Consider the following 576,716-nt stretch of genomic DNA (forward strand, 5'->3'; position numbering starts at 1 on the left):
TTGACACCCACAGTGTCATTTCTAGGCTACAACTTCCAAACCCTTCCAGTCTAGGAGCTGCAGGCTCTGGTAGCAGATGGGGAGTCAGGATTATACCTAGATATTCCTCCACATTGATTTCAACAAAACACATGCATAGCATTTATTTCTTTGTTGCTTATCTAATTATTCACTCACTAAGGTCTTTCTGGGCAGGAAGCCTCGTTCAGACCTGTCAACTGGGAGCCAGGCTCTGGCATGATGCCTTAAACTTGGGCACCATTTCCCTCCAAAGAGCGGGTTCCCGCTCCTGCTGTGAGCCCCGTCCCTGACTACTGTCGTGGAGGCTCATGTAATCAGATTAGGCAGGTGATAGATTCAAAAATAAATTTTATTTTAACCAAAATTGTTTAGCAGAAAACTAACTAGAAATAAGGTGTCAACACTCTGACAGCATCAGTAAACCACAGGTTCAGCATGGTGTATGAGGAATTAATACTGCACAGCCGGCTTCAGAAATGAGGATCCAAAATGTGCACAATCACTCACCTAGAAGATGAGAGCTCTCAACCTCGAGGAGTTTCCTTAGGTGGCGTCCTGACCCAAGGGGAGAGCCCCCGACTGCAGACCCGCTGCTCCGAGGGGGACCGGCTCCACTTGCCCTCCAGCGGGGCTCCATTTACACCCTAGTCGAATCTGATCTGTGGTCAATTCTGATTGGCTGAGGGCCTTGACTTTCTTACCCCTCACCCGTGGTGTATACGTGACCGTAATTACTGGCCCAAGGTGTGTACGTGACAGTCAGCACTCGCCATCTTAAAAGTGCAAAAGTAAGGGCGTGAAAAGTAAGGACACAGCAATCTTAATGCCCCCAGTCTTTGTCAGGGTGGGTGCACCTGCCACAACTACGAAGCCAATCCACTCCACTGAGACAAGGGAAGGAGCGGCCAAGCATCCTGGGTTCGGAAACATAAACAGTTCCTTTCAGTACTGAATCTGAGGTGGGGGAAGAAATGTTTGTAAGGCACCTCTCCGTGCTGCTCAGGCAGTGAGGTCGTCAGCTGGTAATTTTGGCCTCCCTTTCACAAAGCAGGCACGGTAGGACATGCCAAGGGAAAGGGAGGAAGATGCTAAAAAAGATGCTAAAAAGTAAGAACCCCAAAGGCAACCATGATAAAAGCAAGCTGAAGCAGCTGCTTCCACTTTTCCTGTCCTAAAAGGTTGCCCAAACAGTGCATCCCCGTGGATGCCCTGCTGGGAGGATTTCTCAACTTCAGGTCACCTGTTCAGGATGAAAGTTTTTGACTTGTAGCTCTACAAGACAGTGCCAACAAAAGATGACTGGGAGGATGTCACGTGCAGAGAGGAGTGCTTGTCCAGGCTGCGCCCATTGAAAGCACTGTAGTCTTTGCAGATCAACAGAAAAAGTGCGTATTTTCTGAAAGCTTCACGGAGATGCTTCTTGAACTTCTCACCCACGAAGGCATAGATGACTGGGTTGAGGCAGCAGTGGATGAAGGAGAGCGCCTCAGCCAGCTCTATGGCTAGGTCTAGCCTTTGGCTTGTCTGGCAGTCATCGATGATGTACATGTTCCTCAGAGAGTCCAGAAAAAGCACAACGTTGATAGGGGTCCAGAAGAGGAAGAACACAATGACGACAATAAAAACCAGTTTCATTGCTTTGTACTTGTTTTGAGTATGGCACTTCTGCAGGTTTTTCAAGATGCTGTGGTAGCAGAAAATGAGGACACCAACAGGGATCAGCCACCCCAGGACATTGACTTCAAAATTACTGAAAGTCTTCCAGCCATTCTTGCTGTCAGGATAGTGAGGGATGCACTTAGTCTGGTTATTGTCATTCATTTCCTGGAAAAAAATTAAGTCTGGCACTGATGCTAAAATGGCGACAGCCCAAAGGACCAGGCCGGTGATAACCCCATGGGCAGTTGTCCGAACCTGTAGAGCATAGACAGACCGGACAATGGCCAAGTACCTGTCGATGCTCATGATGGTTATGAAGAAGGCGCTGCTATAGAAACCAATGAAGTAAGCTGAGCTGATGATTTTACACATCGCATTTCCAAAAGTCCACTGGCTCACAATGGAGTACTGAACCAAGAAGGGGAGGGAGAAAACAAAGAGGAGGTCAGAGATGGCGAGGTTCAGCAGATATACGTCAGTCATGGCCCTGACTTTCTTGCAGACTGTTAGGACCCAAACGACCAAAGCATTTCCCACAAGGCCAGTCACAAACAGGACGGAATACAGCACTGGAAAAAAGGTAGATGCAAATGCTGGAATATTTTCAAGATCACAGCTGATGTCCAGTTCTGGGTAGAAGAAGGCGTATTCATAGGCTGCAGAGGAGTTAGATGTTGGTGACATGTAAACCACCTGTTCAAGGACAATGAAGTTCATGAGGCCCGAATCCCAAATTACCTGCTTAGTAAATATTCTAGGCACCAGCCAGCTCACACCAAGCCACATGAGGACAAAACAGCTGTGCCTCAGCTGTGTTGGAGGACACAAACGAGGAATGAACATGAGTGACTAGTCCTCCCCTGCAAGATCCAGGATGAGGTTCTTGCACCAGAGGGGCAGAGGAGATCAAGGAAAATGCAGCTGTGGTGGTAAACCAGAGGTTACCAGTATCCCTCCACTGGTTCCATGTGGGGTGCCCAGCCCCGTGCCTGCAGTCCAGGTGGGGCACCGGGGCCAGAGACAGGGAGCATTCCCAAACCAGCAACTGGATGGGCATGCCCAGGGGTCTGAGAGCCCCCGACATAGGCTTTGGGGTCCTATTCCACGTTTCCTTCAGAAAGCAGAAAGGGAGCAGGGCTTAGGGAGGAACTGACATGTAAACGCTCATCTCCTAAAAGCTGCATTTCCATTTAGCTGGGTGCCAGAAATAGCCCTTCATGGGACAAGTTACTTTTGCAGAGGATTCCTGCAGAGTTCAAGCATGTTTTCATCTGTAAAGGCAACATCACATACAGGACACCAGTGGGTGCTGCACATTGCACGCTCTCTCCACCCCAGGTGAGATCAGCGGTGGCAGCTCTGGCCCGAGGGGCGACTTCCCAAAGAGCAGATGGGGCTTTCTGCCCCTTCCTCCCTCCTCCCCAGCAGGAGCTTTGCCCTCTCAGCCTATGCCAGCATGAACTGCTGCTGCCAGCAGCTCATGGCTACCAAGACTTTATTCTGCTAACAGGGATGGCTGGTTTTCCTTTCAACACCAGCGGCTCTGCTCTCCTGGCACCTGTCAGGATGCACCAGCAGCAGCGATGTGCCCCTTCCCTGCTCCCTGGCCTCTCGCAGCCCCCCAGCAGCAACCACTGCACCCCTGGGCAGCACCTGTGACAGCAAACTGCTAAAGAAGGTGGGTGGCAGCACATCTCCCAGTCGGGATGTCCTCCATAGGACACTCCTAGCACTACCCCTGCCCTTGAGGACAGCCTTCTTCCACAAGCACAGTCTCATCAGCCAAAGATATTTTCACTCATTTTTTTTTTTCAGAGAACAGCAATATCACATTGATTTCTTCTAAACCCCTGTCATCCCTACCAGTACTATGTACTACCAGTCCCCATAGGCAAAACTGGACCCCTCAGATGTGCTACTGGCCTCGGCTTGCAGGGCAGCAGCCTGGCGGGGAGTCACTTACCGACACTTCCTCGGAGCCACCTCTGCCCTGCAAGTGAGTCATGTTCCCCTCCATAATCCAACACTGTGTCTGAAAGAATGCCAAAAAAATGTCTTTATATCACAGGTTTTTAAGAAGCGGGCATACCTTCACACACGTATGCCAGCAGTATTTACCTTAGCTTATGTTGCAATGCCAAGTCACAGACAAGGTCCTCACCGTAGCAGTGCACAGTCATAAAATGCCTTTTCCTCTGTGTGATATGTGTTACATTAAAGACGTAAAAAACCCCAAGCCAATGAGTTCAGCCTCTGACACTTAGAGAAACGGAAACATGTCAGGTTTATCTTCTGAATAATCAGTATGCTTTTTTCACTTTGAGCATTTATACTAACGTCAGTGGAAGAGATTTGCAATTTCCCCCACGTATCTGTGAAGTGCTCCCATCCCTCACCTGGTTGCCCCCATCCCACCTGCCGCCCCTGCTCTGCAGTTCGCATGGCTGGGAGAGAGGAAGCAGCACTGTCTCTCCTCTGCTCCAAGGATTTTCAGTGAAGATGTCTGTGGGGGATGGCCCAATGCTGCCAATAGCTAGTGATGTCAAAGGGCACCATGTTTGCTTTAATGTTTTTCCTTGGAAGGCGCCTTCCCCCTGCACCCATCCACGCACAGACAGAAATTCTCAAGGGAACTGATCATAGAATCATAGAATCATTTAGGTTGGAAAAGACCTTTAAGATCATCGAGTCCAACCGTAAACCTAACACTGCCAAGTCCCCATCACCCTTCCTTCCCAAAACATGCAACCTGCAGGACGCTCTCACAGACTAACACTGAAGTAAAGCCCTGAACAGCACTGGTTTTCCACTGACTCTGCCAAGTACCTGCTGGGGCCTCATCCTGACCCAACACTGCTTTCATCCCACAGCTGTCTCTGATGTGCCCCACAACACAAGATATATGGGAAAGAGCAGCACTACTGAGCAACGGGGAGCATTTGAAGTGTGTGTTATCTCCTTAAATGCTGCTGCTTCTCGCTATAGCCTGGTGCTATTACTGTAAGTCAGGAAAGTCACATCACCTTTTTTCTGTTTGTTTTTGAGCAAACAGTACCTCACTGGGTGCCAGTCCATAGATGTGCTGCTAGAGATCCCCATGTGGAACGGTCTGTCATCTCTCTCAAACCCTCTGAATGTCCACCTTCATTCACCATCGCTCCAAAGGCAGAGGGATAAATCTCCGTGAACCGAGAAAATCTGCAACTATTCCACATGTGGCAGTGGGTGGCTTTCTTTGGCCATGGTGGGCAGTGTGATATTGGGTCAAAGTTTTATGTGTGAGTCAAGCCATATGTATATGATAGTCTGATTGACAGCCAAGCTCTGCTGGGTATTAACTCCTGCAACGACTGAAACCAGAAATCGAAACCAGAAACAGACTCCTTTGTCATAAGAGTTATTGGCAGTGTTGAAGTGGGATCTCCATTATCCATTTGCAGGTTTAAAACAGCACTCACATCTCTGTCAGTGTTGGTGGCAGAGAATATACCCAGGAATTATGAAATGTGGAAAAAGAGATGGCAACCAAACAGCAATTTGGCCCCTTAGGCAGTTCTGTACCTCTCATCTCCTAAATAGAGATGACAGGCTGCCCAAGCACAAAGAACAAGCAGCCCCATCAGCACCAAGACTGCTGGGGAGCTGTGAAATGCCCAGGCATCTCCCAGTGCAGCACGGAGAGAGGCTCACAAGCCACCCCGTGCAGTAGTTGGGACTGAGGGTGACGCCTGGGACACCCACACCACAGGCGGCGTGCTCGGGGGAGGCATTTCAGCGAGCCTGAGCAAGAGAGGTGCAGGCTGCCTGCGGCATCTGCACAGATCCTGTGGCAGCTCATCCTCTGGTGCCTGCGCTGGCTGGTGCAGACGCAGCAGCACAAAGCACCCTCGGAGCCACCGCTGCTCCCTGGACCGACGGCACGGGTGGCTTCACAAGCCTTCCTGGGGTCAGGCTTTGTCCCCAGCTGGAGACGCCAAAGGGCACCTCTGCTTGCAGCTCACCGAGCTCCACCCCAGGCTCTTCCTATGGGGGAAGCACTGGCCAGAGGAGACGAGACGTCAATGGGCATCAGTGACAGCAGTGGCACAGGCAGCTGGCACCTCACAGTGTGCAGGGGAGAGACAAGGACAAACACCCCTGTCAGGGAGACCTTGGCTGTGCCCTGCATGGCAGCGGGAAGCCCTGTCTGAGGGGCGCCCAGGAAGCAGGCAAATTTGCCACCAGCCCTGGTGGGAAGGCGGCCAGCGTGCCCCTGTTTAGAGGAGGGGTGTCACGGGGAGAGGAGCAGGAGTAGGAAGGTGCCCAGGTGCTTGTCTGAAAATGGCAGGTGCCATTTTCTTCCCTGCTCACCCCCCTTCCTTCATGAGTCTTGCAAGGACAGACTGAGTCCCTCGCTCCCCGTCCTGCCCTGAGCACAGCGGCACTGGCTCTCACTGGGGAGCGAGCGATAGAAATAAATGGCTTGTTCTGAACAGAGCTCCAGAAGGAAACTTGACCTCAAGGCGTGAATGCGTGTGCAGCATGTGAGGATGAGCAGAGTGACGGACAGAAAGGAAGGACACAGCCATGGCCGAACACAGACTACCAGGACACTGCAAACGTATTGATTGTCCCTTGTGTTTGACTCAGCACCAGCCTTGACCGCAGCATCCAGCAAGGTAAAGAGACGTATGTGTCAAGAAGTGTTTGCGAACCAGCTGCCAGAAGGCAGTGCCTTTCCCACACGACAAGGGATGGAGGAAATGGGTCTTGTTCCCTAACGCTCAGGTATTCAACTGGCTGAGGGCAAAGAGCAACGCTGCGTGGTTTCCTTGGATCTTTTCTCCATGCTCGCTGCAAGGCAGGCTGCCTTTCTCCTCCCCTCTCTCGCAATGTCTGCTTCTGTGTCTCTGCACCCGTGCACCTCTTGCACCATCCCTGCGCATCTCGGTGACCGGTGTCCCCAACACTGCGCTGCCCCAAGGGGTGCTCAGCTGCAGCAGTGCGGAGAGAGGGGTGGTGCTGGTGCAAATGCACCCGACAGCTTCAGCTCTCGTGAGCAGCACGAGGGAGGGAGGGAGGGAGAGAGGAGGAAAAGGAGGGAAGGAGGGAGGAAAGGAGTTTCTTTTTTCAGCATTTTGAATGGCAGCTTGCTAGAGTGCAGCTGTGCAGCTGTTCCTCCTGCCTGGATGAGCCCAGGAGGGAAGGGATGTGATTGCCCAGCCGACGGCTTTCTTGCCCACTTTCTCAGGTCTTACTGTTATCATTGGAGCCGACCCCACAAGCAGCACAGCCTCGGCGATGTGCTCTGATTGATGGGTGTAACTGAGGTACACACTGAAACAGGCGGATCCGAGCGGCTCGTGTGCACATCAGCCGTCCCAGGGGAGGAGGACACCTCCCCAGGAGACCTGCCTGAGCCTCTGTCACCTCTCCAGGTCAGGAGAGCACCATCCCCGCGTGGCAGCTGGAGCGAGGGGAGGCTAATGAACGGCTCAGGAACCCAGATGTGGTCACCAAGGCACAAGTGAGCCTAAGCACTAAGCCCTTATCCCTTCAGTGTTATTTCTAATGTGGGGATAAATGTTTCTCTTCACGTTTAATGCCCATTTGGGCCGCGCTCCTTTTGCTTGCAGGAAGTGTGCAAGCCTTCAGCTTTCTGTGGCTCTTCCCTTCACCAGCCCTCAGGCTGAAACATTTTCATCTCTAGACATAGCTTCTCTCTCTCTCTCTCTCTCTCTCCCCCCCCCCCCCCCCCCTCTCTGGGTAGTTTTTGTCTCTTCTTCACCTTTTTAATGAAGAATAAATGCATCTCCCACTGGTGGCTGGAAAGCCACCAGAGATGGGTTGTCTCCTTGCATCTCTCCAGGCCAGTGACATGAAGGGATGAGGCTCCCTCTGCTGGGTTTTCTTTCAGAAGCGCATCACAGAAATGATTCCTGCAAAGGGTTGTGTGTGTATGTGATCAGCATCTGCCTGCACCTGCACCAAGAGCTGCTGGGTGGGCTCTGGGCAGGCAGCAGCTCTGCTGCAGAAGAGCACGGCAGGAACGGGACGCTGCTGCGGCAGGGAAGTGCCTCCACCCAGCTGACAGAAAAGACAAGAGGAGAGTTTTGCGGGAGAAATTAAGAGAAGGGGGGGGAAAAATGTCCAACAGGGTTCAGTGCAGTCACGGCTATGGTGCGTGTTGCGCTGCTGAGCCGAAGAGGGCAGCTATGCATCAAAGAGCTCCAGTGGGACCCAGGGGCTCCATCCCCACTCACCGCCCAGCCGTAACGAGGATTTCTGAAGGGTACAGCCTGAACAATACATCTCCCGGCTCCATGGCACACTACTGACAGTGCGGTGAAGGTCACAGCTGCCTGGGTTTTGCTCCTGTCCCTCCGCTTGAAACAAATGCAGAAAAACCTTGCAGGGCTTCAGGCTGGAAGAGCTCTTTCTTGGGACATGAGCCATCTGGGTGCTGCTGTTACTTTGCTTGGGGAAGCAGCGCAAGTGCCCCTTTGTAGCTGCACCCAGCGACACAGTGCCATCACCGTTCAGCCGCAGCTGGCGGCCCCAGGGGAAGAGAACGGACGGCTGCCTCCCAAGCTCAGCACCCTTTGGGAGCATTTCAGATGCACCATTCAGGCTTGTAAGCTTTCCAGGATTGAAGTCTGCTTCTCGGAACAATCATTTGGATAAGCTTTTGGTGTACCTTCAAAGTGAAAACCAAACATGATGCAAACGGCCATGGTTTACAGTCAAAGAATTTAGTTGTAAGACCAAAACATCCCAGCAGGTGCTCTGCATAGCAGAGAAAGTCGAAACAGGACCGTATCTGCTCTTTTATTGTCAACGTATGGATGCTTGCAAGTTTGTATGGACATTTTTCCCCTGTACATTACATTTTTCCCCTGTACATACAGGAGACACTGGCTGTGCCCTACATGGCAGCGGGAAGCCCTGTCTGCGGGGCGCCCAGGAACAAGGCAAATTGGCCACCAGCCCTGGTGGGAAGGTGGCCAGTGTCCCCCCATTTCAAAGAGCGGAGTCAGTGGGAAAGGAGAAGGAGGAGGAGCAGGAGGAGGAGGACGCAGGTGCCCATCAGGAGCAGAGAGGGCTGCAGCTGTCCCTGGGTAGCCAACCTGCAGGTTGGACAGTGCCTGGGCACTGGTGCTGCTCCTGCTGGCAGCGTGCCCCAGCCCTGGACAGGATGCCCCACTCTTGCCTGCCCACTCCTCGGCCTCACAGGTGCACTTCCCTCCACTTAGTGGAGGGAAAATGTGAGTAGCGGCATGAGATAAACATTACCTGTTTCTTCTGGACAGAGCCTCAGCAGAAAACTTCCTACAGGCACTGCAGAGCCAAACCCTCCCAGTTACAGCAGGGGCCTGGTCTGCAGCATGGCAGCACGTCCCCCCTGGGGATCCTTTTGGCTTGGATCAAGAGCTGGAAAATGCCTTTCTTAACTCATAACCACAAATTTGGCAGGGGTGCTCGGCTGCAGCGGTGCAGAGAGACGGGTGGTGCTGGGTGCAAACACACCTGCCAGCTTCAGTTCTGCCTCTCAGGGCTCACCAGCAGCACCCTTCCTGCAGTGATGTCAAGGCCATTTGCTAATCTGCCTGACACACGTCAGGACATCGCCTTGCTCATGCGCTCTGGTGTGCCCATACTGCTGTGCACCATGAGCCATGTCCGTGCCTCCGTCACGTGCGAGTGCGTGTGCAGTGTGCTGGGGTCTCCCTGTTTGTAACTGGGATGAGGCTGGTCCTTGGTGCCAGGTGGCCACGGTGACCTCCAGATCCCTCTAAAGCCCTGTGGGATCCTCCTGTGGAAAATGTCCTCAGGGCACAACGCATGCAGGGCATGTGGTCCACCTCCCTGGTCACAGCCAGTTTGACTGCGTCGATGTCACCCCTGCGTGATGCTTGTCAGACTACCAGAAAGACCTGCTGTGGAGAGGTGTCCGCTCCACAGCCCCAGACCCATTGGCTCTGACATGGAGGTGGGTTTGTTGACCAGTGCTGTCACTGGAAATGATCTTGGCGGGGGGTGGGGTGTGGGGGGTGGGGTGTGTCCTTCTTGCACTGGCAGTGCCTCAAAGCAGTGCTTGGCTCTGCAGAGAGGCTTGCGTCCCTCAGCAGAGTCAGTGACACTTCGCCTTTCAGTTTCCGCCTCTCAGCAACTGGGGAAATTTGGGACCGTGGTGAGACCGTAGTGTGAGGCACAGGAGCAGAAGGGACCATGGGTTCAGACAGAGATGTCCAACACCTAAAGCCAATAGTGTCTCAGCACCCCAGCTGCAGCCACCCTTGAGCAGGAACCAGTCCAGACCCAGATCACGCAGGTAATTTTTGCCTCCCCCCCTTTTTAATGAAGAATAAATGTGTCTCCCACTGGTGGCTGGAAAGCCACCAGAGCTGAGTTGTCTCCTTGCATCTCTCCAGGCCAGTGACATGAAGGGATAAGGCTTCCTCTGCTGGGTTTTCCTGCAGAAGTGAGGCACAGAAATCATCCCTGCAGAGATGTGTGTGATCAGTGGCACTGCTTCACCTCCCCATTCATTGTGAGTCTTATTTTAAGGGAGCAAAACTCTTCCAGGTCCACAGCAAGCCAAGAACCTGGAAACTGTTGTTATTGCCAGGGTTTCAGGCTGGAAGAGCTCTTTCTTGGGATGTGCACCATTTGGCCACTATTGTTGCAGTCCCTGCTTGGCTTCGGGAAACAATGCAAGTCTCCGTTGTAGCTCCACTCAAAGACATGGAGGGAGAGGATCCAGCCGCACCCACCCGCAGCTCCATACAAAAGCTCAGCTCCATACAGAAACATTTCAAATGCATCACTTGGGTTTGTCAGCCTTATTAGAGTTGTTAAGCTCACTCCTCTAAACAATCATTTAAATGTGTTTTTACTGTGTCTTCAAAGCAAAAATCAAACAAGATGCAAACTGCCATGGCTAAAGTCAGTATTAGTTCTGAGAACAAAACATCCCCGTAAGTGCTCGGGTACCTACCCAGTCCCACCCAGCACAGCAGAAATGCACCAAAGGACACCAGCCAAAGGAGCTTTTTCAAGATGACATATATCTCCAAGCCAGCTTCCTTATATAATCAATGATGATGTATTGGGTTTACATGGCAAGGTTTTGGTAGCAGGGGGGCTGCAGGGGTGGCTTCCGTGAGAAGATGCCAGAAGCTGCTGCCATGTTGGAAGTAACCAGTTCCAGCTGACTCCAAGATGGACCTGCTGCTGGCCAAAGCTGAGCCCATCGGTGACATTGGTAGCGCCTCTGTGATAACATATTTAAGAAAGGGTAAAAACTGTTGCGCAACAGCAGCTAGGAGAGAGGAGTGAGAATATGTGAGAGAAACAACTCTGCATACACACAGGTCAGTGAAGAAGGAGGGGGAGGAGGTGCTCCAGGCACTGGAGCAGAGATTCCCCTGCAGCCCGTGGTGAAGACCATGATGAAGCAGGCTGTCTCCCTGCAGCCCATGCGGGTCCATGGTGGAGCAGATATCCACCTGCAGCCCGTGGAGGACCCCACGCCAGAGCAGGTGGATGCACCCTGAATGAAGCTGCAGTTCGTGGAGAGCGTGCGCTGGAGCAAGCTCCTGGCAGGAGCAGGTTTTCTGGCAGGAGCTGTGACCCCGTGGGGGACCCACGCTGTAGCAGTCTGTTCCTGAGGAACCGCACCCCATTGAAAGGGCCCATGCTGGAGCAGTTCTTGAAGAACTGCAGCCCATGGGAAGGACCCATGCTGGAGAAGTTCATGAAGGACTGCAGCCTGGGGGTGGGAACCCACGCTGGAGCAGCGAAGAGTGCAAGGAGGAAGGAGCGGCTGAGATGAAGTGTTGTCAACTGACCACATCCCCCATTCTCCATCCATTCCCCTGTGCTGCCTGGGGGAGGAGGTAGAAGAGCTGGGAGTGAAGCTGAGCCTGGGAAGAAGGGAAGAGTCGGGGGGAGGTGTTTTTAAGATTTGTTCTTATTTCTCATTCTCCTACTCTGTTTAACTGGCAATAAATTAAATTAATTTCCCCAAGTTTAGTCTGTTTTGCCCATGACAGTAATTGCTAAGTGATCTCCCTGTCCTTATTTCAAGCCATGAACCCTTTGTCGTATGTCCTCACCCCTGTCCTTTGAAGGAGGGGGAGTGACAGAGCCGGCTTGGTGGGCACCTGGCGGCCAGCCAAGGTCAACCCACCACGGTCCTTTGTGGTGCCCAGCGTGGGGCATGAGGAATTTGAGATAAGGATAGTAATTGGGAGAGGTAACAGACAAAACATGGACTGAACATTGCTAGAGAGCAACGAGCGTAATAATGGTGGGGAATTTTTGTTGTTGTAATTGTGATGAAGGGACAAGGGATGGAATGTGTGTAAATTGTCCACTTTTGTCAGTCTTATGATGATGTTACTTTGATTTTGATGTGAGGAATTCTTTTGTTGATGTTAAGTGAAGTTTGTGAAGATTGTAGATTGTGTGATGAATGCGTATTTTAATGATAATTCTTAAATACATGATTCACAGAGGTGAGGGGCAGAATTTATTGGGTCTATGTGGCAAGGTTTAGGTAGCGGGGCAGCTGCAGGAGCGGCTTCTATGAGAAAGTACCAGAAGCGGTCCCCATGTCGGACAAAGCCAGTTCCAGCCAGCTCCAAAATGAACCTGCCACTGGCCAAAGCTGAGCCCATCGGCAATGTTGGTAGCGTCTCTGTGGTAAGATGTTTAAGAAAGGGTAAAAAATGCTGTGCAACAGCAGCTGTGGGAGAGGAGAGAGAATATGTGAGAGAAACAACTCTGCAGACACAGGTCAGTGAAGAAGGAGTGGGAGGAGGTGCTCCAGGCACCAGGGCTGAGATTCTCCTGCAGCCCGTGGTGAAGACCGTGGTGAGGCAGGTTGTCCCCTGTGGAGGTCCATGGTGGAGCAAGATGTGAGCTAGCGAAAGAAGCACCAGGAGGGCTGGGGGTGAGTTGATTCTCTTTTCCATGAGTTAGCAGGCAGTTAATGAAATGTAAGACGACAGTCACTCCCTGGAGGAGGGAACTGTGTAATGAAAGAGGAGCTTGCAAAAGGGAAGGAGTCCCCAATGAAGAGCTTTTGCTAGCCTGTGTGTTACATTTTCTCAGAGAAGTATATTTCCTCTTTCTTGAAGGGCTGCCACGTGACAAAGGGAGCAAACGAGAATAAGTGGTTTGTGCACGTGGCTATTGCAGTGCCCAGGATTTTCTTTCTAGGAACAGCCCAACTTAGCTGGAGCGTGATGTGTCTGTACGTGCCACCCCTTACTTGGCCAGGCCACGGCAAGCGGGCAGGCGAGATTCTCAGAAAAGCAGCTCGTGGAAGCTGCTGCATGCTCCTCCCAGCCTCCTCCTGCTTCGCTGATAAGACATAGCTGGCTCTGCAGGCGCAGCGAAGACGCGCAGTCTGAAGGCTGACGTCGGTCCGAAATAGAAGTGCCTCATTTCGGCGCCTCGTTCATTCAATGCTCTGGAAACCCAGCCCTCCTCTGCTCCGGGCCCAGGATGTGGAAGATCCAGTGGAAACACTAGTGGTAAGAAAGCGTCAGGGAGAAGCTCAGATTTTTGAAAGCCACAGTCGCCACAAGAAGACGGTTGGGGGCGGGGCTGAGGGACGACATGAAAACCGCCCGTTATAAACCGTCCCCTTCCCGCTGCCCGTCTCTGACAGAGCCCACTGGGACTCGGTTGCTGGATATTGAACAGCCGTGAGGTGTGACAAAAATGCGATCCCGGGGGCGAGGCGGCTGGCTGCGGCCGGCCGTTGCTCGCTCTCGCTCGGGCCCGGCGCTGGCCAGGCCGCGGCACGGCAGGGCTTGGCCGGCCGCTGCGGCGCAAGGCCGCAGACAGTGGCAGCCCGGAGGGGGGGCGGGGGGGGCGGCACGCGAAGGGTTAAGGGGAGGCGCATGCGCCCTGCAGGGCCGCGCTCCCCCCCCCCCCCGCCGGGTTGGCTCGGGGCTGGCTGCTTGGATTGGCCAGCGGGGGCGGAGCGCCGCGCGCGTCACTCTTGCCCGCCGCGCTCACTGGCTGCGGAGCGGCGCTGGGATGCCGGGGCGAGAGGCAGAGGTAGTGACGCGCGGCCGGGCCGGGCCGGGCCGGGCCGTTACGGTCCGTCGGGACGTCAGTAGCCGACCGTTGGCACCGGGCCCTCCTCGCTCGCTCTGCTGAGGAGAGCCCGGCGGCAGCGCCCGGGCGGGAGGCGGCGGGGGGCTCGCTGCGCCCCTTCCCCTCCTCCCTCGTGTCCCGCGGCCTCCCGGTTCTTGGGAGGTGGGCCCCGGGGCAGCCTGAGGGAGGGGCGGGACGCGCGGACCCTGCCCCGTAAGGCGGCAGCAAACTGCGGGGCTGCCCCGCCGGCGGGCCCGGGCGTTGAGGGGCGGCCGCTGCCCCGCCCGTGCAGCGCGGCCGGAGGGTCGCAACGGGTTTTCGGAGGGGTCTGAAAGTCGGCGGTGGAAGGCAGCCGTGTGCAGCTCACTGCGAAGGACGCCTTAGCGGCTTTTGAGTGTGCCCCTCCACAAACCACCGTGCTGCAAAAATCTTCTCTGACGTGATTCTGCTCCAAGGGGTGTAGAAACTCGTTCTTCATTAACAAAACACCACTATGTATTTTAATAAAAAATTTTCCACTTTGCTGCGTGGTTTGTGCCTCCTGCCTTATCACCCAAGAAGTGCTGAGAGATGGCAGCCGATGTGGATAGGAAAACCAGACCTTAGCTGAGCAGGCCGTGCTGTGCTTTGGGTGTGTTTGAGCTGGGTTTGGGTGATGGGCGGTTTTAAGGGAGAGCTCCGCTAGTGCCCGTGGCAGTGGGGGACCTTGGTGTGCAATGGGGAGGAAGGGTTGGACGTGCTGCCAGCAGGGTGCCGAGCAGAGGTGGATGGGATTGGGACTAAGGCAACAGGTAGTTGGTGGGAAGGGGGCACCCATTTCCTTTAACATGGCAAATGGATACCAAACGGCTGCTAATACATTTGTCGTTCGGAAAACTCTTTCCAGCCACTGAATTGCAAGGAGATTCTGGAGCAATCTCCCAGGAAAGGCAGAGGGACCAAAAACCACAAATAAAACTTGATCAGGCTCTGAAAAGGTCTGAAAAAGCTTCCTGTGCCCTGAGCAGCAGTCCTTAGCTAGTCTTCCTTTCCTATAACAAGCAGCATATCAGCTGCTATATTTTCTCATGTGCCATTCTTAATTAAATGGCTACTTAAAGTCCTCTTCTTCCTTTTCCAGATGCATCCAGTCCTAAAGGCCTTCGTGTGTGGCTCCATCAGTGGGACTTGCTCCACACTCCTCTTCCAACCCCTTGACCTGCTGAAAACCCGCCTGCAAACTCTGCAGCCTGCTGTGAATGGGTGAGAGAGTGGGGATGTGTATGCATGGGGGTTGTGGGGGTGCTCCACCGTAGGCTTCTGCCTGATTTGCTGTCTGGGACTTTGAGTTCAGGGTTGTAATTCAGATACTGAGAGTCTTTCTGAAATAGGAGGTGTGGTTTTATAGCATGAAGAAGGATTGATATTTTGCTCTGAAAGAGAGAAAATGGCTGCTCTTGTGAAGACTACTTTAATAACATGTAACCAGAGCATTTGTCTGTATGCATCTGAGAGACTGGTGTTTGCTGGTGTCGTGGTTTAACCTCAGCTGGCAACTGAGCACCACACAGCTGCTCGCTCACTCCCCTCCCCCTGGTGGGATGGGGGGGAAAATCAGAAGAGTAAAAGTGAGAAAACTCATGGGTTGAGATAAAAACAGTTTAATAATTGAAATAAAATATAATACTAATACTAGTAATAATACAAAGAATATACAAAGCGAGTGATGCACAATGCAATTGCTCACCACCTGCTGACAGATGCCCAGCCAGTCCCCGAGCAGCGGCCCCCTGGCCAGCTTTCCCCAGTTTATATGCTGAGCATGATGTCACATGGTATGGAATGTCCCTTTGGCCAGTTTGGGTCAGCTGTCCTGGCTGTGCCCCCTCCCAGCTTCTTGTGCACCTCCAGCCTTCTCAGTCGGTAGAGCATGGGAAGCTGAAAAGTCCTTGACTAGTGTAAGCACTACTTAGCAACAACTAAAACATCGGTGTGTTATCAACATTATTCTCATCCTAAATCCAAAACACAGCACTATACCAGCTACTAGGAAGAAAATTAACTCTATCCCAGCTGAAACCAGAACAGCTGGAGTGGCCACCATGCAGTTTCATAGGGTGTCCTCTGCCTGAAAAATCATGTGTGGTTGCCACATAACCTGTCCACATGTGCAGCTGCTCCCATTTGCCTGCTGCTGCTAACAAAGGGAGTGAGCAACTAAAGATGCTAATGAGAGAGGCCTCTAACGTGTGTTACAAGCGGTGGAAAAGCAGAAGGTGACAGAGAAGCCCTGGAGTGACTGAGGAAAGCAGGCTGAGTCTAGAAGGAGCACCTCCAGGGTGCTGGGGTAATGCACAGAGATACGAATGAAAGGGGATGGCTGCAGAGTACTTCTGCCAGAGAGTATAAGCAGGTCATCTCTGCAGTTCCTGTCTTGTCTTCCTTTCAGGTCTGGTCGTGCTGGGATGGTGACGCTGCTCTTTAGGGTTGTTCGTACTGAGAGTCTTCTGGGGCTCTGGAAAGGTGTCTCTCCAGTAAGTGGCTGTTTTAACCCTGACTTCTAAAAATAAATACATAAATAAACCTACCATTTATTACTAAGTATGGACTGGATTTAAATAGCCAGCTCTTGTACAATTATGAATGAAACCCTGTGATTTAGATGGTTAAATCCCATTTTAAGGAGTTAATGTTGTGAATTCCACTGATTAGGTCATAGCAGTCGCTGGATTTGCAGTCCTGAGCAGCTGAACACTTGAATACCATTGCAAATGTGAGTTGGCAACTGCACCAACCTCATTTTGTTTTGGAATATTTTGTTCCTAGAAAACTGCAGCTGAGGAATGCATTAAATCCTGGCATCATTTGAATCAATTGGCTCTCAGTGCTGTAAATGATTTTTACCTTGTCTTCTTTACTCAGCATATTAGCTGAGGAAAAATCACTAAAGTGATTTTGTTTTGGTGCAAAGCTTCCTGTCAAGTTTAACAGTCTCTGAAATGTTCTGTAGTACATTTTGTCTTATGTGTGCTTTTTATTTCTTCATCTGCTTCTGTTTCTTCTGAAGTCCTTTGCAAGATGTATTCCTGGAGTGGGGATTTACTTCAGCACTTTGTACATGATGAAGCAAAAGTTTCTAGTGGACCGTTCACCCACAGCCCTGGAGTCTGTCTTTCTGGGTGCCACCGCACGTGCAGTATCTGGGATTTGCATGTTGCCAGTGACTGTAGTGAAGACCCGATATGAGGTGAGTGTGACTTCCCTGTTAATGATGTCACACCCCTTCCTCATGTTGAAAAAGAAACTCTTCCATCTGGAGAAGGTTGCTGCCACTTGAGTACAGTCAGGGATGTAGTTCTGATTTCATCCTGGTTCACACATTGTGCAGGAAAAGCCATGCACTGATTTTTAGGCAAGAAGTATAAGATGAAACAGAATTCACCCTGAGATTTTTAAGTTTCAGTTATATACAATGTGTAATTTTAGCGTCTTTCTTATTTTACCTTCTTGAAGGATTGTTTTAAAGGCTGAGGTAGGTGGAACCCAGTTTTTGCCTTGGGCTGTCCTCTGCTGCCATCTCGGTCATCACATGGAGCGCATACTAACAATTGTTTGGACAGGGTGGCCTTGGGGTGTGTGTAAGGCTCCTTGGCCTGTGCCTGGCTCATGGGTGACTGACCATTGTGTACCCGTGCAGAGTGGAAGATTTGGCTATGGGAGTGTATATGGAGCGCTGAAGAATATCTATCAGACGGAAGGGGCTCGTGGCATGTTCAGCGGGCTCACCGCAACGCTGCTGCGGGATGCACCCTTCTCTGGGATCTACCTGATGTTCTACACACAGACCAAAAACTTCACACCTCAGGGTAAGGCTGAACCTTGGAGGCTGTAATGGGAGATGTTTCTTTTGTTGCATCTTCCCCTGCAGTTGACTGCCTGCATGCTCTGCTTATTGCCCTCTACCTCAGTAGTTAAATTAGTCTCTTGTAGGGCTTTAGGTGGGACATTCACATTTTCCTGTGGAGAACTGTAGACCTATAGCTCAGGTCAGTGTAGAAATGGAAATTGGCCCTAAATTGATTGGTTGTCTTTAGGAAGACTGATGCATAAGGTGGGTTAGTGAACAGTTGAAAGAGAGGATGTATTCAGCCGTCCTTTCTGCTGCACGTTGTCCTGTATACTGATCAGTTTCCACTAACCCCGGGGTTTCTCTGATGTTAGAACTGGCTGGGGCAACACCTGCACAATCTTTCCTTCTCTGGGTTCCTGTCAAATTCAGTTCCCCAACAAGTGAAGTTTTTTAATAGTGCTAACTTCTGACTTGTAGCCACTTTTCCCCTTGAAAGGTTTCTCTACCCTGCATGGATTTTAACTTCTCTTAGACTCCGACATTGATTTAATCATTCAGTAGCTTTTCACTCTGTCATGCGGCATGAGTATTCCTGGCCTGTTTTGTGTCTGAGTGCATTCCCTTTGCTCTGTTGCAGACCAGCTGGATCCAATGCTCATGCCCTTGCTGAATTTTGGCTGTGGGATCTTTGCGGGAATCTTGGCCTCACTGGCAACACAGCCTGCTGATGTCATCAAAACACACATGCAGCTGTCCCCCCAAAAGTACCACAGGACAAGCCAGGCCATTGCCTTCATCTACAAGGTGAGGTGAATCCTTTCTAATATGCGCAATCACAGTCTCACTTCTGATCTCCTCGCCCAAAGCACAGCTATGATGAGAAAGTTGTCTTTTAAAGGAGGTGAACAAATGTGACTGCTTGATGTGCTCTTGCAGTCAGGCTGATCAGTGTCAGCATTTTCAGAAGCTGAGGTGGGTCATGCTGTGGGAGACTGAGGCTGAATCTCTTGTCACTGGTTTATGTGCGGACTTTTTCAGTAATAACTGGAAAGTACTCTGGTTGATGGTCCGAAAGCAGTCAGAGGCTTCAGTCCATTCCTTGCTTTTCCTTGTAATTACAGAGGTCCTTGTCACTACTCAGATGTGTTTCTTGCTCCTCTTGAATGGATTGCAAGGCAGTGAGCTTGCTCCATGATTATTCTTGCCGTTCCTCAGTCCTGTATCTGTTTTCACAAAATTACAGATGATGGGGAATTGGAGAGCAAGCTCAGAGTACCGGAGCACAAAGGTGGGCATATTCCAGCAAGCATCTCTCCACATAGGTCTGCTTCATGTTTCAGGCTGGTGAATGATTTCACTTCAGTTCTGTCTGTTACGTATTGATTCTTACACTGGTAGTGATGGAAAGCACTTAGTTTATTTCATCTTAACTTCATTTCAGTTTAGCTTAGTATGTAGGCTTGGAGGAGCTGTACTTAACAGCTGCTGCCGCCTGTGGTTTATTGGTGTAGGCACATCTGTGATTACCACGCTGGGGCAAAGGGTTTCTTTAGTATGTAGCGTGAAATGCCAGTTTCAGATATAAGCCAGCTACAGAACAATTCTGTGCCCTTTGGACACTAAAAGAGAAATAAATGCCCAGATCTGTATCCCAGGAATGGGATGGAGATACACTCAAAGCCCACCTTTCCTGTCCTGCCCTCAGAAGGGCAGATCTTGGCAGGTTTGCTTTGTTTCCATATTGAATTCTATTCCTAAACAGAAATCTGTTTATTTGTGCATGGGTTTTTTTGTGCATGGTACATTTTTCTCATATCAGAATTTTTTTTTACATCAGTACTTAGAAATCTCAGTCTTTACAGAATAGCTAAGTGACTTTTGTAAATATGAAGCTGTAAAACAAGGACAAGTCATTTTCCTGAAGTGTCTTGAAACTGTTACACCCTCACCTTCTCTTTGTTGGGCTTGAGTGTGGCTTTCCCCATCCATTGTTCCCATCCTGGCATTCCCTTCTCCACGCACTGCTCTTCTTGCTTTCTTGGGTAGCCCTGCAATTGCACAGTGCTACAGGTTCTTCCTAAACATTAAATGCTATTTAATCCTGGGTCTTTCAGAAACTGATCTGGGTCTGAGCTGAAATATATCCTGTGCTGTTCCATGTAATAAATGATGAGAAATTAAAGCACTAGAGGCAGATTATGATGGATTGCTGTTTGTTTATCTCCTGTTGCAGGACTTCGGGTTGGTTGGCTTTTTCCGAGGTGGTGTGCCCCGTGCCCTCAGGCGGACTCTGATGGCAGCAATGGCATGGACAGTGTATGAACAGATGATGGAAAAAATGGGCTTGAAATCTTGACTGTCTTGCACAAGAAATGACCAGCTTCACTCCTCCTGCTTGCCGTGATCAGCTGGCACTAGGAAGTTCCCAGTTCCACAGAGGAATAAGCCTTGCTCAGCCAGGAGGAAGAAAGCCCTTCTGAGACAGGGGATTAGGCCTTTTGACAAGTAGAGGAAAAAAGGATCGGATCTTTGCGTCATTTGATCAGTGCCTTCCAGAAGGACTGCACTTGCAGACTGCCACGGGAAATGGCAGCGTTTCCACAGCCTGGTGACTACGCTGAGAGAAAAGCCCCTTTTAAAAATAGCTCTGTGCTCACTACCTTTATGCAATGAGACACCGCTGAGCAAAAGTGTTTGAGGAGAAAACAGTGATTGCAGAACCTGCCAGCCTGTTCCTTGCTGGTCTGGCCAGTAAGGCCACAATGACCCACCGTCTGATGTAGATCCTCCTTCCACATATGCTTTGTTCTCACAGGGGAACGTTGCAGACCACGGTGGGAGACTGGATGTGTGCTTCTGTCGCAGGAGTGGGTGGAAGAGAAATGGAAGTGCTGAAGGAAAGCTAGGAACACGGTGTCTGTCATCGCTTTTGCACTGTGCATAATAGCAGAGAAGGTAACTGGAACCTCCTTGCTGTGTCATGTGTTATTATGTAATTGAGCATCTTAACACTCTTGAAATGTGCTTCTGCCTCTACAGCAGTGTTTGCACAGGAATTAAGAAGCATAAGGCACTTTAGAGTTGATTGCTCCCAAAGTTCTACTTGTTCTCTGAAAAATATTTTTCCTGCTGGTCTGACTATATCAGGAACACTCAAGTATTTTTTTTATTCAGTTGTACTAGAGACTTATTTGCTTCCTATTATTCATTTGTTAATCCCAGATCAACACGCTCAGTGCAAGCTGGTCCTTAGATGTTGCTTTTAGGGTCATAGCTTATAATGCATAAATGTATAATGGAAGCAGATATAGATACTGACACTTCAGATTTCCCTTAAAAGCTGCTGCTGATTGCATGTAGAGTATCTTTGGGTTTGCTCTTTTCTGAAAGCTTTCTCCAAAGTTTGAGACCTATGAGTGTTTGGTAGGGAACTTTAATTCTCTTTGGGCTCCACTCAGTCCCTTCACAGTTTCCCAGCTGATCACTTTCTTTTAGCAGGTAGTCCATATTTCAGTACTCCTGAGTTTAGACTTAGAGATAAATACACTTTTTTCATCCACTGTGCCTTCTTCCTCATTCCTACTTTGTTACAAAGACCTCATAGTGCGTGCTGTCCAAACTTGGGTACAGCCTGCTCCCCTCTTCACTTGTGCCTCTGTGCTGGCTGTCTGGGTTGGGACTCTTGCAGCTCCATTGGCGTTGCCGCAAAGCTGGGTATAGAAGTGTGCATCCTGTTCTGTAGCGTGCCTTGCAGAAAACATAGCTTTGGCTTTTATTTTCTTAAGTACCTAGGGATATTACAATTCACTTTAGAAACAGAGCAGATGTCTCTGAATATGAAGACATGACACTGTAGCTGTACAAAAAACCGGTACTACCTACCTGTTGTTCGTAAAATTTAGAGTGTAATTTGCACAATCACTGCCTGCCCTGGCAATCTCCTGAGCACAAGAGTAGAGGGGACGTGGATAGTAAAAGACGTTCTTTATCAGATTCCAACTCCAAGAAGGTTTGATGGCTGATGTGAAAGTTAAGTCTGAGTAAAGCGTAAGGGGACAGGCTGGAGGCTTGGAAGGTGCTGCCTGTTTTTAGCCTCAGCCCATCTGCGAGGGGAGACTGGCACTATGCAGTGCAGGAGTCTCCAAGAATGGTGGTGGAGGGTCCCGTGTGCACATGTCAATATGTTAATAATAGAGCACTGCATCAAATCATTCCACGTTGTGACTGACGAGCTGTCAGATTCCCTCTGCTGCTTCTCACTGTCAGGCATGTAGGCACATCATTTGCCGAATCCTAAATATGAAGAACTGTTCCTTTCTTTTGCTGTCCCTCCTACCCTTAGTGACCTGAACTCGTGAGGGTGCATGAAACAGTGGTAACTGCACATCCTGCTGTTTGTTATCCTGAGCACTACTGGCACAGAGAGCTGGAGAACCAAGTCTAGGATTGCTGACCGGGCAGAGTAGGTGGCAATTACATGAGTTACCTCATATGTCTTTTGCTTCCCTATGCATGGGATCAAACCAACATATTATACTGGAAGCCTGAATTTATTTGGGGCTTTCTTAATCTGGTGTGTGAGTTGGATCTGTTGTTCATCCTGGGCTGTGGCAGTCAAGGGCTGTGTATGGTGTCACCTGCAAGGTGCTTCACGAATATTTTAGTTCCTGATTTAGCAATGGCAAAGCAGCGTGCAACTTGTGCAGATAGAAACTTAGGCTCTTAAAAATGAGGCAAGGGAGCAAAGAATGCCAGGTGATAAATCTTGAATTAAGTAACGTCCTCATCAGAAACTTGAAATGCATAAACACTTCAGTGGCTTTTATGCCCTATACTCCTGCCTGGTCACGTAACAAAGGAAGAACTAGGGAATTTATTCTGATGTGCTAGTGTCTTAAAGTCTACTGGGTTTTGTTTGTTTGTTTGTTTTTTTAAATCTGGATTCAGGCCTAAAGCAGCGTTAGCTTTTCCTTTGGGAAAGTTCTTCCATTCCTCTCACTTTGTGGAGAATGAGGAGGCTCTTTGTTGTTGCAGTAGAGTGAAAAAGTATATGCTTTTGACTTGTGAATTAGCCTGGGCTCCTCTGAGTTTAAGAAATAGAGAAACTAAACTGCACTGTGTTTCATCAACCCCTGGTGCTGCAAATCCAAAAACTTCTCTACATGTGAGCTGGGGAGAGTGAATTTTGCAGTGCAAGTTTGTTGCTTGTTTTTCTTTATTATTTCTGTTGTCAGGTCTCTCATATATAGGGGAAGTGAAAGCCTGAAGTTCTGTTTCACTGTCTTCTGAAAGCTGTATCACATAGGGAGGCACAAGACTATTTGTCAGCTCTGATTCTTCTCCCCTATTCAAAAACATTGTTTCTAAGCTGATTTATTGAAGTTACTTCTTGATAGATATAGCAAGTCAAGAAAAACAAGTGTGCAGACTTGAAGTTTAGATGTATTGTCCTTGAGGTTGTATGCTTCTAATTAACAACAAATGGTCACTATACAACCTAAATGCAAAGTAAATCAAATAAAAGATCCGGACACGGGTGCTTAATCACCTACCTGCATCATGCCAACAATTCAACACTAACAATCCTATCAGATAATCATTTCCAAAGCCATCTTAGCTTGGATTCCAGAGAAGGTGGTGTGATCCCTTCTATATATGGCAGGATCGCAGTCAGATCCCTCTCGGAATGACCTCCGTTGCTGGCAATACACTATTGGTGAACGTGCACTGGCTCTGCCTGCCCCTGCAGCTGTAGTGTAAGAACACAATTCATTGACATGTTGAGGCAGTCAGTATTTAAGTGAAGTGTAAGGACACAAGAGAAATAGTCTGATTGTTTATGTTTTAGAAACTTCACACTTCCTGTGCCAATGATTTTTTTTTTTTTCCTTGCACTGTTTAAACAGAACTGGAGCTTTGGAACATTGCATAGGTTTGAGTATTGTGAGTGTTTATGTGTCTATATAAAATATTTATGTGAGAAGGTGTATTATATGTTTGTATTAAAAACTGGTTGACAAAATGAACCATGTCATCTCTTCAATGTTTCTTTAAAAAAAACAAACCCCAAACCAATCAAACCCACAAGGGATGGGATGGAATAGAGGCTTAAGAAAGCAAAAGAAGTTTCCCAAGATGACAGGACTGTTGGATGAGTTCAGAGCCCATACAAGGCAATGCATATTCTCTTTTTCTGTGGGGTATAAGATACACAGGCTGTGCTAGTACAACCTAAATCAGCTTTACTTAAATGGAAAAAACACATAGCAATGGGGAATCTTGTCTTTTTCACAGCTTCCTCTGCCTGCCTGCTGTGTGTAAAGACTGATGGAAATTGAATCTCCGTACCAGCTGGTGAAATACCCGCTTTTACGACAGTGGGGTTTTGAGCACTCTGGGGAGAGACTGTTTTTTAATCTCCTGCCAACCAGGTCTTTGCTACTCAGGCAGTCTGATCTCAGCAGGGGACCAGAAATTGTACCTGGGGCCTAATTCTCTGCTGCGAGGCATAGTGCAAGGTGATGCTGGATTGCTGGGATCTCCTCTTGCTTTCACAGCATGGCCCTGGGATTCAGTAGGAGGCAGGTTGTGCTAAGCAAAACATCAATATTGTTGATACTGAGATGTACATCTTCCAGATGTGAAGATCCCAAACCTCTTCTCTTTTTAGATGTTGCCTAGATGATGCATTCTTACATGGAACAATTTTCACGAAGAACTACCTGTAACAGACTTGCCAGACTGCCCTGGTGTGCAGCTTTGTGCCAGCTGGACCCGAACTGCTTATGCAGGTACCTGATAGCAAATTAGGCTTGTGATAGTGCCTGCTCTTAAACACCGGGCTGCCCAGAGCTCTCCTGCTGCCTTGGAGAACCACCTCCAGTGTAGAGGGTGTTTCTGCTCACGCTGCTGACAGCTGCCCCAGTTGTGAGAAGAGAGAGCAGGCAAGCTCCCTAACCCTCTTGGGTAGTGGAGGGTGGGAAAGAGAGAAAAGGAACGGTTTAAAGGCACTGTCCTTGTCATAAAACATTGAATTATGGATCTCCCTTTCACCTAAAAACCAGACAAATGCTTTGCTTGCTTTTTTAATTTTTATTTTTAATGTATTATGTGCTATGCATAATCACTGACACCAGTACCGAGCAGAAAATATTCCTCATCTCACACACACACACATATATACGTGTGCTTTTGCAAAACCAGTGTGGAGCTCTTGAATATGCTTATCCCTTCTAGCATTGCTTCTGGTTTCAAAGTATCGAGCTGATTTTCCATATTGCACTGTTTCTTATTTTCTAATTTTATCACTATAAAATGCTTTGGGAGATTTTATCATAATGCATTAAGGAATTTTAGTAAAAATGATGAAAAAACAGTAAGAGGTTAAAGTGAGACCCCACAACTTTTGTGACAGATGTTAGGCCTAATTCTAGCTTTGTAGAACTAGAAATAAGAAGGGAATAGATTTGCCAAAGTATGTTTCCCCAAGACATGAAAGAATTAATAACAAACCTTTGAAACACAAGCCAAGACGTTATTTACAAAGAAGCATGGTATTGTGCAGCTTCACGGGAGGTGGGTCGATCTCCCTGGGTTCCTCTTTGTCTTCTGGAGGGTCCAGTGCCAGGGCTTCCACACCATCTGTTGGATGACACCCATCGGCACTTTCGGTGGGATAGATACTGCCCAAACATCTTTCTTCCTGAGCCTCTTCCCAAGATGCACCATTCGATCCATTCGTCACAGGACCCCTTTTGGCAGCGGAGAACACCTGCACTGCAGCCCAGTGGCTCTCTGCCACCACTGGGGCATCCTGTTACAGCCCCCTACTCCAGTTTGTGGGGGAATAGACTGAATTCAAGGAGAAAGCTACTGGTAAACACTCTACGCTAAAATTGTTATTTGGCATTTACGTGTGTATCAATAAATATGTGGCCTAATTGCATGTGTGTCAGGCCCATAGATTTGGGAAATGCTTTTGTATCCGCCTTTCACACAGAGTTGCTTTCTGCCCACAGGCTTCATACTTGATGTGATTTGTCTGCTCCCCCTCCCCCCCCCCCCCGTGCTTTTTTTTCTCTCTTTCTTTCTTTTTTAAATTAAAGCATCAGAAATTTCCATATTCCCTCCAGGACTGCAGATGATCCTCTGCCAAATGCGGCTTTTCTCTTGTGACATTTGATAGTGTGTGATCTGAAAACATCTGCACCCAAGTGCTGACCCTTGCCACTCCGTTGCGGAGTTGCCCAAGGCTTTGGGAACAGCCCTCTGGTGAGGCAGGGGGAAGTTTTGTTATGCTCCAGGCTATGCACCAGAGACCCCGATGACACACGGCGCCTGGCAGGAGCCAAGGTCCTAACTGCGAGCCACCAGAGCTCGGCGGGACTGCAGGAAGCTCTGCTGCTCTGGCAGGTCAGGCGTTGGCATGTACAGTATGAACCTGACTGGGCTTCACTGGGACTGGGTAGAGAAATCAAGGCTCAGGCAAAACAATTCCCTTGCAATTGAATAAGGCGAGTAAAATCCAACTAGATAAATCTGGATAATAATAGGGGCCTTTTTGGGAGCACAGCCACTCACTGAGGAATCATGTCAATAAAATCACGCATGCCCATTGGGTAAATGTAGCAGAAATGCCAGATTTGCATACGGATATAGCCACCCCTTGCCTTGCTTTTGTTTTTTAGGACCTGAGCCTAGCTGAGCTGGCTTCCATAAGCGCAGTCCAGCCCATGGAGCGGGCATGCTACAGAAGCCATGCCCAGGTATGCTGTCCCAGCTGTCTGTGTGGGAAGGGATGGGGCAAGCGCCATCCCACCCCCTCTCCACGCCCTCCCAAACCTCTCAGTGCACCAAACCAGAGCAAATTGAAGAGAAACAGCCCCTGCTATGGCCTTGTCCACCTGAGTTACTCAATAACTTTGCCCACCATGTGAGCTGTTCCCTACAACTGTAGGGTAGCCTGTGATGAGAAAGGCAGGGTGCATCACTCCAGGGGCTCTTCCAAGCATTTCACTGATTGCTGCCAGTGACTGACAATAGTTTGCACAACAGAAGTAGGAACATCTCTATCCTTCACATTCAAGCTCATTACATTTAATATCTGTGGAGGAGTGGCTGATACAGCAGGGGCATGATCTAGTATCCCTGAGCAACCCATGTTTTGAGCAATAGCAGGGGCGCGCTGATAAAGACGACTGATCGTCCTTCACGGGGCAGAAGAGGGAACCTCGCCAGCAGATAAACAACAAAAGCGGAGCTACATCCGGGACGGAGAGGGGGCGAGGGTCGGCGTGCCCAGCCGTTGGCCTCCAATGAGGAAGGAGTTGTGAGCGCGTGTATAGCTGTAGTTAACCAATCATAGGTTGTTATGAAGCGCGTGCCTATAGTAGATAACTATATAAGCCCTGTTATAAGCATGAATAAAGGAGAATGACCATACCCATATTGGGATCTGTCGTTACTCCGGATTCGCAACTCCCGCTCCGCCGTCAACACCGATCCGAGTAAACTCCGACAAATATCAGCTTCAATATCTTTGTAATCAGATATGATGTCTAAGCTGTAAGAAGTTTCTCTCAGTTAAGTAATATTTTGAGGCCAACTCAACTTTTAAAAAACAATGTCTGCCACACTGCGTATAATTAGGTAGCCAAGTTCAGTGTGAATAGTGACAGGAGAGACGTGGTCTAAAATACATAAGACAGTTACACTTCTACCTGAGGGACATGTTCATTAGTGACAGAGATTTATTTTAAAGTGTCTCAGCACACAGGGAAAAAATGAAACAAACTTTCAGGCTGCTTAAGAAAATAATTAGAAATACTTTACTGTCAAACTTTAACATGACTCTTCCAAGCCCTCTCATGGGCTGTGGAGCTCGTGGTCTACCAGAAAGGGCCCAAACTGTAACAACAAGAAATCAGTTAAGTATTAGAGATTCCAGAGGAGCCTGGAATGCTTACCAGCGGCACTCCTTTGATAACACCGTATTTACTGCAATATTTGTTACTGAACTTCCAATTGTTATGTTCAAATACACTTTTAATACAGTTGTTTTTTGATTATGCAGAAGAGCCCTCCAGACTAACTCCATTGCACACACTACGGTAACACCACCGCCTCCCCTCTTCCCCCCCCAAGCTAATATTCACATTGTGCTCCTGTTAGGAGACACATGTTGTACATAGCCCCAGCAGGTCAGCTCTCACTATCCGCAGCGCACTTATCAAGGTGCAGCGAAGGTCTATAATCTGTTAGGTACCCGTGCAATAGTTCATGTTCTTGCTGAGAGCTCACTTAACTATTTGCTGAGTTTTGTTTTACCTACCTTTGTCACCACCATGTGGTGAATGTGTGAATTATTCTCTTAAACAATATTCTAAAACTGATCTGGTAATCTTGCTAATTAAGATCATCTAACAAGCATACAGAAAAGAAGAACAGTGTGAGAGCCAGCTCCTGACTTGCAGGTTGAAGTTTTGTGGGAGTGATGGAACGCAGCTGACAGTAAATGCACAAATGGCTGCTCACCAAAACAGGACAAGGTCTCATTTTACAGGAAGCGAAGAACATACATGAGATGATGTTGTAGCCTACTACTTAAATAATCTCCTCCAGAGCAACTCAGTGCGCAGTCATTCAAAGGGGCTATCAGGAGGTTTGATGCCCAACCACACTGCTACAGTTATATTAGGTTAAAATAGATGAGAGAAAACTAAAGGAGCACTGTTACTAGAAAGACTTGAACATGAATTACTACTTGCAGAAGGCACTGACAGTAGTGTCTGCACCGCCCAGAAATTCATCCAGATCTGGACAATAGCAAGCATAACAGTAAATACCACTACTTTTCTTTTTTCTAAGAAACTCCGCTCTCAGGCCTGTGTCTCCTCCCTGAATATGAGAGAGAAGAAGAGAAAGACTATGGAGCATGTGAAGTCTGATCACTTTCTGCTGCTTCTTAAAAGCAAACAAACAAATCCCCCCAAGGGGAAATTATCTCATTAATGGCCGCTGCAGAACAGAATGTGTAAGTTCAGTGCCAATTTAACCTACTTCTACTGTAATTTCTCTGAGAGGCCGGGCAGCTCCCCCACACGGTGCAGCACCGTGCCAGGCAGCGCCAGGGAGCGGAGGAGGGACGGGAAAGCGGAAGAGATGCTGCGGCCTCTTGGAGGCCTCCTCCCACTGTAAGCAAGTTAGAAGCCACGTACGTACTTCATCGAATAACCGTCAACCCCTGAAAACGAGAGAGCGTATTTCGCTTTCAACAGGAAAACAGAATTCTGAAGTGTTGCGCTAAGTCTTTGATTTCTCTTCAAGGGCTCAGAAGAAGCCTTAAGTTTGCCCAGAGCACAGGCCGCGGCACACCGAAGAGGACGCTCCCTTCTTACAAATTTCCTTCAGAACCGTTCCCAGAACAGGGGCGGGAAAGAGCTCGGGAAGAGCAGAAACGCCCGGGGCTTAAACCCTGTGCGGGGATCCCGAGGAGACAGGGCTGTAACGCGGCCCCGGCGCTGCCGCGGCCGGCCCCGCTAACGGCCGGCCCCAGCCCCGCCCCCAGTCGCTGGGCACCTCCTGCCGTAGCGACCGCGGAGCCCCGCCCTTCCCGCGGCTCCCCATTGGCTGGGGAGGCTATATATAGACGTCACGCGGAGGCGGCCTTCCCTTTCGTTCCGCGCCCGCCCGGGCCTCCACACGGCGTTGTCAGCGTGAGTCCGGGCCGCCGGCTCGGGGGGCTCGGGGGCAGCGGTGGTGCGTGCGCCCCGCGGGGCTGACGGCGGGCTTCTGCGCGCCCCTCCGCGGTGCCGGCGGCCGGACCCGGCCGAGCAGCGGGGAAGGCCAAGGCCTGCCGGATGCGGGGCCGGGGGGGGAGGAGGCCGGCGCGGCCAAGATGGCGGCTGGGGCTCCTGTCGGGCGCGTTGGCCCGGGTCCTCGTGGGGCGGAGGGAGGTGGGAGTCCCCGCGTGGCTGAGCCGGGTGCTTGTGCCCGCAGGTTCCCTGTCGTCGCTTCCAAAGGGAAACCCCCACAATGTCCGGAGGTCTCGATGTCCTGCAGATGAAGGAGGAGGATGTCCTCAAATTCCTCGCTGCCGGGACCCACCTGGGAGGCACCAACCTTGACTTCCAGATGGAGCAGTATATCTACAAAAGGAAAAGCGATGGTAAACCCGAGGGATGGATGGCCCTGGGTGGGCAGCAGGGATCTTGCAGGCACGGCTGAGGAAAGCAGGGGAGTGCTAATGCTTGAGCTCTCTAGCAGTTTCTCCATGGCCTGAAAGGTGCAGACGTCTTTAGTGATTGAATCATGTTACTCGGGGAAGCGGGACGAAGTAAGGATTTCAGAACTTGGTAAATCAATCACAGCTGGATTTGGGAACTTCTGCTAGTTCTTGACTATAGTAACAAAATGGTTTTAATGTCTCAGTAGTGATTTCTGCTGGTTTGCATTGTTCTTCAATCTGAGCTGCACCCTATTAAAAGATTGACGCTCGTACCAGGCCCTGGTTCATGCTGATAGGTGCTGGAAGTGTGCTACATTAAAACAATATGGGAGGGTTTTCCTTGGAATAGATTTTCACCAACTAGAATTTTGGAGTAACCACAGCCATGTGACAATGTTTAATGGCAGAAGAGTGCTATCCTGTTTTAGGATCTTGTATTTGCTGGTTGCTCTAAAGCCTTTTGTCACCAATAGGTATTTACATCATCAATCTGAAGAGGACCTGGGAAAAACTCCTCCTGGCAGCCCGTGCCATTGTTGCCATTGAGAACCCAGCTGATGTGAGCGTCATTTCTTCTAGAAATACTGGACAGGTATGGACACTTGTTGGCCATGAGGCCTGCAGTCTTGGGAGCAGGACTCTCTTGCCATGCATCGTTGCCTGCCAGTGGCAGCTTGACGATAAAAGGAAGTAACACGAATTTTGGCTCTAGGAACACTTTTTTGGAAGCATGTTTCTTGTGTTGCACTTGCAGCTTAGAAGAGATCAGTTGAAACCCACCCCCCATTTCTGTAGTTTCAGGACGTTTGATAACTTGTTTTTCTTTCATATCCTTTGGGTACTTCCTGTTGGATTTCTGGCATATTTGTGGTCAGTCCCCTGCTGCCCCCCCCCCCTCCACCCCCAGTAATTCTGTGAGTCATTGGCACTGCTTTTTGGGGATAATAAGCGCCTGATAAAAAAGTTTTCAAATAAATAATTTGCTCTGTTATTGAACAAGGTATAGTAACTAGTATATTTTTAATTTCTTCTCTAGATTTTTAGCAAAAAAATCTGTCATAGAAGGGGACACAAGCTTTAAATGAAATCTGATTAGCCACTGAGGTATATCTGTGAGCTTAGTTTCTTTGGAGTAATGCAGGTGGTGCCACAAACATACAGGAAGATTATGAATGACATGGGGTGGATTTACAAAGGAAAAGCTTGGGTTCCTATGGACTTGACCTGCACACTGTTAAAGCTTGATGCTGAGGTCAGTTTCTGGCCGATGAGCTCTCAAGTGTCGGAAGTGTGCTACAGCAAATGGGATGGCAGGGTTTTCGCTAACACCAGGAGAGGAGCTCCCTCTATGAATGGAGTTTGATAGCAGGCCTTGCCACATGCCTGAGAAGTTGAAAGCTGTTGCAAGTGAGTAAGAACTGCCAGCTGCAATTTTAATGGACACAGCTACAGTTTGTGTATATTCACTACTGAGCTTTTCCTGTAGTTCCTGAATAGCTACTGGATAATGGGAGGGTGTAGAAATAACGGCAGAAAATTGGCTTTGCTTTTTTCATAAGCTGTTTGTTTTATCCCCCCTTTCGTGATTTGATTGTGAGACTTTGGAGTAGAGCTTGCAACTAAGTTCAGGGAAAAAAAGGGTGTTTTTCCTGTATCCTGACTTCTTGCTTTGCTGGTGGATGTGATCTTTTTAACTCCTGGTGTTGGTGTAGCTATTTTTAAAAGCATTTTTATTTTCTCTCAGTCTGAATGCAGAGCTGTTGGTGAGCCCCGATTTCACAGGAATTGAAACATACTGTTCAAGTAAATTTCATGCGTGTTCACTGACAGCATACCTGGGCGACTTGGTGGAAATGCAGTTTTCCTGCTTCACCTTTGCTGTGGTCCATTTTGCAGCGTGCTGTTCTGAAGTTTGCTGCTGCTACTGGGGCTACTCCTATTGCTGGACGTTTCACCCCCGGTACCTTCACAAATCAGATCCAAGCGGCCTTCCGTGAGCCACGACTCCTGGTTGTTACGGACCCCCGGGCTGATCATCAGCCACTGACAGAGGCATCTTACGTCAACATCCCCACCATTGCGCTGTGCAACACCGACTCCCCGCTGCGCTATGTGGATATTGCTATTCCCTGCAACAATAAGGTAACGGCTTTGTTTTAGCATTCAAAGCTGCTTCCTCCAGACCATGCCCTAGGTTGCAAGATGGATGCTTTCTGCAGGGGAGGGTTGGCTTGTATCTCGCATGTCTCCCGGGGCGACGAGCTAATTAAGGCCTCTTGCAAGCTAGCAGGCAGGTGGGGAGGAGGAGGTGAGCTGCACACAGTTGGAGCTTGGAGCTGAGGCCAGTTTCTGGCCAAGGAACTCTCAAGTGTAGGACGTGTGCTATAGTAACCTGGCAGGACTTTTCGCTGGTGCCATGAGGGTCTTTGTGGCCCAATGAGTGGAGTTTGATAGTCGTTCTTGCCACAGTTTATGAATATGAATGAAAGATGAAGTGAACTGATGAAGAAACTGTTCTGAAACGTTCCTTGCCAGAAACCACCTGAAAGGTAGAGTCTAGGGAGATGGGAAACTATCTTTGATCTCTAGATGTTGTCATTCACCACAACTACTGTAAGCCAAATCTGAGCATGTGTGTAAGACTGCTCATTTGGTCAAGTTTTCTATTTCTTCATTCTTGCATATGTGACAAGCATAATCCCTGTCTTTTTGACAAGATTCATGTGGGGTAGTGAGCAATATGAAACTCCGTAGCAGGAGAATCGCTTCAGGCTATGCTGTATACAGCAAATTCAGATGCTGGCGATTGAAGTGCACTGCGATTTTTGCAGAGACGTGAAAATGTCACTGGGAACTCAAAAAGTTGCCCTTCCCTGAGTCCAAGTACATAGTCTGGGCATTAGCAAGTAATGCCTTTCTCTTGCCAAGCAAGAACCTTGGATGAAGTGCAAATCAGTCTTTTGCTCTTTTAAAGAAAAAAGGTGTTTTCAAAGGTTTAGCTTTACAGGAAATCTTACACAGTTTCTTCTGTTCCAGGGAGCCCATTCAGTGGGCCTGATGTGGTGGATGCTGGCTCGGGAGGTCCTGCGCATGCGTGGCACCATCTCCCGTGAGCACCCATGGGAAGTCATGCCTGACCTGTACTTCTACAGGGATCCCGAGGAGGTAGGAGACCCGTGGAAGGAAGTGTGGCTGTGTGAGATGCCCTGCTTGTGCTCCTGCCCCGTGGTCCTGTGTGCCTGCTGTTGAGGACAGGTTTTGCCAATATAATCACTGCACTTCACACTTAAGGTGGTGGTTAGTCTTGCCTGTTGTTGGTGCCTGTTGCCTGGTATGTATGTGATAGTGAGGGTGGTGAGGTGTTTCTGGAAGACTTGGGCTATGCTCTTCCATTGCAGATCGAAAAGGAGGAGCAGGCTGCTGCTGAGAAAGCAGTTACGAAGGAGGAGTTCCAGACCGAATGGACGGCCCCGGCTCCTGAGTTCACTGCTCCTCCTCAGCCCGAGGTTGCAGATTGGTCTGAGGGAGTGCAGGTCCCGTCTGTGCCCATCCAGCAGTTCCCCACAGGTCGGTTTGGGGGGGATGTCTGGGAAGTGGGGTGTGTGTTGCAGTGGGGGTGAAGAGCTGGGGTGCACTAAGCATTCTTGTCTTTGTAATTGCAGAGGACTGGAGCGCCCAGCCTGCCACCGAGGACTGGTCAGCAGCCCCCACAGCCCAGGCTACTGAGTGGGTTGGCACCGCCACCGAGTGGTCTTAACTTTGGTCCTGCTATACTGTGAGCGAAATAAAGACTGGTTTAATACACGCCGTGCTTGGTACTGCTCTTTTTAAACTTGTTGGCAGGTGAAATGCGTGGGTGGCATGGGGCACAGTCCTTGGCCGAGGCTGGGAGGGTCTGTAAACTGCTGTTTCACCCTGTTCCATGGAGCTGGGGGTTATGGCACCCGTGCCCAGGGCGGGGTTCCCGTTTCCCGCCTTCCCTGGCTCCATGCCCCCTGGTGATGCGGCGGCTGCCTGTTGGCCAGTGGGAGGCCAACAGCAGGGCGGCGGTGCGTGTGCCGTCCGGAGGCGAGGGCGGATGTCACTGGGTGACGCCCGGGGCGGGGCCGGTTTTCCCACCAGTCCCTTCCGCGGTGGGCGGATGAATCTCAGCTCGCCCCTGCGCGGGGTTTCACCGGTTTGCGGGGCGAGGCGGTCCCGGGTGCGGGTGGGAGCGGCGGCCCGGCCGCGTGGCGTGGAGAGGGGAGCCCTTGACTGGGAGCAGCTCCTCTGGCGAAGCACCAGTTCTAGCGGCTGAGTTCCTGATTTCTTCCTCAAAAATACCGCAGTAATCCGCAAAAAAAAAGGTAATTCATCTGCTTTTAACTATTTTTAGGGTTATATTATTTCTGTGATTAATAGTGATGATGGGAGGCGAAGCCTTCACCGAGAGAAATGGGTTTTGTTGGAGGCGGAGAAGTGTTCAGATTGGATCCCTTTTTCCACGTCGCTGTGGTCTTACTATTCTTTTTCTAACTTCAGCCATGGCAATCAACCTGTAAAGAAAGTTTTTTCCCTTTTTTTTTTTTCCCCTTAGCACATGTGCTTGTTTGCTTTTGCTGTAAGATGCTTATTAACAGCAAGAAAACCTAAAGTAAGCTATTTATAGTATTGCACAATATCTGTCCAAAGGAAGACGATCTTTTTTCCTGTTGCCTTTACCTGTTAGATGCGAGGCAACTAAAGATATTGTTAATAATTAACAGCTTTTAGCCGAGGGGCATGCGAGAACTTTACCATTTGGCCCTGAAAGGGCCCTTCCCGTTCTGTTTGTGCGCTGTGTTTTTCGGTTGTGTGCTTCTGGCACATCCTCGTGTCCTCTACTTTCCAGCATCCAGCAGTGGGAGGCTCCTTCCTGCTGCCAGAGGTCTGTCACTGCGTGTCAGGGTGGGGTGAGAGCCTGTTCGCTTTGGGACTCGGTGGGTGCCGTAGCTGGACCAGGGACAGCCTGTACAGCAGCTGCCGATTCGCTCCCCAGCTCTGAGATTGCCCAGAATAACTTGTTGCCCTGGTCTTTCTTTTCACCCTTCCACGTTAAAAGTTTCCAAACTCAGAGCACGGGCTTACCCGCTCTGTACTTTGAATCGCTGCTACTGCTGTTTCACCATTGTCCCTTTTCTTTATCTGCTTTGTAACCTCCTTCATGTGAATATGTTCCAGATATTCATAGAATCATAGAATCATTGAGGTTGGAAAAGACCTCTAAGATCATAGAGTCCAACCATCGACCCAACACCACCACCCACTAAACCATGTCCCTAAGTGCCTCATCTACTCGTCTTTTAAATACCTCCAGGGATGGGGACTCCACCACTTCCCTGGGCAGCCTGTTCCAATGTTTCACCACTCTTTCAGTCAAGAAATTTTTCCTCATGTCCAATCTAAACCTCCCCTGGTGCAACTTGAGGCCATTTCCTCTCGTCCTATCGCTAGTTACTTGGGAGAAGAGAATATGGCGGTCATCAGACAGCTCCTGTGTAGGCGATGGGGCTGTTTTATATCAACGATAGCTGCAGCTGAGTACTTGTTACTGAAATATTTTTGGCACGTTACTGGAATGTCATTGTTTTCATCTAAGGATTTCCTAAAGTATCACTTTGACTTTTTTGATGAGTGTCTTTTTTAGGACCAAGGACTGCCAGTGAGAGGTGGATCCACGCAGCCTGGGAAAAGAGGGTCAGGAGCAAGACCTCTGCATGGGGATTCAGAATTATCTTTTGGGATAACTGGGGTGGGGCTGGGCGGGAGAGCTCGTTTGACTGGAGCTCTGCAGAGGGGATGAATAGATGCTCTTCAGAAAAGGAGGCAGCCTTGGCTGCAGCAGCAGAGGACACATTGCAGGAAGGCTACCTTCCTCGGCATGCCGGGGGCACAGGGGAGGTAAGGTCTCAGCACACGGGTGGAGGCAGCAGCAGAGACGTGGCAGGAGATCTTAACGTCTGCCAGAGCTTCCCCTGTGGCAAATACCTGGTGGATATGATCTATTGAGGCAGTGCAGAGGGATAGGAAGAGGAGCTAGGAGCAAATCCTAGAGACAGTGGCTTGTTTATTATTGCAATTTTTTCTGGCAAATGCAGCGTTGATGTTAAAAAAGGACAGCAGAGAACTTGTAACCATGTTCTTCTGGATTGATCTGATTTGACCCAAGATGGCTTAGGCCGAGGTCTCCATGTAGTGAAAACAGTTTCTTTCCCTTGAGGGTCTGGCAGTGTTCCTTTTCTCCACAACCTTCTCTTTGTATTTCGTTTGGTTTGGTTGAACTGGGCTAGATACACTTCTTACGATAGCCTTTCTCTATCACATTCGGTCACAACAGGAGCTAGCTGATGTTGCTGAGCATCACAGAACCCCTCTGGAGAAAGGAGCTGTTGAAGAGTCCTTGCCAATATGCTACTATGTGATCCATGAATCTCATATACACGTGTGCTTTCTAATTCCCTCCCTAATTTATGTACCCCCATTCACAGATGTTCCTTTTCCTCTCCAGTCATTTCTTTGCCCAAATAATCACATGATATTTTTAGTGTCCAAGTATTGTTGTAGGATTACATCAAGGCTTTTCTTTTACAGGAAGCAAAGGGCTTTATGCACAGTTGAAGAGACTCAGCTGTTTACTTAAATCCAGGCTGCGAAAGTGTTCCACTCTTCCCATCTGTAGGATGTTTTGCTTTGTGAAACAGTGAAAATGGTTGTAGGGTGATTGATGCTGTCTTTTAGGAGTATGGTATACTCATTGGAAGCCTCTTTACTAAAATCGGTGTGCAGCATATAAGTAAGTATGCAAAGGAAAATGAGGGGGGGTGGTGTGGTTGATGAATTCACCTCAGTGCTCCTCTTAGGAGGCTTCCTCCCCACCCAGGAGTGCCAGCATGCAGTTGGAGTTGATCTTGTAATTTAAAAATTTTTTTTTTTCTTTCTTGGGTTAATAGCATCCTACTGCAGATAGACTTCACATGGAGTAAAGCACATGGTAAATCTGCAATTGTCACAAACTCAGCACTCTCCGAAGCCGTGTATCTTGAACCTTCTCAGGACAGATGAACCCTGTCATCTTGAATACATGCATCCTAGCAGAGGAAGAAAAACATTTCAGATTTGCCTCGTTATTGCTGTGGTACCAAGGAGCTGCTGGGACATCTCCCCACTGCCCTGCAGCTTCCAAAGAGACATTGGCCGACATTTCAGGCAAAATGTCTTTCTTCTAGCCAATGCATGGCACTACCAGCTCCCAGCCCTTGCCACCTAGAGTTTGTGAAAACCACAAAGCTTCTGAGTTTGTGAAAACCTCATCTGCATCGAGTCTGTATGACGGGTAAAGAGAGAACAGTGCGTTACAGCTGTATGTAGCAATGGGAATGAAGAACATTCTTGATTATCAGCCCTGCAAAGAGGCAGGCTGTGATAAACACCTTGGGCATGGTCTTGCTATGTACAATCTCATCCACAACACTGAATTCCTGAATGTCTTGCTTCCTGGGATGCTGATTTCTGGAGCTGTTTTTATCTGCTCTTTTAATACTTGTATTTTTAAGAATACCCACTGCCATTTTTCTACTGTCCAAATTTGAAAGTGTGTAATTTTTATTTATCCCTATTCCTGTATACATTCGGTAGTCACTGATGAATAAAACCACCTAATGAAGGTATTTTTTTGTTTTGATTATCTCTGTAGTTGAAAGAACATGTATTTTCTGGGCTGATGCTTAAAACCTCAGTTTATGAAGTGTTCATAAAGCCTGAGTTTAACTAGTGTGTCTCTTCTCATGTCAGGGAGTCCTAAATGTTTCTGTCAGCATTTGTGTCACTGGCTACAAGATTACTGTTTTTACTAGTACGATTCAAACGTGAATAAAATAAATCCTCTAAAGGGCATTGGATGCATCCTCTGAAATGGTGGCTCCTTAACCCCGCTTTGAAGGCCAGAGAAACCTGCTTTGGTACAAAATCTTTGTGTTCATTTTAAATGCCATTGCACTGCACCCAGAAGGGTTCCTTGGGTTGAGTCACGCAGCTTACCCTCTTCATTTTGGTACAGAGCCCTGCCAGTGACTCTTGGGCAGAGCGGGGGGTACCACAGCACACCTGTGCATCTAGCACAGACCACCTTTCAGCAGCACCTTGTGCCCACCACCCTTAGTGCGGGGGCTTGGGTTTTAACAGCAGGCAGCTCAGAAGAGGAGGGAATGAGGTGTAGTGTATGAGCCAGAGTTGGATGCTGAGGACTGAAACAACTAACCTTTCAGATGTTCAAAGAGACTATACACCTACCCACCCTATATGTGGGTTAAGGTTAGATCTAGGGTTATGCAAAGCAGGGAGCTCAGCATAGGAAGAAGTGTGGCACGTTGCAGAACTTGGAGCTGGTCTGCCGCGAGGACAGTCATGTCAAAGTCTGGGGCAAGCTTTTGCCATAACCATACACACAGGCACTGCTCATTCCTGCACTGCGGCTGGAAACCCTGTGGTGCTGCCATAAAACCTAGAAAGCTGCTGTGAAGCTCACACCTGTAATTATCACCTGTAATGCTGAACTCATTAGCCTTGCCCAAGAAGCTAGTTCTGGTCCCAGAGGCTGTTTGCCACATCACCTCTGGAGAGCCGAGGGGATGCTGAGAGTGAAGGAGACAGTCTGGATATGTGCCTTTTGGGTCCAAACTAGCTCAGGACCAATGCAGGGCAGGTGATGACCATACCAGCATTTAACCACTCTCAGATGCAGGTATGTGAACAAAAGCGCCTTTCTGGGGGCAGGCAAACACCCGAGCATCGCTCCCACTTGGCAGGTTTCAGGTGGATGACAGTGGTGGGTTGCATGGTTGCAAAATGCGAGGGTGCAGATCATTTCCAAGACCCTGGTAGATGGGGCTGTTATTCCTGGTTTGTCTGTGTTTTGGCTGCTGCTGGCAGCTTGGCCAGAGAGCTGGACGGGGTGGGCACCGGGTGAGGGAAGGATGGTCAAAAGCTGCTTTGTAAGCACACCTGGGCCTTTCGGGGTGACTCCCTGTGGTGAAAGAGATTGCCTGCCCTTCCTAAATATCCCAGCTGCTATTCAGCGCCGTAGGGGAGACTTAATACCATCGCAAATCCTCTGGCTATAGGGACTAGTGGAGAAGTGTCTTCAGTGCCGGCCTCCACCTCTTGCAGTTGGAGCAGAGCTGGTCCAACCGGCGCTTGCTCTGCCTCTCGCCTGGCTTTTTGACTTCCCTGTAGCAGGATGACGCCCTCTTACAGGGATCATAATACACTCTTTGTAAAAAAAAAAACAAACCCTGCTTTTTTTCTATACACGTCCGAGTGTTAAACTTGCTGTCTCCATGCTCAGCTGCAAGCCCTGGTCTTGCTTTTAAATTTCCCTAAGGGGTCAAGTGTGGGATGTTGCTGGCTTCCAGTGCAGAGAAACACAGTGCTCCTAGTTGAAGATGCCCTGGAAACTTTCTAGCTCGTCCGTCCTGCTTGGCTTATTGCTTCCAGCATTTCTAGAGTGACTTGTCTTGTCCCTAGTACTCCTAAAGCTCACAGGTATACAATTCACTGCACCTGTTGGCTTTGCTTAAATAGGGAAAAATTAAGCAGCACATGTAGAGAGGGAATCGGAGTGTGTACCATTTTCCTTCACTTGTTATTTTGCTTTTAGAGGCTCTAATTTGAGAGGCAAGATAAAAAAAAAAAAAAAGCTACCACCATTTCCCTTTCCACAGCACCTTTTTTGGAGGCTCCTTAAAGGAGCCTCATGCCTGCTCCCAGCTGGGCAAGGTTTTATGAGCCCCAGGTGCTAGGGACTGGAGCATCTCCTCCCCTTTGCTCACAAGGACTGGTGTAGGGTAGGTGTGAATATGCTGTTAGCTTTTCTTCTTGGCTTTGTGAGGCAAATCTGCTTTGTCTGAATGCTGCAAGCAGCCAGCAGTTCTCCATCAGCTCCTTCAGGAGGGCTGAGAAGTCTAGCAACTAGTTTTTCTGATTTCAAGAGTTCAACCCTTTGAAAAGTTTTGAGATTAATTTTAAGTCTTAATTTTGTTTACCTAAGCATGGCTTGGATTCCTTCTTGACTTCTAGGCTGCTCCTGCACCTTGTTTTAAATTTTATTTCCCTTCTGTGAAAGCTACGTGTTTGTGGTTTTGTTTCAAAATGAAAACTGGGATTTCTCGAACTGTACCTTGAATATAGAAGCAAGAACTTCATTAAAATGTCAAATCTGAGACTTGCGATATAAAATGCTGCAGCTTATCAATGCCACAAGTTATTCACACTGTGTGGTGCCCAGGTGGGAGAGCGCTCTGTGGAGCTGTCCTTTTGTGGTGGCAGGTTGATCTACGCTGGCTTTGCTATCCCGGGATCCAGGAGATGGAGGGTGCTCTGTTCAGGTAAGTGTCAAACCTTTTCATTTATTTAATTTTTATTTTAAATCTTGGGAGTCTGTTCTTCTACCATTACAAGAATAGTGGATTGACCTTCCCTTCTAGTGTCTATTTGGTAGGCACCTGTGTTAGAGCAGAGCGTCTCTCAGCTGGCTGCAGCCTGGGAAAGGCTCGGTGTGCACATGTGACCCTGTGTGCATCCTGGGACGCGAGGGCTGCTGTAAGACCCTGCTGTCTTCTGGGACTGTGGCTTTGTGATTAGCGACTCTTGGGGCTCTTATGCTAATAAGATAATTGCAACACAGAATATGGAGGAGGACAATGAGTGCCTCCTCTGGGGCAATCTAAGACAGAGGGGAATAGTGTAGGGACCAGGTGTAGAGCAGCCATCTCTTTCCTTGCTGAGGCTGGGGTGAGCTTAGCAGTCGTGGTAGCTGCTCGGGCAATGTGTTGCTAGTACTACAGGGACCCCTGTGGCAAGCGTGTGCTTGGTACATCTTCCTGGGTTAGGTGAGGTTTAATGGAGGCTACCTAGGATGTGTCTTGGTGCTGCGGAGCCCCCGCGTCCCACCTCTCCGGCACTGGCGGGGTACATTTCTCATAGGGTAGGTTTGAGATAAGTGGTTACTGTGGGGTGAGGAGAGATATCTCACCATGTTGGTGTTCGTGGACTCATTTAGGGGCTCCCTGGCAATAGGGGCTCTGAGCTTTAGGCCGGTGCCTTGACTGACCAAGGAACAGCACTGTCCCCAAAACCACCCTGAGGCTCCCTTCTCACCCGTGGACAGGTGGAGCAATAGCCTTGCAAATAGTTTTAAACAGATGTCACTTTCAGAGGCTCTGCCTTGCATCTCTTCCCTCTGAACACAAGGCTGGGATGTGCCAGGAAAGGGGCACCGCGCTGTCTGCGGGCAGCTTGTGGCTGCCAACGCATCAGCGCCGGCTCCGCTTCACCCAGGGAGGATAACAATCTGAAATGCAATTAGTAAATAAACTGTGACTAAGAGGGGTTGAATCAGCACCGGGTTGGGATGTGCTCTTGGCTGGGAGGCGCGTAAATTAGTGGCAGGTGGGAGGGAGCCGGGGCTGCCCATCCCTGGGCAGGCTGCGCTGGAGGGGATGGTAGCTGTAGGGTAGGTTGGAAGGAGGAGGACCAGGTTGTGCCCGTGAGGTCTTGCTGCGTTTCTTATTGGAGTGGCAATGAAGAGATGCAAGCTTTGCATGCTGTTTGGCCAAAGTCCAACCCAAAAAACCCTATTCCAGCTACGTGCAACCCCACTATATTTTTAGATGGATATTTGTTTTTTCTTCTGGACTTTGGGTTGGAGGAGTGCTGTGAGCAATGTACGTCTGGTTCGTCCCTGATGAAGTGGTGGTTCTAGCTGTTTGGTGGATAACCAGTTCAAATACACTACTTGGTTTTGGCTTCGGCTTCGATGGCACCATGGCAGCATTGCATACCCAGGTGGTGAGTTGTCCTGTTCCAGGACAACTAGATTAGTTCCTCAGAGCCAGCAAAAGGTCTTTAAAGCTACTTACCCTCCATGTTACTGGCGTTGGGGGAGACATAAGTGGCTGAAAGGGCATGTGCCTGACATTGGGCTTTCCCTGGAGATGGATTACAGCAGATTTCCACTGCTTCTGTGCTAGAGGACTGGCTCTGTCCACCGGACAATGCTCAGGGCAGTGCAGTTTCCCTACTGCTGGCTCTCTGCTGCTGTGGCACAACCCCGTCCCATGCGGGGATGATGGCAGATGTGTGGAAAGCTGAGCAGGAGCTGCGGAGAGTTTCCCAGGCTGAGCTGCAGCCACTTGTAAGGGAAAGCTTGCCAGTGGCTCATTAGTTATATTTGCGTATGCAGTGTCAAAATGCTTCTGCAGCCTTCTCCCCCAAAAAGTACTGGGCTTCCTGGTGAGCAGAAGCTCGGTTTGCCAGGGCCCTCTGCAAAACCCCTGCAGCCCTGGCCTTGGGGCCATTTCCCTGCTGCAGCAGCTGCTGATGGAGCTGGGGGACCCACAAGCTGCGGTGGTGCTGCTGTGATGGCAGTGAAGCTCTGCTTTGTGTTCAGCCAGTGTACCGCTGTGCCCAAGCTACTGTAGCAAAGTGCTCCGGCTAATAAGGCGGCATGTTTTTTATCTTTTTTTTTTTCTTTTTCCCCTCTCTACCTGGCCCTGAGCCCTCCTGGTACCTAATTTAAATAAATTTGATAATAACCTTCATATTTTGAAGATTCTAAACATCTGTTTAGGCACTGAATTATTTACTGCTGCTGCTATGCAAAAAAAAAAAAAAAGTCCCATATGTGTGAAATGTTTCTTAATTAGAGGAAGGTTTGGATCTGCAGCCTTTTGCAGAAGCGGCCTTGGTTCCCCTAAACAGCTTTGCTTTGAGGGAGGGAGAATGGAGAAAGGGGGAGGATACAGCTGCTTGGGATGTTTCTGCAGCTGCTGTTCCCCAGTAAAATGGGGTTACGAACACATTTTTAATCATGTTCCACCTACTACTAACCTGATCTGCACACTTGATCACCGTGATAGTTTGCCCATTCTCGAGCGGTCCAGGTAACAGTGCTATGCTGCTATGGTTGTTTTTATTTTATCTTCAACTGAGCTGAAGTTATTTTTTTCTCCCTCCCACATTGCCTGGAGAGAGATGGCATTGGCAGCTTCTGCAAGCATCTTGGTTCCCACCAGAGAAGCTCTCCTCGCCTCTGTTCCTGCTTTAATATCCTGCAGCTGTTTCCATGTAAAACTTTTTCATTGCTTGTACGCAGCAGTGGTGGGTGCAGTGTGTCCTTACCTCCGTGCTGGCCCCAAGGGGGATGCAGGGCTGCTGAATTTCTAACCCATCCACTTGCTATGCCTGGGGCCAAACTCTCCTGATTTCCCAGCTCTGTAAACTGGGTTAAATTATGCTAAATCCTGCTCTGGTTCCCTTGGGCATGAGCCTCCGGGGAGCCTAGCTGGGCTCAGCCCTGGGGGCTCTCGTGTCCAGCCGGAGCTCTCCTGCCTGAGTCTGGTCCCTGGGAGGTGGGAGAGACCCTCTGTGGTTGCCCCCTCCTCCCCTTGGCTGCTCTGCCACCTTCGGGTGGCTTTTGCCCGCCTGGCCTTTTCATGGGGGTTTGATGCTGATACACACAAAGCTTTTGCCCACTGGGAAATCGCATCTGGGAAGCTGTGGGCTCTCCTCCCTCCGCCTGCACGCTGCCATGGGAGGATGCTCGGTGCACCAGCTGCAAATGCATCCCCTCGCCTCAGTGCTTTCGAGTTTTGCCGTGAATCATGAAGGAGTGGTGCAGAAAATATCAATCCTGAAACATTTTAAAATCCACTCGTCTTTATCTCAGTGCCTGTGTGGATACACGCATATGTAGACAGTCTCCCAACACATGGGAGCTTAGTGGCCTCCGTTTGCTGAGTGCATGGAGGAGGTGGGTATTCCTGGGTAGCACCACGTGGTACCAATTTAAGATTCAGAGAGAATGTTCACCACTGGTTTTGCCTGTCTATAGATGGCTGAACTGAAGGGGACCCAGGGAGTTGGGTCCTGTGATTGGAAATGAATGATTGCAGCAAAGCCAAGACTCCCCACATTAGCTTGCTGCAGCATAGCGTTGTGTTGATATAGTCCATTTAAAACACAATGCTGAATTCTGATTCAGCAATGATGACTATGTTGTGTGAGAAATGGGCCGGGACCTAGAAATCCTTGGTTTCCAGAGTTGCCTTTTTCCCTAGGGAAAAACCTGTGTCTGAGCATTTGTAAGCGATAAAGCCTTGGCTGCAGATGAAACCGGGCTGCCACCTGCCAAAGGACAAGCTGCTGCCTCAGGGCTTAGGCAAGCGGCAAGAAAAGCGTGACAGAGAGAAAAAAAATCCCCACGGCTGTCAGGCCGGAGAGCTGATAACGTTGCATACAGCATGAATCAAAATGGGGGGATCACTCTCTCTCTAAAGCCTTTTGGTGAGCACATCATTTTTTTTTTGTCAGGACATCACTGCTTTGAAGAGATGTGATATAGAGATGCAGTGGGGTCAGGTTTCAAAGGTCCCCGTCTGACCTGCTTCAGTGGCAGCAAAAGCACCTGATACGTGGTCACGGAGAGGGGTCCGAGTGTGCTGGGGTGCAGAGAGGTGGGCAACCTGCTGCACCCATGGCCTGCTGGGGTCAAGTCAGAGGTCCGCAGGACATTAGAGCGAGTCTTGGTGCATCTTCACCAGCATGGAAGCCACTGTGGTGCTCCTGGCGCTGGCAGAGCCCCTGCCCAGCCAGGCGTGCTGAGCAGTGTGCTTCGTGGGGTGGGATAAGCTGCAAAAATACCAGTCTCCATCACTGGGAAGTTTCTCTGGGCATGAGGAATGGCTGCCAGTTGTCTTTCTCACCTGGATTCATCAGTGAAGGTTTCTCAGGGTAGGTCTCACTGGGTGCTCATGCCGGTGCGTCCCTTAGCTCCTGTTCCTATGGTGGCTATTGTGGTGTGTGGAGCCTTTTTGTAGTTGAGCGATTTCTTTAGCTTAGATGTGCGGAGGACACCTCTCCTCAGCACCTTGAAAGAAACCAAAAATCCCTCCCCAAAACACTGGTTCGTTAGCTGGTATGAGGAAACCCTTCTCCCCCGTCATGAGCAGTGCTGTGCAACATTTCTCTCCTTGGAAAGCTTCGTATAAGCAACCTGAAAATAGAAGCTCAAATGTCTTGAAGTTCCCTTTTGGAAGAAATTTATTCTCCTTCTGGAGTGAAAAGTTGATTTTTCTGTTTTGGAGAAGCCAAGGCCCCAGTATTATGGTACTGAATGCAAAATCAGTGTATTCTTTGCATGTACATGAGATATTTGGACCACTTTGGCTTTATGAGGAAACCTGTTTAGTGGTGTCTACTATTTTCTATTCATTGTGAGTACAGAAAGCAGTTTGTCTTGCACCACGGCCAAGCACAGTATGAAAGAAATGGATGAATGGCATTTTTGACCCTAAGAGAAGTGTGCATGCTGGCATCCCTTTCACAGCTCATGTTTAGCCATGTGTTTTGCAAAATTGCCCTTTTTAATTTTATTTTTTATTTTGTTGAGATTCCTGTTCATCAGTAATGCTGAGCAGATGCTCAATCTTTCCATACTCTCTCTGGCCACAGAAATGAAAAACTGATGCCCACAAGAGTTGCCTGTTTAAAACCAAGCCTTTGGTGAGAAGAATAATAAAAGAATTAAGCTTGGATATTTCCTTGTTTTTTACCAAAACCTTTTGGATGCAGCATTTGAACTAGTGGCAATAGAAGATGTGAAAAAATTTGCAATGCAGAGGGCTTTTCTAGTCATATATGAATGCAAACTGTGTGCTGTGTGAGATGTTACTAGGAGGCTGCCACTACACACCACTGAACTTTTTTCTTTTTTTTCTTTCCCCTTGAAGTTAGCCTGAGCCCCAGGGAAAGCTTGGGATGGATATAGTCTTTCAACAAATGTCAGGGGAGGGGAGAAATCAATGCTGAATTCTCGGACAAGTACTTATTCCAGTTCCAAACAATAGAAAAATAGGGATGAAACCACACACTGCTGAATGCTCCTATGAGTTTGTGAAGTTTAACCTCCAGTTGCACGTGAGTAACTGGTAAATAGGCTCAAAACTCAAGAGAGCCAAATAATCATTTCAGTCAATATGAAGACCAAGGATTGGCATTTTTACACCCGTCACAACTGTTGTGCTCTGACAGAGGACCCCGTTGTGAATTGGAGTCGGGGAAGAGAGTTGCCACTGGTCTGCAGAAATTGTTGTCTAGCTGATGCTGTCGCCCTTGTATCCTGAAGCCTCTGAGCTTGCAAAAGACATTGATCAATGGGTGAACCTAATGTATTATAATTAGAGATGAGCAAACCTTGAAAAATTAATTAGCTAATGGGCAGTTGTGTGCTCCAGAGATGACAAAGTACGTTGTAATTCTCAGTATTATTGCAGGTCTCAGGGGCCTGATTCAGAAAGCATTCACATCCTGGAATAGTTACTCATCTGGATCTAAGTCTGCCTCTCAGGTTTTCAAAACCTGTCTGGAGTTCTCTATGGCTTCTTCATAATGTTTCTTATTGTCCTTATATTCCTTGTGCAAATAAATATTCTCCATTTCTCTTCCACATGTGCGCACACATGCGCATGTTTCCAGCCCCTTTCTGTTTTCTAGCAGAGGTGAGTGAGATCTGATGCCACGTCTCCCCTTTCCAAATCGTGTTTTAATGTGAGATGAGGAGCTAAGAGGAGGGAAATCCTATTCCTCATTATGCAACCATTCCCTAAGATACCAGAGTCTGCAGGGCAGACCAGTTGGGCTGAAATCAGGGCACCGTGTTGTTTCTGCGACATTCTTCTGGATTAGCAGGCTGGCAGCACCTTCCCCCAGTACTTTCTGACCAATATTTTCTACGGACACCTGCGGAGAAGGATGGGGGACAACAGCCCCTGTATCCTGAAAAATGCCTTCTCTTGTCTGACTTTTCTCTGGTTCAATGACTGGGTATCTCTGCAGACAGAGGTGGCGGGAGAGGCAACCGCAGCTGTGTTGCACCAGCAACTCTCGCAGCAAAGAGGCAAGACAAAACCTTATCTGTGAGACCTAGCTCAGAGAAATGTCCTTCCAAGACCAGGAAACAAATCTGATGAGCAGCTTCCCACGTGGAGGCTCCCCGGGAGAATGAGTGACCCTGACCGTTGCAGCGTGCCTGGGAACAGCCAAACTGACTTTGAGCCGCACACCAGGGACAGTTATTTCTACAAATAACCCACTGACTTTTCTGTATTTGAAAGCAAAATGCAATGATTTAATTCTTGAAGAAATTCTGAATTCTCCTTTTATTTGACTCTCACTTGTATCTCCTGGAAGTACTTCTCTAGGGCTCTGGTCTCTTTTATAAAGCACAGACATCAAAAAATGAGCTAGGTCTCTACAAATAAGCATAGCACAATATATTTAAGCTCTTAATTCCTATAAGGAATCAGATGCCTAAATACTTTTGTTGGTTTGGACCTGAAAAATGGGATCCTTTTCCCAATCTGCCTCACATCTGACCTAACTGGACCCTTTTGCCCATCCATCGAAGGTGGATGTTCCCAGACTGAAGGTCAAATGCTCTGTGCTCTGTCAAGCCATAGAGGAGAAATAAGTTACTGAGTTTCCTGTCCTGAACATATCGTATGACAAGATTTGTGACATTTAGTGGAAAAATTCAAGGTGAGAACCTTTAATCCCAAATATCCCAGCTGTAGTGGAATTGTTACTAGCTATATTTACGGATTTGTTTTTACTGAAGAACATGAGTTTATTTTTTACAGATATTTTTATGAAGAACAACGCATATGTGAACACCAGATCTAAGCTGGCCGGGATGGGTTTGTGTCAAAAACAGGAAGAAACTGTAGGTGTAAAAGAGCAGGTCAACCCAGAGAAGTCCTGCCACGGAGCCCTGGGAAGTCTTGTAGATCTGGAAGATACGATCCTTAAATTGCACCAGAAATTTCTAACTGGTTATAGTCAGAAGCTAGGCCAAAGCACTTTTAGTCTCTCAGTTGTGCTGGGTGGTGTCACTAAATTAGGATTTGTATCTAGGGATTGAAGTAATGCTGCAAGATACTGTCAACAGACTATGAAAAGAGGAGCAGAGTGGGAACCCAGAGAAAGCGGTGGTGAGATACACAGCAGGGTTGAAACAAGAAGATGAAAGTTTGGAGGAGGTAGTCTGGAGGAAAGCTATCACAAAGGATGAAATGCAGCTGACAAAACCTCCTCCTGTGCTGGTCTAGTAGGAGTCCTCTACTCCTATTAGTGGCTGCCATGCAGCTGGACAGGGACACTCACTTTTTTTAAAGAATACTTAGTTCCTCAGGTAGAGGGACAGCAAAAAAAAAAAAAAAAGCAAACCTTTTGTTGAAATGACAGGTAAACTCACACTATGTTTATTAACTGAAGAAGCCTTTGAAGGGACTGACAAGCACTCGCACCACAGAGCAAGCTCACTGTGCCACTGTTAGTGGCCACAGGTCTGCATCTTATATGTAGTAGTTTAGCAATGCCACGGCTGATTTTCATCCTGACCGCCTCCTGTTTCCTTTGTGATCAAAATCAGCGCAGCCATTGCGGGTTACAACTCCAAAGTACTACTAAGCTTCTAAACAAAGCTGTTTTAGATAGTCAGTGTTGGATAGATACAGATCATCACGAGTGGATGACCAACATACAGTAATCATTTCCTACTAAAACTACAATAGTTTATGCAGCACCTCTACTTTAGTGTCAAATGGGAGAAAAGTTGCTGAGCTTATCGAGCAGCATGCGAGTAGCGTGGCTGCCCTCTCCCCCTTCCAGGGACTGGTCCCAGTGGGTGCCCTCTTGGTCTGGGATGGCCAGGGTAAGGTGCCCAGACACCCAGTGTTGGTGGCTGAGTTACGAACACGTGTGGTGGTGGGGTGAATGCTGCTCCTCTCCCATCAGTCATGGGGCTGCCATCCAGGGCTGCTGCTTTGCCTTGTTTCCCAACAGGGCTGGTTCTACTAGGAGACTCTATTTTTTTGTCTAGAGCAAAGATTATGAATGTTATTTTCTTGAGAGAAAACACTGCCTTTCTTCTTCTCCCCAGTGGCTGCTGTTTCTTCTATGTGCAATAACCCAAGTGTCTGGGGATATGTGTTTGAGCATCTGGGTGAAGAAACCATAAATAAGACCGTTAGCCCTTGGCCAACAGTCAGCGTGTGTCTCTGCTGCCCAAGCACTCTTTGCAGTTCTTTCCAATGCGTTTATAAGACATGATAATCCTACCAGCCATGCTGGTACACCTCTAGCCATGTGGTGGTCACAGGTAACTGCTGATTTTAGTCTTTATTTTCAATGCACCCACAATGCTGCCAGCACTATTTCCATTTAAATGAGTGCCCTGGGTCTGCTCTGGGGGGAATTTGTATCGGGTTTGTCTGAACTTTCCAGCTCATCTCGGCCTCTCCAAGAAACAGCCCATCTAAATGCGAGAGGATTATGGTGGCACTAGTCTGCTTTTCTCATCTGCATCAAGATAAAAATCAAAAACTTTCACGTGTGTTGCACTGGCTCTGGCGGTCAGGAAATGGCTGGTTCAGACCAAGCCTGGAGGGTCTGTCTTTCTTGAAAGTGCCTGGTGCCAATGCCTCCTCCCGCATCTTTCTGCCCAGCCACGGACCCCCTCAGCAGAGCATACAGCATGCATTTATTTGCCTTAAGACCAATGCAGTGCTGTAAAAAGCTTCTGTCTTATTCATAATGAATTTTCCAATGAAAACCTCAATTTGGAGAAAAGTCTGTGCCTGGCCTAACTAATCAGCCTAGAAACAATGCTGGAATTTCAGCATTGTTCCCAGAATAAATTGCTGGTTTCATGAACAGCATGGTTAATAGCTGGGATATGAATCATAACTTTGGATTACAATTCCCACACTGTGATAAGCCTGTGAGAGACATAATCCAGTCTAAAAACTTGCCCTTCCTGGGCGTCCATTGGCAGGTGGACTTCTGTAAGCAGACAAAATCTGTGCTAGTTATACTCATCCGATCCCTTGCAAATGTGCATTGCTCCAGTTTCTCAATCTTTCCCAGTCACTGTTTGGTGACAAAAGGAACCTTTTCAGGAGGGTTGAGGGGAGGTTGTTTAGTTTTTACCTTCTGCTTGTTTGGAGTGACTTTCACTCTTCGTACTTGGTGTAAGTAAATCCTCCAGATCTTGCAGCATGGGGTTAGTGCTGGCTTTGTTGCTTCTCTTGTTTTTCTCTTCTTTGCGTTGCTGCATCAATAAAAACCATCAGATTTAGTTTGAAACTGCAGATGTAATCCATGAAATGGTGGCCTGGTGTCATGGTTGGCCTGGCTAATTGTTTGTTGGTATGAATGTAATCTCTTTGCCAAGTTCAAGGTGCTGAATCTTGGTTCGGTGACCAAAGGTTTTAGGGAAATAAAGTATATCCCAGGCAGGACCGAGAGCCTGGGAAGTGGCAGCTCTGCTCTTGTTAGGGCAAAGCACTTGCTGATAATGTGGTTTAGGTCTACTAGGCTGTCTGTGTGTTTCTGCAGCTGCCGATCTGCCCTCCCTGGGGTTTTGGTTTGTTTTAAATGTGGACCTCTTGGGAGGGAGGGTGTCAGTGATAAATGCCAGAGGAAGAGGAGGAAGGCATGGCAGCATGGGGATGGGCTGTAGGGCTGTCTTTGGTTTTACTTGCGTACATTTAGGTCTTCAAAAGATTTCCTTCTGGATGGCAGAGGGACGAAAATACCCAGGGGCTGTTTCTGCTCAGGACAAGCATGCTGGACGGGGAAGGGAGAGGCTGCCCTCTTATGCAGTGAGAAAGCTTGGAGGGACTCCACTCCAGCTCCATCCCTCCTCCCAGAAGGGTGATCTGCCAATGGAGGGAGTTGTGTGCTGGAGCCATGGAATGCAAGGCGGCTTGTGGCCTTGCTATAGCTGAGAGGTCCCAACCCACAGAACAGCTTCCATCCATTGGGCAAACCTCGCAGCCTTTGGGGGCAGCCACAGCAGATCTCTCTGAGTTCAGCAGGTCATCATGTGGGGGTCTCTGGTGGGCTCCAACTGCTGACCACCCTGGCCATGACTAGGCAGCTCCCATCCCTCGCTCCCTAAGCAGCGGGGCTGTGCTGATGCCCTCCCTTTTCCCCTGCCCTGCTGCGTACCCCTCCTCTCGCCAGGCTTGGCTGCCTCAGCAAACCTACAGGTGCCTGCGGGACAAAGATACGTAAGGTCTGTGCAAAGGCAGGTGCTTGTCTGGAGATGTTTCTGTTCCTTTGGGTAGCGCCAAGCCCTGTTTTGTGACCCCTCCATGGGGGTTTGTGCTCCCTTAAACCCTGATCACAACCAGTTTGTGCAGCAAGAAATAGGCTACGTGCCCCTAAGTCCAAGCATGCTGTAGCATGTGTTCAACTCCTGCAATACTTGAGGATGCCCTGCGCACCAAAACCCTTATTTTAAACCACGTGCATGAGTGATCAGTTCTGAATTTAAGCATTAGGATGTAATTTATGGAGTCTCATTTCTCAGTACTCACATCCTCACTTTTAACGTTGCACTGATCTCTGCTTTATGCAATGCATTGCTTGATGTGGCATTGCTTCCTTGGCTTGGATCCTGCCCTGTACCAGTTAAATGGCTGATACCAATCCTTTGGTGGCATCATATCCTCTCCTGATGTAAGGCTCAATACTTTGGACGCATCTATGTAGTACAAAACAGCACAGGGTTAGAGACCCACCAGGAAAGCTCTGAGGGAAACTGGTGCTGCCAGACCAGTACAGACACTGGTAGCAGGACACCTTTGCTGTTTCTCATTGATACTCATTATCTGAGCAGAGCTGCACTTTTGCAGGTAGTCTGCTACCAGACCTAATTCATATTAGTTCAGGGGTCCCTGCATTATGGTCCTCTGCATGTTGCAACCTCTCCCGGTTCTGGATATCATGAGGTCTAAATCCTACTCTGCTAATTCGAGTCATTGCATCTGTCTGTATCTTGCTTTTCCCATCTGCATGGCAGAGACAGACATCAGCCTCCTTTGTAAAGTGCTTTGAGAATTACTGGTAAAATACGTTATTGCCATGTTGTTATTTATGGCTCTTTGCTCTTCAGCTTGTACAAAACCTGGCTGTGGTTTTGATAGGCTTATCATTGTCCCTGGGAAATCTCAGGCTCCAAAACACTACTTGAACTTTGAGGTAACTTATTTTTGTAGCTGGAAAGCACAGATTATGGGAAAACTCACTGTAGTTTTGAAGTATGAAATAGCAGCCTATTGTGGGATGTGACCACTCTTTGCAGTTAGCCATTAAATGCCACCAGAGAGGACTGAACAAGCATAAAATGCATCTTCCCCTTGTGTCACTAACATGTTCGGAAGTGAAGAGCAATTTAAAAGCATATGTTGCACATCAAACTTGAAGTGTGTGGTATTTCAAAGATGGCTTTGCCAGATCAATACTCACCATTTGCATTTTCTTCTTCAGCTCTGCATTGGCGCGCTGGTACGCTTCAGCCACAGCATTTAGGTAATAGATGGCGAGGCTGCAAAAACAAATGTGTTGCTGTAGTGATAGGATCAGGGGAGAGAGAAAGTTTCACAGGGAGGGAACATTTAATTTTTGCCTACCTTCTAATACCTAGTTTTCCCACCAGCTGTCTCCAAACTGCCTTTAGAGGCTTAAGGCTTAGAAAAAAAATCAGACTGCCTCGTGGGATGGTCAGGTAAGATGGGCTGAGCCAGTCCAGTAGCTCACTTCTGCTCAAACAGAAGAAAAATGACCATTCTTCCCTCCTGCCTCCACCTTGGCTGGCCATGAGCTCCCTCTACTTCCTTTGCACTAGCCTTGGCCCTTGGGTCTTTCCTTGGTAGTGAGCCCATTCAACTCATTACCTGGGTGAAAAGCAACTTGGCTGATAAAACACGTAGCTTTCTGCCATGGCTCAAAGGAAAACCAAAACAGGCACCAGGTCACACAGGGAACTCGGAAAAAACTAGGAAACAAGGAAAATAGTGGCAGGCAACAGTCCTCAAGGCACAGTCTGCCTTCCCCCTCGGGCAGGACTGGCTGCCTCCTGCAGCCCAACAAGGGGCTGTCAGGAGCAAGCAGAGGTGGGAACCAAGGATGAGCAAGAGCCAGGTCGAAGCAGAGCCACTGGCTTTCATTTCAATCCCTTCTGCAAAAAGGGCACGGCAAAGCCAGGGGAAAAACGAGCCAAGCTGGAGGGAACTGAAAGGCAGGTGAGATGGGAGAGGGTGTGCTGGCAGCCAGCCTTTGGCGCACGGGGAAGGGCGTGTTTTAAAACATGCGCAAGCATCTGGGGCTGTCTCGCCACCGCTGCCACTCGCCAGCCAGTAATATTTTGGTTGTCAAAAATGTCTCCTCCTGCTTTTGCAGAGTGCTTTTATTCTTCTAAATTATAAACAACATCTGCTCAGTAACTCTGAGCCATTCCCAGAAAAAGCACCAGCCATTCAGTTCATCACTATAGATTTTTTTTTTTTAAAGTAGAAAATTGTCTTGCAAAAGAAAAAAAAAAAAAGAAAAGAAAAAAAGAAAAAGGAAGACTAAACCAAAAAGGTTTCCTGACAGTTCATAACCTGTTTGTGTGGCTCCAGCTCAGGTTCAGCATCCTCAAACCAGGCTCGAGGATTTTGTCAGCAGAGTGCCTGACTCTAAGCCCAGCAAGGCACCACGTACTGACATTTTGGTTTCCAGGTGGGAGATCACGAGGGGGTACTTTGGATGGCCTTTCTTGAGGCTTTTGCAGGGGTCTGTCTGGAGGAAACACGTTTGTTTCCTTTTGCCTAGTATTAACCCAGAACTCAGTCTTGGTGAGTTTGAAAATTATTATTTTTGATCTTCTCTAAGGATGCAACAGTTTTATTTCTTCTACATTGTCAAACTCATTGCCTAGGAAATATATTGCTTTGTAATCCAGAGCTTTGGTGCTGCTCTGCCATTTTTGTTGTGGCCAGCCAGGACATAAGTGCCTGGAGCACCCCTGTTTTCATAAAGATAACTTGATCTGCCTATTCAAAGCCATCTGGGATGCTATGTGCTCTGTTTCTGAGCTGCCTTCTCAAGTTCTTTGAGTAACTGAGCAAATCCATTCCCTTTCCTTTTTCAGTCCTTTCTCACCCTCTGCATTAGCGGCCAGCATCGTCTCCAACCACCACAGCTTCCTCCCCTGCTGACTCCTGTATTTACCGGGGCATTGGTGGGGAAGGGTGTGAACTCACCAGGTCCCTCTCCCAAAAGCTGTGAGATATGAGCCCGCTCTGTCTGCAGGCTAAGCCTGAGTTTCCTCTGTCCTTGGTTTATTGCGGGTTTACTGTTCAAGGGAGGTTGAGTTTGTCCAAGATTGAGCTGCCCTTAAGGGGTCTTGGGAGGGAGAGGGGAGAAGGACAGTGCCACAGAAAGGTGATTTGGGGGGATGCCTTCGCTGCAGTCCAAATCTGCAGGTAGTCAGGCAGATTTGGACTGGGTTGTTCAGACCAAGACTCAGCAATGCTGAAGCAGCCTGGGTGATCCTCCAAGGTGCATGCCAGTGTCCTGGGCAGGTCCTACAAGTGTGCTGGATTTGCTGTTGAATTCCTGATTCACGCTGCTAGTGCCGGTTCCCAGAAAAGGCAGAGCAAAGCCATGTCCTGGTCTGACTGTAAGCAGCAGCATGAGGAGCTGTAAACTTTGCTGGAAACTCAAGTAAGCGTTAGCAAATGGTGTTTATCCACTTCTAATGGGGTGCTTTAGATCTACCTGCCTCTAAAATGAGCCTGGGGATGCACCCTCATGCTTGAGGTGCTTAGCATGGATGCTGCGTGGTCCTGGCACCCCTCTTCTCTGATGTACTGCTCCTCAAGAGCTGGGGAGAAGGTATGGGTCACTGTCCTTCTCTAGCCTGCACAGTAGTTTTGAATCTTTTTCTCCTTCCCCTTGATGCAGTAAGGTGCTTCTAGCTTCTGCCAGGAAGCTCTGCAAGCCATGGCTTGAAATCCTGCTCCTGACCCAAATGGGATTAGGTTATATGCCTATGTGCAAAGTATCTCTGCTCCTTCTTGCTCTGTTTTCCTTTTTCCTTTGTCCTCAGGCAGCTAGAAACATGACAGTAAGTGTGACCCATGTCACCTGCTGGATCCCATCATTGTCTGGGACCAGAAGCCAAGAACAGAAATAAATAAAAGAGGCATTTTTGATTGCACCCAGAAAAAGAAAGAGAGGGTTTTTTTCATGGCTTGAGAAAATGGCTTAATTCAGTCCGTAGAAGCGGAAAACACATTTTTTTGAGTGTCTGCCATCAAAATCAACAGACTCCATTTACAATCCACCTGTTGCTCTTTGTAGAGGCTATTTGTTATTTAGGCTGCATTGTAGGTTGCCTTGCCTGCTACTTTGAGAGCTGCTGGCGCTCTGCTCATAAGGACCAAATGAAGGTCCAGCAGTTGCGTTTCCCTGGTTTTAATCTCTTGGCAAGCTGGATGGGGATCAGCGTAAGGACTAGCTCCAGCTTGACCCTGTCTACCTGTCTGCACCACGGCAGACGTAGCAGCAGAAGCTGAAGGCTTTCAGGGAGAAGGCAGGAAACTGGGGACTTGTGTATGATTTATAGTTATCTACTTTCTGGAGAAAATGGTGAAAGAGACATAAACTGAAGTTTCTGGCTACTGGTAGCCATTGGTTATAGGACTGCAGTCAAAAGAAGTGTTATCTTGCTCTTCTGGCAAAATTTTAATTGGGGTAATTAGATTCTGTCTCCTTGTATATTTAGGTCATTTTTGTAGGCGTACAAAGATGGTGTGCTAAATTTGAGTCCCTAAATTGTAAAGTTTCTGAGATGACAAAAGGACCCAAGCCTTAGGAAATATCCTTGTAGGGTAGCTGTAATTTTGCCTGGGATTATCTCAGGAAAAGTTTGTGTGCACATAGCGAGCAGCTCTTCCGCAAGACACCTGATGCTCTTGGGGCATGCGAGAGCTACTGCCAAGGGGCTGTAGGTCTGGCTTGTCCAGGCATCATGGGGTCACCCACTTTTTTAGGGCTGTGACTCTCTCGGTAGCTGAATGGCTGGAAATCACAAATATCTAATACGCTTAGAGGCCACACAGGCAGTGTATCTGGGTGGGAAACGAGGATGTTTTAGGTAATGTGCACATAGGGTATCTCTCAGTTTGCAGACAGGATTGGGGCAGAGACAGAATGGTGCCTCGAGGAGAGACAGACCGATGGGAAGGCTGTGGTGTGGGAATAGCCCAGACTGGGAAGGGGTGATAAAAGGTGTCTCTTCAGCAGATAAACTAGATTTGTGCTGTTCCCTGTCCTGGCTGTCAGTGGAGGAAAGGGCAGGAAACTGTCACTGAACAAAACATTATTTTCAAAGGTCTACTGCTCTCCCACCACGTTTTTTTGGGGGTTACATCAAAGCTTCAGAAACCTGACCCGCAGCCCTTCTGTAAAGGTCATCCATTTGGGGTGGATTAGTTCTGCGGTCTTCATCTCGTGTTTGTGGTAGCATCTGCTAGTGCTACTGTGAAGCCCATAGGAATAGAGCTGATAACTCAATAATATGCTTGGCCATACTATGGATGTAGTGTGAGACTTCTTGTCTCCTGTGTGTATCTGATTTGATTCTTTTAAGTGTAGGATCTGTCTGCATGAGTTACAGTATCTGATCATCTTTATTAAGGTTAAAATGAGTAAGTAGTTCATGGCAGGTAGAGGGATGACAGGTAATTTTCAGTTTAATTGGGATTTTTCTCAGGCTGTTTCTATAAGAAACTTTGTAACATGGGAACTTGTATTTGATTTAATTTAATGGCATTATCTTCAGTGTAATCTATTCGGAATGAAGGATCACAGTGACCAAGAACGAGTGTACTGGATTAGCCCAGAGACCTATCTCCAATGTGTGTGGATGCCCAAGGAAGATTCTGAGCAGGCAAACATACGTAATACGCTCCCCAATGCTCTCCCTGTCTCCCAGTTTAGTCTGGAGTGTTCAGAGCTGCCTATAAAATTTGGCCATGGCTCTGCCACCCATTTTGATAGCTATGGAAACCTCGAGAACAATGCTGAAAACATCTTTTTTAAAAAAGAAAAAAAAGAGAACTGCTCTGGTCCCAGTGCTGCTGAAGGTGCTAGAGATTAAGTGTGGTTTCAGAGCTGAAATGATCAAACAGCAGTGAAACAAATTCCAGATGTGCTATTAGAAAAAAAACCCAACAACCAAAAAACCCCAACGTCCCAAACAAAAACCACACCTCTTCATATTTTTGGAACGTGTAATTTTTGAATGCCCTGGCCTGGCAGTGCTGTAAATACCACCAGCTGTGACAGAAATTGCTTCTCCAAAAGGCACCAGGCTGAGACTGTCCATTTATTTCCTGCTGGCTACTGAAAATTTTTCGTATGGAAGCTGTGACAGCTTTGATATCCATGAGGCCTCTGTCAACAATGCGTTTCATCTACAAAGTTGTGTTTAATTGGGTCAGGAAATTAAATTTTGGGAAATTGTGTTAGGCAAAGCTGATGGAGGTAGGGAGCATGTGTCTGCTCTAATCTGGGCTGTTACCTCAGCAGAAGCTATATTTAGAACTCACTAACATCCCAGCATTTTTTTTCAACCTCCTCCTCCCAACCAGGCATGTAATATTGCAAGGAAAACTTACACCATGAGCAGAATTGCAGGTATGATCAGTCCTGGATTTGCTACGTAGCTGAAGATCTTGGCAACAAAAAGTGGGAAATCGAGCTCGATGGTCTCTTGAATGACTTCATACATCCTTTTCTTTCCACTGGAAAGACAAACGGCCAGTTAAGGAGTGTAGGTATTTCCTGAAGGGACAAAATAGCTCCTAATCTAATGATGCTAAGTAGCATCGATGCTAAGTGGCCAGCTTGCTGTTGGCCACGAAGGATTTTGAGATGCCTTCATTGTAAATTATCTCTTGGTCCATCCATTCCCCCCGCCCCCATTGATTGTAAGAATAATCTTTGCTAGGCCAACTTGCTCCTGGAGTTAATACATTTATTTCCACATGTGGCTCCTTTATAAGGTCTGACTATATTTACCCCTCTGAAATGTATAAAACCCTACAGATTGCAGTAACCATACATTTCTGATCAACATCTTGTTAAATATGGCCTTTTCATGGTAGAGATGACTTTCCATATGCAAATTCCAGCTTTCTGAAATAATGAGCCAACTTGAAGAGCTGCTAAGTAATGACAAAAATAGCAAGCTGTGATTATTGCTTTAATAGGAAACTCAGTGAAAGAATCATTTCAAACCGGATTGATAAAGCAGATGAGAGTATTCTGTATGAAAGGAGAAAAATCTGTAAAAGGCTGGATTACATAATTGACCTTCTTCTCTCCCCAGCATCTCTGGGTCTGTGAATTCAACCCAATGAGTGCTATTCCACATCTTTAGGCTTGTTGCCTCCTGGGATCTTGCAGGATTCTGCTCGGGATGGTGTTGGACTCTGTCCTGATGATGAGAGTCAATAAAGACAAATTTGGCTAAACGGTATCCCAACTTCATCAATTGCCTTAAGCCCAGGAGAGCTGAGCTTTCAGTTGAGTTGAGAGGGTGTGCCAAGGGTCTGAATCAGGCTGAGTGGCTTTTGAAGGGTTGATTGGGAATTGAAATAGCTCTTTCACATTGCAGATTAGTCATCTCCAAATGATAGCATGCGTGCAACGAGTTTCTTGTCAGATCTTCTGACATTGCTCGTTGACACCTGTCCTTGTGATAGAACTGAGGGAGTTTTGGTCTCTTGCTTTCTCCCCCCGAGTCTTTTAGCTTTCTATTGTCATTCTCCATTAGCAAGTGGATAACCTAAAATAGTGCATCTACAGGAACAATTTGTTCCAAGCTGGCTCTTTGCTGAGTCAGGCTCAGTGGGCCCAGGAAATGGCGTTACTCAATCAAATTAGACTTTATTGGCATGTTAATCTGGTCCCCTGAATGCTCTGTGTAGTGCTGATTCTGTCCTAATAAAAAAAAAAGCATTTAAAAAAACCAAACAAACTGCAATTCTTCAGGCTCAGACCTATCCATTTCCTGCTATTTTCCAACAAAATTCAACACGTAAAATACCTCTCCTGCTGTGGGAGTTCTTGGCTCTATGGAAGGTCTTAGAAGGAGGCTTTGGACCCTGTTTTGCTCCCACAATGTTTCTGAGAGCCTTAGGGGTGCTCCCATTGCTTTTTTACTGGGGGCTGCACCCTGCTGTCCCACCCCTGCTGTCTTCTGGTGCTTTCATCGGCGCATGTTGCCCACAGCTGGACACGGCCCGTTGCCTCACATTACTAAGGATATAACCAGATGGAGAATGAAGGCATTTCACCATCTCTGCTGGAGTCCAGGCGTCCTAACTTCATGAAAATAATCCCATGTATCAGAGCAGAAAACTGGCATTTTGGGTGTTTTGCTGTACCTGAATGGTCCACAGTCAAAGGAAGGAGGCAGGGACATGATGGTGTAAGCCACAGGCAGGAGGCTGAGGAACAGGATCAACAGCAAAAGTCCCATGTAAAAATTATTAGACTTGGATGCTTTGAAGACTCGTTCATGAGGGACATTGCTACTCATGACAGCCCAGCACTGAAAATACATGGAGGTTAATAAGCGCAGCACGTTTATACCCATGAGCCCTGGTGCGTAAAAGGTTCCCATCCTGAAAAGGAAAGGAGAAGGACAGGTGCTATTTTTTGACAGACTGGAAGGTTTTTTACTTTCAGAAGAAGGAAAAAAGTGTTCATGTGGTGGCAAGTTTACCCACAAATAACATCTGAGCGGGCTGGCTTGTGCTACCCCTGTGCTTCTCCCAGAGGAGAAGCCACCTGCATCCATGTCAGGGTACGGTAACCATACATTGAGGACCAGCAAGGTCTCAGACCCCTCAGTGCTTTTAAAGAAAGATTTTCACTTTGTGATAAAAATAGCTTGGGGATAGCTTGGAAAATATCAGGTGAGTGTAACCAGAAGGAAGAGACCTCCCTGAGTCTGCAGAGATGTTGTAGCAGGGGAACAGGCAAAAATCATCAATCCGTGGCAAAAGAAACCTTGCTTCCAGAGGAGGTAAGGGTGCTTTGTGCTGTTGCCTATTGCTTCTTGTGCTGTCATGGCAGGGCAGAACAGCTCCTATTTGCCCACCCTTGGGGCAGTTTTGGGACGTGCCTCTCCTGCCCGACCTGCTCAGCTGGTTCTGTACCCACCCTTGCATTGACATGTAAGCTCGTGGTGCCCCCAAAACCCTTTCTGATCTCCTCCCCCAGCATGTGGACCATCTTAATACATTTTTAGCACTGGAAAAAAATGACCTTATAAAAGTGAGAGTGGGGCAGGGTTTGCAAGACTGTTCTCTGCTGCAGTTATGCCACTGCTCCTCTTGGATGAGTAAGCCAGCATTTTTAAATTTCCACTTTTATAGTCAAGCATAGAAAGCCAAACAATCAGAGAAACCAAAACCCAAAGGTTATTCTAGCTGGCTTGGAAGATTTCTAACTCCACTGGCAGGTTTTCCAAATAATGCACCCCCCCCCTCAAAAAAAAAAAAAAAAAAGGACATATCTTACCAAATCATTCCCTGGTTGAACACCAAACCCAAAACATTGCCGCTAATGTCAAACTCAGCATAGGATGGCTGCATGGGGAAAGAAAGGAGAGTGTGTTGTTGCTAGAGGTACCTGCTATCGTTTGCTGCTGGGTATAAGGACTCTTATTTAAAGCTGGTATGAAGGGATTTCTGGGAGGGCTCCTGCTGCGTGTGTACTGCTTGAATGACCAGCAGCAGTGCGGTGAAAGCAAAATTGGAGCTACCGGGCTGTGGGCTGCTGCTTTTCTCTTGGCCTGCTGAAAATTGGAAAGATAGAAGGAGGTGCTTAGAATTGCTCTGTGTTTATTTCTCCCTGCTAATATAAAGCCAGCTGTGAGCAAAGCAGCCATGGCACAGGACTAGTTTTTACACCCCAGCTGGTGTATCTGGCTACGGACTTACAGTTCCACCCTGGTAAAATATTGAATGTTTAAACAGTGATAATGATGAGCTGGAGGGCAAATGCTACACCAGATATATCCATGTCGGCAGGTCTTGCAGCAGCAGGTTGCTGAAGAACAGAAACAGAGGGCAAAGGGAGAGAAATATGAGGGAATATATGACCTGATGGGTATCTGGTGGCGTTTTGCTCTGTGCTAGCCAGTAGTTAAAATATTCCTTTATACAGAGCAACCTGTCTGATGTGGGTGCTAATGGTGGTAAGTCCAGAAAAGGCTGGTCTAATCTATTGACAGTATTTGTTGTTTTATAAATTACTATTCTGCTAGATTTGCCTATGATGAAGCTACTGTTTCTTCTACGTATATCTGCTTTTGTGCACACAAAACTCAGATGACTTTTGGCAGATTAAACGGTGTTTAAAGTTTTTCTTTTACATTTTCTTGGAAAAAAAAGTGTTTTTTTTTTTTACTGCAATGCAGAAAACACGGTTCTAAGAAACGGTGGGTGATGCCCTTATATGTTTGAAATGTCCTGTGCAGTATGCTTGTTTTTCACGCAATTGCATGTACTTAATACTGTCAGCAGTTCATAAAGCTGAGGTTTAAGATGTTTGTCTTTTATGCTGAAAACTTGAAGGGACCCTAGTCAGAGTCTTGCTTAGCTGAATGCTCACAGCTCTGGGAAGGGATGGGTGCAAACATTGTTTTCTTTGTTCGTTTGATTCTGGTCCATTTCTACTTCAAATCTTTAGCTAGAGGTTAATATTGGCTTCTTTTTCCCATGAAAATAAAGACAACTTTCAGTCCCTGCTGTCCTCTGCCTTGAGTACTTCTGTGTGAGAAGGCTGGGTTAAACAAGAGACTTATTCACTATATACATTAGAAAAACACATAAACAATTGTGCTGGTGCTCGTGGCTAGGTTGGGTTAGATGGCCATTACCAAACCATCTTTCACTCCTTTTTCATGCCAGGGCCAGGGGAAAAAAAACCAACCCCTACTTGAGCACCAGTGGTGTAATACATATAGCACCAGGAAGAATATGTGAATCTCCCAAAGATGTAGGAGAAAAAGAGGAGGGAAGCCCATGGTGCTTTCTGCTTTGGGAGCCACTTGGCATGAAAGGAGAGTTTTGCCTTTGCCAGATCGCGGAGTGCCAACCCTGTAGCGTTGCCCCTGTTATGGGCTGCAAATTAATCCTACTAGTTAGTCTTAATAAACCAGGGCCTCACTTTGCTCCTTCTGAGCTCCCTGGGTTGGACTGCTCGTTTGCAAAAGCTGACCTGCTGGAGCATGTTAGTCTGGGCATCCCCTGACAGGTGCTGAATGGGGTTTGTTTCTCAGTGCAAAATCGCCTCCTCGCAGCCTGCCTGGGCTGATGCCGAATGCGAGGGGAAAGGAGAGAGGGAAGTGCAGAATAAGCCCTAAAGCAGCTCTTTTAAATTTCACTGAGAGCTGGAGGATGGATGTCCAGGAAATGTTGGGGTTTTTTTATATATATACATCAAAGAGCGCCTGCAGGACAGAAGAGACTTCCAGCTATTTGTACAACTGAGATCTTAAGAATGAAGAAAACCCCATGTGGTATTTCTAAAGGTTGTTTTGAGGAAAGCATCTAAAAAAAAAAAATCAAAGGCAGCTAATAAAGTGAGAGGAGGACATGGCCAGGAGGAGGAAACCAGAAGCTTCCACAAGACCATGATCTGTGAGCACACACAATGGGAGGAATTTCGTGCTGCTTGGCTGCCAGGGGAGTCCTCTATGCTCTGAAATCCCTTGGCCACCCTGGGAGATGTCCTCTGCCTCCCCCAGAAGAAATACAAAGAGCTCCACAAGCAGCAAAATTCTTGTTATACCCCAGCTGCCCTTGCTTGACCAGGACCCTGTAGACACCTGCAAAGCCTTCCTCTTTGCTCTTCTCCAGACCCCTCCTGGAAACCCTCCCAGTATGACAGCTAGGCAGGTGGTGCACTGCTATAATTGTAATCTTGCAAGGTGTTTCCATCTCTGTCTGAATCCATCTGTTTTTGTCACTTCTTATGTGAAACAATGGACTTTTTTTTCTTTTTCTTCATTATTTTCTTCTGTATTTGTGCAGCTCCAGTACTGGCTTCTTTGGTAATGTAGCCTTTATGAATACCAAAGAGTCCAGTGCTGTTGTGTGCTACACATTCATGAGAAGGGAAGGAAATGCTCCTTGCTCCATTGCAGCAGAAGCAACACTAGCTTCCAGCATCGATCAGAAGACGGTGCTGTGAGTAAAGGATGCTACTGCCTGTGGGGTGGGCAACAAACAGGAAGGTCTGGGGCTTTGAGAAGAGGTATAGAAGGGCACAAAGGTTTGGGATTATAACAACTGAATGAACATCAGATTAATTTTTTTTTAACTCAACTTCATGTTTTAAAGTCCTGAGGGTGGGGGAGAGAACTGCATTTTTATATGGTTCTTTCTGGGATGGAACTGATTGATCCAGAGAAGTGATGCAGAGACTGCCTACGCCAATTAAATTATCAGACAAGACTGGAAGACCACTGGAAGCATTCAAAAGCAGTCTGTCTGTAGCATTTGACCAAATGGCCCTAAATTACTTCTGTCTTCTCAGCTATAAGACACTGACTTACAAATCCAGCCTCTAGGTCCCAGCACCAACAGTAATTCACAAATCTGACGAAGCAAGCTCGGATGAAATCTCCCACCAGGATGGTTATGTAGGTCACCAGGATATCGGACACAGTGAGCCTTACAAACTCCTGCAATTTAAAACAAGGAAAAAACATTTAGCTCCTATAATTTCAGTAGCCCATTTGGGACTGTATTTTTTTATTAAGCCATTTGTCTTTATATGACAGTAACCTTCAGAAAAGCAAGCCATGAGCAAACTCCCTGCCTATTTTCAAACACTCGGCAGTGCCTAAGCTTTACCTCTGTGCTTGGGAACCATGAGCTCCATTACAGCCATTAGCCCTGATAGTTGCTGTTAGCGTTATTGACTGCACTATGTGTTGTGGCAGCACATAAAACTGAAGCAGAATGTTAATGCTGCAATAATGCTGGTGTAAAACATACATACACTAAGGGTAGTTTTGATTGTGCATAGCTCTGCTATGTCTCAGCTCTGTAACCTTCATGTGGATTCCTGAGGAAATTGCTCAGTGGTAAACAAGAGCTGTGAGGAAGTGTAGAGAGGGGAGATGTGCAAGACAAGAAGGGTAAAATTGCAGGCAGAAGTAAGACTTGTAGCATGGAGATAGCTGGTGTCCCAAGCATTCAAAAGGAAAAACACTTACAAGAAAAGGTTTAAAAGTCTGAGGGGAAAAACCAAGGATCTGGAGGATGACAGATCAGGTGCACTCCCTTCCAAGGAGTGACAGTAGCTGGTCTTTCCCCACTTGACTGAAAACCACTTGGCTAGTGAAGACCCATTGGGTGTACACTGTAATGCATAGCCTCGTAGCTTGGTAAGACCTAGCTATCTATATCAGCCAATAAATACTTGCTTTTACTTTTTAAGTTGTGCATAGTCTGGCTGCAGAACTTCTTGGTGCAAGGTGAAGGTTGCAGAGTGGGTTTGTGGGGTGCAACTCTGAGGACTTGAAGGCCACCCTGCGTGCGTTTCAGGGGGGTTATCTTTGCCTAATTCTGCTCTCATCCCATGGCCTCACAATGTGTTAGAGGTTGGGGTGTGTCAGGAGTTCCCTTGAGGCATGTCCTCTCGTTGGGTTTTACTTGTGCTCCAAAGCCGCTCTGCAACATGAACGGAAGTGCAGCAATAAATGGAGAAGACAGGTTTGCTTCAAAGGCACAGTCGTGGCCTGAACAAAAACATGATGCGGGTATGGCTGCAAACTACCCAGCCTTTTGTGCTCTTCAGGGTAAGTGCCACAGAGCTGTGCATGCCCTGGGTGCTTCCAGCTGGCCATTTCACCACCATGGCTTGAGAACCACGGCCAAGGACTTACACTGCCTTGGTGCTGCTATGTGAGAGTTGGGAAAGGAGATGTCATTTGCAAGGAAAACTTCAAGCCTGGAAATGCTAAAAACATCAACAACAACAAAAAAACACCACCCAAAAACAGCCCAGAGACTTACTACGTAATGAATTTCTTACAATGCCGACAGTTGTCTCCCAGCAGGGTCCCCTGGGCACATCTGCGGGATCAAGGGGAGGTGGGGTGGCGGTGCTGCCGTTCCCCACGGACGAGTTGTGGTGGCCAAGCAGCGTCCAGTGCGTGATGTTCTTCACCACATCCTCTTCAGCCAGCTGCAATGAAGAGACCCGCCCAGCCAAAAATGTCAGGAAATAGGGGTTCCAGAGGATGTGTTTGGTGAAACTCAAGGCATTGGGTTCCCCCCTCCTCCCTACCAGTTACCACCCATCACATAAGCATCTGCTTACAACAGAGTTGCAGTGCTGGTAGTAACACAGAAACTCCTTCACTTTTGCCACGAGCAGGGGAGCAGCAGCCCTTCTAGACCGAGAGCAGATCAGGGCACCATGAGTTTTGGGGAGTTAGCAGCCTGATCCCTGCACGTGGAGGAGCCAGACCTCCTGCAAGACTACTGGGTGCAGAGGGAGCCTCCACCCAGTCCTCCTTCCTCACTTGCTTTGTAATTTTTCAGGGCAGAGCAAACCACCTCGATTCTTCCAATTCTTCTCAGCTTAAAACAGAGTCATTTTTTCTGCGGATCAGTTAGACATTTATCCTTTCCTGCAGTTATCTGCTTGCAACATGCTACTAGGATAATGTTAAAGAGGGCAGGGTAGGGGAAGAGGATTATAAACTGTATCCTTGGGGTCTGTGTTAATAGAAATTGCAAATGGCGTCAGATGGAGAAAAAAAAATCGAATTACCCTAACATGCCATGGTTATAGGAGACAATAACCGCTCTCTTTTCAGGGCTGTAAAGAGAAGCTGGAGACTCTCTGGAAACCCCTGTGGTCGGTGAGTCTCCCCAGGGCACTGCAGCCGATGCTCCAGAGGATTGGGGATGGGGGAAGCGCGTGCTGCAAAGGGGGTAATCTTCCCTGCTGGCTGCGGGGACAGGCTGCGCTCACCCTCAGCTCTGGAAAATGCTAGTGAACGTGGCTTTTCAGCTCAGCTCTTACTTTTTCATTGACATCATCCATTAAGGCCAACAAAAACGTGTAGAGGTTCCCAAGGAAGAGCGCAAAGATCCGCCCCAGCTGCCATTTCAGCCCGATGCGGGGATGGTAATTTTCTAGTGCAGCGATGGTTTCAAACAGCGGAGGGCAAAACATGCCCAGCAAGGACATCACAATTTCAACCTGCCACATGAGGAAAACGAGATTACCACTAACAGTAACAACAGTGACTATCTTTCTTTGAGCAGAATGGGGGCTGCCAGCAACTGGTTGGAAATTTCTGAAGGATTTATAGAGGGGGGCGAGCCAAAGCGAGCTCAGCTTCTGGCTTTGCTTAGTGTGCAGGCAGCACAGAGTCAGACTTCAGGGCTGGGTTGCACGGCTTGCTCTTGCAGGAGCACGTTTTGTTATCTCAAAGGGATGAGCTCTGAAGAATTTGTTCCCTGGCAGCCCAGACTCATGAATATTCAGGTTCCTCAAGTCCCTCATAGTACTGCTTGCATCAGCTCCGAGGTTCTTATTTTAGTTTCGGAGGAAGCGCAAGACTTGGCTTGTGTGCATAAAGATAATTAGTTGACGCTAATGTTTATTTTCCACGTTCAGCACCTTTGCTTTTGCAATAGGCAATTATGGATTTGCATGGAAGCACATCAAGGACTCAGTTTTGCAGCTCAAGAAAATATCTCCTAGTGGTATTTTTATTTCTTTATATGGCGCGAGATGCTAAGTTGTACAGTGGTCAATGAGGTCATTGGCAAGTCAGCGTTAGCTCAGGCATGACTTGCAGGCTCTATCTTTTTTTACAGCCCTACAGAGCCTGTTGGCCTGTAGAAACCTGTGTCTGTACAGCTGCTGGCAGGCTCTGACTCACAGGTCTCTTTTTGTGCTTTTCTTTCCAGGAGAGGGAACAGTACCCAGAACTGTATATATTCAGATCTCAAGTTATCAGTAGAAAAGTCTCAGACATTAAACTTTTTTTTAATAGGATTTTTTTTCTTTGGGAAAAGTTCCCTGAAATAAATCAAAGCATTTTGTGAGAAAGTAGTGTCTTGCTAATGTTTTCTGAGGGAATTATGAAAATGCATGGCTTTGAATTTAATTTGGCTTTGATATATAAATACATGATAATATAGTATACATTGAAATTAAACCTTTCCATAGGTTGAAATAATTGTGGGTTTTTTTTGTGAGGAGCTTCAAGATTTGAACTTATTCCAAAATCAGGCACAGAAAAATTTTGACAACTGAAATTTTTCTGCAGATTCTAAAATCCTATTCCCATAATTCAAGATGGATGATAAAGATCTGAATTTAGCTTTATGTCTGATCATGGACATTTTTAACAACCAGAGAGCTTTCTAGTACAGCAGAGCTTGTAAGCATTAATATACAACTTGAGGTAGATTCTTTAGAAAATGGTCAGTGTTGTAAATGCTGAAGATCCATTGACTTTTATTGTGATTTATTGTAATAGTGTTTTCCCCTCTCTGCAGGAGTTGTTAATTTGCCCTGGAAACCCTCAGTGAGACCAATGTGCTTCCCAGCTAAAACAAGTACAAAGGTACTGAAGGGGACTTCCATGCCCTGGTAGGGAACCCCTCTGCCTTGAATGCTGTCCTCAAGCTGGGGCAACAATTATGCTGATGTCCAGTGCAAATTATCACAGCAGAAAACTGGAAGCAAAGTTCCCTTACCTCATTTCTTTCATACCACCCAACATTTTGCATTTTGGAAAACGTCTGGGAGCGTTTCACCACAAAATAAATGAGGTAGCCGCTCCCGCACAAGCAGCATATGATGAGGACATTGGCCAAGACCCGCAGGAACCTCCTCAGGTGGATGTTCTCATCCTTGTTGCTTTCTTGCTCATCCACGATAGACTCCTGAAAAAATAGGGGTGCTCACAAAATTGGAGCGAGTGTCTCGCAGCACCGAGCCTAAGGCAACATCAGATGGTTTTCCACCCTGTGAAATGCAATCCCATGCTATTCTGGCTATATTGAACTTGGTAGTTTGTGTTAAGTTCAAACTAAGCTTCACACAGGCACCCCAGTTTGACTGAAAGACATCAAGTGGCAAACAGCCTGCCGTGTCCCAGGGGAACGTGGTGGGGGAATTGCACTCTGAAGCAAAACAAATTTTTGTCAAATCCTAAAAAGGGGGTTAGGGTGACCCAGGGCACGGGAGCTGCCATGGTTCAGCGCCATACCCTGAGAGATGTTGTACAGGTACCCAGATTTCCCCTTAAACCTCTGCCATGGTAGGCGCTGGGAGCATCTCCAGAAGCAGACAGAGAAATGCCGGTTAGGGTTACCTTGAAGCTGGTGGTGATGGATGCAAACTTGTTGTCTGCTGTCTCTGGGTTGCCAATGAGGTAGTCCCAACTGGTGAACATTTTCCAGCTGAAAATGAAGTTGTCATCATCCCCATCTGCTGTACTTTCATTGGCATTGCGTGCCATCCTGTGTAAGGACATGTGCGGTAACAAGGTCAGATTGTTTCACAGAGCCACCACGTGTCCTTCAGCTTTGCAAAGCAGCACCGGTGGCTTGGGATTGCTGGTGGGTAAGGAAGGAGCGGGCTGACCGTTCTTGGGGTTTGGGTGCAACTGTCTAACATATGCCATTGCACTTTAGGTTTAAGGAGGACTGAACTGTCAAATTGGGTCTTCAGGTCTATGCAGGTCTTGTATTAAAAACAGCAATGTGGAAAAAAACCTAGCACAGGTGATTAAAGCAGGTTAAGGATTACTTCCACCAGCTAGTGCATGAAGAAAGTCTATTTACAGTGCTTCTGGGTCCTAGGGTACAGTATATGATTATGGCTACCTTTAGTTAGTTAAATTTAGTCAAAAACTACTGGTGCTGTCCAATACACCCACTGCAACACACAGTTTTAGTGAGACTTCAGTAGCTGCACAATGCTGGAGCCAAAGAGCTTGCAGCAAGTCATGCAGGGAGAAAAAAAGGATTATTCTTGTTAATCAGCATAGGAGCAGATATGGCTTCTGCTGTTTCCTCTCTATTATTTGATCCCTGAAATCCTTTTGTAACTCCCACTAGAGTTCCTAGCACCAGTCCCTCAAGGAAGGCGAGACAACAGATGCTGCAATTTCATGGCAAATGTACAGCAAATCCCCATGTCCCACTCCAGCCAAAGGCTCAAGAGGCTCTTGCTGCTGCACAGCCATGGGGCCTGTTTCAGCAGCGATACAAATCCATGGGCTTATCCTTTCTTGCAAAGGAAGGAAAACCTTTGCATGGTGTGCCCTCCAGGCAGAGACAGGGTTTTATTTTTTTTATTTTTGGCTTTGCAGAGACTGTCTCAGCAGCAAGAAGTGCCTTGGCTGCATCCTTGGTGCCCTGGAGATGCTGTGGGGGCCTCACCAGTGCTCGGGGACAGTGCACCAGGGGCACGGAGATTGGGACCCCGCTTTAAAACTCCACTGATTGATTTGGGGACGCATCAAAAGCAGTCTGGTAGTGTTTGGCTCTTTTCTGTACCCCTCGCACCATCTGTGTGACTCACATTGGCTTTCAGGGGTGGTTTGTTGCAGTGAAAGGATGGGAAAAGGAGCTTTTGAAATTTACTGTAAGTAAAATCCTCATTCAGGTACAAAATCCACCTGTTTCATGGCCCTGTAGGAGGAAGGGTTAAAGCAATCCAGGGAGGAGGAGGAGGAGGAAGAAGAGGCCTGGAGAAGGAGGTGGGAGGGTTCAAAATAATGCATGTGAGCACATGGCTGAGGCAGGGGACTGCCCAGTTCCACCCAGCCTGCCAGAGCCCGGGGTGGTGGATGCTGAGGCCGAGTGCATGAACGCAGCAGGCACGCGGCCTCCTTCGCCCCATGCTCCCCCAGCTGTCCATGGCTGGGCTGAGCCATGAGCTGTGCCCATGGAGGGGAACCCAGCTGTGAGACCAACTTGGTGGATTTTGCGGAGAGGGCAATGCCAGCCATACTTACGATCTTATAACAACCATCAGGCTGTAGCCAAATATGCTGATCCCAACCATGAAATATGCCATCGGTAGCCTGTATTTTAACCAGCCAATTGTCCGCTGGTTATTGTAGTAGCCGTAAAAGAGTGCTGAGTATTTGATGTAGCCCTGGAGGAAAAGCAAAAGCAAACCTTTGTGTAAGCTGTGCAGCTTCTCTTCTGCAGGAAAGAGGTTTCTGGTGAAAACTGGAGATTTAAAACAAGGAAAATCAACTTGGAAAATTTTTTAGTGTCTCATTCTTGGCTGTTTGCTGCCCTGTCACCTTTGCGAGCCATCCTCCTAAAAGCTTATCCTCCTGAGAGAGGGGAGAAGAGGGAAAGCACGTTAGAGGATACTGGCTCAAAACTAAAATGTAGGTTTTACCCATCACTGTTTCATCCCTCACAGAAAAACCTCCTTTTTGCTCTTTGTGGCTATAGCCCACCTGCTTCTCTAAGCCAGTATCAAACACTCAGACCTTGTAGAAATGCTGTAGCAAAGAGGTTTCCCACCATGATATGAAACTTTTCCTTTCAGTTAGGAGGCAGCTGATGCTTGATACCCTGCAGATTTAGTTCCTTTTACTGGCTACCACCTGCAGAGCAAATATAACTAAACACTAAAATCAAAGCATTACTTTCCCGTGGAAAGCAGAGCTCAGATACAATATCAACCATGTTGTCTCAAGTATCTATTTTTTGCTGTACAAACCGTTGGGCATTCAATGAGTGTGCATATCTCCTAATCTGCATTAGCAATCTCTCCCTATTTTTCTGTCATACCTCATCCAATTATCATTGCATACTGTACATCTCTATTTTTTGCCTGCTGTCTTTCAGCTCATAAGTTAAGTGTAGTTAATCAGTCTGGCCATGATAGTTGAGCAAGCCCCCCCTCTGATCAAGCCTTTGGAAAGACCAAAATTGAGACATAACTTGAAGCTCGTATCAGAGGCTGTGTAATGGATCTTGTTTAGAGACATTGAATAATTTACATGGGAAAGGACCTCTGGAGGTCATCTAATCAAGCCCCCTGCTCAAAGCAGAGCCAATTTCAAAATGAAGTGCTGTGGCTTAGGGCCATGTCCAACTGAGTTTTGAAAATCTCCAAGGATGGAGATCCCACAACCTTTCTGGGCCTCTCCTCCGGTGTTTGACCGCCTTCATTTAATCAATTAGACTAAGCTCCCTCAAAGCACTAGGTTTTTTATTCCTAACCTAATATAAAGCTTTGGTATCCCTGGGTGCCACATTAGCTGCGTGTTTGCCCTGCACAAAGCGCAGTGCCACAGGTACAGGACAACTCTGCACATGTTTCTGCCAGTGCTGCTGAGCCACTCAAGGAAATGCAGCAAGCCCGTGGCTGGCACACCACAGCATGGCTGCTTGGGGCTCGTAGTGTGTTATGTATAACGTGTGCTGGGGAGGTGCAATGAAAAAAGCCTCATAAAATATAAAGATAATGTTCCTGGAAGGCGCTAAGTGAAGTTTTTTTCTAAGGTTGTAATCCCAAACCTTTGTCTTTTTGATTCATCAAATGGCGGGGACTGAAAAATGAGTTTCTCTGCCCACATCATCCAGTATGTTCTTTAAACTCCATCTGTGAGACATGGTGTCTGGTGTCCAAGTGAGATTTATTCCTTTCCACTCCTCTAGAAATCCATGATGTGACCTCCTTGCTGCCAAAGCATACATTTTCCTGGCTCCTCTCTCTTGAAATGTATTTTTCAGGATCACAGTATTGACTCTTCATTTTATGCCTGCTCTGAAATATGTTTCCCCATTGCACCTCTCCTGTGGAGCACGCTGGAGTAAGCATCTATTCATTTTTAAAGGGCAAGCCTCTGTGAAGGGCTTTATTTAACATCTGGCTGCAGAGCATATAGGTATACATCGTTGCCCCGTAGCTGGAGATTGCTTCTCAAGCTTGCGTGATTGCTCCCTGCTGTCAAGCAGCAAGGGAGTGGGTACGGGATGGGGACCCGTATGGCAGAGGGGTTCAGAGGATCAAACCCTTGGTGACAGCAGGGGAATGTAGATGTATGTACCAAGCCACAGGCAGGAGACTGGCAGGTCACGGTAGCCAGCCTTTCATGCAATGGTACAGCCTCATCCAAGAGCAAATTTCCTTGCTGATATGTGTATAGTTTATGGTCTGCCAGACGAAATCAGCAGCTGCAGTTCAGCAACACTCCTCCAGGGTTTTTTTTGTTTGTTTTGGGGTTTTATTTTGTTTTTTTTTTTTTTCTGGACAAATGAGTTTAAATGCTGCTGCTTGTATTTTGACAGTGTGCTGCTCAAATGAGCTTTTCATTCAGTGCAATGTTATTCAAAATGTTGCTAATTCACCTCTGAATTTTGGATTCTGGCAAGTGGGTGGAAGTGCTGGGAGAGCAAGAGCTGAAAGGATCCTCAGCAGAAAATGGGTGGTGAACGAAGGTCTGGCCCTGTCAGCTTCCTGGACACACCAGTATTTGAAGCCTTATTAATACATTCATTTAAATAATCTGGCTTACATTAAAGTAGTTGTTGGGGTTTCTTTTAGCTAAGGAAATTGTGATGGGTTTTATTACAGAAGAACTGGGTCCCACGCTTGTAATATGTGGGCCAGCGCCAGCAAGCATTTAAAAAATATTTCCAGAAGTAGCAGCTTTGAAAGTCAGATCCCAAGGTATTGGCCACAGCAAAGTATCTTCACCCCCTGCACACATCTTTTTCTTTTTTGGGCCATCCCCTAAAAACACTTAATCCCTTTGGCCTAAATCTTCAAAGGCAAAGAGTAACTGGGGGGGGGGAGGGCGGTGTGAGTCAGGGTCGCAGCTAAGCGCTCGTGGGTGGCTGGAAACTCAGGCTTTCCCTTTGGGTGCAAGTCCTAAACTTTGGTTCCAGCTTCAGGCTCATATAAATATTTCAGGGGAACAGGGATGGCAAGGACATGGGGAGTGATCCCCTTCCCAAGGCTATGAGCAACTTCAGTGGTACGGCAAGGTGCCTCCTGCCCGCGAAGGGGGTCCACAGCTTGAACTCGCCTTCCGGCTGCCTGGTTCGGAGCAGCTCTCACGTTTCACCTGTGTGCTGGCTGCCTTTCTAGTTGGAAGTAAAATGGCTCTTGTGCATACAACATTTTTTGTTTTTTTCAGAATAAAATTCTACATTATGAATGTGAGATGATGATATAAATTTCTATAGATTGTTCTATGTAGATTTAAAATACAGCAGAAATGTATTTATTGGGTGTTTTTTCCTCTGAAAAAGGATCTTTTTTTTGCCTGAGTTCACAAGGCAACTCTGTGAATGTGGTTTAAGTGAGTTGCACTGAGCTCATCACTGGGCAGTTTACATAGTCACCTGCTTCTACTGATGCTCATGGAAAAACCTAACTTTGGCTTCTTGTGCTTCGTGAATAAAAATACTCTGTAAATAAAAGGACATGGGATTCCTAAATCTGCTTTAACTTCCTTCAGTGTGGAACTGTATAACTCCACTGGCCTTAGTGGATTTTATTTTGTCCTGTTGCACCTCATTGACCCCAGACAGACACATTTCAGGTGGTGTTAGCCAGCCATGTTGGGATGGGATATGTCCCCTTTGGAACAAAAGTGCACCTGCTTTGTTCCTGCGAACCCGAGAAATATATGTCTGTGTGTGTTTGTGTGTATACACACACACGTGTGACATATGCCAGCCAGCACATTTGTATCTGGAAGTGGTTCAAATCCATATGCAGGTGCCTGCATGTGCACATGCTGTTTTGGCCAGAAAACTCTGGGGAACCAGAAAGCTTTCGTGGCAGCAGATGTCTTCATCTTCTGGAAGAAATAGGTGCATTGTTGGTTTATCTTGGAACAAATTCATCCCTGTAGTGCCACTAACTTCTGAAGGGTTTTAGGAGGTATTCAACTGATCTCTTACGATTAATGCTCCTGTGCTTACCTCAAAATCCCAAAGAACTGAAAAATCCATAGCTCTTGCTTGTTCAGCCCGGGGTACAGTTTTCCTTGGCATGCTCCCGTATGGCATTCCCATCAGGACCTGGTGAACATTAATAACAGTGATGCATGTATAGTATAACACACTGTACAGTTTTTTTGAGTTTTATTCTTAATGAGTCCCTTTTGGTTTGCTTTTGGTTGGTTTTCCTTTTTGTTGATTTTAATATATATTTTATTTCTTAATACCAGAGCAGCGGTTTAAAATATTTAGAATTAATTTCACCCAAATAACCAGAGGACTTCCCTTTCCCTGGTAACATCCATTGCACAGGAGGTATTTTGCCAAGGAACTGTATCCCTCAATGAAGAGCTCCAGTTTAAATGTCCTTAGTTTAGCAAGAAGTTCTTTGCTTGAACTTCATGGGTCTAACGCAATAAAGGGATTAGCTTCATCTGTTTATGCAGGACTCCTCCTTTGAGAGAAGTCAAAAGCATTGGGTCGAGCTTGCAGTATATTTTGTATTATATAGTCTTGAATTGAAAAATGATCTCAAGGTGAGGTGAAGGGCAGTTAGGCTTGAGCAAAAAGCGTATGACAAAATGATACAAAGAACAGTTTTCATGGTACAGCCTCTCCTGATGGCACCACGCAAAGACGGTCTTGCAGCAAGTCCAGCAGCTATTGAAGTCCAGACAGAGAACATCAAGGGCTATGGAGAGTTAATATATTTACAAGCAGACTCTGACTGGTGCCTATCCCAAAATATCTCATTAGCATTTATAGCCTAGAAAGGTCCTAGGATATAATCTGTCACTTAATTTTTAGGGCTATCTAATTAATTTCAAAATAATTTATGGTTAAATGTTTGTTGCCCAGCTATTCTCCATATCGTAACAGCTCAGTAGGCAATGAGTAACAGTACACATACTTTAAAGACTAAAGCTGTTTAGTCTTCTACCATATGCATAGTTCCTAACAAAATACATTTGTATTGTTCAGTGCTAATGGTTATATCTCTTCATCCTGGGAGGAAACACAGCTTTTACTTTCTACAGTGTGAGCAACCACATTAAGGGGAACAAAAGCACGGTCCTCAGGAGAGACTCTGTGATGCATTTTTTGCTCCATAAAAATCTGCGTTGAACAGAACAGATGCCACTGTCTGCAGATTGCACAGCCTTTAAAGACTGCACTGAGTAATTTAGCCAGAGCTGTAATGGCTACATTAAAAAATTCTTCAATAAACGATCATATAAAGTTGGCGATGAGATCCTTTTCCTTCTCCAAGAACAGTGAGAAATAGAAAAGCTAAAAATAAAACTCTTCCTTGTGAATCATCTGAATTAAAAGTACAGAAAAGGGTTATTTCCCAAACAAATGTTAGTTGGCAAAGTGCTGGGAAATTGTTTGTTCCTTCCCTCGAGGGCTCCTCCTGCGGGGCTGTGCCGTGGCTGCCGCCCCAGGGCCGTGCCCCTGGGAGGGCCCAAAAGGGGAGGGTTTCTTAATCACTTTCAGAGCACAGTCCATTTCTTATGGCTCTTACGGACCTGAGTTTGTACCTAGGATTCAGAGATCATGTTTTTCACTTTAGTCAAAATGTAAGGCTAGCCTTAAATTAGGTTTTTGAGCTCCTGTTTTAGCTGCTGGATGGGCAGGATCTTTGATAGCTTTTTAGGTCTCCTGATTTCAATCTGACTTTTGCTCCTGTGTCAGTAAAAGCCTTGTAAGTTGTTCTTTGTAAAGAATTGTTCTTACACATTTCATTTTTCTAAAGCACTGCCTGTTATAAGACACTTGTTTGTGCTATCAGTTTCATGTTCATGTTAAGCAACAGGCAAGATATTACTGAAAGGAGAATTAAGCACTTACCTCTGGAATTATAACCAGTCCAAATATTAACCCAAAAAGGACAAGATTTACTCCATACATCCACCGCAGAAATATGAAGTAGGAAGCGACTGAGGAGCCAAAGTGACCTTAAACCAGAAGACACTTCATGGTTAGGAGTTTAGGAGGGTTAAACTGTCCTCAGCAAGACCTGGGCCCCTTTACCCCCCTTTACCCTCATGTTTCCCCAATGTGTTGCCCAGGACCCTCCCGACAGTCCCCACCACTGATGGAGACAGCAAAGCCCAGAGCTGCCCAGGGTGTGTGCTCCTCGTTTGGCACTGGTGCCCAGGGCGAGCAGAGACTAGGGACCAGGGAGGTGGAGCATTGTTTGGATGAAGGCAAAGCTATCTTACAAAATGTCTCATTGCCACCGCACAGCAACTTCCACTTACTCTCCACTTCTTTTATCTTCATCTCCCAGGGTATGCACTGGGTTTTGAAATTGTCAAAGTCTCTCTTAAATTTCACCCATTTCTGAAACAAGAAAACATTGCAGTGAGCAGAGAGGTGTGAAGAGGGAGGCTGCTTTGTCTGCAGGGCTTTCTAATGTCAGGGTTTGGTAGCATTGCTAGGAGTGGGTGTAAAGTCCAAAGCAAAGACTCTGGTCTGGGTCTGATTTTTAGGACTATTTCAGAAACTACCTTCAATCCAAAAGCCCCCCAAGCCCAAGTGTTCACATTCATTATCTGAGTTTTAACCTTCCCAGGCTTTTGGAAAGCTGCAGTTGTGCTATGAGTTTACCATATTATATAGGGGTGGAAAATTCAAACCTAGCTCTGGATTGAAAGAATTGATGCTGAACCAACTTTATTTAAAACAAAATTTAATTTGATAAAATACTGAGCTTGAATCCTTCCTCATCAGACCAGTGGCTAAACTCTCATTGATTTCTTCATCTCAGGCCTGGCTCCGTTTTTCACTTCTCAATATAATCTCCATGACAACATGCAACTTGGCTACCAACTTCAGTCTTAAAATAGTCATCATTCTCCCTGTTATCTCCTCATTACCAGGGAAGACGAAATTTTACAGGAGTCCATGGGGCAGTGCAAAAGTTTGGCATGGCCTCTCTCCCCTTTAGGGGTACCTTGTCTCACAGATCAAGGTTTTGGAGATTGCAACTGGAAAGCCATAGTTTTCCCTGCTCCTGCAAACCCTCCCTTGCTTCAGGGAAGGTTGCAATGAGATTCAGGTGGGGGGAAATTTTCCCATGTTCTTTCTGTAATAGACATAGATTTGAAGCTGGCTAGTATTTTTTTGAATGCTGGCAGGATGTTTTGTTCTGATTTCCTGGTGTCTCTTTGGCCAAACAGAGGTCAATAAACTCTACCAAAAATGTGCTGAATACATAACCAGGTATCCAACCTTTTTCCTGACATCATTGCAGCACTTACCTTTGCCATCATCATCTTATACGCATACAACTTTTTGCCTTTCCCTTTTCCCAGAGCTCCTTCAAACTTCTCTACAAAAGCTTGTGCCTCCCTAATTGGAAAATAAACAAGCAGGTTATTGAAACAGCAACGGGGTCTTTAGCTTTTCACCTCTGCCTGCACTGGTGGGAAAGCAGCTGCGCTCATGCAAAGGTGGGGGTTTGGTCTCTCTCCACACCCCACGCTGCCACCAGGGTTCTGGCTGCTATCTGCTGGTGGTGTTGCTGGATCATGTAGAACTCGCACACCCACACAGGGCTAGCTAACAAGTCCCCAAAGCACTCATGGTCATGCAGAGATGTGTCCCAAATCTCGTTCCACACTTCTTCCCGAGCGTAGACCAAAAGCCCGCCTGCTCCTCTCACTCCAGAGCTCTCCTACCCCAGTATGCCTGCTATAACTTCTCTCTCCTGGTGCATTGGTCAAGAAGAAAATAACATTGTCTAGTGAAACAAATTCCAAGAGGATGCAGAATTTCCTTCCATGAACACCTCCCTGGATAAATATCAGAGATGTGCAATTGGCACAACAGGATAATCTCAGCGCCAGAGAAATGAGTGTGCACTAGTCAGGAGTAAAATCAAGCTGCAAATTGAAATTAGTTTTAGAGTAGGATTTCAAAGGGAAATACAGAGAAAAGAACCTAGGTAGATACTGTTAGAGTATGCTGAGTTTGTGAATAAAATTGTATCGTATATTGGTGTTGCTAATACATCATGAGAAGAGATTAAATTTCATGAGTTGGGAGGTCTTTTGCAATCCTAAGCCTGTGGGAAAGACGGACTTCTACTTGGTAGAAATAGTTGGCTAGTTCAGCCCATAACCTTGGGAAAATCACCTGCAACTTTATTTGTAAACCTAAAGTGAGATTTCTAAGTCTTGAACATATAGTTTCGCTCTCTTTGTGTTTCGCATTCCTCATCTGTGCAATGGGGCTAATCCTTTCTTGTCTCAGGGTTGAGTTTGTGCAGCCAAAATAACTAATGAATATACAGCACCCTGAAAGCTTTTCTGGAGACCCCTGCACAAGCAATGCAACAATTTTGTTTAGGTTCATTAGCGGGTGGTAATGATTGCCATGGTTCCAGGGATAAGATGAAAGGATGGAGGTATGTTATCAAACGTGATCCTAGGCAGAATTTTAGCCAGAATCCTACACCAAAGGGAAAATATGTCAGAAATAATACTGCTTTGCTTTTTTTTCTTTTCTTGCAGAACTTTGGACTTTTAGGGTCATAAGATTTAATTTGTAATGAGCTCAGGCCCGTAGCATGCCTGTGAGACAGAAAAGCTGCTTTAATACAGTTTCCTTCTATAGATCTTTACCCAGATTTTCAGAAATACTTGGCAGTGTTCAAGGCTCTTGATTTTAATGGAAGATGGAGCAGGTCTTGGCCTTCAGGGTGTAAAAGAGAGAAGCAGAGACACACAGTGACTGCCAGCCTTCACAGCCTGGTCACTGCAGCTCTGAGGAGCCTCTTGGCAAACATGGAGAGGGGACATCACCACTCCCTGTGGGGCTGTGCATGCCTTGCAATGCTATTTTGAAAGCTCTCCTGGTAGAAAGGGGTTTCAGAGGATTTTTAACCAATAGAGCTGGGATTTGAATCATTGCCTAGACATGGGAATGATTTTTTATCAGCTGCTCCCTGTTGACCTGTGGGTTTTGATTTCCCTGGCCTGCCCTGCCCCACTGCCCCCCATTGCCCTGCACTAAGGGGGCTCTGCAGCTGCCTGAGTTGTTCCCACATTCAGTGTGGGCTGGGTGGCAATATTATGTTTGCTCCATAAACCTCTGCAAATAATACAGCATTTTTTCCAAGCAGCCCTGTCCCAGGGGTGTGAAGTAACATGGTGCTTTGCTGCTCTGATTTCTGTCTGACAATGGGCATGAATAAGCAAACCAGGGCACAGAGTTTGCTTTAACAAGTAGCCTGACAGTAGTGAGTCATTTGGTTTTAAATACAAGGGTAGAATGACCTGGCCATGGGTATCAGTTGAACAGATTTGCACCTTGTCCGTTCTTTGGTTACAGAGCCTGAAAATCAAATTCCACATTTTAACTCTGATCATTTAAACCCAGACAGGCTGGCCAGGCTCTGCCGGTCGCTTTTTCTGAGACTGGGGTGTTACAGTAGCAGCAGCAAATATGCAATTTCTAGGAAAGGCAAAGTGCATCTGACAGTCAGCAAAGACCCCAGGGGTGTGGGTTCCTGGTGTGATAGGTACCTGAGCACCGAGAGCTTCTTCACCATCCTCCAGGGCTTGTTCCTCATGGTGGAAATCAGTTTTTTCTTTTGCTCCACCTGCTCCATCAGCATTGCGAGCTCTTCCTCTGACAGTGACTCCTCGTCGGATGAGTTGGAAGAAGCAGAAGAAGTACTGGGAGAGACAAAATAAAGGGCACAAAATAGAAAAACTCACAGGAGTTTGAGGGAAGGTCTTGCTTGGGGTGGGCACAGTGCCGCTGGCCCCCGGGGATCCCACTCTGATGTGGGCACAGTGCCTCACTGTCCCCTGGATCGGTGTGATGCCAGCACGACCCCTTTGCACTCAGGGCAAGGCTGCTTCCAGCCAGGATAATGAAGAGGCGATTGCGCCTCACAATAACTCGCCCAACTTTGTGCTTTGGATCATGCTTCAGCTACAGAAGCATTGCCTAGGGCTACAGCTGGCTCTGGAGAAATGTTTTTCACATCGTCAGAAGGAAATGGAAGATATGGGGAGAAGCAGAGGGTTGGGAGAAGCAAGATTTGGAAGAAGAAGAGACTTGAAAACATGAGAGATCCATTTTAACCTGAATGTTTCCATACAACAACCAAAAAAATGTGCCCAGGTCTGAGTCGCACAAGCTGTCTTGTTTAAGAGTGCTTTTCTACCCCCAGCTGTAGGCGCTAGGACTCCACTACATGCATGGATCTGATCCTGGCTGAGAAACGATAACGACAGAAGACCTTGGAAACAGTTTGGTTGTGTGGCATTTTACACTATTGTTTTCCACTGTTGTATCTCTTTTGGAGAGCAGTAACTTATTTGCAGTCTATTGGTTTTGCAGTTCTAACCCATACGCCACTGGCATGTTGATACTGCTGCCAGTCTGACACAAAGCACCGTACTCAGGGATTGTTTAATTACCTGTTTTTCCTGCCTGTCTTCTGTTTGTTCTCCCCCTCCTTTCCTTTCTTGTTTGTTTTCCTTGCTTTGTTTTCTGACTCCTTTTGCTCTTTGGTAGGAGCCTTTTTGCCTCTCTCTCTCTGCCGGCTTCCTTCCTCTCCTGCCTTTTTTCCATCACTGTTTTTTCTTTGGTAGTTTTTTCTCCTAGAAGCTCTGTTTTGTTGGCTACAACTGTCTTCCTCTTTGCTCTCATCATCATCTTTGTTTTTCTCTTGCTTTTTCCTTTCAAGTCTGCTTGCTCTGCCGGTTTCCCTGAGGGGCTGTTTCTTAGGTGTCTTGTCCTTTACTTCATCTTCTGCAAGGGTAAAAAACAAGTACTTTGGGAAACACTTAGCTTTCCATGCTGGCAAAATAAGGATTCATCAGAAAAGCGCAGGCAGTCAGGATGCCTGATGCAAACCCTGGCCAAGACAATGAGCAGACACCCGTTGACCTCGATGGGCTTTGCGTTGTGCCCTGTCCAAGAACCACGTCCAACTCCTTGGTTATGCAACTCCCATATAAGACAGTACGATTTCTTTTAGCACATCAGTGACTGATATGTGACCATAAGAAAACTGGAAATTAGTTACAAATGCAAAAGCCCATCCATTAGAGAGCACAGACATCTTCCTGACCTGTAAACACACCAGAGCAATGGAAACAGAAATTGCAGACAGTTAAAAGAGTGTATAGTGTGCTTGTTGGTGCAACGTCCTTGAAAGCTGTTTACTTTTCAAGGCTGGGGATGGAGGTCTTCTATTTATATAGAGAAAGGGTACAGCTTAGGCAGCACCAGGTCTTGTTTCTCTGAGTTTTCTTTTCTATAGGAAGGTCTATATCCAGAGAAGAAAAAAAACAGATAGTCTCTGATGCACATTTCATTCTTATTGGCATTGCAAGCTAAAAAACTCATTTGTCCAGAAGTTGGAAGTGCTTCCAGTTTGAAGGATTGAAATGGAGCATGATTTAACTGCAGAATATTATGGAAAGGGGAAAAAAACCATTCAAAAAACCTCAAGCCCCACCATCCCTTTACCACCAAGTGCATTAAAATCAATAGTAAGTTTTCCAGATTCTTTTTGGAAAATTCTCTAATTTTCCAAAATTTCTTACTGATGAAAATAGAGTGTTCAAACAAAAAAAAAAAAAAGAATTTGTAATTTTGGCATTTTCCCCAGGGTTGGAGAAATTGTAATGGAAGAAGGAAATTGTGCTGGAGTAGGATCCAGAGTGAAAAATGAGCAGCCTAATAAGCGAGGAAAATAGAAGCAAAAATAATTTGAGTATCTGCATTTTTGTTTTGGTGAAAAGTTAGAAATTAATAACAAGAAAACAGTTTTTGCTTGCTAGTGGTAAAAAATTAGTAGGTGGTGGTTGTCACACTTGTCACTGGGAATGAGAAGGAGCTTTCAACTTATTTCTCAAGAGCCATTAGGTAGGTTTCAGTTACTATGTAATGATGCATCTCAGCTGAATTTCAGTTAGCGATCTAGGTCAAAGGACCACCTACCCTCTTTGGGAAAATGTTCATTTTGGGCAGCCAACTATCACGGTTTTCATTTGCAACCTATCGAATATTAGATTAAATGTGGAGCATTAATTTGTTACTTTAATCTTATTTCCTTGTTTGCCTGTATGGGAAAGGTGGGTATGATTAAAAAAATAAATCCCAGTAATTTGCTAATTACTTTCTCATATTTTATGGATCATACAGACACGGTTGTCAACCATTTTTGCAGTACATTCATATCACCTATCCAGTGCTGTTATGATCTTATCTCTTAGCTATCTCTCTTTATTTAGTGTTATAATCTTACCCCTTAACTATTTCTCTTCATTTACTATACACACAGGGTTAAAGCTGTTTTTAATACTGTCACTGGCTCTTCCTGATTTTCCTAACAGCCATCAGTCTGCCTCCAATCCATTTTCATTTTTATCTTCTTGTGGTCATGATTAATCAAGATACCAGTGTGTTATGGTCTAAGCAAGCTTTACAGGGAGGGCAAGCAGGACCTCGGTGCAGTGCAAAGCAGTTCCAGCCCTGCATAGGGTGATGCTTTACTGCGATGCCTGGTTTACTAGGGATGACTGCCAAGGGACGTGGGATCTGACAGCCTCCTACTCTAGGAATGTGGATGAAAAGGGACAGACTGCTTAAGAATAGTGGTTTACATATCACTATTATAAGTCAAACCTAAAGGGAAAAATCTGCTTGCTTACAAGTAGCTCATGAAACGGTTGCTGTTGTAGAGTAAGTCACAAGCCAGAGAGGAAAAGAAAAGGTATCACCTCCTGTATTTCAAACAAGACCGCATTTTTTAATCTCTACGTTACCTTCACTCTCTGTGTCACTTTCGACTTGTCCATCAATCTCTATTCCAGCTGCAAGACAAAGAACAAAGAGTAATTGCATTTGTTGCTGGGATTTACACAGGCGGTGCTTTACACAGCTAGTCCTTAAATGCGAGCTGAGCTTGGCAGAACATCCCTTATTGATTATACATTATATTCTTTTCCTACAGTGATGCTCTTAATATTTACTTTAGTTTGGCAAACTGACAAAAGTTCCCTGCATGAGCAAACTGAAATTGCATGATCTTTGAGAGATGCAAAATGACGTGCTTGGAAAGTCATGAGACATTTTCTCAAGTATTTGGCAGCATCCAAACTGAAATGATCTCGTAGTGATACAAACCATCTTCCATGATGACCTGTAAAGCACATTTCTTTTTCTTCCCCATGACAGCCTCCCGTCTTTTGCACAGACACCGTAGCTGCTATGTTGCGCACGCACACCCCAATCACATACGGATTACTCTCTCTTCCAGTGCCCATGTGCTTGTCTCCTTGGCACTGCAGACAGACGGGCACATCCAGCCACTGGTGACCTCCTGCTTGCGAGCCATGCGGGCAGGGGAGGGTAGGGAGGGGTGGGAGAGGCAGAGAAGACCCGGGCTCTGTCTCAGCCCACCCAAACACTTCGCCTTCGTCTCCCTTCTCCCTGTGAAAAAGCACCTGTCGGCATTACATTGCATTTCATTATTTAAACATGAAGGAAAGCCCTTTGGTGGATACTTGGTGGTATCGTATGAAACACAGACACAAGTCACGTCTGGTTCTGACATAAGATGTGGCTGGAGGCTTTGAAAGGATCAATTTTCTTAATGCCATATTCTTTACTGACCTGCATCAATCTGTGTAACCCTGCTAGTCATTCTTCTGCACCTTATTAAACCTCTCAGTGCGGTACCCCTCGGGGCATGGCTGTGGGTCACCTTTTGTCCTCCAGGTATGTCCTTTGTAGGGGACTCATGAGCTAATAGATGCAGCAAGGAGTCAGGAGTCAGGACACCAGGATCTCTCTTTCATTTGCTCCTCTATTCTCTGTGACCTTTGCATACTCATTGCACTTGCTGGTAAAATAGGATAGATTTTCCTTCTAGGTGCTCTGAGGCTTAATTAATTAATGTGAGACCCTCATTCAGAAGGTCCTTTAGTACCGCAAAGTATTGTATTGCACGTTGCAGCTTGCAGTCTTTCAATGGGCTAAGATAGGTTTGTCTGAGCAATCTCCAGTTAGCTCAGATGCTCCAACCTGCAGCATCTGCCCCAGCTGTGGCTTCCTTGGAGAGCTGGTGCATCCCCAGCACAGGGTTTCTCCTGCAGGGTTTCTCATGCCTGCAGATTTCCCGCAATCTGCAGGCATGCGGATTGCGCAGGAACAGTTTCCGAAGAGGAAAGCTTACCCTCACGCCATCCATGAAGTCTGCTGCGGACCCGCTGGCTTGCATGGGTGTCCCTTGGGGGACCTGGTGTGGTGACAGTACACAAAGACTTTTTTCCAAGTGTTGGCAGGGAGAGGGTTAACTCCCTCCTTCCCTCCAGAAAGAGAGGAATGTTGTGGAGATCAACTTGAGGCTGCTGCCACCAGTGACGCTTGCAGATGACTCCTGCTCTGGGTCAGGTGCAGCACCTGAGGAGCTGCCAGCCTGAACGGGAGACTCTGCTTCTTTTTGATTGCTGAATTTTGGTCCAAAGGCACCTTTCAAGTATTTTAAGTCCAATCCCATGGATTGTTTGATCTGCCTTTGACTTTAGCTCAGCTCGCCTGAGCTAAATATGTAATGTATGGTATATGCCCATACCTTATTAACAACTCTAACCCTACAAGCTCATTACTCAGGGCATTTCCACTGTGTGTTCCCCACACCAGTGGGTCTGACTGGGGCCGAAGACAGCAGTAGTGGTCTTTGAAGGTCTTCCCAGTGAACAAGTTTCACCTATAACCCTATGTGTCGATGTGGTAGGTTGAAAAGTTGTTCCAAATGTGATCACCAGGTCATTGCATTAATACTGCTCCAGGCAAAATGGAGCAATTCACAGTTGCTGGAGGCTACTGAAACGGCTTTCTTGCAGGCTACTTCAGTTGCCTCAAGCCTCAGCCCTAAGCACCTCTTTCCCAAACAAAGGATCTAGGGATTTCATTTTCCTTGTTAAATGAAAGCCAAGTTTCTGGAGAATCAAGTGGTAAGAGGCAAAAGGGGTGTGGATGCCCATCACACCCCCACAATGCTGTGCTCAGTGCTGGCACTGCTTCTGCTTCAGGACACTCTTCTTCTCCACCAAGGCATACTCAGATGCTGTTTGCATGCTCAGGGTATGCTCATGTGAGCGTCTTGTTGCCAGAGGTATGCAAAACGCTTCAGGAAGAAGCAAGTTGAGTGTCCTGGTTTCTACCCCACCACATGGTCAGTAATTCACCCAATTCATCTGCACTGCAGCTGGGGGAGCCACAGGCTCCAGACCTACTTGTGCCACTTGGCATACCCACAGGTACCGAGTACATGATTTTGAAAAGTGATGGGGACTGCAGATTCATTTTGCTGAAGTTTGCTGTGTCTTCGAGACCTGTGTACCCCCTTCCTGAGAAATACTCTGCCTACAAGAACAACAGCTCATGGGGTGCCAACGTACCAAAATGTGCAGCTGGGTAATACCTCTGCCTCCTGCTCTGAGCCAAAACTCCCATCCTTTGATTTTATAATCTGCACTCCAGTTCATGGAGGTGGTGGCAAGGTTGTGATGGTTGTTCATGCAGTCACAGGGGCCCAGGGCACAACAAACTTGGAGGAAATCCGTGGCCCTCACGTGGCACCCCTTGCCACATGGGGTGGAGATGACCCTGCACCATAGGAGGGGGTGATGGCTGAGGGGTCCCAGTGTAGAGGACAGAGCAGAAACAGTGGCTGTACTGTACAGTGCTCGTGAGGCAGCGCATCGGTATGGCTGTTTAACGGCTGAAGGTATTTGCAGTAAGCTCTGTTTGGATGTTGCTTCCCCTGCCATACCTACACTGTCAAACGTAGTAAGATTGACCCTGACAAAACTGCACTCTTACAGGCTGGGTGGCAGCATTTTACCCTTGCGTGGGTAGGGATCATTATCTTTCACACTGCCAGCTCTATTGGACTCCCTCAAACGGAGAGGAGGGAGGTGCGTAATGGCTGGCAATTTCCTAATGAAGAAGGTTATTAAAGTGGCTGCCCAAGTGCTTATCCTTAAGGAGAAACCCCTACATCACCTTTCAGGCTTGGCCTATGATACAACAAACCGCTTTGTGTACGATCTGCTGCTCCCTTTGCCTTACAGCCTCAAGATCAGCATAAACAAAATAACCCACCCCAGCTGATGCTGTCTTCCTCCTCCGGAAGTGAGAGTCCTCCTGTGGCTGATGTGCAGCCACACAAGGATGATGAGAAACCTCAGGGTCTTTGTCCTCTGTGGCACATATCCTCGGGGGGAGAGGCAGAGCCACTGTCACTTTTGAGGTGGGCCAGGCAGCGCCAGAGGGTGCGATGCAGAAGACAGGCTGGGCAGGTGATCCTGGGGAGCCTCCAGGAGCAGGGTTCAGTGCAACAAAGTGGTGTCATGCAAGCTGAGACCAAGAAAAAGTGCAGCGTGGTTAGGCCAAACCACAGACTTGCCAGCCTTGTTTGCCTATTGTGATTTTTGGTAAGTGCTTAGAGATCTGTAATTTCCCCCTACAATCAGGCTGGTGGAGATCTCTCTGTACCCCTGGGCTGTTTTTGCCTGTGTGATACTGCATTTGTAGTGCATTTCAGGTGGGCTGGACACTGAAGACTGTTGGTCAAAAAGAGAAAGTTTAAAGAAAAAAACATATAGCTGTTTATATGCAACATTGAAATATTCATGGAAAAAACTTAAGGTGGGATATTCTATAAAATGCTGTAATTGAAGTAAGAAGAATATACTTCATTTCATGTCCTTTTGACACCCACCTTTCTTTGAAGATAGAAGGTGCTTAATTAAAAGAAACATATACAAAAGCTTTGCAACAACCTCCAAGGATGGCAGGCCTGGGAGAGCAACAAGACATCTTGTGTGCTGTGAGAGAAGTCTCACACAAGAACTTCCCGTGTCTGTGCATGTGCATCAAACAGATGACAGATCCCGAAATAGCTCTGTGTAGGGCTGACCTGAGCTTGCATAGCTGTACAACGGGGAAATGCTGCCATTCTTCAGCAGTGAGCACACTGCCATCCTCAGCTTATGAGCCTGATTTTCCTAAGAGGATGAAGTGTCTTGCAGGGTTTATGATTTCTTAGGATTATGGGTTGGGGGGGATTAATGGATTAGTCTTTTACCTTTGAGTTATTCCACACAAGGTATGAATAAGTAATGCACAACCACGAATCCAGCTATTACTTATGTAAATGTCAGACTTTGTATGCAGAGTGTGAGCAATTTGTGGAGTTGTAGCACTAATTTTTTGTCCTATACTATTTAGTTTGTTTCTCCTCATGTTGGTGACTATATAATTTGACAGTTTTGAGTTTTAACATATGAGGACATTGGACTTCTCACACACCTCCAAGTGTTAAATAAAAAGCAGTTGTGTTATGGAGAGAGGGTAACTGAATCCTGGAAGCACACACAACATGCTTCTAAATGCTTAATGAGCTAGTGTTTCTCCCTTTCTTGCTTTCTGATTAACATAGGTCTTTAGCTAATTAATCCATGGATTACATTTATTCAATATTCATCTCATCTATAAGTAATCTTTACTTGAGAAGGTTGTTCAATAATAACAATAATACCTGATCTGTGTGTGGTTATTCTAATGAGGGCCTAAAACTTGCAAATTGCCAGAGCCAACTCTAATGATATCTCTGAGACACACATTTAAAAGTTAGAGATCACTTCCCAACACTGACTCAGTCTTGTCTGAATGTTAAAGAAAACTACATTTTTTTAAAAAGAAGAATATAATCATGTTTTCCAGGGTCTCTCAGGCATGCTTCATAAAACTGGATTCAGCTCAGCTGTGATGCAGTCTGGCCTTTGACCAAAATCTGGGGTTTACTTTGCAAAAAAATTTCCGACTAAGCCATGGAAATCCAGCATGGGCTACACGTTAACCTGAGCATATATGTGTGCAGAGGTCATCCTTGCCCTCACACAATCTCTGCAATGTTGTAGTGTTTCTCCGTACTTTGGTACAAGGGTCTGGAGTGACCTCTGACAGAGCAGCATGGAAATGCTCAGAAAGTAAGGACTTGTCAGCAGTGTTCACTGCAAATGCGTGGGTAGACAGTCTCATTAATTTAACATAATCTGGCAAAGAAATTTCTCAGCTTTTTGCAGTCTCTGAAAATAATCCACTGACTCCCATACAGATCAGCAGGTCTGGACTATGGCTGGAGGCAGTAAAATGGTGCCAAATATATGTCCTGTGCTGTTTGTGCAGTATGGGCATTAGTTACTTGTAAGGACAATGAAGTCCCACTGGAAGAAATTGTGTGAGACTAATCTCATGTTCGGGATGCTCAACACAGTGCCTTGCCAGCTCATGCTTTGCCCATGGAAATAACCTTTATCTGAATAATCCCAACCTAGGGTGGGGAGCACGAGATCCCTGGAGGCAGAGCTATCGCTTTTTTAATTTCTTTCTTGTTATTTCATAGTGTTCTCTCTTTGGCTTTCCCTCACCTCATGCCTCAAGGCACAGCTGGGAGTTTCCTGGGAAGGAGTGCAACAAGCTCTGTACATGCTGTTAGTCTATGTTTTCGCTGAAGAACAGTTACTGGCAGAGGGCTGCTAATTCAGGTGGCCTGTCAGGAAGAATTAAACCGAAAAAGGGAGAGGATGTGCACTGGCAGGTCCTGGAGCTGTGCCAGCTTGGAGAGATATCTTTGAACGTCAGATCAACCATAGGATACAGCCCCTCAGTCTTCCATTACTTCTTATCATATAGAAGCCGGTAATAAATTATCTTTTTTTTTTTTTTTTAAAAATGATGCTTATATTGCCCAGCTGTGTGAGAACAGAGCGCTCCTTTAGCAGCAGCCTTATGGGAAACACTGCCGTTATTAAGACCCCAGCCTAGGGCAAAACACAAGCCCGTGTCTGCCAGCTCACTGCCATCTTCACTGACTCCAAGACTCAGGCTAAAGACGTGCTTAGAGCTGTCCTGGATCCACGTGAGCCTGTCAGTGCTCTCCAAACACGACATGTAGGTGTTTGGCAGTGGTGCCGGTCAGATGGTTTATGTTGCTCCTGTATCATACCTCCCCATCGCTGGCCTTGACAGGCTTTGAGGGCAGGAAGCTCTTGCTCATCCGAAAAGCGGTGTGCACCATGGCCCTGTGGTCCTGGCACTGTGTGAGTAACTAAGTGGCGTTGGGAAAACCATTTTGCTTTCTAACCAGACACAGAAACCTCTACACATCTCCCACATTCTTTGTAGGGAACGGACACTGCACAACATTTTCTTCAACCCATCTCTCCCTATCTGAAGAGTTAATGAAGTGCAAAAATGAAGGTTGTGACATTTCCAAGGACAAGAAGAGAAAATAGGGGAGAATGTATGTGGAAAACCAAGAGGAAGTAAGTTTTTTTGTACAAATTCTGGAGTAGAGGAGGAATATTTTCTTGGGGAGGCCATTTTTGGTGGGCTCCATTCTTACCTTACACACCTGTTCAGCCCTGGTCTGGAGAAGAAATTCCAGCACGGTTCCCTCAGCTTTGTAGGAGGTGCCCGAAAGGCCAGCAATGAAGGGCACAGTATGAGAAGACCAGGAGAAGAACGTTCTTCACTGGAGTTGAACCTTTTTTGCTGCCTCATGTCCAGCCCCTCCAGACACAGAGGGGATGCTGCTGCTGGATTTCCCCCTCTTTTGTTCTGGGTCTGAGAGGATTTCTGTGGGAAAAATGTCTTTCACTTTTGTCTAGAATCTCTTTGCCTGAAAAACAAGAGTTTTTTTTAATATAGAAAGACAGAGGGAAAGCTGCCTGACAATCCAATCATGGCAAGAGGATCTTGCATGCTTTTAACCTCTTCCTAAAATGCACAAAGCTCCCAGAGGAGCTCTGCCTGCATCTGCACAAGCCAGACCCTCCACTGCTGCAAACTCTTAAAGCTTTAGTGGCTTCCATGAAGCTCTGACAAGTTACACTAGCCATGGGTTTGTGGCAAATAACCCTAAAGCTTCTGCTAGATCACAGGCTCGGTGATGCACAGGACTTTGAGGGCTCTCCCCATAAAGCACTTACAGAGTCAGAAGGTCCCTGTGAAGGTCCCTGTCTGTGTCAGAAGACGAAGACGAGGTGAGAGGGTGACTGGAAGTCAGAACTAGGATCTCTGTTTAAAATTATTGGCTGGATGGCCAGGCACAAAGAGTTGTGGTGAATGGAGTTAAATCCAGCTGGTGGCCGGTCACAAACGGTGTTCCCCAGGGCTCAGTATTGGAGTCAGTTCTGTTTAATACCTTTATCAATGATCTGGAGGAGGGGATCGAGTGCACCCTCAGTAAGTTTGCAGATGACACCAAGTTGGGTGGGAATGTCGATCTGCTTGAGGGTAGAAAGGCTCTACAGAGGGATCTGGACAGGCCATTGGGGCCAAGGCCAACTGTATGAGATTCAACAAGGCCAAGTGCCGGGTCCTGCACTTCAGCCACAACAACCCCATGCAGCGCTACAGGCTTGGGGAAGAGTGGCTGGAAAGCTGCCTGGTGGAAAAGGACCTGGGGGTGTTGGTCGACAGCCAGCTGAACATGAGCCAGCAGCGTGCCCAGGCGGCTAAGGCGGCCAACAGCATCCTGGCCTGTATCAGAAATAGTGTGGCCAGCAGGAGTAGGGAAGTGATCGTGCCCCTGTACTCGGCACTGGTGAGGCCGCACCTCAAATATTGTGTTTGGTTTTGGGCCCCTCACTACAAGAAAGACATTGAGATGCTGGAGTGCGTCCAAAGAATGGCAACGAAGCTGGTGAAGGATCTGGAGAAAAAGTTCTATGAGGAGTGTCTGAGGGAACTGGCCTTGTTTAGCCTGGAGAAAAGGAGGCTCAGGGGAGACCTTATCGCTCTCTACAACCGCCTGAAAGGAGGTTGTCGCGAGGTGGGTGTCGGTCTCTTCTCCCAAGTAACAAGCGCTAGGACAAGAGGAAACGGCCTCAAGTTGTGCCAGGGGAGGTTTAGATTGGATATTAGGAAAAATTTCTTCACTGAAAGGGTTGTCAAGCATTGGAACAGTCTGCCCAGGGAAGTGGTTGAGTCCCCATCCCTGGAGGTATTTAAAAGATGTGTAGACATGGTCCTTAGGGACATGGTTTAGTGGTGAACTTGGCATTGTTAGGTTAATGGTTGGACTTGATGATCTTAAAGGTCTTTTCCAACCTAAACGATTCTACGATTCTATGATTCAAGTCCCTATACACAGTTGATTTCTATTGGAAAAAAACAAAACATGCTCCTGTGCCATTGTTAGCAATGTAAGGCCATATTAATGAAACGCTTTGCATTATTTTTTTCTTAGGCTTCCCAGGTAAGCTTTTAAAAAGAATAAAATGCAGCATAAAACCGGCATCATGATAGTGCACAAAACTCACATAGCATGAGAGCGAGCTAAGACAGAACAGAAGCAATTCGTTTGGGGAAGAGAAATACAACGATTAGGCATCTTAAGGGATTCTTTAATAAATTTAAGTTGTGCCGCAGTAATCTGCTTCCCCCTTTGCCTCAGTTTCAGTTACTCCCTGAGTGATGAACAGATACTACTCACAGGAGTTGTACCTCCCTTCTGCTCCTAAGAAGATAGCATTGCTTGCCTGTAATATGCTCCTAGCGTACTCCTAGCTAGCTGAGATCTGGCCCAGGTCAGGAGTGACATACAATCAAAATATCTTTTAGCCCTTGGCCCCAGACAGCTTCTCCACAGGCAGGGAAGAGATGCGGTGAGGTGGTAGGGGAAGGGAGAGCGTTTCAGGGGGATGGCATCCTTCATGTGCAAGATGGGCTCGAGAAACAGGAGGGGAAAAGAAGCGGATGGCTACCAAGCTTTCATGGCAGGGGGATGGAAGGGATCAGTGGTGCTCCATGCAACTGAGGTGAGCGAGCCCAACTGCGGTGCAATGGGACCTCCCTCTTGTGGCAGCCACTTTGCATAGCAAATTGCTCCATTTCGGATGATGTACCAGTCTTCTGGCAGAGGCAGCACACTTGATAAAGGAATGGGGGCTTGCACTGGGTGAAACTGGTATTTATTTTTTTCCTTCACACTGTGTCTGCTTTCTTTCTCATTACTGAGTCAGCAGAGGTTTCATTAGCATCTGATTCAGAAAGAAATCCAGTGTGGCAGACCAGACGTGGTACTGAGTTAAGATATTACATTTAACAAAAGTCCTTTTTATGCTTGCCATAACCCCCATGGGTGTTTCCAGAGAGCAGTCTCCGTGTTTGTAAAGCACCACTGCATTTCACACCCTGGTGACTCCAGCGGTGCCATTCCTGTTTTATTAAGAGAAGATGCTCACCACGCTCACCTCTGGGCTTCACGGGTCTTGCGGGGATGGAGCTATAACCAGGGCTGAGTGATAACTGCCTCTTTAAGGTGGCTGCCACACTGAAAAACTGAATGGAAAAAAGGACACAGGTTAAACATAATCTGCATTTTAAACCCAAAGATTTTCTTACTGAAACATTAAAAAAACCCAACAAACAGAACATCAAAACCCCAAACCAAGGTTTTGCTTTTTTTTTTTTTTTTTTTTTTCTTATATGAAATATCATTCAGTTAAAATTATGTCCTGTTGGGAAGTGAAAGGCCAAACTGGCAGAAGTGAGGATGAAGGGGAGGCGCGTCCCTTCCATTGGGTGATGGCCGCCTCTGCACACAGCTCCCTAGGTCAGCCACTAGTTTTTTTTACAAGAGCCAAGTACAATTTTGCCTCTGCCTGAATCTTTTCAAGGCTCTAATTCTCAGATGCACCACTGCATGGCACTCTGCAGGGGGGACGCCTGTGTCTGTAGCTTCACTTCAAGCCCAGTGACTTTCCATAGGAGGTGGGAGTGCTTTTGGGAAAATTGGGTAAAATTCTGGTTGAGGATGGCAATGGAAATATTTTCCAAAAGTATCATGGGAGAGGACTAATCAGAGCAGATTTATGGTTTCTGTGATTGCCTCTGGTTTCAAACCTTTCAGGTTTTCAGCCTTTAGAAAACACCATGGTGCAGCTCCTCGGCCCCAAAGCCCTCCCCTCCTCTGCCCCTCTGGGTGCTAAGATGGCAATTGCTGGATGGGAGATAGATGCCCAGGGGAGATGGACGCTAAACATTTCCTAGTGTGCTAATCAGCCAGCAGCCAAAGGATTTCACACTTCAGCCTCATCTGAATGGCAACCAAAGGCAGCGTGCCAGCTCTGGCTGTAGGCAGCGTGCCAGCTCCGGCTGTAGCCAGCACCCCAGCTTCACCAGCGTGCCCCTAGGGCTGGCACCAGCAGAAATAACCAGTGCTGGGATGGGTGCAGTACTCAGGGATAATTTCCTTAGGGTGCACAGCAAAGAGAGTCCATGAGGAATTTTTGGCTCCTGTTTTCTCTTCTCTCTGGTTGCTGCCATCTTTCCCATTTTTTCTTTTCCACCTCTCCAGATGGGGTCCAGTGAGCCAGTGACATGCCCCAGGGTGCCTTGTAGCGGAGTCTGGCTCTCCCCCTTCTGTTGTGTTAAATCAAGCGAAAATATGGTGTGTATTAAAACCTGAAATCTTTATCTTCTGCTCTCAGGTAGAATTGGAGCTACAGCCTCAAAAAGCAGAACAGAAGTGAAGGAAGCAAGAGAGGGTTCTGTAGGCTTAAACATTCATCATATCCTAAATTACATGCATGCTGACATCCCAGGCCTTTTGTAATATTAGTTTCATATTGTGTAAGTCCTTAATAGAAGACTTTCTATGTTCTGCCTCTTTTTTAAGGACAGTTACTAAACATCATGGTATTGAAGGGTATGTTTTCTTTCTTTTTTTTTAATTTGTCCCCCCTGTGTTTAACAGAATAGAGGTAGGGTTGGAATTCCTGCTTGGTAACAAAAACAGATTGGAAAAATCTCTTAGGATTATTAGCCTGAGGAATTTTACAATCACTTATCACAAATATCTTTAGGAAAAGCCCCACACTACTGGGAGAGGGGCTGGAAGGAAATAAATTCGTTATTTCCCAACAGGGTGAAACAATGAGGTATTCATCACAGCTGAGCTCTGCAAGTCAGGCAGCTTGTGCAGAAGGGCTGAGACTGCGATCTGAGGTCAGTAATTCAACATAATAGTAGAAAAGTATTTAGATATGGAGCTAAAGTTATGCAAGTGTGTAGGGATTTATTTTTAAGCAGCTAAGTAATGCAACTGACTTCAGCCATGCTGTATAAATGCTTTATGTTAGGCATAGTTTCAGAAACTTGGTGAGTCTGGGTCTCTTATGGCACCCAAGGCACAAAATGATACCCTGTTGGTTTCTGGTGTAATTCTACTAGTGCTGGAAAGATCTATTTTAGAGGTACCTGGAGTCCTTGTTGGTCTGAGAAAAAAACTTCTGGTCTGTCTCTCTAAATTGTTTTAATTTGTTTTCATGATGTTTCTTCCCTTAAATGTACTACCAATGCACTTTATTATCAAATCTCAAGGCAACAGGCCAGCATGTCTTGACAAAATCTTGTTAGATTGCCATTCATAGCAAAACATTCCCTGAGTTCAGTGGAAACTTTTGCCTTTTTGTCTCATGAACAAATTAAATACCTAATAAGTGGCAAAGGAAGAAAATACCCAACAAGTTATGTGCTTTTGCAGTGTTAGTTATTTCCATGCTTATTATTAAACGCTGATTGAGAAAAATGTAATGATAGATAAAGGCCTATCCTTTACCAGTCCAGGGTGTGTTGCTGATATAATTGGCTTATGAAAAGTTATTGCTTTTATCTGGGCTTTATTTGAAGTCACTGAGTATCTTCTGGTGCATTTATTCCCTTTAGATGATTTGTGAGAAAGCTCCCATTGTTTAGAGATGTAAGAAGAGGGTCATTTGTTACTATTATTAATTTGTGTGTACCAATATACACCTATATATATCTATGTGACCATATATGTGTGTGTATACACATGTGTATATATCTCTTCTTTTTCTTTTGTTCAAAGTATCACAGATTCAGTAAATTCTGGTAGGGCTGGCTCTGAAACTTCATGTCCAGCATTAAGTATATAATGTAACACATATCTGTGTGCCTCTTCTACAGTATGACAAGGACAGTAGCACATTCGTATTTTTTCGTGCTTACAGACATTTATGTTGACTTCATCTTCTGGAGGATTCAGCTTTTGAGTTGGGTAAATCCAGTGTTAAAACTAAAACTGAGCTGGTATGGATGAGGTTTTCAGTATTGCAATGAAACTAGATTTTTTTGTGAAGCTTTGAAACAAAAATTGAATGCAGGTGTGTCCAAGTAACCTTTTCCATCATCTTGGGCTGAGTTACCACCTGGGATAAATCATGATCTTCCAGCAGCTGAAGCAGGCTGAGGTTAGGCTGGCAAAACTTCTGTTTCTGGCAAATACCTAAGAAACATTTTAATGTTCACTAGGCAGATTAGCCTTAATGTTACTGCTGAGCCCCTGCTGTTAAACTTGACTGATGTGATGATGTAACAAGAGTGAAATTTAGCCTGATGTTTTAAATTTTGTCAAGTACATAGGCACTGGCCCAGTTCTTTGGCTGCTGCTTTGATCGGAGACTTTTATTACAGGAATTTCATTTGCTAAATGGCTGTTGAGGGAGTTTGAGATCAGGTGAAGTACATTACCATGAAGTTCCAAATGCAAAAGACAGAAAGATAGGTTATTTAAGGAAGACAAAATACTGTTGATTAAAATATTAACCTTCTATGTGGAATGCAGAATGGATTTTGTTTTTTGTTGTTGCTTTTTCCTCTAACTGCATTGGCCTGTTCCTGGGGCAATTTGTTAGCAAGTGCTCATTTACGGTGTCACTACACAGTCATGCTTTTGGCTTAATAAGGTGCTTTCTGGTTTGTAGTTCCTTGCTATGACTGCAGGACTCTCTTCAAAACCAATATTAACTTGCTTTAGCCACTGAAGGTGGAGAAAGAGCAATCTGTTTGTATTTATTAAGACCAAATGGGTAAAGTCCTAAGCAACCTAGTCTGAACTCGGCTTGTACCCTATTTTGAGCAGGGCGTTGGACTAGAGACATCCTGAGGTGTCCCTTCAGCCTGAACGATTTTAGGATTATGGAAAAATATCACGCACTTGTGAGCTAATGGGAACTGTTCTGTAGGGCATGAAGGAGGCGCTGTTTAGACTACTTAATCTAGACTATATAGTCTAAGCCTTTAGTTTGGGCTGGAGTTCTGAATCCCTCCTTTTCTCTGCAAAAAGGATGTTAGTGTTCTCTCTATATGACAGAGAGAAATGTTGATTGCACCTGCTGTTTCCAACCTGAACCCTATCCCCGTCTCCTCCAAGCACCAGACTGTTTGTTTTCTTTGGCTTTATGGAATTTTAAAGAGCTTTCTCCAAACCTCATGCCTTTATGCATACAAAAGGGATTTGAAAGGCCTTCCTTTTGACTTGCTTGTTGTGGTTTAACCTCAGCTGGCAACTGAGCACCACACAGCTGCTTGCTCACTCCCCTACCCCCCCGCAGTGGGATGGGGGAGAGAATTGGGAGAGTAAAAGTGAGAAAACTCGTGGGTTGAGATAAGAACAGTTTAATAATTGAAATAAAATAAAGTAAAATAGTAATAATAGTAATAGAAGAATATACAAAGCAAGTGATGCACGATCCAATTGCTCGCCAACCGATGCCCAGCCAGTCCCCCAGCAGTAGTCGCTGCTGCCTGGCCAACTTCCCCCAGCTTATATACTGAGCATGACGTCACATGGTATGGAATATCCCTTTGGCCAGTTTGGGTCAGCTGTCCTGGCTGTGCCCCCTCTCAGCTTCTTGTGCACCTCATTGCTGGCAGAGTATGGGAAGCTGAAAAGTCCTTGACTTAGTATAAACACTGCTTAGCAACGATTAAAACATCAGTGTGTTATCGCGTTATTCTCATCCTAAATGCAAAACACAGCACTATGCCAGCTACTAGGAAGAAAATTAACTCTATCCCAGCTGAAACCAGGACAGCATCCACCCCTTATTCTATACCATCTACATCATGCCCAGGTTCCATACTGGGCTATCCCTCTAAAATATCTGTTGGGTTCATTTAGTCCATGATTTTAAGTTCCATGTGTCATAATAGTCTTTCAGTGCAAGAGAGATGGTATGCGGTGTTGGATTGTTGCATGCTGAAGTCAGTTCTGGTTCCATCATCACTGCACTTTGCTCAGTTTCATCAAAGTTCATTCTTCATTCATCTGGGTGATTCTTACTGTAATACCATTGATATGGCATACAATATTATGGAGCAATTAACATCATACAGTTCAAATCATTGCCTATTCTCACCCAAAATCAAATCCCCTTGAGGTACACATCAGACTTCCTCATCCTCCCACATTACCCACCGAGTCCACCCAGGTCCTTGAGGAAAAGCAATCCCACAGATGGGTCTGCCTCTGCCTGAGGCAGGAATAACCCAGACTGTCTTCCCCAGCATATTTTTCATGTGCACTACAGGGACTTTATTCCCATCTACAGTACATAACAGTTTTGACTGGGCAGGGCCAGCTCGACTGGCAGATCCCCTAATGTTGACTAACCAGGTGGCTTTTGCTAAATGTGTGTCCCAATGTTTGAATGTCCCAGCACCCATTGCTCTCAGTGTAGTCTTTAACAGTCCATTGTATCGTTCGATTTTCCCAAAGGCTGGTGCATGATAGGGGATGTGATTACCCACTCAATGCCGTGCTCTTTGGCCCAGGTGTCTATGAGATTGTTTCGGAAATGAGTCCTGTTGTCTGACTCGATTCTTTCTGGGGTCCCATGTCACCATAGGACTTGCTTTTCAAGGCCCGGGATAGTGTTCCGGGCGGTGGCATGGGGCACGGGATATGTTTCCAGCCATCCGGTGGTTGCCTCCACCATTGTGAACACATGGCGCTTGCCTTGGTGGGTTTGTGGGAGTGTGATATAATCGATCTGCCAGGCCTCCCCATATTTATATTTCAGCCATCGTCCTCCATACCAGAGAGGCTTTAACCGCTTGGCTTGCTTGATCGCAGCGCATGTTTCACATTCATGGATAACCTGCGCAATAGCGTCCATGGTCAAGTCCACCCCTCGATCACGAGCCCACCTGTATGTTGCACCTCTTCCTTGGTGACCTGAGGTGTCATGGGCCCACTGAGCTATGAATAATTCACCCTTATGTTGCCAGTCCAGATCCACCTGAGCCACTTCAGTCTTAGCAGCCTGGTCCACCTGCTGGTTGTTTTGACGTTCTTCAGTGGCCCGACCCTTGGGTACGTAAGCATCTACGTGTGACAGACTTTTACAACCAGGTTCTCTACTTGGGCAGCAATATCTTGCCACAATGCGGCAGCCCAGATGGGTTTGCCTCTGTGCTGCCAGCTGCTCCGCTTCCATTGTTGTAACCACCCCCACAGGGCATTTGCCACCATCCATGAGTCAGTATAGAGACAGAGCACTGGCCACTTTTCTCAGCAATGTCTAAAGCCAGCTGGAAGGCCTTTACTTCTGCAGATTGGCTCGATTCACCTTCTCCTTCAGCAGTTTCTGTGACTTGTCGCATGGGACTCCATACAGCAGCTTTCCTCCTCTGATGCTTTCCCACAAGACGACAGGACCCATCAGTGAACAGGGCATATTGCTTCTCATTTTCTGGTAGTTTATTATACATTGGAGCCTCCTCAGCACACGTGACCTCCTCCTCTGGTGATATTCCAAAATCTTTGCCTTCTGGCCAGTCCATGACCACTTCCAAGATTCCTGGGTGTCTGGGGTTTCCTATTCGAGCCTGTTGTGTGATCAGTGTGAGCCACTCACTCCACGTAGCATCATTTGCATGATGTATAGAGGAGACCCTCCCTTTGAACATCCAGCCCAGCACCGGCAGTCGGGGTGCCAGGAGGAGCTGTGCTTCAGTACCAATCACTTCCAAAGCAGCTCAAACCCCTCCACGTGCTGCCAATATCTCTTTTTCAGTTGGAGTATAGCAGGCCTCGGATCCTCTGTATCCCCGACTCCAAAACCCTAGGGGTTGACCTGGAGTCTCCCCTGGTGCTTTCGGCCAGAGGCTCCAGGTAGGGCCATTCTCCCCGGCTGTGGTGTAGAGCACGTTTTTTACATCTTGTCCTGCCCAGACTGGCCCAAGGGCTACTGCATGAACTATCTCCTCTTTAATTTGTTCAAAGGTTTGTCGTTGCTCAGGGCCCCATTTTAAATCGTTCTTCTTTCGGGTCACTTGATAAAGAGGGTTTATGATCAGACTGTAATTTGGAATATGCATTCTCCAAAAACCCACAGCGCCTAAGAAAGCTTGTGTTCCCTTTTTGCTAGTTGGTGGAGACGTGGCTGTTATTTTGTTGATCACATCCATTGGGATCTGACGACGTCCATCTTGCCATTTTATTCCTAAAATCTGGATCTCCTGTGCAGGTCCCTTGACTTTACTTTGTTTTACGGCAAAACCAGCTTTCAGAAGGATTTGGACTATTTTCTTCCCTTTCTCAAAAACTTCTCCTGCCATGTTGCCCCACACAAGGATGTCATCAATGTATTGCAGGTGTTCCGGAGCCTCACCCTGTTCCAGTGCAGTCTGGATCAGTCCATGGCAAATGGCAGGGCTGTGTTTCCACCCCTGGGGCAGTCGGTTCCAGGTGTACTGGACGCCCCTCCAAGTGAAAGCAAACTATGGCCTGCACTCTGCCGCCAAAGGGATTGAGAAGAACGCATTAGCAATATCAGTTGTGGCATACCACTTGGCTGCCTTTGACTCCAGTTTGTATTGAAGTTCTAGCATGTCCAGCACGGCAGCACTCAGTGGCAGCATGACTTCATTCAGGCCACGATAGTCTACTGTTAGTCTCCACTCTCCATTAGACTTTCGCACTGGCCATATGGGACTGTTAAAGGGTGAACGAGTCTTGCTGATCACTCCTTGGCTCTCCAGTCGATGAATCAGCTTATGGATGGGAATCAGGGAGTCTTGGTAGGTGCGATATTGCTGCTGGTGCACCGTTGTGGTGGCGATCAGCACCTGTTGTTCTTCGACCCTCAGCAACCCCACAACAGAAGGGTCCTCTGAGAGACCAGGCAAGGTGGACAGCTGTTTAATTTCCTCCATCTCCAAGGCAGCTATACCAAAAGCCCACCTGTACCCTTTTGGGTCCTTGAAATACCCTCTCCTGAGGTAGTTTATGGGCAAGGATGCACGGAGCCTCTGGGCCAGTCACAATAGGGTGCTTCTGCCACTCATTCCCAGTTAGACTTACTTTGGCTTCCAATACAGTTAGCTGTTGGGATCCCCCTGTCGCTCCAGAAATACAGATGGGTTCTGCCCCCTTATAGCTTGATGGCATTAGGGTACACTGTGCACCGGTGTCTGCTAGAGCCTTATACTCCTGGGGGTCCGATGTGCCAGGCCACCGAATCCACACAGCCCAGTAAACCCGGTTGTCCCTTTCCTGCACCTGGAGGCAGGGCCCCTCTAGTTCTGGTCATAGTATTCGTTTCTCATTTCCTGTAAATACGAGTCAGAAGTCCCTTCATTAAGATCAGAAGTAAGATCAGCCCTTCTACTCTCTCTGGGGAACTGCCCGCTGGAAACTGGAGCAGCAATTTTCCTGGAAGAACACCCTTTTGTTTTCCCTTGCAACTCACGTACCCATGCCCCTAGGGCTGAGGTAGGTTTTCCATCCCACTTCCTCATGTCCTCTCCATGGTCACACAGGTAAAACCACAGGGTGCCCCGTGGTGTGTACCCTTTATACCCCCTCTCTTGAGCAGAAGAACGCTTCCTCCTAATAGCAGAGATATTGGTCTGTACAGGTGGGGAGTAGGATCTATCCTCTTCGACTTGCTGGACCTTCCAGGACAGTTTCTCCACGGCTGAGACGAGGGAGGAAGAGAGAATTTCTTCATATTCCTGGAGCTGGCTAGCCAATTCATCCACCGTTTGGTCCTTCTCCGTCTTTCCAGGTCATTACGGCCAATGAGTTGGCATATGACGATGGTGCACTCCGTACAAACTTCCACCACATGGGTCATGTGCACTTGACTTCATCTGGAACTTTGGATAGCTGTTCGTTGTTCAGGTCACCATAAATCACCTCCAGCATGGCTAATTCCCTCAAGTACTGGATACCCCTCTCCATGGTGGTCTGCTTGCCTGGGTGACATATAACATTTTCCTTGAAGGGATACCTTTCCTTCATACTTGACAGGAGTCGCCTCCAGAGGCTGAGGACTCGTGTCCCTTTTCCAACTGCTTTGTCAATGCCCCCTTCCCTAGAAAGGGATCCCAGCTGCTTGGCTTCTTTACCCTCTAATTCCAGGCTACTGGCCCCCTTATCCCAGCATCGGAGCAGCCAGGTGACAACGTGCTCGCTTGGACGAGGACTGAAATCTTTTCACATATCTTGCAGCTCACTCAGGGATAGGGATCAGGTAGCTACCACCTCGTTTATGATTTCTTCCTCTTCTTCCTCCCTGAGCAGCAGCCGGCTCTCCTCCTCCTGTTCTTGTGACAGCTCTACTCCGGGGTAGTCCGTCTTGTACACTTCTTTCTCCGGCTCCCTCTTAGAAGAAGCTTCTTCCTCCCTTACTAAACAAGCCGACTTCCTCTTCCAAGATTTATTCTTGTGTATGTGGGCGACTGATGCCAGTACAGGTTTGTTCTTTGGTTCAGCCGCAGGGCCTGTCGCCGGGGTTGGAGTGGCCGCAGGGCCTGTCATTTTGTCATCAGATCCAGAGACCTTCTCTTCCCCTTGAGGGTACTGAATAGTGTTGAACAGGGCTTGGTAGGCATGGGCCAGGCCCCAGCACCTTGCAGTGATCTGTGTCTCTCTGGAGTTGCCAGGGTGACAGCATGCTTTTTCCAAATATTCTACTAATTTTTCAGGATTCTGCACTTGTTCAGGGGTGAAGTTCCAAAACACTGGGGCTGCCCACTGTTCTAGGTACTTGCCCATGCTATTCCCCACACCCTGCCACTCGTAACTATCCAGCCTTGGGGCAGATCTCTGGATTATATTCTTAAATTGCTTATTAACCTTAGACAAAACCGGAACAATATTCCCAAGAGGTACCAATAGAAGTATCTTAACTACCCAAGGATGTTCAAGGTACTGAAAAGTTACTGTAATGAAGGAGGAAACATCATAGAAGAAGGTAGTGAAGCTGCCATTCTGTGTTTCCTCCACAAAAAACCTCTCAGAGGAAGAAGTATAAGTGCTAACTGTCTCCACAAAGTGGTACCGAAGTACAGTAATGGCTTCAGTATAAAGCTCAAATACCAGATTAAGTTCAAGGGCAGTGTTTTAATAACAAATCTCCCAGGCAAAACATCACTAATCGCTGCAGAGCACAGCAAACTGCAAAAACCAACACTAATCTTTAACACGTACAGCAAGAAAAAGAGCATGGTGCAGATCAGATCAACTAATATTGAGAACAGATGAATCAATATTGTGACCCGCAACAGTTAACAGATATAAATTCCTTAATGCGCTCTGGTTAATCTGTTATTATCTCAAACCCTTTGAGCCCCATGTTGGGCACCAAAAAAGGATTGTTGTGATTTAACCTCAGCCAGCAACTGAGCACCACACAGCTGCTTGCTTACTCCCCCCCCCCCCGCCCCCCGATGGGATGGGGGAGAGAACTGGAAGAGTAAAAGTGAGAAAACTCGTGGGTTGAGATAAGAACAGTTTAATAATTGAAATAAAATAAAGTAAAACAGTAATAATAGTAATAATAATAGAAGAATATACAAAGCAAGTGATGCACGATCCAATTGCTCACCACCCGCCAAACGATGCCCAGCCAGTCCCCCAGCAGTGGTCGCTGCTGCCTGGCCAACTTCCCCCAGCTTATATACTGAGCATGACGTCACATGGTATGGAATATCCCTTTGGCCAGTTTGGGTCAGCTGTCCTGGCTGTGCCCCCTCTCAGCTTCTTGTGCACCTCATTGCTGGCAGAGTATGGGAAGCTGAAAAGTCCTTGACTTAGTATAAACACTGCTTAGCAACGATTAAAACATCAGTGTGTTATCAACATTATTCTCATCCTAAATGCAAAACACAACACTATGCCAGCTACTAGGAAGAAAATTAACTCTATCCCAGCCAAAACCAGGATGCTGCTAAACTCAGTGTCCCTCTGGGGTTTTCCTAAGACTTCATTTTAGCATAACTTAACAAGACAAAAGCATTTCCAGTGTGTGGTATTTTAAGTTACCAGAATACTGCTGTTTATCTATTTTGTATTTCTATAGGGAAATATAAGCAAATTGTGCCCCTGAAGAAATCTAGCTTTACTCTTGTTTTGCTACAGGGAAACTGAGTCTGAAGGGTGTTAAACCATGAGCTCAAGAAGGTCAATGAAGGTCTTCAACTTTGGTCTTCTCATTCCCCCATTTGTACTTTACCCACATTTATTTGCAGTTTTTACCTCCCACCTTTGATTTCATGAGCCTGTCTTTCTGTAAAGATTTGCATGCTGTGGCATGCTTGAGACTATCAGCAACACATTGCCTTTACATAGTATTTCACCAGCTACATTATCTGTTCCTTTTGATGCCACAGGTTGAATGAGAACATGTTCGTCCTGCTAGAGATTTCGAAGCAGGACCAAATTCCTGTTTCTATTAAATTGCAATCTCTTAACCCAGAAATTAATAACACCATTATTAAGATATTTCCCTGCTGAATAGATCAGGGTGAGAATGCAAACTGGGTAGAGCAAAAAACTTCTTTTGGAAACAGCAATATTAGAAGTCTCTGACCATGGTCAGAGAGGGATCTGGAGAACGAAAAGGAAGCATTGTCTCATGCCAGGGCCAGGAGCAGCACTGTCTGTTCCTACCTCTGCTCCCAACACCTTTTTGGGGGCCAGCATCTTCAGTGACAACAGTGCTGACCAAAAGTAGATATTTTGGTAGAGTGAGCTAAAAATGCATGTTGCAGCTCTTGGCTGTATCCTGAGTGGATCAAGTGCAGGGGGAGATGAGTAGCAGCCAATGGATCCCTTCTTGTCTTCGAGCAGATGAGGTATCTGAAGATCGCTGCAGCTCAAACAGTGATCTAGGAGGTCAGGCTGCTGCCTTCTTGACCAAGACTGGCTCTTGAAAGGAGGATGTGCCTGGCAGTTTAAACACAGACCCGAGCCTGTCCCTGGCATGCGGCCTGCCCAGGGACTTTGCAAGCCCTTGTGCCCCTGCAGTCTGAGTGTGCACATTACAGCCCCAGCCAGCAGCTAAAAACCACAGGGAGGGTCCAAAGCTCCTCCACAAGCAGCTGTGGAGCTAGGCAGGAGCGTGGATGAGGAGACAGCAGGCAGTGGGCTCACTGATGCAAAGCCTGTGCTTAGGCTTGCAGTGCTGATACCACCAGACCATGGAGGGCTGGTAAAGAAGAATCCCCCCCCCCCCCCCTTTTTTTTTTAAAGTTGATATTGTGAACTTGTTTTTAAATGCATTGCAATGAAAACAAGCACTTTTGAAATTTTTGTTCTGAAGATTTTTTCCCTTTCTAAGGTAGTCAGTATTCTAGTGGCTGGGATACTTGTCTGGGGTTTGGGAAATCCAGGCTGAGGGACCTGCTCTGAATTGTGTAGATCTGGAGCTTACAGACATTTCTGCTACTTCTATCCAAGGCAAATGCCCTAATCTCTTGTCTGAGAGTTTTGATCTCTTAGTCTTGTGTTGTGGCTGCTCTGCTTCTGCTAAGTGAATGTGAATCAAGTTAGACACAAACCCGTACACCCAGGATGGGGGGAAGTTGCCCAATGCAGTCAGACATGAGCCCAGGTACCTGGGGTGCTTCACCCACTTCTGCAGTCAGTGAGAGCTAAGAAACTTGTATAGCATCAGTTTTGTTGCAATTTCTAGTGCATCTGTAAGGAGATGAGATGTTTTTTTTTTGTTGGAAGAATTTCCTACCTGTTCTAAAAGTCTGTGTCTCAAAGGTTGGGCTTAGGGATGAGGAGGGGACCTGGATGCTGGCAAAATCAAGGACCTACTGTGAGTTGAGCATAGGGATTTAATGGCTTAGCTATGTTGTATTAATCACTTATTCCTCTGTTGCCTCCATTTCTACATTGAATTCAAAGTGTCCTTTAAGTGGATCTGCTTAAAGAATATCTACACCTAATGTTTCAGCAGACAGCAAGGTGATGTGGGTTGTTTTTGTTTTGTTCTTTTTTATAAATACATGCTGGCTTATACACCAGCAGTTAGTCTCAGGAAAGCACCTCTGAAATCGATGGAGCCATGCTGATTTACGCTGCCTAAAGATTTGGTCCACCATTTTGCCAAGCCCGTGCAAAACGGTGCTTTGTGCTCGTGCTTACAATCACAGAATCATAGAATACCAGGTTGGAAAGGACCTCAAGGATCATCTGGTCCAACCTTTTCTGGCAAAAGCATGGTCTAGACAAGCTGGCCCAGTACCCTGTCCAGCTGAATTTTAAGTGTCCGATGTTGGGGAATCCATCACTTCCCTGGGGAGATTATTCCAATGGCTGATTGTTCTCATTGTGGAAAACTTTCCTCTTGTGTCCAACTGGAATGTCCCCAGGAGTAACTTGTACCCATTACCCTTGTCTTTTCCATGTGACTCCTTGTAAAAAGGGAGTCTCCATCTTCTTTGTAGCCACCCTTTAAATACTGGAACACAGTGATAAGGTCTCCCCTAAGCCTTCTTTTCTCAAGGCTGAACAAACCCAGTTCTCTCAGCCTTTCCTCCTATGGCAGGCTTCCCAGTCCTTTGATCATCTTTGTGGCCCTTCTCTGGACCCTCTCCAGGCTGTCCACATCTTTTGCACGTAGCGGGGACCAAAACTGAACACAGTATTCCAGGTGTGGCCTGACAAGCGCTGAGTAGAGTGGGATAATGACTTCTTTATCTCTGCTGGTGATGCCCTTGTTGATGCAACCCAGCATCCTGTTGGCTTTCTTTGCCGCAGCAGCACACTGTTCGCTCATATTGAGCTTGTTGTCCACCAGGACACCCAGGTCCCTTTCCACAGAGCTGCTCCCCAGCTGGATAGTTCCCAGCCTGTGCTGCACTCCTGGATTATGTTTTCCCAGGTACAAGACCTTACACTTGTCCTTGTTGAACTTCATAAGGTTCTTGTTAGCCCACTCTTCCAGCCTATTGAGGTCTTCCTGCAGGGTGGCTCTCCCTTCCGAAGTGTCTGCTTCCCCACTCAGTTTGGTATCATCGTCGAACTTCATCAGGGTACACTTGATCCCATCATCCAGATCACATAATGAAGATATTAAACAGCGTTGGGCCCAATATTGATCCCTGGGGGACCCCACTTGTGACAGGTTGCCAGTTTGAAAAGGAGCTATTTCCCACCACCCCCTGGGTGCGGCCTGTCAGCCAGTTCCCCACCCACCGCACAGACCACTTGTCTAGACCATAACACATCAGTTTCTCTAGGAGGAGGCTGTGGGAAACCGTATCAAAACCCTTGGAGAAATCCAGGTAGACAACGTCCACCGCTTGCCCCACATCAACCGAGCAGGTTACTTTGTTGTAGAAGGCGATCAGGTCTGTCAAGCATGATTTGCCCTTGGTGAATCCGTGCTGGCTTTTCCCAATCACATGTTTCATTTGACTTGTGACAGCCCCCAGAAGGATTTGTTCCATAACTTTCCCAGCGACTGAAGCAAGACTGATGGGCCTATAATTACCTGGATCCTCCTTTAAGCCCTTCTTGTAGGTAGGGATGACATTAGCTTTCTTCCAGTCTTCTGGGATGTCCCTCGATCTCCACAACTTCTCAAAGATTATGGAGAGCAGCCTCGCAACATCAGCCAGCTCTCTTAACACCCTTGGGTGGATATTGTCAGGGCCCATCGATTTGTAGGGGTCAAGTTCCTGTAATAGTTCACATACCAACTCTTCCTTCACTGACGGTGGGTCTGTGTTTGCATCAACCTGGATTTTTGTTCCCAAGGCCTGGGGCCCAACAGTGCTGGTAAAGACAGAGGTGAAGAAAGTGTTAAGAACCTCTGCTTTTTCAGCGTTGTTGGTGACTAATTCACCTCTCCTGTTTAACAGTGGGCCAATAATTTTCCTTCTGTTTCTGCTTGTTGTTTACATACCTGAATAACCCTCTCTTGTAGTTTTTGACATCTCTGGCCAATTTCAATTTGAGCTGAGCTTTTGCTTTTCTAACTGCATCTCTGCATGCCCTGGCAACGCCCTTGTAGTTCTCAACGGGTATTCGTCTGCTTTTCCATCTCTGGTACGCTTCTCCTTTGGTTTTGAGCAGACTCAGAAGCTCACAGTTAAGCCAAGGGGGTCTCTTGCTCTGCCTACTTCCCTTACCTTTAAAGGGGAGGAACTGTTTTTGTGCTTCCAGGAGAATGTTCTTGAAAAACTCCCAGTGCTCGCTAGCTCCTTTCTCCTCCATGGAAGCTTCCCACGAAATCCCTCTGAATTGAGCTCTGAGTGAGCTGAAGTTTGTTCTTCTAAAATCGAAAACCTTTGTCTTAGTACTAACCTTCAGCGTGCTCAGCAGGATCCCAAACTCCACAATATTGTGATCACTGCAGCCAAGGTTATCACTAACTGAGATATTACAAAGCATGTTTTCTTGGTTTGTGAGTAGCAAGTCCAGCAGTGCCTCATTCCTGGTTGGCACATCTGTATGAGGAAAGAGTCTTCTACGCATTCCAGGAACTTGATGGATGACGTGAGCTGCTGTATTGTTCTTCCAACAAATGTCTGGGTAGTTGAAGTCACCCATAAGAACCAGGTTTTGTTGACCCGAAGCTTGCTTAAGTGACCCAAATATTGCTTCTTTGGCCTTATCATCTTGGTTTGGAGGTTGGTAACAGATGCCTACTGTAAGATCCCCCTTGGAGACGACCTCACTGATATTGACCCAGAGGCATTCAATAAGGCTTCCACAATCACCGTGGTTGACTTCTATACATTCAAGGTTCTACTTAACATAGAGCGTGATGACTCTTCCTCTTCTTCCCTGCCTGTCTTTACGAAACAGCCTATAGCCATCCATCATGATCCTCCAGTCATATTTCAGTTATTCCTATGATATCATAAGTTTCTGACTGGGCGTGGATCTCCAGTTCCTCCTGGAACTTCTCTGTGCTCCCAGGAGATCACAGGTGACATTCCCACCATCCATCAGGCTCCAGTTCATGTTGCAGGGGAAGCTGGAGCTGCAAGGCATAAGCACATGAAAACAAGTGCGTTTTTATAGTATGTCTTTTAAAGACAAGGAATGCAATTGAGGTTTGTGAAACTGTGTGAAATCATGGAGGAAAATAATATCAAGTCTGAGGGCTTTTGGAGAGTCTTCAGAACAGTGGGGCCAGTGAGGCATCAGATAACTCGAGATTATGAAACACAGAGCTATTGCTTTTAGACCATTGGACCTAATTTTGCTTAGTCTAGAAAGCCACATGGAGAAGGGAAATTAAGTTTTCTGAGGGATTTCAAGATGTGAAAAATTTGGTTTAGCCTGTGTTAGAGTTTAAATGCAGACATTATGAAATCTTCTAATGATGGGAAATCTGCTAGGGAAATCATTGCAAGTTGACTGGAACACTTTGTTTGGTTTGTTTACTCTGTTTTCCTTGAAATGAATCTTTGGCTAACAGAGCTATAAGGGTAGTTTGAATGCAAGTATACTAATATTTTTCCACAGATGGAATTTTGACTTGAAAACTACTAAAAAGGTATATCTGAAAGGTACGTTTTTCTTCTTCTAGCAAAGCCTTTATCAAATATCAAATATAATTCTAGGGCTGACTGAACTGTATTGATGGTCATCTGGTGGCAGTCTCAGCATTTGAGAAGGGCATGGGCTCTTGATGTATGGAAAGAGCCCTTGAGAAGGGAATGGTTCATGATAGAAACTCAGTGGACCAGGCTGTCATTCAGAAAGTATGGCTGAGAGATGGCTCAGGAAGGTGCTCCTTGCTTACTTTCAGCAAGAAGCCATTGCTGCCTTTCTGAGAGCTGTTTCCATGCAGTGTCTGTAAACTGCCTGAGGAGAGTCCAAAACTGTTGCTTTCATCGCCCATTCCCCCTCTTGGATACCATAGCAAGCACCCAAGAGGTGGTAGCTTTCTTGACCACCTCTTTGTGGCAGTGGATTTTGTGAGCACTTTGAATGCACTTAAGAATAGAGTCAGCCAGGTTAACTTTACCTGTGCTCACTGCTCACCACATATGTGCATGCATCATCTCTTGGGGCTCAGTGGGATGCAGAAACCCTTCACTTCTCAGCTGTGAGGCACCTGGCCCTAAGGACGTGGCTAGACCTGCCGTGCACCGCTTATGTGTGGATGCAGGATTTGCATGTCCTCGTGCATGGTTGGGTGTTTGATTGCAAAACCGTCTACATGAACCCAGAGATCTTGGTGGTCCACCAGGAAGAGGACACACCTGAAGCTGGGTCCCTCCAGTCCCATCCAGCAGCACCTCTCTGCTTGTTCACAGATGACAGGGAAGTGGCATTTAACTGAGGGAAAATGGCTTTGCTAAAAGCCACTTTTGGAGTTGTATTGAGAGTGAAATCATTTATCAGCATATGTTGAATTTGGCAAGTAGCTTTAGATAGAACGAAAACGTGCAGGGAGAATGGTATAGTTAAAAAAAACCAAACCAACCAACCAAAACTACAGGCATTTCGCTCAATTTTTTAACACAAATTTTTCCATGAGAAATTTCTGCCTCTTTTTTTCTCTGGACAAAATACAACCAAAAATTTGTGTTTCAGTTCAATTCAAACTGGTTATGTTCACTTTAAAAAAAATTTCAGTTCAGTGTAAGTCTTTCTTTCACCCCTCTACAATTTTAAGCAGTACTGAAGGGAAACATGTCTCCAGGTTTTAGTATTAAATATCCTCACAGTTTTAAGGAATGTAGTAATCGTTACACAAAGATATCCAGTTATCACACAACAAAACCTAATTCTGTGTGCTTATTTGAGCCAAATTATTCTGCTATAATTAACATGATGTAGACTATCACATATAGATCTGAGAAATATTTACCACGAAGCCTTTAATATTTGACACTGATGGCATTGCACCATTCCAGTGGGCTTTCACTTTTGACCCCTGTGTCCTTCAGATGCTGCAAATCAGTGCTGTCTCAAGAATTTTTATGTGACTTCCTGACATCACATGGGTTTTATTACACTGTCAAGTAAAAGGAGGATTCTTGCTGCTTCTCAGTGAATAGTGTTGAGCTGTATTACTGCAGTCACTGATAAAAACAAATTGGTAATTTACTGGGAATGAAATGTCGCTATTATTAAAAAAAAAAAGTAAATTATAAAAATTAGATTGTTCTGTCAAGAAATTCAGAGATTGAAGTGCCTATTTGAATATATATAGGCAGACCTAATGGATGCAAGGCTATAAATGCAGAGGAGAGGGAATGATTACAAGAGTAGATTTGTGTAGTTATCAATCTATAAAAATCAAACATCCATGACATTTTTAAAGGAAAATCAGGATATCATTAACAGGAGAGTAAGATTTCAGACAAGATAAACAGAAGATAAACTGCGATATTTACCAGCTAAAAGGAGGACGCTTACGTTCAAAACGTCAGGTCCCTCCAAAGTTGCTTGGACAGATTTACACCTTTTAAAAGCATCTCTGTCTGTCTGTCAGAGGGGCCCTCCCAAGTCCCTACAGATAAAGTCCATCATCTTCTTTACACAGCAAACTTCACTGCTGGGTTTATCACCAGCAGCAGCTGCCAGGATGGAGTTCAGGCTGCTCTTCTTCACTCCCTTGAGTTTCTTACTGGCATGACTCAGCTCGATCCATTTTTATTACTACTTCTTGCAATTCTGAGGAACACAAGCAAAGACATCTATTTCAAACAGCGTTAAAAAATCCTTATTTTTGATATTTTTGTTCATGCATGGCTTTAGCAGAATGATGAGCAGAATTTAGCAGCATGATTTCGTGAACAAAAATTGCAAGAGTAAAAACCAGTAGCAGAAGTTGAAAGCACAATGAAGATCCTGTGTGAAATCAGAAAGCTCTTCTGGATGATCTGTAAAAGGATATTTTGAAAAGCATCTATTTCTAAATGTCAGCTTTGTGAAAGAGACAGGGCAGAATGAAAAGGAGGTTGCCTTGAGGAGACTGGACACCTGACTTTCAAAACATGTAATCAGTCACATTTAATAAAAAGGTAACTGGTAGACGTGTATATTTTGTATCAACTAACACAAGACAAAGTTTTAATGTATGTAAGACTGAAGGAAAAAAGGCCATTATATCCCAAGTAACGAGGAAAATGAGTAGAAGAAACCCCTCTGGCAGTCAATGATACTTTTCCACCACAAGCAACTCCATTGATAACAAATTACAAGTTTTCAATCCCCACACCAAAAAGAAATGTGTGCCACAAAAGCCCATGGATCATGTAATTGTACTGGAGTGCAAGCAAGAGTACGTTGGGGCACCTATTGGCTTTTCAGTATCATTTGGAGGAAATAAGCATATTATGGTTAATTTGTTCTCAAAAAAGTATTATGCTAGAGTAAAAGCAGTCAGTACAAAGCAGCCATGGGAGATTACACCATCACAAGGAGTGCTGCCGTTGCCTTCACAGTGGGCATGAAGCACTCGGCAATTCAGAGTGTAAAGCGTGAACGTTAATAGGGACCTGTACAATAATAGTGTGGATGTAAAGATGTCTTGTGAGCTGGCCAGAAAGCTCTTGGCATTTTCAATTTTGGTTTTCATAGTGGTGGAACATATTGTCCTTTTATCTGCATTTATTTCTTCCTAAGCTGCTTATCACGAGTTCTGGTATATGTACAACCAACTCACTGTGACGTGAAATGCTTTGGAAATTCTTTTCAAGACTTGCAGAAATGCATAACAGAAAAGTTATTCTTCTGAGTTCTTGAAAATTCTTTGCTGTGTGTAAATATATGTGTGTGTGTATATATATACACCTCTGTCTCATACATGTGAAAATAATGTTGTGATTTTTATGTAAGTATGAGGACCTAAATGATGCCTAAAGGTTCAAAGAGTGTAAGTGAGCTTGCTGGACTGAACAGCAGAAGACCATTGTCGTTCCTATTCAGTGTTGGAAACCCGGTCGTAACCGGGATATCCACAGATATCCATGCTGCCTTGCTTTGTTAGTTGTGTGTTCCCCAGACAACTGTGCTTTAGAAATGCTGGCCAGAGCTGGGTTGGAGTTAATGCTGGTTTGAGTGTAGAGTAACATCAGTGTTTTTAAGAGATATCATTAATAATCACTCTAATATATTCAAGTCCACAGTTCAGCTAGGTCCTTTCATTAATATTAGGGAAAACTATGGTCAAGCTTCCCAGCCTGAATTTACATATGGGTGTAACATAAAAAGAATCAGTTTCGTATATGGTCTGGAAAGCTCAGGGTATTAGTTCTCTCTCTAGGCACTATAATACCACTGCAATACTGGCACACTTAGAAGTATCAATAAATTCACTTCCCCGCACCATATGAAGCAGAGAAGTCACTTTATTCCCCAGAAGGAAGGAAAGCTGAAGACAGGTTTGCTGTCTTAATGGCACTTGGGTACAGGGCAAGGTGCAGGCTGTTGGCTACGGGGTCTTGGCCCCAGCAGTGAGGATGTGGGTTTCTGCCAGCTGGCTGGGCAGGATTCACCCTGGGTCACCGCTGTCACCTCTGATGTGGCCTGTGTCTGACTTCTGTCTTCTTTTGACACAGTTAGCAGAAACGCACAGTCTTTTCTGTCTGGCTGCATTTTTTCTGGCTGACGTGTTGAATTTTAAACAAGCTATCTGGCTCTTCCTCCAGTTTACCATGGAGGGAGGGAGTATTTGCTGCTTGACTATTGGTGTTGTATGCTTAAAATGGAATAGAAATAATTACAGTATCCCATGTTTCAAAATACGTGCTGTCTAGCATGCCCTGTGAGGCGCTTCCTTATTCTCAGTAGAGAAAAACTGAACCTCTGATCGTAGTTGAGCGCATTTAATGCAGACGTGTCTCTTTCTCGGGAGAAGTTTCCATGTGGCACTTTTGCAGGTTAGAGAGAGAAAAGAGGAAATTATTGGGAAGACTCCTGCTACATCCTGGTTTTCTTTCTTTCCCTCCCCAAATTGAAAACAATTTGTGGGTGAAAAGATGCACAAATTATTTTCTATTTTCTGTAGGTTCTTCCATATTAGGCCACAGAAAGGTAACATATTGCATATACGTACCCATGTTCATATCTGTGCATGGTGCTTTAAAAGAAAAAAGGCCAAAATGGCGTGGTGAGGTATGGACCTTAATGCACAGACTTTTTACACTTTGTAATAGTACTAGTATTATCAATACTTTTCTATTGTGTAGTACTGAGAAACCAAGCCGGTTAGAAGCGTGCTGTGCCAGGAGCAGAACAAAAAGACTCTGCCCCAAAGAAATTCAAGTCTTCTTCTAGTGTGTCCTGCTTGCTTGAAAAACCCAGCTGGGGTTTTCTGGGTTTTGCCTGGGAGACATTCCCGCTCACAGGAGGGAGGGCTGCTGGCAGAGGGGAGGATGGGGTCAGCCTGGGCAGCCGCTTTTGGCACAAAAGGCAGGATGGGGTTGTTATACTTGATGCGCTGGGAGAGGAGGAGATGGTTTGGTACCTGCAGGGAACGTGACAATAATCTCACAGTAGCCAAGGCATGTGAAAATTAGCATCGCGGTTAATGGTCAGGCCCGCTGATCTAAGCTAGAGAAACTGGTCAAAATGAGAGGCAAGATTTCCTGAAAAACAAAACTAACCTAAGTCAAGACTTCTTTCAGCCACCAGCTGTTTTCCTGTACCATGCATCTTAGTCCATCGCTATGCCTTGAAAAGACTAGATTTCTTTAAAATCCCACTTCATCCTTCTTATCCCAGCCATGCAGATGGCATAGTCTGATCTAAACTGGTCTGTTAAGCCTGGACAAAAAGGCACATCTTCATCACTACTAGCAGCTGCGACCGAGTTGCACTAGGGCAGGATCTGCCCCGTATCTGCAGGGGTGTAGGAAGAAGATTGCAGGCTGCTCTTCCGCAATACACGGATAACCCGCGAGCACTAACTGTATCCTGGCCTTTGTCCGGGTGCTGAGCTCAGGGCTAAGCTACGGACTGCTTGTGATTAAACGTCCAAGGTCATGCACAGCAAAAGCAAGTGGTGCAGATTTTGAAACACAACACTGATCACACACGGGGACAGAATCATCAAAGAAAATGATAGAGTGAATTAAGTGTTAGCTCCTGATGTTGGGGAGCGATGGCCTGCAGGGAGCTTGCCCAGCTCAAGGGGCTGCGTGTGTGATGCTGCCAGCACAGGACTGGGGGCTCTTCCCAGAGGGAAGGGGGCAGCAAAAAAGTCACTCCCACTGCGTTTTTTTTCCTCCCAAACTCAGGTGGCTATGAACCCACCTCCTCTGGTTCTGCCTGTATTCAAGCAGATGACATCCAGAATTATTCCCTTGGTTATTGCATAAATACTCATGGAGTGGCAATATCTCTGTGTATAGAGCGGTATCAGCTGTGCCTGCAAGCGTCCAGCTGGGTGGAAAATAAACAATATCTGCATCAGGTGGAAAAGGATGGAAACTGAAAATTTAAAAAAAAAAATATTTTGATATTACACAGCAGTATCTGTGTAATATATATCTGGCCACATCAGCACTGTGTGTACAGTGCTTGCTTGTGATAGCCTAGCTTTCATGGGGTTTTTCATAGGCCCATAAAGGATATAGGCTACTTGTTAGCTGACAAAACATGCTGTGTAGTTTAATTAGCTTCCTGGGGAGGAAAAATCCCCATGGATTTGAATTATGAGAAGACTCATGATTTAAACAAATTCTGCAAACACAAAGCACATTTTTGGCTGGTCTCCCAACTTCCAGTTACACGGGATTGTTTTTGTCCCTCTTACCAGCACTCTGTGCTGCCTCCCTGTGTTTTATAGTGTGAAGGAAACAATGCTTTTACCTATAGTGGGGTTGTTTGTTGTTGTTTGTGGTGGTTTTTTTTTCTTTCTTTTTTTAATCAGTATTCTTGACTGCAGTTAGCAGAAACCTCCACCTTTCTGCCCCACCGCTTTCAATTTCTGTGTCCTGGGAGGAGGCTGCTACCCTGCTGACTGGTACATCACTCCCGAAGCTGTGTGCTGATTCTCCTCCATGGGAACCCTTTCCTGAGAATTCCGCTCAATTCTTAAACATCTGGCTTCAGATTATGGTTAACTGCTTTTTCAGCAGCTAAATCCAAAGTTGCCTGCCCCAGGAGACTTGGAAAAAGCAGAGAGCGCGTCTGTTAATTTGTCTTGGGCCATATTGCTGCACCTTTATGGCAATCTGTTTCTTAAGTATGAAACACAATATCAAATATCCCACACACAGTGTAAGGACCATGGAGCCCAAAGAGGTGTGTCTGTCCCCATTGCCCTCTTCCTTTTGTGGTTCGTGTCAGAAACTACTCTTCAGTCTTGGATTTTGAGTGTTGCTTCTTGTAATCTGACCTCTGCTTTCAGATAAAGCGTCAGAAGATGGTTTTTCCTCTGATCAATGGTTAAAAGTTTATTTCTTGGGGCATTCACTAGTACAGACACCTGGCTCTGGTTTCACATTGTTTCTCTTTGAAATAGCTAATACCTAAGTGTCTGGTTGCATACTCCAGAAAAAAGACTTATCTATGGACCACTGAAGAAAACTGAATATTTTTGTAGAAACCTGCATAAATGTAGCATAGGATGAATTTTAGAAATGGTCTCTGTGGGAATGGTGGAAATCCTGAGTCTGCACAGTTCCCAGATCATTAAGGGACAACAGGTTTTCACAATTGGGATGCTGTAAATTAACATGTATGAATGGGGAGGTGCTAAACAAGCAAAAAACCTATCGGAGCCCTTCACAGAGGGCTTCCCACTGCAGCCAGAGGCTGAGGACCTCCCACCCCTGAAGAACTTCTCCTGGCAGAGGTCCTAATCCTGACCCTCAGAGAGGCAGGAATCAGTCCAGTTAAATGCTGGACAAATCATTATGATCCTTGAATCTGCCTTTCCCTGTCACATAGGTCATGTAATTTCATTTTACTTATTAATTAATGCCTAACTTTTTTGACTGAACTCAAGTATCTCTCTTCTGAAAAGCTAAGGACTTTGCATAGTTAAGATCCAGCACATTGCGAGCCTCCTTGTTCCATCGATCAATGTAGAAAGAAACTTTCTCCTTCCTTTTAGCCTGAATTTGGCTAGATTAATCTTGCTGTCACCGAATGTTTTTTTTAAACCTTTATCTGGTAGATTGAGTTCACCTGTAAAAATATATGTGTGTTTTTCTTTGTAAGCCTAGAAAGATTCTTACCAAATCAGGTCTAGGTTAAAGTTTTGGATACAGTTTGTAGATTGAACTGCATCTGTCTAAAGCTATAAGGTAGATTTGCTAGATCACAAATTATTATTTTCTGAACTTTTGCCAATTAATAAAAACTCTTTGCAATGTAGGTGGAAGTGGTAAACATCCTGTTTCACAGTCTCCTTCGCTGGTGTGTAATAGAAATATTTGCAGCTTATTTCGACTTGGGGTGTTCCTTCTCACCTGTCCCAGACCTGCCTTTGCTGTCTTTGTTAGTGCATTATTTCCCACCTTTTTTGCAGCTTTGCTGGCCCCTCCGAGTTGGGTGCTCCATGACGGCAAAGCATGTGACGCTCTTCCCCCATACAAAGCGCAGTGCGGGGGAACAGGAGGGTTACCCAAGGCATTGGCAGCCCGAGCTGGGTACCTTTGAGGCAGTGGAACAGCCTGGGGAAGGTACAGCACGAGCGCACCGTGTGGCTGCACGGCTCCCTGGTCCTTGCAAGCACCTCCGCACATAGCCCTGCCTTTGTTTTTTAACATATTTGCCGTGGTTTTGCTAATGACTGCCTGGTTTAAGTGGGTACTGCTAAGCAACCAAACTACCCACCATACGAATCATGTAGCATCCCCACAGGACAGTGATGCTTTGGGCCAAATTCTGCTGTTAAACAATGGCATAAACCCAGAGCGGCTTTGGAGGAGATAAAAATTTTAAAATTTTAACCCCCTGCTGTCCTCGCATCCTCTCTCATCCTTCTTTCTTATTCTCTGACTTGATACAGGAGATAATTGTGTTCTTTTTGAGCCTGTGCTATGGAAAAGGCAGTCAAGTTTTCTCTCCCCGCAACACGCGAAAGGAGCACCCTGCTCTTGCAGGAGGAAAGAGACAAACGCTGCTTTCGCACCTCTCTGCTGTCACGTCCTCAGTGCCACCTCACCAAGGCAAACTAAGTCCCTTAATCTAGGACTAAGTGGTAAATTGATGCAGAGGGCCATGAAGCAAGCTCACAAATTAGTCTACTTAAAAGGTTGCGTTTTACATATTTAAAGATAATTGGACCATCATGACTAATTCATAGAATGATAAAATGTCGACAGGAAAAGAACCATCCATCCCCACCTTCTATCCTTACATTAAATAGCAGGAAAGTCTACTTCTTCTTTTTTTCCTCCTTTCTACCCTAATACATGTGATCATGAAACATGGATTTTTTTTTTTTTTTTTTTTTTTTTTTTTTTTTTTTTTTACATAAAAGGGTCTTTCTCGATTCTGCACTATAAAGGCACAAATAGGGCAATGGACATCAAGATGTTTACTGTTTTTTACGTGGCCTTGTATGAGATGCCAAGGGCGTTGTTTCTATTGCACCCCAGCCTTGTTCAGCAATAAAGTAAAAAAAATTTCGTGCCACAGCTTTTTCTGCTGTGAACAGTGCAGCAATCATATTTGCAGGAAGAAGGCTTCTGTTATTCATACATTGGCTGCATCAAATTGATGACAATGCTCTTGTAAGTGGATATCTATCTTGCACAGCTCTGTTTCCATGACAGTAGCCAACAGACGACTGTGCTGCGATGGGGATAATAAGGTAGCCTTTCCATATGGAGCACCTTGATGCCTACAATTACTCCCAGAGAATTTCTTTCAGATTCCTAATTATTAGCCCTTCTGTGCAGATCCAGAAATGAATACTGAAAAAAATTGATTATTCCTATAAAAGCATCCTGCTGTAAGAAAGAACTAGAAAATAATTTTCTCATCCCTCTTTAATGCCTCTCTATAAGCTGATCCTTAGATGTGATACAGAGCCTTCAATACCATGAAAATCAGTGGAAAATTGGAAAAAGGAAAGGAAGCAAAATAGCAAGAACCTGAAGTTTCTATGCCTTGGGGGCAAATAAGCAGTTTTGCTAGTAATCATCGGTATTAGATAAACAGTGCATGATATAAGATATCAGTAACTTTCTTTCCTGTCTTATTTTTAATCATTCTATCATGTCCTAGAAGGACTGTGTGTTCATCTATATGAGATGACTGAAATGCCATTTAACAGTGGCAAACCAGTTTTGTCTTCGTTTGCTGAATTAGTGGGCTGACTGATACACTACAAGTCCTACCCTTTGTCACCCCTTGGTTTGCTTCATGCTTGCTAATGCTCTTGTACCAGTTTTCTCTGTGAAATAGACGTTTGCTTGTATTGAGTGGGAATTTACAGACATGGGCACTAGCACAGGAAAGCAAAAAAGCCAGAAAACGCCTGTAGGTTAAGGTTTTCTTGCAAGTCAAGCTTTCTCCCCCCCCCCCCCCTTCCTTTCTTGTTTTTAAAAGCAGTCAAGAACAACACCATACAAGAACAAAAATAAGATGAAGAAAGGATTTTTCAGAAACCAGATTCACCCAGGCAAATTCTGAAGGCAGGAAGTTATACCAAGTATTGGTTTTCCAGCCTGAAAGCTAAGAATGAGCAGAAGAAAAATCTTACTTGAAAGCATCTAGGTTCAATTTTGAATGTACTCAGAAAACATGATAACTGTTAAAAACTGGCCCCTCCAGCTTTCACCTGATCTGTGATGTCTTGGCAGATGCATGTTAAGCAAGTAGGGTGAAGCTTTCATTCGCTTCTCTTCCTATTTTTCTGTATATGTTGTTTTCTGCCTCACCTCTCTGTATGTACAAACAGGCTTGCCATCCGCCCAGCTCCTGAACAAAATGCATTTCCACAATAACTGATTCTATCCTGTGTAGTAACCTCTGGATGAGCTGTTGGGATCGGGTTTGCTTCGGAGCGCTGTGTTCCCTAAAGCCACACCGCTCCGGGCCAAGCTTTACCAGCTCCCCACTGCCGACCTCTCCTCTCCCTGCAGTGTGGGACAGCACAAGCTCAGGCTGATAGAAAGCCCCTACCGTGTGCACTGCCAACCTTTTGGAACCAGCAAAGGGGTCTGCTCCTGCCCTAGCTCCCTCCCTCTGTGTGCCTGTGAGCTTTGCCTTATATCTTTTTACCCCCTAGTCCCATGCCTGGCTGTCCTCCCCTTGCCTCCCAGCCCTGTAACCAGATTTGACTCCTCACATCGTCCTTTCCCGTATCTGGCATCTCTTAGGGACTTCTATTTCTTTTAATTTTTTAAAATTCATTAATGTCTCCTCAATCTTTGTTGCATCTCTCCGGCTCTGCGCTGTAAAGTCTCTGATGTCCTCACATCTTTTCACTTCCAGCTATTCCAATTGATCTGTTCCCTCCTGCTGCAACAGCAGGAGGAAATTTTTTTTAATATTTATTCTTCTCCTCAGCCTAGCCACTGCTTTTTCAGCTTTAACACCTTTACTTCTTCCAAGCCAAGGCTTGTCTGATCTTCCTCGCTGTAATTCTCTCCATGATTTCCTCTATCATCTTCCAAAAAATCTATCTTCACCTCCTTCCTCTGTGCCTGGTTTGAGGTCGCCCTGCCCAGGCTCCAGGCACCTCTTGCAGTGCCACCTTGCTGCCAGTAGCATGGATGGATGTTCGGGCTTGTGCACACCACGCTCCTCTCCGATCTCTAAAGCCACCAAGGCATCTGGCTTGCAAATCCCTTGGGTACCGCAACCTGGAAATACGGCCAGATCCTGTGCCCTGCTCACACCAGCACAGGCAGCCCTGGCTGGGCTGCACAAGGCTGCAGTTAAGGAGCCTGGAGCTGTGTGAGAAAGGGGCTTGGGAATAGCTTACACCTCATAAAATTTTACCAGGAGACCAAAATTCATCTGAAAGATCCTGCTCGCGAGTGTGTTTCCATGTCTATATGTGCGTTTTCCTCCTCTATGTAGCCAGAAGCAAAGTGAGCTGCCTCTGCAGCCCAGCCACACCTTTTCTCAGCCCTGCCACACTGATCCCCACTTTCCTTCTAGAAATTAGCCACTGAAAGAAAGAAAGTCTTGCATCTGGACTAGATTTTGCTTTTAACTTTCGATCCGAACCAGTGTCGTTATTTCTTCTCATGTTTCTCACCCGAGCGCTTTCCCCGGAGGCTGTGTGGGGCTGCAGCCCAAGGACACTGCTCAACAGCACATGTTGCAGCCCTTTCCTCCCCTCTCCCGGCATGGAGAGGGCCCCTCCATGGAGATAAAGCCCTATCGCGAGCCAGGGGCTAGCCTGCGACAGGGGTTGTGGCGTGCCCCTGATTTCCCTAAGTGCTGCCCTGCTGGCCACCCCAAGATGGCCCACTGTCTCCCCTTTTTCTGAGCGGTGTTTCTCTTCCCAAGATGCAGACCCTGCTCATCAGCCCATGCAACTTGACTGCTATCAAAACAATGAAGAGCTGTCCTGATTTACACCTCCTAAGGAGCCAACCCGTCCTGCTGGTGTATTATTTAAGTGATGGAAATACCAAAGATGGTTGACTTTTTCTACTTAGAACTGCCATAATTTTCTGTAGTGATGTGATATCCTTTTAATTTATTTATTTAGTTAGTTAGTTGTGTTTGAGGGTTATTTGCCCTAATTAGTGTTAGACAGATTGAGGAAGAAATACTGTGAATGCTGAAGGTGAATTTGCTTCCCACCAATGCCAGGTTTAATGTGGCACAATTAAGAAAAAATTAGGAGGCACCTCCGCCCTTGTGTAGCGTTGATGCAAAAGGAGTAGGGTTTCACTGGGGACCCAGACAGCAGCACGACAGGGTGCTCCCTTGCACGGTTCGTCTAGAAGTGCTTCGGGGCAGCATCAGCCCCAGCACCGCCACAGTGGCCACCCCTCGGGGCAGACAGGTGGGCACCCCCTGAGCTGCAACCGTAGTTCTCGCTGTGGACACCGCAGGAGGTGGGGGAAGCATTCAGTGTGTTTTTAAGGAGTCAGACACAGGGCGGGTCACCACTTATATCAGGGTGAAATGAAAGGAAATCAGTCTCTGAGGGGCAGCCGTGCGCAAATGTATATTTCTTTAAATAAAGAGCTCGTGCTATGAGAGCAAGCGATGCCATAGGTAGGGAGTGATGGGCTCATTGCCATGGGAACTACTCTTTCTACTTGAATAGCAAAATCAATAATTGCCTAAAACCTCCACTGTGTGTTTGGAGTTTGGTCCCTTTTCATCATGTAGGTTTTATGAGAGGGCATATGATGGATTCTGCAAGAAAACAAAATCTCTGTGGATGCTCTGCGCTGTTCCCTGCCTGTCTTGGGCCCTGTGAGGTGTTATATTAATGACATACCTTAATTTAAATAGATGAAGACTTTATCCTGCCACGCTGAAGGCCTAATCCTATAACCCTTGCCTTTATTTTAGGGGACCAAAGCCCGTGCTCCTAGGAATGGTAACCAAAATACCAGCAGGGCTACCAGCACTGGTCAAGATAGCTGGCATTGGGAAAGACTATGTAGTCTGACCACAGTGTGAGGAGCATAGGGGCTGCAGAGCTTGACCCAGGTGCTCACAGTAACTACCCATAATTTTGAATCCTTCCCTACGGAGGAATCTCTTTGGGAACTGGTGAGCCAGGCTCTTCTCTGGCACAGCTCCCTGGAGCTGTGGGTACGGCTGCCTCGTGTCCTGGGGATCACCTGGGAGCTGGCATTGCTCGGTCACTGCGGTACCGAAATAGGGTATTGCTCCAAGTATGTCATGCATTTTTGGTTTTTTCTTCCACCCGTTACACACTTTGGTCAGCAGCGAAATAATTCACAGTGTTAACGTGTTAGAGGCTCATTACTGGGAATGAAGCTAATGCCCCACTGAGATGAACAGAGGTGATTCATGCTGCTCCGAACTGCTGGTTCGCTTGTTTACAAACTCAAGCTGCTGATGTGACTGCTCAGTTACATCCCAGGCTATGAGTTAGCTTTTTCTTGTCATGGATTTATTTTTTGATTATTTTTTAGGGGGAAGCGTTAAAGGGATCCATTTAATTTCTGCATGTTTTGTGTATTTGTGCTAGCAACATGAATAGATAGATGCATTGATTTATATACAAATATTTGTGTTTAGCCATTTGATGTATTCAGCAAAATGATTTAATGATGGCAGGATATAGTTTGTGAACATTCCCTCCCTCAACTACTTTCAGTAGTGCTGATCTTTCACACCTGGGAGCCCCAGGGATCTTTTTAACCACTGCAGTTTACAAAATATATCAACAACCTGAGAATAAACAAGAATAATACTTGGAAGAGAACTTGGTTTCTCTCCCTTCCCATCATAACCAACATGTTTATACTGGGTTTTTTGGGTTTTGCCGGATTGTAATATCTTATACAGGGGCCATTTACATTCTCAAAATAATTTATTTTTTTTTTTCCAAGGGAGAACAGATTTTCTTGTTTATATATTATTTTATCCACAGGGAATTTGAGGAAGGCAGATGTCAAGGCCTGGGGTCCCATTAGAGCCAGTAGACACAATCTGATCTTTGGACCAGTGCAGACGTAGGTCTTAAGATAAGACGACCACTAAAAATGGCAGCAAATAAGATCATCACACATTTTCCAATTGGTTGTTTTCCCAAGGCATGGCCTGGGCATGCAAACACCTGATATGAGCCGTTGCTCAATGTCTTAGTGCATACCGGTCCCAGTTTTACCCTGCAAATTTAGTACAGTTTGGTCTGACCATTTATTTGGCATCTACAGTTGTAGGATGCTGCTAGTGAATCTATCAGGAGTTTGTTTCCAACTTCTCAAATTTATTAAGCTCAGCCCATTTTGTATGTTTGGAGTTTGTTATCTTCAAAGTGTTAAGGTCAGAAAAACGGCCTTGGACTGAGCAGGTAATAGTGGTATTGAGTACAGCATCAAAATAAGCCGCTCTCCATTTATTTTACAGTATTGGGGAGAATTCATTAGGTTCATGAACTGGCAAAGCTTGTAAATTGGAGTTTAACTTCAAGCAGGCTAATTAGTCATACTTTTAAGTAATTTAGGGGGTTGATGCACTCGTCACTTGGAGAAAGCTGGGTCCTGATCTGTTGCACAACCTGCTGAAGGCTGGTTGAACTCTTGTGTGAGACAAGCCTTTACGTGGCATGAGCCAGCAAAGACCTGAGCTGGCGTAAATCTGGGTCAGGAGAATCTTTAAAAGCCTTATAAAGTCAGCAATGACTTTAAATGATCTCTCTTATTCTGGGTTGGCAAAACTGGTCCAGGAATCTGCTTTTTCCAGACGAGTGAATAGAAGCAGAAGCCCTTTTCTGGGGGGTTGGTTTTTTAGCTTACTGGATTTATTCGTATGATTATTTCAGAAAGAATTTGAGTATTTCCATTGATTTGTTCTTCCAGTCCCACTCAATGACAATGTTACATTCTGTCCCCAGTTTCCTTCTGGTAGTGGCAGGCTTCATGCTCAGGAGTTCATTATTTCCCTTTGTCTAACAGTGCTGCCAGCTGAAACGTGTCCTGTTGCTCTTAGTGATTTAGGCTGTTTTTCAGCCTAAAAGTAAGACTACTTAAGTTTCTAGAAAGTGAATGTTGAGAAGTCTCAAATGTGTGGGAGCCTAATTGATTTCTTTTTTTCTTTTTTTTTTTTTTTAGGAGAATAAAATGGTGTCACTCCATCTGAGATGTAATTCGGTGTAATGCACACACAAAATAAACAAGCATTTGTAATTAGGGTGCACCAGCCGTGAAAATCATGAGTCATGATAGTTGTTGTTATTTTAAAAAAGACAACACCACTGGTCTGGAAGAAGCTGGAGCTCTTTAAGTGTAGATCTCCACCTTTTTCCAGTTCCCTGTGCCTACCTGGACCCAGGACCTCCTGGAGCCAGGAGATCTTGGCGCTCTCTTTCTGGGAGAAAGGACAAGGCCAAAAACCACATTGAAGAGATTATAGCAGAACCCGAGACTCCATCTGGTCCTGTCTCACAGCTGACCAGGATCTCTGTGTACCAAGCTGTTTCCATGCTTTTTTATCCCCCTCCAGGGTACGGTGGTCCCTTGGCACCACAGGCAGAGATGTCTCCCTGTGTGCTGAAGGGAGAAGCAGCAGGATGGAGAGGTTTAAAAACTCCTCCCTCCCCCCATTTTGAAAGACAGAGCGAGGAATATTCCTTTTCTGATTTCTTTCTCTACACTTTTTCCAGCAGGAATAGCTTTCCTCTTTTGGTTATTTATGGACACATGCTTGTTTCCAGCTTCCTGGGAGCCTCCCCAGGGGATTTTGGATGTGCTGACCTCAGCCTGGGCCATAGTGGAGCCTCGCTGGCATGTCCCCCCATCCACACTCTTTGGAGAGCATCTTTTTTGCTGTTACAGAAGCTGTCAAGTTTGCCAGAAAAACAAACCCTCTGACACAAAAGGCATAAAGCTGACATGAAGCAAGCAACGGTCTGTACTTAAACCATACCCCCTCCCAGATAACTGGGAATAATTGAGGCTTTGATGGATGAACTCTGTTACTCCAGTCATTCGCTGCTGAACCTTTGCACCTACTTGAAATTCATAGAAATTCCTGTTATTGAGCCTTTTTACTGTGTAGGTGATAAATATGGGCCTGACTTGCTCTAAAACGTTTTTGCAGTTTCCCTTATACTTTATTTTACTGAAGATCTCCCCTCTCCTTTGTCTTGATAGTTGGCAAAGAGCCAGTTGCTGGAGCAGGCTTCGTTTCTGGGGGCCATCAGCTTTGATTTTCCTCTTATGTGCTGCATTCCTGGTGCCTGCACACTGGAAAGTTGTGTTTTAACCTCTCAATCAAGATGATTACTATCCCTGCTACTGAGGGGAGTCACTACCAAGCTTGCCAGTACATTGCTGTGAATTAGAGAAATTCCCATCTAAATTTCTGCAGGGAATAGAACTAAGATAACAAGAGAACCGGGCAGGACAGTCAAGGAAATCGGAGGTGTGTTGGCCTGGGAAGTCAGCAGTTCAAATAATTCCGTTTATTATAGAACAGCACCGACATACGGTATCAATACCTGATAGAATAATAGCATTTTTCTTGGATATATGCTTCAGATTTGCATATTGTAGCACTTATCAGTATAGAAATGGAATTACGCATTTGCAGAATAGTCTGCAGTAGTTTTCTCCACTGCAGTCTTACAGTGGGAAACAGAAAAGAGCTCGGTGCTACTGAGGGCTGATTACTTCACATCTGCATGGGATCTTAATGCATGACTACATGAATTTGCTGTATATTTAGGACTGTCTGAACCCTGACATGCCTTTGCATATATAGCAAAATCAGGGTTCAGGCAAAGCTGATGGTATCCTATCAAGAAGGTCAACTTGTTTTCACATATTCATATTTTTGCTTACAGAAATAATACAGAGGAAGTCTAGTGACTATATTCCATGCAGTAGCACAGTTTAAGGGTAGGAGTTTCCCTAATTTCTACTAACAACATCTGTGAGAAAAAGCGCTGGGGACAGGAAAAATAAATTATGTGTGAAGTCAGTGTAGCATCCTGTGACCCTAAGTCAAAAATATATTTGCTGTTCTCTAACACATAAACTGTGCTCAATGGCATTTTCAGCTTACTTGATAGATGAGGCAGTGACTCCAGTGAGGGTAGGATATTATCACCTTCTATAAAGTGATAATCTTTCATCTCTTATTGTCTTTATAGAGTGCCTCAGCCCCTGCTCCCTGGGAGAACGTGCAGTGAAACATTTCTATGGGCTTGCCCTGTTCTTGCACTCTGCCTTGGGCACTAGTTGGAGAAAACGCCCTTTGGAGCTGGGTTGCCCTTTGGGCCCACAGAGTACAGCCATTCCTATGTCTTCCCTTTCATCTCCTTACCTAGAGATGTGGGGACAACTGCTTACAGTCTGAGTTAGCATGTAAAACAGGACTTTCTACAGCTGCAGGTCTGAGCCTCTACCATTGCGAGCCACCACATTGAATAATTCCCACCATCAATGAAGCCAGATCCACTTTAGAGTATTAGTATTTTTCAGGCAGTTTGGATTATATGTGCAAAGATACAGTATTTCTAGAGGAAAACTTCAACAACTCGGAGGCAAAGGGGAAATCAGAGGCTGGAGACGTCTGCAGTACGCTTCATCTCCGGTGAGCTGTGCATGGTTGCAACCCTCACTGTTGCTGATTTATAGAATATTTATAGACCATATAAAGGCTGTAAATTTGAAAATGTGACAGTTCAAATTATTGGGCCTCTCTTATTTATTTTGGATGCTGCTTCAAAACCTGAGTGCTCTAGTTCCCAAGCTGGATTTATTCCTGGCCACTTTATACTCCTGTGTTTCTCTACTAAGGGCAGCTCTGTGCTTCTGACCCATTGTTTATTGCTCTTCTCTTTGCAGAGGGCAGCTGTGTGTCCACTTAGTCCAGTCTCACAGCCAGAACAAACTAAGCTCTTAGCTGGCAATTGTAAAACAGCTCCCTCTTCTCCACTCTTCCTAGGATCCAGCTGAGAAATATCTGATTCAATATAGCATTTAAGTGCACAATCTGGCACTTTTTATAATTCAATTTCCATTGTTTTTCTCTTCAGGGTTGTCTAGTTTTTCTTAGACAATTTTCTTATTGTCCTCTTTACTAACAGTGAGTTCCCACTTTGAAGTCCAGGTAGGAAATGTGCTGATGACACAATGTAATTAATGAAAACGCTAATGAATATGAATAGAAAAATTGAAAAGATTGGTCCATAATGAATTCTGCTTATAATCTTCCTCTGGCCTGATGAAACCTTTCTTCAGCCCAGCTGGTCATAGTCACTTTAAGCACTTTAAATTTCCTGTATTAATTCTCAGTTTATGTAATAATCCTCCATAGTGTTTTAACAAAGTTCCAATAGATGCCATTTACCACATTTTCCTTTGTCTAGAAAATAAGTTGTTCATCAAAGAAAGACAAAAGTCTAGTCTGACTTAACTGACATTGGGTAAATATATGCTAAATGTTATCCCTTTTTACTTTTATGTCTTTAATGACTCTCTTCTTCCCAGCTTTGTTCTGAACACTTCCATGGTGGTGAGGCCAGACTGTTAAATCTCAAGGTTGTCCTCAAAGCTCTTTTCCTCCCTTTCTTAAATAAGTAACTGTGTTTGCTCTTCTTCCATGTAGTGTTGCACAACCCCCTACGATGGGGGTCAGCTGGGCTGCCTTTGCCTCTCTAACACGATTGTCCTGGATGGAAACAGGTAAAAGCATCTCAACTTAGATTTTTAGCTGGCATCTAGGTTTTCCTTAATCTTTTCAGCCTCTAAACCCCATCCTTGCTTTCAGCAGGCCAGCTGCTCCGTCCTCCTTCCCTCTGGGAACCCTTTCCCACAGGCTTTTCCCCTGGCTTTGGGTGGAAACTCCAAAGAGGACTTCTTTTTCCTTTGGATGTATAGAAATATAAGTCTTCTGCATTTCAAAGACTTCGAGCTTTTCAGTCCAGCAGACTTGTATTTCCAGAAGTTCTCCTTATTTCTCCACCTGTGCCTTTGTAAGAGACTCCCATTTGTCTCTCTGATTCTTTAAAGAGAATCAACTCGGGATTGCTCCATCCCAGTCTATTTTCTAGAAGCAGCTCTTTTATGGTCCCTTCATTAGGTGCCAAAACCAACTTTAAAATAGCGTCAACTTTTGTTGGCTCAGTGACTATGTCTTCTGCTGTCTGTCAGCTCTCACATCCAGACACCCATCTCCGAGATGAAGCGTGCTCAGAACAAAGTCTTCACTGTTATGGCCAGCACAACAGCTAGGCTTGATCTTTGCAGGCACTCTGGTTCCTCAGCAGGAGGGTGTCACTATAATGACCTGACAATTATGTCAGCTGAAATTATCGTAAAGCACTGCATGTAGCTGTTTGTTTTCCATACCAAGTATCAGAGGGTATAGTCCAGAGCCAAGCATCTCAGGTTGAAGACAGGAAATAAGGCCAATTCAGTGATGACATCAATCACGTCAATAGTGATGAGTAAACAAAATGTCATGGCTTCTTGGCAAGGCTCCTGGAGCTAAGTAACACTAGTAGTTAAACGAACTTGAGGCTGCTGGAGTTGTGAAATATCATTATGCTAATTTTGGAGAGGCAATAACATTAACTGAAATCTAGGATGACTTGTTGAATTTGTCAGATTAGGGCAATTTGCTGATGTGATTATATTTTGATTCATTATAATTTTGGCTTGGAACACTTAATTTCATGTATTTATTTAATTCTGTATTGCAATTGAATCTCTTATCTTGCATATACCTAGCCTAGATTTGGAGGCCTTTGGAAGAAAGAGGCTGTGATTTTCACACCTGACTTGGACATTTAGATATGCTGGCTGCATTTTCCAAAGTGCTTCCGTGATCAAGGACAAAAAGTCCTACTCACAGGATTTTTATTGGGGTGGGTGATTGCTGAGAACTCCCAAAAAAATCCTCTGCGCTACTCTCGGTGACATTAATACCTGTCAAATGCCTGGCCCTGTGGTCAGCTCCAGAAACATCACTCTTTGGCGTCCTGTGCATGGGGGCATGCCCCTGTGTGTACTGCTAGAAGTCAAATTATACTAACCCTAACCTCCTAAACCTGTGGGTAAACCACCGATGTGACGCTGGTCCTCTGGGGCTGCTGAGCCCGGATCACTTAGGATTTGGATGGAGCATGTTGGCCATGTCTAAAGACTGGCTCCTGCCCTATTTCTCATTCTCACTTCGGTTCGGGCAGCACTATTGTGGGGTTACCCTTGACAATCAGCAACTTTGGTGCCATTTGCATTTGAAGTACCTTATGATGTGCACAGAGATGGATCCGCTTCAGTCCAAGGAAAGCACCCTTATCTCAGACCAGCTCTAGCTGCCTTTAGGGAAACAGACGCCTCTTGATTTCAGAGCTGTGGGCCGTCAGGAGGGAGGGATAGCCCAAAGCCTTTAGTGTCCCCTCCTGGACGGCGGAGTCACGGCACCATGCAGGGGACTGGGCACGCAGGCAGCAGCAAGAGCGAGAGCTGGTCTCTTGCCATCAGAGAGGCTGTGTCAAGAGGAAATGCAATGCATAAAGGAGAGTGGATAATGTGAAATGCAAGGCTTAAAAGCTTCCCCGCCCCACCCCCCCCTTCCCAGAGCCTCCTGAAATAAAAGCCAATGCCCCTTGGCTTGAAAGGGTGTATGACCGCAGGGCACTATAAAGCTAAAGCATCATGTTCCCTTGAAATAAAATTTTGCACAAAGGTAGGTTGCATTACATCCCTGCCTGGATGCTTTTTAGAGCTCCCCCAGTTCAGAAAACTCTTGTAATTGCTTTCAGTCAGCTTTTCCACTGCTCCAGATCTAATCTTTGTTTTTGATATAGTGACAGGGGTTGCTCAAAGCTGCATGCAGTCTTCAGCCAAAACCTCCATTATTTTGGCACCTGTTGGTCCCTAAAATCTGTGGGTTTGGCTCAGAGAACCCTCACTTCCACCTATGTGGGTAGAGTTTGTCATCAGTTCAGTCATGGAAAAGTCATCCACATATCTGCTGGAGCCTGCATGTAACCAGGGTTATAGCCCTAGATCTAGTCCTTTTGTCTGCAGAACAGAATTTTTCTGCCATTAACGTAACTGAATATTCAGGAGTGTGAACCAAAAATTTACTTTTCCTCTGGGGTTTGCTTTGACTGAAGCTGCAGTTTCAAAGAGCTGCTAATTGAGATCTTTTGACCATTCTTCATAGAGACGGCATTAAAAATAGGAGTTTTCTTTTAAAGAACTTTGAATGATTTTTTGATTCTTAATTTCAAAACCTGTGAAGAAACCTGATTCCTAGAAAGGACATACTAAAAACTGTTTGTCAAAATCATTCCGTTACCTTTTAAGGTATTTCAGACTTTGGTACCTGAAAATTGGAGGCATGCAAAATCATTAATTACTTCTGGTATTCTGTTCTGTGTCCCCTTTGCCTTTCTTCGTAGGATGAGATTTGCTGCGCAGAACTCGTTTAGGGAAAAAAAAAAAAGAAAAGATGAGAATTTTATAATGGACAGTTAAAATCAGGGCTCGTTTCAACCTGATGTGAAAATTGCTCTGAACGATTTAGATCTAAATTGATGCCTCTGGGTTGCAATTTCTCTTAGGAGTATTTTTATACTCATACAAAAAAAGTTTCTACTGGAAAGGAAGATCAAATAACTCTAAATCCTAGTTTTGGAGTATTTCAAGTCTGTGTCTGATATTTGCCAGATGTGCCCCTTTGTAGCATCCACGATGATTTTGCTGCATAGCCCTGGAAAAGGAGAGCCTGGTGCCTGCACGCGTGTCCTTCCTGCCCCTGCTGCTTCCCCGGGAAGGTGTGTGTGCTCCCTGCCTGGCTGTGTCCCAGCAACGGGCAAATCTCTTGATTAAAATGCCATCTCCTCTTGCGCTCCTGCCTGGTGTGTTACAAGTTCAGTAAAACACTGACAATTTAAGCGGATGTTATTCTGCCTCCTGGAGAGCAGCTCTTGTCTGGAGTGCTGTGAGGCAGTGGTGATGGGAATCCAGCATCAGGGGCGAGCCGTCATTGACCCCTCCGCTGTGAAGTCGCAGTAGGCAGCTTCAGCTCCTCCATTGGTCTGGTGTCCCCCTCCACCCTGTCCCCTTCCCCAGGAATGAGAGAAGTACCTGGGTGTATTTGACTTGAGACCATGCACTCCTCTCTTCTGGCAGAGCTGTTGTCAGCAGTATTTGCCCTTGACTTGCTGCAGCACCCACATTTTATAGGGCTGTGTTTATGTGACTATTAGAGAAGCAAAAACTGTTTTGAAGTGCACCATTCCCCAGCAGCTCCCCTCCTATGGCTGTGCCCCTGGGCAACATCCCTGACCACACTCCCTCGGCAGGGATTGCTCGTGCAAAGAGATGCTTTCCCGTGTCTTCCCCAGGCTTTTCTGTCCTCTGAAAGGCGTATGGGGAACTCTTCTCTGTATTGCATTTTGTTACTTTTTATCTCCTTCCAGAAGAAGTCACTAAGAGTCAGCTGCTTAATCTCTTAAGATGTTGGGTGTTTGCATTGTCTGTCTTATAAAGTCACTTATCAAGAGAGGAAGTGTTTCAGTTTCACCTTAATACATATGCAGACGTATATTAACCATCAAGGAAATATCTTACCAGCTCTCAGTTGTGCTTAGCTGTAAAGTCCTATCACCCTTACTTTGCACTTCTTGCTTCTCCTCACAGATTGCTGACTTTTTCCTCCCAGGTTCCTGAAGATTTCTTCCATGTTTACAGATTTAATTTTGGTTTGTTTGTTTCTCCTGATATCATGACTTACTAGAGCAAACAAGCGTTTTGGAGGTTATTCAACATCATGTTTTGACGTATCTCCAAGCTAGTGTTGGAGAGTCGGTCTTTATCTGCTTTGCAGTTTTTGATCAGGCTATTCATCATGAAGTTATTAGTTTCAAATTATCTTCCTCCCTGTTTTCCAGATCCTCTTACTTTTCAGTATAGAGTTCTCCACTTTTTATTTTTGCCCACAGACACAATGCTTTATTGAATCTGTGAGCTCTGACTTCTCAGTTTTTCTCCCACTTGTCAAATTTATGCTCTGAAATTTCAGCTACTGACACCACTTTACTTGGCAGAATCTAATGATGCTTCTTGAAGGCTTCTGTATCTGTGGATTTTGTTTAGCTATGTAACCTTTACTGAGAAATAGCTTAGAAAAAGTAACTACGTTCTTAATGACAAACCTTTCTAGTTGATGATGCATACATTTTTGATATGATACTGAAGTCTTACATATTTACTGGTCAAAAAGAATCTCTGCATACTAGGAATTAGTTAACTCACCCCTCCAATGACTAAATGAATCATAAGCAGGTGACACAATTTAATTCAACATGTGACAGGTATTGTAAGGCAATTGCAGGACATTATGGATAGATTTTGTCTCCTCTGAGTTTAGCTACCTACAGTGTTGATATTTAAGTCTGAACTAGTCATCTTTGTCTCCATTTCTAGTCAATGGAAAGAGATAGGTACTTCAGAGTATTCAAGCTCTCTACCATGCAGACATGCCAGGGGTAGGGACACTGAAGTCTCTTGCTTTCTCTGCTGACCGTAAGGTGCATCCTCAGATGCTTGCTCAGGTGTAGACATCTATCGAATGAAAGTGTAAATAACTGAGACAAATCCTGCCCTGAATGTCTCTTTAAAACAACATTGTAAGTCTCCTCTAAATTTTCATGAAACTTCTCCCAGACAGCATCATGGTCTCCACTGGTCGGTAGGTTAATGCAGGGCTGTTCCTCACACAGTATCCTGTTAGTGACGCACAGAAGCTTATTGACTTGACTGAGGGGGACTTCGCGGCATCTCTTCAGGCACAGGATGACTTCAGGTGCTCCTCACACACTTAACTAATGTGGGATTACCTACAAAAGGTAAATTCAGCCTTTCTGGGCTTTGATAGAGTCAAGACAGTAAAAAAGGATTCTTCAGAGGGCAAGTCAGTGTATTACAGACCAGCCTGTAGCCCTTTTACGCGGCAGCAGAGTTCAAATACAGTTACACTTTTTTGAGAGAAGTGTTTATCAGAGCCTTAGCAATGGACCTACAGACACATTGGCCTTACCTTGACATTAGAGACCCAAACTAAGGTCATAGGAAAATACAATAAGAATAACACAGAAGCAACAGGCTGAGCTAGAGATATCCCAGAAGCATGGACAGCTGAATGAGACTGATAGCAAACAACCAAACAGATGGTGTCGGTCTCTTCTCCCAAGTAACAAGCACTAGGACAAGAGGAAATGTCCTCAAGTTGCGCCAGGGAAGCTTTAGATTGGATATTAGGAAAAATTTCTTCACTGAAAGGGTTGTCATGCGTTGGAACAGTCTGCCCAGGGAAGTGGTTGAGTCACCATCCCTGGAGGTATTGAAAAGACCTGTAGATGTGGTGCTTAGGGACATGGTGTAGTGGTGGACCTGGCAATGCTAGGTTAACGGCTAGACTTGATGATCTTAAAGGTCTTTTCCAACCTAAGTGATTCTATGATTCTTTATATGTGATAGGACAGCTTTATTTTAGTTGCACAGATAATAAAAGAACAGCCCCGCTCCTGGGTGAAACTTTCGTATTTCTGCATTGGTGCATGCGCGGGTTCTTTTCCATAGACAACCTGAGGTCTCCACAGACAGTTTAGTGGGACTTCCGAGTTCATTGCATTTAATTTCTCTTTCAGTATTGATATAACTTATGTCCACTCATTGTGCATTACATATATTGCATTTATTGTTTATTGACACATTATGAAGCATAGTTAAGATTTTGAATCAAGTGTACTAGTTGTTTGCCTTTTTTCTTTTTAAGGTTGTGAAAAGGTGTTTTTCTCCTGATGGGAGGGGTGTTCCTTGACAATCTCTTGAAATTGTGCATGAAGGTCAGCAGAAGGAACTGACGGTGTTTTGACGTGACATGGTCCAGAAAGAAACTCCTCTTCCTTCACTGACTCTGGCAGGGAGAGAGCCCGGGGTTATTATTAACCTTGTTAACCTTTGTGAATATCCCCAGGCAGATGGAGTAACTCTTAATTTGTTTACTCACGGTTTAGCTAAGACAAACGTAACTAGGCAGCAGGTTTTCTGCTGGTTGTGTGTGCCAGGCATGGGAGCCTGGGTGAGGGGGAATGGTCCCGAGGGAGGCACTGCTCCTTCCCAGCAGCAGTGATGCTTCCCTGAAACTTTCCCATGTCCTGGTAGGTGGCCTCTGCGGGTGGGAGGTTGGCAGGAGTCAGCTGTGGTACAGAAGAGCTGATACTGGTACCTGCTGGTACCCGTTGTTGAACTGGGATGCTGGCTGTACTCTGCCAGTTCTCCGTGGTGTGTGTGGGGTAGCTCTTCGGTGGCTGGGGCTCCACAGGCTTTCCCGTTCACATGGTGGGACATCTCACCTCTACTGCTCACGGTCCTCATATGCCTGTCAGCGCTGTCCCAAACCAGGGCACAGCTCAATGGAGAGATTTTAAAATTTTATTTCATTATTTAAATACCACACTAAGATACACACTGTCTCAATCTAGTCAGTATTAACGACTAGACCTTATTAATGATTTCACAACACATGGCAAGAAAATGTGCTTCAGCGGCATATTTTCTTTTCCATATGACAGAATAACAAGTCCCTTCAGGAGCATATCAATTGCTTTATCTTGGCTAATCAGTGTAAGTCTTCCATCTCTCCTATTAACACGGCATAAAGGAAGTAAGCAAATGAAACTGGTTTATATATACTGATTCTTTTGTACCTCAGGCCTGAAAAGGCTACATCTTATTTCACCAAGACCAAAGTTCTTGGCAATATCCAGAACTGAAATAGTTGATTTCATTGCTTGCTTCAAAGTGCATCCACCAAGCTCCATGTTCTTCACCGCTTAGTTCCATAGACGTGACACATATGCTTCAAACCTTCAATAACAATCATGTTTACTGCAAACAAGTCAAACATCTACCAGCAACATGTAAATAAGAGCAGTAGCAGCAGATGTCCAAACAAAACCAGTACTGTGCTATCCAAGTTTCAACTTGGCGCCCGTCTTAGACAAGCTATTCACAGGGAAAGGTTATTGCATCTACAAAAGCTATGTTAAAACAGTGAAATAAATCTGTCCAGCTCAGATTTGCCACCTTGGATGCTGCTGCTAACTTTGTACTAATTCTTCTGAAGTTTATCATCCTTAAAAGTAGCTTTCAAGTACATTAGCTCAACTTGCATAATTTTTAACACGACATTTCTCATTTTCTAATTCATTTTGTTGCTCACCTAGTTCCCTATGACCCTATCAGTTACAGAGTCCCCCAGTATGTCTTATTGAAGCTGACTCCAGCTGGAGGCTTCCCTTCCAGGTTTCCAAAGTCCAGCGAACAAAGAGAGTTTTGAAAAAGCTTCAAGATAAGAGACACAGTGAAAAAAATTACAACCTATTCTAGGAAAGTGTTTAACATGCAAGTAAAATACATGTCTGGACTGTCTTGTTAGAATCCTATTTGGGCATCTGTCTTTGCACCAGACAGATTTTAGTGACAGCACGGGGCAAATAGTTACGCAGCATTTCTGATCTTCAAATTTATATGTGATGTGATCATAGGATATGATTTATGATCATCTCTTATAGGCAGGTGGGGTGGCCCAAGCCACTTTTCACTAAATCTGGTTACAAGCAAGGAGGCAGGGAGGGCTGCCAGGAGAAAGTACAGAGGACTTAAGAAAGAGAAAAACCTAAAGGCAAATGTTTGAGAGCGCCAAGTTGAGAGAAGCTTCAACTGAAATTTCACTAGTGTTGTAGATTAAGTTATCCATAAAATCAAGGTTGACACTCAGCTGTTCTTAAAGCAGCACAAATGGGCTTGGCTGCAGGGCCTTCAGTATTGTTACACTGATTTATATGTAGAATAAGACTTCATTTCAAGGTTTCTGTACTGTATTGAGGGCTGTATAGTAACTCCATTTATTTGCAGTGTATTTCTTGTGTAGTACATACAAGGGGGAGTTGTTTTGGCTTTTAGTTCAGATGGCTCATTGTTTTTGTTTACCAACTATGTCACCAAATTCTATTCATAGCTGCTCTTAAAGACACGAGTGGATCTTGATATTCCTTCTGCTAGCATTATCCTCATGGTATTCCTCTGAAGCCCTTGGCAAAGCTTTCAGCTCGCAGTAGGATTTTTTGGTTTTTAAATAGGAGTACTGAATGTGTGAGACATTAAGACACTGAGTCTGATTCCAGCTGTGTTTTTTTAACATGGGTTTAACTCTCCTGACAGTAGCTATGTTATTCTTGATTTTGACAGATGTCATTGGAGTAAGGTATAAAGATGACATAAGCTTAAAATCAGATCCAAAATCTTAGTTCTTCTGTTTCATATCCTTACAGACTTTTTTACAGTCATGTTCTTATAAACACCCAAAATATTTATCATCTATTTGGTTGATTGTTATTCAGCTACAAAATTTTCCTTAGAAAAATATTGTGAAACTTAATTTTACCTTTTCAAACACAACTAAGTTTCTAGTCCAGGCTATAACTGTTTGACTAGAGACACAGTCTGTATGAGGGTTGGTGAAAACAGTCAAATTATTGCTTTAGCTCACTGGCAGAGAAGCTGTCTAGAAAAAGATGCAGAGAAGGAACACAGTCTGCCTACAACTTTACTGTGACCGTAACTCACACCTGTTCAATGTATTACTCTTGATTCCAGAAACATCGCTGCCCCTCGGTGCTGCATTGCTGGCAAAGGTATGCCTTGTGGAAAATGCAGACCTTTGATTTAACAGGAAATAAACCCCAGCTCCAACTCAGAACCATTTGCAGCCCATAAAGAAAAGTGTGGTCTTCCCCACTGCATTTAACCTTATCATCTCTCCAGTATCAGAAAAAGGTCTTGCTGTGAATCCCTGTTTGCTGTGAAGAAATCAGCACCGATGGGGATTCACTGTTTCAGTGCAGAGCTCTATTCTCTCCTCTCCCCCGCTGGTTTAAGCCTAAAACAAGAAAAAATATGATGGATACATGCTGTGCAGAATACAGAATGTAGCAATAAGCTCTCTCTTGCAGAGTACCTCGAGAAAGTTTCCCCTGCAACCATTTTCTACGCATGTACTGCATGTATTCACTCACCTCCTTCCTCTATCTCTGTTTTTTTAAAATGATTGCAGCTGCTGGTTCTGTTGTCTCTGATTTTATTGTTTAAAGCTAGAACAGATGGTGATATGTCTATTAAATACTAAACTGTGCCATGCAGGACTCATTATCACAGCTGAATTGGCTCCTTGTAAGAGTGGTTTTATCCTTCGAAATAGATCAAAGGACTTGGAAAAAATTCACTGCACTGCTGGATGCCTGTGATGGGCTGGATGGATGACACTCCACTCTTGGCCAAAAATACAGTGTGGGGGGACAACTAGCATCCTTTCCTACAGGAGCAGATTTACCACAGGTTTCTGCATCCTCTGAGGCAGTGCAGAGTTGCAGCAGAGAGAGGGGAGCTGAGCAGGGCTCCGTGCTGGAGAACTGCCCCTGGGGCATGGGGTAAAAGCCCTGACAGCTACTGAGCTGCTTCCTTGCTGGTTTTGCATGGACCAATCGATCGGAGTTGCATGACAATACTGCTGCAGGAACCATATTTTCTTCTATTTCACACAATTTTCCAGGAGTCCCTCTGCATAGCTTTGAAGAGCTTGAGGTCTTTGGGGCAGGATTTATTTTCTCTTTTAAATTTAGAATATAGAGTGGCTGGGTCAGTGTGCCCCAGTGTCTTCTCTTGGTCTCTCATTGCTGCAATGCAAATAATTAATAAAAAGACTGGTTGTAAAAAGCCACAGGAACTGCAGCCCTCTGAGTGGTATATTACAAAACAGGATTCAATGGGCCTGGGTTTGACTCCCTGGAGTATAATAGTCTCGCCATCCACCATCTCCGATGCAATGGATCAAAATGTTCTTTAAAGTAAAATGAAGACATTGCTAAAGTACAGGACTGTACTTTTGTCTAGCAAATGTTGCCAGAAGGAATCGCATTTAATCAGTGAGATTCCAAATCCTCTATTCCTTTTCTTTCCTCAATAAAATCCAGTTTGCTCTCGAGATATTTAAAATGTCCTTTCCGTGCTTATCGAGTGACACCATAAGGTGCAATGAATACAGCTGGAGAGCTTCATGTTGGTGACGTGCTGTGTGGACACATTTTTTTCTGGAGTTTCACTCTGATGGGGACGAGATGAGATGTCAGACAAAGGCTCTTCTTGTATCACAATCCAGCACCTCCCAATTCAAATAGCTCCAAAATACTTCTTCAACCATGGACTTCACTAAAGGCTCATTTCCATTCTCTTATTCTTGTGATCATCTCTGCTGAAGCATCAGCCAAGCTGTGCTCTGTGCCCTGTGTAAACTTGGAAACATTTCTATTTGGTCTGGAGCAGAAGTATTTTGCTGCATGGCTGTTTCAGGAACTCACCAGCAGAATGGAGGCTGTGGCTGTTCGATCTTCCTTCCCTTCACTGCCGACCATTTTTCAGCAACTGAAAACTTGAAAGCTTTGTTGAATTTTTCTGAGTGAGTTTGAAAATCTTTATACTGGGCCAACACTGCATGTTTCGTAGCCACAACAAATGAAATTACATTTTATCGGGTCACTGACTTGTCTGTCTCCTGAAGCAGTCCTCCACTGGTCCCATCAAACACTTCTGTTAGCCATACTTTTGATCTGGTAGACAATGGCATGCTCTCATATGGAGCACAATGGAAAGGGAATGAAAAAGCTCTTAAGGCCCAGCCTTACAAATCAAGTGTGTGTGTGTTTTACATAAATTTATAATTCATAGAAAAGAAAGCAGCACTAGTTAGATTACACAGGTATCAGTATGTGCTTTTCCGCTACTCATTATTTTAATTGCCCTAGTAATTCACACGTCAGAGGGACCAGATCAACCTCCAACTGCGGACTTGGGTAACAGAGTAGACCTTGGCATGGTATGCCAGATCCCAGTATATGTACTTGGAAATCCAAGTATATCCAAGGGGATATACCATTGACAAGCATTTTGGGATTTTTGCTTCTCAACTTAGTCTGTGGCTTCACCAGCTCTGCATCCTTATCCTAATTTCTCTCTGGGTCAAAAAAATAAAGACTGTGCTCAGTCTGAAAAATCTGTGACTTGCAGTACTTTGGATTGCCTCTTAGTAAAATCCAGTTGTGCTGTTTAGATCTTAGATTTTGAAGCTGAGATGTAAATGTGGATTGATTGGTTAACAGCTTGACTTTCTTGTGGATTTTATGAAATTTAGCAAGCAATACCAAACACTTCTTTTTCTCACTCCTTTATTAAGGAGGATTTAAATTATGTTTCTCTCCAAAATGAGAGCTCTCATTTCATTTTCTCCTTTATATTTCTCTTTGCTGTCCCTCCCACGGATGGGAGGTCAGGCTGGCTCCCACATGGTCACTTTTGTTGGTTGCTCTAAGAGGGCACGTGCACAAGCAAAGAGCTAGAGGCAGCCAGAGTCTTCACCCTCAGCAACTTGTTACCTCTGTCCCTCATATTCTGTATATGTATGTTAGTAAACAATATTTTCTATTGTTCACAGATATAAGCTTATCATCAACGGAGTATATATGGTGGTAAGAAAGTTTTTTTCAGGGTGCATACAGAAGACAAAATCCTCTTAGGAATCTATTGATACAACTCTTTGGGAGGAGAAAAATGAACGAAATGAGAAGCAAATTCTCTTTGTGACCATTCCACCATTCTAGATCCAACAACACTGACTTCACTATTTTATTGGTAATGTTTAACAAAGGTTTCTCAAATCAGAAATATGAGCCAAACTCTTGTTCTAAACACTTCTACTAAGCAGGCAAACTTTAAACAAAACTAGAGCCTGGCAGTACAGATCTTGTTATCAAAGCTCTTGAGAGTCACTGGCAAATGTCAGAGGAATAAATTGCATTATCTGTTGATGAATGACATCTCCACAGATAGTTCAAGCTAAACAGACTATTTCATTCATTTTCTTTGCAACCAGAAGTCCTTCTGTGCAGTGAAATGAACTTTTTCCCCCTCTAAGCTTTTCTTATTAGATTTTAGTTTGGCATTGAGGGCTAAAAACTCAGTGAGTCATTTGCTCAGCAGAGAAATTCCTGAGATAATCACCATTCTTTGAGGTATATCTGTGTTCCTGACCTTGCCAAAGAAATGAGATGTTAGTGAAGGCTACCCAAAGCCAGAAAAATAAGTACCTGCAGCTGCAGCAGGAACAGTGGCTGCATCCAAGCAAGACACTCATGGAGGACCCACGTAGATCACTCCACTCTTCTGCGTGGGCCATCTTTAGCACTCAGTAGATGGCACCAGCATAAAAATAATAAATCTAAGAATAAATGTGTCATGGTGCATCAAAGACCCCTTCACTGTACACACTGTGTGTTGCAGTGCATTTAACCAAGATCTGCATTCATTGCAGAAAGTCAGCCTGGAGGAGGGTTTCTTAGATACTATTATGCCAAGGCCAGCATGGGCCTGGGGCCTGCTGAGGTCAGACAGCACTTGTCATGGAGGAGAAGACAGCCCTTTCCCCAACAAGTCTGCAGCCTGACTGGACAAGGGTGTAAGTGGAAACACTGCCTTCCCAAAGAGCACCGAGTGGGTTAGTTAGTAACAGAGCTGGGGTTAGCATCAGGGCTTCATACAATCTCTTGAACGGTGGATCACACCACTTTTGTCATGGTGCTAAAAGTTGCTCTGCCTCTGTAATGTACCGGGTGGGAAACCCAACCTTTCCTGCTCACCCATGTGTGCAAGTGATGGTCTGGGGTGGGGAGCTCTTACCAGGGTATCTGGAGGCTGCCTGGCCCAGTTTGGGAGCTTACACTTGCTCTTTATGCCTTTTGTTTTCTCTGGTAATGGGTAGGCTGCCTGGAGCCATGCTCAAATACAAGTGTTTAAATCAGCTGTGCTTTGGTCATGCTTAAAACCTGTCTGTAAGGGACAAGGGTTTTGGCCCTGTCATTACATCTGGTCACATCACTCTCTTCATGTTTTGACAGTAATCCATCACGGTGCCGGTCTCCTCTATTTTGCTGGTTTAAATGGAGGAGTGATTAGCCCAAGGCACCATTTCTCAGTCACGCTCATGTTTAAAATGTCTCATTGGCATAATATACTATAAAACATACCCAGAGTATAAAAATGACAGAATTCTGAAGCATCAGAGGGAGACAGAGCACAGTAAAAACCTGCATTGGATGGTATGTAGATCAGATTCAGTTCTGTGAGACTGTTTTGCCCCAGTGTGGCCCATAGCTTCTAAAGATACCTTTGTTTTTTACATTTAAGGAATTTTAATACAGCATTAACCTAAAGGCTTTCCTTTGGGCTGTAGTAAACATCTTTTTCCCAAACCTCTTGGTCCAGATAACCAATTCACTTACGTTTGAATGGGAGAGAGGCTACAAGATTGAAAGAATATGGTTTTGGTTTTGTTTATTTTTTTCTCATAGAAGGCAGCATGTAGCAGATCATGGAAATCTAGTTTTTTCCTAAATTCAGAAGAGAATGCAGCTATTTGTATTCCTGAATGACATTGTCACCAGGAGCTCTGTGAGACAGAGAGCACACACCTTTGTCACAAACTGCTATTTCTGAAGAGCTAGCTCAGGTGGGAGTAGTTGCTTCTGTACTTGGCAATTAAGTAAGTACCACCTAGTTATTTCCTTCAACATTTGGAAGTTGAACTTTTTTAATGGAAAATCTAGGGATTTTAAAAGCCTAAACTAATCAACAAACTTGTACATGGAACCCAGGAAACATTAATTAAAAATACACCGGTTCCCACATCCTTAGCTGCCCTCTGACAAGTAAAGATAGGAAATGCCTCAAGCAGTGATACTCTAGTTAATTTAGACATCTGCAAGGGTCATTTTTTGATTCTGTTACAGCAAAGTGCATTTTAAAACAATTATATTTCCTGACGAAGCTTTTGCAAGAGAAGTTTGTAAACTGGCAGCTGATATTTTTGAGCAAGTAGTTGAAAGAGCACTTCAGTGTCTGTGTTTCTGAGTAAAAGTAGGTGAGTTCACAAACATGGTGATGTAACCTACACTAATATAAATAATTGTGTGTACTGACCATGAATGAAACCTTGCTTCTATTGTCATCCATGAGAACTCAGCCAAAAACTTTATAGGGCCAGGACTTAAGCCTGGAGTTTATGGGTTTTACTCCTTAAGAGTCTTGGATCTGGAAATCCCTTTTACTGCATGCAGCTGGTGAAAGTGTATGTGAAACTCCTAAACTTTAGCTTCCTAAACTGGAAGCTAAACTGGTAAGAAAGTTTTTGTGGAGGTGGAAGGGTGTGGAGAAAGTGGTTGATAATGTGAGGCTATTTACCTGCTGTACAGGCTGGCTTAACACAAGATAGGGCTCAAACTCCAGATTGACGGTGCTTGATCTCAGGGCCTGAGTTCAACCATTGAAGTCTGTGCCAATGTAGTCATTAACCCATGGAAAGATACAGTGGTATATGAGAGATTTTGGATTATGCCTTTGACAAATACTGTTGTGGCTAGGAGCGTCTGAGAAAACTTCGGGAGTTGTAGGCCTCATCAAGGACACACCCTCGTTGCCAGACTTGCTGTCCAACTGACAGTGATCAATCTCTGTACGGATGATCACCAACAGCTCCTCCGTGAAGAAGGTGGCTTCCTCAGGAAAAGGTCCTTAAGGTGCCTAAAAATGTTTGTGCCTTTACTTTTATCTCCTTGAAATAAGGAGGAAAGGTCTTTTCTGCTGTAGTTACACAAAGTCCAGCCTCTCACTTCAAAAAAAGTCCTTTATGCTGGCAGTACTATTGATTCTTCTGGGAATGGCACTGAGGTCTCCATGGGGAAGGGAGACTGCTGACTTATTAAAAAAAAAAAGAAAGCGTTGAAGTTAAATAGACACTAACAAAAATAAATAATAGCCTGAATAAAGATCAGGTCTTCTCTCAGTCAGCCAGGTTTCATACTCATGGCTTCTGCTGGTTCCCTGATTAGTCAAGGTCTCCAGGGAAGACTGAATGATTTGCCTTCAATTCCTAAGGCAAAGGCCCCTCCGTCCTCCCACGGCTTCCTCTTTGCCCTCCTCCCCAAAATGCAAAAGTAAAATATCTCACATTATCAGGCCAACATAAAGCGTAAGGAAGCAAACCAGCCACAAATACACATTTTCCCTTTTCAGTGACCTTTAATCTGTTTGTCTGAGTGGTGGGAAGCAATTCATAAAAATCTGGAAAGAGTGTCAAATTTGTCACAATATTTTTTAGATGCCAGATGGCTTGCTCTCTTGGCCTATTTCTCAAATACATGGTATTTTAATGTTTAAATTCACACATCTTCATGCGAAGGAAAGAGATCGTTATTTTAACAGTTAAAATCACAGATGAAGTCTTTATTTTTACTTTGCAGACATCTTGCACTGCACCACTGGTATTTAAAATGTTTGAGGGGAGGAAGAGAGGCGTCTCCTAGGCAGCTGAACATTTCTCTTATTTCTTATCTGAAAATGACAAACCCTGGCCAGGTCAAAGATCATTTGAATTGGTCTTTTAAGTCAAAGATCTTCACGCACGTGGTCAGGATCCCATTCCCAGTTATATGAGGGAGATGGGAGAGATTCACGACCCTCTGGCTGTATCAAAGTGGAGAAGGGGAACAGTGGCTACAGCAGTTACGGGATCTGGCTGCAAAATAGCCCATGCAATCTAGATTCAGAGAGGTTTTGCTTTTAATCTGTATTCTTTCATTTGGAAAAAGAAACTTTATGAACCTGATCAAAAGTTTGTTGATACCAACAGAAGCCTGCGAAATACTGATAGCTGTTCAGTGTACGTGCAGTTGTGACACCATATTAGCATACTCAATCCCATTTCTCTGATCTCTGGGAACAGAATTTTCCTTCCCCTAACCCTCCACAGTCCCTGTTTGGCTTGGCAGCTCCCACAGGGACACCGCTGAGACAGGCAGGGCACTGGATTATTTTCCTAGCTCTGCCTCTGAAAAATGCCACACAAGCACCAAATATTGCTGATGTGGATTCACGAAAGTGCAAACAGCCCAGCAAGGAGAGCAGGGAAGCTGTTTGTCTGAAGAGGAACGCAGAGGTAGCAGAAACCTGGGGAGCATGACGTTGTGCGTCAGGCTGAACGTAACCCCATGGCTGCATGCAGGGAGTTGTCCCCACCACAACTGGCTGCCTCTGCCCCTCTCCATCCTTGTCTCCCTCTCCCAGTGGGGGATATGCTGAGCGTCACATAGGAGCATCTCTGAACACCTACCTATGGTGCAGTTACATGTCCTACACCTGCTCTCAGTGGCATTTGGGAGAAGCCAGTCTGAGTTTTCCAAGGTTTGGATTAGGGATCTTTCTCCTCCTTCACCTTATACTCTTTTTCTTCAGGTTCTCCACTTTCTCGGGCACTGTGAATGCCCCCGTTTGCTTTAGCTGCTTTCTCCATTTGTCTTTTCCAATTTCCTTCACAGTGCTGTCAGATGAAAAATAATTCTGGGCAAGAAGTACACCCGTCTGATGTGTTGAAGGAGCAGCCCTAATTGCATGTGGCACTGCAGCACAGTGTAAGATAATTGCTAGAGGCAGATCTTCTGTATTGTAGATACATTCATGATCCTAAATCTGCAAGTGCCTGTAATGATGAAGGAAGCAAACTTCAATGAGAACTGGTATTTTTCCTCTTTTGGTCAGGAAGGCAATTGACTGGCGTGTCAATCATGCCTGCAGCCTCTACCTCTTAGGAATCTGTCCCCCACCCTCAGAGAGATTTGGGGTCTCTATGACTGCTATCTGTGCAGTTAGTTTAAAATGTGCAATTGCTTCCACGTCTCCTGAAAACACACAGTGCTAAATTGCCAGTTAAAATCACACTCTAGATTCAAATAGATTTAAGAAGGTATATGTACACACAGGGTCAGCTCGTCAATTTAAAATCATATCAATTGCCACTTGAATTAAACCAGTTGTGTTTCACGTAGACCAAGTCTCAGACACCAGACCTTCTGCATGCCCCATGTTGTTGGCTGAACTAAACCAATATGAGTTTTGATTCAATTGAAGTCTGTTCGCACTCAGCTCACAGACATGTCCAGAAGCTCCCAAGTGACCAGATGGCCTTACCCGAGGAGTTATTGCTGTGCTGCAGGAACCAACCTCATGGGCTGTTTTACCCTCACGGGAAAGTGGAGCCCATGTATTATCATGAACTACAATCCTGGCAAAGGCTGGAAACATTCACGGGTGGGTTATGGCAGCTTGGGTGACAAGCAGTGATTTTATAGGATGAGCTAATGTGAATGAGCTTGGCAGAAGAGTTAAAGGTAGTAATTACGCCGGCGCTTATGCTAGCGAAGGAGAAGGGAAGACTGAAGAAATTGGGATGTAGGTAGTATCCTCTTCTCTCACGTCACCTTCAGCCAGTGCAAGGTACATGGCCACAGCCTCACTTTAACAGACTATCTGTGGTTGTGCTGTCACTTACCATGGCTCAGCTCAAATGAGACGCAGGAACATCAGTCAGATTACACCCAAGAGACACCCTGCAAGAAAAGAAAAATGGACTGTGCCTAAGGCACAGCAAAAGCAGTCTGAGATTACATTTTTAGGTGTTGTCCTTCAAACATCTCTTCTTCAAGAAGTGCTGGAGTCAAGACTAGGGCTGGGTCTGGTCAGCATTCAGGTAACAAGGTGAAACATTACATGATTCCGGTATGGGACTGGTACTGTTCCACATGTGTATTTGCAATCGTTACTGTGTGCATACAGGCTGTGTAGGTTCAGATAGTTTAACCTGTGCTCAAAATCCCCAAAATGCCTTAAAATGCCTTTATGTTACATGGAAAAATATTTCAAACTTGAGTCAGGGGGGTTGAGGTTGAGATTAGCCAAATCCAGAGCCTTGACACTCCATACAATCCCGCTCGGGCTGAAAAGAGCAGCTAAACTCATCTCTTCAGCCGCAGCATCTCCTAATCAAGCTTAAGTCATGTGAAAGTTGATTTAGAAGCACGTTCACGTAAATAAGTTAGAGTGGATAGAAACCAGGTGCTTTTGGCCCCTACTACTTGTTGAAGGCTCAGTGTACTCTCTGCCACATGTACGTTGTTGGTGATCTCCAAGATTGCAATATAAAAAGCAGTGTAATGCAGGTAACAAGAGATACAGAAGAAGGACGCTTTCATGTTCAGAAAATAAATTTAAAGCTGCTTAGTTTTTATTTCCCTTTGGTGGATCCTTGGCCCCACTTTTGCTAAAGACCATGTGTTCAGCTTGTAGGACATAGGTGTACTATGTGATAACCTCTCAACCCCAGTTTCCAAATGCTTCTGGCTTGGGAAAAGTTTGTTGCCTTCCTAAGCATTCTGTGACCAATCCTGACCTCCTTCCCATGTCCCTGGCTCAGGTAACACCCTCTGTAAGGCCTGTTAAGCATCGCAGCTATTATGGGTTACAGCTTTCAACATGATTCAACTTGGTTTTTAAAAGTTTAAATTCTCAGGTTAAAATTGTAATTGAGCTCTTGACCACTTGTGCCACTCTCTCTCAGTTGCTTATTTGCCATTTGAGAAGAGGAGAAAATAGAAAAGTTTCCCTTCAGTGACATTCTGCCTGCCCAAATATCAATAATAGGATTTAATAGCTTCTTGTCTCTAACTCTGGTGCATTGTTGCAGTTAAACTATCATCATGTTTCATGCCTGAACTGGTTCTGCATCAGTGATGGATGGAGCATTGCATTTTTATGTACTGTATCTCAGCCACAGATTGTAAATTTTGCACAATCCTTTTGGGGTGAAAAGCACTAGGTAACGACAGGTATGAATCTTTTTATGTAATATCTAGCTGCAGTTATTACTGGTTTAGATATTCATCTCACACCAGCGCGCAGATGTTTAGAAGGCAGGCTTAAATAAAACAAAATTCAAAAGAAGTCTGCCTGTTTTAAGGGTTTGTATCACTTAATGCTTTTTGTGTTAAGGTAGGTAGATTGGTTTTTAAAATTCTATATTAAATCCTATTTCCTACTGTGGCTAATATGTTTTGGTTTTATGCTGCTCATTGTAATTCTATTTCTAAATAAAAGTGAAGAATAATTAACCTCTTTCTCCCTCCCAATGGATTGAGAAAAATAATTAGATTCTCATCCAGAAGTTATCTGAAGAGCGGTATTTAAAAAAACAAGTTACCAAAAATAGGGTGTCTGAGGAGTATTGTGATGCGCTTACAATTGATGTATTTCCTGCGTGAAGCATCAGTTCGCTGCTAGTCTTCCTTGGCAGGCAAAAAGCTGTCATATCAGAAACAAATGGTCACTTCAGCATTCATGTTTGGAGATGCCAGTTTCTCGGCACGTGTATGCACATATTTTAGTGTTCACATTCAGTGCCAGTAAAATCATATTATCTTCTAAGCATTTCTGCACCTTGTCAAACCACTATTAATTTCTGTTTTAACCTTGTTACGAACAAGAGAAAGAATAACATTACCGGCTGAGGAAGAACCACACAGCCAGTATTAAAATGTGATCAAGCCGGTGGCAGAGGGAAAGGACCGTCCCTGCAGCTCCCATCACATGGCCCAAAGACGTGTGTAAAGGTGAAATGCAAGTGTCAGAGGAAAACTGAGGGAAGCCCAGAAACAGGCACTGCATCTCCCAGTGAGGTGGTGCTTGCTCCTGTGCTCACAGCACTCCGGGCAGCACCCTCTGGCATCTCTGGCAAACCTGGTGCAGTTCCTGGGGGCAAGGGCTTCTGTTTTTAAAAGATGCATTTAAAACATCTTTTTTTTCTTCTCCGAGCCTCCATACAAAGCCGAAGAGTGGTCACGCTTGGTGTTGTGTATCTTAAAACCATCCTTGTGATGCCACGACAGGTCTTTCCACCTTTAAAAACACAAATTGCAATCTAGAGAGATGAGAGTGGCAGAGGTGTGGGAGAAGGAGGGCTCCCATCTACAGAAGGAGAGTCTGTGCAGAGCGTAAATGAACTGTACAAGTTCTCAGGGGAAGCCAAGAAAGCAGCAAAGGGTCGAACTCTGATCCGGAGAAGGGTGGTGACTACAAAACTGTGTCCATGTTCAGGTGTGCTCCTTGCGCTAAAGGTGCCCTCTTGCTTTCAGCTCAAATCCATTTTAAGTTGGTCTGTCTTCACTCCAGCTTTATTAGAACTAAGTAAGTAATAATATTAGTAACATTTTTATAATTTTGAGTTGAATGAAGAACTTCCTTTGATGCTCAAACAACATTTTTCAATTCCAGTTTGGCATCATCAGGCAAAATGGGACTGTGGAAACAGAGACCAAATTCAAGCACAGATTTGAATCTTGGGTGTCCTTCATTGATAGTCAACCTTTCTTGCCCTGTTCCTCTTGTATATGACTTCAAACAGGGCTAGCAGGAGAGAAGACCAGCTCACCTGGGGGTGTGGTACAGCATGGTGTTTAGGGCACATCCCTGGCACACAGGGAGGTCTACTCTGTCCTACCCCTTCACAGGTGACAGGGAACTGAGCCTGCTTTTCTCATCTGCTTTACCCCTTTAGTCTTAGAGATATACAGCAAGTTGGTAGTGACTCTTTCTCCTCCATTTTTTGGCTGTAGTTTCCCTAGCAATTATTTCAAACCCTTTGCTGAATTTGACAGAAACAAGTGGATAGTTTCTAATTCTTGATTCATCTTTTCTTTTTTTTTTTGTGGAAAATATATTGTTTGCAGAATTGTATTGCACTTTTTTGGCCAAATCTTTTTTATTTAGTCTTGCAGTTCAGCTGTAAGTAGAGAAACAGGTATCTCACATCCCAGGTGGAAAGCAGGAGAGGGGAGAAGTTCCACATCCCAAAATTGTGTTAGCTGAGGAGGGGAGGGGAGTCAGATGCACCTTGTGGGCTTGACCCTGCCTGTCCCCTGGCTTGGGACCCCACATACGGCGGCTGGTTTTACACACGCTGTCAATCCTGCTCTGGAGCTTCCTTCTCCAGGATAGGAGCTGGGGAGAGCTGGGAGAAATGTCCTCCCCAGCTGTTCCAGCAGCAAGCGCCAGAGCTGGTGGGCAAGCGATGGGAGGTTCGCTGCAGGGTGAGCACCCCAAGCCAGGCTGCAGAGATTCGTGATGGTGTCTTCAGCTCTTCCAGGAGCGTGTGGGGAGATTACAAATGAAAAGACTACTGTTAGCCTGAAGTGCTGTGAGAGCAGGAGCATCTTACTACTGAAACATGGCAGACTTTAACATGCAAAAGTAACTGACAAATCCGGTCTCAATAATTGTTTAAGGCAAATCAATTAATTTAACACTCCTAGCTTGCACTATGTCTTAGCATTCTGTAAATTGAATTTTGATGGGATTTTCATTAGAGCTCCGAAGGGGCAAAGTTGCATTTATTTGATAATAGTTCAAAGGAAGACAGGGAACTTTCTGAAATCTATTTAGATTGCCACTCTTTAACTTATTTATATAAAACAGGTTTGCCTGTTATTGAGAAACTGGGAATAATTTTATTGATACATGTTTCTAGGTTCAATTTTGCTATAAGAGGCATGAAACCATTTTATCACTTATAGTCAGTCCACTACAGTGACATTTGAAGATCATAAAATCCACTTGTTTCATTCTTATCTAACACAGTTTAAGAAATGTTGCTATTTGTTTTCTTCTGCCTGAAAACACTTATTTTGCTATTACTATTGCTACTTCTTTTTTTATGGCAGAGATTAGAATCTAAAATGTGTGCCTGCTTTCTCTTTAGAGCTAGAGGTAATGAAGGGATGAAATCAAGCAGGACTGCCTTTCAGAGGCAGTGCTTTCTTACACCAGGGCTGTGTTGTCTGCTTTTTTTCCCCAACCCCCAGGTTTTGTGTGTCTGGCAAGTCGGCCATCCAGCAAACAGCCAGAGATGCTGCATGGGGTATCTAAATTCCGAATTAATACCAATACAGTGACTGGCTGGGCAAGTGCCCAGTGCTGTCTTATTAGCATGCAGGAGGCCTGCCAAGATGTTACGAGGAAAAAGCAATGAGAGGGGGACGTTGGAGACGATGGGGCTGCAGTAGAGCCGGGAAGCTTCTGGCTCTCAGATTTGGGTGTTGACCTCATGTGAGCTGAAGCTGAGGGCATGGGGCAGACCCCAAGACGGGGATAGCCCATAGCAGGTACTTGGCTGCTACTTTTGTATCTGCCAGGAGGAGACCTGCTAAGGGACCTGCATCCCAGGGGAGCAGCCCTGTGACACCCCATGCCCCCTCTTGCCATGCAAGGTGTCCGTGCCCACCTGAATGCCCTTCAGACCTTCTGTTTGTGTAGGGGAGCTGGAGGAGGCCGTGCAAGGCTTTGTATAGGGGCTGCAAGCTCAGTGCCAGCAGTGCAAAACCTGCCGGGGTCCTGTGGCACCTGGTATTGTGGCAACAAGTTACTTGGCCAAAAAACAGTTTTACTGGGAGAGGCCAATGTGGGGCTCCTCTGTTGTTCATCAGGATTTTTTTTTTTTTAATTTCTGTTTGGCCTTGTTGGATGGTAACGCAGTACTACGCGGCATAGCAGAAAGAGCAGGAGTAACGGTTTTAAGCAACAGTAGCTGAAGGTAATCAAAGGAACGGCTGTGGCCAAGAGCATCACCGGCTGTGCCAGCACGGCGCACCAGCTGCTTTTGAGCACAGCAAAACTGTCAGGTTACTCGGTCATTTATGGAGTCTGGCAACATAGCTGTCTCCCCTTTCCGTTAGGTTTTGGCTGATTGAACTGGGGAGGAAGACGGGTTTTTGGAGGAGAGAGACCAGCTGCCTGGTTTCAGGGGCCAGAAGCCTCACCTGCAGGTGCTTGGATTCAGGCTGTGCCACTGGCTGGGAAAATTGACTTCAAGGGACTGAAATTAAGAAGGAGCAAAGATGAGATATTTTCTCTGTGAAAAAACACAATGTTGTGCTCAAATGTTGTATCAAATGCTGCTCGGACACCTGCCTTGAGACGGCTCTGCTCTTGAAAGGGGGGGACATCAAAATCCACAAGCAGAGTCCGTAGCGGTCCAGAGATGCACACCAGAGCAGAGACTTGCACAGTGCCATGCGCTGTCATCAAAACCTCTTAAAAAGCAGGGCAGTCTTGGCTTTATGTGTAATTTCTCCTCCTCAGATATATTTCTACTGGTATTTCAAGACCTGCTTTTTAAAACCTGTGGGTTTATAGTTTTGGGAAGGATGGGATAATATCTTAAATGGAATTAGTGTGACAAGGTGGGGCTATGAAACTGGTTCACATAATTCAGCATAATGTACTGAATTGTGTATTTACTCGTATCTTCCCCTGGTGCTAAACAGGTGGTCTTTCAAAAGGCTCCCTTACTTACCTCAATTTACACATCTTTCTATCTTGCCTGTGATATTTGGCCGCCTCAGATTTTAATTGCCTTTCTCTGAGTTTGTGAAACGGCGTGTTTGTGGTCACGGGTCAGTAGTTGTTATTATTACTCTTGCTGATGATAAATGAAAAGTTGCACTTTCTTCCTATTAAAAAGGGGTTGTCGTCTCTTAAAAGTAGTTTGTGCTGCAGCAGATGACAAGCGGCCATTATGAGTTTTATTTTCGGGAGGTACGGACAGCCTTGGCTGAATAATGAGCAGGGCTACAGTAAAATTCATCAACGTTCATCATCTGCCTATGCTGAAGGTGACATATTGAAAGGCTTATGAGTAGCGTACCTAATTACAGCTTTATCTGAAATGGCTGTGGTAGCACAACATGCACAGGGACATACAGCTTAAAGGGAAAAAAAATAAAAATTAGGGGTGGCATGAGGGCATGAGTCATTGATGGGCGATTTGAAACTGTGTCATTTGGTAGCTGCGAGGTTTAAAACACACCTGTTTTGGTGGGCTTTTGGAGACTAAGATCTTTCCAGATTGGAGAAGGCTCTGCCTAGTAGTTTTCTTGCATTGTCTGTAATCCTGGCTTTCCTCACTCATACATATTCTTGAGAAGTGGATGACATGGTCCTTGAACAGGGAATAATACCCTGACAGCTGCAGCTTTATTGTGAACTACTGCTAAATGCAATGGTTGTGTCATTAGATTTTAAGAACAGTATCTGCTTCTTACCCATTTCCTTATATAGATAATTCACACAGTAGAGATACATTGAATATTACGTTGTAAGGATAAAAAGAATGGTGCCCATAGAGAACCGACTGCTTTTATTAACAACATTGTCAAGTGATTCTACTGTGGGTAATCTAATGTCAGTCTTCCCATAGGTGCTCATATTAAGAAAATATGAAGTGGATTTGGGTAGCCAGCTGACTGCTAGTTTAATATGCCTGGAAGAACATGAATAACTGTAGATACAGTGTAAGTGTGGCAAAATCTGTAGGCTGGCTTTTCCAATCACACACCTGCAGAGTTGGAGCTACCTACAGAGAGAGTCCCTAAGCAATGGCAAAACATTTCCAGCACTGCAGTTCCCCTGCGTGCGCAGACTGTACAGCAATGGATTCAGCCCCTTCAGATGCTGCAGAAGGCTAAATTGTTATTTACACACACAGAGATTACAGAAATGGCAGAATTCTATTTCTGGTGTGGATTTTAACCAAGTAGCCCCAAACTGTATGAAAATGCATGTGGAAACCATCCTTTAATCAGAAACAGAAATAATTACCTGCAGGCACCCCTGAATTTCTAAGGATTACTTGCAGCCAGATTCTAATTTACAGGGACTTTCCACTGAGGCTGAATTAAAACCTTTAGTACAGCATTACTGTGAATGAATGTGCTCATCTAGCTAAGAAATGAGATTGGGAGCATTGCCTCATTACAGGACAACCACCATACTCCACCTTTCAGAGTTTCTTGCTTACATATAAATAACTTTATTGAGGGTCAGCCTGGCAAGAAGCATTTGGGATGAGGGGTGCATGGGATCCCAGACAGGTATTTTATGCTCTTTGTGTTGGTTCACTGTTGATTGACTGATTTCTGCACCATCTCCTATTGTCAATTTGCACTCGGGGCCTCCTTTTCCCCCATTTTCTTCTTGTAAGCCCATTATTATCTTCTTTCCTCTTTGAATATTTGATGTCATTAATTCACAGCTTCTTCCTTATTGTAATGACATCTCATTACATATTTATAGTAGTTATCCCGTATCATCTGTCAGGTGCTGTTTTTCTAGGGTAAAGACTGCCATTTTTCAGAAGTTTTCCTACAAGGATGAATGGCTGGGTCCTTCTCTCAGGTTCCTCCTTCTAATTCTGCTTCTGATCTTTTGTTACCTGTTTACAGGTAATAAACTACTGCACACGAGCAGGAAGCTGGGTGCAGATTATGCTATTGACTCATATGGGGGACAGCCATCAAAGCCTCGGCTCTGGTCTCGTTGGTACCCAATAAGACAGACCTGCTTAGTATTCAGAGCTGATTTTAGGGATGAGCAACTGAAGAAAGCAACATTGGTGCACAAATGGGGACGATCCCTACCTTGGCAGTCACAAGTTGAAGTCTGGGCTCTTTCAGTACCCGGCTGGAAAGCAAACCCAGAGGACGATGTCAGAGGACTGTTGATCACCAGTTGGTGACACCCTTTTCTCTCTAGCAATGTGTATCAGCATATTCTTCTGGAAAATAAAAATAAAAATCTGAGGACCTTCTTCTGTCTGTAGTTAGTAAATCTCTATCTTTTAATCAAAGCTCAGATGTTAGTTGCAGCGCTCTTGTCAAGGTCTGATAAAGGTAAAGATTCCATCTAGAAACCTTTGGTTCTCACTTAACTGCGCCTTTTTTTCACCCTACTCTGATCTGAAGCAGTTGTGAGGTGCTGTGCTGTTGTGCATGTTGATAAACAAGCTGTGGTTGTTGGGTTATAGGGTCTGGAGAAGAGATTTGGGTGAGGTTCCTGCAATGGAGGCAGAGCAACTGCAGCAGCTGGGACCCTGCGAGGGCTCGCTGTGAAAGCACTTCTTTTTTTTTTTTTTTTTTTTTTTTAATTCCACAGTTGAACTTGTGAATTGAAGAGCAGCATGCTTGTTCTGACTTTGGAAATAGATTTTCCTCTCTAAATCTGAGAAAACCCAATTTTTATGAACAAGAATTTGCCTTTATTACTATGAAATATTTACTTCAGTTATGGAAAAGTGATCATGAGAAGTGGCAAAAGATGTTCACTCAACTGCAGGTTTTCATTTAATATTTATGGTAAAAGTCCATTTTTTGAGCTAATATATTTAAAAGTTTTAGGCTTGTTTTTCTCTAACACGTTATGATTTCCCACTGATTTGAAGATAGTTATGGAATAATACAGAGAGATGATTTATTTATGGCTCATTGTCTGGCTTTAGGGGGCTGTGAGGAAGACCAGACTCTTCAGGCTAGTTAGTGTTTCTGAATAACATTCCTCAGTGTCATTTTTACAGGTTCCTTAGGACATTCATGGATTGTATGCTTTGAATCAGAGCTTACCATTTTATTAATTTCATTTCTGTTGTAACCTTCAGACCTTTGTCTCAGGTCCCATATCCAGTCTTTCCTAGCCTGTCCTACATTTGTGGATTTCATTATTGGGGTTCCCAAGAGAACCAATTGTCCTCTGGAGATTGATTTAATCCTCTTTTGTTAGGTAGCTTGTATTTTCTTTTTTTTTTTCTTCTACTCCTTCCTACTCTGTGTATCTAAATTATTGTACTTCCCATTCTGTCCTCTCAAGTGATCACACTAGAAGTCAAAATTAAAAATGGACATGGTACAGCCTACTCAGAGTGAACTCCTGCCATTTTAGAGAATTTGGACACTTTGACCTAATATTCTTCAGCAGACACAAGCTGGAAAAAGGGGGACTTTGATTGGCTCTAAGGAACAACCTTTTTCCTAGGGTAAAAATCTTTTAACCCAGGGTGGTCAAACACTGGAACAGGGTTGGGCTGGAGACCCATGGGGGCCCCTTCCCGCTTATGCTGGGTCTGTGACTCTCTGGGAGAAAAAAAATCATCCTGAGCCAAGCTGCAAAGGAAACAAGCCACAGCAACACATGCCCTGGAGAGTCAGTGATACCGTGTCTAAGGTAGAAGGTGGATGGTCTGCATGGTGGTACAGCGTGTGTAATTTACCGGTATTGCAGTTATCTTGCATAGCTCAGTGGTGGCTTTGCTGGTTGTGAGTGATGCAACCTCCCACATTTTTGCAAAAACCTTTTTACCACATCACTATGTTCCGTTTACTGCTTTTTCTTAGGTTTTGAGTCTGTTTGTTACGTCTTTTGATTGCCAAAAGTAATCCTCTTGACCAAGACAGATTCATGTTTGGAAAGGCAATTGCCCACCCAATGACAAAAGCCATATATTCAGGGCTGCTGCCAGCTGTCCAACCAGGGTCATGTGTGCTTGTTTAGCCAGCTGTGGTCTGCTCTGCAGTGAAAAAGACCCAATTTTCCCTGTATTGGATCTGCCTAGAGCTACTTCCTCCCTCCTTCCTTTTTCTCCTCTCTTAAAAACAGGGAATTTATTGATTGTCTGCAGACACCTAAAATTGTTCTCATCTTCAGCAGCAGTTCTCTACTGCATGTTTCCTTCTGGCGTTAAAGATACTTTCCAGCCCTTCCCTGCTGGAAGACAAGATGCAGTTTCCTTGCCTTTTCTCTCAGGAACCTCCTTCTGAACATGAATGTTAGCACAGCTTTGCAAAGATAACACACTTACAGCCAGACACCTTCCCCTCATGCTCGAGCTCACAGTAGCTGGGAGATGATCATCATTTGGGGTTTCCTTACATCAGGTGAGGCTATTTTGGTGTCAGGTTGTTCTTTTAGCAAGGTCCCCATTTATTCCCCACCTACATTTCCTCCCCATGACTGCGGTGCTGGGAGTGTGATGCTGCAGAGGCTCCCAGACCTCAAACCGTCTGCCGGTGGGAGGAGGCGAGTGAGTAAAGGGAGCGTGGAGGTCTCAGGAGTGAGAGAAACAGGAGCGTGAAGAGCCTGGGTGGCACTGTCAGCATGAATACACTAAATAGCTTGTATTTCGCCAGCTCCTCACCCTGACCCCTTCCCACTGCCAGTAAAAGACTGCAGATTTAATGCCCAAGCAAAAGTTGCTTCTTCTCTGGCTGTGAAAGTGCTGTACACCAGGCATATGTCCCATATGCTTCTTCTTTCAGGGTTTTTTTCTTTATTCTTTGGAAGCACAGATGCGCTTTTGTGGCACTGCCACTTCACAGAGCAGAGGATTCTCACAGTCCTTGGCAGCTCCAGTCACGCCAATGCTGTGCAGCTAGAGTCAGCATGCCATGCGCGCCACCAAGACACAAGAAGTACAGGCATGTTTCTGTAGCAGCGGTCAACAATTCCCCTTCAGAAGTATTTAAAAATGAGCAACTTCTTTTCTTTACCTGTAGATTTTTCATCAAAACAGGAGCTCCCATGTGCCTCCTTCTTTCCCTTTCTGTCATTAAATGTGAAATAAAAGGAATACGAGTAGGTTTGGGGTTTTTTTCCCCTTCACTTTGCTCTTTCATGTTTTTCTCTTTGACATTCTGAAGCTTTCTTAACTTTGGAGCTGGCAAAAGCAATTATAGGACAGTCTAGCTCTGTGCTTTGACTGAGGTCCTGACCTGAGAGGAAGGGTTGAAAATCAGCAGAAAGAATGAAAGACAGGGAGGAAAAAAATATATTATTAAAATAAAAACCTCTCTGGATATCATTGCTATATTTTCTCATGTAGAGAACACTGAAATCTTTCTCTGGTAGCTAGATCGGCAGAGAAAACCTCATCTGCATTTCCTTAGCAAAGATGCAGATGTAATAAATATTAACTGAATATTGACTTCTTTGGAGTTGTTGAGAATTAATGTGATAATGGGATGCAAGATAATGCCCAAATGAAGTCCCTAAAGCCTTCAGTGGGCACCAAGGACTGCACTGATTATGTGTGAATCTTATTTTCCTTATTTACTTGGCCAGAGGAAAGAAACGCAGCCCAGGCTCCCAGGAACAGGCAGGCAGCCTCCCACTTTCTTTCCGAGAGGGGAAAGGATCCCCCTGCTTGCACAGGAAGAAATCTCTCCTCCCAAAGCAGGGACCTGTCCTTCATCCCCACCATAGGTTCTGGCTGCGTATGGGGGTGCTCTCCCAGTGGGGCCAGATTTGGGGTCGCTATGACCCAAGGACCTTTTACATTCTATTTCCCTCCCCATCCCTCAACGCTTGGAAGCTGTATTCCCCTGCTTCCTCTCGGCTGAGAGCATCATCCGCTATCACTTGCTTGCCAAATTTTCAAACAAATTCTTTCCTGCTTTCTCCTATGCTGCTCTTTGTAGTGGAGAAGAGAGGGAAGAAGAAAAAAGAGAAACCCTGATAATGACAGTAAAGCCAGATTTTCAAAAACGCTTCCAGCAGATCTTCCTCCGCCCTTTGCACAAATCTGGATAACCCTGAGCTGGCTGGGGAGGGGGCTGGCACACATCACACAGGGTGGCACTGCCTCCCCTTCCCTGCGTTTGTCCCCCAGGCTGCCCTGTGGACATCTCCTGTCTCAAACATACGCTATAACGAGCTCCTTAGGGCACGGCCGGGCTTTCTGCTCAGTGCAGGGAGGCTGTTGCTCATCACGAGAGCCCGTAGGTGTTGCAGCAGCATAAGCGTTAATTATAAATAACAGGCAGTGACCTTTGCCTCTGTGGGGAGGTTTAGCAGCGCTGGACGTGGCAAGGTAAAGATCCCTCGTCACTGGTTTTCTCAGCGTTCCTGGTGTGTCAAGGATCATTTTCGCCTGCAGGAGTTATTTTTACTCCTTCTGCCGTAGCATTTCATTAGCTTTTTATCTCTCCTGAACCTTTGTGTGAGCTTCCTGCTTCGAAACGCCAGCACAAACGCAATTGCCGCACGCTCGAGATTTAAGGGTGAGCCGCTGCTGGCTCCCCTAGAGCCAGTTATGGGGAAGCTCAGCTGTGGGCAGTGCTGCAGATGCTGCAGCTCTGAAAGGTAAAGAGGGGCAGAGAGAGGGAAGGCACAAGTGGAGGAGGAGGATGGAAGACAAAGCAGATACATGATGACAGAAAATGAAAATAGGTCTGTTGGAAAATAATTTCAATTTTTTTTTTTTTAAGGGAGGAGGTTTCCGTATATTTCTATGTCAGACAATTTAAGTGAGAATTTTGTATAAGGTTGTCTGCATTTATATTAATTAATTAAAAAAGAAACTTGATTTATATGTGTTAGCATGACCTGTAATTCCCTATAAAGCATCAGTAAATATGAATATATTCATATTCCTACCTCCAGTGAAACAGCATGGGCAAGTCTGATAATTACTAACCTCTGCTTACAAAACAAAACTGCATTTCATCTACAGCCAAATACTCAGTTCTTCTGAATGCAAAATAGAGTATTTTTCCATACCAGAATCTGATTTCTGCACAAAAGCATGTGTGGTTAAGCCTTATCCAACTGCTTATGTAAGTATAGCTCTCAATATATGTTAGTGTTAGTAATAACAGAGTAATGTAATTTTCTCTCAATATATGTTAGTGTTAGTAATAACAGGGCAATGTAATTTTGAGTACATTTTAACCCTGCTTTGAAGTAGTATATTTGGCATGGCAAGTGTTTTCCTAAATAATGAGCCAAACAAATTGCTGTTCAGATAGAGGAAGAGGTTGTAAAAGATGAGTTCTCTGAAACATCACAAAAGCGTTTTAAATTGATAGCAGTAAATAACAGAGGGATATACCATTGCTCAACTCACTGCATTTTGAGAGGAGTCACAAAGCAAGAGCTATACTGAAGCTATCAGTAAGCCTTTTATCCCGAGGTTGAAAAGAGGAGAGGAAAGCAAATCATGTGGTCACGAAATTTAAAGACCGAATGTTTTCAGTGACCTGAAAATCTTTCGGATGAGAAATGGGATATTATTTGAGTTGCAGACTTGAGGGTGCTGTCAGTGCTGAGTTTTTCGGCCTCAGATAACTGGATGTGCCATGAGCTAGCACATATACATTTATTAGTCCACTTGCATATCCTCAGATGAAAGTCTTTGCTAGCATGTTACCTGTTGAGCTCACACCCTGTGAGGCTCTACACTGAGCCTTGGTCATCTCAAAATTTCAGCAGAAACCTTGTGCCTTTCTCTGTGAAGTGAAAGGGTGCAGGGGACAGAGCCTGTCCAGCTTTCTGAATAGCAGCCTGATCTACCAGTGTGCCAGTTGCTCCCCCAGGTTGGTGTCGTTTTGTGAACTTGCTAAGATCTCTATCCATTCCCCTGTTCTGGTATTAACAAAGGTGCTAAACAATATTGGCCCAAGTATCAGTGGGCTGCCAGCTGGATTTTATTCTGCTGGCCACAACCCTTTGAGCAGCCAGGTTTCCACCTACCTTATATTCCAGTTATCCAGTTGATACCACACCAGTTTGGTTATAAGTAGACTGCAGGAGACAATGCCAAAGGCCTTGCTAAGTGCAAAATATGCAATACCCAGTTGCCTAATCACAGGCTAGGAAGTCAAACCCCCATGAAAAGAGCATTTGAGCTTGGTGCCATGCTGATACAACCACACAGTCTCGAGTTTGGCACTGGTTTGGCTGGTATTTTTGGCTAGCACAAAGCTTGGAGAGAGCACAGGCTCATGTTTTTCTGCACAGTTATTCATGCAGATCTCTTCTTTCCAATGTCAACCCAAACAGCCTGTCCATAAACAAAGCAGACCAGATAGGCAGTATGTTGCTCAACACTGACAAGATGCAAAACTCTGAACTGGCCTCAGGGAAAGGGCTGAGTCATGTTCATCAACAGAGTTTAAACAAGGATAACAGCTTTTAATATTACTTGCACCCTTGGGAAGACTTTCAGTGATTTCTCTAAAGTTTCAATGTTGATCTTGACCATTTTTAGCTCAGCTGAACTTTAAAACATATTGAAATCTCAGGTGCAATTCCTTTGGGGTGCAGAAAGAACAAACGCCAGATAACGATGGTAAAATATTCTGTTCACTGTCGTCAATGGGTCAGTTCAAATACAGACCACAAGTCACCAAAGAGTATACAACCATAAACGGGAATTTGCTGATCGGGTGGAAATAGGTTGCTGCTTTTATGTTCAAGATTTTGTCTCAAGCAATTTCAACATGATTGGTACTCTGACTGGGAGATGCATGGAAGACAGTGCCCAAGCAAGCAAACATATGATCCTACTAAGAAATAAATCATCCTGCTCATGGAAAAAGACATGCTGATCAGGAATATTTCACGTCCAAAAGCTATATATCCACTAGGAGATCAGGAGCAAAGCACTGGACCACAGCTGATCAGTGGAGCTGTGTCTGAAGATCTCCTCATCCACTTATGGACTTACTCCATGGTGATTGGAAGGAAATGTATTTATGATATACCTATTTTGGGAAACAGTTTTTTACTGCTTCCGCTGCGAAAGCTGAGCTGTCACTAAGTAATGGTTTCTAATCTCCAGGGCTCTGAAGCCAGTATTTTTGGCAGTAGCACATTCTGTCATGGGGTCTTTTGTTGGCTCATAGAAATTGTTTGTGTCTCTGAGCATCTTGGTTGGAGATAGAACAGGCACCAAGACTGGGAGTCTTAGTACACTGGTCAGGTTGGGTGTTTTTATACCTTCCTTCTTGAGAGGCACTTGTAAGAGTAGGATTTTCAGAAGAAAGTGGGTATTAAGCCCATTCTGAAAATCAGCCCCTTTAAAACTGGTCTAAGTTGGGTGCCCAAAGCCATAAGCCAGCCTGGAAAATGCTTGACCAGCAATATTTTTCCAGGATCCTCCTTGAATTATTTAAGGGTGAAAAAGAGAGATTTCCCCTTGGCCACATTTGTTTTTTAAAAGAATCTGAACTGAATCTCATTTAGAGAAAATTTAGAGGTAAGGTTATGACTTGACCCTATGCCACCTTGTCAGGGCCATGGAGGAGAGGGAGGGATGTGCTCCTTGTTTCACCAAAGTAGCCCGGCTTCTCAAAATCCCAGGGGAAGAGGAGGTGTTGGGTGTCTAAGGGGACAGTAGGCGTGGTACGACTAGTGTGCCCTCTTCTGTCCTGCAAGGGGTGGGAGGGGAGCAGGGAGCAAGGGGTGAGGATCTGAGCTCTAGAGAAGCCAAAATGTTTGCTATCCCTGCCATGATCACCGAACAGCTTCAGATTTCAAGCTGTGGTGCCCGAGCCTTTGTTTCCCCATGTCTAGAGCAAGACCATCAAAGCAACACTGAAATTCCTTCTGTAGGCAGGGGCATGTGCTGGGGAGAAGGAAGGAAGAGCACAGTCAGGAAAGAAGTTATTGCCTTGCTAAAGAAGAATGATTCCAGTGCTGTGTCACACCTTGAGAGAGGTTTAAAATGTGGCTCCCTAAGGAAGAATGAAACTGAATCTGCAAAGTTTGAAGCAATGAAAATAAATAAGGAAAGCCCTAAACTTTTAGCCACCCACATCATGACAGGGCTGGTTTAACAGCAACCTATAAATTTTAGAGAAATGTAGTATGCAGCTGTTAACTCATTTGCATAGCTAGTCTGCCAGTGCTAACAGAGGGGTATTTTGGCTCCAGATCTTGTTTCTGTGTGGTACCGGTATCTGAAGAAGGTCATTACATAAAAATGTAAAATACATGCATGTGCACCAGGAATGAAGGTATCAGTCAACTAATTTGCTTCTGTGTTCTTTACTGCAGATACACACAAGTATACAAACAGACACACAAATGAGTAGGAAAAGTCTGAAACAAAATTGTGTTGCTTTGATGATCTTTTTGATAGACGCTTCAAAAAAAAAAAAAATCAGTATCACAAGTATCACCAAAGGAAACAGAGCTGTTCCCTGAGAAAAGAATGAAATACAGAGGATGGGAAAGCTGCAGCTGGATGGGCCTCCAGCCATCCCACTGCCGTACTCTTGATGCACTGTTCAGGTTCTCCATCCTGAGACAGAGCCACAGGATCGAAGCCAGCGCCTCGGCGCCTCCTCGCACCCCAGCACTGGGATAAGGATCACTGTTTTCCTTGTAATGTTTCTCCCATCAGAGAAGACTGATTTACGTTTGCAAGCTCTCATGCAGAATCAGTTTAGCTTTAATCTTAGCTTTTTTTCACCTGCATGTGTCCCTTCTCCCCTCCTGGCATCCTCCCTGCTCTGCTGTGGTTTGCAGCTCCGGGTGCTTGCACAGGCCGTGGTGTAGGACCCTGGAGGTCCCGGTGCCTGACAGCACATGGGGAGCTAAACACCACTCCAGCTTCCCAGCAGATCCCGCAGCGTGCCCAGGGAGAAGCAGTTTGCTTCGCATGGCCTCGGCAGCTGGGTCCCCAGCAGGTTACGAGTGCGTGGGTGGGCAACAGGAGACAGAGATGCAATCTGGAGGAGAGCAGGGCTGCAGCTAACGGCTACCATAGCATGCCATTGCTTAGTGCCAGTGCTTCTGGTTTTCAGAGGAAGCCTGTTATAGTCTTGCTGGTAAGTGCAGGAAAAACTCTTTGATGAGTCCTGGAGTCTTTGTTCAGGATCTCAAGCGTTTGGTAAAGCTGAAAAAGCTGGTGTGTACACGAGAGCAAAACACATCAGATATGCTGCTGTTCCTATGGACATAACAAGAAATGCCCCTGTGGTTTGGGGTAGATTTTAATATGGAATATTATGAGCAAGCCGAGTAGATGACTATGGTTCACAGACAGAGCTATGACATTACACAACTTAATATGTCACATATGGTTTCAACATGCAAAATACACACCAGGACTGCATAAGGAAGTGTTCTGCTTAGCAGTTGAGGTTGCTAGTAATGCGTGATTATTGTTGATGTATATTTAATCAGAGCAGTTGAGTGCTGGAGACTGTATTTCAGATCTGAAAGCTTGAGATGATTTGCTATTCTGTACTATTTGAGCAGGAAAGCTACAAGATTAACACAATTATTTTGTAACCAAGAGTTGGGGATCTGTGTGCTATAGAAAAGCAAGTTTCATTGGCAGTTTCGTTGTCTTCCCCTTTGCACATTTAGGTAAGGAGTGGTGGAAGGCAAGAAGGTGCTTTTAAATAACATGGCAGATGCTTTTCCTGGAGCAGAGGTGAGTTTGCCTGAGTCCTGGTGATTTCCCACAGCTTCTAAGGAGTGAGATGACTCTCCAGGGCTGTACCTCCTGCCGTGCCTTTGATCTGCCTTCTGCGCCTCGGGGTGAGAGCAGGATGTGGTGGAGAGTCCTGCAGCAAAGCTCTGGCTTCATTGTCTTCATCAAGTCAGGACCGCAGCCTACACCAGCCCAGGTGCCTTTTATAGGGGCTAAGTTCAAAGCTCTGCTGCCCTCAGGTTAAGACCTTATTGCTTAAGCTTAAGCTATATAAAGGGGTTCTTAATGCAGCAAAGCTTGGAGGCCAGGGTTCATTTTGCGTGTTTAAAGTCATGCATAATTCAGTTGCAAGTCAGAGGTGCATAAGCCTGAGGGCTCCTTCCAGTGCTTAACGCAATAGCTGACTCAGGCAAACTGCAGGGTTTGAGGAGATTTGTTGATAGGGTTGCTACATTTTCCTGTAGACTCCCGGAGGATGTAGCCAGTCCTTGAGAGGGCCAACATCCATGTTTTGTTTAAGGGCTGCAGTTTTGCTTTCTTGTTTTGTTTCTTTGCCGAATGTGAAATGAGATGTCTAGGAGCAGGGTACCATGGTGTATACTTCAGCTTCTATACTAGGGTGAAGGAGCTCAGCTTTTGATTGAACAGAGGCAGGCAGATAAGATACAGTCTGTATTTTTATCCTGATTGTCCAAAACTATGAAACATTTTCATTATTTTCTATATAAGCACAGGACACCATCTTGCTTCTATACAAAATGCAAGGTTGTCTCTTGCTCTACAGTGTTACCTTTGCAGAACAAGTTTAAAAGTCCACGTATTCCTTCCTAACAACAGAGCAAAAAAGTAGAAATTTTAAAATAAAAAATGAAATCTCCTGAGGAGCTGAGGTTATGAATGTCCAGAGGACATTCACCAAAGAGGTGAAGGATCAGGAAGGAAGAAGACTAATGATTTTTCGGGGGGGGAGGGAGGGAGGAAGGAAAGGCCAGAAAAGAGCAGTTGGACAGCGAGAGAGGGCACTGGCAAGGTCACTGCTAAAGCCAGCAGCGCAGCTGCATCTTTGCTCGTCTTCTGCGGCAAAGCATCAGCGAACATGGGCTAACGGGACGCTTCGGGGGGGTGTTGGCAAATCCTGCATGAGCCGATGTGTGTGAGAATTTGCACGCTGTAGACATCAAAAAGCCCCTAGACAAGGGCTCTGGTGTCGTAACACACTGCAAGCTCGTGGCACATCAATACCCACCGCAGTTCAGGGTTTATCACTGTATTTATTGTGGTGTTGCGTATAATTAGAGGAGAGGCTGCTGCTAACAGTACCATAAAATTAAAGACAGAAAATAGCAATATTGAGTTTTTAATGGCAGTTGTGGTGTGCTGCAGCTCTAATGAACGGTTTAGTTTTGTAGTGTGATTAATTTGCTGGCACAGAGGAGGTTCTGTTAATCTTGGAGGACATAGAATTGGAAGAGGGGAGGGAGTGGAAAATGGGCATTTTAAGCCTAGAAATTTAATTGCAAGATAGTGCCTGAAATATAAATTGATGCATAGAACTGCTTTAAGAGATAAGCATTACCAGTGACGCTGGTTTCTGGCAGACAGAATCATCATGCTATTATGAAAAAGATACTGCTGTGGGCTTTACTTTGTAATTTATATGGACATGAATTTATTTGACATAATTCTCTTGGCTGCTTCTCATCCTGCAATATGGCAGCGAAGCTCTGAAATCTTGCTATGGGCACACGACTTTGTGGAATGAGTGGAAATGCCCAGACTCTCCCTGAAACACACATTTATGAGAATCAGGTTTATGATGATTTTTCTCCAGTTGCCTTAAACCAAGTATTGAATTCACACTCGTGCACTGTCTGTTCTCCATAGTCTGGCGTAAGTCCTCGCAGGGGATGGACAAGCTTATGTCTTGCTATAATAAGGCAAGGCAATTCCCGTTTATCGGGATGTAGCTGAATTAGCTCATAATAATTAAAATCATAAATGGCAGCACTCATCTAATTTCTTTATTGCTCTTCAGTGTTTGACTTTCCAAGCACCTGGGTTTTTTCAGCTGGTCTTTTCTGTTCTCTCAGATGTTCAGTAATTAGTAAGAGAGATACATAAAGCATTTTCACGTCACAGAACAAGGCAAAGTTTACAAGTACCACTAAAAGTCTAAGAAAGGATTCCCACAGTGATAATGGATGAAATGTTTGTAGGAGCCATTTGTTCACTGAAGTTGACCTTTTCTCTGTTTGAAGGTTTTAAGTGATTATTTTTTTTACTCATGACTTCTGAATCATATTTAAAGTGGACAGATTTGAACTCACAGCTGTGCTGCTCTTCTGCCTCTCTTGCGATAGTACTGTCAGTCCCTGGTAAGGCAGGTGACTGCCATGTGCAGGGTCTTTGGAGTTAGCTGCCCTTGTGTAGAGATCCCTCAGGCTGCTTCATCCCTCCGTGATAATGTCACACGGTGCAACAGCAAACCACGCAGAGGTGCCAGCTCTGGCACAGAAGCCGTGTAGCCGTACTCATGGGACACTTTAACTCCATGGCAGGTGTGTGCAACATTGCACAAGCATAGCTAAATTGCTTTCAGACTTGGTTCCTGCAAAGCCCACATGGTGCCGCCTTGTACAGTGATGTGCTTTTGACTTGGGAGTCCCCTGGGGCCTCTTTGCTGTCATCCCACCCCTGAGGCTGGTGTGCCCTTACGGGTGGACCAGCTCCGCAGTTGTGAGCGGTGCACCCTATGCATCTGAATGTATGACTTCTAGGGACCAAAAAGGGGATTATTTCATATGCAGGCCTAAGGCGAATGCTGGTCCTTTCTAACTTTGGCAGACCAGGCACCCTCAACTGTGGAAAATTAAAATCAAGACTGCCTCAGCTTTCTGGTACCATCTGGATTTAATCCACTTCTGAAAGCTTGTTTTCTGTTTTAAATACTGTTTTCAATGGAAAATTACAGCAATATCCTCAGGAGCTTGCACCTACCATAGAAATCCCATATTGTATGTATTTGCAATCTGTCGTAAACAGGAATTGTGTGTTAAAGAAAGCAGATACAACTACAAGCCAACAGAGACAAAACAGTTGGATTTCCAGCTTTGTCTCCTTGGATTACCAGGGACCCCACAGTCTGTAACTCCTTTTCATCACAACTCCAAAACCACAGTACCACTAAAAATACGCTGCTCTAAATCAGAGCAGCCCTGATGAGGGTTGTAAGAGCGTAGGAGGAGCAGAGACCAGGGGACAGAACTGCTTGCTCTCTTCCTAGATGGATTTCCTCAAGCAAAGGGTAGGTGGTTGATCCAGGTACTAGAGTCATTTTTACATCAAAGACTTTGGATTGCAACACATGTGAACAAAGCATATTGGCTGATCCCATCATACATAATCTTAATCCCACCCTTAGGAGGCACCAAGAAGAAAAGGTATTTCAGTATCATCTGAGATCAAAAAAGGGAAGTGCAAGAGGGGTTCACATGAACTACCCCAAGTTCTGTCCAATCTGAGACCAAATTTTAGCTGAAGCATGATCAGCTTGAGTTGATTTCACTTTCTGCCCTGCTTAATTCCAGCCATAGCATGAGGTACAAGATACAGCCATCTGCAGAGACTTGTGCCTAGTATGTATATATGTGTATTTCATCTCTGAAAAGTGAATAATGAAACTAAAGTAACGATAATAATGTTCCACTCGTATATAAAAACTTGTGCAAAAAGACTTGAAAATATCTTTTAAGTAAACTATTTTGGTTGTAATCTTCCTATTGTAATCACAGTCCCTTTTCTACACTGCATCTCCAGCAGGTTATGTAAAATTATTGTAGGGGGCATAATTTATTGCAATATTCAGTAATCAGATAAGTGGTGCATTCACAGGAAGGAAGACATTATAACATTCAGCCCTCTGTTCAGCTCAAAAATAGCTCAGATGTTAAAAAAAATAAAAGACATGATTGCAGGCACTTACTGACACTGGGTTCCAGAGCCTTTTTCAGTGATATGCAGTGCATTACTAGACGATATAAAAGCCATTTGATACTTAACAAAAGAAAACCGCAATGGCTCAAACAGGCCAAATACACCCAAGTGGCCACAACACAGAGCTGGATTAATGACTCATGGGCAATTATAGCTGCAATTAATTTCAATTGGCAAGAAACTAAACTCGGAATTTCAGTTCTCGAGAGAAAACTTTCCCAAGGTTTGTCAGCCTACCCGTGAGTCAGACACTTCCTTACTGTTCCCTTAAATTAATTTTTAGCTGATGTCCTTTTTAACTGGCTTAGAGACTCATGAAGGGGAAAGCATGCCTGTGCACTTACTGTAGCTCAGAAATGTGGGCATTAGTGAAAGGCAGAGGACAGGTGAAGCGTGTACAGGGCAAATACTGGTCAGCTCTTGCTGGGTATAGCAGGGGCAGCATGCCAAGACGATGCAGGAAAATGCTGATGCTGCCACCTCCCAAAGCGCCTGCCCAGCAGCACTGTATGAAAACTCTTAAAGCTCGCAGCCCAAGCCTTTACCCAGCCGCAGGTGTAATCCTTGCCTTCCTTCAGACCCAGATCACCTTTGGCATAGCCTTTGCTGATTCCAAACCTGAAGTTTAGCCCAGGAGTGCCTCCTGATCCCACACTAATCCCTAGCTCCAATGAAAATGGGATCTTTAAAACCAGTGTTACCATTAAATCTAGGTTTGTACACTGGTTTTAAGTTCTAATAACAGGAGCTTTTGAGATTAGGCATTGGACCAGGGGCAAAGGGGAACTGGATTTGGTGCTGGTGCCTGTAAAGGCTTTCTCCCTAAAGTTTGGTTTGACCATGTCCAAAGATAATGTTGGGGTTTGGGCTGGAATCCATGCCAGAAGGATGGGAGAAAAGTGGTGTATAACTGGACTCAGTACGTTAGTGGTTGTCTTTCTAGTTTTAACGTAGGAATGGCACATTAAAAGAAGAGTTAAATGTGGGGCTCTGACTAGAAGGGGCAAACGTACATGGTACAGCGCTGACTGGGTTTAGAGCTCACTTCAGTAAGCACCTACGAGCTCATAGGATGGAGACGACAAGGGTCCAAAGGGATAGAGCTAATGTTAGATTTCCTCACCTCATCTTTAACCCCCAACTGCAACTGGAATTTTGCTCTAAATCCAGAACTGCCTACTAGCACTAGATCTAAAAATAGAGATTAACTTCATTTTGGCCTGAGTCATAAACTTCATCTGGCAGCTTTTTTGGGCTCCAATGAAATCTTAACTCATCAGCTCCTGATTGCATTAGAAGTATTTCCCTGAATTCTGCAATCCAGCTGTATTTTCATAGGACAGGCTGCATACGTGAATGTTTTCACATTGCTTAAGTCTTTATAAATTAGTTCCTTAAAAGAAGGGACCAGGTGTCTTAAGACTCTGTGATGCTAGATGAATCAGTCGTTGAAACACTTCCATTTTGGTTGTACTGTTGTTGCTGTAGCTTTCTTTATTCCCTGTCCCATTAATGATTTATCCATGTCCTGAAACTGGGCATAAAAAAATAATAATCTTATTATTGAATGTATGTTTTCAGTTTGTTCTTTGTTCAAGGAATATCTAGAAGTAATAAATGTGACTAGATGTGCAAGGAGGCACTAGATTCTCTGCAGAGCAAAATATTCTAGAAAAGACTTTTTGGAAACATCATGTTTAGTGAAGAGTTTTCCATCTCTGGTGATTGCCAAAACCCAGGACCATGCCAAGTCCATACTAAAGATTCAACCCATGATCTGCTGATATATAGGCAAAGAGTATATAAAAGAGGGAGCGTACAGAAAAACTACCACTTTCAGTTCTGTTATGTGGGTTGTTTCTTACACTGGTGCCCCCCATTTGACCTAAATGTGCTTTGGGGGACCTGGAAAACTAGCAGTTGGGTTTTTCCTACAGGAGCTGTAATAACCAGTCACTGTGCAGCCTTCCTAAAGCCAGGAGTTGTATATTTGAAACTATTGCACTTTGGGGAAAACTGATCTTAGAACAAATTGTGCAGTGCCCGTGCTCCCCTCAGTTCACCCAGAGAGCAAAACTGAGGCTACGCAGCGTCCCTCAGCACCCTGTGTCCCTCACTGAGCAATGCAGTTAGAATTGAAGGAGGCAATTATATTTAAATGGGATGGGTTTTTTTTAAATTATTTTCACTTGTCAGAAGTCGTTAAGTGAAACTGAACTGAACAGGCAGTAAACCAGTTTGAAAGTTCCCAGAGTTCCTTGTCTTGGTGTTTCTTGGTGGAGGTGACTTGGAAGAATGTCAACATCTTGGTGACAACTTCTCAGTGGTCAAGGCAGGGTGGAAAGTTTCTTGAAAAGACAAGAAGGAAGCCACTGGATTTTCTGATGAAGGGCTACTGCTGACTTGTCTATCAAACATTAAAAATGAATATTAAAATGGGAATTCCCCTCACCAGGTTGGGTTGAGGAGTGGGAACCAGCTTCTTGGTGAGTTTCCAGCTGGGCCTGTTTTCCTGTAACCAGCAATCTGCCAGTGGTGTCAGCAGAACTGTGTTGGGATGTCTTCAGGGCTCTCTTTGGATTTGCATGCCTGATGTGGTGTTGGCATGTAAGGTACTACAGTGGGAGAACTAGATTCACACAAAAGCTTTCTGCCTTTTGTAATGAGAACTCCTTCATGCCCATGCTCATCACTGGCAACTCCATTGGTCTGTCCTAGTGAACAAGGTCAGCAATGAATCTTGATTTGTTGGCAGATTAAACAGACAGGCCAATGTTTGGAATACCTGCTCTCCCTTCCTCCTTTCCTCCCACCACGAAGAGCATCCTCATAGAGGTGTTGAAACACATTAGCAAGCCCAACTTACAGAAGAGTCTACTGCATCATTTTCCCTTGTCATCAGTGGAGAAGCTTTTGTGAGCATTGAATGGACTGATTTTAATTCCATACTAATGAAGGACAAAACCACAAGCAAGAATCTCACAGATGCAGTGATATACACAGCCAAAAAGCAAAATAAAAGTTCTTTCCTATGGTGTTAAATGGCTGCAAAAGGATAGATAGATAAGCACTCACCTACACTTGTCTAACAAGCAGCAAGAACATCTTACTCTTCAAACTTAGTTGTTGAAACCTCTGATGTTCAAATATTATAAACTCTGCAAGGAACCCCACCATCTTATCCCATCAATCTCTTAACCTGGATATAACAGAAGATAGAAAGGATAAGGAAAGAGCACCAACAAGAAGGCTTGCAGAATAAACATTTTCAACATTGAACAAAAAGACAGAAAAAGCTCTCTTTTAACGAGAGTGCCCATTATGATATTATGACAATACAGAAAGGCACGGATGAAACAGCTGATGTTTAAAGCAATCTGGAAAGCCAGTAGAGCAATATCTCATGGTGAACAGAGATATCTCAGTTACTGTGCACCTCTGGCCCTCTCGGCCCAGCCAAATGCTTCCCCTCTCAAATCTGAAACTTTTACTCTTTTCGGGATTTCACGCTGTTCTCAGAATTTGATCCATGGTTGCCAAGTACTTGCCGTGTTTCCCTTGAGGGGTTTGGGGAGGTACCTGCCATTCTGCTCCTTTTGGAGCTATTGCAGTGGACTCTGAAGATCATGGCCTTTCAGCAAAAGATGGATTATTCAAAAGCAAAGTACTGCAGCAGAAAACAATCTTAAGGCAATAAATGGGCTATACATATGTCAGGTTCTCTGGGTCCCATCTGTTCACTCTTCTTGATTCGTGTGGGAAGCTCTTTTGAGCAGCTACTGTCTCATTTGATATTTCAAATAATATGTCATTTGACATGTAGAGTACTTAACAAAGTGTATCTTAGGCCTAGCGGTGGTGTCTGCTCTCTATGCTGGATCCAAGAGGGTAGTGTATTGACAATAAGAAATACAGACATTTCTGCTTACAACAGCATTAGGGAAATAGCAATACATCAAAGCCCCTCTATAAATATTCATTTGTTTACTTTGGTTCTAGAAATATTCATAAAATTGGCCTACAGTGGCACATTCACCTGTCTTGAAGAAATCTATTAATTGTGAATTGTGGGGATCTAGCTAATGGGGAAAGACAGTTGCAGTATCATGGAACAATGTCACTGCTGGTCACTGGGGAAAAATCTGGCACTTACTGCTGATTTTGAAGACATCTTTTTCCAGATAAATTAATAAATGTGATTATACACAGCATATGACGCTATGCAGCTTGAACATAGCAGAATCCAAATAAGCATGGAGGTGTTCAAAGACTGGATCTGAGAGCTGCTGAAGAACTAGCTGCAGTTATTATCACTGACATCTTATAAAGACAGAGCTCGGAGTTATGAAGAGTCATTGGAAGGAAACCTAAATAGTCGCTCTGTCCCTAGTTCCCCAAGGACTCTTTTTTGTCTTGTACTCATCAGTAGCTGTGACAGATTTCTTTCTCTTGTCATCTCCTTTGCATCTTCATATAAAAAGACTTAACCCATGGGAGCACTCCCATATATCAGAGTGCAGATCCTGAGCTGTGGGAAGAGAGCTCAGGTTTAGCTCAGGAGGGCTGGTCCCCCCAACTCATTGCAGTCCCTCACAGAAATAGCAAACATGAATTCATCCCAGCCGCACTAGCCCTAAAAATCTTATCTAGAGGGATATGCCAGTTATGTCTTCTGTTCCAGCTGCTTCAGGTAGCACTTCCCAATCGCCTGCTTATGAAGAGCCTCATGCATGTGATCAGACTAGGTCCATCCCACCAGCATGTTGCCAGATTGCACTCACACATGTCAGAATCAGGACCAAATAGTCAGTGTCTGTGGATGCCTCTGCTCATCAAGGAACATGTGCTAATGCTCTGCTACAGCCACTTTGGAGACGGAGAGATCATGTTGTAGCTGGTAATTAAGAAGCATGCCTTTTCTTGTTGTTTGGTCTTCATCTGTCCTGCTAGAATTCACCACAGGTTTTGCAAAAAGGGAACAAACTCATCCACCCTGGAAAACAGCTTTGCATTTCCTTATTTATTTTTAAGTCTGTTGCCTCACAAGAAAATTGCTCTGTAATCACAGCAACTTGCTTGCAGTCCACTGGTAACATTGTCTTTTGATGTTAAAAAGTTTATTAGTGGAGCTGCATTTTGTATCTGATTAATGCATTATTCTGTGATTTTGTACTTAGGGCTTCTCTCTATGCAGGCTGTCAGAGGGAAACGGGAGAGTCCTTTCCCCCCAGCATCTTTTGTATTATCCTTGAAATCTCTGACTTTTGCATGCAGAAGATTGAGCTTCTGAGAAGAAAGCATTGTTTCCAACATGGTTCAGTGTTGGCATTCATCTTCTTATTCTTAAGAGTTAATTGTCTCTGTCACTGAGTTACTGCCTCAGATGGACACTCCAGAACCACAATGCTTTGAACACAGGGCTGGAAGGGACTCCCTGGGATCACAGCGTCATGCACCCTGGTCTGGCAGGGCAACTGTGCCAGACTGTTCTTGCTGGGCAAACTCCATATGAAAAGCAGCTAGGACGTTTTTCCCCAGCTTTTGTTTTTCTAGGCCAGTTTAGCTGAGATCTTTCAGATCCCCAATGAAAATGTCTCTACTTGTTATCCTCATAGGTTTTATTCCAACTTGGTTTGAATTCTCTTAGACATTTCAAAGTGCCCAGGGATGTGGACTGTACTCTAGATGAGGCAGCAGCAATTGCTTGTGCAGTAGCATTAATAGTTTCCTATCTCTCCTAGAAACGCCTTTTTTGATGCATATTAGTTGTATTTGGCTTCTGCTTTGTCAGCTCCTTTATCAGCATGTACTTCTGCCTTTCACTCCACCCAGGGGACACCAGCTCCCAGTGCTCCAAGTGACCTCCAGAAAGCTTTGGACAACCTGCTACAGTGGGGAAAAATCCACCTTGACAAATTAGAGTGAATGATGGTATCTTAGGACGCGTAATTTATTTTGCTGATAGTCGTAGGTTGCTAACATGAACTAAAGTTATACTGACAGTTCAGCTGCAGAGTTGAGCTGTGGGAGAAGGTTAGGACTTCCTAACTGCAGGCAGCATTAGGTCTGACCCTAAAACCTGATAGCACAGACAGTGGTACTCAGAGAGGTTAAGCTGCCGATTACACGCTTGCAGCAGCAATATTAGCAAAGCTAGCATGAAGCTCTCTCCTGCAATGAAAGGTACTCTCCTTTAGTGCCCACAGAGGTTTTGGAAACAGCTGGTCCTTCCTTGGAAGCAAAGCCCTGTATGGTACCATCAGCTTGCCATACCCCACGCTAGAGGCACTTGCTGTTCCCTGTTGTGTACCACTGCAAGGTTACCCAGCTCTCTTCTGTGATTTGCCACCACTTTTCCATTGTTTTAATCTCTAGCTACAAATTTCCATGTTTTTGTAAGATTTAAAGCACAACCATAGCATTTCTGGGTTCCTTTCCAGTGGAAAGCTTGTATATCTCCTATCCGCTGTTTTCTGCTGTATTTCACCTTTACCAGTCCTGATTGATGTTCACTCTAGATTAAATGCTTTAAGATGTTTTTCACAACTTTTATTTGCAGCTAAAGAAGTTGTCTAAGTAGCTAGATGGATAGATAGATATTTACCCAACTATATATATTTCAGCTCTTCTGGTGAATAAATTATTTCAATTATTGGCCTGCAAGTGAAAAATGTTGTCTGAATTTTTATAGACTGAATATTCATCGGAGGTGAACGTTTTAGTTGTTTGCAGAGTGAATACAAATGCAAACATTAACATCCCAGATGTTAATGTCTACTAGAAATCTCTGGCACAAAACAAGAGAGATTTGAAGTGACAACACTTTCCCACTTCACAGAAGATGAAAAGCAATGACTTAATTATAAAATTTAAAACACCAACAATTAATGCTCTAATCAGAATTTCTTTCAGAATTTTAAATTAACGTGTACACGTGGGATGTGGACAGTTCACTGCTGGTCACCCACACAATATTCTCATCCTTGCTGTAGTTCTGCCATATTTCCTACTGGGAATTTAACACTGATGAAGCAACTGAATGCCTCCAAGTTGTTGTAATCATTCACAGTAAGTTTAAATCTGCCAGAGAAAATGGAAATTTAAGGCAAGGACTAAGAAAGAACATATTCTAGAGTTTGCCTTGGATTCTTAAGTTTATTTCCTACCCCAGATAGGTTTGTCACTGCTGTGTTTGATTGAACACAGTACAATGGCATTGCTGCCTTGAAATTATTTTGGAGGAAAGAATGGAACATGTAGGGTATTTATTGAAGGATTGGGTTGAATATTTTTGTCCTGAGGCTCCCTCTGGAGTTGTTTCATTCTTGTTGTAGGGCATGATATTGGTGGTGAGAAGCACTGGTTCAAATTTCATTAATGCATTTAGTGCAATAAATCAGCTCTCCTAAGAGTACAGGGGATGTAAGAATTGTCATAAATGATGTGGCAATTTTTGCCCCAAAGACAATGAAATGCAGTGAGATACTGGAGCCAAGAGAAAAAGAAGGAAGCTGTGGTTGGACCCAAAGATAGATACATGGGTTCAGATTCTGGGTTGGATGGTGTGCTGTTAGACTCCTTTCCTTTGGGTCCACTGAGTTTCGGTTGGAAACTCACTGTTGATTTTAAAGATCTCCATTAGCTCAATGTCTTGAGCACCAAGACCTGAGTTTTCCTAGCTGTCCTGGCTAAAGGATGACAAGCATGGACCATTTTTGGTGTTGCCTGCACTGCTTTGTCTTTGTGCCACCTAAAAGCCATGAAACAGCATCATCTTTCAAATCCCTATGCAAGCAGATCTCCCTTCTGTACTGCCTACAAATGCCTAACATATCTGAAACTGCCAACAGTTAATCTGCTGGAGTGCCAAGATTATTCGTTTTTGTCTGGACTGACATCCTTTCATCTTAGTCCTATTTCTTGACATATTTGAGGACAGGAACTCTCTGCGCTCTGCATTGGCAGGGTTCCTGGTGAAACGGCCATCTGGCGTGGCTCTCCTCAGCATGTCAGTGGTGCAGATGGGAAGTAACGTTAGATCAATGGTCTGCATGTTTGCCTCATTGCTGTAAAGATGTTTAATGAAAGGAAAAAATGGGTTCCCCTTCAAAGCATGGCTGGCTGGCTGCACAGAGGCAAGAAAAGCCAGCCCTCCCCCTGCCACGCTCCTCTTTGGCATCTTGGAGGCTAACACAAGAGCTGGCTGGGTTACTCACCCTGTTTCTGAAGGTAGGGGAGTCACAGCTTGCAAGAGCATGGAGGGACCCCGTCAAGGAGGCGGTGAGAGGGGCTGGTGGCAGGGACTGGCAGCCAGGCTTGCATGCAGGGAAGGCAGCGCTGCGGTGCCTGGGAGCCCCGACTCACCCAAAGTCTCTTCTAAAGGATGGAAAGCTGCCAGATAAGCATATAGGGAACTTCTGGGTGGAGGTTAAGTCTTTTGTCTCTCTGTTATACCCATCTGCAGTATTAGGATTATGTGGCACTTTCATTTAGGAAGGTTATTTTGGGTTGCCTTGGTCTTAGGCGATGACCCAGCCTGAGAGAGACAGGGTAGTGTTATTCTCTCCCAAAGCCTGAGAGCTGAGAGAGGCAACTTGAGGCTGTAAGGATGAGAGCTCTGTTTCATGCTGGTGAAAACAGTGACCACTCACACAACTGATATACAGCCACATGTTGTCTTTTTCATGCGATTAAAAAAAAAAAAAAAAGTGGGGTTGTCGACAGTAGCTGGCAAAGCATTAATGTGATTTTTTTAGGGCTTTTTACGGATTCTTCTGGTAAGTTTTATTATGATTGCTACCTCTTATTATTTGTTTTGGAAGTAATGATTTTTTTCTCTTCATTCTAGATTGGCAGAGAACACACATAACTGCATAATTTTGAGTACTTCCTGATCCAACTACTGACATTGTTTTCTCTGTTTGGTAGGACATACACTACCCTTCTGGGTAGGACTCTGCCAGAAACTGTCCTTTAGGTCCATGAATTACCTCTCTCAGCTATTACCAGTACTTGGGACCTGAGCCAAAGACAAATCTGGGTGCAAAGGAACAGAGTTAATTCAAGCACCAAAGATCTCCAGTAATACCAAAGGGGCTGAGGGAGTACAGAAAATTAATGGAAAAGTAAATTACTTTAGGCATAGATATTGATGCTGTTTTTTTTATTTGCCCTAGTGTGAAAATCCCCTTTTGAAGTAAAATTAGCAGTGGCATAGTACTTTGTGTTTAATCAACATTAAACCTACAAATGAAGAGACAGCTAGATAGACATGGAAAATAATTATATAATCTGAAGGAAACAGTAGCAGTAATTATCTGAAGAATTATATGGCTTTGGACTTGGATAGGAAATGAAAATACATGAAGTGCAAAACTTATTTCTAAAAATGTAGACAGATGGGGTGAAATGTCATAAAATTACTGTTGTCTGTGTGACATTTTGAAGAAAGATAGGGTATGCTTCTAATGGATAAAGAGTTCCTTTCTGAGAAAACACAATAAGCCAGACAGGGAACTACAAAGCATAATTGTTTTATTCAATTTCAAATTTGATGCTAGTTGAATGAAAAATTGCTGCCAGTGGATAGAGGCGACAATACCTTTTGGGTGTTTGGTTATAACTACTGAATTAAAGGTATAAATTATTCTGGTGAAGAAAGGGAATGTTCTCTGCTCATGTCCTTGTGTCTTAGTTTAGCAGTGAGCAGAGATACACACAGTACAACAACCTAAGGAAATGTTTCTCTCTAGAGCATGTTTGATCTTCAACTGAGGCTGGAAAGTAATAAATCAAAGCAACTCCAGCAGATGGCAACTATTCAAATTTCTGCTTCCTTTCCTGCATGTAATGCAGGATGAAGTGCTCTTACATTTCTCTTAGCAGAAGCTAGTAAAGTAGAGGGAAACACAAAATCTAGCTATTGGAGCCTGGAGTCTGGGGTGGCAATGAGAGCACCTGGCTTCTTGTTTCAGTTCTGACAAAGATGAGTTATGTGACCCTGGGAAAGTAATTTAACTACTCCATGAACTGTGAAGATATAACAACCTCAGTGCATAAGACACAAGTGGGTAAAAGTCTCATCGTGTCAGCACCTGGCAGTGGTAGAAGCACCAAATAAAGTCTTTAGAGGTACTGGGCATTGCTTTGCAGCATCATAATTTTTTCGATTTTTGAGCAGCTCAGCCTATCTAAATAGATGTAAAATCACTGACTGATCAGACTTTATAAAACTGTCCATCCAGGCTTTATGCTGTAGAGAGGGTCGCTACTCATAAAAAGCAAATTTCTTTCTCCGAGTCTCGTATGCGTTTAGGTTATCTGCATTCAACCTACACCTCATGCAGCAGACCAAGCCCGCTTCTGCTGCCTCTGTCCACAGGGCATCCCACCACCTACAAACTGCTGCACAAGGGTCTGTTCACTGGGCCTGGTCGAAAACCACTAGCAAGTCATTAGAGTTGACTTGCTCTATACCACATCCCTACAGTGACACATCTGTGCGCGTCTGTCGCTGCCTCTTTTGCACACCACGTTTGTGTGCTTTGAGAGACCAATATTAGTCACAGCAGGCAGGGAGTCTTCTGGAGGACCTGCTCATTTTCTCTCTCTGCTTTATTACATCTTCCCCATGGCACCGTATGTGTCAGCTCAAAGCATTCAAAGAGACTGCACTGGCATTCCTCTGAAGGCCATGGGTGCACCAGTTGACTGTGGCTGGAGAGCAACTTGCTTAATATTGGGACCTCAAAAGTAAGCAAACCTGCTTCTTCAGGCTGCCCGTGAGTGAATTTGGTTGCTCTTGTTTTATTAAACCACTTTGTTGTTGCTGTTCCCTAACAAATGGTTGACAATGGAAGTGGCTTGGTCTTCATTAATTCACTTCACATTCCTGCAAAGAAAGAAACCACTTGTAAAGGAATTTTAAGCCTGGTCTAAGTGTGGCAGTGCCCCTATAGCAACCTGGGCTGTTGCAGAGGGAAGCATTCATTCATAGCACGTATACTGTAAGTCTAGCTGGTCCTTGATTAGGGATGGACTAGATATCCCTATGAAATGATCCTTTCCAACCTATTTTTCCATGGTGCAGCAGTAGAGTAGCTATTTAATTGCTCTGCTTAATTCTGCAGAAAATATTGATGTCTTCATGTGGTATGAAATCCCGTGGGACTGAGTGAACTGTATCTGTATGCAGGAAAATGAGGTTCCTTAGCCCTGAAGGATCATGTTTGATCAAGGTCCTGTAATGCTCTTTTCATTATATTATTTTTGCAGTATCATTCAAGACAAGCTGGGAAGATCATTTTATGAACTATTAGTTGGGTCATTTATTCTTTTGCCTTTAAAATATTAATACCTTCACCCTATACTAATAAAAACTTTCCCTCAGGGACATAAATAACTAGATGCTAAATGATGGTAACTTAATTTAAAAATGTGTAAATTGGCCACAGAGTTTCCAGAACTGAATTGCATTACCGCATGTTTTCACACAGGTCAATGTAGTTAATTCTGTAGCGGGGCTCAGAAATGGCAGGATTAGCAGTACTCCCAGGCAGCAAGATGTGGTTAAACTGACTTCTTAGGCGACCTCCATGGGGCAAGGTCGGCATGTCTGACTTCCAGAGCTATATTCTGCTCATGTAACCATAACTCCAGAAGACTGGTATTGATTAACTTCACTTGCACAGGAAAAAGTGTCCCATTTATTTTCTTTAATGACCAAAACCAAGGGCGAGTTTCTGCTCAAACTTTTTACTAAGGTGGAAAGGAGGCTGTGATAACCCTCCCTGGGTAAAGATGGCCCCGAAGCATTTGAATGATTGACATTCAGTTCCCTCATGTGTTTGCTACGTGTTGGGGCCTTATTAAGGAAACTGCATAGAAGTGGGGAAACAAAAAAAAAAAACCCTAAAAGACAGTATCTCAGAAGCTGCACACAAGAAGAGTGGGGATAAATAAACGAGAGAGCTCCAGAGGCTTGCTCGGTTAAATATCTGAGTAGACAGTGCTCCAGAAGGCCTCAATTTCATGTCCTGCTCCTTGTCCAGCCCACTGGGCTTAGGGCAGTCTCAGAACCTATTCAGAAGCTCTGTCTCTCAGCAATGGAGTTTTCCAGCCATTGGTTCCTTTAACCTTTAGCCCAGGGGGAACTTCGTCTTCAATACTCAAAAACATTAAAGCACAAATGTCATGTTCAATGAAACATGAAGTAATTGGAGAACCCAAATCCATCCTCCTCATGGCACTTTGATGTTTGCTGCTTCTGGTTTTGAGGTTTCTAGATGTCTTGCCAGCACTCTGCCCCCAGCTATCCCACTCCTCCTGGCCTCTCAGAACAGTGCTGATGATTATTTTATTTGGGTATTTACATAAATATGACACACTGAGAATTTGACCTTGGTGCCTTCGATTTTGATTTGACTTGTTTGGAGGATAATTGCAAAGCTCCTGTTCAGTGATCTGCTGAGGTTAATGTTTGTGTGCACAGAAGCAGTTTTCCAAACACTGACATTAGTCTTTTTATTGTCATTTGTTATTTGTTAACCTCCTCCAAGCATTAAGATGCACTGGCTGGAGTTAGAGAAGAAAAGTGGTTTGTAAAAGGACTATCAAGCAGCACAGGAAGATCTGAGATGTCCAGCCCCTGTGTCCCCTAGGCAAGGCAGCCTTGGAGAGGCAAGAGAATACAGCCCTAACCCTGAGCTTAGCATACGCATAGCCTAAACCAGTGTCGTGAATATTGCACCAATAGGGGAAACAGCATTTCCTGCACCATTTTCTTCTTGAATTTTTTTGGCTTGCACATTCCCTTTCAGTTTCCATGTTTCCTCAGCATCACTGGTGAGATGGCATGTGGTGAGGTGACAGGTGGAAGGAGCAACATGCGTTGACCATGGGCCTGCCATGATGGTATCCTTCTGTCCCCTTCTGCATCAGCAGTGCCCTGGGACCACACTGTCATCCTCCCCCTCCAGGGACCTTCCTGCCAGCCAAGAAGGGGCAGAGAGGGGACAGCTGCCAGTCTTGTGGTCATTGCCTGGCTTCTGCTCTGGGCACAGGGGGACTGGTGTTGGATTCTGGGCAAGGTGACGCAGCCATGTGAGTCTGATGGCTACTCCCTTATTTCATCCCTAAAACCACCTCAAATAACTTTAAGAATCAAATTTTAAAGGTCTTGTCTCAGTAGAGTGTCTGGGATTAAATACACATTAGTTCTCCCCTGCCCTCATCTCCATTTGATCTTTATGGCTATCTTGCTAGCCTAAAGCCTTCATCCTGATCTGCTGTGACAGGTCAGAACAATTTGTGCTATTTAGGGAAGCAGTGATGGGCCCTTCTGTCACCTTTGTCATTTAATTTGGCCCTGAAACCATTGGCTCAGATGATTAAATCAGCTCTGGAATTATGAAGGGTTGGGATTGGCAGTTAAACATGTCATTTTTTCTGTGTGTGTTGATGCCATGCTTGTGTACCTTCATGGACCAGTCAGGAATATCCTGGTGTTCTGGGCCGTAGAAGGTGGCAGTTGTCATGTCTCAAAGTTCCTCCAGAGCTCTGTTGATAGAAACATCCCTGTGTTTCACGGGAAGGAAAGCCAGCAGGGGTGGCTGGCCTGTGTGCTCTCCTAATGAGGAAATTTCCCTGCAGGGAGAATGGGAACGTTTGTGCTAGCTGTGCCATCCTGACATGTGCCTCCTGGGACAATATGAGCTGGCTGGAGGGTGCTGAAAACTGAATGGGACCAAACAACATCACCCAACAAATGCCCTTTATGTGAAGACCAAGAATTTCAAAGTGCACAAGAGGTTGGGGATGTTTAAGATTCTGATTATCTAATTCGAGGTATCTGACATGATTTAATGAAGGAGGTCAAGTCTTTCTAGGGAGGCAGAGGAGAAAAGCCAAACCAGAACAGGGGCCCTAGAAATAGTTGTCTCAAAAATCACAATTCTTTCTTGAGTCATCACACTTTTTTTACTGCTTTTTTGCTCTTTTCAATTGTTTCTATGTGTGCGTGTATATTAAATTATGTTAAATCTCAACAATTTCATTAGCAAGAAACACCTGTTTTGGCCCCAGAGGGGAATGTAGGGAGGTAAGCATATCCACTTCTGAGCTGTGAGACGCTGGCTTTCCCACCCTGATTCAGCATGCTGGTTTAATACTGAAAAAGCATTTTGCAGTTTCTCTAATTTAGGCTACCATCTCAGTAGAAGTAGGCAACTGAGACAGAGGGTCTACTTCAGCTGAGTATTCTATATCTATTTCATGTCGTGTCACAGAGTGACATCACTTTTCCGCTCTGAGATAATGGGTGCAGAGGTGAAAACTGGCTTACTAGTTAAACGCATGGGAAGGCTTTGATAATGTGTCTGGGAAGTGGCCATGTGGGAGGGCTCTCATGTCAAGATGACTGGCAGCTACCATCCCACTGGGCTTCAGGGCGGCAGAGCACTTGCCTCGCAGCATGGCGTAAATATGTGTTGTTAACTGAGTCATAGCACGGCCTGGGAGAAATCCTGGGTCTCGTGCTCAGCGTGCGAGACTCAATGGACCAGCTGTGAGGAAAGCCATCAAAACCTCTCATGAGCCTGCAAGGCTTTGCTAGTAGGCAAGGACTTCAGAGTATGGCCATGTCATAGCGGTGGACTCGTCATTACAGGGAAGGAGCTCTGCTACGCCACGGATATCACAGGAAAAACGATGGCTCAGCTTGAGAAGAGAGGAGACAGACCCCAGCTCTCTTTCCCAGCTCACCTGGCACCATGAGGGCAGAGAAGATTTTAGGTAGTTAAGACCCACCTTCCCACCCACCAGACTGCCTGGATGCACTTTTATTTGTAACGATGGATTTAACTGTGAACTCAAGCCTGGCGACTGTTAAATATGAACTGAGAAATTAGGAGGAGCACCTCAAAGCAGGTGAGAGACAGATGGGGAAGAACAGAAAACACCCATCATAACATCAGACCTGGAATTCGAGTTATCTGGAGGAGACAGGGTACATCTCTCTCTGTGATGGCAGACCTATTTTTGGCCCTCACTAGGAAAGAGTGGCTAAGAGTGGTAGGGAGCTGGTCAGGTTACTGGCTGCTGCCTCATGTTAGCAGATATCCAGGGCAGCCCCAGAAGTTCTTGGCTGTTAGACTGAAGGTGGGCTGCCAACAAATTGTGGGTCAGAAGCAGGACCCCTCCCTGCTTCAAGGGTGATGAGGTGGGGAACAGCTGAGGAGGAGCTACAGGTGACTGACACAAGTCCTGCAGTAGCAGAAATTGCCACCCCAGCATTGGAGTAGGTTATCCAGAGAGGTCATGCCATCTCCATCCTTGGAGGCTTTCAGGACCTGACCAGCTAAAGCCCTGAGCCACCTGGTGTGATCCCATGCTTGACCCTGCTTTAGGTAGGAGGTTGGACTGGATGACCTCTGGTGGTCCCTTCCTACCTCCCAGGATCCCACGATGCTGTGACCTGAGCAGCCAACGCTTGCTGTACTGCCTGAGCTATAGACAACAGTTCCTTCACCAGCTCAGCTAGCAAAGTTGCAGTGTAACTGCATCTCATCTACTTTGCCAGTCTTCTTACATATATGGGATGAAATACATGCCGATCTTCTGTGATTGCTCCTGACTTTTCTTCACATTTTCCTAAAGCTATTTCCACTTCAGGTACAGAAGGAAAATGTATTTTCAACAGAGATGCAGATACGGTGTCTTAACGTTTCAAAAGGACAGATTCACAGTAGAAACAGAAGGGGCAATATTGAAAGAAACAAACAAACAAACAACAAAAACATAGAGAGATTTTATCAATTCAATATTTTCAACTTTTTTATTGTTGTCAATGTCTAGCAAAAGAAAATTCACTTGGTACTCTCCAGAAATACCAAAAAATAATGTTCTAGTACTTGAGCAAGAAAGGTTCCTTATATCAATTTAATCCAAATAAGAATTTAAAAATTAATCACCTCTCTCTAAAATAATGCTGCATCTTGGGATGGCACAGATTAGTAATCTGCACCTGATATGGAATAATCTGCAACATAGCCCATATCCCGACCATGAAACAACCTTTTTGAGTTACTTCTTCAATCATTTGGATGTTTCTCTGGCTTAGGAAAGTTCTGTGACACCAAAATATCAGTACAGCAAGGGAGGGGACATCCTGAGCACACTGCCAGAAGTTAGTTTTACTATGATTTTTTGTTTTAGGAGGTGCAAGGATGATGTAGCATAACAAAAATTGAAATGTGTTTGCATTTTATCTATCCCAGGATGTTGATTTGCACCTAATCCAGACCTGTGGTATGAATTGCCCATGCAGAGCAAGCAGGAAATGTCTTTTGTCACCAGTCTTGGAGGTAAAGTTTACAGGACACAGCGCACTGGGGTTTTGGAGGTGCCAGTTAGCTGCTCCCTCCATGCTTTGACACAGCTGACTGCTAGATGAAGCTGAGGAAAAAAAAAAAGAAATCCCACCCCCCCGGCATTGCGCCTTTTTAAGCTGTTTTTTATACTGAAATTAGTTATCAGGCTGCGAGGATGTGCTTCAGAGATGTGCAGGAGGGGATGGTGGTGCTTGGGAGTGCTGTGGGACTGGCTGCGCCGAACACCCTGTATGGGGTTACCAATATTTGCAGAGGGCTGGAGCCAGTGACCCTCCAGTCTCATGGCCTCCTGGTTCCTATCGGCAGATGTAATGTGGGTCCTGACTTAATATTTTTCTGTACACGTCCAGCCCTAGAGCCAAATGGGGTTGGAGCAGGGGCAGGAGGGTGCACGCTGGGATAACACCGAGCAGTCCTGTCTTTGGTGGGTGGCTGTAACCAGGGTTTTTTCATTCTAGATCTCTGAACTTCATCTTTTCTGCCTTGCTTTTTGTTCCTTCTTGAGAAAAAGAGAAATATTTTCACTACCTCTTATGCTGCCTCTCACTTCTTGTTAATTTTCTCAAGCTCTTACCTCTCCTAGAAAGGATTTTTTCACTACCAGCATCTGAGGGGGAAAAGAAAGCAAGGACTTGGAAATCAGCTTATTATGGGTTTTTTTTTTCCTCCTTTAGCTAGCAAGTTTTGCAAATGCTGTATTTCTGCTGGACGGTTTTCAATACTCTAAGGTCCATGTATATTTCTCCTGAGATGACATCTACCTCCAGAGAGAAAGTAAAAAAGAAATACACAGTCTGTGGCTGCTAGCTAAAAAGTAGCCAGCTCTCTCACTGAACCCCAGGAATGAGACCATACACGTTGAAATACATAACTTACAGAAAACAGGGGTGATTCACTTAGATTTAAACAGTTGTAAGAATCAAAGGCTTCAGAAAGCTTTGCATGTCCTTTTGTTTCATTTCTTTTACAGCAGCATGATGATTACCCTGCAGCAATTTAAGCTGTTCTGTTGGTAACAGATCCGAGGAAGCCTGCTTTCCTACAGATTTGGATCTTTTGACTCCTGTGTTTTCCCCTGCATATCTTGGCAGAGTTGTGCAAGTGTCGCTGGGCCAGTGGGCTGTGCTGGCCGCGTGTAGGACAGATACCCTCCATCCTTCGCTGGATGTGCTCCACTGCCCCTCTCCCTTCCACCCATCCACACGTTTTCACAGGCTTTGAGGCATCTCCTCCTCCTGGAGATGTAGTTGAAATTGTCCTTTGGATTAAAAGTAATTATGTGGGCACTCACAGACAGATAAGACCATTTCATACCTCCTTTTCTTAGAAAAACAGGATAAGAGAATGTGTCACTGGCCGGCAGCATAAAGCATTTGCATTAAAAAATGAGAACAGCTCTGGGCTGTCAGGAAAGAAAAGTAATGTATGCAGAGTCTGAAATGTAATTACAGGATATACTCTTCTGCTCGGATTTGTTAATAAACTGCATGACATTGTATTTTATTATAAAATGGGATTGCACAATCGGGGAGCATCACAAAAGACACCCATCAGGCCTGCTAATGCACCATGTGCAAGGACCTGTTTTACTGCCTTACCTCTCAGTGCCTCTGCGAGGTCCTCATTTTCTCTGATATGTCTCTTTTTAATATAAATGTGTATAAGGTATGGTATCCAGAAAGAGTAAGCAACCAAAAATAGTTATCATGGCAAAATCAGTTATCTATCCATTTTCATTGGAAAATGACAGCACAAACCATTTACAGAGGAGGACACCTTCTCTCTCACCATTTCATTACTCTAAAGCAAGAAATACTAAAACTTCTAGTGTAACAGACAAACCAAAATCTTTCCCCCTAGCATCACTCAGGGGAACGGATGAGAAATTTCAGCTGAAATCTTCCCTACTTTCCTGCAGGTGAGCTGTCTTCAAAATTTTAGCCAGAATGGTTGAAATTTACCACATTTAAAAGTTTTTTAAAAAAACTTATTTTAAAGGAAATTGTCAAGACGTTTGAACAGCAGGCATTACAGCCTGAATGCCATACCTGCCTGTACTAAACATTAGGCTCAATCTCTGTCTGCCAGACTTCAGGGCAGGTTGATGCAGGCTGAGTTCAGATGACTGACAGATTGGTGACTGAGTTCAGATGACTGACAGATTGGTGATTGGGGTGTAACAGGACTGGTGGCATACCGATAGCAGCTTCCTAATGGTAATTATGTTTTATCTTTCACGTCTTCTTTTGACAAGTTATGAGTTATTTGTGTGTGGCTATTTTCAATCAAGAAAAATGTAATTTGGATTTTGGAAACCTAAATATGGGGTGATCTTAAAACAACTTTATAGAAATGTGTGTTGCCATTGTGATGTCTGCCTGGTTTCAGCCTTATGCAAAAACAAAAGGTTATTCCCGTGCTTGTTTATGTCTGGTGTAGCCTAAAGGAGAGTCTTTGCAAATATTCCAGCAAGAAGGATTTGTCACTCCTGTAACATCATGGGTAAGAGGGCTGGTCTCAGAGATCTTTCGGATACCCCTCTGTTTTTTTGCAGGCTGTGGGAGAGCTGAGCCTCCTGTGTTCCCACAGTGGGGGCAGCCCCAGCACCCGCTGGGCAGGAGCCCCGGGACTGCCAGGGCATTTGGGCTGTCTCTGGCCGCGCTACGCTGGCTTGGAGCCGGCTGCTCTGCCTGCGAAGGCTGCCAGGGGCTGCCGTCGCCTTTCTTAGCTGCAGTGCACGCAAAGAAAACTCAGACACAGGGGTTTTCCCTTTAGTTCAGAGTGACTGTTTAGAAAAGTGCCTATTTTAGAAAAGCCCTTTTTTGACAGGACAGCCTTTTAATGTACGATAAAGGCATTTCTCTCTATCTCCTTTAGCCTCTAAGAGCAGCCTTGTTCTGGCAGCTTTATGGCTGGTTGCAGTGCTGAGTAGCTCCAAGGAAAGGAAAAGAAATAGAAGAGACAACAAGGTACCCAAATACCATGGGAGGAGGTGGCTATGTGGGGGGTTACCTTGCTAAAAGACAAACAAAACCAGTAGGAAATTCCATCTGGATCAAACCCAGCTCTGAAACTTGGATGCAAGTGAGAGGGTTTCACTGAAATGGAAGTGGAAAAAAACATGTGGCTCCATGTCCAGCAAAACATGCTGTTCTTCCCAGAAAGAAGCTGTTTGTTTTCAGGCACTTGACATCAAGACAAAGGAAGTAGAATACTTGATTCGTAGAACTGCTGGTGTACGAACAGCCCAGGGCTTTGGGCGTGCATCCAGGGGCATTGGAAATCAACATTTAACTCCTGTTGGCGCCTTAGGGAAAAAAGACCTCAGAATTTGGTAAACTTACAAGATCAACTTTTCAGAAAAAATGCCTTTGGATATATTTGTTCCTCTCTAATCTGTCACTTACACTGTGGGCCACTATGAAAGTTAAACAAGCTGTTATTCTCGTGGTACCCTCTGGTTTGGAAAACAAAATTAAGATGATCTCTTTGAAAATGACAACAGGAAGGTGGAAACAGGGATCACCTTTCAGTGTGTGGAGATGGAGCCTGAAAGCATAGAAAGAATGGTCCGACATCCCAGCATCGCAACTTTTATTGCACAGACCCAATTAAAAACAGAGTTTCTGTGTGTCTTAATTTCCTGCACAAAAGCCCCAGGACTACTTGATAAGCAGACAGGCTCGCTAAGGAATAGCTTCACTACTTGAAGTTCCTTAGGGGAATCATTAGAAAATGTGTTTATCTTGATCCTCAAGGGAAATACCAGAATGGTATTGTCCAAAATCACTACCTAAGCAGTGATGATTTTTTAACTGTTTTAGCACAGCTTGAGAAAAGGCATATTTCATGCAATGCTGGGAGCTGATTGTTGCTGTAGTGGGGATGAAGAGGAACTTAAGAGTCATTTGTGTTAAATTAAAAAAACACAAAGCACTTAAAAGTATTGAATTGGCTAGCCTGTATGTTTACTATCTTTGGGCTCAAGCAATAAAAAAGTCTGCTCTACTTCTGCTCTCTAACTGCAGGGGAAATGGCCTTCAGTGGACTGATAGGGCAGCAATGCTGCTGTTTTCCTGTATTCACCTCCTTTATAGCCTCGGAGGGGCAGCTAGCACACAGACCAGCCAGGTAGCAACGTGGTTACTCCACAAAATGAACACCAGCTGCGTACCCACATGCTGATCTACTGCCCCATAGAGCCTGTCCGGTTGGGACTTTTGGGTGTCTGCAGCCTAGCTGTGTTCACTGCAGATGCTTTCTGAAACTGCATGTGCTCTCTTTACACTGGTGTCGTGCAAGGATGCTCTCTTTTGGTCATGGGCATGCTGGAGGACTCTCAGGAGATGTAGCTGCAATGAGGTCTCTATACAGTGACCCACAGGCTTCGAGCAGCTCCATCAGTTTAAATCCTTGTGGTAAACATTCGGGTGACACTTGAGCCTGTAGATGCTTGGAGAGGTTTTCCATTATGAAAAAAAAAAATGTGGCTTGTTTTGTTTTGGGTGTTTAATCACTGTTTTGATAAATTTCTGTTAGTCAGCAGGCTGGTCCTGCAATAAGCTGATCTGCAAGCTTTTGTAAAGGATACTTAACAATTTAATGTGCCAGTTTGCACCAGCCTTTGATTGTGCCATCCACTTGTATTGTTCTGCCAGACATACCCATGATACAGCCCTATAATCAGGAGCCTGAAAAGAGTGGCTGCACTGCATTTCCACAGCATATGTCATCCCAGAGCTACTGCATCACTGTCCTCCAAATCCTGGACTTCATTTCCCCCCATGCCAAGTCAGATAGAAAACTCGGGAAAGGAAAAGGTCAGCCATACAGAAAATGTGACATTTATAAAAATAGACAGATTGGAAGAGGATTTGCTATTTGAGACAGACACAATTAGACGAGCTTTTCCCCTCCAGGCTCAAGCGAGCGTGACTTTGCTGGAGGAGCTAGAAAGTGGATGGAGGGACAGCAAGCCTGGTCACAACAGAGCCAGTCCACATTCCCAGTATCGTAAGGGTTTCCACTGCTGGTTTGCAGCCCATCCCATGTGTTGTACCAGTAACACTTAGAGACTCACCGGAGAGGTTAGTAGCTTTGTGTAACCTAGCTAAATAAAACCACCCTCTCTTAACTACAGCCAGTGAAGGAAGGATCACGACAGAGCAAATTACTGGGTACATTTCACGGGAAGCACTTGGTGCTCCAGAGCCCTACCGAGAGCAGCATTCAGCGTGTGACTGGAAAAGTGTAGGTGTGTGTGAGACAGAAAAAAGATTGTGGGGAACCAGTGGAAGAAGATACTGCTTTTCTTCCAATTATTATTATTTTTCATCCATCTGGTGTTTAAACCAGCCTTGCCAAGTCATAAGAAAAAGATCTGCTCTTCAGCAGTATTGCTGTGAGTCCTAGCTGATTTATGTTCACAGATCATTAGGGAAGTATCTGGAGAGGAAACAGCCCTTTCAGGACCAGGAAAAGCCTCACAACTTTCCACTTCTTACACTGTGTGAAAAGCAATCCAAAGTTTATAGGGTCAGCCATCCAGTCTGACTTCACTACTACCTAAAAGGAACTGAGAATATTCTTTTCTTAAAGTATTATTAAAGGTGGTCAGGTCTCAGTGGGGTCAGAAAAATCTAAAAAGTCCTTACATAGGTAAAATACATGTTCTAAATATAATACAGATAATTAAGCAAATTTATAGATAATTAAGCAAATTAAGCATATTTCTAGTGTTTATTTTTTGCCATATTAAAATTTTGTCTAAGCTGACATAAATTTATCAGCCTATCCCAGGAACACATTTTGTTATGCAGTGTGGAAATTCAGGTTGGAACAAGTGGTGATATTTTATATAAACACAAGTTGAAATTTAATTTTCTAAAAAATAATTGCCTGTTTCTGAAGAGTATTATAGCAATTATCTGGGGACAGTTTTTACTTTAAAGACTTTGTCCAAGGATTTTTTCAGAATTTTATAAGCAGTCATTACTGAAGGACTGTGTCAAATCTGTGGGAAGGTATAAGTTAAGTCCATGATACAAAAAGAAGTGGAAACATACATCTTTAAAGACTGAACATTTCAAAACTTCTAATTTGCCCATCTGATGAAAGTCAGCTTCGGAAAAGGTTTTGTCTTTTTATCCCACCTTTGAATAAAGACTTTTCACATCTTTTTAAATTCTAGGAATTGTTAGTATAAACTAGAAAAGAGGAATGACATGAATGGGTCAGTCTTTACTGTGCTGCTCTTTCCCAAACTTTAAGGCTTTCCTTTTTCTGTCTCCTAGTGAGTGTTTTAATATCCTCAGCTACTATGTGTAATTTATATTAATGTGAGATTTCAGGGTGGTTGTCTGTGAACAGTGATTTCATTATTCCTACATTAAAGCTTCCGGGTAGAAAACGTAATTTGGAGCATTTCACTTAACAGGAATACAATTTCAGGTTTTCCACAGCTAGTTTTAGAATTTGAAGTTATACAACATTTCCATTAAATTGCAGAAATGCAAAGCAACTTTTCATCCTTTTTTCTGCCATTGCAAACCAAAAGTGCAACTTTCTGCAGCAAATGTTGTTAAACGACCAAAACCTGTTCCTTCTGTACAAATGCCAGGAGTCCCTGAATATGTAGAGATGCGCATTATGGGGAACGGGGGATATTTGTACTGACCAAAGAGGACTCCTTTCTGCTTTCCTGTTACTCCCACTGAAATAACTTGGGGGAGATGGAGGGGAGGTTTGGACACCGTGATCTCCTCACAAGGACCAGCCTGAAGCACTGGACCCTTGTTCTTCTGGCACCATGTGGTGCTTTTGGAGCTGCTCTGGAAAGAAAGCTTTCTATAGGTGGGACTAGTTTCTCTAATCAACTGCAACATGCTGCACATCCATAACCGTTGAACACAAGAGCAGTACGGACCTGAAAGACAGCAGGAGGGAAAAAATGACATGGAATACAAGTCAACCCATGCTGAACATCTCTGTCACTTTGTGACATGTCATTTCAAGCCTGTGAGCAGTCCCATTGAGTCAGACTCTGTAGCATGACAGGGGGATACCTGTTTAGAGGAATAGAGGGATGCTTTCTTTAATCCTAAAATGGTCCTGGTAAAGAAGGCCACTTAAGATTGGCTTGAAACATACATAACTTTATATTTATTCGGCAAGCAATCTATAAAGATGTCATAACTCTGGTTGAACCTAAGTCTAGGCTTAATTTTAAAGCATCTGCTAGTTGTACCAGGCGCAGAGATGCTATTTTTCCAAGTAACATTGTTATTTCTCCCAGGATGATGAATCTGCACCCTCTGTTGTTTTACAATAGCATGTTTGATATCTCCCCCTTCTTTATTACCCTTTAGAAAAACAAATATTTAAAACTAATCATTGGTCCTTTTAAACAGCTGACTTGAGCTCTTTTGGCTCACCAGATGCTTGCTCTCTTCTTGTAGCCTTTCTCAGGCATCCACTAGCAGCCACTGTCAGACAGGATCCTGGGCGTGTCAGAGCTCTGGCTGGGCCAGGACCACCTGTTCTTCTACTTTTTTATGAAGTAAATATTACATTTGAAGTTCAAAGCAGCATGGATATTTAGGTTTTGCAAGTTTTGCTAAAAATCGCAATGTTTAAGTGAAACAGCTTAATTTCTCAGCACTTAAAACAGTGAATCTGTCATTCTTGAAAACCTATACTGGCAAAATGGGAAATGATGTCTTCCATTTATCTTAAAGTAAAAACTGATTTGAAATATAACCTAGCAAAAAGCTACTGCAAAACAACCCATTTTCTACACAAGCCCTTTGGTTAGTTTTCTCAAACCTAGCCTGCTATTTAATTTTGATATGCAGTCACTTTTCTTCCAAGCAGAACGGGCAGCACAACATCCAGATATTATGAGAAGCATTTACTGCAAGAAGGTGTTGTATGAGAAATGTTGCACGTGTGCTATGATACATCTGCAGTATAACTTTGTTGACTACCAGGGCCTGGATTAGCATTCAGGCTTCTGGATGTTTAGTCTGAGACTGTCAGACTTGGGTAGAAGTTTGTCCGTAACAAGTCTTTAGCTTTCACCAAGGGTGTCTCAAATCACCTTGCTGGTGTGAGAAGCCAGGGTGGGCAGAGCAGGGTGGCATTTTTAATTGAGCTCTCTGTATTGCTGGGAACGTGACTAAAGGAAAAAAAGGGTGGGGGAGTTACTTTTTCCATGGACAGATCCATCTGCAGGAATGGAGAATACTTTGAAGAGGAGGTAGGGGGAAGGATGGAAGAGTAAAAGAGTAATTCTGCACAGTCTGGGGAGAGACACCAGCCACCCCCACTATATTTTGTGCTTGCGGTTGCACAACATCTAAATAAATCCTTTCGTGTGATGATGGAGGGTGACTTTACAGAAGTATACAAACTTCTTTAGGCCAGATCAGCTCCTCTTTCTCCTTTGCACAGGAAAGCAAAAATCATGTCTTTCATTTAAGAAAAATAATATGAGAAATTGTGTTGCTAAGGCTAAGATTTAAGGTTCTTGCACAGATGGAGGATGTTGTGTCCACTCAAATCAAAGAAAAAATGTTGTCTGCCTCGATACAGCCAAACTTTTAGGTTCTAGGGTTTAGAACAGACTTGGGTCCACTGGGGCTATATAAACAATTTCTTTCCATAGAAACCATACATTGAGCTCTTCTTCCTAGTTCCCCATTAAGTAAGGACATGAATGGCCTCTCTGAACAGTGAGCTTTGAGCATGAGAGGCAGATTATTGCGTCAGGCTGCCTTTGCATTGTGAGACTTGTAGTGACCCTCCATTCCCGGTGCAACAGCACTGTTAGGCACAGTCTTCTCCTGCAAAAAAATCTATGCTTGTGCAACAGAAAGCAAATGAGAATAAGCCTTGATCCCAAAAAAGTCAGTTCTGACCATGGTCACTAACTTCCTCATCCAGAAGGAACAGAGTGGCCGTTCCAGGTAGACCCAGTGCAAAAGCTGAGACACAAGGACAACAACGTGTTTCATGTACACACATAACAGTGTGATGCATTTGAGGATGCTCTGTGATCCAGCAAATCTCAACCTAAGTCAAAACCTCCAGATATGGGGCCAAACATCTTCCCATCTCCCGACACCCCGATCCCTAAACAGCCTGGGGCAGGGAGGACCGAAGGAAGGTGCTCTGTTGGCTGCAGCATCTCCCACTGGGCAGGCGACGAGCACTGCCTGCATCTCCTCCAGCTGTGAGATTGCTGCATGGGCAAACTAGGACATGGTTTGGGATTTTCTCTGACCTTTCAGAGCCACCATTTTCTGTCAGGGGAAAAAGAGCAAATAGCTTGTGCCACCAATGGTTACTGTGTGCAGTCCTTGAGAAGGTACACAGGAAGGCTTCCCCCGGCACCCCCAGCCCAACCGTGCAGAGCTGTGCTGTTTGATCAGCCCAACGTGTGGACGCTGGTTTGGAGCATGTTAGCAGAAGCACCTGCCATTACTTCTAAGAACTTCAACATAGTGGCCTATGCAGGCACCTGATGGTTCAGGGGATGCCAGGAACTGCAAGTCCTCCAAGACTGAAGCTGTGGTGAGAGCTTTCACAGGTGAACAGTCAGTTAAAAATGTAGAGGGCCATCTGCATCTGCTGCACCATTTGAATATGGAGCACTAACTTCACGTTGGAGTGCTTTTATACTGAGCATCATTTGCTGTCCCTGCTTCTTCATAGTTCATTTACTTGACTCCTAGGCATTGCTTTGCACGCTGGTTGCCCTTGAAGCAAGGTGATAGAAACATTCTCAAGCATGCTGTAACAGGAGACTTGTTTCAGTTGTCTGACCTAAGTCTGAATTCACTTGCAGATGGGCTATTTGGATTTGGGGTTTCCACATGAGCCAGTGCAGAAGGAGCATCTCACATCCAAATCTCAGTCTATATCTGGTCTCCCATAGAATTCAGGTTGATGGGAGAAGTTTGGGGGAAGAAAGGTTGAAAAATTTAAGCTATTAGGAACAGAGGGAATTCAAAACTTTGGCTGACTGGGGTGGAAAAAAGACACGTATAAAGAACCAGACTGACATTCAGAAGAAAATGAAATGTTTCCTGACTCTACTACAGCTGGCTTTCCCCTGTGACTTCAAGCAAGTATTTTAAAATGCTTCATGCGTCTGTTTTCCCCATCCATAAAACCAGGTAATTGTTCCCAATTTGCTGCACCCAGTTACAGAAAGATTTGTCAAAATGATATACACGCCAGCTTTCTGCTCTTCTCTCTGGTGTTATGTGCATCTTCCCACTGCCCGTCTGGATGTCAGCATCGACAGTTTCAATCTGGAGAGGAGATGTATGGCGAGATCTCAGCATGCCAGGTTCTTCGTCTGGAGGAATATGTTCTTGATGATGGTTTCTTCCTTCTCACTTTAGGATCGTTCTGTTAGGGTGATTTTATATGTTCACTAATGCACTCTCCACCTTTCCCTTTCTTCATTGGTCTGCATATCTACATTACATCCAAATTTATTGGTCTGCGGTGTTTTTCATGTATGTTGGATACATGGTCTTTGCTCTCTTTGTTATCCCCTGAGATGGTTATACCCAACTCCCAAGGTTGCATTTCTCTGATGTCCAGTAATGGACCATTAATGAGCTGTTTATAGCCCTAGGACCTGTGATACCATCCTGTGCCTGTACTTCTCAATGTTGCATTTTATTCTATAGTCATAGACAGTTCATTATATAAACAGTAACTACATATTGTCGCTATCAATTACAAAATCAATATAATAGGTGTTAGATCACACAATCTTACAATGCTAAGTAGGTAGGTAATAGTTACCTACCTGGTCATTAGATAATTGCTCTTACAAGCAAAACCACATCTCCACATGGGCCAGACAGGATCTGATGGATTTCTGAGGTCTGCTTCAAGGCTAAATAATACAACCTTGCTTTCTCCCACCCCTAGCTTTTTCCTATGACCTTCCCTCTGTCTACAATGATATAGATGTGAAACATGGCATAAAGGAGCTTTTAACACAGGCATCTGTAGGTACGCTCCGTGATCAGTGAGCACATCATCTCCACAAAAGGCACGTGTAAACCAAGTCAGAGGTCTGCAGGTCCTGCAGAACCCTTGACCCCCGGGAGCTCTGAAGAATGACCTCGTATCATGCAAACTAGAAATCTGCCTCTCACATACACGTTTTACAGGTAAGAGGAAACCCTCAGCTTCATCTTTCAGTTTGGTGTCTGCCACTATTAAATGGACACTGGAGCTGAAATACCCCTGTTGAAGCCAGAGGTGTCCCCATGGAGGTGGGCAGATGGCCAGGCAGGACAGACAAGCTCTTACTGCCACCGCCGGTGCCATGTCTCTGCTCCACATAGGGCAGGTAGGATTGGTAGCAAAGCACTTTTTATGACCACTAAACACACAGGAAAAGGTTTGTTGGATTACAGCATCTTTCCAATAAAAGAACCTATAATTTTGGGATACACAAAGTTAAATGGCCATCGATAACCGGAGTAAAACTTAATGCATTGACCCATCTAGCAGTAGTAGTAGTTTTCCCAATGCCAGCAAAAATATCCACGGATATGGGAACATCACCTGAGCAGGGAGCATCTTCTGTGCCCTGGACCTCTGCTCTCCCCATTCATCACTTCTGGAGGAAAAGGGAAGCAGAGAGCAAGAGGTTGAGAAAATGCCTCCTCATCCCCCAGATGAAGTGCCCTCCTCCATTCTCACCCTGACTTGCTAGCCGCTTAGGGCAGCAGCAACATGGTGGTTTTTAAAGGGGCTTCCTTTGGGCTTCTGTGTGCCTGGAGCAATCCCAGGAGATAAAGATGCTCCCTGCCCCCTCAAGCATTGGCACAAGGCTGTTCTCTATATTTTTTTTCCTGGAGCTTTATTTCCATGTGTGTTTCAGAGAGGGCAAGCACATCTATTTAATCTAGATGATTTAAGACTGACAGGTCGCATTACCAAGAACATGCTTAGTCTCACGTACCCTAGCAGCAAAGTAACATCTGTATGAGGAACTTTGCCAGTGCATTATTATAAACGTTGCGCCAGGAGAAATGCAGAGGTGGCACTCCCAGAGGAGAGGCTGTTTGCCTGACTGTGTGGTGATCACTCCTCAGGACCTTTTAGCTGAAAAATTTAGGTGCTGGAAAATGCCTGGCTGCTCTCCAGGGACAGAAATAGTAGGTGAGAAGCAGGTCCTACTTTGGGACTGAAGGGCTCTCTGATGGAGAGAGGTGACTTTAGTGGGGGAAAAACCATGCAAACCCACCCCTTCAATATCTCCACACAAAGGGCATCCTCTTTTAAGAGGAACGGAAGGGAATGGTGCAGGCTGCAGCGTGGTGAGAGATACTGTACCCTGTGCTGCAGGCTTAGTTTTGGAGGGGCTGAAAATTCCCTTACAAGAAAAAGGTCTCTGCTTAGATTGAATCAATCACAACTGAACAAGCAGCAGACTGGTGCTCCTGCAGGCAAAATATAACCTGTGGGTGGTTAAGCTCCTCTGAAGGAGTGAAGGAGAGAAAGGAAAATCTATAAAGGTGTGACTTGGGAGAGAGGTAAAAGGGACGTATGTTCCTGCAGCAACAATAAACTGCATAATAGATTAAACTGGGAATTTATTGTCACAATTTTAGGGAAAGTATGTTTGGTAATATTTGGTTATTAAAATGCCTGTGAGTAACAAGAAGTTTATCAAGGAATAGTGCAAAGCAAGAGTCAGACGTAGCTGGGGAAAAACATGATGTTGAAGGCATTTCAGCTAGGAATTGTTGCTAGAAAGGGTTTCTGTTCTTAGTGTTTATGTAAAATGGATAAATAGCGCTGGCTTCAGCCAGGTATTGGGTAATTTTATTTCCTTTTCCAGATTCATTATGGTACTGGCTTGTGGTGTGCAATGCTGCTATTTCTTCTGAATAGTAAATGGCTCTGAGCAAAAATAATGTCAAGTGTTTCATCCTGTAAACAGAAGATGACTGGGTGGCAGTGACTACATTCACTTGCTTTGTTCCCAGCTGATGTTTGAAGTTTCCAGAGTTGAAAGGAATCCCTGTCCTATTACAACAGAATTTAGAGACTAATAATTTTCTTTTTTTTTCTTTTTTCCTGGTGATAATTGCATTTCACTGCATATTTTGTTGGAATTGTCATTTCATTTTTGGTAGTTGGGGGTGGCGGCAGGCTTTCTATTACAGTTAGTGCAAACACATCTTGAGCGTCTTTGTACATGTCCTGCAAAGATCTAGAGAAATATTATTTTTTCTGCGCACTAATAATAGGAATAATTAATTTCCTCTTTTAGATGTCATCTGCTATTCTCCAGCACCCCAAGACATGATTCCTTTCTATCATGAGTCAGGTGAGGGAACTTCCTTTGTTTCTTCTGGGACTGTGTGGTGCACCAAAGTAGAAGACATTTCTTCCTACTTAAGCCAGGCCAACTCCACTGATACCCTGGACCTATCCATGGGTAGGAATCAGGGCTACTATGTCCGCTACTTTACGAAAGTAATATAAACATCAGAAATCCATTAAAACACACCCAAATCCGGGGCTGGCTTGGTGTGCAGGTAAGCCAACATCAATGCTGGATAAATTGCTGCAGGACTACCAAAGTCCCAGGAAGAATATTGCTGTTGGTCTCTGCAATGCACGCACTGGTTGGAGTTTCTCAGTACACTAGCTCTTATTTTGTAGCCTAGGATTAAGGCGCTGAAATCAAAATTCCCTTTACAGTATAATCCACTGGTGACTGACTGTGAAGAAGTACTGAGTCCAGGGTGTATTTTTAAAGTATATTTCCTAGGTGTATTTCTCATTTTTAGTATACATTAATTGAGTACTTGGTAACTGGAGTATTATCCATTTTCCACTGATGTATTTTCACTGCAAAGTAAGTATCTAAATATAATGCTGTTGAATTTCTATCACAACAGTTGTCTCTGTCTTAATGCCAATGAGAAATTTGGCCTTGTACAGCCTTCTACTAACCCGTGATAAAAACTTATATAAATGAATTGGATATCATCTCCTTACAACTGAGAATGCCCTTTTCTTGGTAGGCAGAGCTGAGTATATAATTTCTTTTCAGCAACCTTTAGAGGTAATAGGAACAACTTTCAATTAATTGCAACTGTCTTGGCAAATCTGATCTTTCTAACCAAGCCAAGACTGTGCAGTAGTCTCCACTAAAGCTGCTGCTGAGGAATATTGCAGACAAAACACATACATTGGTTGTTAATTGTGTGCTTGATTGGTTAAAGAGTTTGCAATATTGTGCACCGTTCCTATTATTTTAAGGAGGGAGACAAAAAAACCATGAGACTTGTGTATATTATAGTAGTTTTCAGGAAGCTTAGAAGTATGATTTGAAAGGGGAAAATGCCCAGCCAAACACTAACACATCCCCACTGTGTTTCCAGTTCTTAATCTGGCATACATCAAATTGATCTGGAGTAACTGATGATGTGTTAATTTTTCTACTGCAAATATGTCAGGAAACTGTGTGATTAAGGCAAAAGCTGTATGATTTTTTTTGCTATGTTGGAGGAGTGGGTTAGATAATGATCCCAAACCATTAAATCCTTGCATTTTGACAGTCGCCTAGCAGTGTGCCTTGCCATCCTAGTTAAATACATACAGTAAATCATGTGGTGACACTACCAGCATTCAAAGTGCCTACAGAAGCTGCATGTGGGGGAAGGAAACTCAGTCTACCTTTCTGTACACTTGCAGCACATCTATTTTTAAAACCTCACAGAGGACTTTGCCCCTGCCCTCTTCAGAGCACGTACACGTCAGCAGTGCTTGTCACTTTCGTTTTCCTCTGACTAGAGTAACTTGCAGAGGGAATTCAAGAAGTAAGCAGACAGCAGACATGACATGAGCACTGTCGGGGTCTGATGGCAAGCAGCTTTAAGCCATGCTTGGAAATGGGATTGGTTTTACTTCCTCTTCCTCCAGCTTGCCTTTTTCTTTTTTTTTTTTCCCCCTAAGACTTCGCAGTTCTGCTCAGCATTGTGTTAGGGAAATTTCCAAAAGCAAGATGGGCTGGAGAAAGCTGCGAGAGGACAGGCAGAAGCACACAGAAGCTGCTGAGAAGATGAGGTCAGGTCCAGCCCCATGAAGTGCAGAGGGTCTGGCCCACAAAGGGCGGCTTTGCGCCAGCACCTGCTCTGCAGCCCCAGCACGGGGTGGGGAATAATGGAGTTGATCCACCGCTTTGTTACGCCTGTTTGACGCCAGTGCAGATGCCATTGAAACCCACGGCTGATTGGGAGTAACACCCGAGTGAGCTGCCGGTGGTGCAGGACTGAGGTGTGCAGTGCAAACAAGAGTTTATCCAGGACGAGCTACCAGATGATGATCACAAGTTAAGTTGGTGCGAGGACGTGGGTCCTTCCAGCCATCAGAAATCAAAGAGGGTATTAAACTGGCGGGATTAAACGTCTCTAATTGGATGAAGAGAAATGAGCAAATGGCAGCCAAGCAGGAAGCTCTGGGTACATTTTATTGTGTGCCAGGACTGTTTTTCAGGACCTGTCTGAGCCGTGCTCACAATTCCTGCTCCCATGGCTTAGCAGTTCGTGGCTCCTCGCTCCCACAGACACCCTGAGCATGTCCCTCCCTGGTCACAGCGCGTCGCTTCCCTGGGCACAGCCAGCTCCGGTGGCATTTCCCTTCTCCTCTCCCAGCTGGCTCCTGATCAGACCCGCTGTGTGCACCTGCACTTGGGGCAGGGGGTGGGTTTTGTTCATAATCTCTGTGCAGACAATGCCTAGTTGCTCTATTTAAGCACTGCAGGGAGCACATGAGCAAAACAGGCAGCTTTAATGCAGCCGGCGCTTGCTGAGAAATCAAAGCCTTGTCCTGGCTGTCTGTGTGGATAAAGAAGGATTTGGCACCCACTGCAATTCTTGTCTCTCTTACCCTGTCTCATGGCAAAGCCATGTCCGTTCCTCGTAGAAGACTATTTCCCCTTCTGAGAAACTGCTCCATTTGGGGGGATTTGGGAGGAAGCCTTCTCTGGCTTTCTTGCCCACCCATTTCATCCTAGCATGCAGAGATGGACAACGTTGAGATCAAATGCGTTAGAGGGAACAGGAAGCTAAATGTCTCCTTCTACAGCCTGGGCACTTTGTTAGGACGTATCACTGCCTTCATCAAACCAAACAGTGAGAAAGAACACAGGGGTTTGTAATGGTTTTCAAAGAAACTCTCATATACTGATTTTTAATTCAACCCAGATGGCCTGGGTACATTTCACTATATAGCTGGGAGGTGAGATTCTGGCCCAGCTGAGGCCGGGAGCGTATAGTGTCTGCCCTTCAGGTTTAATTATTCTCTTTAATGCAGCAACAGAAACTTACATTTAGGAGTGCAAGGCCTGGGCTATAAAATCCCCCAGCTCCTCGGTGCAGCCTCGGCCTGTGCCTGCCTCCTCTGCTCTCACGGAGGAAGGCTGCACACACCAGTCCCGCTGCATAGGGCCTATGCATCAAGTACTGCAGCTAAAGGGAGAAATACCAGGGTTTGCAGGTTGTGATGGTCCCGGGCAGCTTCCCCTGGTCCCTCGGGTGGGAGCAGCCCGAGCTGGTTGGGGAGGGGAGAGGAGGCTGGGTGGCTGCAGTGCTCTGGGGTGTGCAGGCACGTGTATCCCAGCGTGGTGGCATGGGCTGACCCCTCTTACGTGTGCCTCAGCATCAATGGCATATGACAAGAGTCTAACCTGGAGACAAGCACACTTCGTACCTTTGCTCGTTCATGTCTGTTTAGAGACCAGAAAGCCCCACAAATGAGAGTGTGTGAAGTACTGCGATTAAGACATGCTCTCTTACTACCTAATTCTGCTGCTTGTGGGTTGCTTCCAGAGTATTTCTCTCCTTTCCTTGGCCACATGGGTTTGGCCTTCTCTGTTTTTTTCCTGCCTCACAACTCCTGGCTACCTTTCCAAATAGCGATTAGCTTTAAACACTTGCTCAGCCATCCTTGATGCTGAGCTTGGCTTCTTTCTTCTGTCTTAACAGTCTTTTCTCCTTTGACAGCAAGGTTATATACTTTCACACACTGTCAAGTATCTGCTCCTCTTCTCTTCCCTTTCTCTGAACTCCTCAGCAAACATTTCACATTGCCATCAAGCCTAATGGTGCTTACAAGCTGGGGTTTTTTACGTTTACTTTTGGCAATATCTTTTTTTTTTTTTCCCTCTTCTGCACTCAAAGCTGCAGGCTGCCAGGCTGCGGTGGGGAAAAAAAAAAACAACCAAACATTCATTTTATAGACCCTGAATAACTGAGTTTGCTGAGGTTGCACCAGTAAAAGCAAAACAACCTGCAGTACAGAAATGAATCTGGGCTCTCCATGCAAACAGCTCTATGATGTGCCCAGACTTGGGAAACTTCCCCTGTGGCTCTGCTCTCCCTGATCTGCTGCTTGTGCAAATGCAGTGGATTCCTGCTCCAGGAATACAAACCTCGGCATCCCGGTGCCATGGAGCGGCTACTCGCTGGAGTGCAGCAGCCACCTATGCCAGCCTCTGGAGAGCTCAGCTCTGCAGGAGATCATCTGGTTTTCTTGCCATGGATGGAGGAAGACAGTAACTCAAACCTTTGTCAGTGGCAACAGTGAGGTAAAAACTTGTCAATGAGTCATGCTGAAAATCAATATTTCTTCCATAGGTTAGAGGAAGGGATCACAAAGAAGATAGATGTCCAGGGTATGTTGATCTGAGCATGATCCATACCAGCCCATTCCCCTGTATCCCATGGGAATACACGTTTGCCTGATCCAGCAGAGCATGCAGGCGGGCTTCAGTGTCAGCACAGTCACCTGTGTGTTGGTGCTGTAGGTTAAAGGACACCTTTTAGGCACAAAATAAAGATAAACCAGGAACAGAGTGATCAGCTCCTTCTGGAAGGAAAGCACAGGAAATGGGGTAAGTAAAATTAAGACTATATTAAGGAAAAAGGGAGAACCTAGAGATGTCAGAACTGTGATCAGGCTGTGATTCACTCTCACGTTAAGCTGACGGAAGTGCAATCTGCTGGCTGAAAAATAGCTTTTTGAGAGGTATACAGGAAGGCAGATTTTGGCCAGACCAGTTCCTTGAGCTAGCTCATTATGTGGCTGCCCAAGGAGAGAGAAACATGACTGAGGAGGAACATAGTAGCAACATCTTTTGAGCACGGCCTTCATCCAGGCTGGCTTCTCATAAGCGAGAAACACCCAACCTCAGAGACTTTGCGATGTTCTTGCCATTGTGATGTGTTTATAATGGCAATCATCCCCCACCTTTTTCCCTTCATGTGTTCCATTTTGCTTAGAAGAGAGCAAACTTCAAACAGTAATTCGCGCTCATCACTTGAATGAGGTTCAGGATGATGTATTAATCATGGATTTGTGATTAACTGTCATGCTATCACATGACTTTTCAAGCTCAAATTTAAGAAGAAATAGCATAAATATGGCCAGATCATTGAAGATGTCTATTGTCCTTGTCCATGAACTACCGTGGCACATGATTCATTAGTACCACAGAGAATGAGCACCAGGGGCATCATGTTTACTTTGCTGTATTATGAATACAAAGGCCAGATTTTAATATGGAAGGTCTTGAAATTTCCTGTAGGAAAGTTTCTATTTCAGACCAGTAGAGGGAGAAAGCAGGCCAAAGACATAAATTAGTGGTTTACATGAAGATTTATTGTGGAAAAAAAATCCAATTTATCTCCATAGTTAGAATGCAAGAACAATTGTTCCATTTGCTGCTGGGTTCTTTGCTGATGTCCTTTATTATTCCATTTATTAAAATGCTAATGAATAGTAGGTATATGTTATATTTTCCTATCCTGACTGGGAGAAAAAGGACGATTTAATTTGAGAAGCAGAGTTTTAGTAGTCAGTAGCTGAAAACTACACTTGAATATTCGGCTAGGTAAAAAGAAACTATTTGTACATATTAAATACTTGCTGCAACTCAAGCAAGTTAATCTTCTGGATGGGTGTGTAAGGTGTAATGTCACAGGACACCATTCAAAAATCTTCAAAATTATAAAACATAATAATAAGCAAAATAATAAACGTAGTTGCATAAAAATTCTGGAAAGCGATTGGCCTGTATTTCCTGAAGAAATTATTTCTGCCTTGAAATTATGGGTCTCATCCATAATATATTTGGTACAGTACAGGCAGGGAGAGGTAGAATAATTTGCACATTCAGACCCTGCAAGACAAGGAATGGGCAGTTAGGAGAAGAACTACCAAAGTAATCACATTCAGAGAGTAATGAGGTTGTCTGAGCTCACCTTGTTGGTGCCACTGTTTCAAATGTAGTCTCCCTGATACAGATTCAGATACCGTTCTCATCGCAGTCTCTTCTCATTTTCTTCTAGAAAAGGATGTGACTGACATGTCCAACGTAGAGTTCTTTCTCTCTTTCCCATGGTGTCTGTAGAATGCACTGCAAAGTGTCTGGGGCTGATTGCATTTATTTTAAAATGCAAATCATACCAAACATTAAGAAAAAGTTGAAGAGAGCAGCATGCTTTTATATTTTTTTTATGGTCTAGAGTACTGAATGCTCCAGATTAGGAGAATGGATCCCTCCATTAACAATCAAACACAGTCCACCAATATACTTTACATGTCATTTCTCTTTTGCCCTTCCCTGAGCCTCAGATTTGTCCTAGATTTGAGATACTTCCACGAGTGTGTGTACCTGGTCCTTTATAATTTTCTCTCTAAGTAAGAAAGGATGTTTGGGCACTAGAGCTGACCAGAGAAGCTGGTGCAAATGTCCTGCTCCTGAACGAGGCTTTCTCAACAGACTGAAGGAATTTTACTTTTATTATTCATGCAGCTGGTAAAATCCTATGTATTTCTGTCTTGCTCCTTATCAAGAATTCATCCTTATCCTTACCATCTTGCATTCAGAGAACCTCGCTTCACAGATAAAGCTGTGTCTGGGGGCTACAGGGATCCTGAATCTTCTCAGCGTATCCCTTTGTACTCCCCTTTCACCTCTCCATTGGCAAAATATCCCCTTCCACTAAGTGAAGAGCCTTGATAATATCTTCAAGCATAGAGCACTTCTCAATTGTTTGGTACTTGATATGGAGATTTTTTTTTTTGTATGTTTATGCATCCAGTAGAGGTAAGATTAAATTGCAAGAAAGGACAATATAGCTGCAAGTGAAACGAATGAACCTCAGATATAAAAGCTAAAATCTTCCAGCAACATTGGCCTGACAATTTATTTGCTGTTCTGTTTGGGGTTTTTTTTTGAAAGAATTATAGCTTGCAGTAAAGCTATTTACATCAAGTACATCAACTGGGATTTGGTATTAAAATTGTAACTGAACCTATTCCCATTAATGTTGTTTAATACAGGCCATCGAATGGTTTAGAAGTAATGAAGTCACATAATACTCATGATGTACACTGGGTCACCGCTAACAGTTGCTGTGGAAACCTTATTGTCTCTTCTACCACAGCAGTACATAATTGTAGTGGGTTTGTTTTTTCAGGGATTACATTCCATAGCACTTTCAAAGAAAACGAAAAATTAGTGACCTTCACCTAAGGCAGTTTAATTAAAGGAGAGAAGATTCCTCACTTTTCTGCACCAGGCGTGGGAATAGGAGTGGGGCTGCATTTCAGATGCCACCACAGGAACACTCCAGCTTCACTTTTCAGGCATGAGGACATCAAGTTACAGAACCAGGAGCCCTGAAATAAAAAGGGCTGAAGTTTCCAGTAAGAGCTGTGGGCCATCTGCTGTTCCAGAAATCAAGCCATTGAGCAGTGATGGCTGTAACAGCTTAATTGCACATGTCGATGGAGGCCTGATCTAAGTGGGTTTGTATACAGGGAGGATCCAGACAATGGCAACTTGCTACAGGGAATGTGACAGTACCTGTGCAGCACGCTGGTACCGACATGGAAAACTCACCTGCCCAGGAAGGCCACTGATGGTCATGCTCATTCCTAAGTGTATTTAAAGTAAATAAATGTCGGTCTGCAACTTTATTTGTTTTACAGTTAGGGTCCAACGCTTGCCCTCGAGGGCAACCAGCCTGCTGAGCCCTGCGGGGGTCACGGGCATCTTTCCTGCCACGGAGCTGTCTCATCGGCAAACAGCCAAGGCGTCAGTATAGTCCCTTGTAAGAATGGCCACAAGAAAACAACTGAGGGCCTCTAAACTGGACATCAGGAAAGAAAGGGTCATTTTATCAGAAAGACCATTGGATTAAGCCTTGGCTGCAGAGCCTTCTATTCCTGGTACCATAGACTGCCTGTGCACAAGAAGAATAACGTTCTCTGTGCTAGACCCTATTTCAGTACAAATCATCTATAATTGTTTTAATGACTTTGTTAATGATTCACAGATATCTTATATGCACTATTTACTCAGCTTTCTTCATTACCCCACGGCCTACAGCAGAGATGCCACTGAGGAGAACAATAATAATTGGCACCCATAGGAAAATGAACAGTTTGAGCTGTGCAATTAGAGACCAGTCTCTCCCCTTAAATTCTTAACTTAATAGATGTGGGTATTTTAGGTTTTAAAATTGCAGTTACTATATTTTTATACATTCACCAGGAACTTGCATAAGGAAATGAAGTTCGGTATATAAATATTTGGCTGGAGTGACACACCCTGTTAGTCTGAGAGCTGAGAGTTTCAGAGCTGAGCAGAGAAAGAGGGCGTATGTCATCTGGTCCCAGGTCTACTGGAGGGCTGATATACTCCAGTTTCCAAACTGGAAAGGTAGTTCTCATAGGAATTATAAAAATGAGAAACTCCTGAAGTCTAGTTTGCAATAAGATATTGTTAATTTGGGCAGAGCAGAAGGAGGTGAGGAATAGGCCTTGCAGGGCTGATCCTGGTCTTGCGGAAGAGTGCATCTGTGCAGTGCCTGCAGCTCTCGGCGAGGACGAGCCAAGGTGAAATAAGTGACACGGTCCTGTCAGACACAATACCTTTAAAACAAGATGGAAAGGTAAAATGGCTGATGTGAGGTCCCAAGGCAGATATACAAAAAAGAAATGTGTGTGGATTTGGGAAAATCCCTGGAGGATTTGATTTGCATAAAACCACACAGTCATTTCGGCATCTTGTGACAGATATAATCCTGCTCCAGTACGTCCCATGCTCTTTTGGGGGTAAGTTAAAAAAGAGGAATTTTACTTTGTGTGTGAGAAAACACCAAGGAACAAACTGATTATAGAAAATCCAGGGAGGGGAATTAGAGCATTCATGGGGTAAGCTCTTTGAAACAAGCACGATGTATTTTCTATGGGCTTGTACAGAGCACAGCTCAAAGGGTACTGAGCATAATCAAGGCATGTGAGAGGTTGTGCAAGAATATGTCAAACAATAATGTAATTAGATGTGCCAGCATCTGACACATCTACTTTCATAATACTTTGACTCAGTTCTTTTCTGGAAAGGGGTGCTGGCAGGCAACCTTCTTTTAATTGCCATAACTATTGCTGCTATGCATTTGTCTCTAAGCTTTGTGTTTGGCAACAGAGAAACTACCTTGATGAAAGAGTCATCATGGAATAATTTTTGCTTGATAATTTTTGTTTTAATGTCCATCTCTGCTAGACACATTGTGAGACAAGTTTCTCAGAATATCTGTTACTGCTACACCTGGATAAATCTTACCGGTCAGTGTATCTAATTAATATGGTCTGCTTCTCTGGGTCAGACATGCTCACGAACTAGACTGTTGTGCAAAAAGCTTGCACCACTGTCAAGGGGCATTTTTGCTGCTCACAACATCCATTTTTTCCTCAACCATGTAGTACTGATTCTGAACAGATGAATATCACAGAAGTAGGGACTTATATCTAAGATGGCTGCATAAAAGTTTCATAAATGTGTAAATACTTGTGTGGATGAAAATGTACATTTTCCCATGTAATTGTCTAATGGGAAGGGAAAAAAGTGAGCAAGCTCACCTTTTCTCTGCATCTCAGAAGTGGTTAAATCCTATATCCCCCAAATAACAGGTTGGAAAACTCTGCTCAGCTAGTTTTGTTGACCGCATTTCCATGCAGAAATTACTGTCAGGATTAGGGTTTCTTTCAAAAAAAGAATTTCTGAAAACTACTTTATTCAGGGTATACTAAAATATAAGAAGTTAATATAAAGTAGTTTAATTTTGACTAATCTTGCTTAAAGGAATTAACTGGTTTTGTACTGCCTAGGTTTTTTAAGACTGTTCATGAGGATTTGTTACATTATTGCTGTGATTTTGCTTGTAAAATACAAGCAGAGAATTATATAATGTATACTCTTTGCATCTGAGGATAGTTTGTCTGTGTAGAGTTATAATAAGGGAGGAAAAAGCTCTTAACACCATCACCTTCATTTGTCAGCTTTAGCCCAAGGCAGTTGGGTTGATGACAGCTTCTAAAATTTAATTTTTTAATAATTTCAAATAATGAAAAAGCTCAATTTATTTGAATAAGAAAAGCATTTAATAGGTCTTTCTATGAAAAACAACCTGCCTGATTGTAGTCTGGCTCTAGGCATCAGAGGCATTAAGTAGATGTTATGTTTAGAAGCAAATGAACAATTTCTGACAGTGCTAGAGAATTGAACCAGTAAAACTAAATGAGAGTAACTGTAGAAGCAACAGCAGGCGAAGTGGGTTTAGATGGGTTTGTTTTAAGCCCAAAATTTCACAGCCACCTGTTGATTCTGATACAAAGAAACCAAATGAGGCTGAAAGAAAATACCACTGAACACAAGAGAACAAGAGCTAAACCAACACCCGCTCCTGTTTGTTCAGCGCTTGAATCTGTGAAGTCAAAGCTGACTTAACATGAGCATTTTCCTGTTCAGCTGGAGACTTGCATGGTTTTTCTTATTCCTCCCCTGGGCACCACACAGCTTTTTCTCATTTTTTTAATTTGTAAAGAACAGAGCAGTGCTGAACCATATAAAAGACGCTACCACACCCTCAGTGCCACTTTGCACAGGACATAAATGAAACTCTGAAGAAAAACTTCGGTGAACCACATCATCACCACATTGATGAGCAAGAGGGAGTTACTGCATGAAAGGTGGGGCTAAGTGGAGAAAAAGATTGATATAAAAAAAAACCCTGGGGATGAAGGACACTTGCCTTGTGTGTTTCGGCCACTGTCACAAAATGGAGTTCATTCTTCAGGGAAATTGAAGAACTCACCACACCCTTTTAAGAATTTTCTTTTTACTTGCAGAAATGTAGGAATCGAATCTTGGCTTCACCCATATGCATTCAGTGGCAGGCGTAAGGGAAGAGCAGTAAAAGAGCCTTCATTTCTCTGCATGCAGCATCTTCTGCAGACACCTTCAAGCTTGCATTTGTGCACCCTGTGTGAATGAGGAAATCCGCAGTAACAGTGGTATGGTCAGCATCACATTCGCTTCTGAAACTTTTATTCCCATTCTGATTATTCTTCCCAGTAGTCACGGGTAGCTCTTACCACCATATTTTTTTTTTCTCTGCCATCTCTTTTACTAGCTCATATTCCTGTTGTTACCTTTTAACTGACCAAAAAAACCCCCCAACAAACCAACCACAAAAAACCATACACACACAAAAAAAAGATGCACACCCCCTTCCGCCATCCCACCACTGGTTGCAACAACTCATTTTTACCACATCAGTTACAGTTTGTCTGCTGGTGTTTCCGTCCCAGTTGTGAGACTTCAGTATGTTTGTTTCTTTTCAAAGCGTTAGCTCGCTGAAGTTCTGCTGCTAGTTAAATAGCAAAACTTCTTCAAGCTGTCTCCTTTACTAACATGTATATAATCCTAATTCTGTCTTGTCTCAGCTTTCCTTTTTCTCTTTTCACACTTAAAGTTTGTCAGAGCTCCTCCTTACATTGTGAGGCTTGCAGGGCAGGGAACTTGACTGTTGAAATCTCTGAAGAAAAGTCATGGCAAAATGCCATATCACATTGTATTCTGTACATATTAAGTACTATTAAAAATTTGTCCATTCTTCTCAGCTCTTTCACTTCTTTCCTATTTGCTTATGGGCTATGAATTACTTAACTGGTTTAACTGAATTATCATATTACTCCATGTTTTGCATACACACTTTATAAAATAATTCGTATTTATGAAGATCTTTGAGACCCTAAGGTAAAAGGTTACAATGACTTCCAAGTTATTACCATCAAATTATTGTTCGCTACATTTTGTGGAAGTACTCTGAGGCCTTAACAGATCTGTTGAAAGCAAGAGAGACTTAATTACTTATTACCGTCTTTATTTTCTGCCCTGAGGTAGCAAGAGGCTGGAATAAGTTCCTAATTGGTCCCTGTGGCTAACAGAGCGACTTGTGTCTTTCCAGCAGGTACTGTCCACATTTGCATATCCCATTTCCTTACTAAAAAAACCCTACCTTTGTCGAGAAGGTTGGGACACTCGGAAGGCAAACGTCACAAAGTCCTCCTGCAGTGGTCTGTGACTGTCCAGCTGACAGAGTGCATTGGCTAGCACCCTCTCTCTGCACCCCACTGGATATCCTCTGAGGGACACCAAACCACTGCAAATTTTATTTCCCCCGAAACCAACTTATTTGCAGGTTTTGTGACAATTGTAGGCCGTACAAAAGACGGCCAAAACTCCTGACCATAGGAACCGCGCTCCAAAAATCTTCCTTACGGCCACAAGCCCCATTTCATGGATGCTGAGGGCAGAGGGAATTTCAATCCAGGGTGGGACACCCTACCTGGGTTGCCCACTGCCGGGCTAAGGCAGGCTCCCACAGGCCCTGGCACTCGGCCTGCCCTGCCCTGCCCTCCTTGCACAAGTGCGGCTGGCTGGTCACTCAGCGCAGCTTGGGGACAGGTTCAGGAGTCACCCGTTGGCCACCACAGCCCTGTAGCCACGTGTAGCTTATGCCACCACTGGATTTAGTGCTGAGCTTTCCAAGCAAAAACCGCCTGCTTATTTCAGTCTACATTTGGATGATTTTTTTTTCTTTATGAAAAAGGCTGTGTTGTGACAGGAGAAACTCACCACCAATAAAATACCTATTTCCTTGTCCTGCACCCCGTTATTACTAGATCCGCTATCTATTTTTTACAAGATTATTTCCATGCTACAGCTTATTTAGCACCATGTGACAGAACGGTTGCTGTACTACAGATGCATACTGGGGGTCTGACTTCTTGCATACAGCTGTCCAGGTCTCTGGCTGCAGGGAGTGCCTGAGCCTGTCAGCTGTACCAGAGGGCAGCAGAGACACCACCTGTGTGCGGTGTGACCAGGTGGATGATCTGCTCGGCCTGGTGGCAGAGCTGAAGGAGGAAGTGGAAAGGTTGAGGAGTATCCGGGAGTGTGAGAGGGAGGTAGATTGGTGGAGCCACACCCTACCATCCCTGAGGCAAAGGCAGCAGACGGAGGCTCCATGAGAAGCAGAGGATCCCCTGCCTTCTTGCCACCAGGTAGAAAGAGGGGACCTAAGCGACGGGGGGGAATGGAAACAGGTCCCTGCTCGGGGTGCCAGGCGAACCCCTGCCCGGCCTCCCTCACCTTCCCAGTTGCCTTTACACAACAGATATGGGGCCCTGGAACTTGAGGGCCAGGCAAACGAGGATGTAGATGAAGGTCCATCCAGGAGGTTGCCTAGGGTGAGGCAGTCAGCCCCACACATTATGACTGCCGCTGCTAAGAAAAAAAGGAGGGTAATTGTCATAGGCGATTCCCTTCTGAGGGGAACAGAGGGCCCTATATGCCGACCGGACCCATCCCACAGGGAAGTCTGCTGCCTCCCTGGGGCCCAGGTCAGAGACATTACTAGGAAGCTCCCTGGTCTGGTACGGTCTTCCAATTACTACCCGCTGTTGGTTATACAGGCTGGCAGTGATGAGGTTGCAGAGAGAAGTCCTGCAGTGATCAAAAGGCACTTCAGGGCACTGGGGCGACTGGTTGAAGGGTCGGGAGCACAGGTAGTGTTTTCCTCTATCCCTACAGTGGCAGGGAAGGATACTGAAAGGAACAGGAAAACACACCTGATCAACACGTGGCTCAGGGGCTGGTGCCATCGGTGGAATTTTGGCTTTTTTGATCACAGGGAGGTTTACACGGCACCGGGCCTGCTGGCAACAGATGGAGTCCAGCTGTCTCACAGGGGGAAAAGGATTCTTGCTCATGAATTGGCAGGGCTCATTGAGAGGGCTTTAAACTAGGTTTGAAGGGGGAAGGGGATAAAACCAGGCTCACTAGAGATGAGCCTAGGGGTGGCATGCCGATGCTGAGGGCGAAATCGATAGCCCAGCTCAAGTGCATCTACACCAATGCATGCAGCATGTGCAGCAAACAGGAGGAGCTGGAAGCCATTGTGCAGCGGGAGAGATATGACTTAGTTGCCATCACAGAAACATGGTGGGGTGACTCTCATGATTGGAGTGCTGCAATGGATGGCTATAAACTCTTCAGAAGGGACAGGCGAGGAAGGAGAGGTGGTGGGGTGGCCCTGTATGTTAGGGAGTGTTTCAATTGTATAGAGCTCAACGATTGTGATGATGATACGGTTGAGTGTTTATGGGTAAGGCTGAGGGGGAAGGCCAACGAGGCAGATATCCTGCTGGGAGTCTGTTATAGACCACCCAACCAGGATGAAGGGGCGGATGAAGCGTTCTATAAGCGGCTGGCAGAAGTCTCTCAATCGCTGGCCCTTGTTCTCGTGGGGGACTTCAACTTCCCAGACGTCTGCTGGAAATGCAACATGGCAGAGAGGAAGCAGTCTAGGAGGTTCCTGGAGTGTGTGGAAGACAACTTCCTGACAGAGCTGGTAAGTGAGCCTACCAGGGGAGGTGCCTCGCTCGACCTGCTGTTTACAAACAGAGAAGGACTGGTGGGAGATGTGGTTGGAGGCCGTCTTGGGCTTAGCGACCATGAAATGGTGGAATTCTCGATTCTTGGTGAAGTAAGGAGCGGGGCCAGCAAAACTGCAACCATGGACTTCCAGAGGGTGGACTTTGGCCTGTTCAGGATGCTGGTTGAGAGAGTCCCTTGGGAGACAGTCCTAAAGGGCAAAGGGGTCCAGGAAGGCTGGATGATCTTCGAGAAGGAAGTCTTAAAGGCGCAGGAGCAGGCTGTCCCCATGTGCCGTAAGAAGAATGGGTGGGGAAGATGACCGGCCTGGCTGAACGGGGAGCTCTTGCTGGGACTCAGGAAAAAAAGGAGAGTTTACCACTTGTGGAAGAAGGGGCAGGCAACTCAAGAAGAGTACAGGGATCTTGTTAGGTCGTGCAGAGAGGAAATGAGAAAGGCAAAAGCCCAGCTAGAACGCAATCTGGCCACTGCTGTTAGAGACAACAACAAAAGTTTTTACAAATATATTAATGACAAGAAGAGAGCCAAGGAAAATCTCCATCCTTTATTGGATGCAGGGGGGAACATTGTCACTGAGGATGAGGAAAAGGCTGAGGTCCTCAATGCCTTCTTTGCCTCAGTCTTTAACAGGCAGACCAGTTATGCTCAGGGTACTCGGCCCCCTGAGCTGGAAGACAGGGACGGTGAGCAGGATGGAACCCCCCATAATCCAAGAGGAATCAGTCAATGACCTGCTACACCGCCTGGATGCTCACAAGTCTATGGGGCCGGATGGGATCCACCCAAGGGTGCTGACAGAGCTGGCGGAGGAGCTCGCCAAGCCGCTCTCCATCATCTATCAGCAGTCCTGGTTAACAGGGGAGGTCCCGGACGACTGGAGGCTTGCCAATGTGACGCCCATCTACAAGAAGGGCCAGAAGGAGGATCCGGGGAACTACAGGCCTGTCAGCCTGACCTCGGTGCCGGGGAAGATTATGGAGCGGTTCATCTTGAGGGCGCTCACAAGGCATGTGCAGGACAACCAGGGGACCAGGACCAGCCAGCACGGGTTCATGAGAGGCAGGTCCTGCTTGACCAACCTGATCTCCTTCTATGACCAGCTGACCCGCCTAGTGGATGAGGGAAAGGCTGTGGATGTGGTCTACCTGGGCTTCAGCAAGGCCTTTGACACCGTCTCCCACAGCATTCTCCTAGAGAAGCTGGTGGCTCACGGCTTAGACAGGTGTACTCTGCGCTGGGTAAAAAACTGGCTGGACGGCTGGGCCCAGAGAGTTGTGGTGAATGGAGTTACATCCAGCTGGTGGCCGGTCATGAGCGGTGTTCCCCAGGGCTCAGTTTTGGGGCCGGTCTTGTTCAATATCTTTATCGATGATCTGGAGGAAGGGATCGAGTGCACCCTCAGTAAGTTTGCAGACGACACCAAGTTGGGCGGGAGTGTTGATCTGCTCGACGGTAGGAAGGCTCTGCAGAGGGACCTGGACAGGCTGGATCGATGGGCCCAGGCCAACTGTATGAGATTCAACAAGGCCAAGTGCTGGGTCCTGCACTTCGGCCACAACAACCCCATGCAACGCTACAGGCTTGGGGAAGAGTGGCTGGAAAGCTGCCTGGTGGAAAAGGACCTGGGGGTGCTGGTTGACAGCCGGCTGAACATGAGCCGGCAGTGTGCCCAGGCAGCCAAGAAGGCCAATGGCATCCTGGCCTGTATCAGAAATAGTGTGGCCAGCAGGACTAGGGAAGTAATAGTGCCCCTGTACTTGGCACTGGTGAGGCCGCACCTCGAATACTGTGTTCAGTTTTGGGCCCCTCACTACAAGAAGGACGTTGAGGTGCTGGAGCGTGTCCAGAGAAGGGCAACGAGGCTGGTGAGGGGTCTGGAGAACAAGTCTTATGAGGAGTGGCTGAGGGAACTGGGGTTGTTTAGCCTGGAGAAAAGGAGGCTCAGGGGAGACCTCATTGCTCTCTACAACTACCTGAAAGGAGGTTGTCGCGAGGTGGGTGTTGGTCTCTTCTCCCAAGTAACTAGTGATAGGATGAGAGGAAATGGCCTCAAGTTGCGGCAGGGGAGGTTTAGATTGGATGTGAGGAAAAATTTCTTGACTGAAAGAGTGGTGAAACATTGGAACAGTCTGCCCAGGGAAGTGGTTGAGTCCCCATCCCTGGAGGTATTTAAAAGACGTGTAGATGAGGCGCTTAGGGACATGGTTTAGTGGGCATGGTGGTGTTGGGTTGACGGTTGGACTTGATGATCTTAGAGGTCTTTTCCAACCTTAATGATTCTATGATTCTATGATTCTATGATTCTTTTTTGGTTCTCTCCATACTGAGGTTATTGTCACTGAAAGATTGCATGGCCTGCACTTTAACCTAACTCTCTTGTGAACGTAAGGAAGACTGGGAATTTCAGAGCTATAAGAAGTGAGATAAATATATGGGGCATTCCCCTTTCCCTGATGACCACCCCACTGTTGCCGGTATCCCTCCGCTCTGCAATCGCCAGGCACTGGGTTGGAAGGGGGTCGGGCACGTCTTGCTCACGGGGCAAAAATTCCCATGCTACCACTTGGGTCTCATCCTTGGCTGCAGAGTTTCTCTTCCTTAGACTTCTGTTTATTCTGCATCCTTATTTAGATACTTATTTTAATTATTCAATGGCTGTGTCATATGTGATTCCAGGGAAAGCCTGGCATATCTCAGTTTCACCCATCTATGCCTTATGATTTTGCCTATAGTGGTGAAAAAGAGACTTTAGTCAGGTTGTTTTTTTTTTTTACTGTGAATGCCATCCATCAGAAAATACTTGCTACGGATGCAAAGAGAAGTTGATTTCTTTTGAAGCGAGATGCCAAAAGCGGTAGATGAAGACAAATAGGACATCCAACAGGTAGGGGATGCAGACAAATAGAGAAGTCCAGCATAATATCCACAAGGCCGTTACAGTATTTCTTCACTGGTGCATTGTTCTTCTCTTTCCCCTCTTGTGGTTGCACTCTGTCAGATGTTAATGGCTGGTTTAAGTGTGCCGTAAGTTAATACCTTCCCTGTGGAGTACTGTTGCAGAGTAAAAACATACTGATTACTGTACTGGTGTGGAACGAAAGAGCCTCGAGTCCAATGCTTTGTCTCCAGTGGAGAAGAGTGTGAAATATTGCAGAGAAAGGTATAAACTCTCTGTGTACCTAATTACACAATGTTGAGGCAAGGGCGAAACATTACGCTTGAAGTCAACTTAATATTAGCTTATTAGCTTGAGCGTGAGGAGCGGGGGCACAGTTTTACCTGTTTGATCTCACGGTGGCATAACCATAAGCATTACAGCTAATTGATATTGATGGCTGATCTTAAAACATGTTCTTCTTTCAGGGATTCAGCTAAAAGTATAAGATTGGAGAGGGACTTCCACCCAGATATTTTTTCAATTATTAAAAATGCTCGGTGCGTGTTATTGATTACTCTTCAAATACAGGCAATGAGTGACCTTTCCTTTTAGTCAGTGCCAGATTTGTTGCCATGTTGTGTCGCTCTTGAAAAATGTTACTGTTGAAAATGACTGGTTCTTTTTCTTGTTTTTATTTAAAGAAGTAACAAGTTTCTTCTGTTTGGGAAATACCCAGACATGTATTTACCTATAGGTGTGTTTGGGAAATACAAAATAATATCTGATGCAGAACACTTCCAAAAGTGTTTTTTTTTACATACACTTTTGAAACGAATGTGGTGTCTGCCTCACAGTGGCACCCGTTTTACTAACATAGGCAAGTGTAGGTTAGCATAGAAGTAAACGTTTGATAAACCAGTTTATTTGTAATACCATGAAAGTAATGTAACCAAAAATATTCTCCTAGAAAATATTTTCCTTGAAAACCTGCCAAGATCTATCAAATACATCTGCCTTGACAAAGCACTTCAACCAAGATCAAATAAAACCGCACCTTGCAGTGAACAGCTGCAGCTATTTTAAAACGAAGTTAAACAAGCATGAAAAAACAGGGATGAAAAATAACACCACGGGAAAAGTAATTAGCCTGATACAGTACAATCTGCCGTGATACAGGACATAGAAAAAGCACGGTCAAATTACAGCGGTGACTCACTGACGACTGACCAGGCCACACCTTCGTTATGATTCCCCGGTGTGCCGCATCCACATGGATGTAATTCTCGCCCGTTTGCACCAACCGGCCTCTTTTTTTCCTTCGGATGACACCCCCCCGCCCGGCCTGCGCCCACAGCACGGCACGGACAAGCGTCGCCCGGCGGCACCTATTCCTTCCTCTGCTTCGCTTGGCCAGCTGGCGCTTTGGTGGCGGACGGGCCGCCGGTGCTCCCCCGCGGTCGCCGCCTGTGACAGCGGCGGGCAGCCCCGGGGCACGCGCCGGAGTTGAGGGACCCCTCTTGTTGCTGTCAGGGGGCGCAGCCGAGGCCGGCCCGCAGCACCACGCGCCGCTTCAGGGACGAGCACCAAGCCGCGGGTGCGCGGGCGGGGGGGACCGAGGGAGCGCGCCCCCCCCGGCCCCCAGGCGCGCCCCCGCTCCCCCCAGGCGCGCCCCCGCCTCCTTCCCGGCGCGCGTGCCGGCGCCAGCCCGCGCACCGCCCCCCCCCCGCCCTTCGCCCGGCCCCTCCTCGCCGATTGGCCGGCGGCGCCCGGGCAGGTGCCGGTGCGCGGCGGGGGCGCGGCGGGAGCTGCCGCCGCCGGCACCGCAGCAGCACCCGGTGGCGCGTCCGGCGGGGAGGGGAGGCGGCGGCAGCGGCAGGAGAGAGCGACTGCGACGGCGGGCTCTCGCCGTACGCCGGCCGGTGCGGAGCGGGACACCTGTGCCCGGCGGCTCCGCGCAGGTGGCCGGCCGGGGGCCGGCGCGGGGCGGCCGCATCCCGCTCCCTGCATGAGCGACGGGGCGCAGCCGCCGCCGGTGGCTCTGCCCGTACCCCGAGCGTGGGGAAGTTACTGCCCGCCTGCCATTTTGGTGCAGCCCTCGCCTTCGGCCGAGGGTGAGTACGGACGGGGGCGCGGCCGCCGCTCCCCGCGGGCTGGGGCAGAGGCTGGGGCGGGGTGTCACCCGCAGCGCCGCCGCGGGGCCGGCCGGCGCCGTGAGGGGGGCCTGCGGCAGGGCCGCGGCTGTGGGGCCGCCCGCCGCAGCGCCCCGTCGGCGGTCGGTCGGTGTTCGGCCCGCGGCGGGACACTCCCCCCCCGCCCCCCGCGCCCGGCTCCTGAGGGGGCGCGAGCGGCGGGCGGGTCCCGCGGCCGTTGGCGGGTGAGGGGCTGTCGCCCTGCGCGGCGTTCAGGGGCGAGGCGGGCCGCTCCTCCACGGCGACTCTGTGTGCTTGGGGGGAGACGACACACGACGACACGATATGAGGCTTCTTTTAATTACCGGCCAGATGTCTGAGTAGCTTCGTAGCGTTCTGCTGACAGCGTGGTTATTCAAGCGCCTATTATTATTATTATTAGAGTGTTTAACTCTTGATCTACTTCCCCGCGAGCACGGGGGGGGTGCGGGGTGTGGTGGTTCTGCATGGCGCTGCCTCTGCCCCCTTTCCGCGGGAGCATCCCGCCGCTCCGTGCTTGTAATTTATGCTTCAGGCAGAAGCAGCGTGCGTTTTCCTAGTATCAAGGTCAGTTTATCGTAACTGCTGAGGAAAATACCATATGGCTCGGACTGACTTTTCTTAGGGAATCTAATTAAGTAGGAGCGTGTGTTGTGCTGAGGTTTGTGTTATGTTTTAGGCGAACGTAACCAGATTAGATTGCAAAATGCCTTAGTGCGTGTGTGTCCCTCCTCAAGTGTGTTTGCAGGGATGCTAACTGTATCTAGCAATCTATTTTGACAAATGGTGGCTTTTGCCTTATACCTACCATTTTACTATTTCCTGCATTTCTGAAAATGTGGGTAGCTGTCTTGCTGTGGAGCCTTGGGTTTGTTAGAATAGGCACAGCAAGGGTTTTGACAATAAAGGCTTTTACTCATTCCTCTGATAACCCTTTTCTGGAAGGCTAGAGAGAGAAAGGAGGGAAAGTTCACGTTACCAGACATTTTTCTGACTTTGAGGGACCTCTCATCAAGCTGGACAGGTTTTTATAGTTGCTTATTAATGGTGATAGCGGTTGCCTGTGAACTGCATTGAGACCACCGACTCTGTCCCTGCAGTTAAGCATTAAACAGTAATGTTTGCTGCTCACTTCCAGCTTGAGAAAGTGAACAGGGCTGTGTAAGAAGCAGAAGGTGCTGTATCTGGTACGTAATCCCTCAGGCTACTGCGTTACCCATCGTTACTCAGGTACCGGGTTGTATCAGAGTATATTTACTGATGCATTATGCCCAAGTGTCCAAAAATGTACTTGGCAATTCTGTAGCCTTCCTGTGGAACTTGTCAGATAACTTGGTACAATGCATATAGCAATTACAAACAGGACAGTACCATTTTCAGCAGCTGTGATACATTAATTGCCAGTGAGAACTCCCAGAAGTCAATTCCACCCCAGTAGCCCCCATTGGAATGAGAGATACTTAAAAAGCACTGCCCCCTGTGACAGGACTTGCATCTTGGACTTACTGCTGATTCAAGTGACACAATATTGTCCTTTCAGAAAGGTTAATGCTTTTTAACGGATTGTCTTCATCTGAACCAGTGCTGTCTAGCAGTGATACAAGATCAAGAAAGCTAAGCTAAAACTTTCGTTTATTTTCCTGTGTTGATTTCCTGCTTCCACCCTAACCTGATGAATACAGCTGAGGGCGCTAAAATTGGTTGCTAAACCAGGCTTTTGGATTATATAGGATGTACCCAAGTGTATGAACACAGTAGGAGTTCACCTTTCTCACTTAATAGTTGCAGTAAACAGAACGCTTGAAGAACTTGTACTTAAACAAAGAAAAGATCCCTGAACTATGCATGGGTGATGCTGAAGAAAAGCTGGATATACCAAATGCACTATTGTTCATAAACATCTGTATGAAAGTGTGACTCCTTTGTATTGCTGCCAACATTAACATACCCTATTGTTATCAGACTGGAAACTGCTGTTTGGCAGTGTAAACCACCTTAACTTGCCCTTGGGAAGTTGGACAAGTTGAAAGAAACTAGTTGAATATAGTTCCATGAAAACCATAGGGACAATTTTTCTCTTTGAGAAAACCCATTCATTTGTTTGAGTGGACTAATCCAGCCTTCCTGTGGAATGCTTTATTCACCTTCCTTTTGGAGCCAGGTAGGTTATTTACTAGACAGATTCTTAGAGCTAATAAAGGCTTCTGTCTTACCTATGAACCACTGACAGCCAGAAAATAAACCAGCCCCAGATTTCTTATATTCAGAGATTTATAGCAGCTTACTTTCAAAAGCGGCTTATTGGACTTAAGGGAGGAGGAACATAACTGCTATATTTCAGTGTGGAGCGAAGCACACCATGCTGTTGCTCAAATTACCGAAGAAACATTGCCTTTATCTATGGCATAAACAGGAAATGCTGTAGAAGGGCTAAATACAGTGTAATTTGATAAGATTTCAATCCATGGTCTAGTTTTATGTATCTCTTTGTGAGATTGGGCAAAGATGTCTATCTCCAAACTTTATGCAAATTTACAGGAACCCAAGAGGAAGACCCGTTATATGTGGTTGGCACACTAGTAAGATCTGTCATTCGTATGGTAAAGACTAGTGATTATGACCTGCTTGCTATTTAACTTTCAGCTGAAATGTGTTATCTTCTTTTCTTTAACAATCTTAAAGAAAAATGCCATGCTGCATTTTTTAAAACTGCATTTTCAGAAAATAAACATCATGTTCGACATTCTATGTCCTGAAAATAAATAAATAAAGCACACTATAGTGGAAAGCAGTCTAATGAATTGCCTAGCAGCCTTAGCGTAGATGAACAGAGTATAAGGACCACAGTGGCATGACTGGTCAAAAGCTAATACCAGCATTATTGCAATAATGACAAATTTTTATATCTTATGGACACTATTCTGGGAATAGGAACACATTAAATTTCCAGGCCAATATGCAGTAAATTTCAACAGCAGAGCAGGTTGTTTTTTTTTTTTAAGAAAGTTACACTAACAAAAACAAGTTAAAATTTGCAAGTAAAAATCTTGCAAATTTTTACTGACCCATTAGTCCCTGAGCTGGGTAAAGGAAACAAGACCTCTTGTTACTTCCGATTACCTATATGCTTCATTTATCTATTGATCAACTGATGATCATAAAAGAAAAAACTAATGTTGGTATTTGGTATTCAGATTATTGCAGTTATTACTATCTACTGGTTGTTTTAAGATATAAAGCGTTACCATAGGAAATAAATTTTGCATTCTTCAAGGCAAAGTACACCTCCAAATAAAATATCACCTATTGAAGTGGAGGAGCTAACTACTGTGGAGATTAATCTTGAAGATGAGACACTTCTGATGGCATTGTCTCAAGTTGACTCACAGTAATCAATTAAGTAGTCTTCCTGAGTTTTGCTGGTGCTGGCTGGCAGGTGGGAAGGGAACTCTAGCCTGTCCTACTGCTGAAGACCCAAGCTCAAGTTCTGCTGTGCAGCAGTTTCAAAAATCTTCTCTTTCTGGACTCTTCCTTGCAACGTGTGCTCCTCATTGATGGAGGAGAATAAACGGATAAGTGACTTAATGCAGCCATAGTTTCTGGATCAAGTCTGTTTAAAGGGTGCTGAGGTAATTTACTGTAGAAAATGAGATGTAGTCTCTTCTTGCGATAGCAATCTGAAGTGTAGAGCCTCATTCAAAGGCTGTTAAAGTCCATGGCATTCCCACTGGCTTTAATGAGTCTTGAAGCCAGGCAACAGCCTGAAATCTTTGGGGTTTTTTAATAACAAAACAATCCCTTTCCCAACACCCTCCACCCGCCTCCATGCAGAATAATACGTGGCTCTGCTGTTGTAAACCAACTTTCTGTTCTTGGAGGAAGGCAGCACATAATCTGTTGTTTTCCTTCTAGAAAGGAAAGAAAGCAAAACATGTTTACAACTCGAGGAGTAAATTTTCTGTTCTGCTCTTGTGATGAGGAGTTTTATCTCTTCTGAAACTAATATGAGAAGAGCTTCTTTGCTTATTAGGCATTACTTCTGATACAGAAGGTCATTTTAATGTGGTTTTCTTCTGCCCCTTTTGGGCTGTATGAACGGGATGCTGTGTCACAGGGCAATCCAAATAGAAAAGTGCTGGTTTGTGCCATTATCGTTAATTGCTACGGCATGGATGTTCAGCGTATGATTTAAGTGCTGTTGACAGAGATGCAGCTAACGCTGTCCTGAAGTACCTCGAGTTGCAGAGTGTACCTATTTTTCTAACCATTGTTAATCTTGCAAGAGGTTGATTCCTTTTTTTCCCCTTAAGAGAACTGATACCTCTGCCCCTCAGTGGTCATCCCCAGGAGTGCTTGGTGTACCTTTCTGGAAGTTATCTCAACGCTTGCATCGAGCTGTCATAAGTGCTTTGACATTTGTTTGACAAACCATGAGTTGGATTTACGTTAAGCCATAGTGTGTGAATTGGAGCAACACCAGGTTTTAAAAACAATTGAATGAGCTTTGGGAAGGATTCTAAAAGGTATAATCTGGTGATGTTGGTTTTTGCAATCTCAGCTGGGCTTGATCTAAAAGGCAGTGCCAAAAATTGTCGATATGTTAATCACTGCAAGCACAAAAGTCATGGGTCGAGTCCTAAATGAGAAGAAAACAGTTCACCTCTAGAGGAAGATCAGCCTGGTTATTCCACCCCCCCACTTCTCCTCTAATGTTTAATGACGAGGCTTCAGATTCCTGCTCCAACGTAGTATCACAGGTCAAAAAGAGGCGAATCAATGGATGAAATAGTGTGGACTCAGGTTCCACACATGATTAAGTGAGCTGCACCTCCACCATGGAAATATGTCATCTATGCAGTTGTGGTAGGTGAAGAATACCTAAGATTGAGCTTTTGGTTAGGGGGGAAGTTGGTGTCAATGTTGTGTCAAGGTCCAGAGGCCTATTATAATGGATACTGGAAATCTAAAAATTGGGAGAAGCTAATGTAGAGGGCTAGAAACAGGAATTTTCTTGGTAAAGCTGATGTTCTTCGTGTAGGCTCATCAAAGGAGCATGCTATTTCAGTGTACTCGTAATGCTGCTTCGATCTTCAGGAGTGGGCCCTGCTAAAGGAAACTGCTTTAAAAAAAAAAGTTAATAAAGTACAGAGGTGTCCTATCTAGTTCCTAAAGATGGTGGCTTAACTTGATTAAATTGATCAAGTAATAGTTTCTGTGGGACTCAATAAGGTGTCTGTGCTGGCTGGATGATTCTCTAAACCTGTAAGAGGATGAACTGCTGTGGTTCCCTAGTTTAAACTAAGAGAGCTGCGAGGCTGCTCCAGTTTGGATCCAAATATGAGTGAACCAGCAGTCAAAACCTGACAGTGAAGTTGGCCTTTGAACTCCAGAAAGTGCCTGTGTCCTGTGCTTGAATGTAAATGTTCCTTGTTTGTATAAACTTGGGATCCAGAACTTCAGGTTTGTGTTTGTTGGTCAGGGCTCAGATTATTTCCATGTTGTGCAGTGTCAGTATAAAAAAAAAAAAAAAAAAAAGTAGCCAAGCTGGGGTCCAAAGCAGAGCCTCTTCTAAGCACATTGTAGAGTAGGTCCCAGTGTCAACAAAGTAATCCATTAGCTCCCCCACCTGACAGATTAACCCATCTCCTAGTTTGGTTTTCAGAGGCTTTCTACAGCTCTGGCTCTATTTTACTCTTGTTTTATGTCACTTAACAAATGCTTATCTAAACATTTCAAAGACAACCTGCTTCTGAAACCCTTTTTTCCATGCGTGGGGCATAAGTTGTGTGTCAACCAACTACAGCTCATGACTAAGTCTCAGTGAAATGGGACATGTGGCTTTACAGATGTCACTCTTTACTATTGTATCTCTTATGATTCTTGCTTGTTCTAGCATAAATCAGGGTTAGAAGCACTTTGCAGGTGTCAGAGTGAATGCGGAAGGCACAGTCTTATGAAATTATTTTTGTTTTTTATTTTGTTCATTTACTTGCTAATCTGTAAAATTCAGTAATTTGCAGTGGGGTTTCCTGTCGGTGGTTTGAATTAGCAGTGATTTACTGTATTAAATTTGTTTTCACATCTGGCAGCACTAGAGAATACTGCCTCATTGTGGCAACTGCTGTTGGAAGCATTTTCTTACCTCTAAAAATAGAATTTCTGTCTGTCCTAGTCCTGCGGTAAGATTCTCTCAGTCAAAGGTTAATTCTTGGATCAAACTTAAGGATATGCTGATGAGTGATATTTAGTAAGAGGGATGTAGGATACCAGTTAGTGCAACCTATGTTGTGGGGGGGGGAATCCATTTTATTGGGTAGGATATTTTAAGTATGCCTGTGGTGTGTTTGCATATTGGTTGGATTTTATATTATGGATGTTTTGGTAGCAGTCAAGCAATCACCATAACTGTTTACTTTTGTAGTTTGCATGAGTTGATCACAATATGGCTTTCAAGTTATGAGATTCTTAATTTATCATAACTCTTTTGCCTGTACTATTAAAATGCAAAATTAAATTTGTATGCAGATGTAAAATGTGTAGTGCTTCCAGAGCTGTTTGAGGTTTTACAAAAGCTTTACCTTTTCTCTCAGTGTCTTCTTCCCCAGATTAAAGGTATGAATAACTCGAATGAGAAGCCTTAGTACCACTTCATGTAGTAGCGACGCTTTGACACCTTGAACTTATCTTGGTGGACTTATATTTTCTTGGTTAGTTTGTTGAATTTTATCTGTAGGATGCTCCTTTATAGCTGTTCTTACAAATAGTGACTGCTGTGGTACTGCGGAAGGCATTTAACTGTAAAACGCATACTTGTCATGTGCTGCTCCACAGCTCATATGGTAGTGGACCTTCTGTATCATTCAGTTTCTTCAGGCCATACAAGAAAACGGGATGTTGGCATCTGAAATAGGGATCTGCACAGGAATATCCTGAGTTGTGTTCTCTTATATCCTCTTCCACAAGGAGGGAGATAAATATTTGATCCTTCCCAGGCATTGAGCCTGAGCCTTTTTCTGGATGCACATATTAGTCTGTTACACAGATAAAGTGAGTGCTCCCTTCTCTGCCTCTTAAAATGAGATGGAAACTGCCACTGATTCTTTGAAGGAACAGAGAAGGATTTGCTGTTTCTTTCATCTCCCTTCAACCCATGTAGCTCATCTCAGGGCCATTGATTGTGAAATGCTGAGACTGACAGGTGTCTCTGGAGAAGGATGTGGCATGTGTAGTGCAACACAGGTGGGTGAATGTATTTTTGCAGTCCTCACTCTTGAGCTAACACTGAGGAGAGAGGTAGGAATACAAATGAGCTTTTTGTTTAGTATTTTCTTCATGCTGACTCAAGCTTAGAAAGTACAGCGTGAAGACTGATTTGCCAGGTGTGTTCTGGTTTGGGTTTTGATGGGAAGGTGGAAGAAGGGCCATAACTCCGTTCAGCAGCTGCTGTTCTCTCTGTTTAGGGGGCCTGGGTACATAGCAGTAAGCTCTGAGCCCCACTTTGCAAGTTGAGCATCTAAAGGAAAGCCCTTGCAGTCTTGTGCTTAGACGTGCAAATTTCTGATTGTGTTAGGCTCTTTGGGATCAGTCGCATGCCCTAAGTGCGCATGCTGGCTTTCTCCCTGACCTGTGATGATTGGCCTTGGGGTTGTTTACAGTCTGTTACAGTAACGAGCTGCATTTCATGCTTTAGATTGAAGGCACATGGAAAAGAGGCCAATCATCCAAGATACAATTGTGTGTCAGCGCATAACCGCTCCAATTTTGTCTTTTTCTCCAAGCTGGCTTCCTCATTTTGGGAAGAGTAACAGTCAGTCTCACACAGTCAGAATACTGTCAGACCCATCATCTCAACTACGCATTCTTCCATAAGACAGTTGCTACTAAATAGAGAAAATAGAGCTGAACATGATTTGCCTAAATTCAGCATAAACAATGGAAGATGAGGCTGAAGTAAAATGAGAGTATACAGTAACCAGAAAGCCAACAGCAGTGAAATATGTGCTAACAGTATATGCCAGGTGACCTATGATCTTTAGCAGCTGTAGGGCCAAATTCTGGATAAGCCTTTCCTCTAGGAAGGAGTTCACTGTTGCCAGTGAGAGGATTATTCTGGTGAATGAATTTGGCTTTTATATCACATTTTGAATTCCCACTGGGATTTATACTTGTGTATCAGTTGTAGGCCTGATACATAGGTATAAAATGGTCATGATTTATTATTAAGATTCTCTTTTTAGTATGACTTTTTTTAAACCCGTCAAAGATAGATGACAGAAATTAAGTCCTCCAGTGTAATCTTTAGTCTTTTCTGTAAAAATAACTTCTTTTTTGCTATTTAAATAAAATAGCTTCTATTTTTTAGAAATTTAATTTATAAACATTAATATATAAACATATAAACACAGTTTAATATGCTGTGTTCTGCCTCTGGGAGAGTGCCATCCTTAGGTGAGAGATGACATTCTTTTTTAAATAAAATGTGACTTTAGTGGAGCTTTTCTACTTCAGCTATTTCATATTCAGTACTTAAAATAATGTAAAATATAGAAGCAAAAAGACTGTGAAACTCCTATTTATTTCCTAAATAGATTAAAATTTAAAACCACACAGTACTAACCTTTGACCTTTAAGATTTACAATTTCTCCCGTTGTAGTATGTCCTGGCACTCTTCTAGACAAGAAGTACACACGATTATTGTAATAACTTGCATTAATAAGGAACATTTCTCCCAGAAGGAACCGAATTGAACTTCATGGTTCTTTTAAAAACCTGCTGCCTCACCCTGCCACATGCCCCAGTGAAACAAACCTAACTGCTCAGGAACTTGCAAGCTGTTCGGTTTTCTAAACAAATCTCACATAAAATTAGTACAAGGCTGAAAGGAAGATAATTTTCTGCTTTGGTTATAGGCCAGGAAATATGTGCAGTAAGTCTCAGTTAAAATTGGTGTGGGTACAAAGAATAACATCCTCTTTGAGATCTTTGTCTGGCATCTCATTTAAAATGTGGCACACCAGATACAAGTCCTCATGTTGAAGTCAGTTGGGCTGTACTTAATTTTTCATCTGAAGAGGTGGCTTTGTATTTTCGATGAGTATATTTTCCCTCCTGTTATTTTGGGACATTAGTTTATTTCCAGTGAAAAGGGAAGAATATCCACAGTGTTGTTTACTGCAGCTTCTAGACTTTCTTGGAATTTAAAAAAGATTAAGAAATTTGTGAGCAATGTTAATGATGCCTCATTTTAGAGTTAATGATGTGCTAGCTGTAGTAGAAATTACTTTGGACAGTAATGTTCTTTAAATGTTGTCTTTTGGCTAAAGTCTGCTTTGTTCAAGTGTGTTGACATAATTCAAAACACAGGAATCCCTTTCAACACTCAGACCTTATTTTTGTCACCAAATAAAGTGTGTGACATTATATAATTTATATATGATATATATTCTGACATTTACATTAAAAAATGTAGTGTTATGATCTTGTGCTGGCAATGTGATCACTTCTTTCGGACATTCAATAAACAAAACTTTTTTTAAAATTTGAGGCGTGGTGAAGGAGCTCTGTTATGGACAAAGCGCTTGTCTTCCTTTTTGGCTTAGAAAGATGACTATCTTGTTGTACGACTTAAAAGGGCAAAATGTTCACCAATAAGATTATACAAAGAATTTCTTAAGGTACTGAAAGACTTCCGCAAAAGTTGGGCAAATGCCAAACTATAATGACAAGACAGATCAAGCAGTATTATTTAGGTCCTGACAGACTGCTGAAGGAAGTAAAGATGAGTTCATTGGTGACAGAATCAAAGATATAATTACTAGCAGGTTTTTTCTTCTTGATTTTCTACCTGGAAAATATTAGAAGTGGTGGAGTAGCAGAACAGAGTGGAAAAGCTCTGGTGTTTAGTTTGGTGACTCTAAAGCTGAGAGCATGTGACGGAAAGGTATTCTATATGAAATATTTCAATTGCAAATAGCTGGGTTGAAGGATCTTGTGATATTGGCTCCTTAAGTATCACATTTCATTAAGGCACAGGAGCAGCATTTTAAAGCAAAAATGATACCGTGTTGTGGAAACAGGTGAAGTCTCAGTTAAAAATTTGCTCAGAAATGAAAAGAATTGTAGGATATTCTTGTTTGCGGTGCCAGGGTATTGGAGGGATCCCGGATCTCTTCTGGATACACCCTGTATCCGGATACACCCCCCAAGCCTTCTGTTCTCCAGGCTGAGCAGTCCTCCTGCTCCCAGCATCTCCTCTTGTGAAAGATGCTCCAGTCCCTTAATCATCTTTGTGGCCTTGAGCTGGACTTGCTCCAGTAAGTCCATGTCTGTCTTGTACTGGGGAGCCCAAATGCTCCAGATGCAGCCTCGCTAGTGCTGATTTCTTCGCTACAGCATTAAACTAAGATGTCTGTACAATACTCAGTGTGACCATTTGGATAATTAACTTTATGATGTGGCTTTTTGTCAAGCAGAGAATCTGTTTTAAATGTTAGTTGGTACTTTAAAAAAAAAAAAGTTTGTGGGCTTTCTCCCCACCCTCCTGTAATGCTAATCTTCTGCTGAGACTGCAAGTCCAAACAGCTTACTGATCACGAGTGACTAGGAAATATACTGCTTGCCCTCATTTCTTGTGTTGATGCTCTTTCTGTTTTAAAATTCAGAAGCATTGCTTGCAGTTCTTGAAAAACATTTCGTTTACTACTTGTTCTGTGGGGTTTTTGTGGTTATTTTGGTGTTTTTGTTTGTGTTTTGTTTTTTTTAAAAGGTTAAATTCAAGAAACATTTTCAACGTGGAAGTTAATTAGATTTTAAAACAGACTGTAAGAAGTATTAAGATTAGAGTATTACTCAAACAATACCCAATCATGTATTGTAAGCCTAGGCTTTCCTGTTACAGTGTGTTAATTTGTTGAGCAAAAGTCTTCTAGGGAGCGATATTATTCCTTGTAAAGTCTCTGAAAGGTTAAATTTTGTATTCAGTTTGAGATTTAGCAAAGAAGTATTACTCATGAAGGCAAACATCTGAACAGCCTCATGTAAGTTACTTCAGTTAAGGCCAGAAGTTATTTTAGGCTGAGAAACTATTTTGTTGTCGGTTTTTAAATGTAACTTGTTACAGAGGATTTGCCATTGTGTATTTCCAAAATGCATAATCCAGATCTACTGAAAAAAAGACATTTGAGCATTGTTTATAAATATTTATAAACTGCTGTGATACTCCCAGATCAGAGGTAATTTAGTAGTGTGATGAAAAATTATTTCCTGGGAAAAAAACCACACGAGTTCCTTAGAGGTTAATGTAATATTGGAATGCAGACTGAGTCTTATAGGTAAATAAACCACATGAAAATCAAAAGTTAAAGTTGCTGGTGATTCTAAAGTATATGTATACTTGAAATTAAGTCTTTGCCGACCCCAAAAAATCAGAGGTAGTGGGGCTGCCCACTTATCTCCAGATTTAGGGGTAAATTTCCTGCTTCTAATATGTGCTCACAACCAGCAGTGGCGGCTGAATCAAAGGGATAATTTTCTTTACTGATGGACCACAGTTTGTATGTGTGAAAAAACAGTATTAATTTTGACAAAGTTTCCAAAAACATTTTGATGAAGACCTGAAGGGAGAACTTATTATGACAGTGTTAATTACAGTTGTTAACTTGATGCTCAAGAGCAACTGGAATAGCATCTTTGATCTCCTAGTATCTTTATCGTCTTGTGTCTCAGACAAATATAGCCCTACCATGGAGGTGTCTCTACCGGCTCCAGCAATTGCTTAAAATAGTTTTATTTCCTTTTAGTTTATTTCTCCCATAAAGTGAATGGGTGTGAAAAAAGTTAATTGGAAAAGTCCTGCTTACTTCCCTGCAGATGTGGCTTTCCTGTAGTGAAGCCCTTCCATGCTTTCAGAAAGTCAGAGGCCTTTGCACTGAAGTGCTTTGCATGGGAAGAGCTGAACAGGTATCCCAAAGCCTGAAGGGAACAACGTGTCCCAGGGCACTGCTTGATCTGTCTTTGAGCTGCAACATGTAAGCATAACTTCAGTAAGCCCTACCTCACCATTTCTTATGCCTGCCAGTGCCTAGTGAGGCTTTGGTACAAGGACTGTGGATGAAGGGACAGGGGAAAATCTTAACATTCTGGTCAAAATTTCAGGAAGATTTATGCGTGTGTGTGGGATGGAAGAAAATCTTGCCAGTTGTTCCTCACTATATTTTAGCCAACCTTTAATTTTAACAGACATTCTTGGCCTTGCAAGTGGGGTTAGTGAAGACTACATATAGTCCGTTGTTTCTGTGGCACTTTTTTCTACAAAAATCAGGGTAATTTTATTTAGAAGTACATTTTTATAGCCTTTATTAACTCATTGTTGATGTTCCCATTCAGCTTCCTTAATAGACCCAAAGAGTCAAGCCAGAACATACTGTTCCATTGCAACCTTTGTTAGCTGTATGGTGAGCATGTGTCTCACTGGAGGGATCTTGTCATCTTGATTTCACCTAAGCTTCTATCCCATCTGCTTGTTTTTGCTGAAGTGTTGTTTCCTTGAATGAAGAGTGTATTCTAAACTTCATTGATAGCATAACCAAAATAGAAAAAATAAGCAATACCCTCCTTCCATGTGGGTTGTTTTTTCTTGTTTGAAGAACTGTAACCAGGTGATTGGAGGAAAGTAAATATTGTATAAAAAACCACAACTAAACCCAAACAAAAACCAACCAACCATATCCCCCATCATCATCTAAGTAACAAATGAATTGTTATGTTTAGAAAATAAAGGTGAATTTTTTCCCCCATGCTTCTACTTGCTATACTATTTGTAGCACTTAACTGTATGCCATAGCAGTGTTGCTTAGAGGTGTTTTTTTGAGACAGAACCAGCTTGTGTTTTATGTAGCCTCATTCACTTGACACTCATCATGGATAAAGGGGCAGTAATAGTTGCCTCTTCAGTATAATGTAAGAACTTTTGTGTGTTTGTAATTATTATATACATTGCTAGGAGCTCATAACAGAGCTGCAAAAACTGTGTGATGTTTCTGAAACCATAACTTAATGTGGAGATGAACACCTTTATGATTGCCCAAATAATTACATAAATCGAATTACAGAAATTAATACTGAGAGATGAATTTACTAATTCAACAAAATTAATAAAAGTCATGTGAAAATAAATTAGAACAAATTGATGATAATTTATTAATGAAATAAATGGACCAAGCTCTAGTTCAAACTTCATAGTACCTTCAATTCACACATAACATTACTACTTTTTCTTCTCCATTGTCATTCACAGAAAGGGAAAATAAAGGTATTGTGGTGGTAGTGACATCTAAATCTTTCCAGTCACTCTGGGAAATGCATTTGCAATGTATATGCTTACTTTTTTTATGGTGTTTTAAAATAATTCCTGGTTTCTTAGTTGGTAGTACAAAATATTTTTGAGTGTTACAGGGGAGTATGTTCTCTGTTCAAACACAGTGGCAGGGATTGTGTTTTGCAAACAGTTTTGTGAACTCATGGCATAAAATCTTAAGAAATGTCTAAACCTGATTTCACCTTAGTGAGTTTAACATGTTTCTTGTTGAGGGCAACACTGAGGTCTTCCCTCAAATTATTTGGGATATTAAATAATATTATCTTTTGCATTTCTTTTTAAATTGGGGGCGATTGCTTTTGGTGCATGGAACTTGAAAAATAATTCTGAAATGAATCATTCAGGTTGTGCCAGGGGAGGTTCGGTTTGGATATTAGGAAAAATTTCTTCACTGAAAGGGTTATCAAGCATTGGAACAGGCTGCCCGGGGAAGTGGTTGAGTCACCATCCCTAGAGGTATTTAAAAGACCTACAGACATGGTGCTTAGGGACATGGTTTAGTGGTGGACTTTGCACTGTTAGATTTATGGTTGGACTTGATCTTAAAGGTCTTTTCCAACCTAAATGATTCTATGATTTTATGATTTTCTTCTCTGATATTTATGGCAGCAACTTTATTTTTGTTGGGCAGTTGTGCCTGTGATTTCAACGCACTCGGGGAAAAATATCAGTGCTTTCAATTTATTTTGCACTTTTTGCTGTTTCTGATTTCAGATCTTCCTCATAGTTATTCATATCCAGGACAGAGTATATAATGGGGAGAAAACTGGATCTTTCTGGCTTGACTGATGAAGAAGCAGAGCATGTGCTCCAGGTGGTTCAGCGAGATTTCAGCCTTCGTAAGAAAGAAGAAGAAAGGCTGAGGTAAGAATAAAAACATGGTTAAAAATATTGGTCTCTTCGGATTATTACAAACTGGTTTTTGGAGAAACCAGAGAACACAGTGCTTTTGTGGTGTTCTATGCATTAATAATCATTCCTATCACAGAGGCAATAAACATCCAAACTCCTCCATGTGAATTCAATTATTGAGTAGTAATTCTTTTTTGTGTTTAGTCTGTCCTGGCCTAAATCACAACAATGGTCTCTAAATCATCTGTGTATGTTGCCTGAGTAGAGGCTAAGTAGTGGTTGACTTTAACAGCAAGAATTTTTTGCTTGCTGTAGTCAGTTCCTTTTCTTTTATTCAGAAACTTTGTCTATATGCAAATGTCTGAAGGTGAAGAAGTTCAACCCATCTCTTTACCCCAAAATAATCAATGGGACATGTTATGCATTGTATTGAGAAGTTAACTTTGCTTTCAGTAGTCTGTGTACAAAATGATTGCAAGCAGAAAGAACCAGAAGAAAACAAATGGAACTTGTTGCAAGGTAACTTTCTCAGCCCAGGAACTTCAGTATGTGACAAGGGGACTACTGACCGAGACCTGAATTGGTAGATGCAATATTTTTCTTGTAGTTTCAATGATATTTCCTTGAATTATTATGTCTGATTTTTTTATTACCTTCTTTGAACACATCATTATTTATTCTCTAGAATAGTCTGAAGTCTCTATCTATAGTTGGCAAATGCACATTCTCTTACCGTACTACTAGTATCACAGGTATCATCTCTTTCTTTATCATTTAGCATCAAGCTGAAGTCAACAGAGCAGGAAGATGACTGAAATAAACACAAAACTAGGCATATATATTATGTGCAATTGGAACTGAGAGGAATCCTGTCCCTGTCAGTTTTCTGTTACTATTTTCTGAAACTACTTGGAACATTAAGAACAAGAAAGAATGCTTGCAGCATAGGCCTAATTCAATTTTGGCATGCTGTGCAAGTTCTTGCTTGGGTTGGTAGCACAAGCTTGCCACAGGGAGGAAAGACTGAATGAGGATGGCACACAGACTTTTTTTTTTCTTCTTTGTCTGTTTGTTTTACCATGAGTTGTACTGATTGTTTTTGTTAGTCTTTCACAACAAAGCCAAGAGATTCTAGCAACAGTTTAAGGAGGGTGAGTGTGGGGGCTTTCTCTGGCTTTTTATGTGACTGGTTGTATCTTACTGGAGCAAGCATACCATGGTTAGCAAGTGCTGGGGCATCTTGCCTATTCTATACAACTAGATCCTATAGTGAGAGGAGGAGGGGGAAGGATGTAAGGCATGCCCACAGAAAATTGATCAGAAAGCCTGGATAGATAAACTTTTTACTGTTTTTTGTGTTTTACCATTTTGCTGCTGAGGTTGTCCATGAGACTTGATGATTGAATGATCACAAGTAGAAAACTGGTGTGAGAAGGGAGATAAAACACTGGAAAGGTAGGAGAACCACACGGACTCAACTCAGCTTATATATGAGTATGTAAATTTTTTTCTCTTGAGTGTAGTTCATGCCTTTTGCAAGTATTGAAGTATGTTAAAGTGCTGCAAATAATGAGCCGTACTGACAAAGTAAAAATTCTGAAATGTAGGCTGATATTTAAGATATAAATCTAAGTAACTTTAATGACCTTAAAGATTGCCAGTGAAGTTCAAAACTTACTTCTAACTTAAAAGATATGACTCTTTTTTTTTTTTTTTCCCCCATCGGGCTACTCTATTTTTTGTTTGGTTGTTTTTTTTTTTTTTTTACAAAATGCAGAGTTAAAAGGAAGGATGCAGCAACACATCTTTTTGTCTTACTATGTAATAGGAAATGTAATCATATAAGAAACTTATACCTTGCTATAGATTAGATTTTTTTCAGCCTGTAAGAAAGCAGATTAGTTCTTGTGTCTGCTTTGATATTCTTGGCTCTATTGCATTTGTTTTTAGAAAGTTATCAACTTGCTAAGTCTACAGTATAGTTTCACTTTAGAAGTATTGTCAAGCTTTGTAATCTTTTTTTAAGAGAAAAAACTGGCATATATATTTTATATATTAGACTGCTGTTAATAAATTCAAAACCAAGTTATATCTGAAGGTAGGTTTTTTCTTTCTGTAATTAATTCCAGGTAGCAACATTAGTCTTTGGATGGAACTGTTGAAGCTTTTGCATGTGATACTTTTTTAAAATAAGGTTTCTGTATAATTCTTCATACCATAGATAATTTTATTTTTGGATGTTTTTCCCCACAAGGATTTAAGTACCTGTTGCGCAGCTCTCTCTTTGGGATTATTCACATTGGTAGCAATTATTTCTAAAGATCAAGAACTACTTAAGGGAATATATGACAGATTTCCGCTATATCAGGAGAACAATGAAAGCTAAGAAAACTGTAAGTGGTTCAATGTTGTTTTGCTAGCAGAAGCTGAAGAGTTAAACTTCATTTCTTGTAGTATGTTACTTATCTTCACTCCTAATAAATGTTTCTAATGTAGTAAAGTAAAATGGCAACTGTTTTAGAGCTAACATACTGATGTCTTTTACAATATTGCACTTGTTACATGTGAATTTATTTTTCCATATTCTGTAAACAAAATGACATAATGAATGTGTGGAGAAAAGCCATACTGATCATTTGCACTTTCTGCTGCAAAGCTGTTTTGAGTCTCTCTGCGGTGAGAATTTTTAGCAGTGGTTCTCTAATTTAAATCTTTTTCCCAACTTTATGCTAGTGTTATCAGACAGGCTGCTCTTGTACATTTTGTGAAAAAAAATTTGTTGGCTAAAAATAGTAAGATAACAAGATAACCATATGTAAATAGTTAGTGATTAGTGTGGTTGATTTATTATGCCTTAGTGCTTCTTATTCATTCAGTTTCTTTTTTTGCTATAGCTCTCAGCCTGATATCAGATTAATAATATTTACTGTTCTTTGTTGCTTGTTCACCCATAGTCTTTCTATTTTGATTATGTGTTGGTTCTGTTCTTTGGTGGTAGTGTTGTTTTTACTTAACTTCAATGTTAGTGTAATCATCCAGAGTCATTGAGGCTAAAATTGTAACACAGACTTGTAAATAGATGGGCTTGATTTTCTGTGAATCAGTTGAAGTAGGCAGACCGGGCAGATGTGGCAAAATTAGGAAGGTGATAATAATCATAGCTGGCTTTTAGAGCAAGCTGACTGGACACACTAATGGTTTGTTTTCTTGTGGACAAATTTATTTTCTTAATCTTGAATTTCAGACTTCATGCATCTGCAGAATGTCAGCAAATGGGGAAGATTGGATTGTTTTGAGGGTTGAACTTTTAAAGTTTTGTTGTGTATAACGTTTTTGTCATATCTGCAGTTTGTGGTTTTTGGTTTTTTGTTTTTTTTAATTTTTTTTAAAGAAATGGCAGAGGAGAGCTTACAAGGCCAAATGTGTGTTTGTGAGATAGGCCTCTCTACATAAACAGATGTGTAAAGGAGATTGCTGCCTTTTATTTGTTTCCATTTACTGTCTGTGTATTCAGTTTTCCAGACTGTCTAAATATGCCACTGTTTATTCTCCTCTGCTGTGGGCAAAATCAATTCCCCCTTTTCTTTCTTACAGTTTCCACTGTATTTATAAACATGCTTGTCCATTTGTTTCAGGTCAGGAATGCTGAGAAGTCAGGGTGTTTTAAATAAGTGAAATTATCATTTTACAGAAAAAAAACAACACTGGATCATCTTATTGTGGTAGATGTTCCCAACCTGTTATGTTTTAGCCATGTGGACAGGTTAAAAGATGGCTGTTCTGATACTGAGTTTAACATTCAGAATGACTGCAAAGGGAGAAAAGCTGGGAAAGAGGGCAGGCATAGAAAGGGCTCAGTGCTGATCAGCTGCCAACAGAGCAGATGCTTTACCTGTCAGCAGCTACTTTAGTTCAGGAGGCCATGGCCCAAGTGACTTAAGCCATCTTTTTATAATCATTGGCTAACAAAAGTTTCCATCACCATAATGAATGCTGAATCAGCCATTTGTGTGGCGGTATTCTAGTGATAAACCTTAGAAACTTGCGTTGGGCAGGGATGAAAAATGTTTCTTTGCAGGGGACATGGTTCTCTTTTGTTTAAACCACTGCTATTAATAACCTGGGAAAATGTATTTACAAGGAAAAATTACTGACATTCTGCTACCACATGGACATGTGATCGTAACACGTTAATGGCTTAATATAGTTATGTGGGGTCACTGGAACAGCACAAGGGAAGTGTTGAGAGTTGACTGTCACCCACAGGCAGAAACACCACCGCGTCTTGCCTGACATTGTTTCTTTCGTAGCTGGGTTGGTGAATATCAGCTTTGCTGTCTTTATAAATAAATGCAGTTGCGTTTTCAGTTGTGGTAAAGACAAACTGCAGTGATTCATGATCAAATCTCCAGCAGTGCTTTATTTGCAGAAAAAAATGAGACGTGTGCTCACTGGAGGGCCCTCTCCACTCTGGTGGTTCTAATTTTCTTTCAGCCAAAGAATTGCTAAGGGATTAGAATAGAGCCTTGTGTAGAAGATGATGAAACGTTTTAATTTGAGAGTTGCTTTTGCCTGCTTTCTTCTTTCTGCTGCTTTTGCATTGTAGCCCATTGCAGCATGAGTAGACTTGTGAAGAGGCTTCTTAAGAAACAAATTCTCATACCTGACAAAACCCAGAAACCAGTTTGACACTTTTTCTTGTCAGATTACAGTAGATTTCAGTGTATTTACGGTATGTGTCATGGGTCTTGTAGTGGATAAAATATTAAACTCCTTCCAACCTCTGTTAATAGAAATACTGTCTGAGTGAGTCATATCAAACTGGCAAAATGCCAAGTCAGACATTTGTGTAACCATTGAATCTGCATATCACTTCTTGTTCCTCCTTCCTGTGGCAGGCTTGTATCAAATACCTTAAACCAAACAAGAATCAACCTGTCTGTCTTCCCTCTTCTCCTTGCCTCCAAGCAAAGCCATTTTAAAGCTGTTTTCCTAGTGAGGAAGGAACAGGAGATTGGTCTCATCTCCACAAGCTTCAGAGTTCCAGCACATGAACTTCTGATCAATACCTTGTTGCTTGAAGTGATTTCATAAGGTCAGCCTGCTGCCCTTCACTCTGATGAGCAGTGTGGAGAGAGCACAAGGAGCATTCCTGTCCATTACTCTGATTTTTTTTTTTTTTTTTTTTTGTAGCAGGTAGGCACCGTTCTGGTTCCTGTGCCTGCTCGTTAATTCCTCAAGGGATCCAGAGAAGGAGGCTGTAACATACCACTTCATATCCCTGCTTCTGCCCATGAGGTTTGAGAGTAAGGCCACACTATGCTAAGGAGAATGGCTAGCACTTCTTTATGGGCTGTCCTGACACATGTATTCTCTCCCTGTGGTAAAAGGTCTTAGAGCGGTTTACCCCTTCTCTGAGAAAGGTGCTCTTTGTGATTCCCACGTTAACGCAGCTGCACGCTTCTCCAGCGCAAGGCTCTGCTGAGCTGTCATAAGTTTAGCATTCATCTGTCTAAACTTATTTTTGTGCAATGTATGATTCATCAGAATCATAGCTTCAATTTAATATGTTATTTTGCTACTGCTTTGGCTTATAAAACAAGATTAAAACATATCTAGGGCAGTACAGCTGTTTTCTGGAAGTAAGGGTTTATTAACAAGATAAAGAGCAAGATATCTTTATAGATTATCACCTTTTGTTACATAATGTTCCAAGATGCAAAGCAACCTGTTTCCTAGCTCATGCAGGCTATCAGGATTAAGAGTTGTCAGTAACTTCATCTGTGTACTGGATGGTTTACACTGTTACTGTGTAGCCCTCTCTCAACAGCAGTGTTTAATGTTTTAACAGATAGCCTTAGCTGTATTCTCAGGTCAGTATAAGTTGCTTATCAAAAAATAGTTGGTGACCTGGATGAATTCTGCATGAAAGCCAGATAGCTAATGGTTGTTTTTGCTTGCAGGGTCAGTAAGGATGCACTTTAAAATGCATTTAGAAACTGTTACTTGTCACTAATTTCAAAAAACGTTGATTCAAGTGTGCTGCTTGTTGTCAAATAATGCTGTGTTTGGTGTTAGACAAGGAAGTAGGTATCTCAGCAATGATACAACATCCCACTTCATGTGCAGTGCAACGGTGTTTAGTTTAGCATCCTTCTTTCTGTGATTTGCCCAAAACTCCCTGCCCTAACACCACAGGGTCCTGGTGCAAAGTTAGTGCGTATGTTCTGCTGACTCAGCGTTGCTCCCTGTTTCACCTATAAGCAGAGAAAGTGATTGCAGTTGACAAGAGGGTAGGATCTAGTTTATGCTCTAAGAGAGAAATCAGGGCACTGGAAAGAATCTGGCATTAGAAGCAAAGAACTTTCAGCTGTTTAAGTTATAGGTTTGGGTCCAAATTTTTTCTGCCTAATTGAAGAAAAAAATGCCAGGGTACTTCCAAAGAGCAGCTTATGCTTAGGTGCCTCTAAAACCAGTTCTGTGCATCTTTCTTGTGCATGCTTGTGAATGTAATGGGAATCCACTGTGACTGTCCTTGTTATTTAAATGCCATATAGATGCTGTAGGAAAAGCATGGATGGAACTTCTCAACAAGTTATTTGGCAAATGCAGGACCTCATTCCCAAAACTGTCATTCTTGAATTTTGTGCCAAGTGTTTTAATACAGGTGATTCCAGACGTGAGTTTTGGCTTTTTTAAAATGTATTTACAAATGCAGTTTCAACTGAGAGGAAATGCTGGTGAACAAAGAAACATGAGAGATGATGCTTATGAAAAGGTGCTAAAAGAAAAAACCTAGTTTTAGGGAATATTAGAGAAATTTGTATAGAAAGAAATGTCTCCAGCTAACATTTTCAATATTGGACAGGCCATGGGAAACGTAGCTGAAGTACAGCCCACATACACTGTGCCAAATTTGCATGACCTGTGGGTAAGTATTTAAAGGAAGCAGTATGATGTTGCAGAGACGTTATAAAACTTATTGCAGGCTTTTTTGTGGTAATTTGGTCTTTGTCGTGGGTTGTGACTAATCAAATTAACGGTCATAGTTTAGCTACAAGGAGTGAGTGTGCCTAGTGATAATTAATAGCTATAATGTAAAATCAATATTTAATCTTTCATATCTTGTGTATGAAGAGTCTAAGCTGTTAAACGTGACTTGTAGGAGTAATCTTCTCTCACCTGACTAGCCCTGCAGTGCGGGGAAGGGATGTTCTCTTGAGTATGGAGTCCTGTCTGTACAGTTTAGTGACACTGAAAATAGTTGCTGAAAATGTTAAATCTTAACGGCCTTTTGCAGAGAAAGTGCTTCAACTTTTTTTCTGAAGAAACAAGATACTAATCTTGTTAAATGTGTTACTCTATTAATTTATCAGAAACCTCTTTATTAAAGCTCAATGTTAGTTCATGGGAAAAATGTACAGATGTTCATGGGTTGATAGAGGGAATCTGCTGAGGGAAGAGGTTACTGGGGAAATTGTGTTACAGGATTTAAGGACAGGGTATTTGAGGCTCTCTCTAAATGCCATCAGTTTCTGGATCTTGCCTTGGGCATGAGGATGAACCACATGGACCTTTTGAGTTCTGTCCCCCATTGCTCTGTGAATTCAGAGTTGTTGATTCTGTTGAGGTTAGCTAGATCTGGGCAAACACCACATTGGCAGTTGGGCTCATCTACTGTGTGTCTGTCATTTTTTTACTGCTGTACTGGACCAAAATGCAAATATATGAACAAAAAATGATCATTTTCTAGTCTCATGTAAGCACTGCTGGGTTAATAATTAGCCCAAGAGAGAAGAACCCATCATCTAGCAGATAATCACTGAAACATTCAGCCTTTTGGTAAAGAAAACTTGTTTTGTTAGTAGGAGGATGGAGAGTTTGGACACCCTCATGGACATTAAATGAAACAGGGTGCTGGAGAGTAGGAGAAACTTTCTTATGAGATGTCTAGCCTTTTTTTTTGGGCAACCAGGGAGTTTATAAGAGAGATGTGTGAAATGGATGGGTCAGTGTATGTATTGCACTATCTAAAGTAAAGATTAAGTTTTTTGAAAGGGGAATAAGTGTGTGATTCAGAATCTGATGCTTCTGAAGATGCAAACTGAAAGCAATGGTGCCTGCAGAGCTGACTTTCCAGGAACCAGTTAAAATTGCTGGGAAGAATGTGAAAGAGCACAAGTGTCAGGTCCTGGACAGTTGAATTCCAGGGTCTTGCTCCAGAGGAGAAAGGTCTGGACAAGTTATCTGCACCTTGGAAGTATGGTTTAAATCCAAAGCGGGAAAAGCCAAATGGATACTGTGCACTGGGACGCTCACCTGGATACTCTTAACTTCATGGGCTTGTTTTTATGACATCTGTTGGCTGTTACTGTAGTGCTTGAAGTCACTTAGGAGTTGCTGCAATTAAAGTGATTAAAAGGTCTGTGGATATGCTCGATGAAACCTATGGCTTTACTGGAGGAGTGTGTTTTTATCCAGCTTAGGTAATTTTACAGGTCAAGATCTTGTACCAACTTACAGTCCAACTTACAGTTGTTATCTGTGCAAGCCTAAGTCTTCCTTAAGTTTTGGTTTCTCTATTCAGGTGTTACCATAGTAGTACAATTAGTAGTACTTTCCCAAGTTATGGTGAAACATGTAAATAAACATGAAAAGAACAGCTGCATAATGTAATTTATTCAGGATTTATTCTTCATATTAGAGGTTACAGTACAGGGATGCTCTAAATGCATTTCCATACAACGTTCGCCAAGTTTTACAGTTTTGGAAGAAGTGTGGTATTTAAAATGGGGGGGAGTGTTTATGCCAGAAGGGAATGGTTTTATTATGAGTTTCTATAGCAACCTGCTGTAGACCTGTCCTTGGCTGCATCAGTCTGGATGGATGTGTCTTGAAGCTGTATGTCTTCCTATCTTAAATATACTCACTTTTTGGTTTTCAAGAAAATAAGAGATACTGCTCATCATTACAAAGTTTGTCAATGTGAAATATGACTTGTCATTTAGATTTGAAATTTGACTTAATACTTTTTTTCAGAAACATGCATTATGGAACTTTAAAAGTACACATTTAAGAAACACTAGTGTCTGTGAAAGGAAAAGACTTCTGCTTGTACCTACAAAGCAGTAACCATTCTTAAATATTATAATATTTCAGAGATACTAGATTTAAGGAAAATAATATTGACTGCAAATTGGATTTGCCGATGTTTTTATTTCAAGAGGAAGTATTGTTGGTGAATCAAGGGATAGCCTTTGCCTTTGCTTACTTAAAGGGTTTCCATTCTCTATGTTCTTTATAGACAATGAAGTCTCTCTGGGTTTTTCTGTGGGCAGTTCCTGTGCCCTCAGTTGAGAGTAGAACCAAGAACAGCTGTAAGTAGTGGCACAGGAAGGAGGCCGAGTGGAAGAGGCTTGCCATGAAGTTGAGTTGCCTTTGTGCCCTGAAATGAGTGTGGAGCTGTGTTCTGCTGTCTGTGTTTTTGATTATAAAAAGGTGCATTTTGAATACTTGCTAATATTTCCTTTCTGAAGCCTATGAAGAACTGAAAGCATGTCAGAATCCACATGGCAAATGTTCAGCATGTGAAAGGAGCACTTAGAGAAGGTAAGGCCACTGTATTAGAAGGAGCAAAATGAGCGTTTTGTTCACTGTGCTGAAGTGCAGGGAGTGTGTCACAGGATCTGCCTCAAACTATTGAATCAGCAGAGGTGAAAGTGAATCTTAACAAATTGTGGTGATGAGTTTGTATTCACCTAACGCCTCATCCTTCGGGTTCTCTAGAACTCTTGTCATGTGCAGCTTCTTACGTAAAGCTGTGCCAGAGGAATGAGCTGTGCTAAATGGGGTACCCGTTCTTAGAAATCTGACCTGAGTCTAGGAACCTGTGTCATGAGAAGTTCATGGAAAGATAGCTACTTTCTAAGTTAAGGTTTAGTAAAACTTGTGCTGGATTCTTCACCATTCTACCTCATTCCAAAATGAACTATTACAAACTATGATCTGCTTGCTTTCTGGAAATGTCACAATGTGTAGCTAGAGGGGAGCTCAATTTTTAGTGTTTATAAGCATGTTCTGTGTTTATGGTGAATTCAAAGGACTGCCAGACAGCTTTCGGAAGGGAACAGAGCTGACTGAGTTAAGAGGTGTATGTTAGAGGTAGCTGATCTTTGTTTCACAAATGGCTAAATTCTCAGCATTTTTCTTTCTAAATGGAATTGGTGAACACTTTCAGCTAAAGGAGAAAGGCGTATGCATGTGTGGGAGAATCCCAAAGATGTCAAAACACTTTGTCAACACTTCTGAAGTATTGTTTCAGAAATATCTTTGGAGATACTTTCTAACACTTGTTGGTTACATATGTGAAATAAAATGGATTTGTTTTTGTTACCTTTGTGAAAATAATTTAAAAAAAAAGAGTAGTAGTATAAATTAACATGTTAAGTTTTGCATTTGTAATATTTTTTGCACGCCTAAAATATCAGTTGTATCTCAGCTGAGGGTGGTATGCAAGTTAATGTAGCACAAAGTATTGCTGTAATGGGTGCTACCTAAGTGTATGATCCTACCCTATGATAAATGTGTGCTAATTATAATCTAGCCTTGAGGGCTATGGTAAGGAGCTTCACATTTGCTTATACGTTAACTAACATATAGGCAGTTGCTACAGAGTCGTACTTTTCACTGTAATTGAACTTGGGGTAAGTTGTTAATCTACTGTTGCCTTTATTTGCAGTTTGCGTATATTTGGCTCTGTGCCTGAGGTTAGAGCAAGTCTTTGAATTGCACACCAGAGAAGACTGTGTAACAGCCTGTTCCTTCATTTTTGATTGGAATGAGTTATAAATGATCAATATATTTGCTTATGCCTCTCTTCCTTTATTGCTTTAATCCTTTGATTCTCCTTCTAGTTATGACTTAAAGTTCTCCTGAAAGCAGCTGAACTCAAACATACTTTCTTCTTTTCTTTTTGCTCTATGATACTTACTACAATTTAGAATGGGTAAAATAATTTTACTATTACTGTTGACTGCTATCGAAACTCCATGAAGGAAAATATATAAATCTCTCTATAAAACTGTTTTACAACAGGATTAGTATCTTAGAGAATCATAGTAAGTCTTCATTAATGCAATTCTTCAGTGTATTACAAAGTTGCAAACCTAATACAGCCTTATGGCAAATTAGATGTGAGGTTCTTGATACAGTTTGGATTATAGTTCGGATAGTAAATATTGGAGGATATAGGCTGCAAATGGTGTATTGTTTCTGCAGCTCTTCCAGCTTGAAAGGATATTCTGAAATGATCTAGTTTTTGTCAAGCACATTGGAAATGAAATAATTTGGAAACAGCACAGAACTCAATGTTTGCATCTCAATCAAAAGAACTTTAAATCAAGAAGCAATTAAAAGCGAAGCCTGTTGGAGGTGGCAGGGATTTAATCAAATTTTTCTGCCGTTCAGAAACACTTTGGGTGAGACTTAACGAAAGAGTCTCTAGTATTTCTCTCGGCTATTGTAGCATTTGTCAGTGAGGGTGGCTGATTATGTGCTGGTGGCATCTCCTCGTCTTTTCCCACTCAGTTTTCATCAATGCATGATGGACTTTTGCTCTGAGCGTAACACTAGGAGGGAGGGGACCGTTGTATTGTGATAGACCTGTCATTAACAGGAGGGCAGTTCATTAGTATTGCCACTGTGGTCCTATGGTTTTTGTATAGTTTTTGAACCTGCAGGAGGTGATGAGTTTCTTGCTCCTGTTTTGACTGTTTGTTTTTTTTTTTCCCTTTCCTGTGTAAGAAAATAAAATAAATGTGTGTGCTTCTAGTAGAAAGGCTGAAAATATGATTAATTTTAAAGGCTTTGTTGTAACTGCATCTAGGCTGTCAGTCATCCTGGAGGTAATCCTGTAGCCACCTTCCATTACCTCGGTCACACAAAAGAATGAACCTGTCTTTTCAGTTGATGTCACTTCAGTTGATGGCAAGATGTCACCTGTGATTCTGTCTTTTGAAAACTTTATTTTAATGGATTGTGGACTAATACGAAAATAGTCAAATACTTGTATGACAGGTATAGAGTATCTCTTGTTAGATAGGAGACTGTAATCTAAATAATGTTGTTTCTAGTAAAGAAATCTGTTCCATGCCATAAGATACCATTTGAAGTTTTTATATGCCTCATAAATACTGCCTGTTGATTTATCACTGTTATATTATTACAGGTAGCCACATTTAGTGCGTAAGAATGGAATGTGAATTTGTTACACATACAGCTAATCGGTCATCTAGATAAAGAAAAATTTAATTTTACTGTAAATGAATTAAAATTACTGCAAATTTGTAATTTTTCCCATTCATATTTTACACATTTTGGTTCTTGAGAACAGTTCTTTAATGCTGACATAAAACCTAGTTAGCCGGTATGATCTGTGAACTGACAGGTTTTTTTCTATGGTAGGTGGTGAATCTGTGTAAAATTGAGTGGCTTTAAGCTCAAAAAGGCGCTCTTAAGCAGTTTATGTATCAGTCCAATTATGGTGAATTGTCTGTGTCTCAGCAGGCAAAGTACAGTAGCCTGATCATTGGTTTTCCTTCCGCCATCTGGGATTTCATTTATTTTTCCGTGTAAGCTTTGTTGTGGTATTATTATTATCATTATTATATGAAGTTATACTATACTAATATACTATTAGTATTATATATAATATACTGGTAGTATATTATATAATAGAATACTAATCAGCACAACCACACTGGCAAAATGTGCTTTCAGAGTGCCAGAGCAGGTGAGAAATTAGAGGAAGACAGCTTTGGGAATAAGAGGTTTATAACAAGTCAAACATGTACCTTCATGTTTGCCATTAATACAGGCTAGACCTGTAGCTCTCCAAAGATGCAAACTTGAGATTTGAAAAACTAGCTTAGAACCTCTAAGTGGCCCAGTTTCAGAGAGGCTGGACACTTAGATTGAATTAACATTCATGTGTTTGGAATAGTGTAAAACACAGAGTCTTTCGGATGGCAGTTCTGTCAGCCAGCTGTGACAGAGGTTTTCCAGGCTTAGATTACATTAGTTGTCTGTAAGTAACTGCTGGAAGGTGTGTTTAATGTTTTGTAGTGGTTCTAAGGAGGAATGGCCTTTAAATTCTTTGCATTTGCCAAACTCTTAATTTAGTTCCGGGCTGGTATTTTTATCTTGTTGCATTCTGAATAAAAATTAGGACAGAAAATAAGTATTAGTAGCACAAGAGGGAATAATTTTTTCTCTCTAATGAAACAAAATATTATCATAGTCCTTAGCACAGTCTATGATGACCAAAAAGTGTTTTCCTGGCCAGCAGTTCTCTCAAATTTCATTTGTCTTTAATCAATCGAGGAAGCCGTTCCAGGCACTCTAGAGCAAAGCCTTTCTGCCCTTAGGCAATGTAAAAAGATGCAGCATCCCATTTAATCAACTTAGGACTCAGCTTCATAAAAGAAAGGACAGCAACTCCATCATCACCTGAAAACAGAAATTCACTTCGTGTGCTTTTCAGGAGTACTCTGTTTTGACCTACATTTCCCTGGTTAAGTTGATAGCATTGGCACTTTTAATGATAATGTAAGTTGCTTTTAAAATTCCCTGCAGTCCCATGTTTACAATAGCTGTGTTAAGTAAGGTGCGCCTTGGACGCAGTAGTGACTCCTGCTAGAAATGGCAATTGGAACTGTTGAGATTCAGCAGTTAAGCAGCCTTGCAGACTGTTGAGCAGGGAATTCCCAAAAACAGGTCTCTACATTAAAATGTTCTTCTACACACACAGTCCTGGCCAAACAACGCCTACTTTGAATAAATTAGCGAGGAGGATAATGTTGCAGAAGGAGAATGTGACTGTCTGATGTCATCCCTTTGAGCAGAAATGATGATCTTAAATATATATGTTATCTTGGTATTGCAGGCATTGCTGCTTTAGCATCAATTATTAACATCAGCATTAATTACCATTAATGTGATGAGTAAATCAGCAGTACAGTATGTGAACAGGCAGGCATTTTGGAAACAGTTATAATGCTTTTTTCATTCAGTGAAAAATTCCTCTAATACTGATGTTTGCTGCAGAAGAGTAATCTCTGACATTTGGCAGAGCATTTCAGGCATATCTTTGATGTCTCCACATTTAACTTGCTTAGTGTGGTGGTATTTTCCTTTGATTAGTTTGCTTCAGCGTTTTACAACACTTTGCAATAGTGATTGGGGTTATCTGAGACAAGGGAGATTAGGAAAAGAGGAGGAAGAAGAAAGAATATCGCAGAAGTCACTTATCTGGTGAAATCAAAGGCTGATGTTCCCTTTATCCTGCTTATGTTCTCATGATTTGGCTGCCTCTAGTATGGTTTATGAATCTAGCTCAGTTGGCTTTGCATGGATAAAACTCCTCTTCAGTATTATGGATTTCTTTCTGCACTCACAAACAAATGCTTTCATTTTAGGTAACGGCAGTTAGCATGGAGGATTTAAAGTCAAGAATTAGTCTCTGTCTTTCTGAATAGTAAAAACCAAACAGTGAGGCACTACAACTCCAAGATACATATGTATTTAAGTCTCTGCATTTTGGGAATCTGGTCCTATCTCCCACCTAACATTGTAGGTGCCTAATGTAGCAAAACTTGAGACTGAAACAGCTTGCTGTAGAGATGCTAATGGATATTAGCTTTCATGAAGCAGTCAAATTGAGTGACAGAAATCACAAACACTGTATCTTTTTTATATGCTGCCAATCTTGGAAAAACAAACATCCTCCACACATATTTGTGATTAGAAAATATGCCATGGGTTAGGAGCAGTTATATTTGAATGTTGCCCTGTTCTGAGTAAAACATCACCAGATACCTTATGTTTGAATACGTTAAACCAACTTATAATTATGACTTTTGTATTTGGGAATGCAGAAGAAAAGTTTGAAGATATAAAGAGCTTCCCAGACCTCTCTCTTTCAATTTGAGCAATTTACTTAGGGGGCAGATGAATTCAGGTCCTTTATTGCTGGTGTAGAGTCTGGTCTTCCCTGAAAACACATGGAATTTGATGAAAGGGCTGAGTAAATAATACCTTTCGTTTCTTTACATCTCTTAATAGTTGGCCAGTAGAGCTCCTTAGGCATAGATCAAAAGCTATGTAGCAATCTGGAAAGCTGTTTACGAAGGGTCCATGTTATTTACACTGTGTTTCTAATGAGTTGTACTGACTTATCTGAGGTAACTGTCCAGTAGCAATGGAGCACAGCCTTTTTCTGTTAACAGTAAACCTTTGGCTGTGTAATAGGCATTACAGATTCATTTCCACCATTACTTCCATTTAAAATATTCTCTGTGGCAGAGATAAAAAGATAAATTAGAAAGCTGGGTTAAAAACAAATAAGCCTGAAACACAGGATCATACTGTGATGATTTGCCAATCATCTTTCATTGTGTAGAGTCATGTAGATTCTTTTCAAAATCAAGGTATTGTGGTACATTTATAAAATGTTGTAGAAGATTTTGATTTTAGGGAACTTACTTGTCTAGAGAAAATTTCAGAGGAAGCTGTTTATGTGTGAGTGCTGAATAGATCTACTGATATATGATACATGTTGTAAGGGTCTTCTCTCTTTTTGAACTCCTCCTTTGTTTCCAAGTATTTCACTGCTTTGCAAAACTTTGTTATGCTAAGTGTTCATTTTCCTACCTGGCTTGTGAGCTATTATTTACTGACTCATTTAGTTTGATCACACATGATGTGCTTCCTAGAAAAATATTTAAGGTTTGCTTTAAAGGATAAGCAAATGTTTAGAAGATTGCACATATTGTCACAGTTTTGGAGTTTGAGACAGTAAATCTATTTCTATGGCCATAATAAACCACACAGTGGTTTTTATTACAGAACATTTGGGTTATATAATTACTCTCTCTATTATTGATGTCAGAAAAGGCAATAAAAAGATTATTTTTAAACAAAGCTCACACTTAGCCCTGATGATAGATTATTAAAAAGCTGATGTTGTTTCCTGGCAGGAATCATTCGGCAGGGTGTCCATTTGCCCTCCCCGTTTTGCGAAATCTGGTGGGATTACCCCAAAAACTGACTGGAAGGGGAGCCTAGCACAGTGGCCCTCTGAGAGGGAATTTGTACAATAAGCAGCTGCCATTAAAAGCAGAAAAGCCTGATGTTTTCTGAGGACCAGAACCCAGCTGCCATTGTCATTGCAGTGATCCTGGCTGTTGGTGTAGAGCACTGTGGCTGTAGGAACTTTCTCCTTGTGCCGGGAAGGTCTCAGCTGGCACTAGGCTTGTGTCGTGGTACTCTTAGTATCCTGCTTCTTCCTTGGCTCATGAAGCATGTGGTAGGGGGAGAAAAATTGCGCTCATCTCACTGAAATGTGACATTGTGTGTCTGCATAGATGATATGGGATGGGGTCGTGAAGCTCTTCTGTGTGATGCCAGAATAGACTCCCAAATCTGTGTCCTACCTTGGGGAAGAGTGGGAGGTAGCTTCATGGCATTTGACTGACTGCGATTTAGCAAGGTGCAGCAGGTATGATTGTATTCGGCTGAATGAGACCCTTTAATGTACACCTAGTTCAAAAAGCTTAAATGTAAAAACGCTTATTTGAAGTCCCATATTTACTGTTTCTTGGTGTTCTCCTATCAAACGCATTCTCTATCCCCTTAATACTAACTCTGCAAACTTGACTGCTGCTGCAAAAGTTGAGCTGAGTTCTTTCAGTTTCATCCCTTACTGCCCTTTTAAAGTCCCTGCAGCATTGGTGAGATGGGAAGTATTGCTTGTGCAGCCTTTTCATCACTAGTAGGATTGCATGATTGTGAGTAATTAGATTTTTTGTAAAATATTGCACAAGAAGTAATAAAACCATCTGTGTTTCAATTTAGCACTGTTGTGTCTTCAGGGCTTCTGAGGAATAAGAAGTTATATACTGTTTTTCATCAGACAAGTATGACTGGGAGAGAGTCTGCAGCTTAAAAAAATAGGAGAGTTGTGTTTCAGTTCAAGTTAATGTTTCTGGAACTGTCATCCCACAAACCCACCCTTGAAGTACTAACACTTCAAAAGTTAAAATTTTAGGCATACTGAGCCCTTTATTTAAGCCCTGTTACTTACAGTTGTCTTAATGTTTTTAGTTTCCATGGGTTAGATGCAAATCAAATACCATTTCTGTGTTTGTTAGCTAAAACGAACCTTTCATATGAAAGGCTTTAGCTTTCATTACACACCTAGATCTTTAGCTAGACAGTTGGAATTATGGCTATTTTTCTTTTGCCCATCCATTTACAGTTGTCACTTGAATGTTAATGATAACTAAATTGTCCCTTGAAAGGCAGGTTTTAGTTGATTGCAAACATGCATGTAGTGGACAATACTCAGATTTCCCCTACTTCAGCTGGTTTCCACTAGCATTGATGGATAATCTGTCATTAGTTGCTGTTGCGGAAGGTGAATTTGTTATTAAAACAGTAACGGTGAAGTAGGCTTTGAAGGACTTCACCTGCTAATGTTTGTCTTGTGCAAGAAACAAAGAAAAAAAGAGAAGACCCATATGACATTGCAGATTGTACTGTAAATACTTTCGATAAGGTGGTTGGTTTTTTTTTTATTTCTGGACTCATCACAAGGATTTGGTAAGCAAATATGTAAAACTTAGCTTTTGTTTTCCATGTCTTTTTCTGAACACTGATTTATACTGTGATTGCTATTACTTGCAATCCATAATAAAATATTTGTCTATACATCATGCAGTAAATTGCTGTAGAGAAAGTCACAAGTGGTGACTTACAGTTGAGAGTGTCTCAGAATTTATATTCTGTAGCAATTTCTAATTTGATCATATAATAAATTTTTAATGTTTGATTAAATTTAGGCTATAAAAATTAATTATCCTATATTTGGGTTTGTGAAGTAGTAAGAGGAGGCGGAAGTGCAATTTTTCCCCCCCTTTTTCCTATTTTTGTAGACCAAAGGAGAATGTGCTCCTCCTTCCTTTTTCTCCGCCCTCTTTCCCTGGTATATAAGGATGATGATACTGCATTCTCCTCTGTTTCATCCTTTGGGCAAATGTGATGTTTGTATGTCCAGTCCACTAGTCCTCTTTGCTAACAAATTTGATAACAAATTTGTTTGTTATTTAATTACTGAACATAGCAATGCAGTATAGTCATTATATTGGCATCTGACACTGAGGCAGCTGTTCAACATTCTGTGTAGCTGTTGTCCTGTTAAATACATCTATAAGGGTGCATACCTATCTACGGGATAGCACTGTAAAAGCTGTATTGCTCATCTGAAGGAAACTTTAGATGGCTGAATTCTTTATCCTCACCAGCAGATGAGTTTTTGAATAAGTTTATCTGCTTATATAAAAGAAATGGTTTAAAACTCAGTAGATAGTAGCTGAAATCTCCTTGCTGCTCTGGCAGGGGACAGGCATCCACTTGAATGTTCTTGAAGCATTGCCATGGCCGGTTTTCCAGCTGGACAGAAAGAGGAGAGGGACCAACCTCCTGGGCCAAGACACTGTTCCAGGGACAAATCAGAGCTCCATTCACTCAATTGCATCTTCCTGTACTTCTTGCCAGCTGGTCTGGTATAATTTCATTAACTCTGAACTGAAGAGAGTGGAAGATCATAGATGATTTGGGTAAATGATTCCCAATAATGAAGAGACAGGAGAGCCTGCTTGTCTCTCACCTGTCTCTGCCTAGTGCTGGGAGGTTGAGAACACTTGTAGAAGAGAGGCATTTCTTGCATTAACTGTCAGATGCTCTGACCTCCTTCCAAAGCTTTTCTTTTTCCCTACAGAGCAGTGCATCAGTTGCATTGACTGGAAGATGTGGCTCGTAATCTTTAAGCCCATCAGCATGCTTTTGTTTGTGCCTCTTGCTTAGGGAATACCTGCTCTGGGCAGTAAAGCTAGCAGAGATTGCAGTCAGTAAGGCCATGCAGTAGTATCAGGTCCTACCAAGCCAACCTACGGTCTCATGGCTGAAAGGGGCATATCTGTCCCTGCAGGGCTTACTAGCTCACAGGCAGTACAAACAGGACTAGATTGCTTCTGGAGTCAAGGCAGATCTGTTGTGTGTCTTATGGTGCTCCAGCTTAGATGCAGTCCTGACAAAAAGATGTGCAAAGTGCCTACAAGAAAGGGCCTTGCAACAGAGAACCAACCGCTTTTGTGCAACTGGTGTTTCACTGTAATTGTATGTAAGGGAGAAGTTAAATCACTCAGTATTGTCAACCCAGGTATTAAAAATACAACCCACCTTCCAGTAAATAATTTCTCAAAGACCTCTGGTTAAAATGATAAATGCAAAATTCCTTTTGTTTGCTTTGTGGGAGGCAAGAGTTATTAATTTTTCTTTTTAAGTCCTAGGACAGCATTTTCTACTGTGTGTGGCAAAAAAACCGCAAGAACAAAACTGTTATCTGTCCCTTGGAGTATTTGGAGCAGTACATTATTGGACTTGCCTTTAGGCAAGTAGGACTTTCCTTTTTAGGAGTCTTTCTGTCATCTTTCAGAAACACTTGGGGAAAATAAAAAATATAATGTAAGTTTCCCATTTTGTTTTTGTCTCATCTTGTTCTTGTAGAATTTGAAATGTGTCACAGTTTTAAATAATCTTATTCCTGATGTAATAAAAGTGAACTTGGTTCTTCTGAATGTGAAGACTAAAACATGGCTGATGTTTTAAAAAATGTTTATTATTTGTAAGGAGTATATGCACACTTATGTTGATTGCTTTAATATAATTAACTTTGACAGCTGTAAGTTACTCATTCAGCTGGAAGGACAGACCTTTACAGCATATCAGAAAGGTATCAGGAAAGTCTTTTAATTTGGTGAACTTACCAGAACTGAAGTAGTGCAGTGATAAATTGGTTCCAATATATTAAGCTGCCAAGTGTGTTACAGTGGCCTTTTTTTGAAACATGAGTCACACATATGTGCCAGGGATAAATGCAGGATCTTTCAGGGTTAAGTTCTATAAAATCCCCTGTAATGTATTTAATAGTGCTCGAGGGACCATAGGTGACAGTGGCATTGGTCAGAGGGAGTTCAGAAAGGTTTCTTTGTTTTGGGGGAAATAAGCTTGATCTGAGTTGTGTGCTGTTTGTTTTCCCCATCCCCCACAACTGATTTTTAAACCAGATTTCTGATAGTGCCTTTTCCTGTAAAAAGTGTTCTGGGAGTTACTGGAATATAGCATTTCACAGGACAAATGCAACCTTCACATTTCTGAAATGTTAGTGTAATTGCTCCTATTTCCATGGAACGTTTTTGATTGCTGTTGCAGCAGCGCTGCTTTGTCCTCATGTCTCTCAGCTGATCTCACTGCAAAGTTCTTCTGAAAAGTCATGTTCGCCCTGTATGTCTAATTCTTACCTGTTTCTGACTAATCTGTGTGTACTGTCAGTCTGTCTCCCCACTGCTTACTTGCAGGCTTGCAGCTTTTCTTTCCTGTGGCTTTTGGCATGAGTCAAGAAGCAGAAGAGGGTTGAACCTGTCCAGGAGCTAGGTATACTTTTCTCACTATAGCCGAAGGGCAGCTCTAGTACAGTGTAAATAGTGGTGTGTTTCGTTTGAAGTTGGCTGTGCGACTAGCTTCCATGTTTCTTGCACCAATCCAGAACTGGTTTTGACTTTGCTTTGCCTCAGGGGAGTGTGGGGCAGAGGAACTAGTCTGCTTTTGTGGGTCTTTGATCCTGCTCTGAAACTGGCAGCCCTATCTGGTTCTGAACTGTGCTGCTTCTTGGAGGTTTCCCATCTGGTTACTGACCCATCATACATGAATTTGAAACTGGACAGGATTGCCGTAGATAGAGGAGAAGCTGGGAGCCAGTTTAAGCACCCTGGGAAATAAAGCTGATCCTTTGCTAATAGACTTGCAAGCTTAGCTGAGCACATACTCGACCTGAGGAAACCAACATGGTTCTATGGGTACAAAGACTGTAGCTGGGCAAAGACCTTTACTTAGCAAGGGATTAGCTGGGTATGGTGACCTGGGTTCCAGCCTCAGCCTTCCTGAGAGTGTGTTGGGTTTTTTTTGTTTTTTTGGGTTTTTTTTAGCTTCATGAATTTGAGTTAGAACTTTGGAATTTCTTGAAATAAGCTTGTATATCTGGTTTAACCGGGGTTTGTTCTTGCTCTTTGTAGTATTAATAAAAGCCGAAGGTTTAATCTTGAAGAACCTCTGGAACCATGCACCCGTGGAGATTTGTCAGCTTTAATCCTGTATGTGACCTTCGCAGCAGAGCATAAGAGGACTATTGTTGCTGCCTTGGCTGGTGCTGTTTACACATTATAACAATGGGTCCAGTGATTTAAACTTGAGGTTTTTCTTTTTTTATGTATTAAAGCATTATGTCAATAAGCTATCAGCTCTATTTTTATTTTAATGGAATAATATATAAATATAAATATATATAAATAATATATAAACAAAACCTTTATAAAACATAATTAGAACGCAGAGTTGGAATAGCAGCTGTTGCTGAACCAATAGATGGAGGACATGAGTTTTGGATTTTCTTCATAGTCTTCCACTGAATTTTGAACATTTAATTTTTTTAATGTTTGGGAAACACTTTAAAACGTAGCAAAGTGTCAAAATAACTTGTAATCTTTCTAGTAAACTGAAGTGAGTGCTGCAGTAATTCACAGCAGGCAGAGGTGCAGCAACTTATTTGATGGGCATTTAACCTTCATACACAGCCAGTAGCACTATTATCTGGCCTTTTTTAAAACTTCAGCCTTGTTACATGCAGGCCACAGGAATAATGGACATTTTGCTTATCTGAGTTTCCTCATCCTTTTTTTTTTATCAGGTTGTGAAGCCCCTTGTGAGGTTGCAGTGGCCCAGTTTGTGATACAGTTCCCAAGGCAGTTGCTTTGGGTGTAGCTGCCAACCACCTGTGCACTGACTGGGTTTCATTTCCCACTGTTTTCAAGACTCAAACCTCTTACCTTCTTGGTTGTGAATAAATCCGTTTCTAGATCTCAAATCAAGCCTAATTGTGTGTTCCATCTGATCTCTCTGTCTCATTTCACAGCATCCTTGGTCTCTTGCTTATGTGGTAGTGTCGTGGTTTAACCTCAGTCGGCAACTGAGCACCACGCAGCCACTCGCTCACTCCCTCCTGGTGGGATGGGGGAAAGAATCGGAAGGGTAAAAGTGAGAAAACTCGTGGATTGAGATAAAGACAATTTAATAGGTAAAGCAAAAGCCACGCATGCAAGCAAAGCAAAACAAGGAATTCATTCACTGCTTCCCATTGGCAGGCAGGTGTTCAGCCATCTCCAGGAAAGCAGGGCTCCATCATGCGTAACGGTTACTTGGGAAGACAAACGCCATCACTCCAAATGTCCCCCCCTTCCTTCTTCTTCCCCCAGCTTTATATGCTGAGCATGACGTCACATGGTATGGAATGTCCCTTTGGCCAGTTTGGGTCAGCTGTTCTGGCTGTGCCCCCTCCCAGCTTCTTGTGCACCTGCAGCCTTCTCAGTCCGCAGAGCATGGAAAGCTGAAAAGTCCTTGACTAGTGCAAGCACTACCTAGCAACAACTAAAACATCGGTGTGTTATCAACATTGTTCTCACCCTAAATCCAAAACACAGCACTGTACCAGCTACTAGGAAGGAAATTAACTCTGTCCCTGCCGAAACCAGGGCAGTATCCACCCCTTATTCTATACCATCTACGTCATGCTCAAGTCCCATATTTTCCAGTGCAACCTCATTAGCCACCCACCCCGCTTTCCATCCTTTGATATTACACACAGATATAATTTCCTTAGTCTATGGACTACCCTTGTGGAATGTCTGTAAAATGTCCATGAAATATCCATTGAGTTCATTTAGTCCGTGACTTTGGGCTCCATCTGTGATGGTGGTCACTCAGGACAGGAGAGGTAGTGTGTTGCATGGAGTTACTGGGTACCAAAGCCAGCTCAGGTCAGGTCACTGCTGCACTTGCACTGCTTCTTGTAAGGCTTGTCCTCCACTGGTTCGGGTGGTTCCTGCTCTAGTAATTTCTATAACATGCAACTCAAATCATGGGTCACAACAATTTAAAGGTATTTCCATTACAATCTCCACCCCTGGTCCCTTTGGGCCAGGTTATAGGGTTTAACATTGCAATGAACTCCTCCCCTTGCTCCTAGCCTGGCTAGCAACAAGGGGTTTCTGCTATAGTAATTCCTATAACATGCAACTCAAATCATGGGTTACAACAATTTAAAGGTGTTTCCATTACAATCTCCACCCCTGGTCCCTTCGGATCAAACCATAGGGTTTAACATTGCAATGAACTCCTCCCCTTGCCCCTGCTCCGGCTTGGACTTATCCACAGACTGCAGTCCCTTAGGGTAGTACCTGCTCCAAGTGGAGCCTTATCTATGAGCCACAGTCTCTCCAGGGGTACACCTGCTGTGGCATAGATTTATCCACAGTCACTTTGAGATGCACCTGTTCCAGCACGGCCTTCTCCATGGGCCACAATGTCTTCAGAGATATACCTGCTCCAGCGTGGCCTTACTCGCAGCCACAGTCCCTTCAGAAGTAAACCTGCTGTAGCACAAACACAACCGCTGCCACAGACGCTTCGAGATGTACCTGCTCTGGCATGGGCTTATCCACGGCCACAGACGCTTTGGGGTGTCCTGCTCCCGCATGGACTCATCCACAGGTCACAGTCCCTTCGACTCGAGTTCACACTGGAGTTCCAGCCTGTCCAGTACAGCAGCACAGAAACAGCAGCGATGCCCTGGCCATATGGGACTGTTAAAGGGTGAGCAAGTCTTGCTGATCACTTCTTGGCTCTCCAGTCGACGAATCAGCTCATGAATGGGAATCAAGGAGTCTCGGTTGGTGCGATATTGCCGTCGGTGCACCGTGGTGGTAGCGATTGGCACTTGTTGGTCTTCGACCTTCAGCAACCCCACAACAGAGGGGTCCTCCGAGAGACCAGGCAAGGTGGACAGCTGTTTAATTTCCTCCATCTCCAAGGCAGCTATACCAAAAGCCCACCGGTACCCTTTTGGGTCCTTGAAATACCCTCTCCTGAGGTAGTCTATGCCAAGGATGCACGGAGCCTCTGGGCCAGTCACAATGGGGTGCTTCTGCCACCCATTCCCAGTTAGACTCACTTCGGCTTCCTGTACAGTTAGCTGTTGGGATCCCCCCGTCACCCCAGAAATACAGATGGGTTCTGCCCCTATATAGCTTGATGGCATTAGGGTACACTGTGCACCGGTGTCTGCTAGAGCCTTATACTTCTGTGGGTCTGATGTGCCCAGGGAAATTAACTCTATCCCTGCCGAAACCAGGACAGGTAGGAATACCCAGGTGAAGGTCCATTTGAGTACAGTATCCTGCAGAAACTCTCTTCCCTTGTGCGTTGGACTAGCTGGGGCAATAATGGCTGCACCACTCCCAGTGTGTGAAGAGTAGATCTGGCAGCAGAAGCACGTCACAGTGGCTCGTGCTCCTTCTTAGCAAGGCTGGCTAAACAAGAATAAGTTATCTTTTTTGGCCTTTTTTTAATATATGAGAATGGATGGATATCTTTCTGACTGAAAGTATCATGAAGCAGATCTGTTGAATAAGAATGTGCCTTTTTTTTCCCTCCCTAGAAGTAATTTTGCAGTAAGTAACTGTTCTTTTGGTCTTTCTGAAGCTGGCATGTATTATTTATAAAGGCTAGATTAGTTTTAATAAAGATAATTCTCTTCAGATAACATAGGGAAAAAAACCTCATTTATTAGGTTCAGGTACTTCATGTTCCTGGGGCACTGGTCATGAACAATAACTCTGATATTGTAGGTTTTCTCTTTGTGTTAACGTTAAATGGTTTGGATTTTTTTATTTTATTTTTTTAACTAGAGTCCTTCCATAATAACAAATGGCTTTTGTCCTTCCTCCTTCTGTATGTTGGCAAACATCCAGAAAGTTAATTGAAGGCAGCATGAGGTGGCTAGCCAGCTTGAGAGGTCCAAGTTTCTTTCTCAGGTCCTTTTGGGAGACCTTTAGTTCAGGCTCAAACTAGCTTTTTAAACTAATGAGTGTGGGGAACACTTCTCTTGTAAGCAAAGCTGATATCTTGGTGGTTGTATACATATAGTGCTCTGCCCTATAGTAGCGTTCCATCAGGCTTCTGATAGCAATGGCTTCTGACAACAGCATGGGAAGTAAGGAAAGCTTCATACTGGAAGTATCTGATTCAGGAGTCAAAAATACCCTGAAGGTCATCAAGACTCTGTATATCAGTGGGAGATCTCAAGAGCATCTTGACGCTGTAGCATGAGATAATGTAATTAAAAGCTGACTCCTAATGTAGAATTAATATATGACACATTCTGTATGAACTCATATATTTCCTGACACTTGTTTAACTGTGCAAGCGTGACATCCTGTGATGCTACTTTTTTCAATGAAGTTCTCATTTGTTTTTAATTGGAAGTAAAAATAAATTTCATTGTCAGGAAGAATTTTCTCATAGTTATCTTTTCCATGCATTGTGCTCAGTAAATGAAGCCAGGGATGCTACCTAGTTCTGTCTCATTAAGAGATTGATTCAGAGAAGTACTAAGTGTCCCTGGCTCTAATTCTCTTGCTGAGAGTTGAAAGCACACAGTGCCTGCACAGTGCATCAGGTGTATGACACCAACTCAGTGAAGAGATGGATCCTGTAATGCTGTCTTGTTCAGGAGGGGTGCAAAACTGTAAGAGTTGTATATAATCTGTGGTTTCAGAAATGTTTGGTGGTGGGTGTTTTTTTGAGGTTTTTTGGGTTTTGGTTCCCCCCCCCCCCCAAAAAAAAAAAAAAGATCTTGGGCATGATAATGTCCTGGTTTCGGCAGGGATAGAGTTAATTTTCTTCCTAGTAGCTGGTATAGTGCTGTGTTTTGGATTTAGGATGAGAACAATGTTGATAACACACCGATGTTTTAGTTGTTGCTAGGTAGTGCTTGCACTAGTCAAGGACTTTTCAGCTTTCCATGCTCTGCGGACTGAGAAGGCTGGAGGTGCACAAGAAGCTGGGAGGGGGCACAGCCAGGACAGCTGACCCAAACTGGCCAAAGGGACATTCCATACCATGTGACGTCATGCTCAGTACATAAACTGGGGAAAGCTGGCTGGGGGGGCCGCTGCTCAGGGACTGGCTGGGCATCGGTCGGTGGGTGGTGAGCAATTGCATTGTGCATCACTTGCTTTGTATATTCTTTTATTATTGTTGTTATTACTATTTTATTTCAATTATTAAACTGTTCTTATCTCAACCCACGAGTTTTCTCACTTCTACTCTTCCAATTCTCTCCCCCATCCCACCGGGGGCAGGGGAGATTGATCGAGTGGCTGTGTGGTGCTCAGTTGCCGGCTGAGGTTAAACCATGCCATATAATCAGAGAGCACTTGTAGAATAGTGTATCCTCTACAAATTGAGATGGATAATAGAGCAGGTGGGTTTGAGCCTAAGCAACATGTTTTGGGTAGTCAAACTGGATTAGTGATTCATTTCATGTGAAGCCATCCACTAGAACTGCTGTGGGGCTGTTCCAAAAGTTTTGACTGAATGCCTAGGGGTGTCAGGGAATATGCTTTCATGTATTTGTTTCCAGATTGTTATTTCATAAAAGGTTAATAATTGATGACTTTAAATTTACAATGGGGAAAACCCAATGATATTTAAAACTGCACACTTAGATGGATAGTTCCATTCAGATGCAGTTTAACATGAAAATTGATGCATTAGAGTTACTGTATTAGATGATGCATTAGAGTACTGTATTAAAGCTTTGTCTTTGCACTATGCTTGTCCAGTTCAGGGTCTCATTTTGAAAACAACCCGGTCTTTGTCTGCCCTTTAGTTTTTGGTGGATGTCTCTCCTTGTTCTCCTCTATTTTTGCCATGAGTAACAGTGGTCCCATAAGAATTTCATATTCCATTGATATTACCTTATTAATTAACCTTGCTAGAGGCTTATTAACCACTGTGATTTATATTTAATATCAAAGCATAGTAAGAAAGTGGAGATTTGTTGCCTTATTACTGCTAAAAGTAATTCTGAAACATATGTTCATCCATTTTAATTAAAGTATTGATCCAATAGAGATACTTCTTCAGAATTTTCCTAATCTTTACATATTGAGCCAGGTTCTAAAGAGCGCAGTATTGATGAGAACTACAGCTCAGCATTTAGTAAGATTGCTGAAGTTTGAACAGCATGTGCAATTTAGAGTGTAGTTTATTCTGAAAAAGATAAATTGCAATGGCACTTTCTTACTCAGTTGACGTTCACAGAATCACAGCATGGTTGAAGGCTTGGAAGGGGCTTCCAGAGGTCATCTTGTCCAACCCCCCTGCTCAAGCAGGGCCACCTAGAGCCAGTTGCCCAGGACCATGTCCAGATGGCTTTTGAATATCTCCAAGGAGGGAAACTCTGCAACCTGTGCCAGTGCTCGGTTGCCCTCGCAGTGAAAAAGTGTTTCTGATGTTCAGGGGGAACCTCCTGTGTTTCAGTTTGTGCCTATCGCCTCTGGTCCTGTCACTGGGCACCACTGGAAAGAGCCTGGCTCCGTCCCCTGTGTGCCCTCCCTTCAGGTATTTATATAAAATTGATAAGACCCCCTGAGCTTTCTCGTCTCCAAGCGGAACAGTCCCAGCTCTCTCAGCCTTTTCTCATAGGAGAGATGCTCTGGTCCCGTAATCGTCTTAGTGGCCCTTTGCTGGACTCCCTTCAGTATGTCCATCTCTCTTGTACTAGGAGCCCAGAACTGGACAGTTTCTTAGAGGTATTGTGAACGCCCCATTTGTTTCAAGGTCTAATGTCCACTTTTTGTACATGATAGCTAATGGATGGCATAATTTACCTATAGCAATGTCTCAGTCTCCTGTAGGGCTTTGTTTTCTTCTCTTCAGAAGAGGGGAATACCAGCCAGTCCCATTAGGTGTCAGAGGAACAACCCGTGTTGTGCACCTCTGGAAAGCCAGTCCCACTGACATGATGCAGCTCCTGTGTGGGTGCGCAGGGAGGCTGACTTTTCAGGAGTGATGGTAGGGGGAGGCGGTCCTTGAGGAAAGATGCTGCTTTACTTAATAAGTAATCACATTATGTATGGAAATGACTGAGGAAAGAGGAAAGCTGCCAGACCTCAATTTGCCCCTTTTTCCTTTTACTGAGGACTTAGTTTCAAAGAAAAAATGTACTAAGTAGGGGAGTGGGGAGGAGGAGAGTGTGGGACAGGGCAAGCAGGCCTCAGTACTTTTCAGCATATCTCTAGTCTCCAAAGGTTTTTATATTTAAGTTTTTGTATTGTAAAGACAAAAAAAAGTCAGTCCATTTCTGAAAGTGCCTCTAGTAACAAACTTGCTAATAGCTTTGAGAAGACAAGACAGAGCAAAACTCTAATCAACCTAAACTACTTGTCCCTTTTAAACTAGAACCTTCATGTCTGCGCAGTTTCCTGGGGACTAGCTCTGTTGTAGGCAGAGAGGTATGAGTGTGCTTTTGATTCAGGTGAATGCTTGTTTCTTTTGAATTGCACATCTAAGGATAGGTGTGGAAGAGGTCTTGCACTGGTTCAATTTGCTCTGGTATACTGTTACATGAGGATTAAATCAAGGCGCATCTTTGTAGGCACAGCACAGCCTCATGTGAACTTGCAGTGAGCTGATTGCAGAAGTAGGATTCAGTAAGTTTGGCTTTCTGAGTTACTCTGAGCTTTTCAGTAGTGGTATATCCTTGTTACCCTCTATTTCTGTTCTGTACTTTTTAAAAATTTTTATTTAAAAAAAATCAATAACAAAATATTTACTATAAAAGATTCCTGCTACTGCATTCTGGAAGGTGTATGAAGAAGTATGCTTATGTCCTTCCCATAAAAGCAGGATTGGTGGTTCTTATAAATTTGTCTGCTCCTGATCACTTCCAACGTGACATCCTAATCCTCTGCATATGACAAAAAAATCCTCTTCACAGCAACCAACTGTGCAAAATATTCACATGATTCAGAACATTAATATAAGTTGGGTTTAGGCCTAATTAATTGTTGTTAGTTATTACATTTTCATTTATAGGGAACAGAATTTTAAATGATGTTGTAAAGGTACTTTAGGCGTATGTTACTCTAACGTTGGCAAGTCAGTCTATACTGGCTTTTTTTCATTTATTGAACCCCAGCTTTTTAGCTCAAGCAGCTTGATTCAACTGCATATAATCAGTTTTCTCAAAATGTAAATGATCACTTAGACGAGGCTGATTTGCAGCAAGTCATCCTGAAATACTAATGCATAGTGTCTGAAAGACCTACTGCAAAAGCTATTATCAAAAGAAAATGAAAATGCATTCCTCAAGTTTGGACTGGGTAGAGTTGTTTATTGTTGGTTTGGTTATTTCTTGCTAACCAGCTGTGTTTCTATATTGAAGCTACTGGTTTTTTTAACTCAATGTGATCTATCTTTTCTTGGCAGAAAAGCAGTTGTGTTCTACTGAGTGTCAGAGGAACTGTCTTTTAGGAGCTCAGTCTTTTATAATTTAACAGAACTATTTATGCCAGACAAATACTGGGATGGAGTTTATGTGGCAAGGCTGAGCCCTAGAGATCACTGAAGAAGTAGCAGTAAGAAGGGTGAATAAGCTAGAAGCTTTCAAATTCCATATTTGCATCAAAATGGAGAACTAAGTAATAGCAATATGTATATGGTTACAAATCTTTAATAAATAACTAAACTATTAGGGTGTAGAAAATGGTCTTATATGTTTTACCTAATTTAGCAAAACAATACCAAGCCTACATATGTTTGGCTTGCTCGTTTGTTTGTTTTTTCCACCCAATGACTCCCATTCTGTAATCATTAAGAAGTTTATTCTGGTCCTTAGAGGGGGTGACTTAGCAAACTTAACTGTAGAGGAACACAACATAATTGGGGGGGGGGGAATGCTTCAAATTTCCAGTAATCTTTCTTAATTAAGCATAGAAACGCTTTGCATTGTGAAGTCTAAGTCCATATGTAATCTTGGAATTGTTGTGTTATAAGCATACAATTATGTATAACTTGCATTCAATGGTAAGACTAAGAAAGTTTTGTCTTCATAGTTACGTCACTAACTGAACAGTGTCCCTGAGTTTTTAAAACTCTTTGTTTTTTGGACTAGATCTTATGTGTCTCTTGCCTGAGACTGAGTAACGATGGCTGCTGGATAGAAAGGCCTTTTCTTGTTAGCAGAGCAATTTCAGCAGAGGAGGTGCTGGCACAGTGCTGTACCTCCCTTGGTTTACTTTTGTCTTGTCTAGTGTTTTGAGTTGCAAAAAGGATTTTAATTTTACAAAAAATAAAAGGAACAGCTAAAAGGGAGGGTGCTTGGAGTCAGGATGAACAATGTTGAAAGGAAGAGGCTCAAGTAAAGGTGTCCCACCAGTTAACGGAAAAAGTCTGAAAAGACAAAAAAAAGCATCAAAAAGCAGAAAGAAAGATCTGTTAGAAATAAAAAGACATCCTTCAAAAATTGAAAGCAATATCCACTGAAGAAAGTAGAAAAGAACGTAAACTCTGACATTTTAAAGGTAAAACCACAAAAAAAATTTCAAAGCCAAATTTGTAAGTACGTAACAGCTAATAATAATAATAATAATAAATACATAATAAGCAAGAAACAAGTTTGCCAGGGAGTCAGCAAAGCTGATAATTATTAGGATGAAAAGGAGGCATTACTGGTGGATAATGTGATTGCAGCATAGTTAAGTTAAATATTTTTTCATTGGAGTTCATGTCTGAAGAAATCAGACATGATTTATAATAATAATGGGGGAAATCAGTGTTTCCCCCATTGAAATATTAGACAGAAGGTTGCAGTATGTTATCAGTTTTTCGTTATGGAAAAAGATTCCTATGAATCAAAAGCAACTATGAAGACTTCTGAGGGACCTTGTGGTTTCAGTAATTAAATGCAGATGAGATTAAACTTTGGTAAGTACCAAGCAATGCACATGGTGAAGAGGAAAAAAACCTTTAAATTAGTAAATTAGCTGTTGCCTTTAAAGAAGGACTTATGGATAATGTCTTAGGAATTGGTTCAGTACTCAGTGGTACTGAATTACTGAATCTAAAAGGATGTTGACAATATACTAATAAAGGAGAACAAATCAGAAAACATGACTTGTGCGAATGTGTAAATCTGTACCACATCCACTTCTCAATACAATATGCACTTCCCTAACGTTACAGTTATCTTTAAAATATTATAGCAGTAATAAATGTACAGCAAAGGTTGTCATGTTTGATTAAAGGTATGGAATATTTTCTGTCTGAGACCAAAACTTTTCAGCTTAGAAAAAAAACCCAGCTGTATGGGGGTAGATCAAATAAGTTTTTAAAATCCTGAGTGGGGTAAAGAATGTGATTACAGACTTTCGTTTTCACCATTTTGCATTAATAATGTGAGTTAGAGTACACAAGTTGAATAGGGAGGAAACAGGTTGTTTAAAAAGAGCAAATGAATGAACAAAGCAAAGACCCTCTTCCTTCAAAGTCCTTGACCTGATTGTACTGGCGGTATAGTCAAGATTTGTCTACAGAAAAAAGAAGATAAGGTTTGTAGGAAGAGGGAATATTCTTTATTACACCAAGAGACACGGTTATTAAAAGCAGAGTAGTCTGAAGAAAGCCCCGTGTGTCCAAAAAACGTCTTCCCTCTTCACCTCCCCTGCTGCATTGGCTGCTCAAATAACCAAGTTGTTGAAATTACCATGGATTAAATAATCATGTAAATTGTGTATAGCTGCATAGTTTAAACAAAGGAAAAGCATTTCTTTTGAATGCAGATTTTCTTGCATCTGTTCTTGGTTCTTCTAATGACTCCTTGCTCTCCATGATAGCGTAGGCATTACAGATTGATGTGTTTGTGTCAAAGGCCCAATTGTTTCACTGTTTTTTAACCTTTGTGGCAGCCGTTGTGGCACTAATGTATTTTGCTATAATCTTATTTTTTGTAGACTTTACCTTTTAAGTTTTACAAAGATTTAAACTGATTAGCCCTATTTCCAAATATGTGGCCTAGTTATTGATGAAGTCTGCATGTTCTTAATATGCATAATTGTAAAACGTTGTACAACTTTGTGCAGTGTGTACCAATTATCAGATCCATATTTATGGCTAACTGTAGTCTGGTAAAAGCTCAGATGCCTTTTCCTTTGTTTGCATCTTTTCCTTTGTTTGCATCTTTTCCTTGAGAAGAGCCACAGCCTAGTCTGAAGTCTAGACTGTCTCCATTTAATATTGTTTTGCTTTTTGCATAGCGTGACTTCAGTATATTTCTAAGTAGTCATTTCAGTTTTAAGTATCTTGGTTGATATTTACTGCAATATTTTTAGATTAATTCGTTGCTAGAGAAGTTAGCAATTAATTGCTGGGGAGCTAAAGAAGAGAAGGAAATGGAAAGACAGCCTAGTTGACATGCCTGTTATAGAATATGAAGAGTCTATTCTGAAAGAGAATGAAAGGAGACCTAGTAGTAAGCAGGGGGTGGGGGTGTGTGAATCATCTAGCCTTTATACCTGACATAAAAACTCTTACTGTTTCAAACAGCAGAAGGATCTGAACTCTCCTTAATATACGTGAACATCTTGCAGTTAAACTTTTTTCTTGTAAATAAGACTGAACTAGTTCATATTTATTTTCGTTCTGCTGTTCCTGAAGCCTTCAATATATGCCCTGTAATCTTTCAAATAGTCTGCAAATAATAACACTCTCCACTGATAAATCTTTTTAATATGTCAATGCAGCAGTGGTATTTTAAGGACAATTAAAGTAGTCTTGTTTAATGAGCAGCTGATTTGAACAGATAGTCCTCTGGCTTGCCAAAGTATATTCATTAAACATGAATGCTGTTGAAAAAAAGGACTGCAGATTTCTTTTGTTTCTCTTTTTTTAAGTTAAAATCTGACATACTTACTTCCTAAAAGAAAAAACAGACCATTTCAATAGTCAATATATCCCTTTATCCTAGTGTTTTGATGCCCTGTCAGATTTCAATTAAGTTAATTTTTCTACTTTTCTTGCTTATATACGTAGGTTTATTCTAGTTGTTTCTGGTATTTTGTTGGTCTTTTAGACTGTTAATGTTTGGGTTCCTCCCCCCCTTAAAGTTTTCAGCTTTTTGACCTGTAATTATATGTGGTTTTCCTGATTTTGAATTGTACTGTTGTTCTGCCTTACAAGAACAGCTTCTGACTTCTGAAATGTTGTGCCTAAGCATTTCCTTCCTCCAATTGTTGCTTATCTCACTGAGAAATAAAGAAAATCTCAGCTAGGAAATTACTTGACCCTTTCACTCAGTCGCAGATTATCATAGTTATCCATATTTCTTAGGTTGGAAAATTACACCAGCAGTAATTCTTAGTTTACAAAATCCTTATGAAATTACAAGCAGTTGACAACAGTTTTGTTCTATTTGGAAAAATACATAGAACATGAAGTCAAATAAGCAATCTTATAGTTTGAGAGAAGAAATTTATGGATTTAATTAATTCTCTCCCTGCCCACCCCCACCCCCATCCTCCCTCAAGTGTGACCCACCATTTTAGTGTAACTTCATTTCTTGTAGCATTGACTTTCTATATTCTGGTCTGCTCACACGTTGAACACTGCATGGACTGTGCCTTGCTTGAGTGGCAGTTATGGCTGCAGATGGTGATGGGGATCTAGTCATTCAGGAGAGTGACTCAAGAGGATATAACAAATAACATGCACTGCTTCAGGAGGGATGAAAAGCAAGGACCAGAACAGGGGGTGTTGAAGCAGTGTTTTGGTACACAGCAACTGTGTTGAGAGCAACTGGTTGGTGACCTTGTGGTTTGAAATCCATCTTTCCAATGAAATTGGATGGGCGTAACCCCTTCAAGGGAATCTAGTGTACTCCATCACCTCTCAGGAAGAAGGGTGAACGCCTCTGTGAGATGGGCACTGTCATGCTGGATGTGCAGAACTGCCAAGCAGACATACAGTGTCCCCAGCATCCTCATTTTCCCAGTGCACCATGTACAACCTCACCTCAGTATTTAGTTACAAACCTGCTTTAATTTAATAGAAGCCTTTATATCCTATTAAGGTATCAGGAGATCAGTTATGCTTTTACATGCCCAACATCCAGATGAGCTCCTATTTCATGATCTCAGGGTGCAGATGGCCTGAGATGCTCTGTGGAGATGATCGTCTGGGTATGAGGATGCTTTGACTAAGGGCAAAATGGATTCTAGCAGTCCCCTTAAAGTAATGACTCGATTAGAAAAGGCGGCCTTATTTCAGCTGATACTTTCAATTGAGACATGGAACTTCCAGTGTCTTGTTTAGTTTTATTTGTTGTTTGCTTTCATTTCACTGTATCTGGTTCTTATTTGGAGAGGAGGCTGAGTGAACAATGAGGCTGTTTAAAAGTTCCCCATGATTGCTGTGGCTTTCAATAAATTTTTAGAGTGGGGCCAGGATTTGAGTTTTTTGCAGAAGTGATCTTAACTGGGGCTTTCTCCCTCTGCCCCCAGCATTGGTATGCTTATTTCTTTCAGTAGTTAGTGCATTCAGGATGTCAGGGTTATGTGTGTGTATGTGTGTTACATGTCAAACAGCATGGATTGTATTGTATTCACTTTTTACTGCGATGAATCCATGGGGAAGTCAGTGAGTTTGTAATGTGTGAAGTGTGAGAATAAGAAATTGCTCTGTGCCTTTTAATTAGTGCAGAAGTTGTTCTTACAAAGGCATGGAAAGGAATAGGTAGCAGCTAGAAATGGTACTGATGGAGACACTGGATGCCTGTGTGTTTGGAGAGGGCATGGCAGTCATGCCAGAACTGTGTGCAGTGTCATTGGAAAGGTGAGCCTGCTTTCTCCCACCCCAAGAGAAGTGAGTTCCCAGGACCTTCACAGACCTCTGTCTAAAGCTGTAGGGAGGGCTCTGGGGAAGAGACCATGAGTAAAAAGGTCTGGTGGGCTGAACAGAGGCATGCTGTCCCCATCGGCAGCTAGAGACAGCCTTGAAGCAGTCTTGCCCAGCAGAAAACTTGTTTCCGCGTTGTTTGTCATTAGCTGTTCTCTTTTATGGCAGTAGTATCCCAAATACATGTAGGAGCTCCAGAGGCAGTATATTCTTCAAAAATCTTCCTGGAAATAGGCAACCATATCTGCTGCTGTTCTCACAAAGGTAGGGTGACAGACATCCCTTTTCTGATAGTATAGCTGAGAGGAAATACCCTTCCCCAGGAAGTAGAAATATTGTTAAAACTGAGGGAGTAAGAGGAGAAAGAAGCAGCTGGCATCAGCTGGCTACAAACATGATATTACAATCTCTCCCTGGTTATCCTTTCTTTTCCTTCCCATCTTTGTGTGCTCCCTGGGGGCTTCCTCTTTGCTCTCCTGCACTGTACTGTACTTGGAGACCACTGGAGGGGTCAGACCCCAGTGGACACAAACTGAGACTGGAAGCTCTGTTAACTACCACTCAGCATCACCATTGTCAATTAAGAGCCACTTGGGTTCTGAGTTTATAGATTCTATTGATTCCCCCCCCCAAAAAAAAAAAAAATAAACTCCCAGACATTACTGTGTGGTACTTGAAAAAGACAAGAAGCAATCAGTGCGCTATATTTAGTTTTAAACATTGGAATTATAAATAGACACAATGGATGTCTTTAAATGATTGATTAAATATAAATAATGGAGCAACTTTGTCTCCTTTTTCTAAAGGAGAAGAACCAAAGTGCACTAACGCTTGACTCAAATTTTAGTTTGAAAAGACTGTTGGTACTAGGACAAGATATTTTACTCTTTATCATCCTTTATTTCAGGATCAAGATAATTTGGCTAGACCTGGTTGGTGAATTCTGATGGTCTTTAGCTGGAATTCTATAAAACTTCAAAATTGTTATGTACCTCAGGGAGTGTTGGGTGTTGGTATGGCTCTGACGGTACAGGGCAGCGTTCTCTCCTATCTCCCTGTCTCAAGACATAAGAACCTGTCTGGCATATGTTTCTGTCTCTTCTTTCCTCAGCAATCTAACCATCAGGGTACACAGCCAAGTGTGATTTTTCAGGGCCAGCAATGGTAGACCTGTCCTCCAGATGTACTCTTCCCCTCCCCCCCCCCCTTCAGTGGATAAGTTGAAATTTCTGATTTTCATTTCACACTGGGTCCAGAAGAGATTTGGGAATTTTCTCCACTGTGGAAATGCCTTTCCTTGCCCAGCTCTAATACACGTTTGCATGTGAGTAAAATAATTGCATTCAAGTGTTTGCTTGCCTGAGCTGCAATACAAATTTTAGGTTCTCCTGAGTTGGGTTTACTGTTGTACTGGTTGTAGTGGTCTAGTTTTGTATATTAGGCATTGTTTTTGTGCACTGCAAGGCCAAGAATTGTAATGATTTTCCAGTAAGTTCATTCAATGCCCGTTCTTCAAGACTTCAAAGACTTCACCTTTGGGACTAGGTGGTATTATGTTGTGCTGAATTTAAATGAAATGAATGGGATACAAAAACGAAAGGTATTTAACACTATTTTATAGTGCTGCAAAATTTGGTTGTTAAATAAATGTCTGAGTACTGAGGCCTTGGTCTACTTGATCACGAAGGAACCCGTCACTGGTTGGGGGGGAAAAAGAAATCTATGTAACCTTTTTTTAAGAAGGAAGGAACACAACAAAAGAATACAGTTAACTATAGAACTAGTTTTTTGTTGTGATAATGACTTCTAGTTATTTCTGTATCATATAATTAAAATTTTTGGGTTGAAATATTACAGACATACTAACTAACACTTTTAGAGGAAATGAGGAAAAATTAGCGGTCAGGGGGTGAGGTGGCTGCTGCTGCTGTTGGAGCCAGTCCAGCTCTCTTAGACACCCCACAAGAGGAATACATGGAAAGGAAGGACAAAGACCAGAAACAGCATCCATTTCTGCAGCCAATGCTCAGCGCTAAAGACAAGCGGGCAGCATGTTCCCTCCTTAACCTCTGCTTGCCAAGACTTGCCAAGTTTGTGTCACGAGCAGGCTGCTTAAGACACTGATTTCAGTAGTGCCTTGAGTTGCTGACTTGCAGTAGTATTGTGCAGAGGAAACCATCTTGGTTGGCTAGCTTACGCCTCTTTAAACAGAAGCTGTAAAGAGGGTAGGGTTGAGTGGGGAATGAGAAATCTCTTTCAGGATTTAGCTGATGCTGGTAGCTATGAGCCCCCTTCCTTACGCTTCAAGGAGAGAAAAAAATATCCTGTGACTTTCCTTTGAGGTGTCACCAATAGACGCTCTCTCATAAGGTTGGGATTTTCCCTAAGATCGCTGAAGTGTAGGTAATGAATTTACCTCTAGTAACCAGCATTCTCCAAGCAAATACTCATGACTTCTGTTGCAACTCTCACAAATTTATGTATATTTCCAGTAAAACAACTCATGCGAGTCAGCTGGTTTAGCTCTGATGTGTTGGGTTATGTAGCTGCCTGTGCTAAACGGGCCTCCCATTACCTTGCTGGCCCGGTTTAGTTGGCCCAGCAATTAATACATGATCTTCCTATGGTGACAGTATTTGGAGAATTAGGTGGTGCTCTCATAGCTGGGATAGCAAATCATCTTTGGCTCTTAGCAGATGGCATAAATTAGAGCAGCCTAAATTATGGGAATGAAAGAAAATTGCAAAGAGGGGATAAGCACAAAGGGGGATGTATTCTTGGAATGTGTTTTAAGCATGTGTTCTGCAGGTTGTGAAATATCTAGGAGTATTTTGATGACAAAATACAGACATGAATAGTAGAACATACAATGAAAAGCCCTTTTAGGTAAGAATATTTTATTGTAAATTGATTTAGTACTGCAGCATGCAAAATGCTGTTTACAAAAAAAAAGAAAAAAGGAAGCTGTTTCCACAGTAATTGTGGGAATTCATTAGTGTCAATTTTGACGAGTGGGTATTAGAATTTGCTTGAAAAATTCTGACTGGGTTCCATTTGTTTTAAAAGTTAACAGGAAACATTTCTCCTAGGTTTACAGTAGCTAATTCATTAATATTTTGCTATTTAATGAATGCAAATTACTTGTTTTCTGCAATGTCCTGATATTTTCCATGGTCCTTATGAAAATCAAAGCTTCTGGTTTGTTTCTTTTTACTTCCTTAGTTGTTGAGTCAGTGCATTTGGACTGCTGCTGACTCGAAATATTTGGTTTGGATTTTTTTTTTTACTATGCAGTGTGTACTGCAATGAACACTTTTTTTCTTCTAAGGCTGCAGTTTTTCCTGCATTTAGGGTCAAATGAGGCTAAGCAGGGAGGCAATGTTCATTTGATAATGTCTCATTCAAAAAAACAAAAAAAAAAATCCCACCATGGTACTTCTTATGCTGGAGCCAGGGCTCCGTGTGTGTGAGACATGGCTTCGCAATCTAAAGTTTGTGGAAGGTTACTAACAGTAAATAGTCTTTTTACTAGTCCTTTTTGGAGATTTGCAAGCTTCCTTTTTTCCTTGGGATGAATACTTCTTCAAAGGGAACATGCATTTTTCTGCATGTGGACACATGCATGGGGAAAACAAGCTCATCTGAGCTGTTTGGTGCCTGGCTGGTTACTTGAGTCTTTATGACTGTTGTGCTAGGACAAGGAGTCTGTGCGTATATAGGTAGTGTGATTTGCAATACAACAAATTTTGTGCTGCTTTGAGCAGCAATAACCCCTCTCTGCCTTGTGGTTGGGACCAACATGTAGTTGCGAGAGCAGAAGCACAGTACTGCCTACTATAATGGAAGGCCAAGGTGAATGTCTTCTGAGGCTCACTGCCCTGGTTTTTGCTTCCATTTACTCCAGTTCATTCAGTACTATTTTGGATACACAGTTAAAAATAGCATCAAAACAATCTCCCCTAAAACCACACCAGAGTGTACAGAAAGTGCTCTGTGAACAGTGGCAGCCTGCTTTGTGTCGTCTCCACCCCAGCAACTTTAGGTCCCCACCTATCTCCCCATGGCTCCTGGGCAAGGAGCAGTGCTGGGGGAGCTGGCCTGGGGCTGTTAGGGTGCTGGGGCGTTCCTGCTGCTGGGCCTGCCAACCATTACCAAACCATCTGCAGAATAGCTGAGCTTTCCCTTTTGGCTGAACAAAACTATTGTCCTCGCCATTGGCGTCTAACCCTTCTAGTCATCTAATGCAGGACTCGATGCAATCTTGAGACTTTACCTCTTTCTTACATTTGCTTGAAACTCACTAACAGGCTCAAGCCACGTTAAAAGTACTGCAGTCTGAGAAAACCATCTTGTAATAATGTAAATTATTACAGATAATAATATATTATATTATTATATATAATAAAAATAATACAGGCAGATCCAGATTGTTTCTCATAGATAAGAGAATTCAGATGCTTTTTCACACAGCCAGTCTTGGGTTTATGCTGCCTCTGTTAAGTGCCTCTTCAGCATGCAGTGATGCTGTTAAGTTTCTTTGTATTTGCACACGTTTATCCTTCATATCCTGTGGCTTACCATTGATTCTGTCGGCAGAAATTTGCTGGTCTCTGAGTCTTCTCCTAATTTTGCTAAGATAAAGAAACTTTCTAAATTTTAAAATTAATTAGGAACAAAGAGGCTAATTTCAGTATTTCATCCATACAGAAGAAATTTGATATGTATAGGCATAATTTGTAGTTATACTATATCATGTTGTTTTTTGAACTAGAAGCAGTGACATTGTTTTCTTAGCTACTCCTTAGACACATCAGACAAACAATGTAATTTTTCTGTTGATCTATCTAGAGAAGTGTATGATCTCATATTACAAAGTAATAGATCATGTATGACTGTTCCATAAAGCATTCTGAGCTTCTAATGAGAAAAAAGAAAGTTAATTAAGCATGGTATTAAATCATGCTGTTTATTCTTCAGTTCTGTTTAGCTGAAAGGCTACTGTTAAACTTTCATGTTGGAAGTAACTTGCATTAAATTTCTGTGCATGGTCAAGATGGCTATGTAGGACTTCAAAACAAAAGAAAAGACTCCATGTTCTTCATTCATACTTTCTTGTAGTAGGCATATAGTTCACCAAGGGGAAGTGCAAAGTCCTGCACCTGGGGAGGACCAACCCCATGCACCAGTATATGTTGGGGGCTGCCCAACTGGAAAGCAGCTTGGCAGAAAAGAACCTGGGGGACACCAAGTTGAACACGAGTCAGCAATGTGCCCTTGACGCAAAGAAAGCTAATGATATCCTGGGCTGCATTAGGCAAAGTATTGTCAGCAGGTCAAGGGAGGTGATCCTTCCCCTCTACTCAGCACTGGTGAGGCCACGCCTGGGGTGCTGAGTCTAGTTCTGGGCTTCCCAGGACAAGAGAGAGATGGACATACTGGAGGGAGTCCAGTGAAGGGCCACTAAGATGATGAAGGGACCAGAGCATATCTCCTATGAGGAAAGGCTGAGAGAGCTAGGATGGTTCAGCCTGGAGAAGAGAAGCCTCAGGGGGATCTTATCAATTTTTTATAAATACCTGAAGGGAGGGTGCAAAGAGGACGGAGCCAGGCTCTTTCCAGTGGTCACCAGTGACAGGACCAGAGGCGATAGGCACAAACTGAAACACAGGAGGTTTCCCCTGAACATCAGGAAACACTTTTTCACTGCGAGGGCAACCGAGCACTGGCACAGGTTGCCCATGGGAGGTTGCAGAGCTTCTCTCCTTGGAGATACTCAAAAGCAATCTGGACATGGTCCTGGGCAATGGACAGTAGGTGGCCCTGCTTGAGCAGTGGGGTTTGACCAGATGACATCCAGAGGTCCTTTGGAACTTCAACCATGCTGTGATTCTGTATGTATTTATTCATATATAAATGTTCCTGTAATTGCTGCGCTTGTGGTAGTGTCTAAAGGCAGTAGTGTTTATTGCACAGTATTGATAGAGTAGTAAGTAATGATAGAGCATAAGAGGAATTTGCAACCCAGTCTGAAAAATGCTGTGTTTTGAATTTGAGAGCCACTGTAGTAAAAGCCAAGCAGCAGCGGTAAGTAGCTACATGGTGTTATACTGTAGATGAGTATAATGGAAAAGCACAAAATTAAAAGGTAACATCCTGTTGTAATACTGATGCATGTACTGTGGTAATATAAAGGACAGTAACACATGTATGTCATGTTTGCTCATCCTGGGGATTTAATTACATAAAACATTTTATAATTAGGAACATTGCCTTATTAAAATTAATTGCAAAATATAAAAGTTTAGAAGAACTCATAGATTTGTCACTCTTTAAGAATGAAACTAGTGACAAATAAATTGCCAGTAATAAAGCCATACAGTAGTTAAAAAAAATTATCTCACTTTAATTGGGCAGGATTGTACTTTGTGATAATTAGTAAAATATGAGGCATTTTTGCTGTTTAATCTTTTGAGCTGCAAAAGACAGGATGCATACATCATCTGTATTACCCTATGGTGAGAGCAGCAGATACCACAAGAATACCAGCAGCAGAGGAACAGAACAACTGAAAGGTATAGTACAGTGGTGCAGTGCCTCAAATTTTGTGGCAGTGACTTTACAGACCACTTCCTCCACAATTTTTTTCACCAGCCTTTGTCATTTACATTAGTGTTCCTGTGTTTAAAGAACTAAGTAATTTTAATACATTGATGACAGGGTATGAAACTTTTAACCTTGAGATCACTAGTTCAAATTCAAATATAATTGGCAATGACAAAGTAGTTGCCCTCTGCTCAGCGGCCTGTCTTGCAGTGAGTTGTTGGTCCTGGCCTCAAGCTCTGTGGAAATGTGCCTGTGTAGCACATGGCGTGGGAGTGATCAAGCTTGCCAGAGGGTAAGAATTGAATGGGCATCTGGACACTTAATTATTCTCCAACTCCTACGAAGTATGTTTATTTTTGCAAATATGTGGTCAGACAGCAGTCAAACCCAATCAGATTGCCTCTGAGCATTTTCTTTGCCCTGAGTCTTTCTGGAGCTGAGATACGATATGAGCACAAGCTCAGAGATCTGTGCATGCTTGTTTAATGTAATGTATAAATGGATGTATTAAATGAGATATATTTAGGGAGGATTAGTTTTTCATGTGGTTTACTTAACAGAGCTTCTCCAGCAATGTCAACTGTAAAGCTATCCCGCCTCTTATTAGTCATAAATAAAATGTCCTGTTCATTATTATTCATAACTTAAAAAAAGACCAGTTGTTTAGATGGGAGATGAGCTTTTTTCCTTTTAAGTATTCATGAAGACTTTTTTTGCTTTTACCAACCCTTTCTTATAACTATTACTTTGTGACCGAAATGTATTCTTGTAAATGCCTCTTACACACCTTTTAATCTGATAAAAATATTAATTGGCACGATTGAGACCCACAGGAAAAATTCAGGGTTAAAATTGGCTTTTAGTGCTACAACTAAAATCTTCAAAAAGGAGAGAACTTTTTTATGTTATCCTTTTTGTGCCTCTTGCTTGTATTTCAAACTTTTTTGGGTTTTATTTTGGTTGGTTGGTTTTGTTTTGGTTTTTTTGAAAAGCAAGTAGAAAGGTTCAAATGTGGAGCTTCTAGTACATGTAGGGTTATTTGCTTTTCTCCTTTTTATTATTATAGAGTAACACTGTTGTCATATGATCATTGCCTATATTACCTATAAAAGGGTTCTCAAGTCTTCAGTTTAGAAGTCAAGGAATTACTGTGGAATCTTTTAGCTGTTACATCATTTGATAGATTTGGGGGTATTAATTGTGTTCATTCTTTGGCTTGATAATGCTTTCTACATCTCACTACTGCAAAAATCATAGAATCATAGAATCATTAAGGTTGGAAAAGACCTCTAAGATCATCGAGTCCAACCGTCGACCCAAAACCACCATGCCCACTAAACCATGTCTCTAAGCGCCTCATCTACACGTCTTTTAAATACTTCCAGGGATGGTGACTCAACCACTTCCCTGGGCAGACTGTTCCAATGTTTAACCACTCTTTCAGTAAAGAAATTTTTCCTCACGTCCAATCTAAACCTCCCCTGGTGCAACTTGAGGCCATTTCCTCTCATCCTATCGCTAGTTACTTGGGAGAAGAGACCGACACCCACCTCGCTACAGTCTCCTTTCAGGTAGTTGTAGAGCGCAATGAGGTCTCCCCTGAGCCTCCTTTTCTCCAGGCTAAACAACCCCAGTTCCCTCAGACGCTCCTTGTTCTCCAGACCCTTCACCAGCCTCGTTGCCCTTCTCTGGACATGCTCTAACACCTTGACGTCCTCCTTGTAGTGAGGGGCCCAAAACTGAACACAGTATTCGAGGTGCGGCCTCACCAGTGCTGAGTACAGGGGCACGATCACTTCCCTAGTCCTGCTGGCCACGCTATTTCTGATGCAGGCCAGGATGCCATTGGCCTTCTTGGCCACCTGGGCACACTGCCGGCTCATGTTCAGCCGGCTGTCAACCAACACCCCCAGGTCCTTTTCCTCCAGGCAGCTTTCCAGCCACTCTTCCCCAAGCCTGTAGCGTTGCATGCAGCTGTCCCTCAGATCTGTCTAGTTACCAAGAAAGTGTCCTTTTACCCTGTTCTCCCACCCCGATAGCTTTCAATTATAGTGGTGAATATGTTGACTCTAAAAGTCTACTGTATATTAAGAATGCAGTAAAATGTGGAAAATAGAATTTAAATAGCAGAACTAAAGGGCTATCATTCTGAGTGATTCCCCCTCCCCCCCCCAACTAATTAAACTACCTCTTTGTCATCACAGTAGTCTTCAGAACCAGCGAAATTTCTTCTTTTCTTGAAATCTTAGCAAAGTCAAGAGCAACTGCCTTCATTTTCTTTTCCTAGTGACTGTTTTAGCACTCGCTTTGGAGGATTTCTCTTTTTTCCAGTGCTGGTTCCATCTTTTCTTGCACATCCTACAAGATCTGTTTCTTGATCTTTGATTCTGTATGTCTTACTGTAGGACTGCTGTTTTTTTACTGGTAATGAGTTGACTGATCTCTACTCTGGACCTCTCTCCTTTTTGGATTAAACTCAAGCTCCAGCCCATTTCTTTAAAAACCAACCAAAAACCTTGTGGGACACTAACTACTTATTTGTAGCTAAAATAGTGCTCCTAAACTTTGCTTGCCCTGCATCTTCTGCTACCTTTTTCATTGCAGAAGATTAACTCATCATCCAGTGCCTCACTTTGAACCTGTACCCTGAGCGTCAACCTTGATTGGTGCTTGTAGGCCTTGGTCTCTGGGCTGTATCAAAGGATATAGGCACTTGATATCAGCCAGCTGAGTTGCCACACCTAATCTTTCTTTTCTGTCTGTCTTCAGAACTGTAGGCCATGCCATGTTGATTGCATAATTATAATTTTATCTGTCCAGTCTCAATGCCTGTTGCCTCACATGCTTCAAGCTTTCAGCTGCTCACTTGGCTTGTCACTTCCTTCACCAGCTTGCTTTTTTCAGAGTTGCCCAAGTCAGATTCCTTGTCCTTTATTTTTGAAGTCTCCAGCAATAGTGCCCCTTACGATTGACCGAGATTGATTCCTGTTTTAACTCTGCCAGTTATGCCAGACTTCATTTCTTAAACCTTCACTGTTATGTAGCAAACATGCCTTCTCCTTTCCTCCCAAAGCAGCCTTGGCCTGCTGCACTGAATCAGAGGTGCTGGGTATTTTGATTTGATTGTGTTCCTAAAAGGGCTTGAAATTTGCAAAATTTTTGTTCTTTTACTGCATTCCATGTCTATTGTATTAATCCCCCTTATTTTGGTCATCTCCAGATCAAGTCTTGCTTGCCTTGCCTTGTCTTACTTGTTTTTTCCTTCCAATGCCTGGTCGGATGTCTGGGAAGCGCATGGGAAGCAGCTGGAGGATCACCCTTCCTCTCGGGGCCGACAGCCACAGCTACGATTTGTCCAACTCAGGGTTGTGCTGATAGCCAGACTTGTCAGGAGTGAATGTTCTCCTTTGGCTTCACTGGACTATTATGAATTTATCAGTTTGCTCTCTGCCCACTGGGTATCTGACTCCCAGTATTGGATAGGAATTCTCTATGACAAGTTTCCTGCAACAAGCATAGGTCCAAGATGCTGATTGCTTCTGTATTCTTTGTGTGCCCTCCCTGTTCTGTCTTCTGTGCTTCCTGATAAAGGTCTAGAGGGTTGTTGCTTTTGTTACATGTAGCTTGTTATCCATGCTGTGGGTATATTTTTGACTTGAGCTAAATGTCTGTTTCATGGCTGCTTATAACTTGGTGATTCTGGCACTTATGTGCCTATAAAACAGTATTATCCCCTTATAATAACTGTCAGCACAATATTATTTACACTCCTTTAAAATCTTGCTATCAATTTATTTAAAAAATTAATAATAATTTTTCCAGTGATTAGATCCTTTCTTATAAACTGTAAAATTCATGTTCCTTTCTCAGAAGCAAATGTAAAAGTGCTGGTTTTGAGGACAACCCTGCCCCCCGTTTCTTCCTTTTTCTTTTTTCTCTAAGCAGCAGTTGCCAGTATACTCTTGTATTGCAAATGTGTATGCACAGATCCTAGAGAGAAGAATAGTGTCTTTCTAACCCTTTGAAATTAATATAGATATCAGTATTTTTATTATTGTTGCTGATTCTGGAGGCTCCAGCAAATTGCAGTCCTCATTTGGTTTGGGCTTTATCCATGCAGAGAGATAGAAAAAGATTCTCATCCAACATTTTAACTATTCCAGCATGAAAAAAAATAAACCACTATGGACAAATTTGTAATATACAAGGCAATGAATGCAGCGTGTACATGCTTTTTTGCTGATTAAATGCTTGGCAGTTGTGCTGGAACTGGAGAAAAGAGTTAAGGACACAAAATGAGGCAGAAATTAAGAGCATGGAGGTTGGTTTTGCCTGTGCTATCAGGCTTCTAAAATACTGAAAGCAATGGCTAGAAATTATATGTGTGTAGGGGGTTAATTTATTAAGGAAAAGGCATGTTGGAATAAAGAAGTTCAAGTGTAATAGTGTATTCCATGAAGAAACTCGTTATTGTGCACAAAAGCAACAGCTTCTAAATGGGTATGTTTTAGTCCCTGATATTTTCAAGGGAGACTTTCAGTGTTGCTCATTAGAGGATAGTGCAAGAGAGAAAGATTAAATAGACTTATTATTGTGGTGTGCTGAATTTTTATTATTTGATTAATCAGAGCTGAGCCTAGACAGTTTCCAAAATGTGCCTCTTCCAAGGTAAGTCTGCTGCTGTGTCTCAGTTGAATCCTTCTAAAAAAAATGATTGTTTCATTACATTAACTAGGTTATTTATATGAGGGTATTTGATCTTTGCAGACTACAAAGAGAAGATGCACCAAAATACAAATTTCCAAATACAGCTATTACAATGAAAATTAAACACTAGTCTGACAATTTGAATTCACCTTTTATTTGGCACCTGTAGTGTGCTCTAGTAGTAAATTATGCTTCATTTGTCTGGATTGAAGTAGGGATAGCTTTTATTACTACAAAGAGAAGAGTGAACAAGTTGGAAAAAGTGCATCTAAATGAATATGATTCTTTATCCATCTGCAAACACATGATTATTAAGTTAACTGAAGGAAATAATTATTATAACCATTCACAAACTACAGTGAAAGAATATTAAGTGATGAGTCCAATCATCCTAGAACTCATGCATACTTTGAAATCTCAAGTATTCTAAGGGGTTCAGAACATAACCTTTAAAATACTCTGAATTAGACTGTCCAGGAGTGTTATCTGAAGTTGGTCAGCTGTACCTTGTGTCACTTCAGAATATTGAACTTCTGAAATGAAAGAAAAATGCATTGAAGTTACACAGTGTGACATTTGAAAAACAGGGAAAAATCTTGTGGCCAGTGTAAGGAAGACCATGGTCTAATTAGTTTGCAATGTCTCTGCATTTAAAGTATTGTGAAGTGTAAGTAATAAACTTTTTATGTTGCTGTTTCAAAATAGTGGTTACTTTTCAAATGTAAGTACAAATTTCATTCTTTTACTGTGTTTGGTTTTTGTGAAGGACTCCCAAGGGTTGGCATTGCTGTTCAGAGAGACAACAAATTGGACAAAATTTACCAATCATTTCTCGGGTTACCTCAGTGTGAAACATTGCCTGTAGTATAAGACAATTTTATTTTTCATATCTGTTCAATCTTTGTTCTCACTATACATGCAGAGTCTTAATGCTCAGATGCTCAACTGCTGATTTTTGAAGTGAGATGAAGGCTTTACTTGGGTGCTTATGTTTGAAAGATAGAAAAGAAAACCACCCAGTTGCAGAGGTCGGCATATGGCTAGGGGAGAAATCCTTCAGATACCTTAAATCTGTGAGTATTGCTTGATTCCTTGCCTATGAAAAGACAGGAGAGGGAGCAGCTAGATTTATTTCACAGTTCCATTTTCTTCACCTTGAAAAATGATAAACTTTCAGAATATACCTGAGAAAAAAAAAATTGTGATGATATGTGTTTGGATGTGTGGTTTTAATTCTGAAGAGTGATGCATTCTAAAGCAACGGATCTGTTATTTATCAAGGAATAAACATGCTTATTTCACAATACATTTTGAAAGTTGGATGCTAGGAGATCTCATCTGTGTCTATTTGCTGCTGCTCCCACAGCTGTTGTGAAAGGAGTTAATGAGAAAACATTCCCGTTTTTAAATAGGAAAAAGTTATTGACAGGTGACAGTCTCCTTAAATCAGGATCCTCCTTAATTTCCCTGATCTGGTTTGTTTGGTGGTTGTGTTGCTTCCCGCCCAATCCCCCAAAAGGACACAGAAGGTACCTTACGAAGTCAGCCTTTTTTCTAGGCTTAATAATTTTTATGCAGCAGATTTTTCTTTCTTATATTCTTTATTTCTAGATCTCAGATCATTCTGGCTGCTGCTGCTGACTCTATTCAGTTGCTCCCTAGATTACTGAAAAACAGTACCTAACCCTGGTCTAATGAATGCAGCTAAGACCTTATCCCTCTAAAGCAGGTTGGAGGCATTATTTCAGGTGTTTTTCAGGCCGTTATGCTGCCAATGCTTTATGTTTTTGCAATGGTATTGAAAACACTGTTGCCTTATACTCATTTTTTGATACTTTCCTGGGAGAATTCATCCTTAAAGCATTGCTGCTCCACTGCTGTCTTCATCCTGTGTTTGCACAGTTGATTCTCTCTGTGTAAGTCTTCAACCTTGGGTTTGTCCCTTACTGAATTTCACAGAGGTTTCTTTTCAGGCAATTTACTAATAATCTCAATCATTTAGAGTTTTTTCTGGCTGCCTTTGTCATCTGCAAATAAGCATATTCTTTCTTCAACTTCATTAATTAAGACTGACTGCAATAGCTTGCAGTGCCACTTGATACATCTTTCCATTTTGAGTGGTCCATTGACAGCTCCTCTTTGTCTATAGTTAGTCGGTTTTGCATCTACATTTGTTATGCCAAGACTATGCAGCACAGATTAATTCATCTTTATTTTTAATGTTTTTATAAAGGACATCTAAGTACCTAGGTTGAAAGGTTTTCATTAAGAGCTAAATGAGAAGCTTTTTTGAAGATCACTGAAAAGCTCAGAGTGGTTCTTGCTGTAATAAAATCTTGTAAAAACTACTTTTTCTGGCAGATGTGGTTACTGTAAATTACATGAGGGTAGCTGATTAAGTTAGTTTTTGTTGTAGGTTGATTGAACTTAAATAGGACATAGTAAAATAATGAAACTGTTGCCACAGCTTCTTTTTTCTGCTAGAAACAGAGTTGCCTGCTACTAAAATGTATTCTTTATAAAACTGACTAATCTACATCACCCTGTTCACTCAAATGGGTGAGATGCTGAATTATTTAGTGGGGTAGTATGGGAAGCCCTACGAACTGAAGTTGTTTTTCCCCCCATGTTCCTCACTCTGACAAAAACTCCTCAGTCCCTGCGTCAGCTTTATCCAGCCTGGTTTGCACCAGTGGTCTCACAGAAAAGATTTAAAATCCTGTGACTGGAGTTGAATTGGAGTTTTCCATATAGACTTCACTGAGTGAGCTTGGGGATATCAGTTGGTCCCACACCTTTGGAGGTATTTGAATTCCTTACTTCAGCTGATCTCCTTGAGTTAAATGTCTAAATGCTTTCGAAGGGCCAAGTGTGACAGTACAGTTTGGCTAGTTGAAGCTGATGTAAGGCTGTGCTCCACTGATGTGGGGGTCCCTGCCATTGCAAGAAGTGTTTATTGGCGATCACATCACCATGTTTATCTAACTAAAATCTGACCCTCCAAAACAGAATTAGCGTTCGGTGTCTCCTCATCTTCATAGCACCTTTGAATACATTAAAGATGGGAGCCCAGATCATATGGGCTATGTAGTCGTCTAACACCAAAATTAGTAAGAAGAAAGATACTAAATAACAGACAGGTGCTAAAGTCTTTTGGATTATAGATATCTAAGAGATGCTGTTTTTAAATGTACTATAGGCTTTGTTTCTTAAATTGTTTCATCAAATTCTAGCCACTGATTTTTTTTAACTTGTACTTTTTTTTAATACCTCCCAAGGGATATCTAATATACCTATATACTCTCTTTACATTATTAAAGATCAGATTTCCTCACAAAGGGTGAAGTTCACCCTTCCCACAGAGTGATTTGTGCTTTTTTTTTTCCTTTCAAAAACTCGTTAGGGATTTTTGGATAGAGAAGGAGTTGCCTTGCCTTAATCTACAACTAGGCTTCAAAATGTTTTTTTTGGGAGGTAATAGTCAAGTTTGTGTAATACCAGCCTGGACAGCCTTCCTCCACTTTGTCTTCCTTCACAACGTTGGTAGGCAAAAAGCACAAAAACCTTCCATTCTTTTCCCACCAAGTTGTGTTGACCATTACCTTCATCGTGTAGAGTAAAGAATGAGCGTGCTTGGGTTGTGTCCTTGCATCAAATGCAAATTTCATAAATTATGCAAACTATTTCAAATCTCTTAGGAGGTCCTACAAAGTCAGCTTTCTTCTAAAGCTGCATTTGTCTCCTGCCATGAATTAGAGAACTCTAAGTATTCCAGTACAAAAAAGGTTGAAGACGTGGACAATTTCTTTGTAGTCCCTTTAACTCAGATTTGGAAAATAAAGTTCTGTCTACACTGATTTTTTCAGATTTTTGTGTCTTGAATGGATTCAGTATAGTTTGTAACTTTTACTGCAAGCCAATAAGGTATTTAGAAATGCCTTTGCAATATGTGATTTATTCCTATACCACCATACTCCTAATTAATATGATGTAGTATTGAAGTATCGCCTTTATGACTAAGAAAACATAGCAGAAGCGAACATAGATGATTTTGTTTCTGCAGTGTTTATTCAATAATATTTTAGTTAATTATAATTTGGGAAAAGTTAGCTTGCCTGCAAGCACAATTCTACTTGTCTATATGATTTAATTAATGGTTAATTATATCAGGATTCCTACGTAATAACATTATGCAACCACACTTTTGTGTAAATGACTCCTTGAAAGTGATAATTTAACACTGATAGCCTCAGGAAATAAGAGCGATTTTCTGTATTTTCAGCAGCCTTGCTTTTTGCTAAGCTCAGAAGCCTATTTCCCCTCTCTTCCTGAAGATGATAGGTGTTTTGCTGGAGACTGCTGTGGGTTCAGGGAAAACAGTTTGAATCAATGTATATAGCCCTGGTCTGGAAATGCAGGGATGCTTTTTTTGAGCGTCAAGGGCTGGCTGCATGCTGTTTGTGCAGGGACTTAGCTCCTCTCTGTTCTAGCACCTGTGCCCATGACTGCAGTACACTTTCTTGTTTTCTATTAAGGCTTTATAGTCTTTGATAAACAGCAGAATTTCCTATGTATCTCTTTCACTTTAGTATTTACTTAATCTTTAATTACAGTAGCATCTGGATACTCGAGACTTTAGTCTGTGTAACCTTTTATGCATCCCTGAGACTACATGATAGCCAGGTAAAATTGGGAGTACAGGCTAAAGACAAGAAGTGACTTGTCAGATGTCACACGGGAGCTTTCCACAGTGCAGGTCACTACCTCTGGTGTCCGAGCCTTAGCCCAAGCAGGCAGGTTGTCCTTCCTCTGCATAATCATTCTGAAACATCCATTTCCAAGGTATTGTTTTCTCTGCAGTGTGGAACAGAGTGCAAAATACGCAGCTGAGAGATGTGTTACTATAATAATGAAGCTGTACTTTGGTCTTCAGAAGTATTAATAATAAATTCTTACAGTAACTGGTTGAAACAGGCCAAAAACTATTTTTCCCACCACTTTAAACATGTGTATGTGTGTACAGAGAAATTACAGCACAGATCATTCACAGAAGTAGCCTGTTTTGCCTGTTTGTGTTTCAGATCTATTTTTACGTACCTCTTTCTTTTCAAGGTCCTGAATAGCACTACTTGTTTCTGGAACTGCGCATATCCTGAATCTTAGATTTCTAGTGTATCTAAATTTGTACCCTTCCTAATGAAAGCATCACAAATAAGCATCCTTTAGAGACCTGGGACATTATGGATGTAAAAGCAAATGAGACACAGCCAAGCTTAGAATGTAAAAATTCGTGATATAATGCTTGGTGCTTTTATACCAAGAAATAAAAGCTAATCTTCCTTTGGATTTTTGGCTCATAGCATTTTCCCCTTTATATTATCATAGACAATATTTTAATCTAACTCCTAGGGTAGTAGGACAATTGGTATTTTGAAAATTAATGTTTAACATTTCAATTTGTTCTGTGTTTTGAATTTGTGAGCTGTAAAACATAAAAAGGGATGTAGTGGTGTAAAGACTATTAAAGCTGAAAGAATTCTAAAATTGCTTCCTTTTAGAGCTTGTGCCTGTTTTAGCTGCAGATCTTTTTTTTTTTTTTTCCGTCTCTAAGATGAGTAGTCATTTTCATTTTCAGATTTTTATAAGTCTGGGTAATTCAGCATTGTCTGGGTCAAGCTGCACTGAAATGTGTTGTACTCCCCCCTCCCCCCCATCCCCTCCCCCAACCTGTCTTATTGAAATTAGAAAAAGTAAAATCTGAAAAAAAAGTTGTCAACCTTTAAGTAATTATAATAAAAACGCTTTGATTAGTTTTGCAAACTTTTGTGCCAAAATAAGTCCAACAGTGTCTTTCAACATTTTTGTGTACTTGCTTTCTAATATAGAATTACAATGGGCAAAGACCCAAGTTATGTTCAACACTTACATTAACAATTTAGAAAACAATACTATTTTAATGCTTTCTAACTCTAGCAGCATGGTTTAAAATCTTTCCCAAAAACTGTTTAACACTATTATGGTGTCCTTCAGGTTTTGTTGTAAATGGAGCAGCACTTGAGCTGTACAGAGTATTCATATTAATGTGGATAGGGAGGAGAAGAATCTAATTTTGATGTTACTAGAAAGTAAAATATTATCAGGGATTTAACTTAATTCTGAGATCAATAGTTGCAGTGCTAATAAAGGGGAATTTATCATTCTGTATTTGTTGTATAGTAGCTTTCCCTTAAAGACCACAGAACCACATCAGTGAGGGTGGGGGTACCATCAGCTCAATTTAGAGAAAAAAACAATTAAATGCAAGTCTGAAGTGAATGTAGGGTGGATACACTGGTTTGAATAAAAGGTAGTGAATATTTCTTATTACTCTGCTGTTATGTCCTGGTATATAGATATACTCAGTGAGAGTGTATTTGGCGAGTTTCTCTTCTCTTCAGAAGTGTGTGGTACAAGGGAAAAAGTGAGCTAGCAAATGAATATGGCAAAGCCAAAAGGGGCAGAATTTCCTAAAAGAGAGAGGCATCAGGAAATTTTGCTTTTGTTATGGGTACAGAGGTAAAGACAGGCAGAGAGGAGCTGGTTTTGTTCATTAAGGTTGAAAATGTCTTGCGGTGAAGTGCAGTGGTAAGCTGCATGGGTGGGAGGGTAGTTCAGGCCTGTGAATGGCAAGGCGCTGCATCCTCCCGCAAAGTCCTTCCCTGTGAGCTACGGAGGAGAAGAGCAAGTGAATGAGGTATGTGTTTGGTAAGGTCCATTGGTGCTGCCATATCGTCTGCATAGTCCACAGCAGCTGCTTAAAATTGAGAGCAGCATATTTGTAATTTGATGATCTTTGGGTCACTTGCATGCATGGATTTGTATGTATATACATATATTATGTAAATAATTGTTCCAGATTGGAGTTGTTGCAGGCATCGTGCTAGTTAGGACACTGCAGCTGGTGGCCACATAAGACTTGTTTTGCTGTAGCAGTGACAATGTGGCAGCCCAAGTGTAGACCTCTACAAGGTGCCTGTGGTCACTGGTGTTGAGGAATTAAGCACCATGATTTCTCAAGACAGAGCTGATACCCACCTACCCAAGTATTTTAAATACAAATGCAATTAATTTTCAGCGTATCCTGAAGTGACTTCTGTGAGGCTGTGTATCTAGTTTGTGAAGCTGTGGGTATTTCACTCTTAGGCTTAGAAAAGTGTAGACTGCTGTGAGAATGACATGACCTTACTGATTTCTTGCAGCTTCCTGTCTTTTCCTACAGTTTCAGCAAGTACTTAGGCTGGGTCCTGGACCGTTCACAGAACAGAGTCCAAAATAGATAATGGGGAAAGTATAAAAAACCAACCAACCAAAACCCAAAAAACCCCAAACCCAAACCCCACCATCCTTGCTACTTTTCTGGCTTATTTTTCAGCTATCATAATATTAGAGACACATCAAAATTAGAAGAATACATCTCACATTTGGGGGGTACCTCCAAACTGGAAGTGATGCAAAAGGAGATGGGCTCCAGGGTAGCAGTGTTTGCTTTTTTGTCTTATTTCTTGTTTGCTTGTTTCTTCCCTGTGCATCGCCACGTGGTTTAGGGCTGTGGAGGCATATGGAGCAAGCACGGAATCACCATGGGACTGCTTTGTGTCCCTCGTCTCCTTCCCAAGCTTTTTGAACCGCTTCTAAGATTTCTGTTACGGAAAGCGTAGCTGCTCTTTATTCCTGGGTACATAATGTACTTGGAGCTATCTAGCATCAATATACATTATTCAGACTCTATATAATGGCAAGCAACCAGCACATATGTAATCATAAGATCAAAGAGACTTGGAAAACAGCAGTAAAGGAGCTGCTTCCTCATTAAATTTAGAGATAAGGACACAGGCAGAAGTTGAAATAAACTTTTTTCATTAGGGAAAAAAATTACTGGGGCCAGAGATTCCCAACTGCTTGCCTAATACTGCTAGGCTTTAAAGTGCTTGCAGGGCTTATGTTCGGCGCACCTATTTCATTCATAATGCGCCTTCCTTTGGGAAGATAATCTCTGTGAGAGGGGGACAATGTGACCCAGAAACAAGGCAGCTCTGGTCTTGGGAGAGCTGGGAGAACATTGTGAGCTCTCTGACCAAGTGGTTGTGTGAGTCTTGGCAAGTTAATTCTCCTCTTTGTTTCTCAGTGCTTTGCCTAACTAGGCAGAGCAGGCAGGACCAGTTACTGTCACAGTTAATGTTTCTTATTGTACATTTGTATAGTGCCTAGTACAGCATATCCCTACTTGTAAAAGGCCTCAGTGCCAGAGATAACGCATGTTGTAAGCTGTGCAAAACACGCTGGATGCTGAAAATCCTCAGGAAAAGCAGAATCAAACTGTTAGCCCACCAGATTTCTTCATCAAGCAACAGAACCAGGAGGTCTAAATATTAATGTGGTGTCTCATTTGGTGAGATCTCATTGCTGTTGGCTAGCTAGTAGGTAGCAGTTGCTGTACGGCATTAATAAGTTTGCATCAGAATGGGAATGAGGGCTTACTCTGTCTCTTCTGTTTTTCTGGGTATGAGGCAGTGTGCTATGGATTCTTGGTCAGATCTTGGTTCTGCTTCTCGTTACTGTCTGGGATATCTGAGTAGCAGTAATGCCCAATGTGCCATGAGGATGAAGTCTGCTGGCAGACCTTGGGAGGGAACCCAGCACTGTGTGCTTGGTCCAGAGTCCAGCAGGATGCCGCCCCTGACATGAGAAAGGGGGCTGAGCCTGGCAGCCGTGGCAGCATTGGCCAAGGAGCTTGGTCATCAGCACAGGGCTTTTGCTTGGGCCATCACAGCAGGGCCGCCCGCTTAGGCTGCCTCATTGCTCACTGAGCCTCTTGCTTGGGATTTAGGCAGGATTTAAGCTGTTAGCCCCCAGCCCAGGTTGTGCACTCCCCTTTTTGTAGGGGAGAGACTGTTACTGTGTGCATGGCTCTTTCTGAGGAAAACCAGCTCGTATCTAACACACACACACATCCCCCCCCCCCCCCCCCAGCCCCTAGATCTAGTCAGCTAAAACAGCCAAAACACAAAGGCTACTTAGGCTGCTTTTCCAACCTTACGATCCATCACTCGAGCAGGCCAAGGCTCCAGGACAGTTGCCGAACAATGGCTAATCTGTTGGGGAGCACAGAGCGTCTCTGCATGCCATAAGCAGAAGCTCTTGGCCAGTAGTCTCAGCGTTTTCTCCTCCTTCTGCCTGCTGCAGAACCTGCTCGACCTTGGGGGATTGGAGGAGTCAGGAGCAGCTGTGCCCAGATGCTCTGTGCCTGCTTCCTTGCCTTCCCTGCCTGGGACCAGTTTGGGGAGTTTTCATCTATCTCTATGATAATTGCTCTTCCTTTTCTTTTCTTATGAGTATTCCTTAAGAGTACTTGAAGGACAGAATGGAGTTCAACTTTGGTTTGAAGGTTGAGCCTGCACTTGTATGCCTAGGGCTGAGAAAGCAAGTCAGAAACGGTAGTTGAGGATGTATCACAGTCTAATAAAAAAATTTGATATACTAGACTGCCCATACTGAGCAGGGTTTTAAAGCCAACAGAATGTGCATTATTTAATAACAGGTATGAATATTGTATGGGATAGTAGGCCGTTTCAAAGAGGCCTTTCTGGACAGATTGGAGTATGACACAGCCTTGTGAATCAGAAAATAGAAAATTAAAGTATCAAAAAAAAAAAAAAGGATTAAACTTCAAGTTCAAAACTTTGATCTTTTGACTGTTGCTCCCTAAATGGCAAAGGTTTATGGTGTTTAACTGTAGTGGAGAGGGGCAATAGGATATCTAAACAAATGTTGTAAAAAATGTGCAACATTTTCTATGCTTAAAGATTCTATTCGCTCAGGTAAATATTTCAGATGTGTGTTTTTCATGGGTTTTTTTTGATTACCCAAGAGAATGGAATTGTAGTTAAGCACTATTAAAAAATGCATATTATGTACCTAATAGGCCAGCTCTGTTGAATATACATAATTACATTTCCATAGCTTTTTTTCCTGAGTTCAGGATGTTAATAACTTCTGAATAATTAAGCATTTTGGATATTTTCTGTTGAAGGAAGCAAAAGATTTGTTAATGGCAAATGGAGAAATCAAACTGCAGTCCTAGAAGAGTCTTTGGCTTCCTTTTTCTACAACTGAATTAATTCATGTATTATCTAGGACCTGGACATTACATTGTCTCTGTTTTCCCCCTTCCGGGGTGGTCAGCACTGTTGGTAGATATTTCAGGAATATTCAAAGGGAGATCTCCCAAGCTGAGCAGATGTTACATTAATTTAGGAAAACAATTTAAGATTAATCACACACAGAAATTTGGACCTAGTCATATGGAAAAGTCCATATGGCATCAGTTATGTATCTTCCTTGATGCTTACATTGACTGTATGCAAGTGTTAGAACCTCCAAGCCAGCTCTCTTTCCAGTTATTAAAAGAATGGCAACATAGAGCTAAGTTTTCATTGCAGACTATGTTGTCTAAACACAACAAAAAAGCTGAAGTCAACATAATCTAAACTGTATGAGAACATATTATTGAACATAATGGAAACTCCCATCCCCCCCAAAGCAAAACTTTTAAAACATGCAACATCCCAAATTCAGATTATCATATTTGCCGTATTAAGATAACATTTGTATGAAGTTCAACACACTTTTCAGTAATAGTTAAACGGACTAATGACAGCGATAATGCTTCATAGTTTTTGTGGAGTATAAGGGTACTGATTATCTAATGTATGCTAACTCTGATCTTTTTTCTGCTACATTGGTTAGCAAAGGTAAGCAGGTTAATATTGCATGCTGAAAAGTTCAATTATTCATGATGCAAGGGATGGAAGATTTCCATGAAAAATCAAAGCTGCTTGATATGTAGGTGCCAGTGAATGGTATTCCATGTTGAACTGTTGAGCATTCCTCCCAGTTTATGTGCACGTATATAACGTGTTCAAAAGGATGAAAACCCTGAAGTGTTCAGTGATAAAGCAAAACACAGCAACAATACTTTATTTTGATTGCACAAAGCTCTACTACTAAGCAAGTCAATGCAGAATCAGCCTTTCCTTATTAATAGAATGTGGTGGAACAAAAAGCATATAAACTACCACTAAACACAATAGAAGATCAGAAAAATTAAAATGTTACTGTCTTTACTGTTTATGTATGAGGGAATTTTGCCACCTTGCTTTTGATCCAGAATAGTTTAATTAGGTTTTCTATTTTACAATTGATTCTGTCAATGTATGTGTTTGCCTTTAAAGTCATTTTAGGTTCTGTCTTGCCTCTGATGTAGCTTTTAATCTCAGTGAGGTGTGTCTCCTGCCTTATTCAAGAAGGACACAGTCTGTGTCACTGTAGCCTTGGAAAACCCGAGCAACCTTTAATGTTTATTCTCTTAATGGCCAAGGTGAGGTAGGAAAGTGCTCCTGTCCCCGTTTCATAGATGGAAACTAAAGTTAAGAAAGGTGATGTGATTGAAGCCCAAATGTATTCAGGAAGGACTTTCTGAAGATGACTGGGTGACCTCTTCAACACTGAAAAAAGAAACAGCTGTTGCGCAAGAGAGGGCCTCTTGTGCGCATCTGGAAGGAACAGGCATCAGAAAAGCTAACCTAGACACCCTGTGGGAGCAGGGCTAAATATCCTGCACTGAGGCATCTCAGGCTTGACACTGTTGTAGGTATCACCTTGAACGCTGCCCCAGTTGGGTCCCTTTTCTAATACTTGTCCATTCTGGGCCTCTAAACTGATTGCTGTCCTACTTGATACTGGAGAAAAATGCATGCCATCATAAAAGATGATTAAATGCACTTCTACCTCTCTAAGCAGCATTCTAGTATATGAATTTAAGGGGATTGTCAGGAAAGCCTTACATTTTGTTATCAAGTCAGATAAATTTCCACCCTTATGTCTTCATAAATGTAGCTTAAGATTATGTTTTGGACTCACTGACTGATTATATAAATAGAATCATTTTTAATGGTCCTTCAAATAAGCAATAGCTAAGGGTTTATTTCTATAAGAGATTTATATTCCTTGCCCAGATGCTATTGATTCTTTGCTAATTTGCATGGAAGTGACAAGCTCTGTTTGTGTTTGTCAGCCCCAAATAGCCAGAGGACAAGGGTTAGAGCGTATTTTTATTAAAAGAGGATACCTTTAATAAAAATATATTTTTTCAGAAAAAAAAATGCTTGTGTATGCTTGTGAGATATTTAACAAAAGAACACTGTGAAACTGTCTGGAAGATGATTAATGCAAGCCCTAAGGCTTATTTCTATATGTTAAAAGTAAAACATAGCATTTCTTGAAAATGCATTATTTTGTCGTGGTGGTGGTAGTGAGACTATCCACAAAGCGGTTGTTGGTAATAAAATGAGACTTCATTTGTTGTCGAAGCAATTTGAAATGAAAGAAGTTTGAAGCTCACCCGAAGTGCTTTATGTAATCGAATTTGAGAGATTCTCTTTATTCCTGTATGACAACAACATCCATGTATTCAGAGTTTGTGTTTGTCTCATAATGGCATGACCAGATTCTTCACGTTAACTGTTGCGAGGTCAGTCAGCAAATGACTGCAAGTTTAAGAGTTGCAAAAGCAATGTGTAATTTCAAAAGTAATTTTGTATACTGGTATATCTGGTTATTATGAGTAAACTGTGCACTTGAGTAATTTGCTACAGCTTACACTGTTTTAAAGATGATGAAAAATGCTAGTTTGTTTTTTTTTTTTTTTTACTGACACTCTTACTGTGATTACTTAATACATACTGTATTTTCAGTGGTGGTGTGGAGCCTAGACATATATATTGTTGAGCTGAGATATATATTTCTGGGATATGAAAAATAATATAGGGTTGTTCTAAAGCAAAAGACCCCAATAAAAATCCTCACAGTAAGTTCCAATCTCTGCTATGATTTAAGCAGTAATATTTTACCCTGCTTCTAAGACATGGTATTTATTCTGCTGTATTAAAATCAAATTTCCTTTTGTTGAGGGGTGATGTGTGTAGAAATCCATCCAGTGGAAAAAAATGCAGTTAAGTATAATTAGTGTTCTGTCTGCCTCTGTGGGCAGAACAGTTAGTGTCCACAGTTAGTGTCCACAGGGTATCATGTGTCTTCTACATACAAAGTAGAACTCTATATATTGTGTAATCCTATTCACTCTCACTGTGAAACAGGTAACTGCTGACTGGATCTTGTGTTTTTATCTCACTTTATTCACTGGCAGACAATATCAAAAGATGCACTTGATGTAGCGGGCCTGAAATTTTGAACATCATGAACCATGCAATTCTGAAGTAAAATATAAATTTGAGTATTTTTGTAACTTGCATTGAGGTTTTTATCACTTCAGGTTTCTGATAAGAGTTGTTTTTCCCCCAGGCTTTTCTCTGCATTCAGGATGGCTAGAATTTTATATGTACTAGTGTGTGCTTTGAACATACCATGCCAATGCATGCTACAGATACACTTTGTTTCTTTCATCAGTTTTGGATGAAAGCAGAAAAAGAGTATCTTGAAATGAGCCAGATTATTTTTCAGAATAAAATTTAAATGAATCTGTGGCTTTCTAGTATATCCCTTTCCTGTTTTTCACTTCAAAAGGGTCTAAATTTCATATATTCATTTGTTTCTGGAAGCTGTAATAGAGGTAAACTCCCCTGTATTGTAAAACTAGAAAACTGAATGTTCGTAAAACCCACTAGCTGTCCTACTCCATCCTATATATCAACACAGGTGAAATATTGAGTTTCCCTTGACTCAGAAGTGAAGACAAATGAAGTGTGGAAAATAATAATTTGTCTGTAATCTTTCAACACTCTTGGTTTACTTTGTAACTAGAACTCAATGAAATATTTGAAGTGGGTTCTGGCCAGTGTGGATCAGAATGAAAATGCAAGCAAAACTTCCGTAAATTTAACCTACCACATCTTATTCTTGTTCTTAATTAGTTCTTTTAGGTTCTCTAACTCCCCAGGGAAATCTTAGTTTATCCTGCTGAGTATTTGTAAAATTAATTAGGCCTTTCTGATTTGACCTTCTTTGTTGAAATTCAGTTAACTGAAGCTGTCATGAGTAATTATAGATGTAGATACGTAAGAAGCAAAGGAAAAGCATTTCATCTTTGCCACTTTATTGTTGGATGTTTTACCTCTATCACAAGATAGTTGTTTTTGACTTACGTTGTGTAGTTTACTGTATGATAAAAAATTCAGGCAGCATTAAGACTTTTAAAGCAAGTCTTATTCCAGCTCTGGAGACAAGAGAGAATACGGGAAGCATGAATTTCAAAGAATCAAAGACAGGCTTTCTTTGTCCACCCAAATGTTAAAGCCTAATTCCATGTTGGTGTGGTACAAAAAATCCTGCCAAAGTTGTGCTCTTTGTTGCAATGTCAGACCAGGATGAAAATAAGAATCCTTCTTGGGAAATTTCGGTGCAAAGTAAATAAGAGTAACTGGAACTCAGTCAGCTAGCTGAGGAAATGTCTTCTAAAATAAAGTGTAAATAGATTGCAAATTCCTATTGTAGATCTCCTCTATTTCTGATGCTATGCCATTCTGTGTTTTAATTATTTTTAATAAGAATTTTCAATTCATTTTTTGCTAGAACTGTGTGAGTGGAAACATGTCACTTCAGTCCATGCACATTTTAACTTATTGCAAGGCTCTTTATTTTTGTATTAAATTATAATTTGTGAGGTACTGTAATTGTGCTACCTCTTTCAGAATTGTCTATTTTCTAAACACGTCTATTTTCTAGGTGCAAATTATGCCTTTGTTTATTCATTTACTCATAAATCCCTGGTCAGGACAGAGCAAAAGATGATCCCTCCCCTAAAGATATTTTGAGATGTTGGATGAATGTAAAAACACAATATGGATGCATCTTCATTGCTGGTTTTAATTAGTTAAGATACTACAGTCTTTCCTGAAAAAATCTGATCATTTTGAATGAGTAGGAACTCAAGGCTTTAAAGAGATCTTGAGCTATTATTTGTGACTATTTAAGATTGAAGGTAGCTGTGAGGACTCCATCACTGTAAGATGGATACCACATCACTGACTTAAATTGCAGTGTTTCAGTGTTACCTATTTTCACCTGGCATTCATTTCTGCAGCAGATTTCAATGCCTTGTGGGTGGTCTTACCCATTTTGTAAACCCTAAACTGCTTTCTCTTTAGAGGAAAGCTTTTGCATGTACCTTCTCTTTTAAGTAGACCATTCTGTGACCTCTTCTTTTACATGTCTGTGTCTTGTGGCTTTAGCTTGGATGAAATTGCTTCAGAATAATCCTACTTGTGTGATCTACTCGGGGAGTGTTTTCATTCTGTGCTCAAAAGATGATCAAATGAGTGAGTCAGTAGGGTGCATAGTACAAAGCAATATCTTTAGAGTACATAAAAACAGAACAAAGGCTAATTTCATGGTTGGTGTAGTAGAATAGCAGAAGTAATGAAGTCTAGTTATAGGAAAATTTGTTGGATTTCAAAATACTTTATGTAGTTCTTCATTTTGTAAAAAGTATCACATTAATTTTTAGTAGACCATCTCACATCCATGCCTGTCTTCCTTTGTAAAGATTAGCCTTGTTGTTAAGCTGGTGGATGCATGTATAATGTATGCTTGAGTCAGAGGTTAACTGTCCTAACTCCAACCCCATTAGAATGTTTATCATGTACTACTAGCCTTTGGATGGACAATAAGTGGATTCAAACTATTATGCATTTCCCTTTCCATTGTGGACTTCACCAAGTGGGGTGGAGGAGAAAGAGATGGTGGAACGTGGTAAGGTTTGTGTGTTATGGACCTGATTGTAACACTTACAGAAAGCAGATAGTTCCCCAATCAAACTTAATTCACTATATCGCGTAAGACATATACAAGCTGCTACTTCACACAGTTTCTTAAATATAAAGCTTGTTTTGGCTGACACTTAGTAAGGTGTGAAAGGCAGTTGCATGAACTCCTCAGAAAAGGATGAATGATCCCTAACCATCACATGAAAAGAAGGAAGGTCAAAGTGTATTGAATTAGAAAACATGAGCATGTGTGGTCTTCCCATGTCCTCTTACATTCTCCCCATTTGAACATTTCTGATGTGAAAGATGTGGGCGCTGTCCTTCGTAGGTGTACAGCTCCTATAGCTGTTAGCCTGAATGCTTATTGAACAGCAGCTCTGTAACACAGAGAAACCTCACTTAGACAGGTGAAATAAATATAGTATGCACCAAAGAACGAGTCTGAAATACTTTGTAGGTATTATACTTCAAAGGTCCTGCAGGCTAACACATTCAGGCTGACACATACTGCATAGACTGAATAAGTAGAAAGATTCTTGGAATAAGAGAGGGGCTAAATGGCTGGTGATAGGATATGAATTAATGGGTTTAAATTGAAGCAAGGGTACACGTTGGGAAGCACCCTTAAACACTGAGGGTAGTGAGACCTTGCAGTGCTTGCCCACAAAGACTGCAGGATCTCCATTTCTAAAAGTGTTTAAGAATAAGGAAATAGTCACTAGGAGCTATATAGGTGTAAGTGATTCTGCCTTGTGGGGAGGTATGAAATAAATGATCTCATGCAGACCCTTCCCTGCCCAATTTACCGTAACTCTTCATGTATAACCTAGGGTGACTGGCCACCTGACACACACGTCATCAAAAAGTAGAAATTTCTCTGTCCCAGTGTGTCATGTGAAGCACCAAGATGGACATCTCAGCTGCCTCTATCTTTGCTTCTGTTGCTCAAAGCACTTTTTAGTCACCTGTTCTTTAGTAGAACAAAAGACAGGAGGTAGGACACTGAAGGTAATTGAGAGAATTAGTATTAAAAAGTTGTTTGAATTGCCATGTTTTGAATTTTGAGTAAAAACAACTTTTAATTAAAAAAAAAGAAAAATATGGGTGAATACAAGGTGCCCAGATATTGTATGGCCATATTACTTAGGCCAAATTTTGACCGTAACTACATACTTTTTATAATTAATATCCTTTTGTCAGCCGCAAAGGCTTGGAGTTTAGTTTAATGAAATACAAAGATCTATGAACACTTAAGGAAACACTGAATTTAGTCTCTTTTGCTTCACGTTGTCTTTTCGTTCTTAATGCATCTGCAGTAACCAAGGTTGCAGGTAACTGCAGCCAAGGCTCCAGGTAGTAAAATGTCTTGATATTGAAAATTAGCCAGATGATGTTTTAAGGTATCCAGTGCCAAATGAATGGCAATGTTTTCTCATCTAACCTCTGTGAGAAACAGAACCATGCCCTGATCTTTTCTTTAAGCTGTGAAGTACAAGCAGTATTTCACTGTATTCTGAAACACACTAATAAGATGTAAATCATGGTTGTATCATCATAGAATCATAGTATCATTAAGGTTGGAAAAGACCTCTAAGATCATCGAGTCCAACCGTCAACCCAACACCACCATGCCCACTAAACCATGTCCCTAAGTGCCTCATCTACACGTCTTTTAAATACCTCCAGGGATGGTGACTCAACCACTTTCCTGGGCAGACTGTTCCAATGTTTAACCGCTCTTTCAGTCAAGAAATTTTTCCTCACGTCCAATCTAAACCTCCCCTGGTGCAACTTGAGGCCATTTCCTCTCGTCCTATTGCTAGTTACTTGGGAGAAGAAACTGACACCCACCTCGCGACAACCTCCTTTCAGGTAGTTGTAGAGCGTGATAAGGTCTCCCCTCAGCCTCCTCTTCTCCAGGCTAAACAGCCCCAGTTCCCTCAGCCGCTCCTCATCAGACTTTCCAGACCCCTCACCAGCCTCATTGCCCTTCTCTGGACACGCTCTAACACCTCAACGTCCTTCTTGTAGTGAGGGGCCCAAAACTGAACACAGTATTCGAGGTGCGGCCTCACCAGGGCCGAGTACAGGGGCACGATCACTTCCCTACTCCCGCTGGCCACACTATTTCCGATACAGGCCAGGATGCCATTGGCCTTCTTGGCCGCCTGGGCACACTGCCGGCTCATGTTCAGCCGGCTGTCAACCAGCACCCCCAGGTCCTTTTCCGCCAGGCAGCTTTCCAGCCACTCTTCCCCAAGCCTGTAGCGCTGCATGGGGTTGTTGTGGCCGAAGTGCAGGACCCGGCACTTGGCCTTGTTGAATCTCATACAGTTGGCCTCGGCCCATCGATCCAGCCTGTCCAGGTCCCTCTGCAGAGCCTTCCTACCGTCGAGCAGATCAACACTCCCGCCCAACTTGGTGTCGTCTGCAAACTTACTGAGGGTGCACTCGATCCCTTCCTCCAGATCATCGATAAAGATATTGAACAAGACCGGCCCCAAAACTGAGCCCTGGGGAACACCGCTCATGACCGGCCGCCAACTGGATTGAACTCCATTCACCACAACTCTCTGGGCCCGGCCGTCCAGCCAGTTTTTTACCCAGCGCAGAGTACACCTGTCTAAGCCGTGAGCCGCCAGCTTCTCTAGGAGAATGCTGTGGGAGACGGTGTCAAAGGCCTTGCTGAAGCCCGGGTAGACCACATCCACAGCCTTTCCCTCATCCACTAGGCGGGTCAGCTGGTCATAGAAGGAGATCAGGTTGGTCAAGCAGGACCTGCCTCTCATGAATCCATGCTGGCTGGTCCTGGTCCCCTGGTTGTCCTGCTCATGCCTTGTGAGTGCCCTCAAGATGAACTGCTCCATAATCTTCCCTGGCACTGAGGTCAGGCTGACAGGCCTGTAGTTCCCCGGATCCTCCTTCTGGCCCTTCTTGTAGATGGGCGTCACATTGGCAAGCCTCCAGTCATCTGTGACCTCCCCCGTTAACCAGGACTGCTGATAGATGATGGAGAGCGGCTTGGCGAGCTCCTCCGCCAGCTCCCTCAGCACTCTCAGGTGGATCCCATCCGGCCCCATAGACTTGTGAGCATCCAGGTGGCGTGGCAGGTTGTTGACTGCTTCCTCTTGGATTATGGGGCGTTCCATCCTGCTCGCCGTCCCTGTCTTCCAGCTCAGGGGGCTGAATACCCTGAGGATAACTGGTCTGCCTGTTAAAGACTGAGGCAAAGAAGGCATTGAGTACCTCAGCCTTTTCCTCATCCTCAGTGACAATGTTCCCCCCCCCATCCAATAAAGGATGGAGATTCTCCCTGGCTCTCTTCTTGTCGTTAATATATTTGTAAAAACATTTTTTGTTGTCTCTAATGACAGCGGCCAGATTGCGTTCTAGCTGGGCTTTTGCCTTTCTCATTTCTTCTCTGCACGACCTAACGAGATCCCTGTACTCTTCTTGAGTTGCCTGCCCCTTCTTCCACAAGTGGTAAACTCTCCTTTTTTTCCTGAGTCCCAGCAAGAGCTCCCCGTTCAGCCAGGCTGGTCGTCTTCCCCGCCCGTTCTTCTTACGGCACATGGGGACAGCCTGCTCCTGCACCTTTAAGACTTCCTTCTTGAAGAACGTCCAGCCTTCCTGGACCCCTTTGCCCTTGAGGACTGTCTCCCAAGGGACTCTCTCAACCAGCATCCTGAACAGGCCAAAGTCCACCCTCTGGAAGTCCATGGTTGCGGTTTTGCTGGCCCCCCTCCTTACTTCACCAAGAATCGAGAATTCTACCATTTCATGGTCGCTAAGCCCAAGACGGCCTCCAACCACCACATGTCCCACCAGTCCTTCTCTGTTTGTAACATCATATGTTATAACTTCATAATATCAGAGATCATTAGGCATGGAGAATGTTAGTTATCTGCGGACTGGCCTTTCCCAAGCAGTTAGGCCATTTAGTCCAGGCCAAGAACTAATGATGGTTGTTGTCAGCTGGCTGTTTATACAAGCTTCCAGCAGTGCATACCTGCTGAGTATCTCCACTGTATCACAACAGAGACTTTTTTGAAAGTTCAGAATTGTTCTGGTATCTGCTATTTTATATAAAAAGAATAAAAAAAGAAAAATATTCTCTAATGGCCCAAATCCCGATCGTGCCTGTGTATTGGTCTAAGTGAATTTAATTTCCTTAATGCATTCTAAAGTATCCCTATTGCATATGTAAGGGATTGGGTGAGAGAGGATTTGTGCTTTTTCTGAATCAGGAGTGATTCTTGCATTGAGGAAACCTAGAGAAACTCACCCTCGTGCTCTAATGGACCTAACCTGGACATTTGGTTAGCCTGTACTCTGGCCATTCTTAGGATGCATGTCTAGATGCAGCCCCAGTGGTCTTCCCCTGTACAGGTGTTTTTGTTGTTGGGTTTTTTGTTTGTTTGTTTAAAAAAAGAAGACAAAGGCATGACTTTGATTTCTGCTATGAACTCTTTTTTCCCCTCTGGAATTTAATAAACTCAGAATTTTTAGGTGATAAGACATATGGAGCCCTTAAGGCTTGGCATCTGAACAGCTACTGCTATTTTTTTCAGTACAACAGAGCTTTCATTGTTTCTTTTTATAATAAAGATGCCAATAACAAACCAAGTTGTTTTATACACATTGTTCTTGGTGCTGTGTATGTATTCTTTCTTCCCCCACATTTTTTTGTCTTATGATATATTTTTACATTTTTTGAGTATGTTAGAATTAGACAGTTAATCAAGTTACAATATATGACAATAAAAGTCTATAATAGATGTAAATACTAAATCTGTTTCAGAATATGATAGCTTGTTCTTTCTGATAAAATTATATTAAAATCTCTCATAGAACACCAACCTGAATTCAGTGTTAAGGCACCTTTACTGAGTTGCTAAAGCAACTTTTTATTGTATTGTACTGAGCAAAAGAGGACATGACAGAAAATAGAGGAAATAATACAGTAATTTTTTTTAGTATGTTGTGTGAGTCAGGCTGTGTGTTCCACTGACTTTTAGACACTCAGTGTTTGCCAGGATTTTACAGTATTTCACATTTTATCCATCTAAAGAAATACAGGATTTACCTAGTTTATCCGTCAAAAAAGAACAAAATGAGGATTTACCCAATGTATTCAAACTGAGAGGCATGTAAAGCACAAAATTACTAACACAATTTTTAATCGTAATGGATACTTTTATTACAGTGATGCTAAAACTTTGCCTGGGATTGCATTTATCACAGGGTTCAAAGGGCTATAAGAGATGGGTTGTGTGAACTTTCTTGCTGGACACTGATACAGTGTGCTTATAGGTCTGGAGTGTTTTCTGACTGTACTTTTCCAAAGCAGGACAGTCCATTTGTTTACTCTGCTGCAGCAGAGGCAGTACTTTATAGATTCATGGCACAGATTAAAGAAACTTGATCACACATGCAGTGACTTGGAGATCTTCTCTGTAAAAGTCTCAGTCCAAATAGCAAATGTCCGAATCCTGTTCTGCTTCCTTAGAGATGAGTTGTTAAATTGATTGTTTTTTGCTGCTGAACTCGCTGAGCAGTCTTGCGGTGGTCAGTGACACAAATATTAAGTGGCATATTTGAATGAATAGCCGTAGCTTTTCTGTCTCATTGGGCGTGGAAATCAAAACAAGATGGAGCAGGAAAACTGCATCTTCACTGCAGTCACATCAGCTCAGGTAGTGCCTGATGTTAGAGCTAATTCAGGTATCCCTGTTTGTAAAGTAGCAGAAATTGCATGGAATTTAGTGTCAGTGCACCAAAGCATTTATTGGAATTGCTTTGTAGGGGATCTGTGCTGCCCTGCGTGCGTGGATGGTACTGTCTACCCTGTTAAAGTCAGACTGTACTCCCTTCAGTGTAGTGTTGATGAATGCAAAGCAAGGTGTGCAGCCTCCACCTACCAACATGCTCAGTTCTTGTGTGTCCCAGTGTGCTTGAGAGAGGCTAGATAAGAGCAGGCAAGGGGAGTGCTGTCATGGCAAGGCATAACTTAAGGTGGGACAGTCCTTGTGGGCACCTGAGGTGAAGCCAGGCTCCAGCCAGCCGTGTTTTCACTGCTGGGGAAAAGTCGTAACTTCCTTGGAATGGACACATTCCCACATGCTATCCTAATAATTAAGGAAAAATATTTTATGATATTAGGTATTTAATATAAATTGCTCCTTAAAGAAAAAGTTTTCATATTTACAGCTTCTATTTTTGAAAGTCCGTCTTGGCATCAGTGTGCTGCCAGTAACCGCACTTGCCCATCTGGCTAGCTTCCCTTGCAAAGGGTAAGAAGTTGTCGCTGCTTTTTCCTAGAAGAGTTAGGTTGTGTTGTATTAGTTTATGCATCCTTCTGAGCTGTGCTGCTATTGGGACACACTCTTAATGAGTGTGTGCCCCGCTGTTACTCAGCCAGAGCTTGTAGTGCCATCTACTTGATACAGTGACAGATCCTAAATTTAGGAGCTAAAGCAGACTCTAGTCAGAGTGAGACAGAGAAAGATTTCTAGGATAAGGATCTTGGAAGATTCATTGCAGGTTTGCGTTCTGGGCTGTAAGTCTTGCATTTGATGGCTTCAAATTTGGCAGATGACGTTAATAGAAGCAGTGCAAATCAGGGTGAAGTAGTGTGACTGATGATCCAGCCTGAAGCTTTGGGGGAAGACAGCAGGACCGTTTGAAAGAGAAGCCGTATGCTGCTACTGTGACTTCAGCTCTGCCCACCTCTCTCCTGTAATGCCATTACTTCAGTGTCACCTGGTGAAAGCAAATTAAGCTGGGCTATTCTCACATTCCCAGCACAACCCTTGCCTTCAGTAGGTGTGTATTATGACCAGTTCATATGACTCTTCATGCCAGTTGGCTGTCATGTGAGCAAAAGTTGCTCTCAGCAAAGTTAACTTCAGTGTAATTTATTTGAATCATCCTAGTCTTATGTGACTTAAAAAAAAAAAAACTCAAAAAAACCTTCCCAAATATTTCTTTTCTGCACAAAGGATATTTTTTCCATCTTAAGTCACAGTAATTTCTAACAGCTGATATTAGTTACAAATCTAGTGGCATCACCCCACCCTTGGGTGATAGCTGGTGATGAATGTTGCCAGGACACTGCAACAGAGCAGTCTTATGACGTTTCCCAAATAGCCGGCCAGACAAGTTGTGCTCTGCTTGAGCACAATTTTGTATATATTAAGTTACTGGTTACTTAAAATAGGAAACTTTCGGGGTTTAAAACATTAAGTTAAATAAACTGTTATTTTTCCCTACTTGGTGACCCTTTGAAGAATCTTGTGTTATAAACCATAGTTTGGGGCACAGTCGCAAAGATCCCGAGTCGTGTTTTTCTGAGTACATCACTGTAGTAGCTGAATATTTTTCTGATACTTGAAAGGGAGTACAGTCTGTCCTTCTTTTCCGTTTATAATTTACTTGATTATAAGGAGAGTTTCACTCAGAAAAGCTGAGTAAAAGTCTGACCAATGCATTAAAACAGCTGAGCTACTGTGAGACTGTAGGAACTGATCAAGTGAATTTTGCCCCTTGATTTCGTAGGGGTTGGTACAGCATTGCTCCTCCAGTCATGCAGAAGATCTGCGTTCAAGCTGGCTGTCTCTTTCTGTTTCTGGATACACTCCCTCTTGCACTCAAGAAGTTTGCATGTTCAAAATTCAGAATAAATCCACAACAGATTGTGTCAAGCTTTGATTTGGCCTACGTAGTACTTTAGTGTTTTTCAGTCAGATGTGTTTTTCTCACTGGCAGACAGGCGCTGGCGGTGAGAGGCAGCTATTCTTGCAAGACATCAAGAAACCAGGACCTGCTGGGGAGCGTCCTTCCCTTCTCTTCTAGGGCTCCGTGTCAGGAGCTGAGCGGGAGGGTCTGCGTCTCAGTGGGTTTCTTATGCTTTTTTCTGGCTGGGGTGGACCTTCAGCTGCCTAAAGGAGATCTGAAGAACTTCAGAGTGGGATATTACATGACTGGTTCTTTTCTTCTTTTTGCTTTGATATTAAGGTTTTTCAGACCTAGCCCTTCATTACAAAGGGGCAGGATGGAAGAGAGGTTGTAAGTGATCTGTTGTACTTGCCGCGCAGCCTGGAAATGAAGATTTGGGAAATGCTTTTCTTGCTTCTGGGACAGTAGGTGGAGCTGTTTATTACACACTTGAAACCTGCTCCTTTAAAAATGAAAAATTCAAAAATGTGGTTGAGAAACAGTTTTCATTTGCACTGGTGGAGTGCCATGTCCTAGCATCCCTAAGATGTGTTAGAAAGAAGACAGGAGTAAACTGGTTTTGTAAAAATACCACAATTTCTTGGATGCTGCTTTATCTGTCCAGTCTTTATTCTGGCATTCATATAATTTTCCATACTGATCACATGGAGCAGTTCTGTCCTGCTGTGCCACATGTGACTCTTCTGTTTTTCTGCCTTCTTTTTGTAAGATTACACAGATGTTTGCAATTAACCTTTCTGTATTTCTAATATGATTCATTTTGTTATCATAGAAGAATTTTATATTGGTTATGTCACAGTGGTAGGATTGTTAATTTACCTTTCTTGTTTGCTTTACCATTAAAAAGGAATTTTTAAACAGAGTCCTTTTGAGGAAGATACGGAAACCAACATTCTTCTCATACCTCCATTTTGCAAAGGTGATGGAAGATGGTATTTCCTGCACAGAACAAATAGAGATCCAAGTAACAACAAAACTACCTTTAGGCTGGCTTGCCAAGTGTTCCTTGGCATATAGGGGCTGCTTGATTGACATAAGACAGAGGAGCTGAGGCTCAGGAAGGATAGACCTGTTTGTGTTTTAACCTTGCTTTTCAATTCTTTGTCTGAATGAAGATCAGGTAGATGCAGGGAGATAATCCTGTTACGGAGGGTGGTCTGAGTTTTCATTGAGAACTCACATCACGTGCAAAGGCCCTCGGCTCCCTCCCTGTTTGATGAGCTGCTGTGTGCACTGTAGGCTCATTGGAGGTTTTCTAGGAGAGCTTTCTCAATCCCTTCTGGTGGTGAAATCTCCTATAGCATTACAGTAAATCTGTCCAAAATGTAACGGATTACTTAACAGAAACTGATACTGTAACTGAATTTACATCGAATACTTTGACACTTAAATTAAACGTTTATGTTGCCTGCTTGCAAGCTCAAAAAGCAGACTAAATGTTACTGAATTAAGTCGTAGAATACTTAGTAGTAATATATATTCTTGCTGTTTTCTTTTGCTAATGAAAGCCAATAAAATGGTAATTGCAGTATCTTTTGCCAATCTGTGCTTAATGATAACCTTTGATATAAATGAACATCTTTCATATAACAGCTGCCTTTCTAGTGTTGGCAGGTGAGAAAATTCATAAAGTGAGCACGTAATTTAATTTTCTGCAGCGGGTAATGTAGCAGAACATTACGGTATACAATCAAGAGCACAAGCAAAGTATTACTTGCAGTCTTTTATTTTCTTGGTGTTGTTCAGGACCTCAGTTAATAAGGTTTATTGGTGAAATAATCAGGTTTACAGGAGAAATAATAAACAATAAACAGCAGTACATCATTTGCAGAACCCCTGGGTTCTTGCTTAGTTAATTGTATACTCAGTAAAACTATTCTTGGAAACCAGAGGGATCTGCTTTTACAGTATTGTGTAACTACAGGCTGAAGTCAGGAATCTGAAGCTTAAAAAAAAAATAGCAGCAGCAGCTCAGCATCTCATTTTAAACAATCTGAAATTGCCTAATGAATTCTAAAGTGAATTACTCGCTAATGAAAAAATAGCAGTGCATCGTTCATTATTGCTATTATTCATCTTATCATCAGCTCTGGAAGACTTCAGGATGTTCCATGAGTACAGGATCATATTTTATTCCAGTCATTTGAAAGCTCCTGTGTAGGTGATGGTGCCCTTCTGTAAGTCAGTGATAGTAGATTACTTATTTCTGAAATACTTTTGGCATTTTATTGGAATGTGATTATTTTCATATGAGAAGAATTTCCTGCAGGCATACCCCCTTTGATTTTGAAAATCTGAGCCAAACATTTGGCCACAGCTTTGGTAGTTTATACTTTTATGAAGAAAAAAAATTGAGCTGCTTTATGGAGAAAGCTTTGGAAAACATGGTTATAAACAAACTCATTCAGTCACATTTGCTGAATTTGCAGAAAAGCTGAAATGATGCTTTGGAAGTGTAAATTATCCCATTTGTATCAATTCAGATGACAATAAGGATACTGTTAGTGTTAATTTTTTTTTTTTTTGGTCATCAAAATGTGCAGGGAAGGAGAGGAAGCAGCCTATTACTAGGATTTGAAATGAAAGTGAAGTTTCCTTGTAGAATGCCTAGCAATTCAGTTTTGATCACTTCCTTTGGTTTTCTATAACATGTGCGACAGAACTTGCCAGTGAATTAGGACAGCTGAAGCACTCCTTAAAGATGCGGGGAGAGTAATTAATAAAAACAAATAAAATTTTGTGCAGAGATGTCAGGAGAAGGAAGCTTTCCAGAGTCTTTGAATGTGTGCTATCTAAAGAGGAAGATGGAAAAGGAGCACTCCAGGAAGATAAAGTCAGTTAATAACTGCAAAATAAATTTTTTGCATTGGCTTTTTTTGGGGGGGGGGAGGGTGGTGGTGGTGGAAGAGTTTAGGGGAGTTTTCACATCAGTCTCTCACTGTGTGAGGGCCGCCTTAATTGGAAGTGTCAAGAGTTAAGTTTTAGATTAAATCAGTCAAAAGAAGAGAAATTAGTCTCCAGGACCAGATGGCAATTGCTTACAGGTTCCACAGGAACTCAAAAATGAAATTGTTGAACTGTGATATGAAAACTATCTCCTAAATTGTTCTTGGTACCAGGAAAATGGACAGATTTGATATGCGATGCTGATTTCTAAAATGGGATGCAGGAACAGGGAAACTGCAGACCAGGAAGGCTGACTTCTATACTGAATGAATGACCGAGTTGATAAAGAAGATAGTCATACTCACACCGGTAAGACTTGGAAGGAATCAACGTGATTTTGCTCTGCAAAATCACTCTTGCAAATCAAGTAGAGGGCCTTGAAGGAGCCAAGAAGCATGTGAATTAGGGTGATCAAGTTGCCGTACTACACTTGGATTTAAAAGGCTTTCAGTGAATTCAGGCAATGGAGGCTTTTGAGGAAATGAAGCTGTTGAGCAATAAGAGGGAATGTATTTCATGGATTAATTACCGATTTTTAAAAAATGGGGCAGGGAGAAAAATACGACTAAATGATCGCTTTCCTTAGTATGAGGTTATTAGTGAATTTCCTTTAAAAACTGTGTTATTACTATTCTGGAAAAAGATGAAATAATGACATTATCAAGTTTGCTGAGTGAGAAAAGTTGCAAAGAGACTTCTGATCCTTAGTTACAAGGCAGCAAAGCAGCATGTGAAATTAAGTGTTGATGAGTTAAATTTTTTTATACTCATACGTGTATACAAACACACCAGTGTTACCATATGTAATATATACCCGTAAATACACATATGCAGCAGTGGGGTCTGTTGAGAAAGGAGATCTTGACATCACTAGCGATCCCTTCTTTTTGCAAACATCAGCTCAGTTGGTGGTGATCAAAATACAAGCAGAACGTTTAAGAATTAGTGTGAAAGGAGTAAGAAATAGCAAGTTTAGTAAGTTTATAGTATGCCAGCGATTTGGATGGCATGGGCAGTTCTGGTCTTTACCTCTAAGACTGATAGAACTGAAAAGGCACAAAAAAGGGCAACGAGTACGATCAGAGATGCAGAACGGCTTTTGATAGAGGGATTGGGAGCAGCACTTCACGCACTGTTGGTTGCAACCTGAAAAGGAGTTGTGGGAGTTTGAAGGGGTTGCAGTGTTTCAGGCTGGCCTGGTACAGCAAGCAGCCGTCCCGCTGCCAGCAATAAAGAGGGTTCTGTGTGGCTGGGAGTGAAGATGCTGCCCTCCTTTTCCACAGTGTCTGAAAACGCTCAAGCAGGGAAAGACAACCATCACACCTGTTTGGATCAAATGCTTGGAAATACCCTGAGCTGAAGAAGAGATGGATCTGTGACATCAGTCAGAAATTTTCCAAACACTGTATCGAGAATACTCATTCAGCAGTGCAAATTAAGCTAGCTGAGCTACAAGTGTCCTGATCTTTGTGTTTGGTTTGAACTGCCTGTTTCAGAAGTATCTATAAATCACCTGACCTATTTGGTATAGTCATGTGAATTCTGCCTCACAGAGGAATTTCAGGATTTTACATTGTAATTTGGCAAACACAGTGCAGTAAGCGATGTGCACCAATAAGCCCTGCCTTAATATTACTCCATTGTTTCTATGCTGAATTCATAACTGCTAACTCATGCCTAATGATGCTAATGTCACATCAGGTCATGGTTAGGCGGGGGCTGGTTGATTATTTTAACCTCAATTTAAGCATGAAAAAGATTTTTCTCACTCTCCATCATTTGGACATCTAATTAAACATAAAGCTAATGAAACTATTCTTGCTTATGCTGCTTGGAAAAGCTCTTCCCATCATGTCTTATGTTGATAATTAACTCATAATTCAGTTGCTACACCTTTACTATACCTCTTTACCAGCACGAAACAGGCTTGGCTGTTACATCAAGGCTTTTAGGACATGCAGTCTGTGTTACCAAAGCAAGTAACTCTTCAAACTCCTCCTCTCATGAAACACCACTTTCCCCCATCCCTCTTCCTGCTTCCCTCTCTAGGCTTTAATTCCAGGATAAACGGTAACCCCGCTCGATTACAACTTAGAAACCAACTAGTATCTCTTACTGCTTAATCTTTTTCCCTTCTACCTATGAAGTGTAGTCTGAAATGATCTGCCACAAGTACAGGTGCATTTACCTTGTTGCTTAAGTCTAGAATTTTATTCCACATATCTCTGCCAGACTGCTTATAAGTTGTCTGAAGTTGCGTGCAACTTTTGTCACCTACATTGTACTTAAAAAAAAAAAAAGCGCACATCTGTGTGCTAAGTGATTTAATCAATATTGGTGAAATAGCATGAAAAGCATCTGTGATAAGTGCTATACAAATGTGAGATATTTATTTTCTTTGGCACAGTAGTGAGCTTTGCTTGTGCTTTTTTCTTTTTTTTTCAGTTGTAGTCCCCGTAGTGTACACTGCAGCCAGACGGCCATTTGGAAATGGTTTTTTTGTCCCTTAATGTTGGGAAGTAGTGTTTCCAGCAAGACTATTACTGGAGGCTGAGGTTGATAATGATTCGAATTTAGGTGTTGCCCAAAGTTAGTGACTTCCAATTTTTGAATAGTCTTTACTACTAGTAGAAAAGCTAAGTTATGCTTGAACCATTTTGCTTCCAAAGCTATGTGCCTAATGTCTGTATTGCTGTAGTTTGAGATGATTGTCCTCTCTTTCTTCTCCTTAACATTTAGAGGGAGCTTGCTCCACTGAGTATTAAAATCACATTTTGATCCAATAATCTGTGACCTTTTTTTCTAAGAAGAAATCATGTTTTGTTTTGTTAATTTTAAGAAAAGCAACAAACATACCTACCAGCCTTAAGGCCCTTGTAAATGTTTTGGTAGGGAGAATGCAATCCATCGTAGAAAATGTGTTAATGAAAACAGTGTACATTAAGCAATTTGCATTTTAGTATAAGCCTTTGTGTCTCAGGCTTAGCCTCACCTGAAAGAATTTTGGATTCAGCTGGAGCCTTTCACTGACTTTAGCAAGGTTTTGCAAAGATGCAAAATTCTTCTTACTGTGTACCTGCTTGAAAAATTGGGACCCAGTTTGTGATTCATGTTGTTGTTACATTTGGGAAGGTAATTTCAGCCATTCCTGAAGACTATTAAAGCATTCTTATCGTGCTTCTTTATTCAAGTGTTGATAGCTATTTTTGCTTACTAAAGGTTGAAAGGGTTTGTGGCTGGATCACAGATAGGAGTTTATAGAAGTAGAAAATTATTTATTTAGGGCTATACAGAGCCACAAAATGAAGCTTCAGTAGTTTAAAGTAAGTTTTAAAAATAGTTTCGATGGAACATTTTCTCCTATAGAAACTTAAATGTGCATGGGAAAAGTTCATCTTTGATTTTTGAGGGAGATGCATTTTCTTAGGCATGTCTGAATAATTTGAACAAAAGAACATGTGATGAGGTTGTTCATGGTTTAGAAGATAATAATTTCCAGCAAAACATTTTGATGTGTTATGGGATTCAACTGATTTTCTACAGGCTGCAGTGTTTCATGTATATTTTTGTTGTTTTGAAGAGTATTTGAATGCTGTTGTTTTATTAATGTAACAAAAAATGTTTTTACCTATTTGAGCTGTTAATTTAATAAAATGGGAAATTATAATAGATTTGGAATCACCTTACCTTATATTTAAATCAAGCTATGTTTTCAAATTTGTAATGCCATTATTTCTAGCAACAAAGAACAAATTAAAAGGCCTCCATTATGTATATCTCACTTTTCACTGGTAGGTGTGTGATGGTGTCTTACAAAGGAGTTGGGTAAATGCTGTCATCTTGATTTAGCAAATGAAGAAAGAACAAAACCAGTGCTCTGGAGGATTGTATTATTAATGAAATGCAGAATTGTGTTCTGATTTCAATAATTCCATTAGTGTTTGTTAAAATATTTAAAAAGCAGTAGGCATAACATTTATAGTTTATATCAAACTCCAGGTGCCAGGGTAAGTTTCTATTCTCGACTCATTTTGCTATTTGCTCTGCCTAACTCCATAGGATTAATTTCTTTTGATTTCCAAAAGCTTTTGAAAAAAATCCCATAAAAAAAGGTGAAGAAAAGGTCATGATGTTATCAGGAGGTTAGAAATAAAGAGTTGTTTTAGATTAGAAACTGCAGCTGAAATTAAGGAGTAGGAACAAACAGTGAATGTTCAACTTTGGCTAGAGGCATGTGGGGCTTCATCTTAAAGGACTTCTTTAGCTTTTTAAATGATGATTTGGAAATGAATGGGAAGATGCTCAAAAGCAACAAAAGGATTTAGATTAGGTGAAGTCAAAGGTGTCTGTAAGGATGTAGGTAAAGATTTTATTTCAAGCTCTGATTTGGGATCCCCCCCCCCCCCCCTTTTTTTTTTCTTCTTTTTGCTCCTTTGTCAAATGCTGGGCAATGCCACCTCGATAGAGGAACCTAGACGGGTGTGCTGTACTGAGTTTGAAAACTAGTGGGAAATAGTCAGGTAGGAAGATGCCTCAGCAAAAACTGTACCCATGCAAAGTAAGTACTGGAGGATGCAAGAATTACGATGGAAGATAACGCTGATGGTCCCGTAATTCCACTGTGCAAATTGAAGGTGCCTTCTTGCCTAAAATAGTCATTGCTTCTGATCGGGAAAGGAGCTAATAAATATGAGAGCTTTCATTAGCAGCTTTCTTGTTAAAAGAAATGTGGGAGTGAAAGAGTTTGCCTTACAGGAGAGACAAGAGAGGACACAGTGAAAGTACAGAAGATATGTGGTATAGAATTAAGTGCTCTTGCAGTTCCTTTTGATACCAAATGTACCATCATCAAATTTATACTAAATAAATCCAATTATTTTTGCATGGTTAGGCTAGGGAATTCATTTTCTAAATAATACTGAGGTTCAGATTTAACAGGATTTTCGAACAACAGACAAGCAACAAAATTCCATGTTACAACTCCTTGATACAATAGCAACTTTCACTCTCTGAAGAATAAGACTATTTCTACAGACAGGAGCAGGGAGGGAAGTTACAAATAAACCTTCTTTGTTCCAGTAACTCCTGCCCATCTGGTCAGACATCTAACCCAAGTGTTACATGGACCATAGTCCATCTTGGAATTTACTTTCTAAGGCTGAAGTCCATCACTTCACAGCTGTTAGTCACTAAACCAAAGTATGGAGCGGGAGGAAGGAAGCATTACAAAGACTAGGCAGGGGAGGTACCCTGATCAGAGTGAGGGAGAATGAAGGTATGTGTGAGCTTCAATGTCTGTTACAGACAGCCCAGGATGCAGCCTTGACAAAGTATTGTAATGCTGATAGCAGGTTCTGATTACATGTGTTTCAAAAGAATAAGATGGGTGAAATTTAATTCTGAGACTGGGTTTTTAAGTGAAGGCTGAATGAAGAAGCTGTTGAGAAATTGCTAGCTGTTGTTTAAATAGTTCACTAAAAATAAGTTAGAAAAATTCAGTTTTAAGAAGATTAAACGTCTCTCAAGCTTGATACGTGTGAAAATCCTAATTGAGAGCCATTTAGACAACCAGAGGAAGGGAGAAAATTATAACATTACTGAACAACAGCAGCAAGAGCACAATGTGCAGTAAGTAGTCTATATGTCACCTGCTTTAGAAGAATGGGTTTGGGCTGGCATGGAAAAGGTACGGTTTATCGCAGAAGCTTATTGATTTTTTTTTTTAATACAATAAATTGCTATGCTGGGGGTCTGACACCTTTGCAATATGATGTTGAATTCTTTGGTCTCTGGCACACAATTAACAATGCCCGGTGCTCTAGAGTCAATAAAAAGCAATGCACTGGTACTCAGAAGACTCACAGGGAGGCAGATGACTTTTAGTTAACTCAGGTTGAGAATTTTGCTGGAAAAGATCATTGGAAATCTAAAAAAAATTAACAATTTTGGGGAGTCCAAAATTAATTTCTATTCTAAAAAAAAAGCAAGCCAGAATTTTGCTGCTACTTAATGATGTGAAATGTGGGATAACTGTTAAAAATCAGGTTTAAAGTTCATATGGGTGAAAAATGTAACAGAGGCGGTATGTGTTGAGCAATATTTGAGCGAATGAGCATTTTGCAATGGTGAAATTTATTTCCGGAGGGCAATACTGTAATGACACTTTCATGGTTCCTTTTCTATTAGCAACAACTGGAAATGTGAAATGAAATGGGAATCGTTGCTGCGTAGTTTGGCCTAATGTAAGATGAAGTAAATGTTACTGGGCATGTATCTCCGAAGCGATATTGATGCTCTCAGAAATGCATCAGTTGCCATGACTTCCTTTCTGGATGCGCCAGCACAAAGCCCCACATGAGAACAGTTGTGTGTGTAGTCAGTGCTTGCATCCATTATGGGATGGATTGCTGCATTAGCAGAAGGTAGAAAAACAGGAAGGGGAAACAAAGGGAAGAGGAGTAATAGCAGGTAGCCATAATATGGAGAAATAACAGTTAAAGCAGCTTCTCTCTTTGACATCCACTTGCTATTGTGAGCGGAGAGACAACAGGAGGCTGCATGCCTCGGCCTTTGGGAAGGCACAGTGTCCCCTTCATCTCTCAGAAGAATATTTTTAAGACCAGTAATGTATCGCTGTGAAATTTCCCTCAGATGAGATCTGGTGGAAGGACCATTCTTCTTAGTGGCAATTCAATACGTTGCTCCTGTGTCTCCTTGCTAAAGCAAGGTTCTGTAATGCAAAGTAATAGGGGGGTGAAAGGTTATTTAGTCAAATATCTGGTTTTAAAGGCAGATTTGGACCTTTGCTGTGATTTGGTCCTGTTGTTGAAACAAAGAATGAAGCTTGGTTTGGACACTTGCTTTTGTACTGTTATAACTAGTGGTAGATGCTTTTCTGGGGGTGAGGCGGTGTGGGGTGCGGTTGTTTCTTTTAGCAGCATTATGGCATGTATACTGTTAGCTGATGACCTGCAAACATGCAGGGCAGTGAAGGAAAGTAAAAGTAACTGCAAGGCAGTTAATCAAGTAGAAACGTTGGAGCTCTGGGAACAGTATCCTGAGTAAAATGTTGAATCTTAAATAGTGTGTCTTAATACAAACATATGTCCAAGCTGGAGAAAGATATCCCCATGTGCTGGAGGGTAATATTTTCACTGGCTTGAAGGGAACTCACATAGCTTTAAGATCTGAATTATATAATTACCCTGAAAGAAACACTTTCAATGGCTTGATAGAATAGTACATACCAGGATAATTGGCACTGAGATGCCAGAGACATCTTAGAAATACACAGCCTGCTAATTAAAATAAATGCTGTTACTCTTCTTTCATTTCTTCGAAGTAGCAGATTCTGTTGTGCTTGCCATATCTAATGTACTGTGTAATATTAAGGTACTGGAGTAGGCGCTGACACCACTCATGTTAGGTCACCTGCTTTCACACCGAAGTGTTACGGGTTATGCTAAATGGCTTGAAGTATGCTCTTATTTGAGTGAAGGGCAAAGCCCCCATCAATCTTAGATGTGAGAATTGGGGCCCTAATTAAATTTAGATGACATGTTTTTGTTTTTATTGATTTTTTTTTTTTAGCAGGGTAAACCAGGAAGTCAAAATCTGAGTCACTTGTGCTCTACTGAACAGATCATAAGACTTCCTTAGATAAAATACTTGCATGCTCTCAGGGGTTTGTTTGGGATTTTGGTTATTATAATTGGATACACACAAATGTAACAGGCGTATAATGCATATTTCAAAATGTTTATCCAATTTATGTAGCTTACTGCTTTTCTTACTGCATCTGTATTTCTTTGATCTTCTACAAACTTCCCTTTATGTTCTTCTGATTAAATAATAAACTTGGGGATTTCTACCCTGTTGTAAATAAATATTTTATCGTTAAGGATTTTGAAGAAGTTGAAGTCATTGAAGACTTCTGAAAAGATTCTGAAGAAATTTCTCAGCCATGCACAGTACAGGCAGTTTAAAGAAAATTGTTTACTTCAATGCAGCATTTTCTTTTACTTAGATATTTGTAGTATACTTTTGTTTAAGATAGAAAAAAGTGCAAATATTCTGGGTAAAATACAGTGTGTTTGAATATAACCCATTTCAATGGGGTGTGACAAAAGCTGATATTTTACTGATTAACAATACAAGGTAAAAAAGTTCTACTTGACCTATGCTTTTGGATCTCTCAAATCTGAGGTATCCAGAGGGGGGGGGGAGAGAGAGAAATTTAAGGGACCTGATTTTCAAGAAGGGCTAAGCCATCACTAAAAAACAAGCTTCTTTAAAGCACCTGTCATTCTACATACCATAGCTAAGGAGCCAAAAATCTGATCTTAATCATCCAGCTCAAGTTATATGCAATGCATATAAAGGTATCATTTGATATTCACGTATACCTGTATACCTGTAAGTATTCATCTTGATACATCGATATGGTAATGAGTAAATAACAAGGATTTGAATAAGAATTGGTTATTTTAGTATTAATGAAGAAAATAACACTCCAGTAAGAGTTGAGCATTTGTATTTTATTTGGTGAGCTTTTTCTTTTAGAGCTACCCAGATTGAAAATGTTCAGAATGTAATTTTGAAAAACTCATCCTGAACAGAGAGTGCAGATGACCAAACCTGATGATGATAGTGGGTTTTTTGTTGCTTTGCTTGCTTGTGTTCTGGGGTTTAGCTGGACACTGTACAACCAAGAAATCTCTGAAACTGCTGCTTGCTTTTACGGTATCACTATATTTATTTATTTATTGAGTGTTATTTGAGCTTAGTCTATTTATTTTCCAGCTATTGGGTGTAACTGGTGGCGATCTGTCCCATGTGAGCCTTCAGATTCATGCAGGAATGGTAATGGTGAGATCAATGAGTCATCCCTTTCTTTTCTTTTAAAGTGCCCCTGCTTAATCTGAGACAGCAGAGTTATGTGCTCTTTGTTTACAAGGCTGCTCCAAGGCACTCAGCTTTCCTAGGATACGTCTGCATCTACCGCATCCGTCCTGGAGTTGTATTCAGCTTGCAAAGCATTTGTTTGTCATCAAGCACATCGGTTTTCTCAGGACAGGGCCTGCAAGCTACCTTTTGAAAATGGCAATAACCTGGTGACATGTTGCAGATCACCAATCTGTTTGTTGTACTTTTCAGCCAAGCTACTCTAGGTGAAGGACCATGGTTTACCTCACAGCTTGGGCCTCTGTAATAATTTCCATGACATCTCTTATAAGCTTAAAAACTTCCGTCCACCCATGCATCCTTTTTTTTTCTGTATGATGTCTCACTGCTTGCAGTGTTCAAGAATCTCTCTAACTCAGGGATCTGGCTTACTTTTCACCTAGCTGACTTGGGTGCTGATCATAAGGGGACGCAGCATCACAGTGCTTGACATGAACAAGTCAGCCAACTGTTTTTCTGGGTTCTCAGGGCTAGTTTCACAGGCCATGCCTAATTTCCTATATGTCTGGTCACATTGCCCCAAGTCGTCGTCGTTTATGTCTACGTGCAAGACAGATGCTGTAGTGGCTGTAATCTAATTGTACCCTAACTAAGGGCTTGACAAAAGTGTGCTTCATTCAGCTGCTTCCCTGTTATACAACATCATGTAAAATAGAGCTCCCCACAGCCTCAGATCTTTCAGTCTCTCTGGCCTTTGGTTTGTGTAATTGTAGTAGAAGTACCAGGTTGTTTAGACTCAAGTTCATGTTTCAAGGGCAAGTTAGGCTCATTTCTCATTTTCAGCAACTTACTGATTACGGTCAGAATTTCTGGTGACTCTGGGTGTGAAAACTTCTGGAGAGAAGATTTTACTGGTATTAGAGGAAGAGCTCTGAATAAGCCCATAGTTAACAATTTTTTTAATTCCTCAATTCCTCTTGACTTCATACCTCCATTACAAATCTGGCATTGGTCCCTTATTTTAACTACAGTAAGCTCAGCAGGTTATCTCTGAGTTTGCCATCCAAATGCTACTCCAGAACTAGTAAGATCAGGATTTACTGATGAAGACTAGGCATCAAATACATGTTCTTCTCTCATATTTTTAGAGTCCTGGCCTTGTATAGTGTCCTGTTGGCAAGCTAGTATGTTATTCCTGAGCAACTCTTTTTTTTTTTTTTTGTACATGACTATACATACATGTGTATGAACGTGCCATAAAGCTATTGCATTTCCTTTCTGTGTTTAGTGATGCTGAATCTTGAGACATCAATCCACACGGCCTGTGAATGTCTGTAAAGCCTTTTTAGCAGATACCTGGTTTCCTTGATCTCTCTCAGCAGACAAATAACACCGAGGAACATGAATAATGATCTCTATTTCTTGAAAGCCTTCTATGGCCCTCATGGAGATTTTCAGTTGGCAGAAGATACCTTCTCCATCATCGATGAAATGGAAGACGAAAAGAAATTAGGAGAGCCCTGAAAAAAATCTGCAGAAGGGTGGGAGGTGGGAGAGTGGAAAGCTTCGTAGAGTAACTTCTTTGGTGGTGTAACTTCTTCACATAAGTTTAGGTGCTGGAGTTGATGACATGATAAGCGCGATGTCTGGACTTTGTAACTTCCCATGCTAGAACACAAGCCTTGAGGTCTGAGCTGGTATTTCTGCAAAGTTAGATATAGATTCAGCTTTTTAAGTGAGCTGGGAAGCTTAACGGTATGTGTAGAGTGGTTTAAGTACTTCTTGGACACAGACTCTGTGGTGGCACTGTTCAGAAAATGAACTGAACTGCAATTAAGGGAATCTTTGTAAGTCCAGTATTTCCTGCAAGAGGGAAATATTTCAGATGAAGCAGCCTTCTCCATCGTTGATTGTGTTTTACAGCCTGTGTGTGCTTTGCCCATATAGCAGAAAGAGAAATGCTTTGCTTTAATTGCTTGCTGATTTCAAATAATGGTTTTTATAAATCAACAGCTCTTCTCAAGCCTGCCTCTGTTATTTGAAGTAAAGCTTTGCTTTGATTTATAAACTATTGATTATACCCTGAGCTTTTGTTTTCTCTGCTTTTGTAGTTGCATAGATATAACCAGTGTACTGAATTCCTCTAAAGCTTTTCATTTTTTTGCTCAAGGAGAGAGTCCTTGATTATAAGTATTGGTGCATTCCAGTTTGTGTTTTAGAGCTCTCAAAAATGTTATATATAATTAGCCTTTTGCTTTAGGCAAGAATTTGTGCAATTGTTTTTCTCAGTAAAAATAATTGGCTGTCAATCAAGATTTTTAGGGGATTTTTGTGTTTTGCTAAAATATTTTCTTTTTATGTCTGACTTACACATACTGTCGTAGTAACTGAAATTTGCACCGTTGGCCTAGAACGGTGGTTTGAAAGATGTCTAGGAGCATAGTACAGAATTGGGAAAAAATTGTATAGAATCATAGAATAGTTTGGGTTGGAAGGGACCTCTAAAGGTCATCTAGTCCAACCCCCCTGCTGTGGGCAGAGACATCTTCAACTAGATCAGGTTGCTCAGAGCCCCGTCCAACCTGACCTTGAATGTTTCCAGGGATGGGGCATCCACCACCTCTCTGGGCAACCTGTGCCAGTGTTTCACCACCCACAGCATAAAAAAACCTTCTTCCTTATACCTAGCCTATATCTACCCCCCTTTAGTTTAAAGCCATTCCCCCTTGTCCTGTCGCAACAGGCCCTGCTAAAAAGGTTGCTGCCATGTTTTTTATAAGCCCCCTTCAAGTATGGATAGGCTGCAATAATGTCTCCCCAAAGCCTTCTCTTCTCTAGGCTGAACAACCCCAATTCTCTCAGCCTTTCTTCACAGGAGAGGTGTTCCATCCCCCTGATCATTTTCTTGGCCCTCTTCTGGACCCGCTCCAACAGGTCCATGTCCTTCTTATGCTGAGGGCTCCAGAGCTGGACGCAGTACTGCAGGTGGGGTCTCACCAGAGCAGAGTAGAGGGGCAGAATCACCTCCCTCGACCTGCTGGCCACGCTTCTTTTGATGCAGCCCAGGATATGATTGGCCTTCTGGGCTGCGAGTGCACATTGCTGGCTCATGTCCAGCTTTTCATCCACCAGTACCCCCAAGTCCTTATTATATTAATTAGTTTATTATTATATATAATATTATAGTATTATAAGGATATATAAGGACTATTATGTTAATAGTCCTTATTATATTAATAGCCCCATATGTGAATAAAACCATCATCTTGCTATCTCAGTGTTTGCCTGTATTTTTCTTACTCTTGACTGAATATGAGTGGCTGCTGATTTGCCAACAACTAACTCTTGATTGCATGTTTCTTTTGCCCCTGCTTATGGGGATAACTATTTGACTTTTGGTTCTTGTGGCCTACCTTTGACCTTCTGTGTCATATTTGTGAATTGACTTTAACTTGCACTTTTTCCAGGATGTTTGTGCTATAGCCAGAAAATACATAAAAGTGTAAAAGCTGTAAAAAGTGTGGCACACTATAGAAGTAAACAAACAAACAAAAAATGAATTGTGATTGCTTTGCTTTCTGTGGAAAGGAATGGGAAAAAATGTAAAGTGTTTATAGGGCTGGAGAGGAAGAATACTTACTCCGTTCTGATGCTGTAAGGGAGCATCAAGACAGCATCCTTGTATGCATCCAACTTGGAACCGAAGTGTAAGTGACCTTACTCCAACAACCCTCTTGTTTGTTTGGGGTGTCCACGTCATGAGAGGAGGCTGTATTGTGTCACTGGGTGTTGCACTACCTGCCATAACCACCACTTTTTAATAAAAGAGGATTCCTTTTTCCCCCTTTATTTAACACAAGATTGTGCAGGAATATGTGCTTTGCTAAGCTTTGACCCTCCTGCACCCAAATCACACTGTTGAGACAGAGACACATTTCAAGTGGAAAGCACCTCCACCGTTAGGGAATATTTATGGAAAATATAGCTACGCCTTTTCCCTTTTCTAAGCAGTACAATCTTGGTTAAATATGCATTTTTAGGACTGTTTTGAAGAAGATATCCACTTGCATTTCTCTTACCCTCTGAGCATCAAGTTGGTCACTCCTTAGTCTTTTCACATACTTGCAACTAAATGTATAAAACTAAAATGAGCAATTAATTTATTAAAAAGAAATACTTATTTTGTCAGCACTAGATTTTTTTAGTCATTAAATTAATATGAATTATATTGTTATGGATCCCATTGGAGGAGCTTCCTCCACTTGAAGTTTAATTAAATAAATTTCATTATTTGTTATAAATTGTAGGCATTTAATTTACAGACATATTCCCTTGTGACCACTTAATTACATGAGTTTTGTAGTCTGCAAAAGTCTCCATCTGCATTTATGGAGATGCCAATGCTTTTGTATTCTGGTTATTTTGAAAAATTAGTGTTTCATATTCTCTCTTCCCCTCCCCCGCCTTGAGAATAAATGTTTGGTTTTGAGAATAAATTGTTGCTTTTAAACCAAGAATTCTCCTTTTGATGTATTTAACTTTAAATCACTGACAGTCACACATCTGTAATTCAGACGATGGTACATCAGTGCAACTCTACAGAGAGGGTTTTAGGAGAGGACTATCTGCTGGCAGTCCTCTGCCCTCGGTCCAGCAGCTGAGCCTGGAAAATAAATCCAAGCTACATTTACCAAAGAGGTGAGTGCCTTGGTAGAGCTTTGGTTTCATTTGGAAGCATGGTGAGGGAAGGAGGATTTGACTGAAGCACAGAATCTGCCAGGCAGCAGAACAGTCTGAGAAAATGACTGTGTGTTTTTCCTGAGAGAATCCATAGGTTACTCTGTACCCATTTTCTACTTCTGAATAAAAGCTGACAGTCTGACCGTCTTCTGGTAGCATTTCAGGCTGTAGCTACAAAAGGTGTAGCCTTTGGTTCCTTGTTCCATTACCCCATCTGGCTTGCTGTACCACAGTGGTGATGGGATTTGTGGAGTGACACTGGTATGAACTGATGCAATGCTATGGAGAATTAGATTGGTTATGTTCAAAGGTATTTCAAACTAATGGGTGCAAATTAGGATCCTATTGGTAGTGCTTTATAAAGGCAAATTTTAAGTATAGCAATCCAGGATATGTCTTGAAACATATCAAGCAGGTGTATGATACTCTAATGCTGTTTCAAAGAATATTGTCAAAAGCCCATGCTCAAGTCTTGTGCACCACTGAATTTTTTTTTTTAAGAGAAAGAATTCCTAATCAGAAACTACTTCTTGATTCTTATATATCTTTATAGATCAGCATCGTGCATCTCTGTCAGCAAGGTAGATGTAGAAACGTATAAAACATGGCTGCATGTGAGCCATGGCTATGCATGTTGCAGGTATCGGAATAGTTTTCCAAACTCAGTAGACAGTGCTGTTATAGACCTGTTAATGAAAAATCCTCATTTATCACACCACGGTTTATGTCACAGGTTGGTTTTAGTGTGCACAAGCTAGATTCCTTCTGGAAGAAACTAAGCCGAAGCCTATCTCCAGGTGCTCACCAAATGTGCCCTGTTTGGTTATAAACTCCCCCTGCTGAAAAGATACGTCTCTGAACCAATGAATCATGCCTTGAGACAGGTTCAAACTGTGTGCAAGATGGGAGTGTTTGGTCCCGGGAATCAGACTGACTTCCCTGAAGCAAACCTGCTGAACCACGTACTGTGTAGGTGTAGGCCTTCAGCACTGTCTAGTTCAGTCTACTGATCTGCTCTTGGTGTGCTGAATTATCTGTGAATTCAGACATAGACGGGGGGTCTGTGCAAAGTACATGAACCAAGTCTGGGGTCTGACTGTGCCATAAGCTCCGCACAAGGGAGATCTCTTCCATCTGCTGCTTTTGGAGAGAGAAAATGCACGAGGGAGAGAAAAGAAAGGCATCAGATACCTGCATGGCAGTATCCACAGAAGAACTGAATAATAGTATTTGCAACTCTTTTATTGCGAAAAAGTCAGAACAAAACTTGACATTTTAAAAATTCAAACCACATAATTTTAAAAATGGTGAAGAACGTTGAAGAACCATTCTGCCTTTTCCAAATATTTACCAACTGATCATCTCTCTGAAAATATTTGTGAATTCTAGTTGTTGTATTAGATGAATTTCCATTTTTCAAAAGCTTCTGGGTTATTTCAATTGTTTTACCATTCACCAAAAACATCCTACTGAAGTACATTCGCTGTACTTCAGATTGATAGATGCTTAATTGGGAAGAAGCAGAGAGCAGACATGGATTGAGAGGAGGAATGAAAGATGCAGGTTTCTGATGTTCCCCTGCATTCTTTCTCCTCTCCGGGAAAGTTCACTGTACACAGCCTTCTGTGTCCTGGGTAAGGCATACTGTCAAGGGCTGAGGAAGAATTACTGGGATACATAGAGCTGTGGGAGCATCTGCACAAGAGGACTTTAATTTATCACTAGTTCCTTAATATCGCACTAGTCTGGTAACCTGGCTGTGTTTCCTCTTCTATAACTGAATTACCTTTTCAAGGACAGTGCTTAGTACTACGTCCCCATGGGGATGGGGTATGGAGAGTACGAGGTGGGTGAGATTCCCAGCCTTCACTTGCATCGTGCATCTCTGTCAGCAAGAGATACATCTATATGTGTACGCATGCATGCTCACACACTATTTAGCACAGTAAAGCTAAATAGCTGCACTTATAGTCACAGCTACAAAATAAAGATCATTATTTTCTAAATAAATTCCAAATTATTAGCTTTTTATATTTTTTGTGGTTGCTCACTGATTTCCTTTTATTCCATTACTGTATATTCCTTTATATGTTAAAATATCAGTATGTTATTAAATTTGCAGAAACATTCCCATAATAAAAAGCTTCTGGATTAAGTTAAGAACATTAACTGTGAGATATCAGAAGTATTGTAATAGTGTTAAATGAAGATTGTGTCTTTGTTAAATACTGGTGTTACTATGGCAATGGTATATGCCAATACCTTTTAAAGGACTTACCTTAAGTACGTGTGTTTGAACAAGGAGGTGGAGGTGCTGTCAATATTTTCTTGCCCTTTTGCAGAGATTTGTCTGGTTTGTAATAAGGGACATGATACTGCTTCCAGAAGGTGTTAATATTGTTGATATGAAACACACTGGAGAAACATATAATGTTAAATATAAAATGCATTCTGTGAAAACAGATTCTTTTGTCTGCCAAAATACTGTCTTGTGTACAACAGAGGTATGTGGTAATTTTAAGCTTATAAGTCTTTGTCTTTAAAACAAACAAACAAAACCTACATGGATATTGCAAACAATTTCCATACTTAAGAAAATAATTGTTTATAGGCTTAAATTTACTAAAAATATCGAGCTGCTATTCCTTGGCCCATATTATGTTGATTGTTCGGAACTGCAGGGCTTGCCATTTTTAAGCTATTTGAATTGCAGAGTCTGTATAGAATATCTAAGAACAGTATTTACTGTGAGTTAGGAGTATGGGCAGCATGAAGAGGAGCTGGACTAGGGAAGTGGACTTTAGGAGCTATATATGTGCAGACCTGTTGAAAATACAGAGTTAAGTAATACCGCGTTAGTGGGAACCTCTTGCTTTGAGGCATTATTATTATTATTATTATTATTATTATTATTATTATTATTATTATTATTATTATTTTGTGACCTTAGGCAGTATAAGCCTGATGTGCTTCCTAGGACTGCATAGGAGTTTCACCTGAAACAACTCCCTGTTACCAGGATGGCCTAGAGCATTTGGTAACGCGTTCTGCTTTCTTCGTGTGGCACATTAGGGCTCCTGTGGTTGTTGCAGGAAGTGGAGAAATATTCAGTGGATGATGGTGTGGGAGGACACAGTGCAGATTTGTCTGTGTTGCGTTCCCCGTGGTTGTGGAGGACACGGCTCTCCCAGCGTTCCCGTCCCGCTTGGGTTCTGGAGTAGCAGCCACTCTCCTGGGAAGGCAACGGTCAGGACAGGCGAACTTTGAAAGCCAACCTCATCAGGCAGAAGGCCCTCGTGTATGAAGCATTACTCACCTTGACTGTATGCAAAGTGGGATGAGCGTCTTTGTGCTGGTTTTTCTAACGCCACTCACAGTCCTCTGACGCTACAACTTACCAGGCTGTGAAACCTGCTTGCTTAGCAAGCTCTGCTGTTTATTCTGCTGCCTGCTCTTTTTTATTTTGCTGCGTGTTCTGTGGGAAGGGTCAAGGAAGACTCCCTTCATTTTCCCATGTGGGAAGTAAATAGTAACTCAGTAACAACACTGATTCTAGTGCAAATCTTTGTCAATCTGTGTTGCTGGAAGTCTAGCCAGGAAGAGGGAAGGGTGGCTCAGTGAATACTTCAGAGATTTTTAGAGCCAATGTCTGAGTTACTCTCCTGCTGTACACTAGTCAGGCTATGAATTGTGTTTTATAAGGTCAAGCCAGATGGCACTGTGAAAGGAGCACTGGGAGAAGAACTGTTTAATGTAGTAGGAGTGTTTCTATTCTTAAAGGAAACTTTTTCAAGTTGATACAGGCATAAAATTGGATTCCTAAGAGAGGTGGACTGACAGATGCCACTAGTGATGCAAAGAATGTATTGCACTTAAGTGTGATGGAAGACTATGTACATTTAAAAATATTTTCACTGAATATTTTTGGTCTGTTTGAATTGAACAATATTTTTAAGAATGCTTGTCTGTATTTATCATTCTTCAGGTATGACCAAAAGGGATAAAAAAGGTCATTAACTTCAGATGACCTTGTACTGAAAGTCAGGACCTGATAGGAGAAACGTGAAATTCTCCAATGAGAGAGGCATGGGAAGAGGCACAGAGCGTGACAAATGGGAGGATAAATGCTACAAGCGTACCAGCATTTGATGAATACTTTGCTTTCCTCTACTGATCATGAATACACACTGAAATACTCAGGAGGTTGGTCAATATGGCCAGGAATTCGGTTTTCATCCCTTTAAAATTAGATGCACCTGAGAATTAATTCTGTTAAACTGTATTTTTTTTTCACTTGGTACCACAAGGAGAAAAAATACAGGATTAAATATGTGACAAAATGCACTATTCTGAGCTGCAAAGTGGTAAATAGAGACTGACTGATACAGAAATAATGCATTAGAGAGACTTTTAGAACTATACTTGGCTGCTTAATATGTAGGGTAACCCATAGTAGATGGTAGGGAATAGAAAGCTGTTAGGCTGTGGAGTTTATCAGGTCAAATAAACTACTTGTGGCAAGTAGTTATCAATGCTGTTGATTCAGCGCAATTCTATAGACTTCTTGATATTTCTGCAAATTATTTGGAAAGGACATTGAAAGATAAAATAAAATTCTGCTATAATTAACTAAAAAAGAGGCAAGAAATGTTGACATATTAGTTACAGAAAGATATACAGGTAGTGATAAATATGCTTCAGGGAGAGCAGAATGACATTTATTGAGAGGAAATGAGAGAGAGGAATGTAGCAAATGTTTATGTAACTATAAATCACTATCACATGTTGGAAGGAAAAAATCAGGGAAGGCATATAAGAAAGGTGGTAAAACTGTAATGACGTTGTTGGGTTGTTAGGATGTTTGATAGGGTAGTACAACGTAAAGTATTACATGTTTGTAATCTAAGAGGAAGGCGTCACAAAATGCTAATGTAAGTATCAAAGCTTACTGTTTTGTAGTCACACTGCGGGGCTATGACATATACAGGAGAAATCATAACGTGGATGAAAACTGGCTGGACACATAGGCTCAGGTAGTAATGGTCAGTGGTTCAGTATGGATGTAATAGTGAGAACGGGAGAAAACTTTTTAGCTTATCACTTGCAGTTGATGTCCAACATGGAAGCACACGTTTTGGCCCTTCTTGATGGATCAGTTAAACCCAGGATTTAACCAGAAGCTCCTGCACCTGCAGAAGTGCTTGTCCCCAATACTGGTAAAGTATTTGACCTCAGAACACCCTACCTGGCTGCAGAGCGGTCTCTAACAGATAGGAGGGCAGATGAGAAAGAAGAGTGAGGAAAAAAGTATGTTAAAAACCAGATTTATCTTCACGTGTTCCATGTGGCAGTATTAGAACAGGAGGGCAAAGGAGTCCATACTTGCAGCACTGCTTCTTGGAAAAGATCATTTCAGCTTTCATGTGGAGATTTCCAATGTCCCCAGAGCTCCCCAAAATATCTGCTCTATAATTCAAGATGTGCTTCTCCCTCGCTGCTCCACTTGCCTGCAGAAGATTTCAAAGCCTATCAGTTAAATGTGGTGCACAGTCTGTGCTCCTGTGATATCCAACATGACAAAAGAAAATGGGGTTAAACACAATGTCTCTTGACAATTTGTCATTTTACAAAGTGCGAAGAAGGAATTTAAAATAATACCAGTATATTATTTATTTCATTTATCTACACTCTGACACGTCAGTCATTTCCAACTGATAATAGACACTGATTGACAGTGCTTGTGCCAGCAACAGAAAAAGAAACTTCTCTTAAGAGCCACTAGTACAGTGTCTCTAGAGTAACACAGCACAAATCATTCATTTTGTGAAACAGCTTCACCTGAGCATGAAATTGTTAACAGATGAGGATAGAGCATGGTATGACAAGCAAGGTACTGGTCTGGGGCAAGTGAACCACAACTTGTCTTGGTGCTTGGAACAGACTGAATCTGTTCTCTCTCTAGCAAATGCAGTGCCTGATACGCATTTTTTAGACAAAGATAAGTGTTGAGTATGCTGGCATTTTTCTGGTTCTATCAGCAGTTTAACTGGTTCAGCTGTGATTAGCACAAAGCTTCCACAGGTTGGTCTTCACAACATTTATTTTATGGTACTTAAAAAGAAATATGAAGGTGTCAATGCAATTCTTTTCCCATTATCAGAAGTGTTTGCAAATGTGGAAAAAAAAAAGCCCAAGCAAAACAACAACAGTGTTTCCACTGTGCCGGATTTCTTTGTTTTTAGAAAGAGATTGTCCACAGAATCCGTGATACTTTTTACGCAGGTAACTGATTGTTTTTTGTAGTGCTCTCTCAGTAAAAGAGGGGGGGAAAGATATATGACCCTGTCAGCGTATAGCTTCATCACTATTTGCACTGTGCCACACTTAGTGGCATAGAGAGCATGGAAGGGATGAAGTGGTGAGCAGCTCTCCTTGGCAGCTGTGGCTAGTTAACTCCTGGGCAGGGATCAAGGTGGGCTGCAAACCTTCCAGTGAGCGTTTTCCCTAAATTTAGCAGCATTGCACTAACCTGGTTGGTCCACTTTTGGGGGTCGGGAGAAGGAGAGAGAAAGCAAGGGCAGAGGTGGGAACCACTTGTAGTAGTCACAGTCTGGGACTGTGAACATCAAATTGAAAGCATGTGAATGGGAGAGAAATTTCAGTCACAATCAGCCTGTGACTCCTCTTCATTGTGCTAGTAGCCAAGGAGTAAAAGACTGTCAGGTTCTGCACAGATTAAAGGAGCTTTACCCCCACCCCAGCATCTGGTGCACATTTGGCAGGTCTAAGGAGAGCAGAGACAGGAATACTGTGTACACTTTGGCCTCTGAACAGGAGAAGCCCTTTGTCCTCCAACATTGTAGCTTAGAGGGTATTGATGGAACTTGTATTTTCAGCTGATCTCTGTATCCCAAGGAAGCTCCCATCCCAACAGACCAGGTTTGGACTAACTGTGAGAGTGGAAAAACATGAGGTGCGGCTGGTGAAAATGGCTTCTCTGAAAAGCTGGGAACAGGCACATCAGAAATTGTTCACCTGCTCCCCAGACTATGTAGAAATCCAGATCTCATGCTAAGTGAAATGTCGCAGTAGTTTGTGCATGTAGGTGAATATGAGGGGTGCCTGGCCAGAAGAGCGTCTGAAGGCATTCTCTTCTGTGGAGGGAAAAAGTGTCTTAAGGCTCTTAACAGTGGTCAAACTAAGATTAAAACCAGTTTGAAGACAAATTGGTGATCTTCATGGATCACTCCGAATCTAGTCTGAGAGGTGAGATAGTGCAAACAAATGCAGAGAAGAGAGACAACCAGTTATGTAGCTGAGCAGAATGCTGCTCCCCTAAGAAAAGCACTTTGCAGCGTATGCTGCCTGCTCACTAGTCTTTGAAGGACAAGAGACTCTAATACCAGGTGGATAAAAGGTAGCTTATTTTATGAAATAGTTGTGATTTGAATTAAGAGGACTGGAAACAGAAGCCCTCATCTGTAGTACTGAAGGAGAAAGTTTCTACCTGTCTTTGATAACTTGTGGTCAAAGCGCTGCTCTTCTGTTCAGCAGGAGGGAGTGATGTGAAGGAAATGGGATATTTTTTTTTTTTTTTTTGTAACTCCTAGGAACATTGTCCCTCCGTTTTCTTCTTTTCCTGTGCAGGCAACTAGAATAGATATAACTGCTACTCTCTATTGGGGAAGATAAAAGGTGGTTAAACAGTAGGAAAAATTGTATTTGTCTGTCACCCAAGAAAGCAACAGAGCAAATGGGAACCTCACCAGCTGGACATTGCCTTTAAACTGGCAGGTGCCAGTCTGAAATGGAGACTGGTGTTAGGCGAGCGTAAGCTGGCTACAGCCCGATAGTTGGAGATGTTCCCTCAGAGAAGAGCAGAGAGCCGGGTTTCGGGGAGCCTGGCAGACAGACTTGATTATAACAGACTGTCTTGGAGCTTGGCATGCTGCGTTGTACCTAACTAATACACGTTGCATCGTTTCCAAAGGACTGTCTCTGCTGCTGCCAGTGGTAGTGGTCCCATTGCTTTCCCATAAATGCCTCTGTGTGAGGCATTACTTTTACAGGGTAATTGGAGAGCCTTCCCAAAACTGGACTCTTGAACAAAACTCACTGGGCATAACCTCACCTCATCTTCCCACCTCCCAGAAGAGTGTACTAACCATGGGTGATGTACTGCTGTCCGTAGCATATCCAAATGTCTCCTACAGCAAGACTAAAGCAACGTGTCCTGGCCTCGTGCATGCCTTTGCTGCTTGATTATGCTTCTGTCTTGTTCTGCGCTCCAGTTAATATTTGTAAATAACTTAATGGTAATCTTAACAAAGATGAAGAACAATGCCTGAGGAGACCATTCAACCTGGCATCTAAGTTGGTGGTAGTGAGGATGTTAAGTCTCCTTCAAATAGAGCAGAGACCTAAATTAGTCTTCCACATCCCAGGCAAATGTTTCAACTGCTGATCTGTTGGAGAAAAAAAGGCATGGTAGCTCTGCTACCCAAATCACTGGGTGAATCAAACCAACTGTCAGGTTTCCACCAGGAACTGTTCTTGTTATATGGAAAACAGGTAGGTTTTCTTAGCTTTTTTGTTGTAATATAGCTGACCATGGCCTTCGGTCCTGCTGTTTTATGAACTCCCTTCCACTGCCGCCCCCAATGGAGAGGCTTAGAGTCTGATCGTCCTAGCCTTATGCATGTTGCAGTGACTTTTTTTAATCTGTTTCTCAAACACATCATAGACTTCCTTCCAGCTTTTTTTAAACCTCACAGTAGTATCTTACTGTGGCAAGTTGCCAACATGTATATTACTGTTGACTTTGCAGTTTGAGGTTATAGCTCCACCTGCCCCCAGGCCTTGAGTATGTAATCACAGTAATGCCTCTTGGGGGGAAGCGTACAGGCCCATCTAGGATTTATTTCACTTATTAAAATATAGAATAATTACAGCCACTGAGCTTTGTGAATATCAAACTGTAGCTCAGAGAAACAGCAAGCATCCTTATCACATTGTCAGTTAAAAAAAACAGCTAACTTTTATAAAAGAGGGTTTGGGAAAAAAAGCAGAAAAGCTTTTCTCAAACAAACCTGTACTTCTGTATTCAGGAGGTGCAGTTATATACAATAACTAATTGTTTTAAAGAAATATATTAGGGGAGGAGGCATTGTTCAGGCAAACGTTGAAGAATTATGTTTGAACCTGCTAGCCTGTTTTTGAAGCTGAGGCTGTTGCAATCACACAGGGAAAATGCCTCAATCCTGTTGAATCCTACCAGAATAGGCCTGTCCAGGGCACAAACAGAGCATTCGGTGTTACAGTCCTGCACCGAATACATCTTATCCTACTTGCTAATAACTAGGAAATCAGTTAGCTGTATACTGTACAAGTGACTTGAAACAGAATTTTATCTAGATAAGGCAATCAGGTCTTGTGGTAAAAAAAAGGTTGAGGGTCATTTGCTGTGAATATTAGTTGTAAATATGTTGCTTACAAGAATACAGCAGTGGAGAGGACTATATGGTCACTAAATGAAATATGCTGTAAAGGTGTTCTGTATATATTTATCTATATATTTACATCAAACAAGTTTATTGTTGCCATTGCGAGTTTTACTGTTACCGCTATTGTACAGCAGATAAACGGAAGTATGTAAAAAGCTGGTGACTTTGGACAAATCACTCTGTAACTCAGTGGCAGCGAAGAGCGAGGAAAACAATCCTGTAGCTTCAGTTTGCCAGGTTTTGTCCTACATTTACAAGTCTGAAGCAGTGTTATTTGTAGAAACAAAAGGGGCTGTCAATTCATAGAGTCCAAAGATGACTTATCAGACAAGGTATTTCAGAGAAGCTGTTGCCCAGCTGTTGAGGAGCAGTCATGCGATGAGACGCGCTGCATCTGCTCAACTCACCAGCCGCATTTCAGCAGTGTCCTCCCTTGCAGTGTGCTGTGCAGCACCTGTCTTCAGCATAACATGATACCTAACCTAACTTACCGTATCATTTGTAAACCACTGTACAAACCAGCAAAGCAGAATATTGTACTTCTCGCAAAATCAGTTAAAATCCTCTAAGACAATAAAAAGAAATAAACCATGACAATGAAAGCTATTTGAATTAAAAAAAAAAAAAGGCAACAAAAAATGTAGTGGGTGAAGAGGGGAAGATGACTATTTACCCTCAGAATATAATAGCAAAACCTACATGCAAAGCATTATGCTAGAAAGTATTCCTAACCTGACTTTGTGTGGGATTACATGCCAGGAGTCTATCACCCAAAACATTGACTGAAACTTATTACATATTCATTATGCAAACTCTTGCAGATTAATTAATACAAACCTCTGGAAAAATCTAAATATGCATCTGTATATTTTGGAACTTACAGTTCAATAAAATGTTTTTTGACAGAAATAGTCTTGGTGACAGATATGTTGGGTATCTGTTGAGTATTCTTTGCTTCTTTTGTATTTATAGGCAATCAGTGAAATGCAGCCACTCGAAAAAGAAAATGAAATCCAATCTTAGATTCATTTAAACAGCAGGAGTTCTCTTCTCTACAGATCCTTATTACTATGTTACACATAACTGTAATAGCGGAGCACCATCAGTTGTGACTTAAGTGATATGAATAAATGCTGTCATTTGTGGTTCCCACTCTTCCGTCCTTTCCCCAAAAGGGATTTTTTTTGTGCAGTCTTTTTTGTAGCTTGTTTTATTTGCACACATATTATATGTATACCTATAAATACTTCCCCAAGGAGGGAATGTAATGTAATGCTGGGGGAAGTAAGTGCACATGAGTGCACACACATTCTCCTTCTTTTCTCTGTCCCATCCCCCTCATCTGTGTTTTGTTGAGGGAAACAGTGTTGCATGGGGAGAAAGGGGGAATGTTTGAGATGGCCGTGTGGTTCGACCTGCCTCTTAGAAAAAGTCAGCTCCTGCACAGGTGACTGTCGTCCTTTTGGAAGCGAGTTTCACTGCATGAGAGGATCATTGTTGTTGACTGTGCTCCTTTCCTTAGACCATTGTTACAATCTTCGTGCACCAAGCCATTTGAACATCCTGAAGGTAAAGTCTGAGACTTTCAAACTCGGGATGCCTCGAACTTCAGCTTGTACCTTCTGAATTCCAGTGCTACAAACTTTCTCAGTGTATTGAGATTGGAGCTCACATTAATCATCTTGCTTACAGTAATCATCCAGCTGAAGTCATGTGCAAGTGAGGTTTTCTCAGTATTGCTGGGAGTAAACCAGAGCCTACTTTTCCCTTTGATTATGTAATTTTCCTCAAACCAGGCAGATTCAGTTGCCTACCAGTGTTGTGCAGCACTTCACCTTCATAGGAAACCCATGTTTTATTTCCAAGGAAAGAGTGTGGAGAGTAGCCTTTTGGCTTCAGCTGACAAGTCCTGTTGACAGTCCCTTTTGCCCTTTGACTCCTGATAGAAACTGGAATAGCTTTTGGCAGGTAGTACGTGAGGGCCTTAATTTGTTACAGCCATTGAGGGACGTGCATTGCTTTATTTTCTGTTCTGCCTGGTTTCCTGTGGAAATGAGGCTTTTTCTGCCATGCTCTCTCTCTGCCAGCCTGTCCAACCCTATCCTATTGACTTTTTGAATCCGTTGGCCAATTTTAGTCCTACTTAACAGTGAGGCAGATGCCTTAATGATATCAAGGTTCTACCACTGTAATGAATGTTGGCAGCCAGATAGAGGAGAGAGATGTAATTAATGCCTGTACTGATGAAAAGGCTTCAGTGTGTGCTCAGCTTTTTCTAGGTATCAGGCTTTATTAGCTCTGTTGTGAATGAAACTGCCTGTTTTTATATTGTACGAGCATTATTGTAATGGTCTAATAGGTGGCTTTTTTTCTGTGGTTTATCTTGCTATCATGCGTAAGAGCCCTAATGAGGGTTCAAAATGCTTTTGAGCATGTCAATGTTGAGTGTGCAGGCTAATACTACCAAATATCAGTGTTACTAATTCTGGGAGATAACAGAGCTGCATGAGGACAGAAATCTCTTCTTTCACTGCTCCTCCTTGGCTGTCCTCATCTTACAAGGAGGCCAGCATCTGCTGCCTGGGGTCTCCAGCCTGAAGCAAAGACTGCAGCATCGTGGGCTGCTGACACTTCTTCTCTGTGCCAGAAATCTTCCTTGTATCATATAGCCCTCACCTTCACCAGCTTCTCTCCTGGGACCCGGGGTTCCTGCCTGACCTCCTGTACAGAAGCATTGCTCTGTCTCACTCCATTGCTGTGGAGCAGGATGCGTGCTATGGATGGAGGAGCGATGTGGGGAACAGCTTACTTTTGCTGTTCCCCTAGAAAGATTGTCCCTGTTGGTACCATGGTAGGAGGGAGGAATGGGGATAGTCTAACCATCCCATTTAATCTGTGGGATAGTTCTATCAGTTTACACGAGGAAGCCAGTTTGACTTGCATAATTCGGACATTTCGTCTCTTGCATGATAATCTCTTGCCTTTTTCACCTTTATCGTTCTGTAAAAATGTGGAAAAACAATTAAGTTTTGCCATCTGGACAAAAATTGTAAAGAAAGATTATTTACTTGAAACTCCAGAAAGTATTTACCTGGGTTTGAGCAGCTGGTCTAAGATAGCCAACCTTTGTACAGGGGACAAACAGCAGAAACATACATTGTTTTGAAGTTTTAAATTTGTAAAAGGTGTGTATCTAGAATATAGTTAAATATGATGTATGTGCAAGTTCAAAAATTACATGCTGTAGATCACTGCCTTAATTGCCTTTTAGACTTGAGGTTTAGAATTGACCTGTCAAACTTTCACAAAATAGGCTGTTTTTATTTTGAGTTATGAATCTGAGGCAGAAATGGCAAATAAGATGATGTATAAGCCCAGTAATGTGAGTTTTTTTTAACATTCCAGGCTTGGTTCATAATGATGTTTATAGGCGATCTTGGTAGAGTTCCTGAATAACTATGCAATAAGTGTATTCTTTTTTTCCTGTAGCAAGGTATTTAAGCATTAATTTAAGTGTAAGTCAGCATGTCATGATTCTGTCTTCCTGCAACTTAGCCTATCTCTTCTGGTACCTTTAAATTTTGTTTAGACTTTTGTCTTACTCTAGTCTTAGAAGTGGTTCTTATCAGCAATTGGAAATAGTAAGGTAGTCACCACTAATTCTGAGAAATGGAAAGAATGAATATATGTACATGCACACTGATCTATAAGCTTTTATTTAACATGTTTTTCATGAATCCTATTTTTTTTTTCTCTTAATGTATATCCTAGTTGTACATGCCAGAAACTGTGATGGGTTTGCAGACTTGCCTACTTACACAACTGTTCCTTCTGGATGCTTTTTATTACTCATATTGTGGAATATATTGGTTAATTTGTAAAATATCAAAAGCACTGTAAAATGGGAGATAGCAAATTACTGAATACCACACACACAATTTATTTTATTTTTTTAATAAATGAGCTCTTCTGCTGGAATACAGAAAACTTCAGGGGGTTTGCAAACACTTTCACAAACAGTTGGCTCAGTATTGGTCCTAACTAGTAAAACACTCAAATCTCTCTGAAATGAAGTATGTGATTAACCTTCCTTGACAAATTGGAGCTGTTATGAATATTATGACCCCATGGGTCAGAACAAAGCAAACTTAGCACTTTTGTTTTCAAAACTTGATCAGTGGAATTTTTTATTAATGTGCACTGAGCCTTTTGACTTTCATAGACTGATTTTTGATTTGTAAAGTGTTCTGAAAGCAGCCCTGAATTCTCAAATGGCACTATGGCTTTGCTCAGCTGGAGCAGCGGCCTGGCTCTCCTGAGGATTGTCTCGCTGGAGCTGGGTGAAGGAAGATTGTTTGCCCTGGTTCGTGACTCAGAGAATTTAAATGGATCGGCTATGGGTGACTCCAGAGAATATAGGAGCTTTTGCTTCCCAATTCTGGATTTAGAATATGCATTTCTGACATTTATTTCACACCTGCAAAAGTTATTTGGAGAGTATAACGTGAAGATGTGGAAAGAGAAAGGCAAAGAGGAGATTTCCCATTGAAATTTTGTTTATATTTTTGTTCTTTTGCTTTTCGTTCCAGTGAAATGAAGCAGAAGTTGGATGAAGAGGGTGACAAGTGCAGCATCCTTTCCAAGCAGCAGAAGTTCAACGAGCATTGCTGTATTCGCTGCTGTTCCCCTTTCACGTTTCTTATCAACAGCAAGCGACAGTGTCAAGACTGCAAGTATAACATCTGCAAGAGCTGCAGTTCTTACCAGAAGAAGGAGAAGGCTTGGATTTGCAGTGTCTGCCAGCAAGCGAGGTAAGGACCTATTGTTTAGCAACCTGTGTAAAGCAGTTGTGGCCTGACCTGAGCTTTTCCCTGTATTTGTCAGGGGTTAACGCTGGCAGGATAGGACATGAAGTACCTGTTTATGTAGGGGTTGATTTGTTCCTGAGGTGTGACGTGCCTGTTTTTTGTAGAGGTTAATTTGTTCCGAGAGTGTTTGGTTACCTGTTGCGCTTTCCAGGCTTGCTTAGCTGGACTGATGAATCGGTAAGCAGTAATTGGACTTAGCTTGAACAGGGCTGGGATCTCCTGAAATGCCTGGGTTGCTAATGGAACCTGAGCGCAGATGGTGGTAAGGCAGTTAATCATTTTGCTGCAAATCCCACTGGTGGGTGGGGAGTGGAAGGAAGAAAATTGGTGAATAGATCATCCAGCTGTGACTGTGTTTTGGAGTGCTTTTCTAAATGCCAGCTTATTGGTGGGGATGCTTTGGGCTTACTTTGGCAAATAACCAGACAAAATAGCAGTGCAACCTGTTATAATTCGTAACATCTGTTAAGAAAATGCTGCCAGGCTTCTATTTGCAGAGGGTATCAGGGATTTACCATCTCACCCTTTTAAGGCTAACAGAGCCACAACCTTTAAGATAGCACCAGAAAAACAAAGCAAATTCAAGCAAACACATAACAGCAGCAAAAGGGCCATTCCTTGGATAGTGACTGTGATAGTCCTTCTTGTCTGCGTTGCAGGCCAGGTTCCAAAAGCAGCCTTAGCTGTGGTGACGTAGCACTGACCGAGGCCTTTTTACTCAGACAAGAAGGGTGAATGAAATAACTCGATTCCTCATAGTTTAATTTTGAATGTTAGTGACTAAAGCAGCTGAGCAAATGTGACAAAAATGGCTGTTTACCCTTCGTCTTTCCCTTTAGTGGAGAACACAGGATGAAGACAAGAGCTGAGTCCCTTTCCAATGCTGTATGATATTCCTGTGCTCACCAAAGACTCATTGCTCCCACTTGTTTCCTGTTAACACCCACTTGAAATTTAAGCTTTCACATAGTATGAAGTGTGTGCCCTTTGACACAGGGCCTGAAAATCATAGGGATCCCAGAGAGATGGTGCTGTGTTTCCAAATGCCAGCCTTTGAACCCAAAGGAGGTTGTGTTCTCCAGGGCACCTGCTCCTTCTCTGCCTTTTACCTTTGAAAACCTACATGCACCCCCTTTCCCCCAGTGAGGGAGCAGAAGAACGACAAGAGTATCTTTTCCAGCAACACAGAGAGCTGTGGAGCTAGTGCTTGTTTCTACTTTAGTCATTGGACCGTTTCATATTACACCTCTTTCTTCCACTTATCCCGAGTTCACCCATACGGGCAGCAGAACAGACAGACAGGTTTGTGGATGCTGATGAACTGCACTTAAAATAGTTTTTGCTGACTCCACAAAAAAGTCTAAGAAGAATTTAATTTCAGAAGAAAAATGTGTAGCTGTATTACAAAAATGCTATTTCTGACCCTTCAAGTCAGTGCTTTTCCCACAGTCCTGTGCAGCCCTCAAAGTCACCCACCTGTAACTCAGTTATAAACATTTTCTTTATTTATGAGACCTGAGATACAGCTTGAGTTATTTTTCAGTGAATAAATTAACTAACAAACACTGCTGCTAATCATTTTATGGTCTGGTTTATTGATTGGACTGTGCGACTTACAGATCCCTGTGGGGGAGGCAGGGGGTGGCATTCCTCAGGGCCTGCTGAGGTGTTTTGGTTTTGGGGGGTGGTGTGGGTTTTTTTGTTTGTTTTTAGCTATCAGTCAGTATTTCTTACAGGGGGAAACACCACAGTCTGTTGTGAGTTCCTGTCGCTTTCTCAGTGACTTATCCCTCAGATGGAGCATGGACTGTGCTCTCCTGCCCCTCCCCAGCTCCTCTTATGTCTTTTATTTTTTCCTTTAATAAGATAGCACAAGTAGTGGAGGTGGTTCTCTGTTTAGCTGCTGCTTGTCTGCACATCTTAATGCACAATAACTAGTGAGTTAGAAACATCTCAGAGAGGACTGCATTTTCAGGTTGTTCTCCTTTTTTTTCCTCCCCTCCCCATATGTTTTTGCTTAATTCCACAAGAGTTAATGTTGTAATTCTCTGCTGTGCAGAAAGAGTTTGGTCGAACTGGAGAAGTACAAACATATACGGTTCAGACTTCCTGTAATGATGTTTGTGCTCTTCAGCTCTGCTTTAGAGCAGTGCTCGAATAATCCTGAGTTTTATTTCTAGTGTGTATTTAGAATATGTCAACCAGTTCTCTGATGTCGGAAGCCGTTTCTTGCTGTACAAAAGGCTATAAAGCATTCTCAGCATAAATTTTTGTAAAGATGGCTCACCTTATACATTAGAGCTTGAGACTCTAGGTGAATTACGAAGATACATTTTGTTTATGTGCACATGTGAAAATTCTGAAAACTTCCTGTTTGATGTGGGAATCAGAACCAATGACTTGGGGATGGTTAAAATTTTTTGGAAAGCAATACATTGCATAAACATCACTTGGGTTCGATGGAGGATTTAAAAACCTTCTCGGAGCTGTACCTTTTTCTTTAGACTACCTTATTTCCCATTATCTTCCTCCAAAAGAGTGGCATGAACTTTTGCAGGTTGTAAATAGTCTCCTGGTAGATTCTTGCACCGAGGTGATCTTGACGCTGAAGAAAATCTGTCATGTTGAGTTAGTCTCCCAAGGCATGACCCTAGTAGAGATACCTGTTCTATGGAAGTTGGTTTTCATCTTCCAAGACAGAGATCTACATTAACATATAACAGAGAGAAAATACACAGGTCAGCGTTTGAAGCATAGAACGTTTGTAGAAAATTGGGCCAAAAAGTTAGTCTGTGCTTCTTCCAAAAGCAGTAAACTCATCAATAAGCCAATGACAATTTTGCTGTTTCAACTCCTTTAAAGCATATCTCGTGTTACAATGCATCTTTTAAAAGTTACAAGATTCAGCTCAGTACAGAATCTCAATGCTCAGAAGTGTCTTAACAGCAATGGCTGTATAGATCTTATGAGGAACTGGAGAACCTTCCTTCAGTTTCCCAATTTTCCAGATTTAGCACACATTCTCCTAATGCATTTTGGTTTAGATTTCTCTCTCGATGCCGTTATTAACTTTCTAGGTTTTTTTCTGCTCATATATGTATTTTCTTAATTTCTAAGTATGTTTTGATAAAAATCTATATTATTAATTTCAACTTTTCAATTTGTATATAGTGCATTTCCATTTCTTACAAAGCTTTGTACAATGTCTCCTTGTTAGATACCCAGAAGACAATGTGTTTGGGCAACTTGCTGAGGTCTGTACCTCTTAAGTCCTCTTGACTAAATAGATTTGAGGCACAGTTTCTTTGCCCTCTGGATTAACGCTTTTGGTGCCAGACAGGGGGGTTCTTTGCTCATTTATTAGAAATAGGGCATGCTTTCCATTTGTTTGAGACCACTTTTCTTTTCCAACCCCCAAGGAGCCATATCCCAGAACACTCTGCTAGTGATACTCTGCTTTCCAGTTTAACACTTGTACTAAAAAAAATCAGAGTAAGCCATTAAAATGCATATTTTTGCAGGTTTTCTAAACCAATCACATTTTACTTCTGGACTGTAGGATGGGTGTATATACAGACCTATCCAAAATAAGGCACACAAACATCTGGCGTTCACCTCAGCTTTTCATGACTATCCTGCGTGAATCCCCCCGCGATCTTCCTTCCCTTCTTCTGGTCTCACCATCTGCATATCAAAAGGTCTTTGTCTCCGTTGTGAGTAGGAGCATGGACACCTAATCCTTTCATGCCTTCACATCCATCTGCTGTGCGATTCTCTCACTTGGCCTCAGAACCCTCGATCAGATGATGAGAGTTCATCACCTAGCAGCCTCTTGCTTAGCTCCCTTGAGCCAGGCTGTGAGTAAGGGGGCATCACCTGGTCTGCAGGAAGTCGTTATTCTGCTTCATAAGAGCTGCTTTGTTGTTGATGGTCCTTTGCCAATGACAGTTATTAAGAAACAGAGACCTGGGCACTGCTCCTTTTCTCCTTAATGATGTTAACTAATGAAAAACACAGCCATGCTGCTGCATACACTCAGACTTCATGCAGTCAAAGTAGTGTTCAAAACGGGTCCCCAAAGTTGTCACACTGGTTTGCAGCACAGATTTATTTGAATGCTTAAGAGAACTGCTCTTTGTTTTAGGCTTTTGTACTCCTAATTTGACTGCTGCTTTAAAAAATAGAAAGCAAGAGAATATCATTTATCTTCATAGAGTCTCAATCCAGAGTTATTTTTGAATGTTCTTTACATTTTCTTTTGAGTTTATTGAGGTGCCCAGTTGAAAGATAGGGTTCTAACTAGACACTAGCAGTTTGCATCAGTAGCAAACGTAATTGTCTTACTGGAACTTGAAAATTAATTAGAATTAGATTAATGCATTAGATTTTTTTTAAATGTACATTACAGTGAGACTTGAGGAAAATTTATTAAGGTCTAGGCTACCTGCAGTGCCCTGTATGTTTGTCTCTGACTAGCATGTGTTGGGATTAATGCTAATGTAAAAATAGAGCAATGCTTATGATAACATGAAAATTGCAACAGAAAATAAAAATCTAGGCTCAGTGGGCAGACGGAGCACCTTTCAAAGAGACTGGAACTTTGCCAGCCCCAGGAACAGTCCTAAATAAAATCTTTATATTTCAGATGGTTTTGTTTGGAAGGCCCATTCACTGTAATGTGCTTTAATGTCAGCAGAATGGAGTGTATTTTTGTGGAAACATGGTAAAGTTGATAGTAGATGTGATTTTAGCCTGCCAAAGGATACATCCCTTCTGCTTAGCTGATGTAAGTTTTAGTGTAAAACTCTTCACAGTCTCTACAGGGAAAAAAAAAAACGCCAATATTTGGCAAAACCTTGGGATGGGTACTTGAGAAAATGAAGTACTCCTAGTAAATAACTAAACCTTGTATTTGTTGATGCATTCGGCTGTAACAAAACAGTTGGTTTCAGGACTTAGTTGTGGAAAGCTAATGAAGGTATAATGCTGCTTAGCAATCTTGTGTTGCTTTCAAGCAGGCTAAACCATCTGGTAAAAGGAAGGTGAAATATCTTTTAGATAGTCTGCCTCAACCACAGCTTGGAGCTTTGTGTATACCTTTGTGAGAGTTGTGTATTTCTGCTGTCTGAGGTCCTTGTCTGACATTAGAGAGAACTTCTACAGAACTTGGAAGCTGTGACTTTGTCATGTAAATGCCAGGAAATGCATTTTCCTTCTGAGATAGAATTGGATAGGAACATTCACTTGCTGTGTGGCATAGCAGAAAAAGATAAAGTTTTAGCTCTGCCTTGTGCATGTTGTCTTCTCTGGACCCATATGGGTCTTGTTCTGCTTTTTTAAAAGTCCTCTGAATGATCCCATTCATATTGTACTTAAAGGATTTACTAATTTTAAGTAAATAGCAGTGAAAATTATTTTCCTCAGCTGTATGTACTTGTAGAAATTGATGCAATTCCTTCCAAAAATGCCTGCTGCTCTATTCCAATTTTCTTCCTCCTCCTTCTCCCACCATTCTCTCTCTGTTTTATATCCTGTCTCTTGATCTCCATCTCCTTACCATGCTTAAGCGTTACAGTGGATCACAGACACCATATCTTTTTGCTTACAGTACCCACGAAGAGCAAGGGCAATAGCTTGGATTTTGCACAAGAGCCAGGAACAGTTTTTGGTTTATAGTTGTTCCCTAGCTAGAGGAGGAGAGAGAGAAATGTGCAAACTGTTTGCTTTGGCAGGTTGATCTCTGCTGGATTTTTTGCTATTCTGATCTGTCTTAATTATTTCTGAAGTATGCACTGTGAAGAATTTTGATTCTGCTAGACAGAATAAAGCTGTACTTGCATAACACATAGCAGACTGCAATGCTGCACTCAGCTTTAAGAAAAGTATCTAAAAATGGAATTGAAGAGAAGAGCAGGAAAGAGAGGTCTATTAAAACAGCTAAATACAAGTGCTAATTAGGCGATCTTTTCTAGCTTTGAGTAGCCTTGGAAGTGAGTGTGTGGCTGAGTGTCTGGAGGACTAATGAGTGTTTTAGGAGCTCTGGATTCCAGTTTTAGCTGTTCACATGATTGGCAAGTGACCTTGGGGAAGTTTCCATATCTCAGGTTTCCCCACGTGCAGAATGGATGTAATGATGCTGAGCTCTTGGAGATCAGTGGTTGAAAAGTTAAATGCTATGGCTGTAGAGTACTAAGTATTATTAATGTACTGTTATTATAGAAGTTTTGCTGCAGTCAGCATGGTTAAAACCTTTGCTTCATGTGTTGCAGTAGCACAGAAAAGTAAGTGCTTGGATTCTTGTAGAGAATGAATGAGGATAGAATATCACAGCTTTATTTTCAATGTTAATAAAGAAATGTTTGCCTGTGTTTGGCCCCGCCTACCTTCGGCAAGTCATAGTAAGAGAAGTTACCAAACACTTTCCCTAGTAGAAATAAATATTATGTAAATAGTGTGCAAAAATATTGGGACTGCTGAACTGGGAGGAGGGGAATATGAAAGGATGTACACAGTTTTTCCACATAATAAGCAGCATACAAATTATGGATCGGACTTATTTAGCCTTTCAATTTTGCAAAAGCTGATGGACTTTCAGTGAAGGTGTCAAACTGAAAGCTAATAAAAAAATACACAGGATTCTTCAAGTGCGGTCACTTAAGTGGCAAGTGAGAATATCACCCCTTACAGTAGCTGAAATACAAAATCTTAAGTATCAGGCAGAGTTTAGGGAAGAATTTCCCTTGCATCAGTTCTGTAACTGGGATTTCATGTGCTCTGCACCCTGGCACTGACTGCTGTTGAAGGAGCAGACTTGGAGGGCTGTGGGCCATGACAGCCCCTACACTGGGTTGGTGGCAGTCAGGAAAGATGTAAGGTTCGTAGTGGTCGAACAAGGGAGAACAAGAGATGGCAATATCTAATTAGAGGGCTCGAATTTACAAAGATGTGAAGTAGTGAAGGATTGCAAGCCAAGATTTTCCTCAAAGAATGAGGAAAAAAAAAGCTATGTCATGTCAAAAACCAGTCTGTCATTCTGACTCCTGGGTGGTCAACTCAATAATGCTTGTACCTCTCTTCATTTTCCAGTATGATGTCAAATTTATGCATCCCTTATTAATGCAGTGATTCTGCCTAAAGCAAGTCCACTCCAACTAATTCTTGGTATCAGTAGTATTACTGTTCTTATTTTTAAAATGTATCAGATGTTTAATCTGCTGTCTTTTTTCCTGGAGAAGAAAGTGATTCTTTCCTTTCATACTGCCTTGCCAATGATTTGATGTTTTCACATGCTTGCAAGTTGAGAAAGTTGTTCCTGGACCTATACAGTCTAAGTAGGGTGATCATTCCTATGTGTTGTGATGGAGTTTTCTTGGTTGACAGAGAGGATGAGGTTTGTCTTTCTGATAACGCCTCTCCTACAGAAGACTTATGAGTAAACTGAGGCAAACGTTAGGACTGATGATTATAATAAACTCAACATGTCTGGGCAGTTTTGGAATCTAATAAACCCCTCTGATTATCCCATGTTTGGTCCTCTTTTTCTCTCCAGCTGGTGCTGCTGCCTGCTTTTGGGTGACCCTTACAATGTTTCTCTGATCCCCTGCAGGACATGAGGTAGTTCTTTTTGGGTTTCTGAGGAGAGAGAGCATTTTGGCTCTGTTCTGTGTTAACGTTAGCTGAAATGCAAGACCCTGTGCTTCAGAGCAGGAGCTTCTCAGTCAGGCTGATCTGTAACATTCAGGAGGAGATGTTTGCTGCACAGGCATTTCAGCCACCACTCTCCTCCCAAGCTCATGCGGCAGCGTTGGATGATCTGCTGGCCTTGGAACGTTCTGGGACATCCCTCAGCTCCAGCAAGCATCAGCCTTTCCTTGTCCTCTTCAGGACCACTGGATGTTTACTTGCCTGACAGAGGCTGATTTCTGATTCATGTTTTTCCCTTCTGGGTTGGGTTTCTAAAATCCTCTTAGCATAATGTTGTTTGGAAAACGTTTTTCAAAACATGTTAATCTGAAAAAGCTGTTAAACTTTTTTATTTTAAACAACATTGAACTAGTACCCGTGAAAAACCCCTTGGAAAAAAGTGAAATTTTAAAACTAAATCTGCTGATTTTTATTTTGAATAGAAAAAACTTGTGTAAGCAGAGTTTTTCACAATTTCTCATCTAGATTAGATGTTCGATTTTTGGGTCAAGTCAAGAGTATCTTTGTGCATTAGAATTTCTTTTTCTGGTCTCTATTAAATGGCAACTATGGTGAATTATTTTTTAAGAGGGAAAATCATATTTCACTTGTTATGTCTTATTGTGCCCTGTTACCTTTTTCCCATCATAAAATGCATGTAATAAAGCAAAAAGTCATGCTGTGGTCAACACTCCTGAGGTAGCCTTTAAACAGAGCAGAGTGCACTTTCACATAGACATACCATTGAACATTTTTTAATTATCAATAATGAAAGATTGCTAATTGGCTTGATATACGTTTGTTTCAGCATTTCTTGAGTCTTCAGGTTTTCTCCTGCTGTATTTGTGCAACCGTCAAGCTTTGATGAAGTACAGAAATCAGTCACTTGCTCCAGCTGACACTGACATTGCCACCTCCAAGAGTGAAGTCAGCTTCTGGCCTGTTCTCTGCCAGTCCCGAAGGGACATGCGGTGTGCATACTCTTTGCTTTTTCTAATTGGGAAGTCTGACCTTGAAGGTGCTCAGTTCATAATGTTTGGTGGGGCCCGCTGTGAATTTGAGGAACTGCGCATCAAGCGGGGAGGTCTGTGTGGTGAAGGAAGAGTCTTTTCTTACCTTAGGAGTGGAGCATAACTGCTAAGCACCACAAAGTTTTTGCTCCCATACGCTCCTCACAAGGAGAGAAGACTATTTATATCTGTATTGTATGCCCCTCTGTCTTTGTCATTATAAGCTGTAGATAAAGACTTATTTCTACAGTCCACAAGTAATTCAGATTTTTTTGCCAAATCGTATTATTTTTATCCCACTTCCTATGGATCAAAGACACTCTGTGCCTCATCAGTGCTTTTTTCCTCCAAAAGATTTATCCTGTTAACCGTGAACAACTGCCCAATTATGTGTGGGTATCCTTAGAAGCATTATAAATGCTGTGGTTAGCACAGGTTTTTTTTTTTCTTGGTGATAAAATTGGAAATCCTCCAGACTTGTAGCCACTAGCTGTGAATGGCAATAACAAATGTGTCTTTCCTCTAGCTAATGCACTTTGCAATCAGGAATAGTACCCTCTTAAAAGGGTCTTGTGTTACCGAAGAAGTTAAAGTGAGAATTTAATTTGTCACTTTTTAAAAAGCTTAACCATATCAATAAATAAGTCCTTCTATGCTCCTCTTTTTCAGACCCACCTCTCACATGAAATAGATAGTGAAGCACTTACTACTTAGTATCTTCAATAAGAATCTATGAGATCATACATTTACGTATTTCATCAGGCAGTAACTCATCCTGCTTCTGTGACTTGGGGGGAAAAGGAAGGTGGAAAAAGCAATTGCCCTGTCTTTCTGCCAAAGACAAGGTTTTCTAAATTTGTATGCAGAATTAAGTATATGGCTTTCTTGTACTTTTTTGTAGTAGCATATCTTTTCTGCACCTAGGTTTTTGTGAAGCCTTACTCCAGATAAGCACTGCTGGAGTCTGACTAGAGAGTTAATTACACTTCTTGCATCTTCCACCCCCTCAGCTTTCAAAATATGACCCTACACTTGTGGATCATGAAATAAGTGGTAATGCCTGCCAGTTACCTGTACTGGAAGTATGTTTCATGCACTTTCCCATCACACCTGCATCTTTTGCTATAGCTGTCCAGGCAAACATCTTGTTCATTTTAGCTCAGGAGCTAATAGGCAACTCTCGTATTTATTTTGTATTCACAAATAAAATCATGTTAACATAGGGGGAAAACCATCTGTGACCTAAAGCTGTCTTTGAGTTTGCATCTCCATTCATTTCAGGTTGTTGTATCTTTTTTTGCAGAAACAGCTTCAGAAATGAAGATTGAATTTTGACATAGTGCCTAAATAAAAACTAGAAGCTGCCTAAAACCAAAACACTTTTGATTGCAGAAGTTGTGAACTATTTGAAAATACTGTTTGATCATAGCAAAATAAAGCTTCCTGTTCATTTTCAGATTAGTATTGGATTTATAGTGTGCTTGGGAATTACTTTGATAAAATGTTTTCATCAGAAAGCTGCTGTAGTAAAAATGGAAATTCTTTACAAGCACATACTTGCTTTGACTGGAAAATGATGAGACCCAACATGGAAATTCTGAGAAGGAGCCTGTGAGAGATCACAATTCAGTTGCCTGCAACGTGGGAGCTGAAGTTGAAATCTTTCCTCAGAATCATACCAAATAGTCTTTTGTTCTTCCCATAGCCCCCCAAAATATTTAAAACTCCTATATGTTTCTAGGAATGACCATGGTATTGTTTTATGATTTGACTTTTGTGTCTCGATTGTTGGATGCCAACAGGGAGTTGCTAATGCTTTTCTGAAGTGGTTTTGTTACTCCTGTTGTTCAGGGGCTGTTCTGTGACCAAGTGGTCTTGCTTCCTCGGCTGAACACTTTCACTTTGGGGAAGCAATCTTTGTAAGATAATGAGGTGGCCTTTGCTGCTGGATTTGTAATACTGCTTGCCCTGATCATTTTGATTTGAAATTTAATTTGCTGTAAAGCTGCTTGTTGTAATTCGGTGAGTGATGTCTCTTGGCAATATGTGGGAGTCAGATGTTGATATTGGTTCTTTTAGGTTTCATCTGTGTTTCTGTCCATTGATATGAAGACTGAGGGGTACTTCTCTGGGCCTCAGCTTGAGAGAGCCTTCCTTCTCTTTTCATGAAGCTCCCAAGAGATAATTCATGGTGAATGAAAGAGTTTGTTCATTTAATTAAGAAATATTATTTTCCATCATCTGTCACACTCTGAGGTTGTATGTGAGGTTAATAGGGCAACGAACACATCATGGTTCACATTGTCTTTGATTTGCTGATGACAGATTTGCTTTGTATTCATGTTTTTTCCTGGCTGGTCAGTGTAGTGGCTTGAATAGTGCCTGGAGTATGGAAACTTGAATGAATGCTTGTGCGATAGAGGACATCAGTGTAAAGGATGGTAGAAATTGCATCAGTAGTCACAGTTGTAATTTTGTCTCACTGACGTGTTTGCAGGGCTTCGTAACCTAGGGGACTTCTTAGATTCTCCGTATCTCAGATAGTTGCAATTGTTAAAAGCACTTTTGGTCTCAGGCAAGATAAGAAGTGAATTAATAGCTGTTAGAGGCAAGGAAGAAATTTGACTTGTTTCCCCAATCCTGCAAACTCACCAGTAGCCAGACCTCTGTCTGTGATGGCAGTGCATATTTCTGATCAAAAATGCTTTTGGAAATTCTCCTGAGGGGGAAAAAAAACTGTAGAGTGTTTTACTGTGAAGAAGTGCCCACTATGAACTACATTTTGAATGCCTCTATCTCCTGTGCTTCAGAAATCCTGAGCCATTAATTTTTTTGGGGGGAAGTAATTCTATTACACATTTAAAAAAACAAACATTGCAGCTGGTGCCTTTGAGTGTAGGCTTTGTGACCTATGTCAAAATCATAGAATCATAGAATAGTTTGGGTTGGAAGGGACCTTTAAAGGTCATCTAGTCCACCCTGCCTGCGGTAGGCAGGGATGTTTTCAACTAGATCAGGTTGCTCAGAGCCCCGTCCAACCTGACCTTGAATGTTTCCAGGGATGGGGCATCCACCACCTCTCTGGGCACCCTGTTCCAGTGTTTTACCACCCTCAGCGTAAAAAATTTCTTCCTTATATCTAGCCTATATCTACCCCCCTTTAGTTTAAAGCCATTCCCCCTTGTCCTGTCGCAACAGGCCCTGCTAAAAAGTTTGCCGCCATCTTTTTTATAAGCCCCCTTATAAATGCCTTCCTGTGTTTTGCTTCTAGGATCAAAGGGCTATTGGATGTAAGGGAATTTGAGGTTAATATTTTAGAACGTGTCTGTATGATTGTTGCTCCCTGAAACTGTTTCTCTGAGTATAGAAACTGGACCACTCACACAGAAAACATATTTAACAAGTGTCTGTTACTTCTAAACATAGCGTGGCAATAGTGGTTATTTTTCTCATCAAGGAAATTATAATTAGAGATTGAATATTCTTGGGAAACACCAGCTTTCGAAGCAGTATTACACAGAGTTTGGGTAGCGAGGGTTGGTTTTGAGACCTGCGAAAGTGTAGTTCTCTGAGTCCATTCTGTGCAGTACATTAAAATACCATATTATCCACTTTCAAAGTTTTCCGCGTGCTACCAAAGAAGGTGGTTCTGGCAAGAGAAACAGCAACAAAATAGAGTGAAAGGAGATTGACAGAAAAAGGAGGAGGAGGAGGGTGGGGGGAATAGCATGATTATAGTTTGAAAAATTAGTCATGTAATGTGTCATCGTAATTCCCAACTGGCAATTAAACAGCACATATCTGCATAAAGGATTAGTAACACTGGAGGGTAACGTTCAGGACCTTGAACAACACTTCCAGTATATAATTTGCAGGTTGTTTGACAGATACCTGCCTCACATGTGCCATACGCTACGGTATTCCAGTGCTTACTATAATTAGTCCTAGCAAAACCAGACCTCCAGCTCCATAGCTAGCTGGCTATGACTTTACAATATGCCTATTGCATGAATAGATTTAAAAAAAAAAAAAAAATAAATAGGACAGTCAGCCAGAAAAACTACATGACTTATTCCTCCTCACGTGTCAGGGTGCTGTGCCAGCCACCTGCTCCCCGGGGCTGTAGCAGCTGGGGCTCCCCCAGGGCAGCGGGCACCTCCCTGGTGATAAGGGAGGTCCGAGGGCTGGCAAAGGCAGCACTGCTGGAAGCTGAACCAGCTTGTTAGCAGGTATGGGATGCAGCTACACTTGCATGTACGCCTGCTCCTTGGGATGGTCTCTGGCAGCGAGGTCACAGAATAATTCATGCTGGAAGGGACCCCTGGAGGTCTCCAGCCTGGTCCCCTTCTCCAAGCAGCACCAGGAGGAGCGGGTTACTCGGGGCTTTTCCAGATGAGTTTTGAAGGGGCCCCTGTCCCAGTGTTTCACCACCTTTGTGGTGAAAAAGTGTTTCCATGTGTCTAATCAGGATTTCCCATGTCCTCGCTTGCATCCACAGCTTCTTGTTGCTCCCTGGGCACCTCTGAGGAGAGTCTGGCACTTCCTTCCCTGAATCCTCCCACGAGGTGGTTGTGGGCAGCGGTTTGACCCCCAGAGCCTTCCCCTGGCCATACATCCTGCACAATTTAGGTGACTGTAGATACCTAAAAGTTGAACACTCAAATTTTTTTCATGTTTTTTTCTTTGCAATTAAGAGCCTGAGAAAAATGCAGAGGTAAATTCAAAACCATTCACTTTATTGAGCTCACTGTGGTGGTAATATCACTTTTGTGATACTTGTTTTTAGTGACAGCTCACTTTTGATAGTAGGATTAATGGATGCCAAATAAACTTCTCAGGTGATCAGCATGGACTAGCTACAGTAATAGCTTCTAGAGTAATCTGGATGTGAAAAAAGTTAAGGAAGGCATTTCAGGACATAAATCCTCTTTGATCTGAGATAGCCAGGACTCCAGCCCTGCAGGCTCTTTTGAGTGCTTTATTTAAATCTGCTGACTTTGAAAGGGGTACTGAGCATTGTGTTAAATGAGCATATATGTCAACTCTTGAAGGCTTGCACTGAGTTTGGCAGTGTCCATCCCACAGCTGCAATTGCTCAGATGCACCGGTTAGTGTTAGAGAGTTGTGTGAGGAAATTACTGCCTCAAAATTCTGAAAGTCAGGACTTAGCTCCCAGCTTTACTTCAGATAATCTCCGTCTAAGGGCAGCTGTGTTAAACTTTGCATGCCCCAGTTCTTTTTTGGTGAAATATAATAGATAATGATGGCAATTCCTTTATGTTTCAGTGTAGAGGTTCTAAGGGAAGGACCACCTCTAAATGCTGCCCAAATCTCTGGTAGAGCTGATGGGTGCTACCAGAACGCAAATAGAGATCAGCACCACTTCTAAACTCTCTCGCTGGGTGCCTTCCAGTATGCGGTTTGGCCTTTATGTGGGCTTTGTTAACTCTTGTCACATAAAGTTTCTGCTTCTCTCAGTTCAAATATACTGCTCTGTTTTTTAAAAGGCACATAAATACACTGTACATCCTTATATCCTTTTATGTACCACAATGAAAGTTGCTGCCCAGCATTACTTAAGCTGAAAAGTGTTAGTTGTCAGAATTAATTTTTAAAGTAGAAAGTGTATGTATGCAGTCTGATTGACAAAGCCAGGCAATGGCTTCTGAATTGTGCTGAATCTCGTGAGCTGTCTGATATTTGCACACTTTTTGTTTAGGTTATAAAGGCATCATCTTGGCTTCCAAAATTATTTGGACACTTCCATTTTCCTGGGTGATTGCTGATGCTGATTCTGTGCATTTCAAATGTCTTTGGATGGCTTATGAAGGGTAGAAGAACTTCAAATCAAAACATAGCTTTAGCGTATATCTAAAAGTAGAAAATTAATACATGGATCCTTCATGTCTCTCCATGTCGTACATAGCAGATATATATAAGGGCTTGTAGATAGTTAATTTTTTTTATAGTACATAGAGAGAGTAAATATTTTTATTACTCTGGAGGTGGCAGAATTCATCAGGTGGGGAAGTAGGAGGCAGACCTGGATTCTGCTTCCTACTGATAACTTGCTCACCATCTGGTGTTGAGAAGGTCACCCTGCCTTTCCCTTTTTTGCTCCATTATGAGAGAGACATAATCCCTACCTTGATAAAGTGTGTTCATGTGGGCTTTGTATAATTTTTTTTTTTTACTTGAGGTCATACAGACTTGGAGTGTCTGAATAAAACATGGATGTGACAAGCTCCATATGGGAAATCAGGGTTTTGGAAGGCTCCAGGCTCTGATAATCTTACTGTGTCTTAAGAAGGAACCACAGATATGCCATCCAGTTAACTAGGTGAGACATTTTAAAGCTTTTCTGCTTCTGAATCCTCTGTAAGGATCAGTCCAGAGCTTCGTCTCATCTATCAGAAGTAGGGTATCACCAGTCTATTTTACTCTGTTAGCCTTACCGTGTGACCACGTGTACTCTGCGGCCTGCCTGTTCTTGGCCAGAACATGAGTTTGAAGAAGGGCTTTCCAAGGCAGAAAAGCGTAAGTTACTCTGTTTTGCTGGAGGATGGGGTAACCCCACAGGTAGGTCCACAATCAGAAAAGCATCAAGTTGTCTCAGAATTTGCTTCCCTGTGTGCTATAACATGGGGAAACAGTGGGGTGGTGGGGGGACAGGTCTGGGGTTTCTGCCATCAGATCCGAAAAAAACATAGACTTTTAAAATTTGATCATTACTGCTGTTAACTGCTGTGGTATGTTTTTGCTATGGACAAGGCAGTGCAACTGAACCTGAGACACCTGTGGGAAAAGCGGCCTTTCCTGTCCAAATGATTGTCAAGTGAAATCTGAGGAAAGCTCTCTGGCAAATTCTCTTAGTTGATAACATAGCAGATGGGAAATCTTGATCAGAAAAAAAACAAAAACAAAAATAAAGCCTTGTATTTAGTGAAGGGAAACACCTCCTCCGTAATAGCTGTCTTTAGATTCTAGATTTCATGGGGTTTATAATTTTTTTAATAGTGAGACAAAACTCTAAAAATGGTGCTTCTCCTAGTTATCACATAGATTGGGTTTATCATACATCCTAATTTGTGTCTGAGGCTAGCTGATTTGGTTGAAATCGGACAGCTGATATAATAAACTCTAAAACTTCTCTTCTAATGAGATTTTTCACAAGTAACCTGGTCCATTGTGATGGGATTTCTTAACTCATATCAAACCCTGTTCATGGAATCAGCTATGGGTGTACTAATACAAACAGCAGCACCTCCTGTCCTTTCTCTGGGGACCATCAGATGAAGTTTACAAAGAAGATGCATCTGGGGGACCGGGGACAGGAATAAGAGCTTGATGTAAGTGAGAAATGAGATTCTATAAGTCATTTCCTTTTAGCAGGGATTGTAGAGTTATAGTGAGCTAACATATATCCTAAGTGTTTTGTCCTGCATGTTACAACTTCCATTGTTATAACCTATGGAAGATAAAATCAGCATGTAGCAAACTGAATGATACCCTTCATTTGTAAGATCTGGATCATTCTGCAGAGATGCTCTGTGTGCTGAGAAAATTGTTATTTAAGCAGTATAGATGGAACCTCCCAAATTCCATTTTTTATGTTTTGCATAAAAACCCCAACCCAATATCTGGTGGGAAAGAATTAGCTTCTTAAGAGAATACTCTTAACTGGGACTCTGTATTAGCTAGAATTTCCTCAGTAGTGGGAAGTTTCTGTTAAGCTGAGCTGGAAAGCATAACTGCCCTACCATGCTTTTGTGAAGGTTTCCTCTAGCTAAAAATATCTTTTCCCTGTGGTAGCGAAGATTCTGGCAAATCTAAAGAGAGTTGGGGTGGGGAACCAGGTGCTAAATAGCTTTATTGCTTCTCTGTGATGTGACTTTTCCTAATCCCATCAGAACAGCAACATATTGGTTGCTTGGCTTTTTTCCCTATTTGACATATATATGACAAGTAGAATGTCCTTCCCTTTCCTCATTTAAAATGACTAGCTTTCGCTAGTGCACTGTCTTCCTAGATGGAGTAAAATGTTCTGTGGTACCAAAACCCATGCAGCAAATCTTCAGAGCCTCTGCACTGGCAGAGTGCTGTTTCCAGTGCAGAAAGGCTTCCTCCTTTCAGACGCAAATCTCACAGGTCTGTTCTGCTTTTAATTCTTGCTGAATAATTGTCTCCAGATGCTTCTACAGATTCATCTCCGATCTGAACATTGCCCTCAGTAAATGTAGCAGTTACTGCCTCTGAGAGTCTGCAGAAAGTAAAATGATTCTGCCGTTATCCTTACTATTGGGATTTATTAAGACTGCTGCTTTTATGCCTAATAATTAAAAAACCTGCAGTGTCATGGGATGTTGCCGTGGGTCTAAAATAAATTAATTCAAGCTGACATCAAGATTTAAATGAGCTTTGCTTTTTCCTATGACAGGGAGCTGTACTATCCTGTTTTTTGGGGTTTTTTTTTTGTTTTTTTTTTTTAAATAAATTGCTAAGTTAGACTGTGTGGGTTTGCAATAGAAAAATATTTTTTTCCAAGAGATAATAAGCTCATTCCATGAGGTAGAGTTGCTTAGCTTTCTACTATTAAAACATTATTACATTTTTTGATTATTTTCCTCCACTTACTCCTGTTCTCGTAAGTTTACATTGAAAGATTACAAAATACTTACGGCCTGTTAACTGGTTTAGACAAAGCCTCTGCAAGAAGTCCTTTCAGGTTCTGTGTTTCATTTGATGCCAAGAATTTAGTTGTGTGTAAAAGCACCATGTCTAAAAGGCTTTTCTGTGTATTTACAACCTGTTTGGCCTCGTTACAAGAAGGACACAGGAAACGCTAATTTGGAATATTTAAAAATCCGTAGTGATGCTGTCAGAAGGAGGAAAAACCACCCTGAAACCAAATCTGCCTTTCAGAGTCAGCATGCATATGTCTAATGGGCTCATGCGGTCCTGGTTTAGTTTATGTAAATAAATATTCACTAACATCATCTGTGAAATGTTAGGTGATGTTATTATGCCAGTACTGTTTGTGCTTCCATAATTGACGTTAAAATGAAGTTAATATTTGAAGCAGAGCTTCACAAGAGAGATACTTCATATTACTCCTAGGTTTAACAAATATATTTAGGGCTTGAAGTAAATATTCTGAAAATTTTATAAGTATCTTGATTAATCTGAATTTAATCTAATTTCAAAATCATTTTTGTCCATAATACAGCGTAATGACAGAACAGGGCAGGCTGTTCAGACTTCCCATTTCACTAAATCACTGAAACCTTTTGGTATATTCGGAGAATTTACTCTTAGGTCATGATTTTTCTGCCATTCTCTATAATTGAAAGTTTTTCTCTCAGCAGGGAATTAAAACATAATGTTTCACTGTCACAAACTCTTAAAATCCCTTTGCTGTCTCAAAATGACTTCCACGTACTATTATGTTCAGCAGCACAGTCGTCTTTTAAAATACGCATTACGCACTGATCTCTTAAAGGGGCTAAATCTAAGCCCTTTCTGGAGAAGGCAGTGAGTTTAAATTTAAACTATCCCTACTATGTTCAGTATCAGCGTATTCATGTTGCATTCCCAAATGAATCACAACTTTTGCTGTGTAACAGTACAGTATGAGTGGGAATGAAAAATGTTCTTTAAAAATCTTTAAAATCTAACCTGGGATTGCGAACCTTGTAGAATTACAGGCTATGATTGTTACCACTTTTAGTTGTTTGAGTTATTCTGCTTTGTGCTTACATATCTTAATGTAGCTGCATCTGTTTGAGATGTAAGTTGACCTTTTAGTTTGCTGGGTTTGGGATAGATGGCACAAATTTACAATTTTTTTTTGCATAGGTTTACTGCTACAGACTCTCAACTGCAATGCTAGATTGAAATAGGCTTAAAAATTTAAACCAAGTGTTGAAATTATAACAGAAAAAATGCTACATTTTTGAGATAATTTTGGCAGTTCATTTCCCAGTAAAAATACTAGGAATTCCAGCTTGCAAATAGTCCAGGTACTGAGAAAACTAAAGGCAAATGAATAGGCAAGTAACTGTATGCAAAGAAAAATGTAACTTGTATTCTTCAGTGATTTGCTTTCTTTATGCTTTTGTGCTTACACTGGACACCTGCTATTTAAAACTTGAGCCGTTTTCCTAGAGACCTTCCATTTGTCTTTGGTGTCAAACATTTCCATGGTAACATTTCACTTTTCTGTTTTCCCTTTGGCTAGCTTTACCTTGAAATAGAAGAGTTGGTTATTATTGAGAAAAGATACAGTTCAGGTCAATCGTAGTGGTCTTGGATATTTTTACCGACATTATGTTTTATCAGCTAATACAGTAGATTTATTCTTTGCATCGATAGTGATCTAGTTGTCTTTTTTGCTTTTCAATTTCTTAAAAATATTTTTAACATTCTGTAGAAGCTTGAGGGCTACGAAAAGAAAATCACTGGGATCGGTTAAAGACAATCTAATGCTCTAAGTATCTCGGTGACACACAAAGATATTTAAAGCGCATTTAAGCTGCAATGGTAAGCACATGAAATATATGCATCTCAGTGATTAAGAAGACTGTGAAGGGATAACTCAGACATGTGCATTACAAATTTTTTTCAGTCTGTGATTTCTTACTGGTTTGTCCACAGCGCATCTGCCTTACTGTGGTCCCACTGCAGGAGTGAAAAAAGGACTATATAGAGGCTGAAGCACTTGCTTCATTTGTTTCAGAAGCTGGGAGTAATGTGGTCAGTAAGCCAAAAATTGCCCTGGAGACACAGCTTACATTCCTGCACAGGAGTTACAGCTTCTGTATTCCTTCTGCAAAGAAAAAAAAAACCAAAACACAACCAGTCTTCCCCATGTGCTACTAGACTGAGACCTATGTGCATCTTTAGCAAGGTCGGCATGTTTCAGCAAACCTTGCAGGTCTTTGGCACTGGAGGCAAGAGGAGTAGCAGCAGGTGTGGTTACCCTTTGGGAGGCAGTGTGAGACGAAAATGGGATGCTTTGTCAGTCTGTTTCTCAGAGATCTGTCCACAGCAGATGATTCAGGCTCTGCTCCTGCCTTTGCAAGAATATGTGCTTTAGTGAGCATTTAGTGAGCGGATTTTTTTGATGTAGGATGTGTTAGCAAAGTCACACCATTCTGCTGAGTCTTCATAAACTTCACTGTGGTTTCTCAAAATCACATACTTTTGCCAAATTCTGTGTTTTTTCACGGAGATGCACAAACTTTCCTGTGTCTGTTTCAGAAGCTGTCCTTCACTGCATTCAAGAGCGAAGCATCTCGAAAGAAAAGATCACAAGATAAATGTTTTCAAATATGTGAAAAGCATGTGGTTCTTTAGCCTCATCCTTAGAAATTGCAGAACAACTTTGATTTTTTTTTTCAAAATATTTAATGTAAAGCAAATCCCCAGCACAACACATTTAATTCAAAGGAGTTCAAGTTTATCAAAGTAATGAACCAACAGATGGAGATGTGTCAGGTAATCTTAAGAATAACAGTAAATTATAAGCCAGTTTACAGTCCTGATAAGCCAGTTTACAGTATACTTCAGACCTTACCTGCCCGCCTCCTGACAACCATGTAATTAGCTAACTTAATAGGAACACACTTCCTACCACTGATTAGTATTTTCATTTCTTACTGTGTATTTTCACAGGTGATGCTAATAAATCTTTTTCTGATCATTGTACCCCTTTTGTGCTCAGAAGCTAATTGCGTTACAGGGTATGTTTGTCTTTCCCTACACTTAAGCTGGTTTCAGCAAGGAGCCACCATATAAGGGTGTCATATTATGTCACATATTATGCAGCCATATTATTTTCTATTGTAATTCTGCCAATTTTTGCAATGCAGTTTCATTTGCTGAAAAAGCATTAAGACACCAGCAGGTGCTGGGAAACAGCAGGAAGTAAGAGCCTTGTTTCAGTTACGAGCACTTTTTTTTTGCTCGTTTCCATTCACATAGTGGGGATCAGGGATTTATTTGGAGTTGTAAGATGTGCTCTATGAAAAGATCCATGTTTCTCATCTGTAAAGGAATGGGTCAAAATACATGTTTTTTAATGCTGGTGTGAAGGTTTTCTTTCCTGTTGGAGGTGAGTATAAAATATAATCTCCTATCTACAGCACTGGCCTGTGAGGCAGGAAGACCTGGTGCTGCTCATTTGGCCTCAGCCTACTTGAAAGCTTGGAGTGCATTGCTGCAGTGGAGCCATCCACGTGCTCTGGTTAGGAACATCCATCGAGACTTTGGTAGATCAGCAAATTTAATTTTTGTCTCATAGATTGTTCCCCGTGTTGCCAGACTGCAGGCTTTTCGGGGGGAGTGGGGAGTATCTCCTCATACTTGGTTTTTTGTTGTCAGGCATGGTAGGACCTTAATACTGATGGACTTGCTGTAGAACATGCATGATAGGCAATAGCAAATTGTAGTGCTGGTTTCCTTCAGGAATGGAGGGTGGCTTGCTTGCTTCCTCCCAGGCCCCATGGAAGTTTCCTTTAGAGCCTGAAAATCAAGTTATAACCTTAACACAGAGCTGGGAATTGTTCCAGCATGGATTATTTGACAATGTGAGCATGGCTTCTCTTGTCATTGCAATCCAGGCTGAACTCAGGATCCTTTTACTGCTCCTGATGATCAATTAAGTGTTAACCACAAAAGGGAAAATTTAGTAGTGGGAGAGATTGCCTTTTCTGACTTTAAAGGTGACATTGCAAACAGTGGACCGTATTGAAGTTTTAATTAAAAGTATTGCCAACTTCTCTTTACATTTTACTGTCTAGGTTATCAGTTGTAATCATCTTTTTCTAAGGAAGTTTAATCAAAGAGTACAAGATCAATACTACCCTAATGTGGAAATATATTAACAGGAATGGGGTTTTTTATGTTTATAGTACCATTATGTAATAACTTAATATAGTAAATACTTGTGTATGTATATCTATATATATATATGAAACATAGTTTAAAAAAAAAAAAAATGGTTGCATACACATTCCAAAACCCTTTTCATAAATTATGGGAGCTAACATGGAAGCTTCATGTCAGCATTACTTAATGAAACATGTCCTGCACAAATGCATATTTGTACTATTTCCAGGCCCAAGGGAGTGATTTTGATGCAATATATGTACAACATATAAGCATTTTAAATTATGATCAGACATGATGTCTGAGCTGTACTTCTTTAACTTGCAGGCATGTTTGTTGAATATTTTAGAGCCACTGGATTTAATAATTTAATTGCAAAAGAGGCCTGCAGTTTTAGAGATGTATAAAGAAAAACCTTTAATTCAGTTTCTCAAAGGCCTCTTTAAATATTGCACGTAGAAGAACAAGTGATTTTTCTTAAGCACCTTGCATTGTTCTACCAGAACAAACACAGATGGGAACAGCAACAGTGTCAAAATCTGTTTTAAGTTTTTTCAACATTCCTTTACATCTGATACTTCTCTTGGGAGAAGAAACCTCAGTGAAGTTAACCTATTCTTTTTTTAAATACCAGTTGCTAAAATCTGCAGGTTATTGGGGGAAAGAAAAACTTAATTTGAATGATCTGTAAACCATGGACATTTATCCACCATATTTCTGTTCTTCATTGTCTTTCCCTTTGGTTACTCTGATTCTAATGGCAAGTTAGAAAGTTGCCTTTCTGTGCTGAGTTTACAAGCGGGATGTTTCTTTATGTTACTTAGGACAAGTTATCTTATGTAAGAGCCTTTTGTTTGCATGAGCAAGTTTTCTATCTGTGGTTCTTATTTCCTATGAAAGGTTTTACAGTCTTCTGTCCTCAAGAGTGTTGCACTTAATTTTATTGGAAGCATACCATGGAACGGCTATTGGTAGTTCTTACACAGGAGTTTGTGTAGAGGAAAATATGAAAATTTACAGCTTCTTGCATGTGTCTCTTCTAGTAGGAGAATATACAGTTGTGATCATCTTTTTAACAATTTCCTATGATACTGGGCAAAACAGTTCACTTACAGGTAGAACGGAGTATACTTAGCTATGGTAAAAACCTGTGGGATATAGTACTGTGAAATCTTAAACCAATCATCCAAATTTCTCCCATCTTGCTGGCAGATTGGGTTTGTGCCTAGTGTAACTGTGTTTTTGTTTTGTGGGAAACTACTATTCCAAGAGAGTGCTGCATGTCCAGAGATTCTCAAGAAGTGTGTTTTCACATAAGCAAGTATGCCTGTTCCTGTGCTAACTCTTCTAATAAACTAGCCACAGTAGTCTGCTTTGTAGCGTAAGAGAACCAAAATTCAGTAGGTTTTTTTTTTTTTTTTTGTGGTAGATCTCTTACTTGTTTTCTTTGGTTACACAGCAGTATTGACCTGAAAGTGGCAAATTGTGTGGATTCTGCAAACTTTCAGGTTTTGAACTATACTGAACTAAAATTCATGTGCAACTTAAGTACGGGGTAGATTTTTGAGTGTACAGAAGGGAACCCACAACTTCAGTTTTCTTACTTTACTACTCATCTGTGGTATGACCTTAAGCTGTTTCGGAAATCCTCCTTTTTTAAACTTTGCCACCTTACTAATTTAATAGTTTTTAAATTCTTTTAAATTTTAAAATTTAAAAAAAAGTTTTTTAAATTTTTTGCTCCAGGGAATTACACTACATAAATTTCCCAAGCTTGCTTTTTTTAACTGTAGTTTGACAATGTTGTGTTCTGAAATATTGCTGTGCTGTGAGGATTACAACCTGGGTTGCCATAGCCACAGGTTTTAGTGTCTGACTAGTGAATCTTAAGACCAGTTCCTATATCAACACTGTCGTCATTATAAAGAAGTCAATATTTTAGCTTGTAAGATGCATTATTTTTAAATATAGTCAGATTCTTTGGAAAAAACAAACAAACCCTTCAGGTGGGGGGGATCTTCTTTCTGCTGTTGTCAAAGTTCAGGTATGAATCTTGGGGATTTGCTTGTAGATGTTGGTCTTAAATAGATAATGTCCAAACAAGAAATGAGAACTCATAACTGTTTGGGTTGCTGCAATAATAGGAAGTTCCACATCCCTTCTCCAGTCTCCCCATCCTAATTTTCAAACCCCAGAAACTGCTCTTTCAGAGCTGTATTTTGAAGTACAGGGGTTCTAAGTAATTTTATAAGTACTGCTTTTAAGTTAGTAGAACTAATTCTCTAAAACATTATCAAGTCCTTTGTATACGTTTAGGAATTTTAATGTCTTTAATTTTAAAAAGTACAGTCAGGCATAGCTACAGAACTTGCATTCAAAAATATTGAGTATGTAGTGGGTAGCTACACACATAGAAATTTATTTTTTCCAATAAAGTGAACCTTTTTAATCTCTTGCTGATTTAAATGAGAAGAGGATTCTCATGAAAGAAGTTGCAACCGGTGATACTTACGCTATTATTATTTTCTAATAGCACCCATGAACTAAAAGATATTACCCAAATATATGGAAAGATGCGGTTCTTCCTCAAAATACAGAACAGCCTATGCATACAATTCTGTAAAATATTTATCTGTAGCTCATTTAATTTAAGAAATTATAGTCAATTGTATGTTTTGTATAATTGAACTTCTGGCATTATTCTGTGTCTTCCTGTATTATTGAAAAGGATTCCGTTCCCAGATAGTATTGGAAATGTGGCTATGAGGAATTATGAAACTGCTTCTGCCATCTACCTTCAAATGTGTTTTGTATTTGGATATCCTAGAAATAGATAGAGATAAATCCATATTATAGACAGCTAGAATTACTAGTTTCTTGATCAAGTCAGTCTAGGAATAGTGGGTTTTTTACTACATAAAAATAGATTTCTTACCCTTTTTTCCCAGGAGAGGAGCAAGTCCTAATAAATATCTTTATTTAATAATGTGTTGAAATCTGTCAGCTTATTGCTTAAGAAAGTTCCAATGCTTTTAACATTGGTAAAGGAAGTATTTAAGATATTTTCCTTCCTTCACTTAATGGTATTCTGACACATTTCAGTGTCTGAATGTGAGTCTGTATCTTTTCTGTATTAATAGTAGATTGCAATATCTTTATAAATTGCATTGTTTCACTCTCGTTTCACAAATTTCACTGGCTTTTGTGCCAGACGTGATTGCATCTGTTAAAGTAATATCCTCTGCTTTCTATAATGAAGTCACAGTTACATACTTGCCTTCAATTTGAGTTAATTTCTGCGTTTTGACTTTTAGTGGGAATGAGGTGAATGAGTGCAGTTCACATGCCAAAAGGTTAGAAGTGGTGGAATACGCACAGCAGCTGTCAAAAGGACACAAGATTATAAAGGTGAATTAGCACTGCTTATCAAGGAATTAATTAATTGTCACACTTAAGTCTTAAGACTAGCATTAAATTCTTTAATTTGATGTGATCTGCTGGTGGCAGAAGGAGAGAAAGCACACCAAGAAGCCATGGTGAGATATTTGCATACACCTGCACTGATTGTAGTTTGGTCATTGCAAGCAAAGTGTGCTCTTTGTGTACCGAAGCACCAGCAAATCACAGAATCGTTGAGATTGGAAGCAACCTCTTGGGACCATCTTGTCCAGCCCCATTGCTCAAGCAGAGTCAGCTAGAGCAGGTTTTCCAGGAATATGTCCAGTCAAGTTCTGAGTATCTCCAAGGATGGAGACTCCATAATCTCTCTGGGCAACCTGTTCTACTGTTTCACCACCCTCAAAGTGGGGGGGGGAGGGGGGAAGTGTTTTCCTGTGATTAGATAGAATTTTGTGTGTTTTCATTTGTGTCCATTGTCACTTGTCCTGTCACTGGGCATTACTGAGAGGAGTCTGGTTCCCTCTTTTTCATTCTCTCCCGTCAAATGTTTATACACGTTGGTAAGATCCCCCCAAGTCGTCTTTTCTCCAGTATAAAGAGTCCCAGCTCTCCCAACCTCTGCTCATCTCCTCATCTTCCATAGATGCTTCAGTCCCTTAATCATCTTTGTGGCCTTGCCCTGGACTTGCTCCAGTAAGTCCATATCGTTCTTGTACTGGGGAGCCCAGAACTGGACACAGCACTCCAGATGCATCTGCATCAGTGCTGAGTAGAGAGGAAGGATCACCTTCCTCTACCTGCTGGTGGCACTCTTCCTAATGCAGCCCAGGATGCTGTTTGGCCTTTTTTTGCTGCAAGAGTGTGTTGCAGGCTCATGGTCAGCTTCTTTTCCACCAGGATCCCCAAGGTCCCTCTCAGCAAAGCTGATTTCCAGCCAGTCAACTGTCAGCCTGTACTGGTGATAGGGGTTATTTCTCCCCAGGTGCAGGACTTCGCATTTCATCTTGTTGAACTTCATGAGGTTCCTGTCTGCACAGTTCTCCAGCCTGTTGAAGACCCTCTGAATGGCAGCACATCAATCTAGTGTATCAGCCACTACTCCCAGTTTTGCATCATCTGCAAATTTACTGAGGGTGCACTCCATCCCATTGTTCAGATCATCAATGAGATGTTGAACAGTAATGGCCTCAGTATTGACCCCTGGGGTACACCACTAGTGACTTGCCTCCAACTGGACTTTGTGTGACTTATCACATCCCTTTGGACGCAGCCGTTCAGCCAGTTTTTAATCTACCTCACTGCCTACTTAACTAATCCGTGCATTGTCATCTTGACTATCATTGTCTTATGGGAGACAGCATCAAAACTTTACTGAAGTTAAGGTAAACAACATCTACTGGTCTCTGCTTGTCCACCAAGCCAGTCATCTCATTGCAGAAGGCAATGAGATTGGACAAGCATGATTTCCCCTTCGTAACTCCATGCTGACTACTCCCAATAACCTTTTTGTCTTTCATGTGTTTGGAAGTGCTTTCCAGGAGGCTTTTCTCCATCACCGTCCCAGGGATTGAAGTGAGGCTGACCAGCCTGTAGTTCCCTGAATATGCTTTCTTGCCCTTCTTGAAGATCATAGCGACATTTGCTCTCTTCCAGTTTGGGGGACCAAGGCTGTGTATATAATACCAAGGAGCTGTGTTTAAAAACATAACCAAAAGAATTCTGTGTGGTTTTGTTCTGAAATGAATGGAATAAAATATCGATGCACTCAGAATAAGTTGTCCTTGTATCAGAACACGGGTAATTGAATCCTTCCTCCTGTTCCATGGGGACAGCACGTGTGGCTCTTTCTCCTGCAGAGACCTCCAAGCACTTTGTCATATGCTTGCTAGGGTTTTCTGAAAAACTGCTTCGGGTACATACTGGTGGAAGTCTTGTTTTGCATTTGTGATGCCTGAAGTAACACTGGTGCAGCGTTTATAGACATAGATACAGGTCTTTTGGAAAACTTTACCACATTTTAAAGTGACGTTTTAAGGGGTATGAAAACCTGTGTTTTAAAAGGACAAGTGCCCTGCAGCTTGGAGTGGTGCACAGGAGAATTCACCCTGCCAGGTTGAGAGCTATTGCAGACACTCTTATGATCCCAAATCCTCCTGTGCTATTAACCCTTCCGCAGGGCCAGATCCTTTCTCGATTCCTAATGGTGTCTGCCCTTAGCTGCATTCTTCAGCTGCGCTTCTTGTCCAGGGTTTGCTCTGGTAAGGCATTGATGCTGAGAGTCTTCAAAACTGCAGTACTCCGTGTCTTTAATGGCTGAGGAGTAGCTGGTAATCAGGATGTGCTATCCAGACTGTCTGTCTGGCAGCCTTGCTTTCTTCTCTTAGCAAAAGTTCTCCATGGTATTCTTTCTAAAAATGCTTGTGTGGCCTTGATTATAGCAGCTCAGTACAGAGACATTGCCATCAGGCTTTATTTTTAAAAATGACAGAAGCAAAACAGAAATACCAATTTAATATCACATCCACCATGGGAGATTCAGTCTAGTGGAGAGAACAATGGGCTGACAATCAAGCGGGTCAGCCTCTATTTTTGGTTTGCTCGCTGACTGTCTGTGTGGCCTTGGGCAAGTCGCTTTCACCTCACTGTGCTTCTGCTTCCCCTCTAACTCCCTACCTGTCTTTTTCATTTAGATTATTAGCTCCCCTAGGCAAGGAAGGCCTCTTGTTTGTACAGTTCCCTGGGTTTCGTTGGAGGCCTTGGGGTCACCAGCCCTGTAACAATAGTGATTCGCATCAGTTTTACCACTTATCTCTGATACATGGATCTGACGAGCCTAATCTTCACAAAGGGATGGACGTTCCGGGCCCTTGTGTTAATAATGTACAACAGGGAGCTATAACAACAAGGCTCTTCTCTTTTTGATGTGTCAGACCCATCACATCTCCAGGGCTTGTATCAGGACTCATAGAAGTGTTGTTCCTGCTCTGTGACACTGGTGTCACACACAGTGGAGTGTGGCATGACCTGTGCTTGTGTGGGTGGCCCAGGAGTGAGATGTGGTCAGCCAGCATGTGGTCTGTGAACCAGCAGGCCCTGCGTATCTGCCAGGTAAGCTTATGCTCAGGCCTGCATCCACATAGCAGGTTTCAGAGTAGTTGAGTCCCTGTGTCCCTGGCTGGCCTGTCTGCACTGCCGTTTGGAGTCTGGAATAGCCAAAGACCTTGCACTTTGTTGGAGATCCAGATCTACATGAGGTAAGAGAGAGAATAGTCATACTGTCTTCACTCAGGGCTGGTTGGAGCCATGTACTGGGTTTGCATGTAAAAGCAAACCAGGATACCCACTGTTAACTAGCTGTTGGAAAGGTAAGCAGCATATAAAAGCCATGAGCTCATGATTTTCCCAATCCTGACTTGTTAGAGGTCTCTGCATTCAGCCTTGAGGGAGTGATCTTGTTTTGAAAGTTTTTCAGCAATTGTGTTTGCCTTTTTGACAAAGCTTTCACCAGAGCAGGCACTGTCAGTGCAATACATATGGCACTGCCTGTTTGGCTGACATTTGTGTCTCCCTCCCCTCACATGCACAAGCCCCTTCCCCTTTCCTATCCAGAAGTGTCCCAGCCGGGCTCTGTCGTACACTAACATGGCATTCATGGTCTAGCTTGCATTACTTGCTGTTCCTTCCTGGTAAGTTGTCAGCAGTTTGTGTTTAGTGACAACATGATGTTGTTAAAGAGTTTCTTCTTCACATGCTATGTGAGGTTGCTGGCAGTCATGATTTTATTATGGATCTTGTCATGATTTCCCTTAAAGCTTCAGTTTCCACAGTGATAGAAAGCTCAGGCTTCCCTTGTAAAAATAGTTGTGATGCTTGGCTCTTTAGAACAGAAAATATGAATCTTAAAGGCTAGAATATTGAAGCAATAAATAAAAATACATCAGTTTGTTCTGTTTCTTAAACTCTGAGTTTTTAAAAGGCCAGGATTGACAGTACTAATTACATAACATAGGTAAGAAATTATAACCTGCTGCCACCCACCATCCATGCCGTTTTAGTGACAGTGAACACCCACCTCCCAGAGTGGAGGATACACTCCCATGATGGATCTGTATCTCATCTCTTGTCGTAGCAACAATACGGGCTGGGACATGTTCTTCTTCCAAAGCACAATATGAGTGCAATGATTTCACCAAACACATGTACAAAATGGGCAAGTATTATAATAGGATGTGTCAGTTGGTTCTTAATTTGCATAGGAATTAGCATATATAAACCACATGGGGATGAAAATTCTCCCCGAGAGAAACTTCTCTGAGCTATTATTACTAGATTACAAAGTGTAGTCATTACTATATCGTTGTGAATACTATTAACAGTACAATGCTTTTTTAAAACAACTAATTGTAAATAATATCGTTGTTTTAAAATGGTGGGTGAGGGAGAAGAACTGGGTTCATATCACTTAGAGCTGGTAATCAAAGTCAGCAAGGACAAGAGGCTGCAGTAATTTAAGAGTTAGAGTTCCCATTAAAAAAAAAATCTGCCATCTGTTAGCAATATATGTATGAGAGCAAACATTTCAGCTCCTGTTGTTTAATGCAAAAGGTGCCATTCGCAGTCACATGCTGGGGCTAACTGTGAGGTTACATGAGGGGGATGCCTAGGATCCAGCCCCAGGGAAGTGGCACGTGGGGCTGGAGGAAAGTGCCAGCGCTGCAACACTGAACGTTGGCTCAGCTGCTGGAGCTGCCAGGGAGCTGCAGGAGGGGATGCCAGATGAATAGCCCTCGTGCACAAACCACAAGGCTCGGCAGGTCTTTTACATTCCGGTTACATGATGGCTGGATGAGCCTTGCACACATCTGAAAAAAGTCTGATTTTCTCTTTATTTCTAGCACGTGTGCTGTGTAGATTTGCTGGTGGTTTATACATGCAAAATAGTTTTTCATCTGTATGGTCACTTAAGTTACTGTCCAGCAATGGGCTGTAAACAGAGCTGTCTAAGCACCTGCAAGGGTTAACGTCTTAGTTGTTTGTTCACCATCAGAGGAGAGAAAATATTAAAGAATACAGTGGGAAAAATGGTATCTAAATTCAAACAAAATTTAAAAAGTGGCGAATGAGTCTTGAGGAGGGGTAGTAGAGCAAGACTGATTTTGCAGCTAGATTTCAGGCCAAGTGTTATCTCTCACAATATTGCTGTTTGTCTCAAAATGTACATCACATTACAGGATCTACAACAGGGAGGTGTTGATGTTGCTATTGGAAACTTAATATTTTGCATTCCCTAACCTTGGTTATTTTAGCCAACTGTCTATGTTAGATCTCGCATAGTATCTCAGAGCCTTGAAATCTTCGGTGTGCCTATCCTCACAAGACCCCAGTGAAAGAAGGACATACAGCATGCCTTAGCTGTAGAGAGAAGCAGATTCCCGAGCATTTTCTTTCCTTGCTTTCCCTCACACCCCCTCCTTCGCTTACACTAGCACTTGAGAAATTCTCTTGTTATTCTACTGCAGGCTGTTCCACCGTGAGTGAGCTGCATTTGCTGGGGAGAGAAGCACTGCTGAGAGGAGCTGCATACACTGCGCCTTCCCTTCAGCAGAATCCTTCTGTCCACCTGCATCATAAGAGTTCAGTTGCGAGAGCTAGGAATGGGGGGTTTCTGTTCCCCCCCGCCCTCTGCCTTCCATCTGAAAACCCTACAGTTCTTCACTTAATAATGAAGAACACACATGTTGTGAATAAAATATTAGTACGAAGTGGGAAATATACTTTAGGGGTGTTTATCCTGAAAGGAGTATGAAACAGATCAGGAATAGAACACAGTAACTACTCCAGGTAAATCTGCTTATTGCTTTATTTCTTATTGTTTGTAATGATGATACCTATATCTTTGTCGTGCATGATATTACAATGAAATTACTTCATTCTTTGTGTTGTGCATCACTGTCCTTGCAATGCAGTTCTTTCAGTTCATAACATTAGTGTGTGATTTAATCATAGGATTGGGAGTACCTTTCAATACTGGATGCTGAGATGCAGCGAACATGACAAAAATTTTAAGTTTCAGTTTTTTGAACTTGTGACAAATGCAGCTCTGCACAATATTTATCTGGGTTAGTTAGGGGGGGCTTTGTTTTTCCTAAAGATATTTTGATTTATAATGACTTTAAAAGATGTTTTGAAATAGCTTAGTCCCAAAATGCAGACTTAAAAAAAGAAATTGGGCAATGGAGAGGCTTACATGAATAAAATAGTTTTACTTCTTAAATCTGTGAGTAAATACAAATGTTTACTCAATGTTTACTGGCACTGCTGAAATCCAAAGCAATGCAGTGCTGTGTGGCTGCATAAGGAAGTGGACACAACCATAGCAGTAGTTTCCTTGGACAGACAGGTATGCTGAGAGCTCACTGATGCAAAGTAAACTACTGATTGATTTAACGATCTGCTTTGATGATCCGTAGTGTTCTTTGTAACTGAGATAGGACACATTTCCTTCAGCACTGCATATATTTTTTTGTCTTGACAGTGTTTTGACAAAGATTCTGTAGTGCTCCTAGAGATGTTCTCTCTTAATGCCTTTTAACTGTATTCCAGGAAAGCAGCATTAACATTAAACACTGTTTTCTACTCCTGCAGTCATAACACGGGGTTTACAAGCATCAGTGTGAAGTCTTACCAAATGCATCACAGCATCTGTGTTGTGACGATGGAGCAGTGATATGTTATCCTGCTAATGTAGGGGGAATCACAACTTCTGAAGTGAGCAGAAGCTGAAACATTATTACACTGCATATATTTAAGCATAGGTAATGGGAGGATAATTCTGTCTTGCCAGCCGCAGCAACTTCAAAATCTTGGATATTTATTTTTGTTGTAGGATGTGCAGCAAAAAAAAGAAGTTAGGTATACTCAAGTAACCTACTGTTTCGGGTCACTGTGAAACATATTCCTGCTCTTCTATAAACACAGCTTGAAAGGATGTAATGTCTCTCTTGCAAGTATAATCAATTAAAACTGATACAGGGCATGCCATTAGAGACTGTATCTTGAGCTCATTGTTGCTGCCGAGTTCTTCCCATCTCTGCTGTCTGTGCTATGGAGATGATCTACTGTCTGTGCCCATCAGTTTCTCTCTGTATTGTTCATAGAAAATAGGTCTCTGAATAACTGGTAGTTATTTGTAATTCTGGAAGCAACAGACAGCGTAGCTCTGGCTGTCAGTAGAAGTAGCTGCAAAGATCTCTTGTTATTAAAGAGACCCTAGCCCTGGCATCCCAGTTTTTATAATAAAAAAAATTTCTGTGGAGTTTCGTCCCTTGATATCCAGTTTGGGAAAAAATTCTGACCTGACTCCCTCCTTCGCCAGGAGGCTAATGAGAAATTTCTCCCATCCCTGCTAACACTTCTGCAATTAGAAGGGAAGGCCCTTGTAATGGAAAAATATACATGAGCTGCTAGAGAGTGCGCAGCAAGAGAGGAAGGCCGAGGGAGAGACCAAGAAACCAGCCGTATCTTTGGTATGCCCAGGTTAGCAGCAGAGGGGCTGCTTTGAAGGGACATGAGGTCTGCTTGTTTGTCCATATGAATTTTCGGCTGCTGGGTGGGAGCCACAGGCAAGGTATGGGAGTTTGGAACAACCTGCCAGCTTTGGACTCCTTCCTCATCCTCCTCCCCAAGTTTTTAGTAGAATAATACTTAGCACGCCCACCAGTGTATTGCTCTGACTTTCGTGGCTCACACAATATGTGGTTAGGTATTGAATCTGTCTCTCAACCAAGAAACTAAATATAAGGATGTAGCAGCAGGAACAACTAAAAATGTTGTCTTTGCACTTTTACAAGTAGCTCTGCAGGTGCAGGGTAACGTGCACCAGATTTCACGTTTTAATTGCATGCATTGACATACTTTCTGAATGCCTGAATTGTCAGGGGAACATTAGATGCCATAAAGAACAAAAGGGGGTGTGTGGTGCTATGGGGAGGAGGAGGCAAAGGTAAAGCAGTGTAATATGGAAAATGAAGGGGCCAGATTCAATTGCTGGTAGGTTATGAGCACGGATGTACCCTGGAAATGCCTTGGAAGTTCCCTGTGGTGCAGGGTGTTGTCAGGTGTCTTTGTGGCTCAGCTCTGCTGTGTGCTGAGCACTGCTTTCCACACGCTCCTTTCTTCCCCTCTCAGTGTTGTGTGGCCATTCAGTGACTTATAGAAGCCTGTCCTTCACATTTGGTTGCATGCAAAGCATCACAGCCCCGTTGTCAGCAGCCAGGTCAGTCATACCTGTGTTGCCATGCTGTTCCCCACCATCTTCTGAGGGGTGCTTGGGCCTGGCCTCTGTTTCCCATATAAAGCTTTCCTTGCTGAGCCTTCGCTCTTGGGGAGCCTTAAAGATCTTGTCAGGCTTCTGGATATAATTTCTGAAGAAGGCCAGTGAGGAGAGGGAAAGACTACAGGGTCTTCAGTTCCAGGTGCTGACATTTCCCCACGGAGGGGAATCTGGACTTCTGGCCCTGCTCCTGCCCTGGCTTCAATAGGAGGAAGGTGAGGTCTGTAATTATGTAACTTGTTGCTCGCAGAAGTTACTCATTATGATTAGTTTCCCAGTAACAGTTTCTGTCATCCAGTGATCATAATAATATTATCAGGGAATTACAAAAACTAAAGGTGGTTTTGTGGCTTACGCATTAATTTAGGAAAAAATTCGTTTGACTCTAAAGAAAAAAGACCTGCTTGGGAATCTTAATTGACGCAAAGTTGCCCCATCCTGGAATTATATTTAAAAGACAGATACTGATATAAAGAATCTTTGAATACTGGTAAAATAGCAAATGATGGAGCTGCTTTTTTAAAGATATGGAATTGAAAGTGACGTTTGAACACATTGCTGTTATCTGGAAAGAAATATCAGAAATATTTTGGAGTTTTCTTATGCTCTCCTATTCAGGAAAGCACTGAACAACCAAAAGCCTTGATAGGTAAAATCCTAGAAGGCCATATCCCATTGTATGCCTTTGTAAACTGGTGAATTCTTGTCAAGGACAAAAGGTTTTTCGATGGCAAACTTTAAAGTGCATTTTCTATTCTACTTTCAGTGGGGTTCTCCAGTATGTCTCCAACTGATAAAACAGTCTTTTCACTACATACAAACAAGTTAAAAAATACAGGAATAATTTCTTTATATGTATTAGAAGATGCTCATTGTCCATTCATACAAAGAGCAGACTATTTTGTGTGTGTTCATACAGTGAAATACAATTCACACCTACTTTTACCTCTTTATATATTTTTGTGTGTATATATATATAAATGAGAAAAAGACACGGAAAAGCAGTCATTCTGATGGTGCAAAATGTAGAACAACCCATCCAGCTGGCTAGATACGAAATCTTATTTCTTGCATTATAGCCATTTCCCAATAGTTGACAAGATGAAAACCTGTTAATTAATTTCATTTATAAGAGCTGGATAATAAATTGGAAGAAATAGAGAATAAGCACTTTCCCAGCACTCACTGAAGAATGATGCCAAGAATACAATTAGCTTTGTTGCATTGCTCCAGTTAAGTTTATGCATGATACAGAACACGAAGGTCCCTCCTGCACAGAGCTTAGGTGCAATATAACTTACTGATTAGTCACAAACCCAGTTTGGTAGTGCCTTGATGTATTGTAATAGACTGTTTCACAGCGTAAGAAAAGTTAATCATAAACAGTCAAAAGCATTTCAGTCATTTTGTTAGTTACTGTTAGGATGAGGTTGATGACAGCCAGAAATGCGCTATTGTATCTGACATTCCTATTAATGGCCTCATTTTAACTGTTACAGTCCATGGCAAAACTCCCACTACATTCAGAAGTGCAAGTGTTTACCATTTGCACCATAAAATGCCTGTTGAGAGCTGTATTCCAGCTGCAACATGTGGCCAGGTAGACAAAAAGGTAAAAATACATAAAAGAATGACATGAAAATGGATTTTCATTTTGCAGTCTCAATGACCCTGCTGACATTTCCTTCACTTTGGCAGAATAACTAGGCTGAATATTTTTAGGCACTATGTTTCTAGTCACTACGATCCCTCTAAAGAGCTTTCCTTTGGTAAATTGAGGGATTCTGATTTTGTTTGTTCGTTTTTTTCCAGGCAGTTTAGGGGTGAGCAGGAAATAACAATGAGCTGCTAATTTCCTTTGGACACTGAAAAAATGAATTCTGTAAGAATTAATGATTTGTATCACAAGCATAGCTCAGAAGTCTTTTGTTACTATACAAGACTCCTGAGTAGGAAACAAGTACTATATAATTGTATGGCCTCAGTGTCCAAGTGTTAAGAACAATAAGGATCCCTTACAACAAAAATGTAAAATTCATTCAATCACCAAGGCAGAGTAAAAAAATCTGGGCAAAATATGGCACTAATTATCATCACTCTTGAATTTTTCCAGTATCCTCTGACCATGAAACGTGTGTAAAGCAGTAGCAGTTCTGTTCAAGGAAAAATTCTCTCTCTTTCCAATTATAAAGATTTGTGGATATTCAGTTTTAGTTTTTTAATTAAAGAACCCAGATAGATTAAAATCACAGTTAAAATAAAACATGAAAAATATTAGGAAGCAACTCGATTGAGCTGATTACAGGCTGCTAAATGGGGTCTGTTAATTTTGCGACTGTAAAATCTTGCTTGCATCCACTTTAGCCCCCTGTGTCCTGGTTTTCCCTTTTGTAGGAGTGGGTAATAGTATTCCACACCAATGCAATGTAAGTTGGGCTTCCCTGGAAGAAATCATTGTTCAGAATTAGAAATAATGCTGCCTTTTCGTGCCTGATGCTTCCTGCATGTAATTCAGGCTACTTTCCTGACACAAGCTTCATCAAACACATTAAATTGATCCTAGCTTATTCCTGCTGAGGTTCTGGTTATTAATATCCAAAGTGGCAAATGCTACTGCTTCATCCTACCTTAAATGCAGCTTATGTTTTCTTGCCCCTTCCCCCAGCCTCTAGTTTATCCTTATTTTGCCTTTAAATTTGTATGAATTGTTTTAACGAGAACAAAAAAATGTTAACTGCATTTTACTAGATTTATCCTTTTAATGAAAGCAGCTACTTACATCTAATTACAATTATTGAATTCTCCAACCTCCACTTTGGCCTCCAAAATATTAATACTCTAATGATAAATTGTTATTCTCTCAGAAAAGAATAAACAATCTTGAGGTTTGACATTTTTTAATTGTCTATGTCTTAACTAAATGAAAAGTTTCCCCTTGAGACACAGATAGCTGAAATTATTACAGTGCTCAGATTTGGTCAAAGTGCCAACTCTGCAGAAAACTGTCGTGGTTTAACCCCAGCCGGCAACTAAGCACCACGCAGCCGCTCGCTCACTCCCCCCCGGTGGGATGGGGGAGAGAATCGGAAGGGTAAAAGTGAGAAAACTCATGGGTTGAGATAAAGGCAGTTTAATAGGTAAAGCAAAAGCCACACACGCAAGCAAAGCAAAACAAGGAATTCATTCACTACTTCCCATTGGCAGGCAGGTGTTCAGCCATCTCCAGGAAAGCAGGGCTCCATCACGCGTAACGGTTACTTGGGAAGACAAACGCCATCACTCCAAACGTCCCCCCCTTCCTTCTTCTTCCCCCAGCTTTATATGCTGAGCATGACGTCACATGGTATGGAATATCCCTTTGGCCAGTTTGGGTCAGCTGTCCTGGCTGTGCCCCCTCCCAGCTTCTTGTGCACCTCCAGCCTTCTCAGTCAGTAGAGCATGGGAAGCTGAAAAGTCCTTGACTAGTGTAAACACTACCTAGCAACAACTAAAACATCGGTGTGTTATCCACATTGTTCTCACCCTAAATCCAAAACACAGCACTGTACCAGCTACTAGGAAGGAAATTAACTCTATCCCTGCCGAAACCAGGACAAAAACAAACGAACGACAAATTTTAAAAATACTTTTTTTTTTTTAAGCAGACTACATCTTGCAGCTGCCTCTCAGCTGTGGTGCTCAGGTCCTACCCTGCCCTCAGGCTGGCACACACTGTTGGGAACGAAACTGACCTCTGCAGTGGATCAGCTTTTTTATGCTTTTTAGCCTAACCTAAAAATCTCCCATTCCCTTGCCATGCTTGAGATGTAAAAGGTGGCAGGTCATGTCTTGGCAAGTGGCTGTGGGCTTTTGACATGGCACCTTGATTCCTTCCTTGTCAGTGTTTGGCGCTGCTCTGGGAAGCTCGCTGGCATAGCCCTGGCCGTGCCCCTCCACAGGGCTGCCCCTGGCCCGGCTAGGTTTCCCGGGGTCCCCTTCTCTCCAGGAGGCCAGGACCGAGCACCACTGCATCAACAAACTCAGCCTACGGCACCGTTGCCAGTTAGTGGTCTTCAGGTTGTGAAGCACTACAGTTTCTAGGCTATGGGCTTGTTGAAGTCCAAGTATCTCATGCAAGCATGGTTGTTCTTATTACTTGTGCAGCTGCTCTTCTGAAATTTTGGCTGCAGCTCATGCTCTGTGGCCAAAAAAATAAATCCTTCCACTTGCTGATTGTGTACTGCATCAAAAACCTTTGGTCTGATACATATTTTTTTACAATTGTGTTTCATAGATAATCCCAGTGGATTTATCTGTTGCTTTTTCAGAGGATAAAGATTGCCCATTCTACTGTCTCTGTACCATGTGTAACTCTCCTTTTTAGTAATTCTCATTAGCCCTCAGTGCAAGGTAAGAGCTGGTCCATTTCTCACTGTCTCTTTCTATAGGTCTGTTGCAACTTGGATTACTTTAGACACCCAGATGAGATCTCTTCAGTTTCTAAATATGTTTCTCATCTGTATCAACTGTATGTATGAAGGTATTATTTGTGCATGTATGCACATTTTATTAACTTATTTACATTCACATAAATATGTCTAGATCTTTTCATAACATTGACTGTGCATATTTATCTATTCTGATTCCTTTCTCCAGAACTATGAAAACAGAACAATGTGTCTTAAATGAAGGCATACCAGCTATATGCAGGACTAATTTTATATTTCTGTTTGTTCTCTTTAACTTTTTTGTAATTCTGTTACCCATTGACCAGAGTTTTGCCATGGAGTATTGAATGTGATGCTTTTTTGGTTTGGGGTTTTTTTTTTTGGTGGGGTTTTTTGATAATTTGGACACATTTAATTCAGAGCTTGATGATCTGTATGAGCAATTTAAAATTATTTCTTTCAGTGTGTCATCTTTTCCTTTGCAGCAATAAAGCTCATGTCCCATCACGCTGCCCCATTTGTTCATTTCTGATCAGTCACCCTGAAGAATACGGTCTGCTCTGGCCAACACTTGAATGGAGCTGCTCAGATACAATGTTTTATGATAAGACAAGAGATTCATGTTTTTCAGTGCAGGCTGTCACTACCCTGCAGATGACAGAAGGTCTCCAGTTGCCTCTTGAATGGTTAATCCATGAGTTGCTGCTGCTGTCGCATCATTAGGGTCCCATCGAGCTCCTACTAAGGTCACTTAGTCAAAGTGATCCTAATTGTGTTCGTGCAGGCTATTGGGGTATTTGAAAAAATACCCTGATCTCTTAATGGAAACAAAATGCCCTCGAAAGACAATTGACTGTGTGAAACAGTTGAGTTTGAGTCCTCCTAAAGTTGTATTTTTAGCTTCTGTACAGGGCAATGCAAACTCACCAAATACTTCATCCAGAGCCTAGAAGAAAGTGTGTGATTCTGATGGGTCCTGAAAAGAGATTAAAAATAATAAGTGTAAAATAGTCAGGGCTTATAAGTAGGGTTTGAATTTCAAAGGGAAGGCTACAGCAATTAACATCCAGTAGTCTCCTAGGAAGCCAGTCTGGAGCAAATGATGGGAAGTGTGTCTGACAGCCAAATGCTACAAGTCTCTGAACAGTCAGTGACTATGGGAAAGGCCTTTATTTCTCTGAAAAAAGCACAAGGAATGTGTTGTGACACTATTTGATTGTGGCTTATAGTTTATTTACCTTCTGCTCAAAGTTGGTTTTTGTTTTGGTTTTTTTTTAAAAAGGGGGGGGGGGGCAGGGAGAGAAAAAAAAGTTTGGAAAGGTTAAATTAAGATCTTCAACTGCAAAGAAACCTGGGAGGCTACAGTAGGAAATGATGTTGTTACTTCACCTACCTCCAAAACACATTTGTGAAAACTGAACAGTATATACCTTTAATGAACAAGAAATCACAGTTGTGCTTTTAAAGCGAAAACCTAACTGCAGAAAACTGGACGACAAAGAGAACCTTCAGAATGTGAGGAGATTTGGAAAGGCATTTGCCCTTCGCAAACAATTTTATTTTAAATCTTCACTTCCTCACTTTTCTGATAGCATAGGAGTAACATGGTGAAAATAGGGCATGAGAAGAAATGGTAGAAGAGGAAAGGTTCAGTAAGAACAAACTGAACAAACAGAAACCCCAAAGCACTTGACAGTAATGACAAATTAGTCTTTTTCAATACCTGAAAAATATTTTTTGCATTTTAAAAAGTATTATCTAAAAAAACCTGTCCTAATTGAATTGAAATATAAGATGACGATTTTGGAATCCTGGGAATGAAGAAAACGTAATAATTTCAAATAAAAAGTAGAATTTGTCCAAAGGAAAGCTTATTTAAAGGTTGTTTCTAAATTTCCTGTGTCAATATATACTTTTCTATAGATTTTCCATTATTAATGCCTGTAGGCATTTCAACTCAGAGTATGAGCTCATCATACTGGCAAAGACAAGCGAGTGTGATCCGATACATTACTCTGAAAGTCTCTGGGATGTAGTTTGTGGATTCACAATCTTTTTTCTTGAGGTTGAGAAGAACCAACATCCCAGTGTTGATAAGGGAAATACTCTATTACATGTGTTGGTATTCTTCTGTGATTTTCTGTAGTATTATGTCAATGTGGTGTGATTTTAGTGCTTTTCCTTGGTGATAGCTCAGGAGAGAGAAAGTTGGGGCTTAGGTGTTTGGGGGGGGGGGGTGTAACACTTGCTGGAGGAAGTGATTTCAAAAATTGCTTTAGCAACAGCTTCCAATTTTGCTGAAGCAAAGGCCAGCAGACTACAGTGTAATTCAGAGAAGGAAGAGTTGGTAAGTGACAAAAGTGATTTTTGTTCTGTGAAACAATTAACGAGCACATTTGCTTTCTGGAAGCATAGGTTAATACCATTTAAATATGCCTGAGAATAAATCATTCTAAAGAGAGACAGAAGTGACTAAACATGAGGAGCGAAGGAAATGTGAGGTGAAGCAAGCAGAGCTTAAAGCTAGCTCTGCGCTTTTGTATCAGGAACATTGTTTCAAAGGTACTCGAGTTGTATCAAGTTTTGAAGTGCTTTTGAACAGATCCTTGTGGGTGTTTGGGTAATTCAGAAGAAATCCTGACCAGATATATAGCGCTCATGAGTTCAGGAGACCCATTTGTCACTCCCAAACAGATCCAGTGTGGGAAACCTGTAACATGACTTTAAAACACACATGGGAACTGGTGAGGTATTTCTGTTTTCCTGCCCAGTTTCCAAGATTTAGCATTCTTCAGATATTGCAGAGCTAATGATCCTACTTGATCCACAGAGTTACGGTAACTCAACCAGACTGGAAGCGTTACAGGAGCAGTAGGACAGCTCAGGCAAATTCTGTAGCAAACAAGTGGTTTTGGGGAGAAAGCTGAGGCTGAGATTTTCATGCTACTAATAACGTTGGCTACAAAACCAAATCACAAGAAGAAGATTTAAAGATAAGTGGGAATGAATACAGATTCTTTCAGGTATTTGTATGGCCTCTGTATCACAGTATTTCATAACCGTTTATGTAATTAATGTAAGAAGAAAGAAGTGGTGTTGTTGTTTTAATTAGCCCCAGTTAAAAGAGAGGGCAGGGTCTAGAAACTCCATCTGCTGTCAGTCTGTAAGCCTGTGGGTGTTTTTTGGGAGGGGGGAGTGTTGCTGTTTTAGTGTCCATCCCTGATGTGATATTAAAGATTTGCAGTTTATAGGCAAATGTGATTCTGTCATTAGGCCAGAGAAAGAGTTATTTTTAATTTTCTTACGATAATGCTTCTAATGAGCTTGGCGTACTTGTTGCCTTTTCAGTATCATTCAAGCTGCTGCTATAGCTTTTGCTCTACTTTGGCTGTCATCATTTCTTAATGAAAAGAAAAGTAGCATCTCTTTTGGGGAAGAGTGGCTTAGAAAACTGGTATGTCCTCTGTTTAAACTCATGAAATAACAAATTAATCACAAACATTTTATGAAAAAGAATCTCTATCAAAATTTATGAAGCCAGATGAGAAGAACATTTTGGTAAATAGTTGATCGGATCTTAGGTTTCCTTTCTGTTATCTGGAGTACAATGAAGAGATTAAGAATGCCTAAGTTACAGGAGGTGTTTAGCTAGACAAAATTGAGTTAAGTAGGCTTTTAGCAATGACCAAGAGATCCCTAATGGCTAAAAGTGCTCATGAACTTTATCAAAAAAGTTACCTCTTTCGGGAAAGGTTAAGGCATTCATTTAGTGTTGTCTCATACTAGAAAATACTAAATCTACCAGTATTTTACCAGTGTAACACATAGTTCATTGGAATTCTTGCATTCAAAGCATAGTTCTTCCTGGGGTTGTCCCATGGAGGAGTTCATGCAAAGTAAGCTAGGAGAATGTGTGCACTTAAAACCCTCCCTTCCTTCCTGACTTCTGATGGAGAATCAAGGTCAGTGAAAGTAGCACCATCCATTCCTGAAGAGGTTTCCATCCAGAGGCAAAGTAGGTTTTATGTATGTCAGTGACACACGATGCTGCTGCTTCATAGGGCTTGTTCTGTTCCATGTTGGAAGATGGTAACATTGCCCCTCTGCTCACCTGGGTCATCCTTTAAGCTGAACTATTTATCATTTGTTCCCTATCTCTTGTCACTCAATGTGTTTATCACTTGACTGTAAATGGTTTTGAATTTGAAGTAACTTGGTTTTATCAGACATGAGAAATGCAAGGCAAGTGGACTGACAGCTAATATGTATTGAAATCCTGAGGGTTTGTGGTGACTTTATTCCTTTGATGTGACCAGTGAGTGACCATTTCACTTGTGTGCCCCACACGCAAGAGATTTTAACTACCACTGAAACACTGCTCTCTGTGCTTAACGCTGTTTTATCCCATCTGTAAAATGGAGGTAAGATTTTGGACACTTGCACAGCAAGCTTCCGAATCTGCAGATAGATCAAAAAGTGCTGCAAAAGCCTTGAGCATTGTTAGTATTAGTGTTCTCCTGGCATAGAAACTGGGTGATGTTCTGGGATGTCAAAACAACCCCTAAATCCTGGTGCCGGACCCCAGGACTTCATCGCGTTTAGCTGCTGCACTGTTAGGAGGAATGATAGTGATTTAGGTTTGTGTAGTTACCTCGGGGTCTGTGCAAAGTACTGGCCTGGGTTTCGGTTGATGTTCATGCCAGCCCATATCTGGCTGGTGGAGAGAGATGCTCCATAGTGTCAGGTGATGCATGTGTGGCTTTGAGGAGCTACGCTTCCAGACAGCCTTAGTCATGCAGAAGACTTTTCTGTTTCTCCAGGGGAATAAGCAGTACCACTAGAAGAATGAGCCCCATTTGATAAGCCTTTAGCAATCAGTTTGTTTCCATTTCTCTGGGGGGAAAAAAGTGCAAAAAAAAATCAACTTAGTCTGTTTCTCTTTCTTTCCCAGCTGTCTCATGTCACTTTTTATCTCTGGCTCAGCCTATCTCTGGAAGCATCCTCTAAATTGTATTGCAGGCAGTGAGATAGGAATCATACATTGTCAATAGTCCTCAGTTCATTTGCTTCTTGTGTCACTGGGGAACACAAGTCTCATGAATGGCCTCACGCAACAGTGTCTGTACTTTCATAATCCCTGTTATTCACTTGTTATTCTGAGTCATTTGATAAAGACTCTGTCTGACTCATTTTTAGTGGATTTGCTTGTCTACCCCCTCCTTCCCCTGTTACGCCAGCAGTAATACAGAGCTGGTGAATGAGTTGGCCAGGCTCCCACAGAGGCGACACGATGTTTGCGAGACAGAGGGTCACACGTGGGTACAAGCTTCTCTGCTTCTTCCCTCTGTTAGCACCTGCTGGGACACTTTTTTTTGGCAAATGCCAGATGACTGGGTAATAGCTGGAGGAAGGGGTAATAGATGGAAGGAACGTGGGTTTCTTTCTCCCTGTGTAATAGTGACCTGCGGAGCTGCTGCGGTTGGCAATGTGTTGTCCTGTTTGGCATAGATGTGTGGACATGAGCAATGTCTCCATACCCCTTTCAGCTTCATGACCACACACTTATAAATCTATTACATCAGCAGCGTTACAATGAATGTACTTGTGTATGTCAATGCACAAGTCAGGAAACTGAGGTGAGATTAGCCCTGCCAGGACAGGTTTCCCACCGTGCTGATGTTGCTAATCTCATAGAAAACCCTTTTCCACTCTGAGTATCGGTCAATAGAGTTACAGAAGAGTTGGGGTCCAGTTCCCCTGAATTTGGCCCTTTTTGTGCATCATTTTTTGAGGACACTGGTGAATTAAACCCAAATATTTATTACCTTTCAACATCTCTGTCTTCTAAATATTTCTGTAGGATTTAAGTGTGAGCCCTGGATGACATTGGCCATTTGGGGCTGGTTGTGTTGATGCTGCTGAAGCACTATGTATGTCTTGGAGGCTGAAAAAAGCATGCAATTGATTTATCTGCTACTTTACCTAGAAATTAGGCAATCAGTGTACCTGTGCTGTACTCCACAGTGCTCAGTATTGCAGCATTTGTAACCCAGAATCTCTCCTCTCTCGTGACTTTATGTGAACTCTGGCTCCTGGAGGATTCAGCTCCTGCTTGATGTCCTGTAGTGCAAAATATACCTCTATGCTCTGTGTGAATGCATTCATATTTCTTGGTTTTTTAGGAACAGTCCTCCACAAACAATACCAATGTTTAAGTACTACAGCTGAAAGCTTGCTGGACGAGCTGAGCTAACAGCTTTTGTATCTGAAATAACACACTCACGCTTAAGTTACGCCCTCTCAATGGACAGCATGAGGAAAGTTAAAAGGAAGAACCTGTTGTTTGTGTTGTCTCCCCATGGTACTCCAAGTCTGGAGAGTATTTGTTAAGGGGCAGAAAATACCTACTGGAGCACTTCTGTTTTTTCCTGGTGGAATTTGCAGACCTGCTGGCATCTTGCCCTGGTTCGGGCCAGCTGGTCCATCAGCAGCGCTGAGGGTGCCTGATAGTCAGTGATCCTGGGCTTCCAGGGGCCATGCATCAGCTGTGTCTAGTGGGCGAGTTTTCCTGAAGTCAGAGGGGCCGCTGCTTCTGCAGGCCTTGGGCTAGTTTGCTTCTAGCACTGAGGTGCCCAGGTGCGCAGGCAGCAGCCCTTTCCGTATTGGGCTGGCCAGTAACTGCGGTGAACAGGGTCCTCAGGGGAACTCAGGTCTAGTGGTTGTAAAAGAGAAAGGGAGCAAAAGAGAAGAATAGGCAAACCTGAGGCTAAAAGGGAGGAGAAGTAGTGCACCTGAGACCAAGGGAGAACGAGCATCATCACTTCGGTACAAAGGCAACTTCATTTGAAATGGAAAAGTCATCTTAAAATGCTCCAATGTTCATGTTGCCTGTCTTGTTCCTAAGTTGAAAATTAGTGTTACTGTTAGTGAAGACTTTGTAGATGGATGTTTCTTACAGTAAAAAGAAGGTGGTGTGCTAAATGATAAAGAATTCATTAGATCTTGTTGTACTGAAAGCTAAGCCATCACCCTTATTTCTGGGTTACTGATATTACTATAAAGAGTAATAATAGTCATGTACCTCCGTTGCTGGTCTAAGTGCCTTTCTGAGTAGTTGCTGCCACCCAATGTAGATTTCAACGTTTTCTGGAGAAAGTCCCTCTCTAGGACTTGCACTACTGGCAGCCTTTGGAATTTGTGATTTGCTGGTCACTTTCCCTTCCTACACAACAGCTTTTTGTGCATTATATCCTCATCAAAGACTCCAATAAAAGTCTAAGTGAATTTTACACCTACGGCAGCGTCTTCTCACAGCTACTGAGGCAGGGGAATATCATGTAGTTCCAGGAATCCAGTTCTGATCATAACACCACCAAGACAAATTTGAAATAGTGTCAGCGCTAACAGAGATGTTTATGTAGAATAAAGAGGATATGTAACTTCTTTTTATGGAGCATTTCTTCATCCTGACATTCTATGGTACTTTCTAATGAAGAAAAGTACCTGCTCATTTTGGACATAAGTCCAAGGATTCTAGAAACCAGCTATATCCAAAAATAAAACTGACCCATCTACTTCAACTAGCCAAGCTTTGTGAATAGCAAGACATGAACAAATTTTATATTAGAAGTATCTTTTAATCAAAAGACTTTAAAGACATTATTTTTCTTCTATAGAAATCTTGTAGGTTCGTTTCCAAATGCCTCGTCTCTTATACAGCAGAGATTTATACCTGTTGTAAGAAGCATCTTCAGAACAAATGCTTTGAAAATTTTCTTCAGTAGTGCAGTAATCCTACTTCAAATTCAGTATTTCATTTTTGCCTATATATAACTTCCATAAACTGGCAAACTCTTAAATTCTGATAGCAATGAAAATGTAGTTAGTGGAGTGGAGAAAGACTACTTAACATTAAGTCATCTATGATACTCCTCTCACAAAATTTTGGTTAATCTTTCATTTTTCCCTATATCTGATACCAAATTAGTCTGAAAAAGCATTCTAGGGCTAACTCAAATGTGTGAGATATAGGTGTGTGCAATCTTGTGGTCATGTTTCTTAATCCTAAGGTACATGTTAAGCATAAACCCCTTTAATATTATCTGTTACATGTTTTTGCAGTCTTTTGGTGTCTAGGGCAGAGTTCTGTTCTGTAACACAGAACATTTGTAGTTTTACATACTGTATATTTATGCCTCATTAGCCTTCCTTGGGCCTGCATATAAACAAGAATCCCAGTTTGTATCTTAAGGTCCAGCCACTGTACCTTTGTTTTATCTATTAATGATTATTGAAACCACAAGTGCCTGACAGATTATACAAGTGAGTCAGCTGAGAATTTAGAAATTTAATTTCAGAAGCTGCTGCTAAAACCCACTTCCTATCAAGTATCATGAAATAATAATGGTCCTAATGCTATTCTGAACTGTCTGGCTGAACTTTGACGTAAAGCATGGAAATGACATTTAACAAACTGAGGCAATCATTAACCTATTTGTCTCTGTGATAGTCCTCTCTGACTTCTCGTTTAACTGAGTAGATATGCACATTGTTTCCCACGATAGTTCTCTTCCTGCAAGTATTCATAGGGTATATATATGTAAAGAGCTTCTCAAAGATGCTAATTCTACGTAACCTTCTGAAGTACCTTAATCCACATAAATCTGCAGGTTGTATAATGTTTCGAACATATTATAGTTGGCAGATTCAGTGCTATACCAAGTTCGATCCATCCACCTTTCTCTCAAAAGAATGAGGAAGTAGTTTTTGGTGGCTTTTTACCCTTTCAGCTTTCCAGACCATTGTAACTTGGCGCACTGTTGGACTACACTTACATAAAATCTGTTTCGTTCTTTGCTACCTGCACTAGATATTTTCTTCTGCATTTCTCAAGATCACTACCAACATGCTGACAGTGGGGCATTCTGTTCCAGCAGGCACGTTAGGCAGTCTGATGTGGGCAGTGGGTGGCTGGTTTCCTTGGCCACCACCCTTGGTTAACTCTCACGCCAGCATACCAAGTGTCAACAGCAAGCTGCTGATTATTGTCTGAGACCTTAAGTCTTAGGTGGAAAAATTGAAGTGGGTCCTTAAGTGGAGGAAATTTTTGGAATCAGGTAATCTTTGCATTTTTAAATATGATTTGAAATTTGATAGGTAAGGAGAGTATCAGTAAATGCAAAGCGAGAGGCAGGCAGACACAGACGAATCAGCTGTTGAAGCCAAGGTGGGAGGCGGCATTTAATTATACTAGGGTTTGCTAGGCTTGGGGTGTTGGTGGGCTAAAGTGTTGATGTGCATTTGGCATAGTGGGTGTAATGCACAGAAATAAGACTTCAAACGGGGATTTTGTTTTGAGGGAGGATTTGGGATTTTTGGACACCCCTTTCTGAGCTGAACTGCAAAAGAATTAGATCAAGGATGGTGAGGGAAAGGAGGAAGAAGTGGAGCACAGGTGAACCCAAACCTCTTTTCTAGCCCCTCTGACACTTTGTCTCCAGAAGCTGTATTACACTTTTACCACAATACCTGCCCATCAGTAAGAGCGTGTTAGTCTCACTGTCAGGCCTGGAACTAGGTCCAGGTGGAAGCATCAACCATTACGAGTCGGGCCCTTAAGGAAATCCCAAGAGGTGCACAAAATAATAGAGATCTTTCAGAGTGGGTTTTTTCACCCCTTGAGTCAGACTTTTAGATCTTGTTTCTTGTTTGTATAGCGAACCCATTTTCTTTGTTATCTCCCAAACAAAGCTAAGGTTTTCACATAGTACCAGAGCTTTTAGAACAGGCACATAGAGGCATGCAAAATTTCCCAAGACTTAGGTGGTTGTTAGTGACACTCGCTGTGTTTTCTCCCTAGGGGAAAGGATGTTTGTTATATTCCCATCTTCTGCAATAGCTCTAATACATCGCAGTAGCTTGTGGTGACACTGACAAATAGCAAAAATGTACAGCTCGGTTTGCCCTAAATCTTTTAGAGCAGGGATGCACAACAAGCAAAAGCAAGCCAGTTTGGGTTGCATCTATCACTCTTCCCTATGTTTATGCCTCCAATACTGCCTCATGCCCCTTATCTTCTACCCATCACAAGACCACAGCTCTTGCTGTGTTTGTAACCTGTTTGGCTGGCAGGCTCAGCAAGAGCTGTTGAGCATATTGGACTCAAGTCTAGACTTGATGGCCAAAATGGGCAGCCTACCTGTTTAGACGGACCGTCTGCCTAGTTGCTGTACGCTGGCTAGCCACTGCCTGTCACCTGCTGGGCATGACAAAAATCTGTGAGCTAGCCCAAGAGGTGCAGCTGCAGTGGCCAGTGGATGCACTAGCCTGTGCCTGGCTGAAGTGCTACCATGTGCTGCTCAGGCTATTGCCCTAACAGGAATATTAGGAGAGGGTGAAGGGAAAAGCTATGAGGAGAGAGAGAAACTCTGCACTCTGTAATTGTATAGTCTCTTTAATTACTTGAGATTTGTGAGTGTTCTGTATCTAATCCTACTGTGATCATGTGAATTTGAATGTTTCAATATAAATATCATGCCCCTTGGGAAGTCTTTCTTCCTGAAAGAGATACAAATGACTTAGCAGCCAAATATTCACGCCTAACTATCCTGTTAGTGTTTCAAAATCAAATGTCATCTCTCACTAGGCATTTACAATATTTTCAAAATGCAAACTTGAACAGTTACTATAAAGAGCATAATTAAACTTATTACTTGTGCATTCTCTGTGGTTTTTAAGGTGCTCATCAGTGCCGTGTGAGCACTCTCATGGCTGTTTGTGACATTCTAATGGCAATTCTTACCAAAGCCATTGCAAGTTTTCAGCTCACCCTCCTTTTCTTTTAAAGGCAGCTATTTAAGATATACCTGCTTTTGTTGAGAAAGAAATTATGAAAAACTGCTCCATCAGGGATGGGTGTCTCATAGCCACCTGTGCCACTGAAGTACTCTGTACTTAGCCAGCAACAAAAGCTGTGATGGCAGCTGCCTTTACCAAAAACAAAAACCATGAGTTTTGAGAAAAGAGAAAAGGCAGTGGTGGAAGCAGCGGGTTCTATTTATATTGTTGTATGTGTCAGAGTAGCGTGGCATTAGACAGGGAAGACAGCAAGGAGGAAGGGTTGAAGGACATTGGGGAAGGTGAGATGTCAGTATTGAGCATGGTGAAGATGATCAGAAACTCTTTTGGGATGGATGTTCATACCAAAGTGCTTTATCCATCTTTCTTAGGTGCATTGATTCACACTTCTGGGATTGCCACCCCTCATCTGTAAAGGGAACAGAGGTTGAAAAATGCACTTCAAAAACATCTGAAAGAAGACTTCCTTTTGTGTTATCTCGTATAAGGCGCATGCTACCTGCGATACATACAGGAGAGGGGAGGCTCCTTTTCCTTAATACCATGGCTCTGTAGCCATAGCTCACAAAGGGAAGTGGTACCCAGATCTTGCACCTGAAGACTCAAAGAGATGCAGGAGCATCCATGGAGCCATGAGAGATCACGGAGCCGGCTGCTACTCCCACAGTGAAACGCTGCCTGAACCCAGGCAGGCAGGGCTTGGGGGAAAGCCTCAGGGAAGAGTCATAGCCGCAAGCTGAAAGTTCATTTAATTGAAGTAAAGGTCAGCTGAGGATCTTACACGACTTTGACTGTTTCTTCCCTTTCAGCCAAAACTGGCCGTTTGCAGGCAGTGCGAGTCCCTGCATCCAGCTATACAGCTGAAGAGAGGTGATGAACTATCAGTTTTCTGTCTGTGAGAAAAAATAATCTCTCCGAGTAGGAGAAATTGGGCATAAGGGCCCAAAAGACCTGTTTGTGAAGGAAAGGCTTATGGATAGTGTATAGCAAACCCCAGAAAAGATTACATCTACTGCTGTGACTTTATGTCTAAGGATCCCTGAAAGAGGGCTGGATACGAGGGAAAAAAATAAGACAGTTGGGCTTCTTGTCTTTTCTTTGCTTAATCATCACAGTCTTTTCTCTTTTGCCATTTATTTTCTTACCTTAAAAAAATTAATCTGTCAAAATCTGTGGAATCCTAGGGTTATTTGGTGCAAATGCTTTGGTGGTTCATGTCAGAGACTGTAGTAACATAAATGTGGTGGTTCATGTGAAAGAATATGGTGGCTGTGCAAGTATCTTTTATGGTTATTTAGTGTGTTGATGCCACTAGTTTGTTTCATTTGTTACTAGAAAAAAAGGTGAAAAACCTAGAATATGAGGGGGTTTTATTTTTTTTAATATCCTGAAACTTGGTGAGCTTGGATTTGATCTGTGTTTTAAGCCACATTGCATAGCTGGCTTATGCATGGTAGTGTTCTCCCAGTGCTTTTTGGGACTAAATAATTTGGAGATACCCAGGTTGTTGCTGTTAAGTTGAAATGTAAAGTATAAGATACAGTAAGAAAAATGTAAAACCCAGGTGTTCCTTGACACCTGGTTTCACCTGCTAGGCTGCACGTTGGAGTCCACCCAGGAAATCACATGTGACATTTACAGGGAAAGGAGACAAAGTATTTACCCAACCAGAGTCAAATATAATGTGGAGCTACTCACACCCATGGCTGGTTTTGAAGAAACAGCTGGATGCAGCCTATGTTCAGCTACATTAAAAAAAAAAAATAATGAAAGTGTGTCCCGCTATAGTAACTGGCACTGTGCACTCAATTTTTTATTTCTCGTTTCTTCTTACTCTATTCCCAAATTGCTAATTAGAGTCAACAAATTGGCAGTAGAATACAACAAGACATCATGCAGTCTGCCAAAAGAAGTGGCTGGCATCCGTACAAATTGGGTTATGATGTGTTTGAAGACTTAATGTTGAAAAAAGCTTTCAATATTCTCTTCATCCTCCCTGTCCTCCTACTGAAGTGACTCAATTCCAAAGGCAGCAACATATTGCTCCCTTGCTATCTGAGGTTTGGTTAACAGAAATGAGCTTCCCCATGAAAAAACATGGTCCTCTACCAATTAAGTTTCATCGCTGTGCCAAGTAACCAGTAAGCACGGACCCCAAGTGATGGGTAATTTGGACATAACCCAGGTGAAGTGTTGTGATAATGGTTGCAGTAGTTTGGCTTGGCAAGCAGAGGAGTCTTGAATGCAAGACTTCTGTAGCTCTGAAGCAGCGTACGTAGACCTACTACAATCCTGTGGTTCTGTACAACAAATGCTCATGTGTGGCTGTATGCTCCCTCCCTGTGCCTTGTAGCATAGATATGGGTGTCTGAAAAAGACTGTTTAGAGTGGAGGTGGACATTGCAATCCCTTTCTGTACTGTACGGCCTAGTATAACAGTGTCTGTACCATCTTCTGTTTTTTCTTAGTGGCCTTGCTATCCTCCTATCCCCATGTATTGACCAATGGCTTACAGTGGCTGATTTGTTCTGAATTTGCATGTTAATATGAAGGTTAAATCGGAGCCCTGATGTTAATTTTTTGAGTATGTTTTTACTGCTATAGTGGAGGATGCATTTGGCTGTCAAGGATATGCAGCAATTTGTGCATGTATTATTTTCTAATAGGATCAAAGACTGTTATGAAAAGCTTTTACCCAAAATAAAATGCTACGGGTGGATTCAGAGGTGACACCAGATCTGAGAGTGATATCAGGGTAGGAAGCAATTACCTTTTCTTCTGCAGTCTCCTACTTTGTGGAGCTTTCCCGTTAGCCTAGGTTTCAATATCTTTCAATAAGACCAAACTTGGAGTGATGGTCTTGTTTATAAAACACAGGGAATATAACTAAAAGCATTCAGCTAGGCTGACCTGACTCCTGCTGCTGTGATGTCTCCATAAATGTGGAGCATTTTTGATCATACTGGCCAAAAATAATTCTAAAAGATGTTGCCCTGTTGATAATTGCACTCTTGAGCAGCGACGGTCTTTTCTGAATGAGGCAGCCTGAGAAACTGTGAAGAAGCCCGTAGGTGTGGGCATGTAGGTTTCGGTGTCATCCCAAATCCTCTGAGAATAAAGCCAGTGTTTAGGCCACAGGGAGTGCAGGCTTGCACAAAAGGATTTGTACAGCAGGAGTTGGCTGAGAGATATGATACGTGTTTGTGGCTAGTTGGCTGTAAAATGTGAATGTCTTATTTCTCTGATACATTTCTGAGCAAAGCAGTGTAGCTGTTGTAATAGAAGCAGTGCTAAATAGACAATGCAGATGATCGCTTTTTAAGATTTGCATCTGTTGTCATGTATTCAGCAATTTATAATTCTTGCCGTATATCTTAACAAAACAATCTGCAAAATCCTTAGCTACAGGCTGTTTCCAAGTTCAGATATGCTGCTTGTCTAGCGGATTTGGAAGAGGATTGCATGCATTGTCACGCTGCCTGATTCAACCCTTTGATCTTGTTCACAGTTCTTCGTGTGTAAAGATTTTGAGAGTGTTGGTTACCTTTTCTCTTCGACACAAGTATTTAATCTAAAATATTTAATTTGAACAAATGGCAGATGTGGAAACAGAGCTTTAAGACAAATGTTTAATGCCTCAAAGGGGAGAGGGGACAGCTTGAGTCAAAACCACAGGCTTTAGAGTCAAGATATCTGAATTCTTTGTTCAGCATGCTAGATTTCCAAAGTAACTGGAAGCGAGTCTTTTGGTGCCTCAGTTTTTCACCTGTAAAATGGATTTAAAGGATATTTGGCCATTTCTTTTATTTACTTGCTGAGATTTTAGTCAGCTTCCTTTCAAAGATCTTAATAGCTTTAGGGTAATGGCATTATTGTCAGTGAGGTAGTAAGTTTTAAGTAACTGTGATATATGGTATATACTTACTGATTGTAAAGAATAGTAAAAATCCATATAAAAATGAAGCATGAAATAGGATATATGTAAAATAGTTTTATTAGCTTCTTCACCTACTGTAGAATTATGGCACTTTGTCCCTTAAAAAGTTAATCTGTCAAAAAATTAGGAGTTGGATCATAGATTGTATCACAGGATTTGGTAGTTGGCTTTGATCTGAAAAATACTTTTGTTACTATTTATTAAAGAAGTTCTTGTTTTTAACTCTATTTCTAGACTTTTTCTGGAAAATCTCTTTTCACTACTTGTGATTTTGTTTTAGGTATACTCAATAAATAATCCCATTGTTTCAGCTTGCGGATAATTTAATATTATCATTTCAGTTTGTCTTATTTAACTAATATTGTAGATGGATTAGATGTATAAAATCCAAATATTTTGAAGCAGCAGTACTAACCTGTCATTATTCAGGGTATGATTCATCCTAGGAGTCAAATGTCCATGAATGTAGATCCTTTTATTATTTTCCTTAATATGCTGAAAATAAGTAGATACTCTTAATGCTTTATATTGGTACAATCTCTTACTTTTAGGGGCTGGGAGAGAAGAATGATTTTTTTTTTTCCCATCTTGAAACCCAATTCAGATTTTTTTCTCTGATTTTTGTTTGGTTTCCCTCCCCTCCTTCCCTGGTGTTTCTACCCCTGGAGTCTCTACTCCTTTTCAAAAATGAACTTCTGAAGAAAATGAGAAAGTATTTATTTAATGAAAGTTCATCATAACTAAAAGAAAAGTTGAGGGTAAACACCCTTGAGTAGTTAGTATACATTTTGTTTGTTTGTTTCATATCAAGAAGAGATAATTGTTTTTAGCATTCCACTTTCCATTACACAATTACTAGATTTAATATATCCATCTGACTCCATATATGCTAATCTGTCTTCTTGGAGACTAATCTGTTGTGTGTCTCAATTGTATGATTCTTTTAATGTTTTTCTGGATCCAAAGTAATTTTTAACTTATTTTGGTTGAAAATATGTTTGCACTATCCATAACACCATCCTTAAAAAATGGTCATTAAATTATTTTCCCATAGGTATGTATGTAATGGAAATGACTTTAACACCTGCACTGTCTTTGTAACAGGGTAAATACAGAATTGCACAGGCTATGTGATAATATTTTAGCATTATATGTAATAGGCTTTTTCATATCCCTGGATCTGCTGGACAAGGACTAGTGATTTCTTGTAGTCTGACCTCCTAGAAGGTCAGTACGTTAATGGAGCAGCACATATACTGAGGACATTCTTAATGCACTGCCTTCTACTGCCTGCCTGCCCCAGTACTCTCCAAATTCGTCTTCAGCAATGCAAATGAATCATTTATCCCACCTTCATGTTTTCCTAAGGAAAACAAAGAATGGAGAAAAAAGAATGGCAAGAAAAAGGGGCAGGGGCAGCATGAGAGTTACCTACAGCCCTCTGACAGAAGTACCGTGTATGTGCAGAGAGAACGAACGTTTTAATTTGTTCTTTAAGGCATCCACCTTAGATGCACAGAAGGATAGACAGACACACACACCCCCCTCTCTGTCTCCAATCCACTCAGGCTCAGTAGCCATTTGGCAGCCTACACCACGAGCCATATTAGCAGCCAGCAATTCACAGTACAACCAGCCTGCTCAGCTGGAAATCCTAGTAGGTGGGATTGCTTCCCCAAAATGCTGTCAAGTTTCTCTTCTTTATGGGAGGAGTTCTGCTTGAGAAGAGACCTACATTCCCTCCCTTTGGTGAGAGGTGAGAGTAAGCGATGTCTCAGAAATGACAAATAGCTTCTGTTGGCCGCATCTCTCCCTGTGGTCACCACACACAGGAGGGATGCCTGAGTAAAGATGCCTCCTGTTATTGCAATGGGACCTTCTCTGCCGCTGTCAGGTGAAACTACAAGAGTGTATGCAGCAGGTCTGCATTAAATCCTGTTATTCACTTAGGGCCTAAGCAGCACGGTTGGAAAAATGTTAGCTAGAACTTGGTGTCCTTATTCTTAAAAAATTGCCTCTGTGGGTTTGCCTTAACCAAACATGAAAAGCTGTGGCAGTGATACCTCATGCAATTAAAGCAGGAAGAGACATCTCGGTCAAGTAACATCCATCCTTTGGCTACCATATTTTCACCCCAGTTTAATGGGAACTTGAAAATCCTCGGCATGTGTTTCTTTTGTGAGTGAAGTAGGGGCTCTTCTCGAATGAGCATTGCGGACGTAGCTGAGAAGGACTGTGATGTTTGCACTCCACTTACTGCCAGCAGCTGAAAGCCAGCACTGAGGGACTCAAAGACCCATAGCACACTATCATCTCTGTGTGCATGACAAGGTAGCTTTGCAGCTCTCCCTGTTTTCACCCCTCCTGTTCGTACACTGTTTCTTCTAGTTCCTTCCATTTTTCTTGATTGCTCTTGGTCAAACTTGCTGTGATATCACGCACGCATCTTATCACAACTGGGTGGCCCTATGAGGATACCCCCTCCCTTGTGCAGATGAGAATAAGCTTGCCCTGGAGAAGACAGGAGAATTGAGTGGCTTTGAAGCTTTGTTTGTTAGAGTAGTGAATCATCCTCTGGACAGCAGATCAATTTTACCTAAAAGCTCTGCACAGGACTGGTTTTGAGAAACAGCTGTATTTCTCTGACAGTCTGGCTAATCTGTGCTTGCAGGACTGTTTGATTTTTATTATTGTGATACAAGTATTTACAAAAATAGAGGGTTTTTTTTTCTATTTTTCATTATTCAAATAGATTAAAATCCATATGAAAAGTACATTTGTATGTGTGCCCAGATGTAGAGCCCCCATTAGTGAGGCCAGCTGGGATTAAAGTCTCATTTGTATAATTTGTAAAGGCTTTGGAATTTTTCCTATGGTTTTCAGCCGTAAGCTGCAATTTAGCTTTTGTCAGACTGCTGGACAGCTTGTACAATAAAGCTTCCAACTAAAAATATTTCCTGTGCAACAGGGAAAACCCCACCAGGTAAAAATGTGCATTTTAAATGCAGTGACTATGAAGTTGGTTTGAAAAAACAAATTATTAAAAAAAGAAGGAGGAAAAAAAAGCATGCCCTGTGTGTTTTAAAGGTTTAATCAAAGAGATCTCCACTCACAAGTAGCACAACGTACAGAAGGCTCATTTTCTGCAAAAGCAGAAATAGAATGGTAAGGAACTTAGGAGGCACACGCTGTGTGCTCAGGATGCTCACTTGCACACAGCAGTGGAGAGTAACGTTGCACAGCATCAGATACCCTCGCCCAGTCTTTGTTTGCCCTTGGTCCATGCTGGGAAGAGCTGCTGAGATGCAGTGGTTGACTGAGCCTACCTTCTGGGGCTGGCCAGCTATTCCCCATCTAGCCCGTTTTCCACTGTAATTCAAAGAAATCTGGCTTTAACTGCTGGATAAATGTCTGAACCATGTCCGGGTAGTTTGCTGTCTGGGGAGTGCAGCATCACTCCGCCTCACTCATCCTCCTACCACAACGGATGGGTGGGTGGCAAGGAAATACTTTCCTTACACCTTCCAGCTAGGGACCTGCATGGGACTTGGATTTGGACATGTCAACCTCCTGCTAGGTAACACTTCTGTGCCTCCAGCTGAACAACGTGTTTCTTAAGCTGTTCCGTGGCTTGTGGAGTCACAAAGCTACAAATGCGTGTCATCTCAGAAAGGGGGTGGTGGAGTCACTGTGTGCACAACTCCCAGAAGAAAACAGTGCAGCCTAGTTTAACAGAAGTTGGGCTTACGGGGTGAGATAACCAGTATGAAAGATGGGAACTGAAATCACATCTCTTCACTCCCCAGCAAAATTTTAAGGGTTTTGGCTTGTTTGAATTCTTTTTTCTTTTTTTTCCCCTTTCTTTTTTTAAATAATCTTGAAATGAGCCCAACTTTCTCTTTGATTGTGTGTGGTGATGATTCTTCTCATCTTTACTGGCATTTCGCAGCTGTTTGTTCACAGCTTTCTCCCGATACAAGAACAGAAACAGACCTTAAAGCAGAGGATTGTTGTCTTTTTGGAGTTCTTGAGCTTTATATTAAAAGCCCTGTGTATTTTTCTAATCAGGATTACGGAATTAATTTGCACGGTTTATCCTCTGGTATTTTTTTCTGATGGATCGGTGTTTGTATCTCTTCTGTGAAAATTTTTATGCTTCATTGACCTCACTTTTTTTTGTTGTTCAGCTGTTTTTCAAGAATCTGTGAATTCAAAAGTTTCCAGAAAGAAAAGCCTTCACTTAGGTAATTTGAAGAACTAATTAAAGTGCCTTTATGTTCTATTGTTTTATTTGGTATCTGCTGTGGTAATGGAAAACATTTCTCATGTGGGTGAATGGTGCATTTATTCATAGCCATTTATGTTCAGGTGTATTTTGACTGCAAATACTTTCATTTCATTAACGTGAATGCAAAGTTCAATGACCAAATGTTCCTGAGAGTGTTTCGATGTTGCTCTCCGCGTTCTGAAGTTTATTTACATGAGATTTCTGTATGAATTGTCCTTCACTTCAGTGGGTAGGTGCAAAGGATAAATTTGTAGTAATAGCACAGCAGGAAATGAATGCCTCTCCAATTGAGAATTTATGAATATCTCTCGCTGTTGTTGGTTCTTAAGAAAATCAGCGGGATGTATTCATTTTGAGGTACTGTCAGTCTGGATTTTTGTTCTTTTTGCCTGTCTTCTTTCAGAAATCTGAAATAAAAATAACATTGATGTATTGTAGCAAGTAGAAACAAATATGACAGTAAAAGACAGTATATCCATGTTCAGTGTAGCTATAATAACTTGCTTTGATTCATGTTTATTTGTATTTTGCTTCAGCATGTTGTGTGCATGTGAGTGTCATAAATTTACGAGTGATGCAGTATCGATTAATTCTTATGATTTGCCTGAAAAACTGTCTAGTACCAGATGACCAGGGTATGGAATTTCTTTCCTTTCAAAAATATTGAGATACTGAAAATGTATTTTACTGCAAATTAAGATAGAAAAAAAACCCCAAATTTTACATGAAATGAAATTTCTGGGGAAAAAGGTATTCAGATAAAGTGAAATATTTACTTCTGCTTAAGGGGGAAAGATTTGTTTCAGTGGTGATATTTTTATTTGTATATTTACGATTTTTATGTCATAAAATAAATCCTATAGATCATATACAAATGTCATAAGTGTATCCTGTAATTTAAAATACCCTCATAAAAAGCACTTTGTAGTGAACATGTGGAATGTTCCAGTTCGGCAATATCCGAGTGTTCCAAGTTTTACGGAGGCATTTGGATTTGGACTTGTTTTGATTTGGTTTCAAATATCCAGTGGCTGCTTATTTAATTTTCATCTGGGTTGACAGGTAGTATTAATCAGCTGTGTAAAGATAAGCATTTTAATGAAAGGCTTAAGAGGAAAATACTTGGCAGTGTGGTGGGGAAGTGATTTCCAGACATTAAATTAAGCACCTAGAAGGACTGAGAAAGGAGGGTGACACGTTCTTGGGCTCCATTTACACCATTGAGATGAGAACTACAGACCATTTTTGGCCACTGAATGATCCACAGTGGCTGCAGTAACATCTGGGGCTTGCCACACACCAACCTAGAAATGAAAGCGGGAGTATAATGAAGAGAGATGGGCTTTTTGTGCAGGTGGGGTAGAATTGGTATGGATATGACCATAAGGCTTCTTGTGAATGACAGGCTTCATGGTTTTCTTACCCAGGAGAGTTATTTGCTGGTTGATAAGAAGGTGTAACAGCTGAGTGCCTGGATTTCTCCCACAAAAGTGACATTTTAGCCCATTGGTATATCTGCCAGCTAGTGAGGAGGTACACTAAACCTCATTTCTGAAAGCGGCATCCATGTAATTGTCAGTTTGAAGAAAAGGTGGGGTGAAAATACCCTTGACTTAGTTCAACAGGATCTTTCTTTTTGAAGAGTTGGCAGTTTCTACACTGCAAGTCTCAGCAAGACTTTTGACGGATGTGTGATTCATGGCATTGCGTAGCCCAGATTCAATATCACCATGGCATATCTGGTGCTCTCAGTGGGATCTCATCCATAGCGTCTGCGCTGTGCTAAGTTGTATCCCGGCAGTTACATTCGGCTTTCTTGAAAGAGTACTGGTAAGGCCTCAAATTACCAGTTCTGGGCTCTGTATTTAAAAAAAGATATAGGCCACTTGGGTCTTTTTTGCCTTGTCCCAGGAAAAAAACAGTGGGAATGATCAGATGGCTAGAAAACATGATCTGGGATGAAACAGATTTTAGCCTTTAAAAAAAAAAAAAGAAAAAAAAAAGAAAAAGAGCAAACATCTTAAACTGTCTTGTTTAAATAGAAACAAGGAAGATTCGCTTTAAATGTTAAGAAAACCTTTCAACATTAGGTCGATGGCTGGGGGAGCTCTGCAGCATCGGCAGTCATTAAGAACAGGCTAGCTGTATATCTGCTGGGAGTGATCTAGGTATTGCTCATCATGTGTGGGGGCAAGGGGAACACCTATGTGATCCCATTTCTTTCACGGCCTAAGGCTCTGCCAAAGTGCCTTGAAAGCAGCAGTGACTTGTTCTGCAAGCTCCCTGCAACCTCCCTTGCAATGAACTTTTAGGTTCAGAAGTCAGCTCTGAATAAATAAGCATCAGTCAACTGATGCTTGCTTTACAAAGCAAAAAAGGAGAAAGAATATTCACTAATGGCTGTAAGACATGGCAAACATCCTTATAAACATGTTGTTATGGCAAAAGCTTATTAGCTCTTGCTGAGATACTGTCAGGAGCTGTATTGGATATGGCTTCTCACGTCTTTTATTGCTGGTAGGTGCCTGGAGAGAGGTCCTGCCCCTTCTTAGGTCATTGCTTTAACTGCCGTTAACTCTCCATGGTTGTGTTTTCAACCCTGGTGTTTATAGTCAGCTAAATTACAGTGGAGCACTGGGTTTGAAAACCCTCTTCTTTTTAAAAATTGACTTCTGTAACTGCTGCAAAATCCGTACTTTCACTTGAGTTATCCTAAAACACAACATGCTTCCTGGGGGCAGCAAGTCGGGTTAATATGCCAAATATGGATTCATCCGTGAGCTCAGGGGTTCCTGACATGCAGCGTCACAGGGAAAATACAGGGCAAAATAGCTCAGTTAAATGCTGACATGTTCTACTCTTATGTGTGTTTTCCTACTGGAGGATCAAACCATAACTGCAATTATACCTGGTATTGTCTCAGTGTTTTCCTCACCTGCTGCAGGGCACTTATCCTCTACAGGGAACAGACCTGAAAATGGTCCTCACCAAACTCACACTCACAGCCTTCATTCACAAACCAGAATGATGGCTTTGTGCCCAAGTTAAGCAAGAAGACTATTTTAGCCTGACCATTTTCATAGGAGAAGATTAACTCGGGATGATGCGCAAAAACCACTGAACCTGACCTACATCCAGCCACCATTTGTTCAAATCTTACCCTTTGCAGAAATCTTCAAAGGGAGGTGTTTAGTTGCAGTAGGCCTCTGTCAAAGGAACCTCTTTAATTCTGGGGAAATGTGATTGGAAGACCGTAAAATTCAGAGAAGACCCAAATAGATTCATAGGAAAAGTAAGGTAAGTATGCAGATGACTACCAAAAAGGAAGAAAGATGCACATAGATGGAGGAGTATGCACATAGTGCTGAGTGCTGGGTAAGTGAAAAATCTACTGTTGGATGGCAGCGTGGGTGGGTATAAACAGCAAAAGGGTGTACATCTGAACCGAAGGTGGTATGTCAGGTCAGGCATTTCTCAGGGACAGTTTGAGGGCATAAATGCTCTGACTGGGTTATGGGAACCATCAGCATACATAGCCGCGTTTACAGGTGTGTTCACCTCAGGTCTAGACCTCTTGTGTTTCACGGGCTTGACTTCAGCTGAACTCGTCGGTTCTGGAAGATCACAATATACCACTGAGCAAACCTGACCCATACCCACCAAGTTATTTGTCACTGCATATGGCCAATGTTTAATCATTCCATGTAATGTCTGTCAGCAAATGTATGCAAACATTTATCTGCAGTGTAGATGTGATCTCCAAGGAATGATGCTTTGCTAATATAGGGGTTACAAATTGCAACTAATCTTTTTTTTTTTTTTTTTTAAATAAAGCATCAGTTAAGTCTGTTATTTTCTTGAGAGGGACACCTGTACCTTCTCCATTCTTGTTTTCAAAAAGGCTGTTAGAGGCAGATGTTTTACTCCTGATTTCTTAAATACTGATTACTTTCCAGTAACTAAATTATATGTTTAAAGATCAGCAATCTTATGATTTATTTTCATGTAGATTATATGATCAAGCTACCACTGGGAGTGTGGGTCACAAATATATCTGTGCGGCATGTAGCTGTGGACTCTATCGTCACAGAGCTTTGAGGAGGCCAAAAGTATGCTTAGATTTAGGTTAGGTATAGCCAAATCTATGGAAGATGAGTCCATGAAAGAGTGTCCTTTGAGGACATGTTGTAATGTCAAACACGGAGTCCTGAGCTGACAAATGCAGAGTGTGTCAAAGGCAGGGTCACTCCACACTTGCACCTTTCCTGTCATCTCTACCCTAGCATCTGCTGATGGCCAGAGACAGAGTAAGAGGCTAGGCGAACCTTTTATTTGAACTAGTATAGCTCGTGATCTTATTTTTATGAGCCAGTAAAATATCTTACGGGAGGGTTATGATCACTTACTGTGGCCTGCTGCATAATGCAGCAAGTGATTCCTGTGCTTTGGCACATTCTGCAGTGAGCAATCCTTGGCATCTCCCTTTGGAAAGTCACTGAGGCTTGGTTTAAAGGGCCCAGATGGTAGACGCTTTAGTATTTTCCTCAATAATCAGGATTAGGTGAGCTTGTTACAAGTTTTGATCTTTCTTCCTTTCAGAAAGTATATCTAGGTTTTCTGTATAAAACCTACTCTGTCTTCCTCCCACATCTAACTTCTTGACTGCTGATTTCAAAGGTAAAGGAGACAGAGTAAGCAAATTTGAGGGTTGCACATACAGCTATTTTTTTTCCCCAAGAGAAATTAATTTTTTTCCTTTGTGCTAACCTTAGTTTATTATTTCTTGTATGTTGCTCCATGTTGGAATTTAAAGGCCAAAACTGGGGCAGTGAATTTCTCAGTGAATGGTTGGGAGGATGCGTATTTTTAGGAAATGCCTTATGTAGCACAATACTTTAGGTTGAGCTCTCTGAATAATTAACATACTATAGACTGCAGTGCTATTACTGGACCAGGTTAATTTCTGCTGGCACAGGAGTCATGATTTCACTGAGGGACGCAGAGAGTTGTTTTGTTCCACTTGTGGGAAAGACAGATGATGTTTTCGCTGGGTTGGACAGTTTTCATTTTGGGGTGGATGCTTTGACTTGAGACGGTCTCTCCTCTGCTGTTATTTGGATTTTGCTGACTGCTGAGCGTAGCATTCATCATGCACTGCTGTAGCCTTTCCTGTGACGCACCTGCATGGGTCAGTGTGCCATGCTTTCACATGTCACAGTGTAATCCGGGTGCAGCCCTCTGCTGTGGATAACTGGAGGAAGACATTTTCTGGAGCAGCACTTCTTAAGTGATGTGTGATCTGCAGAATGCCATTAGAAGAAAATAAACAGGTTTTCAACTTAAAGCTTGGGAAGGAAGCGTCATGAAGAGTTAACAGTGGCCTTTTGGGCTAAATGTTTAAGAGCTGTTGTGCTTGAGGCGTGAACAGCTGCCTTTCACGGGCAGGGGATATGTGCAAAACAATCAGGGAAATACAAGTCCCATCTTGGAATGACATGAGTTTGGCCAAAGGCTGATGTACAGAAGTTCCTGTTCAGGGCTTCAGGGGGCTCTCAAATATTTTTTTTTTAAAGTCTGATTTTTAGCGAACTGAGCATTGGCAGGCTATTCATGTGTGTGGTGTTTGTGTGCTATAGTAATGATTCATCCTGGGAATGAAGGTGAAGTTGCATTCTTGAAGCTGGAAGTATGTTTGATTTCACTGAAACTGAAAGGAACTGAAATACTTTAACAATTTATAAAGAACAGTACATTACAAGCTCTAAAACATCAGCCCAAGGGAAAAAGCAAATATTGCTATTGGCAGGGAAAGAATATTTCAGGATGCTGAGTTTGAAGCAATTTTACTCTAAAAGTGAGTAAATAAGAAGTGACAGGCTAAATCTTAGTTGTTTCTCTGGGCACCAGGCTGAGGCCACTCAGTGCCTGGGAAATGGAAACAAAGGCCTTGAGCTTTGTATTCTGTGTGAGGCCAGTACGGGGAGGGAGCCCGTGTCAGGGGGCCTGTGACAGACGGTGTGCCTGAAACAGCATAATCTGGATTAGCTGGAGTTTCCCAGAGAACTGATGTGTAACATGGCGCCAATGCAGCCGGCGGGTGATGGATGTGCAGCTCCCCAGGAGGGGCAGGGCTTCAAGGACATCGGTCCCACAGCACCGGACACCTGCCTGTGGGGGAACATCATGGTTAAAGACAAGAATATTTAACTGCAGCATGCCTCTGCCTCCGCCTCCTGCCCAGCAGTGTGGCTAAGAAGGTTGGCTTTGGAGGGGTCCTGTCCACCGGTGTCCCGGCTCTGGCATAGCTCAGCAGGCAGTCTTCCCCTGGCTCCCAACCCCTCCATCTCTTCACCCATGGCTGAGCCTCCGGGCAGTTCAAGGAGCCTTGGGAGTGCTTTGAAAGAGTGAAAACTAAACACTGATGTTGCTTTTCCACTGGAAATTTAACCTTCTAATATTTCTTCAGTTTGATGTGGTTGCATGGCATTTTGGAGTCTCCCACAGAGCAGCAGTTCTGATCTGTGGATAGTCCTGTATTTCAGAGGTGGGTTTGTTTGGCTTTTTAAATTTTCATTACTTAATTTAAAAAAATCATCACATCCACAAAAGTAAAAAGGTCCAAGGATTGTAAAGCAGCTCCCTTCCTGTGTTAATCTAGCCAATTGCCGAATGCAGATCTCGAGTGACCTGAGGTTGGATGTTACACTAGGGCATGGGTACAGCAGGAGAAGCACAGGGTAACAATTTTTAAAGCCTTTTTTTTTCTTCTTTTTTTTCCCCAGATAAAAGTTATTTTCAGCAACTGTTTTATTTGGTTCTAGTGAGCTTGATTGGTTGTTAGCTGATCATCATTGTCTGAGAAATTGCTGCTGAATGTCTGCATTTCAGGGCTGATGCCCATTCAAGAATATTAAGCAGCTGTTTAATGAAGACCTTTTTTATGATGGACATTACTTTGGTGGGTCTGCTACTGGGTACTTTTTATTATTTCCTGCTTTACAAAGTGAGAACTGTGGGGAACATCTCACAATTAAGTTATAAAACCCTGAAAAACTGAGTTTATAATGAAAGTTGCAACCAACCCATAAGTCTGCTACTAGTAAACGCAGTGGTAATGCTGGACTAACCAGGGGGGGATGGGAATGTGTTTAACACATAAACAAGTATTTGAAGGAGCACCTTTTCCCGTCAAAAGGAAGTATAAAAAATATATTTAAAGGTATTACTCCGTGATTATTACGCTGTCATTATATACCTAAGGGTCATAAAGTCGGATTTCCATTATCTTAACGTGTTGTGGACCATAGACAGAATCAGTGGGGCTGCAGGGAGACAATAGATAGTGTCTTTTAGCCTACAGCATGATTCCCATCGTTCTGGTAGAAAGATGGCAAAGGTTATGGATGATGGGAGAGGAATTATCCTCAAGAGGCTCAGCTGGCAGCTGGGGCTCCAGAGGACGCCTCCGCCTTGAGTGAATGTAAGAGGCTCTAGCAGGGTGGCATGAAACTCATGTCTAACATTTCATAATACATATATGGAGGTGAGCTCAGAAATATGAATTGTTTGGTATAACCATTTGCACAAACAGTTGTTGATGCACAGGTGAAGTCTGCGGCTCTGATTTTGGAGTCAGATTGAGGGGCTAGAAGAGTTTACTGGCCTGGCTGTTGGCACAAAGCTATGGAAGATGCGCTAAGATAGGAGGGGAAAGCTGAAAAGGAGTCTTCAGTTTCCAGTGCAAGTCAACAGCAAGGAAACTCCAAGTGATTATGTATTCACTCTGACATTTAAATAACGTAAGTTCAGATTTCCAGAAGCACCTCCTGACTTACTGAGCTGCAGTCTAGTTTCTGAAAGTGACAAGTTCTTGTGGGAGAAAACTTCTCACAAAGTTCATGGAAAAATGCTGCTGTTATAAAATGCTTCCTTGTAGTTTAACTTGCGTTATGAATAGAGATTAAGGTCATGAACATTAAGTTGGTACTACCTTTTAGAGAAAATTCATAGCAGAAGCTTCATATTGCCTTTCTACCAAGTAAAACCTCACAACGTTTTAGAAGAAAAAAAAAATTAAAGTGGTAAATTACTCACTAAACAACCTCCTGTGTATTGAGTAATGAATACTTGTCATCATGCGTGAGTGGAGTCTTTCACGTGAACTTCTTGGAATCATCGCTAATAATGAGAGAGATGGTTCATGTCCCCACTCCCCAGCACAGCTGGTATACTTTTTTTTTTCTCAGAAGGCTAAAAATTGAGTACTTGGGTGCTGCAGGTGAGAAGTGTACTGAAAATTGCTTGTAAAGATTTTAATGGCTTATCTGTTGCTCTTAAGGCAAACACATTGCTGCACTAAAATAAGACTGAGGCTTTATAATACTTGTTCAAGTTTTAATGTTATTAAACCAAAACTGTCTGCCTAGCTTTCACACTTTCTAGTAAGGCAGAATTTTAAAATCACAGTATTCCCCTCTGCCAAAAGCACATCAAAATGCAACTCAACTCCATGGCAATACTATATAACATAAATAATGTCCTTATCATTTCAGGCTATTTAGCAATAAAGACATAGCAGTCTTTATGGCACAGAGAGAGAAATGGCTTCAACCATTCCTGCTTCTTTAAAATGCATACAACTAATATCCTTTAAGTGTGAACCTTCATTTCACAGAGACAACTTGCACACTTTCTATTAGAGGTAATAAGGGAAGTGTTTCATTTTAACAAATTAATGCTAGCGCTGTCAGTCTTTCATTATTCTGGACTCATGGACAGCTTTTGCAGAATACAGATTTAAAATACAGGTCAACATTGAAGGATTTTGAAATAAGGCAAAAATGTTCTTATTTCTCTTTTGAGTGGGTCCTTTATTTTAGTATCTATAAGAGAACTACTCTCTTCTCCAAATCCTTTCTCCCCAGGAGGAGTCAGCAGGGACATTGTGACTTATTTGAAAGTTAAAAGGCTGAAAAGCTTTAGAGGAGGCATTGTAATCTGCTATAAAATGTGTGCAGGACAGAGGCATAGATTGGAGTTCTTCCTAGCTCTCCAACACAGGAGAGAAGCATGAGATGATTAGATTACTCACAAAGTGTTAATCCTGCAGCAACAAGGAAATTTAAAAAAAAATCCTAATCCTTGTGTTTACACCAGATTAGCCAGTACAGAGAGGCAAGCATCTCTTCTTTCATTGTTGCTTCGAGATGTATAATCTATCCTTTTGACTCTTCCAAAGTTCACATACAGAAAATGTTATCATTACAAATACAAAGCCTGTCTCTAAAATTGTTAGTTGCAAATCAATGTCTCACCTCATTAAAAAAACAGTGCTGTTAGCTTTCTGTTTTTACAGAAACAGTATTGATCGACCCAGAAAAACATGGTAACATGGGAAAAAAGGTGGGAAAGCAGGCTTGCAGTGGGTCCCATCTCTCGTTTTTCCCAAGTTGCCAGGTCAGCATTCATAACTGACTATTTTAACTCATACAGTTTGTACAATGAGATAGGTGACTTCTGCTTTTGGTACCTTGTCACTCAGTCTGAATATTAGGAACTGGGTCTACCTGGCTTCCAAGAAGATGACAAGTTTAGTGTTTTGAGCTAGTAGAGCTGAGGTTGCTTGGTAAACGTGCTAAGGTAGTTGGTAGGGGTCTTGAAAGCCCTAAAGCAATGTATTCGAGGGCTCACAGTGCTATGAGTCCACCAGCAGTGATAGTGCTATTTTGTGGACAGTGTGGTGAATACTGTGTTCACTGGGCAGAAGAGCATCCTTCCTGGCCAATACCTCCTGCTAAGCTGCTTCCAACCCAGTTGTGCAGACTTAGTTTTATCCATCATAATGATTGTGACTCCGTGCTATTGACTGAAATCTTACACTCCCAGCACCTGTAGAAACTCAGTGGACAAAAGTGAATCAAATTCAGCAAGCAGAAGACGTAGTGTTTGTTCCTTTCTGATGCAGTTTCCATGAGAGCAAATGGTTCCTGCCCACAAAGAAGGGAGGTTCTCGAAACGCCAAAGAATTGCAGGTTTGGGAGAGAAATTTGCCTCCATTCACAGATTCATCACTGTGCCAGCAGCCAAGTCCTGGTCAGTGGGTCAGGACTTGGACAGGTATCATAACAGATTTCTTGGTGGCAGTATTATAGGAATTTAGAAATCCTGTACTTCACAGACCGACCTAGGCATGCTTCCCATTGCTTGTGCTCTATCACCAGCTACTTGTGCTTCATCAGACGTCAGTCATTTGTGCACCGTGTGTAAGGACATTTTCCAGAAAAAAAGGATTTTTGCCCTTGTCACATGTTAGTGATATTTGTAGAATGGTGAATATTGGAACTTACCAGCTTCCTGGAAACTATAGTTAGACTTGGAATATTACTGTGCAAGCAGATAGTAAAGGGCTAATACTCACATTATCTGTAAGCATCTCTCCTGCATCTAATTGCTCACAAGCATACAGAAGAAATATGCTTCTGTTCCATTATGTGCTTTTTCTTCAATTTTTGTCTTCAGTAGAGCAACTAACGTAACTTTAAGAGTTCAGAGTTTGAATACGATAGGCTTCATTGATTTTTATTTTTAATTTCCAACTGCTGGTGTTTGCTACTGAACACTTTTCAATGGTGACAGAGAAGTGGACTATATCATGATGTTCTGCTTTACATGAAGGGGATATTCCTTTTTAGTAATATATTGAAACTCAAAAAATCTGGAGCCGGACTGGAAGCATTTAGTTGAAACCCCAGGCTCAGCGTATTTGTTTGTTATCGAGTATCTGCCGAGGTTCAGTGCCTAGTAAGAACTACATTGCTAGCCTCTCAATAGGTGAGACTTTATTTGTTTATGAAATGGTGTGTGTTAAACAAAAATTGTGGATTGTCACTTGCTTTGCACTTTATAAAGAAAAGTCCAGAGTCCCTGAAGGAAAATCTAAAGGTTACAGTGGGGCTTTCATTTTATTTTGTTTTTCACCCACAAGCCCAGGTTTAAAAAACGGAATTAAATCATCTGAATGGCTTCAAGTCTGGAAGTGCTGAGAGTCCAGCACTCCTGATAGTAACATCATTTCTTTAGGGGTTCATATATGGACACTGGACACTAACCTTAGCCTTTTTTTTTTATTATTAAATCTTGGTGTTAAGACTCTTTGCTTAATTATGTAACAAGCTCCATAGGGCTTCTAGTTCCAAGACTCCAATTTTTATAATTATTACAAAGGGGACATTACTTTTGCAGCCTATACTAAACACTTTTATATGAAATGTTTTCACATTCTATAGAAATATCTTGGTTCCTGCAATGTAAGTACAGTAAATTAATTAAAAATAAACTATTGTGGCAATGTACAAAGGAACAAATGAGCTCAAACAGGGAAGCAAACACTCGGAATTAGTTCATGTTCACTGGCTCAGACTTATTTCTCCTTCCTGGAGGCTTTTGGGTAAGTCAGCTTTAATTTATAGTTGGGTGCCTAGGATCCCCCTCTCCAGTGACGCCTTCACTAGGAAATGTACGGGTCCGCTGTGGGTTACCCTGCAGCAACCTGTGGTTGTGTTGCCTGGGAATATGGTGCAGGTTGTCTACCACCCACTACTGAAGTAACAGGTGGAGCAAGAGCCCTCTGCCATGTGGAAAAGAATACAGAGCTTGACAGTATCTCATGGCTTTATAAAAGCATATGAGCTCTGGGGACAAATCCGTTAGGATGAATTATTGACATTAATGATGCTTACTGTTGAAAGTAAGAAACCAAACTGCATTTGTGAGTCCTTTCCCCCCAAAAAAAGGTTGTCTGCCTACCATTCTTTGCTCATTCTGCTTTGAGGTCCTCTAATTAGGCTTTGTCTACTCTATTGCTTTCCCCAAATAAAAGCAGTGATATATTTTTATGAAAATGTTATTTTTTGTGGTGCATTAATGGCCTAATGTTCTTACATTATCTGTAAATCTGTGTAAAAAAAGGCTATTTTTAAAACCTTCCTGTGCAGTTGCAAGGCTTGTTTATATTTTTCAAAAGGCTGTAGTGTTGGCGTTATAATGTAAAAGGGGAGAGCACCTCTTCTGATAGTAGCAAAACCAAATAAAACCTTGAATAATGTGAAGCAGATATTTGCTCATGAGTTACCTTTTTTTTTTGCCTCAGTATACCAGACACTTGCAAAGTACAAACAGTAAAGAAGTATTCAGAAATTAATATGTTTATGCTCTGAGGCCTAAAAGATCCTTTTTTACATAAAAGGATGGTAAACTGTTTACATTTATTTGTTGTAGAATCATTCCAAATATGTAGTTTATTCTTCTGTTTTAGGCTCTTAAGGACCCAGTCTTTGGATTGGTACTATAATAATGTCAAAAGCCGCTTTAAGTGTTTTGGAAGTGCCAAAGTCCTGAAGAACTTATACAAGAAGCATAGACTGGAGAGCGGAGTTTGTCCTGATGTAACAGGTAAGAACAGCTGTGTTGATTTCTTATTAGCTTACCTACTTTAACACACAAGCTGAGACAATGGAAATTCTGAGCTTATTTAAAAAAAGATTTTTTTTTTAAGGGTTTTGGGTTTGGTTTTTTTAAAGAAATACTTCCGTGGAGAGAAAAAAGAGATTAAGTGTCTAGAGAGCTGTTTAAGAATTCAAAGAATGTTTAATCTTAATTATGCCAGTGATACAGAAGAACTGTTATCTTCAGTCCATAAATTGCAGTTTGTATTCTAGTCTGTGTTCCAGAATTTATCACAGTTCTGAGTAGTCAATGAATAAGAAAATAATTTTGCATTCAACGTTTGGCCTTGGAGCACATTTCCATGGTGTTTGAAGCAAAATTTGGTTAACATGGGATACGTTCAGTATCCAAGTTGACCAAAACTTAGATTGTCCTCACTTAGTTTTGCATGCTAAAGGATCTGACACTGGCCACATCTTATTTTTGTACTGATGTTTGTAAATGGTTAAAAGATGCTGATTAAGTATTGGTGTCACCCTTTTAAATGAAAAGACACAATTCTCCCTTAACCATGGTGTTACAATGCATCGCCCCATAAGAAGAGTAATTGAAGATATAAAATGGGTTAGCAGAAGTAGCGTTTGGTGACATACTGGTAACTTTAGCAAATTACTCAAAACACAGCTAGCAGAATGTTTGAAATTTCATTGGATTTATTGGACCAGATACTTTCCTAAGGTAATTCTTTTGAAATTTGTACAGAGAATGTAATTTTCCTATAGTCTTTACTTTGTATTTTTCTGAGATTATATAGGATGGTAAGTGGACTCCCTAGTCCTGAGTGAAAATTTTAGGTGTTTCTTATGAATAATGCTATAAAAGCTTCTAGGGAGAAGTGACCTATGCATTAAATTCTGATTTATTAGTCTCTCTGCTTTCCCTGTATCCAATTCATTTTTCTAGAGAAGATTCCCTAGCAGTTGAGAACAAATATGTATGAAGACAAGAAAATCTGTCAGTGAGGGCAGAAGTGAGACAATGGAATTAAAAACTGTGGGGATGGATCCTTCAGAACTTTACTATTATGTGTTGCCTTTACTTAAGCCGTAGTCTCACTGAATTTGTCCTTGAATGGAAGTGTGAACAATGCAATGACGAGTTGCAGTGGCATGTGCACTCTCTGTGAGACCTTTCTAAGGAAGGCCTTTGAGTCTAAATGTCATTGCTAACTGTCTTCCACTCTCCAAGTGACTGTTAGGTAAACCTTTTGTTCCCTTTGAAGATAAATACTAGTATACGCATCTGGGTTTTGGCTTATTTATGCAGCATTGCCCTTTAAAATGTAGAATCTATTTCAACCCCAAATGTCATATTAAAGGCAAATTCCCTATATTTAACTTTTACCATGTAAGTTTTACACCTAGTAGCTTCTTCCTCTCTCTCTCTCTCTCGTTTACTGTACGAATAGTTTTCTCCATCCAAAATGAATGAGAGGTCTTTTGTATAAAAGCAGTCATGTTTTGTACAAAAGCTGCTGCAGTCGTGGTTTATATCAAAGGTAGGAGGAATTTTCTGGTTATCCCTCTTTGTGTGCGGTGCCACCGTATCTTGAGTGAATATTCAAATCTAATAATGCCTCTGCTGATAATGTGTACTTCTTATACTAATGCACGGTACCGTCTTTTTTGAGCAGAAGGAGGTTTTTTTGAAGGAAGCTTTGAAAATGAAGGAAGCATTTGTGGCAGTGACTCTACATTCTACCGACAGACAGAAGGTATGCTGCTAAAAACTCGTTTGATTAAAACACAGTCCTTACACTTTGAATTACTGGACAAATAGCCTAGAGTGCTGGTAAGTCTTGTTCACAGATCCAACAATCTTTTAGCGGAAATTTAGCAAGATACTAAAAATCCTTTCTGTACCATGCTGAGATATCTTGCTTCGGTATTATAGCTAATACCCACTTATTCTAGTGTGATTTTCTTAATGTTCAGTGTCTGTTACTTCTCTCCCAGTTCCTTTCCTCTGCTCATATATTTTTTTCATTCTCTTTCTTGTATTCTCTTGGTGTTTATAGGAAGTTTACAAATTTTCTTCCTATATTTTCCTCCTAACTATTTTGCTGGATTCGAAAATAAGCAACATAAAAATACTGTTTTATTGTATTTAATATTTACATTTAAGAAGTAACACAGAGATTGAGACAAATTTCTTTGTCTTAAGGTGTTTATTTTACTGTGCATAATTATGGATTGCAGAAATGAACTTTGTCATGAACAACCTAAGATTTGAATATATGTCCAGAATATGAGTCTGAATTTTGGAGCTCGTTATGCAAAATGTACATACATAAAGAACGTGGTGGTTTTTCTTATTCTTCACCTAGGACACAGCATGATGGATACCCTTGCTGTGGCCTTACGTGTTGCAGAGGAAGCAGTGGAAGAAGCTATTTCTAAGGCAGAGACCTACAGTGACAGCCTGGTAACATTTTCCAAAAAATATGTATTAATTTAAACCGAACAATTATTCTTCTTTTAATTTGGGTAGTGGTACAAAAACAAGTAGATACAAAAGAAAACATAAAGACGTAGTGACTATCTCATGCCATACCTAAAGAGTTGGGTGTGGGTTTTATGAACTTGTATCCAAGACGCATGTTGCATTTCAGAAGGTGACATGCAGTGTAAGTACCTGTAATTTCTTCCCACGGTGCCAGTAGGGCATATTACCCATTTCCTGATCTATACCATTTCTGTGGAAAGGCTGGTTTTATGTGATTTTAGCAACTACAGATATCCATTTTCATGCAGGACAAGCAGAACGAGGCTTGTTACTTGCAGGAACACAAGGAGGACCTCATAGAAGAGCTGGCCACAACCATTGTGCAGAAGGTATGGCATGCATTTTTTCCCTAGCTTGTTAAACAGCCAAAACACAATCCTTTAGTCTGGTGAGCTTTGACTCAGCTAACAGCAAAAAGGATGACACCAGCATAGAAAGTAGAGTAAATGACAAGTTGCAACTTCAACTATCACAGTACAGGCTTAATCAGCTACATCTGACAGATCAATTTTTATAAATAAGCTTAATCCAGTGCTTAAACTGATGGCCTACACCCTCAGAGCTGAAAGGTACCACTCCCTCAGGTCTGTGATATCCTTGCTTGGAAGAGGAGGCCCCTGTTCGATGGAATTTTACATCTGTACTTCATTTCCCAAAAGGCACAAAGTTTTCCGATGTAAAGAAGTGTGGCTCTTGACCATACCAACTCTACTGAACCCTACCAACTCTACTGAACCCTGCATCTGCAACACATACAAAGAAAACATCGATTACTAAAATAGAATTCTGTTAAAGATGCTGAGACAGACACCCAAAAATCACAGAACCCTCTGTGTGTCTGATTTACGTGGCTTTTTCTGGAAAGCTCATTCTTCTCCCTGCAAAGCTTGCAGTTGGCACTGACGCAGCACAGAAATGGAGAAAATACCCCTTGAGTTTGTCTGGACAGTCTGGAGCAAGGCAAGACGAGCATGAACAGAGTGCTGCTGAGCTCCCGTGCTCAGTAAAGTAACCACTCTGCTAAGTTAGTCTCCCTCCATGTGAATTAAGCTAATTGCCACATCTGTGTATGGGATGTGGCATTTAACAATGTATGGATCACACACCAGAAGAGGAACATGTTGTTTATAAGGCTATCAAGAAAAGCCAGAAAAGAAGCAGCTCAATGGAAAATAATCTGCCTTCTTTTTTTAATAGGGATGTTAGAGGATTAATTCTGCTTATCGGATCTTTGATAGTCCAGAGCCTATCTCAGCCAAGGTTGAATTGCTGCCATTTTTGTCAAAAGCTGCCTAACAAGATCTTTTATGCCATAGAATAATATTCTGTAGATATTTTAAATTGGAGTCAGAAGAGTTGTGGAAATGAAGTGTAGCAGGATATAATCTGTCAGTGTAGGGAGACATGTAGTCTATATGATCTCTCTCTCTCTTAAGACGGTGTAGATTTTCAAAAACAAAAATAGTGCCTAGATACCTAAGACTTCGTTGTTTTCGGTAGAAATGTGTCTAGATGTCATGGGAACCTTTGAAATTCCCCTCATATCTAGTATTTTATGCTTCTTTGCAAAAACTCTTGTCTGAGAAAATACTTGACACTTAGATGGTGCTAATGTTTAAAGTGTTACTGTAGGAACAGGTTTCCATGTTTATTTAATTCACCTCTGATGTTCCTACAGGCATTGATTATGATTTATTGTATCGATGCTTATGCGCTTGCAAGCAGTATGACTTCAGATGAGAAGAAATGCATGCAAGTTGTCAGAATCATCCTTGCATGAACTGGAGCAAAAGCAAAGGGAAACTCAAATGTTCTTCCTAGGCAGTTTGCCTTGAGAGAGGGTTAATGTAGTTTTTCTCCATACAGCTCAGACAGTATTTTCCAAGCACTTTTTTTTCTCCCTGCCCATCCCCTGTCCCCCTACCTTACAGATTATAAAGAAGCAGAAAAGCAAACCTGAACAGGCTGAGGCTGACTTTGAATGGCCACCATCCAGGAGCAGTGGCCTGGCGTCTGTTGCTGTCTCAGATCAGAGTATGCTGACTTTTCCAGGGAGCCGCAGGGGGTCCTACACATTGTGGGTGAGTGACTTAGCACAACTATTGATGTTTTCTGCTGCACAAAACTGGAAGACTGAAACCATGGATAAGTATATTGACTGCATGGAATGGTATGTAGCTACTTGCAGAGGACAAGCATTAAACATGTTTCTGGGCAAACTGTTGCTCAGTTGCATGCTTTCCTAGCACATCATGGGCCATGGAAGTACATCACAGACATTGTGTTGTATTGGTGAGTGTGTTGGGGAGGACTAAGTTTGTGATATGAGCAATCTTGCTGCTTGATTTGAATGCTAACAGGACTCAATGCCTGAGTGTTTGTTCCTTAAAACAGTTTTTACGCTCACTTAGCTTTTATTTGGATTTTTGCTGAATGTAATACTTCCTTTTGTACAGTGTTAGATTTCTGTAATTTTTTCTCCTTAGCCATCTTAAAGAAAACAGCCACCACCAACAACAAAAAAGTAAACCCAACTGTAGAGCACCATTTATGTCTTACACTAAAGAGTATTTCCTCCTTCTTTCACTTACTTCTCAGCACAATGCCTTTAGCTCCTGCTATAAAGCTGAAGAAAATCTGACAAGCTGCATTAGTAACATTTTAAGAAGAGCAGCAAGGGAAAAGAAGTGAAAATAAGCTATAGGCTTGGACAGGCTGTTTCACAATCAGAGAGTGAGGACAGTGACAGATGAGTTCCAGTGCATTTTGATACAGTGGTTTAAGCTGCTGCTCCCAAGTGTCCTGCTACTGCCCAAGTAACTACCTCTCCCCCACTGAGCAGAGCCACCAAAATTGAACGTGTACTGTGCCCTAGTTCCCAGCTAAGTTTACTAGCTTACACTGCCAGTGAAAATAGATTTATGCCAGAATATAAGACTGTGGGCCAGAATTGCTGAGATGTAGACTCACATTCTCATCCGCCACCTATTTCCAAATTGAATGAGTAATACCTTTAAGCTGCTGCTTGTTAACCAAGTGATCACAAGTCAGGGTGAGCGTGTTTAAGCGCTTTGCTCTGTAGCTCCTAGACAACTTGCTTGTGGAACATAAGAGCCAGGAGAGGGAGGGTTAATTTTGTGTCTGACTCAACTGAGTTTTCTTTCTGGAGTTTAAGGACAGGACCTAAGGAGCATGCTGTTCAAATCCTCAGTTATTACACCAGAAGCCTGTTGTTCTTCTGCATTTGGAGAGTTAAGCTTGAACGCAACACATTTTGAAATTCTGTTCTGAAGTAACAAGTTTGAGTCCCAAATTTTCACCAGAGGGAGGCTCATTGGTTTGAGAAATAGTAGACTTTGTGGAAAATACTGGAGTAGCAGAAATGTCACGCTCAGGTAAGAAAAGCCGCAACAAACAGCTTCAAAGCTTCTGCAGCCATCAGTCAGTACTAGAGATCCAGATGTGTACAGTGCTTTATAAGGACTTTCTACCTCTTTACAGGGTCTTTCACCACATTTGTCACTGTTTGGTCCAATTGTCTTCCCATAGTGCGTTAAGGAACACGAATGAATTTGGCCATCTGGTCTGGATTCTCTCACCCCTCCCATAAAGTCATTTCTGCCTTTTGCTTTGCTAGGGTTGTTTTATTGTTTTCTTTTGTCCATTGAAGTGCGCATGACTTTTATTTTTGCTTTGCTTTGAATAGAGGAGAATTTTCTTAGTATAACCAGACACCCTTGGAAAGATAGCATAGCTCCAGTTGCTCCCGTAGCTAACGTAGTTGCAGTTATGTTAGCCTATTAGGCTAACAGAAATGAAGTCATAGAAGCTCTAACAAAGGGTCTACTGGAAAGCGTACTGAAAGGCAATTGGTGCAGAGCAAACGTAGAGCAGTTACAGCCACCTTGATTCTCATCAGCAGTGGTGGAACAACCCAAATTCCTTTTCCTGAGCTTGCCTTCCATTGAACTTTGTTTTCATCCAGTTACAAATTGTAAGTATGCATCTGTCAGCAGATTTGGAGGACTAAACTGCATCAGTTTCTTCTCTGTATATCATTTGAGAAAGTTACCTTTTCTGCCAAAAGAATTACAATATTTTTTTCTTTCCAGAACAAAACCTAGCTTCTATGGAAGCTGGCAGAGAGGCCCTATGGCCATATGCCCTTTGCAGGCAAAGCTCCTTACTCCCTCCCAGGTGGATTTTGGAACTCTTGAGTCCAGGCTCGTAACAGCAAATCTTCATGGGCTCCACTGCAATAAGTGAAGTTTTCGTACTTCCTAACTGATGACAGTATGTTGACCAAAAAAACCCAAACTCTCGAATTGTGTACACATCCTACCATTGAGCTGTGTGTGTTGGCTTAGTTTGAGCAGAGATCTGCCTGTAACGATAAAAACCCTTTCTTACTAGTACATGCCACAGCTAACACGGGGGCTCTTGCAATAGATTTATTAGGGCAGACGTTCCTAGTATAACCAAGGTTTTTGTAGACAGACTATGTGGCCACAACAACCTCAAGGGAAGCAAAATAAAAGTGCATTTTTTTCTGTCAAAGCTACCCAAGTTGACTATTACTGGGTTAGAGTTACGTATGTGAACCTGTTTCCCAATAAGGATTATTTAAGTAGAGCTTCCTCTGTTTAAGACTTTGTTACCTGGCAAACAACTTAGTACTTGAAGCAAGCAGAAGCAGGATAGATTAAATAAAAGGGAAGAAGAAACATGATTAACAGAAAGACAGACAGGCAGAGGAAAGGGAGGTAAGGATAGCAAATCTTAAGGCAGTTAGGATTTCATAATTTAAAACTGGAAATTTATCTTAGAACAAATATTTTTATTTGTCTTCTGTGTAGAAGATAATACATGCAGTTTCGCTAGCACAATAAAGCTAGTAACATTCAGTTACTTAGGGCAGTTGCATGCTATAACACTGACCTTTAGAAACCCATGTTTATTATTGCATTGCATTTTATTACCAAAGTCACTTGCTTGCAGTATGTGGGGGAGCTGTAATAATCCCAGATATAACTGTGTGGTTATACCTGCCAAGCAATTTTTCTTTTAATCGCAGCTATTTGTGTGTAGCTCATCCATATCAGCCAGAAACTTCTAGTCGGCTCTGGAAGCCCTCCATTACCTCCCAGCTCATGCCTCTTTGTAGCACGAAGTAAATGCTGTATGCAGAGAACTTGAGATGTGTAAGCTGAGGACAGCACAGTGCCAAGAGACCAACTGCATGAGACCTGCTTGATTGGAGCAAAATCTATTCATCTTCATATTAAGGAACACACACAGAGTATCTCCCTGAAATAGATTATTGATTGTTTAACTGCAGTACTATGGTGTGGCAGTAGCTACAGATACTGTATTTTCCTTTTTTTCCTTTTAGATTTCTTTGAGATCCCTTGCCTATGCTAAAAAGAGTGATACAAGGCTGAATATTTTATTTCCCCATCTCATAAAAAGAGATGGATGGCACCATCTGTTTCTCATTACCAATAAGCAAAGGCTGTACAATGTTGGAATAGGAGGAGCTTAGAGCAATGGGCGGATGCTCCTCTGCTCTCTCAGTCCATTTCCCTCCCATATATCACCACCAATGAGAGCAAACAACCAGTTGGCATATTATACCCATTTAAACATTGACGGAGTGCAGGCATCCTGATGTGTTCTAAGTGCTGTATTAGTGGTCTTTATTCTACAGCTAAAAGATTGCATATATAAACAGAAGCTCATCCATAATTTATAGTATATAAAACAGCTAGGGATATAGGGAAAAGGAGGATATCATTAAATACACATTATGATGCACCTCAGGGGAAGCAGAAATTTACTGCTTAAGATAATTATAAGGTCCACAGTGTACTGACAGTTGTTCATTTTTTTCTTTTCTTTTTTTTCCTTTGATTTGTTTTAAAGAGAAGGTTCCACAAGCCTGAGGTCCAACACTGCTTTGGAAATCTCTGGAGGTTTTGCAGATGCTTTATACCTTTGTAGGCTTGTCCCAAACAAATATTTGAAGAAAACCTTTTTGAGGAGGAATCCTGTTTAGCAGCCATACAACACAGTTGGAGAGCTGCTTCAGATAAGGGAGGCATAGCACTGTAGGAAGTTGATGCCAACTGACATCATTTATTACCTGTCAATGACTCTGTATCAGAAACATCATATTTATATCTAATTAATAAATATGTCACGTCTTAGGGAAGATGGAGCTTTTAGCATTTATACATGAGCTGGAATCAGAAGGTTGCACAGAGTGTGTTGCTGGGACCTACTTTCAATGAGGCAGGCATGCATTTATCCAGAAGCCCGTCAGCTGGATCCTGAGGGATTATTTACTGTCTTGTTTCCTTCCAGAAGCGGCCAACTGCAGCACCATCTTCTCTACACAGACTGGGAAAGAACAGTACACTTTGAGATGGAAAAGCACTTGGTACTTTAGAAAATAATGGGGTTTTTTTATTCATATTTATTATGAGAAGTTCCAACTTTCTCTAAGTACTTTGCAGGTTACAAATCTTGCTGTCTTCTGCTGAGTTTGCAGGTGTAACATTGTAGTCTCACTGCAAAAGTGATCTGGACTTACCTGGCCGTATGAGACCATGCATTTCAGATCAAGACAGCCCTGTCCATAATAATCTGATTGATTTCCCTCCTTCCACTGCAGCGGAATGGTGGAAGGTGGCTAAATAATCAGTGCAAGGCTAAACATGACAGCATTGTCCTTTTGAAGTTATTTGTATAGTTTGAATTTGTTTGAGATGTATCTCTAGCAGAAGATTACTGATTCTTGGTTTCATAGTACTATTCATCCACTTAACAAACATCCAAGAAGACAGTTTTGGATGCTAGATATATGATCAAGCCCATGCAGGGCTAAATTCAGCTGAATTACACTTACTGCCAGCAAGCCAGGACGGGCTTTAAGGCATGAAAGGGAGTAGGGGACAGGACAGAGAAGGCTGGTCATTCTATAATGTCATTTCCAAAGAATGCAGATCATATGTTGTTCTTTCAGCTTTATTTTGTTTTAAAGATGCTATCCTCATACACTGCTGGGTATCACAAAGCTTTCAGGTCTAACTTAAAACCTGTGATGCTCAGAGCTAGTCTGCCTGACAAATCTTACTTTATTTTTAGATTAAATCAGGGTGTATATTGTCACAGTGAGAAGCAAATAAACACAGAACGCTTCAGGCTTCCTCTGTCAAGTGGGTGTTTGAGTAGGAGATGCAGTGATTTGCTCTGATGGGCGAGTGCACTGCTGAGTGCAACTTTGTGATGAGGGTCAGAATGGGACATGAAAGGTTGCATGGGGCACTCAGCAACCTAGAAATTAATGAAAATAGAGTAATGATGTTCAGTAAAGAGTATTCCCTTGGAAAAAAAAGTGAGTTTATGTGTGAGGCTGCAATTAGACTTGAGATGAAAATTACAGTTCACCTCCTTCCCCTACCCCTTTATACACATGCGCTCTCCCAGTGAGGTACACTAGTGGCAACTTAGAATCACGTTGCCCTACACCAGAACAGGGATCTGGCCTTTGCAGTTACTCAGCTTTCTCATCTGTAAATGATATAGTAATACTGTCATCACAGGATACTAACTGAGCTCTCAGTATCTTCAAATGAAAGATGTTACGTAACTGGGAAGCATCTCCCCTGTTTGGTTTTTCTTGGTTTTTTTAAAGAGATGTAATAGAATATTTCAAGTTGGGAGGAGGGAAAAAGAATGGGCCATGGGGGGACATGTGAGAAATAGTAACAGCTAAACAAACAAGGGTACCTGTAAAGGGGCTGCTTAGCTTACAGTTGCATTGGTACATCTGCCCTCTATTCCTGTCAAAGCACCAAACAATTGATTTACCACAAACTCTGTAGACTTATTCACATAAATCCATTGCATTGATTGAACTATGCTATCTTATGCTCCTAGCACTTTCCCAAATTGTTAGCCCCACAAGTACAATAAAAGGATGTTTATACTCATCTTCTGGAACCAATATTTAAATATCACTTATTACTAGCTTACAAATTCCTTGCAAATCCCTTGTATCCAAAGCAACAGCATTTTCACATGTGGGGCCTGCTTATTGTTTGGGGGGCGGGGGGAGAAAGTCCCTCAAACACTGTGGATTATACTTCTGTGCGGTGACGTGTAGAGCTACTTGCATGCTCAGCAGCAATGGGTTTATTGGGGAATAACCTTCTGCCCCTCTCCCTTGCAACCCATCTCCAGATCCTCAAAGTCAGCTAGTCCAAACTGAACCAAAATAAATGCACGCCCAAATGTGGCTTCACGTATTATTACACAGCTGTGCGATTCATACTGCTGATGGACCCATTCCTCATTAACTGAGCATTATCTTTGTACTACTTTTAAAGGAACAATGCTTTTAAGGGGCTCAGCTGCCTGAGAGGCTGGTAGAAGGATGGCGAACCCACCTGAAGTGCAGCTGGGCTATGTCTGTGTCACTAGTGAACAAGCCAGCTTGGGCAGACCCTGGAAGCTCTAAGGCTTTTGCAGGAGAGGGAGCGGTCATCTTTGCTTTCTCCCAGTCTGGTCTTCAAGGATTTGCCCTGATGGCTGGGATATCCTAACCAGGGTTTAGGTCAGGGCATGAAGAAGAGAGTTTTCTTTCAATTGAGTGTGAAAATCTCCCATTCATCTGCCCGTTCTTGCCCTTTTTCAGAAGCCATAGGGTTGTTAACAGATACTTTGCCACATACAAGATTAACTAAGGAACAGATGCTTGAAACACTTGGTATTTCACTCCCACTGCTAAATGTCTGGACTGCATTCATTTGAGCAGAGCAAAAATCACTTCCAGGGATAAATAGGCTGTGGCAGAGTGGCACCATTCGCAAGCTCATACTGTCTCCTTCCTGGTGTAGGAGTTTACTTACCAAAGGATGCATAAGCTGTTGATGCTTAGGGGTTGCTACTGTATTTGCTCAGGTGGGTGGGACCTGCTGGTTCTGTCTGTGCATTGATTGTATTCATAGAGCACAGATGAGAAGCAGGCGAGGGTTTTTGCTGCACCACTAGCAGGCATAGCTGTAGAATTTGCGGGTGAGGAGAGGGGACGGTTAAGGTTGCATCTAAGTCATCTGTGTTTGTGCTGTCAATTCTAGGCTGCTTCCCTGAATAAACAAGGCCCTCTTCAAAGCCCAAACTAACAGCTGCCCCACAGGTCAGAGCTTGCACAGCACAGGACTCTGCTGCCCAGATCCAGAGGTGCCCTCCTTGCCGTCAGCCCCGCTGTTGAGGTCCCAGTGCCTGCAAGGGCTCCTGCTGTGGTGACCCTGCAGCTGCCTTACCCTTGTAGCACCCGGGGTTCTCAGTCCCTCCTGAATCTGGGAGAAGCCTTGATCCACTCTAAATAACTGCAGAATAAATTACAGTTTTACTAGTTAAAACAGACCAAAGAAATAGGGTGAAATAGGAGGAAAACGAGGAGAAAAACCTGAGTGATCCAGAATATCCTTTGTAGAGTTCAGTCACTTGCTTTTGGCATCTATTTTGAATTACCACTTTGGCTTCTCTTTAGAAGAAAGAGGAATTACCCATACTCTCATCTTTTGAGGAAGAATGTAGAGCAAAATATTTATATTGTCTCTCTAAACAATATGCATACATATAAGAGTTATTCAAGGTAAAGAATCCATAGATTATCAACATTAGACTCAATATTCACAAGCATGTTTTATAAAAGGTTGTTCTTGCTTTTGATTACTTGTTTTGGTTTTATTTATTCAATGTTCAGAAGCATGAACTTGTTATAGACAGAAGATGGAATATTTATTAAGTAATAGGAGACATTGTATGTGATTACTTTTTATTCACTCCTTCCTTCTTTAATCTTCAGAAACCACATTGTCTTTTTCTTTTTTTTTTTTTTTTTGAAGGCCAGCAATGAAACAGGACTGTTGCAAAAATTATTCCTTTTAGTGCTAGCCCAGTACAAGATGAAGGCTGAGTTGTCTCCATCCAGACATTGTAACTATGCGGCAGAAATCCCTGAAGAGGGATAAAAAAAAGAGAATAATAATGTATCTGGAATTTCTTTTTGAAACAAACATCTCACAGCAGATGCCAGTAGGCAGGATTTGGTGGGGAACTCATCTAACTGAAGTGTTTGGAAATGCCTCTCAATACTGTAACTATATTTTGCAAGCTGTGCTGTACTGCACAGCAATCCAGTATGCAGCACATGCCTCCGACGAGTGTGTGCAGTGAACGTAGCAAATGACCTGTTGGGTTGCAATGCCATCTGCTGATGTACTAATTTATTGCAGAAACAACAGTTGCAGTACCTTAGTGTCTGACTGCAAACATACAGGGCAGCCTTGTAATTAATCACAAATAAATATGTCTAAAATAGCACCTGGCTGACAGGGTTTTTTTGCTGAGGAACCAGAACTTCTGGTTGGAAAAGGTGCCGGTAGCTTTAGCTGGGAGGGAAGGATCTTCTTGACCTCTCGTATCTTTATAAATCAGGACCAAAGCTCCTACATTCCTGCCTCTTTTTGAAAATCATATTTAGGCTGCTGTATGATTTGGATACTTTTGGAAAATAGACTGGATTGGTTCTTCTGCCCTGATGCCTTGTTGCTGTCCAAGTTTGTAGGCAATTGGTAAAGATTCAGGGCCATGACTCCTCCATTTAGTCAGTAAATATCCCTTGTTCAATGCAAACCAATCCAAGAGCCTATCGGGGTAGCTGGCCTTACCTCCAGGACTTCCCTGCATCCATGCACAGGGAAACTACATGGAGCACCAGCCCCCAGGTAGGCTTCTCCATCCTGTTCCTTTATGTTCAGTGTTTTGCTTCATATGCAGATGTCCACAGGGAAAAATGTCCCCTGTGGATCTCCAGATGGGTTGTTATCTCTGTGACAAAGGGAGGCACAAATGCAGCACTGTAATGTGTACTTCTGCTGCCTGACACAGGTTAAGTGTGGCACTGAAGTCAGCAGCACCGGCAGGCAGGTACCTAGGCTTGTAGCCCATGCTGAAGCCCATGCTATAGCTGCAGGGCTGTTGAGTTAGTGGTGCCAGCTGAGTTGAAGTTGATGCAAATGTGCCAACCAAGATTAGAGCTTTTGCTGTGTAACCTCCCACCAAATAGCTAACTCTCTAGTTTGCTCTTAATTGCAAAAGCAACAAAAGGAGGTCTTGAGTCATTTGCTTTTCAGAGAGAGTCATCAGTCAGGCCGGTAATTGATTGGAGATAAACTTGTGGACAAACATTTGCTTTTGTGCTCTGAAAAAAATGGCCATATTTATGCCATTGTAGACTGATTTGTTCTCATGCCAGGATATGCTTCTGTCCTATTCCTACACCAGACTTGGCTATTGACACTCCTTTTTTGTGTCGTTATCGGTGTTACCAGTGATTTGAACTGCTATCACATGAGACTGTGATTTGGATGCTATCACATGGGACTGTGTCTACTTTCTTTTTTGTGCTTCCTTGTTTTTCAGTGCTGTTTTCCATCAGGCCCTTCATGCTCGTCTTCTCCTTTTTAAATCCTTCAAGCTGTTGTGTATCTTCTAGTCCTTCTGAAAGATATATCTGCCCCATAGTGTAGACACACCTGAACTAGCTTTAAATTGCTCAGGCAGTGCTGGGTAGCAATGCTGCGGAAGCATGGGTCTGAGGGCAGGACTGCTGAGCTCCTTCAGCAGGTTTCGCAGCCTGTGCCGAGTTCTGCGTTGTCAGGGCTAAGCTGCTGGCGGGTCTCAGGTTAGTTGGGAGCCAAGTGCAGACACTGCCATCACTGCGATGCAGCCTTTACTGTGATGTCTATGAAACAGTGAGTAGGCAGGTGAGAAGCTGCCATTTAAACAAAACACCAGAAAAGTTGTCAAACCTACAGATTTTACATAATAAGAAAAAACATGTTACTTTCATTATCTAAGCCCAGGTTGTCATTAAACAGACTATTTAAGTTTTTCCTGATTTTTTCTTCTTCTTATTATTATTCAGTTCTTTAGGTAATAAGGGAAAATAGATACTAGTGATTAAACTGTAGGATATTGCTGCTTCTGGGTTCTTCAGCATCTCTTATCTCTCTGTGTTTGCCATATACATGGAAAAAGAATGTGCCCTGAGGGAATATTCTTGGTACTGCTAAAATAGTGGCAGCCAGTTGCCAACTTGCTGCTTTCAGTACGTAACAACTTTAACATAAGGATATCAGAGGATATGGCAGACATGAACTGGACCTAATTTATTGTAAGAATGGAAGTTCAGTAGTTCTTGCTTTACAACGAAGTGAAGTGAGCCATAGCACAGTTAAAACTTGTTATAGTTCAGGCTGCAAATTTGTGGCAGAATTGTTTATATTGTCCATATATCCTGGCAGGATGAAATCAAAGTTAATGAGCAAATTCCTATAGTGAAACAATTTATGTACCTGTGTATTGTGTTAAATTATTAACTCTTTTACAGGGTTAAGGAGTTAAGGAGGATTCAGATGATCTTGATCAGTTGAAGATCTAGTTTGAGGTTTGAAACAGCCTAAATATACACTTGAATATAGCTGGTTTGTGAAAGTGACTCATCTGAAAGATTCCCTATAATAAAATTATACAGTACTATAAGCTTATTTTTAGTAGTTCATGTCACTGAATTTGAAAGGAAACACTCCAATGCATCACGTTAGGACCTGTGTCTTTGCATGGACAGGACTAACCTAGTTATGCAGTCATTGCGGTTACAGAAAATATTTGATTCTAGGACAATAATTCTGGCTTTTCCTCCAGAGTTCAGAAGCCAAACTAAACCCTGGTGCTTGGTTGTGGTTTTTTTTACTGAATATGTTATGAAATCACACTGCTGAGCCAAGGATACAGGAAAATTTGCAGTTAATTAAATCTTCTGGCATGGTACACACGTCCCATACAGGAGCATTTCAGATGGGAGGAGGTGCAGCCAAAAAAGTGGTGTAAGTGTTGCTTTCAAGCCAGCAGGACTCCCAGCAATGCTTATGCTGTCCTGGGAATTGAAGGGACTTGAAAATAGCTGGAAGTCAAGTTATCCTTTTCCTCATCTGTACGAGTGCAGAGCGGAGCTCTGATGCAGGCAACGACTGGCCCTTTGAGATTAACAGTTTTAGTTCATTATTTGTAACTTGAACATCAGTAAAAATGTAAAGAGATTTGAGAGTGCCAACTTGGCCTGCGTAAAGAAGCTGGGCCACTTGAAAGCATACTTCTTAATGAAACCCTGGCGTATAAAGGCAGTCTTTTAATGACTCTGTTATGAAGGCCAAGACAGAGGTTTTGAGTGGTAGAAAGTTATGGGGAAAAAAGCTAATTGTCGTTTGAAAAAGTGATCTCTTTTGCCATTCAAGCTGCCTAAGCACATACTGTCATCAAAAGTGAAGTTATTAATTAAAAAAAAAAAAAAATTGTGCTGCAGCAAAATAGTGTCAGCCAGATGTTAAAACTTGACTTGAGCTGCTGTAGCCTTGTTTCTAAAATTACGTATGTGATTTGATATGTAAGAGTGAGTTCTCCTGAAATCAGCAGGACACTACCAGCTTTCACAGTTTTTTAAAATCTGGCCAAATTTAAATGTGACTTCTGTAACTGGACCCCAGTGCCTAAGTCAAAACTGATCTATTTATGTAGATCCAAAGGAAAGCGCCTTCCCCTCGGTAGTAGTGAGAGCTCATTAACAATCACAACAGTATTTTACCTCATTTTGACTTGAAATGTGACCCTCCTAGAAACAAATAAATGTGCAATTGTAGGCTATGTTGACTTCATTAGCAAGACTGCATAAAACTGCCCAGGATATTGTGTGATATGTATGTCCTAGCAAACAAAAGAATTCTGCATTCAAATCAGTTGAGTTGCACATCTATTTCTGGGGAACAGGCTGTTTGTTTGCTTTTTTTAAATTTTTAACTTCTGCAAATTGTTACACCAGATGGCCTGTTGAGCCAACAATAGATCATCATGTCTCACCACAATGGGATCTCTTTCTGGCTAGCTTGAGTCAAAGCAGTTAGATATCAGTCCTCACCAAGCACATTCCTAACAACTTCACCTTAATTATTTCTTTCCATCTGGTCTGTGGCAGTATAAACAATTTCCTGCCTCCTTGCATAGCATCAGAAATGCACATAAATAAGCAATCTAGTGCTGAAACAATTCTTTTGAATACATTAAATTCCATTTCTGGATGCTAGCAGATTCCACACTTCCACGGGTAACTGAATACTCATACTAATTACGGTAAAGAATTTGATAATTAAGTATTCCTATTTTTAAATTATGCTCTTTGATTTTTATTCCCACAGAGGTCTCAGTCTGCATTCTCCCTGGCTAGTGAAGATATGCCCAGTAAAGGACTAGACCCTGCATCATCTGTGACTGAGGCTCTTTGGAGGCAGCAAAAAGGACAATTCAGGAGACAGAAGGAACGCAAGCTCTCTGCATTACCCAGCTGGAAAAGTGTGGACCGGCTAAATGAAACAAGTAAATAATTCTAGTACGAATATGATTCTTTTTTTGGTTCTCACTCAGATTTGGAATAAATACGACTTAAAGCAAGGACCTTCTCCAGGAAATTTCTGTTGACCTCTGTGCTTGCAGGGGTCACATGTAAAAATGTCTATTTGGTGATGCTGAGTGTCATGATTTCATTGGGCTGTGTCATTGGTTATCTTACCTTTTTTTTCCCCCCCAAGAAAAGATTCAAAATTTGGGCCTTTGGGGAGTTCATTTTGGACTGTTAGGAAACATTAGGCATCTAATTTGGATACATTTCAGAGCTTCTAAGACATGAGAGCCCAAGGGCCCTGCTTTGTCACCTGGTTATCTGTCCTCCAGTTGAAGGAGTTCACAGCTGCCCATAGTCTCCCTTCTGTTGCACACGTTAACTGTTCATGAGGTTACATGGTGAACCAAACAGTGAAATCACATTTAGGATTCCCCCTTGCACCCTTCTTTTCAACTCCAATGAATTCACCAATGCAGTGTTCTGTGCAGCCCTACTAACTGCTGCTTCCACACAAGTTTGAGGAAGCTGTATGAGTAGGAACTTCACAGACCAACAGTTTCCCTAGATCTATGTCCTCTGTCTTTCCGTGCATTAGGTATGGATGTGAATATGGATGGTGAGTAACTTCCTAAGTCAGGCCCATTCCTGATCAACACCCTGGGATAGAATGCAATTCCCTGCTTGCTTCAAGATGACATAAGGACAGGCTGTCATTGAAGAAGATGGTTCCTGCTCTTGGGGGGGTCCCGTTTCCACTGCCTCTCTTGTTCTGGCTGTAGTATTCATGAGGCTACAAGAGTGTAGCACCAGGCAACTGCTGCACGGAAGAGTTGGTTAGTTTTCATCCCCACAGCTGCACAAGGGGAAGGGCTGAACTGCTTACTGCAGCAGCAGCCCCTGGCTCCAGGTGACAGGGAATAGCAAAGCTAACACATCTGCTGCTGTTGTCCTCCCATGACAGAGTCTGCTTGTTCCTGCTTCTTTTCTTGCAACAGCTGTAGAGCCCATCTGACCCCTGTAGCAAATTGGTTCATGAAGCTAAACAAGCAGAAAACTTCTCTTTTGTAGGGTGAATTTACTGGTACTGTAATTCCCACAGCTGGCTCACTAGGCACTGGCAAGCAGAAGCAGCCAACATACGTGTTTGGGTATAGTGGGGACCAGGGATGGGGGCTGCCCATCAATTCAATTCATTTATCTGTAATGCCAGTTGATAACCTGGGAGACTGAAAATTAAACAGTGTCAGCACCCCTCCTCCCCCCAAAAAGAAAGTGATAGTAAAGTAGTACTAAAATCTGACTTAACTAAGTATGCATTACTTTGTGAACTGCTCATTCAGTGCCCCCCCCCCCCCCGTCAGAAGTGTTGTTCTCCTGGGCATTTTAGTGGAAGGCCTATTTTCAGTAAAGCAGTTAATTGGGTGCTTAAATTTAAGAACGCACTTCAATCCCATTGAATTCAACTGTTGAGTAATTTAGTACTTAACAATTGCTTAACCATAGCAGAATGACAAATTGACCCAGTTCCTTTCAGGTGCTCTACTCAGAGGATTTGTTCTGCTTCTTTCATCTAAGAACCACATTTGTGATGAAATTGTGGTGCCTACTGAGCTTATAGTAAATACCTGATTGTGCTAATTTATGTAAATATGATCTCACCTATGCAGTAGTAAGCGTCTCTGTATTTAGAAGAAATGCAATTCTGTGAGTTATACAGCACTTTTTGACCATTTTTGTGGCTTTTTTTTTCTGTCAGAGTTGTAAAACATACTCTGAAAAAGTGTAAGAATAACAAGAGCAGCAGTGCTTGGGTCAGACAAAACGCTTATTTAGTCTAGGATACAACAGCAGCAGCAACAGTAACCATAAGCAAGAGCCTAGGAAAGATTAGGAGAAAGCAAGTATTTTTCATGCTGCCTCAGAATAGGCTCTGAACCTCCAGAACTTTCAGCATAATGACTACCTCAGCTAGAAGTTTTTCTGTATTTAGTAAACCTCAGTGGATTTCTCTTCCATGTCCATAGCCATCTCTGTTTTATCCCAGATTAATTTCTAGCATCCATAATACCCTTAGGCAAGAAGCTCCACAGGTGTTGTACCTATTGCCTCCCACTTCTTTCTTTTGTTTGTTTTGAACCTTGAATTCACTAGTTTCACTCGATGTCCTCTAGTAGTTAGGTCGGAAGAGATTCCCCCGTCTCTTTTAGCATGCATCCTCTCAGTCTTCTCTCCTCCAGACAGCAGAGCTGTCTTACTTAATCATTCCTTGAATGGAAGCCGTTTCAGAACCTGGTGCAATCTTTGTTGCTCTTCTTTGATCCTTTTTCCATCTTTCCTTTTCAAGATGGGGGACCAGAACTGCACACAGAATCAAAGACATTTGCAAAACACAGGATTTATACATGTCTGTGTACTGATGTTCCCTCAGCCTTTCCTAATAATTTGTTTAGAAAAAAGCTTTGGTCCAAGTACTCTCACATTTTAAATAGTCATCACCATATGACTTCAAGTGGTGGCTTCTGATTAAAAGTACAGCAGCATGGCTCACTACATGAGAGAATTCATGTAGCAGCAACACTTGCATTTGTTCATTAGTTTTGTTGAACCCTCCAATTTGTGGCCAGTTGATCGCAAACTGGCAAGTAAAATGAGCCTTTCACACTGTGGTCATGTAGCGATAATTGTTCTTGTTTTGTTTTCATAGGTCCACCTTCTGTTTTTCAAAGCACTGATGGAAACTGGGTAGCTTTGCAGAATGTCACTTTGCCTCGTCCTCGAATGCTCGCCAAACCAAAAAGTCAAGTATTTGAAGCTTTGGAAAATGAATCCAGCATTGTGTCTGCCTATGACGAGATGGGCTCAGACAGCGAGGATGACTATGACTGGAATGTGGCCTTGAACAAGCTGCGTCGGAGACCTCGGCAATTACCAGATGACTTCTATTATACCAATTCCCAGTATGGTACTGAATGGGTTTATGGCAATGATCAGTACCAGGCAGTGACCTCCCCTTCCTCTGGGTTATGCACCAATACTGAGACACTGTTCTCCGATTCTGAAACATCTTCAGTAAACTCTTCCCAGGAAGCTAAAGGACCTAGCAAGCTTCTCTGGTTACAAAGCAGAACTGAAAGTGATATGCCCAGAATGGAAAAAAAACATTTCCATGGAGAACTGGATGTAAATTTCAATCCACAGGCAACCAGCTTGGAGTATTTGGACAGCAGTGAGACTGAGGAAGTCCATTATGATTTAGAAAAGAGATCAAGAAGGTGGAGGAAGAACAAAGCGATTTCTGAAGAATTATGTGAAGGAAAAAATGGCACAAAAACCAACAAGATGAATTTAAGTCAGGTAATTGTGTTTGAGCTTACCGAATGCCATCTCAAAAAGAGCTGGGCAAAACTAATTAAGCTATACTGGCAATAACATGTGAATCGTGAGTGGGAGGTGGAGTGTTCTTGCAAGCTTTATCCTCATGCCTCATAACTGAGAAGCAGCAAAGGTAAAGTGTTACATATACCATGAACAGGCTTTGCCTCTTTCTCAAATATGCCACTTCATCTGATCAATGACATTGTTAATGCTGTAAAATACAGTGCTCTTAAAAAAAAAAAAAAAAAAAAAGTCAGGATTTGCCAACAGCTAACAAATGTTGACTAATCACTTGTTCTGTTGCATTGTTGGTTTGTTTTTTAAACTCCTTTATTCTTGGAATAAGAAATAACTCATATGCCTGGGAATCTTCTGTGTGCTATTTGCAAATGTCCTGATAAGGGATAAAGCTAATGAGCAGCAGAAATTCAGAAAGGGCTTTTTTTGAAATATGGTCCAAGAGATGTCTGCTTTTAATTAGTCACTTGATTTATGAGTTTTGGTGTGTTAGGGTAAGTATTTAGAAACTACTTCCATTTAAATAATTTGTCTTTTGATTAAAAAAAAGAAAACCAAAACAAACAGAATGTAACAGCTCAAACTTGGAATAACTGATCATACAACTTGAAGACAGCAAAGCACTCCACAAACGTTTCTTTTAAACGATTGTGGGATAACCAGAAAGCAAAGTAGTCTGTTTGGAGTTTGTCCAGGCCTGGGACTGATGATATGTAAGGGATCCAGTTGTCCCCCAAAACTTTTTTAGCAGTACAAGCACACTTCTAAGTAATTACCCAGCTGGATGAGGAGAATACTGACCCCTTGTCCAGTTCTGTTTCCCATGTCCTACCTGTCTCAAATCCTGTAGCTGCATCATTGCTGCGGTAGAGTAATGCTAAGCCTGAAGCAAGGAGCTAAGTGCTGTCTTCTCCCTATGCCTCTGACTACCAGCAACCTGATCCAGTCTTTAAAGCCATCTGAGCAATTTTAGGATGCCTGGAATTGTTTTTCTTTGCTTATGCTACTAGCCTATATTTCCCATAGAAAGACATCAGTACAGCTGATCATAAGTCAAGATTAGGATTCTAGGATTTCAGCAGATTTTTAATGCTGGGTAAATTATTGTTAATTCTGTATCTGTTCCACGTGCTTTTAGGACACAGATGTGGGTGTTTCATACTGATTCATTTATACTTGTGTCCTCATACATTTATAATCTACAGTTGTTGAAGCGGAGTTTTGTATGATAATGTGCTCTAACAACACATCAGTGGCCATTAATGACTACTTAGAACATCAGGCAGAATTACAGGACTTTCCAGGGACTGCACTGCACAAAGACCGTATTTTGTACACAGACTTCTGCATTTCCCTTGTGGCTTTGCATATTTGTGCACGTTCTATGTGTGTCTGTGTTCATATTGTGGCTTTCTAGTTAGTACTGCTCTGTGGAGTATAGAAGATCAGAGCTTAGAGGGAAGGTCCTGGAGACATTATAGAATCATAGAATCGTTTAGGTTGGAAAAGACCTTTAAGATCATCAAGTCCAACCATTAACCTAACACTGCCAAGTCCACCACTAAACCATGTCCCTAAGTGCCACGTCTACATGTCTTTTAAATGCCTCCAGGGATGGTGACTCAGCCACTTCCTCGAGCAGCCTGTTCTTATGCTTGATAACCCTTTCAGTGAAGAAATTTTTCCTAATACCCAATCTAAAGCCCCCCCACGTTCGTCCAGTGGAGGTCAGAAAGGCAGGGTGCTTCCAGACATACGTGACGGCATCTTTCAGCAGCTTAGTGTGTGCTTCAAAGTGCAAGCTGGTGCGGAAAATGATTGTTTTTTCCAACTCTCTTGCAAGTTGCTTTGTCTCTTAAGTGCTGCTTATACCTCTCTGTTGTGCTCTAAGTGCAAGGTTTGGGATTCTGACCCGTGCTCCCCTTCATTTTACCCTTTAGGCTAAAAGAGACTGTTCCTGCTCCCTTGCTCCCTCAGCCACAGTGGGGCAGGCAGAGGCACACTGCCTCCAGATCATGCTACTGTTTTCAGAGCAATGAAATTCTCACTAGGGAGTTTATGTATGGGTGGGTTTGCATACATTTAGTTTGTGTGTGGACATACACCCCCCCCTGGTGGCTGATTTGACAGCTGGTGCCCACATTTGGAGAACTGTTACTCCAGCCTCTGGTACACAAGTACTGCTGGGAGCAGGAATGGACTGGCTACTACAATTTATAGCAAGGATGTTGCACGGTTGAACAATTCTGGGAAGCAATTAAAATTATCATGAGCATAAGGAATATGATTTGAGGTATGAAAATAAATTAACCAGACATCATTTATATTGCTTAGAAAAATGAGATTAAAGGGATGTCAGTGTTTCATACAATCACCAAAGTGATGTATTGGTCTTGGTAAAGTGGTTGAGGCTGCAGCAGAGAGTGTCCTACGTGTAAATAGTTTGTACAAAATGATAGTGTAGGTGCACGGAGAACTGCGGACAGCGTAAACTTAAGGAAGCTTCATTGTGGGGTCTTAAATCAGTCATAGATTTTCACGTGCTGAGGTTATGCAGAATTTACAGAAACCATACAAAATGCTCTTCTAAACCATGTTGCATCTAGACATTAGACACACCGAACAACTGACCATATGTAAATTGCAGTGAAGAAACATACTTTTTCCTGATCTTATTGCATTGTAATAATAACCTTATGTTAATGCATTGTAATAATAACATGATAATTTGTTAACCATTATGTTTTGATCAGCAATGTAGAACAGGATTTCAGTTTAGCAATCTAAAAGTTGATTTTTTTTTTTTTTAATTTTCAATTAGTGCAGGTCGTTTCCTTGCTTGCTGCTCTCGGAGACTCACAGTGAAATGAAAACAGGCCCTTTCCTCTCTCCCTGCTCCAAGTCTAGAGAATTGTAAGCAGTAACATTCTGGAACAATTGCAGTCATTTCATAACTCACAACTGAATTTCTATTAAAAATTAGGTATTTTTTAATCAAGATCCAGTACCTAGATTAAGATAATGCTGTGGCAGTTTTTTAAAACTGATTTTAGACTTAACACTGGAATGCTGACTTTGTGACTGAGAAAGAATTCATTGTGTGAAGCCTGGAATGACTTAAAAAGGGAAACCTGAAAACAGGTATCAAGATGTACTGTATTTGGGGAGAATTTTTGCCACTTTATGATCGGTAAAAGAACAACCTGCTGCACTGAGTTTCCTGTAGAAATGCTGTAAACATGGTCATGAAGCAAGTACAGAGGGACATAAAACCTGTCCTGATAAAACTGATCACTGTAATAAATTTCTGATAACCCGATTGCTTATGTAACACAGAAGAGTTATATTCCTGGGGAGCCTGAATTGGGAAGTGCAGCCTTGCTTGTAATGATAATTACTTTTCAATTTGTAACTTTTTACAAGAAATTGCCACTCAAACCACCAATCTCTGTCTGCTTTCATTATTATTAATAATATTTGTAATTGAAATTATTATTAGTTATAATATTGATATATTGGCTTTCATTATCTTTTGAGAAGAGGAGATGTTTCTTAGCGTAGCTGCAATTCTTATATTTCTGATGGAAAGTGGAGTGGCTTAATTGGTTCAAGTGAAGGAATTGCCCTCATTATGAGTTTGCTTCTTTGATCAGGAGACCCCACCTGTTAATTACAGCTCTCCTGCCCTGCAGCCAGGTATGGGGTGAGCGCTGTTCGACTGCTGGTCCCCACGGCATGGCATTTGGGATGTGTTTATTGAAAATAGCTGCGCTGAAATTACATGGGCTCTTGCTGAGAAACTGTCACAATTTGTGTCTTCTCCTAAAAACTGTAGTTTCTGATTTTTGGTTTCCTATATGAATGGAGCTTTCTCTCAAGAGTTTATAGTATAACGTGGATTTGGTTCTGGAGCCTCCCAGCCAGTACTTTGCTTGCTTGCTTTATTTTGGGACTTTTTTTTGTTCACTAGGATTACATTGAGTTACCAGCCATTTGCGTGCAAGGATTTGGGCAGTGTGTATGAGGAAAGGTGTATCTCCTAATTCACTGTCTGCTAAAGGACTTTTGCTTGCACTAGAAACACTTGATTTTCTTTTAGTGAGACTGGGTTTGTGGCTGTGTTAGTCTGCCAGGCCCTCACTGAAGCTCTGTTTTCAGATAAAGCGGTGGCCCTTTATTCTTGTTTGCAGATGCTAGTATTATATGCTGCTGATAGATGCAAATGGGAATTTACACAATGATTTATATGAACACAGATGTCATTAAACTTACCAGATAGAGCCAAAGTGCGAACAGCAAAGAATAATGAAGTTTAAGATATCATCTATTAAATAAATATAGTATCTTTCAATGCATTTATTATTTTTTATTGTTGTCATGGCTTCTAATGCATTTTTTAATCTGTTAATCCATGAAAGAGGTATTATCTCCTCGCAAATAGTTCACTGCCACCATCTGAAAAGCTCAATACACAAACTAAGCAGCCTACCGGTAACAGACGCCACAAAGTGTAGCGTTATAGGATATCATTATCTCTGCGTGTAAGCAGAAACTAACAACTTTTGCAAATGTAAATACTCCACCTGCTCATTGTAAGGAGGTTGGAAAGCAGAAAGGTAGATAATAGACATACCTGAATCCATCTGTAATAAAATCAAGGCGAGTCCTCCCCCAAGAAAGGATGTGTATTCATAACACAAATTTAGCTAACGTGGAATAAAACCCTAGGGATGCCAAGGCAGCTCATGGCTTTCACCTGTGCTGGCAAACGTAGCAAAAAGTTCTTTAGGTTTCCCAGCTAATGAGTTAGGGAAATTATTTTATACCTGTTAAAGCATAAGCTAGAATTGGGAACGTTTCAGTAATAGTGTGACGTGTGGCTAAGGTAACATAGCAGCTTGCTGCTGCCAAAAGAGGAATACCTCCTTCCTGTCTGCCTTCCTGCCTTCCCTCCACCTTCCTCCAGCATGGTCCAATATCTCTCCCTTGTCAGCTCTAGCACACATTTGGACCCCTTTGCCAAGCCTGCACAACTCGTTACAACCGAGTAAATAACAGGAAGGTGCAGGATGACTCTCTTTCAGCAGCACTAGGGTGTTACATTAGCTCACCTTGTTTCATAAAACTGCATCCCCAATTTTTTATCCTGCTGAAGCTGGGCAACCTAGCAATATTGTCCTACCAGGCCTTCCTCCAAAATATATGGGAAGTCAGCTGGAGGGCTCTACAAGATTTCACTGGGCTTTGGATAGAGGCAGTAGAGATCAACCTAAAAGGTGCTGCCACATGTGATCCTAGGAACACTGGTATTTTTTTCAGGATCAAGAGGAGTTGTGATTCTGCTGTTGTCACTATGGATTCTTTAAATTAACTGGTGGTGCTTTCCACAAGGGTATGTGTGTATTGCTACTCTGATATAGCTGCTAAGCAGTTAGAGCTAAGCAGTTCTATGTAAGAAGCCCCAGAGGATTCATGCATGTCTTGCTGTACGATGAAGTTTGTTGGTACATCATGGTACAGCAATGAGGTGGAAACATGGGAAAACCTGCCCCTCTGGACTGCCAGCCTCCCTCACTGCTCCACTAGATTTTATACACATATTTGTCAGCTTATTTAAACAAGAATAGCAAACTTTTCTCTTTACAACCTTGATCTGCTCAAATGTCTGCCTAGAACGGGATTTTCTTCTTTTCCTTGCAGACTCGACCCCAAGGTAAACCATACTCTTCCTGCCTAGACACTGCTAGAGGAAGCCCACACCCCTGGTGCAGAGCTGTCAGAGCTCACTAGCAAGTCTTGTAATCCTAAACCACACGTTTTGGTAGACAAGAGTAGGTTTTTGGAGGGATCTATTAAACAAATGGAGGTAACTCAAGTAAAGAGGGATTCTAGTAATTAGCTTAGACTAGATACCTAACTGTAAATAGCTCAAGTTTAATGAGATGTATCTCCACTAAACTGTATTCTCCTAAAATACAAGTGCACAGTTTAGCCGTGCTTTCTATCCTGTAAATCCCATAAATTATGATTGTTTCTCTCCTGGGTATGAATTGACGAACTGATAGATTCAGCAACAACTTTCAGGGGTTTTTTTTATAGTAGTTTAGCAATATGTGAGTATTTTTCATTAGCAGATTGTTGGACGGGGGTTGTAATGAGCTGTTGAATGACATGCAGGTTATGTCTGAAAAAATTCTCTTGTTACAATTTGAGGAAGAACCATTATGATAAATACAGGTTTTTAATTAAAAAGGTGAAATGACACCAGTCTTCTAAATGTATATAAAAGCATATCATAGCATATTATAAAACTAAAGTGGAAACACACTGATTTGAAATCTTGTTTTCAATCTTATTCAGAACAGGTTGGAAGTTCATTTGGCAGAAAAGGCTTTTTATTATACAAAAGCTGATTGTTTTGGAAAAGAATAAATTTCAGCATAAGCCTGTGGTTCCCCTTCTATTGTAGTTAGTCGTGTACTTTCAAATCCTGATTTTCTAAAAGGGCCTTCTACATCCTGAAGGTGAGCTATAAAGCAATAATTTAGTTTTGTAATTGATTCACAGGTAACTACAGACAAAAATTGTCCAGAAAGCTGTCAAAGTGCTAGACACTACAGTACGGTTTACTGTATGAGAGATGAGGACTGACATTACAAACACGATGTGTCAATCCATTAAGAGCAGTTTGGCGGGTAGGGTTTGTGAGGGAGTTGTCAGAGGTAACGTTTCCCGTGAGAACTGGAGGTAATTGATCCATCCATAAATACTGCTTCTGCGGCTGCAGAGAGAGTAGCTGTGCAAAGCAAATCTCCTGTTTATGTATTTCCAAATGAATGGTAGAGAGAACACCGCTTTTAGTTTCTCCAGCAGTGTCTGGTCCTGTCACGGTAGGAGAGCGTAAGGCAAATAGGAATAATTTCCTATCTGAGAATTGCTCCAAATCATCCTTTTAGACCCCACTGCAATGTGCCTACTGCTTCTGGGTCCCAGGCTGAATTCTTTATAGCTTCCTTCCGGGTGGTTTTGTCACGATTATGCTCCATTTCAAAGAATTCATCACTTTTAAAACCACCTAATTCCACCTTACTTTATGCACTTGACTGAAGCACTAAACAAAGTCTCTAATTATTCTAAGGTCTCTCTTAGCAGTCCGCAGGGAGAGAAGAGCATTTCCAGAAGGAAGTTGATGCTATAGGTGGAGCAGGTTGCTCTGGGAGATGGACTGTAGTGGAAATCAGGGGAAATTGGGTCCTAATCAGACAGCACAGATCCAGAAAATAAGTTGGTATGTATCTGGACATTAGTTTTTGGCATAACCATCAGATATTTTCAGATTTCCTGCAAGGGCTGACCAAAAAAAAAAAAAACCAAAACCCTTTCCACATTATTAAATGTTGGGCAGGCACCCTGCTAAACAGACTTGCAAGAGGATTTTGCTTTTCTTCTGTTCAGCCTCCAAAGTAGGAGGTCATGGTCAAGCCTGTAACACCTGCTGTACTTAACTGAGCCTCTGAGTAGTTCCCACCTTTAAGGATCCAAGAGTTAGAAAAGAAGGTGCTCCTGAAGATTGAACTTGTTCCAAGGAGGTTGGCATTTGGAAAATAATCGTCGCTGTAGAGGATCCGTCTATGTAAATAATCACTGGGAAAGCTGAAAGTCTTAAGCACCATCATGTAATAAAAGTGAGATTTTTCAAAACTTGTTTCCAGTAGTCTTTAAGAAAAACAGATAATGCTCAAGACCAGCAGTCAGGGAACTCGAGTGCAGCTTTCAGCTGAAAGCTGGACACAACTGCCAGGTCACAAGTTATTTCATTCCCACACCACTTTCGTTATCTGCACCATGCCTGAGAGTGATGGCAGTGCAGTTCTGGGAATGGGAAATGCCATTTAGGCTTTTACTTCATTAGTTGCATACAGATGATTTTGATAGTTCCTTTTTACATGATATAAAAGTAAGCAGGAATGATAAATGTAATCCAACAGGTGTGAGTTTACTGGCATTCCTCTCTAAAGACATGGTATTTTTTTATTAGCACACCTAGTGTGCTTTCTTTCTAGCTTCCCTGCAGAGTGATCATACCTATACATTTCTAGGAAGCTTCTGTTTTCCTTTCTGTACCTATACAGTAATTATACTGTTCTTCTAATTTCTTTGTAGGATTTCGATGATTTATCAGAAACAGATATAAGCAGTGAGGATCAGCATCATAACATCAAACCTGACCTTATGGAAGAGGAGCTTGAATCCAGGTCATTTCAGCTTGCTGCTAAAATGAGTGACAAGGAAGCATCTTCTGGTGAAGAACAAGAGTCAGAACCTAGAACAGACCCTGAAAACCAAAAGGAGAGTTTGTCCTCAGAGGAAAATAGCGGAAATATTCAGGAAGAGTTAAAGAAGGTAAGCAGTCATTGTAGAGCAGTAGGGCTAATATTGTAAAAATTAGAATCCAGAAAGAGAAACTTTTGGTTAGAAAATTAAACATTGTTGCTTAAAAATTCTGAGGTCCTTTACACTGGGTCTGAGCCTGCAACCCTTGTGCAGGTAAAACTTCAATTAAGGTGTGTGTTCCTTCCTGTGAGCCTACAACATCAATTCAGTGCAGTGAACGTAGCTTGTGTAATAAACCTGTGACTGATATTAATGGAATTATGTCAGTTTATACTGACTGAGAATCGGCTTATATGTTTTTATTTAAAAACATATCCAGTTCTCCTTTTTTCCTCCTTGCTAACCAGCTGGTTTAAGTGGTTTTTTCAGTCCTTTTATTTGCTCCCGTGTTTCTAGTATCATGTAGTTCATTCTGGTGTCATAGATTCTTCTTTTGCCTCTCTATTGGAATATTTTGTGCTGCTTTAAAGCTTTCCAACCCTGGTACTCTGTCAGCTAATAGGCCTCTGTGAGTAGTAACATATTCTAGTGAAACTGAAATCTAGTGTCAGTTCTGATAATGTATGAGGTCTTCCGTTTGTGCCATTTCACCCTTACAATGAGATGTCTGATTTCAGTGTCACTCCACAGGACTTACCACCTGCCCTCTTCCCTGTCTACCTCTGAATTTCTCTTCAGATCATGTGGTGTGCTTGAATTTTGGTGCTGTAGAAGCCCAGTACTGCCCCTTGCCAGTCAAGCACTCTTATCCCTTTAGATCCACTTAGGCTCATTCTTGTTTGCTGTCTGCCTTGACTCACCTCTTGGGGTCTTGTCTGCACAGCAGCTCAGCTTTGACAGGGGGTGTGGACAACTCTCTAAAGGAAATCTATTCTTCATTATTTGAAAGGTGTTTTGTTCAAATGCTATCAAGAACTAACACACCAGGAGGTGGAAGCAGGTTCAAGTGACCCAGGTGGACAATCGGACGCAGTCCAAGTGTGCAGGAATGCTGTCAGGAAAGCCAATGCCCACCTGGAGTTGAATCTGGCGAGGGACATGAAGGGAAATAAGAAAGGCTTCTACAGATATATCAGCAGCAAAAGGCAGATGAGTGAAAGCGGGGCTCACTACTGCAGTGACCTGGTGATACAGGACATAGAAAAGGCTAAGTTACACAAGATCGTTTTCACTTCAGTTTAAGGGTAAGATTTGCCCTCAAGAATCTCAGGCCCCTGAGACCTATGGGAAAGTCTGGAGCAGTGAAGATTTACCCTTGGTAGAGGAGGATCAGGTTAGCAAGTATTTCAACAAACGGCACATACACACTTGCATGGCACCTGATGGGGATGTACTCACAAGAGCTGAGGGATCTGGCCCATGTCATTGTGAGGCCACTCTTGTTCATCTTTGAAAGATCATGGTAATCTGAGACATTCAGAGCACTGAATGTTGTTTATTTTGCCTTTAACGAGGCTTTCAGCACTGTCTCACATAACATCCTCACACACAAATTGAGCAAATAAGGACTGGATAAGTAGACAGTGAGGTGGACTGAAAATTGCCTGAATTGCTGGGCTGGAAGGTTTGCTATCAGGGGCTTGAAATCTAGCTGTAGGCCAGTCACTAGTGGTGTACCCCAGTGGTCAATACTGGGACCAGTACTGTTTAACATCTTCACTATTGACAGAGACAATGAGACAGGGTGTACCCTAAATTTGAAGGAGCAGTTGATACATGAGATGGTTCTGTTGTCATTCAGAGGATCTTGACAGGCTGGAGAAATGGGCCGATAGAACCTCATGAAGTTCAACAAAGGGAAATGCAAAGTCCTGCACCTGGGAAGCAATTATCCCATGCACCCATACTGGCTGGAGGCTATTTGGCTGGGAAACAGCCTGGCAGAAAAGGACATAGGGGTCCTGGTGGACACGAAGTTGAACATAAGCCAGCAATATGCACTTGCAGAAAAGAAGGCCACCAGCATCCAACAGACCAAGGGAGGTGATTATTCCCCTCTATTCAATACTGGTGAGGCCACTTCTGGAGTGCTGTGTCCTGTTCTGGGCTCTCCAGTACAAGGGACACATGGACATACTGAAGTGAGTCCAGTGAAGGGCCACAGAGATGATTAAAAGATTGGGACATCTATCATATGAGGAGAGGCTGAGAGAGCTAGAATTATCTAGCCTACAGAAGAGAAGGCTCGGGGAGGATCTGTTCAATGTGTATAAATACCTGATGGGGGTGGGGTGGGGTGTTTGGGGTGGGAAATAAAGAAGTGGGAATCAGACTTTTCTCACCCATGCCCAGTGACAGGACAAGAAGCAGTGGGCACAAACTGAAATACAAGAAATTCCATCTAAACATAAAAAGCTTTTTCACTGTGAGGGTGGTCAAAGCTGGAATAGGTTTCCCAGAGAGATTGTAGAGTCTACATCCTTGGAGATAATAAAAATTTGACTGGACACAGCCCTGGGCAAGCTGATCTAGTTGACCCTGCTTTGTGCAGAAGGGTTTGACTAGGCAATCTCCTAAGTTTGCCTTAGAGGTCCTTTCCAAACTTAAGTATTCTGTGACTCTCTGATTCTGAGTTATTTAGCCATGGACTACAAAGAAGTGTAAGTACCTTCGTCGTCATGTATGCAAATACCTCCATGATGTACTCACAACCTTTCTAAGGAAATCAGATAAAAGCTTTATCACCAGTGCTTGTTAGCAGCATTCAATTTAGCTTGGTTTTGGTTTACAAAGACAAACAAGCAATATCAAATTATTCAACAGGATATATAGGCTGGCTTAGGGTATAGCATGATGCAATTAAAGTCCAGAATTAAAGGCTGTGAATAGGACCTTCTGAAATGCTCCTATATGGTGAACTGAGCACAGAAAATGGCAGATGTATGTTTTGTGGTGTACTTATTCATCTGCATGCATCTACAAAGTAATATTAGTTGTTTTTTCCTCCTCTATTATTTCTTTAATGTTTGTATGTCAGTTATTTAAAGTAATGCAAAGATTAATATTTTTTTTCCTCAGTAAAATCTCCTTAAGTTTAAAAAAAAATAAGAGACATACCATGTTCAGCAAAAAGGTAATGCTTGGAGTGCCTAGTTCTTTATTGGTTTTGGATTAAAAAAAAGTCTTAGTCATTCATGGTCGCAGTATATATTCTTTCTGTCTATAAGAAAGAAACCAAAATATCCCAGTACTATTCATGGTCATGACTTCAGCGGAATTGATAGTGGAACTTGCTCCAGCTGTAGAGAAACAAGCAGGCTGCTTTCATTCTTATTCTTGACAGTTGTCCTTAAAGGTGATTTAAAATCTTCTGACGCGTGCCTTCTCTTTGGAAAGGTGGCTGACCAACATCTTACAAAGAAATACTGAAGATGATAGTGTATAGTACCAGTTGTGGCTATAGTAACCTAAAACACAAAGACCTAGCTAAACTCATAAAACATGCAATAACTTTAAGATGAGTAGATGGCATGTCTCAATGGAAACAAGCATAGAAAATGTATTTTCAGGGAACCAGTAATTTTAGATGCCTTAAAAGCCAGATGCCCCAATATGCTGTCTCTAAGAAGCCTGATTTTTGGAGAATGCATGTGTAGGGAATTACAGGTCTTTCAGACTGGCACTTAACATGCTCAGCCAGAGACCCAGACTTCTGACCTGGGCATCAAGTTTCAAATTAGGTATACCGAAGCACTAATTCTGGGCCATTGAAGTGAGAACTCAAGTGCCTACAATCTGCTTTCAGCTCCTGAACACAAATTAAATACTGTGTTTTAGCCATCTTGCTTATATTTTAGCCATGTTGCTTGTCTTTGTTAGCCGTTAGTCTTCTATTCTCAAGCTTATTCTGGAACACATTAGCAACCTTAAATCACAGGGAATTTCTAGTTACAGTACACCTGACTGTAGAATAAGATTTCAAAAAACATGTATTGTTTATTGAATCACTGGAAATTAAGTACCTGGTGCTCATGAAAATCTGACTTTCACATGTCTGCACCTTTCAAAATCTGGACTTCGGTTTTTAATGCAAGCTGGGAATCTCATATAATCACACGTTGAGCTGATGCTTTAAAAAGGGTATTTAGTATATTCAGATCTGTAGCAATGGCAAGAATTGGCACGTCTTGAGTGGGGATTTAGCTGAAGTCGGGCATTTACGTGCTCTCAGTTCTCACCTCAAGCTAAGCTCTGAAGTTGTATGTCTGCCTTTAAGATACAAGTTTGAAAATGCTGACCTTTGAGTTAATTATTTAGTTCATGTGGGATACTGGAGGGTATAGGTGGGTATTAATTAATGCAGTTAATTTTATGCCTTAGACTTAAATCCTCTTAGACCTTCAGCACAATCATTTTCAACTTTTCTAAGTTTGTGATTGCCTAAAATGGTCTTGTGGAGATTCACAGCTCTCTAATACAAACATAATCCTACAGCAGGCTTGTTTTTATAGACAACATTTTGTGGTTATTAAGCTACAGATGTAGTTCATGGTCTTTCGGGGATATGCAGACCCCTGAAAAGCCTGCTCATCTCAGTAGTGCAATGAAAGGCCATAGAATCCTCTATGCTTAGGCTAGAGTTAGCCTTCAGCCCCTCTAGCCATCAGGTGTGAACAAACCAAAAATCACATTGTGCAACTCTTGTGTTAGTGAAGCATCTTGTACTAGCACAGTGACTTGTACAGCTCTTTCTGCCTTGCTTTTTTTTTTTTTTTTTTTGCTTTACCCTCCCAAACCCTAATCAAATACCTAAAGAAAAAAGCAAAATATAAATCCCCTTGGGAGTATGTTAATGATACTGATCCTGAGAGTGGCAAGCATGATAAATGGGTTGCATTTAGCTCTTGCTCTCCTCTATCCTCTCTCCTTCTCTTTTAATGCTTTCATGAATATGAGTAGGCCGGGTCTATATTTCATGGTATACCGCAGAATTACATTCTAGAAGGCAATTTCAGCAGCGCCTAATGAGACTGCATTTTGAATGCAGTCTATCACTGTGACCACTTTATCACAAACTATAGAGATACTGTTTAAAAAACAGAATAGCCCCTGCCATTTTTGCAAATTGCCCCATATAGCATAAAAACTGAAATAGTTGTTAAAACCTTACTTGTGTTTCTCTTCTTGTCTCCTTCTACTTTGTACTCCTCCTTGCTTAAGATATGCAAATGAGCAAGTGAGTTAAACTTCAGTAGTAACATTGAGTTTCTCTCCAATTTGCATTAGCTTGATGCAACGTGCTGCCTGCTTGAGGAATTTCTTTTAATCCCTTTATGCATTTACTTCTGCTCAGAGAATCTTACCACCAAGACTTAGTAACTTTGTTTAAATCCTGCTGTTTTCTGTTGACATTATTACATGACTAGGCACACAATAGCTCTTTTCTGAATGACAACCTCTAAGTAAGTTTGTTAAGTAGCATAGTGGGATCCTGTTCCCTAAGTGAAACTTCCCAAGTTCCTTGACAGTATGAATAACAGCATAAATATTCTTTCCATAGAATATTTATGCCTTCATTCTCTGGAAACATTTTATTCATCTTGGGTTTTATAAAGCTTCATTTTGGGGAAAGTATGTACGACAAGCATCATCTTCATGTGTATTTGTGCCAGAGGCCTATATTCTTTGTTTCGAGAGAGTACATCTTACGTTTTTCACCAGGTAAACTAGCACTTTTTGACTACTGGTATAATGAGATTGACACTTGTTAGAAAACCTGCCTGGCACCTCTCCTTAGTGAGAGGAATAGCCAGTGGCTGTGGGTGTGGGTGCATGTTACTGCAGCAGAAGAGACAGCCAGCTCCCTGGTGTGGTGTATGCTGGTGGCTATGCCTGGGGCAGGCCATGGAGAGGGTGGCCATGGATCAGTGAAGGAGGTTAGGTGAGGAAGGGCTCATGGGACTTGGTCGCTGGAGAGAAATATGCTCACGGCCTTGATGGAGCTGGAGAATGGCATTGGAGGTCCACCTGGCAGTGAATCCCTCCTGTGTATCACAGACCTGTTAAAGCATCACGGTAGGGATGGCTGCGAGAATGTAACAGCAGTGCTATAATAACGAGAGAGAGCCTGTGTCTCCTGGTGGCTGGGCTTCCGTTAATCATTTGTGCTGGTGCATGCACTGTCCTCACAGAAGATGATGTAGTAGTTTTTGTGATCGTTATCTTGCAACTTCCTGAACTGAAAACATTGCTGAGAAACTCCGGGTATTTTGGTTAGTGTGTTGGTCCAGGCAGGGCTTAATAGGAAACTGCCATCCAGCTTCATATGCCTGAAGACTTTAGAAATGACTGAGTAAAAGTTCCTAAAGGAGCCAGAACCCCATGGCTCACTTAAGCAAGAAAATGTAATAGTGTAAGTATAGTAGCTTTACTACGTTGCTACTACTATGTAGTACATGCTACTACTATGCTAATAAAACTGAACAGTGTAATACAATGACATCTTCCTGGGTTACCAACTCAAAAGATATTTGTGTCTCTGTCATTTCACATTTTTGTATGCAAGATGCTCGGAATAATTCTTGTGTTTTGGTGGATCATGGCTTATTATGATGTTAATTATCTGGGCAGCCTTCCAAAGTCCAAGATTGAAAACTGCATGTGGGCAGCATTGTAAAAAGTGATCTTTAAGGTTTATGAACTGCAGATAATCTATGCACAGGATTTTGAATGACAGCAGAGAAAAAAGATTTTGGTTAAGGAAAGTGAAACAGTGGCTTTTTCTTCTAAAAGAGGTGTGAGACTTTAATCTTCACATTGGGCTAATGGATCCAAAGTTTTAAGTTCTCAGTTCAACAAAGCAGTCAAATATATGTTCCGTTTTAAATTGAGGATTAAGTAGTTTGCTGGACAAAAATCCCATTCAGGAGATTTCTCCCATGATTTACTGGTCTTTAGTATGGAAAATAAAGTTGATCCTAAGTTTATTTTGTCAAAATCTGAGTCTTCAGTTTCAAGTAAAATAGATGCTTTGAGACCATAAACACTTATTTTTAAAAAGTTTTCAAAAGTGAGCAGTGATGTTTGTGTTCCTCCAATTCTGACACTTTCTGGGCTCAATACAATTGCGTAAGTATGGATATAGATAGTCCATCCGAGATGCCCTAGGGTATCCCACAGGGCCTTAAGTTGCTAGTCCGGAGGAAATATGCATCTCCCAGGTCCATGTCACATCCGACAGTGGTGTTTGAAAATCCTCAGATACTTCAAGCTGTTTAAAATTGCACCTTGTCTGCCTGTGTTAAAGCAACTGAATGAAAGCCCTGTTGAATCCACCTGGAGAAGTGCTGAATAGGTGAGATTTCAGCTGGCTTCACATGGGGAATGCAGCACCTTTGTAAAGAACATTCTCATAGTCTCGGATTTGATGCTTATGTGCATGCATGCCCAAGCCAGCTCTGTCCAGCATGCGTGCAATGCGAATCTCCTTCAGTTGTCTGATCACCAAAGATTTATTTACTTAGGAAGAAAGTGTAAAAGCCTTTTTACAGATACAGTTGTAGAAAATCAGTGAAGATTAGTGTAAGCTGTTGGAACAAAATGGGGGGGAAATAGACTGTAACAAAAAAGTTACTATTTTCTTGTCGTCCTTTGTAAGCAGCCCAGAGACTTGGCAGTGACAGATGAGCTCTTTCACATCTAGCTAGAAGAGTTTCAAGCAAACGTTGCTGCTCAACTGGATGATACTTCTGTCACAGCACAGCCAACAGGGTAACTGTGGTTGTGTCATTACTTCAAGGCAAAAGCAGTGAGTTTAGTTTAAATGGACCTAAGTAAATTAGGGGGATTAAGGTAAGCCTACTGACTTGACACTGGAGAGTGGTAGTATGAAGGATTTTACTTGTTCATTTTGGGACAGTGAAGTCCAGGAGAGGGACAGCAGCAGACAGTAGGAAGTGATTTGGCACAAGATGTCTTAACTCAGCCCAGGTGTTTCCAACGTGAGCATCTGACTGTGGCACAAGTGAGGTACAGACCCCTTGGTAACTAGAAACACGCACATTGTTGAAATTGCAATTGTGTAGACCCAAAGATTGAAGACAGCTGGCTTTTCTTTTTCTTAACACTGCTGCAAAAGTCTTTTTCTATTGCTAGTGCCACTTTGTTTTGTGATGGTGGAAGTCAGTATTTCCCATCTGTTTCATTTGATAAAAAATGATGTGTCATTTGCAATATCTTAATGAGATCTGTTATTCTAAATCCCACAAACAAAAATAAATTAGGCATTTCTTTATTTTAAATATTTTAGCAATAAATGTAAAATCTAAATCTTACGGTATTTTTTATATTTGCTAGTTTCTTTATCCTTGCTGTTCATCCTAAAGTTATCTGTAAGTCTGAGCCTATATAAATGTTAACTTCTGTAGCTGTTAACATAACTTTTCTGCCTTTTTATTTAACTGCTTTCCCACTGTCTAGGAAAAACAAAAAGCTTTTGATCTTCATTTAAAGTTGCAGTTTTTATCCACTGTATTGCAGCAGGTGAGAATGCTTTGTTTTGTCTGTGTCTTCTTACATCTCTTACATAGTAAGAGATGCTATAAAGTGATATTGAGGGTTTCCACATTTCCCAAGCAAAATTCTCAAACTCAGAATGTTTTCCTGGAAATATCAGGCCTGAAAAATCATACCTTTTGGCCAAAATCAATAATCATTGCAGAAAATTATTTTATAATCACAGCTAGCCCTGTGTTATGATGGGAGTGATGAGCATGAAGTAGACATGTGGAGCAGGCTGGCTCTCTTATTTGGCTTTGTGATGAGAATTTGCTTTTATCAGTAAAGAAGAACAGAAGACAAGGTGTATGATCTTCCTATTCTCATGTACTCACCTATATTAATAAATTTGTAAGGAAACAATTTAAAATTTTCTTTCAGCAATAAGATTTTTAACAGTTTCTGACCATAGTGGTCTTCAAAAACCTTTCTAAGCTCCCAATTTAAAAAATAAACAAAACCCTTAATTCATTATAGAGATTGTACACAGTGAGTAGGCACTTTCTCACATTGCTGCTAGTGTCTATTGCTTATCATTCATCTAGGTGGCAAGGTTTCATATTCTGTGCTGTTTGAGTCTCAGCTTATGAGAATCAGATATTAAAACAGATTTTCATTTTATTCTCTGAGCAAATATATACTTATCTTGTATTTTAAAATACTTGCTATTTTTAGTATGTCATATATAGTGGTAAGCAAATTAATTCTGTAGCATTCTCTCGCTCATAAAATAAGAATGACTTTTTTGTGTCAAAAATCAATGCTTAATTCAGCAAAACACTCTCTCAACTTTTTCTTTTTTCCATACTCTGAGTTAAATTTTGTGCTATGAATTTTAATCACCTTCTAATCATCTTGGGTTTCTTTAGTAAAAATATCAAGGATTATTTTTATAGAAAAAATATTTTTCCATTTGTGCAATGTCATCAGCTTGTGTACATTATAGATACTCTTACAGAATCCTGTGCAGATTTTAAGATTTAAATATTTCCATTTCCAACTTGGATCATAATATTTCACCTCTTGGAAAATAACTTCCTTTTTCTTGATTATAGGCAACTTGTCTCTAGAAATAAGGCATTACAAATTATTAGGAATAACATCTGTAACTACATTAGGACAGTTGATTGAATTCGTTAGTAAAAAATGTAATATTCAGAATTACCTCACACAATCAAAAAGAGAGACTGTACTTCTCTGTGTCATACTTTGGAGAATGTCAGTAGAATAATAGCTCTCTCTGTAAGATAATTTGGCTTGCTTTTTCTAAAAGAGCGCCCATAAATTAAGATATTGATGTTAAGGTCAAGGCAGGAAGTCTTAAACTTACACAGAAGAGTAATTCCTTAATACCGTAGTTTATCATAGTATACTTGTCTTCCATGAAATGTCAAGGCAAATTTTAGCTTTCTTCCCCAGTCTTTGTGGTAATGAGTGGTTAGGGCTCACTTTTAGGCCAAAAGATCTTTTGAAGGTCAGGGTTGATGACTGCCATTGATGACTGGGTATTGATGGCTCTGTTCCTCCCACACTGTGACTTGGACAGTGTGGATCTTGCTGGTCTGTGGAGGAGATGGACTTTTGGTGGGCTTTTCAGGGCCTTCTCAAAGCTGTGCAATGAACTCCCACGGGGTGGGGAGATGAGGAGGCAGGTTTGGGTTTTGGTTTTGTTTTTGTCAAGATTGGATTCAGTCAGGTTACTCTGAAAAGATGAATCAACCAGTGGCAAAGCAAAACTTGTCTTCTCCCCAGCCCCCCTCAACTCCCTACAAAAAAATGAGGATATCGACTGAGAAACGGGCATGCGACTGGGAGCGTGATAGAATGGCTTGAGACCAGAGCTAAAAATGATTGCACTACAAGTCATCAAGGACACGGTCAATACTGCCAGGGCTGCAAGTTTCCCTTGCTCTATTTCTTCATTTAATTGTTTATGTCAACTGTTCTCTATTGAATTGCAAGTCACTGCCTCCCATGCCAGTTTAATAGAGCCTAACGATGGCATAACATCATAGTAGCAAAAAAGAGAAAATGCTAATGGCTGAGTACTTTGTGGAGAAAAAATTAGTTCAAGTGATGGAGAACTTTTAGCTACTTTAGGAGCATTAAAATTAAGAGCAGTAATGTTCATGCAAAGGAAACTTGATGTGGAGATGTCATAGGCTGCTGAGATACATACAAGAACTTAATGCTCACCTACTCTCAGCAGTTTGGACTCTTACGTTGCTTCAGTTTTACCATCCTGCTTTACTTCCGTTACCTTGCGCAAGGATGCAAATACAGTTCTCTGAAGCACCTTCCAGTGTAGCATCCTTAAGTAAAAAACCAAAGGAAATTATCTGCAGCATCAGCAGGGAAATGAAAGAGAAAGCAGGAGAGAGGGAAATGGCTAACAGCCAGCAAGAGCTAGCTTAGACCACTGAAACCTTATCTTCAGCAAAACAGGAATCCTTTCCATCTGTCCAACCACACATAGAAATGACAGTAAAGAAGTTTTACAAGATGCTGTTTGTTATATTCAATACACACAGGCACACATACATGTATATGTGCTCGCGCACACACACTTTTTTAGTATTTTATTGGTTTGAAATCTCTTCCACAAAGAACTCAGGAAATGGAGCATCTCCTTTTGACTGTATCTTTAACATATTTGTGAGCATGGGCATTAATTATCATAAAAAGGATAAATGCATATTTTCTTCGTTCCATTAACCTCTTAATCTCAAATTCAGTAAAAAATGAGATTCTCATAACCAGTACAAATATTCAAATTTGGATCAGCGGCATTGATTTCATTTGGGAGGGGTGGTGTTAATCCAGAAGTAGGGACGCACAGTCAAAATCAGAATGCATCCCAGTGTTTTGAGAAGAATGGTTGTGCTTAGCTTTTCTGTGCTAGATATTTGTAATAGAGATTGCTTTCTGCATCTATCACATCCATATTAGTTCTTTGTCTTGCTTGACAAGACAGATGGGAGAGACTTCATCATGGCATGATAGCTGTCTCTTTGAATCACTTATAGGTGTTAACAGTGACCTTTCCTGCAAGGGCAAGATAAATTAGACAGCCAAGAGATCTTTATAGCTATCTGAAATGTCCACCTACCAGGATGATCTTGGTGTGCGTGTGTCTGTGAATTTTAGGTGGTTTTTATAGAACCTCATAACTCCTAAGTTTGATGTGGGTGATCGGGGATGGGAGAGGGTTGTGAAGCACTAAAACTCCAGGACGCTTTTTCTTTTTTTTTAATTTTTTTTTAATTTTTTTTTTTTCCTTACACATGTTAAATAATTATATCTAGAGTAACCCACTAGGTTTGCGAACTGGCCATTTTTGAACATGAGCTGTTTGAACAGCTTTTGACAGCTGCTCAAAAAAGAGGTAGAAATTTATGCAAAAACATTAATAGAGAAACCCCGAACTCCCCACATGTTGATTTTATGTCTCCCTCAGGCAGACATTAATTTCTTCTTAGTTCTCTGTAAAATGCAGCCCAGGGCAAAGCTGAGTTCTAAATACCCTTTAGCAGAAAACCTTCACAAAGTTTAGATTTAAATACATTGAAATATTGCTTGTGCTCTTAGGTTTTGGGAGGTCGACTTTTCAGACATACTCTAAGGAAAATCACTTTTGCTTGCCATGTATTTCTTTACGGTGTTTAAACTCTAGTGCTCTATCCTTGTTATACTATAAAAGCAGGTATTTCACAAGCTTAAAGAAAAGCTTTATTGTTGTGATTCCTGTGTCTAGCTAGATACCTGCAGGCTAGGATCAAGATATGTTAATTGATGCAAACGCTTTATGAACATCCATCTAGCTGCCTTGTGCAAAGTTTAATGTGAAGCAAGTCTTTGGTTTTAAAAGTCAAACAGCATCTGCCACTAAGAACTTACCTCAAAATTCTAGAAAAGCTAAAAATCACATTTCTTTTTCATTGAACTTTTCTTCCCTTATCCATTACGTATTGAGAAGGTAGGGTATTTTACTCAAAATCTTGATTTCATAAAGCTTCGTATCGCAGAACACTTTACCAGGAAAACAAAAACCAAAACCCCTGTGTTGTGGTAATCGGTCTGTAATAAATGCCAATATGGATTCTCATATTCTGGTATAAGAACACCTTTTCCTAATTTAATTTAATCTTTTTTTGAAATCCATCATTAGCTACAAAGGATAACAAAAAATTTAAGAAATAATGAACACTGAAGTGAAGCTATGGTTCTTGAAATGGAGAACATACATCAGTGAAGATGATGAAGAAAATATAGTGTCTGGCCTCTATCCTTTTTTGTTCACTACTCATAGGATAGAATAAGAATTAGGTACTTGTAAAAGCAAATAATAAAACAAAGTAACATTGATTTCCTCTTCTGTCCTATAAAATTATTGATCTGTTTTTAACCTAATTGGCACTTGTGAAAATAAATTGAAAAAACAGTAGGCTATTTATGGGGTTCAAGTATTTGTTCTCAGTAAGAGAGTCCTAGTCATACTTGTTCCAGACTGTGTTGGCTGTCCTAACAAGCTAAAGATCCGTGTGCTGTAGCATACTGTATTTGCTTTGTTCTCCTTCTCTTTAATCTCATGTATCTAATTATTTCTTGTAATTTGGAGAAACAACAGTGCTAAAGGTGCCTTAATGTATTGATACACAACAATTGAGTACACACTGCTAAAAAAGCAGTTTTTCAGTAAAAGTCTTATCTAACATAAAAATGAACAGCTAATTATAGGAAAGAGATAATAAAAGAAGTTTTCCAGTTAAACCCACCAGAGTTTGTGTGAAGCAAAGGAATGTTATTTCTCCTATATCCTGCCTAGGAGGCCAGCTGACATATTGATTAATACATTTGCATGACACACAGACATTTTTATCAGTTATACTTTTCTGTACTATAGAATTTACTACATAGAATCCAAAGACTCTCTGTTTTCTCAGTTTTGATCTCAGATATTTTGTTTGTGGAAAAAATTACAGAGGGGTGGGCCCCTAATTCACATGCATAAGTATTTGCAGGTTTAAGGAATGAATTAAATTTAGGTCTAAACTTGCCACACTCTTTTAGGCAAAGCATCACTAAAGGTATTGCACATAAATTCAGTGACAGCATTTGTATTGGCTTCAACAAGCTTTGGCTCAATCTCCAAGCTGTATAGTTTGGATGTTGAGCTTGATGCTTGAGGGTACATCAGGTGAAATTTTATTTCATCATTATAACTCATCAAAGGAGTTGTCCTGAAGCCTAAAGCTCTCTGAGAATCATCGGAATCGGGGTAGTTAATTACAAGTCAGGAATACTGATAAAAAGGCTTACAGTTGTTTTTAAAAAAAACCCACTGGCTAAAACTGCATGCTTTTCCTTGGTATTTGATATAATTTATTTCATAAATATTAAAAAAAGGTAAATTTAAATTTTTTAAAAATCAAGATACAATTGTTTACATGCTTTTATAGCTCAACCTTTGTTTTTTGGGACTATCATATAATTCATAGCAAACATCTTTGTAAACTGCCATCCTGATAGGGCTGCTGAAGATTGCTCTCCTGTGTTTGCGGCTGCAATGCAATAGCTCCTGTGGATATGGAGACAGATGATTTCACATCCGTTTGCCGGTACCCAAAGAGGAAGATTGTGTTTTAAAACCTGTTTAAAATGCTATTGCAAAAATAGCCTTATCTAGCTGACTGAGATTTTAAAGCTGGATATTTGTGTGCTCCTTTGAGATAAGATTTGGACCATCCCTCTAGTAGAAATTGTGTTGTGGGAGAATTGCGTGTGTATGTTATTTTGCATGCTGTATCAGTGTGCATATTTGAAAAAGGGAGGGAGAAAAAGCGAAGTAGATTCCAATTTCATCACACAGTTCTTGCGTCTGTTCACAGCAGTTAGCCAGGTATATTGTTTCAGCATGGCTAAAGTTACAGCTATTAGCAAGGTGATTTTACATATTACCCCTCTGTGCTAATTTAATGCTGTTGTTTTCTCTGTCTACTCTTGTAACAAAACAGAAGTACTCTGCTGTCTCTCTCTGCAACATATCTACAGAGGTCCTGAAAGTCATCAATGCCACTGAAGAACTGATAGCAGAATCCACTGGTCCCTGCGATTTCCCAGCTGACGTTCAGGACAGAGGAAGAGGGACGTTCCCACTGGGGACGGACCCCATCAGACTCGATGAGCAGCTCACCACACTGGAAGAAAACGTAAGAACATGAACCAGTATGTGAAAGTGTCACATGTGTCAGTGAGTGTACCTATGTGTGTGTGTCAACTGGAAAGGGAAAGCGCGTAGGCAGCATCAGTGGATATTCAGAATTAATTAGGGGTTATTAAACAAATACACAAACAGAACAAAAAAAATCCTATTTCAAAGGGGTACTCAGCTGTGTTGTTGGGGGGTTTTTAATGTGTGCTTTAAAACATTTGGGGAAGGGGGCAAGTTGGATGTGTTGAGTTTTACAACTAAGTTTAGAATCCCTACCTCAAAAGTTAACTTAAGCCCTCTGACCCTCTGTGGCTGCACAGCTGTGCCGTGCCTTGCTGAAACCACACGTCTCCAAGTCCCAGCACAGCCTTGTTATTGTAAGGACAGGTAGGGGCAAGCATGTCCCCAGTCACACAGAGAAAAGTGGAGGAGCTCTTCCTCCACCCACACTTCCCCAGCATACTGCGCTGAGCACCCAGGGAGCCGGAGCTGCCTGCTGCACTGTTAAAAAGAGCAGGCTGGAGAAGCCGAATTGAACAAACATTTCTGTTTGGCCACATCTGAATCACCCATCCTTTTTCATAAGTACCTATCATCTGCAAGGAAGAGTGTAATGCTGAATCATAGAGGGAAGTCACTACTCATTGGAAATTTTTATGCATCCACTTAATGGAGTTGGTACACTTGTAACTTTCGATTTTCTCTTCTTCCCATATTTAACTGATTACGTTTCAGGGATTTTTCCCTTCATTAGGAGCTCTTAAAGATCTCGTAGGAATCTGGGCTGTCCCATTATAACATCCTGATCAATTCAAGAAAATAGATCCTGGTTTTCTTTAGCTCCGGAAAATATTCAGACAGAATCTCTTCTTGGGGGTAAAAAAAAATCAGTTTCCTCCACAGAAACACACTTCCACAACAGCCCCAGGCTAGGGACTGAGGGGGAGATAATCCATGGCAATAACAGCCACTCCTGGCACTGGGCCTGTCCTACTCCAGAGCCCTCCCACCAGTCCCACAACTCCCCAGGCCCTCTCACCACACCTTTTCTGAGCCCAAATCTCCCAGCCCTGCTTCGGTTTGGAGGTTTCCAAGCTAGATCTTGCCCTTCCTAACTTCATCTGCTCCAAAACCTTTTCCATCTCAGACCTTTCCCCCTGACCACACCAAACAGGATGCCCTCCAACCCACCCCAGAGCACCTTCACTCCTCTCCAACCAGCTCCTGGTCATAACTTGACCTCCAAACTGCTCCTTCCCACCTCTGCTCAGCTTTCCCAGGTGTCCTGCTGTGCTAGGTGGATGTTCCTGCTCCTCCTCTCTCCCACACACCGTCCTGGTTGCTGGCATCTCCTGCCTTCCATCATGGGGCACCACAGACACCTGAGCCTGCCCTGCCACAGAGCTCTCCACACGGTGGCCATGCTCCCAGCTCCTCACTGGGAGGGGAACTCAAAACAAACAAGCAAAATAGGCTTGGGAGTCCTCCCCAGTGGGGCTAGGAGGGCAGGATGGGAGGATGTGTCCAGGAGATGCTGGACATGTGGTGGCTCAGACATGGCCCTCTGCAAAATGGTAAAGGCTTCCCATAGCAGTTGCTGCCCTAGTGCCCGGAGAAGGGTATAACTTGAGCTTGCGACAGGCAAAGTGCCTTCTTCATGCCACCTACCGTGATATCCATTTCATTCTTACACAACAGACACACCCCTACAACAACTTCTAGTTGAGTTTGATTAATTTTTTTCAGAATAATAGAAGTAGGTAGATGGAGATTTTCTCCCCATGAAATACTGAAGCATCCTAGCTCCACACACCACAGAATGCATTTGTGAGGAGAGTGAATACAGAACAAAAATCCAAGTCTAGGCTGGACCACGTCTTTAGAAAAACTAAGAAACTCCTCAGGAGGACAGAGAGCAATTTGGGGAGAGTTCCTCCCATATTTTTTCTGTGGAGAGCTGTGTTGTAAACTATCTGAGGTGCGTTTTTTTCCCCAATTACACTCTGACAATCTCTCCCGTCCTTGTGGAGCTTTGGCATCTGTGGTGCCGTGGCCTCTAGTCATTCATTCAGGCCAAGCATTTCTCACTGAGCAGAGACTGGGCACTGAGGCAGAGCATTTCTTGCTGTGACGTTGCCCTCCTTGCAGCATATCCCTGGTTTAGCTTCTCTCAATTCCCTGCATAATTCATAAGGTATCCAGCTCAGCCTTGCTGTGTCCCCACACTACATCTTTCTCTGCCCCACACAGGATTGAAGGAGATGGCAAAACTTCATAGTTTCAAGATTTCACCACCACACTCCATAGCAGAGTTAAAGAGCCTTTAGAAATCCAGGAATTTGTAACTTTGTCTAGTGCAGCTGGGGGCATATCTGCATGCAGCACATCCTCTTTGCAGCAAATTTTGGAAGAGGATCTGGGTATATATAGACACTTTGCTCATTTTTGCTCTCTGTAGCATTTCAGGGACTCTGCATGCATCAGTGGGGAGAATGTAGGGCCACCTGTACCAGCACAAGGTCGGGTGGGTTTTAGTGGAAGCTGTGCATACCTAAATGGTAGTAAAATAAGTCTCCACAATCTGAATGTGAATGTGAATATGCATAAGGACATAATATAGTGGAGACCTGCAGGTACCCCATTGCTGTTTGGAAGCACAACAATTGTTCAGGTAAAGAGAATACTCTTTAGAAAAATCTTTTATTTAGATCTAGCTGGCAAATGTTCAATAAAATTAAAATTTAACAAATGTAGAGGCTGATTGAATTACAAAAACATTGATGACCTTCCCTTCCCACATTTTTCTATCAGTCCTATTTTCTTTAGATTTTTTTTTCCCCTCTTGAAAAGTACAACTTATTGCGCAGAGAATTTTGGCACAGCATTTAAATGCATCTTTTCTTTAACTTTCTAAAGATGTTTCTGTTCATAATGTTCCTTTTTCTTCTTTCTCTGAGCTTTTAGACATGATAGGGAAATTAAAAAAATCACCTTTTAATCTGAAGTGGCTGTGGTATGTCGCACCACAAAGGTGTATCATTTAAATGAATGGAAAGAATAATTGAAACCCACAAAAGCAGGAGCATTTCTATTTAAATCAGCATGTTAACTTTATGGCCCACCTGTGTCTCCAAGTACTCCAGCAAAGATGTTAAATAAGATCACTTACTTGTCCTGGGTACATTTTTCAAAGGTTTCATGCCTGCAGTTAGACTGTGGTCTTACAAGATGCAGTTCATACAAGATGTAGTGAATTTGTTTCTTAGCAAAGTCACATACATGAAAAAAATGTATATACATTTACACTTTGAAACAACTGATACAAAAGAAAAAAAAAACCTATTGCAAGCAATTAAGAAACAATAATAAAATAAAAAATAATGAAAAGTAAACACTTACTTAAATCTTAATCTAGTCATTCTCCACCACCATTCTCCAGGTTTTGGCTGCTGTATATTTGGGTGAGAGCAGGATGGGATGGAAAACTGTGTTGTACATGTAAGCGCAGTTACTCTATAAGAAGTTAATAACCATATGCTGCTGAAGAGTTATTCTTACAGAGTTTTGATTGCCAGAAGGCATTAGGCATGTTTCAGTAAACACAGTTTTATATATCTGTTGGCTTCCCCTTGTACAGGGTTTTTGTTATGCAATTGAATATCAAAAATAAAAAAGCAAACTTTTCAGTTTGGTTTTTTTTTGGTGGTGAATCTGGAACAAATCTGTTTTGGAATACCGTTGTAGCATCTATGAAATTTGGAGTTCAGTCACCTCACGCCACCCTTCTCTTTGTGGATGTGTGTTTTGAGATTATTGCCCCATGACTTTCCTCTGCCAGGTAAGTCTCCCTGTAGTGGGTTAGCAAGGAGGGAAGCTCAAAGGTGTCATGGAAGATGCAGTCTGCTCAAACCTCCGTGCCCACAAAACCAAAATGACTGACACCTCTCCCTGCCTTGGCCCTGCAGGTGTACTTGACAGCCAGCACGGTGTACGGGCTGGAGGGGCAGCTGACCAACCTGGAGGACGCCGCACGCAAGATCAACAGTGTTACTGCAGAATCTGAGCTGGCCGATCTGGAGGATCAGGTGGCCACAGCGGCCGCCCAGGTTCATCACGCGGAGCTTCAGGTGAGGACTGTGGCTCCTCCATACCTGCAGGTTTCACACTGCCTTGCCTAGCGCTTACCTTTTGTCCACGCACACTTACTTTCGATACTCTTTTGTACCGCAGTGGACTGATGATCCAAGAATGCTGACTGCATCACAGGAGCTGAGCAAAGCTTAACCGAGATGCGTAACTCAGCCCAGCCAGATGTACTGCATTTGCTTGTTTCTTCCCCCAGCTTGTTTTCAGACATGGGAGTGCAACAGCCTGTTACCGCAATAGTAATACTGAAGCTGCTCCTTGGTGCCAGGCAGCTTACGTGGTACACTCTGTGTCACAGGCGTGGCTGTGGTCAGACTGCAAATACAGTCTCGGGCAGTTTATCTAATCAGCAGATTGTCAAGTACTTTCTGAAAGAAGCCAGTGTCAGTACCGTCCTACCAAAAAAGGCCAAGGGCAGCCAGCTGCTGAGCCAAGCACAGAGCCTAGCACTTGCAAGCCTGCCTTGGGATTTAGCAGCACACGTCCCAGCCAAAAGGCAATTGCTCTTGTGGGCTGCAATCTAGTGTCTCTCTAGTGGGCTCCAGAAAGTCTGGGGCTCAGAAGAGAACATCGTGATCTGGTGCTAAAAGCTGAACGGGGTAACCCTGCCAGAGCTCAAGGGGATAACGCTGCTAGCAACTCACTGCCAGTGATTTCACTGACCAGTCTGTGCCAAGTGAGGCACTCTGACCTGCCTGTGCCAGGCTTTAATGGGAAGTACCTGGTTATTTTACTCAGCAGTAGCATGCTCAATTTAGGACTGAGCAAAGATCTGAGAGTCTGACATCTCTCTGATGTCAGAAGTGCACTGCTGCACTAGATGGCGAACTGGCAGTGACATTTTGTTGGCTTCGGTCATTATTTTATGGTAAATACGTTAATGATGGTGAGATGTGAGGAGGAGAGAGGCCTAAGCTATGCAAGGAGGATGACAAAGAGGCCAACTGAAGGTCTTCTGCAGAGTGAACAGCTTCAGGTGTCATAATGAATCAGGAGTCGGGTTATATATCTGACTCCTTTGACATTTCTTTCCCTTTTGGCAACATTTGTTTCCGCTAGTCTCAACATCAGCCTACTTTCCCCCCAGATGTTTGCTTTCTTGGACTTTTGTTTTTCCTAGCAATTTGTTTTCCATTGAGTGGTTTTATATAGTGTGTACCTCCATTTATGCATGTTTGTGTTTAACATACATATACACTTAAATTATAAATATTTAAGATCAAATGTTTAGATTGTGTGATGGAGGATGTACTTTGCACGTGCATGAAATTATTTTTGAATTAGGAAGTGTGTCCTACAAAGTCATTCTTTGAATGTAGCCTTCGAAAAACACAGTTGAATGAACTTGGGATTATGCAGCTAAAGGTAACTGGGAGATAGCAGACAGGGGTTTTCTCTTCTCCGTTCTTTTTTTCCTTAAAAGGAGTAAAAGGCATCTTCCTTGGAGTCACGCGGTAGGTTGGATTGTTCTTTTACTCCATCTTTACTAACAAATTAAGCCCCTTTTAACATCAGGACTAAAGAATACAGGAAAGTGTCAGAATTGCTGAAGAAGTTAGCCATCTGCTTATATTTTTTGAGTAAATAGAATTTGACTGGGGGAGGGATATATTTTAGTAGTGGCATCCACAGTAATTTTAAAACTTCTTTTTCCCCCTCCCCATCTGTCTGTCTCTCTCTCTTATTTTCTTTGAAGATTTCAGATATTGAGAGCAGAATATCAGCTCTCACTGTTGCAGGCTTGAACGTGGCTCCATGTGTTCGCCTGACAAGGAAACGGGATCAAAAGCAAACAAACCAGGTGCCAGAACATTATGTAGTATTCAAAAATACATTGGGGAAATCTTGTCTCTTTTTCTGTAATGGAGTTGAGTAACGCATATGTGTTGTTTACAGATGCATACAATAGACACATCAAGACAGCAGAGGAGAAAACTTCCAGCTCCACCAATAAAAGGTGCACTTAAGTCGTCATACATTATAGAAAGAGTGTCTCTCTTTATAAGGTTCAATATAGCGTACAGTTCAGCGAAGTAGGGGAAAGGTTAAGTTTTGAAATGATCAGAGAAAGCCTAAACGTGTCCACCCTCCTCGTTGCCCATTGTACTTGCATTACATAAAATATCCATTTGTCACATTAAAAAGCATCACCACTTTGTCTTTCCATGGAAGTTGTGACAGTGGCAAATTGATAGGAGCAGAAGCAGAAGGCTGGGAAAAGCAAATGAGAAATGCTGACTACTTGTCCTGCAGCAGGGACACTGCTACTCTGGCATGCCTGGGGTTAGGCTGTAAGGCCCAAGCAGTTGCAGTGTTTAATTAACAAAAAGCCAGTTGCCACCCTCCACAACCCACTGTTGCTTTCTTAAAGCCTGTGTCTGCTGATTTCAGTCCATATGATGTGGCTCAGTGATGTTCCTGCTATGTTAGGGTATGGCTGTGAATTGGCTTTATAAATAAAGTTTTTTCTTTCATGTTTTCGCTTTTTTTTTTTTTAACCCCGCAGTGCATTATCTCTGACAATTCTAGGGCCTGCTTCACCTTGCATTACTCGTTTTACTCTTGTGTAATTCCACTGATTGACATGGCCTCAAACTTTAATAAATTTGGAGTGTCACAGCCTGCTGTTTTTCATTTAAATTAAATCCAGCTTTCCTCATACGTCTTAGGGGAAGTTTTGTCTCTCTAGAAGCTGTGACTCTTCAGGAGTATTGTTACATCTGCTTCAATCTGTTATGTGAAAAATCTCCCTTTTTGTATTTTTCCCAGGTGAAAAAATAGATGGTTCTCCAGTTACCACTGTCAGAACGTTTAACAGAAACTTCATGCTTCAAGGATCTCTAACACAAAGAACTGAAGAGAGAAAAAGCACTGCCAAGGACTTAATGGTAAACTCATAACAGATGTTTTTAAAACTGCTGTTAAAAGCAGTAAATAGAGAGCGAGCGATATCTGTGTAGGCAGTTATATTTCAGCGTCTTCACAAAACTTCTCTTAATAGTTTGGAAAATAAAAAATAGAGACTGCTGAGGCAGCTCTGAACAAATATGACCAATGTCCTTGGAAGCTGTCTGACTATATGCCATAGTATAGCAGCTGTGCAGTCCTGAATGTCAGCCTGTGTGAATGCATTCTGGCTGTCAGGTCTCCAGGAATGTGCTACCCTCATTTAAAAAAAAAAAAGAAACAAACCAAACAACCAAAAAACTAGTGGTCCCCTGCAATTCAGACTTCTGAACCAGACCCTCACAGAACCAGCTGCACGCTGTAACTCAGCAGGTGAGAGTCACCTTGAATCTCACTAATTTTTGAGACATGTTCAAAGGTTACCTAAGTGGAATTTAAGGGGTAGATAGGCCATGCATTGGCTCTGCAGGGTTTGAACAAATAGGCTTCACCATACAGCTGTCAATCATTTCTTCTAGAGCAGCTGTAGAAGGATAAGGAAAAAAGCTGACCCTCCCGAAGCAGTCTGCCACCAGATATGTGGAAAACAGGCAGGGAGGCGAGAAGGGGAAGGACCTGGCTCCCTAGAAGCTTCAGCAAGCTTGTTTTGTGTTTTGCTCATGTTTTTTTCTTTCCTGTCCCTCTCTTTTCTAGGAACCTGCTATAGGATCTGCTGTGATGTACTAAACTTACACTTCCCTACTGCCAATAACACACTGCCTAAGGCTGTACACTAGAGTGCCTTTACTTAACAGCCATTGTGTATGTCCAGCTGAAAATGGACCCTCAAGAACCCACAATGCCTCAGTTATAGGGCTTCGTTTGGATACCTCACTGAGAAAGCTGTCCAAGTCTTCAGCATTGTGGTCTGCTAAAGGAAACTCTGCCTTAAAGTTCTCACAAGACTCTAGAAAGGATGCTGAGTTTCAAAAGCAAGGCTCCACATTTTAAGATGCACTTTTTCTCCCCATTGATTGTACTAAAGTATGTCGTCTTTGAACTGCAGTATGTTTTTGTAGACTCAGTCAATCATAATTATAGGCCAATATTTCATACAAAAAGAAAGAACAAAGCAGACCTGTGATCCATATTTGCTGGCCTCTTACTATTCACGTAGGCATCCATCTTGCCGAGCAATAAGAACAACTCTGTGCAGTGTATGCTGCTTTTCAGCTGCGTGGTGGGAGTGGAGAATCAGCATACCTAGCTCTGCTCCCAGTGAGTCAGTGGAAGTTTTGACAGGGTTTGTAGGAGGAGGTGCAATGTGCAAAGACTTCTCTGTTCACTGAGGGTATGTTTGGCAGAGTTAATGTTCTAGCTCCAGAGCTAGGTAGTTTGCTCTTGGCAGCAGGGGGGACATGGATGTCATGTTGAGCCGTGAATTGGTGGCAGCACATGTGGACCAGATGTCTGCTGAGTTACGATCCTGGCATCTGGAAATATCTGAACACTGCTGTGAAACCCACACCTTTGTATGTCTCGTTCTTCTTGATAGCATTGTCTGCTTGGTGGTGTCGAACCACGCTGTAGTTCAGAATAAATTCTGACTAAATCTTTAAGATTGGAAAAAGGAAGTAAAAGCATTGTAGATGAGATCTCTGCTGACTGACTGCTGGTTGTAGGGTGGCTGCAACCTGTAAGAGATTCCCTTCTGCAGTTTCCTGGCTTTTCTGAGGGGGAGGAAAATGTACCCCAGATGTCTCTTCCTTTACCACTCTGTAGCCAACGTGGAGTAGTTGGGGCCTACACTGGTGCCATGTGCACCCCGCTACCATTGGACCACTCTGAATTAGATTGTGAATAGTAAAATTTCTTCTTTCGTTTCTTGAGACCTTTGAAAGGTAAGCCAAACTGGAAGGCCCTTGAGCAGATGCCCAGGAGGGAAGATGCATCTTACAGGGTGTGCCTCTTACCCTTTTTAGGGAGGACTTTGCCAATTTGTGGTACTTTTTGCTCTGAAGAATACAAAGGAGGTCGTTAGAGGAGGTGATAAGTCAGTGAATCCCTTATCTTCCACACAAAGTGCAGAGCAGGTACCCAAATGCAGACTGGGTTGATGTGAAATGTGCTATGAAGGAGGGCATGGGCTGGCACGTTCTCCCTCAGCATTAAGGAGTGGTGAGCTCTCCTGAGAGCAGTGCATACCAGGGAAGGGGGAGAGCTGCTCCTTTCCCTGCGCTCCCAGCCAACACCCACTAGCAGAGTGCTGCACATTACCTGCCACGCGGCAGGAAAGCAGTCCCCTGGGACACCAGGCCATGAAATGTCTATGGTTGGGCAAATATGAGCAAAACTGGGCAAATTTCCTGGCTAGGCTGGATTTAGGGGGTCAGGTGGGTAAGGTAAGGAATGGCTGGATGGGACGGTTGGAAAAACAGTGTCAGTTGCAAATCTGCCACCCACATTTGACATCGGACATCGAGCTTGTCAGTAAACTGATGTCCAGCTGCACGTAAGGAATCCTCAGAATAAATACAACCATCTTCCCACCTAGAATACAAAAGCATCGCTCCATCCCTTCAAGGATCCATCTGCCCAAGATCTGACTCGATGTGTTCATTCTGTGTGAAATTATGCCTTCTTTTACTCTCACACAATACTAGTTCTCTGGAATTGGTTTGCACAGATGTGAGGGCAGAATTTGGCCCACTCTGTTTAATATATAAATATATATGTAAAACAAATAGATTTTATTTATATATGCAATCCGGTAAAGGATATTAAACAGAGTAGGATGCCTAGTAATTTTTTTGTTATCCAGTCTCCTCCCCCTTCCTTGACTGTTCTCGTGTATGTATACAAGACATTCCCAGGTTCTGGTTTATGCAGGTATGCGTGTTATGAAATGTCATTAATGGTGGTTGGTCTACATATTCGTCTAATAAATAATAACTAATATTGTGTATGTAATATCAATACAGAAATGACTAATTTTAATAGCATAACTCTGGCTTTTGTTCTGTTAGTGTGATTTAAACAAGCCAACAAAGTTTGGAATAGGTTGTTTTCCTTAAGAGGCATGAAAAGCAACTATTATCGTGTTACAATGTTAAAATATTCAGTCTTCTTTGACAGAAAAATGTGTACTGTGTAGGCATTGCAAAAAAAAAAAACACAAAAAAAGAAAAAAAATCCCACCTGCTATAAGGCATTTGAATTTTTACAAATGTTTATTGTGCCAAATATGTGCAAAGATATAATTTACTGTTTTAAAAAAATCATAAAAGCATATGTTATAGCACACAAAGAATTATTTTGTCATCAAGTGATTTCAATCTTTAGTGTTTATATTTAGATTAATTTTTATAAATGAAAATATTTTAATGGGTAAAATGAAGACTATATGATCTATTTGATTAAGTCTGAGTGAATATTAAGCTTGCCTTGTTGTCGTTATCTGCATACTCACCGAGAATTATTGTCAAGAGTAAAAGAGTAAAAGCAATTTATGAAAAGAATGCCTTTTCAAGGACTTGATTCATAAAGAAAAACCAAAAGTTCTTCTCTGTTGTTTGGATTTATGTGCACTTCGGCCAGGAAGCGTGCAGAACGTGCTGCCGCGCTCAGAGCTCAGGTGCTGCCTCGCCACAAATGACCCGTCCCCCATTAAACCCGGGAGAGACCTGCAACTCCGCAGAATTACCTCGGTTAGCTGAGGGGAGGAACACACGTTAACGCACTCGGTTCGGATTTTTCCCGCTGGGGCTGGGGCGGGAGGGATCCTGCTAGGAACATTTGATGGTTAGTCTTCTCCGAGCTGTCGAGCCGCTTGGGCGAAGTACCGTCTCAGGCAGAATTTCTGTAACTCTCACTGGGATCGCTACAAAATGACAAACTGAGCGAGAACCCTGCTGATAGTCTAGCATTTCCAAAGTCACATGCGACGCATGCTGATCAAAATATTTCTTTATCAGCATATTTTCTCCACCATGAGGGCATTCATTTAAACTGGCATGTTTTAAGTAACACTTTGGGTGTTATATGTTGTATTATAAATAGGAGTAACTACCTTATTATAATAAAAATCCACTCCTTGCTGAGAGACCATTTGCAAAGAGAAAGAAAGCGTTAAATTATCTGCAACGATTAATTCAACCGCTATTAAGTTTTAGCAGTAATTCTAACGAAGCACAACTAGAAGTGCATGTTCATTCTAATTTGTCTTTTGCAGAATGATTTGTGGCCTGGACTCAACTGTCAGTCATTAGCTAAATTGTAAACTCTTTTTTTGATATAAGCCATAGATTAAACTGCATTTGAATATTATTGCTGGTAATAGTTATTAATCAAGATTAAACATATTGTAAATAACACTTCTTATAAAATGAATATAACAAAGTTAATTGCCATGGCAGACGTGAGTATTGAGCCGCAACCCCGGTCTTATTGATGTGGACTAATGTAGTAGATGGTACATTGCTTGTGATCCTCAACGAGTGACTGCAGCTTGATCAGAGAATGTACTTACAAACAACTACGTTGTTTTAAAGGGAATCAGCTAGTTTAGGCCCTTACCCCTTTTGGATAATGGTGCATGATTACGTGCAGTAGGCACAAAACTACTCTGAAGAGTTTAATTAGCCAATTTTATTATTTTTCCTTCAGCAGGGAGAAAATACTTATCTTTCATAGGAGCTCCTTTTTGTTCATTAATATATCTCTCCAGCAGTACAGGAAGAAGCATAAAGAGGCAGAAGTTCAGGCCTATGTTCCTACGAGTGGATGTTAACAGTCCATGTAAAAACTACACACAGAGCACCAGCATTTCATGCCGTTAATGCAGGCACATTAAAAATTAGTAAGAGCCTTTTTTCTTTCTTCCAACCATTGCTTTTTATTTTTACATATCAACAGCCATTGACTTTGAAATGTGACGGGAAGGCTTCACGATACGCTTAACACTGCAGAGTTTAAATCCCAGCACAAAAGCTGTGTGTTTTTTGGATAAACCTGACGTTACAGTGAACAGCATCAAGGGATTGGTGGGGATGTAAGACAAAGAAACATTTTTATAAGCTATGGTTGCACTCAGTGCTAGTGTCCATGCATTGTCTTTTACCTGCACCCTGAATATGTTTCTTTTTGAAGGAACTTGCACAAGGAGCAGAAAGAGCAGCAGCGTGGGATTGCTAGCCAAAAGCAGAACTGGAAGTCTGAGGTGCAGGGGAGGGTGCAATTCCAAGAGCAGAGGTTGGGTCACCGCCTCAGGGAACGGGGATCACCAGTCATTGTCTTCTGTGTCCGACACTTTTTGCTCCCACAAAGCGTTCCAGATGAAATCCAGGTGCCTGCTCAAAGGCCTCAGGCTGCCACGGCTGCTTTTCAGCTGCCTCTTCCCAAACCGACCAATGGGGCGAACACCACGGCCCACGTACCAAAAAGGATCGATCTCAGGACCTGGAATTCAAAGCAGTTGGTGAAGCATCTACCACTGTACTTAAAGGCAGCATTCCTGCATGTCTTGAGGGTGTCAGATGGCTTATTTGTAGCCCAGGAAAAAAAAAAGGGGAAAGGCTGCAGCCAGACACACAACTTTCTAGTTCCTTTGAGGGTCACCTGCCATGTGTAGAGCCCAAAGGAAGAGGGTTTGGATGCAAAATTAATTTTCATCCATCTGGGCTGCAACCTGCAGTTCAAACATAAGCCAAAGTACCCATCAGTTCAGGGGGGCACAGCGTGCTTTAAAACTGATCCGAACCCTGGAAGAGGTTACAATGCAGCCTACGTCCAGAAAGACCACAGCAGCTCCCTGTACCGCCACTTTTAAACTGTCCCCTCTTAGCTGAAGTCCTGAAGGTCCTACTGTCCAGCCTCCATTTCTGCTGTATGCACCAGGTATGGCATCTCTACAGGCTAACAAATCCACCGGATTGCAGAGGGGGTTCCTACGTGAGAGGTAAACGTAAAAAGCTAATTCTTGTTCGCTTAGGAAGTTGTTTTCATGGATGCCTTTTTTTCTTTTAATGCATCTGAAGTACACTTGACTTATTTTTATAGTCTAGTCTAGTTTTAGAGCAGGTGTGGAGAGGGGTATAGTTGTATTAAAAGACTAAGATGTATCAACAGGGAAAATCTACAAAGCACTGGAGATGATGCCACCCCAAGGAAATGCCAAATCATTCCGAAGACGGCTAAATGTCAGGAACAGGAATAAATTTCAATTTAAGCGCATTATATATCATCCAAGTCATATGAAAGTCTCCGGCAAGGCAGCAGGATTTTTCTCTGTGCATTTTGATGCTTGAACAGAGAAAATAAAAAATCCACTTTGGCTGTGAATTTCTCCATAAATACATCTTGTAAGTCTTTCCACGCAGTATTTAACACCCCTCCTGCCCACCAAAACCCAAGTAATTTCCTTTTTCTCACCTGGGTACCTAAAAACTGAGGCTCCCCACATCCCTAGTTCTCTTTGAAAGGGGAAAGGTGTGCCACTGAGAGCACATGCGCCTTACTCCCCCCCCCCACCTCTCTCCGACTCCACATACAATTATCAGCCTTTGCTCTTTGGGGGGAAGATGAGATTTCCTGATAAAGATTTTCTCAAAAATCTTTTGGACTGTGTGTTAGCTTTTCGGCATACGGTATTGTCCCTCACCTGGCCAGCCTCATTTCCTCACAGCGCCTCCGAGTGGAGACACTTCAGCCACTTGTATTTTGCCCTTCAGACAAGTCGTGGTTGCAGACAGAAGCGAAGATATCTGTAAGGCGAACTTAAGCTTCTGGCCCTTGCTTTCTTGTTACTGAACAGAAGTAGTTGTGAACTACCCCAGGTCTACAGAACACTGTCAGTCTTTTGTACATTAGTGTCTCCTCTGGTATTTATAAAAAATTACACTGTTTCCCTTGGCTAATTAAGGGCTGCGAGAAGGAGATTAAGTTCTGGATATGCTCTTACAAGTGTAAATGGAAGTACGGGACCCCACACCCCCATTTTACCATAGAGTCACCCATGTGGATTTGCTGCTGAACTTTGCCTGACAGGCCGATCCTGATCCCTCAACGCACCAGAGACCGCGGGGTCACCATATGGGAGTCCATCGCGTTACATCAGGTGAGACTCATACTTACTTCTGTTGTCTATTTGATGTTTAAATGGTGTGCTCTGTCCTGAAGCAAAGCTGAGCGATACCAAGAGCACCAGCACATAGACAGCAACCAGCTTTAAGTGCCTGGGTGACCACTGGGCACGTGGTGTCCACGAGATCGGATGCCACATGATGGAGCGGTAGTGGGAAGGCTGTAAGGAGAAAAATGAACACGGGGAACACATGTGATTTAAAGCTCTCAAGATGAAGGAAGGTGTCAACTGCAACAGCATGTTCCTATCCATCAGAGTCGTTTCATGACTAAGTTCTGTGAAACACTGACGCTGGGGATGTCCTGGGTATTTCTGTTTGAAGGCAAAGGCTATGCAGTGAGCCATCTTCTGAGGTAAGTCTTGCAACTTGAGTGTTTTCTCACCAACAGTGAAAGCCCCTGGCACGGCTTCACAGGACGCGCGAGTCCTGGCTCTGAGCTTGCCACTGACTTTGTGTGGCCCTCTGTATAACCATGGGCATTGGCCACCAAGTGTGTTTTAGCCACTACTTCCAACATCCTTTCCTCACTTGTAAAATATGTCTAATGTTTGCATTTTACACAATCTCTTTACAACTAAATGCATTAGAAAGGCTTACTGAAAGGGAACGCTCCTCCCATGTCCGCTCACCGTTTCACAGCCAGCATGCAAAAGTAATATTTCCAGTTATGGTTTCTACTGTTAGATGTCCCGATCCTGTAAATGCATCCAGATGCAAGCAGATGAGAAATCCCCCCAAAAGAAGGGCCGTGCAGAACAGAAGGTGCTGAGTCAGGAAAATCGCATCCAGGAGGTGAAGGATCCCAGGCTCAGGTTACCACTGTTACCCTGTCTCTGGCATTTTGGACAAGCTTCCTCACAGCAGCTCTCCCAGCTGTCATGCTAGGTACCTTATAAAGTGCAAGTTCTGCCTATGTCTTTGACAGCCTTGGAGCCTCTGCCTACAGGAGCCCTGTTTGCTTAAGCATCACTTACCGTAGCTACGCAGCTACAGAGCTATAGGAAATCCTCTCGGCTACGCCTAGACAGAGGCTTCTCCCCGTGTAAGGGTGGGATTTTCCCCCCTGTTGCTGCCTAAGCACTGTGCTTCAGTAGGGACAGAGCAGGAATGAAAATCTTTTGATGCAAGATGCTCCCAACCACATCGCACGGGCAACACAGCAAAAGCACGTGGAGAATCTGGTTGTGTCTTTCATTAAAATGCAAAGTCAAAAGCTCCTTAACCCCTAGCATTCAGTGAAGGTTTGTCTCGCCTTTTTTTTCCCCACACTGATAGTCACTTAGCAGACAGCTTAGAGGAAAGTCATTTTTAACCCATAATTTCAACAGAGCTGTGAACTAACTTTTTCTAACTTGAATATCTCAAAACAATCAGGACTAAATGATCTTAGCATGTAAAACCACATGGGATTAATTCTGCCTCCAGTTTCAGCTGGTGTACATCTCTTGTTGCTCCATGTTTAGCAAAGCCTTAAGTTCAGTTAGACAAAAAGAAAATGTTTTGAAGGACCTCTCCGGTGTGCTTACAGGGTTGCTGACAGATTTTCCAGATTACTTGCTGTCTGGTTTTGTGTCTTGTTTTTCTGGGAACTGAGTAACAGAAAGGAAGAGCTTGCCTTGAGCTCATTGTTGATGAAAGACAAAAAAAAAAGGGGAAAAACTTTTAGCACAAGCATTTTCCTAAGCAGCGCTGTGTCCCAGTCTCCACCAGGTGGTCCTGTGCCCGCATCAGCCATTCCAGCCACCTTCCAGAGTGCCGCTATTTATTGAACTTTTTGCTCATACTCCTGACCTGGCTAGGATTTCTACAAAGCATGTGGCTCCCACTGCTCCTCAGTAAGTAACATGCCACCCCTAAATAATCAGGGGGCTTGGCACCTCCAATCCTCCCTAATTTTTCCTTCTCTTAACTGTCCCACCCCTGTTTGTATAGTGAGAAACTGAGGCACAGATAATGCCACAAACTTGACCCTGATGATGCTGAGCATTTCTAACTCCAGGGTAAGCACAAAATCCTGGTTACCCACTCACAGTCCTTTCACGACTAATGGGGCTGGGAAGCAGTCTGTGATCTCCTCAGGTCCAGACCTGCCTTAGCCCACAGCCCTGCAGCTTTCTTCCAAAGGGAAAATCAAAAAAACAGACCTCATACAGACAGTCTGTATGTGCCCTCCGTTTCCAACCATTAAATGATCGCCAAAAATTTTAAAACCTTACTAGTTTCAACAAAACTTGACACAATTAAAAGTTTCAGGAATAATTTTTCTCCTGGAGCTCAGCAAGAAGTCGGTACCGCTGCCAACTTGGTCAACTTGCCACTTCTGCGTGGTTCCTAAGAAGAAAAAGCCCTTAAATTTTGGCTGAGCAACATCTGTGACAGTGGTCTGGCAATTTCCATCGACATGAGAGGAGAAAGTTACAGCACATTAAAGCCACTACTAAAGTTACAGTGAAGCAGTGGTATCACAGCTTGCTGCAGGTCTGCCTCACACAAGCAGTAGGAGACCAGCCTGCCTTTCCCTCTGGGCACACAGGCACTCTCAGCACACCAAACTCAAGCTCTGCTGCAGATCCATCAGGTCTAAACCTACCATGGATGTCCTCAGAAGACAAAGTGCTATTAACTCTTTAAACCCTAAAATAGCATCTTGCTCGAGATCAGCGGCTGTGTACACCCCCTCCAATGTAAACGTGAATAGCTTTCATATTTGAAAGCAGCATTGGAAATCCCCACAAGAGATCCCAGGTGAATCCAGGCCTGGGACCATGGCTCATTTCAGGGCTGAGTGGCACAAAAGGCACACTGCTGTGCTGCAGGCTCCTTCATGGGCTCTCCCTGCAGGGGCACAACACTGCCCGCGGGTTCAGCCGTGTTGCTTCAGCACAGTCTCCTTCGCTGCAAAAACTGGACAAAAGTTACTGAGCACGGAGCACAGCTGTGTACATTGATATAGAAAAGCTAAAGCCCAAAAAGAAAAAAGGAAATCCAGCAAGAAAGAGCCAGGACAAGCGCTGAAGCAGCTAAAGGGAGGCACTCACCTCTTTGCACCAAAGCTGCTCCTCAGGTAGCAGCCGCTCCAAGCAGAAGCAGGGCAGCTGCTGGGGGCTTGTGCCTTTTATACCAGAGGGACGTGGGCTTGAAGCGGGGGGGGGGGGGGGGGGGGGGGGGGGGTAGTCAAGAGGTGGGCCGGGAGGACGTCAGCACTACTAGCGAGCAAAATTTAAATTTACAAAGGGAGGGGAAGAGAACTGTGGCTCTATTGGAAAGCCATTGATCAGGGCAGGGAGCAGGAGCTGAGGGCGGTGCCAGGGGATTGCAGGGGGGGCCTGGCAGGACACCTGGCTGAGGCCCCCCGGCCCACCAGGAGGGGAGCAGAGGGGAGGGGGCCGCTGCCACGTCCCTATGGATGGGAGGACACGGGCAGACTGGAGCAGCACTGGCTGCCACGCTCTCTGCACAAGAGAGCCAAGCTCTCTGTGCTGCCCGGCTGAGATGCTCTGCCTGAAGCGTGTGTCTGCGGGGGGGAAACACTCATGGCTGGGGGGGAGGTGTGGGGGGAAAGAGAAGACGGATGGTGGGAAGCTCTCCCGGCCAGCAAGCTGGAGCAGCCAGGCCACACGCCCCTTCCCAGCCTTTGCTCCTCTTGCTGTTGTCCCACCTCTGCTTTTTGCTTGGGATCTTACTGGACTGCAGGTCTTGTCCCATTAAGCCCCTAACCCACGGCTGGGGTCAACTCACCCACGCGTAAGTTTTAGGCCATACTGCAACACAGCACCCAAGTAGCTGATGAAATCAGTTGTGATTCAGTGCTTAAGCAGGTGCTTACTGGTTTTGTGGCAGAGAAAATTTCATCTGTATGAGGGTAGCATCTCAAGCAATATTGTATTTCTACAATAGGCATCTCTTCTGTGCGGTTATTTTTAACACTATCTCTTGACTAATGTGTCATCGCAGTCTTGCTGTTACAGATCTCGCTGCTTTAATAGCTAAGACCGTGTTTACCGTGAAGGTTTGTAGAGGAGCACCAGTTGAACTGGCAGGTGTTTCACTCCTTCGGCACCATCCTACGGAGAGGCTGAGATGTGAAGCGTTACTGGGCTGCCTGGGGACAAAAGGCTCTTGCAGAGATCTTTGCAGATGCAGGGTTGTGCTCCGCTCCTGGTGAGACTAACTACCTGAAGAAACAATTTTTAAAGCTGTGCTCAGAAGAGGGGGCTCTGAGGCATGACCCGGTCCCTAAGCTGAGACTGGATAGGAAATACTGCAATCCCATTAGGATGAAGTGGAAGTCCAATAGCAAACCTGTTGTTTACTTTTTTCTATAAAGATGCTTCCAGATGGGAAAACCTCAAAGTATAAATGACAGTATTTCACTGCAGCCACCTCCCAAAAGAAATGAGACTTTTTTTTTTTTTTCCCCTGGGGCAATTTGTGGGGTACTTGTACAAGGAAGCATGATTGAAATTTTGCCTGGCCCTGCCCTTACTCAGTATCCAGGCATCGAGTAGATGACCCCACCACCATCACTGGGGGGGTAGGGTCACTAATTGTGGGGATTAAAATAAATCTGTTGTTTATGTGTAATAGTTTGCTCTATGGGCATGTGTATGAACACAAATGGTAAAGAAGCCTGTGAAACACTCTTTCATTCTCCAATTTCCACCTAGTAACAGCTAAAAGAAGTGTCTTCCTCATCCAAGTTTTCAAGAGTTTACTCAGACTGCTCAGGATTGCAATTGCAAAATATGAAGAGCACTTCAAGTCCATGATAGCACAAAAGGTCTTTCTACAGCTAACACAATCAATAATGTATATACACACTTTCATACACACTTTCTTCAGCAACCTCCTTTTAGCGTGTTCCCTTTGAACCTTGCAAACGCTCCCTACCTAAAAATCAATCTGCATCCAAGAACCAGGCAGTGGCTGTGCTTCTGCTGTGCTAATTCTGCATGCATGCGTGGAGAGGGTATCTTCTTAGTAAGTAAAACCCTTCATGGTTTTGCATGGTAGATCTTTTCCCTTACTGCTCTTCACGTTGATTTTGACCAGAAAATGTGGGTATCCTTTCTTGATGTCTAGTGGGCAAATGCTGGAGCGAAGGCTTTTTCTCTCCGGGATACGTAGGACCCTGTCTTGTTTTGCTGTTTTGCTAAGTGATCCTATCGTCTTAAAACAGAAGTAAAAGCCATTTTCATCCTACTTACTCTTTCTAGTCTTGCTGGCACTGCAATGTGAGCCTTTCAATAGCAGAGATCATTTTCACCGATTGACACCTACATGGAAGTTACCACATAAAATAAAACTGTACAATGTCTTCATGTTAACATGGTTGGCTTATTGGCAAATGCTGCCTGCAAAATAATATGCCGTATGAAGAAAAATCATTATTAGGAGAGCCAGCACTTAAAATGCTCTACTATGATCAGCCGCCTTTATTCTGGCCCAAGGTCCATCTACTGCAGTATCTTGGTTTTGACGGTGGCCAGCAGAGAACATCTAGAGAAGAGTCTAAAAACAGGGCAGCATATTTTGACATTCCCCACTAGACTATTCTCCCAGGCCCTTGAGACTTGTGGTCCAGAGGCTTCCCAAGCCAAATGTGTCTTTGTGGTAGGTAGCCCTTAATGGACTACTTTTCTTTCACAGTTCCTTCTTGAACCCATGTAAATTCTCAGCATCCACAAAGTCATGGGCCAAGGACTTCACAGCTCTCTCCCTGCTACAAGAAGGATCATGGCCATGCATCTGTTCTGGACACACCACTTGCCAGTTACTAGTACTTATTTTTTCATTTTTGCTTTCAGTCATTCTGCCTTCATGAAAGGCTACTATAAAATGTTCTAAGCAATGATGACTAATAAACTATGTGACAGTCTGTTTAAATGAGCCTCACCAGGCATTTCTCTTACCAAAGTACTATTTTACTCCATCCTCATTGACTGTAAGTTACCATTTGTTTCCACCAGACCACGACTGAACTACCGGAGTACTATGTATAGTACTCAGAAGCTTCACAGAAATCATCCTGACTCCTCAGGGTCTTTTCAGGCAGTTGTGATTTTATTTTATTTTGTTATCCCATTCATAGCAGGGCTTATGCTTTGGCTGAGGAAAGCAAGTCAGCTCATGGCAACACAGATATGTGAAAGCCACTCAGACTTGGGCGGAACTGGGAAAGAGCTGTCAGGGGAAAGGGGGTCATGAAAGGGTGAACCAGCAAGATCATTTAGAGAACAGCTTGGTCTGTAGCAAAGGGGCAGAGGTTTGCGTGTTAAAACCTCCATCCTTTTTCTGTGTTTGAGTGAGAGGCTCTCTTCTTTGTGGATGGCCCATGGGAAGGTCTCAGGCCTCCATCACTTCCTTGCCCCACACACAACCAAGGACTCCTGCATGTAAAATTCCTGCACAGGTTATGGGAACCAGGAGCAGGGCTGAGTCCGCTGTTAGCCGGAGTGTCTCAGTGTCTTGGTGGGATGGCTGACCAGGGAGACACTGCGGGATGCAAGTTCTTAGAAAGGCAGCAGAGATACAGGAGTGAAGGGCTGTGGGAAGGAAAACAACTTCCCAAGGCTAAGGAGAGGTCGGGATCCTGGGCGGGAAATGGTGAGGAGGATGAATGGTGGCAATGGGAAGGTATCTCCTGGAGGTTGGAGTGACCCAAGAGGACGAGGTCTACGGAGCCTGCCATGGAGGAATATTCTTTGGGAAGACAGCACCAGAGACCAACACTGAACTACAGTTTTGATGCCAAATTCTACCAGCTAGTCTGCTCAAAGCACTAATCCGAAACTTCTTTTTTCTGTATTCCTTTTGCTGGTAGGAGTCTTCCACAAACAGAAGGTAAAAACCACCAAAGCAAAGGCATTTGATGCAGCTTGGTGGAGAAACATATTTATTTCCCAGCCCACCACTCTCATTGTTTCACATACCAGCATGTGAATAGTTTGCAAGTGCCATGGTGTTGAACAGCCTGAGCTGTGAATCTGCCCAGCCTTCTGTACTGGGATAGAGCATGACTTCTGAGTGTGAAATGAAATAAAACAAAACACTGCCGTTCTGGTTTTGCCTATCCTACAAGAGGGAGTGATAACACTGACATTTGTGCTGTCTGGAGCTGGAAATTCTTAACTGACATTAACTAGGAAATATTTTATCTTTGACTGATAAGAGGCTCAGTTGCACTGAGTTTGGAGGATTGATGAAAAGTATTCAATTCTATTCAGAAAACCAAGTCAATTCAAGCAACTAGATGAGACTCTTAATTACATGTAGCTTTACACTGAAGCCATTCTCTACTAACATTCAGGTTCGGAGCAAAGCCAGGACTGGCTTTATTTTGGAATTATTTTTTTCTTTGAGAAACAGGACCATCTAGTGGTTAACACAGAAATTATCTTCTTGCTTTCAATCATTGTTGAGCAAGGAATGAACCCCCACAGGTTTCAAACAAAAGCATGTGTATCTTGAAATGTGACCATGTAGTGAAGCTAAACCAAACTGCAAATAACCCAGATTCTGATAAGTTAGACTGGATATCCAAGTGTTTACCACCAGCACAGTTCCCGGTTTGCCCAGTTCTCCCAGTTAGCACATGCTTACTGGAACAACTTGTTAGCAGCTGGACAGCTCAGGCATAGGCTACAGCTCAGGACATCATCCAGTCTCCCCAAGCCCTTCCTCAGCATACTGTGGAGGCTTTGCACCAGAGTTAGAGCTTGGATGGAAAAATACGAGTCAGGCTTGGCATGGTTACAGCCAGCTTTGAAACTATTCTGCTGACAGTGCAGATAGATAGAGGGAAGATTTCTTCTGAAACTTTCGCTATTCTTCCTCCCTGCTAGAAAGCCACCGGACAGCCTTCTGCACAGCGGTTCAGGATGTGCAGCTTCCAAACGCAGCTGGATATTGTAGGTAGAGTCATGTAGCAGAAGCAGGGAAGATTACAGTTCAAGGAAAAAAAAAAAATCAAGGATGGAAATATTTTTGCCTGTCTCTCAAGCATCCAGCACTTGGACAGTATTTTCAGGATGCCAACATTAGGCTAGCAAAGGTATGCCTCTGGCACCAGAGTGGTGCAGAATTTGTGTAAAGAGTAGTTGCATTGCTGGAATACAGGATGGAAATTAGTGCTGCTGTGTGCCATCCACACATTTCATGCACAATCACTTTCCCAGGCAACTTAAACTGCTCTTTGAACACTGCGCGCTTCAAGCAATAATTGTCTGGGTTTCCAAGCCGTTGTGGAGGACAGTTCAGCACAAGAGCCTGCCATGTTCTGGTAGGGCAGACCGCAAGACCAGGTCCAGGGGACCTGCCTACAGGAGCAATCCTTAATTAAATTAACAGACCTTTTGGCTTTGTAAAGGCTCCTAAGGAATAAAACTTGCAATGTTAGAGTGCTGCACATGAAAATAGTAGTAGCATTATATGTTAGAACAATGTCTATAGGAAATGAAAACCAATGTTGTTCATTCTGGTTATTACAGAGGGGATCGAAGGCAGCTGAAGGTAACAGCAGCCTTGTGTGTGCACACATGCAAAGACAGATGCCATACAGAGTCCTAAATTAAAGCAGAGCTTTAGCCCCTACCATGTGGGTGACTTGTTTTTTTCCTGATGCAAAGCCTTCTCATGGTATTCCAGGCCCATGTTTCCAACACAGCAATTCTCTGGAAGAACAAAGTTTCTCCCACTGGTCTGGGTTACTCGCTGCTCCTAAAGGGCAGCCAAAGTACTTCTGAGGGTACTCAGTGAAGGTGCAGTTCTGCACTCGGGTGACAATTTTTACAAAAGTGTACTTTATGGCTTTAGTATGTCATATTTTTCATTTGCATGCCAGTGAGCCCCTGGTTTTAATCCCTGCAGCTTATCCAGTCATAAATAACCTCTAATGATTCACATACAGCTTGACAGATGAACTGAAATACAGTAAAAGGCAAGCAAAGGGATCTCTAATTGCTATTCATAACCAGGTCTTGCAACTATTACACTTAAATAGCTTGAAGACATGATCAAGATATTTAGAGATGATGTTCTTTTCCTGCACAATAGTTGCCAGTTATACATTAGACATGGAAAGGCAAGAGTCTCATTCCCAATCCATTGCTTAAACCCTGATGTCTAATAGATACTAGCAAATGAGATTAACTCCAGCCTCAGCTCTAGGACAATTAGCTCTAGGACGATTAGCCATAATCTGAAACTTAACAGCCTAAGCAACAACGCCTATTGCTTCCACTTAGGTTTTAAACCTGTTTTAACTGCTTCTACCTTTTTTGTTTGCTGCTGTGCCATGTCTGCTTGGCCCACCTTTCTCCAGTCTGGTGTGGCTGGAAGCCCTTGCAACCAAGACTTTCACAGGTCTATTGCCATGAGTGGCTGCTCAAGAGCAATGGGAAGGACTCAGTCAGGACAAAGGACCTCAGGACAGCTGTCAAGGGGCAAAAGCTGGAGAAGCACATCTCCAGCAGGATGCCACCCGTCTCTGCCCACAGTAACCAAAGTTTGGTGCAAGGCGCTGGCACAGACTATGTTTGTTTCACACCTAAGTGACAGAGGTGACACGGAGACCTGCAGCTCCCTTTGAGGAAGAGAGCTGAGGGAGAGCTCTTTGCATTGACACAGCTCCACAGAGACCCTACGCCAACGCACGTGGCCATTGCCGGCCGGCAGCCTGCGGGAACAATAAACATGCTGGCCACTGCCTTTGTTTTAATTGCTGCCCAGTGCATGCCAAGCCGTGCAATTAGGATTTGTTTCCATTCCTGCTGCAGTTGTCAAGGTTTGCACTTAAGAACTGTTCATTGTGTTTTCATTTTAAGGACAGCAAAGTCCCATCTTCTTGGCTTATAAAGGAGCTTTGTTGTTTCCCGGACACCAAATCTCATTTGTTTGTAAACTGTACGATGAATCGCACAGATGCCCAAAGAGCCCATAGGCCCGGGTTAACCCTGCAGTGAGATCTACAAGCACAAAACTATTTTAAATGCATGAGGATTCAAAGTAAGCACAAGAACCACCACAGTGAACAGAGCACTCGCCTAAACTCGGACTTGGGTTTTGTGTCTGAAAACCCACTCTTCTCTCATCCATGGCCAGGCCCGTCCCCAGTCTCTGTCCTCTTCGGTTGTCCCAGCACAACTGTTGCAGGATTATGCAGGTGGAGTGGATCTGAGCTTTTAATCTTTGAGTTTATTTTTCAACTCAAATCAGTTTGCTGATCTAGCTTATCACAATGCCCCACAGACAGTACTGGCCCAGCCAAGGTAACAGAAACCAGTGGCTGGGATGAAAAAGGGGATGACAGGCCCTCTTTGCTGCTGGGAAAAAAGTTTCATGGGATGACGATGGGAGAGCAAAAGATACAACAAAATTTTACACAGATATGTCGAATTTGCAAAAATGCATCAGAACCAAAAATTCCCCACATTAGTAGTAATTTAAGTTCTCTGAGAGAGGTGCTGGAGACATCATGGGGATATGTCCCTGAGAATGGGTGTCCTGAGCTTGCTCAACCTGCCCAGAAGGTCTCTCAGTGTCTAGCTGTGCGTCCTTAATCCACATTGTCCAAATCGTGGCACGCCTCTGTGACTGAAGCAGGTGCCTCAAGCTCTGTAATTAGCATCTCCCCATCCTCCCATTACTGTCCCAATAGTGCCTTTTGCAGCTGCTTGGGAAAGAATTAGACAACCCTTCTCTACAGCCCATATTGCAGTGAAAGGCTTCATCAGCGATGGTAGCAAAAAGTAAGCAGAGGTTTTGTACCATGGCAAATGGCCCTGCTTTCCCCAAGGGAAAAAGAAAAGCTTCCTTGCAAAGTGCCAGGACCAGAAACTTTCTTAGACCAATGCGCGCTGACATTCATAAAACTACTGCAGTGCTGATCCAGGCCTTGGATCGCAAAAGAGAAAAATTGTTTTGATTTGAGCGGACTGAAGCTTAGTATAAAAGCCAAAAAAAAAAAAAAAAGGGAGAAATATAGGTTCTGGTAGTTGTGCCAATGCAACTAGTTTATTGTACATCTGCAAAGCCATTAATCACCTCCCGAGGACTGGCAGCCATGGCAGTATCTGGTGTGTCGGGAACGTAGCAGCTCCGCCTCGCTGGCAGTGCCCACATGAAGGGAAGGGTGAGCCTGCACACAAAGGGGGAGACACAGGCGGTTTGTGAGGTGGTAAGTAGCTCCCCCAACTTACTCGTGCATGTTGAGCAGTTTTGTCCAGCGAGGTAGGCCTGAGGGAGGGTTTTTTTCCAAAAAAAGTCTTCCCCACCTTTCCAAAGGTGGGGAAGGGGAAGGGGGAAGCACTCTCCCAGTTTCTGGGGAGTTAGCTTGGAATTCCAATTAGCTTGGGAACACGCAGGGATACCAGGAAACGGCACCACCCAAACCAAAGGCATGCGCGCGGGGTGCCACCCCACCCAGGTCTGGGCAGGCAACCACGCCAGGCGGGCAGCCTGGAGAAGAAGGGGCTTCAACGACCTGCCAGCACTGCTTTTGGGATCCCTCCTGTGGGCAACTGGGCTCCCGAGCTGGTGATTTCCAGCTGCCTGTCGCCCCCTCGGGGAAGGCAGGGATGCGCGAACGCACGGCCTGGCCCCGAAGCAGCGCCCACGCCCCGCCACCTGCTCCCCCCGTTGCCTCGACGCTGCCGCCACCGGGCGCGGCGCGGTGCACTCTGGGCGCTGTAGTCCTTCGGCCCGGAGCGACGCTCCGCGCTCTATGGCCGCGGGGCGCGGGGGGACTCTCCTTCCCGTGAGGCAGCACGGGGGCGGCCATCACGTGCCTGGCGCGGCCGGGGCGAACGGCCATTTTATGAGGAAAAACGGCGGCCGCTGCCCGTTAGCGGTAGTGTGGGGCGGCGTGCCGGGGGGGGGGGTGCCGTGGGTGAGGGGCGGGGGGCTCCCACCCCTTTTTATTTCCTCTTGCGCTTTCTCCTCCTTTTACTCCTTTCTCTCTCTCTCCCTATTCTCTCCCTCTCAGATTCGCCCCCCTCCCTCTGCTTTTGTTATCCCTCCCCTCGCTTCCTCCCCTCCCTCCCCGCTCCCTTCCCTCCCCGCTCCCGCCCCCGCTGGCACTGCGGAGCCGGAGACGTGACCCGAGCGGACCCAGCCGCGGCCTTTTCCCCGCTGCTCCAGCCTCTCGCCGCAGAGTCGCATGTCATCTATCCAGAACCTCCAATCCTTCGGTAAGAGCAGCCTCCGGCCGGCACCCCGCCACCCCCTTGTGCCGCAGGGCGCCCCACAGTCACCCCTTCGGCAAACTCAGCCCGGGGCTGCGGCTGCCCCCGCCGTCCCGTCCTCGGCCCGCTCTCCGTGCTGCCGCCCCCGTCCCCCGGCATCGTCCTGCCCCTGTTTTCCCGAGAGCGCCCGGTGCGTCTGTGCCCCCACCACCCCGCGGTGACATTGAAGCCGTTGCTGAGCGGGTGTTGCCATCCCCGGCGCTGCCCGCGTTACTCTCTAAAGACAGCTCTGACCGCTCGTCCTTGTCCTCCCGTGGCGCTGGCCTCGGGACGTGCGCTGTGTGTGCAGCGGAGAGACACCGGCTACGAGACTCATCTCCCTCTCTGTTTCCTCCCTTTCCGCTCCCGTAGGAGGTGCTGCCATGTACTGTGCTCTGACACCTCATACTGCGCTGTTTGCCTGAATGTCTGGTAGCACCCCAAACTGGGCTTTTCTGTCAACTCTGCAGTCCCAAAGTTGTAATCTTTGTGGGCAGAGGGAGTCTAGGGTTCATATCCTCTCCTAAGGAAGGGAATCATCTCCTCGGTTACAATTGCTCGGTGATTTACTGTGTCTTATCCTTACCAAAGTCCTAAAACCTGATACATGCCCTGCAAAGGGTATTGTTTCTACAGATTGAGCTATACAGATGGTAGGTCATTCCTCTTGTATTAGCAGGGAAGTTTACTGTGCTGGGCCATGGTTCTCCACCTTCCTTATCTATAGGCAACAGAAGTGAGCAAGTCAACACTTTATACGATAATGTTGTCAGGCTTTTAGTCTCAGTTTTGTCTCTAATCTTCTGCACATATAAGCTATATGAGAAGGTTATGTTAATCATGATTTGGGAGCTGATCCTCTGCTTAGGAAGGTGCTGCCCAAAGGATTTGTTTGAAGTAATCTGATGTTAACACCTACAGCGCTGGCTTAATTTTCAACCTAGAATCCTAAACTCTGCCAAGTGATCTTCATGCCCGAGTCCCCTTTTTCTTTCACCTTTTCTTTGACTGAAGTTTTCTGTTAGTGTTTGCCCCGCAAGGTGTGGGGCACAGTGAAATTCAGCATGTTTTAACAAATGCCTTAATAGAAATTAAGCCAGTCAAGCTTCCCAGTGCTGTACTTCTTTCCTGTGGTGCTTGCATCCTCGTGATGCTTTCAGTGCCTTTAATGCTATTGTCATTCTTGTTTCTATAAAGGTCAGTCTGTCTGCAGCTGAACTACTTCTGTTCCTATTTCTGCTGAAGTTTTACTCTTTTGGGGCATTTGTTTCGATGGATGGCAAAACTTGATCAGTGTTTTGGATGGAAGTTTGGGAAATTGTTTCTTGCGTGGCTGTTGAACCTACACTTTCTGAAGATCAGACTCTTCAGTATGATTCTGATTAGTATCCAAAAATTACTTGTGATTTGTTTAAAAAAAATACTTAAAGTACTTCATGCTTCAAGATTTATTTGGAGCTACTGATTAGGAAACTTGCAGAGCTATCCAATTTCTTGATAGAGTGAGTGTTAAATGTGTTTTTGTGGAGAATAGAGAATAAGGAGCATAACCCAGAAAACACCTTCTTCCTAAATGCCTTCTTGTTTCACCTGTGCTAGGTAAATTTAAGCTTGGAAGAATTTGAGAACTGACCTTTCTATAGTCAAAACCTAAATGAATTTTGTTACAATTCTTGCCTAAAACTACTGACTGGCAGAGGCGTCCTGGTTTATGGACAGCCTCTGACATCTGTTAGTGTCTGTTGCTGTGTTTTGTTTACATTAGTAGCCAAGAATTAGATCCATGCCTTAGAATGCTGGTAGTGTGGTAGTTGTCATGGTATAAGACTTCTGTCTGGACTTGTAAAGGAGTGTGTGTACAACAGCTTTTTGATTTTTCTGTACTTATCAGTTGATCTGGTAAAAGATACGACTTCCATATCTCACTTAAAATGCATGTGGCTGTCTAAAACTTAGGTGCATTTGATGTTCTCTCGGAACCCTGTTTTCAGGTTCAGAGCTTCAGGATTTACAGTTTGCAAGAAATAGTGAAGTAAATTGATACTGTAGCTGAAAATTGTTTATATCCGGGAAGGCACTGAAGAAACTGGATGTGTGATAGTTGAGAGTGCTACGCTGAATTAGTAGGCTAGTGAGACAATACAGCTGTAGAAAAAAGTACTCTTGATTTTTCTCTCTTGCTGAGAAAACAGCAAGATTATCCCCTAAATAAAGCTTTTTGTGAAGTGAGAAACTTACCTGTTAGTTTTTGAGCTGGGGTGTTTTCCTTTGTGGGAATTACATAAATCTTTTTTCCTCCTGCAGACCCCTTTGCTGATGCAACAAAGGGTGACGACTTACTCCCGGCGGGGACTGAGGATTACATTCATATAAGGATCCAGCAACGAAACGGAAGAAAGACACTAACAACTGTTCAGGGAATTGCAGATGATTATGACAAAAAGAAACTTGTGAAAGCTTTCAAAAAGGTGAAGTTGCAGATTTGATTTAATAATAAAGACATTATATAAAGGAGTATGATAGCTTTTAATACTAAGTAACAATATTTGTTTTATTTCATTCATTCCAGTGCACATCAGTTTCGTATTCAGGTTGATCCCTTTCCCTGTCTTTCTCAAAACTCTATCAGTGTCTAGTGACACTGATTTTTGCTAAAAAGTTAAACGTTTCTTTCCTATAAAGAAGTAAATAAAATATATTCTGAATGTTTCATTAAAATTTCACAGATATCTGGCTTTGTTGATGTGAAGAATAAAATCAGTTTAAAGTAGAACTGTTTTTGCATTCCTGCTTCTGTCGTAGCTGGGTTGCTGTTGAAATAGAGATCTGGAGTTTTGCCAGGATGAAAATATTTATTTTAAAATAGTGTGGAGTTGAAAGACTGTATCTTATGACTGTTTTCCATTCTTGTAATGAGTGTTGGCCAGTTCCTTCTGCACGGTAGCTAATCCTGTCTTTGCCTGAATTTACCATCAGCAGCTTAGTTTGTGTCTGTATGCATCAGCAGATATATTCCATTTGCTCTCAAAACCAGTGTAAAATAGATCTAGCCTTTGCCTTGCTTGGCATCAGAATTTAGTAAGCAGCTTCTGTGACAAAATTCTGCTGAAAAGACTTAGTAAGCAAAATCATGACGTACATCAGATGCCTTACAATATGAATGTTTCTCTCTAGAAATTTGCTTGTAATGGTACTGTGATTGAACATCCTGAATACGGTGAAGTTATCCAGCTTCAAGGTGACCAGAGGAAGAACATTTGCCAGTTCCTCTTGGAGGTGAGGGACTGCAGATAAATATATAAACCTCTCTGGAAGCAATAGAGTGACAGGTGGCACTGATGTTAATTAACCAGCTAAAGATGTCCTCTATAGTTCCTTTGTATTTTGAGTCAAAAAGTAAAATGACACTTGCAGAATGAGAGTAAAACTCCCCTAAGAATGAAAGCACTGTAGAATGCATTTACCTTGCTACAACATACCACTTGTTCTCTGGCAGTGCAGCTTGAGTTCTTCATTTGTAAAATCAAGTGTTTGATGCAAACCATAATTCTGAGACTGAAAACACTATAGAGGAAAGTGTCTTTCACCACTAGCTTACTGATGCAAATCATGATATAGAGATGTTACGCTGTCATAGAATAAGTGCTAGGACTACAGAACAAGTCAGATGTCTGATAAGATTTTGGGTTTTGTGTAGTCAATTCTTCTTCTTGGCCCAGAAACATTCTGGAAACTAGAAAACTGCTTTATTGAGTATATACTGTATTGACGTTTCTTTAATCAAAGTATAAGATTGTGGTAACTTGATATCACTGTAATATTCTAAGCATGTGAGCTTTACTGAAATATGTTGCTTTTCTCCTTTAGATTGGCATTGTCAAGGAAGAACAACTGAAAGTTCATGGTTTCTAAAATACCTGTATTCTTATGAAGAACCCTGCAGTATTTGGTCTTACCTAGCCTGGCTCTTCTGTGAAAAATGAATCTTTGCAGTGAATGGACTTCCCTGTTACCTGAACATTTAACATTTGATTCAGATTTGCATGACTGCGTGAAACATGTGGTGTGTAGACTAGAAACACATAAGAAAACTTCAGTAAGGTGGTAATGAAGACACTTGTGAACTTTAACACATTTCCAATGGAAATGTTTTAGCAATGATTGTTCAATTTACTACTCTCCACCTGACTTAAATGTGTGGGTTGTATGAAAATAGTGTGTGTTGTTGCTTAGAAATAAAAGTTTATTCATATATTTTCTGGGATATCTGAAATGCTTTAGCTTAAGTTCTAAACTAGCACAGCAGCCTTACTAAAGAATGGCTAAAATGTTTTGTGGCAAGTGTAGCTCACTGCTCATTGAATAAATTGGAAAATCTACATAATGAAGTATTAGCTAATTAATCAGTAGATTAGCTTGATGTGATCTTATCCTGTAGCTGTAAGACTAGAGCTTTGAAGTCTTTTGTGTAGGTGTATCTTAGTAGCAGCATGATAAAACCTAAATTGTTTGCTGAGTAAGTAACTGGACCTTCTCTAAAATTTACTGCAGTGACTATGAAATATTAGTGTTAAGCATAGTATGACTAAAATAAGCTGTACTCCTTAAGGCAGCTATTACTGAGAACATGTTAAACATCTAGGTCTTGCATAGCACTCCCAAAACATTTGAAGGAAGTGCATGGGATTTCGTATCTCTTCTGTCACTGAGTGAAGGGGAAAGACAGTGAGTTAGCTTTTGCCATGACTGTGCATTTAATGTTGGCAAGCATAGTGCTTTAATTAGCTGGTAGTGTTAGCTGTGGAAGTAAGGAAGGGAACAAGCTCTACACTAACCTTTTTTTTTTTTCTCCTGGTGTGAAAAGTTTTGCTGTGACTAATGGTTAATATGGAGGGTTTTGTAATGGGGTTTGGGTGTTACCACAGAAAGCTGATTTAGTCTACTTTTCTAGCAAGCAATTCATTCGCTGTGATCTGAAGTTATAATAGGTTTGTTCCACCATGCTTTTAATCTGGTTTTAGTTAGCTGTAGGCATTTGGTATTCTGCTTTTAAGACGTGTCTCTTTACAGAATGAAATTACTTCATTTGGTGAAACATACAGATCTTATCTTCCTTGTGAGATAGACATGGACGTTTTCTCTGAAACAATTCAAAACATGCTGAGCTGGGAAACCATAAGAATAGTGGGAAAAGTTAAAAAAACTTCGTCATGTATTCTCTGAAAAGGAAGAAAGAGACATTTCTTTACTGCTAAGACATTAATAACATATTCAGAGAAAAAAGAACTGATGACTACCTATGTAAACATCAAGAATGGCAAAACTTTATTACTTTGTATCACCTGCGCCTATACTTTGTTTCCTGTTCAGACTTGCCTTTCTAAACAGAAATGCTCGACTTTAACTCACTTGAACCTTTTTCTTTAAGATTTCTGAATTCAGATATGAACCTTTATGGCACTAACAACAATTACAGGAGCATTATAGAGCATTCATATGACAATTTCTTTCTCTGTCTGGTCTAGACAATTCCGCCTGTAAGAATCCAGTGTCCAGTCAATTCTCCACAAATTCTGCCTGGTGTTACAGATCTTAACTGTTCCGGAAAAAGGATGTTCCAGAAGATTGTATACTGTTAAGGTATAATGTGTTGAGGAGGAGGAGGAGGAGGGAAAGCCTGCTGCAAAACATGAAATACCAGCATGCAGAATGAAAATCCAAAGAATAAGTCTTACGCAAGTCTTGCACATTAGCAGAATAAAATCACTGTACTGCAAGTTTACCTAGTCCTGATTCATAGATGCTAAAGTAATTAATCCTTTGGGGGTACGTAGCACTTAGTGATTTTCATTTTATCGAATGCCAGAAAAACTGACGTTCTCATTTAAGGCTTGTTCTCCTGCCCAAGAGGAAAACCAAGCAGTATCTTCTCCTATTTCACTGGTATTACGTGAGTACTTCTAGTGGGTTTTTGAGATGGAGATTAACAAATGATTAGCAAGTCTCATGTGTTACTGAGTCAGTCTTTGTTTCACATGGCATTTGATTAACTTTTACTACCTAAGCTTGAGTCATTTCTCCATAGTCATTCTGCTTGGAATAAATAAGAAAAACCTTTGTTTTCTTTCTCCTCATTTAAAAGTCCTTTCTGATAGGAGGAACCTTGCAGTTGATAGGTGGCTTGGTTTTTATGCTCTAGTGGCGCTGCTTGTGTTTTGACCTTTGAAGGGCAAAATTAAAAGGAGAGGGAATAAGAAGTAACACATTTGAAGTTTAAGTAGATGAGATTTGTTGTGGCAACAAACAATTTAATCTTTCTAGAAGCAAAGCAGAAATTTTTGTCCTTGAAGTGTTTTAAACTAGAACAGTGTCTCAATAAGATTGTAACTAGCCTTGTTAGAAGCCCAAGCCTCTTTGCATGTTCTAGAGGAAAGGCTTCAACAATTTCATGTTTTATCACCTTACGCTGAAACTTCTTTGTCAAAGCTGAGCCTATTTGGAATATATATCCATGTTTCAAGAATGCTGAAAAACATGAAAGACTTTGGAAAAGAACTGTTCAAATTACTGCCATGAAAACCTGTTTTCACAGTGAAGGTTTCAGTCCTTCTAACTATTCCAAAATAGGTTAAAAAATGGTAAAGGGTGTGGCCCATAATTGTCGAGGCAGTAAAAGGGAGCTAATAATAGAAAACACTTTTAAAACGCGCTAGTAGGACTTGAGACTGGGCAAGCTCAGACTGTAAAGAGTGGTGGCTTCTTTTTGTTGGAATATTGTGAAGTCTGTGTCTTTCAGATCTCCAAATCAAGATTGCCTTCTTGGTGATATCTGGGCTTAACCACAAGCTGCAATTTGATGTAGGAGCTGCTGTGCATAGTTATATTAGGCTGTTGTAGCTGATTCTTTTAGCTGATACACCGGAGTAAGGTGTTGCATAAATAAACTCATTGAATTGTCTGTTCAGAACCTACATCTATTTAATGCAGCTATGAACAATGAAACCATTGCTTCCCAAATGGTGGTAGCAGTCCTTATTTGTAGAAGATGAGATTTAGTAATTTAAGTCTGTAAGCTGCTTACTTCCTCTTGTTGTGTGAATTATCAGACCCTTGACCTTTAGTAATTTAAGTCTGTAAGCTGCCTACTTCCTCTTGTTGTGTGAATTATTAGACCCTTGACCTTCACCTGTGGTCTGCTAAATCTGACCGTGTGTTTCAGAGATGAGTGTGAAGAGCACAACTGTGGGCAGATGAGCAATAATATTCTCAAGTGAAAGAACCTTTGAAAAGAATAGTGCCTAGATTGTGTGTGCGTACTGTTCATTGGTTCAGTGGCTTTGCTTAAACCTTACTTCCTGCACTACATTCTTGCACAGCCTAAATGAAAAGCATTTTGTTCTGGAGAACTTTTCTGGAGAGGGAGGAGGGAACCCCACAAAAAAAATGCCTTAGGAAATAAGTTTATATATTAAGTCTGTTTTCATTAACTGAGATTCACCTGGACTGCAAGACCTCTATAACATTGTTTTTTCTGTTTCTGTATCTTTAAAAATCCTAATTAAAGTTCCTTGAGAGCTTGGCATTTAATGTTCTAAATATATCTAAAGCCATTATAGAACTTGAAATTGTGAAGAGTTGTTGAAGCTTAAGTTTTAAATATTTGAAAAATTAATAATTAAGCAGAGGTCTGCATTTTGTCCTATTCTGCCGTCCTGCTTATAATCGGTGTGCAGTTGCCCTAAAGATGCATACGGACAGATGTACCTTGAGTTCCAGTCAGCAATTATCTTTTCCTTAATCCTTCCGGAAGGTTCTAGTGTACAGGATCCATGTGTTACATCCTTATTTAAAGTGGCTCAGTAGTTCCTCTTACTATGTGAAAGTATGTACAAGATTGGTATTTAGCCAGTTAAAGAATGCGGGAGGCCTTTTTATAGATTACTTTGGGACACAGTAGGGGTTACTGTCACTTTCGTTGTGTTCAGTGTTGATTAGTGTCACTGAGTGTTCCTCTAATTAGTGTGCTACTGCCACTAGCGAAATGGAAGTGGTCTTAGAGGGTCATGTGTATTTAAGTATTAAGAATCTGCCTTCCTCCTAAAACTCTCCATACATCTATACTCGGTTTAGTTAGGAACATGTCTCCCATGCACAGCAACGTGAAGGTTACTTTCCAGTTGCAAGATCAAAAGCTCTTGAGATGAATAAGGAAAAATGACATAGTTGTTTTATGTCTGCTGTACAGATGCTTCATGCCTACTGTTTCCAGTTTACATTAAAAAAAAAAAATCTCAAAAGAGGATTTGTACTTGGCATGCCTTTCTAATGTTTGCTACGTGCCTGTGATTGATCTCTATGAACAAGTCTTAACCTGTATTGAAGTATTGCTAGAGAGTTGAGACAACAAAGTCTTTTGAAATAAAATGTACCAATGTTATTTTATGTATGCTTTTCTAAAACAAATGGACTTTGCTATTATCAAGGAGGATTGGTTTTTTGGTGGAAGATAGAAGTAGTGTAATTTAATAGTGATGTATGTGATCCTCTTGTAATCAGCTTTGATTTCTTCAAGAAATGTTATATTTCCTCTTTTTAAATTTCTACCATGATCTGTACTAACCAACTTAAAAATATTGTGACCTGTACTGGGATATCATAGCTCTAAAACAAGGTGATGATATTGGCTTGAGGTCTAAAATTTTGGGTAGAAGAGGATCATCTAATTTCTTGAATAAGCAAAATACACAGTGTTTTAAGATGAAGCCAGTAACGTGTGCTCAAGTTTGGTCTCCGGTATTTTAGAATGTCTTGAATCTGTGGAATGTGACAGCACATTTCTGAAATTAATTTGGGGTCTGATTAAAAGTACTTGCGTATATAATAAAGTTTTTTTTCCATTTTAAGCCATCTTTGCTATGATAATGCAGCAAAAAACCCCCATGATCCAGGCTCAGTTCTCCAAGTTATGAGTAGCTGAATTCTGCAGTCATGGTTGCAAGTAGAATGGTCGTGCTCCTCAAAGACAGGATTCAGTTGTCAGCTGTGTTTGTGGTCCCTCTCACTAATGGAGAAGGAAACAGCGCTGTTCCTACAGTACAGACGAACAAGCCTTGGGTATCATGACGGGACAGCTAACCCTGTGGAAGAGGTGGCACTGCAGGTGTTTCAGTAGCCTGTCCCCCACGTGAACTAGAAGGTTGCTCTTTTAGGTAGACCCAGCAAATGACATGAATGCACCGATGTGTAATCAGAGAACAGTTCTGCAGTAGAAAGGCTAAAAACGGTCTGTTCCCAAGAGTCCTGCTGAAAAAAATCTACTGAAGGGCAGCCCCTGTTGTAGGGGAAGCAGCCTTTAGCTACTCTCCAACAGAGAAAGTTAGATACTCATGTGATGGGGGTACCTCCTGATGAATGATGGGCTACACCTCAATAAATGCCAGAACAGACATCGCTGGTATCAACACATCTGTACTTGGTAATGCTGGTGGAAAAGATGGCCCTGCAAACTGATACTTGTCAGTATCTGTACAATCCTTGTCAGTATCTTTGAGTTACACCTGTAACTCAAAGCCCAGATCTGGATTAGGACTTGGAAAATACAGAACAAAACCACTGTCTGGGTCCCTTTAGTAAATAGTAACCTGTAAATTAATCCATGCGTTACTCAAGATAATTTATATGACTGAGAATTCAGTATGAAAACGGTCCTTATAGGCAATATTGAAAGAAGAGTATTTTCCTTCCTTACCTACCTTTCCTTTAGGTAAGATGTTGCAGTGGCATGGAGAAACTTTCTGATTGTCCAGTACTGGTTTTACTTCATAAAAAATACTGTGAACAGCACTCTGCTTGAAAGTAGCTGGGCCTGGAGTCCCCACCCATCACTGCCCCGCTTGCCTTGCATGCTGAGCTGTTTTTAAAGGGCACTGAGGGGAGGGACATCTCTTGGGGTCATCAAATTGTTTCATTTCTCCTGGTAGTAAAAGTAAATTCCAGTGCTGGCTTAAGTCACGCTGAAACTGGATCATCCTTCAGTAATGCTGTGGAAGATAAAAGGGTTTCTGCAGAGGACGAGAGGGAAGGAGGTGTCTGTATCTTGCTTCCAAGTAGAGCAATGCAGAGCCCTTCAGGTTGCCTCCACCTGAAGCCAGTCTGAGCGCGGCAGCACCTGCTGCCTTGTGCCTTGCACTGCACAGGAGCAGCTGCGCGATTTCCAGGTCCTAACTGGTTCTCATAGCAGTTCAGACTGGTAACACAGCTGGGTCTCTGACAATAAATTTGAAGTACCAGAGACACTCTGGTCATGGGATGTGATCTGGCCGCACAGAAGTGGACACCTACTGTGGGTCTGTCCCTACAGTCCTTCAATTACTTTTTGTCTGTCCTGGCAGCTTCAGGGCAGTACCCTATCTCTGAACAGGGAAAACTGCCAATTGCTGTGGAGATCTACAGGGAAAAAAAACGCAAACAAACCTGTAAAGTTGTAGAAGTCATCAAGGCCAACATTCGGAAGATGACAAATGAGCATCTGAGGACACAGTTTTATACAGAAAAGCAAAAGCACCCTGTTGCTAGCAGCTGCATATTGCTGGATGAGGCTACAGGCAGTAGGAATGCAAAGGAAACGTGCTTCAAATGGTAATACCTCTTACATAGCTGTCTTGAGGCTCTACAGGCTGTTACGCAAAGGAGGCGGTGATGTGTTACTTGGAAATTTTTGTGTCCAGCCTGTATTCTTAGCTCTGTTTACTTGGTGCGCCCACTTTCCCCAATCACCTAAATTACAGGAGAAGATCTCTAATCCCCTGGTAGTTTCTAGTATCTGATTAGGTGTCTCAGTTTGATTTCAGGCTGCTAATATTCACGTTGTTAAGGAACGTTTTCAAGAGGAAGGCATTAGGAATGCTTTAAAAGTAAAGCTTAGCTGAAACAACTGAATATAAGGAGACAACGTGAGAATCTTCCAAGTGCATGATTTGGGTGTTACATTTCTGCAAAGAAGCTATTAAAGTTGAAGCCTCTCTTACGTTACCTTTCCTGCCCAGAAGAGTTCTTGCTGTGTTTATTTCAGTGCCCTAAATCAGCCCCGAAGCAGTGTTGTCTCCCAGGTCCCCATGCAGAAGGCACAGCATGGGTTGTGTGAGCTTTCGGAATGCCTGCTGCAACTGGTGCCGCTCTCGTGAGCGCTGGGAACATGCGAGCTGTGCGTCGCTGCCCCAGGATGGGCTGCCGGCTCTGGCTGCTGAGCAGCACTGCTGTGTGATGGAAACAGCAGAGGTGGCAAAAACAGAAACAAAAGGTTTGGCTTGCAATTTCTACTTTCTGTAGTGGTTCAGTGATCTGGCAAAGTGGCTGCTGGGAGGAAAGGGATGGACTTTTTTCCAGTTCCTTCGCAGTTACATATCAAGAGAAATTGCCCTGAAGTTAATAGCCTTGGACAGATCGTATTTGCAGGATCGCATCTTGTACTGCTGATATTAGCAAAGCATCCACTGACTTTTATTTTTCAAAAGTTCACTTGACCTTTACTTCTTGACAGTTTTTCCCGTTCACTGAAATTTGGGCCTCAGCTGGCACAGCTCCATCTGATTGGACCAAAAGAACTTGAAAAACCACCAGTTTGCCTCTGTCCCCACCCTCTCCACGCCGTTTTTCCATGTGAGCAGATTTAAATACTTTGGTTTCGGACATACAAGCCCCTGGTGCATGTATAAGCACTTCTTTTGATGTCTTCTCCTTCTGAGAATATGTTCCATGTTTCCTCCTGCCGTCAAAGAGACGTGGTATTTTTGGGGGTTCTCCGAAGGTCCAGGCATGAATTAGTGCAGGATTCTTTTGTTCTCACGGGTCGTGAAGAATTAGAAAGTCTAAATTTACAGGGGGAAATCCAGAGCAGATGCAGATCGTACAGTCACACGAAGTCTGTTTTGAAAGAGCTAGCCTATATGTTTCTGCATCTTTGATGTGATGTATTACGCAGGCACATAGTATGTTTTCTACCTAATCGTGCTTGGCTGTTCCTGGCTATGCTCTGGAGGTAGCCTGCCTGCCACTCCAGTAAAGAAATGAAGGCACAGCGGGTAGACTTGCTGCTGCTTTGGCTTTGTTCCTACAGGAACAAGCTGTTCGACACCGTGGACTCAAGTCTGCCATCGAGCCAGGCTACAAAGCAGTCTAGGTGGAGCCACCGTTCCCTCTGCTCCACTGCCTGCATCCATCGGTTGTGTCCTGCCCTGCAGGTAAGATCTCCAGGTCAGGGCCCATATCATTGTCTTATGTGGGTGAAACACCAAGCACAGCGACTCTCCAATTCATGACCAGAGAACTGACGTGCAAATGTAATGAGTATAGCAATGAGTAAATAGTAGATAGATACAGCTACATGAAGCAACTTGCTCGGTCGTTTGACCCTAAAGTGTTTCTGTCCTCATGATGACATTTTCCCTTTTCATGTGCTTTGTTTTTAGTGATGAAATGTCTTCATCTTGCTTGCATTCTTTGTACCAGAGTGAAATGTTATGTCAATCAGCGCCACGTCTCTGTTAACACTTTATGAAATTAATGCTAATGCACATGAGCTGAGGAATGGCCCTTGGGGAGTAAGATGCCTCAATCCTGCAAAACATGCGAGACGCTTTTCCCCTGATCTTAATTGCAATTGTCCCTTCAGCCATTGGCTTATTTAAGGTCTATAGGTTTGTGTCCATGGTGCAACTGAAGTTTTACAAATAGTTATTGGGAGATTACAACAAAAGATTTTTAAAAATACAAATTCTGCCATGGGAAAATTTTTTTTTAAGTTTCTTGGGGGGAGATAGGGGACTCCTGGCCTTTTTTTTTCAAAAGCAATTAAATAATGGGTCTCTATCAAATAAACCAGTCTTATCAGCTTGAAATATGTTTTAAACAATGCTTACGTAAATGGCCAGCTTGCTATTTCCAGTCTGTATCCCTAGATGTCACTGTAAGACAGTACCTGCTGAAAGTAGTGACACTGAAGCCAGGAAAAATGACTGTAAAGCTTAGATGGGGGAATGCAGAGGGGAAAATCTGGTAAAATTCCCAGGTGGTTGCAGGCATAACCCCGCGTGAAACTGTACCCCAAATTTCCTCTCCCTGAGAGGGAGAGGATCTGAAATCTGTCCTTAGATGTACCCCTTCCCTACAGGGGCTGCACATCATCAACGGCTCATAGCTCAGTGCATGCTCACTGCAGAGCCCTGTTCAAGAGGTGTGAGGAAGAGAGTCCCAGTGTACCACTTCAGAGAGAAGAAAGAAATCTGCTGGGAGAGGCAGGAGCCGACAGCTATGGCTTCCTAACAGGCAAAAGTCAGCTAATGGCAAAGTACCAGGGAAAGAGGCAGATCTGCCAATGTGCATCTCCACGGTTTCCACCAGCTAGCGCTGCCCCTCCTGACAGTGAGCCAGTTCTGGGAGGTGAATCGGCAGGAAATTATTTGCTTTTGGGTGTTAAGGAGTTGCTTCTTGTCCACTTAGTTGTCTGAGTTTGCAGGCTCAGAGAAGTGCCGGTGTTGAGTCTACTGGAGCAAGGTGGAGGAGAGGAGCTTGATGCACATCTTTACAGGGGCAATGGGAGTGACTGCATGACATGGAAAGAGTTGTAAGGAACCGGTATTGAAGAAGCTGTTCAAAACCATGGCAGAAGCCAGAGGAGGCCCCTTTAGGGATCAGAATTTTGTATGGCTGATGGTCCTCTCCAGTGCCACCCCAGGTTGGCTGGGCCCATAAGGGTATTTGGGTAGATCTGGGTATGGATAATGCCTGGGGGCCCATTCCTCTTGGAAGAGTGTAAGAGTTGGAAGCAGCCCCTTGAGATGAGCTCCTCGAACACTCACAACACTTTGGATTTCAGTGGGTATTTTGTTCATAAAAGGAGGCTGAAACCCATTTTTAACGTCTATAGGATCAAAACTATAACTGGCTTTTATTAAAACTGTCACAGGAGAGAAAAATGCTCTGATTTGGTGAGTAAGTGTTGGAAAGTACTTCTAGGACTTTTGCTAAGAAAGGATGAAAGTTGTCACCACGTGATCTTTCAGGAAGCTAGTTCTTTCCTGAGCTGAAATTGTACAAAGCATAATTTCTAATTCAGCACTCGATTCAAATGCTGTTATGAGTCAGTAGCAGTCTTTCTCTTGACCTTAGCGGGATTCAGGTGAATAAAGGGAGCTTTGTAAAACTGAAACCTCCGTTTTGTATATAAACTTTTTTTTCCCAAGAGTGAAGCATCAGCAACAGTACAATGACTTATGAGATGACGAGGTTAGAAAGTACACTGTGGCCATGAGATCAGAGTTTCTGAAACTCTGGAGCCAGTTATATCCAATGGGTAGATCGTTTGCATCAAGTGAGAGCCTAGTTAATGGGCATTTGATTGCAATCAGTGCCCTGCTGGAAGATAGCACAGACATGTGCCACGATACGGCTCCAGAGAAATGTGTTGGTAATTTAAAACCTGTTTTCCTAAAATAATGTACATATGTCTTTCTGCTCGAAGCAGGGATGCTGACCTCTCCGCTTGGGAATTTTAGGTGCTTATGGACTCTCTCAGCAGGCGTTGGTGTCAGTGTTTGATGCTCTTAGGGCTGGTGGTGGGATGCACTGTGATCTTGTAGCTCTCTTCAACCAGCCTCACTGTTTAACAAACCAAACAGATACAGCTGCAATGACATCAGTGGGAGACCGGGTTTGGGAGTGTGGGGAGAAGTTAGCCCCTCTGGGCTAATACAGAGACCCTGCCTGTATTTTGGGGTCCATGACATGCAGGAAGGGACTAGGCTGTTCACTGCCTATTCCTTGCTTGGGCAAGCAGCCACAGCTTTTGCTGCTGACCATCAGACCAGCTCAACATGAGGTTCATTGCACCTCGCTGTCTGATGCACCTTTTCTGACTTGGCACCTGCTTTTGGCTGAGGCACTTCCAGTGAGACCCAGAAGAGCCACAGACATGTTTCCTCTCTCTGCCAAGGCTGGTATACAGGAGTGTAAGCCAGGCTCAGTGATGGAAGAAAACAAATCGGCCGTTCTCCAGCACCTGCCAGAGAAACTTGGTTGGTTCAGCCCCCATAGACCTGAGAGTATGCTCCACAAGAATAATGTCCCTCCCTACAGCTGGAAGGCCTCTTTCCTGCCGAAGGCCCTGACTGATCTCACCATTGGTAAGATCTCAAACCACAGTCAGTAGGCGTAAATAGCTTGGGTCCGGCAGCCTCCCTGCTGCCATCCATGCAGCTGTATTGCAGAACAAGCTCTAATCCAAACTGTAGCCTAACATCTTCAACTCACATGTGGAGGGACTTCCTGATACTCTGTGGGGAATCTTTCAAATAAATACATCAATAGCATTTCCTTCAGTGTAAGAAGGTACTGAATGAGTATTCCCCCCCCCCCCCGCCCCCGCCCCAGTATTGTGAGTATATTAATTCCATTAAGGTTAACTATGTGGAAAGTTTCAGCTGCTGATGGAAATGTTAGCCCTGAAGAAAGGGGACTGACTTACTCTTCTGGTTGAGATGTCTTATTGCCTCTTGCTTTTGGGGCTGGTGAGTTCATACAGTGGTTTAGGTCATTCTGGGTAACGTCACTCTCAGATGTGGCAATCGTAGCCTACCGCACGCTGTTATGCCATGGACACTTAGTTCTGCAGAATAATGACGGCTGCCTCAGCATGGCCAGCACGCAGCAGCTAATTGTTCCTGGGGCAGGAGCACTAATGTCTCTGGCACAAGGTGCTAAAAATGGTAACTTGAAAAGAGAAAAAGAAAAAGGAGGGGAAAGCAACCAACAGCAGAAAACTGGCACTGAGCTCACATCGGTAACTCAGACACTGATTCTGGCTACGTTCAGGGTGGTCTTGAGAAACAGTGGTAATTTCAGGTGAATGGCTTTATAGTAGTATTTAACCCCCATATACATTATTTGAAGTATGTCATGTTTAATAGAAATTTAAGAGTCAGATGGTCTTATGTGATCATTGACGGTCCGGTCCACGTACCTTCCCGTATAGGCACAGCAGGCTAACTCAGGCATGTAAATGCTACAAAGTGATCCGCTGCTGAGGCTACTCCTGTTTGTGCAGAGCTCGAATGAAGCCTAGGTGGGTTCTCTAATTTCATGTAATGAAACACATGAAGCAAAAGCTTTAGATTTAGCTGTTCCCCACAAAGATGTACGTGTGAGGAAGAGTCTGGTTGCACTGCCTCAGAGAGAAAAAAGGTGGTCTATTGATAAAGCCAGGAAACTGAAGCTATGATTTTGTGACAGAGAAAGATCTTCTAATGATATGGTGCCACTGAAATAAAACTATGAGTCACTTTTACTGAGGATGAACATACTAGTTACAATACTAGGAGTCACCCCACAGACCAGGAGCCCATGGTACTAGACACCATACAACATCACAAGGTAGTGCTGACCCTCTCCAAACAGCTTGAAAGCAGGCATCAGGTGTGGGTTTAAGAACAGAATTTCAGAACCACCGGGTTTGATGGCATTGGCCATAAATGGTCCCCAGCTGCCTCCAAGTGTGAATTAAGAGGTGACAAAGTGAGCACAGGCAAAATCCTGTCCAGGAGTCAGTCCCCTCCCACTGACTTCACTGGTGGCTATGCACACACAGAAACGGCTTCAGCCCGTATGGCCAGCCAGCTGCTGCTAGACCACCTTTTGGAAACTGCCAATACTGCTTAAGGACAGGCTCCAGCGAGTCTCTTAGGTGCCTGAGTCCCTATTGATTGCTGTGGGACTGTAGGCACCTAAATGTATTTCTCCGTTTGACCCAAAGCTCTCCTAATCCTCTCCTTGCCTTCTCTTTCAGGCAATCAAACAACTGGAACTGGCTTGCTTGTTTGGGGAGCATAAAGGTTCCCTAGGAAGCAAGGACACACAGACATGTTACTTAATTCTGGAATTTATTGATTACAAGATACAGAATCCCAAGCCAAATAGTTTGTAGGTCAGGTAGATTAGCTTGTAATCCTTACCAATTTCATTCCTGGTCTAGATTAAAGCTGTAAATATAACTTGAGCATTGCACACTCCTGCAAGCAAAGACTTCTCATAAGACTTAGGGACCGAGCCCATCAGTCTAGATATCAGTAAGAAAACCATTTGGAATTACATTTATATAGGTTAGCTTGGGTCGGTTTAATGGAAGTACTGCCATGCTACATGTTGGGTGGGCTCAATTTCAGCTGATTTAGCAATCTAAACATTTTGTGTAAGCTCCCTCTCTCATTGCTGAAGACAGGAAGGTACTTCAATGTTTCCTATAACAGGTGAGCTTGGTCAGTCACTGGAAGTGTGGATCTCTTACCTGGCGATTAACTGGGTAAGATCTGGCTGATTTCAACTTAGTTAACAGAGATTCCCACCAAAGAGATCAGCTGTAATTTGAGCTCTGCAGCTCTCCTGAGGTCAGGAGCTCACCATTGCATGACACCAACAGAGCTGGTGAACAGGTACCCTGAAAAGGAGTCTGTCCTTTAGGAAGAGCTATAATGCTGGAAAGCATAGAAACCAGGATCAATTGGTCTTTTGGAGTCTATCCATTGAATTCAGGAAGATGCCATCTCTACACCATTTTACAATCATCCCTCTGGAATGCAGAATACAGAGTAAAGGTTTCAAAATCGGATCCACAGTTGGGAACACGAATCTAAATCAATGTTATTCCTTTCCCCAAAATGGCAGTCATACAACAATTTTGACGGCTGGGGAAAAAGTAGCACTAAAGCAGTTTGTTCCCAACTGAAGAACTGGACCGATTTGTATTGCATAATAGAAGGGTTATTCTGAGGACTTTTAAATAAGTATGGATGATTGAGACCTAGCTGGAAATTAATTCCTTGATCAGCTCTTTCGTAAGTAAAGAAATTAGGTCTGTCAGTTGTTGGGTTGGATGAAAAACTGAGGTTTCACGACAGTGATAGCAGTTCTGGAGGCATGAAATGGAGTTCTACTGGAGGTTGTATCTGTGGGCTAGATCTGAAAGTCATAAATTGATCAGATTTTTGAGCAAATACCTTTTACAAGTAAAACAGGATGAATTTAATAACCCAGACTGGCAGGGCCTAAAATTATTTCAAAGGTAGCTTTGCATTTCATCAAATTTCTAAGACTGCTGTCCTTTCTTAACCAGCACCAGGCATCCCTCCCCAACTTGTCCCCAGTGTCGTCTCCTCTTACCAGAAACAGCAGCCTTATTGGGGAGTTTTCCTCCTTCCTTTAGAGGCAGGGTTGGAAAGGATCTGCTGAAATACAGTGTTCATCTGGTTGCCTTCTTCCTTGCTGCCTCCTTCAAACCTTGATCCTGTCCCTCCAGCCCCTCTCCAGCAGCAAAAGCAGAGTGCAGAAGTGACCTCCCGGTAGTGCCACAGTGCTGTACCAGGGTCTGAAATTCAGACTTCGGGCAAAGGGATGGCCCTGTATGTCTGCAAGAGACCTCTCCTAAGGAACCACGGAGCTGGGTGAAAAGGCGCAGGCTTGGCGTTTTTGTATTGCTGGAGGGAGAGAGTCAAGCAAGGTGATGGAAGGGGTTGGAGGGAAGAGGTCGGTCAGCTCTGCCCATCATACAAATTCTGGAAACATAAAATGAATGCTTGCTGGATTGAATAAATACATGTCTCGTCAGCATTAACAAAATACTTCAGTGTAGACAAACCCAGTCCCTCTGTCCACCCCCACCAAAGAAACCAAATAATAACAGAAATTATCCTGCACAGCATGAGGTTTCATTAGAATAAACAGTTTAATATCTATTTCTGCTCCTACTTAGTTGTGAGCCACTTTTCTCAGAGGTGAGTAATTGAGGAAGAGCTACTGGTAGTTTAGCAATAAGGTTTAATGAACTGAAAAATGATCTGTTTGTAGGAGGATTAATAGCTCTCTCCACATTAACCTCATGTGGGTTGGTTAGTGAAAAGAGAAAATATCTTATGGCACAGGCCTGCAGGTTTCAGTCTTCAGCTCTCGGGCTGAAGTCACTCCTGCCGTAGCCTGGCTTTCAGAGGAACATTGTCTAAGTCTGGCAGGCTAATGACCAAACCAGGTTTCTTCTCGGTGGTTTTTCTGTCTGAGCAATAAAGCATCGCTCTACTTTTCAGCTATCCGGAGAAGGCCTAGCCACATAAGTCACTGCATACCTGGGATTTTAGCTTCATTGTTGAAAATGGTATGTTTTATCAATGGGAAAACAAGTGCTTGTGAGCTACCCTGCCCTTAAAAACAAAATCCTGGAGGAGACCAGAGGTGTACATTATACCACGAGATAAACTCAGCAATGGTTGGACTCGATGATCTTAGAGGTCTTTTCCAACCTCAATGATTCTATGATTCTATGATTCTATGGCTGAAGCTGATGAAGTTGCCCTTATGGGGTTATTTCCAGGTAAAAGCTGTAGGTGCCTTGTCACCACTGCAGTGCCGCAAGGAGAATGATATCAGGCATTGGTGTGTGTTAAAGTTTACATCTCCACGTAGGCTTGGATTTACTGGCCAGTGGGGGAGAAGGCAGAAGGACGTAAAGAGAGTATTCCCCAGCATTAACACTGGTGGTGCAGGCTGTGGTCCCTGTTATGTATGGAGAGAGGTTGATATAATTTTTCAGCTCCCCAGGAAAAGTAGCTTTTGGAAATATGCATGTACAATTATTTTAGGAAAGCGTACGCCCTACAGAGGGCGTGTAGGAAGGGGTGGCATGACATGGCATGGCATGACAACTGGGACCTCCAGGTATTTGCTCTCCAGCATTAAATAGAGCTTTTTCTCATGCTTTTGCATGGACTGAAGTGATGGTGGCCTTCATTTCAATGCCTAGGGAATGTAAAAAGCCACCTCCATTGCAGGTTCATTAATACAAAAGAGAGAGATTAAATCTGGAAAGGGAACTGAATGACCTAGTTCTAGGCCTTGCATAATGAACACCTTTGATCTTTTATCTTCATGAAGAACTGACTTTTCTACAACACACGAAATAAAATAGTTGGTCTGGCAAGAGGGAAGAAATATGACAGTAGAAAAATGGGCATTAGAAGCATGGGCTTCAGCCCCACCAGTAAACCCAACAGTAAGTATCCAGTCAACATGCCTGGAAAAGCTGAGCCCACAATGACAGTCATCCAACAATCTCAGCTTTTGTCCATTTAACTGAAATCCAAATTCTATTTTAGAGTGATGGATGTAGAAAAACCACACATTAAAAAACTATTTTAGATTCCCTTGGTCCCTAAATATTCATTTCTATAAATAGTGGTGGCTGTGATGGTGGTCTGTTGCCACGTATCTTCAGCCTAATTCTGGCCTAATATTCATGCCAGTGTTTAGTGCAGTTTCCTTTCGTCATGGTTTAATTTCTGTAGCTTTGTGTTGTCAGTTATAGCTAAGTAAAATTAGGCTGCAATTTAATTATAACACAATCAGCAGTTCTGGTCAATTAGAATGAGATTAAGTGCCGTGCAAATCTGTTATGATAGAAAACAATGCTGAAATAAGCACTTGGAGTCTCTAGTTAAAGGACACTGCTGTGCCTGTGCAGTCCCATCCAGGCAGTTTAAATTCAGCATATGTGAGATATAGGCATGTGCCTTCCCTGCCATTTGCCAAGATATGGGGTACCTGAGCCCATTTCTCCTCTTTGCCAAAGCCAAGGGTTTTGTAGTCCACCATCCTTGGTGGCTGTACCAGATGAAATTTTCTTCTGCCCCCTCCAAATCTGCCTGGTGAGCGGAGGCCGGGGTTTCTCCCCAGTGTTGCCCCATGGATTGTGTAACCTGCAGCCCGCTGGACAGCCCAGGCCAGCAAGGGGTGGGTGCCACACGGCCGTGGCAATAACCCCCCCAACCTCCTCCCATGGGATCGTCAGGCATGAGACCTCCCCTGGGGGCTGGGACAGGGCAGCAAGGTCGGTGGCAGGCAGTACTGCCAGCTGGACTCCCCAAAACAGCCACCCACGCGCTAGCCTAGAGCTGAGCATCTCCCAGCCCCTCTCCTGGATGCTCCTTAGTGCTGTAAGAAACATCAGCTGCTGGATCCAGAAAGTACCAAAAATGACCCCCAGACTCTGGTGCCTCAGCAAATGCAGTTGGTGCATTTGCCCCAGCTGTACTAAGCTGGTGGTCACACGCGACACAGGCGTTTGTGGGACCATTGGGCTGCAGGGTGACGCTGTGAAGAGCTGAGTGGGATTTGCCTGGGAAAGTCCTGCGATGGGGCAGGTAATTTGCGATGAACCAGGTGTCCTGCTGTGGATAAGTAGGTTCAGGAGAATCAAATGATCTAATGGCATGAGTGTAATATACAGTACCAGCAGGAGATTATGCAGTCTGGCAGTAAAAACTATACTTTTCAGGGGCTCATTCAGGTAGAAATGGGATTAAGCCAGATCACAGTGGGGGGACCTGTTTAGGGAGGAGGACTTATCTCACAGACCTGCCACTGCTCACAGGTCACCATGAAGCACCCTGCAAAACTGGAAATTGTAAGCACACCAAAGCAATTACCTAAGAGACCTTCACAGACTAATTGCTCAACCAAGATCATTTTAATTAGGCCTCTCGTAAAACTACCTGGAAGAACCGTGAAGATATTTTAAAGTGGTCACTGACTACTGGTGGTAATTTGCTGAAGATGCAAGGTGTAGCTCGTGAAGGTCCTCAGACTTCACATGGCAGGGTTCCTGGTGCAGGCACCTCTGGAGCTGTAGGGGCTTTGAAATTTCCCTGTAGCACTGTATAAAAGAGATGCTTATCGAATTGCTCTCATAGTTGCGAAGTATGATGATAGCTGATCCAGAGACGTTACTGTAGGGCCCACTGGTTGAAGCTTTACTGAGACTTTGAAAAACAGAAGCACTCAAACAAGAGAAGAGCAAATGCATCACATGCTCTGCTTTGTAAGTGGGGAAGGGCTTCTGAGCAAATAAAAAAAAAATCTTTTAATATCATGTAAGCCATTTGTTCACTTAGCCACAGCAGAGCTAACAAAACCAAATGTTGTCAACTCACAGTTTAATTGCAATGCTGGTAAGCCTTGTGGTGCCTCTTGGGTTTTTTTGTTTTGTTTTGTTTTGTTTGGGGTTTTTTTGAAGTCAAAACAGCTTGTAAAAGCAAATGAGTATAGGAGATTTTGTTTCGTTTACCTGTTTTTGCTTTGAAATAAGTGTTTTAGTCCTTCTGCTTGAATGAGTGAATTCTTGAATGACTTTAAATTCCTTGCCCGAGAGCCTGGCAGAGCCTATTTGAAAGGTCCAGCCGGGCAAGGGCTTCCAGGTGGTTGTTGTGAGTGGGGAGGTTTTGCTCAGCCCAGACAATGTAATCTAGTCTCCTAAGTGCCTGATGAGGATCTCAAGGCAGGCTAACTTAAGGTTTGTTGTAGGGATTGGGAAGTTTAGAGGTACCTCATATAACTGAACCCGTTTCACTGCAAAAACATCCCCCGGCAGAAGGGTTACACAGCTGTTTCCAAAGGGTTTTCATACAGGTTTTGTGTGTCCACTCAGCTCTGGCAGTTCGTTTTCTGTATACTTCAGCATAAATTTTAATTCATCTGTCCATGTTTAGGACAGCATTTGCTGATAAAGAACAAAAGCAGAGAGAGGCAGTGGAACACTAAGATGCTGCTGTTTTCTAGCAAAGAAAGCCCTGCAAGTTTGTTACCAATGCATTCATGATTTTTTCAGGGTTGAGAAAAGGCTTTAGCTGTCTGTCCCTCAGTGAATTCGATGGGAATGAGAGAACTCTCAACCTTTGCAAATCAAGCCTTGAAGCCTTTCCAAATACTCTGAACCTGGCTTTTCACAGGAGGCTGCTCAGACAATGCAGTTATGGAAACCCACTTCTAATCCTGCCAAGAAGTCCTGTAGTGGGTAGCCAGAACAACCAGATGTGATACGGTCGGTGCAGTGTCCCTTGGGAAACACAGGTGGTTGACACAAACCAGGGACTTGCAGGCTCGACTGACCTGTGCCGTGGGGCCCTGGAGGCCTCTGTGACAAGTCTCTGCTCAACACCAGTTTCAGTGTGGAACAGGGTGAGGTTTGTGTGAGCCTACAAATAAATGAGGCACACAACTATTGTCAGTAATCACTCTACATTATATATATATGGACGTTAAAAATTCAGTGTCGGCTCTCATGTTGGAGAGCTCCAGAATGAACATATGCATCTTCTACTTTTGTTCAGCCAAGCAGATTTTTAACTCACATGAAATCTCTTAGGAGAAATCTCTGAATTTAACACACTCTTTTCTATCCCTGAGGTGCTGGTGTTTGTGGTTTAGGGTGTTTGTGATGTTATGATGTTTCCCTCAAGTACCCATTTAAAACATCTTCAAGTGGAAATGAGTTTCCTGTGTTACTACTCTCGCTAGTTTCAAGCAGTGGTTTCAAGTACAAGTCTTCCTTTCTCAGGTAGACCCGTCTCTGTAGAGCAGAAAGCTGTATCGATATCCTTACATACTGCAACAGGCCAGCTAGGATAAGTAAGAGTGCATCTGTGGGAACGAACTAACCATTAAATTTTAATGTTACCTAAAGATGTTAAGAACAGCAGGAAGCAAAAATAATGACAATTATTTTTGACAAATAATGACATCATAGCTGTCCTGGCATTGTTTTACATAATTAGGATTACTGTTACCTATACTTCAGGTGTCCCTTTTGTGCTAATGGGACTCTTTCTGATAACAACTGCACATTATGGGCAATGTAAGCAGAGAATAAGAGCTAGTCCCTGCTCTGAAGTCCTTCCAGTATTATTGGATATAGGAAAAGAAGGGGTTGAGAGGAAGGCATGCAACTTACAGGCAGAAGGTTGGGAAATGAGCCACTAAAAATGGAACTACTTAAGATGAAGGACTGACTTACTTACGCTGAGGTCTCTCTAGCTTCCTCCAGTGTTTTCCTTTTAAGTCCATATTATCATGGCAGGCATTTAAAAATACATGCACTCAATAGAAAGACTGTACAGGCCTTCCATCCAGGAGTAGGGCTGAGACAAAGATGTCTTCTCTTGTTTAGATGTGTACAACAGGTACTCAGTGCATTTTGATATAGATAGCTCTAAGTGGCTCTTTCCAAAGGGTTATAACAGAGCATATATTTAGGAGGCCACATTGATTCATTACCAGCTTCCAGTGAGATAATGTATGAAGTGAACATGAAAATCAATAAGACAAACAAAATGAAAGAGCTTGAGATAAGCAGGGGAAGATGGAAGAAATCAATGATGTCAGCCAGCAACTATGATGATGAAACAGAGTCCATAAGAGATCATATTAAATTTGTAAGTCACATATTTCAAATACCAGTCCGTAACATCACCTAGACAATAACTGTAACAGGGATTGGCATCAGTATATTCACGTATTCATGTAAGTGCGGTGAAGTTCTTCAGATTCCTAATGAACTTCTCCTCCTACAAACTATCACAGTAAGTTCATGGCCGTGCCAGGATGTGTTTTCCCGAATAACCTTTATATGTTTAGTATAGGGAGATTTATTGATATAAGATCAAATATTAACCTGCATTTCATAACCTGGAAAAAATAAGCCACATTAGGAATAAAGACATTGACTATTACCCTATTGCTGGCTGTGGGTGTGCACAGATACATAAATAAATAGATAACACAGCAAGGTCCTCTGATCAAAACCGATTATTAATCTCATTCAGGCCACTTGCTCAGACATTTTGGCTAGATTGTATAGCGTTGACAGGAAAGCTGCCTGAATGTTTTTTCTCCACTTCTTTTGCATGTTTCTCACTTTTATTCTACTGTGGCAGTGTACAGCTTGGCACTGTGAGAGCATGAAGGCTCTTATTTATTTTCCCACTCAGGACTGTATCATACAGTATATTATCAACACCCGATATTAAATGCATAATGTGGATTGTATTTTTCCCAGTATTTCCTCACTGACCATAGGGTCTCCCTCTCGTTCAAGCTCTTTTTGGGCCATGCCATTGCAATGCCTTTCAAGAGCATCCTTTCACTACTATGCTATTAGAATTTATTAAATTCTGTTGGCATTTTGAAACCTCTCTTTAAATACTCTCCGGACAAATGAGACATAGTCAGACCATGGTTGAGCTAAGCTCAAGAATGTATGATGTGAAGGCAGACAGTGTATTACCATTAAAAAAAAAAAGGTATTTTTTCAGGAGGCAGCAAAGGTCTGTTCCACAGCTCAGTGAAACAGCCTAGCTGCTAAAGCCAGTGCAACCCTTGCACCAGCTGCCCCGGATGCCTGCAGCTCTAGGGCTGAGATGATTTATTAGCACTGTAAAGAAGTTGGAGACCTTTGCCTACTTGGAGGTATTTGCTAATGAAGGGGAAATCCTGAGGATATCATCGTTTTCTGCAGAGGACTGCCACTGATTTTTTTTTTTTTTTTTTTTTTGCTAGCTTTTTACAATTTCTCAAATAAGAGTTCAGCCCTCATTTCTTCTGATTTCTCCTTACTCATCGTCATCATCATTAGTCCTTTGTAATCTTTGTCAGCCACTCCAAGCTAGGGTTCAACAGCTGAAACTAGTGAAATGTCCTAAAAACCTAGGGGTTGTCTTCCTAGAGCCTTGCAGCAGCAGAAAAACTGAATTCCTCATGTGTATTATTTTCTTCTCCTGAAGTCTGCAACTGCACAGGTTACACCTGATTTATTTCTAATATCACTTGCTGTTAGTATTTTTCCCTCCCATTGGAATATAGCTGGCATTTCCCCCCCTGAAATGTATTAGCTTGTATTTTTCTACACTGAGCAATATTTTAGTGCCTAGACGTAACATTGCTATAACAGGCCTCCTCTGTGTTGCCTTCGCTCCAAGCATCAGAGAAACAAGTGCTTGTTTATGCTGAGGTTCCCATCTGGAGGTGCACCCAAATCTTCTTTGAAGCTTGCCTTTTGAAACTCAACAGAGTCTAGCTGCAGTAGGCTAGTGACTCTTTAGCAAAGACTGAGGTGGCCTTTTTTTGCGTTCATAACGTGAAGTACTGGAAGATACACTCGTCTTTGTGCATCTCTTGTGTTGCTCTATTCTTCATTTACTTACTGTTTACATGCTTACAACTCATTAACTTTCTAATGAAAAGAAAGACATCCTTGAAACATTGTACTTTTGTTTTTTTCTGGGGCAGGTTTGTCAAGCTTCCGTACGTTCCCAGCTTGTCTCTTGGGGGAGTCTAAATGTAAGATGTAGTCTGGTGATGTAACCGAACTCAGAACACAAAAATGGAATTTGTGGCCTTAAATGTACAGCTACCAGAGATCATGTTTCCAAATGCAACTTCTTAGTTTTCAGAAAAATACACAAAAGTATACTCCAGCTGGATTTTGTTTTTCAATGAGAGGTCAGAAATTTTGACAGAATACACTTTATGAAAACTTTGCACTGCATAATAACCTTTGTGAATAATTGGATTGTACTTTAAACCAAAGTTTTTCGATGAAAAATTTTCAGAGACGCAGTTTTCATTTGCAAGTAGGTTTATTTTAGTGAGGGTATTTTTGAGGAATTCATTACCTTTGACACCTTTTCCATTTGTATTAGAATGCTCTTTCTGTGTGTCCAATATTAACTACAGTATTTCCAAACATCATCAGCAAATTGTCTTCCTGTAGTCATAGACAGATTAAAATTGCCTTTTTGTTATGTAGATGTAAAAATAACGATTTACCTAAGCCAGAGGAAAGCATCAACCATTCCAAATAGCTCTTTTAAATAATTTTTCCTTCCTCCATTGCCTGAATAATGCAGTTCCTCACATTTCCACTGCTGTAAACCAGCTGCATCCAAATGTAACTGCATTAATTTCAGCTGCATTACTTTGACGTGGTGCAACCCAACGATGGGACAGCACTTGCACTGTGAGACATGAAGAAAAAGTTGGGAGCACTTCCACTAGCAAATGCACTCATTTGGCAGCAGAGCTGAGCCATGGCATTTACAGGAAAGTTAAAGAGAGAAAAAGAGCTCTTCTTTGGAGAAGGTGTATCTTTGTATACGTGTCTTGACTAAAGTCGTCTCATGGTGACGTTTGTAACTCTAACCATGCTAGATTTAGTATGAGAAGACCATGTGAAAGCCAGCTAATCTTGCCTTTGTCTTCCTTGGGGTCTGTATAGTCTCAATGTATTTTAGGCAATTGTCTGAAAGTAAGAGGAATGAAAACTTTGCCTTTCTGTTCTATGCACCATATTTGTGATTCGCTATTTGCAGTCTCCCATCTCATGCTGGAAATTTTCAGGAAAAGAGCCAAGTCACAAACCAGCCCTTATTTCTATCACCGCAAAAGCAAGACATCACTCGCTTCCTTCTACCTCACCTCTGCATCACACACTGGAGACTGAGCGGATGGCAGGAATGAGTCAGTGTTCCCAGCTCTGCAAAAATCATCCTTTCAAGAATAACTTTTGAGTGTGAATCTCCTTTCAGCTACTGTCAGAAAATAATGCATTGGCCTTAAAATAACTCATCTCTCAACCTATCCCCATGCACACATGTGGTCTGCAGTCCCCTACGTCTTGCTGGGGTTTACGATACTGCAAGGAGAGCTGTGACATGGCAGAGCCAAGAGCCCCAGGGCTTTTAGGCCAACCAGCAGGACTAAACAGAGGTAGAGATGGAAGCAGCAGCATCCAAAGTCTGATGTGTCCATGAAGCTCAGAAAAGCCTTTGTTTGTGGCTTTGTTGCTTGCCAGAAAGCCCTTGTTGTAAGTATCTGACTCTGGAGGGAGTGTCTCTAGTATTTTGACAAAATAATATTTCCTGTCTGCTACTCCTTAATCCAGAATCACCCAGGGTATTTTTTTACAGGGTAGAACAGGAGCTTCTCTAAGTCCCACAGAGGCCAAATGACTGAAAGGTAATTTTCTTTCATTCTCCTTCCAGAGATGTAGTGTTTTCACTTATCAAAAACATACATTTGTTCATAAATTTAATTTCAAATGGTACAGAGAAGAGCTTTCTCTGAGGCTTCTTCTCAGCAGAGCAGCAGAGGCCCCACTAGTCAAGATTAGGACCATGAATCATAATTTTTTTTCTCCTTTGATACAGATGCAACATATTTTATGCCTTCAGGTTCTGGGGCCTGTTCTGTTCTTTCTGTACTCACAGGCTTTCCCGTGGTGTGACAGGCTGTGCAAACACCTTGTGCTTCGGGTGTGCAGCACTTCACAGCTACCATTGGTGATGGGGAAGGAGGCAAGTGTCCCCTTACTGGTTTCAGGCTAAAGGAAATTGCCTGCTGCAGTACAAATGGGCACCACTTTGTTAACTGTGATGGACCCAGGTTGTTTTACACCAGTAAAGAAATTAGAAACCAAGGACAAAGCAGCGTTAGGAAAAGAGGAGGGGGAAGGAATCACTCCTGTTGTGCCCATAACGCAATCGGGTTTAGCACTCTGTTTACATGGGGGCACCCTACTCTTACCAGCTTAACTGGAAACCAGAAGACTCCAGAGCTGTTTTATCAGCTCTACGATGTTTGCAACTCCTTGGGGGCTCTTCATCACACAAAAGTCCTGCTGCCTTTTCAAGCACCTCTGTGTGCTTTCTGGCATGTCCTAGGCAATCACAAGGGTCCAGCACTTCAGCATCCATAAGCTTCCCCACCTTTTCATTCAAGGCAGCTTTAGGCAGCAATGTGCATTTCCTACAATTCTTTGTTTGTCCTACCTTGTGCTTCATTTTATAGTAATATGGTTTTTTAAATACTCTCTTTTGGAAGATTTTTTTTGTAATTTTTGCCTCTTTTTTTTTTCCCAGAAGAGGAAAGGAAGGCTGGAAACCGCAATGATAGGAAAGAAGGCAAGAAAATGAAGACAGAGATACACAGGAGTCATTTAGGAGGGAAGTGTCACACAATTTTATTAGTAAAAATGGGGAGGAATAAGGAGGAAGATAGGAAGGGCATTGTTGAGACATACCTTGGAAGTGGTGTCAAACATGATGTAAATACTGTTGTCCGGTCCCTGGTGAAAAGAGGATGTCTATCCTTCAGCTGAGCCCCCCCCGCTGGTTCATCCCACTTGCCATCCCACGGGGGGGAGGCAAAGGCTTGGCAACAAGTGCACCAGCCCTGCGGTTTGCCCCAAGCCCTGCTGTTCACTGCTAGTGGATGCACTTGTTGCTTCAGAGGAGAATTAAAGCAGGTCCCTCACATGGCAATAATCCTGTGTCCCCCAGGCTCACATTCATATCCTGCTCAGCAGCTTTGCCGGTGGTGCAGCTTCTGTGGGGCCACGCCGCTGCAGGTGGCCTGTTATACCGGCTGAATGGCTCTTTTGCATCAGCACAGCAATGCAGAGCACACAGAGTACACTGCCGGAAGCGGATTAGAAAATTTTTGGCACCTGACTCTCATACCTAAAATCATTTCTGTTTGGAAAATAAAGCTCTGCTGAATCCATACATTCTGTGGGCAAACCTGTATCCTTCTACAGAGAACTGCATTGTATATACAATATACTAAGACACTCTGATCAGGTATAATTTAGTTGCTACTACAATAGAGCTATGCGCAGGCTATCCCCCTCTTTCCATGAAATATCAGCCAGTGAGGCGGTGGAGCAGGGTAAAATTCCCTCTGCCCAGCCTAATCTCAGTGGTACCCCTTGTGCATCAGGTCCACTTAGGCAAGTTTGAGAAATGCTGTGGTGCCTCTTCTGGCCTTTTGTGCTGCTTGGTGAGAGTCCAAAAATTGTATTCAGGCAAATCTCCTGTAAAGACAATACCCCCTCCTAAGAAGCCCTAGAAAATAAATGCTGTTCTGAAAAGAAATAATGTATGTTATTTCAAAGATGCCATTGTTCTTAATTTTTCTTTCTCTTTGTGAAATAGTCTCTTATTTTCCAAAGAGGAAATACAGTCCTTAAATTAGATCTCACAAGGATGCTGGCTCCAGAATTGTGAAAATTAATACACAAGCAATTAAATTTGAAAACAAAAAAAACCCCGAACAATGGAGCAGGAAAGAAGTCACTGATATTAAACTCAGTTATGCAAATTAGGTCATAAACTCTCAGCCAAATTTAGGAAATTTTTTTATCTTTAATTCACTTCACTATGCCATCAGCATCCTTCTTGCCCATTTTCCCCCCAGGATAAAAGCCCATCATTAAATAATGGATGCATAAACTCCTCTTTCTATTTCTGCCTCTAAATAAAACTCTTTATAGCAAATTATGAAGGGGCGCAAGAATTGAAGATGAAAAGAAACTACAGCGATGGTAAGTGACAAACAAAGCCAGGGCTTGACAGATTAATTTCATTCTCTGAATTACACTGATATTATTTGCAGGATCAGTGTATGCATCTTTGTTTTAGACTGAAGAGTCCTACACATAGAGAAAGGGGTAAAAAAAGGAGTTTGCATTTGGCATGAAGTACACTGGGTTTTGATTTACTTGCCTTTTATAAACAGCTGGAGTCTTGCAGTACTAGCCTGCAGAATCAGTAAAGCTATCACTGTGCTATTAACAGACAAGCCCTCTGAAGCTACCCCATCCACAGAAAAATATGGCCACCAAGGAGCAACAAGACACAGTGGCCTTCAGAGAACACAGCAAAATTTGTTGTATGAAATCAAGGGAGAACTGCAGCTTCTCAGGGTGGCTGGTGGGCTATGAAATTTTTACTTCAGGGATATTAACATTGTGTACCTTTCTTTATCTACCCAAAACAGTTTGAGTGATCAATATGCATGTGACAGCCTGGGCTGTGCTGCTGCGGGAGGTAATGCTCAGCACTGGGATCGCCCTGCTCTGAGCGGACCTCCATGGCTCCCAGGCAAGGTGTTCCCTTCTCCGCAGGGCAGAGACTCCAACAGTGTCAGTGATTGGTATGAAACAAAATCCTGGCCCATATAGATGTTCACAATCATCTAGGAAGTATATCTACAGCTGTTAGTGTAGCTAGCCAGTTAGAAATGTTGAAGGGCAAAGTCAAGTAGCTATAAATTAGAAAAAGCTACAAAAACTTCTGTTGTAATCTTCATTCAGTTTGTCTTGGATATGTGTTATGACATAACCAGATCTTTGGCATTATGTGTAATGGGCTCAGCACCTTTTTTTTTTACAGCCATCTCATTCACGGGAAGGTGGTGGTGGAGAAAGGGAATTGCTGTCTCTTTGGCAATAGTGCACTAGTCCGAGCAGAGCTATAGCTGTTCATTTTGTCCCCAGGAAGATCTCTATACATCTCAGCAGCTCAGCTGTAATTAAAAGTAGTAATTGATAGATGATTAAAGGCTGTATCATAAAAAGCTACTTGACCCTACTACTATTGGTTATTAGATTACCAAAGATAAGCAGGCACTTTCCAATAAGACTCTTCTCCTCTTCCAGATTATTCCTGACAGCTCCTGTAATGAAAATGTCAAGATATCTCTGTCCAATGCCTTTGAATTAAGAAGGCACATGATCATGTTTTGCAAATTGTTACCAAATTACACTCATCAAAGGGGTATTTTACTCCACTGATTGTTTCCCTCACAGTAATACATAACAAAAAGCCTAGAGATGGATGTACTTGTGCAGCAGCATTTCTGTCATGTTGTCAAATTCCATTAATCTTCCTGTGGCTCATCTGTGCTTCTAAAATACCTGCAGTATCACTTACATATCTGTACTATTATATATTATACTTCTCTAACACATGTTAACTGTGCAAGCTGTAGACCTTGACAGTGGCATTAGAATTACAGGCCCTTCGTAGGGGGGCTGAAGGCTCTATTGCCATTCATTATACAAAGGGATTAATTAAACAACTGCTGAAAGAAATGGTTTAGGAGCCTCTTCAAAATGACTGAATGTAGGGAGTCCTGCATTAACAACAGACTGATTCTGGAAGACCAGAACAATACCAGGATTTTTTTTTTGTTTTCCATTTCTAAGCACAGCGTTGCCAATTCATAACATTTTCACAGCCTGTTTTATGACATACATACACAGATAGAAACATAGATGCATAACAAAATATATATCTCTATATCGTGTGAGATAGCTATATAGATTATATAAAAATCTCACAAAAATATGTGTAGATATAGATATTAATTAAAGCCCTACTTCGGTGTCTGAGAATTTTATGGACATTTCAATTTTCTTATTAAAAATATTTCTGGCCCTTGAGGTCAGGAAAAGAACCCAAACACTCTTTCTCTGTCCACAAAAAATAAAAAAGGGGAAACAGAATACAAATAAAAGAATAAAATTTCCTTCTTTTCCTTTTCATATCTCATGATCTGTAGATCAATCTCACTTTTTTTTTTAATCTTTGCACATACAAAACTCAGTATGCAAAACTGGCTCTCAGCAGCAGAGATTTTGTTGTTTACAATGTGTCATCTCTTCAGCTTTTAGCAAGGAACCCAGGAAAAACGAACTCAAAGTAAGCATTATAATGCTGATAAGGGTAACAGTAAGGAAAAAGCGTAACATGCTTTTTTTATCTATAGCAAAGTGGAAGGGGGAGCTGGGGCTCAGAGACACAGAACTTCATTTAAGAAACTAAAACTTCACTTTTCTTAGTTAATCTGACCTTTAGAAAGAAGGTAAAGCTTTATTCAGACATGAAGTTGACATCAGTAGAAGATAGGAGGGTTGAGCTCCCTTCCGTCAGCTTTCTTTCCTGTGTGCAAGGTAGCTTTAGAGGCTTCTCTTAAGAAACTCAAGTTCTAAATTGCCTTCCTGTGCCAGATTTTGGACACAAGAAAGCAGATGCATCATTTCACAAGTATCACTTTTTTATTACTATTTCTCAGATTAGCAAGCAAGGATATGACTAGAGTCAAGCTGGACGCTGGCTTACAGAGCAGGATGTAAGCAGGGTTCTAGAGGAGCCTGAATGCTCCTACTAAATTGTTATCCAGCTGTGTAATGGTGAGGCTCTGTATGTGAGACCCTAATGATACAGCAAATGTGCGGGTATCCTTGCATGGACCTGGAAAAAAGTGCAAAGAGGTACATGCACCGTAAGTTCATAAAAATAGTTTCTTCATTCATTCCAGCTTACCTTCTTATTCTATAAGAAGTGCTAGGCCTGGAGAAATTATATAGCTGCTGCAACACCCCAAGATGTGCCTATGTGCCCAGTGAAATTTATGTTCCAGGTTGTGAGCCCAGATTTGCCATACAATGCCTGAGAAAAAATTTAAATGGGATTATCAGAGCCAGCATGTTAATCAGGGAGCAATTTTTTCAGGCAAAAAGCAAGGACAGGGATTGTACTGTCTGTCTTCCCCCCCGTCTGGTGTACGTGTGCATTAATCTGCAAGGAGAAACTTGACTACCTGGGTTTCACAGCTCTTAATACCTCCATGGTGGCAGGAACCTAAAACCAGTTCTCATTCATAAAACGCAACCAAAACAGTAAGGAGTAGCTGCAGTGACCACTTTCTCTTTAGCATCCCTGAGTTTCAAGTGAGACAGTTCAGCTAAGTTAGTGGGGAAACTGGGATCAGTTCCCCCCACAGTGCACATAGTGCCCCAATATATTCAGATAGCTACAGATGCCTTCTCTTGCCCTAGGTTAAAGATCTGCAGATGGTTGGCACAGAGAAAAATGAAAGATTCAAGTGCCACTCTTCGCTGACTGTGTTAGAAATGTTGGGTTGGTTTTTTTTAAATAATATTATATCAATTCTAATGACTGCAAAATTTGAAATAAATAGAAATACAAAAAAAATCACCATTTCAACTTGATGTGTGGGGTCTTAGATAAGTAGTCTTTTGTGAAACCCTGCCATTCACTCCCAGACTAAATGCTATTTTACAGCATTTTCAATAGCCGGGTTTTATAAGCCATTTTTTATCATTGTCCCCTTATTTTTTTCACTGTATTTTAAAGCATCGAGGAAGCCGCTTGTTCTGTAATACCTGCATCCATTCTGCCAGCACCCCAGCAGCACACAGCATGCATATGTATATAAACTGAGTGGAAAATTCCACTGAATGGGAGCTCTCACAGTACTCGTCCAGGCTTATATCAGCTTCTACAAGACAGGGGAGTGGAGATACTCACTTTTAATACAGCAGGTGTATAGCTTGTGAAGTGCATTCATTGTTCACTTATTCCTGCCCTCCTTCCATATTCTGTGGGAAAGCTGCGCGTGAAGGCGGGCAGGACTCCTATTTGATATGCGTCCGTGTTTATGAATTAAGAGCCCTGGTTTATTCCTTGACACCTACTGTCCAAGGTCTGATTTAACTTCGTCTCTCAGTTACGGCTGTACCCAGTTAGAGATTACCCCCCAACCTCCTTAGCCTGCTTACCCCATCCTCCCTGCCAGTAACAATTCATATGATCACACCCTGACTCACAGAGGTTGCTGTAAGCCACCAAACACCGACAGATAAAAATGAGCTGTTTGGCTGGAAAAGGAGCCGCTCAGACTCAGCAAATCCCTGAGGAAGGGGATGCACTGTGGCAGTGATGGTGATGCGGAGCAGCCAGTGGCCAGGACGGATAGGCATCATGTCCTGCTGGCCCAGCCACAGGGAGGTTGAGCGCTCTTGAGCACTCATGGATGCAGGTGTGTGCTTGCTGTCCCCACATAGATGACGTTGCTTTGGTTTTTGTTTTAAAGACTTGAGGAAGTTCCACAGCTGGGGAGAAAAAAGGCAGCAAATGAATCCTGTATTAGAGGAACATTAAGGTTGCTGAGACGTACATGCAGACTACTAGAAATACTGACGTTATGTTAGTCTGCAGAAGTGTGACATGATCTTTCTGTGCACGTGCACAGCAACGTGAGTTTGAATGTTCTGATTGCTGGCGATCGCTCTGCAGGATTCCTGCCCTACATAAGCAGCTGCTTTAATACTGAATCCAGGCTGAAGAATAAGAGGAAGGGATTGCAAGTCCATAAAATACACTACACAGTAAGCATAGCAGTGCCTACTAAAAGCTTCTTCATTTTCCTTCTTGCAGTACAGATCCAAGCAAAGTATGTCCCTGTAAAACCAATTAATGGTAAAAGGAGCTACCAACAACATGAAAATAAGCTGCTTAAAAATCATACCATAAAGGAGACACAAGCTGGCTGCTGATCTGTGCTGTGATTACACACAAGCACGCAAGCTGATGCCTGACTTAGTTGATGGGCAGCTGCAACTGAATGTAAACCCTAAAGGAAATAACTGTACTCAACCAGTGCCATTCCGCGCCCCAGTCAATGCAGATGGTAGCGTAGTAACGCATGGGCACGAGGGAAATCTGTTATGGGAAGCTGGGCAGCTTAGAAAAGAGGAGCCAATTAGTAGTGTGTGGTGCCTTTGCCAGGCATACTGCCAGGAAACACAAGGAGACCCAGGCCAACCCAGAGAAAACATCCCTGAAAAACAGCTTCTTCCACTCTCTCCACTGCTGTGATGAAGCCCAAAGCCGCACAGCATTCCCAAGCCTCTTTGCATTTACTTGCACAATTGTTTAATCTACTTTTTCATTGCAAGAAAAATGCCACAGGAAGAATCACAGCATTGACCATGAGGGGTAAGACAGCACCAGCTGAGTCTCACCTAGTGTGCAAAACGAGACGTGACCTGTCTTCTGGCCCTGAGGCACAGCAGGGCTCACATCCATGAAGCTATCCCTATTCCCACCCCAAAAGAGCGTGACCTGCTCCAGGCAGATCTCTGGGAACACCCTCTCAAACACATCGTGCCCTGCCCCTCGCACTCGCATCTTCTGCAAGACCCTGCTTGGTACAGGCCAAAACTCACATCCAGGGCACGCAGCCTTGGCAACTGAGGTTACGCTAACCTGGCTTCTGCTTGACTTCAGCAGCGCTTGTAAGTACTGTATCAAATGGCAATCAAAGAGCTGCTCTGCCAGTGTAGGACACTTTGCAATCTTTTGTTTGCATGCCTTGGTAGAAGTTTGCAAGAAGAATTACATCTTGGTCTGTTTATGCTCAGAGAATTACCCTGGGAAAAGGTTTTATTTTAGCACATTTTAAAACAATTTTGAGGTTCCAACAGTTATGCAAAGTTCTGGGCCAATGCTACAGGTCCCAAAAATACAGGTGTTTTCATAGCAAATATGTGAGTTTTAAGACTGAACTGAAGCGTTTTGGTAACAGGATTTCAGTCCCATCAATTTCTGGACAGAACAGCGCAGAAATGAGCATTGTCGTTTGCAGTTTATTTCTACCATTTTCTTCCTACCCATGGAAATGAGGAAATTAATGGAATTTATACATCAGAGAAATAAAATCTTGTTCTCTATTATTTCATATATGCATTTAATATCTTACTCCCTCTTGAAATAGCAGCACACCCTTCTCACAGCCACCTGTGAAATGGCACTAAAAAAACCTCGTCACTTCTCATGAGCGCAGCAAGGACGCGCAAGGCTACAATACCAGCAACAGAGAAGGATCTAGAAGAATATGAAATCCAGGATTAAACTGATGTAGCAAAGAAACACAAACCAAAAACCCAAACACCAGTGAATCTGTAGCAAATGGGAATAAGAAAAGGGATGAAGCTGCCATTGTTATTTCTGAAGGTCATCATTATTTCTGGGTATTATTCTTATTTTCACTCCAAGGCTGTACTTCATGGCCAGCAGTTGAGTGTTTTTCTGGTTGGATGAAGACTGCATGATCTTCTGATACAGAGCTGTGCACCAAATTTATGTCAGTCCTATATACTGTGTTAACAGCCTGTAGCTCAGCATAGTTTTGGTGAAAATCACATTTTTAATATAACAATGGACAAAAAGCCACTTGTCTTGCAGTCTGGCCTTCTCACTGAGCTCTTATATAACCACGAGTTAAAGCAATGCTCTCTGACAAATTTCTGATATGGTCGCACTATATATTCCTGGCTCAAAATAATTACTGCATGACCCATATCATCATCCCCATAGCTGCAATATTTCTAACTATGTTTGACACTCAGCTGCAGAGCATTCCTTTTGCCCCATCCTTTTTCAATAATGCGAAAATGGAATTTGGATTAATGAAACCCTGCTGCTCACCACCTGCAGCACTTGCAATTTCCAGCTTTCAAGGCTACAATGGCAACAGGAAAGGCTCATCAGGGCATGGTAACAAGGCAATTGCTTCAAACCAAGGGTACGAATACTGGCCACATAAATACGGAAACATCATCACAGGAACAGGGAGGCTGCTCCATCTAAAATGAACTCAAGGCTAAATACCATCCCCTTGCAATTACTTATGAAATTATATAACTGGGAATGGATGTGGGACAGGTCAAGGCTAAATGCTCAGAAATGTAGCTATCACTCTGCTGGGTCCAGTTTACAGGAAAACATATGGAGCGCACATTTTACCAGTGCCACCTGCTACTCAGAGGACCTGCCAATAGACAGAGCTGAGGGGGTAAGCTAGGAGTGAAACCAGCCCAGTAACTCTGAATTTTGCTGCTTTTCTTCAATGCTTAGGAGACAAGTTGGTTGTATTTATAATGGAGCCTTCTCCCTTTTCTCTGATCCACTGGAAAGGAAGATAGATGCATAAGAAGTATTAGGAGAGCTTTGTCGAGTCAAAATTTCCAATTGATGAGGCAAGCCCTGAGTTTCATTTGAACAGATGAGCTAATCATTACAGCAATAGGGGAAGAAGTAAGCCCATTCTACACAAGCTTCTAGGTGAAGAAAAATGTTCCTGACATGAATCAGGTGAAACTTAAAAGTTTTTAATGAACTTTAAAACCCAAATAAAATGACAGTATAGGGCAACTGAAAAAAGTACTAATTTTGCAAGTTTCAAGTTCTAGCCACTTTTTGAAGTACCCTACCTTTCAGGATGAAAACTTTTTGATTTGGAAAACCAGTAATTTTTACATTTTAGCAATCATGCAATGAAACATTCAAAGGTGTTGAATCTCATTCGTTTTTGAAACTTTAATGGGAAATTTATTTCAGTTGATGCCTCCTTATAGTAGGTTTTGATTACTACAGATTGGCCCTTCCAAATAAAATATCATAAAATGTTTCTCAGGTCTACTTACAAACTCAAAACAGAATTCATCACAAGTGCCTACTTTTAAGAGGAAGCAACATTAAACTGTGAGTTTTGTATAACTCTTCTAAAACATCTAAATTTGTTTAGGTTCACCTGAAAACTGGATTTCAAGTAAGCCAGGGGAATACTCAACTTCAGTGAAGCAGACACGTGGTGCCTACCTCTGTGCCCTGTAACAAAACTTGACTTTCTCTGGTTTCTGAGTGACAGGTTTTTCAGTGTGAGAGGGATCCTAACAAGCTTCACAGCTGATGGTACAGCTGGAGACTGAGCTATGTTTCTGCTCTGGCTAATCTGAAGGGAAGCTTCCCAGAGTGGCCGTCTCAATTATCAGCTCCAGATGCTGTGCCTCTGCTCTTCTCAGCCAGTTACTGAATGAGGATGGGCTCCCTCAACTATTTTTTTTATCAGGTAGTCAGTATTATGCAAATATTTCCTTATTCCCCAAAATCTTGAACACAGGAGAAATTAATTTTTGCCTCTTAGGAAAAAAACTCCTCTCTCTCACTCTTCTCTCTTCCCCTCTCTCACTCTTTCTCTTTTTATACCATGTAATGTAAGTTTTCCATCATTGCATCCACACACAAAAGAGCTAAGGATCTGCTGCACTGCATCTCCACAGATCTCAGAAGCTCTAAGCTAATTTATACTAGCTAAAATGCTAGCTCTGGTGGATGATAAAACTCCTTAAATTTAACAACAAACACATACTTAAGACATAAAAATGAAATTATATTTGGCGTTGAACAAGTATCTTTCCTCTGACAGTCTACTAACAGGAAACAGCAGGAGATCATGAGAGTTTATCTAAGTCATATGAAAACTAAGAAAAAGTCTGAACTGACGTTTCCCTCCAGCATATGTGTGCGCACACACACACGCTTATGCTTACGCACAGACACTGGTACCCACTTTTCATGACAGAAGGACTTGACATGAGATGTGTGTATGAAAGCTCTACAGACTTGCAGTTTCAGGGCAAACGTATTTCTACATGGATATGCCTCACAGCATTTAAAGATTTCTTTAGTTTCAGCCAAGTACAAAAAGAATATTGCACGTTTGATATTTGTGATACACGGTGTTACCTGTGAAAGTAAATGCATTTCAAGCTGCGATTACAAATGCAACAGTCTCCTCCTGGGTTTAGTCTTCTTGTCTATACAGCATTAAAAAATTTATCAAAGTCCTATGCGTGTAGCCTTTTATAAATAATTCTTGCCCTGCAGGTTATTTAACTCAGAACTGCGCTCTACAATTAGTGGTCAAAGGAGGTAAAGTAGGAAGTGATCTATGTAAGAGAGCAGGATTTGAAGTACATATACTCTCACGAATAATTGATTCCCATAATTCTTTTGATTCGGTATCCGTTATATTATTTGTAAACTGGGCAGACTGACAAAAGAGAACCTCCAATACATCCCCGGGTACATCTGACCATGAAGTGATACACGGATAGTGATAATGATATACACATGCATGTATAAATCACTGCTGTTCCACACTAACCAACTGAACTAAAGCAATTTACAGCAAATGAAGTTTTGTTAAATATTTACAAGATTATGGTAACAGTAATGCTAAGGTCATATTTTAAAATTTAATAAGTAAACAATTCTCACTGCAACTGCATGACTAACTTTCACATGCACCTATTGCTGTTGTGGGCTTCAATACCTAATTGCCATTTCCTTCACGGTGTGCTTTGACTCTGCAGAAAACATCTCATTTGGATATAAGAGAACAATTCCTTCCTGGGTGCCAGGATATGAGCAAGGCATCATCAGTTAATATTCAAAAGGGTTCCTTTTTAACAGTTTGTGAGGGCTCCAAGACCAACAGAATAGTTTTACCTGAGATTTGTGGAGAGAGGTCTTGCATTCTCTGATTTCACATGGGATAGCTTTTATTTATTTTTAAACATCCTAACTATTTCAAAGACTACTTTTTCAGGAATTGTTTACAGCATATTTTCAAGCAAGGCCTGGTAGGGTTTGGACAGTTTTATTTGACAAGTTCAATTAGATGGAACTATTTTAGTGGTGACCCATCTGTCCTTTAAATTAGCAATTGAAAAGGCCTTGACAGATGGTTTGTAGTTTGCTTAGCAAGAGGAAACCCTTGGCAACATTCTCCAAGTGCTGTAGGTCTCAGTCCCCTCCAGGACTGCAAAGAAGGAAATCTCCCAAATTCTGCGACAAGAGCCAGCAATGGCACCACCACTGGGAAACTGGAAAGTTCAGGTGCAGCTGCTAGCCATTTCAGGTATATAAGCCTACTGGTAAAACCACAGTATTACAAGATGCAAAATTCAAACTACACAGCCAGAATTCCCCACTATTTATGTACATTTACAAGCCACTATGAAGAGAGAATTTGTAAGTATATATGGCGCAGAGGGACTTCAGCAACATTTTGGGGCAGAATCAAAAACAGCCCTGCCAGATGCAGGGTAAAGAAAGAAGGGAATGGCTGCACCTACTTTGACTGACCTGAGCAGTTTCCCATCGATATATCCCCATTTCTAATATGTCTTCAGAGCAATAATTACGGTTCCTACATGCCACGTGCTTTTAAGGAGACCTTTCAAAACTTACTGCCACGATCACAGCAATCACACGGGTTCTTCAAAGCAAATCTACAGGAGGTGAAGGTAGGAAAGAGCAGGGAAGCCCTGTTCAAACAGGTTCGGCTCACACATGAGGATGAACTGCTATCACATTTGTGTTGGGAATCAGCCAGAGACACTAGGCACCAGCAAATGGCACTGTGACTGCCACCAGCACAAACACGGTTCTGGTCATGTTGCCAGCAGCCTCCACTCCCTGGTCCCCCTCCAGCCAGGCATTAGCTGCCATCTGCCACCGAGCAAGACCCAGATGTTGCTACCTAATTTGCTATGGTTGGAAAGAAGGAGGCTCTCCAGCAAGTGTTTTCCCCAAAAGCAGGGATATGATTTCAGAGAGGTAGCGAGGTGAAAGAAGGTGAATTTGTTCAAAAGCAACACTGGCTCTGCTTTTCAGAGCTTAGAAAATAAGCCCACCATTCTTAAATAATAGAGTGCCTGCATAAATCCAGCCCTTGACAACGCAGCAACACTGCGGTACCGCAGATGTTAACAGGTTGCAGCAGAAATGGACTTTGTCATAGAGATTCATGATTCTCTCTAGGTTTTATAGCCCTGACTAATGCAGACACTTTTGAAAGAGTGATGGCAGCATTTAGACTTCAATGCAACATGAAAATCAGAAATACTGATCCTTGATACTATGTCTGTATCCCATGCTGTGCAGGCAATGCCGTAAGTGCCTTTTTCATGGCGAGTTTTTCTGTACACAGGTGAATATATTTTTTCTACACACTCATTCCAAAATTGTGAAAATAAGAGAGCATGTGAGGAAGCAGAAATTTATCTCACTGTCATTGCCAGTGAAAGGATGATGGGTTTCTTGATTAACAGCCATCCTGATTGGCAAAACAAGTGCAGACACAGCCCGCTCTCTCCACAGTATGAGATTATTATGGAAAGTCCAGGTATCCTGGCGGACATTCACCATTCTGCTCCATATACCACCTTGGATGGCTTTGCTCTTTCTTATCCCAGACAATGGGCTTCAGGATCCAGAAAACATGTTTCCTGCTTTCTCTCCAGTAGTCAGAGTAGCAGATAATGACCAGTTTCAAGAGGTTATGTGCTTTTGGTGATATAATGGGGAAAAAAGCCAGGCAGTCCTAGCAATGGCCTCTTTAAAAACTGAGGGACTATAGAAAAGCCCATCTTTGGTGACCAAGATCTTTGGATTTGGATTGACCCATCTTTGGATTCATTTTGGCTCTGAAGTACTTCTTTATCAATAAACACACTACATCAACATAAAAAGAAAGAAGGAAGGAATGAAACAGAGGAAGAGAAAAGTAAACTAATAGAGAGAAAGTGTGAAGACAATTAAATTTGCCTTTTATTACTGCTGTCGTTTTCCTCTCCCTAAGTGATGCTCTGCTACAATGCATGGATCAGCAATGGCAAAGCCTATACTTTGCTGGCATTAGAAAAACATCCGTACAATTTTAAAGTATTTGTAGCAGTCAGATTCCTGAGGGAGAGGAAGGTTGGAAAGAGATCAAATGAGCGAGCAAAAATAATTGATATGATCGATTCACTCATCCTTTCCTGAAGATAATGTTAGATAAACTAACCACACTTCCCCCTGCAAATGAGTCACTAGCCAGTTGTCTATTCAGCAGTGACTCTAAATGAGGGACAACTGAATGCAGAGTGAATGAGGCACATGTTTTTAATAGTATTCTGTCTCTTATTGTAACATGTACTGACTTTCTTTAACTCTTTTTCTTATAAGAACTTTCAGCCTGTGAAAACATTTCCTATTGTCAGAAATGGTTATCACAATTCACTATTTTTTTGGACGGATGCATATGCTTGGTAGTTATAAATTAGCCTTCATTCCCTTTGGGGAATTAAACATTAGTACTGGGTTGCAATCATCTGCTTATCCCAGTTAAACAGTCAGGTTTTCTGAGCTTTCACAGAAAAAAATGTGCTAGTTTGGGGAGGAGGGATTGTTTGGGGTTTTTTCACTCATATCAAGCAATTTTTCCCCTACAGTTCTGAGCTACAGGTCGGCCTGGTTCTAATCCAGCCAAACCTCTGCAAATCATAGCACAGTCTCATCCAACAGTAACATTGCTGTTTTTCAAACAGCAGAAGATAGATAATTAAAATGAGTAGTTTTCCAGGTTGGTAACCAACACCAGCAGCATGCTCTTCTTCAGGAGTTGTTATTTTGCCATATACTGAACAGCAGAAAAAGGAACAGTAGATATTGAAGCAATAACACTTTCCCTCTGCTAATTTATGTTTGATGTTACAGAGCCTGTAGCACCTGTGGGCAAGGAGGGGCATGTCAGAGAGACAAGATTCAGGGAGTCAGGCAAGTGTGCAGTCAGTTGCAATAAGAAGTCACGTCAGTGGCGTCAATATGTTGAAGCTCAGTGAAAGGAAGGCAGTGAACAAAGGGCTGCAAGCAGGAATTTTCATGGGAGGTTGCTTAGGGTTTTTTTTTTATTGGTTTGGGGGTTTTTTAGTTTGTTTTGTTTTGTTTTTCTGTAGCACAAAAGCAACAAAGAAAAGATGTTGCAGCTCAGCAGCAGAGATCCAAGGAAGAGAAGCGATAACAGAGATTGTGCAGAGGATGTGAGAGGTCATTAACCCCAAAGCAGCAGCTCAAAGTAGCTCGATAGTGGAAAGAAGAGATAGCAGAGGATAGAAGGCTAAGCAGAAACAAGGATCAGCAAAAAAAAAAATTAAATATAGAAACAACTGTGACAGAGAGCAGAAGGCAGAACAGACATGAGAAGATTCACACCAGAAGAGAAGGAACTCGCAGGTCAGTTGCTGGAGAATGTGGGGCCCAGAATATAGTACTGCCTGCCAGGAGAAGGGATGCAAAACATGGGGGAGGAGGAAAGATAATGCCTGATAATCCCTCATCTGAGTGCAGAAAGATGCTCCACTGGAACAATCAAAAGTGAAGTGGGGTGCTGAAGGGCTCAGAGGAAAAGCAGCAATGTTTGGGGATTTGGCAGGGAGTTGTGGTTGTGTTGGGTTGTGGAGTTTTTTTTCAGAAGAAAACCAAAAACTGAGATGAGGAAGGTACAGGTTCTTTTCAGACTGGTGCAGTGCAGAAGACTTTTAGGGAGTTCATTACGGCTGCACTTACTATAAAAGGGACTGTCTGGGGAAAGAAAAGTCTCAAAAGGAGGTTGGCTCAATTGAAAGTAAAACATAAATGGGACATACAAGGTGAGGAGCCACTCCATGCCAGGTTCTTATATGTTAGACTGGAGCAAAACAGTAAACATGGCTGGAGCAATGAAATACCTATGAGAAGGGAGAAGCACTGGGGTCTGTTCCAGTTCCCTGCTCTGTTTCAGTATGAGACAGATATAGGATACAATCCAAAAACAATCCAGGGACACCACTCCCCAGATCTCCTCCCATCCATTTGAGGGACGCTGCGCCATGACACTGCCACCCCTTCTTCTTTGGCCCTGTCATCCCAGTTCCAGCTCAGTACCTACAGTCAGGTAGGTTGGGCGCTTCATTGGCTATCAAACTGCACAGCCAAAACCTCTCTGGCCAAAGCAGGATGGAAGTGCATTTTCCTTGCTTCCTGGGAAAGTACTCTAACCTGGGGTGGGGGTAATGTAAAAAGCAGGTGTTCCACCATATGACACACCTTCTCCTCATTTTTTTCTCATTAGTTTGTGTGGCCACCCCAGCATATTTGTGTACCGTGTCTTATAAAGAACAACCCAACACCTGCATCTTCCCCATGCAGTGGGGGGGAACTTCAACACCTAGCTCAGCTTTGTAAATCCTACCCCCTAACACTGACAACTGATTCTTGGTTACTGCAATGCTGATCACTGTAACATCTTTCATGGTCAGGTCCCATATAGTTATTCTAAATAAAAAGACAGGGTAGGAAACAATTTCCGAAATGAGAAAAAAAAACTAGGTCTTGTTTTGTAGCTAGCACTGCATTATGTCATCCTTCCACGGGGCAGTCTTAGAACTGCACAGTGGCAAAGGGGGAGCCTTAAACATTGCAATTTAAATTTGACTTCTCAGCCAAGTTTCTGTTGGTGACATTAATGACAAGTCTGCATGTTACTATGCCTCTAAAAAAAAGTGGTGTAATTTTTTCAACCAGATTGCTTTTTCCTGCTTGGGATAGTTATATTATTATGTTATATTATAGCTACATTACTCAGCAAATATGACTGCCCTGACAAGTAATACATACTGTAAATAGCTTTTCTGGATTTAATATATAAGCTCTATACTGCTAGTGATCCTAAGAGAATAAATCTGATGAGTACTAGGAATACATATTGAATAAGTTATTTGATTAGGGCTATCAATATTGTGTAATCACAAATTAAATTTATTAAATACAGGTCATTTCCCCTTGTTGCTTGACCTGCATTAGTCATTATGCAATTCTCTGGACACTACTGTGTTGAGCTTATTAGCACAATATCTCATTTCAAATATTTTGATATAACATTATTTTTTAATTTCTGATGCATTCTGAACTGACATCTGATCTGAACTAACACCTCCACACAAGACTCTGAGAACATCCCTCTTCCCTTCATGAGCTACAAGTGAACCCAAGTGTAATCTAGATGATGCAGTCTATTGTCTAATGCAGCAGCCTGCTAACCTCATTGTGCTAAAGATGCTGGTCATCAAATTACTACTTCTAAAGTGAAGATCATTATTTAATTGAGTGCTGTATCTTGCTCACAGCTCAATAGAAAAAGATACCTCAAAATGCCTTAAAAAAAATGTGTGTCATATAATTCTTGAAACCACTGCTGCAGAATGATGCATCACTCCTTCCTTTGGGAGATAATTCAGCCATTGGTTTTTAAGGGTTGGAGGTTTCTTCTGATGTGCTCTGGCACAAACATGAAGAAGGCATAAAAGCTGGCGTAAAGATGATGAAGGGGATCGATCCTGGGAGAGACATGTTGGGACTACTGTGTAGTGTGTTCACAAGCATATGTCTGGGTGCCTTTAGGACACTATCCTACACAAATATACAAATTGGTCCAAAAATGCAGGAAAAGTAAAAGACCTGAGAATACCAAGTTATACAGAACACTAATTTTGTGTGTGAGCAAATGCACTGCCTTGTCTCATTGTGAGGTCCTGATCCTCAAGTGTCACTTTTTAATGACAACAATTAATAACGGAGACAATATTTTTTATAAAAAGACATTGCTGCTGATATGACTGGGGAAAAAAAGCAGACAAGCTTTGAGAAGTACAAGCCTTTCTTCAGATCTTAAGTAGAGTTTGCTGGGTTTAATGTTAAATAAGAGTGGAGAATGATTGTTCTGAATTTGAGTATGTTAGACCACTCGAGTGAGGTGGTGGTGTTAAGATGAAGGCGGTAATAAGTTTATTATACTCTACGGAAGAGAGAGACAGAGAGGACAGAGACAGAAAAAATGAATGAGTGAATGAATGAATGAATGAATGAATACTTGTGAAATACGAAATTGTACACAAACATTCATGGCATAGGGAAATGCAGCGTGACATAAAATGAACAACACTACTAAGCCTAAGTGACTGACTTTCTAAAAAGGATTATAAAATGAAACTTCAAACATCCTATCATAGTCTAAGGCTATGTCTTAGTGTGAGGCTATGTCTTAGTGCAAGCCTTTATTTTTTAGGCTATGTCTTGGTGTGAACTCAAGCAAAGCCAGAACATAATGATAAACCTTCTCAAAGAGCAGTCATACTCTCCGCAGACAGATTAGAGTACAAGGATTGTCTCATCTTTGAACAAGTCTATTCCCAGTGTAATCCCACGGGATCCAAAATTCAGAATTTCACTTCAAAACAATAGTTAACTTTATAAAGCCATGAAACGTTACCAGCATCAGCATAAAATGATCAATATTGCAATAGGGTGTGCAGTCTTCACAGTTCAGAATGGGTTTTGAGCAGGAAGTAAAACATTCACAGAGGCATTGAAAATCAAATGCCAATTTCAGTCTAAAGGTCAAGACTAGATAACACTAAATATAACCTTTCATATGCCATAAAAGCACTGAACATATTTCCATCTATTTCCATATAGATAAAGGGACTTGCATTCACTCACATTTTTAAACTAGTTTTTTAAACGGTAACTCTGTATGCAATGCTATGGCTCTGCTAGCTCTTTTCTGTACAGTTTTGTACAACAGACCTGAGATGTCAAGGGGATGTAGTATTTCAGCACTTCGTATTAGCTTCAGGAGCACCAGAAAATTTATCTTTGTTGTTTTCTGACATCTTTTTACACTAAAGCTTTAATTTTTACTTAATGATTCCAATACTTTTAGTTCCTAAATGAAGGATATAAGTGTTGCTGAGCCATTTCTCTCCATGCTCTGCTTCTGAGTCATTCATCACTAAACCTTCACTGGCATCATAACTTTCACAGTCAGGATATTTGAGGGTGAGAACCTGAAGGAAGGAACCTTTACAAGTGACATAAAAATGATTCCTTAGCTCAACACCACCATAAAAAATATATGTTGTTGGATTGGATGGTTTCTTACTCACAAGCTCCATTTATGACATTACATGGCATATGGTTTCTAAAAAAATAAGGGAATATTTGAAACATGCTGCTACGAAAGCTGTGAACAAACAGATCTGAAACACTGCACATTTATCAATCAGAGGCCATCAGAAGGTATGAGGTAAGGAAAGCAAAGGAATTAATGCATAAGACAGAGTCTAAGATGACACACCGATTGTTTGCTTTAATCCCTATTGAAAAAATAGAAAGAAGAAAAGTAATCTGCTAGCGTTATTCCTATCAGAACTTGGAGGAATTAACTGTCTTTTTGCACTGTAGCATTTATTGTGTGGAGCTCAGCCAATCAAGCAGAAATGGGAATAATTTCTATTGATTGATCCTGCTGTAAAAAGAGGAAAAGTCTTTCTTTTACAGTACAGTTGGGCTCATTTTTTATATATTCTGTACATAACTATTTTGAAATTTTATTTACCTATATTTGCATTTTCTGAATAAATGCAATCTAAATAATAAATGAACATAGTGAAACTTTTCATAGAGATAAGTAGCAAATAACAGAAGGGATTTTTTCACCTTCCACTAGATGACTTTTAACACTACAATATAACATAATCAATAGAGTAAACTTGACATTTTTGATATAAGATTATTTTCCTCCAGGGACCTGGGGAAAAAAAATAATCAACATCAGGGTTTAGTTTTTTTCTGTAGTTCTGACTAAAAAAAAAGTATTAAAAAATTGTCCAAAATTGCATTTGTTATGAAAATATTTTTTAAAATAAACAATTTTAAAAATCCATAAATTCTAAAACAATTTTTTCTTCATTTGGGATTTCTCAGCCTGAGAGAGAACCTTAGCTCACATCATTAAAAGCTAACTGGGCATCAGACTTGGACAAACTATATATTACGGCATTTATCAGGCCTCTCTGCAGTTGCCTCACCAACAGCGCTCTGTGTACTGTGTACTCTGTGTTTGATGATGCCGAGGGAGTATTAGGCAGAGGAATGTGTCAAAATATTAATCCATTTTCCATTTTTTTCTTGAACTTAACATTTACACACACAAAAAAAACATACAGGTAAGTAAAACTTTTAAACTGTCTACTGTCCTGTCACTTGCAAAATACAGCCCCAAATCCTGCCTGAACATTAGCTTTAACTCAATTCCTACAGCGTAGCTGAGATCCCCTCTCCCACCTTGTTGCTAGTCAAGCTACTCACGTGCATGAGCTCCAATGGGATTTCCTATCATGGGCAGCAACGTGATCTGCTCCTGCCCAGGTGTGGAGACACCTCGGTGGTGTCAGGCCTGAACACTCCCGTACCTAGGTCACTCAGAGGAAGAAACTGGATATTTCCCTGCCTAAATACCCTGATGGGGCAGATGGGGCAGAAAGCTTTGGAGCATGTCCAATGCACAGTTAGGCAGGACCTTCCTACAAGACATACCTCACCACTTCCTATTAAGATACTGGGGGTGGGGAGGACATGAAGAAGCATCCCCTTTTGAAAGAGCCTATAATGCCCCCTAGCCTGAGAGACAAAGATTTAATTCCTTCTCTTGCCTGAGGGGATTCAAACCCACATTCCAAGATAATGAGCTGGCCAGACAGCACAAGAAGCAGCATCAATCTATACTTAAATGAAGTAAAAGGAGTCCCTGCCTCCTTTTATAACAAGAGCAGTTTTTTAACATGAAGCAGTTGCTAGGTAAAACAGGGAGGTAGTCTTAGGTCAAAAGAATTTCGTTGTTTTGTCTTCTGGCTGAGTAAATCTTTTAGGGTTTTTGCTTTTGTTGTCTTGGTTTTTGAGGGTTTTTTTGCTGGGATGGCACAGACTATGCAGAAAGACCTGAACATGTGCCAAGGGTCACCTGGGCAAGGCAAGAACCCTGATGATGAGAAATATGGGTTTGATCCTACGAAACTCAGCTGGGTCCCCTCCTGCATGAGTACTGTACATAGTGGGGGTCCCAGTTATAGCAGAGGGTTCAGAGGCAGGTATCCAGAGTGGCTGAACAGTTTATGTTAGTTTATGCTTGGTTTTGCTCCTCATTTGCTCCTCAGCTGCCTGTTTAGGATCCCATTCTGAAGTCTGACACTGCCTGAAGTCCTTAGGCACCTCTCTCAGGTTTCTTGATTCCACCAGGACTCCGGAATGGTGATTACTTTGCTCAAAAAGGTGAGCCTTAAGCCATACTCCTCTCACCAGTGGGTAGGTCAGATGGCACATTTAGCAGCTCAGGTAGACTACCCTTTTTTGTTCCTAATCTTCCCTATGTGAAATAGAAGCATTCAAGGGACTGACTTGGGTCTGTGGATTCCTGTAGGCAGCAGTCACCTAATACTTAAACACTGAGCATTGCAATACTTCCACCATTTCATAGGGCTAGCTGTTACTGGGGAAAATCTATCAAAATTAAAAAAGGAAGGATGCAGAAACAAAGTGCTGTATGGATATGCATGGTCAAGATCTGAGCAACCTCCACATGGCAACTAGTAACTGCATCAAAGCTCTCCCAAAGTGAGAACTGGCAGACAGGCACAGGAAAACATGACCAGGAGACATCACCAGCATCAGTCTCTTCAGCTTGTGTCTAGATCTGCTCACTGGAGATCCAGTTTAAATATCTTAGATTAAAAAGAATCTATAGAAGTTAATTGAAACTTTCTGGGAGAAACAAGTTGGATTTCACCTGAAAAGACACGATGGGATTTTTTTCAGAGGGACTTTCTGGTAGTCTGTTGATTCCTTCCCTTCCTGGTAAGGTCAGTATAAAGGACTAGGCTATGTTGGCAGTAATATTCCATGGGCAGTGGCTGAAGTCCCATGAACAGAGATGTTTCTAAAGCTGATATTTGGAGGAACAAGACTCAGTGGTCTGGTGAAGTTTCCCAGCTCTCGTTTCAACGGTGCTGTGAAGAGGAGCTGTGGAGAATTTACTCCTTCACACTGCTGACAAAACAGATAAAGCTGGGGCAGCTTATACAAGCACTAAGACAGGTGCAAGAAATATAGGAACCTCTCTCACTTGATGAATCCATGTAAGCAAAATAAAATATTTACCAGGAAAATATAAAAGAGAATCACCTCACCTGCTAAAATATTCAGTAGAGTTTCAGTGGGACTTTTAAAACATTAATTGGAGAGGTTTTTCCAGGTGAGAAAGAAAGATAGAATTGTCTGGCACTGTCTCCCAGGAAATGTACGTAACTTGTGCTTCATCTCCTTTTTCTGCCTTCAGGCCTTCACCAACTTTTGGACTTGTCTGTCCATGCCATCCCTGCTAGTTTTCTTGATTCCACTAGAGATAAAATAAACCATTTCAGTTCACCAAAGAACTTTAGCTTTGCTATTCCTGGGATAAATCTATATATCTGGTTCACAGCATATCAGGTTTTTTTAGGTTACCTTGCTGCTATAGGTGTATGCACCTATAGATTTTTTTATAGGTATTCTGGCTGCTTTCTGCCACAAAGGGAGCTTGTTTAATTATTTTTAATGGTTACCTCCATTCTCATCAGTGTAGGACATGGACAAAGCAGTACATACTATGACTGCCCTTCAGCAAGGGAAGAGGTACAGCCCTGTCCAGCCAACCTTGACTGCTTGCCCCAGCTCTTCTTTATCATCATACCCCAGGGCCACCAAGCCTTGGGCCAAGTAAAGTATTTGCAGTGTTACCATAGCAACAGTGGACCTATAGCTCTTAACAAGACTCATGTAGGTGAAATTGGTCCTGCTTAAACCACCTGCACAAAAGACATCATCAGCTCTTCTCCCTGAAGAGTGGAGGATAACCAACAACCCCAGACAAGGCAGGGACTCTGCTCTTTCTGCTCCATATATCCATTCAGGTTTGGAACAGCATGTTTCTCCAACTTTACAACAGGTTTAACATAGGTTTCAGCCAGGAGACAGCCTGCTTATCTTCATCATCACTCATAATACATTATTAGCCATTTTCTGTTTAGCACAGTGCTGTTTATTACAACCCTTATTTTGCCAGAAATATAGAAGCATCTCTGTATATTCCTCACCACTTGAACAGAGCTGAATCACCACAGCCAACTAAAAGGGAACAGAAAAGAGAGGGAGCAACAAAGAGGAATATATACAACTGAAACTGAAGATGGCATTTGTCTAGGCAAATAACACATGAACAGACCAAGTTGGGTTTTACTCAGAGCACTGTGGATAACAAACCTCTTAAACACCCAACATATGACTTCACTGGATGACCTAGAGCCATCCATCTCTTGCCTTTACTCCAAGTCTCTTGTTCAGTGCTCAGAGAACAAGCGAAACCTATATCTGAACTGCTGATCCCAAATAAAAATTGTCAGTCCAGTTCACTGTTGCCTTGTATCATATCTAACTGTTTTTAACAATTCTGAGTAATAGCCTTGTATAGTTCCTTTGCATTTTTGTCTTGCAGAGTAAGGCTTGACATACTGATGAATCAGGTTCACTGTCTGATAGGCTAAGCATAAGAAAAGAACAGTAAGAAGGACTTAGCAATATGGGGGTTGCATGGGTGATGAGTCAGCATATTTTAGAAAAGACTGTGCTTTTTCAAAAGGTAATGTTGAAAAACATATTTTCCATAACACACTTTGCCTTTTGAAATGTTCCCTGCCTTAAATCAATGGGAAGTGATGAATGATGCCCCTACCCCAGCAGCAGCAGCAGCAATGCTTGCTAAGCTGCATGGTATGCTACCTGCCACAGACCTGAAGCATGATGGAAAAAGCTCTGAATTTTCCTCAGTTCCAGTGACGAAATACATCAGTTGTACATGTGGTCAGTGCTCTACACCATAAAGCACCGTACCAAAATTCAGGCATCCAGATACTAAAACAGTATAGAAAAAGAATAATGAACTGCTTCCTGATGAGTGCAATTTCTTTGTAACCACAGATTTTTCATTGCAAAAGCAGGCCCAGCCCGTTTAGGTGAATGGGGGAAGAGTCATGAAAAATACTCAGACCTCAAAGCAAAATACAATAGCAGTGGTGTCAGAAGCAGGGCCATGAAGTTTGCTTTGGAATAAAGAACTCTCTGGAAGAACAAATGAGCAAACCTGAAGAAATCTGGCTCGAGAGACTGCCCACACCTGAAAGCTTGCCCCATTCAGACCTAGAAATAGTTCTAGAAAATACCAAACAAAATAACCAACTATTAAGTGAAACAATACCTCTGTCAAGCAATTATTCAATAAAATATCACTAGGTAGATGTTCAATAAACTGTTGTACAGGCAGGCAATTACCCTAATAGCATTACAAAGCATGGACAGTTACTCAATACATTCAAGGGGCAAATGATTGCTCAATGCTATGCAGCAAGATATTGCACAGGGCATACAATAACTCTATAAATGACCAAAGGGTGCAGCTTTATGACAGCTTGATTTTTCTCCTCCCTTCGTTCTGTCTTACGCTATTCTTACCAGCAAAGTGTTTGTGTGGATATACTGCTTTTGCCCAATGAAATCACAGTCTTGTGGCTTTCCACATGCTATGACTGACAACAGTCAGGGATTGCAAATGAGTTGTCCTGGTTTCCTGTTTGGTCATTTAGGCCCAATGTCTGCTGCACTCACCTTTAAACAGTGATTGGCAACGATGGGAGCAATCTCAGATTCACAGGTGAATTGAGGAGCTGGTGTACCACAGACACAAGAAAGGGAATAGACTCTGTCTTAGCAAACAGTTACATTCAAAACTAAGAGCTGCCATGTTTCCAGGACTGACCTGGAATCATTTTAAGGATGGCATCATAAGCTATATAAAGAAAAGGGCCAGACCATTCACAAGATCTGGTTCTAGCTGGGATTGCTGATCTTTTATTGAACACAATCCCTTGTTACTATTACCGAACAGAATTGAGTAGATTTTAGTCTAGCTCAGAGTTATTTAGCTTGATTACCTAGCAAAAGACCTCGATGTAGAAATGTAAAATGTAATTACCATATTTTTCTTGTAGCAGCTGGGTTGTTCAAAGATATTAAGGATTAAAAAATGCAGTAGTCTTATGTGTACACACTAAGTAGGCACGTGCAGTCTTCTCATCCTTTAAGCAGTGTGCAAAAGCATCAGTTCTGTATAAGATTTTAAGAAAGGCATTCTTAAGAGTGCCTTAAGAAAATCTTAAGAAAGAAGAGTTCTGCCTTTGCTGCCTTGCAGCCATAGGCCAGGACAACGAGGGAATGCTGTTTGCCTTCTCTGCATACCCAGGAGACCAGAGGCAGCACAGTTACTCCTGCTTCCATGGGACAATGCAACCTCACCATTTTTCATGGCAAGGCCAATTCCAAACTCTGAACTGTAAGAACCAAGAAAACAGTTTGAGTAAATTAATGTGCACCCTGAATTGCTCAGTGACAGAAAATGAAACTGAGACAGAAATATCATTCTTCCTTTAATGATGTGTCTATTGATACAAATCATGATATGCCTGCATTCAGTTCCCATTGATATCAATTGAGGTTAGCTATTACATGCCTTATAGGCCTGTTCTCTTTCCCCCACCCCCTTTCTGGATTTTGAAGGAAAGGATTTGATTCAATGCCCACTGAGGTCCACAGGAAGTCTAAAATGGGAACAGGATGCAATCCCAAAGCTGGATTCCTCTGGTATGGAAAAATGCTAGAAACAATGCAAGAGACAGTGCTATTGACAATGCAGTCATTAAAAAAAATGGTGTATCAGGCCTCAGACAAAATAATGACACAACTGAAACACAAACCAGCACATACTCATTTATGCTGTTGTGAAGTGTATTTGCATTGTCCTCCTGAGCTTTCAGGATGTCCTTATGCTACCCACATTTCTTTAGTTCTTCTCTACCATCTCAGAGCTTAGAGATCTTTAAAGCATTTTAAATGAATGCTGAATTAATTCTCAGTTAAGACAAAAGATGAACTCTTGTGAGGTTTGTGGTAAGGTGTCAAGAAGTGCCAGCACTGGAACTTGGTCCCTAATCACATCTCAGGTCCCACTTCTAAGACTACAGGAAGTTTGGACAAGCTTTATATCAACTTCTATACTCTGGAGATTCCCAGATTCATCACTCCATGGAAAGCCATACATGGATGTTGTCTACCTAGACTTTAGTAAAGCCTTTGACACCCTTTCACACAGCATTCTCCTGGAGAAACTGGCTGCTCATGGCTTGGACAGGTGTACTCTTTTCTGGGTAAAAAACTGGCTGGATGGCCAGGCCCAAGGAGTTGTGTTGAATGGAGTTAAATCCAGTTGGCCGGTCACAAGTGGTGTTTCCCAGGGCTCAGTATTGGGGCCGGTCTTGTTCCATATCTTTACCAATGATCTGGATGAGGGGATTGAGTGCACCCTCAGTTAAGTTTGCAGATGACACCAAGCTGGGTGGGAGTGTTGATCTGCTTGAGGGTAGAAAGGCTCTACGGAGGGATCTGGACAGGCCATTGGGGCCGAGGCCAACTGTATGAGGTTCAACAAGGCCAAGTGCCAGGTCCTGCACTTGGGTCACAACCACCCCATGCAACACTACAGGCTTGGGGAGGAGTGGCTGGAAAGCTGCCTGTCGGAAAAGGACCTGGGGGTGCTGGTTGACAGCCGGCTGAACATGAGCCGGCAGTGTGCCCAGGTGGCCAAGAAGGCCAATGGCATCCTGGCCTGTATCAGAAATGGTGTGGCCAGCAGGACTAGGGAAGTGATCGTGCCCCTGTACTCGGCACTGGTGAGGCTGCACCTCGAATACTGTGTTCAGTTTTGGGCCCCTTACTACAAGAAAGACATTGAGGTGCTGGAGCATGTCCAAAGAAGAGCAACGAAGCTGGTGAAGGGTCTGGAGAACAAGTCTTATGAGGAGCGGCTGAGGGAACTGGGGTTGTTTAGCCTGGAGAAAAGGAGGCTGAGGGGAGACCTTATCGCTCTCTACAACTACCTGAAAGGAGGTTGTAGCAAGGTGGGTGTCAGTCTCTTCTCCCAAGTAACAAGCACTAGGACAAGAGGAAACGGCCTCAAGTTGTGCCAGGGGAGGTTTAGATTGGAGATTGGGAGAAATCTCTTCACCGAAAGGGTTCTCAAGCATTGGAACGGGCTGCCCAGGGAAGTGGTTGAGTCACCATCCCTGGAGGTATTGAAAAGACCTGTAGATGCGGTGCTTAGAGACATGGTGTAGTGGTGGACTTGGCAGTGTTAGATCATCGGTTGGACTCAATGATCTTGAAGGTCTTTTGCAACTTAAATGATTCCATGATTCTATGATTCAATGCTCTTTTCCCTGATTGAAACTGTGACATTTTCCACCTGTTAAGAGAAAGTAGCTGCTCAGATCCAGTTAATTCAGTCTCAGTGGTTTAACAAACATATTTGATCAGTTTGGCCATCTTAAGCTAGTGTTTACTAGTACTATATTACCCATTTTTTTCTGTCCAGTCTGAAAAGAAATAAAATCAGAAAATGTCAAAATATTGCAATTGCATTAATTCAGCTCCAGACGACAGGGAACACAGAACTGTAGTTTAAGAAATTAGATTTAACAAGGCAGAGAAGCAAATGAAAAAAACCCCAAAACCCAAATCATAAGCAATAAAGCTGGAAGCTCAAAAGAAAAATTATGAATAAGGAAAACAATCGGTTACTAATGATATTTTAAATCTTTCCTTACATCTCCTACCAGAAATGACAGCTAGACTTTCATCTCCTTCTGTGTAAAACAGTACTACTTAGGAAGATATCAAGTGAAACTGATCACTGAGAAATCAAATGTTAATCAATTGGTGGTAAGGATAAGATAATTAAGTCACACAGATAGTATCCATAGGCTCAGAGAACCAACTTAGTCCTACCTTAGTGATTTACAAACCACCGAAAATTCATCTGACTGTAAATCTTTCAATTCACATGCCATTTAGAGATCCACGTCCATCTTAGAGCAGAACAGTTATTGTACAGTGACTAATTTGCTTTGTTTACACCATGATTTCAACAACAGCACAGCGAAATTAGATCTTCCACAAGGTGAAAATCATTAAATACCAGGTGAAAATGATTAAATTCACAAGTGCCACATAGCAATCAATTGAATGGGTATGGACAGCTCATTTATTATAAAATATTTATATTTGTCAAGCCTGTCATGAGAGCATGCGCCCTTGAGGAAAAATGGTTTTTCCCTTTGCTACACCATCTCAGACAGAATTTGTCGTTTGATAGGCAGGTATTATTACCTTGGCCTTTTATAGTCGCCAGGAACCTGTTTAACTTTAGCAACAAATCAGTCCGGTGAGACTCCCATCTCATTGAAATGGACGGGAAATTCAACTTAAACATAAGAAAAAACTTTTTTACTGTGAGAGTCATCAAACCCTGTCACAGGTTGCCCATAGAAGTTGTAGAGTCTTCATCCTTTGAGATATTCAAAACCTGACTCGCTATGGCTCTGAGCAACCTGCTCTAGTTGACACTGGTTTGAGCAGGGGTGTTAGACAAGATGATTTCCAGAGGTCTCTGTCAACCTCAGCCATTCTGTGAGTCTGTGACCAGTTTCTAGCTCATGTCTGGCACGATGCAGAGAAGGCCCTTTTCCCCCTGCCCCCACACATGTACTCAACACCGTGCACAAGAGACTCTGATAAGATTCGCAATGCCTGTGGTGCCTCCATGGCCAGATGGTACAGCAGGCCACCTATCAGCTATGATTATACAGTGAAGTAAACCTCCGTCTCTAGGGTACACCTCAGAACTAACAGGTTGAGTTTTGGGACTTTCTTTAATCTAAAACTTACAAGATTTTAGCCCTTTTTGCTCCAGAAAAAAACCCACAGGGAAATCCAGGGCAATTTCTGCCTTGGCTTCCAGCTTTGGGACCTCATATGAACCAGCTGTTCCTTACTGTCTTTGCAGTTTCTCTGAGATGTTTTCTACCACATCTTTTCTCTTCTCCATGTTTCTCCTCCCATAGCTTTTCTTTCCTACATCTCTGGTGGCATTCTCCATATGAGGACACAGCCCCATTCCTCCCTAAGTCTACTGTCTGGACTGCACTGTCTCACTGGAGCCATTCCTGTTTTGTAGGCAATTGCAGCTTGGGAATGTAGAACATATGTCCTGTCATAATGGAGGTCTCTTTTGGAGCAATAGTTTAATCTTATTGAAATTAGCTTTTCAGAAAAGACAGCATCAAATTGCTAATTTGACCATTTTTAATCTTCTAGGTTAGGTCAAGCTTTTCAAGAGAACTAGAACTCTGCTCTCTTTGAAGTCAGTGGAGATTTATCACCAATTGATCTCTCTGGAAATAATGACCTTAATGGAGATTAATAACAGCAATCAACTAGCGATGAAATCATCTTGCTGAGGGATTGCCCGTACCTTCAGCAGACATTTTGGAAGAACAAAAACTCCCTCTGCATCCTGTCTTGTGTTTTTGGACCGTTGCCAGAAACAGTCCATGTGTTTGCTCTTCTGTCAAACAAACTGAATAAAGAAAACAAAGTTGGCAAAGGAACAGACCTACAACCCCAGTAACTCTACAGCTTCAATCACTAGCCTGTTATCTGGCAGGATAGACACTAACATTCTTCTGTAAGCCTGAATTTCTCAGGACAGAGCTTCTGCTTCAATTTCAGAGGCCCTAGCAGAGAATGTTGCTTGGTCTACACAATGGAGACCACAGGAAGGATTTAGAGGTTCCCACTCAGGTGATGTAACCCATGCAGATGGGAGCAGATACCTGGTTTTGTTGCTGGTTGGAATAAATAGTGACAAAAGGAACTCTTCAAGGGAAGTGTGATACAATGGGAAAAGGGATGGTCCCTCAAATCTGAACCTGGCAGTCTGGAAAAATATAAAAGCAAGAATAGAAAAAGGGAGAAAAATAATCCATTGAGGAAAGTTCTAGAATATGTCACAAGGATACTTTTGCTCTGGAATTTTAGATGATGTTGGGACTCAGCAGGGTTGTGGCACCTCCCCTCCAGCATTCTTTAAGCAAGCATAGAAATGTTTATAAACATGTTCTGACTCCAGCAGATTCTGTAGGTGTTACGAAGGTGGAAATTTCCATGCATTATCATCAAACATGCAACAGTCTTGTTTCAATCTTTACTAAAGCAGATTCCTTAACGGCATGATGCCAAGTCCAGGGACAGGGAAGAGGCAGGATACCCTAAGCCACAATCTTTGACGTGACTGTGTTCTTGCCATTACTGCATGCTTTTATAAATTCTCATACCCCTGGAATTTCTGCTTTCCTTCTCTGACTTGAAGCCTCCCTCAGGTTCCAACCTCTGCTCACCCCTGCTCTTGCACATACTCTGTTTGCAGCAACGGGACTGCTTGTACCAGCAACGTACGTGGGATTAGGCCCACTTCAGTATCTGTCCAGAAAAGCAGAAACACCTCAGGAATTCTAACCATTTCTACTTTGGGTAGCTCGTTAGCAGCCTCTTGACAGGAAATAGACACTGCTGAAACACTGCAGGTTTCTGAATTTCCACCAAAAGAACCAGCTTGAGAAAAAAAAAGTGCTTTCAGGCAGCAAATCCTGTGCTGGCCCTGCAAACAGAACAAAGAACTCACTTCTTTTTCATTTATACCCACGTGCCTGGCAAGCAACACTCATGGCCAAGTCCAAATCCTTATGAAAGTGCAGACACTCCTCCACACAGGTTGAGTGCTGCTCCCAGTACATGTGTATGTACCTTGGGTGCAGATGCAGTTCAATTTCATTTCTTTGGAATCCACAGTCTGTTTAAATATTAAAAAAACCACAGGCATTTGGCAGAAGTATCACTCTCCCTAACTGCTGATAATACCACTGTCAAACAGATTGCTTTGGCTTTAGGGAAAACTGCAAACATGATTCTTATTAGACTTACCCAGCAGAAATATCTACAGTGTTGCTAACATTATTTCTTTCTGCTCCTTTTTTATTTTATTTTAAGCTGAACGAACCAAGCAAGTGGGAACATATAATAAAAATGAATGGGTTGGGAATATGCTTTGAAATAGACGTGATTTCCAAACAACCTGTGATGAGATTTCTGCAAGGTTTATGTACTTCTACCACAATCTATTTATTTTGCTACTGATTTTGATTGTTCGTTCTGATCTATAAGCATCCTGAAAGCATGGCTGTGTACAGCTAGATTCATTTCATCTACAGAGGAGCACATGACTGAGGCACCTGAGTCAACAGATGAGTAACTTGATAGGCACTCCATGGTCAGTGAGCAAGATAGTCACCTCAGGAAGTGATCAAGCCCACCGAAAACCTGAATGACCATGTGTAGGCATTAGTCTCCTGGGTTTTTCTAGGCAGGAACTCATGCTGTTGACAAAAAAACCCACAGCACGGTGGGTAAAACTGCAGGAATGAAATGATCCTGTGCTGCTTGCAGTTTCCCTGCTGATCCCTTGCTGGCACCCTCTCCTCATTCCCTGCTCCAGGCTGCAGGGACATTTTGTCAGCTGGAGGAAGACAATGCATTTTCCTTAGTGCCTTAACACAAGTCAATCTCCAGTGCATGGTTAGTGGCTTAAGGCTCAATTCAGCTCTCATTGACTCTGCTGAGAACTACACGAGAAAACACAACTTCCTTATGGGTGCAGGTTCTAGTTCATACATTCCACACAAAATAAACCTCCAGACCACAGAAAGTCTTGGCCTTGAGAAGAAGCTTTTTGGAAGTTATGCAGATTTTAAAAATAAAGAGCTGTAAAATGGCTGTGGAGTTGCCATACAAACTCTATTGTACTGTCTGTACTGTATTTTACCTCTTTCTCCACTATCTACACTACTTGCCCATGATAAATTGGATTACAGCACAGATTGAAAGGGTTCGCTGCAAATATCCCCTGGTGCTCCTTTCAGAAACCTCTTGTTATTTTGACTTGACCACCTTTCACAGGTGTTTTTCTACTGAGAGGGAATGAAATGGAAAATGCTTGTGAGCATTCACACTTTGCTCTTCTACATGATTTCACCTCCAGTGACACCCCTGCTGACACAAAGATAACCTTTAATTCCAGGAAATCTGGATGGCAGAAATAGAAGGGATCTTACTCAGCAGAACATAAGAAGTCATAGGGTGCTGTGACTTTGGGGGAATTTTCCTTTTGGGGGAAATTTCATTGTAACAAATTCATGCTTGGCATTCCTTTTTTTTGAATTAAAATTATTTCTTATCTCTTTTTGCACTTTGAATGATGACCCAATCAAAGAGGTAAAAATTATCCTAGCTTAAATTTTGAAGAAATAAGTACTTTGTCCTGGTCTGACCTCTTCTCTCCTTGCGGGTATTTTATGCCACAACTGCCATGTTTGCATTTGGATTCCCACCAGAGACAACTGCTGTAACTTATAGGTGAGGTATGGCGAGCTCACAGGTGGTGGGGCCTGCTGAAAGAAAGTCATGTATTGACTGTGTCCTCAGTTACCTTAGACACATTGTGGACAACGCCATCGATTATTCAGTCAGGACTGCAGCTTCTCCCTCCCTCATGAACGGAAGGAAGGGTCACGGTGCCAGTGCTTTCTTCCTTGGGAACATCCTGTAGCCTTTTACCTGTAAGCAAATGCAGGTTCCATTCTTTAGTTGTTGCAAACTCTATCCAAACCAATGGAGCAAAATTTTAGGTCTCGGCTTTCAATTGCCTGTGTACATTTTAATATGTTACTATTGTATTTATTTAAATTGTTTAACATGCCCCTAGAAGTTTTATACCATGTTGCATGGTTAAGGGCATTGTCTCCCCATTTCCATTGCCTTGAACTGTTTGTTTTAATTCTCTCAAATTCCCAATTACAAAAACCCCCACAAAACAAAGAACAACAAAAAAACCCCTAACCCTTGAAAATTGTCTAATGTGCTGTCTATAAGAACAGGTACACCAGAGTGGGCCACAGATCTGGTGAGTTCCATATTCTTTCTCTGGTCGTGGCTGGTAGCAGCTGCTTAGGAATAAGTGCAAGTCTTTCACCTGTAACACTCTCCCAGTTTCCAGCAATCAGAAGTTCAGGAACTTTCTGAGACTAATTTGCATCCTATATTCTTCTGTAAACACCATAGTTTTGTGCTCTACGAGAATCTGTTTGTATTTATAGTTTCCCTGACATCTTGGAACACCGAGTTACACAGTATAACTACTTGATATATTAAAAACTTCTTCCTCTGATTTGTTTTAAATTTGCTGCTTTTATAATTCCACTGGATGAGCTCTAGCTCTTTTAAAGAAATGGTGAAAAACACTAATATTCCTAAAAACTCTCTTTGGTGTTCAAAAAGCAAGTAAAATATGAGGAGTTATTAAAAAAGGAACCAAGAAGAAAACAGAAAACAGCATTACATACCACAGTGTAAATCTGTGTTGTCCCCATATTTTAATACAATATTTAGTTTTGACTACCCCACTCCCAAAAAAGATTCAGTAGAAAAATAGAGAATTACAGATATGGTAGACAAAGATGACCAAAGGTAAGTCACGAAGAGAAAAGAAAAGCAAACTCCCAAGTTCTCTAAAGTAAGTTACACATAGGAAATGTAAAGAAACCCACACCACTTCTACAAAGTGTTTAGAGGACCACGAGTTACAAAGATTAAAAAGAACTGCTACAGAATTTGTTAAGAAACTTTCTTCCTTGGGGATAGCTTGCTACTGTGTATGCTTTAGATTTCTCCAATACTTTTCTTTACTGAAAGAACTACTGTCCCTCTTTTTAACATTTTTCATTTTAAATATAATAATACTAGCCTGACTTCTATCCTTATTTATGCCTACATGTGCTCATGAATTGAGTACAAATGTATGACGTATCAGACAGGAGAACTTGGACCTTAGGCCTCAATTTTATAGTAAGCTCTGTATAACAATGTCATCTTGTGCACACTTGCACACCAACACGCACACAGACACACTCTAGCAAGGTCAGTGCCTAGATTTATAGCAAGCCTCTTCGTCATTATGACAATACACCTAAAGATCTGTTCTGCAGAGAAGTCCAATTTTTTTCTGGCTTATCTCTAAACAGCTTGATCTAAGATAGTCAGGACCAAATAGAAGACTAGAAAATCCATAGAAAATCCAGTCCCCTTTTACACAGGTGGATTTGAAGATATGAAAGCTAAAGGTTAATGCCAAAATAAAATAATTTAGTTTGTAGATCTTAGCATCTGAAAAGGAAAGACAATATATGCCAGCATTTACTGCTTAATGGCTTTGGGCTGTTTGGCTCAAACCTCTTCAACCCCCCTGAATGACACTGTTGGTTTTTAATAAGGTGTTTAAAGTTGAGTTTTTATATTGTGAAGGGATCACTGACATCAAGAGCCATGATGCTGTGTAAGTCTATATTGGTGTGTTCTTTGAAAATGTGGGGGTTGGCTTCTTTTTAAAGATGTCTTGATGAGATGTTTGTAAACACTAAGCAGTGCATGTCCTTGCCCTAATCTTCATTGACATTCGACCATTTGCTTTCTTGTCTTGCACAAGATGCATGTTGACATTAGGCTGCCATAAACAGTTGATGATAGTTTGTGAAATTAATGGGCCGGGAAGAGAAAGCCATGGTAGTAAATTTCTTCCTCATTCTGGATTACAGGTTGATCAATGGTACTGCATTGTAGCTGTCCCTATTAATACGGGAAGTTTAGGATTCAGTTAAATACTTTTTTCATTATTGTCACTGGCATATTTTTTTAAATAGGCTGGCACAATTTTATTTTCTCTGTACTTTCTGATTGATTATATCCACTGCAGGATTAAGATATGCTATTTGAAACAATTTAGTGATTGAATTGAAAGGTTTCTATAGAAAAGCATCTCTTTTTCAAAAGGGAAATGGAGAGATGATGCATCTTTCAATAAACTGTGCTCTATGTAGTAATGCCTTATAATCTTCCTATAGCCCTTTATAACATTAGAAAGAATTAAGGACCCTTTATTGATTCCATTTAGTTTTTCACTGGTAACAGAGCTCAGGGTATTAGAGTCAAGTGACTATGGCATCTGTTCCCTGAACCGAGAGGAGAGTCTTTCTTAGCTGCTACAGATTAAGGCCTCATTCTCTGTGAGACAGAAGGTACGGAGTGTAATGTGACTGCCCACACTGAAGCGGGTTTCAGTCTCTCAAATGATGGGCAATGATATCCCTATTATGCCTATCACGAGCTGTATGACATACTTTCATTTTCTTTGAAGACATTACTAAAAATCAGTGCTCCTAAGGCCTCCTCTCCGCAGTGCGCCTCTAGCTGTTTCCCGAGAAGATAAATGTCAGGAAAGAGATTTTCATTGTGTCCCATGTTCTGTGCATGGATGCACTTGCAGGGATGCAGGGGAGGCTTAAGGAGAAGCTCACTGGAGCACGGTAGGCAAAATCACTTCTCTGAAGTCTAGCAGCTTTTAGGTGCTTCTGGCAAAAGGCTGCCCAGTGACTAGTGATGTCCTGTGTGCATTAGTCTTTGAACAATCTTTCTGGGAAACAACTCTGCAGATTCCTCTGTTGTTGGGTTTTTTCCAAAGTTTAAAAACAAGGCCATATGTTTTCAAAAGTGGTACATGATTTTCAAAGGTGCTGGCCTGTTTTAAAGTTTACCATGTCTTGCCTTCCAGAAGCAGGATGTTATTTGAAATGCATCGATTCTCCAGGAATGTAGTATCTAAAGTCTAAAGTGGCCTGCAGTCTATTTTCACCTCAGGATTATCATTGACTACAGACCAAAGGAATATGTCGTATTTTTCACAAAGCTTTATTTTCTCCTGAGGAAGGATTGTCTGTTTTATGATCTGCTTCCCCATTACCATTTGTGGGAAGAATGATTTAGCAGTACTGACTTGCAAATATTGATTGTATCCCATGGAAAAGTAATTAGTTCTGATTGCATCACATTAGGAGAACAGTTTATTGCACAAAATAGATGAACTGCTGTCATGAAAGCTGCATTGTTACATACATAAAATAGCACTAATGCATAGGAAAAAATGGGCTTTTACACCTGTGCATGCTGGTTTTAAAGCAACATAAAAACTTTAGACTTTACAATAACAGTTATTTTTCTTGTTAACATTTTATACAGATTTTTTCTGCTTATTAAGTTTGCTGTTGTTGGACTGAAACAGACTAGAGAGGATTGGCTCTCCTTGGCGGCTGCTATGTACAGTGCACGCTTTCTCAGGGCCTGGCTCTCATATAGCTGCCACAGTTTTGCACTGGCTTTAGTGAAAGCTCTGCCAGTGCACACAGGTGCAAGTGAGAGCAGAGACAAGCCCTCAGCTTTGAACAGCGTCCATCTGAGGGCAGAGCTAGACATCCCCTTGATCCAGCTGACGCCATTAGTACCTTTGGCCAGTGCTCAGCCCCACTCAGCATTCCCAGCTGAGTGTTTTCAGTCCTATGGCTCAGCTGGTGGGATGGAACTTGCACAGCTTTGTGCCGCTGTGCAAAATCACCAGATGAGCTCAAACTACTGAAAGCACTGGCAGTCTACATTGGAATGAATAACTTCTGCAAAGAAATGAATGGGGTAATTGCAGGCAGTCTCTTGCATGTGCTCTTTTTTGCAGGGTGATGATTTCAATCAGATACTCAGAGATGTTTTAATTAGCCATTTGCTAACTCATTTAGCCATAAGCAAACAAGTAGTGCATTGAAACAGGCAGCAAGGACCCTGACTTCCTTGCACTGACAAGTTGGCACACAGAATCACGGAAAGAAGATGGATACTTCCAACTCACAACTAGTAGAGTTGTCATGAGCACAACAGGAGAAGAACAACCCAACTAAACTTACTCAGGTATAAGGGAATCTGGGAGGAAAACAAGGACTGTAAGATGCTATCCATCTGGAAGAGCACAGTAACACACTGCACCTTGCTTTGAACCTGCAGGTATAAACCCTAAACATGAAAATCTCTACCTTAACTTCCTTATATCTGTGTTAGGTTTAGGTTGCAGCCGTATTTTGCCCCAATGACAAATCAACTTTGAAGTTCTAGCCTGAATTTTTGCTTTGGGCCCATTTTAGTGGTCAGGTTTGAGTCTTTGAGACTGGTAGTGACTCTCAAATGTATTCATTTTCAAGCTGTTTCTTGGTCTAAACAAACAAGAGCAGAGAAGACAGTAAAGGGGATACTTATATTCTCAGGCATTACCTGCATTTTTCCCTCTCTGGGAATATAGACACAAAAAAGCATGATCCATTGAAACAGTGGAAGAGCTGAGGGATCAATAAGGAGGCAGGGAAAAAGAAAAATGCACCAGAGACTTGTTAGAGTTTGCATGAAGGATTCCTAAATAGGCAGCTGAGAATAGCGTGTTATCTCTGCCAAAATAATGAAAAACAGATTGCAAAATAAATTAATAACAAAGGGCAGCATCTGGGCAAAAAGTGCTGCATACACTTCTGATTTATTCCAAGGGGATATATGACAAGACTGTAGAACTGAACCAGAATATATTACAATTTTAAGTTCCTCCTCTAATGCTAATCAGCCTGCCAAGCTCTGGTTTCCCTGTACAGTGCTCAATAGTAGACAAGATAAACTGATTTGTGGATAAAATTAACCACACTTTGTTAACCATGAACCAGTTTAATTATCTGAAAGGGAAGGAGCCATTCACAGATGGACAACCATCTTGAAAAAGATTTTGGTGTGTGATCTGAGAAACCAGTCCATCCAGGAAGTCTGACTTCCACATTAGGCAAGTTGATAGAAATGATAATAAAGAATCAGTTCAGTAGACACAAGAGCGATACATTGGGGAAAAGCAAAATCTTTTATGGAATGTAGCTTTATATCAGAAATAAGTAGGGTTCTGTGAAGGAGTCAGCATATGTCTAAATAAAGATGGTTTGGTTGGTATGGTTTATAAGCACTTCTATAGTGCTTTGAGAAGTTCTCTCCCTAGATTAAGAGTTTATTATATGATAATCATAATCTTTGAGAAAGGATAAAAATACATGATCAATTTTCAAAATTAAGGAGGTCATCAATGGCACCCATGCTTTGATCTGTGATGTTCAACATATTATTAAGCAGTCCTGCAGTAAATAGTGAGATAGGATCATTTAGTACTAAGACAAAATTATCCAGGATAGTGAAACTGACTGCAGAAGAGTAGCTCATGATACTGAGTGGCTGGTGATCCCTCAGCAAATTAAAATCATTTAAAAAGAAACCTCAGTGATATGTACGCAATGATGGACTCTAAATTGGCTATGTGGTCTCAGAAAAAGGTCTTGAAGTCGGTGTGGATTAGTACACAATTTAAACAAATAATAGTCACAATTTAGAAGTTGTCCACAAGCCTCCAGAGGCTACAGATCACAGACAGTAGACATTGCTGTAGTAGCATATATTGAAAAATGGCATTAGCAGATTTCATGACCCTACATGAGTTATTCAATTTACAGAAAAAAAATTCAGTGCAGTCAATAGAGGTGAAGCTTGTTCAGAGAGAATTCAGACTGTCCAAAGTATGCCCCCAGACTTACAGCTGATGAAAAACACCTTACACAGTATACCTGATTAATAACATCCTTCACCCGCAGAAAACAATAAATTCCCCACCACTGATAATATACTGATTTAAAAATCAGCCACTGCTCATAAATAAACTATGCCCATGCTTATGTATAGAAACTATTAAACAACTCACAAAGCTAGCAATGCATTATCTGTAAGCAAATATTAGATATTAACTGAATATAGTAGAGAACATAGCACTGATTCCAGAGCAGATGGACGTTACATGGAATGTTTGATACCCGCTGTATGTCATCCTAAAAAATAAGAGCTTTATTTTGGAAGGAATATTTAATGGAGAAAGATAATTAACACACTCTCTACTGGACAGAATCCTTCCATTTACTTTTAAAGTAAAAATTCAAAGTTGTTCTCAGGAGGAAAAAAATAACAAAACAAAACCTACTCCAAAACTGCTGCTGCCCCAACTTCCTTCTTTATGTCTATTTTCCATGCAGAGGATTGAGCTTCTCCATTTCATTCTCAGGAAAATTCCATAGAAAGCTTGTTTTACAAACAGCAAAGCAAGATCATGCATGACAGGACAGCTTCAGTTTAGAGTTCTAATAGGGACCTGGATTAGATGAGATTGCATGGATTAATATTGGAGAGAATAGTACTAAAATTCAGGGGCAGACCCTCAGCAAGAGTAAAGTGCCACTGAACTCTGAGAGGCTGTGCTAATTTAAAGTGATTCAGTCCACTCCCTGTCATCAGAGGAAGTGGCTACTAACTCATAACTAACATAACTAAATACGAACACATATGTCAAAAATTGGAAATGAAACAAAATAAACTTGCATATGTTACACAGCTGTTCCAATGCTCACGCCCAAGAAGTGCTGCCAAAGATTAATTACACAAAAAATAAACTGAACATTAGGGAGCTAGAGATTTTAGGATCGTATTTAAGTAAGCAGTCACCAGTGCTTTTAAAAAGGTTTCTCCCTTTCTCATAATTTGAAAGAGAGTTTCAAGGGATTTAGACAGCTGTAGAAAATACCAGACTTTATAGTCATACTCAGAAAACAACCTTCATTCACAGACATACAGACTGGCTATTTGCAATGTGAGCACTATTCACATGTTATTGTCTGCTTTGCTTCAGACTTACAGCTTTGAAGCATGAGAATGGAATGTGCCTCTATGAAACTGTCTGCTGATGCATGTGAATTTTTTTCTCAGACTACTATGTCTAGGTCTCCTTTTGTGGAAAGGTCTGGGTTGTGATTCCCTTAAACTCATATGATGGCAATCCTCATGCATTAAAGATTGTTTTTCCAGGCTATTCTACAGAACAGCCTTCTACTAATGCCATCACATTTAACTGAATAGCTTAACCTACCTTTGGACTCAAAGGAATGCCATGACACACCTCATATTCACAACTGTTTCCAGCTGGAACAGTAACCCATTATGAATACTGAGCTATGGTATACTCCACAATGCCCTGTGGTTATAAGAAGCTACTGTGACTCAAGTGCTGAGCAAAAATGTCTCTTAATCCTGTTGTCCTCATATAAAAGCCAACCCTGAGTGCCAGACTTCTGCAAAACTCTTCCACTTAGGTCCTCGCACACACATACCCCTGCCTTGACAATCTTAGAAATGATCCAAACTTCCCACTGGGCTCCTAGAGGCTCTTTTTGACCTACCAATCTCTAGTTTTACATCTATTCATAACTAGTTTTTCCTTGCTTACCTATTGAAACTGGAACAAAAGATGAAAAGGTTATCTGCTTTCAGAACTGTTTCTCCATGAACGACCCAAAATATCTCTGTCAATGAACTATAGTGTGCTGTTCCTTCTCATTATACTGGCATGTAAATTCCCTGAGGATAACTCAAGAAACAAGAGCTGCTTCCCTCATAAAGGTTCCAGTGTGCCAATACTCTGTAAAGAACACACTGGAAAAATAACTGACTGTGTAACTAGTAAATAGGAAGAGAGTGTGTATTATATGGTAAATTAATCAGAAAGGGCACTAGAACTAAATTCTTGAAGTGGCTAGGAATATTGATCAAATCACATCATAACTGGTTTTTCTTTCTTCTTGAAGAAAGAGACATGATGGTTTTTCAGGGCTTAACCTGACATTGAGCTCTTCAATTTCCTACTAAGTTGTTAATAGCACTAGAAAGTCACACAGCAGATAAGCTGTGTAATATGGACGCAGAGGCAGTGTGGTTAAACACAAAAACGTTTGGGAAAATCCCATGGTGGCTGGCTGTTGATTAGTTTCTCTTGCCTAGTTTGGAAACACAAGAAGTCTTCTACTTCAGTTAGATTTAGACCAAAATAATTTTCTTCTTGACCTTTCTCTCAGTGTCTGCTTTTCACAACCTGCCTCTCTTGGACATACTAAGCATGACTTTTAGGTACTCAGAAAAGGCTTTTCAAAAAACAGCCTCCTGCCCCAGTAAGTTCTAGAGATCAAGAGATGCCTTCAGAAAGTTGCCAAGTAGAAATCAGCACTCAGGTTACGAATGTGGCCTTCTCTACCATGAGTTTGAAAAAGAGAAGAGGCAATAACAGGATCAGGGCCAGGACCAGGAAGCAGTAACTGACTTCCAGACAGTCCCTCTGTCAGCTACATTCAGTCAAATCTGGATACAGCAAAGAATTTGCTCCTTTCAGTTTACTCTTGGAGCCTGAAAATTATGAAGTGCTGAGGAGTGAAACAATCTAAGTGTCAGCAGCTCACAGGTAATCTGGTTTTCTGGACAGGAACTTGGAAATACAAGATGATAAGTGCACAGACGATCCCATTCATAAGGCTTGGTGAGGCTGTTGTGCTTTTCCTTGCCCCAGCATAGATCTACAGCAAACCTAATGAAGTCAGTGCCACACAGATGTAAAATCAAGTCTTCCTGTTTTCATGGCATGAACCAGTAAAATCTGTTCAGAAAAGCAGCCCACCGGAATGTACAGAGCATGCAGGCTTAAAAGAGGATAAATCTGTTGATGTTGTGCTGATCTACCACACCAAACTTTACAGTGCCAAGGTCTAAAATTTATGAGGCTGGCTCTGAAAAACAAGGAAAAAGACACCTGTCAGCTTCCCTGACAAACCTCTTGAGCAGAGCGCTCTTTCACAGGGCAAATTTAGAAGCATTAGGAACAGAGCATGCACACTCTCTTTGAATACTCTTCAACTTCGTCAGCCTTACCTTTGTTCTCAGCTGCTGATCTAAAATAACTTGTAATAATCTATACAGTAATGGGATTAACTACCACAGTCACACTGTTTCTGAAAAGCAAGGCTCTCCTGCCCCTATCTCTTCTACAAGGATAACAGCAGCACTCCAGCAAACAGAATGGTTTGAGCAAGAGAGCACAATTTTAAACAAATTCCTGCTGCACTGTATTACTCTCTGTAACAGATGTATGAGAAATCATTTTACTGAACATAATTTATTTCACAAGCTCAAGGGTATAAGCAATCCTCTTGTGCCTCTTCAGCTGTGATGCTCATCTCTCTCTAGATAATGATACACACAGATATATTATTTTTGTGGGGGAGGTGCTCGATGAGAAATTAGAAAATGCATTCTTACCTGTGAGTGGAACAGATACAGGATTATAGCCCTTATGGTAGTGGACCAAAATCCAAAATACAGCTTTTAAAGACTAGCAGTGCAGACACATTGTAACATAAAATATTGGTCAGGTTTTGATGTCACTTAAGTCTGGGTAGAAAGAAAGAACTGTCCAGTACAGATCTCCCATTTTGCTGATCTCTTCTGCAGGCATTTGAGAAAGAAAAGATTTTTGTTGTGGGGTAGAGGGCTAAGTATTTCTGGTGTAAACCAAGGCTGAACCTGATAGACTTCAAGCCATATGTCTTCTAGTATGTACAAAAAAGGGACTTTCATATTTTCAGTGTTGATATTGCAACCTGTAAACTGACTACTTGGCAAACAGGATAGTCTTGAGAGAAAACAAGGATGACAATCACCTTATCTACTACTTCCCCTGTCTCTGTAGGGCTGAAGACACCTTATCAAGAGGTCTTGACATGAGGGGAGCTCTGTGGTAAACTAAGATATGCCATTATTGCACAGAAAAGGTCCCCTGGAACAGGGGATGTCCTTGGACCTGTGGGAACTGGGTCCTACCATCTGTCTGGAAAGAGAAGGAGAATCCTGGTTAAACAGCTATTGTCTCTTTTAAACTACAGTAGTGGTTCCCATAAAAAGGGAAATAAAAAACGGTTTCTCACTATAAAGGGAAAAATGATGTCCGGGTAAAAGGACTCAACTCAGGCTACTCTTCTAATGCAAAAAACCTGTCTGGTGATTGGAGTCACTAAGGTTTATTTTTATGGTAAGATGAAGATACTCAGGTTAGCCCTACAGGAGTCCAGGTGATAAAAACAAATGTTTTCTGACTTACATTCTTGTTGAGAAACTCCATGCTGCCTTTCACGTTTCTAACAAACCCCACACAAATGTGGGTTTCTGTCCTGGGTCACTCTCCAGGGAAAGTTGAATTAAATAATGTATTCCTCTTCCTCATGTGGCCTTCGAAACAGTCTCTCTCTGCTCCATTTCCCCATATTTACTACAGGAATAGTAGTACTAAGCTAACTCACAGAGAGATATAGGAGGAAAAAACGTGTTCATGACTGTGAGGGGTCAGATACTATACTAAGGAAGTAAATATACAATCAGTCTGGATTTTAGCTGATTAAAGAGTACAATTCGTCTTGGAAGCAATAGTGTTACTGAACTTTACAAGGGAGGCTTTGAAGTGAAATCACCATTTGTTTCTCCACTGCTCTTTTAAACAGATCCTTTTTCTGCCTTGCCCTAGTGGATGTCAGCAGTGACTTGTCATTGCTGTGACTTCATCTCACACATGAATTATTTTTTTGCTTGGAGTATCATTAGCAGTGCAATAGCAGCAGCACAAAGCTCACAGACTGCAAAAGTCATCAGAGAAGATGAGTAAATACTCATGTGGTTAGGCTGTGCGGAACTTCATGCTGTCAAAACTCCACAGCTGTCTGTACCAAGCCAGCTACTTTTAAGCCATGCTGGGTGTATTCACACTAGCTATAGCCTGTGACAGAAGTTGAAGATTAGTAAAAGCCAAATTCCATATTGATTTACATCCTATGCAGTGCCACCAAGAAGAAGAAATTGCCTTGTTTTGTTTAATTTGAGTCTCTGAACGTAAGTGGAATGGACATGTTTGGGAATGAAAGGAAACGTGTTTTGCTCCCCTGCCACTCTTTTAATTGGCAATTTGTGATATAAGTCACAGGAATAATGATAGATGTGATTCTTTCCCCACATTCAATTTTCTTAGCCAATAACTAGGGAAATAATAAACCAAATTCTACGTCAAGTTACACTTGGTGCAATCTCATTAGGTTGAATTATATTAAAGAACAAGTTCCTGTAAAGCAACCACTCTGCAAATTAAGAATTAAGGCCCAGGATTCTAAGGCGCTATAGTTTTAATTTTTTTTTTTCCTCCAAGTGCTGTAGTTTGGAAGTAATTACTGCAGCTCAGAAGTTTCTAGAACAAATGAACTATTCAATTCTGTCCTTACAATTTTTTCCCTTTTTTCTATTTTCCTAAATATAGCACAAAATCACCTTCAGTTTTGGTTTGTTTTCTTTCTCCCCGTGCTCCCATTTATGGCTTTTCATTTCTTTACCCCATTCTGCCTCTCCATCATTCCTGCCTTCACTGTTTCTCCCTTCAGATTCTGCTACCCAACCCACTGTGCAATTGTAGTTTGTGCCCTTTTGGATTCAACTTCTCAAAGGTGAGAAGAGAGAAATTTCCTAAGTGTGGGATTCATTTCACCCAACTTCAGGTATTGAAGAGCTGAGCCTGTCGCTGGTGATACTTTTAGAAATCCATTTGTCATCCATAGAAGAGAAATGAGCACCTCTAATGGGTGATTTCTCCTATCATTAAAAAGACTTCTAATGAATTGCCTTCTGCACAATGCTACTACTACTACCTAATCTGTGGGTAAATATAGCTGAGATGAATTCTCAAGCAGCCCAAGTTTGACACTGAGAAGCTCTTGTTGCTTTGCATAGCTCTAAGGAAAAAAAGAAAAACTGAAGCAGTTCTCTTGCTGACAACTGATGGATTGCTGAGCACCACACAGTAATAGCAGTAAAATGGAAGACGACAGATGGGTCAGTTTACAACTCCCCAAATTAAATACAACTGCAAAAGGTGTAAACTGCATTTCATTTCTATCTGTAATTAAGGGGAAATGACCTAAAAGAAAGAAAATCAGAATTTAGCCATATTTTTAGCCACAGTTAGATCTGGAATATTCAGTTAATTCACCCAGACAGAAATAACTATGAGAGATATTAAAAAGCCTCTGCATTTTAGCCTGACATACAGAACTGGAATTGGAGAAAAATTTGGAAAAAGAAGAAGAGTCAAAACTCAGAGACACTGAATCCCTTAGAAGAGACTATTCATAACTGCAACAGAGTGTTCTCTTATAGACAACTGGACCCCAAAAGAAGACCATTTGGCAAAGCAAAAGGCATCAGCCCCGTTCCAGAATGACACTTGAGAAGGCAGGCATAATAGAGCATCTGAACTGCTACAGGAGCTGAAAGGGTACAAAGGGCTTACCATCTGTCCTTGATACTATTGGGTAGCTACTATCAGCTAGACACTTAGTATATGATTGGGTGAAGACTGTTTGAAGGGCACTTTAAAATATTTACAAGGGCAAGACCTTCAGGAGGTTATTTTTCTCCACCTTCCTTCCAAAGCTAAACAGATGGTGAATGTTTCTTAGCTAAATATTCTGCCAAATACTCTGGAAAAGTAGCCTGTTACATCACAACTGATCTTTCCCTTCTCCCCACGTACTCTTCCACCAAATCCTGCAGAACGAAAGGCCAAAGGCAGCCTCTCTAGCTAACAGCCAGCTTGAGGATTGAGCTTCCTGCACTATCCATAGTTGAATGTGCATTTTTTATATCACGAATAAATTCTGTCTTAGGGCAACAGAACAGATGCACATTAGGAGTTTATACTGCAAAGGGAGAACATAAAACAAGGATTAACAGTATGCTCTACATTTAAGATTTTTTGGTTTTAGCATTCTGCTGTCTTGGCTAAGAGGACGCACAAATTAGAATAACCCAGGGCCCAAAGCTACAAACAGAACTACATGCTGTTTACTACTATGAGAAGTTCAAGTGATGTCAAGGTGACTTTTCAGTAGTGAACCTGCTGTCACAATGAGGCCTGACAAGTATCTATCCACTGGACTTGGAGGCCCTGTTGACTTTTTCCTTTGTTTCTGCCTGTGTATTGGTTGTAGCTGACCAGGTGCTGGCAGCAGGGTAGCTGTAGGGGTGGCTTCTTTCAGAAGAGACCAGGAGGTTCCCCGTGCTGGGCACAGCCATTTCTAGCCAGACCCAATGGACCCATGATAGGACACAGCTGAGACCGTCAGTGAAGGTGGTGGCACCTCTGTGAAAACATATTTAAGAAAGGGCAGAAAATTCCAGACAGGCAGAGGAGGAAGGAAAAAAGAGTGAAAAACAGCAGAGGGAACACCAACATCAGAGGAGGAAAAGGTGTTCCATGGGGGAGCAGGTATTGCCATGCAGCCCATGGATGACCTGTACAGATGGATATTCCTGAAGGAACTGTGTGCTGTGGAGAGCCCATGCTGGAAGCAGAGGAAAAGTGTGAGAAGAAAGAAACAGCAGAGAGAAATTGCTATGTACTGACTGTAACTAACACTCCCCCTTTCACAGCTTGCGGCCTGGCTGAAAGGAGTGAGCGTAATCTGCAGCGGTAACAAGGGGGAAGGACAGGAGCCTGGAGTGAAGTCGAGCCTGGGAAAGGGCGGAGGAAAGGCATTTTCCCTATGTGTTTCAATGTTTGTCTTTTTGTTTCCTGCTACCCCAATCAGTAATTAAATATTTATTTTAATCATTAATTAATTAAGTTAAATTTCCCAAGTTGAGTCTGTTTTGCCCCAAACAGTAATGGGTAAGTGATCTCCCTGTCTTTCTCACTCCTATTTTCTCCCCCTTGTCCTGCTGGGGGTGGGGAGGAGTGAGTGAGTTGCTGGATGGGAATTTGGCTGCCAGCTCGGGCCAGCCCACCACATCCTTCAAATACTCTGAGATTACATGGATTTTGGTGTTGGTTGGTTGTTTTTTTCACAGCTGCTTATTCAGAACTTTTCTAGAGCTGCTCTTCTTTGGTTTTTCATCTTTACTATCTTAGACTTATCCAGTTCAGGTATGCCAGTAGATGGTCTCCTCAGAACAAAGTAATGCAACCAGGAAGAACCTCAAGGGCTGCCTGATGCTCCTTTTCTGTTGGAAATATCATAGGAAGGAATTTCTGTCAGGGGGGATTTTCCCATCACAAACCATCACAAAAATCCTCACCAGATCCATGTTAATGGCTAAAATGCTGGTACCACATGCCGTCTCTTGCCTCCAAGAAGGTAGCAACAGCAGGAATATGCTAAGAGGACTTTTCAGATAGTAGCTTTCCCTGATAATTGGGGCAGAGATCTCCAGGCAATTGAACAGCACATTTTTTTATCAGCTTTCTACCCTGAGCCTGTGTATTGTATGTGATGCCCACCCATACACTCGGAATCACCCTGCCACTTTTTTTTTTTTTTAACATGAGATCACACAGACAAAAGAAAATGTTCAAACCCAAGACCCTGAAATCAATGGGCTTCAGTTGGCAGCACAGAAAGCCAGTCAGAGGAAAGAAACCATGGGTTCTCTGCCTGGGGAGAAAATAAATAATGTTCCCTATGTTCCTTCTAGCAAGTTCACTAGATGCCACAGTCCTGCCTTCGCTACTTTCATTCATTCAAACAGGTTACATGAAGGCTCAATTCAAGTGCAATTTTTCATGAAGCAGTTGAGCAAATGCACGCTTGTTTCAGGCCACTAGCCCATCTGCTCTGCATTCTTTATACAACTGCATTGCAGCATGTAAATCAACAGTCCTTAGAAGTGCTTTAAAATCTGCTTGCACTCCCACTGTCTACATCTTAGTTTTATTACTATCACAATTGTTATGATTATATTTTTTCCTGTGCGCCATAAGCCATACTACTAAATTCCCACCAATTAGGTTTGGAAGTTATTGAGACAGAGAAGAGCTTATCCTCCCTGACAGCCATCATAACTATTTTTCCAGCATTCTGAATAACTGGCCAGCCTTTTGTTCCCTCCAAACTACTACAACAGTAAAAAAGGATGAAGATCTTCCTTCCATTACCCACTTGTTGGCAAAATCCTGGCAGGAATAAGCTGAGCCCCAGGATTTCTATTTCAGCAGTCCCCAGGTACTGTATGATTTTTATAGCACCATAACAGTCGGAAAGGACTGTTGGATCCTCTTTAACACGGTCCAGAGGACGACATTTAAATCTCTAACACCATCTACCAGCAATAATGTCAGCTGCAAGACAAGAAAAGCGTAAACAATGTGGGTGCAAGAGGCTGTGCATTGAATGTATCGCCCAGTTTTGCCCTTCCTTTAACATGCATCATTGGAGAGAGCATGTCTTTGCTGAACAAGAATACATTGCCTTTTCCAGAAAGTCATATTTGACACACTGCTATAGCTAGAGGCCTTCTGATAAGCTATGATAGAAGAGCACTCTCCAGCCATTTTGTCTTAAGCTTGCTGTAAAAGAGCCACATCCAGCATGACATCGCCTGTGCGTCCCCCTGGATGCATTACAGCCCTTACTGCATGGAAAAATTAATTGCCTTTAATTGTTAAGCTGAGATCTATCTGAAACAAAGAGAGAAATTATATCCTTCATCCTTGAAAACAGTCATGTGAATCACAGCCATACAGTTCACCTTCCAATCACCATTTGCTGCCATGTCAGAGCACCATCGTTGCCTATTTCCATACTGTTGCTTTTTTTAGTGTGCCCCCCTAAGTATTCTGCACAACCCATTAATGCAGTGCACTCCACACCTCCCTCATCTGGGACAGAGTCACCACTGACTTCCTGCACCCACGAGCCCAACTGCCTCCTGTCTTGCTGTGTTTGTGACAAGCGTGTGATCAGCCTGGGAAAACAATCTAAGGTTCTTCGCCTCCAAGTCTCCCACTGCCGCCTCATTCTGTGATCACTGCAGAGTATGCATGAATGATTCTGAGGAGTGCTGCGTACTGTACACTTAAAACAAAAAAAAAAAAAAAAGGTTTGCTAACTCAGTGCATTAACTGAATTAACTCTTACTGCAGTATCAATAAGGAGCAGGATCTTTTGCATCTGTAAAGTGAAAGACTTTGAACCATACCTAAAATTAAGAGGGGAAAAAAGCGAGAGGAATCTGATTACAATTTTATTCCTGGGTGAAATTTATCCTTCTTGTCATTTCCCTAGCTTGTGCAGAATTCACTGTAATCTGTGAAAGTTTGAGGCAAACAAACCGAATTTCTATTTCACAGTGGCACCATACAATTATGGAGTCAGGCAAAGAGAAAGCAAGATGCAAGCAGCAGAATTAGAAGTAGACAGCACAGCATGAAGGATATCTTACATAATTTGCAGTAAAGCACCTTCCCAGGAACTTTACTCTTACTTGAAAGATCTGGGAACAGAACCAGAACTAGTAGATATTTTTCTTTCTCAATCTTTTTGCAAGTTGCTGGCTTAGAGACAGTTGAAAAGTTGTCAGATAGCTAAAGTATAGTCTAAGTGTTTTTTATGCACTTGACTTTTTAAATTTAAAAGTGTTAATATTTCCAAAGGTTCAACGGTAGCTGTGCAGGTGGTGGAAAATTAAGTGATTGGCAATTAAGAAGTCCAGAAAACTACAAAAAATTTTAAAATCTCAATTGGAACATAAAAAGATAATGCTACCATGGTCTAAGCTGCTTACCCATAGAAGAGATTTTTGAATGTAGATCAGTGTCAGGAAAAAAAAAAAGATATAACAAGATCTACTGTTTGCAAATTGATGTCACATCAGAGCAGAAGTGAATTGGTAATTATGAGCTGTGATGGTAATTATCCATTGGATTTATTTACCTAGGGATTTCCTTAAGCTGTGTCCAGCTGTCTTTCTAACAGATGTACTACAGACTGAACAGGAGCTGGTGACTGAGTGCAGAAAGTATTGCTGACATTCTTCATCCTGCACAAGTTTCAGACTTGGAGGTCATTAGTCCTAACGTTTCATGCCATCCTCAAAGCTAGCAAAGGGTGGGAGGAGGTCACCCGCTCTCTGTGTATAGATGTTGACGAACAAAACTTTCCAGTCTAGGTCCCGCTGGTCACACTCTGCTCACTTCCCAAAGCTGCATTGTTTGGCTTTCAGGTGCCTGTTTAAGAGTACGTAAGGCTTTTGCTTGCTCAGAAAGCCTAGTCACCACAGATTTAAGAAATCACAGAGAAAAGGTACTGGTTTTCTTCACCACTATTGGCTCCCATGATATCCAAAACCATTCCCATCAGGTCCCCATCTCCACTTTCATAGCATTTTTGGGGAGGTCTGAGAAAAGACAAAACTGAGCACAGATAAGGAAAAAACATAATAGCGTTAAAATCCTCCTCCAAGCACTTTCCATGGATCAGAAGCCTGACAGCTGCAATTAGACTGAACGTCAGTAACAGATTTGATACTCCCTAGCGACCGATTTATACCAGGCAGATGATAGTACAGTTTCTAAGGTTTATCACATTAAATCTCCATGAGATTTTTGTTTTCACAAACACACCTAAATACAGAAATTAGATGAGCTAAAAATACTACAGAAACAAGTGTTATGAATGAAAGCAAAAGGGCTGCCAACCATTTAGTTAGCTCTACAGCAATAGCTTCAGCCATAACACTGCGCTGGGTAACTGACCTGTCTTGCTCTCTGAGGCAACAGCTCACTGAGGAGAGAAATGTACTGTTTTCATACAGTTTTTCTGCTAAATGCTGAAGCTGAGACTGAAGAATGTCAGAAGCAGACAATTTTTTTTTTTTTTATACCTTGGCAAAACAATCCAAAGCTACCTTACAAAAACAGAATAAAGAACATCATAACATTGCAGAGGGCTAAGGTTTCACCTAAATGAACAGGTCAAACTGGCAAACACCTAGGAGAAACCCACTGGATGGATACATCCCAGCACTGCCAGAGGAGTAAGTCCCTAGATCTGATAGTTTGAATTACAGAAATATTATTTTCATGCATGTGTTAGTATTTTCAAGATGTGTTTATATGCTTCAATGATGCAGAATTTAATGGTAAAATCAATAAAGTTTGGTAATTTTTTAAATTTTTTAATCTTCTCTAGCTTTTAAACTATGTGACAGAACTGCCTGCAAAATGCTGTGATTATGGAGGCCAGTTTTTGTCCATTGTAGAGGGAAAATTAAGGTAGGTTTTACAAGAATTTGCTTCCCTATAAAGTACATTACAGCTGTAGAGAGCCTTGAGAACAGCTGTGTTTTGGCCTTATATGCAAAATAAGACAAAAATTTCACAGAGGCTTTTTACTCCATATTCTTTATGAAGGAGCATCTCACCTGGTACAGGGTAAGAAACTGCTGACTTGCAAGTTCTAAGTAAAAACTGTCTTTCTATTAATGACTTAGCCAGTCCCTAGTATAATAGGTGCTTACTCAGGATGGTGTTTTTAGGTGCTACAGTAAGGTAAAGGAAAAATAAAAATAATGAAACCTTGTAATTTACACTCCAATCAGCTAGTGATGCCTCACACCTGTGACAAATGAGGCTGTGAAATGACATGATTCAATCTAGGCCAGCAACCTCAGAATTAGATCCTGTGGGATCTTTTCTAAGCTCTGCCACTGACTCACTCCATGTGCCTAGAGTGTCGCCTCTTAGGTGTCTTTTGGGTAATTATAAAATGAAAGTACTGTCACTTATTTAATTTTTAGCTCTACAGAGGAGCAACAGATCAGAAAGGTGCTGCTAGAATTATTTTTCCACTTCAGCAGTTGTGAATCATAAATGACAAAACATGAAATATGAAATGGAGGAGTACAGATTGAGTTGATTTAATAATACTTTTGTAAAAGGGGAGCTTACTCCCCTTCCTGCCCTTTTTTTTTTTTTTTGAGGTCTGCTCTATAGGAAAATCCTGAAATTGGAACTGTGCATGAGGAAGTACAGAAGTCCTGAAGGCCCTCCCTGCTACCTCTGTACTAACTACTAAAGAAAGACTTGAGTCAAGCTTCAATATATGGTCATTTGTTTTCTGTAAAACATTTTTTTTATATTAAAAGTACATTCTTTGGCTGGCAAGTAGGGTACAGGAGATCTGTGAAATGAGTGCAAAAGAAAGATCATTTAAAAACAAACACATACTAGGTGATATCTCAATTTAAAATTGAGCAGTATTCATATCAAGGAATCTGATTTTTTATATAAGTAATAAATCAATTAAAGACAATGCAATTCCCCAGGGAAAATGGCCTGTCATTTCACCCAAAAGGTTTTCTGAGGCCACAACAGGAAGAGCACAGCTGCACCTTGGCTGTGCATTCCTCCCATGTCGCCATCTCTCTGCTTCCATAAAGGAAACTAAAGCCTGGCTGTGGCAAGCAGGACAGCACGCAGGGCCAGACTCTGAGCTACAGCAAATCAGAATATATCTACTGATTTAATGATGCTATCTTAATTAGGCAGCCTAATGTTTTGGACTTTGAGATTCTTTTAATTGCTTTAGGAGCCAGCAAAGATTTGGCCTGCACAGTAAACATGTGACTTTCCTCTGAGGAGCCTGCTGAAAGTAGAAAGTTGATGGCTGTTCTTTATTTTCCATGCACTCCTTACATTTTCTACTACAAAGATTAGAGTCCCTCTTAGCACATTTTCCTGAAGCACGGTGCTTCCATGTATCCCAGAAGTGTTAATGAAGCAGTTGGGACTGCATTTGGAACAATTTACAGCTTTTTCCTCATGTTTATCCATGTAAGAAGCAGCACTAGTAGTACTAGTAGCAATATAAAGGCTTACTTCCTATTTATTTATTTTATAACTTTTTGTTTACATTATCATTGTTGACATTATTATTTTATTTATATTATATATTTATTTATATTTATTGGTATTATTTTATTTATATTATATATTTATATTTATTTACATTATTATTTTATTTATATTACTTGGATGGTTCTAGAAGGCTGCTAACATTGTCTAATCAAGCCTTTTATGTAGGCCCAGATTCCACTCATTCCTCAAATTACTGACTGAGAAAAATCTTGGGGGTTTTATTAAAATTTTAGATCACTCGCATATAGGTTATTATTAATATTGTTTACAGGAACCTGCATCATTAATTTCCCAGCAATTTTATACAGAAGACAGTTGTCTGGAGCAGCAGTCTTCCCTTGCAGATCAACTGATAATTACATTTAACAAGTATGATGGGTGGCCTGATGAGCAGGTGGATAGATGGATTTTAGTAAATCACCTGTAAAACCACCACTCAATTTTTCAAAACAAAGTAAATGAAACTGGAATTCCAATCCCATAATAAAAAAAAAAAAAAAACACAAACAAACCCAACAGTGAAAGGCTAGCCTTTCAAAGAGATTTAAGCAGAGGTAGGCAGCCAAGTTCACAACACAGACACCACTCATATTACAAGCCTAATAAATGTTGCCACTGTATAGCTAATGAATTGCTCCAAAACCAGCAGCTCTGGCTGAAGTCCCAGAAACCCTGAGGCAAAGTGAACCTTCAGAAGTCTCAAATCAAGATTATAAACTAGTCAAGGGTGGGAGAGAGCAATACCCACCTTGCCAAGGGGACCCAATCCCACCAGCCTTCTTCTGAGGATGCTTCAGGCCTGACACCAGCCAGATCTCACTGCAGAAGTGTTGTGAGCAGGCAGCTGGGCACCACAGCAGCCACACAAAAAACAACTGCACCAAAAGGGGAGAGAGAGGTCTGACTGCTACAAAATGGGGTTCTTCCACAGCTTGCTAGTAAAAGCCTAATCATTGCACAAGCCAAGGGAGAAGTATCATTGCTAAGCACACAAAACTGATCATTTAGCAACTCTGCACCTCACCTTGCATTGTCAGATCGCTCTAGTAACGTCTTGCCTCCAAGTCGCCCTTTCTCCACAGCTTACTTCCTAAGGGCACTGGAAAGAAAAGACCTGCCAGTTCCAGGTCTGAAAATCTCAGGAGCTAGCAGGCTGCTGTCTAAATTCTGCGCCTGAGTTTCCAAATCCCATGCCCTCTGTAAAAATATCTATTTCTTCCTACCACTAAAAGGCAAAGATAAATTCCTCAGGCAGAAGCACAATAAAAGCAGGGTTCCGAGGCAGGAGGAAGAGCAGTGTTCACTGAGATGCTAACAGGCTGTCCTCTGACATCGCCACTTGACCTGAAGCAGCAGCATCGAGCAGCCAGCTGAATAGCAAGATGAAAAAGTTGTTAAAGGGTGACTCCAACTTAAGGGAAGAATATCTGTACCTTGAGGAGAGAAGTCAGGAAAGTCTCAGTTCTGAAAATGTTTAGTCACACATTTAAATGTACATTCCTAAGAGGTGCTTTCAATTCAGTTCTGGCGAGCAGAGGGATAGACAAACTCCCACGCTCACCCATCTGAAAAAAAGTAACCCCCGGCTTACTGCCCTGCAACTGAACAGTGCAGGGGGAGTCAGCAAAGTGACCTTGCACCCCTCACTTGCCTGTATGGTACACAAATGCATGCCTCACGACTGAGCCTGGAATATTAGGTGTCAAAGAGAAGTGGGTACAAGAACCAATGTATTCTGTAGTGCAGGCAACTGGGCCGTTCATCTCTCCTCCATCATGAAAAACGGAGGACTCTTCTCCTCTTTGGTCATTAATTCATAGGTAAAGTCTCAGAATCATCATATGTCTGATTTTACTACTCCAAATAAGTGCCTCCTACGTACCTTTCCCCATGGGTTCTAGCCTATAGATGTACAATTCCCAATGAAATTAATTAAAAATGAGTTTTGATAAAGTACAATCACTGCATAAAGAGATTGAATGGAACTTTCTCACTTGTCTTTCAGGGGGAGAGACACAATTTTGCTGCTCTTTTCTAAACAACGCACTTTCAGAGCTCACTAACATATATAAACCTTTGTGAATGAGAACTACTAAGCACTGCCTTGCTTTTAAGATACTTAGTCCAAATGTGGCTGCTATCAGGGGACACTCGTGGTTCTTCACCTGTTGACGCCAGCAGAGACTGCTGAATTCTAACCAATATAATAGAAATCTCAATAACCATCCAGTCATTTACTGCAGACAATAATCCCTCTGCTAATGAAGACCTGTCATGGTGATGAGTCTGAGAATGAAGAGGCCAAAATATCTGCAACTTGTTTCAGCTAAGGCAGCAAGATCTGAACTTATTTTGGTAGATGGCTACTTGAAAAATACTGCAGATAATGCAGATAAGTTCAAATGGTGGAAACTCTTCTAGACACAAGTGCAGCTTTATCAACTCACAATGTTCCCTGCGTAGCTGGCCATACAGAGCACTGGCACAGTGAGGACTGCTGCCTAAGTCAAGGACACAATCACTGGGAAAAGTGCCTGGGGATGCACTGATTTTTCATGCACATGCTTCATTCTTGGCTCCTTAATAAATTTGAAGCCTGAGGCCCAGGCCCTTTTGCAGCTTCACCATGCGCACCGTTACTAGCTATGCTCAGCAACGTTCATATTATGACAGCCTCCAGCAGAACCTGAAGCCACCTTCTTCAAGCAGAATCTCTATGAGAAGGCAAACAGCATAAAAATTGTTTGCTGTTCCCTCTGCCTGGAAGGAGTCCTCTCTGTTTTTCTCTGTGGAGAGAATAAAAGGATTTCATGATAGAAGAGATGAGGATGAAGAAAAAAGCTTGAAGATAAGCAATGGACAGCTGTTTTAATATATTAAGTCTGAATTAGTGCTACACCTTGCACAGCTCTTCATTATGTTTGGCATCACACCATACCATAGTGCACTGACTCCCTTCTAGCCTGAACAACTACTCTGGTGGAGAAACCAAGACTATTTTGTGCACTGGGATTTAGAAAGCAAATACTTCTGCTCTCTCCAAATCACCTGATCACTAATGATTAACTTTGGAATCACTACTATGAATGAACAGAAACATTTGAAATAGCCATAAAGCTTGAAATAAAAAAAAAAAAAACACACCAAAAAAACCCACCACACCAAACTGTTTCCATTTCAACTTATTTCATCTTAGCAGCTACATTGCTGTTGATAGACACACTAGAGAACCCCACTAGTACCAAAACTAGTTTTACTAGATTATATAACCTGTTGCTTAGCTGACTGAACAAATCTGTAGAGGCGTTTTCTAATATTTATAAAGGGAGGAGAAAAACCAGTTCTTTCTCACATCCGTCAATCCTCAGGACACTTTCATTATGTTTGCCTTTACTTTTTCATTTGGTGTTGTTAGCAACTTACCCCCCATCCCAAACCAATTTGTGTAGTTACCTTGGTCAATGCAAAGAATGAACAAACCATAAGGCCATTGGCACGTTCTGCCTGAAAAAAGACACATATATCTTTACCTGTGTCTCCCCTTGGGGTTTTTTGCCTACAGTGTCTACCCTGTACCCACATTATGCTACTGTTCCAGTGATGCACTGGGTAGCAGTTCATTAGAGAGTGGGTAGAAAGAGAGCATGAAGACTCCACAGCTGAGCACGGTTTCCCTGCTGCAAAAATTGAAACATAGGCTGCCTTTCCCTCACCAGCAGTCCCATCAAGAGGTGATCTGCATGAGCACATAGATCCAGAAGAAGGAGCTGAAATTGTGGCAGAAGACCAATTTCTTTTCATTAGACTTTAAAAAGTGCATCCAGAGGAAGTTACACCACTTGATGACATTTGCAGTTGAAAATTTTCTTTTTGGGTCATGTTATATTTAACACAACTATGATTAACAGCATCAGTAAATTGGTAGGCCATTTTTCACCAACTTAGAGGTGGGTTTGTAGGCCTTGAGGATGCTAACTGAAACATACTGGCTGGATTCCTACCTGAAATAGTGGTTCCTTTTTTTTCCTCATCTGTATCTTATTGCAAATTGAATACCAGCCTAATGGTTTGTCAGGTCACACTGTTCTGCCATAAGGGGCATTGAATTTTGATTTACATTCCACATTGACAGCATTGTGACAGAGAGCTTACCATCTTGTCCTTCTAAAAATGTCTGCAAAAATCACAATTCAGTTCGTTGCTATTTTTACTATGATTTTGTCTGATTACAGATAAGTTTTTCCTCCTCTTCTAGAAGCGGAGGGAGGGAAGGGGCATTTTGTTAATGCCTCGTTACTCTCAGGTTTTGCTAAGTTCAGCAGTCTTGCTTCAAGGCCTGATTTAGCTCTTAGTAAAATCAATGGACATGCTCTCATTTCTATTGATTGTTACAGAGACAGGTTAGAGTCACATTTAAAGGTGGTGAAGATGTGTATTCTACTTCTCCCTCATCAAGGAACACCATCTTGAAGAATATTAAACTTAGTTGAAATCCAGTGTGGTTCAAACAAGTGGTATTAAGAGTTATCAGCTCAAACTTCTCTGAAAAGCCACAGAGCTACTCTATTTTTGACTTTCCTGATGTGATACATGAAGTGGAATTTCATAGCCCTAGGCAACTGCAGAAGGCAGGTTTTAAGTTCACGTGTCCAAAAACTTCCACAGAGTTTCCAGTAATGTTAATACAACTATCTTGTTGTAATGGATACTGGTGTGAAATCTATACAGCAGAAATTCAGAAATAAACAGGACACAAACATTTAACTATTTGACTTGTTCCTATCAAATATGTTCAATATTTTTAAAGCTTTAAAAATATAGCCCCTTTATCTTATCACTTCTCTGTAACTTACTATAAAGTATTCTTCCAATTTGTTAACTCTGAGTCTACCTGCACTCAAAATGCCCAGAGCTTGCAATCCCACAAAATAAGCTGATTTTAGGATTCTTTCCCCTTGACTGAGCTGTAAAACATCTGTTGATATTAGATATTGCACAAAGCAAGAAGAAAGAAGAGGTTGTAATCTGTGGTGGGTTCTTGTCTTACAAGCTGAACAGCTACTTTAAAAATCAGGTTCTTTTCACTCCTCCTTTATATCATTTTCCTGCTGTGCTTTTTCTTTTACTTGCCACATGTGGTATCATTTCATGACATTTCACTTCAGAAAGTTTTTCAGCAACTCTTCTAACTTTTAGTTTCAAAGCAATCGCAACTCCTTGCTTTCTAGCCTTTCTGTGCCAGTAGCAGCAAAATACTGCTGTGTTTTCTCGTCTCCTCTCCTCTCTTCCTGTCACCATCCAAGTGGGTTACAGTTGAATTACCATACTCTGCTGAACATCAAGGCAAGCACTGAGTCATTGGTTTTAATTGCCACTGGTTACAAAAAAAATCTTCTTATTCAGAAATTAATTTAATTCAGGCAGGAGAATTCCGTCTGAATGTTGTATATTTCTTTTAAGTTTTTCCTGTCACTTTCTCCTGCCTGCTTTCCCCCTCCTTGACCCTCTTAGGAAAAATAAAGGTGGTCCCTGTGGTAATGGAGCAGATCCTTGCACTGCTAATCAAACGGAATAATCACTTACACTATCTATAATGCAATATTAAAAGGGCCAATTAGATCATTACTAAGAGGGTAACCTTTCAGTTTGATGGCATCCTCCAGATCAGCAGGTCATAAGATTAAATGATTTATTCCTGTTAACAAGTCAACTAAGGAGGGAAACAAATGATTTTCCTAAATGAATGACCTGAGCACCGTAGAAGCCAAAATTATTCATTCCCATTGAAAGACATGAATTTAAAACAAATAAAAACAATCAGGGCCACTCCGAAAAGAAGCAGATAAATGAACAAGCAAGTCATTTTAAGCAGGAAAGAACCCAAGGCACTGTTACTCTAGGTGACAGTGCTGTGATCTCATAGGGAAGCTGACATCCTGATCAGAGAAAAAGCAGCAAGGGAGATCATGAAGGAAATTCATTATATGGTTGTGATAGTATCTCCTTGAAGGGCTCCCCTACATCAAAGTGTAATGTACTGTTATACAGTTAAGGCATCCTCCCAGCCTCAGGTCTCTTCTTGCTTGTGCTTGCCATCCTTAAAATCTAAGTGGCTCTTACAAAACAATAAAAGTTATGGAGTTACTCGTCTGTTAAAAAGTGTGTGTGTTTACCACTGATAAGATTTGTCTCCAGGCAGGCCAAGCAAAGGAATTTATTTAGCTACTGGGCACAGTGGTTATATAAATCAGGAAAAATTTGGGAAGAGTGAGAAAGAAAATGTCGGTCTCCCAAACTACAGGTGATGTCCAAACCGCCAGAAAAAGGGATGAGGGAAGCAAGCCTTACAAGGAGCCAGCCTGAGATTCAGGATTGCAGGAAATGTAGGAAGTACTTTCACTCTGCCATTAATAACACCACCACAGGGTTGATTCACAGCATCAGCTGGACACCACAGGGCTGGACTCTGCCAAAGTTTCATGTTGCCCTGATGGATGATTGACAGAGGACAGGAGCTTAGACAATTCTGCTGGTTTGAAAGTGGAGGGAGTGAAGCCTGGAAATTGTCAGACATTAGTCTGAGTCGAGAAGTTTAAAAGAATCACCACCTTTTTAACCTCCAAATTCTGTGCCTCATTTCTGCCATTACTATTTTTCCAACTGTAAAGCTAACTTCTTCACCATACAACCTCTTGGATCATTTCTATATCTCTTCTTAAAAAAAACTCTCCTACGGAAGTTTCTTCACAGTCGCAGAACACTATTTTATGCTTTAAAAGAGACATTAAATAGATCTGCAAAAGATATCCTTTCATCTTTTCTGTCTTTTGCAACTCATGGAACAGTATCTACTTAAAGCAGTTCAGTCTTCATATGTTCATATCTCTTGATCATCATCTCTACTCTGTGCCTGATATTCTATAGCGGGTTACCACATTCTGCTGCCATATTTGCAAACTCTACCTAAGTTGTGGGCATCTGCCTTCAGCCTCTTTCATGAACGCTTCATGAGGTAAAAAACCTCATTTACATTTGGATTATTAATTGACATTTTTATCTGTCTCACATTGCAAACTGTCATTTCTTGCTGACTGTCTCTCTGACATCCTACTCAGCTAGCTTCAGCTCTTCTTCACCTTCTATATACAAGCTCTTATTCATAAATGTCCAAACAGTAACATGACAGTTGATAGAATTGCTCTCTTCACTAGGGATGACATGTGCGTCAGCACCGTAGGACTCAGAGACTTAAAGGCCAAAGGGAACTTTATAAGTAACCTGAATGATTGACCACACAGCAAAATAATTGTCCAGAAGAAAAGAATGCAAGAACAGCCACTTCAGATTTGTTCAGAGCCTAATATACTGTCTCCAACACTGTCCAACTTTGAACATCCAGGGAGAAACACAAGAACCAGGCAAGTATACAAGACCATTCCCAGCAGTTTCTGCATTAGTCTACCACTGTGATTTTGACTAGCTTGAAAACATTGCAATGTTGAAGGAAGGGCTATCTTCTCCTAATGCATGATGTCATAACATCACTTACGATTCTGGTTTTCATAGAATCATAGAATAGTCTGGGTTGGAAGGGACCTCTAAAGGTTATCTAGTCCAACCCCCCTGCCATGGGCAGGGACATCTTCAACTAGATCAGGTTGCTCAGAGCCCCGTCCAACCTGACCTGGAATGTTTCCAGGGATGGGGCATCCACCACCTCTCTGGGCAACCTGTGCCAGTGTTTCACCACCCTCAGCATAAAAAATCCTTCCTTATATCTAGTCTATATCTACCCCCCTTTAGTTTAAAGCCATTCCCCCTTGTCCTGTCGCAACAGGCCCTGCCAAAAAGTCTGCCGCCATCTTTTTTTATAAGCCCCCTGTAAGTACTGATAGGCTGCAATAAGGTCTCCCTGAAGCCTTCTCTTCTCGAGGCTGAAGAACCCCAACTCTCTCAGCCTTTCTTCATAGGAGAGGTGTTCCATCCCCCTAATCATTTTTGTGGCCCTCTTCTGGACCCGCTCCAACAGGTCCGTGTCCTTCTTATGCCGAGGGCTCCAGAGCTGGACACAGTACTGCAGGTGGGGTCTCACCAGAGCAGAGGGGCAGAATCACCTCCCTCGACCTGCTGGCCACGCTACTTTTGATGCAGCCCAGGATATGATTGGCCTTCTGGGCTGCGAGTGCACATTGCTGGCTCATGTCCAGCTTTTCATCCACCAGTACCCCCAAGTCCTTCTCGGCAGGGCTGCTCTCAATCCTTTCATCCCCCAGCCTGTATTGATACTGGGGGTTGCCCTGACCCAGGGGCAGGACCTTGCACTTGGCCTTGTTAAACCTCATAAGGTTCACATGGGCCCACTTCTCCAGCTTGTCCAGGTCCCTCTGGATGGCATCCCGTCCCTCTGGCATGTCAACCACACCACTCAGCTTGGTGTCATCTGCAAACTTGCTGGGGGTGCACTCAATCCCACTATGTCATTGATGAAGATATTAAACAGTATCGGTCCTAATACGGACCCCTGCGGGATGCCACTCATCGCCAGTCTCCATCTGGACATTGAGCTGTTGACCACTACCCTCTGGATGCGACCATCCAATCGATTCCTCACCCACTGGACAGTCCACCCATCAAATCCATACCTCTCCAGTTGAGAGAGAAGGATGTTGTGGGGGACTGTGTCAAAGGCCTTACAGAGGTCCAGATAGCTGTAGTCCTTCCCATGTCCACTGATGTCGTCACTCCATCATAGAAGGCCACTAGGTTAGTCAGGCAGGACTTGCCCTTGGTGAAGCCATGCTGGCTGTCTCGAAAGACCTCCCTGTCCTCCATGTGCCTTAGCATAGCTTCCAGGAGGATCTGTTCCATGATCTTCTCAGGCACAGAGGTGAGACTGACTGGCCTGTAGTTCCCTGGGTCTTCCTTTTTTCCCTTTTTAAAAATGGGGGTTATGTTTCCCCTCTTCCAGTCAGTGGGAACTTCACTGGGCTGCCACGACTTCTCAAATACGATGGATAGTGGCTTAGCAACTTCATCCACCAGTTCCTTCAGGACCCGCGGATGGATCTCATTGGGTCCCATGGACTTGTGCATCTTCAGGTGCCTTAGATGGTCTCGAACCTGATGTTCTCCCACAGTGGGCGACTCTTCATTCTCCCAGTCCCCACCTTTGCCTTCTGCGGCTTGGGTGGTGAGGCTCGAGCACTTGCCGGTGAAGACCGAGGCAAAAACATCATTGAGTACCTCTGCCTTCTCCGTGTCCTGGGTAACCAGGTCTCCCATTTTGTTCTGGAGAGGGCCCACATTTTCCCTTGTCTTCCTTTTATCCCCAATGTACCTATAGAGTCTTTTCTTGCCCTTGATGTCCCTGGCCAGATTTAATTCTATCAGGGCTTTAGCTTTCCTAACCTGATCCCTGGCTGCTCGGACAACTTCTCTGTATTCCTCCCAGGCTACCTCTCCTTGCTTCCACACTCTGTAGGCTTCCTTTTTGTGTTTGTGTTTGTCCAGGAGCTCCTTGTTCATCCATGCAGGCTTCCTGGCATTTTTGCCTGACTTCCTCTTTGTTGGGATGCATTGCTCCTGAGCTTGAAGGAGGTGATCCTTGAATATTACCCAGCCTTCTTGGGCCCCTCTTCCCTCCAGGGCTTTGTCCCATGGCACTCTACCAAGCAGATCCCTGAAGAGGCCAAAGTCTGCTCTCCTGAAGTCCAGGGTAGTGAGCTTGCTGTGCACCCTCCTCAGTGCCCTAAGGATCTTGAACTCCACCATTTCGTGGTCACTGCAGCCTAGGCTGCCCTTGAGCTTCACATTCCCCACCAGCCCCTCCTTGTTGGTGAGAACAAGGTCCAGCATAGCACCTCTCCTCATTGGCTCCTCTACCACTTGGAGAAGGAAGTTATCATCAACGCATTCCAGGAACCTCCCGGATTGCTTATGCCCTGCCGTGTTGCCCCTCCAACAGACGTCAGGGTGGTTGAAGTCCCCCATGAGGACCAGGGCTTGTGAGAGTGAGGCTGCTCCTATCTGTCTATAGTGGGCCTCATCCACTCGGTCTTCCTGGTCAGGTGGCCTGTAGCAGACCCCCACTGTAATGTCACCTGTCCCTGCCTTCCCTTTAATTCTGACCCATAAGCTCTCGGTTGGCTCCTCATCCATCCCCAGGCAGAGCTCCATGCACTCCAGCTGGTCATTGACATAGAGGGTGACACCCCCTCCTCGTCTCTCCTGCTTGTCCTTCCTAAAGAGCCTGTTTTGTGACCTTCAATTTGAGAACATCTTTTCTAGGTGCTCTCACAGAGGAAGTACTTAATAACATTGTCATTTTCTGCTTTTTCTCTCAATCCTATCCTCTGGCCATAAGAATGACTGAGTTAACGGAGAATTCAATCTCCAGTGAGCATACCAGCCCTGGAGGTTTATGAAAAACATAGTGTTTAAATCAGAAAAGAAAATTAACTTAAATCAGAAAAACAAATGAAATATAATTAGAGAAATATTGTCCTTGCAGTAGACTCCTCATTTTGATTCAGCTTCAAAGACTGTTACTCCCCACATAATTAAAATGTGCAATCTGGTAACCATGAAGGGACTTGTTTTTTGTACAGGTGGTAATTCTTCAAAGATCATTCCTATTCTATTGTATGGTCACATACAACAGGACACACAGATAATGTAAGGAATGCAGAGGACACCAGTGGTAATGAGCAAAGGTCTGAGCTTCCATAGGTCCTACATTAATTTGGGCTACTGGTTTTGCAAAGAAGAAATCTTTCAATTTGCTCATTTGATCACTCATGCACAGACCAGTGGAGACTATCAAAGAGGAGCAAAAACTTGAGTCTTTCTGTCCTGTGCAGTGGAGAATAAAATTCTTCATGTTGCTCTCTAACATTTGCCAACATATCAAACAAATATACCCAAGAAAATTTTGCATAGAAGCCAGGATTCAAGCCAGGCACCCGCTGTGTGACTGCAAGGAGAAGATACATCCATCATGAATAGAGCTGACTGGAAAAGGACAAATGTTTGTTAGTGGAGGTGGAAGGGCGGGAGGAGAAGAGGGAGGAAACTGTAACTCCCTTTGGTCAGTTTTGGCATTTAAAACCAAATCTTTTCTTCAGGGAAATATAAACTACAGCTCAATTCCACAGATGGCAACATGCAGCACTAGCAGGGTTTTTAGGTATGTTTTTTCCAGAAGTAATTATCAGGTGCCCAAGTTCCTTAGGCAAATCATGTCCAGACTGCATCTGAGATGGGACAGCTGCTTTATAGTCTCTAATGATTAGAGCTTTTGCCCAAGAATTACCTCCTTTGCTTGAGACAAGTCAAAACTTCCTTTCACCTCATACGAAAGCAGACAAAAGTTGGCAAAGACACTTCTTATCCCTACTTTAAAAATCGGATAACATTGTGCTGTTCTCTCTTATGAAGAGGTTGGGCAGTTTTTGAATAAAATATGAAATAATGCTGGCAACGTTGAAATAAAACAAGTGAATACCTTTTTCCCTCCACTATGTACAGTACATTGGATACCAATATTTTCTTTTAAAAAGCACAAACTGCTTTTTTTATAATGTTCCCTCTGCACAAGGGCCGTAGAGAATATGAAATAATACATTTCCCACTACTAAACAACAGCCTTTTAGCTCAAATGGCAGTAATAAGTGCTTTTCAGCTTTTGATGTCCCTGATTCAATCCCAAGTCTGAGAACCAATTGCAGCCTATCGCACTACACATCTTTTTTTTTTTATTAGAGTTTTGGAACTGTCTGTAATCAATATATATGGATTTAAATATAGTTGTTGGCAGTTCGTTGGGCCATTAAAGTGTTTGCTTTGGAGAACACTTTTCTCTTTCCCACTAGGCTCATTCAAAGATTATCAGCCAAAAGATCATTGGCTGTTGTATGATTAAATAAGCTGAAGGAGAACACTACGAGGGACTATTCAGTTAATAACCCCTTTACTAATGGAGATGTGAAAAATTTCCTTTTACTACTTCTGAATGTCCCTTAAGAACAAGCCAACAAGTGCAGCACCGTATCGTAAAGGAAACAAACTGAGCTAGAGCTGCTGCTGCTGATCCATCACCTCACGTTACAGCTCTTAGGAGTGCACTGTTCCAGTAGCGTGGATACAAAGCAATTGTGTAGTGATACTTGAGTAGATTAGAGGGAAAACTTTGGGGGTAATGGCACCCAGCAATCAACCAAATTCCTGATAGTTCCTTGGAATTTTGTGGGCCTCATAAATAGTGATTGAATAGGAGAAGCAAACTCTCAGCACCTGTGTGAGATGAGATTTCCTTTGTGTCAACCTAAGCACACAAAACTGTGCTGGGTGCCACATCAACCTGTAAGACACACATGGGAGAGACAGAAGGTCCCAGTCAGCAAGCTGCATCGTGCCTCTCTGGTAAGCAACATCTCTTGATGATATCGCACTGGCTTCCACACTTCTAGTATGGGAAAGAAAATTAATATCTGAAATCATTGTCATTACTGGCCCTGATCTAATCTGTCCTGATGGTGGTGTAGTACTATTCCCTGTAGCATTTTCCTCTATGATGATTTCTCATGCTCTCATGACAGGTATTCCCTCCTTTTTATGGGCAAACAGTTCCATGACCTCAGAGATCCTACTGTCACTACTAGTTCCCTTATTCTTTCCATCCTGGATTTCATCCCAAACCATTTGACACTCCCACAGATTGCAAGGACAAAGGAAAGGTTGGAGTAAGTTGGAACTGTAAGGAGCAGAGGAAACGGCACAGAGGAAGCAACCCCAAAGGAAGAGAAGAAGCAGCAGTTGCCAATGGGCAGTACTGTTCTGGAAAGATGTAGGCATTAGTAATGATTAGCCTGTAGCCATGAGCTTCTGACTGAGATTGGGTTTGCACTGTGAAAACCCAAAAGAAGGGTAAGTTTCCAGGCCTCTGTCTCTCATTTTTCCCTTAATGTCTGTCACAACCTGCAGGTACTCCCAGTATGTTCCCAGCAGCTATGGACATTTCTGTCCCATTTTTCACTGCTATGCCCTTGCTGTTCAGCTCTCCATCCCCCAGGCATTATAGCTACAGTTCCTTTAAGAAAACATAGGATCTACAGTATGGATACAAAACCAAAGAACATCTTTGGGAAGAACCACAGCAGTCACCTCCTTTGTTCCCAGAAAAGCTGCAGAACAGATCTCCCACCTAAGCCAACACACACTGCCATAATCTCTGCCTGGCTGATCCTGAGCTTCATCAGTGATTCACCCTATAAGAACCTCCAAATTCCAGAAGTAAAGGAGTTTTAGTTCAGACCGTTTAGTAAATAGTAACAGTGCAGTAAACATGCTTAGGACATACACAGATGGTATCTGAAGTCAAATAGTGAGTTCAGTGTTGGTCCATCTTCTTGAACCCTTCTTCTCCTTCTTCCACTCCTCCTATCTTCACCACCCTGAGGTCCTTTTGTTCTAACATACAACTCTTTCCCTTTTCAGTGATCTAAGAGAACAGGGAAGGAGGGAAATGGGGAAGGAACAGGTGAGGAGGACTGCCTGAAAACAGGCCTGTGGAAAAAGAACAGAAATAACAGGGAGACAGAAGGCATGTGAAACAGAAGCAGAAGGAATATTGATCCTGGGTTATTTGGTCAAAAGGCCCTGCATCAGGCTTCAGAATAGGGGAGACTGAGAACAAATGGGAGGTCAATTAGACACAACAGCTCTGGGAGTCCTTGCAAGAAACTATGAGATCAAAGTAGAGAAGCAGACTACAATGAGCTGAACAAGTAAGCCGAAAACAGGGTGATGGGAATTAATCTCAGAAGACCTCTGAGAGGAAAATGTTAAGTGATTGGACTATGAGAATTAATCTAGCATGGGAAGTTTAATGAACAGAGTCTGAACTATGTAAGCAAAGAGGATGGGATTAGAAGGAGACAGGGGTAGGGCACAGACCACACTAGGAGAGAACAAGGGAGAAGAGGATCAAGGTATGGGCAGTTAACAACAAGGTTTGAGGCCACAGGGGCACACACTCCACAGGTAGCTAGAACTGGATACAAGATCCTCAGTTTCAGTAGTCCTCTCCTGTATAAAGAAAATGTATACTTCATCCCTTGCTAGAGATTACAATCTTCTACTGTTACCAGGTAACTCCAGGAGTAGAGGTAAACAGAGATTCCTAGCAAAAGGTGTGTTGGTATTTCTGATAAAACAGAGAAATTTCTTATTTGGTTCAGGGTGAGGGTATAATCTAGAAAATTATGCTTACAAGGTCATGATATGTGACATGAATTCTGTCATGTCAAGATCCCCAACGGGAGGAAAGGTGGAGATTAAATTTCTCTATAGACATGAGACATATGAACACAAACACAGGGCAAATGTTGCAGAAATTATGAGTGTCTTGATCTGAAACCAACAAAAGGCTCTAACAAATGAGATAAACACATGGAAATTCAGATTTCTCACCACTACCAAGTATCAATCAGCTGTTCTTTCAATATTCAAAGATTTTGAAGTGCACAAACACACTAGTGGTATCCCTGCCATCTAAAGGGACATGAAAGAACCTTCCTAGATATGGTTAGTCTTGTGTTTAATTTGATCTGCTGTATAGTGCCTTTGCCTTTTAACTCATCACTAGCTCTCCAATCAATAATTTAAATATTGTTCCCTGGAAAAAAAAAAAAATTATAGTTACATTTGCTCATGCTGTTTATTGACAAACATGTTGTGCAAGTCTTACAAAGTCAGCATGAGGGCTTTATGTAAAACACTTAATGGAAAACAGCTGTAATTGTAGCTTTCCATTAACAAGCACAGACATAACAAACAGACATCGTGCTGTGCAAACAGCAAGAGTCTTTATTTGTCTTCTTTACCTTTGATATTACCATATAAGCAATTCATGTAGGGGTGATCTCAATTTATAGTAAGTGGGGATATTCACCCTAAATCCAACAAGTGACTTTCACACAGCTGGTTCCTGGGGACCTGATTTGGAGGCATGCTACATCTAAAGAGTATTGTATAGGGACTGTCTTAAGCAGTTTGTCTTGGTTATTGCCCTGTTCAGATTCCCAGTTAAAGGAATATAACATTATCAAAATTTCTGGCCAGCTTTGGTCCTTACCAAGAGAAGGGTTGGAAAGGAAGTGTGGCATTTTCTTCTCCTCTTTGTACTAAACATACCATTGGCATGTTTTAGCTTTTGAATATGTTTCTTCCAAAGCCTTTTCCAGACTGAGATGAAAATTTGTCAGTTCTCCTGCGTTGTCAACAGACAAATTAGGTCAAAATAGACAAATAGGTCAAAAGTACTCTCACTTCATGTCAAAGCAAAGACATCTTAAGTTACTCATGGTTTTTAAGTTGCAAAGACAAATTTGTATACGATGATGTGCCAATTATCCATGATATGCCTGCTCCATGTAGGTCACTTAGTATCTTCCAGTCAGTACTATTGATCAGCTGCCAAAAGTATTTACTCTGTTTTCTTCTTAAGCTCATCACTACATCATTACCAAACAGCCTTTAATCCTCTCATGAGGCAAAGCCCACTGATACTGTACCAGAAGCTGATAGCAGTCAGCTGTATTTCTTCACTTTTTTTTTTTGCTTTGACAGCTCACTTTTACCAGAGGAACTGAGACAGATCTTTACCAATACAACTGTGACAGAACATTGCCTCTGTCTTAGTCTTCAAACTGATTGAGACAAAGATGACTTTGGCTGATGAGCAATTTTGTGTGTGTGTGTTTTTCAAAGACTTATTGCAAGCAAATGAAAAATTAACTATGTTACATTAAAACAAGCCAGCCAATTATAGTTTGTACTGTGCTCAGATAAATCCGTGTTACAGTCAGACAGGACCTAGATTAATGAATCACAGTACCTCCACCTCATACAGGTTTAAGAAACCCTCAATGTTTCTTCATTATATGTGATGGGCTGTTACTAGAAAAGCATTGTAGTAGGCCAGGGAAAGCCCTGCAGGCTAGGACTTTCCAGAAACAAATAGGCTACATAGGGGATGAACCATTCACTTGCTCAATTGATATCCACACCAAGAACAGTATTCAAAGGAGTTTTAGATTTTATAGCTAAAGAGAAATGGAAAGCAGATGAAATACAACAGGACATACAGAAACATCTCTTGATCAAACAGAGTTTGAGCCTCAGAAAATCAGAACTAAAAAGATTCAGTGTGCTGCCTATCCTCTAACTCTGTTCAAGTTAATTGCGAACTCCTGCTGATTTCAATAGGATTGGGTTTTCTGATGGCACCAGTAGAGCACACCATAAAAGATAATAGCCTAGCTTATAGATACAAAAGACTAAAACTTTAGATTAATATCTGTTCTCAAATAGTTTAAGCTGAATTTGAAGTTCCATAGACACTGTTAGTGCTAGGAACCCTTGACATCCATTACAGGTTGTATCATAACATTGCAGGTGCCTCTTTTGTTAATACATCAGATTAGCATTTGTACTGTTCATTCACAGAAAACAACATTACTTTACAGGAAGCTTAAGCAGTATACGCAAATATATGATATGGCTATAGCACAACATTCTTTCTGAGGTAGTGCATAATTTCTGAAGTGAATGGTTCCCAACAAAGTGTATGGATATGAACAGCAGGAGAGTGACCTTATTAAAGAGAAGTGAAAATTCTATTTTTATTTGTATGTGCAGTACATTATAGTTTTTTCAAGAAAAAGATTAGGAAATTGATTGCTCTAGTATTTATGCTTAACAAGACAGAAAAATATCAGGTCATTTGAAATCTCTAACGAAAATCAGCCAAAAGCTCTTACCCAGAGTAAATTTCAGTACCTCTCTGATCATTATTTGGCTGGCACAAGCATCAATGCTCCCTCAAATACCATTCATCTATGTGAAATAATCACAAGATGGTACATAAGATGGAGGTTCTGTGCAGGACATTTCCAAATTCTGACTCCTGGGGCTACAAGCTGAGCTGAATTTTTGTTTACTGCACACAGTAAGTTTTCTCTTGTCATGTGTGTTATTTCTATTGCTACAGACAAATAACTACACTGTGATACAGTTGCCTACTGCTGTAGGCAGTACCTCAATCCGTGAGGACTTTAGCAAGGATTCTCATGAAGTGATGTGTAATGCTAGGAGCATGAAGTTTGTACAGCCTCTCCCCCCACCCACCACCCTTCCCAAAAAGTTTTAACTCTCTTTAAAGCTGTCCTAGTCTCACTCTCATGCAATTTCATATAAAGTCAGTAACGTCCTTCTGGTAATACATTGGGACAGCATAGCACTATTTCACATCCCTTCAAGGTCTATATATGTATGCTGTATGGCTTTTTTCCTGTCTCTAAAAGAAACTAATTTCAACCCATTCTAAAACTGATTTTCCAAAGCTTAGCCCACACATACATTTATCTGGATAGCCATGCATTTCTCTTCTGTTAGCTAAAAGAGTGTCCTTTGCTAAGGTCGAACCTCCTGGTACCATGGCCTCATTTACTTAGTCAGCTTCATACTGCCCACCATTATCATTTTACTCCACTCCGATGGCTTAAAGGGACCTTAAAGCAAATGTAAATTGATCTTATTTCTACCCTGAGGCTTCTTTCTTTGCAATAAATGAGATTGGGCCCATTCTATCCACTATTATCTTTTCTCTCCACACACACACAGAGCCTGAGTTTGATCCTACAAACTTCCTACAAGGTTTGAATTTTTTGAACAATAAATGAAATTACATAGAATTTAAAAGCTAAAGACTTCCCAGAAAACAGGATCCCAGAAAACTTGCTGAAAAAGAAACTCCAGGAATAAGCTAAAGATAACTTGATTTAATTCAGGGCTGTGCATTATTGGTTTTTTTTCTCCTTTCTTTTCACTGTCATGACTTCAAAGTTCTTTAGGCAAATGCTGTTTCAAAATAAAACCAAACACTGAATAGCAGATCTCACCTCAAGTTTTGGATACTGGAATAAAATGGCAGGGATTTCAAGAAAGTGCGGATGTCCACTGTTCCAAAGTGGACATCCATGGGTTATTTGTGGGTTATCCTCTGCTCAGATACCATCCGTGAAACAAGTAGTGCCATCTCTAAGGCCCACATGGATCTGCTCTCTGTGTACCATTTGAGGGACGTATTATCTTGCACTGAACAGCAAAGAGGCAGGTAAATTAAGGGATTTCTGATGCTAAATGACATGATGAATAAATACATTTGACATGATAAATTAACTGATACAAATTTTTTCAGTGTTAAGTTTTCTTTACAAGTGTGTGACATGGCTACTTCACCACAAGACAAAGCCTTTGAATTTAAATTTCACTGTTGCTGGGTCATAATACAGTGGAACCTTCAGAACTACAATGCACCATTTTTAGGCCAAGTTCTTTTCATCTTGATCCAGTCTTAAAGTAAAGGGAAATCTGTTGCAAGGAGCAAACAAAGAATACTTTAACTCTTCAGGATACAACCTTTTCAGTATGTATGAAACTATTTAAAATCCCATACTGAACATAAAATTATGACTAAGAAAGAGGCAGCATTGGTCTAACTACTCACATTTTCAGTCTTAAACAATTGGCTATGATGAGTGGAAATTTTCCCTGGCTGATGTGATGCTCTGGTTGTCCCCTGGGTGATAAGAATTAATTTCTAGTATTTTAACAATCATAACTTTAACACTTCGTAATACAGCTCTTCAGCACTTCAAAAAAACCTCATTTGCAAGGTATAACGTTCCCACACAAAAGAGTGACACAACTTTGAGGTCACTTGGACTTTAAAGAAAATAGTATCACATAGATAAAACAGGGAAGTTGCGCAACTCATGTGGCCCAGAACAACAGCAGTATGTAGGTCAGGTAACGCAGGGCAGCCCCAGAAACTTGGCCGACGCTTCATAGCCAGTCTAGTGCACCTACTTTGTCAGCCTCTCTACTAGTGATCCAGAAAATAAATTAGACACTTAGAACCCTGCCTGACACATTTGTAGTCTCGTAAAGGATAGGGAAGTAGAAATGTTTAGTTTGAACTGTTTTATCGTACACTGAAATTATGAAAAAAAATTAAAAGGGCTGGATTCTGACTGCATGCTCATATTAGAATAACTTCACACTTGCTCTCATTTAATCCTAGAGCGAATAGAATATTGGCAACAAGCCACCATTCATTTACTGTCCTTACACCAGGAGTGACTATATTTTAACAGTTTCAGTATGTCCCTTAAGAAAATTATTTTATTTCCACTCTCCTCTTTTTTTTTTTCTTTCTCTTTCTGCAAATTTAGGAAAGGACATTCTATGAAAGGATGTGACTCAGCCTGTCTCTTTTATCCTTTATGCAATTCATTCCTTTAGGAATGGTAAGTTTTCACAGAAATGTCGCACTGGAACAACCTTTAAGTATAATCTAGTATAAACACCTGCACTGAGGCAGAATTTAAGCAAATATGCTGACTGTTTGATTCTAATGGGTAAAGACTCAATCTTGAGAACAGCTAAGGTCACTGCAACTTGTATTGACCTTAATAGATTATAAACCTTGAGTCTGTAAATAGTAGTGTCTTCATACTTCCCACTTAGCGTTAAAACATAATCCAAGCAACTGGTTCTATAAATGCTTCACTGGCATAAATAAAGCAATTACCTTTGACACAAATAACCTCAGCAAATTGGATTAAAATAGACCCTTTCACATGCAACACCACACAGGACTACGTCAAGTTATGAGTAGCACTTCATCAGTTTATTTTCATTCAGAATTAAGCATTTTCTCTGTGCATAATTGATCTCTCAACGCCCACTAAGAATATATCATCTTTCTGCATGTCAAGCTCTTCTGAACTCCTGCACATATTATAGCTGGACATGCACAGAAATCCCTGTGGCCTCAAATTAGTGCCTTACCTATGACCTTAAGTCCAGTGGGGTTTTTCTTCCATTTCCTCTGCACTCTCTGCCTCCCAAATCCATCCTATATGCATTTCCCTGTCACCAGCTCATCAGATGTCCATGATAGCCACCTTTTTCGTTGTTCAACCAAAACCAGTTTCTACTAATTTCCCTATTTCCACCTAGTCACTATGTAGTCCTGTAGCACTCACACTAAAAATAAACCATATTAAGACATTTCCTCAGCACTCCATAAGCATTATTTACAGCTTTTTTTCCCAAAGTTGAAAGATAGAAATTTGTTATTCCCCACATTTTAATTCCTTCCTTGCTGTCTGAGATTGGACTCCACCTTTGAACTGAGGTGATTCCCTGAGCTACAGTGCTTTTCTTGCCAGAGCCACTGGAGTAATAGGAGACAGATACAACAATTTTGTCGTTGATAGCCAAATCATTACTAAGAGAAATCAGGTGAGGGCTGACGACATCAAACAGTATGGCAGCTATGCTTCTGCTCAACATTTTGGTTTTGTTCTTCTTAGAGACTTCCTTGGGCTAGCAAATGACACGAGGATTTCTCAACATTTATTCACATAGTGTTCTTGCTCTGGTAAGACCTTGCCCCTGTTGAAGCATTTCAAAATATAAGGTAGCGACTCTGAAGAAGGGCATTTTGACTTAGTTATACTTTCTGTTTTATAGTGCTTTATAGGTCTTTCATCATCCTGACTCAACAGGAATGCAAATGCTAATGAACCACACATTCTGACATAGAAACATGAAAATGTACAATTGCTCTCTTAGAGCTTTCATTTTTAATTTTAGGGCAGGTTATGTTTTATATTTATAAGACAACCTGAACCATTTCTGAAACCAATTATGATAAAGAATTTTTTAAAATTTCAATATATTTAGTATGTTACTGTGACATAAAGTGCTGCTATTAACCACCTGCCATGTCAATTACTGAAGAAAAACATTTATTCCGGCAGGACTGTGGGTATGCAGGCCAATGGCTACAAAGAGGCCTTTTTTCCTTTAAGGTCACCATGGAAAGAGAGGCCAAGACTAAGGCCAGGTCTTTGTTCATTGCAAAAGAACATGCTCTAATCGCAGGGTGACCAATCAACACAAGGTAAACACAGAGAAGCCAAAGCACCTAAGTTTATCCACTAAGTCAATCTTATGCTATCTCCTCCCATAAAGTATATAGTACTGGCCTTTCAAATGGGCTTCTTCTTTTGGGGTAGCTCATGTAACAACTAAGAGGTAAAAAAGCAAACTATTTTCTTTACTAATCAAAACAAGGCCCCAGAAATTATACCTGACAGCCTCGCATCAAAGCAACAAAAGAGAACAGCAAAACACAATTCAAATACTTTTGAATTTTTTCTTCTTTCAGATGCAGCTTTGCAGAAAAGGACTTGGTGGTCCTGGTGAACACCAGGTTGAACACAAGCCAGCAATGTGCCCTTGCTGCAAAGGCAGCAAATAGTATCCTGGGTTGCATTAGGCAAAGTATTGCCAGCAGGTCAAGGGAAGTGGTCCTTCCCCTCTACTCAGCACTGGTGAGGCCACACCTGGAGTGCTGGGTCCAGTTGTGGGCTCCTCAGTACAAGAGAGAAATGGACATACTGGAGAGAGTCCAGTGAAGGGCCACTGTTATTAAGGGAGATTAAGGGAGACCGGAGCATCTCTCCTATGAAGAAAGGTTGAGAGAGCTGGGACTGTTTAGCCAGGAGAAGAGAAGACTCAGGGTGATCTTATCAGTGTGTGTAAATACCTGAAGGGAGGGTGCAAAGAAGACAGAGCCAGGCTCTTTTCAGTGGTGCCCAGTGACAGGACCAGAGGCGATGGGCACAAACTGACACACAGGAGGTTCCCCCTGAACACCAGGAAACACTTTTTCACTGCGAGGGTGATCGAGCACTGGCACAGGTTGCCCAGGGAGGTGGTGCAGTCTCCATCCTTAGAGACATTCATAAGCCAGTCTGGACATGGTCCTTAGCAACTGGCTCTCAGTGGCCCTACTTGAGCAGTGGGGTTGGACCAGATGACCTCTAGAGGTCCCTTTCATCCTCAACCATGCTGTGATTCAGTGATACGTTGTCTGTAATTTCCACTAAGCATTTCCTAAATCAAGTGTGATATCAGATCAGGATTTAGGTCATTAACAGAGACAGTGAAGGATATGACACTTCTCAATACCATACCCTTCCGACTTGGTTTCAGTGTCACCAGCAGTTTAATCATCATAAGAAATGGATTAACCACTGACCATTTTAACATCTGTTTCCAATGACAACTCTAAACAACTCTTTTTATGACACTATATCCAGACCATTAAAAACAGGTGTTTTACATTGACTGTCAAGGGAGTATGAAGCAGGCACAGTAAAGGAAATAAAAGCAGTTTGACCCAACTTGTACAGTTGTAACACTGAAAAGATGGGTATTTCATAGAGAAGAGAGCATGACACTATCACTGTTACAAGTTGCAGATAGTCTTACACAGAGAAAGACAGACTGAGCATACCTAAAGAGCTGGCAGAACTGTCATCTGGTGAAACCTATGTCTAATGCTGGTTTCACTGAAGACACAGTGATTATTATTCTATAGGCCTACATTTTGCCTTCAAGATTTTTGTCTGTTTTATACAAGCTCCTCCTTTGTGAAAGAAAGTTGCATCCAATAACAAACAGTTGTATTACACTTTGCTTTTGAAGCTGGTAAAGGCTATGACAAATGAGTGATAGGAATATGTTATAGCACTAGAATAAATGAAGTCCTTAACAGTGGTGATTATCAGTCTCACTCTGGTTTTCCTAACCAGCACTGACCTCATCCTTGCAAAGATGCTTTAGAGATGCATTTGCACTTAGCCAAATTTGCATTCTGGAGCTGCACAGACCATCCTCTAAACTTTCTCTTTTTAAACACAGGATCAGAAGCGACTGTAACTTCTTCAGCATATGGAAGGCATAGGCAAGTACAGGGTGCTACTTCTAGTTTCCATTTTTTATCATTCAGGACTACTAAGACGTATAAGTGAGAGAAAAATTTAAGCTACAGCATAATTCTCTATCAAGTCAAAAACCAAAAATGCCCCTGACACATTTACCTTTTGAAACAGAAATACTTCAGAGATGTGCTAGTGCCACTGACAGTGTTGTTGGGATGGTTTCTCTAGTCCATGGTAGGATTTCTGTTCAACAGCAGCCTGCCTCCCACAATGCAGGACCTCTGACCACTGTGCAACACACAGCATACTGCAGGCTTGAGGAATTTGGCTGAGTGACGGCTGAGCAGCCTCCACTTTCCCTCCACCTTGCCAAGAAAGGAGGATAGCCTAGGTAGTCCTGTTTGCAGAGCACTTGCTGAACCTGGGAGAACATGAATTGTCCACACACAGGTATCTGCCCAAACCACTGGGACTACTACATATGTGGAGTCTCAGAAAAACACAGAAGTAGAGAGAAATGTTTTGAAAAAATTTTCATTTCATTCTATAATAGGATGAAACAAAATATGTGGATTTCTCTGTTTCCATGGAACTGAACTGCTTTTCCTAGCTATCTTTATTTTCCAAAAATTGCAAGTCATATGACTTTAAATTTTATGCTTGAAATAGACAAAACAACCTCAGTTAACATCTGGTAAGGCTGGTGTTCAGCCAACATAGATTAATATTTTTGTGCTTTGTTAAAACACAGAGACTCTTGGCCTTTGCTTGTGTGATCAATCAGTAATATTGCATAAAAATGGCTACAATCAAAGTTTCAAAATTTTCCTTGTTTATCTTTCCAAGCACTGTCAGCACTGGTGAGAATGATTCCTCCCTTTCTTGGGGTTTGCACTATATTGTACACTGAGATGCACATTTGTTCTTTTTAATTTACTGGGAAGTTCTACACCTCTTGTGATGACATTTACTTGCTTTAGAGATGATAAATGACTCTGCCATAGACCCTTTAGGATTGGTTACTTGCTTTTCCACAGTGTGGCCAGATTGATAGTGACACAGTCTTACATGGTAGCTCTTCTCACTAAATCATTGCGTGGGAAGACTGTTAGAATCAACAGCCAGCAATATGTTATTGTGCTGGTTTCCTTCTGTCACGTACACTCACATCTTGAATACAGATAGGTTTTATTATGCTTTGGTTGGACTTTATGCACACATTTACATGGGTTACTAGTGATTATGTAAGACCAATACAGATTATGTCTTTGAGGAGATATTTGCTGGGAAAAGCTCGAGACAGTTTGTGGAGACACTCACAAAATGAGGGGCAAGAACAGGACTTCACCAGTTAGATCAAGACTCTAAAAAGCACGACTTTTTTATGCAATGCTTGCTCCCAGCTCAGACATACATGTAAGTGATTTTCAAAACTACAAGCAAGTGCCTGCTTCCATTTTTTTGCATGGAAGCTACTGAATGCTCAACACAAAGAATTTATCCAACTACATGCTCCTATTTTTGACAGTTCTTGGCTTAACCATTATAACAGAAATTCAGCTGGGCTAAACACTTTTCTATAAGCTCTTAATTTAGAGAGATTTTATTTTCCATATCTCAATAATAATAATGTGCAGAAATTTATTTAGAGATAGGAAAAAATATTTTCAATGACATATTCTTTCTCTACTTATAGCGCTTGAAGCACCAAATGTCTCCAAACTTCCCCAAACAGCCTCTTTTAAAAAATTCTTTTTATTTTAAAGATACCATGTGGAATAAAAAGACACCCTTTCTCCTCTCAGCCTGTTTCCTACATGACATTTTGCTCTCACCCAAACTACATTCAAGAAAGCAATTTTTCAACATTCTGGATGGGAATGCTATATTTAAGATGAATAGATGAACAGAGAGTTCAAGCTGGTTTCTTGCAGGAGAAATACATTTTCAGGATGGTTTGAGGGCTAAATTTGTTATTTAAACCCAGAGCGCCTTAGAAGAAGGTTGTGATTGGCACAACTCATCTTCTTAAGCATCAATTAGTTTAGATGCAGGCAGACATTTGATCAGCAAATGGTTGCAGCAACTTAAGCCATACAAGTATCACAGCTTAACTCAAATCATCTCTCCCAACAGTTTAAATTAAGCTGGTGAAGTTTGCACTGAATCAGATAAGGAAGACTTGGAAATTCCCTTCTGCTGATAGGCCAAAAGAGGTGATAAATTCCAGGAAAGGGACAACTGCAAACAAATTTTGATGAGGATTACATCTTTAGCCACCAGAAGCATCTACTGAGTGAATGTATGTCTATGCCTTGGTAAGTTGGTAAATTGCTTCTCTGTTCTGAATAGGACATTGTAGTACTGGGATCATACTTTCAATGGGTTCTTTTCCATTGCTTCTAGCATAGACTAACATTAAAGCTGTTCAGTGACCACGGGGATAGAGGAATCTGATTGGAAGACAGTGCAAATGGAAGCCTCTGTAGAAGGGAGTGGGAATGACAACGATAAATCCCAGGGAAAAATTGGCCCTTGACATTTTGAGTGAGATGCTGGCCTTGATTGATAAAAAGCAAAGCCAATTGCAACTCTCTGCATCGCAATGAGACAGTCTGTCAGATGCTCCAACTGTGCTTTCCTCAAACACCTACACATAGTTACAGATTTGCTCAGCTCTCTGGGTACTCAAAACAAAGACTCTTTCATGACAAAATTCTATACAGAGGAACTTCTGCTATATTGATCAGCACAGACAAAGGTAGAAAAGATTTATCTGATGTCTCATGGTGGTCAGCTAATGAGGTTGTCCTGTTCTATCCTCTTTTGGAACAAGTATTCCCACAACAAACAATGTGTTAAAAAGTATGGGGAGAATTAATCCTAGCTGAAAGATGGACTGGTGGGCTACACAGTCTTTCAAGGAGAAACCAGTTCTTAATTCTGTTCATCATCTGTGGCCTGTACCAAAACTTTGCCTTTGAAGCCAACAGATGCAGATATGAACTCCCAGCTCTTTGATGCATTTGAAGTGAAATAGGCAGAAAGACAGTGAATACATTCTTATTTTTAG

At 42.4% G+C, this 576,716-nt stretch overlaps 6 protein-coding genes and 2 non-coding genes across 18 annotated transcripts; 6 read left to right on the plus strand and 2 right to left on the minus strand.

Moving 5' to 3' along the window:
• Window positions 1–364: 364 nt before the first annotated feature.
• Window positions 365–3,727, minus strand: LOC143156850 (C-C chemokine receptor type 8-like). The gene is made up of 2 exons (XM_076330985.1): window positions 3,644–3,727; window positions 365–2,373 (listed from the first exon to the last, which is right to left on the minus strand). Exons 1-2 carry the CDS (start codon window positions 3,695–3,697, stop codon window positions 1,294–1,296), a joined length of 1,134 nt encoding a protein of 377 aa, XP_076187100.1. The 5' UTR covers window positions 3,698–3,727; the 3' UTR covers window positions 365–1,293.
• Window positions 3,728–12,881: 9,154 nt separating this feature from the next.
• Window positions 12,882–27,043, plus strand: SLC25A38 (solute carrier family 25 member 38). Of its 7 annotated transcripts, none has more exons than XM_076330986.1 (9): window positions 12,882–13,202; window positions 14,894–15,015; window positions 16,202–16,286; window positions 16,820–16,999; window positions 17,450–17,618; window positions 18,240–18,406; window positions 19,836–20,557; window positions 24,273–25,477; window positions 25,735–27,043. In XM_076330986.1, exons 1-7 carry the CDS (start codon window positions 13,134–13,136, stop codon window positions 19,956–19,958), a joined length of 915 nt encoding a protein of 304 aa, XP_076187101.1. In that variant the 5' UTR covers window positions 12,882–13,133; the 3' UTR covers window positions 19,959–20,557; window positions 24,273–25,477; window positions 25,735–27,043. The 7 variants fall into 7 exon arrangements, with proteins under 7 accessions (XP_076187101.1, XP_076187102.1, XP_076187105.1 ...); XM_076330987.1 differs by having other exon boundaries at window positions 26,290–27,043; XM_076330990.1 differs by having other exon boundaries at window positions 24,273–24,393.
• A 2,205-nt stretch (window positions 27,044–29,248) lies between these two features.
• RPSA (ribosomal protein SA) lies at window positions 29,249–33,632 on the plus strand. Its single transcript, XM_076330993.1, has 7 exons — window positions 29,249–29,316; window positions 29,600–29,768; window positions 30,302–30,420; window positions 31,725–31,970; window positions 32,865–32,993; window positions 33,227–33,395; window positions 33,491–33,632. The coding sequence occupies exons 2-7, from the start codon at window positions 29,636–29,638 to the stop codon at window positions 33,583–33,585; spliced, it is 891 nt and encodes a 296-aa protein (XP_076187108.1). The 5' UTR covers window positions 29,249–29,316; window positions 29,600–29,635; the 3' UTR covers window positions 33,586–33,632.
• On the plus strand, window positions 31,052–31,211 carry LOC143157560 (small nucleolar RNA SNORA62/SNORA6 family). Its single transcript, XR_012994825.1, has one exon. It is a non-coding gene; the product is annotated as a small nucleolar RNA SNORA62/SNORA6 family (small nucleolar RNA).
• Window positions 32,141–32,299, plus strand: LOC143157561 (small nucleolar RNA SNORA62/SNORA6 family). The gene has a single exon (XR_012994826.1). It is a non-coding gene; the product is annotated as a small nucleolar RNA SNORA62/SNORA6 family (small nucleolar RNA).
• Window positions 33,633–48,522: 14,890 nt separating the features above from the next.
• TMC2 (transmembrane channel like 2) lies at window positions 48,523–82,988 on the minus strand. The gene is made up of 20 exons (XM_076332299.1): window positions 82,943–82,988; window positions 82,582–82,629; window positions 80,224–80,557; window positions 79,318–79,470; window positions 77,050–77,140; window positions 76,048–76,129; window positions 75,635–75,741; window positions 73,766–73,864; window positions 69,820–69,962; window positions 68,170–68,317; window positions 67,550–67,738; window positions 65,859–66,038; window positions 64,860–65,012; window positions 63,373–63,501; window positions 60,330–60,397; window positions 59,189–59,428; window positions 57,416–57,541; window positions 52,215–52,293; window positions 49,890–50,010; window positions 48,523–48,776 (listed from the first exon to the last, which is right to left on the minus strand). The coding sequence occupies exons 1-20, from the start codon at window positions 82,986–82,988 to the stop codon at window positions 48,523–48,525; spliced, it is 2,790 nt and encodes a 929-aa protein (XP_076188414.1).
• A 132,521-nt stretch (window positions 82,989–215,509) lies between these two features.
• Window positions 215,510–454,290, plus strand: MYRIP (myosin VIIA and Rab interacting protein). Of its 4 annotated transcripts, XM_076330998.1 has the most exons (18): window positions 215,510–215,777; window positions 229,925–230,074; window positions 330,572–330,793; window positions 399,985–400,121; window positions 401,809–401,889; window positions 402,502–402,599; window positions 402,929–403,009; window positions 404,612–404,761; window positions 417,002–417,179; window positions 419,909–420,558; window positions 428,761–429,000; window positions 437,410–437,472; window positions 443,502–443,696; window positions 447,664–447,825; window positions 449,541–449,645; window positions 449,741–449,801; window positions 450,614–450,732; window positions 451,445–454,290. In XM_076330998.1, the coding sequence occupies exons 2-18, from the start codon at window positions 229,965–229,967 to the stop codon at window positions 451,475–451,477; spliced, it is 2,685 nt and encodes an 894-aa protein (XP_076187113.1). In that variant the 5' UTR covers window positions 215,510–215,777; window positions 229,925–229,964; the 3' UTR covers window positions 451,478–454,290. The 4 variants fall into 4 exon arrangements, with proteins under 4 accessions (XP_076187113.1, XP_076187110.1, XP_076187111.1 ...); XM_076330995.1 differs by lacking the exon at window positions 437,410–437,472; XM_076330996.1 differs by lacking the exons at window positions 437,410–437,472; window positions 449,541–449,645.
• A 15,531-nt stretch (window positions 454,291–469,821) lies between these two features.
• On the plus strand, window positions 469,822–478,996 carry EIF1B (eukaryotic translation initiation factor 1B). Of its 2 annotated transcripts, XR_012994696.1 has the most exons (5): window positions 469,822–470,060; window positions 472,398–472,561; window positions 473,268–473,369; window positions 473,961–474,156; window positions 475,619–478,996. XR_012994696.1 is itself a non-coding variant. In XM_076330999.1 (4 exons), exons 1-4 carry the CDS (start codon window positions 470,030–470,032, stop codon window positions 474,003–474,005), a joined length of 342 nt encoding a protein of 113 aa, XP_076187114.1. In that variant the 5' UTR covers window positions 469,822–470,029; the 3' UTR covers window positions 474,006–478,996. The 2 variants fall into 2 exon arrangements, 1 of the variants encoding a protein (XP_076187114.1); XM_076330999.1 differs by having other exon boundaries at window positions 473,961–478,996.
• The last annotated feature ends 97,720 nt before the right edge of the window (window positions 478,997–576,716 follow it).

Source organism: Aptenodytes patagonicus, chromosome 2 (assembly GCF_965638725.1).
Source record: "Aptenodytes patagonicus chromosome 2, bAptPat1.pri.cur, whole genome shotgun sequence".
NCBI classification, from domain to species: Eukaryota; Metazoa; Chordata; class Aves; order Sphenisciformes; family Spheniscidae; genus Aptenodytes; species Aptenodytes patagonicus.

Bases quoted from the DNA above. Each gene is read 5' to 3' on its own strand.
- RPSA (XM_076330993.1), top strand. From the start codon at position 29,636: ATGTCCGGAGGTCTCGATGTCCTGCAGATGAAGGAGGAGGATGTCCTC. The intron at 32,994-33,226 runs GTAGGAGACCCG...CTTCCATTGCAG, and splicing joins TCTACAGGGATCCCGAGGAG to ATCGAAAAGGAGGAGCAGGC. The intron at 33,396-33,490 runs GTCGGTTTGGGG...TTGTAATTGCAG, and splicing joins CATCCAGCAGTTCCCCACAG to AGGACTGGAGCGCCCAGCCT.
- EIF1B (XM_076330999.1), top strand. From the start codon at position 470,030: ATGTCATCTATCCAGAACCTCCAATCCTTCG. The intron at 470,061-472,397 runs GTAAGAGCAGCC...TTCCTCCTGCAG, and splicing joins CCAGAACCTCCAATCCTTCG to ACCCCTTTGCTGATGCAACA. The intron at 472,562-473,267 runs GTGAAGTTGCAG...GTTTCTCTCTAG, and splicing joins TTGTGAAAGCTTTCAAAAAG to AAATTTGCTTGTAATGGTAC.
- MYRIP (XM_076330998.1), top strand. From the start codon at position 229,965: ATGGGGAGAAAACTGGATCTTTCTGGCTTGACTGATGAAGAAGCAGAG. The intron at 400,122-401,808 runs GTAAGAACAGCT...TTTTTTGAGCAG, and splicing joins AGTTTGTCCTGATGTAACAG to AAGGAGGTTTTTTTGAAGGA. The intron at 429,001-437,409 runs GTAAGCAGTCAT...CCCACTGTCTAG, and splicing joins TTCAGGAAGAGTTAAAGAAG to GAAAAACAAAAAGCTTTTGA.
- LOC143156850 (XM_076330985.1), bottom strand. From the start codon at position 3,697: ATGGAGGGGAACATGACTCACTTGCAGGGCAGAGGTGGCTCCGAGGAA. The intron at 2,374-3,643 runs GTAAGTGACTCC...GTCCTTGAACAG, and splicing joins GTGGCTCCGAGGAAGTGTCG to GTGGTTTACATGTCACCAAC.
- SLC25A38 (XM_076330986.1), top strand. From the start codon at position 13,134: ATGCTCTGGAAACCCAGCCCTCCTCTGCTCCGGGCCCAGGATGTGGAA. The intron at 17,000-17,449 runs GTGAGTGTGACT...GTACCCGTGCAG, and splicing joins TAGTGAAGACCCGATATGAG to AGTGGAAGATTTGGCTATGG. The intron at 17,619-18,239 runs GTAAGGCTGAAC...GCTCTGTTGCAG, and splicing joins CAAAAACTTCACACCTCAGG to ACCAGCTGGATCCAATGCTC.
- TMC2 (XM_076332299.1), bottom strand. From the start codon at position 82,988: ATGGGGAAGAAAAAGAAATGTGCTTTACAGGTCATCATGGAAGATG. The intron at 75,742-76,047 runs GTAAGTGGAAGT...TTCTGGTTTAAG, and splicing joins GAAGATAAAAGAAGTGGAGA to GTCACTTTGGCTCCTCAGTC. The intron at 65,013-65,858 runs GTAAGAGCTGAG...TCTTCATTGCAG, and splicing joins TGGATGATGTCAATGAAAAA to CTGGCTGAAGAGGATGTGGT.